Raw genomic sequence first — 576,716 nt, 5'->3', positions numbered from 1 at the left:
AAGATATTATGTTTTTTTTACAAATTGAAGGTCTGTGGCAAGCCTGTGTTGAGCAAGTTTATTGGTGCCATTTTTCCAACAACATTTGCTCACTTCATGTCTCTGTGTCACATTTAGGTAATTCTCGCAATATTTCAAACTTTTTCATCATTATTATATTCGTTATGGTGATCTGTGATCAGAGATCTTTGATGTTATTATCAAAATTGTTTGGGGGCACAATGAGCCACACCCATATAAGACAGCAAACTTGATAAATGTTGTGTGTGTTCTGACTGTCCCTCTGACCAGCTGTTTCCCCATCTCTCTCCCTCTCCTCAGGCCTTCTTATTCCCTGAGACACACCAAGATTGAAATTAGGCCAATTAATAATCCTGCAATGGCCTCTAAGTGTTCAAGCAAAAGGAAGAGTCATGTGTCTCTCACTTTAAATCAAAATTTAGAAATGATTATGCTTAGTGAGGAAGGCATGTCGAAGGCCGGGATAGGCTAAAAGCTAGGGCTCTTGTGGCAGTCAGCCAAATTGTAAATGCAAAGAAAGAGTTCTTGAATGAAATTAAAAGTGCTACTCCAGTGAACACATGAATAAAGAAAGCAAAGCAGCTTTATGGCTGATATGGAGAAAGTTTTAGGGGCCTGCATAGAAGATCAAACCAGCCACAACATTCCCTAAAGCCAAACCCTAGTCTAGAGCAAGGCCCTAACTCTCTTCAATTTTACGAAGGCTGAGAGAAGTGAGGAAGCTGCAGAAGAAAAGTTTGAATTTAGCAGAGGTTGGTTCATGAGGTTTAAGGAAAGAAAGCATCTCCATAATGTAAAAGTGCAAGGAGAAGCAGCAAGTGCTGATGTAGAAGCTGCAGCAAGTTATCCAGAAGGACTAGCTAAGATAATTAATGAAGGTGACTGTGCTAAACAACAGATTTTCAATGTAGACAAAACAGCTTTATCTTGGAAAAAGATGCCATCCAGCACTTTCATAGCTAGAGAGAAGTCAATGCCTGGCTTCAAAGCTTCAAAGGACAAGCTGACTCTCTTGTTAGAGGCTAATACCGCTGATGACTCTAAGCTGAACACAATGTTCATTTACCACTCTGAAAATCCCAGCGCCCTTAAGAATTATGCTAAATCTACTCTGCCTGTGCTCGATAAATGGAACAACAAAGCCAGCCCATTGTTGAGATCTACTATTAGAAAAACTATTCATTTTAAAATATTATTGCTCATTGACAATGCACCTGGCCATTCAAGAGCCCTGATGGAGATTAATGTTTTCATGCCTGCTAACACAACATCCATTCTGCAGCCCATGGATCAAGGAGTAATTTCAGCTTTCAAATCTTACTAAGAAATACATTTCATAAGACTATAGCTGCCATAGATAGTGATTCCTCCGATGGATCTGGGCAAGTAAACTGAAAACCTTCTGGAAAGGATTCATCATTCTAGATGTGATTAAGAACATTTGTGATTCATAGGAAAAGGTCAAAATATGAACTTTAACAGGAGTTTAGAAGAAATTGATTCCAACCCTCATAGATGACTTTGAAGGGCTCAAGACTTCAGTGGAGAAAGTAACTACATAGTAAGAGAACTAGAATTACACATGGAGCCTGAAGATGTGACTGAACTGCTGCAATCTCATGATAAAAGATGAGGAGTTGCTTCTTATTGATGAGCAAAGAAGGTAGTTTCTTCTTCACTCCGGTGAAGATGCTGTGAAGATTGCTGAAATGATAACAAAGGATTTAGAATATTACATAAAGTTAGTTGATAAAGCAGCTGCAGGGTTTGAGATGATTGACTCCAATTTTGAAAGAAGTTCCACTGTGGGTAAAATGCTATCAGGCAGCATTGCATGCTACAGAGAAATGGTTCATGAAAGGAAGAGAAAATCGGTGCAGCTAACTTCTTTGTTGTTTTATTTCAAGAAACTGGCACAATCGCCCCAGCCTTCAGCAACCACCCACCCTGATCAGTCAGCAGCCATCAACATCGAGGCAGGACCCTCCACCAGCAAAAAGATTATGACTTGCTAAGGCTCAGATGATGGTCAGCACTCTTCAGCAATAAAGTATTTTTTAATTAAGGTATGTACTTTTTTTAGATGTACTGCTATCTCATACTTAATAGACTACAGTATACGGTAAACATAACTTTCATATGCACTGGGAAACCAAAAAATTCCTGTGACTCGCTTTATTGCCAATTTCACTTGTGGTCTGGAACCAAACCCACCATATGTATGCCTGTATATGAGACCTTGAACCATTAGGTCATGACTCCTTAAAAAATAGCAACAAAAAAACTTTCTTCCTGACTTCTGAAGTTCTGATGTCTCCAGATATAAAATCACCTTTGAGTACGTGACAATCAAGTGAGACAACTGCTGTTTTCCCACCACGAACATACTACAGTAGTCTTGGTAACATTTCTTTTGTATACATATAGCTGATTCACTTCGTTGTACAGCAGAAACTAACACAACATTGTAAAGCAATTGTACTCCAGTAAAAAATATACATATATTTCTTTTCTTTAAAGAACTGTTAATATAAATATTTTATTTGGAGAGTGGCCTTTAAAAGCCTGGACTCCCTTGCAAAATCTCTTTGCAAGTAAGCTTCTTTTCTGTTCTGTTTTTGTCTCTGTGGCTTCCTTCTATGTTTAAATTCCCTACACTTCTACCTGTAGCCCCTGCAAAATAGTTTTGACAGATTCCTTGTGAATCTGCTTCAGATACCATGACCCTGGCTCAGCTATAAGTAGCAGGCAGTTGCCCTTTTACAGCCCATGAGGATGGCTGCTCCAAGGTCCTGGGAAGGCTTGAGCAGCTCTGAGCCTCAGTGGTTTGCACCTGGCAGTAACATGCAGCCATCTCTCTGACACCACCAGGTTATTATCCCTTTCCAGCTCCACAAGTTTCTTTTGACATAAATGCTTCCCTTCTGGTTCAAAAATGGCCCTGAGAGGGAGGAGAGAGGAGGCAGGCTCAGAGGAGGTCTTTGGATATTAAATCAGCCCAAGCGTAGAGAATCCACAGGGGATTAATCTTCTATTTCCTTTCCATTATGAGCCTGTCTATATGAACAGTCGCCCTGCCTCTCAGCCATTATCTGTCTCTTCAAAAAGTTAATGCAGCTTCCAATTAGATCTTTTTTTTCCTCCTGTTAATCTTCGTTCTTCCTCTGCTGTCATCCTAGTAAGCCAAGTCTCAATTAGCCAGTCTGCTGGTGGTTACCATCTTGTCGCTTCACTGTTCAGACTTTCTTTAATTTCCTGGAGCGTGCCAGCCCCCTTCCTCTCTTCTTCCCTCCCTCCAAAGTACTTTTGCTAAAACTGCAGCCCGTGATGTCTCAGGCTGTATCATTCTGCAGGGCATGGAGGGCTGACAGGTAGGATGTCTTTTTCAGTAGGTCACGACACACTTGCATGTTAGGAATCTTAGTAGGTGAGAGTTTTCTACTGGTGCTACCAGGAGTCTATAACTGTCCCAGTGAGACCCTCTCATGACCCTGTATACCGAAGGAGTTTAGGAAAACCCAAAGCAGACTTTTGTTTTAAAAATACAATTTTATGGTTCTGAAGAACCTAGGGGCAGGACAGGAATAAAGATGCAGACATAGAGAATGGACTTGAGGACACGGGGAGGGGGAAGGGTAAGCTGGGACGAAGTGAGAGAGTGGCATGGACATATATACACTACCAAATGTAAAATAGAGAGCTAGTGGGAAGCAGCCGCATAGCACAGGGAGATCAGCTTTGTGACCACCTAGAGGGGAGGGATAGGGAGGGTGGGAGGGAGACACAAGAGGGAGGAGATATGGGGATATATGTATATGTATAGCTGATTTATTTTGTTATACAGCAGAAACTAACACACCATTGTAAAGCAATTATACTCCAATAAAGATGTTAAAACAAACAAACAAACAAAAGGCTTACTAAATTCAAAAAAAAATACAGGGCTTCCCTGGTGGCGCAGTGGTTGAGAATCTGCCTGCTAATGCAGAGGACACAGGTTCAAGCCCTGGTCTGGGAAGATCCCACATGCCGCGGAGCAACTAGGCCCATGAGCCACAACTACTGAGCCTGCGCGTCTGGAGCCTGTGCTCCGCAACAAGAGGCCACGACAGTGAGAGGCCCGCGCACTGCGATGAAGAGTGGCCCCCGCTTGCCACAACTAGGGAAAGCCCTCGCACAGAAACGAAGACCCAACACAGCCAAAAATAAATAAATAAATTTTTAAAGAAATAGAATTTTAAAAAGAAGGAGGAAGATTCAGGCTCTCAGTTTCAATTATGAAAGATGATTAGTTGAACCCACTTATCAGCAAATCTCACCACAGCAATTAATTCGAACTTTAGAGTTCTATTCTAATTCTTCCAGCCACTGAGTGACCTTGAGTAGGGTTTGTTTGTTTATAAGACTAGGGGTCTTCTGTTTAACTTAAAGTTGAAAATACAAATTTATGCTCTTTAAAGCACACTAAAATGAGTACATGGGGAAAGAGACAAGGACAATGGGGGAAAAGCCGGCAAGAGAGGTCCACAAAATTGAGAAGCTGGAATATGGATCAAGGAATTAGAAGAGACAAGAAAGTAAATACCAACCACCATCAGAGAGGGATGAAAGTGAGAATCAAGCCACTTCACAATGCAGACCCTCAGAAAGATTCACAGGTTGGAGACACTCAGAGCCAAAGAAGGTGGGAACAAGGTGGGAGTCTGAGAAAGGCAGAGGGGAAAGAAGAGGCATTGAAAGTCACTGGCAGAATATTAATCCCCAGCTCCCTCCCCAGCCCACCAGCCAGACCACCTACCTTCCCCCTTCCATTGCAGGACATTGGAGCTTTATTCTGGAGTAAAAATGGAATCAGTGTCTCTAGACCCCAGTGCACCAGGCAGTGCAGAGGTATCTACTTAAAACTGAGGCGAAGTGGATAAATGGAAGTCTACCTACTGAACCAGAAGAGCACCAGTCCCCTACTCAGCTGAAAAAATACTCAGCTAAACAGTGGGCAGCCTGGCAGGAGGATACTGATAAATTCTTCTCTGGAGAAATCAAATGGTCCCAGAAAAATGATTGCAGGGGAGGAAAAAATTCCTCTACTCTCTTAGATTCAGTGGCTGGGAATGCAAAATAAACTGAAAGAATGATATATACTAACAAGAGAAAAAAGAATTTATTAACATGTGCATCATGCATACACATGGGAGAAGTCAATGATGAGTCATTCAAAGAGGTGGTCAGAACTTGAGGTTTATATAGCATCTTAACAAAGAACAATAAATTTGTGGAGAAGTGATAAGACAAAGGAAAAGAGGTTTAGGCTTTTAGGGATGACAAACTATGGGAAGGTAAGTATATGGGGGAAAATAATGGAAGATAAGAGTTATCTAGTATTTTGTTATGTAGATTCCTCTTGGTGCCCTTCTCTGGGTTGCTAAGAGTCTAAAGGTCTCTCCTGGTGATTAAGAATTCTACCCTTCTTGATATGGGAAAGGGAGACAAATTTATGTCCTGCTTTTTAGGCAAATAGGGGAGGGAAGAAAGGTTTCCTTGCATATGCTTCTTCCCAGTTGCCTTCAGCTCAAAATAATCCTCAGGCCAAAGTGGCATGTTTTGAGATGGCCTATTCTGATACCCTATATGACCCACAGAAATGATCCATAAGTGCTGAGTATTTGGGTTTCCCAAAGAAATGGCCAATCATTCTACATGAACTCTATCAAATGACAAGTACATATACACACAGCTTTCAGTCAACTTTTAGCACCCTGCTCCTAAATATGAAAACATCAAAACCTCCTTAGATATCTGAGGAGAACCTAACATGAAAGACCAAGAATCAAACACACAAAGAGAAGAAAGAAACTCAAAGGAAACAAAGATTTTGTAGGCAACAGATAAAACTAAAAATAAATAACACATCAACATAAACTATAATTAACATCCTCAGCAATAAGAGAAGATACTGCATCCCTAAAACAAGATCAGTGTATGGAAGGAAGGGAAGGAGGTAGGGAAGGAGGTGGGAAAAGGAAGGAGAGTGGAAGGGAGGGTAAAGAGAGAAGAAGAGAAAATCCAAGAACCAGAAAGAGCTTTGGGTGAAAAAAGGCACATGAAATTTTAAGAATTCAGAAGAAGAGGTGGAAAATGAAGTTGAGAAAATTGCTCAGAAAATAGAACCAAAAGACTAAATAAATAAATAAAAAATCAGAAAGAAAAGATTAGAACACTAGAGAACTATTCCCATGACCAAATCTGACTAATAGTTCCAGAAAGAGAAAATAGAGAAAACAACAAAATTATTAAATAAATAATACAAGAAAAGAACTAAAGAACTTGAACTTCCATTGTAAAAGGACCCATTCAATGCCCGGCACAATTAATGAAAAGAGATCTCCTTTATAGCACATCACTGTGAAGTTTCAGAATACCAACTTTAAAAGAAAAATCCTCCTAAGAAGAGTGAAGAATCAGAATGGCATTGTTCTTCCCAACAGGAACAGTGAATGTCTGAAGGCAGTGAAGCAACACATTCAAAAGTCTTACAGAAAGTGATTTCTATGATTCTACATCTATTCAAACTATCAGTTAATTTTTATGAAGAAATAAAATTATTTCAGACACACAATGTCTTTAAAAAGTTACCTCAATCCATCCTTTCTCAGGAAGAAATTTTATCAGTTAGGAATTGTATAGTTATAGAGCCAACTGCAGTCAGCTTAAACACATAAAGGTTTGTTTCTTTGTTTCTCTAGTAAAAATAAGTCTAGAGGTACAGAGTCAAGCCAGCATGTGACTCCAAGAAATCATCAGGGACACAGTTCATTCTATCTTTAGGATTGCTATTATTAGTACATGCTTCCTCATGGTCACTTTATAGCTCTCAGAGTACCAGCTATCACATCCATATTCCAGGCAGAAGAAAGAGGAAGAAAGAAGCAAGCACAGAAGGCAAAAGAGCTATCTCAGAAATCCCACAAATTTGTATATCATTGACCATACCTATCCATAAGGGAGCCTGGGCAACATAGCTTTGTTATTTGCTAAGCCTAATAATATAAGGATTCCATTAGATGGTAAGAAGAGGATAATGGATATTGGTTAGGCAACCAGCAGTGTAATGAAAGATATGCTCCACCAAAATAAAGGGACAAACCAAGAAAAAAGGAGAAATGATATTCGAGACACAGATAAACTAACGTAGTGAGGGACAGTGGAAAGTCCTGTGCAGCAGGCTGAGAAAACAACTAGTCTAGATGGAGGCTCCAGGAGAGATATGTGTCTATGTGTGACTGGAACACCCGGTGTGTGTAATCAGGTATATGAAGTTTTAAAGTTTTAAAAATTCCGTTGGATAATGTGCTAGAAAGCTAAGTAAAGGGGGGAAAAGTCGTACAAGGGAGGAAATCTAATCACAACATATACTTTGGTTCATCAGTGAACAATACATTTTCATAATAAGAAAAACACCCAATTTATTTAATCGAAAATCAGTATTATATTCACAGAATGGAAAGAGAGACAGTAGGAGCATGGGAGATAGCAGAAGTCTAACTCTTCTCTTATAATAGGAATTTATTAGATATGTCTAAAAATGATAAATTAAGAAATAATATAAACACACTGTTTTAAAAGCAATTACCGGGCTTCCCTGGTGGCGCAGTGGTTAAGAATCTGCCTGCCAATGCAGGGGACACAGGTTCAAGCCCTGGTCCGGGAAGATCCCACATGCCGCGGAGCAACTAAGCCCGCGAGCCACAACTACTGAAGCCCATGTGCACCTAGAGCCCGTGCTCTGCAACAAGAAAAGCCACCGCAATAAGAAGCCCGCGCACCACAACGAAGAGTAGCCCCTGCTCACTGCAACTAGAGAAAGCCCACGCACAGTAATGAAGACCCAACATAGCTAAAAATAAATAACTAAAATAAAATAAATAAATAAAGCAACAGCTAAAAGTTTGGGGAAGGGGATTCATAGGGAGGACAGATGTTCTTCATTATAAGTCTTAAATTACTACTTTAAACTTTAAACAATGCATATGTATTACTTAGATAAAAATTTAAAATAGTTTTTAAAGATTTAATGACTAAGGGAAATGTTCACAATATATTATTCAGGGGAAAATCAGGTTACAAACAGTATGTATAGTAAAATCCCAATTTGGAAAGCTTGTGCAAGAAGTATATGTGTAAGAATAACAGCATGACACAGAAAGCACATGCTATTTGTTACATACAGGAATATAAATGTATATAATAAAGTCTGGAAAAACACACCCCAAATGGGTAATAGAGCTCACTTCACCACTGGGTCAGAGACTAGCATGTAGCCAATGGTAAATAGGGACTTAAAATTTTTAATGGTGCTTGAATTTTTATGGGAATATATTTATATATTTTAAAGTGACAGACTTTTAAAAAGAAAGTAGGGGAAAATGCCTAAATCATCTCTTCAGAGCCATGCTTTCTCCATGATTCTATAACCCAGCTGGCACCCAAATCATCCTCTTCCTTCTCTTAACCCAACCCCTGTCCTTAGAGCTAAGAGTTCAGGTAACAGCTTCCCCCCCAAGATGTATGAGATGTATGACCAAATGCTAGTTTTTAGAGGAGGAACTATTCTCCTATGCATCCCCACCTCAATGTGTTCTACTTCAACCTACGCACACAGAGGAACTTCCACCAACATTTTCTCACGGAAGGAGCCACCCCACTCCTGTTCTCTCTCCCTCCCTCCTCCCTCTCCCTTTCCCTCTCCTTTTCTCCCTCTCTCCCTTTCAAAACGGCAAGCCCCCAGAAGAGCTCTCGCTCCTCCTCCAGTTACCATACATGTGGGGTTCCTCTACAGGAACAAGTCCCACTCCAGCTTTTTGTCTCTAGCCCTAGGCTTGTCTCTTTGAACCAGCGAGGAGGGAAGAGCTTTTGCCATTCCTCCATTGAGTTGCACCAGTGTGATGGCATGAATTCTCACTTGAATAGGCAAATGCACATGTACATGTGTGTTAAATTTCTAGAATTGAATTTGAAATCTGTGCACCCAATATCATAATTCAGGCTGCTTGTTCATTCTGTGTTCTCTCCATCTGTAGCAGGAGTGACCTTTGGAGTCAATCATCCGCATGTTTCTGTCACAGCCTAGTCCTGCTCTCCCACACTCATTCCCTACCACCTGGATTGACTCCGGTGCCCTGGGGACCTTCTGCAGCCACAACCTAATGCCCACCAGGGAAGGTGTGTGTCCCTATTCTCCCAATCTCAATTGGTGCCACATAGATGGCCTTAGCTGGTGGGCTGTTCTTGGCATCGTTGATGAGATTCCGCTTTCACCTCTGTGACCTGTTGTAGTCAATCTTCAAGGTGGTTGCCAGGTTGGCCTTGGCTCTACTGGAATACATGTTCCATTCCTGACTGCGTTCTTCCAAAACAAACATGCTTCTTCTCTCCCTTACCTGACCTCCATGTGCCACTAGCAGAGAGAGGAAATTATTGGATCTGCCTTTATGATGTGGTGGGGTCTGGGGCTCTTCACGTGTCTATATGCACTACATCTCCACTTCTCTGTGTTGTCACCTGTGTGTGATGGCACAGTTGGAGCTGCCAGTCTTGAAGTGCCTCGTGGGAAGCATGGCACCAGTGGATCACTCTTGGATCCCCCAAATGCCGATGCTGGGTTTGCCTTGAGCCCAGGGCCTTGCTCCCCTTCCAACACTTGGAGGATTAGGAGAGAAGGGTCAGAGCACAGAACCTAATTCTTTTTTTCTGCCCAAACTTTGTCTTCCTCTTGCCAGTCTCTAGCCCTTTCCTCTCAGCCTCAGAGCACATTTACTACAAATCTCCTGCTCTGTCTGTCCATGCTGATAAATAAATCCATATTGTCCCATATCAGGGAAACGGGCTTTGTTTTCTAACTTAAAAACTAAAGAATAAAGTGTCTTTGACCCTGCCGTAAACTGATCCTGGTATCAACATCCTCCAGCCAACCACCACCAGGAATACATGAGTAGTTGAACAAGTTGAATTTATTCCTTGCTGCAAAGAAAAAAAAAATGCACACCATGGGGCACTGTGATGCATCTGAGTAATAGGGGTTACAAAGAACTTCTTGTGGGATTTTAGCTTGTGTTAGGTGACTCTGCGGAGGGTTTAAGGAAGCAGAGTTCTGCTCTGAATTGGCTGCTGCAGGAAGCGGAGGTGAGGTAATTCTATCTTAGGGTGTCTTAATAAATCTCATCTGGAGAGAGGGAAGACTAGACCAAGGCTAAAGTCATACTTGGCAATCACTCACATTAACCAGAAGAGGAATGGTTGATATTTTGTGGTTCGGACAGTGTTCATGTTTTGCCAGAAGTTGACATGACTGTAGAGTGGTCTTGTTTTTGTCCTGATCCGTCATGACCAGTGTGGCCTTGCCTTACTGTTGATATTCTGTGACGTTGTTCATATTCAACAGGAGAACACCAAGGCCTAACTGGCTGGCTTCCAGGTTCCAAAGGCTGCTTGTCTCTTTCTCACTGGTGAGCTGCAAAGGTTTGCATGTGTACCATGTTAAGCAGGAAATGGCACATCAATTGTGAACTCGAAGGAGCCTGCCGCACAAGGCCTAAAGCTGATGCTGCAATTTGTTCCTAATTTGGTTCCATGTGTCTGATCTCCACTGGTCAAAACTCAGCGAGGAAGAGGCCTGTGACTGGCAGCCCCAGTACCCAACGTACGGAGGAAACCTTATGAGCAAATACAAGGGCCAGTTTTTGAGATACCAAGTGCCATGCTGGGACCACAGCAGCCAGCTGGAGAGCACATGGACATTTGGTCTGTGTCTGGACAGCAGCTGGACATGGCTCTGGGTACAGCAGGCTCAGCCGAACAGCTATATCCCTGGGAGAGAGTCTCTTCATTCCAGGAAAGGATCACCTCCAAACAGGAAAGCTTTAATATACAGGCTTTTTAGCTACAGGTACATGGAATAATTTTTGTGACTAGGGCATGTTTTCTTTCTTTTAAATTGTGTCTTAGCCAGAACTACTGTGAACTATGAAAAGGACCTACATTCCCCCATAAGCCACAGAACATTAATGTGTGAATCTGATCTTTAAACCCTTCATGCTGGGCATCATAGGAGGCACTAGACCAGTTGCCCAAATTATGTTCCTCTATTTTAGGTCTTGAAAGTCTACTACAAGAAGTCTACAAGAAGTGGCAGATTTTATCAATGAGCAAATACAGTGGAACTGGATGGCAAACATGCAAGGGGTTCGGTGGTTTATCTTCTTAGAATGAAAAGCAGGAAAAAAAGGCCATGGAGCTTATTTCAAACTCAGAGTCTTATAAAGGAATTAAAAAGACTTTAGCAGGAACATGCTTTCTTTACAAATTAGGTTTACTCAGGGACTCAGGGGAGATTTGGATCAGCTTAAGACACAAGTTTTAGTCTTTTAGTCAGAACACTGGCTGTGGGAAAGGAAAAGGAAAAATATAAAAAGACATCCTGATTAAACTCCAGGGATGAAAGCTTGCCTTAGGAGAAAAGTCAGAGAAAGTTAGAGACCACAAGGCTGGAGATCTCAACATGGATTTGAAAGGAAAAAAAGCTATACTGTGACCTAACTGCTTAAAAAACTGCAATCAGAGATGTGTGGGACATTGTACTTATCACCAGATCAGAGGGGGTGATGAGGCCAAGGTGATCCAACAGCGGAAGAAGGGAGACCACAGAGGGTGAGGGAATGATAGCCTGGGGACATGAGAGCTCAGGAAACTCTCCAGGGCCACCTTCTCCAAGTGCCAAATGGCAAATTAATAAGAACAATGGGGCAACTACCCTTGGATGATTGGAACACTTAGAGGACACACAGAATATCTGCATTGATTGGAGAGGGGAAACCAGGAAAAGCAGTATGAAATAAGAATTAGCAAGTGAATGTCAAGATCTGGAGGCTGACACAGAGCTCTACAGTGAGAAAATGTGCCTGAAATATGCAGGGATTATGTGTAGAGAAGAAAAGATGGTAAAGTGCAGCCTGGCTGAGTAATGACTGATTGACTCCTGGTCTGGGTTAGAGGCTGGGCCTATCTGAGGATACCCCCTGGTGGAATTACATGACTGGGGGAGGAAAAGTGGCAAGATTGGTTTAAACACTGGAGAACCCCGTGGGGCCCCTATGAGGCAGAAACTGAGCCAGCTTGAAAGGAGAGAAGAAGCGCTTGTTGGCAGAAAGAACAGTTTCAACTCATGTGTATGTGTTTCCTTAACATGATGAGCTTGGGGCTGGTGCCATGAGAATCATGTGAGTCCTACTGACTGCACAGGATTAAGTCAGATTTGAAGAGGACGGGGCATTCTGGTGTGTGCCCAGGGTGTCGGGGCTGCAGAGGGAAGCCAGGCTTTGCAGGAGTCTCCTCTTACTACAGAGAGAGCAAAACAGGAAAGCGGGAGTTGGGGCATTCATCTTTGAACTTCAATTAACAAGCCAAAATTTTAATTTTCAAGTTTTTTTGAACTTTAAGAATGAAAGAGAATGCATATTCAAATCTGAGACACTGGCATACTGCAGGCACTGTGTTACTTTATGTTTAGGGCGGCTGGCAACTAAGTTCATTTAATCATCCCTGGCAACCTATACTGAACTACACGGCTACAGATCTAGGTAGATTTAGGATATGGAAATGGAAATGACTTTTTGGCCTAGGGTACAGTATGGACTTGGAGCTGCTTTAAGTAAAGCCCTGTCCTGAGCCATGTCAGAGGGCATTAAACGTTGACCCCAGGCTTGGCAATTAATGGATTAAGGGGTTAGACTCCCCCCACTCCCAGCCAAATGTAGCCTGTGTCCTGTTTTTGGACTGGCCACCAACTTAGAATAATTTTTACATTTTTAAAGGGTTGGAAAACAAACAAACAAATAAAGAAGAACATGCAACATAGACCATGTGTGACCCCCAAAGCCTAAAATATTACTATTTGGATCTTTACAGAAAAAATTTGTTGACCTGGGAGAAAACACTTCCTTCTCTCCACATTCCCACTTCAGCCCACCAACACTGTGCCTTTCTTTGAGAAGTGCTGGGTAAAGAGCTTTAACTTCTCTCTCACCCCTCCCCCCAGAGAAATGAATGGCTAATGATTGCTGAGAAGCACCATAGGTTGGGTCCTGTACCACATAATGAGAGCTGGCACTACTTTGCCCCAAAAGGAGAGGTCAGTTCTTTCCTTCCCACTGTCCTGGCCCCTGCTTTGCCTGGTGAGCGGGTTTACGAGATCATGTCTGGACAAGGGTCTACTCGACCAAGTCGGCACTCCCCACTGGCAAGTCCCTTAGTCCAGGTTTCTGTGGAGGTAAGAGTAGGGAACCACAATTTGGCTTTGGGTCCAAGCTGCATTTTTCATGTAACTCTTACCCATGACCCCCAGGGGGCTGCTGTGCATAATCCTGGCCCATCAATAAAGTGATGTCAGGATTCTTAGCTGGTGACTCACGGCTGCCTTCACATGACAAGAAGTCAGTTGGGTAGGCAGGCTCCATCCTCCAATGGTTTTGTTCACGTGCATGGCTCCTTGAAGCTCTTGTACAGACGGAAAATTGAGGAAACTCTTTTGGGGAGGTCTTATCTTTCTCTTAGAGATTCACATTTTGTTATAAAGAACATAGTGATTATATAATTAAGTTTTTAGAATTAGACACACTCGGGCTCAAGCACCAGCCAGCTGAGTCACTTACTGTGCTTATCAACCTTTGGCAAATTCCTTTAACCTGTCTGTGACTCAGTTTTTTCCTCTGTTAAATGGGGTTAATAAATAGTACTATTATAGATAGCATGCTTTTGAATGCCATTTACAGAAAGCTCAACTAAAAACTGGCTAAACAATAAAATAATTTATTGTCTCACATACCTGGTAGTTCAGAAGTTAGGCAGACTTAAGGGTTGGTTGATTCAGCAGTGCCATCAAGGACTTCCATTCTTTTCATTTTTCTGCTCCGCCATCAACAGTGTCAGCTTCTTCCTACAGAACAGGAATGTAGAGTGTCTTGGTTTTTTCAGGTGTCACTAACTACCAACTTGAAGACTCAGTGACAGGGCAGACTAAACCTAATGTGGGGTGCTGAAAGGGGAAAGGGGTGGACTGCAGTGGTCTCTGTTAGTGCCTCATCCACATCCCCTAACCCTTATTACATCAGGGCACAGTGGCTCAACTTCCAACTGCCAGAACAGGCACTTCTTTACCCAACAGCTTTATCTGGCTTCTAGAGCCCGTATCAGGACAGAAGAGCCAGGGTGTAACACGTCCATCCACCTAGCTCCCTCAAGAAGGATAGCATGGAAGCATTCTATTCCAGCCCTCACAGTTTCCCAGGCAGGTTTAACACCAGTGGCTCACTCTGTTAGCTGACTCAATAATGCGCCCTGTTTGGACTGCCTTCTATCTCTGTCTTATTTCTGCATTTCCTGTGCCTTCAAACCCCTGTTCCTGAGTCTGGTTTTTCTAGACACCCACCTAAGACGGTTACCTTCAAAGCAGCTAGGAAACCACCTGATTACTTTAAAAACTTATAACCCAGGAGAAAGAAACAAGCATTTATCATGCCTATCCTATATAGGATAAAATTACCTTAACAAATATTTGACAAGAAGAAGTCTTTTTACATAAGTCCTCTAGCTGATATGATATTCTAGGAGAAATGATTGAATTAAATATCCTCATCTGAAACCACTAAAGAATTACTGAATCTAGGTAATGATCATCAATGACTTCTAACCTTAAAACAGAGAGACAACTGGATATCCTGATATACCTTCTATTGGAAGTACATAACACCACCTGTGGCATAGTCTTGTCCCCCAAAATTCAGTGCTGAATCTGATCAAGCCTCTAGACCTATTACCAGTTCACAGGAAATGCAAGGAATAAGGAACATGTTAAACCCCACTCCAGAGAGGCAATCAGCAAAATCCAAACTGAGAACTCCACAGGACAAACCAACCAAGTTCTTCTACAAAAAAAGAAAATTAATCACAAGAAAGAAAAAGGAAATAGAGAGGAGAATCAATAGACTTAAAGAGATATATTGGGACTTCCCTGGTGGTCCAGTGGGTAAGACTCCATGCTCCCAATGCATGGGGCCCAAGGTTTGATCCCTGGTCAGGGAACTAGATCCCACATGCCACAACTAAGAAGTCTGCATGCCGCAACTAAAGATTCCGCATGCCGCAACGAAGATCCCGCATGCCGCAACTAAAGATCCAGTGCAGCCAAAATAAATAAATAATAAATAAATTTGAAAAAAGAGAGAGACATATTAACCAGCTGGAATGATGAAACTTTTTTGGATTATCCATTAGGGCAAGGGAAATAGAGGGGGTGAGAAGAAATGAAGAGGGGAGAACAGAGGGGGAGAGCCGAGACGAGATCTTTGTCCTCTTTTCAAGTAACTTGTCCTTTAGAGAAAAGACTATGTTTATTCAATGAGATTTACCTACTAATTAACTAGTTGTTACAGCAGAACAGCTTCTTCCCGTCAGAGAGGGAAAAGAGATGAGAAATGGAGTTGGAACAGGCTTTGAAAATGAGAATGCAAACTTAAAGAGTATTTGGTATTCTATTTTTAAAGTATATTTAAACCCAACCTAGAAACCCTGGAGTTTATAAGATCTTGCTGGGAAAGGCGGAGTTTCTAAGCCATTTATTATTAAAACCTTCTTGTCTTTGCCCTCTCCTCTGCTTTTCTTCTTATTTCCTTCTTACAAAGAAGAGGCAATTTCTCCCTTTTCCTGTGAGCAAAGCATCCATTCATCTCTGAGGAAACAGCACCTGTGCCCCAGTGAGGCTCATGGAGCTGAGATGCAAGGAGCTCTTCTGACATCAGAGAGAGTGTGAATGTAAAAGCTTTCCGTGTGCTTATCTGAGGGGCGGCTTTTCTGAGTTGCTGTCTTGCTTTCGAAGGCAAGAAAGGAGACTATATTAGTTAGCATAAATACTTGCTTCAGCATTCCCCTCATTTATTCTACCTGAGCAGGTGTATGGTCCTTTAATCATAACTGTCAAGAAAGGAAACCTTGCAATTTCCATCATTTTAAAAAAGAGAGAAAGATGAAATAGAGAGAAGGGGTGAAGGAGAAGAACAGAGTATGAGAAAAAGATACATATACTGAAAGATAGGGAGTTGGGGAGAAAGTGGGGTCAGGGACAGAGAGGAGGAAAAGAATGAACACAGGTTTTTACATTTTTCTTTGAGCTTTTTGTGAATAACAGATAGCTCATTGACTAGACAAAGATGGTTTTAAAAGATTTATCTTGCAGATAGTGTGGGAAACTAAAGGCCTTCCAGAATGCTCAAAAAATAAAGGAAGAATATTCAAGAGAAAGAATTCATTTCAATTACAAGCTATTCGCATTCATCCCTCCTCACCTTCTGAGGGAGGTAGATATTGTGGAGGACTCTATTTTTTTTGACTGAGCACATATGAGGATACATTTTAGAGAAGCTTAGGGGCGGGGGACATAAGTTGCTTTACTAAGAAATGAGATAGAGGGATAGAAAGATCTAGAGGAGCACAGAAAGTTGTGGAGAAGACACGGGAGAGGAAGCATGAAGAGACGGTAGACACACGCACACGCACGTAATACACATACACATGCAGAGAGAGAGAGAAAGAAACTGAAAGTTCAAGGCAGACCTGGGTGAGAGTACGACAAGGACAGGTGCTTTTGGTTTGCAGGAGTAAAGTGCAAAAATCCAAAGAGAGGGACAATCACCTCCAACTTAACCTCCAGCTAGAAAAATGTGCCAAAGCTTTCTCTTGTCTCACCATGCAGAGGGAGAACATATTTCATCAGGGAGCCATCCAATGAGAAATCTGATCTCTTAGTGAGAAAGTAATTGCAGGTCTCTGCTATGCTCACCCAAACCCTTGAGGCAGCTGAGAAACCACTGGTTGGGTTGTCACAAATTGTAAGCTTATCTCACAAATTATCAACATCAAAATTAAAAAAATCACAATTTAGCCAACGCATCATCAGTGGGTTAGGCAGCTGCCATTATGCATTCAGCTCCATTCTAGACTCACTTTCTGTAGTTTAATAGACAGGGGTTTCTACTTGACTCATTGAACACTTGAGCAGTCAGAACTATGTCAACTATCTGATACTACAAGACCTCTCCATTTTTAAAAGTCAATGTACAGAAAAGCGACTCTTTCATTTATGATAGAAAGGCATTGCTTTGTTTAGCCCAGGTGTTATTTACATGGCTGTCAGGAGAAGTAAGATTTACAATGGCTCAACATGCCAAAACCTTACCTGATGTCTGGCATGCTCACTAAAATGTCCTTAATACTCCTTGCTGTAATTTACAGTATGAAATCAAAAGGAATGAGGGTATTTTTAAAGTCCTTATGACTGACTGATGCCTATATCAAATAATCTGCTTTGAAAGATAGTCACAAATGATTCTCCCACCATTAAGAAGGAATCATGCTACAAATAAGAGAACTCAGAGAAAGCAAGTATAACAAACATAACAAATCACTACCGAAGTGAAATGTATTAGAAAAAAATACAAATCCAGTAGAAAATTCTCTCTAGAGGGCATGGACTTGAGCACTATGTAGGTATTTATTTATTTTACTTGTGTCTGATCTATTGTACTTCCAAAAACTATGATGAGGAGTTTAAAAGAATCATATATACAAAAAAAATTGTATAGAAAAGTAGGTAAATTAATAAATTAAATACATAAGTTATTGTGAAACAACTCTGTTAAGCATTACATATAGTACTAGCAACAAAGGCAAAAAGAGAATAAGTAAGAGGGCTTACAAATGACTCATTCCTAATACAAAAAAAAAGTACTGAATGCATACATAAATAAATCTTTGTAGAAATAAGTTCTTCAGGAGAGGAGAACATTTTTCGTGTATAAAATTCTACGAGATATTTACCACATACATCCTCATCCAAAACCCATAAAACAACACAATATCTTCAAAATCCTTCTTATTGGATCCAATGTCTGGGAGACTTTTTCTATAAGAATAGTCACTAATACGTGGGCATAAAGCAAATTACTGAAATGTTTATAACCTCCAAAATTCAGTTTGGGGAATTATGTCAAGCACCCTTTTTGCAACAATGCTAAATGTTCACAGCTTTCAAAAACGAACAGATTTCTGTCCCACCACCCAGCTTTTCCTACCTCTTCATAGAAGGGTCTCAGTAAGTAAGGACAGGACTCACAAATTTGGGGTGGTGGGAGGTATGGTGGTGAGAGAGACAAGCAACACCAGGAATCCACCTATTGCAAATACTATCGTGCATCCCTGTAAAGTAAAAAATGAGCTAAACTTACTTAAAGGAGCTTCCTAAAATCCTAGAAGATCAGTATTAGCCAAACAATCAAATCAAAGTATTGGAACTGACTTTCGCAGCAGGGGGAGCAATTGTTCATTATCTTTTGTCATGGAGGTTCAACTGATAGAGCATGAATGCCTTTCATCTTTACCACTTCTCAATTCAGACACTGTTTAATTGGGTTAATAGAAACTTTTAAGGTTTTGATAGTCTTTTAATTCACCTGCACAAACAGGGACAGTTGGAATTCAATTTTGGAAACTATGATACGGCCATTTAAAAAAGCTTTCCTTTTATTCTCCCTGAACTCATTTTTGGCATCTTATTAACATTTTCCAAATTGAATGAATCTGTCTCTTTGTGTTAGCAGATAACTTAAGAACAGAGAGAGACCAGCAGTCATTAGCAATTTATCGTCCTTGCTGATAAATTGGAACCTGGGCTGCCCAGAACATTAAGTTATAAGGGCAGCAGAGACATCTCAAGAGTCAGTGATGCAGACTGAATGATGTCACAGCACACTCTGCTTCCTCCAAGTGCATCATCAGCCGAGGACTTTCCTTTCACTCCTTCAGCTCTGCAGAAGTTCACAATCACATGCGTTTTTCCCAGACAGCTCTGCTAAGCTACCATGTCTTGACATAGTTGTAGTCTTAAACTATCCAAACAAAACAAGGAAGGAAAAATAGCTACAAAAACTAACAAAGCAAAGAAACGAGAGGAACCACTGTCTCACATACATAAAATGCATCCATATGTATGAGAAAAGAACTTGTCACAAATATATAGGAATATCCTGGACATTGCTTTATTTTTTATTTATTTTTTTTAACATCTTTATTGGAGTATAATTGCTTTACAGTGTTGTGTTGGCTTCTGCTGTATAACAAAGTGAATCAGCTATGTGCATACGCATATCCCCATATCCCCTCCCTCTTATGTCTCCCTCCCACCCTCCTTATCCCACCCTCTAGGTGGTTGCAAAGCACCGAGCTGATATCCCTGTGCTTTGAAGCTGCTTCCCACTAACTATCAATTTTACATTTGGTAGTGTATGTATGCCAATGCTACTCTCTCACTTCATCCCAGCTTACCCTCCCCCCTCCCCGTGTCCTCAAGTCCATTCTCTAAGTCTGTGTCTTTATTCCTGTCCTGCCACTAGGTTCATCAGAACCATTTTAATTTTTTTAGATTCCATATATATACGTTAGCATGTGGTATTTGATTTTCTCTCTCTGACTTACTCCATTCTGTATGACAGACTCTAGGTCCATCCAACTCACTACAAATAACTCAATTTCATTTCCTTTTATGGCTGAGTAATATTCCATTGTATATATGTGCCACATCTTCTTTATCCACTCATCTGTTGATGGACACTTAGGTTGCTTCCATGTCCTGGCTATTGTAAATAGAGCTGCAATGAACACTGTGGTACATGACTCTTTTTGAATTATGGTTTTCTCAGCGTATATGCCCAGTAGTGGGATTGCTGGGTCATATGGTAGTTTTATTTTTAGTTTTTTAAGGAACCTCCATACTGTTCTCCATAGTGGCTGTATCAATTTACATTTCCACCACAGTGCAAGAGTGTTCCCTTTTCGCCACACCCTCTCCAGCATTTATTGTTTGTAGATTTTCTGATGATGCCCATTCTAAGTGGTGTGAGGTGATATCTCATTGTAGTTTTGATTTGCATTTCTCTAATGATTAGTGATGTTGAGCATCCTTTCATGTGTCTGTTGGCCATCTGTATATCTTCTTTGGAGAAATGTCTATTTAGGTCTTCTGCCCATTTTTGGACTGGGTTGTTTGGTTTTTGATGTTGAGCTGCATGAGCTGCTTGTATATTTTGGAGATTAATCCTTTGTCAGTTGCTTCATTTGCAAATATTTTCTCCCATTCTGAGTGTTGTCCTTTCGTCTTGTTTATGGTTTCCTTTGCTGTGCAAAAGCTTTTAAGTTTCATTAGGTCTCATTTGTTTATTTTTGTTTTTATTTCCATTTCTCTAGGAGGTGGGTCAAAAAGGGTCTTGCTGTGATTTATGTCATAGAATGTTCTGCCTATGTTTTCCTCTAAGAGTTTTAGAGTGTCTGGCCTTACATCTAGGTCTTTTACCCATTTTGAATTTATTTTTGTGTATGGTGTTAGGGAGTGTTCTAATTTCATTCTTTTACATGTAGCTGTCCAGTTTTCCCAGCACCACTTACTGAAGAGGCTGTCTTTTCTCCACTGTATATTCTTGTCTCCTTTATCAAAGATAAAGTGACCATAGGTGTGTGGGTTTCTCTCTGAGTTTCTATCCTGTTCTATTGATCTATATTTCTGTTTTTGTGCCAGTACCATATTGTCTTGATTACTATAGCTTTGTAGTATAGTCTGAAGTCAGGGAGCCTGATTCCTCCAGCTCCGTTTTTCTTTCTCAAGATTGCTTTGGCTATTCGGGGTCTTTTGTGTCTCCATATAAATTGTGAAATTTTTTGTTCTAGTTGTATGAAAAATGCCAGTGGTAGTTTGATAGGGATTGCATTGAATCTGTATATTGCTTTGGGTAATATAGTCATTTTCACAATGTTGATTCTTCCAATACAAGAACATAGTATGCCTCTCCATCTGCTTGTATCATCTTTACTTTCTTTCATCAGTGTCTTATAGATTTCTGCATACAGGTCTTTTGTCTCTTTAGGTAGGTTTATTCCTAGGTATTTTATTCTTTTTGTTGCAGTGGTAAATGGCAGTGTTTCCTTAATTTGTCTTTCAGATTTTTCACCATTAGTGTATAGGAATGCAAGAGATTTCTGTGCATTAATTTTGTATACTGCTACCAAATTCATTCAATAGCTCTAGTAGTTTTCTGGTATCATCTTTAGGATTCTCTATGTATAATATCATGTCATCTGCAAACAGTGACAGCTTTACTTCTTCTTTTCCGATTTGGATTCCCTTTATTTCTTTTTCTTCTCTGATTGCTGTGGCTAAAACTTCCAAAACTATGTTGAATAATAGTGGTGAGAGTGGCCAACCTTGTCTTATTCCTGATCTAAGAGGAAATGGTTTCAGTTTTTCACCACTGAGAACAATGTTGGCTGTGGGTTTGTCATATATGGCCTGTATTATGTTGAGGTAGGTTTCCTCTATGCCTACTTTCTGAAGAGTTTTTATCATAAATGGGTGCTGAATTTTGTTGAAAGCTTTTTCTGCATCTGTTGAGATTATCATATGGTTTTTATCCTTCAATTTGTTAATATAGTGTATCACATTGATTGATTTGCATACGTTGAAGAATCCTTGCATTCCTGGGACAAACCCCACTTGATCATGGTGTATGATCCTTTTCATCTGCTGTTGGATTCTGTTTGCTAGTATTTTGTTGAGGATTTTTGCATCTATGTTCATCAGTGATACTGGTCTGTAGTTTTCTTTTTTTGTGACATCTTTGTCTGGTTTTGTTATCAGGGTGATGGTGGCCTTGTAGAATGATCTTTGGAGTGTTCTTCCCTCTGCTATATTTTGGAAGAGTTTGAGGAGGATAGGTGTTAGCTCTTCTCTCAATGTTTGATAGAATTCTCCTGAGAAGCCATCTGGTCCTGGGCTTTTGTTTGTTGGAAGGTTTTTAATCACAGTTGCAATTTCAGGGCTTGTGATTGGTCTGTTTATATTTTCTATTTCTTCCTGGTTCAGTCTCAGAAGGTTGTGCTTTTCTAATAATTTGTCCATTTCTTCCAGGTTGTCCATTTTATTGGCATATAGTTGCTTGTAGTAATCTCTCATGATCCTTTGTATTTCTGCAGTGTCAGTTGTTACTTCTTCTTTTTCATTTCTAATTTTGTTGATTTGAGTCTTCTCCCTTTTTTTCTTGATGAGTCTGGCTAATAGTTTACCCATTTTGTTTATCTTCTCAAAGAACCAGCTTTTAGTTTTATTGATCTTTGCTACTGTTTCCTTCATTTCTTTTTCATTTATTTCTGATCTGATATTTATGATTTCTTTCTTTCCACTAACTTTGGGGGTTTTTTTGGTTCTTCTTTCTCTAATTGCTTTAGGTGTAAGCTTAGGTTGTTTATTTGAGATTTTTCTTGTTTCTTGAGGTAGGATTGTATTGCTATAAACCTCCTTCTTAGAACTGCTTTTGCTGCATCTCATACGTTTTGGGTTGTCGTATTTTCATTGTCATTTGTTTCTAGGTATTCTTTTATTTCCTCTTTGATTTCTTCAATGATCTCTTGGTTATTTAGTAGCATATTGTTTAGCCTCCATATGTTTGTATTTTTTACAGATTTTTTCCTGTAATTGATACCTAGTCTCATAGCATGTGGTTGGAAAAGATACTTGATATGATTTCAATTTTCTTGAATTTACCAAGGCTTGATTTGGGACCCAAGATATGATCTATCCTGGAGAATGTTCCATGAGCACTTGAGATGAAAGTGTATTCTGTTGTTTTTGGATGGAATGTCCTATAAATATCAATTAAGTCCATCTTGTTTAATGTGTCATTTAAAGCTTGTGTTTCCTTATTTATTTTCATTTTGGATGATCTTTCCATTGGTGAAAGCGGGGTGTTAAAGTCCCCTACTATGATTGTGTTACTGTCGATTTCCCCTTTTATGGCTGTTAGTATTTGCCTTTTGTATTGAGGTGGTCCTATGTTGGGTGCATAGATATTTACAATTGTTATATCTTCTTGGATTGATCCCTTGATCATTATGTACTGTCCTTCTTTGTCTCTTGTAATAGTCTTTGTTTTAAAGTCTATTTTTTCTGATATGAGAATTGCTACTTCAGCTTTCTTTTGATTTCCATTTGCATGGAATATCTTTTTCCATCCCCTCACTTTAGTCTGTATGTGTCCCTGCAAAGTTCCCCTTTTTATAAGAACACTAGTCATAATGGGTTAGAGCCTAACTTCATGACCTTACCTTAACTTAATTACCTCTATAAAGATGCTATTTTCAAATAAGTCCATATTCTGACGTCCTGAGGACTAGAACTTCAATATAAGATTTTTGGGGGGAACATAATCCATCCCATGACATCATATCTTAAGTAACTTAAGGTCAAGAATGCATCCCATTTTTTGCTGTAGTTTCAATGCTTAGCATAATCCAGGTCTTAAAGTTTATTGAATTAATTAATAAGGCTCTTTCCCAAGGGCTAGTCATCTGTTAATATAAGAACTTGTATTTTGATCTCAACTGTATTTTTTTTTTAACACTGAGAGAACTTAGGCCCCTGATAAAAGTTCAAAATTTTCTGAATGCGAAATTTACACACTATTTTGTTGCAAGAGACATTGATTACTCTGGCAAAGCTGGGAGAGTTTAGTTATAAAGACCTAGAACAAAACTTAGAATTCACAGGAGAAGTTTGATAAGGATCTTAATTAAAATACCTGATATCCCCAAAGAAATTTTCTCACATATTATCACACTGTGTCCTCAAATCTTCCATTTATTCATTAAATAATTATCAAGTGCCTATTATTTCCTGGGTGTAGCATTAAACACTAAGGGTATAATCCTGAACAAAACTCTGTTCCTGCCCTCAAGGAGGTTAAGTCAGGGAAGGAGGCAAACCAATCAAGAAACAGCACTGTGCATAGCCAATGTCAGGCCTGGCCATAGCCAGGATAGATGTCAATATCCTATAAAGAGAGATTAAGACACTTACATTATATGTTCTTCTGATGACAATCATAGGGTTCCTGTATCATCCATCCTTTATACAAATAAGTAACCATCTAGGGGCAAAATAGTGGTTCCCTAAATACAACATGTGTACTATGTTACAGGAGTAAAAGTCAGCTCTCAACTCTGTGACTTCAGTTCTCTCCACACTACGTGACTAGGCCAATTAGAAGCAGGGAAAGAAAGAGCCTTCCCTGCTACTAACAGCAGTGCAGGTTCTGCTACTCACTGAGAACTATACCAGTAGCTCCATGGGAAAAAAAAGTCTCGCCTCTCTAGAACAGAAATTTCTCTCAGGAGCAACGGAAAACTATGGTACAATAACTTTTGTGTAACTGTTTATCCAGCAACTTATCTAGAACACCACCTAGAAGTTAGATGTAAGTTTTCTTTAAAAGCTGTCATGGATGTCAAAAAGTCAATGAACCTTTTCATAGGACTTTTTCACATGAATTAGTGCATAGCAGAGCCCCACAGATCCCCCTTGAAACCAAACCTTATGTAACATTTTTAAACTATAACTTAACCCACTTTAGAGGGGTTAAGAGAAAGTTTGCTGTAAGAAAAGGGTAATTTCAGAATAATTTTTATTTGTCCTGAGTTTGCTTTTTAATTGGAGGGAATGCAGAGCCCTCAGCTCCTCTTTCCTCTCCCATCACCTTCTCTTAATATCAGAAATGCCTCCATAACTCTCTCTTCAAAACTCTCATTTAAACAAACAAACAAACAGAAAACCGCTCCCTTTACCCCAGTTCATAGATATGAAGGACACCAAAACATGAAACGTTAAAGGCATGCCTTTCAAATCCACACACATTTATAGAGTACCCACTATGCTGACTGAGCTAGCTGATCCTCCTGGGACTATGAAAAGAAATAAAACCTGGAGCCTGACCTCAAGATTCTGACATCTGGAAGATGAATGTGCACAAACAGGCATAGTGCATGACATAGATGTGCAAAACCTAGGTGAGGTTATCACCAACCCCTCCAGATAATTGTTCATTTAAATGCCCACAGCTAAGGTGGCGTGCATCCACCAGCTCTAAATACCACTGTGCGTAATCCTGCAATCAGAGACAATGAAGCAGGACCCATTAAAAACTTAAAACAATGGAAGCCTCTTCTCAGCCTCTGGCAACAAAAGAATGATGGAACTTGGGAAAAGGTAAAGTGGAGATAAGGTGGGCAATGACAAATTACTAGTAGAACTGGTGGTTTCCTGACACAGAGCTGCATTGATATGACCACATTGTGGGAAATACCTGGTTTAAAAAAATAAATGTAGCTAGTGATCCCTCTGTATCTGAAATGGAATAGGTTGTAGGTATGAGTTAGAAATCAGGACTAGGAGATCTGATAAGAAGGTTCAGAACTATTTTGGCCAATTCAACTTTTTCAATTATTGAACAAATATGATATCAAAAGCAGACACTCTGCTAGGCACTGGGTGTACTGTGGAAGGTGTTCCAGTTATTTATTGCTGCATTACAAACTACCCCAAAGTTGGCAGCTTAAAAGAATGTATTATTACATTTCATGGTTTTCAGCAGGGTTGACTGGGCCCAGCAAGGCTCCTCGTGTTTGGGGTCTTTCATGTAGTTGCAGTCAGATAGCAGCTGGGGCTGGACATTGAAGGTGGGAGCTCATCTCAGGTGGTGGACTAGGGTGTGTTCACTGTCTCTCCGTGTGGTCTGGGCTTCCTCACAGCATGATGTTCCAGAGCAGTTGGACTTCTCATATGGCAGCTCCCCCTCTCAATGAGAGAAGAAGCAAAGTATTCATGGCCATTTTTAATCCACCACAGGAGGACTCTCTGAGGAGGTCAGTTTATACTGCAGTCTTAACTATGAGAAGTACCAGCAATGAAAATAATAGTGAAGAGCATTTTAGGCAGAAGCCCTATCCATGTTCCTGAGCATATTTCTGGTCTGTACGTGGCACAGATACTGTGCATCAGCCACATTTTATGTGCCCATTACCCCAGTGAGGGACACCTAGATCACCTATCACTTCCTAGAGTGACATCTAATCAGAAGTAGCACTACTGGGTCATAGAGGATACATGTATTTAATTGACTTGGCTCATTCCTACCAGATTGCACTCCTGAATAACTCCTACTGATTTGTATAACCACCAGCAGTGTACAAGGGTTCCTATAGCTCCACATTCCTACCCATGTTTAACATTGTCCAATTTTCTAGTTATTGCCAATCTGATACAAGTAAAGCAGTATTTCATTGTATTTTCATTTGCATTTATCTGAACACTAATAAGTTTGAGCATCTCCTTGCAAGCATTTCAGCCATTTGCAGTTCATCTTCTATGAATTGCATGTTTATAAACTTTGTCCATTTTTCCATTGAGGTTACCGTCTTTTCTTGTTAATTTAGAAAATCATTTATTTTAGTTATTAGTTTTTTGTTTCAGACATTGCAAATATCTTCTCCAAATCTGTCCTTTGTGAACGTTGTCCATAGTTTCCTCCTTAGAATAGAAATCCTTATTTTTTAATATAATCAAACCCATGGGTTCTTTGCTTTATGAATTACATTCTGGGGATTTAAGAAGTCCTTCTCCCATCCCTGGGTTATAAAAATAGTCTACATTATCTTAACAGTTCTACCTTTATATGAAATTAGAGAAATATGGAGTTCAAACATATGGTGTTAGTAGACAACCAGTTTTATTTTTTTCCAAATACCAGGCCAAGTTTCCTAACATGATTTATTAAATAATCCATCCTTTCCCTATTGATTTTGTTGTCCATAACTCTTTTATTTTTTCTATTGTCTGTTCTGTCTATAGTTATTTTTCCTTGTACATTCTGCATCTCAACTTTGCTTTCTGCTTCCTTTGATCAAAGTTGCCATATCCATTCACTCACTAACTCTTTCAAAGAAACAGCTTTTGATTTTGTTAATCTTCTGTAATTTTATTTTTGTTGCTGTTTTCTTGCTCATTTTTTAACCATGTTCCCTTCTTGGTTTTGGGGTTTCACTCTTTTTAAAAAAATATTCTTGAATTATCAGCTTATATTAGCTTAATGTTTTTCTTCCTGATAAAAGTGTTTACAACTATAGATTACTTTGTAAGTGCTCCTTTAGCCATGTTCTACAAATGCTGACATGCAGTATTTTGATTGTCCTTCAGTTCTAACTTTTCTGTAATTTTTCTTATAATTCCTTTTTAACCCAAGGCTTATTTGGGCATGGGTTATTTAGTTTCCAGATAAAGGAAATATTTTTAGCCATATTTGTGTTACTAGTTTCTATTCTTGTTGTGTTAAAATTAACAAACATAGACTGCATAATACTGATTCTTTGGATTTTATCAGGTCTATTACACTCTCAAATTTGAAAGTTCTTTTTGTAATTTCAAAATTTTCTATTTTTTCTGAGATACTCTTTTTTTCTAATTTGTGAGTTTTTTAGTTTTCCATGGTTGCTAGAACAAATTACCAAAAACTTGGTCGTTTAACACAATAGTAATTTATTATCTCACAGTTCAGGAGGCTAGAAGTCTAAAATCCACTTCATTGAACCAAAATCAAGGTATTCAAGGACTCTCTCTAGTGGCTCTAAGGGAAAATTTGTTTCTTGCCTCTTCCAGCCTCTGGGGGCTGCTGGCATTCCTTGGCTTATAGCCATACCACTCCAATTTCTGCCTTCTGGTCACATTGCCTTCTCCTCTTCTCTCTCCATCAACTCTCCCTCTACCTCTCTCTTATAAGGGCACTTATGATGGAAATTAGGGCTCACCAGAATAATCCAGGAGACTCTCTCCATCTGAAAAATCCTTAACCACATCTGAAAAAAGATCTTTTTTTTCTATACAAGGTAAAATCCACAGGTTCCAGGCATTAGGATGTGGATATCTTCATGGGGGCTACTTTTCAGCCTACTACAGTGAGTTTAACCCATTTGTACTTATTTTAACTACCATCCTACTATGACTTATTTCTCCCATCTTACATCGTGGTTTCCATTTACTATACATTCCTTAATATACTTTCTTCATATTTTCCACTTACTATATACTTTCCTGCATTTTAGTGGATAATCAATTTTTATTCTTCTGATTTAATGGTTACAAATCCTCTTTACATTCTTATGGTGGTTGCCCTTGGGCCTTTTACCATTAGAGTTAGTAACTAAGAATTCATAGCCTCAAGAAAAAGTTTACCTCAAAGCACAATTCTAGCCTGTTACCTCCAGAAGTACTGCTCTTTCCCTCCCTCCTTCTAGACACCAGAAATAAGTCCCATTTGTTGAGCTCTACTACATGTCAGGTACTGTGCTAAGTTTTAAACTTGTCACCTCATTTATCCTTATAAAAGCCCTGTGCACTGGACATTAATGTTCCACTTTGTCAAATGAGGAAATTGAGGGTTAAAGAGCTTGCCCAAAATCACAGACCTAGTAAGTAACAGCACTGAATTTCAAACCACTGAACAGCACTGATTCTATTGCAACTTTGCAATTTGTTGTGACAATATGAGATGGAACTACATATAAAGTCATGTTGAAGAGTTGCTTACTTCTTTTACAAATGCAACTGGCTTGCAAATGAAAACATATACAGTGTTCAAAGATGCCTGAAACCATCTGCTTGATTTTTCTCTAACTATACAATACAGTGGAGAGAATATGGTTTTTGGAGTCAAAACCTAAATTCAGTCGCAGCTCTGCCACTTCCTGGAGAACTGAATCTTAGACAAGTCTCACAAACCATCTAAGCCTCATTTTCTTATCTTTAAAATCAGGAAAATGATAGTATCTACCTCACAGAGTTCTTGTGAAAGCACATTTGTGAACATGTTTTGAAATTTTATGTATCTATTTAAATCTTATCTGCTTATTAAACAAAATGAAGCATCAAAAATACACATGGAAATCCTTGATATATTGGAAATATTGTTAGACAGACAATCAGAAAAATATGTGTTCTAATTTTATTTATTCATCAGTCAAATGAGGAAACTCAACTAGATGATTTCTAAGGCCCCTTCTAACTCTACCCCTCTGAGAATACCCATATGGACTATAGAACTGAAGCTGATATTGCAGTTTTTATTTTGTGTTAGTGCCACCCAGAGAGAATATTTATTGAGATGAATAAAAGTAGTAGGTTGCATTTTTTGTCATATTTTCCTTGACATCAGAATAATGGCCACAGTGAGATATTATATTAAACTTTGTTGTCAGGGTGCTGCCCATTGATCAGAAAAAGACTCCTGGGAAAAGCAGTGAAATGATGTGAGTTGAAATATTACCATTTAGCTCAGCCAAACAAGGAAAGTAGAAGCAACTTACTTAACTTTTCTTGGAGTGGTCTGCAAGTGCTTGTGTTCACATAAGCTATAACAAAACCCAAAAGTCAACAGCCTAAACCACAATCTTTGGAACTGGGTAGAGTGGCACATGCAATATTATAGTGTAGTTTTTTGGTCAAAAAATAAAAAAAACTACTCTTTTTAGAATATAAACAGCAATCAGAATTTTCTTGTCTGGTGGGCAAAGGGAAAAAGCAGGAGGTGGTTCATATCAGATTTAGGTGGATGCAGTAGGAAGTGATATTTTTATGACTCTTACAAGGGAACATGAATTAAAAGGGTTAAGAAACACCACCTTAGAGAGATAAAATAAACTATTCCTTAAAGGCTTTCTGTTTTAAATTTGGCAAGGTTTTTTTTTAACCAACCATAGATCTAAAACTGAAAAACAGCACATATTCAATACACACAACACTCAAGAGTGGCACCTCAAAACAAACAGAGATGCACTTGGAAACTAATGAATCAACTCACAAGAACATGAATCAAGGGCTTGATTACTAACAATGCTGTCCTGTATCCAGAGTCCATGAGTTCCCCAGCATATTTGTGATTTCCTGTGTTGGAAATTTATTTTCAATGTTCCCTTCCTTTCAATGTTCAGAACAAATCATACTGAGCACCTGAATAAAGCCCGTTTGCAAACATTAAATTTCCATCTCTCTTCTTGGCTGGTCATAGCAGAACATTGCAAAGAGCTTGTCTCCTAATACCTGCACATTGTTTCTCAAGTTGCCACTTAACCATATTTATACCATATAAGTAAGCAGCTGACCACTCTGTTCTTGTTGTGCCCTTTGATTACAATAATTTAATACCACTCAAAGCTGAGGGTAATTATTCCTGGATCAGTGTTTACACCTTGCTTTGGGCCACACTAAACAGCTAGTTACTTCTGTGAGGAAAGAAAAAATTATGCTGCCCTGTTTTCCTTCCCATGTTATGCTTTGAATATTGAATAGAACACACTGGTTTCACAGTGTTTTGGACAAAGTATACAGTTTGGAGGCTCGAGGCATCCTTGCTGATAACTGTTTATCAAGCACATTTATCATGCCTACCCAAGGGGGAATTTCAGATTGAGATTGAGCTGAAATATATGAAGTTCCTTCTCCAAGCTGGTGCTTTCCAAAGCACTTTCACCATCATGAATCGATATATCGACAGGATTGTTTGATGATCAACTTAGTGGAGGTAGTTAGATCTGGAATCAGTCCAAGTAAGTGAGTCTCATTTTTATGTGTTGGTCCCAGTGCCTCTAAATCCACGTTATCACGGGTAAAACAGGACAAATCTGAGTAAGATCAGTGTATTGTATCAAAGTCAATATTTGGCTGTGTTTTACAAGATGTTACCAGTGGGGAAATTGGGTACACAAAGTCTCTCTGTATTATATTTTTACAATTGCATATGTATTATCTAAGTAAACATTTCAACTAAATAAAATCCACATTACCTGCATGGTTATTTACATAACATTCATCGTGTGGTGCTTGCTAATACACAGAGTGGACAGTCCTTCACTTTATGAGCCCAGAATCTCTGAGGCTCTGGATATTTCCATCTTTAGAGAGGGTTATCTCTCACTCACTCCCACCTCCACATACCTAGTACTGTCTCAAGCACCAGTCCTTAGCTGGCAGCCTCCAGGTGATAAATACATCCCTGGGCATAAACTTAGTTAGACAGTATAACCATTGTGTCAAGATTTCGTTTTCAAGATGATCAATTTTGCTTTTTCTATTGCTTCTGTTGCCATTTTAAATTCTGCAAATGGCACTGCTTCCTTAAGTTATTTTTTAAGCTCTGAAGTCTTCCCTTTATGTCTGTATCTCTGGTTTTGTCAACCATTTTTTAAATCTCTTATTTAATTACTTAGGTAAATTATTTATTTTACCTCTTATTTAATTGCCTTACTTCATTGCATCGCCTATGGGATGCTTCCTAGTTGCTCCCTCTGATTTCATTCTGTTTAATGGCATGAGTCTTCTTCAAAATTATGCTGTCATCTACCTTTTTGCAAATGTCCAGCATATATTTATGTTTGCCCTCTTTTAACTCATATTTGCTCAAAAGAAGGTCTATTATTAGTACCTGCCTCTCCAAAATGGCATTGGTTGACTGTATAGCTTTCCTCTCTTAATCTGGGCACCATCCAGCCCCCTTGGTCTTTAAGTTGGAGGGCTAGCGAGGGTCTGTTTGCTTGACCAATTTGGTACACGAAGTAGAATGGACAGAGAGCTAAGCCTGTGGACAGTCAAGGTTACTTACTTTTTCTCTCTGTTTTTGTTGAACCACTGTACAGGATCAGCTCCAGCAAATTTGGAGCAGAGTGCCCTGTCATTTGCAAAGGGGCAAAGGAAGGACTGCAGTCTGGCTCAAGATGTCTTCCCCAGTTTGGGTTACCTGACCATATTCCTAAGAAGTCATTTTATAGAATAGCCCTGCCGGCTATGGGTGTTATGTTTTGTAGAGTCATATGTGTCTTCTAAACATGGCCACCTTTGCTGTTATTTGCCAGCATCTGTGAAAATATCTCTGAATAGATGTATCGCTTTCTCCCCTACCAAGGACTAGCAAAGTGAAGATAAGATTCTGAGAGAAACAAACAAGATCCTCTTGACCAAGCCAAACTCTTTATCACATGCTGTTTCCTCTTTCTAAATGCTTATCCCCAGTTTTTCTTCTTGCTAACTCCTACTAGGCCTTTGGTGATCAGCTAAAATGCCTTTGCCTCAGGGATGCAGTCACCAGTCATTCTATGAAATTTAAGTTTCTCTTCATTATACTCTATCAGAGGTCTGTTCTTCTTCTTCTTGGAATGTATCACAGTTTGTAACTATATATTTATTTCGGTTTTTTCTAATGTCAGTCTGTCCTACTAGCCTGTAAGTTCAATGAAAGTACAGATCATGTCTATTTAGTTTACCACTAGCTACCTAATGCCTGTCACAGTGCTAAGTACTCAGTAAATATTTATGGAATGAATGAACAGACAAGCTAAGGAACAAGAGACTATGTTGTGTTTGATTTCTTCTGCAATTGCCTGTTCCCAGAGCCCCAAGGAAAACAGATACCAAGTGCTGTGTAGATGCTGATTATTATCATTACTATTTTATCTGAACTTCAGGAACAAAACCTCCTTAAAAGTTAGGAGATGTCTGTATTTGAGATGTGTTTTGATCCAAAAGCCACATAAACTGTGTTTTTAGATGAGAATCTGTCTACTGAATTACAAACAACATGGAATTTATGTCTAAGAAACTTTGATTTAGACTAGCTGAATGTGATTGGGCAACATAAATAACTGAGCTTCAATTTGTACAACTGTATGGAATAATATGGAATGCTTGAATCTTTGTTGTAAGGATAAAATGAAATAAATACTAACTGCCTACCACTGGAATAACAAAGAGGTTTCATCTTAAGTGCAATTCAGACCAACTGATAGTGGTTTCCTGGAGTGCTACACTGAAAAGGGATTGTGAGGTCTTATTCAGGTACAGTGAAAGAGTGCTATGATTGATTAGCAATGTCTGTCAAGGACAAATTAAAGAAAGTGGTAGGAAGTATGCCCTGTATTTACCAACTGTGGACTAACAAATGGAAGACAATGATTGCTAGTTTCCTTTCCTTCTGCTATAAATTCTAAATAAACCTTAAGTAAAGATTACCATAAAATACCTCAAAACCTAAAGCTAAAAAATAATGGCAATTGAGGGCTTGCTATTAGGCCAGAATGAAAACATAACTTCTAGAACATGGGTAGAACTACTTACATTCCAATAATGTGAATTCATAAAAGTCCAGGTACAATTCAACACAAGGTTCTTGTGTCCTAACAGCCAGCCTCCCTCCTGCTGTGGAATGGTACCACTAACTAACAATCATTAGCACCCCGGTCGTAAGCAGCACAAATCTGGACTGCTGTCTTGTGGCAAGTAGAGTGCAAAACTCCAGGCTTTTAAAGGATTCTGTGTTTGTCCTGCATCTGTGGAGATAACTGATGGGCTTTCATAAGTAGGTTAGTAAGTAGGACATTTAGACTTGGCACGGGTGTTTTCATGCAAGCATAGCAATGATCAGCAGGGATAAGGTGAGGGGAAAAGATATCATCTAGAAACAAGCATTCGGCGCCTGCAACAAAGGGTAGCCTAGCACGAAGCCTGCTTGGAGAGTGAAAGCAGATCATTTGGAGTCACAAAAAAACACAAAACCATTGGTATAATGTTCAAAGGTATTCTGGAGGGTCCCCAAAGGACTCAGCACATTAAAATACTCTGATTTTTACAACTATGCAGTCTCTCCAGCTATTCTAAATAAACTCAATGTGAAAGAGGAAAACATTTGGTTTTCTTTCCTGAATCTTTCTGAGGATTTCCTATGGCTAATTACTAAAAAAAAAAAAAAAAAAATTGTATCATGACTGACTGAATCAGAACAATAATTTGGTTGTTTTGTTCTCCCAGTGAGTGCAGCATACATCCAACAGAAGACGCCAAGCAGATCCTATCACCCCATCCCTGCCATGCTCTGGGAAGCTTTTTGGGCAGTTGTATCCTGGCTCTTGGCAGCAAGCAGTTTGGCCACTATGACTTAATGCTATTTGTAACACCTTGTTATAATGCCAATAATAAGAAGTGATTTGAGAGAGATTCAGCAAATGACAACTTCAAAACAAGCTCCTTGTCCCCATTTGGTGAATCTATGAGGTGAATTCAGAAAGTTAAACAGGGCCCACCTTCACACCAAAGGTCTAGCTAGAAGTAACTGAGTTAGAACCTTATGCAAATTTCCCAATTTTAACCCTATACTTGTTCCTTTCTACCTTCTTGCCATAACCAAGTTTAGAAGAGCAGGACAGCCTTGGCTTCAAAGAAGCTACTTACATTTCTAGTCTCAGGCCTGCCACTGTCTAGACGGTGTCGGGCAAGTCACTTTATCTCTCTGGTTAATGAAAAGGTTAGGACAAGGTGATTTCTGATGTCCCTTCTAAATAGGACACTATCCTATAAAGATCGATCCAGGTCTCCTGTTTCCTCCTTAACCTTTTAAGAGAGCCCCATAGCTTCCAGGGTGTAGTAGTCACACAAGTTCTCTACTGTCTGCAGTCTCAAAAAGGTCACCCTTGAGGCAGCCTTGACTGGGTCCCTCAGAAGAAACAACCCTGAAATTTACTCCTCTGACTCAGTTCCCTAGAACCAAGTCAGCTTCACCCAGAGCCTTAAGAGACAACTCCAGTAATCTACCAAGTGTACTCCATGTCACCTGATCTGCAGCACAATTTCCAATGTCCTCTGGCTTTGTAACCTGTAGAGAGTGGACGGCCTTTGTATGAGAAGTGCCCTTGAATTTCTACAATACATAGAGATGCTGTTTTGTTGAAAAGAGCAGAGTCATTTGGGAGGCCTTCCTCAGCGTCTCATTCAGTACTACTGGAGAACCACTTCAGGAACTTTAGGTGCTATTCTACCCGGCATCAATGAACCCTTTAACGCAGCAAGTTAACTCCCAAGCAATGCCTGTGATCTTGATGGATGCATGGTTCATAATCCCATACATCCATTTAAGGCCTCTCTCAAGTGGAGCAGCAGTGAGGCGTCTTTACACAGCAGGCTTCAGGGCACTGTGCATGGTCGGGATCGCAGGACGCTTCTGTCAAGTCTGCTTCAAGATAGCCTTGCATCGTATGAATCACAGAAAACAGGTTTGTAGACCTGAAACTCTTAACAAGGCCCAAAGCAATCTTCTGTTTTCTTTTGAAATCATATTGAGACACAACATTGTAAAGCAACTATATTCCAATAAAATTTTTTTTTTAAATCACATTGAGAGTACTTCAGGTCCAAGATGGAGAGAGAATTCAGTTGTTTGCCACTGGTACTTAGGGGAGGATTCTCACTTTTAACTGTGGTCCAGTTTTGTGGGTTGTTTAAAATTTGATATCATTCTCATCTCCAGAAAGTTGATGCATGTAGAAATGCTTTAACACCCTATGCCCAAATGCCCCACAAGCACATTAGCATTGAACCTCAGCACCCGTTTGCATTCATAAGAAGGCCAATACAGCCCCAAACAGAAGGAGGGAAGCTGCTCTCAGCAGTTGAGCTCCCAGGGGCCTAGCCTCCTGGAATAAAGGAGACTCTGGTCAAAGCAGCAGCATTTTTACAAGGCAATTATTCCACAGATGTGGCCTTGATCTAGAGCACATTCCAACGTAATGTGTACTTTGCAATGTCTTCACCAGCCAGGGGCTATGGTGGCTGAATCAGTTCCGTTGCCATCATGCATGGGTAATAATCACACCTCCAGCCTCTGCTGTTGATTGTCTTGGCTTATTTGTTTCTCTGTTTCTGCTTTTTCAGAATCTCTGTAGAGACAGCTAGCTAGTGACAAAGGGGAAAAATGTATGAGCCTGGTCACCATTTTGGGAAGACACTCCAGTGGCATGGTTTTGAACATGGTTATTTCATTGATCCACCTCTACTCTGATGACTCCTAAATCTTTCTCTCTAACCTCCAACTTTCTTCAGTGCTCTAGATAGTTATTTCCATCTGCCTATTGGGCATTGCCTGGATGTCCCATAGTCACATCAAAATCAAAATCCCCCCTCCTAAACCGGCTCTACTCTCCATGCTCATCATCTTGGAGTATGGCTCCATGGCTAGAAAACTCAGCTGACTCCTCTCTTTTACTGTCACTTTCAACAAATCACCACATCTGTTGAGTCCATCCCGAAAGTGTCTCACCATGCTGCTCCACCACCCATCCCTTCTGCTGCTGAGTTAATCCAAATCACCATTAATTCTTGTCTCTGACATAATCTTCATGATTTTGAGCTCAGCTCTATTCCAGGATGACCTTTTTGAAATGTAGATCTAATCATGCGCTCTGCTGTTAGAAAACCCTCACTGGCTGTCCATTGATGACAGGCTTAGATATTGGTTTTGCTCAACATTATTGATCATTCTTAGAGTGTTTCCTTGTGTCATCTCCCTCTCCCACAAATTGTTTTATGCCTAGAAGGTGTTCAATAAATATGATGAATTATCTTGACCTATCCCTCACAAACAAGTGGAGAGAGAATGTTTAGAATCTAAGAAGTTGTAGGTGTAGGCACTGGGTTAGAAAGTACTGGAAGGAATGTTTTAAATCTCTTCTCCTACCACCTGTCACTGGCCAGCTCTGTTAGTCAATTTGCAGCCCGGTGAGCCAGGGGCTTTCTGTTCCCATCCTAAAGAAAGCTTCCTGCTGAGAGAGAGCACAAGAAATAGAGCTGGGATTGGAAGTTCCTAGACTGTGACAATTTAGAAAGCTGTTATTACTGAGTGTGTTTAACAAAAAAAATGCAATTCTATTGCCTTGAATACTCAACAACAAAGAAGTATGGGTTTACTTCTAGATGATTATTTTCTAATGCTAATCTAAAATGGCCCTGCACCCCACTTGTCTTTTTATCTTACTACGGATTTCCTGTTTTTCCACCCTGTGCTCAAAAAGTATATCTGGAATATTCCAGGTTTGGAATCAACTTACACAATTATATTAAGAAACCCATTACACAAACGTTGACATTGGAATAAGGGGTATTGAAAAGAAGAATATACATTTGAAGACATCAGACAAGAGCATCAATAGACATTTTTCCTCCTTTGGAGAAAGTATATCCTACGAAGTATAGGCTAGCAAAGTCCCACAGCAGTCACTCTGAATCAGACACTCTTTCGCTGCTGGTTTGGGAGTGGATCTTAGGAAGTCAGGGACAGCCTTCCAGTCTCTCCCCAGTCATGGCCATGCTTATTATTAGCTCCTTTAAAAAATAAAGTGGTAGGCCTCCCTGGTGGCGCAGTGGTTAAGAATACGCCTGCCAATGCAGGGTACGTGGGTTCGAGCCCTGGGCCGGGAAGATCCCACATGCTGCAGAGCAACTAAGCCCACGTGCCACAACTACTGAGCCTGTGCTCTAGAGCCCGCGAGCCACAACTACTGAAGCCCGTGCACCTAGAGCCCGTGCTCTGCAACAAGAGAAGCCACTGCAATGAGAAGCCCGCGCACCGCACCAAAGAGTAGCCCCTGCTCGCCGCAACTAGAGAAAGCCTGCGCGCAGCAACGAAGACCCAACGCAGCCAAAAATAAATAAGTAAATAAATAAATTTTAAAAGTAAATAAAGTGGTGGCTGGGGCTCAGGTTCAGGCTCTGTGGATGTGCACGTGACCAGACCTGACAGGGTCCATTTGCTAATTATACATAGCTGCTATTCTATTTCATCAGAACTTGAACTAAAAGACCAAAAGCCAAGCCATTAGTCATTGGAGAATATAAATAGAATTTCATGTTCCTATGACTGATTGGTCTTAATTTATGAGAAAAGAAGGACTCTGTGAGGACAAACAACAAGAATCAAATATATATCCTTGCCAGGGCTCATAAAATGAAATGTAATTGGTCTGAGCCTCTGCTGTTTTAGTGCTTTAAGCAATCTTAATATCTTTAAGAAACTAAAAGCTTCTTTTGTAAACCTGTTTGGGCTTAATTGATGATCTCAAGGTCAAAGTCAATGTATTTATATTTCATTTTCCCTTTTACAGACCACACAATGGCACAAGCTCAAGTGCTCACACATATATCAAATGCAGATATAAAAGCAGAATGTAACATTCTTGAGTGGTTAAGGGCAGGTGCAGAAGCCAAGTGCTCTGACACACATGTACTCAGTGAAGGGCACTCAGGCCAAGGCATGTATATTTCAGTTTTCTTATCTTTAATATGAACCTTCTACAAATGTACCACTGAATCATGGTGTATCTTCATGGACTCAGGGTTGGGGATTTTTTGAAAATATCAAGTTAATATCACTGCTAAGCAGTGCCATGTTTACCAGAAAATATCAGTACCATATATAAAAAATTGAGTCGTAAATCAACCAACCTCCAGAAAATACACCCTGAGGAAAGACATAACTTGTACCCACATCATATCCAGCTCTTCCACCAAAACCACTGGGTACATGCAGACTGTATATGGACACTCCCACATAAGGACACCCCTTCAAGACCACAGTAGGTAACCATTTCACCTAATTTCACAGAGGCAGAGAAAGTTAAGCAAAATGAAAAGGCAGAGGAACTACTCTCAACTGAAAAAGCAAGAGAAAACCCCCAAGAAAATAAATACCAAAACAGAAATAAACAATTTACGAATAAGGAATTCAAAACATTGGTAATAAAAATGTTAACTGAATTAGGGAAAACAGCTGATCTAAACACTGAACAATTTTAACAAGGAACTAGAAAATATTTTTTTAAAGGCCCAATCAGAAATGAATAATTCAATAGCTGAAATAAAAAACACACTAGAAGGAATGAATAGCAGACTAAGTGATAAGAAGAACACAAAAGTGATCTAGAAGATAGAATAATGGATATCACCCAATCAGAACAGCAGAAAGAAAAACAAATTTTTTAAAAAATGAAAGCAATTTAAGAGATCTCTGTGATAACATTAAGCGTTCCAACATTCGCATTATAGGGGTTCCAGGAGGAGAAGAGAGAGAGAAGGGGATCAAAAATGCATCTGAGGAACACAGTGATCCAAAATCTATGGGACACAGTAAGAGCAGTTCTAAGAGGGAAGTTTATAGCAATACAAGCTTACCTCAGGAAACAAGAAAAATCTCAAATAAACAACCTAACCTTACACCTAAAGGAACCAGAAAAAGAAGAATAAACAAAACCCAAAGTTAGTAGAAGGAAATAAACCATAAAGATCAGAGCAGAAATAAATGAAATAGAGACTAAGAAACAGTAGAAATGATCAATGAAACTAAGAGCTGGTTCTTTGAAAAGATGAACAAAATTGATAAACCTTTAGCCAGACTCATCAAGAAAAAAAGGGTGAAGAAGGAGAACTGTAATCTGGTACCAGACCTGGGACTGACCTTGTGTGAGGTGACCTTGGACAGGTCACTGCACCTCTCTGGACTTCAGTTTCCCCCACCATAAAACGAGGTTAAGATGAGGTCTCTAAACTTTTACAAGGTACAACTGTCACCGTCCTCCTTGCTCCCCTTCACTTCCTCCTGACTCAGAAGAAGAGGACTCCCTTCCTCATCCTAAGACTCTCCCTTCCATTTGAGAGTCTGAGTTCACCCTTCCTGGCATCAATTAAGATATCAAAATGCTGTTCTTTCTCTTGAATCTTTGATCCTTTTTTTTTTTTTCAGTAATTTTTTCCCTTTTTCTACCAAAAGCCCAACCACCAATTCACTGTCAAGAACTAACCTATGACTTCTATGGTTTCTTTCTCCACAATTCAATTAGTAGATTTCCTGCTGATTTCCCCGCTCCTTCCTTTGCAGATAATCCATTTTAAATCACCCCAATTTTCAAGTGATTTGGAAAACAGGTATGAGAGATCTGATAACTCAACAGAGACACAGGAAACATTTCGTTTTTAAAAGAGCATGTGTTGCAAATGAATTGCTAACACAGCAATGTTACAGTTACAGCAATCAATATATATCTAATAACTTGTTTGAAACAGGCCGTATTTCTATTTTTCCATGAAATTAATTAGAAGCTTTCATGGAAACCTTTACGAAACACGTTTGCGTGAATGTAATTTTTTAATTCAATTTGCCTTTAAGCAAATAGGTTAAATTTTTTCCAACCAACTACTAATAAATTTTCCTTGGCTTATGGTTTTATTAATTTATGATTGATTTTGTTAGACTAGAAAAATATATGAGAAGTCAGTTCTCCTCTTAAAAGGGTTAGACTGAACTTAAAGACCTGTGCCAATGAAAGATAACAGAAAACCAGCTTTTGCAGCTCTCTTTGAAATAGGAAGTACAGAGCTTTGACTATTTTTGCCCCCAAAATAGCAAGTAGAGAAACTCAAGGTTTGTCTCCCCTGCTCTCACATTAAGGAAGCCCTGAACCCACTCCCTGGCAAGCCTCAGGACTGAGGAACAGGCATTGACAGGACTAGCCAAAGGTGTAGCTGCTTTCAAAGTGCTTTCAGTAAATGATCTCATTTTGTTCTCATCACTCTAGGAAAGCAGATGGGGCAGATAAGCAACCTCCCTTTTTCTCTCCACAGTCTCCTAGTATCATATAAAAGATAATCTTCCTCACCTTCATTCATGAATTCATGCATGCAAAGCATTTACTGTGCACTTATTGTTTGCCAGAGACTGCACTAGACAAAGTGTGATCGCCAGGCTAGCAGCAGCACTAACACCTGAGAACTTGTGAGAAATACAGGTTTTCAGCCCTAACCCACACCTACTGAACCGGAAACTCTGGGGATAGGCCAGCAATCTGTGGTTTAACAAGCCCTTCAGGTGCGGTTCCTCAAAAAACTAAAAACAGAACTACCATATGATCCAGCAATCCCACTCCTGGGTATATATCAGGAACATAAACAAAAACACTAATCAGAAAAGATACACGCACCTCAATGCTCATAGAAGCACTGTTTACAACAGCCAAGACATGGAAGCAACCCAAGTGCCCGTCAACAGATGATTGCGTTAATAAGATGTGGTATATACATACAATTAAATATTACTCAGCCATAAAAAAGAATGAAATTTCACCATTTGCTGCAATGTGGATGGACCTAGAGAATATTATGCTTAGTGAAACAAGTCGGACAGAGAAAAACAAATACTGTATTATATCACATGTGGAATCTAAAAAATATTACAAACAAATGTATATGCAAAACAAAGAATCACAGATATAGAAAACTAGTGATTACCAAAGGGAAGGGGGGAATGAGCAAATCAGGGGTATTGCTATGTATAAAATAGATAAGCAACTAGGATATATTGTATAGCACAGGGAATTCTGGCCATTATCTTGTAATAACTTCTAATGGAGTATAATCTGTAAAAGTACTGAGTCACTATGTGGTACACCTGAAACTAATATTGTAAATCAACTATATTTCAGTTTTTAAAAAACCTACATTACATCCTGATACAGTAATTTTATCATAAACCAAATTACTCAGAGTCTTGATTCAAACACATTATAGAGATATTCTTGTGAAATGTCACAATGACATTCTAACATAATTCTTTTGTAATTTCCCAGTACATGGAAAGCAGTCCTGTACTGGGAAATTACCTGAGCACTGTTACCATCAGTTGCTTTCATTTATCTAGCCAATGGGCAATTCCAGACTGCTGTTTATTAATTGGGCTTAATGACCGTAGTGGTGAGCACATTCTGACCACCAAGACCTTTCTTCTTTTCCCTTCTGGAGAGACCATCAAAAATACCAGCCTCCTGGGATGTATGCAGTTGGTATGCACCAACCATCTGCACTCTACTATGCCTGATTAGAATTGGCTTCTCCTGTGGGAATAAACTCACAATGGAAGGATAGTTTACAGCCCAAGAGTGTCTGTCACACCTGGGATTAGGACACCTATTATTTGTAAATTGATTTACAGTTTACATGCCTCTGTTGTGCATTATCCCATTTAAACATCATAACAACCTCGTGAGGAGGACGTTATTATCCCCATTTTACAGATGAAAAAACTGAATCTCAGAAATGTTAACTAATCTGCCCAAGTTAATGAATAAACAAGTGCCAGAGCCAGGACTAGAACCTGGAACTTCAAACTCTAAGATCTATATATTTTTCCATGTCACCTCCAAACTACTGTTGCCTAAGGGATGTCCTTTGCTACAAGGTTGAAGAAAGGAAGGGAAAGGAAGGAAAGGAAGGAAGGAAGAAAAAAGAAAGAAAGAAAGAAAGAAAGAAAGAAAGAAAGAAAGAAAGAAAGAAAGAAAGAAAGAAAGAAAGAAAGAAAGAAAGAAAGAAAGAAAGAAAGAAAGAAAGAAAGAAAGGGAAAGAAAGAAAGAAAGAAAGAGAAAGAAAGAAAGGAAAGAAAGAAAGAAAGAGAAAGAAAGAAAGAAAGAAAGAAAGAAAGAAAGAAAGAAAGAAAGAAAGAAAGAAAGAAAGAAAGAAAGAAAGAAAGAAAGAAGGAAAGAAGGAAAGAAGGAAATAGGGAGGGAGGGAGGGAGGGGAAAGGAAGAAAGGGGATACTATCATTAGCCAAAGGTTGAGCTTTAGCCTGCACCAACCAGCTTGCTCACAGTGGGGTGGGAGAGTATAGAAAGGAGGTAGATGATTGATAAAAAGCTACATGAGAATCTGCCTGCCAATGCAGGGGACACGGGTTCGAGCCCTGGTCTGGGAAGATCCCACATGCCGCGGAGCAACTAGGCCCGTGAGCCACAATTACTGAGCCTGCGCGTCTGGAGCCTGTGCTCCACAACAAGAGAGGCCGCGATAGTGAGAGGTCCGCGCACCGCGATGAAGAGTGGCCCCCGCTCGCTACAACTAGAGAAAGCCCTCGCACAGAAACGAAGACCCAACACAGCCAAAAATAAATAAATAAATAAATAAAAATTAAATAATGTATAATTCAGGTGTACTTTAAAAAAAAAAAAGCTACATGAGCACAGGCAGCTGGGAAGGGCAGTAGCAATAGAAGCAGCCTCCACAATCTGCACACTATGGCAACTGCATGGTAAGGTGGAATGAGCATGCATTCAGTTAAAAATGACTATAAAATTACTATAATAGCTGACCCTTAGATAGCATTCAATTGGTAGGTTCTCTACAGTTCACATATGTTAACTCATTTAATCATCTTAGCAACCCTATTGGGTACGATTCTATGATACCCATTTTACAGGTGGAAAAACTGAGGCATGGAGGTTTTTTAGGTACTTTGCCCAAATCCTTAAGGAAGAATAAGAAGTCTGGCTCCAGAGTCCTTCATCTTAGTTGCTACAGTATATTAAAGTCATTACTGTAATGGATAGCATATCTGTCATTTTCACATCTCTACATCCATTCACCTTCTGGTAATAGCACCGTTCTGGGAAAAAAAAAAAAATTGCCTCTCCCACACTGTATGTAGTCTAGGTAAGACCACCAATCAAATTTTCCTTTATAGCTTTCTTAATCTGCTCTTATCTCCCAAGAATTTGAATCTTGAGTGGAGGTAAACAAAGATGGGAAAATAGTTGGATCATTTGTCCCACAGGACCCTGAAAGGACTGTATTCATTGCTCCAACCTGAATCTTCAGAGAAACCTGGTCCCCAAATTTCTGAGCCTTGTTCTTCAGCTTTCCCTTTGACTCTAAGAGTTCCCCACATCCAATATGTTCCTTTTTGCTTAAGCAAGCCAGAGTTCATTTCTGTTGCTAGCAACCAAACTCTGACATACCACCATCATCAGTCCCTGTTCTGCTACCAACTAGCTGTGTGACCCTGGGTCACCCCCTTCAGGGCCTTAATTGCCTGAACTATGCAATTGAATTAGAAGGACCTCTATTTTTTAACAGCTCTAACAGTCTTTAATTTGATTCCATGATTCCCTGATCATCCTATGTCTCTTGAGTCTTAATATGTCTATAACTCCTACACGCATCTGTAGGCAAAGATCTCTCTGCTTCTCTCTCAGGCCATAAAATGCCAGTTACGCAGATCTCGTCCACCTGTTATTTATTTTTCTCTAACCCCCCCAGGCCAACTCTCCACAGTAGCTATTTTAGACTTTCCTTTCTCCCAATGTCCCCTATTAGATTCCAAACAGATGGCCTTGTCTCCTGCTTTAGTGAGAATATTAAAGTGATTCATCATCTGACCCACAGTCCCTCATTTATTTTCATCTTTTCCTCATCACATGTGCACCTCATTCTCCCTCCACTCTTCCCTTTTCCTCTCTAAACCGTACCTCTTCCCTAGGATGCAGAGTGCAGTTCAATAAACAGGTACATTTCACGTACCATGCTCTACGCACTGTGCTGAGTACAGAGGACACAAAGACAAATACGACCAGCCCTGACCCCCAGGAAGCATGCAGTCTGTTTATGGAGACATATAAATAAATAATAGCAATTAAAGTGGTAAGAGTTTTAATAGTTATTACAAGGTGTTACAGGAGCACTGAAGAGGTCAGTACAGACTTCCTGCAGCTGAAGAATGAACAGGAACTGGCCGAGTGAAGAAGGCTACGACAGGTAGATTAGAAAGAGGAAAGCGCATGAGCAAAAACACCAAATTGTTAAAAATCACAAAGCTCCAGGTAAGACCGTGCTTATAAATACACAACCCTGACAGGCATTTATGGCCTCTTTGCCTTATTGCATCAGGTGCCACAAAAGTCCAGCCAGGACACCCAAGTCATCCCTCAGGCTCTGAACTCTCATGCCCCATATAGCTCTCAACACCCCTGTTCTGACCCTATCTCCAAGCCCTCTCCAATTCCTGAAATTTATCACCTTCACTGACCTTTCACCTATGTTCAGTAATCATCAAAATCCCAACATTGCCTTCACCACTGGCTCTTCTGAAACTGGCTCTCCCCTGAAGATCTGCTTCCTCTGCAGCCCTCGCGAGTGGTGCTCACAAGGGCTTTCTAACTGCTTTCTAACTCCCGTGCCCTCCACGCTGGGCATGGACATAGGGTAGAGTTCTCTTTTCTCCTATTGCTGCCTCAAGACAGCAAGTCTCCTCCCTCTTCCCTAAAATGAAAACAAAAACAAAACATCTTTTGATCTGTTGATCTCTTGTCAACAGACTATCACCTTCCATCCCCTCCTTAATACAATCAGCTACAACTTCTAGGTCATTCTTTCTCAGCATTTTAAGATTCTAGTTCCTAGCTCACTGTCACTTCCTCTGACACAATCTTACTGCAATTCATTTTCTTTTCATTTTCCACTTTGATGTTCTAACACCTGGTGCTTTGCTACCTCATCACCTCAGTGGCCTTCCTTGTTCTCCCCAACTTGAGTCATCCACTGCCAAGGTCATTGCCTGGGCCTTGGCAATACCAATAACAGAAACCTCTCCATTATCTCAGTCTCAACAATCCCCCTCCCTGACCATCACCCCCTACCTTTCCTGCTCACTAGGTAATCCAACTCCCACAATATTTCAATCCCCCTGGACCGTGCATTGATCTTGTTCTCTGTATCCTCACATCCTCTACTCCCTCCATTCCCAGTACTATAGTCTGAATATATTTATGTCCCCCAAAACTTCATATGTTGAAATCTTAAGGCCCAATGTAATGGTATTAGGAGGTGAGCCTTTGGGAGGTGCTTGACCCATGAATGGAATTAATGTTCGTATAAAAGAGACCCCACAGAGCTCCCTCCCCCTTCTTCCATGTGAGGACACAACCAGAAGTCTGCAATCCAGAAGAGGGTCCTCACCCAACCATGCTGGCACTCTGAGTGTGGACTTTTAAACTTTGGAACTATAAGAAGTAAATTTCTGCTATTTATAAGTCTCTGTTTACAAGTCACCCAGTCTCTGGTATTTTGTGATAGTAACCTGAATGGACTAAGACACCAGCTTAACTTTCTTAGTCCACCATCACAATCACTTCCTCGCATATACCTTCAGCTTTCTGGAATGCACTTGGAAAAACTCTTACCCTGGTTAAATCCAAATTTCCACCCACTTTATGCCTGCATCCAAGCAAACTAAGCCTTGATGGGGAAACCTACATGATCATGCTGAGTAGTCAATAAATTTATGATTACAAACCTTAAGTAGATTTTCAGTATTGCCCAATAATACTATGCCACTTACTGGGTCCATTCAATTTTCCAATGTCCTAGATGAATATTTAGTACCTTCCCCTCTCTTCTCAAGTCTTCGGTATTTCTTATTATCCTTACTCTCAGCTGATAACTTTGTTCCTATTTCACTAACTAGAGCCAGTTAAAGAGAACTTCCATGCCTTCTCACCCTTGTATCTACCCAGCTATCAATATCTGCATCACATACTGCAGCTTCCCTTTTGTTCCTAGATGAATTGCTCCTGCTCTTATCTAAGGTAAATTACTCCACTTATTCTCTGGATCCTACCCACTCTTGACTACTCAAGGACATTATCAAAGCAACTATTCCCCCCCCCCTTTTTTTTTAATTGGAGTATAACTGCTTTACAATGTTGTGTTAGTTTCTGCTGTACAATGAAGTGAATCAGCTATATGTATACATATATCCCCTCCCTCTTGGACCTCCCTCCCACTCCCCCCCATCCCATCCATCTAGGTCATCACAGAGCACCGAGCTGAGCTTCCTGTTCTGCTGAATCATTCCAAAAAGACACCTACTGTAACTTCTTTTGCTCTTGACTCCATATCTTCTTCAATCCACCATTCTGCTTCTCTGCTCCCCTTTTCAGTCCAACTAGAAGGAGTTGCTTACACATTATCTCCAATTCCTCTTCTTTCACTATCTTTTTTAATTGAGTTATAACCACATACCACAAAATTCACCATTTTATAGTGTACGACTCAGTGGTTTTAGTATATTGACAAGGTTGTACAACCATCACATTATCTAACTCCAAAACATTTCAGAATTTTAAAAAAACCATACCCATTAGCAGTCACTCCTCATTTCTTCCCCCTCCCAGACTTTGGCAAGCATGAATCTTTCAGTCTCTATAGATTTGTATATTCTGGACATTTCATATAAATGGAATCATACAACATGTGGCCTTTTATGTCTGGCTTCTTTCACTTAGCATAATGTTTTTGAGGTTTATCTATGTTGTAGCATGTATCAGTACTTCACTTCCCAGGTTCTCTTTTGAGACTACTACACTCAGGTTTTTGCCTCTACTGAAACTGCTATGATCAGTCCTTATGATCAGTTCTTATTGCAAAATCTAGTGACTACGTCTCAGTCGTCACCTCACTAAATCTGTCAGCAGTATTTGACACAGGTTATCCTCCTCCTTGAAGTACATTTTTTGCTTGGTTTTCAGGACCCCACATTCCCCTGGTTTTCCTTCTACTTCACTGGTCACTCCTTCTGAGTGTCCCTTGCAGGTTCCCACTTAACTTCCTGATTTCTAAATGTTCAAGTGCCCGTAAACTTAATCCTTGGATCTCTTCTCTCTTCTCCTCTATCTACCTTTGTTCCCTTAGGAATCACATCCAGTCTTATAGTTTTAAATTACATGTTACATGTTGAAAATCCCCGAACTTATACTTCTCATGAGAACTGCTCCTCCAACTTCAGACTTGGAACTTTCTCAAGATGTACACTGGAATTAGACATAAAATCATCAGACTCTACAGATCTAAAACCCAACTCCTGAAGTCTCCACCAAACCCTGCTCTTCCGCAGCCTTTCCCATCTCAGTTAATGTAACTCTACCCTTCCTGTTGCTCAAGCCAAAATCCTCGGCTTCATCCTAGATTCCTTTTTCTTTCATATATCCACATGAGAAAATTCTCTTGACTCTATCTCTAAAACATATCCACAACTAGAAATTTCTCACTACCATCACCCCACTCAACCTAGGTCACACTGTTGTCTTAGATTATTGCAATGACCCTCTAACTGGTCTCTCTGTTTGAAACCCTTGCCCTTACCTCCCAGGACTAGTTTCAACACAGCAGCCCAAACGATCCTTTTAAAATGTAAGTCAGACCATATCATACTTCTGCTCAAACGACGTTGCCTCTCAGAATTTAATCAAATTTCCTTACCATGGCTGACAGGGTCCTACACAAAATGACCCTCACTACCTCTCTGACCTCGTCTACTACTCTTAAACCACTTCCCTCACTCCATTCCAGCCCAAGTGGTTACTCTTTGACTATTTCAGGCATGCCTCTGCCTAAAGACCTTTGGCACTTGATGTTCCCCTTGCCTGGATTTCTCTTCCCCCCCAGATTACCTACATGATCACCTTTTCAATTCGTCACTCAAACAACTCATTCTCAGTTAATATTCTTTACAATTTCTGTCTATTCCCCAGCCCTCCCTTTACCCCTTCCCACCCTATTTTTCTCCATTCCACATTTACCATCTTACATAGTGTATATTTTATGTATTTGTCTGTTGTATATCTGTCCCCTCTAGAATATTAGCTCCACACAGGCAGGAGTTTTTGTCTGGTTTAGCCACTAATGTATCCTAGCGCCTAGCTCAGTGCCTGACACATAGTAGGCATGTGAATGAGCAAATGAACAAGGCACTCGGAGCCCAGCTGAAACTGAAAACCTTAAATTTACAGCCTCATGTTTTTCATTGGTTTATAGAGGCAGGGGATTGTAGAATTGATTGACGTTTTGCTGAACAAGCATGTTGGAAAGAGGAGGATATGAAAATTGTGGTTATTAGTGATAAAATGGTTCATGGGATTACCATGGAAACCAGTCTTGGTAAGAGGAAAAAACGAAACTCCAAAAGGAGCAGATGGACGGGGTAAAGATGGAGTATTTTAGAGTATCGGAGAGCTCTGTGAGGTTGAGTATTAGATTAAGGACTTAGAAAGATAGGTGGCTGTGGTCACAGAGTGGGATTCAGAGTTCATATATTATTGATTTTTGACAAGGTCCAATGTGTCCATATGTGAGTGACTGAGATGGAACAGAAAAGTTCACTAGAGATGAGTAAATGAGGCTGGGGTGGGGGGAGGAGGAGTGGAGGGAGGGACTTATACAGGTTCCTGGAAGAAGTTGGAGTAAAGTCAAAAATTATCATACTAGCTATGACTTGGCTATTAACATCTGTGCCTGTTGGCCTGTCTAGAAAATAAGGGAAATATTAGTACCCACCCAGAGAGTTATTTTGAAGCTTAAATTAGGTAACATTTGTAAAGCCATTAGAAGCTGCCTAGGACATAATAAGTTTTAATACTAATAAGGCACAGGATTCCAAAGTCTTCATGAATTCAAGAGTATGAGCCAGTCAGGCAGCTCCAGACATGACAGTGATTTCATGAGAGGACAGGGACTTCAAAGGAACAGGCAAGCAATGCCACCAAGAATGGGCAGGTAATATAAACAGCTGGACGGGCCAGGAGGAGTGCATATGAATGCGTTGGGTGAGCAGTGGGGACTGTGGTGAGCTAAAAGTGGTTCCCTCAGCTCACCTTGAACCAGCTGTTGCCCTGCAGGAATATAAGTCCTGTGTCATAAAAACTCTTGGTTTTTCAAAGGAAAGCTAGAAATTCCCATTTTTATATGAATTCTCCCAGTTATGAAGAGTTGGCTAAAATTTATAAAATATCGTATGGTCCAAAATATCAGGAAACCATCTTTGACCCAGTGGCCATCAGTCTGAACTCCCTGCTTTATAGGAAGGTGAAAAATGATGGATTGGAAGAAGGATGTCATCCAATCCTCCCTGCCCCATGACCTATGGGGTACAGGAGACGAAAGAGTGTCTTTGTAGGTGGGAGGTGGTTTCAGTTAAGGTCACAAAAGAGGAGGAAACTTTCAATACAGAGGCTAAAGAGACAGAAAGTCAAGGACAAGAGCATGGGAGAGGGAAGGTCATCAGGGCCTTTCATTTTAGGTGGCACCTAAGCATGACAAAGATGAGAGGGATAGAGAGATTTAGCACCTTAAGTTCCAAATGTACCCTGGCACCAAGTCCAGGCAGGTGATGGGAGACTGAACCTCCTGATGTACTAATTCCTGAGGGAGCCATCTCCCATGTAACAACTTCCCTCACTAACATCTTTAATTTGCCTCCAAGAGCTTCTTCCTTCCATTTTCCAAATATACATCATTCTCTCTATTCCAAAAATCACTTTTTATATGATGTATTAATCTAACTTTAAGTAATCACATGGATCTCTTTGGGCCATTTCTTCTCTCCCGCCCCACAGGCCCTTCTCTCCCCTCTCAACACATGGACCTTCCCTAATTATAGTCTTCATCTCTTTCTTTTTCTCTTGGAAAATCAGTTGTTCTCAGGTCATAACTGTTGCTTCTTGCCTATAACTCCCACCTCTGTACCATACTGAACTCAAGTTCTGTATTTCTAATTGCCCCCTTCTAGATGGAAAATTTTTCTAGCAGTCCATAAGCCTCCTGAGGAAAGGAACAGTAACTTATTCATCAATATCATACTCCAGCACCTAATCTATTGCTTGCTAGATGGTAGGGACTTAATAAATATTGTTTTAATAAATGAATGCCTCAAATGTACCTCCATCTTATATTCAATATGTCCAACAGTTAATGATTTTTTAAATTTAATTTTTTTAAAATTCTTTTTCAAATTCTTTTCCCACTGATGTTACTATAGAATACTGAGCAGAGTTCCCTGCAACAGTTAATGATTTTTAAAATATATTTGTAGACACACATAAGTATGTTCATGTGTGTGTGTGCAAACCAAAATATAATCATTATGTGTTAGAATCATATTAATTTCTCAATTTTTTCTTTTTGATTTTCTGCAGTACTTGAATCTTTATAATCAGTATATATTGCTTTTAGAATCTTGTCAGGAGCTATTTTCATTTTTTTAAGAGAAGAAATACTAAACTTATTTTCTTCAAACCAACGTTACCTCCACTCTCCCTTACCTGGGGTTTAAACCTTGGCATTATCTTCAAAGCCTACTTCTCCTACACAACCGCATTCTATCAGTTACAAAGTCCAGTAGGTTCCTCCTTCACAATTTCCCTCACACTTACTCTCTTGCTTCCCATTTGATCTGCCCCCATTTTTTTCTGGACTGCCAACACCTCACACCTGGCCTCACTGCCAGGTTAGGCTATGTTCTGCTGGGACATAAAAAATACACAATCCTAGTGGCATATAAAAGCAAAGGTTTGTTTTTCTCTCTCATGTTACATGTCCATTATGGGTTGATTGAGAATTCTGCTCCATGTCACCTACTCCAGGACCCAAAGTTTATGGAGCAGCCAGTATCCGGAACACTAGTCATGGGAGCAGAGGGAAAGAGAGCTCAGGAGGCTCTCGAGCTGGCAGGCAGCAACTCTCACCTGGAAGTGACACACATCTGCTCACAGCAAGTTGGCCAGAATTATCCACATGTCCTCCCCAACTACCAGGATGCCAGAAAGTGGAACCCTGCCACGTGCCTCGAGGGGAGAGAACTGGAAATATTTGGCAAACAGAACTAATATCTATCACATTTGTTGAAAAAGCCTCCAGACTGACTCTCTTGCCTCAAAACTATCCTGTTTACCTGGCCACCTGGATCATTGGATTTAGAGTCATAAAAATGAGGCTCCAGCCTTAACCTATCATTTGTTAGTTGAATAACCACAGTCATTTAATTTCCTCATATTTAATTTTTTAATAGTTCTCCTTAGCTAGATTCCTGAGAATATATGAAATATTAGTTGGGAACTCTTACACATATTTATAGTGATAAGTTGAATTAACCTAATGCAACATTAATTCAGTAGCTGGCTTATGAAGCTGGCCACTTGTATGATTTCACTTATTATGATGCCTAAGGTGTGCTTGTGAGGGAGGTGGGAGAAGGAGTGTCTCCAGTGAGACCTCCTCAGGGCCATAAAGCACCTCCTGAGCTCTGATGTGCAGGACTGCCATCGGGTGCCCTGCTTCATGCCTTTCTTAGGACGCTACCCGCTTTAGTCAGCTTAGTGTCCCCTGCCTCTTTACTATGAAACCCTCAGATCACAAGGCCTGAATACCTTGTGGGAATGAAAGGAATTATTTCTGTTCACTGCAATAACCATCTTTCTTTTCTCCTTCATTGTGTTCTCTTGCTCTCTCCTCTCGCTTATAACATTTCCTTTGCTACCTAGAGAAGTACTCTCTTCCCAAAGGCATCTGACCTCCCTTCCCCTGTTATGGAATATCCCTGTGTTATCTCCCACCACAATCCACGGCAGTGCTGCCTGACGCTGACAATCCAGGTTACAATACGGCATGCTGCTTATCCTTGTCTCTAAACTCTGCTCATGCTATTCCCCACTCCATACATACCATCCCACAGCTTCTTTTACTTTCCGAGCCCCATTTCCTCTATGCTTTTCCCTGCTGCCACCATCCATGCTTGAAAGCTGATTCTTCTACACTTAATGCTTACATTTTGGTATTTGTTGCTTCCTTTCAAATTGCTTCATATGACTCTATTTTGCATCTCCAAAAAATTTCACTAGTGATTTCTAAAACATTCCATTCGTGTGGGTTTCTTTGATCGCCCCAGATGCAGAGACTGATTGAAGAGACCCAAGCCTAGGCTCAGAAGAGAAACAATTTCCTTCAGCCCCTGAGTATAACAGCACAACTATTCAGGGACCATTCTGCTCACCCCACAGGGGAGGGCACTTTAAACATCACGTGTCATCCCGAAACTTAATCCAACAGCTACATCGGGTGAATCACCTTGAAAATACAAAGGAAAGTTCAGTTGCTTCATGGGGTGTTAAGGCCTTTATGCTACCACCAGCAATTCTCAAAGGTCAGGACCCATAGCAGCTGCTCCCCAGTTTTCAAAGTTAAGCTCAGGCACCCAGCTGTAGAGTCCAGGCATGGCGTGAAGATACAGATTCCTGAAGGATGCCCTTAAGAGCAGCCAGCTGTGCATGAAAAAAGCAAAAAGAAACATATGCATCTTTGTTGAAACTTGTTCTAGAGGAACACAACATCCATAATTGGGGCACTACAGAGACAGACAGATCATGCCTGGGGCTCAAGTCCCTAATGCAATCTGCTCAGCTGGAGGAGCCACAACTAGTTGTTAAGACTCCTAAATCTGATGACACGTCAGCAAAGAGATAGATGCCCAGAATGCAGCGACTGCTGGAGGGTTTGCAGACACACAGGCTGAACAGATGGAGCATGGTGGAGGAGTGCTGGGGCCTCAGAGACACACAAGCACCATGGCCCCACAGAAAAGAAGCATTTTATGTCAACTGCAGAGCTATCACATCCTCACCAAAACAGTGTCACTTTGAAACCTGTCCCATTCAGGAGAAGCAAAGAAACATACCATGAGTGATTGCCCATTATTTTGAGCGGAAAGCACGTCTCAGATTATGGACTTTTCTTTCTCCTTCCTACCTTATTTTCACTCACCATCTGTATGATCTCTTGGGTCAAACAAACAAGAGAATTCCTGGATCATCTGTGTCTGCTCAGTAGGTTGACGGGCTCATTAGGGCACTAACCCACACAGACACACTCTCTCCAACAGCTGCCAACTTCTCTCAAGGGGGAAAATCTAAAAATGATATTACCTTGAAACTGATTCGTAGCAAACATGTTTCCTCCATGTTTCTTTACGTTCAGGGGCATATTGGTAGTTTAATTGTTATTGAGTTATAATTGGTAAAAGGTAGTTTATTTTAGAAATCTTCCCATTTAGGGAAACTACACATACTGTCATCTTTTTTCCCATAGCATTTTTTTTTTTTTTGGTGATTTCCTTGAGTTTTTAAAATCTTTTAATGCCTCACCAAAAAACAAACAACAATAACAATAACAAAGACAAAATCGCTGTTGTGGCTAAGCAACTCTTAAAGAGTATAAGAATTTGTACTGATGTGACAGAAATCACTCTGCACAAAAAGTATTGTAAATTGCGGATGGTGGCTTTTGGATGCTGTGACTCACTAAGGAGGAGTAATCAGTTAGAGAATGGTGGTGGGGAAGAAATCAAAAAGGAATAAATCTCTACTTTCTGTTTTTATTTTCTAGTTAACTAATACAAGAGTTCCTTTAAAAAACAAACATTTAAAAGAGAAACATAAAGAGTTTTTCTATTAATCCATCTTTCATGTTCTTTGATTCCTCTTAATCTCTGCCTCTGTCTTCACATGGCCTTCTCCCCTCTGGTTCCCTGTGTCTTCTCCTTTTCTGTCTCTTATACAGATACTCTGTCATTGGATTTAGGGCCCACCTTAAATCTAGGATGATTTTACCTAGAAATCCTTAACTTAATTACATCTGCAAAGTTGATGTAATTGGTTTAGTATTGATGAACTCTTTTAGTCTGTGCTTGTCTGAGTTTTTTATCTCTCCTTCAGTTCTGAATGATATTCTTCCTGGGTAGAGTATCTTAGGTTGTAGGCTTTTCCCATTCAGCACTTTAAATATATCATGGCACTTCCTTCTAGCCTGCAAAGTTTCTGCAGAAAAATCAGATGATAGGCTTGTAGTTCCCCTGTATGTGACCCTTTGTTTTTCTCCTGGTGCCTTTGGAATTCTTTCTCTTTAACTTTTGCCATTTTAATTGTGATATGTCTTGGTGTGGGCCTGTTTGGATTCATCTTGTTTAGGACCCTCTATGCTTCCTGTACCTGGATGTATGCTCCCTTCTTCAGGGTTGGGAAGTCTTCAGCCATATTTTTATCAAAAACATACTTGACCTTCTCTCTCTCCTCTCCTTCTGGGACACCTAGTGCAAGCATTGTTACACTTCATGTTATCCCAAAGATCTCTTAAACTGCTCTCATTTTTATTTGTTTTTCTTTTTGCTGTTACGATTGGGTGATTTCCATTATTCTATCTTCCAGATCACATTATGTATTCCTCTGTATCACTTAGTCTGCTATTCATTCCTTGTAGTGTGCTTTTCACTTCATTTATTGTATTCTTCAGTTCTGACTGGTTCTTTTTTATATTTTCTAATTCCTTGTTAAAATTCTCACTGTGTTCATCTATTCTTTTCCCTAATTCAATTAGCATTCTTATTACTAATGCTTTGAAATCTTTAACTGGTAAACTATTTATTTCTGTTTTATTATTTTTTCAAGGATTTTCTCTTGCTCTTTCAATTGAGGCCAGTTCCTCTGTCTTTTCATTTTACTTAACTTTCTCTGTCCCCCTGATGCTCAGGGCTTCAGCCCCAGAAATCTGGGATCCAGTCTCACCCCCAGTAGACCACTGAGCAGAGGGGAAGCTATCTTTAAGTGTGTGCTATCCCCTCCCCAGTGCTGGTACACTTGCCCCAGAGGGGAACAGCGCTGGAGCAAGAGGGGTCCATGTGGGCTCTTGCTCATGATAGGGTGAGGGCTGGCAGGGGGAGTGCTGACCATAGACAGGGGGATTGCCTCCAGTGCACTACCTATACAAGTGCCAGCAATGGCAGTCCCACTGTGTCTGAGTCTCCTTTGTCCTTCACAGCTGATCACTCCCTCCAGCCTCCACTGCCCCTGCCCTGTTGTGGAGCCACTCTGCAGGGCAAGAGGGCTCACATGGGCTCTCAATGTGTATGAGGTACCGGCTGTGGCAGTTCAGCTGCCATTAGAGATCAGAACTGCCTCTGAAGCACTGCCCACACAGGCGTCAGAAACGGCTGTCCCCGCCACGCTCAGATGCCACCCCATGTCCAAGTCACCTCTGTGTCCCATGGCCAAGCTATCTCCCCAGTCGTGGCAGCCCTGTTCCAGTGAAGAGCTGCAAGGTGAAGTAAGCGGGGCAGGTGTGTTTGCTTGGCTCAGGCTGGGGCATGCACCGGGGAATGGAGCAGTCCTCAATCCGCCCTCTCTGCCCTGCCTCAGGAACAAGTCAAGGGAGCTCGTGCACTCCTTACAAACAGAGTCCAGGCTTCCCACAGACTCTCCAACCAGCCAAGGGGGCTCGTCTTCCCTGTGTCAGATCCCAGGACTAGGGCATCCAATATGTGGCTTGAACCACTCACTCCTCAGGAAGGATTTCCTCCCATGTAATCTCCCTTTTCCTCTGAGTCCCATCCCAGGGGGCCTACAGTTTCTCCAGTGGGAAAAAGAGATCCCAAGGTAAACCATCCAGCTCCCCCAGTACTGCGGGATGCTTCCCAGGAGGCCCACTGGGGTCTTGCCTCATGGGTATCACTAGAGAAATCTGTGAGCTTGACCACTGGGGATCAGATAAAAATGGAGAAGCGGAGTGGGGCTTATAGCAACCAACACTCAGATCTTGGCAGACCACATTCCTGCCTGTAGCAGTGCCCAAGCAGGGATCCCAGCCAACGGTTCTGCTCATCTGCAGAGCTGAGCTGGTGACCTCATCTGGTAAGAGAGAGCTCAGTTGGCAGTTCTGCCTGATTCTGGCCCCCAGCCAACAAGTTGTACCAACCACAGAGCTCATTTTTTGGCCTCACCTGGGCAGGGAAGCAAATTTACAACCCCATCCAACTGTGAGTATAGCCTCCAGTCCTGCTATGAACCCTTGCCAGAGAACTACAGCCCTGCTTGGGCAGGAAGCTAAGCCAGCAGCCCTGCCCAACTTTTAAGTATAGCCTCCAGCACCACAAAATCAGGGAACCTTAACAGTGATCTTCAGCAGACTTGGAGTCCACCAATTGTACCAACCAGCCACAGAGCCCAGCATATAGCCCTGCCTGACTGTTGCACAGCCTGTGACCACAACCAGGCAGGGAGTCCAATCTGCCCAATCACAGAGCATAATCTGCAGCTTTACCTAACAAGGAACCCAGATAGTGATGCCAGACAACAATGGAACATAGTCTCCAGCCCTCCCAGCTGCAGGCCCTTCCAACAAGACAGCCCAGACAGTGACCTTACCCAACAGTGGAACAGAGAGCAGCCTAACTGATTGCAAAGCTCAGCCTGCAGCCCTACCAACTTCAGGGCACAATCTGCAGCCCTGCTTGGTCTGCCTGATCACATATCATAGCCTGAGGGTCTCTCCAACTGGGAAGCCATGCTTTCAGCCTCACCTGAACATGGGTCAAGCCAACGGCACCATCTGGTCAGGGAGCACAGCCTGAAACTCCACCTTACCAGGAGAGATTACAGAGCCCAGCCCATAGCCCTGTCCAATTACAGAGTCCAACCAGTGACACCATCCTACCAGGTAACACAGCCTATGACCTCACCCAACCAGAGGTGATTGCAAAGGCCAGCTATTGGTCCCACTTAACTACAGAGCACACCCAGCAGCCCCATCCAGTCAGGGAGCCCACCCAGCAGCCCCACTTGCACATAGAGCCCAGAGAGCAAGCCCACCCAACCACAGAGTTCAGTAAGCAGCACCACCCCAGTCATCAGAGTATGGGCAGTAGTCTTGCCCAGAGAACCTCATAGTAGCTGACCCATCCAATAACCCAAGCTGAGCTGACTGGTGAAGGTCTTTCTCTGCTGAAGCAAATCTGCAAAGTCTGGAAGAGGAGACTAACTCAAGTGCAAAGATACCAGTGCAAGGAATAAACCATCACAAATAATGAGCTAAACATTATACCACCAAAGGAAACTAATAAATTTCTAATAATTGACCCTAAAGAAATGGAGATCTATGAGCTGTCTGACAATGAATTCAAAATAATCCTCTTAAAGAAGTTCAATAAACTATAAGAACACACAGACAGACAAGTGGAATTAGGAGAATAAGGAATGAACAAAATGAGTTCAACAAAGAAACAGAAACCATTAAAAGCAACAACAACAACAGAAATCCTAGAGCTGAAGAATACAATGACTAAGCTGAAGCATTCAACAGAGAGTTTCAATAGCAGACTTGACCAAGTGGAAGAAAGAAACAATGAGCTAGAAGATAGGTCATTTGAAATTAACCAGTCAGAGGATCAAAAAGAAAAAAGAACGAAAAAGAGTGAAGAAAGGCCTATGGGACTTATGGGACACTACCAAAAGAAAAAATATACACTTTAAAGGAATCCCAGCAGGAGAAAAGAAAGAGAAAGGGACAGAAAGTATTTAAGGCATTAACTTCCCAAATACAGGAAGAGAAAGAGACATCCAGATTCATAGGCCCATAGGTTGAACCTGAAAAGGGCTACACCAAGACACATTATAATTAAATTATTAAAAGTCAAAGACAAAGAGAGAATTTTGAAAGCAACAAGAAAAAGGCAATTCATCACATTCGACAGGATGCCCCACCCCTATAAGACTATGGACAGATTTCTCAACAGAAACGTTGCAGGCCAGAAGAAAGTGGAATGATATATTCAAAATATTGATAGAAAAAACTGATCAACCAAGAACATTATACCTGGCCAAGTAGTTTTCAGAAATGAAGGAGAGAAAAAGATTTTCCCAAACAAACAACAGCCAAAGGAGTTCATCACCACCAGACTTGTCTTAAAAGAAATGCTAAAAGATGTTTTTCAAACAGAAATAAAAGATGCTAATTAACATTGTAAAAACATATGAATGTGTAAAACTCACTGGTAATGGTAAATATATAGTCGAAGACAGACTCCCTAATATTGTAATGTTGGTGCATAATTCACTTACAACTCTAATTTAAAAGATAAAACAAATGTATTAAAAATAACCATAGCTACAATAATTTGTTATTGGATACACAATATAAAAAATATGAAAATTGTAACATCAGTAACAAAAAATGATAACTTCTGCATGCTATGGAAGTTAAGCTGTTCTCAGCGTAAAACAGGATGTTATAAATATAAGACCTTTTACGGTAATCAAAAAGGAAAAACCTGCAGTAGATACATGAAAGGTTACGATAAAGGAGTCAAAGAATACCATCACAAAAAGTCATCAACTCAAAAAGGAAGACAGCAAGAGAGGAAGCAAGGAAAAAAGGATCTACAAAACAGAAAACAACAAAATGGCAATAGTAATTCCTTATCTATCAATAATTACTTTTTATGTAAATGGATCAAATTCTCCAATCCAAACACAGAGAATGGCTAAATGCATAAAAAAAACAAGAAGGTCCAGTGATATGCTTCCTACAAGAGACTCGTTAGCTTTAAGAACACACATGGACTAAGAGTGAAGGGATGGAGAAAGATATTCAAGCAAACAGTAATGAAAAGAAAGCAGTGGTAGCAATACTTATATCATACAAATCAGACTTTAAGCTAAAAATGGTCAAAGGAAATGAAGAAGGTCATTATATAATGATAAAGGGGTCAATCCAGCAAGAAGATATAACAATTGTAAATATTTATGCCCCCAAGATCAGAGTACATAAATATATAAAGCATATACTAACAGAACTAAAAGGAGAAATAAACAGCAATACAGTAATAGTTGGGGACTTTAATACTCCATTCTAAACAATGGACAACTCATTCAGACAGAGAATCATTAAGGAAACAGTAGATGTGAACAACACTATAGACGAAATGGACCTAACAGACACATACAGAATATTCCGTCCAACAGCAGTAGAATACACATTCTTCTCAAGTGCCCATGGAACATTTTCTGGGATAAGTCATGTTAGGCCACAAAAAAAGCCCCAACAAATTTAAGAGGATAGAAATTATATCAAAGTACCATTTCTGACCACAATGGTATGAAACTAGAAATCAATAAGGAACAAAGCTGTAAAAATCACAAATACATGGAAATTAAACAACACACTTCTGAACAACCAATGGAGCAAACAGGAAATCAAAAGGAAAATTTTAAATACCTATGGCAAATGAAAATGGGAACACAATATACTAAAACTTGTGGGATGCAGCCAAGGTTATGGCTATAAATGCATAGATCAAGAAAAAAGAAAGGCCTCAAAGAAAAAACCTAACCTTACACTTCAAGAAACTAGAAAAAGAAGAACAAACTAAGCCCAATGTTAGCAGGAGGGAAGAAATAATAAAGATTAGAACAGAAATAAATAAAATAGAGGATAGGAAAAAAAACAGAAAAGATGCACAAACTAAGAGCTGGTTCTTTGAAAAGGTAAATGAAATTGACAAACCAGTAGCAAGACAATCCAAGAAAAAAGGAGAAAGGACCCAAATAAATAAAATTGTAATTGAAAGAGGAAACATTACAACTAATACTACAGAAATACAAAGAATCATAAAAGATTACTGAGAAAAATTATATACCAACAAATCAGACAAACCAGAAGAAATGGATAAATTCCTAGAAACCAACAACCTACCAAGATGAGTTTCATGAAGAAATAAAAAATCCAAACAGACAAATAATGAGTAATGAAATTGAATTAGTAATCAAAAATGTCTCAACACAGAAAAGCCCAGCACCAGACGGTTCCACTGGTGAACACTACCAAACATTTAAAGAATTAATGCTAATCCTTCTCAAACTCTCCCAAGAAACAGAAGAGTAGGGAATACTTCCAAACTCATTTTACAAGACCAGCATTACCTTGCTATCAAAGCCAGATAAGGACAATACAAGAAGAGAAAACTGCAGGCCAATATCCCTGATGAATAGATGTAAAAATTCTCAACAAAATATTAGCAAGCCAAATTCAATAGAACATTAACAGGATCATACACCATAATCAATTTACCCCTGGGATGCAAGGGTAGTTCAACATAGGCAAATCAGTATATAAAACACCACATTAAAAGAATGAAAAATATAAAGCATATGATCATCTCAGTAGATGTAGAAAACTTTTCCTCTAAGATCAGGAACAAGACAAGTGTGCCCACTTCACCACTCCTATTCAACATGGTACTATAAATACTATCCAGAGAAATCAAGCAAGAAAAATTAAATAAATAAAAGGTATCCAAATTGAAAAGGAAGAAGTAAACTGTCTCTGTTTCCAGATGACATGATCTTATAGACAGAAAATCCTAAAGACTCCACTGAAAAACTATGACAACTAATCAATGAATTCATTAAAATTTCAGGGTAAAAAATCAACATACAGAAACCATTTGCATTTCTATACACTAACAACAAAACATCTAAGAAAAGAAAGAAATGATTCCATTTATAATAGTATGAGAAACAACAATATACTTAGCAATAAATTTAACCAAGGTGGTGAAAGATCTGTATACTGAAAACTATAAGACATTGACTAAAGAATTGAAGAAGACACAAATAAATGGAAAGATATCTGTGTTCATGGATTGGAGGATTAAATTTAACAATATTCATTCTGTTAAAACGTCTATACTACCCAAAGCAATCTATAGATTCAGTGCAATCCCTATCAAGATTCAAATGGCATTTTTCACAAAGGCAGAAAAAACAATCTTAAAATCATTTGGAACCACCTGAAGACCCTGAATAGCAAAAGCAATCCTGAGAAAGAAGAAAAAAGCTGGAGACATCATGCTTCCTGGTTTTAAACTATATTACAAAGCTACAGTAAGCAAAACAGTATGGTACTGGCATAAAAAACAAACACATAGACCAATGGAACTAAATCAAGAGCCCAGAAATAAACTTATGCTTATACAGTCAAGTAATACTCAAAAAGGGAGCCAAGAATACACAACTGGGAAAAGACAGTCTCATTAATAAATGCTGCTGGGAAAACATTTTGCATTTATTCACATGCAAAATAATGAAACTGGACACCTATATCACACCACTCAAAAAAATTAACTTGAAATAGATTAAAGACTTAAATGTATGACCTGAAACCATAAAACTTATAAAAGAAAACATAGGAAAAAAAGCCCTTTGGCAGTGAATTTTTGGACATGACACCAAAAGCACAAGCAATAAAAGCAAAAATAAACAAGTGGAATTACATCAAACTGAAAACCTTCTGCACAGCAAAAGTAATGATAAACATAATGAAAAGGCATCCTACAGAATGGGAGAAAATATTTGCAAACCACATATCTGATAAGGGTTTAACACCCAAAATATATAAAGAACTCATATAAATCAATACCAAATAAAAAAAAAATCTTATTTAAAAATAGACAAAAGACCTGAATAGACATTTTTCCAAAGAAGATATTCAAATGGCCAACAGGTACATGAAAAGGTGCTCAACATCACTACATCACTAATCATCAAGGAAATGCAAATCAAAACCACAATGAGATATCGCTTCACACTCATTAGAATGACTATCATCAAAAAGAAAAAAATAACAAGAGATAACAAGAGCTGGTAAGGTTGTGAAGAAAAGGGAACCCTTGTACACTGTTGGTGGGAATGTAAACTGATATGGCCACTATGATAAACAGTATGGATGTTCCATAAAAAAAAATTTTTTAATAGATTTTATTTATTTATTTATTTATTGGATGCTTTGGGTCTTTGTTGCTGCACGCGGGCTTTCTCTAGTTGCGGCTAGCGGAGGCTACTCTTCGTTGCGGTGTGTGGGCTTCTCATTGTGGTGGCTTCTCTTGTTGCACAGTCATGCAGGCTTCAGTAGTTGTGGCACATGGGCTTCAGTAGTTGTGGTTCATGAGCTCTAGAGTGCAGGCTCAGTAGTTGTGGTGCACAGGCTTAGTTGTTCCGTGACATGTGGGATCTTCCTGGACCAGGGATCGAACCCATGTCCCCTGCATTGGCAGGTGGATTCTTAACCACTGCACCACCAGGGAAGCCCCACCATAAAAATTTTTAAATGGAATTACTGTACAATCCAGCAGGTCCATATCTGGGTATATAATCAGAGAATATGAAGTCCCTATCTTGAAGGGATATCTGCATTCCCATGTTCATTTCAGCATTTTTTACAATAGCCAAGACATGGAAAAAACCTAGGTGTCCAGATGAATGGATAAAGAAAATGTGGCATGCACACACACACAAACACACACTCAATGGAATATTACTCAGCCATAAAAAAAGAAGAAAATCCTGCCCTTTGCAACAATACAGATGAAACTTGAAGGCACTATGCTAAGTGAAATAAGTCAGAGAAAGATAAGTACTGTATGATCTCACTTATATGTAGAACCTTAAAAAATATCAAACTCATTGAAACAGAGAGCAGGTTGGTAGTTGTCAATGGCAGGGGGCAGTTTGAGGGGTGTGATTAGGGGAAATGGGTGAAAGTGGTCACAGGGTACAAACTTCCAGTTATAAAATAAATGAGTTTTGGGGTTGTAATGTACAGCATTTGGGGCTATAGTTAACAATACTGTTTTATATATTTGAAAGTTGCTAAGAGACTAGATCTTAAAAGTTCTCACATAAAAAAAATTATGAGGTGATAGATGTGTTAATTAACCTTATTATGATAATCATTTCATAGTATGTACCTATATCAAATCATTATGTTGAACGCCTTAAACTTACACAATGTTATATGCTAATAATATCTCAATAAAGCTGGAAAACAATAATCTATGAGTCAGATTCCATAGGCTCTATAACTTTGTGTAGCTCTTCTTACTTCCTATGATACATGGCAGATTTGCTGATAACGAGCTGCATGACTTCTGCTAACTGGATGATTTCTTGATGCTAGTGATTTCTTCAGTCCTCTGTAAGGTTCTTACTGACGTAAAATTTCTTCAGTACATTTTGCAAGCTGCTGCCTCCCTTTGGAACACTTAAGGACTCAGTTGCTTATAAGTACATCCAAGTCAGAGCAGTTGAGTTGTAGTGTCCCTGAAAATTGCTAGCAAACTCAGCTTAACTTCAATTTCTGGGAAGAAACAAGAACAAATCATCCAGCATCTGATTGGCAGGCACCTAGAAGACCCATTCCCAGAGCGATTGTTCTAACCATATTCTAGCGCCTCATTATAGATGTCCTGGTGACATTTGAGATAAAGTATGAGTAGAAGGTGTCACCTCTGAATCTACCTTTCTGCAAATTAGAGGTTGTATTACAAGTCACCTACCTCTGAAGGAAAGAATGACGATTAATGAGGCCCTTGTGTTAAGTTGGTCTCAAAGTTTGAAATGATAGCAAAGGGGAAGCGAAAATAGTTCAATAGATTCTTGTCACATACAAAAAAAAACCCTTTTTAGAATTCTTCCGTTAAGTCTAGGGTTCTGAACCAGTTAAACACTAAAGTACATTAGAGTCAGGAGAGCTGAATTTTTAAGCAATTATCTAAATGTCCCACAGCCATTTCATCTTGATTAATGGTAACATTGTCCTCAGTGTGTACTGTTTTGTACTATTTTTCATTTCTTAATTTGTGTTTCTTTCTGATCATATTTGCCTGAGACCTTTTTATTTTATTACATAGTGCTGAATTCCACGGTTCAGCACTCTAACAAGTCCCTTGCAAACATCTCAGCTCCTTTTTCCATTTACTAAACTCACCTGGGGTAGATTCTAGGTGGGTTAACCCAACAACCCCCTTACTTCACCCCTGCGCCAAAGTTGCACCTGGTCACTGAACTTGGAATAACCACCGATTTCAAATGGGCACCCTATACTCCCAGATAGCCCACAACACTTTCCTAGTAAATTCATGTTCTCAGTCACTGACAGGATTATTTCACATCTATTCTCTTTCCTCAGATCATCAAACCCCTTCCCCATCTCATCTATGATGTCATGTCACAGAAAAATAGATTAGACCAAATCTACCTCATCTTGCCACCCCAAATTTCATCAACTCACCTACATTTATTTTTATTGTAAATTATACATAATTTTACATAAAGCATGCATAACACAAATTTTACCATTTTAACCATTTTTAAGTGTAAAGTTCAGTGGCATTAAGTACATTCACATTGTTGGTGATGGTGCAACCATCACCACTGTCCATCTGCAGAACCTTTTTCATCTGCATGTATTTTTTAAAAAGAAATAATAATAGCTAACTTCTATTGATTACTTGTTATTTGCCAAGCACTGCTCCTAACAATTTGTATACATGAACTCACTTAATCCTCACAACCCCTACCCCATGAGGTAAGTATCACTTTCTCCATTTTAGAGCTAGAATTAAGGCACAGAAAAGTTGAGTAATAGCCCAAGCGCACAAAGCAAATACTTGTTACAGTCACATATTCTAACTTTCCTCCTGTAACAATGGATAAACTGTCTACGCTCTCATCTAAGGTAATCACTCTACCTCTATCCTGGATCCCATCACTTCTCCTCTCCCCAGGGACTTCACTTCAGCCACTGTCTTCCTGCTCTTTTACATCATCTGTTTCTTCTTCTCTACTGCATCTTTCCTGTTGACATACAAACATGCCTCCTGGTGCCCAATTTTAACAACAAAAGAAAAATCCTCCCTTGACTCTACATCCTCCTCCAGCTATTGCCCTGATTCTCTGCTAATTTTCACTGTAAAAAATCCTTGAAAAAGCTGTCTGTACTTGTTGTCTTCATTTCTTCTCATCCCATTCTTTCCTCAACCCACTTTGATGTTGGTTTTCTGCACTGACATAATATAGGCTGATTTAAATTCTATTAGTGATTTCTTTTACATTTTTCAAAAACATTCCTAAACCTGTATTTATCTAGATATCAAAGATCAAGAATCAAACAACTTTCTGTTTCCTACTATAGAAGGCAAAAAATTGAGTCTTTTTGCTTTCTCTGTGTCCTTTGCAACTTCCAGGTCTTCGTTAATTAATCTAGGGTTTTAAACCCCATCATCGTTCTTTTTAACATAATCTTTTATGAATTTTCTAAATCATTACATTCAACCTTGCATCCATATTTATACCAGTTATGACACCTATTTCTGCATATTTTATGTTTCAGTGCTCTCTATACATATTTTTTTCTGTTAGCATTCCTCACGATTTAATACGGATTCATCTCTCATTGAATTGATAGACGCATACAAATACGTATTTTCGGGAAGAAAACCTACATAGTAAATTTTCTAAAAATCTTAAAGATATGTAAATGTCATTGTATTGCTTTCACACACAAATTTCGGTGGGCTTAGAATTTTTGTGTCACAATCTTTTTTTTCCTAACAAATTCTGTAGAAGAGCTGATCTCAACACAGTCTATGTAATCCTGCTTCAGATTTGATCAGTCTAGGATGAGTATTACTGATCTGTGATTTTTATAAAGCTCCAAAGGGATGTTAATGAGAAGGTGGTGTTAAGAAGCACTGTCATAGGCATTTTTATTGTGTTCTGGATGGCCAAAAAGTCTGAGAACAACCTGAAATTGTTTCCTTCTTAGGTAACTTGTTTTATCTCCTCGCATGCGTAGGTTTAAATCTAAACTCTACCGTATTGCAGCTGTATGATGTGGATGAGGTTATGTAAGTTCTCAGAGCCCCAACCTCATCATCTCATTGCTGAATAAAGGTATATTTATGTCTTATACCACTCTTGTAGAGAATGATAAGGTTTAGTTTGCACATAGTAAATGATGCATAATTTTTTTGCTTACCCTTGCAATTCATAAGTTTCCCCAGGATATCCATTAATGGATCTCTCAATTCATATCCAATCATGGATCTCTTAATCTCTTAATCCCACCTGAAAGGCAAGAAATTTCTCAACCTTTAGATTCAGATCTGGTTTTTTGTTTGTTTAAATAAGGAGTTTTCTTCTACTACATTACAAACTAATTCTATCTTAATTAATCATTCATTCTCCTCTAACAGTATCTATTAGTCATGGGCTAGATTTTTGTGGTCACTCTCCCATATCTTTCATCTTCTCTCATCATTTTCAACTTTTTATCATGTATTCTGAGAGTGCCTTCTCAATTTTATGCTCTACCTCAGCGGTTTTCAGTGCTCTAGAGAAACTTCAGTGAAAGTTCAAGAGAACGCCTATAGGATCCACTATTTGGGTCAAGGATGAAAGTGTAGTAGATGGAGCTCTGGGACCCTATCTGCACTTCAATCAGAAACTCAGTCATAACCTTTACATGGCGAGAACCTATATATGCTTTCATTAAAGAAAGAGATTGACAACTTTTTTAAAGCATTTAAAACCACCATATTCATTACTTATTCAATTTTCTCTACTGGTGAATTTGGTCTTTTCTGCCTTCAATATGGATTCTAATTTGACTATTCTTTTGTTTCAATAAATCTCTTCCTAAAGATTCTTCTTGTTCATAGAGGTGATTTCCTCTTGCAAATTAATAAAAACCATCAAATTTTACCTTCTAAAATTATCTTCTGATTCTTCTAGCAAATCTAATTTATTTTTCATGTTTTTCTTCTGTGTTTTTAAAAACACAGGAAGCCTCTCTTCCTTGGTACTATACAGACTGTTCTCTCCATAGTGTACTTACTATCTCCTCTGGACCTAGAAGAATCGTTCATCAAATATAAAGCCAAGAGCAAACTGAGGAGCACAGCTCTGAGCCCAGTTCCTGGTAGGTGAGTCAACCAGGATCCTTTACCAAACTGAATAGGGACTGTCCCCATCACTTCCCTAGTCATGAGGGGGAAAATGCAGTTCCCAGGAAAACTGAGGCCATCTGTGGACCAGTTCTCATTAATGAGAAAAAGTAATGAAATGAACAGTTATACATTATTACACTGCCACTCCTGAGAGTTCTCAACATGTATCTCTTGAGTTTTACATCTTAAGGATGTGGCAATGTTGCTTTAATATAGGAGTAGCCATGCCAGAAACAGTATGGCTTGAGTTTCTTAATCCAGTCCCATCATCAAAGGAAGCAGTAGAAATTCCTCCTGGATAATGGAATATGGCCTGTGCTCATCCTTAATTTTAAGAGCAATTACAGATTAGATTAGGAGCAATTTGAGGGAAGGGACTGTGTAGAACATCTGCATCTCTAAACACCGGCATAGGGCTTTGCACTTGATAGGAGCACAGATTTCCCTGAATTAAATAATTACATTAATTATATTTCCATAGGTGTTTAATGGATATTTGGGGAAGGTCAGGTCATGATAAGTAAAACTGCAATAACTTTTTAAAAAAACCACATTCAGGTAGAAGGGCTAGTGTGAGGTAAGGCAAAGAGGCACAGAGAGAGTGCTTTGAAATACAAGACCATTTGAAACCTTTAGCACTACTTAATGAACTTCTCAGAACTAGAAACAAAAATATGGATGCTTTGGGCTTCCCTGGTGGCACAGTGGTTAAGAATCTGCCTGCCAATGCAGGGGACACGGGTTCGAGCCCTGGTCTGGGAAGATCCCACATGCCGCGGAGCAACTAAGCCTGTGCGCCACAACTACTGAGCCTGCACTCTAGAGCCCATGAGCCACAAGTACTGAGCACACGTGCCACAACTACTGAAGCCTGCGCGCTTAGAGCCTCTGCTCCGAAACAAGAGAAGCCACCGCAGTGAGAAGCCTACACACCACAACAAAGAGTAGGCCCCACTCACTGCAACTAGAAAAGAAAGCCCGCGTGCAGCAACAAAGACCCAACGCAGCCAAAAAGAAATTAATTAATTTAAAAAAAGATAGTAAAAATATGGATGCTCTTGTTATTGTTATTATCACCTTCATTAAGAAATATCCCATCCATAAACCAAATGTCCGTTATTGTTATTATCACCTTCATTAAGAAATATCCCATCCATAAACCAAATGTCCTTGGCAGTAATTCTTGGCTATCTAATTATTTCCAACAGAGAAAAGGCCAGACATATTTAAGGCTGCCCTTACACAAAATCACCAATAATCTGAACTTTTCTGATACAGACTCAATCTATCACAACGAGGCAGGCTTTTACTATGTGTAATGGAATCAAATTTATCCGAATCAAAAGCCATTTCGTATGTCACTAATGTTCTTTGTAACTTTTGAGAGCTTATGAATTTATGCTTTTAAGATATATTTACATACTCTTCATTTGTCCTTGCAGGGCAAACAACTGAGAATAATTTTGGGGTTTATTAATGTATCTTAAAATGGTATCTTTCTTGGTTTACTGGCTGAATCCAGCCCCAATAAGCTTTTCTTATTAGAGTTAGCTCAGGCCAGCTTCTGTGTTGAGACAATATTTAAGGTCTCACAATTTGTGGTTTCTAATCCTCAGTACCACCAATTGGCATATGGAATTCCTCTCCTCAGGTTCCCTCTGAGCCCTCATGCTGGTTCCTATGTCCAATTTTCCCACCCTCGTGAAGGATGTCGGTGAGGGAACTTTTACCGTTTTCCCGGGTTGCTTCTCACTCTCTGATGCCCACAGTCTGAGGACGAATTATCACTGTTCATGCGCCACTTCCTTCCTGCCATGCAGAAGCAGACCAGGCAAAACTCTTCGGCTGCCCCACCTGCAGTTGGGAGCCTGTATTAGTCATCGTCTCCAGAGAAAAAGAACCAATAGATAGATTGATTGATAAAATATATAATAATATATATTATTACATGATATATAAAGCATGTATCATATAATAATGTATAATAGAAAGAGGTTCCTTATAAGGAATTGGCTTACACAATTATGGAGGCTGACAAGTCTCAAGATCTGTAGTCAGGGGAAAAGGGCAAGACGGCGGAAGAGTAAGACGCAGAGATCACCTTCCTTCCCACAGATACAGTAGAAATACATCTACACGTGGAACTGCACCTACAGAACACCCACTGAATGCTGGCAGAAGACGTCAGACCTCCCAAAAGGCAAGAAACTCCCCACGTACTTGGGTAGGGCAAAAGAAAAAAGAAATAACAGAGACAAAAGAATAGGGACGGGACCTGCACCAGTGGGAGGGAGCTGTGAAGGAGGAAAGGTTTCCATACACTAGGAAGCCCCTTCGCGGGCAGAGACTGCGGGTGGCGGAGGGGGGGAGCTTCGGAGCCACGGAGGAGAGCGCAGCCACAGGGGTGCGGATGGCAATGCGGAGAGATTCCCATACGGAGGATCAGCGCCGAGCAGCACTCACCAGCCCGAGAGGCTTGTCTGCTCAACCCCCGGGGCGGGCGGGGCTGGGAGCTGAGGCTCGGGCTTAGGTCGGATCGCAGGGAGAGGACTGGGGTTGGCGGCGTGAACACAGCCTGAAGGGGCTAGTGCGCCACAGCTAACCGGGAGGGAGTCCGGGAAAAAGTCAGGAGCTGCCGAACAGGCAAGAGACTTTTTCTTACCTCTTTGTTTCCTGGTGCGCGAGGAGAGGGGATTCAAAGCGCCGCCTAAACGAGCTCCAGAGACGGGCGCGAGCCGCGGCCATCAGCGCGGAGCCCAGAGACGGGCGTGAGACGCTAAGGCTGCTGCTGCCGCCACCAAAAAGCCTGTGTGCGAGCCCAGGTCACTCTCCACACCGCCCCTCCCGGGAGCCTGTGCAGCCCGCCACCGCCAGGCTCCCATGATCCGGGGACAACTTTCCCAGGAGAACGCACGACGCGCCTCGGGCTGCTGCAACGTCACGACGCCTCTGACGCCGCAGGCTCGCCCCGCCTCCTCCGTACCGCTCCCTCCCCCCGGCCTGAGTGAGCCAGAGCCCCTGAAGCAGCTGCTCCTTTAACCCCGTTCTGTCTGGGCGAAGAACAGACGCCCTCAGGCGACCTACACGCAGAGGCGGGTCCAAATCCAAAGCTGAACCCCGGGAGCTGTGCGAACAAAGAAGAGAAAGGGAAATCTCTCCCAGCAGCCTGAGAAGCAGCGGATTAAAACTCCACAAACAACTTGATGTGCCTGCATCTGTTGAATACCTTAATAGACAACGAATCATCCCAAATTCAGGAGGTGGACTTTGGGAGCAGGATATATTAATTTTTCCCCTTTTCCTTTTTTTGTGAGTGTATATGTATATGCTTCTGGGTGAGATTTTGTCTGTATAGCTTTGCTTTATAATAGCTTTATTTTACTTCACTATATTATATCCTCTTTCTTTCTTTCTTTCTATTTTTTCTCCCTTTTACTCTGAGCCGTGTGGATGAAAGGCTCTTGGTGCTCCAGCCAGGCATCAGGGCTGTGCCTCTGAGGTGGGAGAGCCAACTTCAGGACACTGGTCCACAAGAGACCTCCCAGCTCCACGTAATATCAAACGGTGAAAATCTCTCAGAGATCTCCATCTCAACATCAAGACCCAGCTTCACTCAACAACCAGGAAGCTACAGTGCTGGACACCCTATGCCAAACAACTAGCAAGACAGGAACACAGCCCCATCCGTTAGCAGAGAGGCTGCCTAAAATCATAATAAGGCCACAGACACCCCAAAACACACCACCAGACGTGGACGTGCCCACCAGAAAGACAAGATCCAGCCTCATCCACCAGAACACAGGCACTAGTTCCCTCCACCAGGAAGCCTACACAACCCACTGAACCAACCTTAGCCACTGGGGACAGATACCAAAAACAATGGGAACTACGAACCTGCAGCCTGTGAAAAGGAGACCCCAAACACAGTAAGATAAGCAAAATGAGAAGACAGCAAAACACACAGCAGATGAAGGAGCAGGGTCAAAACACACCAGACCTAACAAATGAAGAGGAAATAGGTAGTCTACCTGAAAAAGAATTCAGAATAATGATAGTAAGGATGATCCAAAATCTTGGAAATAGAATAGATAAAATGCAAGAAACATTTAACAAGGACGTAGAAGAACTAAAGAGGGACCAAGCAATGATGAAAAACACAATAAATGAAATTAAAAATACTCTAGATGGGATCAATAGCAGAATAACTGAGGCAGAAGAACAGATAAGTGACCTGGAAGATAAAATGGTGGAAATAACTACTGCAGAGCAGAATAAAGAAAGAAGAATGAAAAGAACTGAGGACAGTCTCAGAGACCTCTGGGACAACATTAAACGCACCAACATTCGAATTATAGGGGTCCCAGAAGAAGAAGAGAAAAAGAAAGGGACTGAGAAAATATTTGAAGAGATTATAGTTGAAAACTTCCCTAAAATGGGAAAGGAAATAGTTAATCAAGTCCTGGAAGCACAGAGAGTCCCATACAGGATAAAACCAAGGAGAAACACGCCAAGGCACATATTAATCAAACTATCAAAAATTTAATATAAAGAAAAAATATTAAAAGCAGCAAGGGAAAAACAACAAATAACACACAAGGGAATCCCCATAAGGTTAACAGCTGATCTTTCAGCAGAAACTCTGCAAGCCAGAAGGGAGTGGCAGGATATACTTAAAGTGATGAAGGAGAAAAACCTACAACCAAGATTACTCTACCCAGCAAGGATCTCTTTCAGATTTGATGGAGAAATTAAAACCTTTACAGACAAGCAAAAGCTGAGAGAGTTCAGCACCACCAAACCAGCTTTACAACAAATGCTAAAGGAACTTCTCTAGGCAAGAAACACAAGAGAAGGAAAACACCTACAATAACAAACCCAAAACATATAAGAAAATGGGAATAGAAACATACATATCGATAATTACCTTGAATGTAAATGGATTAAATGCTCCCACCAAAAGACACAGACTGGCTGAATGGAAACAAAAACAAGACCCATATATATGCTGTCTACAAGAGACCCACTTCAGACCTAGAGACACATACAGACTGAAAGTGAGGGGATGGAAAAAGATATTCCATGCAAATGGAAATCAAAAGAAAGCTGGAGTAGCAATTCTCATATCAGACAAAATAGACTTTAAAATAAAGACTATTACAAGAGACAAAGAAGGACACTATATAATGATCAAGGCATCAGTCCAAGAGGAAGGTATAACAATTGTAAATATTTATGCACCCAACATAGGAGCACCTCAATACATAAGGCAAATACTAACAGCCATAAAAGGGGAAATCGACAGCAACACAATCATAGTAGGGGACTTTAACACCCCACTTTCACCAATGGACAGATCATCCAAAATGAAAATAAATAAGGAAACACAAGCTTTAAATGATACATTAAACAAGATGGACTTAATTGATATTTATAGGACATTCCACCCAAAAACAACAGAATACACATTTTTCTCAAGTGCTCATGGAACATTCTCCAGGATAGATCATATCTTGGGTCACAAATCAAGCCTTGGTAAACTTAAGAAAATTGAAAACGTATCAAGTATCTTTTCCGACCACAGTGCTATGAGACTAGATATCAATTACAGGAAAAGATCTGTAAAAAATACAAACACATGGAGGCTACAGAATACACTACTTAATAACGAAGTGATCACTGAAGAAATCAAAGGGGAAATCAAAAAATACCTAGAAACAAATGACAATGGAGATACGACGACCCAAAACCTATGGGATGCCGCAAAAGCAGTGCTAAGAGGGAAGTTTATAGCAATACAAGCCTACCTCAAGAAACAGGAAACATCTCAAATAAACAACCTTACCTTGCACCTAAAGCAATTAGAGAAAAAAGAACAAAAAAACCCCAAAGCTAGCAGAAGGAAAGAAATCATAAACATCAGATCAGAAATAAATGAAAAAGAAATGAAGGAGACAATAGCGAAGATCAATAAAACTAAAAGCTGGTTCTTTGAGAAGATAAACAAAATTGATAAACCATTAGCCAGACTCATCAAGAGAAAAAGGGAGAAGACCCAAATCAATAGAATTAGAAATGAAAAAGGAGAAGTAACCACTGACACTGCAGAAATACAAACGATCATGAGAGATTACTACAAGCAACTCTATGCCAATAAAATGGACAACCTGGAAGAAATGGACAGATTCTTAGAAATGCACAGCCTGCCGAGACTGAACCAGGAAGAAATAGAAAATATGAACAGACCAATCACAAGCACTGAAATTGAAACTGTGATTACAAATCTTCCAACAAACAAAAGCCCAGGACCAGATGGCTTCACAGGAGAATTCTATCAAACATTTAGAGAAGAGCTAACACCTATCCTTCTCAAACTCTTCCAAAATATTGCAGAGGGAGGAACACTCCCAAACTCATTCTACGAGGCCACCATCACTCTGATACCAAAACCAGACAAAGAGGTCACAAAGAAAGAAAACTACAGGCCAATATCACTGATGAACATAGATGCAAAAATCCTCAACAAAATACTAGCAAACAGAATCCAACAGCACATTAAAAGGATCATACACCATGATCAAGTGGGGTTTATTCCAGGAATGCAAGGATTCTTCAATATACGCAAATCAATCAACTTGATACATATTAACAAATTGAAGGAGAAAAACCATATGATCATCTCAATAGATGCAGAGAAAGCTTTCGACAAAATTCAACACCCATTTATGATAAAAGCCCTGCAGAAAGTAGGCATAGACGGAACTTTCCTCAACATAATAAAGGCCATATATGACAAACCCACAGCCAACATTGTCCTCAATGGTGAAAAACTGAAACCATTTCCACTAAGATCAGGAACAAGACAAGGTTGCCCACTCTCACCACTATTATTCAACATAGTTTTGGAAGTGTTAGCTACAGTAATCAGAGAAGAAAAAGAAATAAAAAGAATCCAAATCGGAAAAGAAGAAGTAAAGCTGTCACTGTTTGCAGATGACATGATACTATACATAGAGAATCCTAAAGATGCTACCAGAAAACTACTAGAGCTAATCAATGAATTTGGTAAAGTAGCAGGATACAAAATTAATGCACAGAAATCTCTTGCATTTCTATACACTAATGATGAAAAATCTGAAAGTGAAATTAAGAAAACACTCCCGTTTACCATTGCAACAAAAATAATAAAATATCTAGGAATAAACCTACCTAAGGAGACAAAAGACCTGTATGCACAAAATTATAAGAGACTGATGAAAGAAATTAAAGATGATACAAATAGATGGAGAGATATACCATGTTCCTGGATTGGAAGAATCAACATTGTGAAAATGACTCTACTCCCCAAAGCAATCTACAGATTCAATGCAATCCCTATCAAACTACCACTGGCATTTTTCACAGAACTAGAACAAAAAATTTCACAATTTGTATGGAAACACAAAAGACCCCGAATAGCCAAAGCAATCTTGAGAACGAAGAATGGAGCTGGGGGAATCAGGCTCCCTGACTTCAGACTATATTACAAAGCTACAGTAATCAAGACAGTTTGGTACTGGCACAAAAACAGAAATATAGATCAATGGAACAGGATAGAAATCCCACAGATAAACCCATGCACATATGGTCACCTTATCTTTGATAAAGGAGGCAAGCATATACAGTGGAGAAAAGACAGCCTCTTCAATAAGTGCTGCTGGGAAAATTGGACAGCTACATGTAAAAGAATGAAATTAGAACACTCCCTGACACCATACACAAAAATAAACTCAAAATGGATTAACGACCTAAGTGTAAGGCCAGACACTATCAAACTCTTAGAGGAAAACATAGGCAGAACACTCTATGACATACATCACAGCAAGATCCTTTTTGACCCAGCGCCTAGAGAAATGGAAATAAAAACACAAATAAACAAATGGGACCTAATGAAACTTAAAAGCTTTTGCACAGCAAAGGAAACCATAAACAAGACCAAAAGACAACCCTCAGAATGGGAGAAAATATTTGCAAATGAAGCAAATGACAAAGGATTAATCTCCAAAAATATACAAGCAGCTCATGCAGCTCAATATCAAAAAAACAAACAACCCAATCCAAAAATGGGCAGACGACCTAAATAGACATTTCTCCTAAGAAGATATACAGATTGCCAATAAACACATGAAAGGATGCTCAACATCACTAATCATTAGAAAAATGCAAATCAAAACTACAATGTGGTACCACCTCACACCAGTCAGAATGGCCATCATCAAAAAAATCTAGAAACAATAAATGCTGGAGAGGGTGTGGAGAAAAGGGAACCCTCTTCCACTGTTGGCGGGAATGTAAATTGATACAGCCACTATGCAGAACAGTATGGAGGTTCCTTAAAAAACTAAAAATAGAACTACCATACGACCCAGCAATCCCACTACTGGGCATATACCCTGAGAAAACCGTAATTCAAAAAGAGTCATGTACCAAAATGTTCATTGCAGCTCTATTTACAATAGCCAGGACATGGAAGCAACCTAAGTGTCCATCATCGGATGAATGGATAAAGAAGATGTGGCACATATATACAATGGAATATTACTCAGCCATAAGAAGAAATGAAATGGAGGTATTTGTAGCGAGGTGGATGGAGTTAGAGTCTGTCATACAGAGTGAAGTAAGTCAGAAACAGAAAAACAAATACAGTATGCTAACACATATATATGGAATCTAAGGGAAAATAAAGGTCATGAAGAACCTAGTGGCAAGACAGGAATAAAGACACAGACCTACTAGAGAATGGACTTGAGGATATGGGGAGGGGGAGGGGTAAGATGTGACAGGGTGAGAGAGCGGCATAGACATATATACACTACCAAATGTAAAACAGATAGCTAGTGGGAAGCAACCGCATAGCACAGGGAGATCAGCTCGGTGCTTTGTGACCACCTAGAGGGGTGGGATAGGGAGGGTGGGAGGGAGGGAGATGCAAGAGGGAAGAGATATGGGAACATGTGTATATGTATAACTGATTCACTTTGTTGTAAAGCAGAAGCTAGCACACCATTGTATAGCAATTATACTCCAATAAAGATGTTTAAAAAAAAAAAAAAAAAGATCTGTTGTCAGCAAAAAGAGACTCAGGAGAGTCAACGATGCAAGTTCCAGCCTGAGTCTGAGTTCAAAGGCAGGAAAAGACCTATATCCTAGCTCAAAGACAGTAAAGCCAAAAGAAGGAAATCTTTCTTACTCAGTCTTTTATTCTACTTAGGCCTTCAGTGGATTAGATGAGGGCCAAGAACATTAGGGAGGGAGACTGCTTTACTCAGTCTACTGATTCAAATATTAATCTCTTAAAAATACCCTCATAGACAAACCCAGAATAATGTTTGACCAAATATCTGGGCACCCCATGGTCCAGTCAAGTTGACACATGAAATTAACCAGCCCAGAGGTTAAGTCAGTTCAGTTCTGGGGGAGTGTTGTGTAGAGAGCCTTATTTCCATCTCCAGCACAAACCACCTTCTCTAATCCAGTTTTCCTTGCGACCCCAAACTAGAATAATATGGCTGATCCTTCACTTTTATCTTCATGCAAGAACTATATCTCTAAAGTTAATCAAACTCCATAGTGGAGAAGTGGGGTAAGAGAGAGCAGTATATCCACAGAAGTCCCTGAGGCAGCCTCCACAGAGGAGCAGAAGGATATGCAAGACAAAGTGACTAGTCCAGAGAAAGCTGAAGAAGCAAAATCAAAAGCAAGGTATCTTCTTCTGGGACAAAAGCCTGGGGGTTCAGATTTCTTAAGGAAATGATTGTAGAAAGGGCGAAAATATTTTGATTCTGAGGATTACAACATGGCTAAAGCAAAAATGAAGAACAAGCAACTTCCTACTGCAGCCCCAGATAAGACAAAGGTCACTGTGACCACATTTGCACTCCACAGGTCCATCCTCAACGGAAACTATCTCTTGCTGCTAGCAAGCTGGCTGGCTGGTTGAAAGAGCTGAACTGCATGAATCTTCTAATTCCCATTATTTCTCCTTAATACATTCCTTCTCCACTTTTTATTTCCCTTCATTCACTAAGTCATTTGAGAGTGACAGCTTTGCAGGTAGCAGTAGTGTGTGTTGCTATTGTAAAGTAGTGTACATGTGTACGGTTTTGGATTAGTTTAACAGTGTACTGCTGAAAAGAACACATTAGAGAAACATAAAGTAATCTACTTGAAAATAACTGTATATAATACCTAACTTCTAGTGTAGGACAGTCCCAACAAGTAACGAGTAAGTTTTACAATTTTAACGTTTTGGCTTTCTTTAATTCATCTTAATCATAGCTTTGTATTTTACTCTTGTTTAATATAACCTCTGTAGTACTGATTTCTGTATTTTCAGATTTTGTAAAACAAAATTTTAAGACCACAAGTCAGAAGAAAGGTCAGAAATTTCAAACACAGATAGATGGGGCTCCAAAAGATTTGTATCTCTGTGCTTGAACTTGAATGGCCTTAAATCTGTTTCAGCTTTAACAATAGAATTTTACTTGGGCAATATTTGCCCATTCTAGTGTAACTTAGGTGACTCTAATGCTTAACAGCTGCCAAGAAGCTAGCATTCTTATTCAGTTCTACAGCGTTTCAATACCTTTTGTTGTTGAAGATGTGACTGAAGTGTGCATGTGCATCAACTGCTGAATTCACTTTTGTGCCATTTTTGTAAACACGACAGTTTCATACAACTTCTCACAAATGTCTGTATTAATTTCAGGTATTAAAGAGTAGATGATGTGCCAACCAGAAGCACAAGAGTTCCTACACAAAATTCTATATGTCATTAGAGCTATTGTATAGTAAGAGTAGTTTACAGTTTTGTGGTTATAGAATACCAAACTGAAATCTTTGCTCAGTCTGCCATAGACTTAAGCTTTTTCATTCATTACTAATATCCATGACATTCATGTCACCTTGTACAAATATGATATGTTGTTTAGGCATATCTTTTGTCCTACACAGAACATTTCATTTTGATTTTTATGAAAATTACAATTCATGTAACTTATATAAACTTTATAAATGTAGAAACTTTTTACTTCCACAGTCAATTTGAGGGACACTAGAATAAAATACTTTGCCTCCTGTGGCCCCTCCCTCCTTTTTTTCCTGATTCTTTGACTCAAACCATGTTGGGCTATGCTGTTCAGTCTATTCAGAAGCACAAGAGTCTATATCCTTACTCTTGAAATTTGTGCTGCTGAATGCTGCATTTTATAACACACTAATGATATTTTCCTTATAATTTCTCAGTTGTTAATTAACCACTCTTAATCTTACGCTATTATTAATATTTGACAAATTTTTAAATAAAAGGAACTTTATAATTAAACAAATACTTGAGAAGGCTGGCCCAGGATCCTATATCAAGATGAGCTGAATTTCAAGTAATTATACTGAGCTAAGTGAATTAGGCTTTTGACAATTAGAGTAATATACATGATAGGTGGAACATATTCATATTAAATATTTAGATATTTTGCTTCTATGGATGTCACTTTAATAAAATATAAATTTAATTTTTCTTGTGGTTTATCTGGTTAACAAGAACTTTAATTAACAGACCACTGGGACAAATTTACTGCTCTTTTTAGGAGCTCTTCCCATACGTTGTTGTGATACTGTAGCATGACAGTGAGGATCGGTAGAGCCTAAGAAGACAGTATTTATTTTTTTTCTTCATCTTTGACTTGCAAAGGGCCTCCCCTCTTTTGGATCCAGGCATGTTTTCTGGATCTTGGCTTCATTTGTATATGTGCTTTCCTATGACCCCAAATCATCATAAATGGTGCCTTGAGCATAGCATCTGCACTTAAAGCTGTCTAGCACTCTGAGGAAAACTTGCTGGTTGTCTTCCTGCTTCAACCACCCCAAAAGGCAGAAAACAACAAAATCAGTAATGTGCTAATTTGTTATTATAAGGATCAGTTATATACAAATAGATTTGTAATGGGAGCAGGTAGGTTATTCCACGGTATGTATATTAATTATAGGATCAATTTAAGAGTTTTCAAATATTCCAAAGTAGAATTTCTGTGGTATCTAGTCTTTTTTATGAATATTTGCAAGCTATCACCATTAAATTCACACATCAGAGATGATTAATCTGAAAGAGACCATGTTATTCTTGACCATGGTAGGACTCCTGCTGTGGTGTGCAACAAGTGATGTAATCTCTGCCTGAGTTTTAGTTTATAAAACACAATGCTAATATTTAACCTACCTCAAAGTTGAGGATCTGTAAATACTGAGTAAGGGCCCCAAATACTGTTTATTGTCTTTTTTATTAAAAAAAAACCATAGGGGAGGAAAGTTTCCTTAATTATCAAATCTTCTACATTGTTGGTGGGAATGCAAATTGGCACAGCCACTATGGAGAACAGTCTGGAGGTTCCTTAAAAAACTAAAAATAGAGCTACCATACGATACAGCAATCCCACTCCTGGGTGTATACCCGGAGAAAACCATAATTCAAAAAGATACATGTAACCCAATGTTGATTGCAGCACTGTTTACAATAGCCAGGACAAGGAAGCAACCTAAATGCCCACGGACAAAGGAATGGATAAAGAAGATGTGGCACATATATATTATGGAATACTATTCAGCCATAAAAAAGAACGAAATAATGCCATTTGCAGCAACATGGATGGACCTAGAGATTGTCTTACTGAGTGAAGTAAGTCAGACAGGGAAGGACAAATATCATACGATATCCTTTGTATGTGGAATCTAAAAAAATGGTACAAATGAACTTATTTACAAAACGGAAATAGAGTTACAGATGTAGAAAACAATCTTATGTTTACCGGGGGAAAAGGGAGGGAGGAATAAATTGGGAGATTGGGACTGACAAATACACACTACTATACATAAAATAGATAACTAGTAAGGACCTCTGTACAGCACAGGGAACTCTACTCAATACTCTGTAATGACCTATATGGGAAAAGAATCTAAAAAAGAGTAGATATATGTATAACTGATTCACTTTGCTGTACAGCAGAAAGTAACATAACATTGTAAATCAACTATATTCCAATAAGAATTTTTTTTAAATTATCAAATTCCCAGAATCAGTCTTATATGATAGCTCTTGGTACTTATTTTTTCTAATTTTTTCTGGCCCTTCCTTCCTACTTTCTGACTGGAGGGCTCAAGAGAGGCCTCCCTGTTCACTCTAATTTTTTGTTCGTTTCCATCCCGCTTTGAAATCTGTCCATCCCTCTGTGGCCCAGTTCGAATCCAGCTACATTTTCTGCAGTTAGTCTGAGGATAAACAGACACCAAAACAATGAAATATCCATCTAGTGGTATTCCATCAGCCACCATCTTGCTTTCTAAACTTGAGAGAGTATAACAATAGACACTGGCTTCCCATTTGATAATTTTCTGTACTAAAATGAGTCCAGTACCACAAAATATCTCTTTAGTTTCATGCCCTGAATATATATTCCTATTTTTCCTCAAAACTTAAAAAAAAAAATTAGAAGAACTGATGTTATACAATAAAAATATATACATCATCTCTGTATTAAATATTCTAATCAAATGTTTTTAATCTGAATCTATTAGTTAAGCCTCTAAATTTAACTGCCAGCTTGCAGGAAATAACCAGGACTAGATAACAAGTTAAATGCTCTATGAGGAAACAGTCAGTTAAATTAAGAATCTATAAGACAATCAGGCTGACCTCTTCAAAGAAAAATTAATAAGACATAACAACCAAACACAATGTTTGAATTTAGCCACAGAACCTGGTTCAAAAAAAAAGCTATAAGTTCTTTTATAGTCGTAAATTTGGAACAACAGCAGAAATTTGAATATGAACTATAGATTAAATGATATTATAAAATTATTGTTAACTTCCTAAGGTAAGATCATTGCAAAGAGTTGTTATTCTTAGGAGAAGTATGCAAAAATATTTAGGGATGAAGTGTTACAATGTTTAAAAATTACATTCAAATTGTACACTCAAAAAATATATAAAACAAATATGGCAAAATGTTACTTAGCAGTTGTAGAATCTGCATGCAAGGCCTCTGGGTGTTCACTATACCATTCTTTAAATTTCTCTATGTTTGAAATTCTTCATAATAAAAAGTTGAAAAAATACTTAGAAGGAGCCCAGTTTTTGTCTGAATGTTCTGGCCACCTACATACTAAATTGAAACAAAACAGAGTTGAGCAGGGTAGTGAGGAGTAATGATATAACTATGTAGAGCCTCTGTCTCTAGTCTTCCTGAAGCTTCACACAGGGAGCTCACTGCCCTTCCTGTTGGGTCTACAGACATTGCTTCTATCTCCTTCCCAAACCTAACATGATCCTGCCCTACATACAAGGAGGTGTTTGCACACCTGTCTCCTCAGAGAATCTCCAGTTCCCTTTTGGATGGAGACTATCTCATTCATCTTCAATTCTCATACCTTAGTCCACAGTCAGAGGTGCTCAATAATAGCTGTCAGATGAGTCAAGATGTGCTTCTCCCTTCTTCCAATATCAAGAAATACCAATTTGGAACAAGAAGAGTGGCTTATTTTGACTTGATAGTATAAATTTGACCCCTTTCCAAACTTTTAAAAATGAAATTTATGAAGATTCTCCTCACCTCACAACTAATCTCTTTTGGACTGAATGTTTGTGTCTCCCCAAATTCATATGTTGCAAACCTAACTCCCAGTGTGATGGTATTTGGAGGTGGGGGCTTTGGGAGGTGATTAGGTCATGAGGGCGGCACCCTCATGAATGGGATTAGTGCCCTTATAAAAGGGGCCCCAGAGAGCTCCCTCTCCCCTTCTGCCACTTGAGGTCACAGCCTTCTATGAACCAGGAAGTAGACCCTCACCAAACAGCCAGCACATTGATCTTAGACTTCCCAGCCTCCAGAATTGTGAGAAGTAAATGTTTGTTCTTTAAGCCACCTAGTCTATGGTATTTTTGTTATAACAGCCTAAATTGACTAAAGACACAACCCAGCACGGACCCTCAGCCCTACAAGGAGGACCCCAGCCGGAACAACTCCAACTGCTGTCTGAGCAGCTGGCTGAGGGTCTCTGCCGCCTTCTGGCACAGCCCCTGCAATCACTTCTGCTGCCAAGTCCAGTTCCACGGGCTCAGGGACAAGGATGAGTGGGAGCAGGACTGGCCCAAACCCGTCACCCAGAACATCAGTGCCGAGGCCTGGGGCAGAGCAGACTGTGGCTTCACCTCAGTGTCCTATCAGCAAGGGGTCCTGTCTGCCACCATATTCTACGAGATCCTGCTGGGGAAGGCCACCCTGTATGCTGTGCTGGTCAGCATCCTGGTGCTGATGGCCATGGTTAAGAAAAAGGATTCCAGAGACCATCTCCAAAAGTGCATCCTGAGTCATTCTTTATCCTCGCCTTGGATTCTCCTAACCGTGTTTCCCGTCTGTGTTCCTCAAGAGTTTCTCTCTCTCCACCTCTTATCTCCTTCCTACACAGATATCTGTCCTTCTCTCAGCTTCCCTGCAGACTGAGCTCCTCACCACTGAATCTGAAATAGACTAAATCAATAAAAGTGGATGGGCTTGATTGTGTCCCAGGAAAAAATAAATAAATAAAATAAAGACATGACCCAATATTCCACTCAGATCGTTATCACCCCAATCCTGATTTTTGGAACCATCTGGGGGAACTGAGAAAAAAGAACATGGAGCCTGCTGGGAAATACCATGATCTGTGTATTACTTTCCGCTAGCCTTTTTAATTGGATCATCCTGTCCACAAACCAAACCCAGAGCAGTGTCTTCCAAAGTGCAGTCCCTATTGAAAATTACAGATTTCTTAGCTCCTTATTCAGTGGTTCTGAGTCAGTAAGAAGTGAGGCCTAGAAATTTATTTCTCTTAACTTTTCCCAAGTGATTCTGACGTGGGGTCAGGTTTAACAACTACTGTTCCAAATAGCAAACATTGGCTCTAGGTGACCACTCATGCACTAACACATACACACACACACACACACACACACACACACACACACACACAGACAGACACTCACACACTCACATGCAGACATAGTTTCCTTCTGATGTAATTATGCCTATGTTCCGCCCTCTGGCTTCATATTCCCTTCCTACCTCAATTTTGATACCCAGCCCTGACCCAGCTGGTTTGGGTCATCCTCCTGCCTGCCCTGGCTTGTTGGAACTTGGGAACATCTGTGCATTTGGTAGCTTTCCTCACTCCTCTATTCTTCCCCCAGGGCCTTAGGAGCTCTTCATTCTGCCTTCTTGGCTCTCTAAAGCAACACAGGTCCCAAACACTCCTCCTCTACCCCAAGGAGAGGAAGGCATTCAGGCAGAGCCAGTTAATGTCCTTATCAAAACTCCGGTGCAAAGCACAGGACTATAAGCAAGCCTGAAGCAAGCAGGGGGCAGAAAACTACATCCTGCCCCCTCCTGCCTCTTCCTAGGAGGCCCAAGGGGCCCCTCCCACCACTCTTTAGTAATTTAAACATAAGCCCAGTTTGATTTTTTTTCATTACACAAGTAATACATGAATGTAATCTTGTTGTAAAATAATTTAAAACAACACTGATAAGCTAAAACTGCAACACCCCATTTTCAGTCCCCTCCCCAGAAGTAACTGATAACAAATCAGTTTGGTGTATATTGTTCCATTTACATATACTAAGTTAAATAAGTGGTTCTCAAGGCAGGGAAAGGATTTTTCCCCCCAGGGGACATTTGACAATATCTGGAGACATTTTTGGCTGTCACAATTGGGAATTGATACTAGCATCCAGTGAATAAAGGTCAGTAGATACTGATAAACATCTAGTAATGTACAGGACAGCCCCCATAACAAAGAATTATCTGGCCCAAATAGTGTCATGATTGAGAAACTTGAAGTTAAACTATGTGAAACTGCCAATGTCCAACCAATTTTGACCTTCAAAAAGGCAATTTAGTATGGTACAACCATATATATATATAATATATAGATAGACATATATTATACACACACACACGGAAATATATAGTTCTATTTTACAGAAATGCATTAGCCCATATGCCTTATTCTACAAGTTTCTTTTTTCCTTTAACATGCCTAGAAGATTCTCCAAGTCAGCAACCAGAGCTCCATCCAATTCCTTTCTGGCGGCTGTAGATATTCATTGCTGAGAGGCTCCTTGTGGTCCTTTAACCAAACCTTTCGGAGGGATGTTGGAGATTTCCAGTTCTTCACTATTATAACCATGCTGCAATGAGCATCCTGACCCATCCCCTTCTCCCCACGTTAATTAGGTCTCAGGTGGGGCTGAGGATGGGGGACACTGAGGACCAGAGAGGAAGGGGTTGGGCTGCGAAGGAGGGCAGAGAGTCATGCTCTCTCCAACTCTGCTTCCTCCCTTGGCCTTCCTCAAGGACTAGTTGCCACCAGCTCACATAACTGCTTATTTCCCTGCATAGCAGTGGCCATTTCATGCCAGGAGCATTTATGGCAGAGCAGTGTGAATTCTGAAACCTGTTTGTTAGACTTTCTACCCTGCTATTCTCGTGGGGTGAGTAAAAGCTCAGGGAGTGATTTACACCACTTGCCTGCCTTTCAGGCCTCTCCCGGAGCTGCTGGGAGTTTCTGTCACACCTCCTTGAAACCTCTCAAATGTCAACACATCACTCAGCAAAACCACCACCCCCCCCCCCCAACGTTTTCTAAGCCTGAAGTATCCTTATATCCAAAGAACTGGAGCCAGAAGAAACCTTTGCTTTTCCACAAATAGTTTAAGGGCGTTAATTATCATGAAAACTACATGCAGACTGTTCAGAGACAAAAAGACACCCCTCCCTAAGTGTTCTGAGAGAACAGCATATTGTCATCTGAAAGAGTAATTTATTTCCACATAATTGGCTCTATAAAGGGCATCTTCGGTGTCTAATTCCCTAAATAACTCGGGGCCTACTGTTGCCAGCACTGACCCCACGGGGGAAGGAGAACTGTAATTAATTGACTCATTTATGATTAATGCATTCCAGCTTTCCTTTGCTGCCACTCTTCTAGGAGAAAATTGGCCAGTCTTGTGACTCTATCTCCAAGCACCTAATTCATTTAAAATAGGAAATCTGGATGACAAACAAGAAGTTGGGTGTTAATGGAAGACCCTTGGAGGCCGCACCTTTCCTGCCATGTCCTGTTCATCTCAGAAGACTGTCTGAGAGAGGGACTTCGCTCAGCTCTCAGCAATAAGATCCTTAATACACACTTGTAGATACCAGTTTGGTGCGGGGGGGATGCTTTGGTTTCCTGGTTTATTTAGCAGCTATAATACCTAAAGGAGGCAGGAGAGGAAGAAGGGAGGGAGTAGGGAGGTCACAAAAGGCAGAAAAGAAGACCCATAAAAACATTTTAAGTGGCTCCACCTCTCCACATAGTATGAAGATACCTATCTTGGATCACACCCAATCAATGTGATTTAATGAGCAACAACTATGATGCTATGATGTAACATACACTGCAAACATTTTTTTTCCAGGTTATCTGTGAACATCCTACTGTGTACTTTTAAGGGCTCTTATTTGAGCTCAAATTCATGAAAAAGAGTAACTGAACAACTTGGGAACCTACACATAGCTCTTCATTCATCCAACACCATTTTTTAAGCAAGGCTAGATGCCAGGCACTCCCTCATTATCCTTCTGTTCACCCCTGTTTCTCTACCAAAACCAAAATGTCCTCTGTGCCCCATTCTTTCAGTCTTGCCAGACAATTGAATCCATATTTAGATAACTGTGCTGCTCATACCTCCAGTGGATGAATTATATTCACCAGTTCCAAGTTGTATTATTCCAAAGGGGTATATATTGGTGTCCTTAACAGAGTACCCTGATAAATCCTCTACTATTACCATATTATTCTATTTCCAAACTCATCTTTCAATTCACCTCTCAACTCTGACTTTCTCAGGCCTATGATGGCTGGTATAGATTTTTAGTTTACACATCCTGGACAATTCCAGCGTGAACTCAGGATCTCCAGGAGTGGTGAACGGGCTCTTCAATGTAAAGATTATAGCTAGAACCGCCTAGAAAAATGACCTCCAAACAAAAGCCTCCAAATGACCAGTAGTTCATGTATCAGTTGATACCTACAGTAACCCAGTGAGGAAAATGTCAGTGGGGTGGGGGTGGGGAAGGGGGCATCAGTCACAACCTGCTTCAAGAAGTTTACTTAGATGTATTATTATTTACATTTTATAGATGAGAAAATTGGGGTTCAGGGGTAAGTATCCACCTTCATGCAACTCCATCAATGACACAAATGCTCACAGAGCATCAAATTTATAATTCTTTTTTTGTCAATACTGATTCAGTTTAAAAAAAATAAGACATGTGCAGCTTGAGGAATTTAGGAGGTAAGGCATGAGCTGCACTTCAGTGCATGAAGTTCCAAATTGATGGTAATCCTCTGGGAACCCACACAACTGGGTTCCAAAGGTTCCCAGGTGCTCACTTTGGCAAGTACCCCAATATTCATGGTTTCAAAGACCTAGACTCCTAGCAGATGCCCAAGCCCTCGACTAGCCATTGTTATCTCTCTACAGCAAAAGCTCACAAACTTGGGCTGCACATGAAGACCAGCTGGGGAGCTTTAAACAAATACAAATGTTCAGTTCCCAAGAGATTCTGATTTAGTCAGTCTGGAGTAGGGCCCTGACATCAGTGTTATTTAAAAGCCCCTCAGGTAATTCTCATGGTCAGTCAGGGCTGAGAACCACTGGCCTACAGACATTCTTGGCCCACGGCTGCCATTACTGAGGTCAGGAATGCTCCTACTCTCTCTTCTTTGCCTCTTCTGGGGCCTATCCTCTCAAGTACCCTCTGATAATTCCTTCTACAAAGGCCTCCCAAAATTGCCTTCTCAATATTCTTTCCCATTAAAAAATATGAGCTTTTTCACAGGGAGTAGGGCACAGTGAGAGGCTATGGACAAAGGGAAATACTGCATTATTATTTATTATTGAAAATGTATTCAGCATCCACAATGTGCTGAAATAAAGGATTCTGAGATTGCCTTATCTGTTTTTCGGCTGCTATGAGCACAGTTAGTCACAGGGTTTTATATTCCTCTATTTAACTGCCTGTGAAGTTAATAGGCAAATGCAATGCTGGAGTTGAGCTGGTTCAACTCTGAACTCAATATACAGCTTCTAAAGAAAGGAGCAGTTGTCGCCTCTAAGACTGCAAAAAATCCAATTAAGTATCACTTTCCCCTGCTGTTAGACAGACTTAGACCCTGGGAGTAATGTGAATAACACCACATGAGCATCCAGGACAATCACCATGCCCCTTTTATTGAAATCACACCCCAGCCAGCAATTAAACAAAAAATGCAAGAATTTTAATGCAACCCTCTGGCTTTTAGTTGTCAAACAAAATACTATGAGAGGCAGGGGGTGATGAGGGCCAGATAATAAATTTAGAAAGAAAAATGTACCATTATTCTGTTTTCTTTTTCAAAGACGAAGCATTCAAGGTCAGCAAAATAGATTACACAGATATTTTCCCAAAAGATGTGTCTTTTGGGATCTGCTGCCCCAGCCTATGTGCCCCTCCACGTGTTCTCCACTGTAATTAAGATATATGTGCTTTTCTGGGCTTTGGGAGTTGCTGACAGACAGCTCAGCTGCGAACAAAGTGTAAATCGCCAAAGGCAGATGCTCAATGTTAGAAGGTGCCCCAGGCAATGCCAGGCAGTGCAGCTACACCTGGGACCTAGGCAGACTATAAAGCAAGGTGTTAAACAGTTTCAAGACACATAAAAACTGGCATTTGACTTTAGATTGCTGTCTTTCCTCTAAAAGATGGAGATGAAATGGTATTCCCAAGACTGAGCAGTTTCAACTGGTTCATGCCACTTGCCCCTCCAGTCCTAACAGTTAAACTCCCAAACCTCATCTGGGAACTCTTTCCTCTTCAGACTGACTCTGGATGGGCCTGGTTCTGTTGCTGCTCCAAAGCATGAGCCTAACTCCTCACGTTGTGAGTAAAAGAAGACAAGGTGGCTGTGATGAGCTGAATTACGCTGCCCCCAAATTTATATGTTGAAGCCCTAACCCCAGTACGTCAGAATGTGACTGTATTTAGAGGCAGGGCCTTTAAAGAAGTGATTACATTAAAGTGAGGCCATTAGAGTGGGCCCGAATCCTATCTGACTGGTGTTCTTATAAGAAAAGGAGATTTGGACACATAAAAGACACCAGGGATCCATGAACACAGAGGAAAAGCCATTTGAGGACACAACGAGAAGACCACCACCTGAAGCCAAGGAGAGAGGCGTCAGGAGAAACCAAACCTTGTCATTTGTCGATACCTTGAACTTGGACTTCCAGCCTCCACAACTGTGAGAAAATTAATTTCTGCTGTTTAATCCATCCAGTTTGTGGTGTTTTATTATGGTAGCCCTAGAAAACTAATACAGTAGCCCTCAATTGACGCAATGGAACCTTGTATTGACATGCAAATAAAAGAATAGTCTTTTTTGTTGTCAAGGAAGACTGAGTGAGTGAGTCCTCTCTATCTGGCCACTCTGTACTATGCAGACAGCATTGAGCTCTGGCACCTAAACCAAGGAGCAACTTCAAGAGTATTGAATATCAGCTGTGAGGAGAGCTGATATTCCCACAGTGACCTCTAGAGCCACACCTGCTCATAAATATAGTAAGGAATCCCAGCCAGCCTTGGAAAGTGTTCCTGGGTGTCTGCTAGACCTTGAAGGATTCCAATTCAATTATGAAAGTGACAGCTATTTCACAGACCAGGGCAATGCTTCTTTTGGGCTACTGGGGGGCTGGGGAAGTATCCCATAATCCTCTTCTCATCAATGGTTAAAAGTGATGTATAGCTAATTGTTTCTGAGAACTTGAAGGTGAAGTGCCCTCAGAAGAGTCTGTTGACATTCCTGGAAGTCAAGAACAGCTGGGGGAGTGGGCGGCTGCAGCCCAGTGCTGTGAGGACTGGCCCTCAGCACACACATGACCAGGGGTCCTGAAGAAGGAATCTCTTGGAAACCTGTTGCACACAAGTCCATCCAGACCCTGCCTCCAGAAGGGGTCCCTCATTTCAGACCCTAAAGTCACTTCTGAAACACTACACATTTCTTACAAAACTTTATTATCTTGTAGGACAAAGCCACAAGTGATGAGGTGCCATGTGACTCAAACTTGTCTCTATTTATCGACCAGAAAATATCCACCAGTCCAATGTAAGTTCTCATGGCCTCTGCTCCGGTGCTGGAGTGGGGACGGGGCTAAGTGGTGGGTGGGGATGGGGGCTTGTCCTATACCAGCCTGAATGAGGCCCACACAGCTCACCAGAGTCATTATCATATTTAATATCCCAAAGTATTGCTTCATCAAATTTGCACAAAAGCTCCCTGACTTCCCAGAATGAATTTCTTTGGTGCTACAAGTCACAAGAATTCACCAGGTTCACAGCTGGGCCAACTTCCTGCCACTGACAGTCCTGGGGGGTCTCCTATGTGAGCTACCTAGTCCACTTGTCAAGTGACTTCTTTAAAGAATTTCCACTGCTTAGAGTTTTCTACATTAAATTATATTAAAACATAAGCTGGCCTCATTTTGTTCTATAATTTCTCTCCTCACTTTTCCTTGGATTTCCACAATAACGTTAAATAGTATTATTCTTAGTTTTGATCAAACTTCAATTTTCTACAACTATACTTCGATAAAATTAATTATTTTTAATTAAAAAAATTTTTTTAATTAATAAAATCTTCAATTTGTCATCATTTCTAAACTTTATTTTTCAGTTTCTGGATTCCACATTATTGGCAAAATGAGATAAGAGTAAATTTTCCTCCTTAGACAAGAGGAAAATGAACCTTTGAATATACTGAAGAGGCCCTATTTGAAGGATCCTTGAAGATTATCTTAAAGGTCATTTTGTGTTATGCATATTCACACACACACACACACACACACACACACACACACACGTATATGTGCTCCATTTGCCAACTTTGAAAGTGGCTTCTCCATATACAAGGTTTCCTTAGAGTTCTACAAGGAACCCCCTTATAGTATTTTTCCGTGTGGAAAAGTGCTTTCTTCTTTAGCCTTCTTGGAAATCAGTTCTTCTCAGAACACTAAACTTGGGTAGACCTAAATTCTTTGAAACACTTTTCTACTGGTTCATAATTTTTTTTTTTAAACATCTTTATTGAAGTATAATTGCCTTACAATGGTGTGTTAGCTTCTGCTTTATAACAAAGTGAATCAGTTATACATATACAATATGTTCCCATTTCTCTTCCCTCTTGCATCTCCCTCCCTCCCACCCTCCCCATCCCACCCCTCTAGGTGGTCACAAAGCACCGAGCTGATCTCCCTGTGCTATGCGGCTGCTTCCCACTAGCTATCTATTTTACATTTGGTAGTGTATATATGTCCATGACACTCTCTTACCCTGTCACATCTCACCCCATCCCCTCCCCATATCCTCAAGTCCATTCTCTAGTAGGTCTGTGTCTTTATTCCCGTCTTGCCACTAGGTTCTTCATGGCTTTTTTTTTTTTTTTTTTTTTCCTTAGATTCCGTATATATGTGTTAGCACACTGTATTTGTTTTTCTCTTTCTGACTTACTTCACTCTGTATGACAGACTCTAACTCCATCCACCTCATTACAAATACCTCCATTTCATTTCTTTTTATGGCTGAGTAATATTCCATTGTATATATGTGCCACATCTTCTTTATCCATTCATCTGTCAATGGTCACTTAGGTTGCTTCCATGTCCTGGCTATTGTAAATAGAGCTGCAATGAACATTTTGGTACATGACTCTTTTTGAACTATGGTTTTCTCAGGGTATATGCCCAGTAGTGGGATTGCTGGGTCGTATGGTAGTTCCATTTTTAGTTTTTTAAGGAACCTCCATACTGTTCTCCACAGTGGCTGTATCAATTTACATTCCCACCAACAGTGCAAGAGTGTTCCCTTTCCTCCACACCCTCTCCAGCATTTATTGTTTCTAGATTTTTTGATGATGGCCATTCTGACCGGTGTGAGATGATATCTCATTGTAGTTTTGATTTGCATTTCTCTAATGATTAATGATGTTGAGCATTCCTTCATGTGTCTGTAGGCCATCTGTATATCTTCTTTGGAGAAATGTCTATTTAGGTCTTCTGCCCATTTTTGGATTGGGTTGTTCGTTTTTTTTGTTATTGAGCTGCATGAGCTGCTTGTAAACTTTGGAGATTAATCCTTTGTCAGTTGCTTCATTTGCAAATATTTTCTCCCATTCTGAGGGTTGTCTTTTGGTCTTGTTTATGGTTTCCTTTGCTGTGCAAAAGCTTTTAAGTTTCATTAGGTCCCATTTGTTTATTTGTGTTCTTATTTCCATTTCTCTGGGAGCTGGGTCATAAAGAATCTTGCTGTGATGTATGTCATAGAGTGTTCTGCCTATGTTTTCCTCTAAGAGTTTGATAGTGTCTGGCCTTACACTTAGGTCTTTAATCCATTTTGAGTTTATTTTTGTGCATGGTGTCAGGGAGTGTTCTAATTTCATACTTTTACATGTATCTGTCCAATTTTCCCAGCACCACTTATTGAAGAGGCTGTCTTTTCTCCACTGTATATGCTTGCCTACTTTATCAAAGATAAGGTGACCATATGTGTGTGGGTTTATCTCTGGGTTTTCTATCCTGTTCCATTGATCTATATTTCTGTTTTTGTGCCAGAACCAAACTGTCTTGATTACTGAAGCTTTGTAATATAGTCTGAAGTCAGGGAGCCTGATTCCCCCAGCTCCATTTTTCGTTCTCAAGATTGCTTTGGATATTCGGGGTCTTTTGTGTTTCCATACAAATTGTGAAATTTTTTGTTCTAGTTCTGTGAAAAATGCCAGTGGTAGTTTGATAGGGATTGCACTGAATCTGTAGATTGCTTTGGGGAGTAGAGTCATTTTCACAATGTTGATTCTTCCAATCCAGGAACATGGTATATCTCTCCATCTATTTGTATCATCTTTAATTTCTTTCATCAGTGTCTTATAATTTTCTGCATACAGGTCTTTTGTCTCCTTAGGTAGGTTTATTCCTAGATATTTTATTCTTTTTGTTGCAATGGTAAATGGGAGTGTTTTCTTAATTTCACTTTCAGATTTTTCGTCATTAGTGTATAGAAATGCAAGAGATTTCTGTGCATTAATTTTGTATCCTGCTACTTTACCAAATTCATTGATTAGCTCTAGGAGTTTTCTGGTAGCATCTTTAGGATTCTCTATGTATAGTATCATGTCATCTGCAAATAGTGACAGCTTTACTTCTTCTTTTCCGATTTGGATTCCTTTTATTTCTTTGTCTTCTCTGATTGCTGTGGCTAACACTTCCAAAACTATGTTGAATAATAGTGGTGAGAGTGGGCAACCTTGTCTTGTTCCTGATCTTAGTGGAAATGGTTTCAGTTTTTCACCATTGAGGACAATGTTGGCTGTGGGTTTGTCATATATGGCCTTTATTATGTTGAGGAAAGTTCCCTCTATGCCTACTGTCTGCAGGGCTTTTATCATAAATCGGTGTTGAATTTTGTCAAAAGCTTTCTCTGCATCTATTGAGATGATCATATGGTTTTTCTCCTTCAATTTGTTAATATGGTGTATCACATTGATTGATTTGCGTATATTGAAGAATCCTTGCATTCCTGGGATAAACCCCACTTGATCATGGTGTATGATCCTTTTAATGTGCTGTTGGATTCTGTTTGCTAGTATTTTGTTGAGGATTTTTGCATCTATGTTCATCAGTGATATTGGCCTGTAGTTTTCTTTCTTTGTGACCTCTTTGTCTGGTTTTGGTATCAGGGTGATGGTGGCCTCGTAGAATGAGTTTGGGAGTGTTCCTCCCTCTGCAATATTTTGGAAGAGTTTGAGAAGGATAGGTGTTAGCTCTTCTCTAAATGTTTGATAGAATTCCCCTGGGAAGCCATCTGGTCCTGGGCTTTTGTTTGTTGGAAGGTTTTTAATCACAGTTTCAATTTCAGTGCTTGTGATTGGTCTGTTCATATTTTCTATTTCTTCCTGGTTCAGTCTCGGCAGGCTGTGCATTTCTAAGAATCTGTCCATTTCTTCCAGGTTGTCCATTTTATTGGCATAGAGTTGCTTGTAGTAACCTCTCATGATCGTTTGTATTTCTGCAGTGTCAGTGGTTACTTCTCCTTTTTCATTTCTAATTCTATTGATTCGGGTCTTCTCCCTTTTTCTCTTGATGAGTCTGGCTAATGGTTTATCAATTTTGTTTATCTTCTCAAAGAACCAGCTTTTAGTTTCATTGATTTTTGCTATTGTTTCCTTCATTTCTTTTTCATTTATTTCTGACCTAATCTTTATGATTTCTTTCCTTCTGCTGGCTTTGGGGTTTTTTTGTTCTTCTTTCTCTAATTGCTTTAGGTGCAATGTTAGGTTGTTTATTCGAGATGTTTCCTGTTTCTTGAGGTAGGCTTGTATTGCTATAAAATTCCCTCTTAGCACTGCTTTTGCAGCGTCCAATAGGTTTTGGGTCGTCGTATCTCCATTGTCATTTGTCTCTAGGTATTTTCTGATTTCCCCTTTGATTTCTTCAGTGATCACTTCGTTATTAAGTAGTGTATTGTGTAGCCTCCATGTGTTGTATTTTTTACAGATCTTTTCCTGTAATTGATATCTAGTCTCATAGCGTTGTGGTCGGAAAAGATACTTGATACGATTTCAATTTTCTTAAATTTACCAAGGCTTGATTTGTGACCCAAGATATGATCTATCCTGGAGAACGTTCCATGAGCACTTGAGAAAAATGTGTATTTTGTTGTTTTGGGGTGGAATGTCCTATAAATATCAATTGAGTCCATCTTGTTTAATGTATCATTTAAAGCTTGTGTTTCCTTATTTATTTTCATTTTGGATGATCTGTCCATTGGTGAAAGTGGGGTGTTAAAGTCCCCTACTGTGATTGTGTTGCTGTCGATTTCCCCTTTTATGGCTGTTAGTATTTGCCTTATGTATTGAGGTGCTCCTATGTTGGGTGCATAAATATTTACAATTGTTATACCTTCCTCTTGGATCGATCCCTTGATCATTATATAGTGTCCTTCTTTGTCTCTTGTAATAGTCTTTATTTTAAAGTCTATTTTGTCTGATATGAGAATTGCTACTCCAGCTTTCTTTTGATTTCCATTTGCATGGAATATCTTTTTCCATCCCCTCACTTTCAGTCTGTATGTGTCTCTAGGTCTGAAGTGGGTCTCTTGTAGACAGCATATATATGGGTCTTGTTTTTGTTTCCATTCAGCCAGCCTGTGTCTTTTGGTGGGAGCATTTAATCCATTTACATTCAAGGTAATTATCGATATGTATGTTCCTATTCCCATTTTCTTATATGTTTTGGGTTTGTTATTGTAGGTGTTTTCCTTCTCTTGTGTTTCTTGCCTAGAGAAGTTCCTTTAGCATTTGTTGTAAAGCTGGTTTGGTGGTGCTGAACTCTCTCAGCTTTTGCTTGTCTGTAAAGGTTTTAATTACTCCATCACATCTGAATGAGATCCTTGCTGGGTAGAGTAATCTTGGTTGTAGGTTTTTCTCCTTCATCACTTTAAGTATATCCTGCCACTCCCTTCTGGCTTGCAGAGTTTCTGCTGAGAGATCAGCTGTTAACCTTATGGGGATTCCCTTGTGTGTTATTTGTTGTTTTTCCCTTGCTGCTTTTAATATGTTTTCCTTATATTTAATTTTTGACAGTTTGATTAATATGTGTCTTGGCGTGTTTCTCCTTGGGTTTATCCTGTATGGGACTCTCTGTGCTTCCAGGACTTGATTAACTATTTCCTTTCCCATATTAGGGAAGTTTTCAACTATAATCTCTTCAAATATTTTCTCAGTCCCCTTCTTTTTCTCTTGTTCTTCTGGGACCCCTATAATTCGAGTGTTGGTGCGTTTAATGTTGTCCCAGAGGTCTCTGAGACTGTCCTCAGTTCTTTTCATTCTTTTTTCTTTATCCTGCTCTGCAGTAGTTATTTCCACCATTTTATCTTCCAGGTCACTTATCCGTTCTTCTGCCTCAGTTATTCTGCTATTGATCCCATCTAGAGTATTTTTAATTTCATTTACTGTGTTTTTCATCGTTGCTTGGTTCCTCTTTAGTTCTTCTACGTCCTTGTTAAATGTTTCTTGCATTTTGTCTATTCTATTTCCCAGATTTTGGATCATCCTTACTATCATTATTCTGAATTCTTTTTCAGGTAGACTACCTATTTCCTCTTCATTTGTTAAGTCTGGTGTGTTTTGACCCTGCTCCTTCATCTGCTGTGTGTTTTGCTGTCGTCTCATTTTGCTTATCTTACTGTGTTTGGGGTCTCCTTTTCACAGGCTGCAGGTTCGTAGTTCCCGTTGTTTTTGGTAACTGTCCCCAGTGGCTAAGGTTGGTTCAGTGGGTTGTGTAGGCTTCCTGGTGTAGGGAACTAGTGCCTGAGTTCTGGTGGGTGAGGCTGGATCTTGTCTTTCTGGTGGGCACGTCCACGTCTGGTGGTGTATTTTGGGGTGTCTGTGGCCTTATTACGATTTTAGGCAGCCTCTCTGCTAATGGATGGGGCTGTGTTCCTGTCTTGCTAGTTGTTTGGCATAGGGTGTCCAGCACTGTAGCTTGCTGGTCATTGAGTGATGCTGGGTCTTGATGTTGAGATGGAGATCTCTGAGAGATTTTTGCCGTTTGGTATTATGTGGAGCTGGGAGGTCTCTTGTGGACCAGTGTCCTGAAGTTGGCTCTCCCACCTCAGAGGTACGGCCCTGATGCCTGGCTGGAGCACCAAGAGCCTTTCGTCCACACGGCTCAGAGTAAAAGGGAGAAAAAATAGAAAGAAAGAAAGAAAGAGGCTATAATATAGTGAAGTAAAATAAAGCTATTATAAAGCAAAGCTATACAGACAAAATCTCACCCAGAAGCATATACATATACACTCACAAAAAAAGGAAAAGGGGAAAAATTAATATATCCTGCTCCTAAAGTCCACCTCCTGAATTTGGGATGATTCGTTGTCTGTTCAGGTATCCAACATATGCATCACATCAAGTTGTTTGTGGAGTTTTAATCCGCTGCTTCTGAGGCTGCTGGGAGAGATTTCCCTTTCTCTTCTTTGTTCGTACAGCTCCCGGGGTTCAGCTTTGGATTTGGACCCGCCTCTGCGTGTAGGTCGCCTGAGGGCATCTATTCCCCGCCCAGACAGGACGGGGTTAAAGGAGCAGCTGCTTCGGGGGCTCTGGCTCACTCAGGCCCGGGGGGAGGGAGGGGTACAGAGGAGGCGGGGCGAGCCTGCGGCGTCAGAGGCCGGCGTGACGTTGCACCAGCCTGAGGCGCGCAGTGCGTTCTCCCGGGGAAGTTGTTCCTGGATCACGGGACCCTGGCAGTGGCAGCCTGCACCGGCTCCCGGGAGGTGCGGTGTGGAGAGTGACCTGTGCTCGCACACAGGATTTTTGGAGGCGGCAGCAGCAGCCCCAGCGTCTCACGCCCGTCTCTGGGGTCCGCGCTGATAGCCGCGGCTCGCGCCAGTCTCTGGAGTTCGTTTAGGCGGCGCTCTGACTCCCCTCTCCTTGCGCGCCGGAAACAAAGAGGCAAGAAAAAGTCTCTTGCCTCTTCGGCAGCTGCAGACTTTTTCCCGGTCTCCCTCCCAGCCAGCTGTGGTGCGCTAACCCCTTCAGGCTGTGTTCACGCCGCCAACCCCAGTCCTCTCCCTGCGATCCAACCGAAGCCTGAGCCTCAGCTCCCAGCCCCGCCCGCCCTGGCGGCTGAGCAGACAAGCCTCTCGGGCTGGTGAGTGCTACTCGGCACCGATCCTCCGTGCGGGAATCTCTCCGCTTTGCCCTCCGCACCCGTGTGGCTGTGCTTTCCTCCGTGGCTCTGAAGCTTCCCCCCTCTGCCACCCGCGGTCTCTGCCCGCGAAGGGGCTTCCTAGTGCGTGGAAATCTTTCCTCCTTCACAGCTCCCTCCCACTGGTGCAGGTGCCGTTCCTATTCTTTTGTCTCTGTTATTTCTTTTTTCTTTTGCCCTACCCAAGTACGGGGGGAGTTTCTTGCCTTTGGGGAGGTCTGACGTTTTCTGCCAGCGTTCAGTGTGTGTTCTGTAGGAGCAGTTCCACGTGTAGATGTATTTCTACTGTATCTGTGGGAAGGAAGGTGATCTCCGCGTCTTACTCTTCCGCCATCTTCTCTCCTCCTCCATAATTTCTTTTTGATTCAAGTTCCCTTTGCCTGCTGATTCTCCACTGCTCTACAGTTCCATCATTACTGTCATAGAGTATGGCAGCAGCAAAGAAAGAAATATCTCTGCCAACTATCACACTAATGTATCTCATCACCTACTTGATTGGATTTACTCTTATCTCATTTCCCAAGCATCCTGACAAATCCTTCTCTGAGTTGAATGGCTTTTCCTAGCAGATATGTCGACGACACTCGGCTTCTAAGAATCTCTGTCCCTTGTTCTCCCCAGCAAACCATCTTTCTTCTCAAAGGTGCATCATCCAATACATACCTTGTCAGTGCAACTAGACATGTATTTATAATTTTTTTCCTGGACTTTATCATGTTAGTAGGAGCAACTATTCTATCTACCTGAAATATGCAAAATCTTTGCTCTGCTTTTCCTAAGCATTTCCTCATTGCAATAACTGAGGTAAATGGTAAGATTTACCTCACTTGAGCATTACAAAAAAGCCAATAGGAGAAATACTATTATGATCATTCTGTATTAAGTAACTGAGGACTCAAAAAAGGGAATTCACTTTCCCAGGGTAGTAAAGCCATAATCCTAACCCAGGCAGTGGTACCTGCCAGCATTCTTTACTTGTGGTTTGAATACTATGACTGGGGAGGGCGGGATGCTTAAGTGATCACATCAACCAACTATTGATATAAGCTTAGGGATTGTCCAAACACCCAACACAACATCCATCAAGGTGAATCAAGGGAAATGTGACTGGGTGGTAACTGGACAAAGAAACTGAAACTCAGTAATTGCACTGTGCTTTGTGAAGAAAGAATATGCTGACAAAAAGAGGGGTGTTACATCTGCTTGTTATCTGTAGAAAGAATTCTAATATAAAACATCATCAGTATGTAGCCAGTGCTATCCAGAGGAGAGACTGCCCAGGCCTAGATCCACGAAGGTTTATGAACACCAGTAAGGCAATGCAGATGTCACAGTGGAAGTGGGTGCAGGCGGATGCCTCCAGACTGGCCTGGGCACTCTTCACACCAGACCTGGTCACCCCAGCAACACCCCAGAGACAGGGAGGGCTGCTCCTGGAGGAGTGAAATCCTCCTCAGGAAACCACGGCCAGGAGTTGGGTGAGTAACCCAGGTGCTGGGGAAAGCATTTGGCATATATTTTCTCATTTAGTCATTTCAACAACCCTACGAAGTATTGTTATCCCCAAATTGGGGTGTACTTACCTAAGTTCACATAGAAAGGAAATGGCTTTAACTGTACTTGAGGTAAGTGTACTGACTTTTTTGGGATGGTTTTGTGTGTGTGTGGTGTGTGTGTGTGTGTACACAGGCAAAGAAATAGGGAATCCTGTGTGCCCAAATCTGTTTGTTTGAGAGAATTCTGCAGTATTCAAGAAACACAGCCCAGGACTCCAGGCTCATTTCCACAGGGAATCAACATGAGACTTAATCTCCAGAAGAAGCCAGAGAAGTTCACGTTCCACAAACAAGATACTTAGAAAGGCCAACTTACTGGCATAGCCCTTGAGCTGATCGAGAGCTTTCTTTAGATAACTTGGGAAGTTTTAAAAAGGCTGAGGTCTTCCCAGCACCCCCTGAGATTCTAATTTAATTGGTCCAGGGTATGGCCAGAGCAGGGGTGATGTTTTAAAGCTCCCCAGTGGTTCTAACGTGCAGCCGTGGGTGAGAAACACAAGGAGTCTTTCAGATTCCTTCACCAAGGAGAAGACTGGCCTCCAGAAACTGAGAGGGAATGTCTCAGTCACAGGACTCCAGCAGCTGAAATGGGAGAGAATGGGATGGGGCAGGGAGCTAATCTGGTCAAGAATAAAAGGTTCATAGCCCAGAGCTCTTATTTTCCTTCCTTCCAAAAATCTTAACAAGTGTGGCAAGAAATGTTGATTAAGCAGAGATATTGTTTGCCTATCAAACTGACAATGTTGTATGATACTACCCATTGGCACTGGTGAGAATACAGTGGTGAGGGCCCTCTCATTTATTTCAGGTTGAAGTCAAACTCTACAGCCTTAATGGAAGGAGACTTGCCAATATGTGTCAAGAGCTTTAACAATGCCTGCAGCCTTTATACATGCATAAAAGAGAGGTATGGAAGGACATGCACCAAATTAGTGATTTTCTCTGGGTTTTAGGATTTCAGGTGAATTACATTTCCTTCTGTTTTCATATGTTTTCTGTCTTTTACATAATGAGCATAATGAGATTTGGGGGAGAAATATGAAAGGCAAAAATAATGTTTTATTAAGTTTTGCATCTTTGATATGACTTTTATACTCAGGTATTTCCCACTACTTCTTCCCCACAATTCCAGTTTTGTTTCTTTGGGGTCATAAGTCATATGCTGACAGACATAACTGCAAATGGGTCTCTGTAGAATTGAGCACGGAGCCCTGGGATCTGTTTCTCAAATACTTCAGGATTCTCTCAAACAAACAGATTTGGGTGCACAGGAGTCTCCATTTCTCTGCCTACAGATACATATAAAAAAAATTTTAGGGCTTCCCTGGTGGCGCAGTGGTTGAGAATCCGCCTGCCAATGCAGGGGTCATGGGTTTGAGCTCTGGTCCGGGAAGATCCCACATGCCACGGAGCAACTAAGCCCGTGGGCCACAACTACTGAGCCCACGTGCCACAAATACTGAAGCCCGCGTGCCTAGAGTCCATGCTCCAAAACAAGACAAGCCCCCGCTCACTGCAACTAGAGAAAACCTGCACATAGTAACAAAGACCCAACGCAGCCAAAAATGAATAAATAAATAAATAAATTTATTTTAAAAAAAATTTTTTTTAAAAGCACATTTGAAATGTCTTTTTCAGTAGGATTGCTTCATTATGAAGCCCAAACATTCACTAAGCATATGGATTCTGGAGTCAGGAGTCTTGTTGGAATCCAAGCACTGTGAGCAAATTTATATCTCTTTGCCTTACTTTGCTAAAGTATAAAGTGGGGTTGAGAAGAAAAGCTATCCCAGGGGACAGAGATGATTTTTCATTGAGTTTAGTGAGTTTCAGCCCTATTCTTCCGCTTGAGAACTGTGTGACCTGGAACACGCCTCAGCCTCTCTGCGCTTTGGATTCCTCATCAGTCAAAGTGGGATGATAATAACAAACTTGCCCTTCTCACCTCAGTGCCAGCACCAACTGAAACAGTGTAAAACAACTCTAAAGGACTGTGCAAATGTCATATAGTATTTTTACAAAAGTTTTTATTTCATTCTGTTACATCTGTTCCGTTCACCCCCCTATGACTGTATGGGAGCCAAGAACAGGATTGCGCTGTTTGCACTTTTAGGAAAGCAAAGAGGCCCAGAGCCCTCAACTCCCCTCATCACTGTCAAAACAAAGGAGTGACTTTGGCAGCATTTCAACCCCATGATGTGTGTCGAGCCCCAGAAACCTGGCAGGGCACAGCCGTCCAGTCACACCCCTGAGGTGACTGCTCAACTTTGTGGATTGTAAATAAAAACTCACACAGTTCTGCCAGAGAAGCCATGCTGCCATCATAGGCATGGATGTAACTCCGTGCAACACTTGAGATTTTCTAAATGTCACATTTCTACAGCTCTCTAAATCAACTGTAAACTGCTCTGAACACTCACCCCTGGGTGCTGGCAGGAATTCAATCTCGGTCCTAATAGCCATGCCCTACTCCGCTCTCTGGGAGTGTACGAGATGCTCTGGCTAGCAGGGCACCCAGTGCAAAGGTTGCAGCCTCAGTCCAAGGCAGCTTCTGCTCCCTGAAGCTGCGGTCAAGCCCTAACCCTGCAGCTTTGTGCTGGATTCTTTTCTGTGTAGACTCAGGGAGACTCCTGACCTGGGTTTTTTGGAACATAAGACCACAGACTCCGTATTGTAAACAAACTTTATCTTTTTCTAAAAGTGGCTGTGCAAGAAGGCAAGAAGATCAGAAGCCAACACAATAGAGGATGGGCAACCACCACACCCAGTTCCTTAATAGAGCAAAATTATAGACTTTCTCTTCCATCCTGGTACCAAGCTAATATCTGCTGAAGAACTGCTTTGTGGTGGGCAGAGAAGGGTCTGGGCTGCTCAGGTGAGATGAAGGTGACATGATAGCCAGGGGAGGGAAGGAGGTGTCCTCTGGTCATACCTCAGCCACCTACAAGAGGGCTAGTTGTCAGAGGTAATAGCATGCATTTGAAAGAGCACACAGTATTTGTCCAGTAAGATGTTTGGGATCCACCATTTTACTGAGGCTAACATTATCTCTATCAGTTAATGTAACATAACATTTTGTCTATTCAGGGAGTTTGGCAAATAAAAATCCTCTAATGGCCAGTTCCTGACAGTAAACTTCATAATGTCTCTCCAGGTTCAAGAGAGTATAATTAAGTTTTTCCAAAATAGAGATTTAAGTTATGTTCTGGCTTCCTGTTTCCGTGACTTGCTTTCCCACCAGCCATCTTCCCCAAGCTACTACAGATCAGACTGTGTTATTCTCCTACTTAAAACCTGCCAATGGCCTTCCATATCGTTAAAATAAAACCCAAATCCTTTCCATGAGGGGGTCTCTGTTAACTTGCTGAGTTTATCTCCTTTTGTTCTCTTTCCCCCAACCCCATTCACTTTGTTCAGACACTCCAGCCTCCTTGCTCTTCCTACAATACCCAGGCATATGCTGCCTTAGGGCCTTTGGACTTGCTGTTCCCTTTGCTTAGAATGTTCTTCCCCCAGCTATCTGTGTGGTTTCTACTTTACTTCAATTAGGTCTTCAATCAAACGTCACCTTCTCAGTGAAGACTTTCCTCACCACACTTTTTAAAATATCAACAAACCAACACACACACACACACACACACACACACACACACCATGTACTTCCTAACCCCCTTCCACCCTTTATTTTTCTGCAAGGTATTCATCACTGACTGACATACTATATATTTTACTTATTAATCTTTTTTATTGTCTATTTTGTTTACTATTGTATCCTCAGTACCTAGCATACGGTAGGTGCTTAATGCATATTTATTGAATGAAAGAATGACTTCATGTGACTGCCTCCTCATCATTCAGGTCTTAATGCAAATGTCACTTCCTCTAAGAGGTCTTGCCAACCACACCCAACATACCCAAATACACAATTTTATATTATTTTTAGCACTTAATACCTGGATTATCTTATTTGTTTGCTTATAGATTTATCGTCTGCATCCCACCCTAGAATGGAAGCTTACTGAGGATATAGTTCCTGCCTATCTTGTTTACAACTATATCCTTGGCACCCAGAATAATTCTGGGCATGTTAGAATGTTCAATAAATAAAAGATGAATGAATGAATGGCCAAAGGGAAAAGACCTGAGTGGCAGAACAAACTGACCTTCTGAATGAAGTTGTTGGATATAAACTAATACATTTTTAGGGGAACTAAATTGCCCAGTCACATTTCAGTTATATTCATAGTGAATTTACATATTAGGAAACTGAAGGTTCCCCCTCCATGGGCTCCATTCTGTGAAAAAGTAAATTTCAGTAATTGGACTAGATATGGAATGACAGGCTCTTCTGGTCTAAACAAAACTTTTAAAACCCTCATGGATCTAATATCCTAGCAAAGAAGATGGACAGTAAATAAATAATCACATGTGTGGTGAATATTTGCATGGGGCTTAGAAACATATAGAGTTCAACTGGGTTGGGAGGCCGGTATGGTTGTGGAAGACATCCCTTTGAAAGAGATATTTTAAATATTTGTGCCGAGACTTTAAGTGGCTGGTAGAGGGGGATCGTGGAAGAAGATTGGGGAAAGACCATTGCCAGCATAGGGGGACAGCATGCACAGCCCTTTGATGGGACAGAGCCATCCATGTTGGATTCAGAAGGCAGCAGGTACATCAGGAGATGTAGACAGAGCCAGGTCATGCAGGGCCTTGTCAGTTATGACAAGGATTTGGGATGTTGCCCTATGTGCAATGGGAAACCTCTGGAAGTATTTAAATAGGGGAATGTCATTAAAAGATCATCTACCTGTAAGAGAGATTGAGAATGGATGGGAAGAGGGTGACACTGAGGTCAGCAGACCAGTTGGGAGGCTGAGGCAATGATCTAGGAACAGGGCAACCCTGGACCAAGGTCGTAGCAGTAGGATGGAGAGAAATGGGGAGATTCAAGAGATATTTCAGAAGAAGAGTGAACAGAACTTGGTGACTGACAGATGATAAAAGGTAAATAGAACAAAGGGGCAAAGAAGACTTGACATTTCTTCCTTGTCAATATGGTGGATGTTGTAATTTACTAAGATCAAGATAATGGGAGAAAAATCAGATTTGAGGAAACATACGTAAACTCAATTTGGGCCAACTTTGTAAGGCATCCAAGTGGAGAAGCCAAATAAGTAGTTGGATAAACAGGGCTGGAGCTCAGATAAAAGTCTGGGCTCTGTTGTCTCCTAAATGGCAATATTAAGATTAATAGACTCTAGAAGATTCTAAGAGCCAGTATTAATCCAACAATCAGCAGTATGACCTAGCTCATGATAAGAAATGCCTTAAGATATCCTAAAAGCAGAGAGGCTTAAGGTCCTTAACAGGCCTTCCCATGTGCCTAATGACAGCCAGGCAATGATCTATCATGGGCTCTCTAACAGTAGAGATAATGCATTATCAAACCAAAGATCCACAGGTCATTGTGGAGTTGAATTACAGCAGCTTCTGTTTATTGAACCAATACTATGTGATAAGCCCTACGCATTTGCAATCTGGAGATGATCATTGTTAATAGATTTGATACAGGCCTCACTTGGTGTTACCTATCTTGTTGTTATACATGTTCTCAGTCAATCCAAAAGACTACTCTATGAGATAGTCATGATGATTGTGCCTATTTTACACACAAAGAAACTAAGTTTCAGAAGAGTGAAGGACTCACCCAAGATCATTCAACAAGGGAATGCAAATGCCAAGATGAAAAATCAGACTTGTCTGATCCCAAAGCCCGTATCCTAATTCAGGCAACTAGTTTCCTGAAGGTAAACTTAACAGATGGTCTTTTTCCTTCTCTGAGGCTTAGGAAACAATTTCTAAGGCCAAAGAACTAATCTCTTTGTTAAGCCTCTGATTATCCTGTCCACACTGTCATTTTCATACTGAGAAATGGGGCCTGGAAAGATGCCATTAGCAGAAAAAGGTCTACTTTACAGTTACAGGACAGAATTGCCAAAAATCAAAGTTCCCCAGCCCACTACAGCATATGTTCCTATGGAGCCCAGGGCCCCAAACCAGTCTTTATCGCTTGTTTTTCAGACCCTCTCACACCTAGAGGCACTGTAAACTGACAGATGCAGCAGTGGGAAAGAGTGTCACTTCCTTGATAGGTAACCTTGGGCAAGGGGCTTCAACTACTTTTCTCATGTGCTCAATGGGGCTGATAGTGGTATTACTTCCTATCATTAATGGCTAACCATTACATAAGGCTTAACACAGACCAGGCGCTGCTCTCAGCATCTTACATGTATTAACTCATTTAATCCTTTCCACAGTCCCACGGGAGAGGCTGAGGAGGACCTGTTATTCTCCCCACATTATGGAAGAGTAAATGAGGCTCAGAGAGTTGAGTAACCTGCCCAAGTTCACACAACTAGTAACAACAGAACTAAGACCTGGACCCAAGCAATCGGAGAATGTCTCACTACCAAACCGTACGACAGCATTTCTGGCACAGTACCTGGTGTGCTTAGTTAATTCTATGCCATTATTTTCATTGTAATAATCACCACATCATCATTTAAAAACTAAAGCAGAAGATAGCATTTAAAACTGAGGCATATAGCCGCACAACTCCAAAGAGCAGACATCCAACCTTCTTAGAATTGTCTTATAAAAAAAGAAACGCTATTTGCAAGCCAGGATCTTAAAACCCATCTGAGAGGGATGGCACTTTTTTAAGCATCCCATTTACGCAAGCAGTTCGATAAATGCCAAGGGAGCTGAATAGCACTGCAGACCAACCACTGAGGGAATTCCCCCATAAAAGCTCCCAAAGCCATTTGGAACACAGTCAGCAGGGGGTGGTCAGTGCACTCATCCTTGCCATCTCTGCCTCCCTACCTGGCAAGCTTGAGAAATTGCCACATCCTTTTTAGAAAGAAGAAGAAGAAAATAAAACTAATTAGAAAAGCCTGACATTGCGATGAAAAGCCTGCTTTTAATGTTAAACTCCATCAGAAGCAGTAAGAAGGACTGTGAGGTTGTGAGTGGAGGCTTTGAGACTCTTCCCACAGTGGGCTCCTCCTCAAAACCTAATGACACCATGTCAGAGGGGCCTTGTCAACGATCCCATTTAAAGCAGGGGTCCCCACTCACCCTATTTTTCTCCGTCGTTCAAAGCAATCCCTAATTATCTCATGTAGCTTGTTTGTTTCTTATCACACACATCGCTGTAGGAAAACACATATTCTCAGCACCTATTAGATGTTCAATAAGTATTTGTTGGATAAAAGAGATAGAAATTCCAGTCTCTATTCACATCTCATCTCCAAAAAACATTTAAGGGTGTCTAAATGTACAATTAACAGCAATCACTACAAAAATTCCCTTTCCTCTCCTACACTCTAGCAGTGCTAATAGAAATATACTGCTAGCCACCTATGTAATTTTAAATTTTCTCGCAGTCACACTTTAAAAAGTAAAAGGAATCAAGCAAAAATAACTTTAATAATGTATTTTATTTAACCAACCTAATATACCCAAAATATTACCAACATATAACAAATATTAATAAGTTATTAATGAGATCTTCTACAGTCTTTTGTTGTTGTTGTTACTAAGTCTTCAAAATCCAACGTATATGTTATCTTCATGACACATCTCAGCTTGGGCTACCCACATTTCAAGTGCTGACATGTGACCAGTGGCCACCATACTGGACAGTGCAACTCTAGCACCTTAAAACTCTCAAGAGACCCTCTCTCTCTACTATCTCAGGAAAGCTCTCTCTCTCTCTGCATTTGCTGTTCCCTCCTCCTGGAACTTTCATTCCTTCCCCAGTAGGTACTTTCTCATTGCTCGCATCACCAACCTGCATCATTTATTACCTGTTGTTTAATAGCTGTCACTCTACATTAGAACATGATCCCTGTGAGGCAAGGATGTTATTATATCCCCAGAGCCTAGCACAGTGCCTTGCATATCCTAGTCCCCCAATGAGTATTTGTGAATGAATGAAAGCAGGAATGAATGAATGAACAAATGAATCCATTAGATCCCATCCCTTCCCTCCTTTGCACCAAGCTATACTACAGGACACAGACCCACCCTACTCTAGCACTCCCACAGTGTGAATCATGTTTTTGTGCAGGGTCTTAATTATTTTGGGGGCCAAGAACCCTTTGGTAGTCTGTGACACCCCTGGATACTTTCTCAAAATAATGCTTTCAAGTGCATAAAGTAAAATTCACAGAATTACAAAGAAGACTAATTATATGTAATTACAGTTGGCAAATTTTTCTGAAAATTGTATATGGTAATATAGCACTTTTTAATAACGCACTAAATAACAAGATATAACAGTGAGTCTAATAATTTCCCTGATTTTGAAGTAGTCCTAAGCGTACATGCTATTGAGAGATCTGTCAAACTATAATGTGATGTGAAAATATTTATAATTCTTATGGGTAACAATGTCTAATATTACTCTATTCCTAATTGAAGGAAATGCTACATTTCAATTAGAAGTTAGGGAAAATAAAGATGAATTTTCCTTCCCATCCAGGTTCACAGACCCTGAATTCTATTCACTTCTTGGCATCTATGAACCCCAAGAGCCTCTGTTTTAGTGTGAGAATTCATCTCCTCAGCTTTGTCCTTCTTTTCATTAGAGTGAAGGATTTGAGAAGATAATTACAAAAAGCTTCAGTGCTCCTTTTCCACTGCAGTCTGGGGGTAGGGGGGTGGAGAATGAGGGGTGGGGCGGGGGTTGATGCATTAAAATATAGGTATTCTGAAAAAAAAAAAAAAAGGGACTTCCCTGGCGGTCCAGCGGTTAAGACTCCGCACTTCCACTGCAGGGGGTGCATGTTCGATCCCTGGTAGGGGAACTAAAATTCCCGCATGTCACGTGGTACAGCTAAAAATTATCTACCTATATGTATATATAGATACAGAAATTCTGTCCAAGCATCATACACACTAGTCAGAAGCGTGAACATTAGACTCACACTAGCCTGGCTCTGCCACTGCCTAACTTTGTGACCAAAGGCAAATATCAGCCTCTTTGAACCTCAGGGCTTCACCTGTAAGAGGAGGTAAGATTTTCTACTCACAGGATGGGCAGCAAGATGAAATACGATAATGAACTTACTTACTAAAAGCCAGGCACCGCATGTGCACTCAGTGAATATTTCCTGCAGTGTTGTTGCTATTTCTATTGGCCCATGTCTGTCTTATCCCCTTTCTCTAATAAGACCTCCAGTGCCCAGCAGGCCCTCCACCCTCAGTTTCCTGAAGTTACCTAATTGGCACCACTGGCCATCTTTGCTCTGCACTCAGGTCAGGCTCCTTCATTAGTTCCTGTCAGGCTGTGTGCTCTGATGGAAAGGGATTGGAATTATCCAGGTCTGAACTGGCATCCTCGAGGTCTATAGATAGGTGATGTTGGTCAAGTTACATTATCCTTCAAGGCCTCACATTAACATGGTAGATAATAGGTCCCCCTCACAGAGCCATAATGAGGATTAAGTGAACACACAGTTTCATTTAATAAATGTTAGTTGTCTTTTCTTGGTCAGTTTTTCAAGTGGAAATTAATTCAATGAGGGGCACTCAGATAGAGCAAAAGTTGTTGAAAAACGGAAGTAGAATGAGAAAATAGGCTTTGCCACAAAAAGTTCATTTCATGTTCAACTCTATTTTTTTTTCAGGACTTTAAGGTTTCCCAGCCACAAGCATCCAGCTAAACACCTACATTAGAAAAAATTACATTCCCCAACAAGAAAATAAGAAGCCCTCTATCCCTACCCCAACTATCATAATTGGCCCCCATCATGAGGGCCAGATTGTGCAGCTGGCAGGTGGAACAGTGACTTTGCTTTAGGGGAGAAAGAGGGAGCTCAGATTGCGCTAAAGTGTGACCAGGAGCCTCCCACGAGGAACGTGACCCACTCCGAGCTGTCCTGTAACCCAGGGATTTTTTAATGATGTCCATGTAGAAGACGGGAGAGTACAAATAGAGGCTGGTTTTCAGGGGCCAATCTCAGTACTGTAAGCATTCCCCAACTATAACCACTGCCTCCCCACCTCCCCCCAACCCCAAAGTGTTGGGAGAAACAATGCATTCTCCAGACAAGTGTGGGCTTGGAGTCAGATAGGCCTGGATTTATGTCCCAGCTCAGTCGCTCACCACCTGGACAGACTTCAACAAAGTAATTTTTTTCTAAGCCTCAATTTTCCTTAACCATAAAACAGAGAAAATACTGCAGTTGTGGAGATACTACAAGGACTAGAGATTCTATGGATAAAGGACCTGGCATACAGTAGGTACTTGGTAAACGGCAAATATTAGTATATAGTATGAACCACAAGAGTTGAAAAGAGGAGTACAGTGTCTAAAAATAGAGAAGGTGAGGGAAATCAAGGTACAAGAAAGGGAAGCAGGAAATCAAAATGAGAGACCTGATTGCTGAAGGAATTTCAGCTTTTTCACTGTTGCTGTGAAATAAATGATAATGTAGGGATGATTAGAAGGTAATTTTACGTACTACAAAAACGACTTATTCATGAGCATAGCACAGAGCAAGAGATGAGAAGTGACGCGCACAGGAGGTCAGTTACAGATCTCGTTCCCAGCGTGTGAACAGGTCTATTGTCACAAGTCACACCTCACAACGGGCCAGTCCCAGCCCTCCCTGTGCACATCCTTGCTCACCAAGAGGCTTGGAAGGGTAAGTCCCCCCGTTTCACAAAGTGATGACAACAATTAAAATAGCAGAAAAAAATGACTGAATTGTCACTATTTCTTTGGTGACCAGGTTATTTTTAGCTTTCCAATTTCCTTTCCCTGACTTTGGGATCCTTGTAAGCAGTGACAGTCTAAAGCACTAAGCATACATGAAATTCATTAATTGTTCAATATTTAACTCCATTTCCAAGTTCTCTTTTCCCTTGGAGATATAAATAGGAAGGCCAGTGATGAATGGTAAAGAAGAGGCTTGATTTTGCTTTCATACTCCAACCAGAGTCCCAGGAAGCTCTGTTCTCAATGAGTAATATTTCTTCTTTCTTCTTTTTTTGCCTACTCCCTGCATCTTCTCCCTCCTTCCACTCATACTACCTACTCTCCTCCCAAGACAGCTATGTCACCTATCAGGATTCTGTGAAAAAGAGTTAGGCCTAGGACTCACAGACACAAAAAAGGAAGATAGAGAAGTGACATCAGCTCTTACCATGTGCAGGGCATCATCCTAGATGCTGGGGAAAAAGACACTGATGGCCTACCAGACACTTGCAACCTACTTATTCTACACAACTAAGTCAAAAGTCCTTGATTAACAGAACACAAGGCCCCCACAATTCCACCCCCAACCCTCACTTCCAGCCCCATCTTTCACCCCTTCTGCTACCACAATGCAGCCTAGAACCCAGAACTAACGCCAGGTCCTGGTGCTTTACATGGAGCTGTGATACATCTGAAAATGTGGGACAAAGATGAATTTGAATCCAGCACTACCATTTAGCTATGTGACTTAGGCAAATTTCTTAACTTCTCTGGACCTCAGTTTCCTTATCTGTAAAATGTAGATGATAATAGGATCACACGAAGATTAAATGAGATGACACATGGCAAGTGCCTGATGTGTGAACAACAGAAAATTCCCACTAGATGCCCATTTCTCCCCCACTAGGTTAGATGTGGGTAGAAACAAGGGAGGAAGAAGGAAGCTCCCTGTTAAAAAACTTTTTTCTCCCATATTAATATACCAATAAGAGATTCTGTTGTATCAACAATCTTATTATAAATGCAAGTCACCTCTGTGTGCATTAAGCTTATCAATTCTCACCTTCATATAAACTATTTAAATCAGACCAGTACCTTCCAGAGTTTGAGGTTTCAGTATTGTGATTTCGATGTGGAGGAGCAAGGTTATTTTAAAAACCTTTTTAGGAAGGAAGCAGATGGCAAGGAAAAACTTTGGACATTCAGAACACAGCAACTGGGTGGCTGAAGGTCAGGGTTGGGATAGGGGAAAGGAAGACATAAGAATAAAAGAGAGTAGGACAAGGATCCTGAAAGGGAAGCAGAAGGCCATTACATACACACTTGTCCCACTTTATCATTGTGCCTTTGGCTCTGGTGGCAGCTGGAATGTCATTGACAATCACCCAGCCTGCTGCCTTTGGCATACTGTCAGTGGATTGAGACATCAAGATGCATTTGTCAGGCTGCCTTGTCAGCTTGCCCCAGTTCAGCCAGACTTCTTAGTAGAGGCTCTTTCCGTTCCAATCCAGCACAGGTAGCTCCCACAAAAAAACCCTTCCCTACTGCGATGACAAAGAAAGTATAGAAAGAGAAATGAGGGAAAGGATGGAGAAAGATGACCTGCATCGTACAATACTTCCAAACCAAAGGACTGCAAGAAATTATCCCTCACCATTGCGCACGTTCTCCTTAACAACTTGGATGTATATGGCATTTCATATGTTTTCAAACCATTTGATTTTCGTAACAGTTGTGTGAACAGATTGTAAGCAGAGCAGGTAGGACTATCCCCATTTAAAATAATGAGGAGACCATGGTCTAAAATTGTTGGCCCTTTCTCAAATTCCAGCTGCTTGTTAGGAAACAGGCCACTTTAAGACCAAAATCTCTTGACTCTACATTCCAAGATAATGAGTCAGGACTCAAATTTTACACTAGGCCTTTAAATCACTATCACAGCAACCGGAGTGGGAAGTCTCCACCGTGTGAGGCTGTAGACAGGATGGAAAAGCTGCAAGTTTCAAACCCTGCCTCTGCCAGTGACCATTCATAAGAATTTTAAGACCTTCACCTATGTGGTCCTTGATTTTCTCATCTGTCAAATGAAGTGGGTGTGGACAATCTTCTAACCCTAAAGTATACGTACGCTAAATACTTTCATCTATTTCACAACTGTACCTCTGCACAGTCTCCTTCGCCAATCATATTCAATACCCTATCAAATGTTCTGAGACTCTGCAAGACCTAAAATGACCTTAAAAATAGGCAGCATTGCCGCAAATCCACAATGACGCCCACCTTCAGTGTGAGCCCCATTCGGGGCTCTGTCCTGCAGCCACCACCCACCGCCACCCCTAAAGGGCAAAGTGCCCCTTGGCTACCTTCAGCCCTAGGACCAGGACTGCAGGTACCAGCAGCATGGGTCAAACACAGAGAAGAGACCCTGGCAGTGAGCTCAGGACCTCTAGGGGCAGGGAATTTGGGGTCTCAGATACTACAACAAGGTCTAGAAAAGGGGTGCGCTCTAGGTGGGCACATCCATTTATACCTTCAGGGAGAAAAGTTGCAAGAGGGTCAGAGTGGGGCCTCTAAAGGATAGGCCCAGGGCAGCAGCCCAATAGCTCAGGTCTAAGGGCAGTTTTGCCCATGGTTATTTGTCCTTCTCCACCTCCAAGTATCTGCTCCCAGTTCCGGTTGCTGGCAAAGCCTATTCATTAAGACTTCCTCACCTGTAATACAGATAAAGATAAAGAAGGCACATGTCCTATTTTAATGATTCCCAACCTTGTTTTCATGAGAATTCTTTCATTATCTTGAAAGGAAATGCAGGAATTCTCAAAAATCGTTTTACCACAATTAAAATTAATCTTAACCTAAAAGACAGAATGCTTATTCACAGTCACCAAAAGGTGGAAATGACCCAAATGGTTACCAACACATGAATGGATAAATAAAATGTGGTTTATGAATACAGTGGAATATTATTAAGCTATAAAAAGAATGAAATTCTGATACATGCTACAACGTGGATGAATCTTGAGGACATTATGCTAAGTGAAGTAAGTCAGACACAAAAGGACAAATATTGTATGATTCCACTTATATTAGGTACCTACAATAAGCAAATTCATAGAGATAAAAGTAGAATAGTGGTTACCAGGGGTTAGGAGGAGAGGGAATGGAAAGTTATCGTTCAACGGGCAGAAAGTTTCTGCTTGGAATTATGAAACAGTTCTAGAAATGGAAAACGATGATGGTTGCCTAACAGTGAGAATGTGCTTAATGCTAATGAATTCTGCACTTTAAAAAGTTTTCAAATAAATAAATATTATGTTATGTATATTTTGCCACAATTTTTTTAAAAGATAAAATGCCACTGTGCACTCTCAAGGTTTTCTGGAGGGGAATGATAAAGAAGAAAGAAGAGAGAGCACAAAATCAAATTTCCAAAAACAGTGTCACCTCCAAAAAAACCAGGGACAGAGACCTTCAAGATGGCAGAGGAGTAAGATGTGGAGATCACCTTCCTCCCCACAAATACATCAGAAATACATCTACATGTGGAACAACTCCTACAGAACACTACTGAATGCTGGCAGAAGACCTCAGATTTCCCAAAAGGCAAGAAACTCCCCACGTACCTGGGTAGGGCAAAAGTAAAAAGAAAAAACAGACACAAAAGAATAGGGGACAGGACCTGCACCTCTGGGAGGGAGCTGTGAAGGAGGAAAAGTTTCCACACACTAGGAAACCCTTTCACTGGTGGAGAAGGCGGGTGGGCAAGTGGGGAGCTTCGGAGCCACAGAGGAGAGTGCAGCAACAGGGGCGCAGAGGACAAAATGGAGAGATTCCCACACAGAGGATCGCTGCAGACCAGCACTCACCAGCCCGAGAGGCTTGTCTGCTCACCCACGGCGGGAGCGGGGGCTGGGAGCTGAGGCACGGGCTTCCGAGGTCAGATCCCAGGGAGAAGGCTGGGGTTGGCTGCATGAACACAGCCTGAAGGACGCTAGTGTGCCACAGCTAGCCGGGAGGAAATCCAGGAAAAAGTCTGGAACAGCCTAAGAGGCAAGAGACCATTGTTTCAGGGTGCGCAAGGAGAGGGGATTCAGAGCACCGCTTAAACGAGCTCCAGAGATGGGCACAAGCCACGGCTATCAGCACAGACACCAGAGACGGGCATGAAATGCTAAGGCTGCTGCTGCAGCCACCAAGAAGCCTCTGTGCAAGCACAGGTCACTATCCACACCTCCCCTCCCGGGAGCCTGTGCAGCCCACCACTGCCAGGGTCTAGTGATCCAGGGACAACTTCCCCAGAAGAACACACGGCGCGCCTCAGGCTGGTGCAACATCACACCAGCCTCTGCCACCGAAGGCTTGCCCCGCATTCCGTACCCCTCCCTCCCCCTGGCCTGAGTGAGCCAGAGCCCCCTTAATCAGCTGTGCCTTTAACGCCCTCCTTTCTGGGCGGGGAACAGACACCCTCAGGCGACCTACACGCAGAGGCGGGTCCAAATCCAAAGCTGAACCCAGGGAGCTGTGCGAACAAAGAAGAGAAAGGGAAATTTCTCCCAACAGCCTCAGGAGTAGTGGATTAAATCTCCACAATCAACTTGATGTACCCTGCATCTCTGGAATACCTGAGTAGACAAGGAATCATCCCAAAATTGAGGTGGTGGACTTTGGGAGCAACTGTAGACTTGCGGTTTGCTTTCTGCATCTAATTTGTTTTTGGTTTTATCTTTATCTTAGTTTAGTATTTACAGTTTCTTATCATTGGTAGATTTGTTTATTGATTTGGTTGCTCTCCTCCTTTTTTTTATATATATAGATATATGTATATTTCTCATTTTTCTCTTTTTGTGAGTGTGTATGCGTATGCTTCTTTGTGTGATTTTGTCTGTATTACCTTTGCTTTTACCATTTGTCCTAGGGTTCTGTCTGTCTGGTTTGTTTTTTATTTGTTTGTTTTTAGTCTAGTTTTTAGTGCTGGTACCCATTGGTGGATTTCTTTTTGGTTTGGTTGCTCTCTTCTGTCTTTCTGTCTTTTTTTTCAGTACTTTTTAATTTTTTTATTTTCAATAATATTTTTTATTTTTTATTTTAATTATTTTATTTTATTATTTCTTTCTTTTTTTCTCCTTTTTCTTCTGAGCCGTGTGACTGACAGGGTCTTCATGTCCCGGCCTGGTGTCAGGTCTGTGCCTCTGAGGTGGGAGAGCCAAGTTCAGGACATTGGTCCACGAGAGACCTCCCAGCTCCATGTAATATCAAATGGCGAAAGCTCTCCCAGAGATCTCCATGTCAATGCTAAGACCCAGCTCCACTCAACGACCAGCAAGCTACAGTGCTGAACACCCTATGCCAAACAACTAGCAAGACAGGAACACAACCCCACCCATTAGCAGAGAGGCTGCCTAAAATCATAATAAGGTCACAGACACCCCAAAACACACCACCGGATGCGGTCCTGCACACCAGAAAGACACCATCCAGCCCCATCCACCAGAACACAGGTACCAGTCTCTTCCACCAGGAAGCCTACACAACCCACAAAACCAAGCTAAGCCACTTGGGGCAGACACCAAAAACGATGGGAACTACGAACCTGCAGCCTGCAAAAAGGAGACCCCAAACACAGTAAGTTAAGCAAAATGAGAAGACACAGAAACACACAGGAGATGAAGGAGCAGGGTAAAACCCCACCAGACCAAACAAATGAAGAGGAAATGGGCAGTCTACCTGAAAAAGAATTCAGAGTATGATAGTAAAGATGATCCAAAATCTTGGAAATAGAATGGAGAAAGTACAAGAAATGTTTAACAAGGGCCTAGAAGAACTAAAGAGCAAACAAACAATGACGAACAACACAATAAATGAAATATCAAATTCTCTAGAAGGAATCAACAGCAGAATAACTGAGGCAGAAGAACGGATAAGTGACCTGGAAGACAAAATAGTGGAAATAACTACCGCAGAGCAGAATAAAGAAAAAAGAATGAAAAGAATTGAGAACAGTCTCAGAGACCTCTGGGACAACATTAAATGCACCAACATTCGAATTATAGGGGTCTCAGAAGAAGAGAAAAAGAAAGGGACTGAGAAAATATTCGAAGAGATTATAGTTGAAAACTTCCCTAATATGGGAAAGGAAATAGTTAATCAAGTCCAGGAAGCACAGAGAGTTCCATACAGGATAACTCCAAGGAGAAACACACCAAGACACATATTAATCAAACTATCAAAAATTAAATACAAAGGGAAAATATTAAAAGCAGCAATGGAAAAGCAACAAATAACATACAAGGGAATCCCCATAAGGTTAACAGCTGATCTTTCAGCAGAAAGTCTGTAAGCCAGAAGGGAGTGGCAGGACATATTTAAAGTGATGAAAGGTAAAACCTTACAACCAAGATTACTCCACCCAGCAAGGATCTCATTCAGATTCGACAGAGAAATTAAAACCTTTACAGACAAGCAAGAGCTAAGAGAATTCAGCACCACCAAACCAGGTTTATTTAAAACACATGCTAAAGGAACTTCTCTAGGCAGGAAACACAAGAGAAGGAAAAGACCTACAATAACAAACCCAAAACAATTAAGAAAATGGTAATAGGGACATACATATCAATAACTACCTTAAATGTAAATGGATTAAATGCTCTAACCAGAAGACACAGACTGGCTGAATGGATCCAAAAACAAGACCCATATATATGCTGTCTACAAGAGAACCACTTCAGACCTAGTGACACATACAGACTGAAAGTGAGGGGATGGGAAAAGATATTCCATGCAAATGGAAATCAAAAAAAAGCTGGAGCAGCAATTCTCATATCAGACAAAATAGACTTCAAAATAAAGACTATTACAAGAGACAAAGAAGGACATTACAAAATGATCAAGGGATCAAACCAGGAAGAAGATATAACAATTGTAAATATCTATGCACCCAACATAGGAACACCCCAATACATAAGGCAAATACTAACAGCCATAAAAGGGGAAATCGACAGTAACACAATCACAGTAGGGGACTTTAACACCCCACTTTCACCAATGCACAGATCATCCAAAGTGAAAATAAATAAGGAAACACAAGCTTTCAATGATACATTAAACAAGATGGACTTAATTGATATTTATAGGACATTCCATCCAAAAACAACAGAATACACTTTCATCTCAAGTGCTCATGGAACATTCTCCAGGATAGATCATATCTTGGGTCCCAAATCAAGCCTTGGTAAATTCAAGAAAATTGAAATCATATCAAGTATCTTTTCCAACCACATGCTATGAGACTAGGTATCAACTACAGGAAAAAATCTGTAAAAAATACAAACACACGGAGGCTAAAAAATCCACTACTAAATAACCAAGAGATCACCAAGGAAATCAACAAATACCTAGCAACAAATGACAATGAAAACACGACGACCCAAAACCTATGCGATGCAGCAAAAGCAGTTCTAAGAGGGAAGTTTAAAGCAATACAATCCTACCTTAAGAAACAAGAAACATCTCAAATAAACAACCTAACCTTACACCTAAAGCAATTAGAGAAAGAAGAACAAAAAAACCTCAAAGTTAGCAGAAGGAAAGAAATCATAAAGATCAGATCAGAAATAAATGAAAAAGAAAAGAAAGCAATAGCAAAGATCAAAAAACCTAAAAGGTGGTTCTTTGAGAAGATAAACAAAATGATAAACCATTAGCCAGACTCATCAAGAAAAAAAGGGAGAAGACTCAAATCAACAGAATTAGAAATGGAAAGAAGAGGTAACAACTGACACTGCAGAAATACAAATCAGGAGAGATTACTGTAAGCAACTATATGCCAATAAAATGGACAACCTGGAAGAAATGGACAGATTCTTAGAAATGCACAACCTGCCGAGACTGAACCAGGAAGAAATAGAAAATATAAACAGACCAATCACAAGCACTGAATTTGAAACTGTGATTAAAAGTCTTCCAACAAACAAAACCCCAGGACCAGATGGCTTCACAGGCAAATTCAACATTCAAACATTTAGAGAAGAGCTAACACCTATCCTTCTCAAACTCTTCCAAAATATAGCAGAGGGAGGAACACTCCCAAACTCATTCTATGAGGCCACCATCACCCTGATAACCAAAACCAGACAAAGATGTCACAAAGAAAGAAAACTACAGGCCAATATCACTGATGAACATAGATGCAAAAATCCTCAACAAAATGCTAGCAAACGGAATCCAACAGCACATGAAAAGCATCATACACCATGATCAAGTGGGGTTATTCCCAGGAATGCAAGGATTCTTCAATATACATAAATCAATCAATGTGATATACCATATAAACAAATTGAAGAAGAAAAACCATATGATCATCTCAATAGATGCATAAAAAGCTTTTGACAAAATTCAACACCCATTTATGATAAAAACTCTCCAGAAAGTGGGCATAGAGGGAACCTACCTCAACATAATAAAGGCCATATACAACAAACCCACAGCAAACATCATTCTCAATGGTGAAAAACTGAAACTATTTCCTCTAAGATCAGGAACGAGACAAGGATGTCCACTCTCACCACTATTATTCAACATAGTTTTGGAAGCTTTAGCCATGGCAATCAGAGAGGAAAAAGAAATAAAAGGAATACAAATCAGAAAAGAAGAAGTAAAACTGTCACTGTTTGCTGATGACATGACAGTATACATAGAGAATCCTAAAGATGCCACCAGAAAACTACTAGAGCTAATCAATGAATTTGGTAAAGTTGCAGGATGCAAAATTAATGCACAGAAATCTCTTGCATTCCTATACACTAATGATGAAAAATCTGAAAGAGAAATTAAGGAAACACTCCCATTTACGACTGCAACAAAAAGAATAAAATACCTAGGAATAAACCTACCTAAAGAGACAAAAGACCTGTATGCAGAAAACTATAAGACACTGATGAAAGAAATTAAAGATGATACCAACAGATGAAGAGATATGCCATGTTCTTGGATTGGAAGAATCAATATTGTGAAAATGACTATACTACCCAAAGCAATCTACAGATTCAATGCAATCCCTATCAAATTACCAATGGCATTTTTTACGGAACTAGAACAAAAAATCTTAAAATTTGTATGGAGACAAAAAAGACCCCTAATTGCCAAAGGAGTCTTGAGGGAAAAAAACGAAGCTGGAGGAATCAGACTCCCTGACTTCAGACTATACTACAAAGCTACAGTAATCAAGACAATATAGTACTGGCACAAAAACAGAAACATAGATCAATGGAGCAAGATAGAAAGCCCAGAGATAAACCTACGCACCTATGGTCAACTAATCTATGACAAAGGAGGGAAGGATATACAATGGAGAAAAGACAGTCTCCTCAATAAGTGGTGCTGGAAAAACTGGACAGCTACATGTAAAAGAATGAAATTAGAACACTCCCTAAAACCATACACAAAAATAAACTCAAAATGGATTACAGACCTAAATGTAAGACCAGACACTATAAAACTCTTAGAGGAAAACATAGGAAGAACACTCTTTGACATAAATCACAGCAAGATCTTTTTTGATCCACCTCCTAGAATAATGGAAATAAAAACAAAAATAAACAAATGGGACATAATGAAACTTAAAAGCTTTTGCACAGCAAAGGAAACCATAAACAAGACGAAAAGACAACCCTCAGAAGGGGAGGAAATTTTTGCAAATGAATCAACGGACAAAGGATTAATCTCCAAAATATATAAATAAACAGCTCATGCAGCTCAATAGTAGAAAAACCAAACAACCCATCCAAAAATGGGCAGAAGACCTAAATAGACATTTCTCCAAAGAAGCCATACAGATGGCCAAGAAGCACATGAAAAGCTGCTCAACATCACTAATTATTAGAGAAATGAAATCAAAACTACAATGAGGTATCACCTCACACCAGTTAGCATGGGCATCATCAGAAAATCTACAAACAGCAAATGCTTGAGAGGGTGTGGAGAAAAGGGAACCCTCTTGCACTGTTGGTGGGAATGTAAGTTCATACAGCCACTATGGAGAACAGTATGGAGGTTCCTTAAAAAACTAAAAATAGAACTACCATATGACCCAGCAATCCCACTGCTGGGCATATACCCCGAGAAAACCATAATTCAAAAAGAGTCATGTACCACAGTGTTCACTGCAGCTCTATTTACAATATCCAGGACATGGAAGCAACCTAAGTGTCCATCGACAGATGAATGGATAAAGAAGATGTGGCACATATATACAATGGAATATTACTCAGCCATAAAAAGAAATGAAACTGAGTTGTTTGTAGTGAGGTGGATGGACCTAGAGTCTGTCATACAGAGTGAAGTAAGTCAGAAAGAGAAAAACAAATACCGTATGCTAACACATATATATGGAATCTAAAAAAAAATTTTTTTAAATGGTCATGTAGAACCTAGGGGCAGGACGGGAATAAAGATGCATACCTACTAGAGAATGGACTCGAGGACATGGGGAGGGGGAGGGGTAAGCTGGGACAAAGTGAGAGAGTGGCATGGACATATATACACTACCAAATGTAAAACAGATAGCTAGTGGGAAGCAGCCACATAGCACAGGGAGATCAGCTCGGTGCTCTGTGACCACCTAGAGGGGTAGGATAGGGTGGGTGGGAGGGAGATGCAAGATAGAGGAGATATGGGGATATATGTATATGTATAGCTGATTCACTTTGTTATAAAGCAGAAACTAACACACCATTGTAAAACAATCATACTCTAATAAAGATGTTAAAAAAAAAAAAAGTGTTTGCTCTTGGGAATTCACTTTTAACGTGCAATTTCCATCAAGCCTGGCTCTCATGAAATTCCTTCAGCAAGGATACTGTTTTTATTGGCTGCATCAACACCTAACCTGGCACTGGCAAGAATGAACCTGAATATCACACACCAGAATGCTTTAGCATTCAGGAAGCTTTATTAGCAACATGTGTTTTCTCTGCAGTTCATAAATACTGGTTGTTCCAAGGACCATAATTTGAGGAGCAAGCTTCCAACGAACTAGAAATGCATGTGAAGGAAGTTAGAAGAAATCATTAGTCTTCATAATTGCCCTGTTAACAAAGAACAGGCATTCCATGGAAAATAATCACTCCTATTTATTGAGCATTTATGATCAGTCATATAACTGTGCTAAGTGCTTCACTTAGCTAATTAAGTTAAATCTTCACTATACCCTGCAAGGTAGGTATTAGTCCCATATTACAGATGAAGAAATGTCATCTCAGAGAGGTTAAGTCATTGGCCCAAGGTCACGTAGCTAATGAGGAGTAGAAGTAGGATTTGAACCCAGACCAACCAGTAACAAAAACAGCACATCCAATGTGTATGCAACAGAGATCCAACAAGTGATTTCATTCTGAGACTCAGGGCAAAGTTCTCTTTGCAGAAGTAGAAGGGTTGTCCCTACTGGTAGCCATGAAAAGCTACAGTTGAATACCTGATCAGACTGTGATCAATTCCCAAGATGAGAGGGAGAGACATGCTGAGCGCCTGGACCCCTTTCCACAAGAGCAAATTGACAGACAAGTTGAATTTGGGTCCATGGTGCTGGAACCTTTCCCCATGAATTATCTTTGGGTGCTTAATGTTGATGACTGAGAACAATTATACCACTCAGAGCAGATGGGAGCCTATGGTGCCAGCCAAAATGAATCAATGTGTCATAGCAGCAAAATTCTTGAATAAGAGTTAGAAATGTTGCCAAACAATGATTATGATACTACCACTGGGGTGAGGCCAGCAGTTACATCTTTCAGCGAGTAATTTATGGCACTTTCTTTTACCCTTATCCAGCTGTCACTGTTATGGCTCCAATTTGCAGATGGAGAAATGGAAGTACAAAGTAGTTTGCCCCAATTTACAGAGCAAGTCACTGGCAGAACTTGTGGGGCTTTGAGAGAGCCTAATGGATTCCCTTTTCCTGTCTGGATCTTGAACCAATTAAGAAATAAAACAAATAAAATGGCGGCGGCAGAGATGGAGCACAAGATACTATCTTTATTACAAATAAAGTTAGGTTGGAAGACAAATGGCTAACTTCCTCACAATCAACTCAAGCATAGACAACCTGAGGTGAAGTAAAACTGGTCAAGTCACTGTACCCCACTCACTGGCTTGGACAGAGGGGGAAGGAGAAATCCCCTGCTCTCAAGACCTTGGTAAGACAGATAAAAACAGGGACCAAACAGCCCACCAGGTAACTCACTTCATCCACCTGGGGAGTCAGTCTCCCCTCTGATTTTTCTCGTCTGGGTCTTCAGGTCCAACCATATTGTTCTAAGTGGGAGAGGGGCTTCCCTTGAACGAAATAGATGTTATTGTTATTAATCATCCTGGGAAGAGGTTGATTAGGACAGGAAATTAGGATTCACAGAGACAAGCCCTACATTGAGATGAGGACAAAAATCCCTTCTTTCCAGGGCTGGACGTGGTATTGGAGCAAAAGGTCCTGTCTCCAGGGAAGACACAAAAGAAAGTGTCCATGCTGCCACCTTGGCTCACTCCTCGGACTTGTTTCCAGGCCACTCTTTGTCGATGCTGCCTGACCCCACACAGGCATAGGCCCACCTCAGCACCCAGGAAGGAAGAGTAAACAAAAATCTCACTGAGGCCTGGGCAGCACTAAAGGCCGTTACAGCACTGAGCGGATACCATCAGCCTGAACGTCACATTTGGATGCCCCAGGTCCACAGGCCACGCCTCACCAGCTCTGGGCCATCATCCTCTCTCACCCAGTCTCTAATCTGCAGCCTGCTGCCAAGTCTTCTAGCAATAACTCACGTCCCAAATCTCCTTCTTCAGGGTCCTTTCAAAGGAAAAACCACTTTATGCTCCCAATCAAAATATTCTGCTATTCCACCCAACTGAAGATGACATTCATTTTCACAGTTTACTTTAGGCATTTACTTCAAACAGAAGCAGTTTAGCTTCTGGCTGCATTAAACCTTTCCACTCCAAAATAGGCTCTTGCCTTTATCTTTACATAACCAGAAGGCCTATTCAAGTGTTGCTTTTGTCATTAAAGGAGAAATCTACCCTCAAAAGTCAAGTCAGGCACCATGTAAATAAGCCAAAGTAAAAATAAATCTAATGCCTATTTTAGAGGAATAAAAGCAGGTATGTTAGGCCTGTTGCCTTGTAACCCAAGCGATGGCTCAGGAAGAAACAAAAAGTGAAACACATAATCACAGTACAACAAAGTAATCATTTTGTAGTAACAAGATGGATCTCCAAGTCCTAACCTGCTCTCCAACTACGCTGCCTAAGACATGTAATATTAAAAAACCCTGTATGTCTGGGAAAAAAAAAAAGTCAAGTCAGGGACTTACCTGGTGGCGCAATGGTTAAGAGTCTGCCTGCCAATGCAGCGAACACAGTCCGAGCCCTGGTCCAGGAAGATACTCCACATGCAGCGGAGCAACTAAGCCCGTGCGCCACAGCTACTGAGCCTGTGATCTAGAGCCCGCGAGCCACAACTACTGAAGCCCACACGCCTAGAGCCCATGCTCCGCAACAAGAGAAGCCACCGCAATGAGAAGCCCGCGCACCGCAACGAAGAGTAGCCTGCACTCGCCACAACCAGAGAAAGCCCGCGTGCAGCAACAAAGACCCAACACAGCCAGAAAGAAAGAAATAAAATAAATAAATTTATTTTTAAAAAAAAGTCAAGTCAGACTTCCATCTCTAGGAAAACAGAGAAAATGCTGGCAATTTTTAAGTAGCTATTACTTCATCCCAGACACTGTTTCTAGCCCTCAGGATTTCAAAAATATGGGGGATTCCATCTAGTCCTATTACAAAAGTTCTAGTCCTGTCTCAAAGTAGAGTACAGCCCGAGATAAACATTGTCCTTCTGACCTTAACAGAATCTTCATATTTTCAGAGCTCTGTCTTTCAACATCTTTTTCTGCCCCAATACACCCAAGGAAGATAATAAACTCTGTCGGTAACAGCACTTCACAGACTCCAGCAAGGATTCTTTTTTTGGGGGTGGAGTACACAGGCCTTACAGAGACATAGCAGAATATTTGAGAAGAAATTTTGCAGTTTGGAAGGTGATTATAATACCTCTCCAGTCTCAATCCCCATATTCCCTGAAAATAAGAATAAATTCTTCGGAGGCTCTAACTTGTCTACTTTCTTTCACCTCAGCCATTATATAATTCAGTTGGATGTGCTTATTACAAACCTCACCACTCCCTCAAAAGCCCTAGTCCTTGGGTCACATTAATGACTGCTTTCATCTTTCCTTATTCTCTGCCCAAGCTGTTAATAGCTCAAGGTTCAGGAGGAGCCCTATAGAGAAGCCTAAAGCTCACCTCATTAGAATCAAAGTTTACATCTGTAAGGAGGAGAAACGCTGCCTCAAAACACAATGACCTGATTCCTTCCAAATTCTCTTTAGCCTTACGGGTGTCCTAAAAAATAGTGTGCATTTGTTAAGAGTCTGGAAGAGTGCTGCCCTATAAGTTTAAAGCCTTTCTGTGGTTTTTCACCCTTGGTTTTCAGTTGTTTCAGGACTACTCCTTCTTTAAGCAAGACCAATATATGGAAATTACATGACATAAAAGAAAAATGAATGCATATTCACTTTGTAAAATCATTTACCCATAAAGTTTCTTTACTAGCAAGTTTGAAAATGACTCAATTTATTTGAAATTTTGATTTACACACACATGGGGGGAGTAACCTTATAATGTAAAGTTAGGTATACCTACACCCATAAAAAAAATTCTTCCTCAAAAATTCACCAACCCATCTCTATATATGCTTTATGTTTATTCATTATAGTCATGTATATCCCCAAGGATACAGAATATGAATAACTGCACAAACATATCATTGCTAGCTGCTATTTTGGGTACTCGCTGCAAGAAAACCTCAGGTTTCCACATCACATCAGAAAAGACTGAGCTGAAATGTCAGTCTTCATAATAAATGCTTCGAAGTGTCTGAATAGGTGAGTTAGCAGTTAGGTATCTCAGGTGCCAAAAGGCTCTGCCCTAAAATATACTTACTCCTAGAGAAAACAGCTATGTTGAGTCAGAGGCAGGAAGATAAGAAAAACTCTTTAAGACTTCAAATTAAGTTAGTCTCTCGTTTTGCAACTGTGTTCACTTCTGACAGCCTGATAGACAAATATTTCGGAGGAAACTGTATATAAAGAAATAAATTGCCATTTGGAACTTTCATGCCCAGCACCCTTGAGAAAAAAAAAGAACCCTATCCTTATTCTGCACACAGCGCTTCCTGCTGCTTTGTTCTTTATTTAGTTCTCCTTAAAGTTCAGCAGCATATTTATTCTTTCTCAAATTCTCCAAAATTCTAAACCATTCCATACGTGACAGAATTCTGAATAAATCCTCAAGTTCTCAAAATATAACGTACTGAGTCACAACTGAAAACAGCAGCTGGTGGCTTTGTCAGGTACCCCTTCTCCTCTGGCCCAGCTTGGTGCCCTTGGCCAGCACATCTCTCCTTCCCCACTGACCACAGCAGCCTGCTGCCTGCCAGTCTCCTCACTTAGATCTCTTGTTTCTCTCCTCATTGCATGCATATTAGTCTCATCACCCTCTCCTCCTTCCTCAGATTCATCTACTCAATTTCTTCCACGCATGCTGTTTCAACTCCCACTCCTTTCCACATAACGTTCCCTCCCCTGCAGTCCTTGCCCAAGTCTTTCCTTCTTCACCTAGATGAATCCTCCCTGACCTTCCACTGTTGGGTCAAGCATCACCTCCTTCAGAAAGGGTCCTCACCTACCTCCTCCCACCCTCAGCTAGGCCACAAGTTCCTCCTCTGTGCTGGGAATTGTGTGCTTGAAACTGTCAAAATATTTATCTTGCTGTTCTGGTTATGTGTCATTTTACCTCCATTTATTCCCTTGGATGCTGAGGTAGTGAACTGAGGTCATGGTAGTTTCTATACATCTGTAGCCCACTCACAGGTGGGTACTCAATAAATGACTGCTGAATAAATGAAGATTCTGAAGGGAAGGAAAGAAGAACAATAGGAATAAAGAAAGAGAGAGGGAATGCATTCAAATGCAAAAGGATAGACTGCATTTAAGTCTTTAAGACGCAGAAGAAAATTCTGAATGAGACCTGAGAAACATTATACCAACACCAAGGGGTAAGACCTGCGGTGACCCTCCCTCATCCACTCCTCTGGTTTTGACACAATGACGTAGAAACCTACCTACCAATTGTAGCCTTTTCAAATTATGCATATTGTAGAATTACTGAACACAACAAAAGATAATCCAATATGAAATTACCTAGCTTATCTACACTAAGCCTTCCTATTAATACACATACCACACTTCCCTGGGATAGGAATAAAAGGGCACAGCAGCGGCCTTTAGGCGGATCTGTGATAGTGCACGATCACCCTGTAGGTAGGAATGTGCTCCATCACTCACCTGCTACTGGGGATTGGATCCGATAGGATAGGAGGGCCTCACTGGAGCAATGCCAAGAACATTTCTCAGAGGCTCAATCTCCAGGCTCAGGCAAGGAGAAGGAGACCATGCAACCTGCAATGGGGGCAAGGATCATATGGCTATGAAAGCTTGAGAGTCAATGTAATATACCATATTAACAGAATAGAAACAGACTCTTATATCTTCTTAACAGATGCAGGAAAAGCATTTGACAATATCCAATATCACTTCTATGACTAAAAACACTTAGCAAACTAATAGTAAGGAACTTAACCTGATAAATAGTATCTATAAATAACTCATAGCTAACATCATACTTAAGTGTATGTCAATGTCAAGCTCTGCTTCTATGACACAAGTTCCCTGTGCTTGAACCCTTAAAGCTTACAGTTAGCACATTTTTTCCTTGATGTCCTAAGAGAAAAAGGAAAATTATAAAAAATTACAGGTCAACAGGTTGATGGTCCCATAACAAACAACACAGTTCAAAGGAGATGGAATCAGTACTGATGCAACACATAGCCATACAGTAGAATAAAAAGCAAGGAGACAGATTTCCCAAGATTCATACAAGCTTATTAGTTTCATTTCTGCAGTTGTGCCTCATATGTCAAAGGTCTTCAGGAGGGAGAACTGGTCACCTGGGGGCATAACATCCTCACTTCTCAAATAATCAAATACTTGCATTTACTATGGCAGGAAAGTACACCACGTACTGGGAATCCCTCTCCCCCAAAGCTACCTGGTCGTGGGACATGGAGAGGCCATGGGGAGCACCAAGTCAAGGCATAAATACAGCACATCTTCCTAAAGGTCAATTTTACTGAGAGATTTGAATGGGAAAATGATGTGAAAAAATGAAAAGTAACTTAAAACATAATTTGGTATAAAAACAATTTAGATATATTATAATGTCTAATGCAGAGTGTCCATGAATTATAAAGATTAAATGAAAAAAAAAAAAAAAAAAGTGTGAGCTTGCTGCAGGCAAGTTTAGCTCTGACTCCAGCCCCCATTTTCCCCAACCCCATCCAGGCCAGTAAGCACTCCCTTTTGCCTTGGGGTATTTTACCTTGGAAAAGTTTAAGAAGCACTGAATCCCTATAGATTTTCAGAAATATTGAATGAGGGCTGCAACCAAAAGGAATGTTTGTGTATACATATGGCAAATTCATCTAAATGGGATATAGATCTCTCATTCTAGAGTCTGTTCTCCTTTTTTTCTGTTGTACCATTGTACCTGCCCCAACCCCTGCAAAAAAGAAACCAACATACATATATTTCTGTTGCCCCCAAGCATTCTCAGTCAGCAAAGCTTTGATGCACTGATGATAATGTGCATTACACGTGGACATATCCATCTATCCCCACATCTAACAATCACCGGGCTGGACACTTCTGAGGATACAAAATGAGTGTGATGTTATCCCTACCCTGGAGAAATTCACAGGTAGGTGAGGGATCCAGATATCAATTTTTAGATGACTTTATAATGTGATAGATCCATTAACGAAGCTACAAAGTGCTGCAGAAATAGAGAGGGTGAAGGGATTTCCTGATCCTCATGGGAAGAATAGTCAGGAAAGACTTGTCAGATAAAGCAGCATTCAGGGCTCCACACTTAGTGTCTCTGCAGCAGCAAAGTGAGCCTCCAGCTGGGTGGAATCCAGATGTGCTCTGAAAACGCCTCTGCCCAGCTGGCTTCTTCCTTACGCTTCTCCCTCGCCCCAGGCCTAAGTGCCTCCATTGTCTGCACTTCACTCAACAGCCCAAAGACACTATACTACTTTTAAAATTATATTATCATTGCACCATTTGTTGAATATCTGTTCTATGAAAGGCTGCCCTTGCACAGCTTTTACTCCAACACTTAATATTCCCCACAACGTATTTTATTATTCCTACTTGACTCACGAGGAGACTGAGCCTCAATGAGTTTCAAACCTAGATCAGTCTACACTCTCCACTGTACCCACTGTCTCTCTTGGTTATAAAGCTGCCTTTGCCTGAAGGTATTTGACAAGTCTATGTTTATGAATGAAATACCAATATCTAGCCTGTTTAGTAAAAAAGATTCAGGAAGGAGAGGGTCATTTTTGATGATGAGATTATGGATTTTTAAAAAATTCTTTCTGTTTTTATATGGATCTAGAGACTATCACACTAAGTGAAGTAAGTCAGACAAAGACAAATATCGTATGATATTGCTTATATGTGAAATCTAAAAATATGATACAAATGAACTTATTTACAAAACAGAAACAGACTCACAGACATAGAAAACAAACTTATGGTTACCAAAGGGGAAAGGAGGGAGATAAATTAGGAGTCTGGGTTTAAAATATACACACTATTGTATATAGAATAGATAACCAACAAGGACCTACTTTATAGCACGGGGAACAATACTCAATATGTTGTAATAACTTATAATGGAAAAGAATCTAAAAAAGAATATATATAGTTATATATATAGTTTCATCTATATACGTAAAACTATATATAGTTATATATATAGTTTCATCTATATAGATAAAACTACATAGTTATATATATATATAGCTATATATATATATGTCACTTTGTGTACACCTGTAACTAACACAACATTGTAAATTACTATATTTCAATAAAAATTTTAACAAATTTATTTTGCCTTAGCCTGAGTATATATTATTTATAAAATGGAAATTATGCATTATTTATTTATTTATTTCTACTGAAAGAAGCAGTGTCATGCTTAGGAAGATAATAGAGAAACCCAAATTAGAAGATGTGGGGGGAGGGGACACAGAAAAAGAGAAAGAAAACAAGCAGCCAGAGAGACCTGACATGAGGCAGCTTAGAGGAAAAGGTCACATAGCCCAATCTCAATGTCCTTTGAAATTTTTAAAGCCCAGAAACAGTGTTCATAAAATACTGATCTAAAAACCAGGAGGCTTCAGACTGCAAAGTGAGCCTGAGAAATGTCAGGGAAGCAAGGCTCTTGAACCTGATGTGCAACAGCTCAACCAAGCAACCCCTGGTGAACCCCTGGTGTGCACTATGCCCAGCGGTGCTCAAGAGGGAGGCCAGCATGGGCTTTCTGCTCCGTAATCAGATGTGGAGAAAGAGTTTTCACTCGTGTCAGCACCGTCAGCTCCTCTGAGCTTGGATGCAAAGCTGAAGCTGGCAACGTGATGTCCCGTCCCACCCCGCGCTAGGCCCAGGGGGAAAAGAGTACTGCCTGTGGAGGTAGTATCCGGGCCTAGGCTAACGTGGGATGCCAGGAGTCCACGAGCGAGGGGGAGAAACATAAAAACACCCTCCCCTTGTCTAATTCCTCACTTCTGTCGGGTGCCCTGAGAGCGATGAGGGGCAGCACGTCCACTGCCACTGTGTCAAGGAACATTTCTAAGGGTGGGCTTGTCAAGAGGCTGAGGCAGAGCTTTGTGCCAGAGCCTGCCTCATCCTGACCCAGGTGGCTGCAAGAAGGCATCTCAAGATAAAGACTCATCAACAAGAAAGCTAAATTTGACATTTTCAACTCCACTTTGATTTCCCCTCTACTTCTGTGAGGTCCTTTTCAAAATCCATGTGAGTTCATTAAGGCTTGCTTAGACCTATTAGAAGGGGAAAAATCAGTAACCCCGTTCCTTTTTTTTGTAGCTGTCACATCAAAGGACTGGTGGATTCAGTCATAGTTGCCATTTGCCAGGAGCTAGTTATCACAAAGGGAAAGGATTTTATTTAAGGTGAAAATAATAAAAGCCAGAAAATTGACCAATTTGTTTCTTGGAAGCAGCAAATGCCAGGGACTAGATGCAGATAAGATTATCTGAACTAAGAGTGCAGCAGGGATAGCCTGTCTCCTGGTCCATTTCTCATATTCTAACTACTGATAAAGAACTGCCAATTAAAGAGAACCTCAACCCTGTATTTGTGAAAAGGGAGAGTCAGTAATCAGACTGAAAAGCTCAGATGAGTGGTATCAGCAACATTCCAGAAGCAAGTTGACAGAAAAAGATATACACACACACACATATACATTATTAGGGGGTAGTCCTGCTGGTAAAAACAGGTGCAAAGCTCTGAGGTATAATTAATCCCTGCTCCTGTAACCTCAGCAAAACCAAGACTGTTATCCATCCACACCCTGAAGAGCCTGTCAAAATGAGTCAGGAAAAAAAAACAAAAAACTAAAAACAAGATCCAGTCCTCCTGGTCAGGTGTTCTGATGTGGATGGAGAAGACAGACATGCCACAGAGGCAGAGTTCTTCTGACACTGAAAGGAGGTCCTCTGCGGGTTGCAGCTTCTGATCTCCGCTCTGGTGGCAGCTACAGAGAAATGTTTGCATGTTTCTAGTAACAGAGGATGAACTACATTCTTCTCAACAGTCATGGCCCTGGGAAAATGAGCCTGTGATATCAGACCGCCCATGAACTGGAGCTAATAGGGACCATGCATGTGCTGCCACTCTGCCCAAGGGTCCCACGTATGGCCTACATCTCTCTCCTGACACTTACTGTGACTCTCCCTGTACTAATGAGTGCTTCTCAGGAAACAGTTGTATTTTCTTCTCTCTTTCTGTACACTTCTATCTAGCTCACTTTCCCACCTCTCATAGAGAATGCACTGCAAGAAGGAGATAGTATAAGAAAACCTCTCTGTAATCCAGCATTTCCCCTAAGAAGCAGTTATCTTAGAACACAGGTAGGGCTATCTTTGCTCACAACATAGTGGGTGTTGCCAATGTATATAGCTGTGTTAACTCAAACTGGCCTACCATGGAGTCCAAAATTCTGCTCTGAATGATTAATTTCTAGAATACCGCATACTCAAACGTACCCTTATAAAATTCAACAAACAGAGAATACCTCAAGCATCATTAGTGTGCAGCAATTGATTTACTCAGCTATGTTGCATGACTACATGGGGATCTGGCAGAGAGAAGAACAAGGAAACTCTTAGAACTTTTACTGCAATCCAGTAAATCCCAGATCCAGCCCAGCCCCTACCAACTGGTCTTCCCTGGTATTCAGAGGTCCGTGAGATAAAGCTGAAAGTATCTCCATATGCAACACAAACTTTAAAAAAAATTATCTTTAAATACAATACTAGCACTTCCCTGGTGCCACAGTGGTTAAGAATCTACCTGCCAATGCAGGGGACACGGGTTCAAGCCCTGGTCCAGGAAGATCCCACATGCCGCAGAACAACTAAGCCCGTGTGCCGCAGCTACTGAGTCTGCGCTCTAGAGTCTGCAAGCCACAACTGCTGAGCCCGTATGCCACAACTACTGAGCGCCTAGAGCCCATGCTCCACAACAAGAGAAGCCACCGCAATGAGGAGCCCACACACTGCAACGAAGAGTAGCCCCTGCTCGCCGCAACTAGAGAAAGACTGCGCACAGCAACGAAGACCCAACGCAGCCAAAAATTAATTAATTAATTAATTAATTTTTAAAAATACAATACTAAACTTTCTTCAGCTTTGCATGCTCATTGTTGTACATTATTGGCCTTTAGCTCTAAGCCATTTCCCATAGAAAACAACCAGTGCCCTTCCTGGAAAACTCCATTCTCTTTCCAGCCACTCCCTAACAATTTTTTTTTCTTTATCTTTTTAAATTGAAATATAGTTGATTTATAATATTGTGTTAGTTTCAGGTGTACAACAAAGTGATTTAGTATTTTTGCAGATTTTACTCCATTATAGGTTATTACAAGATAATGGGTATAATACCCTGTGCTACCTAACGAGTATATATATATATTTTTTTTAATAAATTTATTTATTTATTTTTGGTTGCATTGGGTCTTCGTTGCTGCGCAGGCTTTCTCTAGTTGTGGTGAGCGGAGGCCACTCCTCCCTCTGTCGCGCGGGGCTCCCCACCGCGACGGCCCCTCCTGCCGCAGAGCCTGGGCTCCAGGCGTGCGGGCTGCAGCAGCTGTGGCACGCAGGCTCAGTAGTTGCGGCTCGCGGGCTCTAGAGCGCAGGCTCAGTAGTTGCTGCGCACGGGCTCTGTGGCATGTGGGATCTTCCCTGACCCGTGTCCCCTGCACTGGCAGGCAGATTCCCAACTATTGCACCACCAGAGAAGTCCCTAACGAGTATATTTTCTCTTTCTCTCTTCCCGTCTTTTCTCCCACCCTGTGCCCCTCCTTCCTTCTACACCCATCCCCCAAGCTTCCTCTCCTATATTTGACAGAAGGGGGATGAGTTACATTATCAAACATACCACATGAAGCTTCATCCCAAATGGATTTCCAGTGAGTTAAATGAAACCTGGAGTTCACATTTGTGTTTCCATTGAGCTGATTAAAGCCCAGATTTTAACAATTTGGAGACACGGCAGATAGTAAGACTATAGGAATTTACTGAATGCTTAAGTATTGCATCTAACCCTGCTGGTAAGGAGATACAGTAGAAAGAGCATGAACTTTGGAGGCTGCTGGACTTGGAAGTCAAAAACAACTAGATTTGGGACTTCCCTGGTGGCGCAGTGGTTGAGAATCCACCTGCCAGTGCAGGGGACATGGGTTCGAGCACTGGACTGGGAGGATCCCACATGCCTTGGGGCAACTGGGCCCATGTGCCGCAACTGCTGAGCCTGCACTCTGGAGCCCGCGAGCCACAACTACTGAGCCCACATGCCACAACTACTGAAGCCTGTGCGCCTAGAGCCTGTACCCCGCAAGAGAAGCCACCACAATGAGAAGCCCACACACCGCAACAAAGAGTAGCCCCCGCTCGCCGCAACTAGAGAAAGCCCACGTGCAGCAACGAAGACCCAATGCAGCCAAAAAGTAAATTAATTAATTAAAATTAAAATTAAAAAAAAAGTCCATCAACAGATGAATGGATAAAGAAGATGTGGCATATATATACAATGGAATACTACTCGGCCATAAAAAAAGCATAAAATAATGCCATTTGCAGCAACATGGATGGACCTAGAGATTATCATACTAAGTTAACTAAGTCAGAAAGAGAATGATAAATATATGATATCACTTACATGTGGAATCTAAAGTATGGCATAAATGAACTTATCCACAAAACAGAAACAGACTCACAGACATAGAAAATAGACTTGTGGTTGCCAAGGGGGAAAGGGGTGGGAAAGGGATGGATTGGGAGTTTGGGATTAGCAGATGCAAAGTACTATATAAAGAATGGATAAACAGCAAGGTCCTACTGTATAGCACAGGGAAGTATACTCAATATCCTGTGATAAACCATAATGGAAAAAAATATGAAAAAGAATATATATATTATATATATTCTTTTATATATGTAATTTATATATATAACTGAATCACTATGCTGTACACCATAAACTAACACAACATTGTAAATCACCTATATTTGAATGAAATAATTTTTTAAAAATTACTTCAGGGAAGCAATTGCCCTCTGTTTACCCTCCCCTACATATGTTGCCAGGTCTCTGATTAAGCACTCAGATTCCTACTGGAAGCAATCTGTACTCATCTTTTTTGGTGAAAAGACAGAAACAGAAACCACACTGAAACTCTTTCAGAGGGTCCTTGAACTTAAAAAAATACCTAATTCCACTTACATCAGAGGTGCTCCTTGGGAGTTTGTAAATGCTTACATTCAAGAAGTCTAGTATATTTTTAAAAAGAAAGAAAGAAAAAAACACCTCAACACCAAAATCACATAATTTCTAAATTTTTAAAAAGACTGAAGCTGATATGGTGCTGCTATTGACATACACTGTATTTTCTATTTTGAATTCTGCTAATGTGTAATTGCAGTCAAAAACGATGTACCCACAGAACCGTCAAAGAACAGAAAGACCAGTTGAAAACCTACTATTTAGAATGGTTCATGTTGCTAGTTCAGGTTTCCTCTCTGTGTTTTTCCCAGATAACCTTAATCTCAATTGGGCATTCTAATAGAGTTAGGTTGGTAATAAAAATTAAAAGGACTTCTCTCCTCCCCCCTGCTGTTTTCTATTAGCAGCGCTTTGCATTGTATTATTTTCCAATGTTTACTTAAAATATCTCATAAATATTAGAGAACTAGGCTAGCAAGAATGGTGACCACAAAATAATGAACAGTTGAACATTAGACATTTGAACAGAAAAAGTTCATACAAGCCATACTCATGTGCATAAAGGCAATCCAGGCCCCCCTTCAATGCAGTACACTGCGTGAAATCACATGGGAAAGAAGCAGATTTATTTGCTTTTGCACTGAATCCTACAGTTACTCCCTTTTTGCTGGTAGATGGTGACTCTGAAGTTGTAACTGGAAACCATGAAGTCAGTGACAGAAAATTACAAATCAGAAGGCAAAGTACATACCAATATGCAAAACTACCCATTTCTGATCACCCATCACCTGGCAGACCCAAGGCCAGAAGCCTCCACTGTCTCATGCAATTCTCAAAATAATATTATCTCCATTTTACAGGTAAGAAAACTAAGAGATTTTTTTTAACATCTTTATTGGAGCATAATTGCTTTACAATGGTGTGTTAGTTTCTGCTTTATAACAAAGTGAATCAGTTATACATATACATATGTCCCCATATCTCTTCCCTCTTGCATCTCCCTCCCTCCCACCCTCCCTATCCCACCCCTCTAGGTGGTCACAAAGCACGGAACTGATCTCCCTGTGCTATGCGGCTGCTTCCCACTAGCTATCTATTTTACATTTAAAACTAAGAGATTTTAAGCGACTTCTCCAAGGTCACTCAATTGGTAGGTGATAAACACCCAGTTCTGATAGATTCCTAAACTCCTGTTTGTTTCTCTACACTGTGAACAGAGAACACAGGTACCATCATAGTCATTGAGGGATAAAAAGACACCCTATGCTATGGACTAAATTGTTTCCCCCCAAAATTCATATGTTGACCTCCCAATCCCAGTGTAACTGTATTTGCAGATAGGGTCTTTACAGAGGTAATTAAGGATAAATGAGGTCATAAGGGTGGGGCCCTGATTCAATAGGATTAGTGTCCTTATAAGAAGAGACACCAAAGAGTCCCCGCTGCCCTCTCCAAGGGTACACAAAAAATAAGTCATGTGAGCACACCTCAAGAAGGCAACCATCTACAAGCCAGGAAGTGGACTTTAACCAGAAACTCCATTGGCCAGAACCTTCATCATGAACTGCTAGCCTCTAGAATTATGAGAAAATAAATTTGTTTAAGCCACCCAGTCTTTGGTATCTTGTTATGGCACTCTGATCAGATTAAGACACCTACATATCCTGTGAACCTACTCACCCTTCTCTAATCCTCCTAACATTTCATCTCTCATCTGTTGCGCTGTCCTTGGTCCATCCTCTATCCTACCACCAATGTGATCTTTCCAAAATGTAAAACTGATCCTCACTCTCCATGAAACATTTCCATTGGCTTCTGAACTGTTAATAAGAAATCCACTCTCATACAGTTTTCAATGTCATTGGGAGAAATCAAAACAGACATAAAACTGGAGCATAAACTCCAAACTCCTGAGCTAATGTGGCTCCTCACAAAGCCCCAGTCTGTTTTTCTATTTTTATCTCTGATCATTCTTACCACACTCCAACACATTCCCTAACCAAATATATCCTGAATATGTGTTTATACCATATTCTCTCCTCCAAGAAATGTAATTTCTCCTCACTTCATATTCTCCCCATCCATCTGGACAATTCCTATGCTCTCTTCAAGACCCACTTTACTTCTTCCTCGAAACCTTCTCTGGCAGAACCTTCCCTCCTTCTGGGATTTCTTAATGTATGATACTTGCCAGATGATAAGTATTTATAATGTCTGGTTCCCTAGTAGGCCCTGGCATTTAGCCCTGTGCTTGACACACAGAGAGTCCTAATAGATGTCTGTGGAATGAATGAAAAAATATGTTTTCTAAGAGGATTAAAAGGACTATATCAGTGGTTTCCAAACATTGCTGCATATTAGTGCAGTGATTTCCAAACTTTCTCCAAGCACAGAACTCTCCCTAAATCTCCATGTGTTCACCAATCCAGAAGCTCTCCAAACCCCCATTCTTTGGACTTTTTATGGAGGCTTCATTAAATAGGCATTATTGGTTAGATCATTGGCCACTGGTGATAAAATTCAATCTCCAGCCTCTCCCGCCTCTCCAGAGGTCAAGAGATGGGACTGAAAGTTCCAACTCTCTAATCGCATTGTTGGTTCCACTGGTAACCAGTTCTCATCCTTAGGTGTAGTCCAGAAGTCACCTCATTAACATATCAAAATATATCTTTTGTCACTCTCATCACTTGGGAAATTCCAAAGGTTTTAGGAGCTCTGTGCCAGAAATGGATGAAGACCAAATATTTGTTTCTTATTATATTGGGTTGGCCAAAAAGTGCCTTTGATTTTTAAGTAAAAGACACATTTTTCATTTTCACCAAGAACTTTATTGAACAACATATTTACCCTTTTGTTCCACTACCTTCTGCCATTTTTCAGGCAACTTCATAATTCCGTCTTCCCCAAACTTATCTTTTTGAGCAAAGAACTGTTCCAGGTGCCTTTTACAGTCTTCCAGGAAATGGAATTTTTTTCCATTAAGAGTATTTTATAAAGACCGAAATAAATGGAAATCTGAAGGTGCAATGTCTAGTGAATACAGCGGATGAATCAGAACCTCCCAGGCAATCTGAAGCTGTAACAGTTTTTGCCTGGTCATCAAAGAAACATGCAGTCTTGTGGTGTTCTGATGGAAGATTATGCATTTTCTGATGACTAATTCTGGATGCTTCTCATCGATTGATGCTTTCAGTTGGTCTAATTGGGAGCAGTACTTGTTGGAATTAATTGTTTGGTCTTCTGGAAGGAGCTCATAATAGAGGACTCCCTTCCAATCCCACGATATACACAACATCACCTTCTTTGGATGAAGACCAGCCTTCGTTTCACTTGCCCCACTCTCTCTTCCATTCCACATTATTGTACAGTACCCACTTTTCATCACCCATCACAATTTGTTTTAAAAACAAAACATTTTTGTTATGTTTAAGTAGAGCATCGCATGCAGAAATACGCTCAAGAAGGTTTTTTTACGCTTATCTTATGTGGAACCCAAACATCAAAGCGATTCACATAACCGGGCTGGTGCAAATGATTTTCAGTGCTTGATTTGGATATTTTAAGTATGTCAGCTACCTCCCGTGTGGTATAACATTGATTGTTCTCAATTAATGTCTCAATTTGATCGCTATCAACTGCAACTGGTCTACCCAACTGTGGAGCACTGTCCAGCGAGAAATCTCCAGTACGATACTTCACAAACCACTTTTGACACATTTGATCAGTCACAGCACCTTCGCCATACACTGCACAAATCTTTTTTTTTTTGCGTTTTGGTTGCGTTTTTACCTTTCTTGAAATAATAATGCATAATATGCCAAAAATGTTGCTCTTTTTCTTCCATCTTCAATATTAAAATGGCTACCACCAATTTTGATAAGTCCTTTTTAAATTCACACTGATATGACAGCTGTCACATACCATCTAACAAAATTGTTTTGAATGAAGTTAAAGACAACTAAGTGCTACTAGAGCCATCTTCTGGAAAAAACCTAACAAAGCTTTTGGCCAACCCAACAAATCACAATCACACAATTATCTGCTTTGGAACAATGTCTATTCTGGTCCTTTGCCCACTTTTTAATCGGATTATTTGTAGGGTTTTTGTTGTTGTTGTTTTTTGTTTTTTTGCTATTGCGTTGTATGAGTTCTTTATATATTTTGGATGTTAACAGCCTATCAGATAATCTGATTTGCAAATATTTTCTCCCATTCCACAGGCTGCCATGTTACTGACTGTTTCTCTTGCTGTGCAAAACATTTTTAGTTCAATGTAGTCCCACTCATTTATTTTTGCTTTTGTTGCTTGAGCTTTAGCTGTCATATCCAAAAAAATTACTGCCAAGACCCACGTCAAGGAGCTTTTTCCTGTGTTTTCTTCCAAAAGTTTTATGGTTTCAGGTCTTGCATTTAAGCCTGTAATCCATTTCAAGTTAATTTTTGTGAATGGTTTAAGATAGGGGTCTAATTTCATTCTTTTACATGTGAATATCCAGTTTTCTCAGCACCATTTATTAAAGAGATTGTCTTTCCTCCATTGAATATTCTTGGCTCCCTTGTTAAATATTAACTGACTATATATGCATGGGTTTATTTCTGGGCTCTGAATTTTGTTCCATTGGTCTATGTGTCTGTTTTATGCCAGCACCATACTGTTTTGATTACTATAGCTTTATAATATAGTTTTAAACCAGGAAGTATAATGTCTCCTACTTCATTTTTCTTCCTCAGAATTGCTCTAGCTATTAGGGGTCTTTTGTGGTTCCATATACATTTTAGGATTGCTTTTCCTCTTCTGTAGAAAATGCCAGTGGAATTTTGAGAGGGTCTGCATTCATACATAGATTGCTTTGGGTAACATGGACATTTTAACAATATTAATTCTTCCAATCCATGAACACAGGATACCTTTCCATCTATTTGTGTCTTCTTTGACTTCTTCCATCAGTGTTCTATAGTTTTCACTGTAGAGATATTTCATCACTGAATAAATTTATTCCTAAGTATTTTATTGTCTTTAATGCTATTTTAAATGGGATCATTTATCTCTTTTTCAGACAGTTCATTGTTAGCGTATAGAAATGCAACTTACTTCTGTATGTCAATTTTGTATCCTGCAACTATACTGAATTTGTTGATTAGATCTAACAGATTTTGATGGCGTCTTTAGGATTTTCTATATATAAAATCATGTCATCTACAAATAGAGACAATGTACTTCTTCCTTTACAATTCTGATGTCTTTTATTTCTTTTTCTTGCCTGATTGCTCTGGCTAGGAGTTCCAGTATTATGTTGAATTGGAGTGGTGAGAGTGGGCACTCTTGTCTTTGTCCTGATCTTAGAGGAAAAGTTTTCAACATTTTAGCATTGAGTATGTTGTTAGCTGAGGGTTTGTCATATATGGCCTTTATTATGTTGAGATATACATTCCTTCTAAACATAAGTTGTTAAGAGTTTGTATCATGAACAAATGTTGAATTTTGTCAAATGCTTTTTCTGTGTCTACTGAGATGATCATAAGATTTTTCTTTTCATTCTATTAATATGATGAATCATATTTATTGATTTGTGAATGTTGAATAATCCTTGCATCCCAGGGATAAATCACACTTGATCATGGTAAATGATCCCCTTTTAATGTGCTGATGATTTGAGTTTGCTATTTTTTTAAGAATTTTTTCATCTATATTCATTAGGGATATTGGCCTGTAGTTTTCTTTTCTGTAGTGTCCTTATCTGACTTTGATATCAGAGTAATACTGGCCTCATAAAATGAGTGTTTGGGAGTGTCCCCCCCCCCCCTTCGACTTTTTGAAAGTGTTTGGGAAGAATTGGAATTGACTCTTCTTTAAATGATTGGTAAAATTCACCAGTGAAGTCACCTGGTCCTAGGCTTTTCTTTATTGGGAGATTTTTGGTTACTGATTCAACCTCCTTACTAGTAACTTGTCTGTTCATATTTTCTATTACTTCCTGATTTAGTCTTGGTAGGTTGTATACTTCTAAGGATTTTTCCATTTCTTCTAGGTTGTTCAGTTTGTTGGCACATAGTTGTTCATAGTAGTCTTTTATGATCCTTTTTATTTCTGTGGTATCAATTGTAATGTCATAGAGATAGTCTTAGAGATATTCTATACTTCTAAAAGAGTATATGTATATACTTTTCATTCTTTTCTTATAGAAATAAGAATATACAATAAATGCTCTTCTATATCTTGATTTTGTTTAACTTAACAAACAAAATTGAAGGCCATTTAATATCAATACATAAACAGCATCCTCATTTTTTCAGATGTGCATAGTTTTCCATTGCATGAATATATCATAATTATTTACCCAGTCTCCTTCTGTTGTACAATTAGGTTGTTTGTAGGATTTTTCTATTACAACAAAGCTGCAGTGGATAGCTTTGTGCATGAATCATTTCATACATGCAATACTTACCCATTTTTGCCTATTGCACAGGCAAATGTTCCAGAATTTGCTCTTAGGCCTTTAGAATTAATCTACTGTTAAACAGTTCTCTGATGTGCCCATTTTCTTGCCATTCCATTATTTTTCTTCTTTGCTTTCATCTCCATCCTAATCACATGCCTCTTTTAACTAGTACTGTCAGCATTCTTTCTGTTTAACACTGAAGAAATATGATGAGGTTAACAATGTTCATGTATAACCTCAAAGCTAGATGCAAACAGGGCAAACACGTGGAAGGCTGATAAGCAATGTAGTGAGTGCACACAACCACTGCTTCCATCATCTTTCTGTTGAAAGAGGGCTCTCTGGTAATGTTTGACTCTGGAGTATAGCTTTGTTTCTGATCTGTGACTTCAGGTAAAACTGGGGGTAAAGGAGTTTCTACAGCAATAACAAAGACCATGTTTTCTTCATGATAGAGCCTCTAAATCCTCAGAGCGTGCCTCTGTTTGGCTTATAGGCAATTCTAATGAATAAAGTCCTCTGGGTTCTCTCCCCAGAAGATTAAGAGTAGCACATAATAAAGCTAGAACTAGACACTAGTAACAGTTGGAAGTGATGCTTTACAGTGAAGGTGAGGCATCGAAAGCTATAAAAACATAAAATAACACTCGAAGATAATTTAATATAGAAGAAATAGCCCTATATAAGCAAACTGCTCCTGAGGGCACAACTTACCATATTACAACACAAGTAGCTAATGAACCAGAGTCACAAAATACTAAATTAGGGTTAATCTGTTCTTTTTAAGAAAGCAGAAAAAAGGGGCGGGGACATGTGTGGTTTGTCTACCTATAAAAAGATAGGGAATACCTTGAGAAGGATTTTCATATTATCTCATTTGACCACCAATTGCTTTGGGGTAGCCATTATCATTCTCATATTACAGATGAGATTCAGAGAGCATAAGTAATTTGCCCAGGGTTACCCAACTACTCAAATTCAGGTCTGATTCCAGAGTCCTTGTTTTTACACTACATTGCACACTGTCTCTCTTGCTGTGCTCATTGCTACATTGACGATAAAGTGCTGTGAGCCAACCCAGGAAGCTAATACCTGTTCATAGCATCATTTCTGTGGAAAGAATGGATGACCTATATCAAGTAGCCTACACATGAATTTTAAAAACTCAACTTATTCATTCCTTGGGTTTTTTCTGTAGTACACTTGTTACCCCTCAAAATACTTACTACCTAGCACAACGCAGGAAACAGAAAAGACTTCATAAATATTTGTTGGATTTTTAGATAGTTTCTCATGTCTTAATACTGTCTATTTAGAATCTTATTTTAGGTAAATCCTTATAATTTACTAATATTTGGGGAAATGTACTTTTTTATGGAAATAAGACATCTTTGTCAATTATGTACCCTATACAGTGGTTGAAACCATTTCCTTCCTCAGATCTATTGGCAGGAATTTCTCTCCTAGAATAGTACCAGACATACGTAGGTGTTTTAAAAATTGCCAGTGAATGAATGCATAAATTAGTGAAAGAAGAGTGTGGCTTATAAAAGGCAACTCAACTCTGGGAAACTGGTTTGCCTGGGGAATCAGAATCTGGAAGAAAACCGATTCATTGAAAATCAATTCATTGAGTGAGCAATTTGCCAATGTTACAGCAAAACTGAACCAAATTGGTGAATTTATTATCTGCTGAATTAATTATTTGGCAAATTGATGCTGGCAAACTAGTTAATAGGTAAATTGGTCACTTGAAAAAGCAGTCATTATTTTTAAAGCACCTCTTGAGCAACAACTGAGCCTTGCATTTTAAAAGCAAAGATCTAGCCTGCTTAGACTGTCTCTGTGGCGATGTCCATCTGATCAAGTATATGTCAAAGTTCATCTATATAAGTTCTCCTCTCCCTTACCTAGGCGACCCTTCCCTTCCCTTTTTCTCTGTACTTCTACTCCTCGAGCTACTGCCTTCTGTCACAATAAATTTCCCTTTCTCTTATGTCTGGTATATGCCTCCATCATTCCCGTCAGATCTACAGCTCTGGGCACAAACTGTTGAATGTTTTTTTCCTTTCTGCTCTCACTCCTCATCCTAGTTCTATCCTAACCCTCCATCCACATTGTGGTCTATTTGAGGCACACATTTGGTGAGGGGGAAAAAATGTGTTTCAGTAGAAAACTATGCCTTGTCTAGAGGATGTGCTTCTGGCTTTCATTGTTGAGCACTGTCTACATACAGCACACTCTGACAGGTTATCTGATTTTAGCCCTTTCATTGTCTTTATTTTACAATTCTGTAAATACATCTGTTCTTTGAATTGCCTTTTGAACCGGTTATAACATCTGCCTAGTTCCCATATTGAACGAATTAAATAATATCTTCAACATATGTTCATTTATATATCTGTATGAGAACCATGATTTTACCTTTTTTTGAAAATTATCTTTTAACACATTCTGTTTTCCTCTAGCTTACTTGCATTTCCACAATTTTTTAAAGAGTGTCATCACAGAAATGGGAGTAGAGGGTAAAACCTGTGTGCTGCTGTCTAGGTTTTGCATAGCCATTATGAGCCAGAGTACCTTGGCTCACTGGTAACTTTTGACCAGTTACTGCTAGTGCTCATGGTGTCTTCTTTGACTTTACTTATTTTTTTTTTTTTTTTTTTTTTTTTTAAATTATTCCATTTTTATTTATTTATTTATTTATTTATGGCTGTGTTGGGTCTTCGTTTCTGTGCGAGGGCTTTCTCTAGTGCGGCAAGTGGGGACCACTCTTCATCGCGGTGCGCGGGCCTCTCACTGTCGCGGCCTCTCTCGTTGCGGAGCACAGGCCCCAGACGCGCAGGCTCAGTAATTGTGGCTCACGGGCCCAGTTGCTCTGCGGCATGTGGGATCCTCCCGGACCAGGGCTCGAACCCGTGTCCCCTGCACTGGCAGGCGGATTCTCAACCACTGCGCCGCCAGGGAAGCCCCTACTTATTTTTTTTTAATTAATTTATTAATTTATTTATTTTTGCCTGCATTGGGTCTTCGTTGCTGCGTGCATACGAAGTACATAATTCAATGGTGTTTAGCTTATTCACAGAGCTGTGCAATCATCACCACAACAAACTTGGGAACATTCTCATCACTCCAAAAAGAAACTCCATATGGATTATCCATCACTTGCCATTTACCAACAACTCCCCAAGCCCCTGGCAAACACTAATATACTTTCTGTCTTCAGGAATTTGTCTATTCCAGATATTTCATGTAAATAGAATCATACAGTATGTGGTCTTTTGTAACTAGCTTCTTTCACTTAGCATGATGTTTTCAAGGTTAGTCATATTGTAGCATGTATCAGTACTTCGTTTATTTTGATTAAAAAATTACCAAATTATATTCCATTATATAATGGAAATACTACATTTTATTTATCTATTCATTAGTTGAGGAAAATTCGTGTTGTTCTACTCTTAAGCTAGCATGAAAAATGTTGATATGAACATTCTGTACAACTTTTTGTGTATATGTGCATTTTTATTTCTCTTGGGTGACCTAGACTGGGTCATATGGTAACTCTATGTTGAAACTTTTTAGGAACTGCCAGACTGTTCTCCAAGGTGGCCACATCATTTTACATTCCTACCAGCAATGTATGAGGGTTCCCATTTCTCCACATCTCTGCCAACACTTGTTATCATCTGTCTTTTTTATTGTAACCATTCTGGTAGGTGTGCCATGATTTACATTTTACAATTTGTATAACTGATTTCATTTTCTTTGGCCATTATTTTAATTATGACCACAATTTTTAAGTCCCCTCTGGAAAGTTTTTTTTGGGGGGAGAGTGGAATGGAAGTCCTATAGTATTCGTTCATGACTACTCATGACTACTGCCTTCTTACTCCCTTCCTGGCTGTCCACAAAGATATTATCATTCTCCATTATCATTATATATGGAGGACCCAAGTTATCTAACAATGTAACAGGGTGAGAAGAAGAGAGTTGGTCTCATGCTCTGTCTTAACACCATTTTGGCACCATGTAATTATCACATATATCTGATCTCTTTGCATAGACGTCATTCTTATATATCATCCTCATCAAATCACTGCTGCTACTGTTTACCACCATGTGGGAAATACTGTTTTCCTCCTATACTCATTCTTTCCTACTTCTCTCATTAACATAATACTGTGTTTCAGCTGGACACACCATTACTACCAGGTAAAGAACACAATTTCAGTCTCCTTTGCAGCTGGTATGGCCATGTATCTAGAGGTTATGTGTACAGTTTCTAAAACATCCTCTTAAAAGGAAAGGATACACGCATCCCTTTTCTTTTTTCCTTCCTGCTCAGATGTGGACATAGGGGTAGTGAGCCATCTTTGAATGTGTATAAGAACATACTTAATCTAGAGATGGCTGAGCAGCAAGAGAAGAGTTTGAGACACCACTGAACTGCCATGCCAGCTCCAAACTTTTGTTCAGACTGCTTTGTGAGAGAGGACAAATTTTGTACTATAAGAGAAACACACAACAAAGCTTTCAGGGATAAAAGGGCTAAAATACATGCAACTTAATTTCAAATGGTTGAAAAAAAGCAGATGTATTTATAAAAACACACATGTAAGAGCACGTGTGTATGTGCAAGCGACAAAACAGAAGGGGCAAACTGTGGACAGTTAGGTGACTCAGTAAAGGATGAGGTTAGGGAAGCCACTGATGTGGTCAACTTCCATGGCACAGAGCAAGGAGTAGAGGAGTGGAGAGTAGATCTGAAGGAATAAAGAGGAGATATTTAGCATAGTAGACTACAAATTCTCTAGTCCCTCCCATGAAATAATAGCAAAAGTATTTTTAAACAATTACTTTGAAGTGCATCAAAAAACAAAATGGATTAGAGGAATGGATAGGTAAAGCAAGTATGGTAACATGTCAGTTGTAGAATTTAGAGTTGAATATTTTGGTGTTTACTGCAAAGTTCAACTTTATTGTATGGTTGAATTTTTCATGATTACGTATTGGGGGTAAAAAGGGAAAGTGTTTAAAAGAAGCAGTGAAACTTTCCTACTACACACCCAACTATTTTTTTCCTCCAATATGCTTTACATTTTAAGTGTAGCTTCATATTTCAGTTTGCCCTAACCAGTCTACTGAAACCTCTTGAGTAAAGTAATTTTCAAAGGGTCAGAAAGCAAAATGTTCCGCATGGTGGTGTTGTCGTTGTTGCTTTTAAATATTGTCTTTTAAATGTGTAAATGCTTCTTCCATAGTGGATATTCTGTTCCAATTTTATCAGCTTTCCTCTAGTCCTCAGGAGAGACAGAGATAGATAAAGAGAGAGAGGGACATCTCCCTCTCTCTAAGTGGATATCCCCAATTTCTGATGAGAAGGAAAAAACTTGTATGAAAAACATGATGGAACTGTCAAAAGTATACTAACGCATTGTGAAATACAGCGAGTTCTACCTGTTCTAAGACTATAAAAATCAAAAGTTTTCCATTAATATAAGAGAAAAACAAACACTATATAAGATGGTTTTTGATACATAAAGGTTTTACATTTTTTCATGTAATCACATCCATAAATCTAATCTTTAATTGCTAGCATTTTTTGTACCTTCTTTAGTAAATCATTCCATATATCAGTTCTAAAAGCTACACACCTATATTTTCTACAAAGAGTTTTAAAGTTTTATTTCTTATTTTTAAGTTCTTACTACATCTGAAGTTCATTTTTATGTGTGATATGAGATAGAGATCAAATTTCTTTTTTTTTCCTTATGGCTAAATAATTTTTCCAGCTCTATTTATTAAAAAGCCCCGCACCGCCCCCCCACGCTTCATTGACCAATCTTAAATACTATTTTTCTTTTATCAAAGTTCCATGCTTACATGGGTCTGTTTCTGAGCTCTAGTCTCTTCCATTGGCCAATGTATCTATCCACGTGCTGATAGCCACCAAACTGATTTATAATAAGTCCTGATATTTGGTAAGACAAGACTCTCCTCCTAATTTTTTTTTTTTTTTGCCAGAAGTTTGTTAGCTACCTGTGACCCTTCTTTCTTCAATATAAATTTCAGAATTAGTTTGTCAAGTTACACACAGGCACACACAGAAATTTATTATTTTAATTGGAGTTGATGCAAATCTATAACTTTATTTGGGGAGAGTTGATATCTTTAAAATAGTAAATCTTTTTATCTATTAATAGTATATATCTCTCCATTAATTTAGGTCTTCGTTAACATCTTTCAGTAAATTTTAAAAGTTTTTTCTTAAACAGGTCTCCCACGTTTTGTTACATTTATTCTTATATTGGTATTTTAACTATTTTTTACACTTTGTTGATGGTATAGAAAAAAATGCAATTGACATTTACAGGTTTCCTTTTTCTAATTTACCTCAATAAATGAATCCATTTTAAGTTTAGAGTTTAGTGAATTTTGACAAGGTTTTACAGTTTTATATATTTTTGAATTTTGACAAATGTATACAGAATGTACTATACCTGCCAACACATTCAAGACACAGAGAATATCCATCACCAAAAATTCCCTTGTGCTCCTTGCCAACCAGTCCCTACCCACCTCATCCTACCCAACTATTGATATGTTTCCTATCATATAAATTAAATTTGTAATTTATAGAGTTTCAAATAAATAGAATCATATAGTATTTACTCTGTTGTGTCTGGCTTCATTTGATCAGCATAATTTTTTAGATTAATCCATGCTGTGTGTATCAGTAGTTCTTTGGGTTTTTTTTAAATTCTTATTATTGCTGAGTAGTATTCCATTGTATGGATATACCACAGAGTGTATATCCATTTTCCTGTTGATGGACATTTCTTTTGTTTCCAATATTCGGCTACTATACATAAAACAGTTAGGAACATTCTTGTAAAAATCTTGCCTCGGTATGTTTTTGTTTCTGTTTTTCTTGAGTAAATAACTAGGAGTTCATGGTTTATATGGTAAATGTATAAAGAAATTGCAATTCTTTTTTCAATATTGAAGATCTGTGGGACTTCCCTGGTGGTGCAGTGGTTAAGAATCCACCTGCCAATGCAGGGGACACAGGTTCAATCCCTGGTCTGGGAAGATCCCAATGCCGCAGAGCAACTAAGCCCGTGCGCCACAACTATTGAGCCTGCATGCCACAACTACTGAAGCCTGTGTGCCTAGAGCCTGTGCTCCACAACAAGAGAAGCCACCACAATGAGAAGCCTGCACACCGCAATGAAGAGTAGCCTCCACTGGCCACAACTAGAGAAAGCCCGTGTGCAGCAATGAAGGCCCAATGCAGCCAAATATTAATTAATTAATTAATTAATTTTTTTAAAAAATAGAAAATTTTCAATATTGTGCATTCCCAGACGCTCCACATCCTTGCCAGTATGCTGTATTGTCAGTCATCTGAATTCAACAGAATCCTTTCTAACTGATGTATAGTGGTATCTCACTGTGGATTTAATTTGCATTTCCCTGAGGACTAATGATATTAAGCATCTTTCACATGCTTAGCTCCCATTTGTCTATTTTCTCTTGTGAAATACCTTTTAAAATATTTTTGCCCCTTTTTAAAAGTTTCTTAATATTGAGGAGATATGTTATTGTAATATTGTTATATTTTGGATATGTCACTGTTATATTATGGATATAATTGTTATATTTTGGATAGAAGTCATTTGTCAGGTAGATGTATTGTGAATATTTTCTCTTAGACTGTGGTTTGCCTTTTAGCTTTCTTAATGATATCTTTTGAAGAGCAGAAGTTTTTTAACGTCATGAAGTCCACTTTATCAATATTTTTAATAGTTCATGCGTTTTCATGTTCTACCTAAGAAATCTTTGCCTGGCCCAAGGTTATAAAAAGAAAGATCCTCTATGTTTTCCACCAAAAGTTTTAGAGTTTTCACTCTTATATTTAAGTCTATGATCTCTTTCGAGTTAACTTTGTTGTATGGCATGAGATAGTAATTAAGCTTCATTTTTTTTCCCAAATGATACCCAATTGTTCCAGTTTCATTTTTTTTTTAAAGACTACCTTTTCTAATAGAATTATATTGGCACTTTTATCAAAAGACAATTGACCGGGCTTCCCTGGTGGCGCAGTGGTTGAGAGTCTGCCTGCCAATGCAGGGGACACGGGTTCGAGCCCTGGTCTGGGAAGATCCCACATGCCGTGGAGCAGCTGGGCCCGTGGGCCACAATTGCTGAGCCTGCGCGTCTGGAGCCTGTGCTCTGCAGCAAGAGAGGCCGTGACAGTGAGAGGCCCGCGCGCCGTGATGAAGAGTGGCCCCCACTTGCGGCAACTAGAGAAGGCCCTCGCACAGAAACGAAGACCCAACACAGCCATAAATAAATTAATTAATTAATTTAAAAAAAAAAAAAGACAATTGACCAAAATGTGTGAGTCTATTTCTAGACTCTTGTTCTGCTGATCAATATGTATATCCTAGTGCTAATACCACACTCTCTTGACTACTATTGGTTTTTGTAGAATGAATTTGGGAGTGTTTCTCCCTCTGCAATTTTTTGGAAGAGTTTGAGAAGGCTCGGTGTTAGCTTTTCTCTAAATGTTTGATAGAATTTGCCTGTGAAGCCATCTGGTCCTGGACTTTTGTTTGTTGGAAGATTTTTAATTACGGTTTCAATTCATTACTTGTGATAGGTCTGTTTATATTCTAATTCTTCTTGGTTCAGTCTTAGAAATGTGTACCTTTCCAAGAATTTGTCCATTTCTTCGTGGTTTTCCATTTTATTGGCATATAGATGTTTGTAGTAGTCTCTTATAATCCTTTGTATTTCTGCAGTGTCAGTTGTGATTTCTCCTTTTTTGTTTCTAATTTTATTGATTTGCATCCTCTCCCTTTTTTTCTTGAAGAGTCTGGCTATGGGTTTATCAATTTTGTTTATCTTCTCAAAGAACAAGTTTTTAGTTTTATTGATCTTTGCTATTGTTTTCTTCATTGCTATTTCATTTATTTCTGCTCTGATCTTTATAATTTCTTTCTTTCTACTGACTTTGGGTTTTTTTTGTTCTTCTTTCTCTGTTTTAAGTGTAGGGTTAGATTGTTTGAGATTTTTCTTGTTTCTTGAGGTGAGACTGTATTGCTATAAACTTCCCTCTTAGAACTGCTTTTGCTGCATCCCATACGTTTTGTGTCGTCATGTTTTTGTTGTCATTTTTTTCTAGGCATTTTTTGATTTTTTCTTTGATTTCTTCAGTGATCTCTTGGTTATTTAGTAGCGCACTGTTTAGTCTCCATGTATTTGTGATTTTTACAGTTTTTTTCCTGTAATTGATTTCCAGTCTCATAGTGTTGTTGTCAGAAAAGATGCTTGATACGATTCCAATTTTCTTAAATTTTCCAAGGCTTGATTTGTGAACCAAGATGTAATCTATCCTGGAGAATGTTCCATGTGCACTTGATAAGAAAGTGTATTCTACCACTTTTGGGTGGAATGTTCTATAAATATCAATTAGATCTATCTGGTCTATTGTGTCATTTAAAGCTTGTGTTTCCTTATTTATTTCTGTTTGGATGATCTGTCCATTGGTGTAAGTGGGGTGTTAAAGTCCCCCACTATTATTGTGTTACTGTTGATTTCTCCTTTCATGGTTGCTAGCATTTGCTTTATGTATTGAGGTCCTATGTTGGGTGCATAAACATTTATAACTGTTATATCTTCTTCTTGGATTGATCCTTTGATCATTATGTAGTGTCCCTCCTTATCTCTTGTAACAGTCTTTATTTTACAGTCTATTTTATCTGATACGAGTATTGCTACTCCACCTTTCTTTTGATTTCCATTTGCATGGAATATCTTTTTCTGTCTCTTCACTTTCAGTCTGTATGTGTCCCTAGGTCTGAAGTGGGTCTCTTTTAGGCAGCATATATATGGGTCTTGTTTTTGTATCCATTCAGCCAGTCTGTTTCTTTTGGTTGGGGCATTTAAACCATTTACATTCAAGGTTATTATCAATATGTATGTTCCTATCAGCATTTTCTTAATTATTTTGGGTTTGTTTTTGTGGGTCTTTTTCTTCTCTTGTGTTCCCTGCTTAGAGAAGTTTCTTCAGCATTTGTTGTAAAGCTGGTTTGGTGGTGCTGAATTCTCTTAGCTTTTGCTTTTCTGAAAAGCTTTTGAGTTCTCCATCGAATCTGAATGAGAACCTTGCTGGGTAAAGTAATCTTAGTTGTAGGTTTTTCTCTTTCAGGACTTTAAGTATATCTTGCTACTCCCTTCTGGCCTGCAGAGTTTCTGCTGAAAAATCAGCTGATAACCTTATGGGGATTCCTTTGTATGTTATTTTTTGTTATTCCCTTGCTGCTTTTAATATTTTTTCTTTGAATTTAATTTTTGTTAGTTTGATTAATATGTGTCTTGGTGTGTTTTTCCTAGGGTTTATCCTGTATGGGACTCTCTGTGCTTCCTGGACTTGGGTATTTCCTTTCCCATGTTAGGGAAGTTTTCAACTATAATCTCTTCAAATATTTTCTCAGACACTTTCTTTTTCTCTTCTTCTTCTGGGACCCTATAATTTGAATGTTGGTGCATTTAGTGTTGTCACAGAGGTCTCTGAGATTGTCTTCAATCCTTTTCATTCAACTGCTCCTCGGCAGTTATTTCCACCATTTTGTCTTTCAGCTCACTTATTCGTTCTTCTGCCTCAGTTATTCAGTTATTGATTCCTTCTAGTGTATTTTTCATATCAGTTATTGTGTTGCTCATCTCTGTTTGTTCTTTAGTTCTTCTAGATCTCTGTTAAATATTTCTTGTATTTTCTCAATCTGTGCCTCCATTCTACTTCTGAGATTCTTGATCATCTTTACTATCATTACTCTGAATTCTTTTTCAGGTAGATTGCCTATTTCCTCTTCATTATTTGGTCTTGTAGGTTTTTACCTTGCTCTTTCATCTGTGACATATTTTTTTGCCATCTTATTATTATTATTAATTTTTTTTATGAGTGGGATTGTGTTCCTGTCTTACTGGTTGTTTGGCCTGAGGCTTCCAACATTAGGGTTTGTAGGCTATTGGGTAGAGCTGGGTCTTGGTGCTGAGATGAGGAACTCCATGAGACCTCACTCCAATAAATATTCCCTGGGGTCTGAGGTTCTCTGTTAGTCCAGTGGTTTGGACTCGGAGCTCCCACTGCAGGAGCTTCGGCCCAACCCCGGGCTTGTGAACCAAGATCCCTCAAGCCACCTGGGGTGGCAAAAAAAAAAAAACAAAGTAAAAAACAAAATTAGACTAGGAAACTAACAGATATGTTAGGAAGAATATAAAAATAAAAATATAGATGAATGAACAACCGGAAGGTATATCAGTACCACAACAGTAAAAAAGAGGAGGGAAAAGAAAAAAAAAGTGGAGGGGGAGGGAAGGCCTTGGCTGTGGAGGGCGGGGCCTAAGCAAGGGCGAGGTTTGGGCAGTGGGCGGGGACAATGCTCAGGACCCACAGGGCTGGAAAAGGCCCTGAGGGCTGTGGCAGGTTGGGGCTTAGGCTCAAGGAACAGAGGGGGCCCAGGTGTGTCCCCCACCCCTGATCCAGAGGGCAGGGGACCTCACCTGGGAGCCCAACAGGCTTCCTGGGCTCGAGTGGGCAGGGCAATCACTCTCCACTCCTCTCCCTCTCCTCCTGGATGGTTCCTCCTGCCTGTCTCTCCTGATCTCCCCGGCCTCCCTCCTATGCCCTCAAGGACCCACATGGACTGGAGGGGGCCTTGGAGGGCAGAGGACTGGCCTGGGATTATATGCTAAGAGTTGTTATCATGAATAGATGTAGAATTGGGGCAAGAGTTTTTTTTGTTTTTTGTTTTTGTTTTTGTTTTTTTCCTGCATCTACTGATGATCATATGGTTTTCCCTTTTGAATCAGTTAATATGAATAATTATATTGATAGGTTTTCAAATGTTAAAGGAACCTAGAGTTCCTGTGATAATCCCTACTTAGCCATAATACATTATCCTTTTTATATATTGCTATATTTGATTTGCTAATATTTTGTTAAAGATTTTTGAATCTATATTCTGGAAGGTTATTGATCTGTAGTTTTTACTGATTCTATTTCATTGATTTCCACTCCTTATTATATCCTTCCTTCCACTTCCTTTGGGGTTATTTTTCTTTTTCTAGTTTCTTAAAATGGAAGCTTAGATCACTGATTTTAAATGCTCCTTTTCTAATGTAAGCATTTAAATCTGTAATTTCCCTGTGAACACTGCTTTAGCTGCATTCTGCAAATTTTGGCGTCATGTTTTCATTTTCATTCAGTTTAAAATACTTTCTAATTTCCTTTGTGATTTCTTCCTTGATGGGTGGATTATTTGGAAATGTATTAATTTTTCAATATTAAGGGAATTTTCCAGGTACTTGTGTATTTTTTAAACCTAACTCAGTTTCATCATGGTCAGAAAATATATTCTGTATGATTGTGATTTAAATTCTTTAAATTCTTTTAAATTAATTGTTTATCTTCTCAAAAAAAATCTCTTAGTTTCATTGATCTTTTCAATTGTCTCTTTAGTCTCTATTTATTTCCACTCTGATCTTTGTTATTTCCTTTTTTCTACTAACTTTGGGCTTTGTTCTTTTTCTAGTTCCTTGAACTGTAAAGTTGGTTTGTTTATTTTAGATCTTTCTTGTTTCCTAAAGTAGGTTTCATCACTATGAACTTTGCTCTTAGAACTGCTTTTGCCACATCACATAAGTTTTTGTATGTTGTATTTTCATTTTCTTTTGTCTCAAGATATTTTTAATTTCTTTTTTTATTTCTTCTTTGAACCATTCAATAGCATATTGTTTAATCTCCACATATTTGTGAATTTTCCAGTTTTATTCTTATAACTGATTTCTAATTTCACACCATTGTGGATGAATTTGTCTGTTTCTTTTGGTTTGATCTGGTTTTTCTTTGTGTTTTTTGAAATTCTGTTGTTAGGTGCATACACATTTAGAATTGTTATGTATTCTTGGTGAATAAACTCTTTTATCATTATGTAATGTTTCTTTTTATCCCTTGTAATATTCCTCATTCTGAAATCTACTGTGTTTTATATTAAAACATCCAATCTAGTTTTCCTTTGACTAGAATTTGTATAGTATGTCTTTTTCCATCCTTTTACTTTTTAATATATCTATATCTTCATATTTAAAGTGCATTTCCTGTAAACAGCATATAGTTGGATTTCACAGGTCTGATAATTTCTGCCTTTTGATAGAAATGTTTACACCATTTACATTTAATGTTAAAAAAGGGACATGTTATAATATCAATATACTCTATTTTTAGTTTTTAAGAAACCTCCATACTGTTCTCTGTAGTGGCTGTACCAATTTACATTCCCACCAACAGTGTAGGAGGGTTCCCTTTTCTCCACACCCTCTCCAGCATTTATTATTTGTAGACTTTTTAAATGATGGCCATTCTGCCCAGTGTGAGGTCACCTGGATATCTTCTTTGGAGACATGTCTATTTAGGTCTTCTGCCCATTTTTTGACTGGGTTGTTTGGGTTTTTTTTGTTACTGAGTTGTATGAGATGTTTGTATATTTTGGGAGTTAAGCCCTTGTCAGTCACATCATTTGCAAATATTTCCTCCCATTCCATAGGCTCTCTTTTTGATTTGTTTATAGTTTCCTTTGCTGTGAAAAAGCTTATACATTTGATTAGGTCCTATTTGTTCATTTTTGCTTTGATTTCTATTGACTTGGGAGACTAACCTGAGAAAGCATTGTTACGATTTATGTCAGAGAATATTTTGCCTATGTTCTCTTCTAGGAGTTTTATGGTGTCATGCCTTATATTAAAGTCTTTAAGCTATTTTGAGTTTATTTTTGTGTATGGCGTGAGGCAGTGTTCTAACTTCATTGATTTACATGTGGCTGTCCAGCTTTTCCAACATCACTTGCCAAAGAGACTGTCTTTTCTCTTACTTTGTATTTTTAAATACTTCCAAAACTTGAAAGAACTTGCTTTTGCTTCATACCATTCCAATGTAATTTACATTTGTGTAGCACACTACCAAGTACTTTCAAAGACGTTATCATAATCTGTTCAAATGGCCTTAAAGGTAGATATTATTTTATTTCAACTTTACAGGTAAGGAAGTGGAAACCCAGATAAAAAAAGTGACTTCCATAGTGTAATACTGTCATTTATAATGAGAAATATATATACTTTGTCTTTGTCCCTATTTCTGACACAGAACTCCTAAAACACTTGGAATTTCCTAAGTCATAAGAGCCACAAAGTTGACTTGATATCATAATAAATGATTTGATATCTCTTTCAACAACAATGAGATGACTTTTGGAAAACCAGGGAACTAACTATGAAATTAGAGGGTTAGAACTTTCATTCCCACCTCCCTGACCTCCCAGGATGGGAGAGGGGTGGGAGGTTGAATTGATGGATAGTCAATGGCCAGTGATTTAATCAATTGTGCCTATGTAACAAAGCCTCCATAAAAACCCAAAAGGACTGGGTTAAGAGAGCTTCTGGGTTGGTGAACGTGTGGAGATATAGGGAGAGTGGAGAGAACATGGAAGCACTGTGGCCATTTCTCACATGTCTTGCCCTATGAATCTCTTCCATCTGACTGTTCCTGGGTTACATCCTTCTATAATAAACTAGTAATATAGCAAGTCATCTGGTTTCCTGAGTTCTGTAAGCCATTCTAGCAAATTACTCAAACCCAAAGAGGGGGTCATGGGTATTGATCTGGACCTGCAATTAACTGGCATCTGCAGTGGGAGCAGTCTTGTGGGACTGAGCCATTAACCTGTAGAATCTGACACTATCTCCAAGTAGACAGTATAGATGAAAAATGTTGCCTGCCATATCAGTAAACAAAGGATGTTGCAGCTATCAAGCCAGCAGCCACTGAAGCCACCCCCAACTGTGCACCCTGGGGGATTCAAGATGGAGAAAAGCAGGATACTGGCCCTAGATAGTTAAGGCACATATCAAAGGGATGATTTCAATGAGCCCAGACTCTTGCATCTTCCCATAAATAAAAAAGTACATAAATTCATTAACTTGAGATGTCTGGTTTTCTTTATTTAACAGTAATCTTTTGATGTTCCGAATCCCTGGTTTTTATTGCAAAACTCCTATATATTCTTTTTTTTTTTTTTAAACATCTTTATTGAAGTATAATTGCTTTACAACTCCTATATATTCTGATTCCTCCCTTACCTCTCAGAGTAGTCCCTCAGAGCTATCTGAGAGGCTATCTTCCAAGGTTTAAGTTCCCAGTTTTGTTTGCCAAATAAAACATAATTCTCAACTTTTAGGTCATGCATTTTTTTCCATCTTTTTTTTAAGAGCATTTATTTATTTATTTACTTGTTTATTTATTTGGCCACACCGTTTGACATACGGGATCTTCATTCCCCAACCAGGGATTGAACCTATGCCCCCTGCAGTGGAAGCATGAAGTCTTAACCACTGGACCACCAGGGAAGTCCCAGTTGTGCATTTTTTTTTCAGTCAACTATAGTGTTAGAATTGAGGTGAATTATAGGACACCTAGCTGGTGTCAGAGAATTGCTTGGTGGGTGGGAAAAAAACATACATCAGAATTGGAGTCAGAATCATACATAGTAATGGTATAGCTTGGCCTAAAACCCAATTCCTGTGACCCCAAGTCCAGAGCTAATTCAGATATATGCATTTACAACACTTATTATCTACTATGGAATTTTTGTTTTCTAATTCAATATAGGTGATATTCTTCAACTTATTTGAATAATACTTATAAATTATTTTAATTATAACAGTAAATATATTCATACTACAGAAAATTTAGAAACTTAAGTAAGAGAAAAAATTACTATTAAAATCACTATCCTAATATAACCTAATCATTTCCCTTTAATTGTATCACAATGCAGAGACTTCTTGAATACATTTAGAAAAAATACATTTATCAATACATTTAGTACAAGAGAGTCAGTAGGAAAATCACCTTTATCCCTGGTTCAGATTCCTGTGTTCTGATTTCTTATGCCACCTTGCTCTCTCCACTTCTGAGTTCTAGATTTTTGCATCTTCTTTTTGACACATTAGATCTGGTTATTGCAATCTCTAATTTCAGATCCTTAGTTTTTACCTAAAAACTGAATTTCTTAAATCCCTAACCTGCAATGGCAAAAGTACCTGGGTTCACGGGAAAGAATGCCATAATCTACTAAAGATCTGCCATGGAGCAGTAGGGTGGCATTATAGTTTTTGCTAATCTTGTCCTGGACCTTGATCTTTAAGTTGCTGCTAATTTGGGTAAGTTTAATCATTAACTTAACAGTTCAGAATCCAGACTTCTGTTCCAGCTTCTAAGTCCAGTCCACCCAACTTAACCCTGTTATCTCCTCCTCCCTTCCAGAGTGAACTAAACACAATATTTTCATGACCTAAGATATACTCACTTAAAAGAATACTTTAAAGCCATTTTTAAAAATTAGTTTGTGAAGACTTTATAATAATGAAAAAGTAGTTATGGTATAATTTTAACCAGAAAAAGATAATTATATATACAGTATTATAATAACAGATTTTTTTCAAATATAATATTTTATTTCTTCCAGGAATCTGATGGGTTCAGAATATTTCCAAAAACATTATTTAACCAACTCAGATAATGGAATTGCTGATTTGTTGCTGGAAGGGATCTTGCCTACATTCCCAAGTAGAGAGCCCAGAACAAAGATCTGACCAAATCTTTGCCCAAAGGCCTTACACCAGGGAACCTTGACACCATGTTTCTGTTTCAACATGCCACTTAAGAAAAATAGCAACAGAAATGCCACTGATGAGAGCAGTAACAAGGTATCAACTTGTCAGCAGAAAGCAAGGCAGCCAGCAGAGCTAAGATATATATATATAATAATAGATTATTTTAAAAGGCTGTGCATGGAGAAAAACTGCACGGAAAACACTAAAATGTGAATAATTACTTTTTAAGTGATTGAAATTTGTTATTTTATTTCCTTTTATTTCAACTTTTCTAGGTTTTCCAATGTGTGTATACATGTGGTAGTAAAAAATAAACAATATGAAAAAATATAACTTTTAAGAAGCAATAAAATAACATGAAGTATAACTTAATACCTTACATTTCTTAATTTTTAAAAAGCAATATATAAATAATCAAAATTTCCTTTGTCATTTCAGTCAGAATCCTAACATTGTCATACCCAGAATTTGATTTTCAACTTCCAGGCTGCCATGGTCTTCAACGGTCTCAAGTTTCTTAATTCCTAAAGGTCAGTTGCTTTCTGTCTCAGCACCAGTTGGTCTCTTCACCCTTTGCTGTGTAGGCTTATGGTAATATAGGCCACAGCTCATTCGTGTACCACAAACCCTTCACAGGTAAACTACTATACATATAAAATTTACTTTTGCTACAAGTAAAAATATAAGGATATATACTGTTACAATAATTTGTATTAGACTTATACTTTATGTGAGAGATTAGCACAGAGAAGATACAACTTGCTGTAAATTAGTAATAAGAGATGTGATGGAGCATCTGGTCAGTTCCAAAAAAAAAAATTAGTGATTTGCTAGAACATGTAAGAACTGAAAGCCTCTGAGTATGAAGGAGAATGTAGACAAAAAAATCAATAGTGTCAAACAGTAACAGCAAAGAATACAATAACCGTGAAATGCATTTTCCATTTCCCAAAACTTTTTTAAGAAAAAAAAAATCCATCTTCTAAATTCCTTAAATAAAATGTCAAAATTTCTACTCTTCAAAAGTGCATAACAAACAAAAAGTTTTGGAACACTGAGGTGGGTAACACTTCCTTCTAATCTCTCTGCATGTAACGCCTCTTGTCCCTTTCTCTCAAACTCTGATAAAAATGAAGGAAAGCAAAAACTATACAGCATACCTACTGTGTTTTGTTTGCCCTCAAATTGAGAGATATTTCCCTCAAATTGGTGTGAGAGTTAATAAACTCACTTTAATCTCTTACTCAAACCAGAACTGGTAATTTTGAATTCCATATTACAGTTACTTATTTGTTCTACATAAATGGTCCCTGGCAATGACTTTTGCATGGAAAATGAGCTTCAATTACAAACTGTTTCTGTTAAAGGGATATCTCCTACAATAGTACATTTTGATAAAAAATTAAACATACACAGAAATTAATATTTATTTCTTTACATGTATAGTGAATCTTTCTGCCAGCCATTCAAGGAAATTATCTTCACACTTGAAAATAACAAACTTCTGATTTACCAAAGTGGACAAATAATGGACGACTTGATACCTAAAGTAAGAGCATTTTATTTCCTGTACAGAAGCTATCCTTCCAAGTGTCACTTCAAGAAAACAATCAGGAGAAATACATTTTAACTCTCTCAAGAATGTAATGGCAGACTTCCCTGGTGGCACAGTGGTTAAGAATCCACCTGCTAGTGCAGGGAACATGGGTTCGATCCCTGGTCCGGGAAGATCCCACATGCCGCGGAGCACCTAAGCCCATGCACCGCAACTACTGAGCCTGCACTCTATAGCCAATGAGCCACAACTACTGAGCCTGCACACCACAACTACTGAAGCCCGTGTGCCTAGAGCCCGTGCTCCGCAACAAGAGAAGCCACCACAATGAGAAGCCCGCGCACCGCAACGAAGAGTAGCCCCCGCTCACCACAACTAGAGAAAGCCTGCGCACAGCAACAAAGACCCAACACAACCAAAAATTAAATAAATTAATAAATGTAATGGCAATAAACAGACTTATGCAAAAATTGTAGAGTTCCACTTCATTTTGGACTCCTCTCCTAAGACAGAGTTTTAGGTAGATTCGCTGACCCCAAGATTGATTCACTTTTGTGGGAGACACCACTTTAGGATTAACAGCACTTAGCAAGAGATTCTCCTCTCATTTTCTTCACAGATATGCCTTGTCTCAAGCATACTGAAGGCTTTCTAAAACAAAGACTCATACCTCTTAGTGTTTTCAGCATCAATCCTGGTATCCCATATATAATTTCAGTGATGATAAATGTGATCCTTGCCAAAACCTAGTCACTCATGCCTCATTTTCCTTCTTTTTCTGTAAAAGAGGAATAATATTTGCACTTTATGGGGTTGTTGTGAAGATTAAACGAGACAATGTAGACAAAATACCTAGCATCCATCCACCCTAACTTCTGCACTGAGGTAAGTGATGCTACATAGCTTTTTTTTTTTTCTGTTACTTTTATGTATGTATATTCTATATAACTGTCATATTTTCTTTGGAATTATTCTTTCTTTTTCACTGTTTGCATTTCAGGGTGTAGTGTTCCAAACCTGCTTTTATGCATCTATACATCTTTTTCCATAAAAATATGAACGTACACTTACGTTCTATTATAATTGACTATAAGCATAATATCTCTTTTTATAAAGATGGGTTTTTTTTGTTTAAGAAGTATAGTTGATCTACAATGTGTTAATTTCTGCTGTATAGCAAAGTGATGCAGCTAATATATATATATTATATATATATACATATATATATAATATATATATATATAATATATATATATATACATTCTTTTTTATATTCTTTTCCATTATGGTTTATCTCAGGATATTGAGTATAGTTCCCGGTACTATATAGTAGGACCTTGCTGTTTATCCATTCTATATGTAATAGTCTGCATCTGCTAAACTCAAACTCCCAGTCCATCCCTCCCCCACTCCTTTTCCTTGGCAACCGCAAGTCTGTTCTCTATGTCTGTGAGTCTGTTTCTGTTTCATAGATAGGTTCATTTGTGTCATATTTTAAATTCCACATATAAGTGATATCATATGGTATTTCTTTTTCTGACTTACTTCACTTAGTATGATAATCTCTAATTCCATCCACGTCACTGCAAATGGTATTATTTCATTCTTTTTAATGGCTGAGTAGTATTCCATTGCATATATGTACCACATCTTCTTTATCCATTCATCTGTCGATGGACATTTAGGTTGTTTCCATGTCTTGGCTATTGTGAATAGTGTTGCTATGAACATAGGGGAGCTCCATAGCTTTTAATTATGAAACAAAATAGTAAACAAATGAAACATTTCCAGACTTCAGAAATTTTTAACACAAAAGGAGGGGAGAATTGAAAGCAGTAGATTAAACTAACAACCAAAGTATGTTTTAAAATCAACTGTTATATCAGGGTCTAATGTAGTTAATTACATTAAAGTCATCTATGACTACCCTGGCTCAGATTTTTACTCTGAATATGCTATCATCGTGTTAGAACAAACCACATCCCTTCCCAACCTGCAAAAATACAATGACATAATTTTGTCAAGCACATTAACTAGTAAAGAATCAAATTTAAAATAACCTCTAAGCATGACTTTAAACACTACCATACAGGAAAAAAAGTCATTTAATGGGGCATAAAGTTTATTATTTGCTTTAAAGAAAAGGCTGAAAATTCTTACAGAAGCCAAAAGAAATTATCTGGGTTTTCCTACTAAAGCAAATTGCCATCACATATTTATATGATACGGCTGATGCTTATGCAAGGTTGAAAAGGATATATGGAAATAAAATTTTGTGAATCATAAATAGAATTGCAGGAGATGATGCAAGCCATGACTCAGGCAAGTACAATAATCATGACCAAAATTATGCTTGCATTATTCATATACAGTTTGTCATAGCAATTGTAATTTGCAGTTACCAGTTAGTTGCCATAAATGGAGCTGATATCAGATAAAAATAAATCATGATATTCAAGGAAAAGCAAGTAAGTGTTAAAGTATTGATATGTATAATATTTTGGGGCAGTTACAGAAACATGATGGCAATAACAAGTCTGTACCTTAGTAGAAGTTGTTCAAGAAATATTTTATGTTTCCAATTTAATTCTTTCAGCAGCTATTAATCTTCCTCTAAATGAACTTGTAATGTTAAAAAAAAAAAAAAGGTGCAGGGAGAAGAAAGAAGGGGAAAGAAGAGATAGGAGAGAAAGGAGGAGGGAGAGGGTATACAAGACAGGTTTGCAATATAAACATTACTTACCTTTTAAGGAAATGAAGGATAGTAAAGACCTTCAAAGTCCAAGCCCTTCAGGCTATATGTATATAATGACTCTTCTCCCTTGTCAAGTACAGTTGAAAGAACACATGTAAAAGCAGTATACAGGGATAATACAAAAAGTTTGTCGATAATTTAATTCTTGAGCTAAGTAATTTTGTGGTCTTGTTTCTCTGGTATTTCTCTTCTTTCTGTAAAATAAGAGTCCTTCTAAATGTTTGTTCTTATCTTCTCCCTTGATGAATTTTTTTTACCATCCTAGCTGAAATTCAAAAGAATGACATTAAATTTTTTGAGAAGAACGTCTCTACTTAAACTAAAATTTTCCCAAGACCTTTAACTCTGAATAGCTTTATTTTATGAAAAAGAATACTATGTTTCATAGACTGCTTGTCAAATATTCTCTCCTTTAAAAAAAAAGAAAAAGACTTTAAATTGGAAAACCCTTCCCCTGGTTATTCCAGTAGACAGTTTGATTTACTTGACCATACTATTGGATTCTTGCCTCATGATTTTATTCTCTGGTATGAAGAAACAAATTGACAGTTGATGACGTCTAATGTAGAGAGAAACTGAGGATTCCTTGAAGGGGAAGAAGAGAAAGCATTTTTGGTTAAAATGGATTTCAACAAATTAGGCTCTACTTTCTTTTAAAAATGACTATATTCTTTTTTGCAACTAAAAACAGAAAAATATTTTCATCTGGGAGCAATTTTTAAACTATGAAGTATATCTAAAGGTAATCATCTTATCGTTAAAATGAATAAGCATACTTCTTAAAGAGTAGATTTACCAATTCCTACAAAATAACCTTCAGTAAAAGTTTCAAATCACTCTTTAAATTTATCATTCAACTAATATTTTTTGAATGTCTGTCATTGTGCTAGGTACAGTCCCAAACCTTATAGAGTTTATATTTAAAGAAATACATACATTAATCAAATAATCACACTAAAGAAAAATTATAGTTTTGATGAGTTTTCACTGTACAAAAAAGTCTGAAATTTTCTATTTCCATGACTAATTTAAATCTTCTTAAAATTATCATTTCAAACAGCTAGTAACAAACATATTTGCTGCATAACCCAAAACTTCTGACTCAGAGGCTGTGGAGTAAGAAGGTCAAGTTCCAGGTAAGAGAAATTGTGGCAAAGACATTTTGAACAATGAAATAAATATACAACCTAAATTACTTTAGATCTTAATGGAGGAGAAATTTACTGTACCCTCACTCAAAAAAACAAAACAAGTCTGATTGCATTCAGAAGTTACCTTTACTACAACCTTGCTTACAGATGCGTATCCCAGGATGATAGGTCCAGAGCTACACCTTGTGGCCATATACATACTTACAAGAGTTCTAAGCCTTTCAGTGAAATTTAAGTTACTCCTCTGTTAATCAAAAATAAGCGTTTCTCAGGAAATGTCATATTATTACTTGAAAACTGGGGGAAATTTTTTAAGTTTTATTTATTTACTTTTTTCTGTTCTTTTTCAAATTCTTTTCCCGTTTAGGTTGTTATAGAATATTGAGATAGATAACGAACAAGGACCTACTGTATAGCACAGGGAACTCTGCTCAATATACTGGGGGAAATTCTAAACTCAATAAGAAACAAATATAAAAATATTAAGGTAGGTAAAGAAAAATTATACAGTAAAGTATAACTACATGTTAATGATATACCTTAAATGATGATACATGAATAGTCACTGTACAATTCTTTTAACTTTGCAGTATGTTGGGAAATGTTCATAATAAAATGTTGAAAAAATGAAGAATTTAAAAAAATGTTTCATTACCCTTATATTCCTCACAAGCACATTTTTAGGTATTGTTTCCCGTATGTATGAGCATTATGTGTGTGTCTTCATAATTTATGCTTGTGTAGCAGTCTATTATACTGATGTACAATGAATTATGAAACAATTCACTTGTTGAATATTTATTCAATTTCCAATTGAACATTTATTTATGTGTAACTTTATTTCTGTTAAATCATGTTCCTAAGACAAAATTTTAAGACTAGTATCATTAGGATCAAAGGAGAGAATCATTTTCATGGCTCATGAGACATAGGATCAAACTACTATCTACCAACTTCACACTGCTTTCGTAAATGAAAACCAGCACCAATTTAGCTAATATCATAGGACCTTGCCATTTTAATATTTTGCTGCTTTACTAAGCATGAAATTTGCTTTTATTCAGAGGTTTACACTTCTTTGATTTTTGAAAAAATTTACATGTTTATTTCTGCATTTATCTACTGGAATCTTAGTAATTTTCTTATAAATTTGAATAATCACTTTATGCGTTATAACTATTAACCCACTGTCTTCTAAACTCATGCAGATTTTTCTGGACAGCTCTCATCCTTTATTTTTACTATGTTGATTTTTATATATTCTCATCTGTCAGTCTCAACCTTCATGGTTTCTTCAATCAATTTAGAACTAGGAGATACATTATTTCTCCACAAATATGACAAATATTCTAATTTTTTGGTTTTAATCTATACACATTCAATGCAGAGAGTAAAGGTCCCTTTAAGAAGGGACTAGGAAAATCAATGAATAAAATGTGGCTGGTAAAATTCTCCTAGAACACTTTTTCTAAATGTGGTCCTCCCAGAGTAGCTACATCAGACATAATTATGGGTACTTGTTATAAATATAGATTCCCAAGTCCCATCTCTGATACACTGAGGTAGAATCTCTGGGTACGGACATTGGGAAACTTGAATTTTTTTAAAAGATTACCAGATGATTCTTATGCAGATTTAGGCTTGAAAGTCACAAACCAGGAGAAAAAGTAGGTGACTCACACACAGCTGGATTAGTAGAAGATAAGAAAGCAACATATGATGACTGACATTCAGGAATCCCTCAAATATTTATTGAATGAACACACATGTGTATTTTTTCTTATATAATAGCTTTTTGAGGTATAATTCATGTACCATAAAATTTACCCTTCAAAAAAAGTAAACAATTCGGTGGTTTTAGTATATTCAGAGTTGTGAAACCATCACCACTATCTAATTAGAGATTATTTCTATCACACCAAAAAAGGTCATACACCCATTAGCAGTCATACCCTCTACCCTCTACCTCCATTCCCAGGCAATTACTAATCTAATTTCTGTCTTTATAGATTTACCTATTTGGAAAATTCCATAATGCCCAGATATGAAATGTTCAGATAAATGTATGCAGTCTTCTATGACTGAGTTTTTTTTTTATGTTTTCAAGGTTTGTCCATGTTGTAGCATGTATTAATACTTTATTCCTTTTTATTGTTGAATAACATTCCATTGTATGAATATTCCACATTATGTTTATCCATTCATCAATAGATGGATATTTGGATTATTTCCACTTTTTGGGTACCATGAATATGCTGCAATAATTGTTCAAGAACACGGTTTCTGTGTAAACACAGGTTTTCATGACTAATGGGTAATTAGCTAGGCATTAAATTCCCAGGTTGTATGGTAATTCCATGTTTAACATTTTGAGGAACTGCCAAACTGTTTTCCAAAGCAGTTGTACCTCTCTACACTTCTACCAGCAGTTCCACTTTCTCCTCATCCTCCCCAACATTTGTCATTATCTGACTTTTTAATCCTAGCCATCCTAGTGGTTATGAAGTTGTATCTCGTAGTTTGATTTGCATTTCCTTAATGACTAATGATGTTGAACATCTTCTCATGTGCTTATTGGCCATTTGTATATCTTCTTAGGAGAAATATCCGTTCAGAGCCTTTGCCCATTTTTATTTGGTTTGTCTTTTTATTATTCAGTTGTAGGAGTTCTCACACTAACTACAAGTCCTTTAGCAGATACATGATTTGAAAATATTTCTCCCCATTTTGTGGGTTGTCGTTTCACTTTCTTGATAGTGTCTTTTGAAGCACAAAATATTGTAATTTAATGGAAACTCTCCTGGGCTTCCCTGGTGGCGCAGTGGTTGAGAATACGTCTGCCAGTGCAGGGGACATGGGTTCGAACCCTGGTCTGGGAGGATCCCGCATGCTGCAGAGCAGCTAATGTGCCACAGCCGCTGAGCCTGCGCTCTAGAGCCCACAGGCTACAACTGCTGAGCCCACATGCCACAACTGCTGAAGCCCGCACGCCTAGAGCCTGTGCTCCGCGGCGGGGGAGGCCACCGCAGTGAGCAGCCCACGTACCGCAACGAGGAGTGGTCCCCACTCACTGCAACTAGGGAAAGCCCTTGTGCAGCAATGAAGACCCAATGCAGCCATAAATAAATAAATAATAAATAAATAGAAACTCTCAATCTTATTCCATGGATCTACATATCTATCCTTATGCCAGCACCCACACTGTCTTGATTATCATTGCTTTATAGTAAGTTGGAAATTAGGAGTGTGATTCCTCCTATTTGTTCTCCTTTTTCAGTATTGTTTTAGCTATCCTGGGTCCATTCCATTTCCACATGAATTTTAGGATCAGCTTGTTAGTTTCTGTAAAAACAGAAGCAAAGATTTTGATAGAGACTGTGTTGAATCTCTAGATAATTAAGTATTACCAACTTAACAATATTAAGTCTTCCGATGCATTAATATATCTTTGAGTTTATTTAGGTTTTCTTTACTTTCTTTCACCAATGTTTTTTAGTTTTAGTATACAAGTCTTACACTTCTTTTGTTAAATTTACTCCTAATTCTTTTTTCTTTATGATATTGTAAACGAAATTGTTATAAAAATTTCTAGGTTATAGAAATGTAATTTATTTTTATGTAATGACCTTGTATCTGCAACCATGATGAACTGATTACTTCTAAAAGTTTTTAAATGGATTTCTTAAGATTCTCTGTGGACAAGATCAAGTCATGTGAGAATAGAAATAGTATTACACCTCCCTTTCCATCTGGATGCCTTTTATTTCTTTTTCTTGTCTAATTGTCCTAGCTAAAACCAATAGTACAATGTCGAAGAGAAGTGGCAGGAGTGGAGGCCTTGACTTGTTCCTTATCTTAGGAGAAATCATCCAGTCTTTTACCATTAAGTATGATGTTAGCTATGAGGGGTTTTTTTGTTTTTTGTTTTGGCTGCGCTGGGTCTTTGTCACTGCACGCGGGCTTTCTTTAGTTATGGTGAGCGGGGGCTACTCTTCGTTGCAGTGTGCAGGCTTCTCATTGCGGTGGCTTCTCTTGTTGCGGAGCACAGGCTCTAAGCACGCGCGCTTCAGTAGTTGTGGCTCGCGGGCTCTAGAGGACAGGCTCAGTAGTTGTGGCATAGGGGCTTAGTTGTTCTGCAGCACGTGGGATCTTCCCAGCCCAAGGCTCAAACCTGTGTCCTCTGCATTTGCAGCCAGATTCTTAACCACTGCACCACCAAGGAAGCCCTAGCTATGAGTTATTAATGATACTATTTATCAGGCTGAGTAAACTCTTCATTATTAGTTTAAGGGTTTTTATCATAAAAGGGGTATTGGATATTGTTAAATGCTTTTTCTGCATCTATTAAGATAAGCTTTTTGTTTTTATTCTATTAATATAGTATATTACATTGATTGATTTTCAAATATTAAACCAGCCTTGCATTCTTGAGATAAATCCCTGCTGTTCATGGTGTATAATGTTGCTAGATTTAGTTTGCTAGTATTTTGTTGAGAAATTTTGCATCTATATTCATAAGAGATATTGATCTATAGTTTTTTTGTGTGTGTGATGTCTTTGTCTGGTAGAATTCACCATTCAGTCATTTAGCTTGGGCTTTCCTTGGTAAGAATTTTCTGATTTACTAATTGTTTCTCCTTATAGGTCTATTCAGGTTTTCTTCTTCTTGTGCCAGTTTTTCAGGTTTGTGTCTTCCTAGGAATTTGTTCATTTCATCTGGGCTATCTGTTAGTATACAGTTGTTCATAGTGCTTCCTTACAATCTCTTTTACTTCTCTAAGGTCTGTAGTGAAGTCCCTTCTTTAATTACTCATTTTCGTAACTGGAGTCTTTTTTTTCTTGGTCCATCTAGCTTAAGGTTTTCTCAATTTTGTTGATGTTTTCAGAGAACTGACTTCTGGTCTCAATTTTCTCTATTGTTTTTCTGTTATTTCATTTATTTGTTTTAATCTTCATTATTTCTTTTCTTTTGCTTGCTTTTGGTTTAGTTTGCTCATCATTTTATCGTTTCTTAACAAGATAGAAACTAAGGCTGTGTTAGGTTAGGTTAGTGATTGACATCTTATTCCTTTATTAATATAAGCATTTACAGCTATAGATTTCCCTCTAAGCTCTGCTTTAGCTGCATCCTGTAAGTTTTCGTATGTTGTGTTTTCATTTTCCTTCACCTCAAAGTATTTTCTAATTTATGCTATTTCTTTCTTTGATCCATCGGTTATTTAGAAGTGTTTTTTTTAAATTTCCATATATTTGTGAATTTTCTAAATTTCCTTGTTATTGATTTCTAATTTCATTCCACTGTGATTAGAAAACATACTTATGATTTAAATCCTTTTAAACTGTTTTGAGACTTGTTTCATGATTTCATATATAGTCCATCCTGTAGAATGTTCCATGTACACCTGAGAAGAACATGCATTCTGCTCTTTTGGGGTACAGTGTTCTAAAGTTGGCCTTTAATTTATAGTGTTGTTCATTTCTTCTATTTGTTTATCTTCTGCCTAGTTGTTCAATCCACTATTAAACCTGAGGTAACAAAATCTCCAATTGTTATTGTTGAATTGTCTATTTCTCTCTTCAATCCTGCCAAGTTTTGCTTTATAAATTTGGGACTCTGCTGTTAGATGTATGTATGCACACATCTTTGTGATGTATTGACTTTTTTTCCATTACAAAATATTTTTTATCTTTAGTAATAATTTTTGCCACAGACTATTTTGTCTGATATTAGTGTAGGCACTAGTTCTTTTGGGTACTGTTTGCATGGTATATCTTTTCCATCTCTCTACTCTTAATCTATTTGTATCTTTCAAACTAAATTGGGTCTTTTAAAAAAAATTCTAATTCTTTAATCAATGTAATATATACTGTATATATTTTATATATATATGGAAATGACATTAATAAACTATATGTGCAGTTTTCTACCTCATGTACAGGAAAGGAAAAGTATAAACGTTGCACAGGATTTCAGAGTCTCTTGGTTTAAAAAGCAAAGGATAAAGCCAGGTTTCCATTCTCTCTCTCTCTCTCACACACACACACACACAAAGTGATCCAGTAGTTCAAAGGACTCCAAACCTTAGGAGGGTCACAGGTAGTAGTGCTGAATATCACTGATAGACAAGGAAATATGTGCTCATTGTTAATATTGAGCCATTTGATATAGTGTGAAACTTAGGGTCTTGCCTAATTTATTTTTTCTTCTAATCAAGGAAACTCTACCTACTAACTGTATAATGTTTTAAAAAGAAAGCATAACACTTTAACTTATTCACTTTTTTAACCAATAATATCTGCATCAGAAACTTTACCCCACTTACTTATAATCCTTCTCTAAGGCTGCCAAATCTTCCCTGGTGTCTGAGAACTCCCACACCTCTTCTGATATACCAATGTAGAAATGCCCTCTTGGCATACATGTGGTCAAACCTGTGGTCTAGTAGGGTTAAGGCCTTCACAATTGCTGTGCTGTTGCTCAGCATGCAGATAGCCTTCTGGACTTCAGCCAGGTTAACTCCTGGCATCACCATGGATAGCTGATTGTTGATGGCCACCTTGAAACCATTTGGAAGCCAATCTATAAACTGAACAGAGTTCCTTGACTTTATGGCTGCAACTGTTGCATTCACACCCTTGGGAAAAACATCCCCTTTGTAAAGCAGGTAGCAGGCCATGTAATTCCCAAGTTGAGGATCACACTTAACCAGCTGGTTGGAGAACTCAAAGCAAGCAGTAGTGATGTCTGAAATGGAGAGCTGCTCCTGGTAGTTTCTGTCAGCAGAGATGATGAGGGCAAGGGTTGTCATGGGGAAATATATTCTCAGATAAGTTACTAATTTGTTCTGGAATTCAATTAGGTACCCATTCAAAGGCCCTTCAAACCAGAAGCAAGCAGTAATAGAAGACCTGTCAGCCTATTAATGCTAACAGAAGAGGTGGCATTATACACCAAGCATATGACGGCATATGTCACAGATGGCTTCATTGTCTACCATGCAGCTACAGTCTGTGTGCTCTAAGAATAGAGCTGTAAGGCTCTACAACAGTGAAGATCCTGAAGGCTGAATATACAGATAACTCAATTTAGTCTTCCTGCTATATTCTATCATGAGCCACTCTATTAAGAGAGATGTAAATCCTGATTCAATGTTTCTTCCAAAGCTTCAGAAAGTCAGAAACTGTTCTGCCAGCTTTCTGATGCTCTCTAGTCGAAGGCAGACAATCTCTGACCCCATAGTGACCTCAGACATAGCTGTTCCCACTACCCTCCTTTCTGCTAACAAGCTGCTCTGGGTAAAAGAGTGACTGGTACTTCCCTGTATGAATCCCATCTCTAACAGTTGGTTCTAGGTTGGGAAGAGTGCTCTGGGCACATGATTCCCAGCTCTTGTCTCACAAAAGATGCATTCATATGCTCTATTTTAGCATTTTCCTACTGATCCTTTTTACTGCCAAGAATGACACCATCTGGCTGAATTCCATACTCTAGGCAACAGAGTTTCCAGCACGTGTCCTCAATCTAGATGTCAGCTTGGCCAATATGAATGGAAAGGCACTCACTCCCTCATGCTGATCTGAAGGTGTCAACACCACTCTGTGGTTATGGCACTAAAACTGCATCTCTTATAGACAGCACATAATTTGATCCTATTTTAAAATATATTTTTCCAGTTTCTATCTTATGACTGGAAAATTTAATACATTTGTACTTAATGTAATTACTATAGCAGATTTACAGCTTTCATTTTGCTGTTCATTTTCTGTATGTCTTGTATCTTTTTTCTCTGTATCTCCACCAGTTTTCTTTATTGTTAGGTATTTCTAGTGTACCATTCCTTTGTTGTTTCCTCTACCATACTTCTTATTTTCTTAATGAACCATACTTCTGATTTTCTTAATGGTTGCACCAGTTATTACAATTAAAATTTTAACTTAAATCAATCTAGTTTGCATTAATACCAACTTAATTTCAATAGCAAACAAAAACTTTGCCCCAATATACCTCCATTTTCTCCCCTCTCCTTTGTCAGAAAAATTACATCTTTCCACATTATAAGGTCATTAACACAGTCTTATAATTAATGCTTTATGCAGTTTTCTTTTAAATCAGATAGAAGAAAAGAGTTACAAACAAAAATACATTCTGTTTTATATTTACCCATGTATTTTCCTTAACCAGTGCTCTTTGTTTTTGTGTGTGAACTGAAGTTACCATCTAGTGTGCTTTCATTTCAGTCTGAAAGACCCCTTTTTTGTTTTTGTATGGCAGATATTCTAGTAACAAATTCTGTTTATCTAGGAATGGCTTAACATCATAAATCTAAATCTTAATATCACCTTCATTTTTGCTGGATATACAATTGTTTGACAAGGCTTTCTTTCTTTTAATGCTTTGAATACATCATCCAACTGAATTCTAGCCTCCATTTATTTCTGATGAAAAAATCAGATGCTGCTCTTATTGAGGATGCCTTGTACTCAGTAAATCATTTCTCTCTTGCTACTTTCAAGATTCTGTCCTTGGTTTTAGCTTTCAGTAGTTTGATTATGATGTGTCTAGTTGTGAGTCTCTTTGAGTTTATCCTACTTGGAATTTGATGAGCTTCTTGATTATGTAGATTTATGTTTTTTGTCAAATTTGGAAATTTTTCAGCCATTATTTCTTCAATATTCTTTCTGTCCCTTTTTCTTCTCTCCTTCTAAGACTCCCATTATGCTGTTGGTATGTTTGATGGTGTCTCATAGGCCTCTTAGTCTCTTCATTTTTCTTCTTTTTCTTTCTGTTCCTCAGTCTAGATGACTTAAATTGACCTACCTTTAAGTCCACAGATCTTTTCTTTTGTTAACTCAAATCTGCTGTTGAGCCCCTTTCATGAATTTTTTATTCTGGTTGTTGTACTTTTCAGCTCCCTAATTTATATTTGGTTCTTTCTTATAATTTCTATCTCTCTACTGGCATTCTCTATTTGGTGAAACATTATTCTCACACTTTCCTTTAATTCTTAGAAATGATTTCCTTTAGTTCTTTGAACATATTTTAATAGTTGATATAAAGTCTTTGTGAACTTAAAGTCCAACATCTAGCTTCCTCTGGGACAGTTTTTATTGGTTGCTTTTTTTCCTAGCATACAGACCATACTTTCCTGTTTCATGTCTCACTTTTTTTTTTTTTGCACAAAACTGGACATTTTAAACATAGCAATTTCCAACTTTGAAAATCATATTCCCCGCCCCCCACCAACACAGAGATTGTTATTGCTAGTTGTTATTGATGACGATGATGATGTTTGCTTAGTGACTTTCCTGGACTAATTCTGTGAAGTCTGTATTCTTTTCATGTGCAACTTAGCTTCCATTTGATAATTTTTGCCAGTGTTCTTGTTGCTTTTATGGAGAACTAGATCTTCAGAGGTCCTTACATTCCAGAACTGCTTCCACATGTAGTTTTGATGGCAGAAGATATGGTTATACTAACAAGTAAGAAATGATAAAGCATGTCATTTGTTGAGTTAAAAGAGAGATGCTAAAAAGAAACTTAACAAATACTGACATTTAAATATACACTGAAATGACTTAGCACTGATACTATGAAATCTATGAAACGGACCAGAGGGTCCCCATAAATTTCTTTTGAGGAACAGTTTATACTCTTAATTCTCTCCTTTTCAATACTTTGATCTAAAACAAGATGTTTTCTTTGCCTCAATTACTTTAATGAAATATGCCATCCTTGACTTTTCTTTATTTCCATTATTTCCCAAATCATCCTCTCTAGTTAGCTATTTTATTCTAAAATAACCATGACTGTGTGATTCAGCTGCTCATAAATTTATAATGGAGTCCCATCTCTTGGCAACTCACGACCCTCTATGATCTGCCCCCAAAATACTTTCCTAAGCTTTTTTCTCAGCTACCCCATGAATATCCTATACTCCAGCCAAATTCTTGCCCTTTCCCAAATCTACCCTTTGAGCTTTCTTAATTTCCTTTGTCTGGAATACCTTTTTCCAGTTCTAAATAAGCAGAATACTACTGCACCTCTAAAATGAGTCAAACAGCTATCCCCCAACCTCATTATTCCTCTCTTCCCTTCCTCTTCTTTGTGATGACATACATTTCGTTCTTGTAGCTTATTACATACTGCATTATTCTCAGACTGCCCACAGGGCAGTGAACACATTTTTTTGCCTCTGTATTGCCCTTACACATATATACACATATCTCAAGAAACATCTGTGGCATTGAAGAGACACATGAATTTGTCTCTTTCCACCACACATTAATACTTGCCATTTTAAAACAAGAAATAAAAATAAGTACTATCTAACTTGGTAACAAAATCTGAAACTCTAGTTTCACAAGAGAGAAGTTGCTAGGTATTACGTGAAAAAAAGGGGGTCTCATTGTCAATTTTGGTATATGCTGGCTAAATAAAACTAAACAGGTTTCTTTTCCGGAAAACATTTTAGAACCTTTACCCTCTAATATGATCAATCTCCAATTTAGCATTCATTATTTTCCAAACAACTAATCACAGAATTCTTTTTGTAATGAACATCCCAAGGGACTAGTGTTCATTCAGCAGAACACATTTGGAAAATGATAATCTAATTCTTTATTTAAAATAGTATAAGTAAAGTGATCTATTCTTTGCCCCTTTAAATTATCCAAGTTTGTTTTAAACCTAACTGCTGTGTCTTTATTACTTAATCAGGTAGAATTAAGTTCTACTATAAAACAAGAAACCCAAAATGGAACAATAGCTTGAATGTGTGGCAACAGTCCTCTTCAGTATGTATTACAATGACTTAACAGTGCTTGTTAAAACACAGATTGCCAGGCTCCACCCAACCCCAAAGATTCTCATTTAAAAAATCTGGAGTGGAGCTGAGAATTTGCATTTCAAATAAGCCTCCAGGTGATACTGAGGCTGCTGAATTAGGGACCACACTCTGATGTAAGGGTTTATTCTCTCAAATAACATGAAATCTTGAGACTAGTACAAAGGATCCAGAATTATTAGGAACATCAGCTCCTTCTAACTTGCTGCTCCATCATCCTAGTTTCATGAGTTTCCTCAAGGTCACCTCATGATCCGAGGAGACTGCTCAAATTCTAACCACCATGTTAACTTCTAGGCAATAGGAAAGGGGTAAGGGTGAAAGGACACATCTCCAAGCTAAGTCAGCTCCTTTTAAGGATCCTTATTTGCAAAAATTTAGTCAAAAAGCTTCAACTAATAGAGAAGATGGTAAATGTAGTCTTTTAACCAAGTACACTGCCACCCCGAATAAAACTGCTATCTACTACTAAGGAAGAAAGAAAGACTAGATTTTGAATAGGCATCTAGAGACTCTAACATACTACTTTAGTCTACATACGCTTCAATCACCAAGTCCGACAGAACTGCCTAACTGTCATAAATTGGACCCATATGTTTCATCACTGTTTCTTTCCCCTCTGTAGATCTTAGTTTCATCGCTGCTCACCTACTTTATCATAATATCCTTCTGATCAGTCTCCCTACCTCTTATCCTGGTAGTAGGTATAAGACAGATTTTGAGGGAGCTAAAGCTGTTTAAAATTCTTCAATGGCTCCACATTCCTATAGAATTATAAGGTATGAGCATTTTATTACTTCATATAGAGCCCTCATCTACCTATATGACTATTCCCTATTAAACACACAAACTGTTTCTCCCTTCAGTGCTTTCATCATGCTTTCTCTGCTAGTAAGATACTCTTGATCGTCCTTCACCTTTACTACTCATCCTTTATGATTTAACTAAGGTAGTATCTCCTCCAGAAAGTTTCCATGACACCCCTCTTCCATAAGATGAGTATCCCTCCTGTGTAACCACATAAAAGCTCTGCCCAGAACTATCATTAGATATTCTATACTGTGTTATGAAGATCTGTTTAGATCTCTAACTTTCTCAATAGATTTATGTGCTTTTTAAGTGTAAGAACCACGTTTAACTTATCTTTATATTCCCAAAACTGGGTACAAAGCATGTGCCAACTATCATCTGTTAAACAAAAGTATTACCCTTCATAATGAGCTGGCCTACATACTGAAAGTCTGTGTAGGAGCTGTCCAACAATCTAATAACCTTTTTCTATTACAAGTAACATAGTCGGGCTATACAATTTCAAAAAGTTCAAAAAGTAACTACAGACAGAAAGTCCTTCCTTCACAACTCTAGTTAAATGAAATTTCAAAGTATACAATTTTTTTGCATAACCAAAAACATCTTTTATTTTCACAACTGGAATACCAAAGACACACCCAACTAGCTCCAGAACACTTCCAGATTTTTTTCTATTTATTTAACCAAACTAAACAAAGTTTTAAAAAGGAACATCTGCAACAACAAAAAAATATTGATCAATCAAATTTGGCTTCACCATATCTTGTCTTTTCCTTATCTTTATCCAAGTTCTCCACCTTTAATTATTCTTCCTCTTTTTTTGGGGTGTATTCAGTATCTTTTTCTGAGTTTGGAGTTGATTTCCCCTTTGGTAGCAAGAAACATTCAGCATTGAAAACTTGCTCAGCAGTCACTGAACTTCTACAATAGATCAAGCTACAGAGGAGGGATTTGACATTATCATCCTGTAAGAAAAAAGATGTTACAAAACAAAAATAAAATCAAAGCAAATGAATGAAAGGACAAACTTGTAATAAGTAAGGAGTATCCAATTCAAAAATACTTTTAATCAATGATACAGAGCTAAAATCAATTTTTTCCTATTTAGGTTTTAAAAAATTTTTTACCAATATCAACTGGTTTTTATTGGAAAAGGATTAATCCAGTATTAAAACAATGGAATCAAATTACAGGGGAATGTAAAAGGAAAAAGAAAAGAACCACAATTGAAATTTATCAAAAACAAGTGAAATTCACAAAAAACCCCTGTATATTTTACTTCCCATTTTCCTTCTTTTTTAGGGCACTAGTCAGAATTTGACACTATGAAAATTTTACACTGAAGCTCCTCTGTCTGGAAGGGTAGCCTAACCTTTACTTCAACTGCTTCTGGTTTCACTTATGAAATGATCTCCTCTTGAAACATTTCTACCACCCCTAACACATTATCATCATTATTACGGATTTTATTATGTACCACAATTTCAAAGAACGTTATTTGTGTTACCACATGTAAATAACATTATAATGTTCCTCTTCCACTAGTTCCGCCTCCCAAAGTATGCTTTTTTTCTTGCTCCCTATGATGAATCCAATCAGAGCACATTTCACACTGAATAAAACTCACCTATTTATTGGTAGTGTCCTCATTAGACTCTAAGATGCATAAGACCAGAAATCTTAGTTTCTCACTTCATCCCCAACAACAAGCACAGTGTCAGGGATATAGCAGGTATTCAGTATACATTTGCTAACTGAATGAATGCCAATGCTCATACTGAATTCTACAGAATATGTTTTTAAACGTATTTAAAGATAATACCTTTAGTAAGTATAAACTTGACTAAAAATTACAAAATCTAAATGAAAAAAACTAGCACACACTCTTGAAAGCCACAAAAATAGATTTAGAACAAACAGAAAATCATATCATGTTCTTGGACAAAAAGGATCTCATCAGTAATGAGCCAATTTTTAAGTTAATTTATAAGCTTTACCTGATTCCAATAACATACAATCAGTTTTTCCCCCTTGGAACTAGATAAGTTAACTGTATAGATCTTTTATAAGAATGATAAGTGAGAACAGACATGAAAGTTCTGATACAGAGTATCAATAAGGAAGAAACTAGCCTTTCCAAGTATTAAAAGATATCATACAGTCTGTAAATTAAAGGAATATGGCAAAAGAATACGAATAAACACACCAATGGAACAAAACAGAAAAACTAAAAATACACTCTTGTGCAAATAAAATCTTATTATAAGAAATATGACATTTCTAATGGAAGAAGTGGATAACTTTTTAATAAAAGGTACTGGGACAACTGGACCCAATGGAAAAAAATAAGATCAGATCTATTCCTCACACCAAACACCAGGATAATTACAAATGTATCAAAAATCTAAATGTATAAAATAAAATTATCTAATTACTAGGAAAAAAGTCTTCTCAATTCCCAAAAGTAACTATAGACAAAAAATTTCTACCTTAAGGTTATCCCTCTTGCAAATTATAAAATATTGTAAAATTATAAAACACAGCTAAAGAACAAAAACAAAAGCAATCTCTAAATGTCAAAACCAAAATTAAACAAATGAACTATGTGTCAGGTAACATAATCACACAGAAAATTATTTTAACTGACTTTAAAACAAGTATTTTGGCTATACAATCGTAGTAGGATAAGGATCTTGTGAGATACACCCTAAAGAAAGACCTTCAAAGAAATGTTAAAGTGTACTCAATAACCTTACTGTTTCTAATAATATCATTGTTATTTTCAAACTATCAAATTTATTTCAAGATGAAGCAATTACGTAATTGTTAATATCATAAAAATGAATATTAGTATAAAAGGAAAGAGGAAATTTGTAATTAAAATTAAGTAAAAAGCCTATAATCTTGAACTTTATTTGGAAATACCTATACAAAATATGCATTCATTTTTCTTTTTCTAAAAAAAAAAATGAACTTCCAATAACAATGAACAACCTTTGCAACCCATATTTTTGTCTCTAAATTTCCTGCTAAAAGGATCCCAGGTTCCTTGGGAAAATGGCTAATTCCAGTTATTGGGCAAAGAATGTACAAGATAATAAGGGACATCTTATGCAAAAAGCAAGTTATAAAAGACAATTCAATTTGTGACAAAGGTCACAGGATCCATCTTGAATAGGGTTCTCAATGAATTAGAATTTGAGCAAAATACTTTTTTAAATGACTTCAACAAATTAAGACACATTAAAATATGTTTAAATCCACAAGATTATAATCATACCATTAAAACAAAATTTTAAAATTTGATTGATACCTTTTAGAGGTTGCCAAGACACCAACTAATTTTTCTTAAAATTTCTTTCCCTGAACGAACTAAAATGTAGGGTAACCCAATAATTGTTGAGACAAAGTTTATCAAAACATTTCAATTAATAAACACAGATGCAATAACAGAACTGGAAAATCACCAGTATTCAACAAAACAAAGTATCTAGAGGAGCATCACTAAATGATGCTAAAATTACTAGGCAGTGAATGGAAAAATTAAATAATGAATGGAACAGTTTAAGAGATAATGAATGAAACAGTTTAAGAGATCTTTGAGATAATATGAAGCATACCAACATTTGCATTATAGGAGTCCCAGAAAAAAAAGAGAAAGTGAAATGAGTTGACAATGTATTTGATGAAATTATGGCTGAATACTTCTCAAACCTGAAGAAGGAAACAGATATCCAGGTACAGGAAACACAGAGGGTCCCAAACAAAATGAACCCAAACAGACTCATACCAAGAGGTATCATAATTAAAATGTCAAAAGCGAAAGAGAAAGAATTATAAAGGCAACAAGAGAAAAAGAAAGCATCACATATGAGGGAACCCACATAAGACTATCAGCTTATTTTTCTGTAGAAATTTTTCAGGCCAGCAGGGAGTGCAATAGCATATTCAGAGTAATGAAAGGGGAAAACCTTGAACCTAGGACACTCTACCCAGCAAGATTATCATTTAGAATTGAGGGAGAGATAAAGAACTTCTCAGACAAGAAAAGCTAACAGTTCATAGCTTAAAGAGTTTCCTCTAAATGGAAAAGAAAAGGCTGTAACAAGAAGAAAGAATCTACAGGAAAGGAAAAATCCCATTAGTAAAGGCAAATATATAGTAAAGGCTGGGGATAAACCACTTAAGCTGGTAAAAAGATTAAAAGACAAATAATTCTAAAATCAACTGTAACTACATACAGAGAGTTAAGGGATAAACACAAAGATGTAAAATATGACATAAAACATACAAAATGCAGGGGAGGGGAGTAAATATATAGATCTTTTAGCACCTGTTTGAACTTAAATAACTACCAGTTTAAAACAAGTAGATATAGTTATAGGTCAGCATATATGTACACCATGGTAACCACAAATCAAAAACCTTCAACAGATACACAAAAACTAGAAAGAAACACAAGCAAACTACTAAAGAAAATCATCAAACCATAAGGGAAGAAACAAAAAGAGAAGAAATAAACAGAAAAGAACTGCAAAAATAACCAGAAAAAAAGTAACAAAATGGCAATAAGTACATACCTATCAATAATTATTTGAAATGTCAATGGACTAAATGCTCCAATCAAAAGACACAGGGTAGCTGATTGGATAAAAATTAAGGCCCATCTGTATACTGCTTACACAGAACTCACTTCAGAGCTAAAGAAGCACACAGTCTGAAAGTAAGTGGATGGAAAAACGGTATTTCGTGCAAATGGAAACAACAAAAAAACTGGTGGTAGTAACTCTCATATCAGACAAAATAGACTTTAAAACAAACTCTGTAACAAAAGACAAAGAAAAGCATTATATAATGATAAAGGGATAAATAAAAAAAGAGGATATTACACTCATTAACATATATGCACCCAATACAGGAGCACCTAAATATATAAGGCAAATATGCATAACGGGAGAAACTGACAACAATACAGTAACAGTAGGGTACTTTAACACCCCACTTACATCAATGGACAGATAGATCATCCAAACAGAAAACCAAGAAGGCCACAGTGGTCTTACATGACACAATATACCAGTTAGACTTAATAAATATCTCCAGAACATTCCATCCAAAATCACCAAAATACATGCTTTTCAAATGCACATGGAACATTCTCCAGGACAGATCACATGCTAGGCCACAAAACAAGTCTCGACAAATTTAAGAGTTCAGAAATTATATCTAGCAGTTCTTCTAATCACAAAAGAAACTAGAAAAAAATTACAGAAAAAAAAATGGGAAGAGTACAAATATATGCAAACTAAACAACACGCTACTAAAAAACCAAGGAATAAAAGAGGAAATCAAAAAATAACTCGAGAGAACTGAAAATGGAAACACAACTTTCCAAAATCTATGGGATGTAACAAAAGCAGTTCTAAGAGGGACACTTATGGCAATGAAGACCTACCTCAAGTAACAAGAAAAATCTCAAACAACCTAACCTACAATCTAAAGGAATTAGAAAAAGAACAAATGAAGCTCAAAGTCAGTAGAGGAAGGAAGTAATAAATATCGGAGAGAGAATAAATAAAATTAAAAAATAATTAATGAAACCAAGAGATGGTTTTTTGAAAAGATAAACAAAACTGACAAACCTTAAGCCAGGTACATGAAGAAGAAAAGGGAGAGGCCCCAAATGAGAAGTGAAAGAGGAGAAATAACAACCAATACCATAGAGATACAAAAACAACAGAATACTACAAACAGTTTTATGCCAGTAAATTGGACAACTAGAAGAAATGGACAAATATCTAGAAACATAAAACCTAGCAAGACTGAGTTGGGAAGAAATAGATAATCTGAACAGACTAATCACCAGGAGTGAAACTGAAACTGTAATTTAAAAAACTCCCCATATACAAAAATCCAGGAGCAGACAGCTTCACAGGTGAATTCCACCAAACATACAAAGAAGAGGTAATACCTGTCCTTCTCAAAGTATTCCAAAAACTTGAAGAGGATGGAACACTCCCAAATTCATTCTATAAGGCCACCACTGCCTTGATACCAAAACCAGACAAACACTCCATGAAAAAAGAAAATTTCAGGCCAATATCTCTGATGAATAGAGATGCAAATATCCTCAATAAAATACTAGCAAACCAAATCCAACAATAAAAAGGATCATATACTGTAATCAAGATGGATTTATTCCAGGTATGCAAGGATGGTTCAATATTTACAAATCAATCATTATGATACACCAGATTAACAAAAGGAAGGATAAAAATCACATGATCATCTCAGACACAGATAAAGCATTTGACAAAAATTCAACATCCATTCAGGATAAAAACTCTCATCAGAGTTTGTACAGAGGGAGCATATCTCAACGTAATAAAGGCCATTTATGACAAATCCACAGCTAACATCATACTCAATAGTGAAAAGCTGAAAGCCTTTCTTCTAAAATCAGGAACAAGACAACGATGACCACTCTCACCACTTCTATTTACTACAGTATTGGGAGTCCTATCCATAGTAATCAGACAAGATAAAGAAATAAAAAACATATAAATTGGAAGGGAAGAAATAAAACTGTCACTATTTGCAAATGACATAATACTATATCTACAAAACTCTAAAGTCTCCACCAAGAAACTATTAGAACTAATAAAGGAATTCATTAAAGTTGAAAAATTCAGGATTAATATATAGAAATCTGTTTATTTTCTACACACTAGTAATGAAGTATCAGAAAGATAAAGCAAGAGAACAATCCCATTTAAAATCACATCAGGGACTTCCCTGGTGGTCCAGTGGTAAAGAATCACCTTACAATGCAGGGGATGAGGGTCAGGGAACAAAGATCCCACATGCCACGGGGCAACTAAGCCCGCGCGCCACAACTACTGAGCTTGTATGCCTCAACTAGAGAGCCTGCATGCCGCAAACTACAGAGCCCATGCACTCTGGAACCCACGCACCAAAACAAGAGAGAAGGCCACACGTCACAACAAAAGATCTCGCGTGCCTCAACAAAGATCCCATGTGCTGCAACTAAGACCCGATGCAGCCAAAACTAAATAAATAAATAAATAAAAAAAAATCTTTTTAAAATAAATAAATAAAATCACATCAAAAAGAACGAAATACCTTGAAATAACCTTAACCAAGGAGGTGAAAGACCTATACTCTGAAAACTATAAAACTCTGATGAAGGAATCTGAAAATAATACAAAGAAGTGGAAAGATATACTATGTTTTTGGACTGTAAAAATTAATATTGTTAAAATGACCATACTACCTAAAGCAATCTAGAGATTTAATATAATCCCTATCAAAGCACCTATGACATATTTCACAGAAATAGAACAAATAATCCTAAAATTTATGTGGAACCAGAGGATAACCCAAATTGCCAAAGCAATCTTGAGAAAAAAGAACAAAGCCGGAAGTATCACACTCCCTGACTTCAGACTATACTACAAAGCCACAGTAATCAAAACAGCATGATAATGGCACAAAAAACAAAGACATAGGTCAATGGAATAGAATAGAGAGCCCAGAAATAAACCCATGCACCTATGATCAATTAATCTACAAAGGAGGCAAAAAAGAATACAACAGAGAAAAGACAGTCTCTTCAATAAGTGGTGCTGGAAAACTGGTCAGCTACATGTAAAAGAATGAAATTAGAACATTCTCTAATACCATATACAAAAATAAATTCAAAATGGATTAAAGACCTAAATGTAAGACCCGAAATCATTAAACTCCTAGGGGAAAACATAGGCAGAACATTCTGTGACATAAACCCCAGCAATATGTTTTTTGGGTCTATCTCCTAAAGCAAAGGAGATAAAAGCAAAAATAAGCAAACAGGACCTAATTAAACTTAAAAGCCTTTGCATAGCAGAGGAAATCATTGACAAAATAAAAAGACAACCTACTTAATGAGAGAAAATATTTACAAATGATATGACAGATAAGGGGTTAACACCCAAAATAAATAAACAGCTCATACATCTCAACATCAAAAAAACAAACCCATTTTAAAAACGGGCAGAAGACCTGAAAAGACATATTTCCAGAGAAGACATACAGATGGCCAACAGGCATATGAAAAGCTGCTCAACATCACTAATCATCAGAGTAATGCAAATGAAAACGAGACATCACCTCACACCCATCAGAATGGCCATCATCAAAAAGAACACAAATAACAAATGCTGGAGAGGGTGTAGAGAAAAGGGAACACTCCTACACTGTTGGTGGGAGGGTAAATTGGCACAGCCACTGTGCAAAACAGTATGGAGGTTCCTCAGAAAACTAAAAATAGAACTAACATATGATCTAGCAATTCCATTCCTGTGTATATATACAAAAAAAAATGAAAACAATTCAAAAAGATACATGCACCCCAATGTTCGTAGCAGCATTATTTACAATTGCCAATATATGGAAGCAACATAAGTGCCCACTAACATATGAATGGATAAAGAAGATGTGGTATATATATTCAATGGAATATTACTCAGCCATAAAAAATAATAAAAATTTGCCATTTGCAAAAACATGGATGGACTTGGAGGGTATTATGCTAAGTGAAACAAGTCACACAGAGAAAGACAAATACTGTATGATATCACTTATATGTAGAATCTAAAAAAATAAATTAGTGAATATAAGAAAAAAGAAACAGAATCACACATATAGAGAATAAACTAGTAGTTACGTTTATTGGAGAGGGGAGGGAGGAGGGGCAGGATATGGGTAGGGAACTCGGAGTTACAAACTACTATGTATAAAATACATAAGCTACAAGATATATTGTACAACACAGGAAATATGGCCAATATTTTATAATAGCTATACATGGAACATAACCTTTAAAAATTGTGAATCACTATGTTGTACACCTGAAAACTCATATAATACTGTACATCAAATATACTTCAATAAAAAAATAAAGTGGGTCGGGAGGAGAGAAGATGGCGGAAGAGTAAGACGCGGAAATCACCTTCCTTCCCCCAGGTACAGTAGAAATACATCTACACGTGGAACTGCTCCTACAGAACACACACTGAACGCTGGCAGAAAACGTCAGACCTCCCAAAAGGCAAGAAACTCCCCCCATAGTTGGGTAGGGCAAAAGAAAAAAGAAATAACAGAGACAAAAGAATAGAGACGGCACCTGCACCAGTGGGAGGGAGCTGTGAAGGAGGAAAGATTTCCACGCACTAGGAAGCCCCTTCGCGGGCAGAGACTGCGGGTGGCAGAGGGGGGAAGCTTCGGAGCCACGGAGGAGAGCGCAGCCACAGGGGTGCGGAGGGCAAAGCGGAGAGATTCCCGCACGGAGGCTCGGCGCTGACCAGCACTCACCAGCCCGAGAGGCTTGTCTGCTCCCCCGCCGGGGCGGGCGGGGCTGGGAGCTGAGGCTCGGGCTTCGGTGGGATTGCAGGGAGAGGACTGGGGTTGGCGGCGTGAACACAGCCTGAAGGGGTTAGTGCACCACAGCTAGCCCGGAGGGAGTCCGGGAAAAAGTCTGCAGCTGCCGAAGAGGCAAGAGACTTTTTCTTCCCTGTTTCCTGGTGCGCAAGGAGAGGGGATTCAGAGCGCCGCCTAAACGAACTTCAGAGACGGGCGCGAGCCGCGGCTATCAGCGAAGACCCCACAGCAACAGGGGCGCAGAGGAAAAATCGGAGAGATTCCCGCACAGAGGCTCGGCGCCGAGCAGCACTCAGCAGCCCGAGAGGCTTGTCTGCTCACCCGCCGGGGCGGGCGGGGCTGGGAGCTGAGGCTCAGCTTCGGTCCGATCGCAGGGAGAGGACTGGGGTTGGCGGCATGAACACAGCCTGAAGGGGTTAGCGCACCACAGCTGGCTGGGAGGGAGACCCGGAAAAAGTCTGCAGCTGCCGAAGAGGCAAGAGACTTTTTTTGCCTCTGTGTTTCGTGGCGCGCAAGGAGAGGGGATTCAGAGCGCCGCCTAAACGAACTCCAGAGACTGGCGCGAGCCGCGGCTATCAGCGCGGACCCCAGAGACGGGCGTGAGACGCTGGGGCTGCTGCTGCCGCCTCCAAAAATCCTGTGTGCGAGCACAGGTCACTCTCCACACCGCCCCTCCCGGGAGCCTGTGCAGCCCGCTACTGCCAGGGTCCCGTGATCCAGGGACAACTTCCCCGGGAGAACGCACTGCGCACCTCAGGCTGGTGCAACGTCACGCCGGCCTCTGACGCCGCAGGCTCGTCCCGCCTCCTCTGTACCCCTCCCTCCCCGCGGCCTGGGTGAGCCAGAGCCCCCGAAGCAGCTGCTCCTTTAACCCCGTCCTGTCTGGGCGGGGAACAGACACCCTCAGGCGACCTACATGCAGAGGCGGGTCCAAATCCAAAGCTGATCCCCAGGAGCTGTGCGAACAGAGAAGAGAAGGGGAGATCTCTCCCAGCAGCCTCAGAAGCAGCGGATTAAAACTCCACAAACAACTTGATGTGCCTGCATCTGTTGAATACCTGAATAGACAACGAATTATCCCAAATTCAGGAGGTGGACTTTGGGAGCAGGATATATTAATTTTTCCCCTTTTCCTTTTTTTTTGTGAGTGTATACGTATATGCTTCTGGGTGAGATTTTGTCTGTATAGCTTTGCTTTATAATAGCTTTATTTTACTTCACTATATTATAGCCTCTTTCTTTCTTTCTTTCTTTCTTTCTATTTTTTCTCCCTTTTACTCTGAGCCGTGTGGACGAAAGGCTCTTGGTGCTCCAGCCAGGCATCAGGGCCGTACCTCTGAGGTGGGAGAGCCAACTTCAGGACACTGGTCCACAAGAGACCTCCCAGCTCCACGTAATACCAAACGGCAAAAATCTCTCAGAGATCTCCATCTCAACATCAAGACCCAGCATCACTCAATGACCAGCAAGCTACAGTGCTGGACACCCTATGCCAAACAACTAGCAAGACAGGAACACAGCCCCATCCATTAGCAGAGAGGCTGCCTAAAATCGTAATAAGGCCACAGACACCCCAAAATACACCACCAGATATGGACGTGCCCACCAGAAAGACAAGATCCAGCCTCATCCACCAGGACTCAGGCACTAGTTCCCTCCACCAGGAAGCCTACACAACCCACTGAACCAACCTTAGCCACTGGGGACAGATACCAAAAACAACGGGAACTACGAACCTGCAGCCTGTGAAAAGGAGACCCCAAACACAGTAAGATAAGCAAAATGAGACGACAGCAAAACACACAGCAGATGAAGGAGCAGGGTCAAAACACACCAGACTTAACAAATGAAGAGGAAATAGGTAGTCTACCTGAAAAAGAATTCAGAATAATGATAGTAAGGATGATCCAAAATCTGGGAAACAGAATACACAAAATGCAAGAAACATTTAACAAGGACGTAGAAGAACTAAAGAGGAACCAAGCAATGATGAAAAACACAATAAATGAACTTAAAAATACTCTAGATGGGATCAATAGCAGAATAACTGAGGCAGAGGAAAGGATAAGTGACCTGGAAGATAAAATGGTGGAAATAAATACTGCAGAGCAGGATAAAGAAAAAGAATGAAAAGAACTGAGGACAGTCTCAGAGACCTCTGGGACAACATTAAACGCACCAACGTTCGAATTATAGGGGTCCCAGAAGAAGAAGAGAAAAAGAAAGGGACTGAGAAAATATTTGAAGAGATTATAGTTGAAAACTTCCCTAAAATGGGAAAGGAAATAGTTAATCAAGTCCTGGAAGCACAGAGAGTCCCATACAGGATAAACCCAAGGAGAAACACGCCAAGACACATATTAATCAAACTGTCAAAAATTAAATATAAGGAAAACATATTAAAGGCAGCAAGGGAAAAACAACAAATAACACACAAGGGAATCCCCATAAGGTTAACATCTGATCTTTCAGCAGAAACTCTGCAAGTCAGAAGGGAGTGGCAGGATATACTTAAAGTGATGAAGGAGAAAAACCTACAACCAAGATTACTCTACCCAGCAAGGATCTCATTCAGATGTGATGGAGAAATTAAAACCTTTACAGACAAGCAAAAGCTGAGAGAGTTCAGCACCACCAAACCAGCTTTACAACAAATGCTAAAGGAACTTCTCTAGGCAAGAAACACAAGAGAAGGAAAACACCTACAATAACAAACCCAAAACATTTAAGAAAATGGGAATAGGAACATACATATCGATAATTACCTTGAATGTAAATGGATTAAATGCTCCCACCAAAAGACACAGGCTGGCTGAATGGATACAAAAACAAGACCTATATATATGCTGTCTACAAGAGACCCACTTCAGACCTAGAGACACATACAGACTGAAAGTGAGGGGATGGAAAAAGATACTCCATGCAAATGGAAATCAAAAGAAAGCTGGAGTAGCAATTCTCATATCACACAAAATAGACTTTAAAATAAAGACTATTACAAGAGACAAAGAAGGACACTATATAATGATCAAGGGATCGATCCAAGAGGAAGGTATAACAATTGTAAATATTTATGCACCCAACATAGGAGCACCTCAATACATAAGGCAAATACTAATAGCCATAAAAGGGGAAATCGACAGCAACACAATCATAGTAGGGGACTTTAACACCCCACTTTCACCAATGGACAGATCATCCAAAATGAAAATAAATAAGGAAACACAAGCTTTAAATGATACATTAAACAAGATGGACTTAATTGATATTTATAGGACATTCCACGCAAAAACAACAGAATACACATTTTTCTCAAGTGCTCATGGAACATTCTCCAGGATAGATCATATCTTGGGTCACAAATCAAGCCTCAGTAAATTTAAGAAAATTGAAATCGTATCAAGTATCTTTTCCGACCACAACGCTATGAGACTAGATATCAATTACAGGAAAAGATCTGTAAAAAAATACAAACACATGGAGGCTACACAATACACTACTTAATAACGAAGTGATCACTGAAGAAATCAAAGGGGAAATCAAAAAATACCTAGAAACAAATGACAATGGAGATACGACGACCCAAAACCTATGGGACGCAGCAAAAGCAGTGCTAAGAGGGAAGTTTATAGCAATACAAGCCTACCTCAAGAAACAGGAAACATCTCGAATAAACAACCTAACCTTGCACCTAAAGCAATTAGAGAAAGAAGAACAAAAAAACCCTAAAGCTAGCAGAAGGAAAGAAATTATAAAGATCAGGTCAGAAATAAATGAAAAAGAAATGAAGGAAACAATAGCAAAAATCAATGAACCTAAAAGCTGGTTCTTTGAGAAGATAAACAAAATTGATAAACCATTAGCCAGACTCATCAAGAGAAAAAGGGAGAAGACTCAAATCAATAGAATTAGAAATGAAAAAGGAGAAGTAACCACTGACACTGCAGAAATACTAAAGATAATGAGAGATTACTACAAGCAACTCTATGCCAATAAAATGGACAACCTGGAAGAAATGGACAGATTCTTAGAAATGCACAAACTGCCGAGACTGAACCAGGAAGAAATAGAAAATATGAACAGACCAATCACAAGCACTGAAATTGAAACTGTGATTAAAAACCTTCCAACAAACAAAAGCCCAGGACCAGATGGCTTCACAGGCGAATTCTATCAAACATTTAGAGAAGAGCTAACACCTATCCTTCTCAAACTCTTCCAAAATATTGCAGAGGGAGGAACACTCCCAAACTCGTTCTACAAGGCCACCATCACCCTGATACCAAAACCAGACAAGGATGTCACAAAGAAAGAAAACTACAGGCCAATATCACTGATGAACATAGATGCAAAAATCCTCAACAAAATACTAGCAAACAGAATCCAACAGCACATTAAAAGGATCATACACCATGATCAAGTGGGGTTTATCCCAGGAATGCAAGGATTCTTCAATATACGCAAATCAATCAATGTGATACACCATATTAACAAATTGAAGGGGAAAAACCATATGATCGTCTCAATAGATGCAGAGAAAGCTTTCGACAAAATTCAACACCCATTTATGATAAAAGCCCTGCAGAAAGTAGGCATAGACGGAACTTTCCTCAACATAAGAAAGGCCATATATGATAAACCCACAGCCAACATTGTCCTCAATGGTGAAAAACTGAAACCATTTCCACTAAGATCAGGAACAAGACAAGGTTGCCCACTCTCACCACTATTATTCAACATAGTTTTGGAAGTGTTAGCCACAGCAATCAGAGAAGACAAAGAAATAAAAGGAATCCAAATCGGAAAAGAAGAAGTAAAGCTGTCACTATTTGCAGATGACATGATACTATACATAGAGAATCCTAAAGATGCTACCAGAAAACTCCTAGAGCTAATCAATGAATTTGGTAAAGTAGCAGGATACAAAATTTATGCACAGAAATCTCTTGCATTTCTATACACTAATGACGAAAAATCTGAAAGTGAAATTAAGAAAACACTCCCATTTACCATTGCAACAAAAAGAATAAAATATCTAGGAATAAACCTACCTAAGGAGACAAAAGACCTGTATGCAGAAAATTATAAGACTCTGATGAAAGAAATTAAAGATGATACAAATAGATGGAGAGATATACCATGTTCCTGGATTGGAAGAATCAACATTGTGAAAATGACTCTACTCCCCAAAGCAATCTACAGATTCAATGCAATCCCTATCAAACTACCACTGGCATTTTTCACAGAACTAGAACAAAAAATTTCACAATTTGTATGGAAACACAAAAGACCCCGAATAGCCAAAGCAATCTTGAGTACGAAAAATGGAGCTGGGGGAATCAGGCTCCCTGACCTCACAGTATACTACAAAGCTACAGTAATCAAGACAGTTTGGTACTGGCACAAAAACAGAAATATAGATCAATGGAACAGGATAGAAAGCCCAGAGATAAACCCACGCACATATGGTCACCTTATCTTTGATAAAGGAGGCAAGCATATACAGTGGAGAAAAGACAGCCTCTTCAATAAGTGGTGCTGGGAAAATTGGACAGGTACATGTAAAAGTATGAAATTAGAACACTCCCTGACACCATGCACAAAAATAAACTCAAAATGGATTAAAGACCTAAGTGTAAGGGCAGACACTATCAAACTCTTAGAGGAAAACATAGGCAGAACACTCTATGACATACATCACAGCAAGATTCTTTTTGACCCAGCTCCCAGAGAAATGGAAATAAGAACACAAATAAACAAATGGGACCTAATGAAACTTAAAAGCTTTTGCACAGCAAAGGAAACCATAAACAAGACCAAAAGACAACCATCAGAATGGGAGAAAATATTTGCAAATGAAGCAACTGACAAAGGATTAATCTCCAAGATTTACAAGCAGCTCATGCAGCTCAATAACAAAAAAACGAACAACCCAATCCAAAAATGGGCAGAAGACCTAAATAGACATTTCTCCAAAGAAGATATACAGATGGCCTACAGACACATGAAAGAATGCTCAACATCATTAATCATTAGAGAAATGCAAATCAAAACTACAATGAGATATCATCTCACACTGGTCAGAATGGCCATCATCAAAAAATCTAGAAACAATAACTGCTGGAGAGGGTGTGGAGGAAAGGGAACACTCTTGCACTGTTGGTGGGAATGTAAATTGATACAGCCACTATGGAGAACAGTATGGAGGTTCCTGAAAAAACTACAAATAGAACTACCATACGACCCAGCAATCCCACTACTGGGCATATACCCTGAGAAAACACCCAGCAATCCCACTACTGGGCATATACCCTGAGAAAACCATAGGTCAAAAAGAGTCATGTACCAAAATGTTCATTGCAGCTCTATTTACAATAGCCAGGACATGGAAGCAACCTAAGTGACCATTGACAGATGAATGGATAAAGAAGATGTGGCACATATATACAATGGAATATTACTCAGCCATAAAAAGAAATGAAATGGAGGTATGTGTAATGAGGCGGATGGAGTTAGAGTCTGTCATACAGAGTGAAGTAAGTCAGAAAGAGAAAAACAAATACAGTATGCTAACACATATATACGGAATCTAAGGGAAAAAAAAAGGCCATGAAGAACCTAGTGGCAAGACGGGAATAAAGACACAGACCTACTAGAGAATGGACTTGAGGATATGGGGAGGGGGTGGGGTGAGATGTGACAGGGTAAGAGAGTGTCATGGACATATATACACTACCAAATGTAAAATAGATAGCTAGTGGGAAGCAGCCGCATAGCACAGGGAGATCAGCTCGGTGCTTTGTGACCACCTAGAGGGGTGGGATGGGGAGGGTGGGAGGGAGGGAGATGCAAGAGGGAAGAGAAATGGGAACATATTGTATATGTATAACTGATTCACTTTGTTATAAAGCAGAAGCTAACACACCATTGTAAGGCAATTATACTTCAATAAAGATGTTTAAAAATAAATAAATAAATAAATAAATAAAGTGAAAATGCAACCCACAGAATGGGAGAAAATATTTGCAAATCATCTACCTAATAAAGGACTTGTATTTAGAATATAAGGAACTCTTACAACTCAGTAATATAAAGATAACCCAATTTAAAAATGATCAAAAGTTCTGAATAGACATTTCACCAAGAAATATATATATACACAAACGGCCAATAAGGAAATGAAAAGATGCTCAACATCGTTAATCATCAGGGAAATGCAAATTGAAACGACAACGAGATATTACTTCACACCTACTAAGACGGCTAGAAGCAAAAAGTCAGGTAAAAAACAAGTGTTGGGGAGGATAAAAACTTGGAATCTTGCCGGATACACTGCTGATGGAAATTTAAAATGGCTGCAGCCACTTTGGGAAACAGTCCGGCAGTTCCTCAAACAACTAAACATAGACTTACAGTTTGACCCAGAAATTCCACTCTGAGGTACATACCCAAGAGAAATGAAAACATATGTCCGCAGAGAAACCTGTATACCAATGTTTACAGCAGCATTATTCGTAATAGCCAAAAGGTAGAAACAACCCAAATGTCTATCAACAGACAAAAGGATAAATAAAATGTGGTAAATCCACACAATGGAATATTATTCAGCCATTAAAAGGAGTTAAGTACTGATACACACGAAAACTTGGATAAACCTTGAAAACATTATGCTAAATTAATGAAGCCAATCATAAAAGTTTACATATCATATGATTCCATTCATATGTATGTCGAGAATAGAAAAAATGTGGAGAGACAAATAGTACGTTAGCAGTCATTTAGGACTGGTGTGGCTGGATAGTGACATAGAGTGTCCATAACTAAGGAATATGGAATTTCTTTTTGAGGTAATGAAAATGTTCTAAAACTGACTGTGGTGATAGTTTGCATGCATCTTTCAATATACTAAAAATCATTGAGTTGTAAACTTTAAATGGGTGAACTGTAAGGTGTTTAAGTTATTTCTCAATAAAGCTATTTAAAAATGATTATAAAACTTTACTGAAAGACATGCCATATTTCATTTAACATAAGGGACACTAAAACACTAAGGAATTAAAATACTCCCAATAAAACTATGAACCATGATAAAAAGACTTCGATTATGAGAAATAGCCCAACTTCAGAGATAATAAATTGTTTTAAAAAATAGTAATACTGGGACTTCCCTGGTGGCTCAGTGGTTAAGAATCCACCTGCCAATGGAGGGGACATGGGTTCGAGACCTGGTCCAGGAAGATCCCATATGCTGCGAAGCAACTAAGCCCATGTGCCACAACTACTGAGCCTGTGCTCCTAGAGCCTGCAAGCCACAACTACTGAAGCCCGCATGCCTAGAGCCCATGCTCCGCAACAGGAGAAGTCACTGCAATGAGAAGCGCACGCACCGCAACAAAGAGTAGCCCCTGCTCACCACAACTAAAGAAAGCCAGAGCACAGCAACAAAGACCCAACGCAGCCAAAATAAATAAATACATAAACGTTCCTTTAAAAAAAAATAATAATAATATTGTATTTATATTTGAAAGTTCCTAGGAGAGTAGATCTTAAAAGTTCTCATCACACACACAAAAAAAATTTTGTAACTATTATGGTCATAGATGTTAACTAGACTTACCGTGGTGAGCATTTTCACAATGTATATAAATATTGAACCATTATGTTGAATGCTTAAAGCTAATATAATGTTATATATTAATTATACCCCAATTTTTAAAAATGAAAAAAAGAATCAATTTTTGCTACATGATATATGCACCTTTGAATATAATTAAAACTACTTATGAAAAAAAAAAACTACTTATGAAATTATTTAGAACAAAAAATATTAGTAATAATAATAAAATCTATCTTACAATCAATACAATAAAAAGTAAAATAATAATGTCCTAAACAAATGGAAAGCTATTATTTTCCCAATCACAAAAATAGTGTATCATTAAGATAGCAACTCTCCTTCAAATTAACCTATAAATTCAATATACTTTCAAAGTCTCAACAGTGTTTTTCAGAAGACTTATTAACAAGTTGGTGCCAAATTTCACATGGAAAAATAAAGTGACAGGAATAGTCAAGGCAATGTTAAAGAAAAATGTGAGGAAGGAAAGCCAACGCCCTCTACAAAGATACAGCATTTAAAATAGTGTAGTGCCAGCACAGGGATCAATAGTCAAAGAACAGAATAGGCCCAAAATAGATTCATGAATACATGGAAATTTGATACAGCATAGACTGGCATTATTAATCAGTGGGAAATGACTGATTATTGAATAAATGGTGCTGGGTCAACTATTTATCCACATATAATAAGATAAAATTAGATCCTTAACTTCGTATCATACACAAAAATTGATTTGAGAAGGATTAAAAATATAAACGGGAAATGGAGGGAAAAGGCAGGTCCAAGAAATAGCAGATGAAGATCATTTAACCAGAAAAAATATAATAAAGCAAGATTCATTCATTCAAAAATATTTATTAAGGTCCTACTATGTGTAAAGCACTGCTACAGACACTGGGGATACAATGCTGCATAACACAAAGTCCCTGCTTTATTGAGCTTACAGACCAAATATAAATTTTTTAAAAACTTAATGAAACAATCTATTTTTAAAAGGATACATATACAGACTTTTATAGAAAGATTCACAAACTAGCAATAACAAGTGTTTCTAGGGAAGGGACTTGGATAGCTGACGGAATACGAATAGAGAGATTTCTAACAGCATGTGCTTCCTCTTGTAACTCTTGAATTTTGCATCATACACGTTACGTGAAGGAACAACTATTTGAAGGAACTAACCTTATAATAAATCTAAGAGTTGTACAATAGTGAAATGGGTTTCTCCAAACTTAAAGGTATTTAAGCAGAGAATGAAGGCCATCTGTTAGGGATATTATTGAAGAAATTCTCCCAGGGGGCTGGGGACAAGTGAATTAATTATCCTCTAATACCTCTTTCATTGCATAATTCCATGATTTCTCTCCATTTGTGACATGGGCCCTGCTATGTCCAGACAAGAGCTCCCTCATTTGTTTGATAACTATGTGTGAGCACAAAATGTGGGTAAAGACAACACCATTCCCAGCACTAATGGCTGCCTCAGATAGAAGCAAATACTGCACATGCCAAGTATTCTTCTAACTTAATGTCCACACATAGCTACCCACATTAAAGAGAGACTTCTTGTGTTTATTCATCTTCCGTACACATACACCTAGCAGAGTGTCTAGCACATGGCTGACAGAATACAACCTGTCGTAGGCAGACCCCTAAGATGTCCTCCAGTCAGCCCTACTTCCCAGTATTCATTTTGCTACATTATCCCATCCCTTCGAGTATAGGCTTGACCTACTGAAATGCCTCTAACAAAGAGAAAAAGTGATGGATATCACATCCATAAGTTGGTTATGAAAAACTGTGACTTATGTCTAACTAACAGACTCTTTTCTACTGCTTTCTCTGCTTATGCACTTTGATGAGAAAAGTTGCCATGATGGAAATACGGCAACCTCTGGTCAACAACTAGAGAGAAACTAATTCTGCCAACAACTATGTGAGCCTGGAAACAGATCCTGCCTCAGTCGACCTTTAAGATAACTACAGCCCACCCAACAACTTGACTGCAGCCTATGAAAGGACATGAAGTAGAGGATCCAAATAAGCTGCACTCAGACTCCTGGCTCACAAACTTTTAAGACAATAAATGTGTGTTAAATCACTAAGTTTCCGGATAATTTGTTACAGGGTAATTTTTCTATCAAACCTGAAAGAACGTGAGTTTTAAGTGTTCGCTTTAGGTGAAGCTGTAACCTCTGTTATTTTTCTAATGGCAAAAACTCTGTATCATACGCTTTTCAAAAATGTAAAACATTATCAACCTTCTTCGTTATCCCATTCTATAGAGATGGCCAGTAGGTGTAATGAATAGTTTCATAATCTCCCAAAAGTTGTCTCCAATGTTTTTTACTACTGCCCAAGAAGTGGGGCAAAACTCCTTAATAATCATTCCTAATGTGTGTTTAAAAATTAATTTCATGGGCTTCCCTGGTGGCGCAGTGGTTAAGAATCCTCCTGCCAGGGCAGGGGTCACGGATTCAAGCCCTGGTCCGGGAAGATCCCACATGCCACAGAGCAACTAAGCCCGTGTGCCACAACTACTGAGCTTGCACTCTAGAGTCTGTGAGCCACAACTACTGAAGCCGGCGTGCCTAGAGCCTGCGCACCGCAATGAAGAGTAGCCCCCACTCACCACAACTAGAGAAAGCCCGCGTGCAGCAATGAGGACCCAATGCAGACAAAAATAAAGTAAATAAAATAAATAGATAAATTTATTTTAAAAATTAATTTCATGGGATAATAGTAGGTACTACAAAACAAAAAATTTTTCGGTCAAATAAGAGACCATATAGAGTTAAACAAAACTGTGTGTGTTCCTTCATTGCAGTTCAAACTACCAAAAGAATGTGAGGTCATGTCAGCTGGAAGGAAGAAATAAAACTGTCTTCATTCATAGATGGCATGACTGTCTATGTAGAAAATATGAAAGCATCAAAAAAACACCTAGAACTAGTTCAGTGATTATAGAAAATTTGTAGGCTATAAGGTTAATATACAAAATTCAATCATTTTCCTATATACCAGCAATGAACAAGTAGAATTTGAATTTAAAAACACAACACCATTTATATTCATACCCTCCAATATTAAATACTTGAATAGAAACCTAACAAAATATGTACAGGATCTATTTGAGAAAAAAATTATAAAACTCTGATGAAAGACATTAAAGAACTAAATAAATGGTTATTCCATGCTCATGGAAAAAAAACCAATATTGTCAAGATATCAATTCTTCCCAACTTCATCTATAGATTCAATGCAATCTCAATCAAAATCCCAGCAAGTCATTTTGTGGATATCAACACAATGATTCTAATGTTTACACTGAGAGGCAAAAGCCCCAGAATAGCCAATACAAAATTAAAGGAAAAGAATAAAGTTAAAGGACTGTTACTACCCAACTTCAAAACTCACTGTAAAGCTACAGTAGTCAAGACTATGTGGTATTAGTAAAAGAATAAACAAATAGATCAGTGGAACAAAACAGATCCACATAAATATAGACAACTGATCTTTGACAAAGGAGAAAGGGCAATACAACGAAGAAGATAGTCTTTTCAACAAATGGTACTGGAACAATTGGACATCCACATGCAAAAAAATGAATCTAGACACAGATCTTATACCTGTCACAATAATTAACTCAAAAAGGATCACAGACCTAAATGTCAAATGCAAAACTATAAAACTCCTAGAAAACACAGGAGAAAATATAGATGAAACTGGGTTTCGCAACGATTTTCAAGATACAACACCAAAAGCACAATCCATGAAAGGAAAGAATAAACTGGACTGCATTAAAATTTAAAATTTGTTCTGCAAAAGACACATTCAAGAAAATTAGAAGACAACCACAGATTGTGAGAAAATATCTGCAAAAGACGTATCTGATAAAAGACTGTTATTCAAAATATACAGAGAACTCTTAAAACTCAACAATAAGAAAACATGATTAAAAAATGCGCCAAAGACCTTGCCAAATACCTCACCAAAGAAGATATACAGATGGCAAATAAGCATATGAAAAGATGCTCCACATCACATGTCACCAGGGAAAAGTAAATTCAAGCAATGAGATACTAGTACACATCTATAAGAATGGCCACAATCCAAAACACTGACTGAATGCTAGTAAGGCTGTGGAGCAACAGGAGCACTTATTCATTGCTAGTGGCAATCAAAAATGGTACAGCTTAGAAGACAGTTTGGCAATTTCTTTAAAAACTAAACTATTTAAATATATTATTACCATACAATCCAGCAACTGCACTCCTTGGTACTCACCCAAGGAAATAAAAAACATATGTCCACACAAAAACCTGCACATGGATGTTTATTGCAGCTTTATTCATAATTGTCAAAACCTGGAAACAACCAAGTTGTCCTTCAGTAGGTGAAGAGATAAATAGATTGTGGAACATTCAGACAATGGATCAGGCTAAAAAGAAATGAGCTATCAAGCCATGAAAAGACATAGAGGAAACTTATGTGCATATTATTAAGTGGAAAAAGCCAATCTGAAGAGGCTACATACTGTATGATTCCAACTATATGACATTCTGGAAAAGGCAAAATTATGAAGACAGGAAAAAGATCAGTCTCCAGGTGTTTGGAGAAAGTAGAGATGAAAAGGTAGAGCACAGAGGATTTTTAGGGCAATGAAAATACTGTGTATGATATTATAATGGTAGATACATGGCATCATACATGTGTTCAAACCTGTAAGAATGTACAACACCAAGAGTGAACCCTAATTTAAGCTATGGACTTTAGGAAATAATGATGTATCAATGTAGGTATCAATTGCAACAAATGTATAACTCTGGTAGGGGATGTTGATAATGGATAAACTGCATATATGAGGGAAGGAAACCTATGGGAAATCTCTACCTTCTCATTTTTGCTGTGAATCTAAAACTGCTCTTAAGAAAATAAAGCCATAAAAGCAGCCGTAGAACATAAAATATTCTCTTTTAAAATAAAATGGCAAGAGAACTTTTACAGCCTGATCATTATGATTTTTTTAACATCTTTATTGGAGTATAATTGCTTTACAATGCTGTGTTAGTTTCCGCTGTATAACAAAGTGAATCAGCTATATGTATACATATATCCCCATATCCCTTTCCTCTTGCATCTCCCTCTCGCCCTCCCTATCCCACCCCTCTAGGTGGTCACAAAGCACGGAGCTGATCTCCCTGGGCTATGCAGGTGCTTCCCACTAGCTGTCTATTTTACATTTGGTAGTGTATATATGTCAATGCTACTCTCTCACTTTGTCCCAGCTTGCCCTTCCCCCTCCCCGTGTCCTCAAGTCCATTCTCTACGTCTGTGTCTTTATTCCTGTCCTGCCCCTAGGTTCATCAGAACCATTTTTATTTTTTTAGATTCCATATATATGTGTTAGCATACGGTGTTTGTTTTTCTCTTTCTGACTTACTTCACTCTGTATAACAGACTCTAGGTCCATCCACCTCACTACAAATAACTCAATTTCATTTCTTTTTATGGTTGAGTAATATTCCATTGTATATATGTGCATCTTCTTTATCCATTCATCTGTCGATGGACACTTAGGTTGTTTCCATGTCCTGGCTATTGTAAATAGTGCTGCAATGAACATTGTGGGACATGACTCTTTTTGAATTATGGTTTTCTCAGGGTATATGTCTAATAGTGGGATTGCTGGGTCATATGGTAGTTCTATTTTCAGTTTTATAAGGAACCTCCATACTGTTCTCCATAGTGGCCATATCTATTTACATTCCCACCAACAGTGCAAGAGGGTTCCCTTTTCTCCACACCCTCTCCAGCATTTATTGTTTGTAGAGTTTTTTGATGATGGCCATTCTGACCGGTGTGAGGTGATACCTCATTGCAGTTTTGATTTGCATTTCTCTAATGATTAGTAATGTTGAGCATCCTTTCATGTGTGTGTTGGCAATCTGCATATCTTCTTTGGAGAAATGTCTATTTAAGTCTTCTGCCCATTTTTGGATTGGGTTGTTTGTTTTATTTATATTGAGCCGCATGTATATTTTGAAGATTAATCCTTTGGAAACACAAAAGAGCCTGAATAGCTAAAGCAATCTTGAGAAAGAAAAACGGAGCTGGAAGAATCAGGCTCCCTGACTTCAGACTACACTACAAAGCTACAGTAATCAAGACAATATGGCACAAAAACAGAAAATATAGATCAATGGAACAGGATAGAAAGCCCAGAGATAAACCCATGCACATATGGTCACCTTACCTTTGATAAAGGAGGCAAGAGTATACAATGGAGAAAAGACAGCCTCTTCAGTAAGTGGTGCTGGGAAAACTGGACAGGTACACGTAAAAGGATGAAATTAGAACACTCCCTAACACCATACACAAAAATAAACTCCAAATGGATTAAAGACCTAAATGTAAGGCCAGACACTATAAAACTCTTAGAGGAAAACATAGGCAGAACACTCTATGACATAAATCACAGCAAGATCCTTTTTGACCCACCTCCTAGAGAAATGGAAATAAAAACAAAAATAAACAAATGGGACTTAATGAAACTTAAAAGCTTTTGCACAGCAAAGGAAACCATAAACAAGACGAAGAGACAATCCTCAGAATGGGAGAAAATATCTGCAAACGAAGCAACTGACTAAGGATTAATCTCCAAAATATACAAGCAGCTCATGCAACTCAGTATCATTATACTTTTATAGACATGTTTACTGCCATATTTAACTCCTTAATATCTAGTCACACTGGGGACTATTCCATTTCAATGGATTTTAATACTTTCATGTCTTAGTTCAGGCTACTGTCTTTACCTGAAATGCCCATCATCTCATTCTAACTCTCGTAAAATCCTAATTCAATGTTGAAGATTCATCTCAAATAACTATTTGGTGGCATTTTTGAACAGCCTCTTCCCTCCCCTTTTTTCTGCCAAATTAAATATCAGCTCCCTCCAGGGTACTTTCTTAATATTCTATATATAAATATTGGTTGTTTACTTGTTCACATTTCTAAATTATTAACTCCTTCAATGCTGTAATCCTAAAAAGCAGCACCTAGTTCAATTCCTGATATAGAAGATACTCAAAATAGGTTGTCTGTATACATATATATATATAGGTCTCAAAGCAGTATGAATGACACAGATGTATGACAAAGAAAAGATACAGCCAGGTACTTATAAAAAGTAGTAAAACACTAATTTTAATATAATATGATCTTTGAAGATATAGCAAAGACTGTTTTTCCTTAATTATTACACAGAATACATATACAATTTGTGTGACAAACATACAATCCAGTAGTACTCTCTAGCAGTAATTTTCTGGCAATGGTGTAAGTACTGCACTTAAATTTTTTCAATACTTCTTTACTGTGAATGCTATTTTGTAGTCTTACAAAAATAAGAGGACATCTTCAGTCAAATATTTAAGTTTATATTACTGCTACACACCTATATCACAGGTTTCCAACCAGTAAATGACAAAAAGGTAACATACCAAATGAAACTGATCCACCTTCGGGATTCCATCCTCATTTGTCTCAAATTCCTGATTTCGAACAGAAAGCTGTTAAAGAGAATGAGAATGAATAAGTTCCCAATGTACCAAACTACCGATCCTATAGCAGAGGCCAATCTGGAACTTTTCAGGTTCTAGAGAGAAGAGCAGAGCTCAAAGAAAGCACATTAGTTCTTGCAGGATAAAAAAACTTTCATAATAACAACTACAAAACAGTCCCTGGGGCTCCTAACATATTAATCAGAGTTGATGCACACACTATAAGCACTTTTAATACTTCCTCACTTTACAAGCAAATATATTAAAATTCTGTAGCACTCCCATTCATGGTTCTACTTTATGTCCACAACCATTTTCTTCTTTCTTCTCATCTTCAATTTATAATATCTTGCTCTGTTTTCAAGTACCTCTGCGAACTGCCTTATATCCTTTCTGGCACAAGATAAGGTATTTAATAAATTAAGGTAAAGTCAGCCAAAAGGAAGGCATATATACACAAGGCTGAAACTCTGGCAAGAGGACTAGATTACTCTCATAAATGTAAGAACTGCAACAAACAGGTGGTTCCAGAAGCTATGAGAGTAAACACCACCACCCAAGGAAGGGCTGTACAGTGAAAACTTTAGTAGGATGTGGGCTAAATCCTTGGGAACACTAACATTTAACAGATAGGCAGTAAAGAGGAGTAAAAGAAATGCCCAGTCACAGAGGCAAAAGAAGAACTTAGAAGGTACTGTGTCATAGAAAACAATGGGTAAAGTAATTACTGTGGATTTTTTTTCCGATAGATCAGACTTAACCGTATTTTTAGGCTAAAGGAAAGGTAAAGAATAAAAAGAAAAGAAATAGACTAAAGACACAGTGAAGACAGAAGAATGGTAAAAGTGAGGTATTAGAACAGGAGAGAGAATGGGATCAAGGTCACATGCAGATGGCTTGCACTAGAGAAGGAGCACTTTAATTCTCTGAGATAGGAGTAGAAGACAGAAGACCAGGTAAAGAGGTGACCAGTTTGTAGACAGAAGCACTGAAATTTTATGGAAAGCACATATCATGATCTCAGTTTAAAAAAAAAAATTAAGAGGCAAGGTCTACTGAAAAGAATGGGTATAAGATTTAGGTAGGGGCTTGAGGAAAGCAGTAAAAGGTTTAAAGTAATCGTTGAGGGAAATTTGAGAATGAACTAGCTGTGGGCAGGTGAAAGGACTAAAAGAAAGCACTGAGGACCTAACAGAAGTAAGACTGATATGGTGGTGACATTCTGCAAAAGCATTCAGTTCCCAAGGTGTTCCAGGGGTCCCATTCCATACCAGTCTTCCCTCTTAAAATAAAATCTGAATAAAACATAACCAACAAACCTAAGAAGACTCCGAAAAGTGGAAATAAGAAGCTAAGATGGAAAGAAGAAAGCGAAGTGGCTAGGAACCTTAGGATTTAAGAAATGACACAATGGTGAATTCCCTGGGTTTTATTTTTGGCTCTCCTATATCCCACAATGGATGCTAGAGAAGCCTGCAACCCAGAAATGGCAAGAGCCACAGACCAAAATAGCCCCAAGAAAAGCCTGCTCCATCTAGCTAAAGGACTGTGAATAGGGTAGTCTAGCAGAACAGAAAACCTTTTTGGTAACAGCCTCTATTCCAGCCAAACACCAAAGGAAAAACTGTGTCAGCGGGGCTGAGTGGGGAGCTGAACTCCCACCCGTACTCATCAGCAAAAAGGCAGAACAAGGTTGTATGTGATGGCACTAGTTGGCAATCTACTCCAAGGGGTACTGTCAGTGGGACCCAGTGGAGAGCTATCTTCTACTACCACTCAACAGCAACAAAGTGGAAAAAGCAGTGTGAGGCAGTGTTAGCCAGCACTCTGTTTTTCCCTCTCCACTCCCCAAGTGACAGGAGGACCCAGTGGGAAATGAAACTTATACCCTCACCAGGTAGCAACAAGGTACAAGGAGGTGGAATAAGGTAGTGGTAAAGCAGTAATAGTTTAACACATTGCTCCTCCTGCTCCCTGCACTCAATAGAGAGATGAATTTCCACTCCCAACCATCAGGAACGAGAAGAGGCAAAGTAATACAAATCAGCATTCCACTTTTGCTGAGGTGGTGTCAGCAGAGCTCAGTGGGGAGCTGAAGATCTAAACTCATCTGAAACTGTACACTACACCTAAACAAGGTAACTGTCTGCAGAAAATGAAGATTAAATAGGATGCAGAGTCTCAGAACATAATACCCCAAATGTTCAGGCTACAATCAAAAATCACACGTCAAATTTAAAACCAACAAAATCTTAAATGACAAAAAGACAATCAACAGAAGACATCAAGACGACACAGATGCAAGGATTATCTGACAAGGATTTTAAAGGAGCCATCATAACAATGCTTAGAGATCAATTTGAAACATGCAAGAAAGAAAAAAAAAATAGAAAGAAAGCCTCAGCAAAGAAGACAGAAGATATAGAGAAAACCAAATAGAAATTTTAGAAATGAAAAACAACAACAGAACAACAGAAATAACTCACTGGATTGGCTCAACAGTAGAATGAATATGACAGAGGAAAGCACTGATGAAACTGAAGATAGAATAACAGAAAATATCCGGATTGAACAACAGAAAGAAAATGAACACAGCCTCAGGAACCTGTGGGACAATAACAAACGATCCAAAATTTGTATCATCAGAGTCTCAGAAAAAAAGGAGAAAGGATGTAGGACTAACAAAATAGTTATATGAATAACAGCTGAACCAAATTTCACAAATTTGTTAAAAACATAAACAAACTGAAGAAACTGAGCAAACCCCAAAGAGAGTAAACCCAAAGAAATCCGTGCTAAGACACATCATAATCAAACTTCAGAAAACTAAAAACAAAGAAAAGTCTTAAAAACAGGTGGAAAGAAACATCACATTACCTATAAGAGGATAATGATTCAAATGACAGTGGAGTTCTCATGAGAAACCATGAAGGCCCAATGAAAGTGGCACAGCATTTTTGAAGCACTGAAAGAAAAGAACTATAAACCCAGAATTCTGTACACAGCAAAAAATATCCTTCAGAAATGAAGGTGCAATTAAGATGCTCTCAGATGAAGGAAAACTAACAATTTGTCACCAGCAGACTTACCTTGAAAGAATGGCTAAAGTAAGTTCTTAAAATAGAAAGGAAATGATAAAAGAATAAATACTGAAACATCAGGAATGAAAAAAGAACAATTGAAAAGAGTAAAAATATGGGTAGATGTTATAGATAATCCTCATAAATAACACACTTTGAGAAGTGAACTCCAAGCTCTCTGCACTTGGATCCAATAAGAAAGCAATAATGAGTCTGAGGTTCTTGGTTGGGTCTCAAAGGAGGTCCAGAAACACATGAAATTCCTGCACAGAGGAGGGCATTAGAGATGTTAGTGGCTCCATCCACCCTAGAAGCCTTAATCCTCCTACATCCAATTCTGTAATAATGAGATCCATTCCACTCAGTCTGCTTAATTACGATATTAGCATCACTTCCAGATTTTAGGGGGCTGCCACCCATTTTCCTTTTCTTGAGATTTCTCTTAATTGGAATATTTGTGAAAGGCACTCATCATAGGCCACATTAGCTGGGTCTAAAGGAATGACAGATATGGAATATTACTTTTCCCCTTGTCTCTTAGTTGGGGATTAAACATCAAAACGAAGCATAATGTATAAAAAGTACACCTGACCTCTAAACAGGAGTGTTACTCACATCCATGCAAGGCTTTCTAAAAGGAGGACTTCTCACCAAAGAGCTCATAGAAGACAAGGTTAGAGATGCCTTAATAGGGCACTGTAAAATGTAAGGGACTTCATTGTAATCAGTGCAACGACACTTATTAGTAACTTATTTCCAAAGCCTGGGTCCCTTCAGCAATTGTTCATCATTGGCTTCAGTGAAGACTGCACATTCAAGGCTTAATATGTGATGTGAATGCAGAAGGTGGTCTTGAACACAGCCTCAAGTCACTGAAATTCTGAGATGGGACGTTACTTAAGAAGTGATGGCCTTCTCTGACTTTCACATGCCTCACGCCTACACTTAGGATGATGATGTGCTCCCTCACATGGTTGCTTAGGAGGATGCAATGAGATGAAGTTCATAAAGCACTTATTAACTAAGTTCCAAACATGCACTATGTGCTCCCAGCAAGGGAGGATGTTATCACCATGTTATAAATACACATAATAATGTCCTTAAATTAATAAATATAATGTTTGGTCATACTCTGGAGAAAAATCAAATATATGTGCCTTTTATAGAAATTAGTCTCACAAAGAAATAAAACCTTAAAAAAATAGACTATTTTAAAAATCATATATAGCAGACCACAAAACATATCTAGAAACGAGGGTTGTCTAAAGAGGCTAAAGAGATGAATAGGAGTCAAAGGGGATACAGGGTAGCCTAGATGTTATATGATGGGATCCAACGCTGAAGAAGAAAGGAAGAGAAGCTAGGAGGTTGCTGATAGACTAGGGAGAAAGGGAAGACAGTGGACAAAACATATTGGAGATTTAAGAGCAGTTATAGTAAAATGAGAGGATAGGAAGTCCTGTCCAGATAAAAATATACTGGATTGGATTCTTTACTTTTGTAAAAGAAAAACTATAGGGAATCACAAAATCCTGGTTTCGGAAGGTAATTGAAACTGCATGAAGGTATGGGTCTCAAATTGTTAACGAGGTCCAAAAAACGCAAAGCTAAGTTGTTCAATGGGGGATCAATATGACCACTAATATCTCCTAGGAACATCTCTGGAGTTGGAATAAAAAGAAAATCTTCAAACAAGGTTCCAAAGAAATGTACAACGGGCCATGGTGGAGAGACCAGAAGATGAACACACCACGGAAACATGGCACATTTTATTTAAAAAAAAAAAAAAAAAAAAAAAGCCTAATACTTCAGCACATAATTGTGGCTAAAATTTAAACATTCATTTTGATATCATAAAGGCATGTTTTCATTCAATTAATATTCCAGTGACAGCTCTACACCAGGTACGCTTCTAGGCATAGGATCCACTAGCAAACAAGACAGACAAGCTACCTGAAAGGAGATTACATTCTATTGGCAGAAGCAGACAATAATAAAGATAAATAAAACACATGTATAGCACGTTAAGAGAAAACTAAAGCAGGGAAAAGCGTTGCATTTTAGAGAAGTCCATGCTAAAAAAGTGTCATTTGAATAAAAGAAAATAACCATTTACTTCTCTCTATTTTAAAATTATTCAGCTTCCTCACAGTAGCACCCACACACAATTTTTTTCAATATCACATCAGAACCATTCTAATTTTTAAAACTGGCTTCTAGAAATGCCTTTAAGAATTTCATTATAACCCAAAAAAATACAGAAGAACCTTAATACAAACAACTTTAAGATAAGACTACCTGCCAAATGTACCAGTTAAAAGACATGATTTATTGCTTGAGGTAGAAGGGGTGCCAACACTCAAACACTATAATTTTCTGTACTTGAAGGCAGTCTTCAGAATCTTTCTGTCATTTAATCTGGGTCTCATAACAAAAATGATCCTAAACCAAAATATCTTATGATATGCCCCAAAACATCCAGTCAGTATTCTAGTGTTTTAATATCAAATAAGCTGTTACTTTCATTTTTGCTAATTCCAAAACTTTTAAAAGCCATATCGTGACAGTAATCTATTCATGGCTCTGGAAATAAGATTCTTCGCTAATGATTCCAGTTTAACTCTGAATATTGTCTTTTGAAGCATAGCCCTTGAGTCTTGACTTTTTGCCCTTTTATATACTTTACACTATGTGTTTCTATTGTAACTTGCCCAGTTCTTTGAGGAGGAAGATCAAAGCATCTGTAACCTCTGGTACTAAACTAACTTTCCTATCAATAAAATAGCTGTTTTTTTTAAAAAAGAACTTGAACAACTAGAAAACAGTTTTTTAGTTTTTTTTAAGATATCACAATAGCTCCAAAAAAATGAAATACTTAGGTATAAAATCTAACAACACATGTATAGGATCTATAAGCTCAAAAATAACAAAATGCTGATGAAACAAATCAAAGAAGACCTAAATAAATAGATTCACGGATTAAAAAACTTAACATAGTAAAGATGTCAATTATTGAAAATGTCAATTCTCCCCAACTTGATCAACAGATTTAATGTAGTTCCAGTCAAAATCAAAATCACAGAGGCTTTCTGTGTATATAGACAAGCTGTTTATAAAATGTGTATGGAAAGGCAAAGATATCTGAACTGCTAAACAATTTGAAAAAACTGTTTTACTAATCATACAATTTTAAGATTTACTATAAAGATACAGTAATCAAGATAGTGTGGTATTAGTAAACAGACAGATATATAGATCAATGGAACAGAATAAAGAGTCCTGAAACAGACTCACACAAATATTACCAACTGATTTTTTACAAAGGTGCAAAGGAAATTCAGTAGAGAATCATAGTCTTTCTAATAACTGGACAACCATATGCAAAAAAAAAAAAAAAAAAGTGGACCCTGACATAAACCTCACTCCTTACACAAAAATTACATCAAAATAGATCCTAGATCTAAAATGTAAAACATGTAACTATAAAGCCTTTAGAAGAAAATATAAGAGAAAATCTTTATGACCTGGGGTTAGGCAAAGATTTCCTAACTACAATACCAAAAGCATTACCCATTGAAGGAAAACAATAATAAACTGAACTTCCTCAAAATTAAAACCTTTTTATCTACAAAAGACACTATTAGGAAAATGAAAAGACAAGCTACAGACTAGGAAAAATATTCAAATGACATCTGACAAGGGATTTGGATCTAGAATATATTTTTAAATGCTCACAACTCAACAGTAAGAAACCCAATTTTTAAAATGGGCAAAAGACTTAAACAGACACTTCACCACAGAGGATATATGCAAGGCAAATAATCATCAAATAAAAAGATGCTCAACATCATTACGCATTAGAGAAACGTAAAACCACCATGAGAAGACACTATTACAGACCTAAGAGAATGGCTAAAACAGAAAACAATGGCAATATGAGGTATTAACAATCATGCAGAGTGTCTGAAACTCTCATACAGTGCTGGTTCTGAGAATGCAAAATGGTACAGCCACTCTGGAAAACAGTTTGGCACCACCTTATAAAGTTATACATACAATTACAGTCTACTCAATAATCGCCCCCCTATTTATTCTAGAGAAGTAAAACCATGTTCACGTAAAAACCTATACACAAATGTTCCTAGCAGCTTTATTTGTAATAGCCAAAAACTGGAAACCCGAATGCCCTTCAACAGATAAACAAAGTTGGTACATCCATATAATAGAGTACTACACAGTCACAAAAATGGAATGAACTATTGATATACTAAACAACTTGGATGAATTTCAAAGGCATTATGCTGAGTGAAGAAGCTAGTCTCAAAAGGTTACATACTGTAAGATAACATTTATATGACATTCTTAAAAAGACAAAGCTGTAGTGATATAGAAAAGATCAGCGGTTGCCAAGGGTTAAGGGTTAGGGAGAGGGTATGACTACAAAGGGACAGCACATAGGAGTTTTTTTTTTTTTTAGTTAGGGAACTGTTCTGTATCCCAGTTGTGGTGATGGGTATACTAATCTACACATATGTTAAAATTCATAGGCCTGAACACCAAAAACCAATCAACTGTACTACATGGTAATTTAAAAATAAAAATTTTAAAAGAACTTAGTCAACATTAAAGATGAGCAGGAATTCAGCACAATAGTGTCTTTACTCATAAAGCTCTTTACTACCAGTTAATGAAGAAAGGAAATTGGTGGAATAAAGACTGCTATTACCATACTTAAGTGATATTTTATGATAGCTCTCAGGAACATAAGAACATTTGAGTCATTCACTTTCGTCCTGATGTAAAGAATAAAGAGATTACTAAAGCAATGACAAAAATGATGCCAGTACAATAATTTCTATGGCTATGATGGTTCTATGAAACCACACAAATTTAAATACATATGCCAGCATTAAGGCTAAAACTTGGGAATAATTAATTGTTGAATGGGATTCCCACTGATTACCACTTGGGTAGGTATAAATACTCTTTTTATAACAGTCTTATTGAGGTATAGTTGATGTACAATAAACTACATGTATTTAAAGTATATAATTATCAATATTTTTGATATATGTATCCTGCTACAAAATCATCACCACAATCAATCTGGTGAACATGGTGATCATGCCAAAAAAATTTCCTCATGCCCCTTTGTAATCTATTGCTCCCTTCCTCTCTACCCTCAATCCCCAGAGCACTCCTTTCTATCACCATAGATAAGTTTGCATTTTTTAGAATTCTATATAAATAAAAACATAAAATATGTACTCTTTCTTTCCTTTGGCTTTTTTTAGCTTGGCAGAATTATTTTGAGATTCCTCCATATCACTGGGTGTAGAGGCATAACCTGAGAGATACTGAGGATTCAGTTCCAGACCACCACAATAAAGTGAATACTGAAATAAAGTGAGTCATGCAATTTTTTTTGGTTTCCCGTAACATAAAAGTTATGTTTACACTATACTGTAACCTATTAAGTATGCAAGAGCATTATGTCTAAAAAACAGTGTAAAGGGGGGACCTTCAAGATGGCAGAGGAATAAGACATGGAGATCACCTTCCTCCCCACAAATACATCAAAAATACATCTACATGTGGAACAACTCCTACAGAAAAACTACTGAATGCTGGCAGAAGACCTCAGACTTCCCAATAGGCAAGAAAATCCTCACGTACCTGGAGAGGGCAGAAGAAAAAACAGAGACAAAAGAATAGGGACGGGATCTGCACCTCTGGGATGGAGCTGTGAAGGAGGAAAAGTTTCCACACACTAGGAAGCCCCTTCACTGGCAGAGACGGAAGGTGGGCAGGGGGGAAGCTTCAGAGCCACGGAGGAGAGCTCAGCAACAGGGGTGCAGAGGGCAAAGCGGAGAGATTCCCACACAGAGGATCGGTGCTGACCAGCGCTCGCCAGCCTGAGAGGCTTGTCTGCTCACCCGCCAGGGCCAGTGGGGGCTGGGAGTTGAAGCTTGGGCTTCGGAGGTCAGATCCCAAGGAGAGGACTGGGGTTGGCTGCGTGAAGACATCTTGAAGGGGACAAATGCGCCACAGCTAGTGGGGAGGGAGTCCAGGAAAAAGTCTGGACCTTCCTAAGAGGCAAGGGACTATTATTTCGGGGTGTGCGAGGAGAGGGGATTCTTTCCCTGTCTGTCCACAGAAAGCAAAGCAAAACCTAAACAAGCTCCAGAGATGGGCACGAGCCGCGGCTATCACCTCGGACACCAGAGACGGGCATGAAACGCTAACTGCTGCTGCAGCCACCAAGAATCCTGTGTGCAAGCACAGGTCACTATCCACACACCCCACACCCCCACCCCAGGAGCCTGTGCAGCCCGCCACTACCAGGGTCCTGTGGTCCAGGGACAACTTCCCCAGGAGAACATACGGCACGCCTCAGGCTGTTGCAACATCACGCCAGCCTCTGCCACTGCGGGCTCACCCCGCATTCCTAATTTATAACTACCGTACCCCTCCCTCTCCCCGGCCTGAGTGAGCCAGACTGCCCTAATCAGCCGCTGTTTTAACCCTGTCCTGTCTGGGTGGGAACAGAGGCCTGAAGACAACCTACATACAGAGGCAGGGCCAAAACCAAAGCTGAACCCCAGGAGCTGTGCGAACAAGAAGAGAAAGGGAAATCTCTCCGTGCAGCCTCAGGAGCAGCGGATTAAACCCCCAAAATCAACTTGAGGTACCCTGCATCTGTGGAATACCTGAATAGACAACGAATCATCCCACAAACAGGTTGTGGACTTTCGGAGCAACTGTAGACTTGGGGTTTGCTGTCTGCAACTGACTTCTTTCTGACTTTTATGTTTATCTTAGTATAGTTTCTAGTGCTTGTTATCATTGGTGGATTTATTGATTTGATTGCTCTCTTTTTCTTTTTTTATTATTACTACTTTTTTATTCTAATAATTTAAAAAAAAATTTTTTATTTTCATAATTTTTTTTAACTTTTATTATTTACTGGGTTTTTTTTTCTTTTTTTCTCCCTTTTCTTCTGAGCTGTGTGGATGAAAGGGTCTTGGTGCTCCAGCCTGCTGCCAGGCCTGAGCCTCTGAGGTGGGAGAGCCGAGTTCAGGACACTGGACCACCAGAGACCTCCCAGCCCCACATAATATCAATCGGCTAGAGCTCTCCCAGAGATCTGCGCCTCAACGCTAAGACCCAGCTCCACCCAACAGCCAGAAAGCTCCAGTGCTGGACGCCCCATGCCAAAAAAACTAGCGAGACAGGAACATAACTGCACCCATTAGCAGAGAGGCTCCCTAAAATCATACGAAGTTCACAGACACCCCAAAGCACACCACCACATGCGGTTCTGCCAACTAAGAAGACAAGATCCATCCCCACCTACCAGAACACAGGCACCAGTACCCTCCATCAGGAAGCCTACACAATCCACTGAACCAACCTTACCCACTGGAGGCAGACACCAAAAACAACGGGAACAATGAACCTGCAGCCTGTGAAAAGGAGACCCCAAACACAGTAAGTTATGCAAAATGAGAAGACATGCAGCAAATGGAAGGAACAAGGTAAAAACCCACCAGACCAAACAAATGAAGAGGAAATAGGCAGTCTACCTGAAAAAGAAGGAATTCAGAGTAATGATAGTAAAGATGATCCAAAATCTTGGAAACAGAATGGAGAAAATGCAAGAAACATTTAACAAGGAACTAAAAGAACAAAAGAGCAACGAAACAATGAACAACACAAGAAATGAAATTAAAAATTCTCTAGAAGGAATCAATAGCAGAATAACTGAGGCAGAAGAACAGATAAGTGACCTGGAAGATAAAATAGTGGAAATAACTACCACACAGCAGTATAAAGAAAAAAGAATGAAAAGAATTGAGGACAGTCTCAGAGACTGCTGGGACAACATTAAACGCACCAATATTCGAATTATAGGGGTCCCAGAAGAAGAAGAGAAAAGGAAAGGGTCTGAGAAAATATTTGAAGAGGTAATAGTTGAAAACTTCCCTAACATGGGAAAGGAAATAGTCAATCAAGTCCAGGAAGCACAGAGAGTCCCATACAGGATAAATTCAAGGAGAAACATGCCAACACACATAGTAATCAAACTATCAAAAATTAACAGACAAAGAGAAAATATTAAAAGCAGCAAGGGAAAAGCAACAAATAACATACAATGGAATGCCCCATAAGGTTAAGAGCTGATCTTTCAGCAGACTCTGCAAGCCAGAAGGGAGTGGCAGGACATACTTAAAGTGATAAAAGGGACAAACCTACAACCAAGATTACTCTACCCAGCAAGGATCTCATTCACATTCGACAGAGAAATTAAAACCTTTACAGGTAAGCAAAATCTAAGAGAATTCAGCACCACCAAACCAGCTTTACAACAAATGCTAAAGGAACTTCTCTAGGCAGGAAACACAAGAGGAGGAAAAGACCTACAAAAACAAACCCCAAATAATTAAGAAAATGGTAATAGGAACATGCATATCGATAATTACCTTACATGTAAATGGATTAAATGCTCCAAGCAAAAGACACAGACTGGATGAATGTACTCAAAAACAAGACCTGTATATGTACTGTCAACAAGAGACCCATTTCAGACCTAGGGACCCACAGACTGAAAGTGAGGGGACAGAAAAAGATTATTCCATGCAAATGGGTATCAAAAGAAAGCTGGAGTAGCAATTCTCATATCAGACAAAATAGACTTTAAAACAAAGACTATTACAAGAGACAAAGAAGGACACTACATAATGATCGAGGGATCAATCCAAGAAGAAGATATAACAATCATAAATATTTATGCACCCAACATAGGAGCACCTCAACACATAAGGCAAATGCTAACAGCCATAAAAGGGGAAATCAACAGCAAGACAATCATAGTACGGGGCTTTAACACCACACTTTCACCAATGGACAGATCATCCAAAATGAAAATAAATAAGGAAACACAAGCTTTAAATGACACATTAAACAAGATGGACTTAATTGATATTTATAGGAAAATCCATCCAAAAACAACAGAATACACTTTCTTCTCAAGTGCTCATGGAACATTCTCCAGGATAGATCACATCTTGGGTCACAAATCAAGCCTCGGTAAATTTAAGGAAACTAAAATCATATCAAGTATCTTTTCTGACCACAACGCTATGAGACTAGATATCAATTACAGGAAAAAACTGTAAAAAATACAAACGCATGGAGGCTAAATATGCTACTAAATAACTAAGAGATCACCGAAGAAATCAAAGAGGAAATCAAAAAAAATACCTAGAAACAAATGACAATGAAAACACGACGACCCAAAACCTATGGGATGCAGCAAAAGCAGTTCTAAGAGGGAAGTTTATAGCAATACAATCCTACCTCAAGACACAAGAAACATCTCAAATAAACAACCTAACCTTACACCTAAAGCAATTAGAGAAAGAACAAAAAAACCCAAAGTTAGCAGAAGGAAAGAAATCATAAAGGGCAGATCAGAAATAAATGAAAAAGAAATGAAGGAAACAATAGCAAAGATCAATAGAACTAAAAGCTGGTTCTTTGAGAGGATAAACAAAATTGATAAACCATTAGGCAGACTCATCAAGAAAAAAAGGGAGAAGACTCAAATCAACAGAATTAGAAATGAAAAAGGAGAAGTGACAACTGACACTGCAGAAATACAAAGGATCAGGAGAGATTACTGGAAGCAACTATATGCCAATAAAATGGACAACCTGGAAGAAACGGACAAATTCTTAGAAAAGCACAACCTTCTAAGACAGAACCAGGAAGAAATAGAAAACATAAAAACACCAATCACAAGCCCTGAAATTGAAACTGTGATTAAAAGTCATCCAACAAGCAAAAGCCCAGGACCAGATGGCTTCACAGGCAAATTCTATCAAACATTTAGAGAAGAGCTAACACCTACCCTTCTCAAACTCTTCCAAAATACAGCAGAGGGAGGAACCCTCCCAAACTCATTCTATGAGGCCACCATCACCCTGATACCAAAACCAGACAAAGATCTCACAAAAAAGGGAAACTGCAGGCCAATATCACTGATGAACATAGATGCAAAAATCCTCAACAGAATACTAGCAAACAGAATCCAACAGCACATTAAAAGGATCATACACCATGATCAAGTGAGGTTTACCACAGGAATGCAAGGATTCTTCAATATACAGAAATCAATGTGATACACCGTATTAAAAAACTGAAGGATAAAAACCATATGATAATCTCAACAGATGCAGAAAAAGCTTTCGACAAAATTCAACACCCATTTATGATAAAATCTCTCCAGAAAGTAGGCATAGAGGGAACCTACGTCAACATAATAAAGGCCATATAAGACCCACAGCCAACATCGTTCTCAATGGTGAAAAACTGAAACCATTTCCTCTAAGATCAGGAGCAAGACAAGGTTGCCCACTCTCACCACTATTATTCAACATAGTTTTGGAAGCTTTAGCCACAGCACTCAGAGACAAAAAAGAAATAAAAGGAATCCAAATCGAAAAGAAGAAGTAAAACTGTCACTGTCTGCAGATGACACGATACTATACATAGAGAATCCTAAAGATGCTACCAGAAAACTGCTAGAGCTAAACAATGAATTTGGTAAAGTAGCAGGATACAAAATTAATGCACAGAAATCTCTTGCATTCCTATACACTAATGATGAAAAATCTGAAAGAGAAATTAAGGAATCACTTCCATTTACCACCACAACAAAAAGAATAAAATATCTAGGAATAAACCTACCTAAGGAGACAAAAGACCTGTATGCAGAAAACTATAAGACACTGATGAAAGAAATTAAAGAGGATACAAACAGATGGAGAGATATACCATGTTCTTGGATTGGAAGAATCAACATTGTGAAAATTACTACCCAAAGCAATCTACAGATTCAATGCAATCCCTATCAAACTACCACTGGCATTATTCACAGAACTAGAACAAAAAATTTCACAATTTGTATGGAAACACAAAAGACCCCGAATAGGCAAAGCAATCATGAGAAAGAAAAACGGAGCTGGAGGAATCAGGCTCCCTGACCTCACACTATACTACAAAGCTACAGTAATCAAGACAGTATGGTACTGGCACAAAAACAGAAATATAGATCAATGGAACAGGATAGAAATCCCAGAGATAAACCCATGCACACATGGTCACCTTATCTTTGATAAAGGAGGCAAGAATATACAATGGAGAAAAGACAGCCTCTTCAGTAAGTGGTGCTGGGAAAACTGGACAGCTACATGTAAAAGAATGAAATTAGAGCACTCCCTAACACCATACACAAAAATAAACTCAAAATGGATTAAAGACCTAAATGTAAGGCCAGGCACCATCAAACTCTTAGAGGAAAACATAGGCAGAACACTCTATGATATAAATCACAGCAAGATCCTTTTTGACCCACCTCCAAGAGAAATGGAAATAAAAACAAAAATAAACAAATGGGACCTAATGAAACTTGAAAGCTTTTTTTTTTGCACAGCAAAGGAAACCATAAACAAGATGAAAAGACAACCCTCAGAATGGGAGAAGATATTTGCAAATGAAGCAACTGACAAAGGATTAATCTCCAAAAATATACAAGCAGCTCATGCAGCTCAATATCAAAAAAACAAACAACCCAATCCAAAAATGGGCAGACGACCTAAACAGACATTTCTCCTAAGAAGATATACAGATTGCCAATAAACACGTGAAAGGATGCTCAACATCACTAATCATGAGAGAAATGCAAATCAAAACTACAATGTGGTACCACCTCACACCAGTCAGAATGGCCATCATCAAAAAAATCTACAAACCGTAAATGATGGAGAAGGTGTGGAGAAAAGGTAACCGTCTTGCACTGTTGGTGGGAATGTAAATTGGTTCAGCCACTATGGAGAACAGTATGCAGGTTCCTTAAAAAACTAAAAATAGAACTACCATATGACCCAGCAATCGCACTACCCGGCATATACCCTGAGAAAACCGTAATTCAAAGAGTCATGTCCCACAATGTTCACTGCAGCACTATTTACAACAGCCAGGACATGGAAGCAACCTAAGTGTCCATCGACAGATGAACAGATAAAGAAGATGGGGCACATATATACAATGGAATATTACTCAGCCATAAAATGAAACGAAACTGAGTTATTTGTAGTGAGGTGGATGGACCTAGAGTCTGTCATACTGAGTGAAGTCAGAAAGAGAAAAACAAATACCGTATGCTAACACATATATTTATGGAATAAAAAAAAATGGTTCTGATGAACCTAGGGGCAGGACAGGAATAAAGACGCAGACACAGAGAATGGCCTTGAGGACACGGGGAGGGCGAAGGGTAAGCTGGGATGAAGTCAGAGAGTGGCATGGACATATATACACTACCAAATGTAAAACAGATAGCTAGTGGGAAGCAGCTGCATAGCACAGGGAGATCAGCTTGGTGCTTTGTGACTACCTAGAAGGGTGGGATAGGGAGGGTGGGAGGGAGACACAAGAGGCAGGGTATATGGGGATATAGCTGACTTACTTTGTTATACAGCAGAAACTTTACAACACTGTAAAGCAATTAATACTCCAATAAAGATGTTAAAAAAAATAAAAGAATAAAAAACAATGTACATACCTTAATTTAAGAATATACTTTATTGCTAAAAAACGTTAACCATCATCTGACATGCAGGGTTGCCACAAACCTTCAATATATAAAAAACACTATATATGCGAAGTGCAATAAAGTGAAGCACAATAAAACAAGGCATGCCTGTATTAATAGTTCATTCTATTTTATTGCTGAGTAGTATTCCAATGAATATATAGCAGACTGTTTTTCCATTCATCCGTTTATGGATATTCGGGTTGTTCCCATTTTTTGGCTCTTACAAATAAAATGTCTTTGAATATTTTTGTACAAGTCTTTGTGTGGACATATGCTTTTACTTCTCTTGGCTAAATACCTAAGAGTAAAACAGCTGGGTCATATAATAGGTATATGTTTAACCTTTTAACAACTGCCAAGTTGTCTTCCAAAGTGGTTGTTACATTTACATTCCCCTCAGCAATATATGAGAGTTCTAGTTGCTATACATCTTAGCCAACACTTGATGTGGTATTTTTAATTTTAGACATTATAGTGGGCATGTGGTAGTATCTCATTTTGGTTTTAATTTATATTTCCCCAATGACTAATGATATTGAGAGCATGTTTTCACATGCTTATTTACCATCTGGACATTTTATTTGGTAAGTGCCTATTTAAATATTTTGCCCATTTTTGAGTTGTCTTTTTTTTTTTTTTATAAATCTATCCGGGGTTGAGGGGGAAATTGTGTAGGCAAGTGTTTTGTTGTTGCTTTTGTTTTTTAATTTTTATTTATTTATTTATTTATTTATTTATGGCTGTGTTGGGTCTTCGTTTCTGTGAGAGGGCTTTCTCTAGTTGTGGCAAGCGGGGGCCACTCTTCATCGCGGTGCGCGGGCCTCTCACTATCACGGCCTCTCTTGTTGCGGAGGACAGGCTCCAGATGCGCCAGCTCAGTGAATGTGGCTCACGGGCCTAGCCGCTCTAGGGCATGTGGGATCTTCCCAGACCAGGGCTCGAACCCGTGTCCCCTGCATTGGCAGGCAGACTCTCAACCACTGCACCACCAGGGAAGCCCCGAGTTGTCTTATTATTCAGTTGTAAGAGTTCATTGTAAGCTGGATAGAAGTCTTCTGTCAGATATATGTTTTGCAAATATTTCCTCCAAGTTTGTGTATGACTTGCCTTTCATTTTTGTAACAGTGTCTTGTGAAGACCACAATTTTAAATTTTGATGAAATCCAAATTATTTTCTTTTATACTTGATGTTTTTTGTGTCCTATTACAAGAAATCTTTGCCAAACTCAGTAAGATTTTCTCCTGTATTTTATTCCTGAGTTTTAGAGACTTAGGTTTTACATTTTGGTCTAATATACATTTAGAGTTAATTTTTATACATTGTGCAATGAATGAGTCAAAGTTTATTTTTTATGTACAGATATCCAATTGTTACAATACCGTTTGTTGAAGACTATCTTTTCCCTCATAGAACTGTCCTGGCACCTTGGTCAAAAATCAATTGACCATATTTTAGTGGGTGTATTTCTACTGTCTCTATTCTGTTCCATTGATCTATGTCTAACTTTACATCAGTATCACACTGTCTTGATTTACTGTAATTTTATTAAGTCTTAAAATCAGTTAAAATCCTCCACTTGTATTCTTTTTCAAAATTGTTTTAGCTATCCCAGATCCCATGTATTTTCCTATAAACTACAGAATCTGATTGTTAATTACTGTCAAAAAAAAAAAGTAAGCCTAGAAGGAGTTTTGTTGAAATTGTATCACAACTATGACCAATTTGAGAAGAATTCACATCCATACAACACTGATTCTTCCAGTCCATGAACATGGCGCATCTCTCCATTTATTTACACCTTCTTTAGTTTCTCTCAACAATACTTTTGTAGTTTTCAGTATACAGATCTTGCAAATCTTTTGTCAATTTAGCTCTAAAAGCTCCATATTTTTTATACTTCTGTAAATGACTGTTTAATTTCAATTTCCTAGTATATAGAAACACAATTAATTATTATACTGATTTTGTATCCTGAAACCTTGCTAAATTTGGTGGGTTTAGTAGCATTTATGTATATAACATTCAAAAAGATTTTCTACATAATTAATCACGTCATCTGCAAATAAAGATGGCTTTACTTCTTCATCTTCAAACTGTTGCCTTATTTGACTGACTAGAACCAGGATTAGCAAACTACAGCCTGCATGCCAAATCCATCCCACTGCTTGTTTTCATGCAGTGTGCAAGCCAAGAATGGTTTTCACATTTTAAAATATTTAAAATAAAATCAAAGAATACTATTTCATGACACATGAAAATTATATGAAATTCAAATTTCAATATCCATAAATAAAGTTTTATTGGAACAGAGACACTCACTCATTTATGTACTGTCTATAGCTGCTTTCACGCTAAAGCAGCAGAAACCGTATGTCCCACAAAGCCTGAACTATTTACCATCTGGCCACTTATGGAAAATTTTGCTGACCCCTGGGCTAGAACCTCCAGTACAATGTTAAACAGAAGAAGTGAGAACAGACATCCTTCCCTTGTTAACACTTAATCCCTCATATTTCACAGGAAGAATGGGTTTAAACCATGGATTAGAAATAGCTATTTGGTTTACACTCAAAGCAGGAACATTTACTCAAGGCTCATTTAATATCATTTAATATTTATTTTCCATATATGCATGAATTACTTCCAGATTAATATAGGACAAAACCATCTTCACTGTTAATCTTGACTTCAATAAAACTAAGACAGTAGCATGCTATGTAAAGCATATTATCAAGCCAATTTCTAGAAAGTACACAACAGATGATAAGAAGTACAGCTGACTCTTGAACAACATGGAGGTTAGAGGTGCCGAAGCTTGGCACAGTTGAAAACCCACATAGAATTTATGGTTGGCCCTCCATATCCCTGGTTCCTCTGTATCCGCGCAACCATGGATGGCGTGGTACTACAGTATATACTATTGAAAATGAAACTGCGCTTAAGCGGACCCAGGCAGTTCAAACCCATGTTGTTCAAAGATCAACTGTAGAGCAACAGTTTATGACAAAATTTTAAAAACAAGTGGGAAGAAATTTTTTTCTACAGAAAATCTACCACTATTTTTTATTCAGAGTAATATACTGAGGAAAGCCACTTCAAATCATCACTTTCTATACTGAAATACATATAAATAAATGACTTATCTGTTTCAATAAAAAAATAACATACCCACAATAAAAGGCAGCCGTAAGCATATAAGTCAGAACTTGGAGAAGCAGGTTTTCCCATTTTCAATTCAGGTGATAGCAAACTCAAGTCACCAACCATCATGTTCACTGAGGCTCGCTGACTCTACAAAAACAGTAGGTTAAATATTTTAAAGGCAACACAGTTGAGGCGGCATTCTGTGAAGTAATCTGCATTTAATCAACACAAAAAATATTCATTTGAAATATTTTATTCTCTCTTGCTTTCAAATATTTTTACCTAATTTCCACTATTACAAATTGCTCTTAAAATCAGTCTCATGAAATTAACAGTGAGACTAGGGTTACATTTCACATTGTAGACTCCAGCAGATTAAAAATTAAGAACCAGTGATTCTTTAATAATTTGGTACTCTTTTTTTAAAAAACACACTTCAGGGGCTTCCCTGGTGGCGCAGTGGTTAAGAATCCGCCTGCCAATGCAGGGGACACGGGTTCGAGCCCTGGTCTGGGAAGATCCCACATGCCGCGGAGCAGCTGGGCCCGTGAGCCACAATTACTGAGCCTGTGCATCTGGAGCCTGTCCTCCGCAACAAGAGAGGCCGCGAATAGTGAGAGGCCCGCGCACCGCGATGAAGAGTGGCCCCCACTTGCCACACCTAGAGAAAGCCCTCGCACAGAAACGAAGACCCAACACAGCCATAAATAAATAAATAAATAAATAAAAATTAAAAAAAACAAAAACAAAAAAAAAAACCACACTTCATAAGGGCTAGAGGCAGTGCTATTTTCTAATTCTGAAAATTCTAAATAACTTTTAAAAACCACAAGTCTACAAAGTACTTCCTTACTGACCATTTTCTAAGTACACCATTTCCAATGTGTCAAAGGATGATGAATGACAAGAACATGAACCCTGGATTCAGACAAACCTTGACTGCAATTCCCACTCTGCCATTTATTTGCTATGTGACCTTGGGCTTTAACCACTTTGAGCCTAAAATAATTAATTTGTAAAAAGGAAATTAATTTGTAACTACTTTACAGAGTTATTGTAAAGGTAAAGGTAATCAGCACAATAATTACCTAGCACATATCACTACCATCATTATCCTTGCTTCTCAGAGTGTGGTCCAAAGACCAGCAGCTACAGTATCACCCAGGAGCTTGTTAGAAATACAAAATCTCCATCCCAGAAATGCTGAATAAAAATCTGCATTTTATGTACACCTGAAACATATAGTATCATATACTAATTTTACCTCAATTTCTAAAAATTGCATTTTAACAAGATCCCCAGGAGATTCACATGGAGTGTGAAGTATGAAAAGCAATGCTCTTGACTACAGTCTACTTTTCAAATTACCCTTCCTGATTAGTACTTCAATCTGAGAGTAGGGTGAAAAATGCAGCAAAAGGTGACTTTAATCAATATTTCAAAGTAAATAATTTTAAATAGAGATTAAAAACAATGTTTTGTTGGATAATAACAGCTGACAAATCAGTATAAAACAGGAAGAATTCCTTGGAATCATATCTATAGTTGTGCAAATGGCATGTTCAAAAGGTAAAGTAACCAGGATCCCTATGAATTGAGAACTTTTTAAAACTCACAGTTCAGTTATTTTTCTTAAGATGTTATCCTAATTTTCAAATAAATAAACATAAACACTTCAGCAAATCTACTATGTATAAATCCTTTATAATCCAGCATTTCATTATAGTTTTACATTTTTATTTTCTCTTCTTTTTGAGGTACCATATGAACACCACTGAAACTGTATACAGACAGGTGGCATTATCCTATAACTTGCAGACGACCAACAAATAAAGCATTATGGGGACTTCCCTGGCAGTCCAGTGGTTAAGACTCTGCCTTCCAATGCAGGGGGTGCAGGTTCGATCCCTGGTCAGGGAGCTAAGATCCCACAGGCCTCGTGGCCAAAAAAACCAAAACACAAAACAGAAGCAATAATTGTAACAAATGCAGTCAAGACTTTAAAAACATGGTCCACATCAAAAAAAATCTTTAAAAAAAAATAAAAAAGCATTATGACTTTCACTAGTCAAAAAGGAACTCCTCAGACAATAAAATATCGGCAAGGATGTTGAGAAACTGGAATCCTCATACATCGCTGATGAGAATGTAAAACAGTGCAGCCACTTTGGAAAACAGTTTTTTTCCTTAAACGGTGAAACACAGAAGAGTTACCATATAACCCAACAATTCCACTCCCAAGAAACCATATCTCCACACAAAAACTTGTATACTGATTTTCATAGCAGCATTATTCATAATAATCAAAAAGTAGAAACCCAAATGCCCACAAACTGACAAAGGTAAAAACAAAATATGGCATATCCATACAAGGAAATATTATTTGGGCATTTTTAAAAGGGAATGAAGTTTAGACACATGCTACAACATGGATGAACCTTTAAAACATTATGCAGAGTGAAATAAGTCAATCACGAAAGGCCACACATGATTCCATTTATAGGAAATGTCCAGAATAGGCAAATCCATAGGGACAGAAAATGGATTAGTGGTTTCCAACAGGCTGAGTAGAGAAAGAAAGGGGGAGTAACTGCAAACCAGTATGGGGTTTCTTTTTGAGGGTGATAAAAAATGTTCTGGAATTAGACAGTGGTGATTGATGCAGAACCTTTTGACTATGTTAAAATTAGTAGTGAAATATACACATTATGGTATGTGAATTATATCTCAATAAAGCTGTTATTTTAACAAAGAGAACTGCTCCCTCATGATTGTGTGTATTTTGAAATTGCCCATTCTACCAAAAAGAAAAATAAAAAAGATCACAATATGCTCTTTAACTGTCTGATGTTTGTTATTCCCACAAACTGCCTCTTCTGAGGTAATATGACACCAAAATTCACAGGCAATGTCATCAAACTAGAACTTGAATTAAATGGAAAAGTCCAAGGTTCCCAAGTTTCTAAAAATGCCCATTAATCAAAAAATAGCAAAGCGTGTATATCTAAATTTAATCTATTGAGGGGGAGGGCACCAGTAGACTGGGAGACAGGAGATGGCCACCTAGTTTTCCTTGTGTATTTCCAGCAACTAAATGTTTCTTGATGAATTAATTAATTAATGCTAATGTTGTCAATGCCACTGACTGTAATTTCAGGTTGCTCCTAAGACTTACGGTTAAAAAATATAATGCACAACTTCAGAAACTCTTGTTCCAGCACCTACCTGATAACACATAATTGCTTACACTACATGACACACCTTAACTGAAGGCAAAGATCTTATAATAAATTACCGTATGATGTAAAAGTGCTGAACTACTGCCTAATAATAATAATACTAAATGAAGTCTAGAACTTATTTATAAAACCACTATATTTTACCACAGATTTGGTGAAGTCAAAATCTCCAACAACTCCATGTTGACGGTTTAAAGCAAATACATTGTTCTGATGAAGTGATCCATGAATTATGTCAGCCTTGTGTAACGTATGCAGGCCCTGGGCAACACCTTTCATGACCTTTAAAGCTTCCTATAGACAAGTACATACAAAAGAAGTCAGGAAGTAGACAAATCATTTTAACAGCTGAACCTTTTCTCTAATTAAAAGACTTTTCCAGAAGTGACTAAGCTTCTTCCAAATGAACCTTTAAAAAGAATACAGCATAGAGAAAGAATTAAAGGACAGAAGTCCTGATTATGTCACTGGTAATACCGTGTGGGGTGTGTGTGTGTGTGTGTGTGTGTGTGTGTGTGTATGACTTAGAGACTACAGTCTCTAAGAAGACTTGGATTACAAATAATGAGCAGAAAGCATCTAGAAAAGAAAAAGAGACTGAAATAGTGTTACTGGGTAGCAAGAATCTGGGCATCCTTTATTGTTATTACTAATTCAAATTTACGATAGAAATCAAAGCTATTGCTTCAAACTGATAATAACCAAGTGCTATACTACACAATTTACACACAGCACAGCTTAATAGTTATAAGGATAGGCTTTGGTGCCAAAAAGACCCAATTCCAAGTCCCAACTCAGCCACTGGATGAGGGACCCTGTGCAAGTCACATTAATCTCTGTGAGCCTCATTTTTCTAATCTGTATATAATGGGATAACTCATATCACAGGGCAGATATGACAATTAAATAGAATGAGTCAAAATTGTACATTGTATAAAGCATGTAGTATATCCTCAATAAACTTTAGGTGTCATCTTTCTCATTTAATACATCCGTGGAAATAAGGTTTTTTACTTACTTCTAAAGTTAAAGGCATGCTGGACTGAATAGCACTCAGGTTTGCCCTAGGATAGTATGGGACCATCAGATAAGCCATAGGATCAGACTGAGAAGCAAAACAGAGAATGAGAATGTAAGTGAAAAATTCTTCAATATATTTTTAGTATACAATGACTGTACAAAATAACTTTTCTGGAAAGAATTACTTCTGTGCTGTGCAAAAGCTTTTAAATTTAATTAGGCCCCGTTTGTTTATTTTTGCTTTTATTTCTTTTGCCTTGGGGGACTGATAGGAGAAAATATTGCTACAATTTATGTCAAAGACTGTTTCTTCTATGTTCTCTTCCAGGAGTTCTATGGTTTCATGTCTTATATTTAGGTCTTTAAACTATTTTGAGTTTATTTTTATATACAGTGTAAGGGAATGCTCTAATTTCATTGTTTTACATGCCCAGCACCACCTTTTGAAAAGACTGTCTAATTAAACTTAAAAGCTTTTGCACAGCAAAGGAAACTATCAACAAAATGAAGACAACCTATGAAATGAGAGAAAATATTCACAAATGATGCGATTAACAAGGGGTTAATATCCAGAATATACAAAGAGCTCATACAACTCAATATCAAAAAACACCAAACAATCAAAAAATGGGCAGAAGACTTGAATAGACATTTTTCCAAAGAAGACATACAGATGGCTAACAGGTACATGAAAAGATGCTCAATATCACTAGTTATTAGAGAAATGCAAATCAAAACCACAATGAGGTATCACCTCACACCTGTCATAATGGCTATCATCAAAAAATCTACAAATAACAAATTTTGGAGAAGATGTGGCGAAAAGGGAGCCCTCATACACTGTTGGTAGGAATGTAAATTGGTGTCGCTACTATGGAAAACAGTATCGAGGTTCCTCAAAAAACTAAAAATAGAACTACCATATGATCCAGCAATTCCACTCCTGGGTATATATCCGGAAAAAACAAAAAAACTTATTCTAAAAGATACATGCACCCCAATGTTCATAACAGCACTATTTATAATAGCCAAGACATGGAAGCAACTCAAATGCCCATCAAAAGATGACTGGATTAAGAAGATGTGGTAGATATACAATGTGATATTAGCCATTTAAAAGAATGAAATACTGCCATTTGCAACAACATGGATAGAAAATATCATGCTTAGTGAAATAAGTCAGAGAAAGACAAATACTGTATGATATCACATATGTGGAATCTAAAAAATAATACAAATGAATGTATATACAAAACAGAAACAAACTCACAGACATAGAAAACAAACTTGTGGTTACCAAAGGGGAGAGGGAAAGTGGGAGGGACAAATTAGGGGTATGGGATTAACAAATACAAACTATTATATATAAAATAGATAAGCAACAAGGATTTACTGTGTAGCACAGGGAATTATACCCATTATCATGTAATGGAATAAAATCTGCAAATATACTGAATCACTTTGCTGTACACTTGAAACTAACACAATATTGTAAATCAACTATATACTTCAATTTTAAAAAAATTAAAAGGAATTAATTACTTCTCTAAAGCTTGGAGCTAAAACGCACTTTAAATAAAATGTTTTCTGCAAGAGATAAGCATAAAAACTTTACCTTACACAAAAATAGGAATATCAATGGTAGCAACCCAGACTCTTCTTTAGCTTCTCTCCAAGCTCTGTGATACGCAGCTGCTCTCTGAATTACCCTGGTTTCTGTGTCGACATCCACAGAATAGCCCTTGTTCCAAAAAAAAAAAGAGGGATTGGCAATTCCAAGATTAAAAATCTCACTCTAATTATATATCATTCCAACTTAAATTAGATTTTTATGTAAGTTAAAATATATCTAAATTTATTTTTTTTAATTGTATAAGTACTTTTTCTATCTGCTTTAAATGATATGATTTAGAAAGAAAAGAACATTTCTACCAGTAGCTTAATATACACTCTACAATACGTGCTCACTAAGGCCAAAGTAATTATCCTACTATCATGATTAACAGTTTTCCAGGTCAATGAAGAGAAGAAATCAAAGAACAGAAGACTGTGTTGGCAAAATAGTTGAGATTTCAAAGAGAAATGTAAGAAAAACAAGAATTTTAAAAGGCTTTTGGCTAGAATGTAGTAAGTTCACCCGAAAAAAGGAAAGCAAGTATATCCTATTAAAGACATACATTATTTAGGGAAATGAGAGAAACTTTAAATTCAAAATTAGTTCTGGCAACCACACTGGAAGCATAATCATCATACCAGTCAATTCACATAATTTAGAAAATAAACAGTGGGTCTTTACTTTCCTGAAAAGTACCACCACCACTCCCCTTTGTACTTCTGAATCTCCCACAAGTCCAAAGAACTTAAACTTACCTTTAAAAGAATTATCTGCCCGTTAACCTCAGAACATACCAAAGGACGCTTCCTGCTAAGTTCCTTCATGGGCTCAGCATCAAGAAGATCCCTTTCCAAGCTCATTGTAAGAAGACCACCAGAGTTCTAGGCACAAGTTTTTGTTACAGTTTAGGAATCCAAATAATCCCAGCACTTTTAAATAATCAACAAAATTAGTTACATACTATTAGATGGATTGGACATCAACCCTACTGGAGACACCAATAAATAAAAATATTTAAAGTTTCATATTTTTTCTATTTCCTGGCTCTTGAACTCCCACCCAAAATGTAATGACCATACATTTAATCCTTGCAACAGCTCTCTAACAGATTCTGAAGATGACTGGGATGAACCAGACGTGCTTCCAAGGGACCCTGATGTTTACTTGGAAAACTTCATGTGTTTCCTAAAAAATATTAAAATGATGACAAATAAAAGGGAGACTGTACAATGGGAATGACATGTCTAAAAATTATGACTACTGTGAACTCTAACACCCCTGCCTCTGAAGTGGAATCCTCAAAAGTGAAAATGGCTTTTAAATAATTTAACTCTACTAGGTATTTCTGCTACTTTTTAAAAGGAATAACTTTTTTGCACTAAAACATGACTATCAACATTTTAAATCAAGCTGAGTTTTACTGTGGTATAGTTTTAGTAAGAGGGGTTGTGAAATTATTTTCTGGTTTTGTTTTTTAAGTGTTGTCAGCATATTTAAGTAATCCACAATACATAATCTACAGGGGTTTCCTAAGGATACATCACAGGAAAACATCTTAAAATAATTAAAGGCATCCATAAGCCACAATTCGAACCTTTTATAATCTTCCACAATAAAACAGATTAGCATATTTTTAAAATTAATTTTCAAGTCCTATATAGCACCACATATTCACTCACCCATCCTATAAGAGAGAGTCTCTAAGCAAGAGTTAAATAATTGCAAGAAAAACACTACATTATTTTAAAGTTTAGTCTGAAAAGATTATACAGTAATTGCTTTAACAATTTATGGGACTTATTAATCTTACATATTTATGAGTTCACAAGTCTATGTGAACATCCCTTTACGTACTGTATTTAAGCTATTATCAGGGACTTAATGACAATCTTAAAGAATACACATCTTGGGCTTCCCTTGTGGCACAGTGGTTAAGAATCCACCTGCCAATGCAGGGGACACGGGTTCCAGCCCTGGTCCGGGAAGATCCCACATGCCGCGGAGAAACTCAGCCCGCGTGCCACAACTACTGAAGCCCGCGTGCCTAGAGCCCGTGCTCTGCAACAAGAGAAGCCACCGCAATGAGAAGCCCCCGCACCGCAACAAAGAGTAGCCCCCGCTCGCCGCAACTAGAGAAAGCCCCACGCGTAGCAATGAAGACCCAATGCAGCCAAAAACAAATAAATAAAAATTAAAAAAAAAAAAAAAGAATAAACATCTCATCTAGTCCCTCATCCCTAGCAGACAATATAAAACACAGAGCTAACGGATTCTGCTCTGAGAGCCGAAGTTTACCAATCCTGCTCCACAGAGTCCTTCTAACACACTGATCTCCCAGGCTTTGATTGAATCCTGCCTGCTTTAACTTAAAAGATAAATTCTGTTTAAATTCCTCATGACTATCAGTGTCCTGCTTTTATTCTAACCTGGAACAGAAGCTAAAACTGCTTCATCACTTCAAAAAATAAACACCTGTAATTCAAATAAGTGCCATGCAATGTATTAAGTGGGTATGAGGAAAAGAGAAAACAAAGAAAAACATGCAAATTGATATAAAAATTGATATAAAAATTAAAAACATGCAAATTGATATACATACAGTATGCAAGTATTAAAGACAGTCTTGAGAAAAGTTCTAATAATACCTAAAAACCATTCCTCAGGAACATTTTCATAAAGTAAGGATATTATAAATTTAACACTAACATATAATTTTTTTTTAATTAATTTATTTTTTTTTTGGTTGTGTTGGGTCTTCGTTTCTGTGAGAGGGCTTTCTCTAGTTGCGGCAAGCGGGGGCCGCTCTTCATCGCGGTGCGCGGGCCTCTCACTATCGTGGCCTCTCTTGTTGCGGAGCATAGGCTCCAGACGCGCAGGCTCAGTAGTTGTGGCTCACGGGCCTAGTTGCTCCGTGGCATGTGGGATCTTCGCAGACCAGGGCTCGAACCCGTGTCCCCTGCGTTAGCAGGCAGATTCTCAACCACTGCACCCCCAGGGAAGCCCATAACACACAATTTTAATGTCATCACTTTTCAACACTCTCTGCAGAATAGTAATTCTCAGAGGAAACAAAGCTTACCATGTACTCAAGTAATCCTATTTCAGGATGAAGTAGAGGAAGCTCAGGGAACCATTTCTGTACCAAGCTCTTCAGCTTCTCCTAAATTTAAAAAATATTTTTATTATAGATCAATATATATTCAATTGTGACATGTTGGTATCTCCCTTATTATGTATCTAACAAGATATATAATCTAATAATATATATATAACCTCATAAAATATATAATCACTGATTTTGCCTCTACTACAAGAAATATTAAACAAAAACCAAGAGTCATTTGGTTCTAAATTACCATCTTACTAACAGAAGAAAAACTTAATTACCAATTTTAAGCTTAATATACATATACAGGCACAAAACCTTGCCTAAGGTCAAAGTCCATACTCACAAGCTAAAATGAAAAAGTGTGATGAAAAACCAATTTGAGTCATAAAATTGTCACTATTTCTCAAAATAGTAGAACACAGTACAAACACAGAACAAAACAGAACACAGTAACAGTTTAAAATAATGGCTATTTCATTTTAGGAAGAAAAAAATCATAAAAGCCTTGAAAGGAATAATAAACATGTAGCTCTGCAAAAGCTACTTTGAAGCAAATGTGTCAATTGAGGATCCTTAGAAAAGTCACTTATCACATGTTTATTCAGTAAAACTTCTAGATACTTATCACGTTCCTGGGAGATAGCTATTTTATCCAAGGTTCCTAAGGTGAACAATGAAGCACCCACAGTCAGATAAGTTTGCTAAATAATGCATAACACTTAAAATGCCTACTATTTTCATAGTATTTTTATTTTTCAGAGGCATTGTTTCTTATCTTACTTCTTTCCCATAACATCCCTGAAACATAAAATACAATATTCTCTCCATTTTAAAGACAAAATATGCTGACTGACTCTTCCAAAGTCACAAAAATTCATGGTAGAACTTTCCCCCAACCCAGTAGTTTTATTTTGTTATATTCTTCAACTAAATTATGATGCCCTATTAATGTTTTCATTGCAGTTTTAAGCTAAAATGATGTTCATACAGATTTTAATAAAGGAAAAAATCTTTAGGCTTTATCTTCAACAGAAAACAAGCAATATGCAAAAGTGTCTGTTATAATCTCGATTCTTGTAAAAACAAGCAGAAAGAAAACTAAAAGGAAGTTAACTCAAAAGTTAAATGTGATTATACTATTGTTACCACTGAGTGAGAACATTACAGATGATGTTTCTTCTTCCTTATACTTTTCTGTAATTTTCACATTTGGCACAATGGTTATGAACTATTTTGTCATCAGAAATTAATTTCTAAATTCACAAACATTACTATACCAATTTAACTATGCCAATATAATCTCTGATCTTTTGATTATATAGTAAACTTCATAAAAATGGATATTTGAATTCAATTTTTACAGTAAAAACTAATTCAAAATTTCAAAGAATCGAATACTTACATATTCCTCCTGCTCATGATAAATTTCCTGAAAGACACTATTCCGCAATTGAGTTATTTCTTGTTTTATTTCCTCAATCTCAGATCTATCATGGTCATCGGACTTTAATCAGAAAGAAAAAAGTGACCTTACAGACTTATGAAAGTAGACTCAAAACAACTCTTCCTAGTAAGAATTAATGTAACTTCTACAGCAAATCACTGTCTGATTTCTACGTATCCTTCTATACCTAGCACATAACAATCTCTCATTAACACTTGTCGAATTAATATTTATTAGTTTATTCCAATCCTGACTTTTCCAAAACCTACAAAAAGGAATTATAAAAATAAAGTCATAAAGTTAATTACATAGATTTTTCTTATCTCTTAATTTGCTGTACATTTTCTCTAAAATGACCAACTGCCACCATAATGTAAATGTCAAGAATAGGAACCAGAATACAATTAAACTCCCTGGAACCTTTTTCTACATAAGATTTGATTTTTAAAAAATTAGTAAACATGTGGCATGTCTACTACAGGAAAGACAATGTAGGACTCACAAAGACTCCATAAAACTCTAAGATAATTAACAAGCCTCCTTAAAAGGTACATGTTTTCAAAGTTAGATGTTTCTATAAAAGTTAAAAAATTAAACTAAAAAAGACCCCATTTCCCACAGCCCAGAATAGGATAAAACTAGAAAAATTTTAAACTATTAAATTAGCTCCACTCCATGCTTAAATGCTCCAATGAGGAAGAAAGCTAACTCAAGTTGGATTAAGATATAATGTAAATCCCTTTGATAAGTAAATTCTTTGTTCAAGGAAACAAAGAATGCCAGTTTATTCACAAAGTTTCAAGACTAAAGAAGGAGGTTTAGTCCAGTTTAAAGTGTCCTAATTCTTCCAGTTCTATTATAATATGAAAACAACTTAAACTATTTGCAAGAAATAGTATGTCCAGCCATTAAAAAGAGAGCTAACAAAAGACATCCTGATCTTTACGACAAAATTCTGCCTTTGGGGGAGTACCCCATGACCTCGCAGCATGTAGTAGGCTTGTTTTTAATAGATATTATAACAGTCCATATCAACAGTTTTTTAAATTATTCGAAAATGCTTATCTTACTAACAACCACGGCAACCATGTAAAATGTTTTTTAAAAACATTTCATGACATGGGAAAATGTTTACACTATTAACGTAGTAATTTTATTTAAACACAAACACAGAAGGGAAAAATAAAACAAAATGTGAATAATTTTAAAGAGTGCATTTATGCATTACTCTTACGCATAAATAAAATGAGGTACACACAGAGTTCAGTAAGAACCAACTGTTCCTTACTTCTTCCAAATTATTCTTTTCAACCAATTTCCATCTCAGTCGAGCCTTTAAGTTTTTCAGTGTCTTTTTAATGGACAGCAAGTGATCCACATTGGGGCTCTTATTTAAACATTCAATAATCTGTTTCTTAAACTAAGTGAGAGAAAGAGTTGTTATATTTTCAACACAGAGACAACAATATTAATCAAACAGTCGCTTTCTGACCACTCATTAATTCTCTATTAAGATTCAACTAGTATTTACTGAGTTCAGATTGAAATAAGAAATTCTTCAATTTTCAACAAGACAATTCTACCCACTGATTTCTTAATTATCCACATATCTATTTAGAAGAGTATCATTCTAGCAATCAAAGAAGCAAAGGGAAAAAATATTTCAAGCTGAGACACACAGTGAGACACACTTTGCTACAGAAAATGCAAATTGAATGTCTAGTGAGGATGTAAATTGAAATTACCCTTCCCAAAAGTAGTTTGACAATATGTATCAAGTTTTAAGAATGTTCATTCCTTTTGACTTAGTAATTAACAATTTTCAGGACTCTATTTGAGGAAATACACACACAATATTATGTACAAAGATTATGTACAGTGTTATTTATGGTAAAAAAAAAAATGGAAGTAACCTTAACATCTGATAGATGAAAGGTTAAATAACACTGTACATCTATGCAAGAGATGATGTTCTAGTCACTCAAAATGACAGTATACAAGAATTATAAATCACATGGGCAAATGTTCATAATACACAATTAAATGAAGAAAACATTTTCAGAACAGTTTACAAAATGATGCAGTGCACATAATATTCATACATACATATAAGTCACCATTCACAAAGGAAATACTCTGAAACTAGCAGTGAGTATCTCTTAAGCAAAAGGGACTATAATCAATGTTTTTATTTCTTATCTTTCTGTATATAGCAAGTTTTCTACTGTAAACTTGTATAGGCAAAAAGAAAATGATAAAAGTTATGTTTTAAAGGACATAAGAAAATCAAAGATTTAAGACAATAAAAAAATCTCAATATATTTATATCAGTGAAATGCCATTTCCACTATAGGATGAATTTAATTATATACCAGCTAACAATGGCTATAGTGTTTTTCTAGCAATAGTAAATAATTTATCTACACACTGGGTATTAAACTACTTGAGAAAAGTTTAAGTATTAAAAATTTCAAAGCATCAGTATATAAGACCAATAATATAAAGCATAATCCAACCTCAACACTGTCCTTGTACTTGGATTGTACTGTGGCAATAAGCCTTTCCTCTGAACGGATCTTTTGTACTACTTGACTATATGTATTTAAAGTGATCTCCTTGTCTGCATCATCTTGCTCCTAAATGAAATCATACACACAGATTTATATACAAAGGAATACAAAATAGTTAAAACCTTCGATAACAATGGATACACTTTAAAATGATACCCTTAACGAACTTCTATATCTATTTCAAAATATTTCTTAAACATAGATATTTTTCTAGGGAGAAGAGAGATTGATGTCAAAGATGTTCATATGGGAAATTTTATTCCCATAACGCTATTATACTTAAAGCTGTCTGAAGCAGAGTGTTAAAGGAAATCAGGGATACTGTTATGCTAAATGTAAGAACTAAACAATATACAGAACTTCAACACTTTATTTTTAGATATCTGTTAACAACCACTTCTAAAATCAAGCCTGACAAAACCATCTAAATAAGGACAATTTGACAATAGGGAAATATAGTAATGTGTTATTTTTTAATGCCTATCTTTATAAAATCACAAAAGGTAAAGAGAAACAAGCAAAATAAAGAACATAACCAATGAGACTTTGGTAAGCAGCCTGAAAAACTGGTTAAGAGTTCCAGTGAGCAATATTAACATTACAAAATACATTAACTTTTAACTTTACACAGCAAAAGAGAGTATACACAGTAGGGAAAGGGAGCTACTAATCAAACTTGTGTATCCACTTCCAAGAGCTCTCCCAGATTTTATTTCAAGTTTTCACAAACTCTAAAGAGCCTTATCTTACACTTACAGTCATTGGGTATGATGGACTCAAGAATCAAGTGCTAAAGAAAGCTGATACACTCAGATTAAGAGTTGTTTTCCTAGAATTAAACATTAGATTTTTTTTCATGTGAAATATCCTACTAAAATCAAAATACCACCCTGTGGAAGAATAAGACTTCGCACTGTATTTGGATTAGAACTTGACAGTGTTACTATCTCAAATAGGCCTTTACGAAGAAAGCTAAGACTAGTCTTAACACTCTCTACCTAGTAAGGAAACCACTTTGCTTCAAAGGAAGCAGTAATAAAGAATATCAATACTCACAGTCAGAGATATCTCCAGCTCTTTGCAGACACCTGACTCAGTCTTCTCTAGGATTTCATCAATATTACCAATTGTGTCTTCAGAAGTCAGTGATTCTTCCACAGATAGATCAAAGGCCTCGTTTGCAAAAATAAAAAACATGAAGTATCTCATTTAATTATTTCAATTAGTATTGTGTCCTTATACCTGGAGCAGAGCATTAACCTATGTACTGGGCAACGAGGGGGAAATAAACACAAGAAACATAAAGTACTACCCTCACAAAACTTATGCACCGGAAAGAAAAGGTATACACACCTCACATGCCTAAAGAAAACACAGATTTTTGTTAAGGTAATTAGTGATTAAGAGAGATGAGAGGACAATACAGAGGAAAATTATGAGAAAAAACAGGGACAAGACCAAGATGTTTTGGGGGAATAGAAAAAGACGCAGTCTGACTAAAAACTGGTAAAGAACCTTGACTGCTCAGGGAGAAAGTTTAAATCTGACAGGTAGTGGGCAGACAATATCAGCGTTTATACAAAGAAGGGGTATGACTGTACCTGGTACTTAATGATGACCCACTAGCATTAAGGAATATGAAGATTCAAGGTTAAAAATTAAACCCTGATAGTTTCCATCTCATTAGGAAAACTAAGGTACTTTCTATCAGGAAACAGACTTTATAATAAGGTGTTAAATAGAATGACATCAGGGACCCAAACTATAATACAGAACATAAATGTCAGAAGCAGTCACTCGGCTTTCAGAGGTTCAGATTTGTGTTTATGGAGGTCTAGATTTGGGAAACGGATATGGAAATGAAAGAAAAGGATAACAGATAATTAACCTAAATGGAAAGACAATTATGATCAATAACAAAATAAGACAAAGAAATAACTTAGTTACATTAATGTATCCATAAAAAGCACCAAAAATGAAGAGTTCTAGAAGTAGCAGGAGATTAAAGATTTTTTTTTCCCCAGACAAAGCTAGAACTGCATATTTGGAAATCATTCACACAGAGAGATAAATGACACTATAGGTGTCTTTCCCTTTGCTCAGGAGGATGTAAAGCAGACAGAAGAACACAGAATCAATAACAAAATTAGGCCAAAATTTAATTAGGGTTCTGAGTACATTACACAAAGCCACATGCCTCCAAGCCTTTTAGAAAATTACATTGTGTTTTCACAATAATAATTAAGAACTAAAAAAAAAAAAGAAGATATAAAAGACACCTTTTCTAATATCTAATATCAAATGAGACTAATATTCCCCATTTAGTTTAGGTATCTTTAGGATATTTAAGATAACTAAAACTTAAAAGACTTACACTGCTAAACAACATTGTAATCATGGCTAGTTAGCCAACTAATGTTAAAACACATATGTCTTGCTAAAAAAGAAACCAAAAAGAGGAAAGCTCTACTACCCTCAAAGCACATACTCTTATCTCTACACTATAGCTGTAAAATATACACTACACTTGTAATAAATTCCACTGATATTATCTTACACCTGTAACTTGATTGAAGTTGTTTTCATGTATGTCCTAAACAGAGAATGTAAATATGTAAATCCCTCACTCTTCTATCCCAGCATTCTCATTCATATTCTCATTAATATTTTTTCTCCTTTTTATCTCTCTCTCCCTCCCTCCCTCTCTCAGAAAGAAGTAAATTACATGTGGACAATTTAAAAATACATATTCCCCGGTTTATGCTATGACACCACTCGGCAACAGCTCTTGTTACCTTTAAGGTACTCTGAAACCACGTTACAAGATGTTGTAGAGAAACCTCTGTTTCACTTCTAACACTGGTGAGCTCCTCTCTTTTATTGCGCTTCCAGTCATAAAATTTCTTCAGTGTTTCTTCAGAGTTCGTCCCTTCTGTGGCCTGTCCATATACTGCTTCTAAAGAGGCTGACAAATCCTGCAAAGAGATACTTCTGTTTATTAAAGTTTATTAACTTTATATTAGGATTCAAGCACCATATTAGAATCTGAGAGACAGAAAAGTAGTATGTTGAATCCCTATCTTTGAGCATTTTATAAATAAAATTTAGAATAATTAGACATAAAAGCATAAAACTACCTATAAGGTGATTTATTTAGACTGTAAGAGTAAACGTTCATTAAGGTTATAAATAGAAGGTTTTATATTCTTAGGTTTTTAATCAAGTAGAAATTATCCTCTTTTCTCTGACTTTACGTAAGAATCACTACTATTTTGCCCTGATATGGAAGTTTCTAAGAGCTACTGCTAAGTAAAAATAAAAACACCAAAATATTCAAATAATTCCAATTAAGGAAAGACATTAAGCATATATATATGTGTGTGTGTATGCACTTAAAAGCATTTTTAGAAAGGACTAGAAGAGACAAAAGAGCTTGATGGCTCTCTCTAGGAATCAGACTCTAGAAATGTCACAGAGACAAGAGGAAAACCTAATAGATTCCAGAAATTTTTATCACAAAACTCTGACAAACCCTTGGAAAGAGAGAGGATGGCTGGTGCTTAGCACTGAATGAATACGGTCATAGCAAGTGGGAGAAGGCCTGTACCACAGCAGAGAATATCCTGTGGGAAAAGAACTGTCTTCATATGCCCTTCTTTCTCCCTCACACTGGGCAGGAAGGCAGCAGCACAAGCAAGAGGCAATGGATTTATACAAGTACAGTATAGAAACCTAGATGAGGCAAAAATTGATAACCAATACAAAAGAATTGGCCAAGCACTCTCTTTTCCTCCCTTTTGCCCTGAACACCTGGTAGCATTTACACCCAAGGGTGGCAGTCCCTGGAAAAGAGCAGTGGCTCTTTTCCTCCCAGGACTGGGAGGTCCTCTGAAGAGTAAGATCATCTAGAAGAAAAGCCAATAGGAAGTAGTTGAGCCCAGTCTGCAACCCTAGAAGTTCTGAGTAACAACCCCATCCTATTCCCTAAACCCATCTGAAGTCTCTGAAGTTATGGTCCAAGCTTTCACCCCTCCCTAGGTCCCATTACCACACTATCACATATGTATACAACAGCACACTAAGGCAGCTTATAATTCTTCAAGAGAATATGAGGTCCTGAGGGGAAGTACAGGGGAGGATGAAATGTGTGAATAATACAAGCACTCTGAAAGAAATATAATAAACTAAGCCACCTTATAAAAAGGAAGCAAAATCAGTCGCCTAGATAATAGTAAGAACTCAAAATAAACATAACAAATATTCTCAAAGAAAGAAAGAATATTGGAAACATAAAGCAAAACCAAGTAGCTATGAATAATAACCAACTGAAATATAAGTATGAAAGAAATAATCTTTGAAATAAAGAACACAAGGGACTGGTTAAGTGGCAGAAGAAATACAGCAAAAGAACCAATTAGTGACTAGGTGGTTAAGTCAAGGATCCTTCCAAAAAGACAAAGAAAGGGATAAAAAGATAGAAAAAAATGAGTGAACAATTAAAATATGTAAAGAACAGAAGTTTAAATATCCATCTAACAGAAGTCTCAGAAAGAAAGAAAATGTAAATGAGGTGGGAGGGAGCAGGGGGGACAGTATTTTAAGAAATAATTATCAAATATTTCCTAGAGTTAAAGAAAAACCTCAAACTGAATTGCCTCAGATTAAATCTAAACTTATATATGTTTCAGTGCAATTTAGGAAATAAGTCAAGAGAAAATGTTCAAGCTCCAGGAGGAAAAAAGGTAACAGAAGAACAAAAATCAGACTCATATCAACAACTACTGAAATAAGAAAACAATGGATTATTATTGTCAAAGGTCTGAAGAGAAAATGGACCTAATATTTTGTAGCTCACTAAACAATTGTTTAAAGAGCTTAAATGTAAGCAATTGTTTAAATATTTAAATTGTTTAAATACAATATCCTGAGACATTTACTACCTCACAAAGTCAACCACTCAAAGCCCTCCTTGAAAGTACTCTCAAAGAAAGTATTCCAATACAGAGTAAACCAAAAGATATCCAATAATTTACAAAATAAATAAGAGTGGGAAAATAACTCTAAAGTCTGTTACTTGAGATATCATATACAATATCTGTAACAATCTGTGAGTCAAATCCTAGACAACAATTGTGGTTGTTAGATTCATGGGAGGGAGATACAGACAGACAAAAAGACACACCAGAGGCAAGTGAAAATGTTCTAAGATATCAGGGGTAGAAGGTGAAAAAAAAGGGAGAAAAAAAAGAAACCATGATAAACAGAAACACAAAAATAATCACAGAAAAAAGTTCTAATAAAACAGTAATTATAAATATATAAATCAAGCTACCCATCAAAAGGCAGATTTACACATTGGACTCTTTTTAAAAATGATCTGTTAGTCTGTTGTCTAAGAGAGACATTTAAAATAAAGAGAAGAAAAAAAGAAAATATATATAAAGCAAATATTAACCAGAAAGACAGGTGGGATAAGAATTTTAAATGAAAACAAAAATAAAATTTTATCCCAAAACACCTTAAGGGAAAAATAATGTTCCATAACAGTTTAAAATACATAACAATCACAAATTCATTAACACTCAACAATACAGCAATGAAATATTTTGAACAATTTAAAGAACCAGAATATATAACAATATATTAACTAGAATATATAACAAAAATATCCCCAAACTGATAAACTGATCAGATAAAAAAACTAAGCAAAGATACAGAAGATTAAAGCTTAAAATAATAGCTATAGGTCAGAAACTGCACACAAAGAAAACCTAGAATATACTTTCTTTTTGAACTTAAAAGGAACAGTCATGAAAAATTAACCATGTATTGTAGGCCACAAAAAAAATCTCAATAAATGCTGAGGAAATCAAAATCATGACATTTCACTTCTTTGACCCTCATTATCAAAGTATAAGTTATATTTCTTAAGTATTTACTTGAAGAATATAAATAAAAATCAAACTATTTTTCAGCAAACTAAAGAGAAGCTTAAAGAATAATCTGGTGCCCAGGAGTGGGATTGCTGGATCACATGGTAACTCTATTTTTAGTTTTATAAGGAACCTCCATACTGTTCTCCATAGTGGCTGTACCAATTTACATTCCCACCAACAGAGCAAGTGGGTTCCCTTTTCTCCACACCCTCCGCAGCATGTATTATTTGTAGACTTTTTGATGATGGCCATTCTGACCAGTGTGAGGTGATATCTCATTGTAGTTTTGATCTGTATTTCTCTAATAATTAGCGATGTTGAGAATCTTTTCATGTGCTTTTTAGCCATCTGTATGTCTAGGTCTATTTAGATCTTCCGCCCGTGTTTTGACTGGGTTGTTTGTTTTATTGATACTGAGCTGCGTGAGCCGTTTGTATATTTTGGAGATTAATCCCTTGTCAGTTGCTTTATTTGCAAATATTTTCTCCCATTCTGTAAGTTGTCTTTTCATTTTGTTTATGGTTTCCTTTGCTGTGCAAAAGCTTTTACATTTAGTTAGGTCTCATTTGTTTATTTTTGTTTTTATTTTCATTACTCTAGGAGGTGGATTGAAAAAGATCTTGCTGTGATTTATGTCAGAAAGTCTTCTGCCTATGTTTTCCTCTAAGAGGTTTATAGTATCCAGCCTTACATTTAGGTCTTCAATCCATTTTGAGTTTATTTTTGTGTATGGTGTTAGGGAGTGTTCTAATTTCATTCACTTACACGTAGCTCTGGAGAAAACCATAATTCAAAAAGATACATGCACCGTAATGTTCACTGTAGCACTGTTTACAATAGCCAGGACATGGAAGCAACCTAAACATCCATCAACAGAGGAATGGATAAAGAAGATGTGGTACATGTATACAGTGGAATATTACTCAGCCATAAGAAAGAATGAAATAATGCCACCTGCAGCAACATGGATGGACCTAGAGATTGTCATACTGAGTGAAGTCAGACAGAGAAAGACAAATATCATATGATATCGCTTATATGTGGAATCTAAAAAAAGGGTACAAATGAACTTATCTACAAAACAGAAATAGAGTTACAGATGTAGAAAAATATGATTCTGGGTAGGGGGACATATACACACTACTATATATAAGATAGATAACTCATAAGAACCTACTGTACGGCACAGGTAACTCTACTCAATACTCTGCAATGGCCTACATGGGAAAAGAATCTAAAAGAGAATGTATATATGCAACTTATTCACTTTGCTGTACACCTGAAACTAACACAACATTGTAAATCAACTATACTCCAGGAAAAATTTTAAAAAAAAGAATAAACTGGTGACCGAGGGGAATAGTAGAAAGAGAGACAAACCAGATTTGGCAAAACTTCTTTTAAGATTAAACTTTAAAAAGAAAAGAGCTTTAAAAATGACCTTGTTTGCTGATCCTTTACCTCTGTTTTCTAACAGTTAATGAGAAGAAATAAACCTTTACAGGGTTAAGTAGAAGCTGCAATGCAGACAGGTGAATTCTTTCATCACTATCCTTTTATATGAAAAGCTCACTTCACCATTCTGGAATAACCTATACTATTTATGCAATTCCATTTAAGAAAATGTTTCAAACCAGGGCTCCAATGGCTCCTGAACCATACACAGTAATATGAAAACTACACCTTCATCTAGGTGGACAAAAAGAGACAGTGCCCAGATGTCCCTGAATATCCTTTTCTCCAATTCTCCAGCAAGCTTATTCCCTACAGTATAAAACAAGACAGCTATTATTCAACTTGGTATTAAAGATACTGACAAAAACAGTAAAAATTCTAAGATACATAAAAGGTAGAAGGAGTAGAAGAGGGTTATTGTGTTCAAATGATATGACCACACAGAAAGCTCAGAGTATCAACTGACAAAAACTAAAAGAGAGTTCAGCAGAGTTGCCAGAGAGACATCAATATATAAAAATCAATAGTATCCCTCTACACCATCAAAAATAACTAGGAAATGGAAAATAAGATAACATTCACAAAAGCAATCAAAAGTATAAATGTCTTGGAGTTAAATGAAGAAAATGCATGAGGCTCTATGGAGAAAAATTTTAAACATCATTAAAAAACATAATAAAAGATCTGAATAAGTAGAAAGACTATGTTAATAGGTGGAATGACACTGTCACACTCATTCACTCCAAATTAGTCATTTCTGAGCTGACAGGATAGGACTAAAGACAAGGTTCCACAACATCATACAGCTACTGTACTCCATCCCCTATCACAGATCTTAAAAACCCTATAACTCAAGGATCAGGCTCCCTCTCCCTAACTCTAACATATGGCTTTACTAGATTTTCTGCTAGAATGCAGTAGGTAACAGGGACTCACCTGCCTGCTACTGCTCCTGTCTCTGTGAGTTTTCCCAAAGAATGCTGCTCTAGCAAGCCTGACATGCCTGATCATTTTACCTTGTTTGCAGGATAAATACATATACATACATAAACACATTAAATATATCAATATAAAATTTTAACACCATTAAAAAGAAACTAGGATTTATCAAAGAAAAACTTTTGCAGCCATCAGTACTATCTGAAGTCTAAAGGTAAATGCTAATTTCACCTCTCAAATGATAAACATATTTTAACGTATATTTTATAACTTTTAAAATTCCAACCTGTAACGTTTTCAAGCGTTTATTAAGAGGTAACTCATCAACTTCCAGAATAAAAACTTCTACTGCCATGTACAACTTCTGTTGTACTTCATTTCTTTTGGCTATCAAAATATTCCCTTCATTCTGGAGGAAGGAAAAAAAGAATAACCATCATTAATATATCAGGTGTTTTTTTTACACGCTGACCTCTATGAAAAAAACTGATCTCTTAAAGTTAGTAAAATTTAACATTACGTTCTCCAAACATAGTAACATTTCAGACAAACACCTGTCTCCTTAGATCACCAAACTGACAGAGTTTTCTCTCCCTTAATTAGAAATAAGATTTACGTTCAACAATTCTGCTCTGTTAATCTTCATCTTTTCCCATTATTTCTGCAACAATAAAATTTTTGCTTTTCTTAAGAAAATTATACAAGTGTCTATGGCTAATTACACACTGTCTCCTTCCTACTCTCAGCCCACCCTCAATTCCTTCATCTACTTATCTTTCAAGATTCAGTTAAACTCCACCATGATAAAACCTCCAATTCACCCAAAAGGCTATGTTTGGAAATAGATATGAGAGATATCCAAGAATGCTGTGCATTACCTCTGTTATAGTACTTACCAAACTATATTAAAACTATCTATTTATATATCCGGCCAATACCCAAGGTAGATAGAGGGATAGGACCACGTCTTAAACAAATGCATGTGTCTACTACCTGTAACAGTGTCTGGCACATACACTTAAAAGCCTGAATGTTAGAATACTGTTTTTTGTGTAAGCTCAACCAGACCATTATATAACTAATTATAAAGACAAAAGAAAAGAATCTCTTTCATCAAAAATACACCTGGCGGGCTTCCTTGGTGGCACAGTGGTTAAGAATCCGCCTGCCAATGCAGGGGACACAGGTTCGATCCCTGGTCTAGGAAGGTCCCACATGCCGCGGAGCAACTAAGCCCATGTGCCACAACTACTGAGCCCATGTGCCACAACTACTGAGCCCACGTGCAACAACTACTGAAGCCCATGGGCCTAGAGCCCATGCTCCGCAACAAGAGAAACCACCGTAATGAGAAGCCCGCACACGGCAACAAAGAGTAGCCCCTGCTCACCGCAACTAGAGAAAGCCCACTAGCAGCAATGAAGACCCAACGCAGCCAAAAATAAATAAATAAGTAAATTTAAAAAAAAAAAAAAAAAAAGTACATGGCAATCAAGTTAAGGAACTGTGCGAAATATATAAATGAAAATAACAATACTAAGACCCAAATTAAGTACAAGAAGGGAAATAAAATTACAACTTTATCTGAGGGACAATTATGACTCTCTATTTATCCAATAATCTACTCTTCAGTCTGTCAAATGAACTTTAGGGCAATAAAGCCTAAAAGTAAGTCCTGAAACATCAGCAGTAGTGGAAATAAATTGCTTCAAAAAAAAAAAAATCACATTTGTTCTACTAGAATACCAAGTCCTATGTATATACTAAGCCCTTTCCCTCCCTGTGATAAATCACTTTCTTATGCTCAAAAACAAAACAAAACAAAAATTAAAAAGCAGTCCTTTTTCATCTTTTCATCTTACTACATGAAAATACATGATGAAGTATTTTAATACTGGCAGTATGGTTTAAATGGAACTAGAATACACTTTGCAATCAGACATACCTGGGTTCAAATTCCATATTAACATTTAGAACTACGTAATCTTGAACAATTTTCTTAAACCCTGTGGGCCTCAGTTTCCTGAGGAGCAAAAGTGCCCATTTTTAAAAGTTTGTGTACGAAAAAGTTTATAAAGTATCTATAACACTGCCTGTGTTTCATACAGATTCAAAAATTATTACTTCTGTCACTTTTTTTTCTTCCATAATCAGAAGTGACCAGTAAAGGTCTAATATGTAAAATAACCCAAATCGAATCCCTTATCCAAATTAAACATTCCTGGCATTTTCAAAGGCCTAGTTATTCTGTTTACTTTTCTCATTCAGAGCCAGTTAGGCTGCCAACCGGCCAACCTAGAATGAATAGGGAATAAGACTTTCAGGGTACAATCCCCAGAGGCAGAACCCACCGATACTTAAGATAGGACAACTCCAAACACAAGTTTAGGGCTCATAGGTACTATGGAAAGCTATGATTGTTGTACCAAATATCTTTATATGAAAAACAAGGAGTTCCATTCAGCTCAATATAATAAACTAAAGAAAATTCCAAGAGGAAATAAATATATTTTTACCTACACTAATGAAGAAGTCACATGAAATATTCCATTCATCATATCCCTCCCCTACCCACATATGGATGGCTTAGATAGCACTTAACAGTAAGGCAGAGTCCTATAATGCAGCATAAAACACGCCACTCAGACCAGAAGACAAGATCCACATTAACGGGCTTCCCTGGTGGCGCAGTGGTTAGGAATCTGCCTGCCAATGCAGGGGACACGGGTTTGTGCACCGGTCCAGGAAGATCCCACATGCCGCGGAGCGACTAGGCCCGTGAGCCACAACTACTGAGCCTGCGCGTCTGGAGCCTGTGCTCCGCAACGGGAGAGGCCGCGACGGTGAGAGGCCTGCGCACCGCGATGAAGAGTGGCCCCCGCTTGCCGCAACTGGAGAAAGCCCTCGCACAGAAACGAAGACCCAACACAGCCAAAAATAAATAAATAAATAAATAAATAAATAAATAAATAAATAAATTTTAAAAAAGATCCACATTAGCAGTTGTGGGAGCCACTCTGGCTTACAAGCCTCATGTCCCTCAAAAGCCACCATCTCTTATAGGTATAGCTGCCAGGGTCCCTCAAGGGGTATGCCCAGTTGCAAGTATTTGTAGTTTACAGTTCCTCCCAGTCCAGATACAATTTACCAATCAGGGGTTTTATTTGTTGCCAGTAACATGACTGAAATATCATTTCATCAAATTACCAAGGGAACAGAGAGAGGTAAATTCTCATGCAAAAGGGGGAAAGATTTTGTTAATTAACCCTTTTTCCACAATCACTACTTATCTATCCTACCTTTCTTACAAGGCAACAAAAGAAATCAAATTATTAATATGAAGATACTGTAAAAGTTAAAGATTTCACATAAAGTATCATTACAATATCTGCAGTCCTTCTGCTTTCTTGAAAGACATTATCTCCTTATGTTCAACAGATAAAAATCATCATAGAGAAAAATTCTTAACCCACCACATTCTGACAAGTTTGAATCTTCTCCTGAGCCAGACAGTATTCTGCCCAAATTATCTCTAATTCATTCAAAGAAGCTGGGATAGTAAAGCAGTCTTCATACAATACTTGTATAGCATCTGAAAGGTCATTTCCAAAATGAACATTGACATTGACACATCTATTAAAACAGCAAAAAGGAAAAGATCAAGAAATTTTAAAGGTGTTGTGAGAAAAAAAATTACACTTAAATATGAATGGTCTAAAGTTACTATTTACAACACTGGCTATGAAGAGGTACTTTTTAAAATCATATAAAATCATAAATAACTTTGATACAAACTTTTAATTAAAAACATAATTGATTGAGAAAAAAACTTAAATATCTTTTCCAAAAAGCTTTATATAAGAAGACAACTTCAAAAGTCTGCAGATTTTAAATGATATTAAATTAGATTTATAAATAATTCTGTAAAATTTTATACTTAAGCCAATCTTGCTTACCAAGATGACAGGCACATAGTCCTTGTACCTTAATAAGCAGACTAGCATTTGCAGAGTTTTTTAAAATAGCCAAAAAAAAAAAGCAATGAGAAAGACCAAACAGCAAAACCAACAAGGCCCATCATTTTCTTTTTTCTAGCTTCCAGTTAGACTGCCACCATTCTAACAGCACATTATTTCCTCAAATAAGGGTTAAAATATTTTGAACTGTTTTGGTCCAAAGTCAATCTCACAGCTTTGCAAGTGTAGTCACTTAAATTTTTGGTTGTGCATTAAAAGTTGATTAAGCTCTAGAGAGACTTAATTTACTCAAACTATTTAGAAACTTATAAACCAGATACCGATTGATGGATTTATACTGGAGAATATAAATTCCCACTGGACAAAAGATGAATGTGCAGGATTAATTCAGGGCAACATCTTCTTAGTGTTTCAAAGTACATGAGAAAATGAATTACTGGTTTAAGTTGTATGTATAGCACAAAAAGAGAACTAGGTTGTTTTGAGAACTATTTTTTCCACATTCCAGAAAAGGGTGAAAAATTATCCCTAACCAATAATAAAGCAATCCTCTATAAAGTAAAGTACCTACATAATTCATATATAGAGTCTGAGATATGCTGAATAAACTCTGTACAAAACTTGCTAACCAATTTCTTCTGACTCCATGAAGATCACTTTTCTTCTAACTCCATGAAGACTACTTTCTTCTTTCTTTAGACGGAGTATAATTAATTTAGATTACTGAAATCTATACTTTCAGTATAGGACTGAAAATAACCCCAAGCAAAACAAGAGGACATAGTAGTTTCTCATCGAACTACCACTTAGAAGTTGTGTTGACTTTTTAATTTCATTCTCATAGATGACTTTAGGACACTATCATGCCACATAGTGACAACAGAACACTAACAAAAACAATATAAAATTTGTCTCAGGAGTAACTATTTTTAGTTTCCTTCTTTAAAGTAATAAAAATACAAAGATGAAGTTACAAAGCAAAAATGGCAGGCATACAAAACAAAGCACCAACTAATTAGCATTTGTTTTAAACTATCCTTCTTAAAAATATGCTTTTACCTACCTAATTTCTTTCAATATTTCAACCTTAGCTGCCAGATTTTTCATTCTGGTACCTACACAAGTCTTCAGAGTACTTTCTAAATGTTTAGTCAAATCCATGGTAGTTGCTTTCTCTTGCTGAAGCAAAGAACAAATACATCTTAGTTAGACCGAAATAGGAAACTGTATTTCTACTGTTATTTAAATGATTTTTAGGTGTAATTAAAATTTTAAAGGCTAAAAAATGTTAGGCGACAGGACAACAAACACTGATTTCCCTGCTAGCTAGGATCTGAAAAAGATAAACTATTCCAGTCTTCTGCCTTCACACAGATGAGACACTCTTATATTGCATCCTAATAAGAAACCAAATAAAAACAAAATTTCACATATTATATGTCTTAATACTTAGATTTTTAAAAAGAAAAATAAAGGATCCCCTTAAAAACCAAATGATAATCAATGACAATTTGTTTTCTGATGAAGTCTGATGTCATTCTGCATTATAAAAGAATCAAAAACATCATTTCCTTGACCCAAGTTAGGTTAAACTCCTTGATTCTGAGTGGTACCTTAACAATATGTCTAATATAATTATTCAAAATAATGTATAGTGCAGTAATATGGATAAAGACTTAGCAATTTTATTCCAATTATACTACAAACCAGGTATTACATAGTTAAACACAGAACTTTTACTCAGTATTTAAACAACATGCTCTCTGGTGTTCACATTCTCTCCAATGCTTCAGTTAAATAAAAAGAGAGCCAATACTGAATGCTGATTAATAGTAAGTTACATTTGGGAATGCTCATGCCCTTCTGCTCCCATTTGCTGAGGAGGATGACCATGAAGAAGCAGTTATGTTTGTTCTTAAATCTGTTTATATCTACTGTAATTGCTATGATAATTACTCTGAAAATTACATAAATCTAAGAAACAGAAGTGGGAAAATAAAAAGTTGTTGAATCTTTGAAAATGTGTTTAATGCTTTACAAAGACTCCATAAAAGCAAATTTTTAGTACAAATTGCTAATGAAATACATGTGGATGAGAACTATAAAATTCTGAAGAATCATTTAAATCTAAAAGAAATGTCAACTCAGTTTATTTCTCAACTGTCTTAAACTTATTGTTAATCCACCTGTAAAAAAAAAAAAACCGGAGCTCAGATGACAAATAATTAGTATGGTTTTTAAGACAAACAACAAATAAAACAAATAGAAAAGATGCCAAACTTAAACCCAACCACATTAATAATTACATTAAACGAAAATTAGCTAAACACTCCAATTAAAAGATGTGAGATTATCAATCTGGATGAAAACAGCTTAGACTCAACCATATGCTGCTTATTAGAAACACTTATTAGATATAAAGAGACAGATAAAAATTGAAGGATGGAAACTATATACAAGGCAAACATTGCTATATTAATATCAGGCAATGTGGACTTCAGTACAGGGAGCATTCCCAGCAATAAACTGGGATATTTCATAAAGACAAATGAATTAATTCATCAAGAAGACACAACAATTCTAAATGTGAATGCACCTAATAACAAAGCTTCAAAACCACAAAGTAAAACCTGACTGAACAAAAGGGAGAAATATACAAAACCACAATAATATCTGGATATTTTAACGCTCCTCTCTCTGTAACTGAAGGAACAAGTAAACAGAAAATCAGTCATGATACAAAAATCTTAAACAATACTATCAACCAATTCGACCTAACTAACATTTATAAAACACTCCACCACACAACTGTAGAATACACATAATTTTTTAAAGCATACAGAACATTTCCAAGGACAAACAATATGCTGGATAATAAAACAAATATCAATAAATGTAAAAGGACTGAAACGATACTGAGTATGCTCTCTGATGCTAAGAAAATAAAATATCAGTAACAAATATATATTGGGGGGAAATCTCCAAATATGTGGAAATTAGGCAACACACTTCTAAATAGCTCACGATTAAAAAAAATAATAATAATGGGAAGTTTTTAAATGTTTGATTAAATAATAAAAAAAAATCAAAATTTGTGGACTACAAGTAAAGTGATGCTTAAAGGGAAATCTTTAAACATTATAAAAGAACAAAAGATTAAAAACAATGATATGAATAAAAAATAAAACAATGATACAAATTTCCATCTAAAGAAGCTAGAAGAACAACCTGAAGGAAGGAAATAATAACCATAAGTAAAAAAAACAATAAAGTAGAATAGAGACAAACAATAAAGAAAAAAAAATCAACAGAAGCAAAAATTAGTTCTTGAAAAATGTTAAGGACTTCCAGTTTCCAGTCCAGCGTGTAAGAAGAAAAGTCACCAGTCCATCCTAACAAGTAAAAAGTTGAGCAAACTGAAAAATCAACAATTCTTCTTAGATTTGTCACAGAGGTAAGGTCACAAGGCACAACTGGAAAGACAAGACAGGCTAATAAAGGAAACTCAAAACTTTCTGGAGCAGCAATCCCCAACGCCCAGGGAAGAAGTCTGGAGTAGGGAAGCCGCAACTGTAACTGACGTATTGCTAGAGGCTCAGTATGAACAACTGAAAGTTAAAAACACCAAGGGGACCCCATCATCAGGATGCCCCCACATTTTTGTGAGTTTTACCTCCTGGATCTCCAGCAGGTTCTCACAGTAAATCCCCTCAAGCTTCCAGCAGGAGGAGGGGAAAAGGAACCATTTTGAAATATGTTAGAACATTCTGTACTTAACAAGATCTGCCCTTAGGGGAAACCATTTAAACAGAGCCTACCTGCTAGGATTTTATCCAAGCTTAATTAACCTGGGGGAAGGGAAATACCCAAATCCAGCCCACTCTAGCCATCCTGTCCTTTCTAAAGGGAGTGGGGGAGAAATCTAGATGCAAGTGTGAAATTCACAGTCCGGAGGCACAGGCTCACTAAAAGACCTTCTTAGTCTTTTTAGACTATAAAACGCTTCTCCTTCCCCCACACCTAATCATCACATTTACTAAATTCCTATTTATAGCAGTTCCTTTCACCAAATACATCATGCCTGGCTATCAAAAAAAAAAAATTTGTAAGACATGTTAAAAGACAAAAACACAGTTGGAAGAGACAAAGCAAACATCAGCATCAAATTCAGATCTGGCAGGAATACTGGGATTATCATACCAGAAATTTCAAACATGGTACGATAAATATGCTAAGGGCTCTAACAGATAAAGTAGACAGCATGCAAGAACATACAGGCAATGTAAGCAGAGAGATGGAAATTCTAAGAAAGAAACAAACAAAAAATGCCAGAAATCAAAAACACTGTAGACAGAAATGAAAAATGCTTTTGATGGGCTTATCAGTAGACTAGACATGGCTGAGGAAAGAATATAATCCAAAATACGTGAATCCATATACCCACAAAAAGACCTGTAGAAGAATATTCACAGTGGCTTTATTTATAATGGCCAAAAACTGAAAGCAACCTAAATGCCCATGAATAGGAAAATGAGTAAATAAACTGCGGTATATTGATAGAATGGAACACTACTTTGCAATAAAAATGAACTACTGATAAACACAACCTCAATAAATCTCACAGACATTATTCTTTAAGTGAATGAAGCCAAACATAATAGAATACTTATCAGAGGATTATTACATTTATATGAAGTACAGGACCAGGAAAATGAAACTGTGGTTATATATAAATCAGAAGAATGGTTGCCCTGAGTGGGAGGAAGAGAGGATAGGCCAGAAAGAGATACCAAGGAACTTTCCAGGGTTGAAAGAAAGGCTTTATATCTCCAACAGGTAAAGCAGTTGGCCTATAATCCATTTACTCTCTTCATGGAAGGGAACCAGGACACCCATAGAGAAAATAAAAGGCAGGTGACTAGTCTGATCTCCTTGTCAACTAAACCTCTAAAAAGAAAACAGACTGTTTTCTAAGAGGAAGAGACCTTATCTCTGAAATGCACTTAGCAAGATGTTCCTGGCTAAAGGATCGTTATAATGGATAAAACCCACGATTTATGGATTTATGAGTCAGAGTTCCCTGAAGAATGTCACATATGAATCTAGGGGCTGGAGATTGAGTTCAATCACCAATGGTCAATGACTTAACCAGGCCTATGTAATAAAACCTTGATTTAAAAAAAAACTCAGAAAAAAATTAAAAAATTCAGAATGATGAGCTTTGGGGGAGCTTCCAGACTGGTGAACAAATCCATGTGCTGGGAGAGTGGCAGGCCCAGAGACCCCCCCCAACCCCTTACCCCATCTCCACCCCCTTCATTTCTTCCCCTATGCATCTCTTCCTTCTACTTGGCTGTTCCTGAGTTTTATCCTTTATAATAAAACTGTAACCATAAGCATAGCATTTCCCTGAGTCCTGTGAGTTGTTTTAGAGAATTACTGAATTGAGGGCAGGGGGTGGGGGTGGGGTCATAGGAACCCTCAAATTTATACTCAGCCAGACAGAAGTGTGGGTAGCCTGGGAAGTGATTTGTGGCTGGTACCTGAACTGGGCTAAATCTTGAGGGACTGAGTCCTTACCTTGTGGAGTCTGAGATAACTCCTGGTATTTAGTATCAAAAATGCACTGTAGGACATCCAGCTGGTGTTAGAGAATTGGAAAATACTATTGGGATAACATATTTAGTATCAGAAAAAGCTACACATTTGAAAACCACACAGTATTCTTGGGGGGAAAAAAACTGCCCCGAATCTGAGCAAACCTTGAGACCTAACTACCATAAAAGGAAACACATGGAGATACAGGAGCCTGTTAAGCAACACAAGGATGCAGATTAAGCAATTTAAGAGATCTATCAACCAAAATGCAATGTATGGGCCTAACAGGAATTCTGATTAGAAGAAACCAACCATAAAAGGACATTCATGGAACAATATGGGAAACCTGAACACTGACTGGATATTAAGGAATTATTGTTAATTTTTAAGTATAATAGTATTATGGTTATGTCTTTTTTGAAATTCTTTTCTATTAGAGATACATACAAACGCACATACATTAAAATATTATGAATGGGATTTGTTTTAAAATTACTCAGGAGGTATAGATTTTTAAAAAGACTGCTGTGTATTTAATAATTGTAAAAACTGGGTGATGGATACATAAGTATTAATTATTCAATTCTCTCTTTTTGAAATGTTTGAGGGGGCTTCCCTGGTGGCACAGTGGTTGAGAATCTGCCTGCCAATGCAGGGGACACGGGTTCGATCCCTGGTCCGGGAAGATCCCACATGCCACAGAGCAACTAAGCCCGTGCACCACAACTACTCAGCCTGCGCTCTAGAGCCCGCGAGCCACAACTACTGAAGCCTGCGTGCCTAGAGCCTGTGCTCCTCAACAAGCGAAGCCACCTAAATGAGAAGCCTGCGCACCACAATGAAGAGTAGCCCCCGCTCATCGCAACTAGGGAAAGCCCGCACACAGCAACAAAGACCCAACGCAGCCAAAAATAAATAATAGATTAAATAAATAAATAAAATGTTCGAAAATTTCCATAGTTAAAAATTTTAAAGAACATAAGAGGAAATGTAACTGAGAAATTATTAATCTCTCAAACATCCAATGAAATCCAAAGATGATTAGTTTGTAGCATAAGAAAAAAATCTATAAACAAATATAAAGAAAGGAGAGAATAAAGAGTGGGGAGATGAAGGGAAGGAAAGGAGACAGAAAATTAAACAAACAAATAAGAGCAAATGAATATAAGGATTTCCCAGTTCGTCATGCTTTACCTTACGCCACTGAACATACCATACCTGCAGCTCCTGGACAGTCTGTTCTACTTTCAATTCTAATGCCTTATACCTTTCAAGAAGAACCTCCTTCTCTGTTTTAAGCTTTTCATTTTCTTCAATCAGTTTCTGGTCCTGCTTAATTTTTGCCAGGCTGACATTCGACCCTAAATTAAAGCCACCAACAGCCAAATTTTCCCTATTAAAAACAAATTCACTCATTGTAAAAAACAAATTGTGTAAGTGTTACAGAGATCAAACCCTAAAATTCTCTTGGGTTTTTTTTTAGCATGATATATCTTAAAGTTAATTTTGGAAACTAATCTAAAACCTTTACCTAGTTCAACATTAAAAAATATTTTTAATGCAAACTAGATTTTATAACTGAAGAAACACTTCAAAAACAATGCCTCCAAATCTCAAAGAATACATATTCCAACTTCTTCATAGCAATATCAACTCCAGGAAATACAGTAAAAAGCATTTCTGTAGCAGTTTCTTCCAATCCCTCCTCCCCATCACCCCAACTCCATCTGACAGTTTAGTTCCTAGAGCACTGATAAGGTCCCAAAAAACAGCTATATTACCCAAGACATGGCATCATAGCCTAGATCATGATACAGAAGTATAAGAATGGTTTGGTAAACATCAAACCTGACCTTTTGCTTCAAGTTTATAATTCAAAATTATCTAAAAAGTGAACACCTTTTGTAATAATCAAATTCTATCACAGTAAATTTTCACAGGAAGAACAAAGAGCCTCTCTTTTGTTAAAAAGGGAAGGCAATTCCCTAAAACTCATTAAAATACTCTTAAAGCCAAAGGAAAAACTTCAAGTTTATCTGAAATTCTGGCTCTTGGCTGAATCATTTAGATTTAGGGGTAGATTTTTATTTTTAATAAATGTATTAGAAAGAGTTGGAATGAAGAGGTGGTATGTGAACTTCAAACAATTCAGGAATGATTTTTCTTTCAAAATGGCTTTTAATTAAAATAGTCTTGCTAAAGAGGAGAGGAATACCTGCTTGAGAAAAAACAGAAATAATCAGTATCATCCCTCAGAATCACTGACATAGTTGAGGACTCCAAAAACGTAAGCCTTGACTTCTACTATTGACAAGGGCTTACACCATAAATCAGAAATTAGTTAAGACTAAAAATCCCAACGTAGTCTTACTTTGGAAGTGCCACATGATTTCCTGCATCATTTTCACTCTTCAAGTCAACAGACGGCCTCCCACTTAAGCGGTTCTTTGGCCTGATGAAGGGTGACTGGTTTGATCTATGCCCCCACAAAGGAATGGGGCTTTTGAGGTTCCTGAGGACAAGCTGACCAGGATCCGATTTTTTTTCCTCACAGATGTCAGTGCTGGAAGTAAGTTTGCATTTTTCTGCAAATCCTTTCTTAGCCACCTCTTCCCCTATATCCACACTGCCATACTCAGCCTGAGCAATAACTGTTCCATCTTGATAGGCTGCTTTAATTCTCATTTTTATTTGCTTTTCAAAAATCAAGCTCCCCAAAAAGATTCTGCCCTAAGAAAGATAAAAAAAAGAAGACATAAACCAGCTACACCAACATGTTTTTCTCCACTTATTTTGTTTCTACCTAGTTTTTCCAACGATCGTATTTCCTCACTCTGAAATCTCTATAAAAGTGGTCTTACCTTGTTGTTGGCTAAGTGCAAATATACTTCGGCATGTGTATGACTATATTCCAATTACACACTTGCTAAAATCCTTTCCAGAAGCAGAGCTGAGACCAGTATAGGCAGCCATATTTATACATTTTTAAATGTGTACCAATTAAATACCCTAGAATAATTTTTTTCAACCAAGCAGATTCTGTTGACATTTTGGCCCTAACTACATATAATGGTGCCCTGAGGAGCTACACCACATAAAAATGAATTTTGGTATCTAGAAAAAGTGCTCAAATTCAACAAAACTTTAAAAATCATTTTAAAGGCCTAATCAGGTACTCTCATTTCAAAGTAAGACAAGAGCAGAAGCATAAAACAGAAACTCAAAGCATAAAACATCAACAATTTTTTTAAAAAATCAACAAACTGCAATTATGGACTATGAGATGTTAGAAATTCCTAAATTAAAACTCTCTTAAATAGAATTTTGTCTGAGGGAGCAATACCTGTATAACTGGCATATGAGAAGACATGTGAGTAATTAGGTACTTGATAACATTTAATTATAGATTATTGATCCACAGCACTGAGCAAAGACATACCTAAAACATATTTAGAATTGAAGATATCTTGAGATTTAATTTTAATAAGAACTTGCTTACATCTCCAGAAATCTGAACTCCTAAAATTACTTTGATATGGTCCAGTTTGATAATTATTCCTCTCTTCCCAAATTTCTCTAAGTTCCTTACCTAACTTTCATCCTATAGAGGAAATGAATCATTTCTCAGAATATATAAAGTATAAATTTGAGACAAAAATATCTTGTTTCATATCTTCCTTGGAATCCCTGATGTAATTAATCTTACGGGCCATAATCCTCTTAGGGAGAAGCTTTATTTTTAGCTATATTCCCACCAGGTAAATATGACAAACAATAAAGCTGATGCAAATAAAACCTAATAGGTAATCATACCAGTAATAATCCAGGCAACACGAGCATAAAGAACAAATTAAAAACCAGAAAATACAAGCTAGTCACGTTTAAAAAAAAAAAAAAGAAAGAAAGAAAAAAATTTTTCAAGGTACAAGAAACTAAATAATATTGATAGGGAGTAACTATTTCCTTTTTAACTATATGGTGGTATAGAGGACAGAAGGGAGATCTATGTAGGAGTTCTTAACTTTTTCCATGCCATGGGCTCCTTTATCGATCTGGTGAACCCTTTGGAATCCTTCTTGGAAAATGTTTTTAAATGTATAACATAAACATAAGGAGAACTACAAAGAAAATTATTTCACCATGATATATTTTAAGCCCAGGTTAAGAACTCCTGAGCCTAAAAGGACGCATCTGAAAGGGTACAGGAGATTCAAACTACATAGGCTCAAGGATCACCAACCATCACTACCAAAAAGAAAAAAGAATTTTTTTAATCCGCAAACCAAAATGACAAAGTATTTTAAGTTACCAAAAACACAGGTTTAATAAATTTTTCAAATCATAAAAATTTTAAATACACACATATTGAGATACTTGAATTCACCAAGAGCACCAATATAGAAAGCAAAGATGGTCCAGAATGCATCACCAAAAAATGAGATCAAGCAGGCAAAGCTAACAAACTCAAAATATAATTCACTGAAATATATCTAAGATTTCGATCAATCAGAATATAGTTTTTAGTTAACCTCTTTCATAAAAAAAACCCTTAACTTCAACACTTAAATGTTGAAAGTCTATCTAAAATTCAAGTATAACTTCCACCCCTAACCAATCTTAATGGAAGTGACAGTGTCTGAAAATTATTGCTGCAATATGTGAAATTCTTAATACTTAACACTTCAAGAAACTCTGTCCTTGGGCAACATATGAATTTAAGTGGAAATAAATCTACTTTTTACAAAAGTTCCAATTACCTAAAGCTGAATGTTCTAAAGGTATACTATTTAGAAATTTTTACACAGAAATCTGATTTTTAGACTTTTCTCTGAAGTCAAATTCTTTTTAGTTATGGTCATTAATCACAATTAGTACAAAACTGTTCAACCAGATTCTCCCTGAATCATATATAATTACAGGCAGAACCCTGAATTTGGAATAAAATCTGAGTTCTCCTAAATTCTAACAAAACACTTTATTCAGAAATAGGAAAGCATCACTTGCTTTCTTAGTCTACCCAACCTTGTCTGGATATATTAGAAAACAGGTTAAAAGACCTTTAAACTGTTAAACCCATATTCCAATCTCTACCTCTCATTCCCTGATTCTACATGAAAATTTTCAAAGTAAGAAAGGCATTTAGGACATAATTTGATCTTCAGCAATTTTTACCACCATTTTGAGTTTCAGTTTCAACTGTGCTTCAGCATAGGTGTGAAAGTGTTGGTTTAAAATGTGTTGAAAGTATTTCAGTGCCCAGGACACCCTCTTTTTTTTTTTTTTTTTAACTGAATCCCTACTTATCCATTCATCCATTCAAATGCTAGATAAACTGGATGCTCATCTAACACCTAACAGGCAGAAGCAGAGAGATTAGGCATAAAAAAATGAATAAAATACTTGTCTCTACCAAGACAGTCTTGTCTCTACCAAGCTCACCATCTTGTGGGGGGAGGAAAAAAATTACACCTCTACATGCCTATACATTGAACTAAAACAGCTGCAGGAGAATGAATGGTGGGTATCAGCAAAGACTTCTTATAAGAAATTACATTTGAACCTTCAGCTGAGAATTAATGGCTAAACATGGACTTTCTAAGCAGAGGCACTCAAGAATAACCATTTCTTTCCAGAAAACATTCAGTTTGCTAATTAGTTCAACTCCAATGAATAGTCTTTTTATTGACTGTAAGCATGCAAATACAAATAATACCATCTATTAAGAATCTATGAAGCATATAAAACATTCTCAATACTGAAGTTTATTTCCTCAGTTCCAAAAATAAATTTTGAAAATGACATTTTCTTTGATTCATGTTTGTTTCAATCTACATAAATTTTATATCATCTTACTACGAGAATAGCAATGGACTTGAGTTCTAGCCCTAGCTCAGCCCTAATTAGCTTTATGAGTTTAAATAAGTCATTTAATTGTTGTAGACCCAATTTCTTTATTTGCAAAACAATAAGATGAGAGCAGATGAATTCTAAGGTCTGTAAATTTAAGATTCCAAGGCTCTAGGCATGCAAGAAATTCACAACAAGCCTCTACCTTGGTCAAAACATTTATATTAAAAAAAAAGTAATAAATTTTAGATTTTAAACCAAAAATTTAGGGTGTAATTTTACAATAATATCTATGCTTTACTCTATTTATGAGAGTCTAAGTTTTAAGTACAGAAACATTTCTTATAAGTAACTATAGTGCAGACAAAACTACACCCAATGACCTAAAAGATTCTAAAAACAACAAAAAGAGGCAAAGAGAAGGTTTTCAAATTTTACTGTTCCTTCTAGTACTGATTAAATTATTTTCAAATAAGTCATTTGAGCTGCTAAATATACAATACAAATCTGATTACTCTGCAATGTGATATTCCCTCAATGGCAGTATCAGCTATCAAAAGAACATCACTATTGCACAGATTTAAAAGGAGGTAGGATTCTTGTTAAGACTACCCCTGAAATTATTAGAGGTCTTCCAGAATTAGGTTGCTAACCCAAAATTTAATGGAAATGAATACAAACAGTAGTCTAGATTAGCAGAACATCACTGCCAATTACTATATCGAACAGTATGAGCCTCTGCCAAAATGATACAATCTGATTAATTTACAACTCCACTAATTTCAAATTTGTGATATTTATCGCCAGGGCTAGATTAAAGAGCACTTTTATTTAATAAATACTTTCACAAAAGCAAAAAACAGAATAATTAGATTCATCATTCTCTCCATCATAAAAGAGACTATTCTTTGAAGCTTTCACATCAGAAGAAACTATTTACATTTATTATATGTGTGTGCATATACACACACACACACATATATATCATATCAGTCTTATCTGATCAAGAATGTTTACCCAGCAAAGACGAGCACAAATATATTATTATACAATTGTCTGTGAATTATTCTATAATTTCGTATTTTCCATTAATTTATACAAGCTTTTACATCAAAGAAAATTAATGGATTTTTAGCACACTTATATTGCGTTTCCAGCACATAGTTTTACTTCTATTAGCAAAAATATTTACAATCTTTGACTTGCCTGATCAAACTGGGTAACTTCTTGGCCAGAAGGAATCTGTAGTCCCCAAAGTCTATACTTTTTGGCAACACTAGAAAATTGCAGATCCAAAGGAATCTCAGCTATATCAGATCGACTTAGAACTTCAGTATTTCCATAGTCAATATATCTCACCAGACACTGGAAAAAAAATGACAGAAATGCTAATACAGAACTTAGATTAAATATCTCCAAAGAAACTACCCATTTGCTGCTTTCTGTTAACTACCTGTAAATCATGATAGCATTTTACCTGAAACTGACAAAATGCATTCAGAAATGAGAGCTCCAGCAATATCCTCAAAATACAGAAAATCTATAGTCCATGAGATCCCGAGGATTTCTATATTTGGTACTATTTCCAACAGTACCATTTCTCATTTTGATTTTTTTTAAACAACAGTATTTAAATAAACATAAATCTATGAAACTTATGACTCTCTCCTATCTCAAATGTTAAAATCAATCAACCTTCTTAAATTCAAGTTGGAAACAATAAAATCTGAAAATAAAGGCAAAGTTATGAAACTTTCTTTGATAAACTTAAGCCTACTCCAACTGTTAGATCTTGGAAATGAATCAAATTCACCCTTACCTCCAGCTCTATATCTGTATAGAGGGTAAAAAAGAAAAATAGTTTATTACAAGGTCAAAAGCTATCTTGCCCTTTAATTTAAAAAAGTTAAAGCTAAACCAAAAGCAAACACAAAATATCATCTCCAGTTGTCAAACTGCGGAGAAAAGGTCTATTTCACTAAGATAAACCACTACCCATGACAGTAATAAATCACGAGATTTTTTTTAAAGATATTTGGAACATTACTCAAGGGGTTTCACCTTACCTTCTCATTACACCAAGAACAATATTTACAAAACATATATATTATAAAATATTTTAAGTCCAGGAAAGTAGACAGAAAAAAACAGTAAAAGAAACCCTACAGAGATGCTTTTACAGAGCCTGCAATGTGCAATTGCCACCAAACAGCTATTCAGAATCCTATCTCCACCAATTCCCTTAAAAATCTCCCACAATTTCACAACGTAAAAAACAAAATAGCTAAATGCAAAGAAAATTCATCACATTTAACCAAGGCGTGAGAAAGTGGCAAGCCAATCTTCATTATTAACAATATGCACATCAACTAAGTAAAAGATAACCATAACTTCAGGATCAATCAAATGTTCTTTTCCTACTCAATCTTAATAGAATGAAATTTTAAGTTACTCAGCAAGAATCAAACATAATTATTAAGAACTGAGGTACAAAGAACCAGTTGGTCACCAAAAATAATCACAAATTATGTAATCTATTCTTGGATAATCTGGGGTGATTATACAACAACTTAAAATCAGAAGAATATTCCTGAATCTGACTTGTATTTTTTTAAGCAATTGATTTCTTTTGTGTTCTCTAAGGGGAAAAATTTATATTTTAATCAGTTTATAAGTTCATTCAACCATATTTTATTACTACTATGAATAAGCAATGAAGGACTAAATAAGCATCAAATTTTGGAACCAAAATAAATATTCCTCAGAGCAAAAAAATTGAACACTTGTTCCTGCCTTTTCATCACTGATGATTTTCAGTACTTTGCATCTGTACCAACATTTATCTTCAGAAAATAATCCTCCATAAATCTACAAAGAGAAAAAGAAAGTAAAATTATTTGGCATTTTAATGAATTTAATGCTAAGTAGATCAGAATAATAATTAGCAGAATTAAGGACTTACTATACATAAATAAGCATAATAACTTATTTTATTCTCATAACAACCCTATGAGGCAGGTACTTTGTTTTCACCATTATATGCCCAAAGTCATAAACTAGTTAGCAGCAGAACCAGGATTCAAATTCAGGCAACTGACTTCAGAGTCCATTATGTTTTTCTGCCTCTCCAAAAAAAAGGAGAGAGAAGACGAAAGACATAAAAACAGAAAACTCAAAAAAAGGCCCAAGCATCAAAGACTTAAAGTCATGCTGTTTTGATGTCTGAAGACATAACTGGTACAATTAATTGTTCTTAAAACACAAACATGCCAAGTACATGCCACTTAAGTCTAATTCTCAACCACGGTAGGCTCCCTATGTCCAATCAGACAAGAAAGATTCTTACACTTTTTACTTTATACAGAAAGACTTCAGTGTTATTGTAAATATAAGCAAATAAATTACATTAGATAATATCCTTAATACTGAACCTTCATATATTTTAAATTTATATTTTAATTTAATTATGTTTAATAGAGAACAAAGAGAAAAATTTACATACTTTAAGTCAGTGTCTCAACCTCAGCACTACTGACATTAGGGACAGGATAATTCCTTGGTGGGGGGATGGAGGCTGTCTTCTGTCATATGCGTTGTAGGATGTTTAGCAGCTTCCCCCCCTGGCCTCTACCTACAAGATGCCAATAGCACTCCCTCCAGTTGTGACAACCAAAAATGTCTCCACGCATTGCCAAATGTCTCCTGGGGGTGGGAGTGGAAGATACAAAGTAACCCCAGGTTGATAACCACTTTAAATCATACATTCTCAATGGGAGAAATATTATCCCCATGGGAGTAAAAACTGGTTCTTGGAGCATGGAGGAGAATCTTAGATATTACAGTGGTTTGTAGTCCTCCAAAGTTCAACCCTACCTGACAACATAAATAGATATCCAGTGTATCTGTGGTGTTAAAATGTCTTGCAGAGAGGAGACCCATTAGGGAAAAAAATGCCTTAGAAGGGCATAATGAAAAAAAGGTTGAGGAGCATGGCTTTAGGTGATGGAGTATAAAATTAATTTTAAGTATATCACTCTGAACTAGGACAAATTCACAGATTTTAAAGCAAAAGGAATACAGAGGGTGAAATGTAAAAATCCTCAACTCCCCAAAGCAACAAAGTACAAATCAACTTAGACACACAAATGGATAGCTAAGAAAGCAAATGCTACAAAGGACAGGTGTGTTCAATTAGCACTTAACTCTGGTTCCCTCAGCTAACACTCACCAACTGAAGGGCAAGGGAGAGCACAAATGGCATGGTACCCTCTCCCAGCCATCTTACTTCATTTTTCAGCAAGCAAACAGGTTTAGTAGCAGAAATACCTGATCAACCGTCCTATCCAATTTCAAACCTTGCAAAAGATCACATTACCGTTACGATTTTGTAATATATACCAATATAATTAACAATTCAATACAAGGCAAGTGACAGAAATGGTGTATCATTGTAACCCAGTCTGGGTAGGGGTGGGGATACCTCTAGAAATAGAGCTCGAACCCAACCAAACTGAGCAATCTAAAGTTCTTGACTCTGTTAGTGTGAATAATCACAACCACCATCATAAATACAAATCTATCCCAAATAGGTTTGTCTTGAGAGCACAGTCAGAACTATATAGTCATTCCCATTGTGCCTAGTCCCCATCTTCTCTCACGACTCCACAATTCACACCCCATGTCCTGACTACATGGTAAGAGGAAGAGGACTACTCAATCACTAAAGAAAATTTTCACAGTATAATCCATTCACAGATAATCAGAGGTGGCTAAGTAATCATTTATAATGAGAGGTCTATTACTGAAAATAGGTTGAATTTTTTGTGAAGCAAGTAATTTATTCTGCATTCAACAGAGGAAAAACGGGTATGTCTTAACTCATAATACTATTAAACACAGTCACAGACTACAAGGATGTTTAAAAAAAACCTAAAATCTTTACAAATTGCATTATCTTATCCATTCTGATGCTCAGCTCCAAGCTACAATCCTTTCTTCCTTCTAAATTTCTTCTTTTTATACTTTTCTATATATGTCATTGGGGTTTTAAATTATTTTTAAATAAAACTAAATAAAGGCACATTATTAAAAGAAAATCAAAGTATACCCAAAGAGGTAAAGAGTAAGACTTCCTTCCCAATACTCTTCCACATGCACCTCCTGAAAATAATTTTACATTTACACTCATTTCACATGTACACTATATGTTTATGCTTTTTTATTTACATAAATGAGTTCATTTTAAATATACTATTTTTCACCTAATTCCATATCAAAATACAGAACTCTATCTCCCTCATTTAAATAACCAGGGCTTGGGGCTGGGTGAGGCAAGCAAGGCACCCAGGGCACAAAATTTTTAAAGGGGAATTCACTCTGAGGTATCAACCCTGAACTTGCAAAAGTGCCTCCTTAAATTCAGTGCTTACCTTACCCTAGCTATCAGCCCCCATAATGATTACTTAGTATTCCAAAATAAGGATCTACCACAGTTCATTAATTATTCCAATACAGGGTAACAGTTAAGAAGGTGGGCTCTGTGAGTTTAAATATTTGATCCACCTTTAACTAGCCGGTGATTTTCATAAAGTTATCCTAGCTGTGTCTCAATTTCCAAAAAAATAAAGTATAAAATAATAACATCTGCCTCACAGGGTTGCTGTGAGGATTAAATGAGTTAGTACAAATGAGTGAGGATTAAATGAGTTAGTAGCCAAGTATTTAGAACACTGTCTCTGTCTCACAAAGGGTAAGATTCAAATGCTAGCTATCATTATTATCACTACTACTACTACTGTAATATTGATATATTAAAGGATACTTAATCTCCACTTTTGCCTATTACAAATAATGCTACATTGAATATATCTGTACAAACATCTCTGAGTACTTTCTGTACTTAAATGTCCAAAGGGTAAATTCTTGGCAGAGAAACTGATGCAGCCAAGACTACAGGCATTTACTATTTTGAAAAAGATGGTTAACACGCACATATAGTCATCTGATTTAAAGCAAAGATTCCAAGACAATTCAACAAAGAAAGGATTGTTATTTCAATAAATGGTGCTGATATAACTGGATATCGATACGGAAGAAAATTAATGTAACCTCTACTTCACATCATAACCAAAAATTTATTGGAGGTAAACCACAGCCCTAAATGCAAGAGGCAAAAACTTCTAGGGAAAAAACAAAATTGGAGAATATAGTCATGACCTTGGGGTAAGTGAAGAGATCTTATATAGGAAACAGAAAGCACAAACCAAAAAAGAAAAAATTAACAGATTTCAGATGTTATCAAGAATGTGAATAGGGAAGCCATACACTAGGAGAAGACAGTGGCAACACACATATAAGACAATGGACTCATATCCAGAATATATAAAGAACATGTGCAGTTGTCCCTTGGTATCCACAGGGGATTGGTCCCAGGACCCCCCTCAGACGCTAAAGTCCCTTATAAAAAATGGAACAGTATTTGCATATAACTTATACACATCCTCCCATAAAATTTAAATCATCTCTACATTACTTGTAATACTGAATACAATGTAATTGCTACATAAATAGTTGTAAATACAATGTAAATGCCATGTAAATAGTTGTCAGTACATAGCAAATTCAAATTTTGCTTTTTGGAACTTCCTGAACATTTTTTGGAATGTTTTTGATCCACAATTGGATGAATCCATGGATGTGGAACCCATGGATATGGAGGGCCAACTGTATAGAACTTCCTACAAATCAATCTAGACAAACAACCTTGAAAACTGGGAAAAGATCTAAATAGGTACTTCACAAAACAGGATATCCAAATGGCTAATAAAACCTGAAAAGCATGCTTAAGCTTAGTACTCATCAGGAAAATGAAATTAAAATCACAAAATAACAATACACACCCACCAAAATGGCTAAAATTAGAAAGACTGACAATGAGAAGTGTTGGTGAGGACACAGAGGAACTGGAACTCTCATAGTTTGCTGATAAGGATGCAAACTGGTTCAATACTTTTCCAAACTGACTGGCCAGTACCTACTATAGTGAAACATGCCTACCCTATGACTTGGCAATTTTACTCCTAGGTATATACAAAAAAGAAATAAGTTAAAATATCCATTAGAAGGCTTGTATAAGGATTTCATAGCAGTTTCATTCACAGTAGCCAAAAACTACAAACACTCCAAACGCCCATCAAAGGAGAACAGATAAATTTTGGTATACTTATACAGTGAAATACTGCATAGCTTGAAAAAGCACAAACACACAATAATATAGATGCACACAATAATACGGATAAATCTCAGAAATTACGTTGAACAAAAGAAGCCAGACATATACAAAAGAGTACATATTGTATAATTTACGAACAGGCAAATGAACCTATGGTGATAGAAGTCAGAATAATGATTACCTCTGTTAAGAGACTACTGACCAAGAATTGACTGAGAAGGGGCCTGAGGGAATTTTCTAGGGTGATAGAATTGTATCTTGATCTGGGTGATGATCACACAGATGCATAGATATGAAAAATTCATCAAGAGATTAAGAGATACACACTTCACTGTAAGTTATATGTCAATTAAAAAATATATGTACATATATATATTGTCCAACTGTTCTCCATAAGTATGTCTCTTACAAATTTTTATGAATCAGTGTCAAGGGCAAGGATTCTATTTTGTTCACCACTGTATACTCAATGCTTAACACAGTGCCCAGTACCTAGCAGATAGTTCATAAGTATTTTTGAAAAAGTAAACTTATTACGACTGTAGTTTATACAAATTCTAAAAACTTGCCTCTTCCTTTCAAATATATTAAAAATTCCAAAAACTATAAAATCTGAGACACAGGAAAGCTAATAAGAAAGACAGAATAATTATACCCAAGAATATGGCTCACCTTCTTTGGATCAAGATTCCCAAAAACTGAACTGGCATGGGGACAGACTTCAGACAGTGAACAACCAATCTTCATAATATCGTTATTTCTACTGATACTCTAGAAGAATAGATATAGTATAAGATTCAGTAAAATATTATTTGACAGTGTTATGCAAATGAGGGTTCTACTATGCATAATACTTAAAAGGTTTTGGAGTATTAGAAATTAAATCAATTCTTATGTCATTATTTTTTCATAATTCAAACAAGTTCTTTGTAAGAAATGGAACTAGGCTATAGAAAATTTTTACTTCCCGGTGAGTTCAAATTACTTGGAATTCAAACTAAGATACCAAATATTATTAATATCATATTAAGAGGTAACTTTAAACAATTGTCTCTGGGTTTTACTTTAGCTCTAATTGCTCAAAACAGATACCATATTTTGGTCAAATGACATGGGTCTTCTCACATATTTTGTTGTTGTGTAAAGGAAACATGTAAAAACAATTTCAAAATGTACAGGTTCTCTGTATATAAATACTGTAATCTAGTTAGTAAATTTATTTCTCACAGGGGCATGGGTTAACAATTTTGAAACTACTTTAGGTATATACTAGGACTGAACAAGTTAAGTAAATATGTTCTAGATAATGAAAGCAGGGAGAGAGAAATTACAAATAAGGAAGGCTAGAATGAACCTGCAGTGTTAGATTACAATTGGGAAGTATCAGTATGAACTTGTGTGTGTGTGTGTGTATATACACACACACACACACACACATATACACAAACACACATATATGTGTGTGCATGTGTGTGTATAAATATGTTTGTGTGTTAATATATGCTTATATGAAAGAGACACAGAGATACAGATGTGTATATGTGTTAGTTATATACATATTTGTATTTATATAGTATATTTATAAATATATATATAGTTCCTATCTCTGTCCGCTGAGAGAGCCTAGAAGCAATGACACTCAAGTAGCAATAAGCACACCTAGTGCCCAGATCTTGATTTTTAAACACCATTCTCCAATAAAAGGAACAAGAGTTCTTTGGAGAGTGGTTGAATCCAGGACTAGGACAGGGAAATAAAAGATGATCCTGGAACATCTGGTGATGCCAGAAAGTCAAGAAATATTCAAAAAAAGAATGGGTGCATTTTAAAGGATACAGTAGCCAATGTGAACAATCTCCTATTGCTCAAAGCTGGAACAATTTAAACAACAAAATAAATGATAGTATGGGATTATAATCCATGGAATAAATACCCATGGATTTATATTAATATAAATAATTGAATAAATAAATACATAAATGCTGGAGAGGAAACAGCTCTTCCTTAAAGAGGAATTCCAATTAATAAATGTAGAAGGAATGAGGAAAATAGAAAACCATCATTAGGCAAAGGCCATAGCAATAAATAAAAAATTCGTGGGTAAAAAGTTTAAGAGAAACAAGATTAGATAGTCTCAATGCATCTCACTCTAAAACACTTATTACTTACAAAAGGAAAAACAGTAACTTTACAACTGAGAAACCCAGCAGTTACCACCTTAACCAAGTGGATCAAGGTTAACATCATCAATAGTGAAATATAACAACATCATAAATCCCCAATATGACGTACTTTCAGTACACATCACTTCTGTAGTACTACTGCCAATCTATTTATGAGAAATCATAAACAAATACAAACTGACCAGAATTCATTAAAAATGTCAAAATCATGAAAAATATGTATAAATAAAGGAACTATCAAAAGTTGGAAGAGACTAAGGATACATGACAACTAAATATAATGTGGGATCCTGAATTAGATCCTGTAATAGAAACAAAAAAAAAGGCGGGGGGGGGGGGGGGCGGGGAACTGGTGGAATTTGAATAAGAGCTGTAGTTAAGATTTAACAGCATTGTACTAATGTTAATTTCCTGACTTTGACCATTGTACTTTGGTTATGTAAAATGTTAGCAACAAGGAAAGCTAGGTGAAGGGTATAAAGAAATTAATTTTACAACTTTCCTGTAAGTCTAAAGTTATTTCAAAGTAAACTGTTAAATATATATATATATGTTCTTTAAAAATATACCAATAACATGAAGTCAGAAAGAGAAAAACGAATATTGTATATTAACGCATATATGTGGAATCTAGAAAAATGGTACAGATGAACCGGTTTGCAAGGCAGAAATAAAGACACAGATGTAGAGAACAAACGTATGGACACCAAGGGGGGAAAGCGGGGGGGCGGAGGGAGGGTGGGAGGGGGGGGGATGAACTGGTAGATTGGGATTGACATGTATACACTACTATGTATAAAATAGATAACTAATAAGAACCTACTGTATTAAAAAAATAAATAAAATTCAAAAACACAGAAACAAAATAAAAAAATCTATATCAATACCATATTCAATAAGGCTAGAAAGAACATGATTATCTCTGTAACTGAAAATAAACTCTGAAAGAGCAGTTCAAACAACATCATGATGAATATAAGTATTGATAAACAGCAAAAATGGGAAGTGAATTTAAACTGACCCCAAGACACACTTGAAGCAGCCTTTGTAAATAAACTCCTGGAATGAGCTCTCTAAAGTTCAAAATACACCGAAGTATTTTACATAATTAGATTTTGTAGGTATACGGACTAGCATAAACAGAAGCTCTTTTTCTCAAAGGTCAAATACTTAAGATTCCTTCAACTGCCACTCATCAAACTAGGCCTACCAAAAATTCTGAAATGTTTCATGTAAATGGCTTAAATGGCAGAAATCCATAGTGGTAGAAACACAGAGACTATGTGTGAGCAAACCTTCATCTTGACCTGCCTCCACGTGTTTCTAAATCTCTATTTACTCTTCATCTACACCCTATCCCAACCTAATCAAATGTTAAAATTTGCATCTTTTTTTTCCTGCCACATTCTTTCTGTAGGATTACTATTTTATTGTTGCCCTTCCTGTTACACAGGATGTACACAACTGGTGTTAAAAAGTACAATACATTCTACAGCTGAGCACCACTTTCTGTAACTGAACAGGCAAAGAAATTATACTGAACATCAGCATCTGGCAGTATTTTTCAGAAAAAAAAAAAGTGTCTAAAGTGGGTTTAAATTGATTAACACTATTAAATCACTTCTAATATTTGATATTACATGATTCAATACAGCCATACAATTACATAAAATGTGTTAACATCAAAGAATACAACCAAAATTAAGATAGCAAACAAAGCCTATATAACTTTTTTTTAACAGAAAATACTCTTGAAACCTGCATGTAACTGCCCATTCTTTTAAAGAAAACCTACTTAAAGCAAAATTATCAACCTCCAGAAAAATCACACACACTAAGCCTATCCCCATAAAGTGTACAAAATGCACACTTGAAAAATACAAAATTAAAACTGTAAGCAACAGGTGAGCTGCATATTTATAAGAATGTGAAAAGAAGTCCTCCCAGTTTTAGCACTGTTGTATAAAGAACTGTCTTTTGATGTGAAATTCATGAACTGTCCTCCTGTTGGGACCACACTTTACAAAAATACCACATTTTTGAAACGAGATTACAGAGCAAGATAGAGCATCTTAGCAATGGCATCTTACTGAAGTATTTTTCTTTGATTTTTACTACTTTATCAAAATATATCAAAATTTTATCAAACATCAAAAGATGTCCCTTAGATATGTAGGATTCATTCTTAAAATTCTTGCCTAGAAACAATATACAAAGGAGAAGCATATTCACTCCCACACTCCTGAAAGAAGATTCTCAAGGTTGAGAAGGGTCTTCTTTTTCTCACTGGTTGTTTTTGGCCTTAGCATGTGTTAAGATGTGAGATTTCAGGTTAGTCGACTGAGCAAACTTATTACAACCATCGAAGGGGCACATACAGGGCGTGTCTCCGGTATGGATTCACACATGTGTGCACAAGCAATTTGCTTCTCGAAAAAAATCATTCGATTCATATGGACGCCTTAGCAGTTTTCACTTCATCTTTTCATCCAATTAAGACATTTTTCCTCACTTTTTCAAATATGTTTAAATTTCTACAGGGGCCTCAACTTCACGGTTGAAATCAGAGGTTGGTAAATTATGGGCTCTCCTACCTGTTTTGGTAAATAAAATTTTAATAGATCACAGCTATACGTATTTATTTATGTATTGTCTATGGCTGCCTTTGCACTACAATGGCAGCTTTTGTAGAGCTGAACAGTTGCAAAAGAGACCCACAAACCTTAAAATATTTACTATCTAATATTTCACAGAAAAAGTTTGCTGACTCCTGGTTTAAACCATAGTTCCAAATTCAAGCAACAGCTTCACATAAAGGTCAATAAAAATCAAAGTCTAGAGCTGCAATGACCAATACAATAGCCAATTCTTACTTGAAATATGGCTAGTCTGATTTAAGTTGTGCTGTAAATCTAAAATATACACTGGATATGAAAAAAAGGAAAATAAACTATCTTGGTAACATTTATATTGATTATATTTTGAAATGATATCTTGGATATGCTGAGTTACATAAAACATATTTATTAAAATCAATTTTGCCCATTTCTTTTTACTTTTTTATGTGTCTGCTAAATTTTAAGTTACTTATATGGCTCACATTATATTTCTACCAGACAGTGCTGGTCTGAAAATCTTATTTAAGATAATAAATGTTTTTCCTATATAATGAGCTTAAAAATATCATTTATCATCCAACCTGGGACACTGTTGAGAGGAACACAGGTGCTATTCATGCAGAGACAATGGGCATTGAGCCAGAACATTGTGGGCAACCTTTAGAAAACATGTTCAGAAGCAGAGATACAAATTTGCCAAAATTTTTCTATGACTATCAGCCTTCTAAAATGTTTTCTATATAGATTTAAGAACACTGAGTTAATCGTATGTCTTCTATAACCTTTCTTCTCATAAATCCTATTTCCCACATTGCCAATTCACTCTACCCGTACAAAAAGGAGTTCTCAGGCCGTAGAAGTACAGAGAAATGTTATTCCCTTCCCTCCCATATCATGTAGTTCACAAAATTAAAAATTAGTGAGTAATTGTGTACCTCTGAGGGATTCACCTTTTAAATTCTGGAACATAAGCACTTTGGTGCTTTGCTTTGTATTTAAAACTGAGTAAACTTATCTGTCTTGAAGCATGCCAATGTAAAATTATAAATGTTCCATTAGTACTTCCAATTATATGCTGAGAAAAACATTGTACCTCAAATTCAAAATTAAGCCAATAGAAAAAAATGACTGAAATTTTAAAACTTAGTATCACTTAAGAAACAATCTTATCAGAGACCTCTAGATGGGGCTGTAACTTCAGAAATACAACAGTTTTTCAGCATCTTCAGTAATTGATGCAGCCTAGATGTGTTAAATTGAATGTAATTCTAAAACCACAACTACTATTTTGCTGTTTTCTTTTTTAACTCAGTGTATTATGAGCCTACTACTCATAATTCTGGTATTAAGTTCCAGCTGTAACCATTTGTCTTCTAATAATGAATGCCTTGTGTTAAATAATGTTCAATAAAAATTAAGCATTGAGAATAACAATAATATATATACATTACAGGGTTTTTATTTTTGTTTTTGTTGGGGAGGTCCTGGATTAGTGGAGGAAAGGGTGGGAGAGGAAATCAACCAGGCTACTATTTACCTGGGCCCAAAACGTTACTGCATCTTCTACATGACTTCCAACCACATCTTCAACTAAAACCAAATCACAATGCAAAGAAAATTAGAAATTAATCAAGATCATCTAGCTCTTACAATCAAAAATAATTTTTAGTATCAGTACCTTTACTGTAATGTACTTCTTCATCCATTTGGACAATTCCTGAAAAACTAAAACAATTTAATACTTTGAATTAGGTTCTATTAATCTGTCCATTAACACTGAATAAAGACTAAACCATATAATGTCCAAATTCCTCCAAGTACGTTTTGTCCTAAGTTATCAAAATTTAAATTCTATATTAAAAACAACCCCAAAGATATTTTCTTCAATAATTGTTTTGAGTATATTGTATTTTGCAATTTTATCATACGCAATTTCTATCTTTGAAATTATCTCCTTAGCCAAACCTTTACAAATTTACCTTGAAGGGTATAATTCACGCACACTTTGATCAGTTATATAAATACTTCAGAACAATGTGCATACTCTTTTAAAATAATTGATGCCCTCCCCAAACATGAGTAGGACTTCCATAATCTAAACAAAAAGAAACACTACAAACATATGTAAAACAAATGCTTCCGACTGGTATTAAATTTTTAAATAAACATATCCATTTTATTTAAAAGGCATAGTTGTTTCTGCTTTTGAAGATACCCTGCATTTAAAAACTGCAAAATGAATCAAACTTTACAATACCTTCAAACATAATTTTCATTAAATAATTTGCTTTCCCAACTGCAAAATATTTCAAGATAAATGCCTACTAGTTTATAATTTTATCCTTAAAACACCAGAAGATTGCACTTTACATGCATAAATGTTAGTTTTTTGAAGGAAATGGAAAACAATAAATTGTTTTAAAGAAATTTAAGAGTTAACTAAACATCACTACACCAAAGCTCCAAATACTCTCCCAACTATGGGGAAAAAAGTCAACCCTATGGGGGGGGGGGGGGGGGGGAGGGGGGAAAGTCATAAAAATTATTTTTTAAACTTTATTCTTATTTTTGTTACAACTTTAAAAAAATTTTTTCGCATACACTAACTAGGATCAACACATCTTTAAAAGAAAGATTCTTCCTCAAATATTGGCCAAAAGTAATTTTTAAATTGAGCAAAAAAGTTGTAAAATCAAGTTGAAATCTGTTCAGGGAGACTCTTATTTCACTGGACGGCACTGGCTTAAACTTAGTAAAAATGAAAATGTTTACTTTGGAAATCGCACCACACGATCTAAAAAGCCACTGCTAGAATAATGTTTAAATCTTACTTTTAAAGGGGTCAAAAAAGACTTTTTCACATGGTTATGAAAGAAGTGATGCTGCACCCACTTTCTGCAAACCTGGATTACCAAACGGCACTTCCAATTCACATCGAGAGTTTGGAATAAGTAAGTCCAGGTCGCTCCCTAACACCTATTTTAGGAGGGACTTCGAAGTTTAAACGGCATGTAGTTTGCGGGAAGAGAAAATTCCACCCGACAAGAGGCCTGCAGGTCCCTGTCTTCACCCAGAACACGCAGGTCTCAGTTATCTGCAGGCCGGCTTCGCCTCCCGGCACCACACTCAGCAACTGGGGCGCCTGTCACCCTCGGAAGTGGGCCGGCGGCTCGGAGACCCAGAAGGCCAGGAAACGGGCCGCGCCCATACTGGTCAGCCCTAAAAGACCACCAGGGGTGAAAATACGGTCCCTGAAGCAGCCACCATCGAACCTACCAAAAAGACTCCTACTGACCTCGCACTGCTCACCAGAGAAGTTCTAGAAAAGTGCCCCCGGCCCCACATGCCTGGCCCTCAGCTCTCTATCCCAAGGCCGTGGCTTGCCGTCAGCTCGCCGTCAGCTCGCCGTCAGCCCGCCGTCAGCCGGCAGTGGCGCATGTGCAGAGGCTTAACCTCGCGTGCCCCGGCCACTCTGGCCCCACACTGCGCTTGCGCGATCGTCGCTGCGCCTTCATACTGGCTTGGCGCGAGCCGGTGCCGCGCTCACGTGACCACCAAAGCCTGGGGGCCTAGGGCGGGGCGTGCTGGCTGAGGCCAGGCACCCAGAGGGCCGCGCACGGAGACTGCGCTGGCAAGATTTATGGGCCGGTATTCCCAGCACCTGCGGGCTAATGGCTGCTTCTTTAACAAGGCTTCAAATAATGACATAAGGTAGTGGCTTGGATTTTGTGGCCTTTCCTAATTTGTACACGGTGATTAAAATTTTAAAGCAGCCAAGTTAGAAGAATCCCAGCATTCTTTTTTACAGGTGGAAAGGAGAAAATGACTTTGGTTAATGAAAATGTGGTTTTCAGATTCGTAGCTTTACAAGCATTTCTCAGTCCAGCCTAGCGTCAGATCTCTCTCTTGTATTGCAGCGTTTTTCACATTAAGGGGGAAAAACTAATATAGCTTATCTATCCAGTTATAAGCAGATATTACCCTTTGTGGCAAACCTTGCATAACAGTAGAAAATTATCTCCATTAATTTTTAACAGCTTGATTGAAGTATAATTAATATACAATAAGCTGCAGGTATTAAAAGTACATACTTAGATGACCGAACATACTATATACTGCTGCAGTCATCCTCACTGTTAAGAAAGATAGCAGTCATTTCCTTTCCACCCCCCCCAAAAGTTTCCTCATGCCTTTTTATAGTACTTGGCTCCCCATGACTACCCCAAAGAACAGATTCTGCTTTCTGTCACCATACGTAAGTTTGCATTTTCTAGAACTGGATGTTAATGAAATCATACAATATGTCCATTTTCTCTGTTTTCTTTCATTCAGCATAATTATTTTGAGATTCATCCATTTTTTCACATGTATCAATAGTTCGTTGCTCCTTATTGCTAAGTACTATTCCACTGATACCAGCTGTGGGGTTTTAGTAGATACCCTTTATCAGACTGAAGAAATTACCTTCTAAGTTTGCTGAGAGTTTTTATCATGAATGTATATTCAGTTTTGTCGAATACTCCATCTATTGTGATGATCATGTGGTTCTTTTTCAGTTAGTTAATATGATGAATTACATTGGCTAATTTTCAAATGTTAAACCAACCTTGCACCTCTTGGATAAAACCCACTTGGTCATGATGTATTATCCTTTTTATATATTCTTGTATTAGATTTGCTAAAATGTTAAGAATTTTTGCATCTATGTTCAAGAGGGATATTGGTCTGAAATTTTCTTTTCTTGTAATGTCTTTGTCTGGTTTTGATACAGAGCAATACTGGCCACATAGAATGAGTTGTAAAGAATTCCTAACTTCAGTTTTCTGGAAAAGTCTGTATAGAATTGGTAATCTTTGTTCCTTAAATATTTGGTAAAATTCACAGTGCAGCCATCTGGGCCTGGAATTTTCTTTGTGGGAATGTTATTAACCACAAATTCAGTTTATTTAATTGATACATAGGCTAATCAGCATATAATAGATATAGGGCTAATCATCTATTATCTATTTATTATTGAATGAACTTCATAGTTTGTGTCTTTCAAGGAATTTATCCATTTCATCCAAGCTGTCAAATTCATTGGCATGAAGTTGTTTATAACATTCCTTTATTATCCTTTTAATATCTGTAGACTCTATAGTGATATCACCACTCTTGTTCCTAATGTTGGTGAATTGTCTGCTCTCTTTATCTTTTGCTGATCCATCTAGCTAGAGGTTTATCAATTTTGTCTTCTCAAAAAAAACCCAGCATTTGGTTTTATTCATTTTCTCTATTACTTCTCTGTTTTCTATTCCTATTTCTGCTCTGATCTTTATTATTTCCTTGTTCCTATTTATTTTAATTTTCATTTTCTCTTCTTCCTCTAGTTTCTTAAGGTGAAAGCTGAGGTCACTGATTTGAAATCTCCTTTTCTGGTATAGGCATTTGGTGCTATAAATTTCCCTCCAAGTACTGCTTTAGCTGAATCACACACATATTTTTATGTTTTCATTCTCATTCCATTAAAAGTACTTTGATTCCTCTTCTAATTTTTTTTCTTTGACCCATGGATTATTTAGACACATGTTATATAAGTTTCAAATATTTGGAGATGTCCCAAATATTGGGACACCTTGTTTTGATTTCTAATTTAATTCCATTGCTGTCAGAGGACATACATTACCATCTGAATCATCTTAAAATTATTGAGACTTGTTTTATGGCCTAGAATATAGTCAATCTTAGTAAATGTTCCATGTGCACTAAAAAAAGAAAAAAGAATGTGTACAGCAGTTCTCCCTTATCCGTGGTTTCACTTTCCACAGTTTCAGTTACCCATGGTCAACCAGGGTTTGAAAATATTAAATGGAAAATTCTAAAAATAAACAATTATAAGTATTAAATTGTGCACCCATCTGAGTAAGTATGATGAAATCCTACACTTTCCTGCTTCATACTGCCCTGGATCCCCAACTATTGACATTGTCTGCTCCTAACATCCAACCACTGACATCATCATGGTCTGATGACCCACGATCACCCAAAGTAGATGACCTTCCCTCTGACATATCTTCAGAAAGTCAGTAGTAGCCCAATGCTACATCACAATGCCTGTGCCATTCACTTCACTTCATCTAATCATGTAGCCATTGTATCATCTCACATCATCACAAGAAGAAATGTGGCTGCAGTACAATAAGATATTGTGAGAGAAAATTTTTATCACATACTTTTTTTATAGTATATTGTTATAATTGTTCTATTTTGTTAGTTATTATTGTTAATCTCTTACTGTGCCTAATTTATACATTAAACTTTATCATAGGTATGTATGTATAGAAAAAATGTAATATTTATAGTATTTGGTACCATCTACGGTTTCAAGAATCCACTAGGGTTCTTGGAACATATCGACCAGGGCTAAGGGGGGACTACTGTATTCTGCTGTCATTAGGTTGCGTGTTCTATAAATGTCACTTAGGTCAAGTTGGTTAATAGTTGTTCAGGTCTTCTATATCCCTACTGACTTTATATCTACATAACCCATTGGTTAGGGAGGCCCTTAGGTCATTAACTCTGACTCAAGCCTCCAGCACCTGAGAAGCATCTAGGGCAAAAAGCAAGATCTAAGTTGATCTATCCCAATTATATATATTTAAGGACTGTAGAAATAAAGAGTGTGGCCAGACCCACTGTACCCACTGAGATGGACTTCGGCCAGGACTTCATTTATCATTGGGCTTCCATAAAACCAGAGGACCATAATGGTGTTTTGGGTCCTTTGGGATCCGTATCAGCTGAGATCCTGTCCAATAGTCCTTGGTTTAAAAATCTCAATATTCCTCTTTCTCCACTGCATAGTTACCCTGGTAAATGGTGTTAAATGACTGACCCTTTGGGGAAGCATCAAGGGGATGTTTATCATATATACTTGAGAATCCTTCCTCAAAGGGATCTGGGCTTTCCCTTCCATCAATGGGCTCTAGATCTGAACTGCCTTAGATTCAGAAATTGAGTGAGGAACCGTGGTTATACAAGTCAAATAACATCCTAATCAGCTGTGCTTCTATCTTTCCCCTTGGAACATCATGATCTTAACCTTCTTCACAGGTCCATGCCTTCGTACCTATTAATTATGTCCATTGGGCCTCTGACAGTTAAGTTCCACAACCTGGCCTTTGACATTTCTGCATCCCATCATCTACACTTATATAAAGGAGCCCAGTATCATGGCAGCATCTTCTACCATCAACTCTACCCTGCAGAGGTTAGTCACTGCCAAACTTCTGTGTTGCCAATATATGCTTCACCATTACATTTCTTATTGCCTTAGTTACAAGCATCATCTGAGCCTTCCCAAAGAAAACAGTCACGTGGTAGCTTCTCCAGTTTTAAACAACGAATCCATTCTAACACTGCTGTTTTCCTGAGCTTTCTGACCCCTTCCTCAATACTATGCCAAATAACTTCTGGCATTTCTACCATATCTTCCATATGCTATCGTAGCAGTGTGTTAGGACCAACTCCAGATACCCTTGCCAGGACATTAAAGCCTGAGTCATGAGTAGGTGCTACGATGTCACTCTTTCCTGTCAAGCCTTATATTCCACTCCCTGATCCAACACCCTCAAGATCTATTCCCAAACATGTTTCCTAGGTCCCTGCCAGTACATTTAGACCAGAACCTGCAGTTCATGCAGATTGTAACCTATCCTCCTATTGGAAGGACTGTATATCTGCTCTAAGGGTATGCTGAGATCTGATCCTAGTTATCAGTTTAGAGTCAATGAGGCATAGCAGGGATGGGTCTTAAGGAGAACAAGTATTATCTTGCAATGCAAGTGCCTCAAATAGGCTTTGCAGGATCTCCAGGCAAGTGCAGGCTGCTCTCCTCTAGCTATGTGGAGGAGACTGCTTCGGCCAGCTCAAAGGTTCAGGAAAACCTGAGGGTTCAATATTTCTCAGTCTCACCAACACATGTCCCCATTGCATGTTTCAGGGTTCCTTTTCCTGTAGGCATGCTAACTTTGGTGGAGGAAATGATCAAGGCTGTGCATTCAGTTTCCTTTGCAGCCTTGCCACCTTTACTATTAAATTTGGGCTGGAATGTCAGCACAGACGGCCTACATCCGCATGAGATGAGATTTTTCTTGAAAGGCGCTGTTGAGGCACTCTGGTTTCCGCAGCATGCCTTAAGTAGCTAACATGAACCTATGCCATTTTCTTTTTTCAAGGTTTCCAAAGCAGTTAACAATGGCTAAAGAACACCTCCATCTTTATAATTTCCGTTAGTCCCATTCCACAGTAATGTCACTGCTACGGTATAACCTAACACTTCACCTTCCACCTGCTATTCATGCAAATCCACTACAGTAACTGTGATGCATCTACATGCCAGGAGTTATCACTACCCCACTTACCACCAGCTATGGGTCTTTATTGTCATCTATTCAATGAATATTGCAGTCACAGAATCCCATCCTGAGGGTTTGCTTTTTAAGGCCATTCCTGATACCCATCATAGCCTGGGTTTACCCCTCACAAAAAAGCAAAGCCTAAGACAAATGTTCAAATACAGGTAAGTATATTTGGGAAGTGATCTGAGGGAACCAGAGGGAGGAGTCAGGGAGTGGAAAAGGGGAAAAGAGAAAGCTAACATAAGGATGTATTATGGGGTTGACCATTGCTATGGGTGACTAGTGCTCAATCCTATTTTCTGAGAAAGATTATGAAAGGCATCTCAGAACTGTCTTCCCAGCAGAAGGAAGGGGAACTACTTATCTATCTATTGGCTTCCACCTCCCATTAGTCAAGTTTGGTCCCAAGGTCATTAACCCACCCGTGTATTTCATACATGTATGATGCAGAGGGGTTCCAGTGGGCATCCCAAGCTACAGTGTCAGGGGATCTTTAGAGAAGACAGCAAGACAAAATGCCATCAAATGGCTTCCATGTGAAGCTGTCAGAAGCCTGCTTGGAAGTGTTTCACAGCAGTACTGGAGTTAGAGGTGCACCAAGAGAATTTGAAGTGGCACACGGGAGGCATCAATACAGTTATAAACAATGCATAGTTAACAAAACAACTTAAAAATCATTAGATACCACTAGAAAATGATTATATAATTTTAAAATACACTTTTTTATTTTAAAACAAATCAACATTACAAAGTTTGAAAGATAAAAAAATTAAGGATTTTCCTGTAACTATTTTGAATGAAATATATTTGTTCAAAACCCTCAATAACATCTTTAATTTTTAAAATAGCCTGAAAAAGTTAAACTAAAAATACTTACTGTACTTTAAGCTTTTGGCTAATATAAAAATAACCTCATTTGTTAGGAGAGAGAAAAAGTTTATATAAAATAATAAATCATGAATTTTGACAAAAGTAATATAAGGTATTTTCACTTAAATAAATTAAGGAAACATTCAAAAAGATATTTTTACACAGAAAAAGAAGTAAATAATTTGAGGAAAAATAAATTGTATTATTATACTTAAATAATTAACACACAAAAGACATATTTGGATGCTGGTTTTAATTTCCCCAGTAGTCTTCATGAAGGTTTTGTAGTTGATGGCAATGGTGCTTTTCCTTTCTGCTTAGCAGCCTTTTCCATTTTTATCTGAAAATTTAAAATATTTGTTGATATAATAATTTGTAAAACATCCTAGAGAAGAAAAAAGGTTGCACATACCTCATTTGGGTTCATGTCTTATTTATCACAGCCATTTTACACAGTTACTTAGCGGTTACTAAGCTGCTAAATACTAAAGCCACAATCTGATTGTTGAAGGGACCTAACTGCATTTTTAAAATATGGTTTGTTGGGGTATGCAAGCTCCCAACTCCTCTCCCTCCTCTGTTTCCTCTCTTCTCTCTCAGAGCCAGCGCGTACTTCAGTAACACCTTAGAGACAGAGAGAGAATGGGTCAGAGGGAGGGGAAAGAGGCAGAGAGTCTCACTTACACACACACACACACACACCCCTTCACACGCAGCCCAGCACACGGGAGAGATTTGAGGAGTATTGACTGGACAGAGGACTCACAGAATGAGCACAAAAGCGAGAACCCTGCAGAGAGGGGTCCTGTCAAGGGCTCTGTCTCTATCTCAGTGTGTGAGTGAGTGTGTGTGTGTGTGTGTGTGTGTGTGTGTGTGTATCTCAAACACAGTCAAAGAATGACAAAATTTTTTAATTAAAAAAGTAATCAGGGACTTCCCTGGTGGCGCAGTGGTTAAGAATCTGCCTGCCAATGCACGGACACGGGTTCGAGCCCTGGTCCGGGAAGATCCCACATGCGGTGAAACAACTAAGCCCGTGTGCCACAACTACTAAGCCTGCGCTCTAGAGCCTGCGAGCCACAACTACTGAGCCCGCGTACTGCAATTACTGAAGCCCGCATGCCTAGAGCCAGTGCTCCACAACAAGAGAAGCCGCCACAACTAGAGAACACCTGCACGCAGCAACGAAGACCCAACGCAGCCAAAAATAATAAATAAATTTTTTTAAAAAGTTATCAAGTACTGTTTGATTTCAACTTTACAAAAGCATTTTAACAAAAATAACATATAATGAATATTGCTTTGGAGAAATGATTAAATTAATTTTAATTGCCACTAAAGTTAAAAAAAAGAAAAGCTTAAATGCCTAACCTTACATCCAGCCTATGCACATTCCCTACAGCGTTACAGGATACACCTAATCCAGTTGGATTATCTCTGGAACACATACTGCTTAAAGGACAATTACCTATAATTCTTATTTCTACATTTCAATAGTTACCCTCCTGAAGGTTGTCCTCCTCCACTGTAACTGAAACAAAGAAGAAGCCTGCATACCCTAAGCAGCAGCCTTCTGATCTTTTAGAAACATATAAACCCTTTCCTTGGGGAAAAAAAAAAGACTCCATAGAACACAAAACCCACCTTCCTTTTACTGCCACTCACACTCACACACACCAATTCCAAGGCAGCACCACTGCCTTACCCCTGCCAGAGAAGGGGAGAGAACACATGGGGCATGGTGGGTGCAGGCAAGGCCTCTTACTTCCTAATATGATGGGAATAATATCAAGAAAGCAGAAGAGGCCTGGCAAAACCACTCTACCCAATGTCACCAAACTGCAAGTAACCTCCTAAAAATAAAATTGAATGAATCTCACCTCTGTCTCTTCCCCATTTTCTCCCTCTCTCTCTCCTCTTTGAGTTGGCTGGGAACCTCATTCAAAAATCATACACTCGGGACTTCCCTTGAGGTCCAGTGGTTAAGATTCCACACTTCCACTGCAGGGCGCACGAGTTCGATCCCTGGTCAGGGAACTAAGATACTGCATGCTGCGTGGCATGGCCAAAAAAATAAATAAATAAAAATCGTACACTCATGTCACTCTTGTACACTGTAAAGGTCAACAGGCCATCTGAAGGACCCCCAAAGAACACTCTGTTCTGAGGCAAAGATTATGGGCCTTGGAGTCAGAAGAACACCTGAATTGTACCTCTACTGTTGATTAACCATCTGAGGCAAGCTACTAACCAACAGTTCTGTCCTTTGTAAAAAAGGTCATCGTAATAGGCACTATGTAATAGGGTCGTTCTAAAGGTTTAAATAAGATTTTATTTATATATATATAAATCTAGGTACTTAATAAGCACTCAAATGCTAGTCCCCTTACCCCTCTCATTTAGGGCCAAGTGTTACATTTGCAGTAACATCAAAAAAGATCAAATATGCTAAACAAACAACAAAAGCCAAAGCAGCGTTTACTCATTTCAAATGGTACTTAGCAAATACATCCACCTAATACAGTGTCCAAAGAGCAAAAACACCTCCTCTTGCTCCTCCTTAATTTTTAATTTTTTAATTTTTTTATACAGCAGGTCCTTATTAGTCATTAATTTTATATACATAAGTGTATACATGTCAATCCCAATCGCCCAATTCATCACACCACCACCACCCCGCAGTTTTCCCTGCTTGGTGTCCATACGTTTGTTCTCTACATCTGTGTCTCAATTTCTATCCTGCAAACCGGTCCATCTGTACATTTTTCTAGGTTCCACATATATGCGTTAATATACAATGTTTGTTTTGCTCTTTCTGACTTACTTCACTCTGTATGACAGTCTCTAGATCCATCCACGTCTCAACAAATGACCCAATTACTTCCTTTTTATGGCTGAGTAATATTCCATTGTATATATGTACCACATCTTCTTTATCCATTCGTCTGTCGATGGGCATTTAGGTTGCTTCCATGACCTGGCTACTGAAATAGTGCTGCAAGGAACATTGGGGTGCATGTGTCTTTTTGAATTATGGTTTTCTCTGGGTATATGCCCAGTAGTGGGATTGCTGGATCATATGGTAATTCTATTTTTAGTTTTTTAAGCAACCTCCATACTGTTCTCCATAGTGGCTGTATCAATTTACATTCCCACCAACAGTGCAAGAGGGTTCCCTTTTCTCCACACCCTCTCCAGCATTTGTTATTTGTAGATTTTCTGATGATGCCCATTCTAACTGGTGTGAGGTGATACCTCATTGTAGTTTTGATTTGCATTTCTCTAATAATTAGTGATGGTGAGCAGCTTTTCATGTGCTTCTTGGCCATCTGTATGTCTTCTCTGGAGAAATGTCTATTTAGGTCTTCTGCCCATTTTTGGATTGGGTTGTTTGTTTTTTTAATATTGAGCTGCATGAGTCGTTTATATATTTTGGAGATTGATCCTTTGTCCGTTGATTCATTTGCAAATATTTTCTCCCATTCTGAGGGTTGTCTTTTCATCTTGTTTATGGTTTCCTTTGCTGTGCAAAAGCTTTGAAGTTTCATTAGGTCCCATTTGTTTATATTTGTTTTTATTTCCATTACTCTAGGAGGTGGATCAAAAAATATCTTGCTGTGATTTATGTCAAAGAGTGTTCTTCCTATGTTTTCCTCTAAGAGTTTTACAGTGTCTGGTCTTACATTTAGGTCTCTAATCCATTTTGAGTTTATTTTTGTGTATGCTGTTAAGGAGTGTCCTAATTTCATTCTTTTACATGTAGCTGTCCAGTTTTCCCAGAACCACTTATTGAAGAGACTGTCTTTTCTCCATTGTATATCCTTGCCTCCTTTGTCATAGATTAGTTGACCATAGGTGCGTGGGTTTATCTCTGGGCTTTCTATCTTGTTCCATTGATCTATGTTTCTGTTTTTGTGCCAGTACCATATTGTCTTGATTACTGTAGCTTTATAGTATAGTCTGAAGTCAGGGAGTCTGATTCCTCCAGCTCCATTTTTTTCCCTCAAGACTGCTTGGGCTATTCGGGGTCTTTTGTGTCTCCATACAAATTGTGAAATTTTTTGTTCTAGTTCTGTAAAAAATGCCATTGGTAATTTGATAGGGATTGCATTGAATCTGTAGATTGCTTTGTGTAGTATAGTCATTTTCACAATATTGATTCTTCCAATCCAAGAACATGGTATATCTCTCCATCTGTTGGTATCCTCTTTAATTTCTTTCATCAGTGTCTTATAGTTTTCTGCATACAGGTCTTTTGTCTCCCTAGGTAGGTTTATTCCTAGGTATTTTATTCCTTTTGTTGCAATGGTAAATGGGAGTGTTGCCTTAATTTCTCTTTCAGGTTTTTCATCGTTAGTGTATAGGAATGCAAAAGATTTCTGTGCATTAATTTTGTATCCTGCAACTTTACCAAATTCATTGATTAGCTCTAGTAGCTTTCTGGTGGCATCTTTAGGATTCTCTATGTATAGTATCATGTCATCTGCAAACAGTGACAGTTTCACTTCTTCTTTTCCAATTTTATTCCTTTTATTTCTTTTTCTTCTCTGATTGCCATGGCTAGGACTTCCAAAACTATGTTGAATAATAGTGGCAAGAGTGTACATCCTTGTCTTGTTCCTGATCTTAGAGGAAATGCTTTCAGTTTTTCACCATTGAGAATGATGTTTCCTGTGGGTTTGTCGTATATGGCCTTTATGATGTTGAGGTAGGTTCCCTCTATGCCCACTTTCTGGAGAGTTTTTATCATAAATGAGTGTTGAATTTTGTTAAAAGCTTTTTCTGCATCTATTGAGATGATCATATGTTTTTTTTCCTTCAATTTGTTAATATGGTGTATCACATTGATTGATTTGCGTATATTGAAGAATCCTTGCATCCCTGGGATAAATCCCACTTGATCATGGTGTATGATCCTTTTAATGTGTTGTTGGATTCTGTTTGCTAGTATTTTGTTGAGGATTTTTGCATCCATATTCATAAGTGATATTGGTCTGTAATTTTCTATTTTTGTTGTATCTTTGTCTGGTTTTGGTATGAGGGTGATGGTGGCCTCACAGAATGAGTTTCGGAGTGTTCCTTCCTCTGCAATTTTTTGGAAGAGTTTGAGAGGAGTGTTGTTAGCTCTTCTCTAAATGTTTGATAGAATTCACCTGTGAAGCCATCTGGTCTTGGACTTTTGTTTGTTGGAAGATTTTTAATCACAGTTTCAATTTCATTACTTGTGATTAGTCTGTTCATATTTCCTATTTTTTCCTGGTTCAGTCTTGGAAGGTTATACCTTTCTAAAAATTTGTCCATTTCTTCCAGGTTGTCCATTTTATTGGCATAGAGTTGCTTGTAGTAGTCCCTTAGGATGCTTTGTATTTCTGTGGTGTCTGTTGTAACTTCTCCTTTTTCATTTCTAATTTTATTGATTTGAGTCCTCTCCCTCTTTTTCTTGATTATTCTGGCTAATAGTTTATCAAATTGGTTTATCTTCTCAAAGAACCAGCTTTTAGTTTTATTGATCTTTGCTATTGTTTTCTTTGTTTCTATTTCATTTATTTCTGCTCTGGTCTTTATGATTTCTTTCCTTCTTCTGACTTTGGGTTTTCTTTGTTCTTCTTTCTCTAGTTCCTTTAGGTGTAAGGCTTGATTGTTTATTTGAGATTTTTCTTGTTTCTTGAGGTAGGCTTGTATAGCTATAAACTTCCCTCTTAGAACTGCTTTTGCTGCATCCCATAGGTTTTGGATCGTCGTGTTTTCATTGTCATTTGTCTCTAGGTATTTTTTTATTTCCTCTTTGATCTCTTCAGTGATCTCTTGGTTATTTAGTAACGTATTGTTTAGCCTCCATGTGTTTGTGTTTTTTACAGTTTTTTCCCTGTAATTCATTTCTAATCTCATAGCGTTGTGGTCATAAAACATGCTTGATATGATTTCAATTTTCTTAAATTTACTGAGTCTTGATTTGTGACCCAAGATGTGATCTCTCCTGGAGAATGTTCCATGCGTACTTGAGAAGAAAGTATAATCTGCTGTTTTTGGATGGACTGTCCTATAAATATCAATTAAATCTATCTGGTCTATTGTGTCATTTAAAGCTTCTGTTTCCTTATTAATTTTCTGTTTGGATGATCTGTCCATTGGTGTAAGTGAGGTGTTAAAGTCCCCCACTATTACTGTGTTACTGTCGATTTCCTCTTTTATAGCTGTTAGCAGTTGCCTTATGTATTGAGGTGCTCCTATGTTGGGTGCATATATATTTATAATTGTTATATCTTCTTCTTGGATTGACCCCTTGATCATTACGTAGTGTCCTTCCTTGTCTCTTGTAACATTCTTTATTTTAAAGTCTATTTTATCTGATATGAGTATGGTTACTCCAGCTTTATTTTGATTTCCATTTGCATGGAATATCTTTTTCCATCCCCTCACTTTCATTCTGAATGTGTCCCTAGGTCTGAAGTGGGTCTCTTGTCCTGTTTTTGTATCCATTCAGCAAGCCTGTGCCTTTTGGTTGGAGCATTTAATCCATTCACGTTTAAGGTAATTATCGATATGTATGTTCCTATGACCATTTTCTTAATTGTTTTGGGTTTGTTTTTGTAGTTCCTTTCTTCTCTTATGTTTCCCACTTAGAGAAGTTCCTTTAGCATTTTTTGTAGAGCTGGTTTGGTGGTGCTGAATTCTCTTAGCTTTTGCTTGTCTGTAAAGCTTTTGATTTCTCCATCAAATCTGAATGAGATCCTTGCCGGGTAGAGTAATCTTGGTTGTAGGTTCTTCCCTTTCATCACTTTCAGTATATCATGCCACTCCCTTCTGGCTTGTAGAGTTTCTGCTGAGAAATCAGCTGTTAACCTTATGGGAGTTCCCTTGTATGTTATTTGTTGTTTTTCCCTTGCTGATTTCAATAATTTTTCTTTGTCTTTAATTTTTCCCAATTTGATTACTATGTGTCTCAGCGTGTTTCTCCTTGGGTTTATCCTGTATGGGACTCTCTGCGCTTCCTGGAGTAGGGTGGCTATTTCCTTTCCCATGTTAGGGAAGTTTTTGACTATAATCTCTTTGAATATTTTCTCGGGTCCTTTCTCTCTCTCTTCTCCTTCTGGGACCCCTATAATGCGAATATTGTTGCGTTTAATGTTGTCCCAGAGGTCTCTTAGGCTGTCTTCATTTCTTTTCATTCTTTTTTCTTTATTCTGTTCCGCAGTAGCGAGTTCCACCATTCTGTCTTCCAGGTCACTTATCCGTTCTTCTGCCTCAGGTTATTCTGCTATTGATTCCTTCTAGTGGAGTTTTCATTTCAGTTATTGTATTGTTCATCTCTGTTTGTTTGTTCTTTAATTCTTCAAGGTCTTTGTTAAACATTTCTTGCATCTTCTCAATCTTTGCCTCCGTTCTTTTTCCGAGGTCTGGATCATCTTCACTATCATTATTCTGAATTCTTTTTCTGGAAGGTTGCCAATCTCCACTTCATTTAGTTGATTTTCTGGGGTTTTATCTTGTTCCTTCATCTGGTACATAGCCCTCTGCCTTTTCATCTTGTCTATCTTTCTGTGAATGTGGTTTTTGTTCCACAGGCTGCAGGATTGTAGTTCTTCTTGCTTCTGCTGTCTGCCCTCTCCTTAAATTTTTTTTTTTTAATTTCCTGGCATTAACACAGTGTCTTGCACCTAGCTGACCTTTAATAATTGTTTCCTTAATAAAATTCTCCTTTCTTGAGGAAAAGAGACCAAAGGCCATCCACAATGGAAGAATATAATTTGACCTGATATATTACAGAAGCTAAGAAGCAACTCTTTAATAATATGTAAAGGTAGTTAGTAAACTATGTTACCACAAAGGCTTCAGTTATCAAAACCAACTCACACTAATCATAGATTCTTCCCCACACCCAGTGATACCAATGAGTAGCAAAGGATACAAGCAAAACCAGATTCAGATGTAGCACTGCTTTGTAAAGGGGCCCTGAACCCATCAAACTTAGTTTCCTAATCATCCTTTCTCCCTCAGTGGTGCCTGTCGTAGTTTTTTGGAGTAAACGATGAGTACTAACAACGTGTATGATACACGTCAGCTCAGAGGAAGTTGTTTAGGTTTGAGTTTCTTAGTTTTTATAATCCATTCATCACACAGGCTGGAGAGGTTATAAGCTGTATCTCATCAATCCATAAATCACACAGGCTGAAGAGTTATAAACCACATCCCATAAATCCATAAATTCTAGGTCTATTTATAATAAGTAGTCTGGACGGGCCAGGTATATCCCCTAAAACATTCACAGATAAGAACTACCCCCTTTACCTTGCCACAAGCAAATACCATCAGCATGTTTTTCAAGGCAGTCAACATTACCCAAGCTCCTGGAGGAGGGAAGGAAGGAGTTCTAGAACCCTGTCCCTCATAAGCCTATGAGGAAAAACTAAAGTTCAGCTGTGAATGTGTGTGTTCTAAGAACACAGACTGATTTGATTAAAAGTCTATCCTTGATGATGCTGCAAAAATAGCCTCTTCTTTCCTCACTCTATTTCATCCTCCCCGTGAAATTCTACCACCACCTCTTTCTCTTAGTTCAGAGCTTTCCAAAAGAACTTTCTGCACTGCCCAACAACGTAGCTACTAGCCACATGTGGCTACTGAGCCCCTGAAACATGGCTAGTGTGACTGAGGAAATAATTTTTAATTTATTTAAATTTAGACATATATAGCCACATATGATGAATGGCTATAGCACGGACAATATTTATCACTGCAGTGATAAACAGACAGTTCTATTTTCTAGTTCTGCCTTAAATCATATCCAGATCACTGCAGAAAGTTCAACTTTCTAGCTCTGCCTTAAGTCATACCAAACACTCTCCCCCTTTACTTTAAAATTCTTCAATAGGAAAGATATGCTAATCTCTCTGTCCCCTACTCACTTCCTCTGCTCTTGGATGGTGAATTTATTTAATGGTCTCCTTTTTCCACACCTTTAGTTACTCAACAAGCTCTTGTTTAAGAGTTGTAGAGAATATAACAAAAAGTGATGAGTGTCTTTACTTTCATGGCACTTACTACCTAGTCAGAGAGACAATGAACACCCACAAAGCAACTATAAAATAATCCTAAGGAAAGCACTTTGGGGAATGTATCATATGGCTGGATATAATCCCCCATGCCTCATCAAGCCAGCATACCCTCACCTGGCAATAAACAAGAATAAAACAAAACTTTCAAATATGAACACTGACATGAAACACATCACATGTGTAAGTAGATGACATGTGTGAAAGCAAATATCAATTATACCTGTATTTATCTTTTCAATTTTCCATAAATATTTATTGAAAACATCTTATGTACAAGGCACTGTACTTACTTCTGGGGAAAATACAGATAATAAAATATACTATACTTATCCCCAAGGAGTTTATGGTGTGATGGTGAACTGATGAAAATTATCATTACTGAAAGCAGGGAACACATCAACACTGTAGTTGTTGAGCCCTGAAAATTGTTAAAATATGTTTATGTTTAGTGTTCTGCTTCTTAAAGGCTATTGGGTAATTCTAACTTGAGTCTGCCTATACCTAGAAGCCACTAAGGAGAAGAAATACTATACCTTAAGAATTCAATATACAGGGACTTCCCTGGTGGCACAGTGGTTAAGAATTCGCCTGCCAATGCAGGGGACATGGGTTCGATCCCTGGTCCAGGAAGATCCCACATGTCATGGAACTAAGCCTGTGCACCACAACTACTGAGCCTGCGCTCTAGAGCCCACGAGCCACAACTACTGAGCCCACATGCCACAAATACTGAAGCCCACGTGCCTAGAGCCCGTGCTCTGCAACAAGGGAAGCCACCGCAATGAGAAGCCCGTGCACCACAACGAAGAGTAGGCCCCACTCACTGCAACTAGAGAAAGCCCACGCGCAGCAACGAAGACCCAACGCAGCCAAAAATAAATAAATTAGTTAATTTAAAAAAAAGAATTCTATATATATATAATTTACAAATCTGCTCAGGTTGATGTTTATTATTGACAATTTCATGTGTATATTTAGTCAATCTTTATGACCTCCATAAATTATCATATTCATTAGTCCTGTTTCTCTCTGAATTGTTCTAAATAAGCCTCAAGGCCTAACACTAGCTATAAGCAGACGTTATAATTTTGAATGATGATCCACAATCAATATATAGTTGTTCTACAGTGTCTCTGTTACAAGTAAATGCTTAATGTAAGCAGATTTTCCTACAGACTTACCCTTTCCTGGTATCGTCTTTCAAAGAAAGCTATATCATCCTCTTCAGGTTTCCTTAAGGAAGAAACTTGACTGCTTGTACCTACTAATAAGGAAAAAAAAAAAATCTAAGTACAGTTGACCCTTGAACAACATGGGTTTGCACTGTGTATCCACTTATACTCAGATTTTTTTCAATAAATACCTACTACACTACTGCATGCTCCTAGGTTGGTTGAATCTGCAGATGTGGAGGAACCATGGATACAGAGGGACTGTGGTTACAGAGGCCTAGCTATAAACTTATACGAGGATTTTTCAACTGCACAGGGGTGGGGGTCCCTAACCCAGCTGTGTTGTTCAAGACTCAACTGTATTCATATAATTATAAATTCTTCTGAAATAAAAAACAGAAAAAAAACTTTCCTCCTACTGAGTGATTATTTTGTGTTTTTCAAACCAGAAGTGATCTAAATGAATCATTGATCCTACTCCCTCTTTTTCAGAAAGCAGGGCATCATAAGACAAAAGTAATGTTCATTGGTAAACATTCTCCAAATATTCAAGTGGTTCATATTAAATAACACCATATAGCTATTTCACATCAGAACTCATTCAGCTTTGTTCAACTACTTTTTACATTTTATAGCTAGAAATTCACGTAACACTGTAACAGATAATGCACAGAAGTAACTATTGAAGGTTTGCACTATGGTCTGAATGTTTGTGTTCATGCCCCCTCCCTGACCACCCAAAATTCATATGTTGAAATCCTAATGCCCAATGCAATGGTCCTAGGAGGTGGGGCCTTTGGGAGGTACTTAGATCATGAGGGGGGAGCGCTCACAAACGGGATTAGTGTTCTTATAAAAGAGACCCCATAGAGAGTCCTCAACCCTTCTACCATGTGAGGACACAAGGAGAAGGCACTGGCTGTGAATCAGGAAGAGCGCTGTCACCAGAACGCAACCATGCTGGCACCTTTATCTGGGACTTCCCCACCTCCAGAACTGTGAGAAATAAGTTTCTGCTGTTTATAAGCAACCCAGTCTATGGTATTTTGTTACAGCCACCTGAACAGACTAAGAAAGTTTATATAGTCAACCAAAAGTGATGCTATTTCCTGCTTTGAAATTTTTCAAAACTAAAATAATTTTAACCATTTCCATGGTATTCACTTTTTTTAACCTTGTCAAGAACTAGTTTATGTACCGAAAGGAATTTAAAATCGCTTCAGGAAGGAAAATCTGGTTTTCCTTGTAGGTAAATCAAGCACCTAATTCCATGGAAAAGTTCACCTTCATTTCAGGTGAATGTCTTGGTTGGGTCCCTTCACATCCAAAATAGAATATCAACCTGAACACCTGTTCTTGTTTTTAAAGCATATGAATTCACCCTCAACCAGCAACATAAAAATCATGTAACTCCAGATGATGACCACAGAGTATAACCACACTGCCAACAACTACCTAATACAACTCTTCTTGAGAAAAACAAGAAAAATTGCTTAGAATATATGCTCTCTATCCATTCGTCTGTAAACCCTGGGTCTTTCCCTGGATCACGCTGGACCATCTGAGCTAAGTTTCTTGCAGAATCACCTTCACTAAGTTACATTTTAATAAATGGTATGTTACCATTTATCTGGTAAAATGGAATATTACCACTTTTATCAAAGGTAAGTATCAGAATTAACCAACCAGAGGCTGCATTTGCTGAAAAAAAGTTTTTAAGAACCTTGGGCTACTGCATCACTGAGGGTCACTACATAAATATCTTTAAAATTCAGCATTGGGGGGCTTCCCTGGTAGCACAGTGGCTAAGAATCCACCTGCCAATGTAGGGGACACAGGTTCGATCCCTGGCCCCAGAAAATCCCACATGCCGCGGAGCGACAAAGCTCGTGCGCTACAACTACTGAGCCTGCGCTCTAGAGCCCACATACCACAGCTACTGAAGCCCACGTGCCTAGAGCCCGTGCTCCTAACAAGAGAAGCCACCGCAATGAGAAGCCCACGCACCACAACCAAGAGTAGCCCCCGCTCTCCACAACTAGAGAAAGCCCGTGCGCAGCAATGAAGACCCAACGCAGCCAAAAATAAAAACAAATAAATAAATTAATTAAAAAAAAAAAATCCAGCACTGGTACAACTTTCATGTGCACCGAGGAATTCATGGCTCCTCCTTTCTAATAAGGAAAAGTATTTAACTGATCTCACTTTCCTTTTTGTACCTTGGCTACCACTACAACTCAGTCAAAACTGCAGCTTAATGTAATAGTTACATCAACTTTGAAAGTTGACACAACTCACAGATATAGAGAATGAGCTAGTGGTCAGCAGTGGGAAGAGGGAAGTTGGGGAGGGGCAAGATAGGGGAAGGGGATTAAGAGATAGAAACTACTACATATAAATAAGCTACAAGGATATATCGTACAGCATAGGAAATATAGCCAATATTTTATAATAACTTTAAATAGATTATAATCTATACAAATTCTGAATCACTATGTTGTATACCTGAAAGGAATATAATACTGTAAATCGACTATACCTCACTAAAAAAAAAGTGACACAATTGTGTCCCTTTCTTTTGTTTTGATTTCTTACTTCTACCTACATTTTATAATTACTTCACTGTGCAAATCCCTTGTGCAAAAAGTCAGTGTACATGAAAAGGTTGTATGAAAACACAAATAAATCAAAGAAAATTCTCATTTCAGAATATTTTAAAATATTAAATACATCATAAATCATACAAATTCCTTCTTCGTTTTTATTCTTGTTTTCCATAAAGGAAATAGAATACTTAAAAATGTATAAAAATGAACTTTATTCATTTTTATGTGTAATTTATAAATGGTAAAACCTTGCTAATCTATAATTATCAAGGGATTACACCTTGTTTGGGAGAGCCTAAAGGATCAAGGCAATTAGTCCACTAGAGGGCTCTCTTATTCAGATCAAAGCAATAACATGTACCAGAATAAGGTTTTAAAACTCCAAATTTTTGTATTATCAGAATCCTCATAATTCCAAGATTTAACAATTTTTCCCTATTAAAATGAAGACTCTTGCTTTTTCTCAGTGCCTGGCCAATATAAAAGTGAAATGATAATCAAATTGTGGTAATACTGGAAAAAAAGAGTAATCTGGAAAATGTATCAATCTATATTCTTTACTACATCGAAAAATATTTCTCAATTTAATTTCATTACCATCTGTTAGTGTTTCTGGAGAAGAGCTAGATAATGCTTGAAATGCTTTTAGAAATGGGTGGTCCATGGCTGTAACTGGAGAGTCTAAAAATTCAACTGAAGGTGCACCTGAGAACAAAATATGTGAAGAATGAAAATTAAATCTTTATTTGTTAGAATACAAAGAAGTTATTTCAAATGTGAAATAAATTAGAACCCCAAGCAGAATCATTAGAAAAATCCTTTATGTACAATGAAAATTTTTGTTTATATAAATTTTTGCCATATAAAGTAAAGGCAAATGGATAAAAGTACTTCTGCATTTCTCAGAGACCTTCTCACAGGAAAAAAAAAAAAATGCACGAATGTAACTGTATGTCAGCAAAGAAGTATAAGACCTTAACATAATCACAAAACATTATCAAAAGCAAGACATTCAGAATTTTAAAACCTCTAGTTGAAGAGGATAGAATAAGTGTATTTTTCCTCTATTCCTCACTGGGAAACCATCTAGAAACAAAATATGAAAAAATAAAGAAAGCTTCTTCAATGAAATGAGGAAACAATCACAATCCTAAACCACAAACTACAAAGACCAACTGCTACATTCACTTTTGGACCGAAAGGAAGGAAGCTGCAGAAAAAATTAATAAGTCCTCTACTTCTTCACAAACCACCCCTCCCCCACATGCCTATCCCCATCCACAGGTAGAGAGAAGGAAATAAACTCTCAGTCCTTTCCTATAAAGTGAATAGTGTGGGACAATTGCTCAGCCTTTCAGATTCCTGCACCCCTCCTTCCCCAGCTCCTCCCTCTTGTGACCTGTGGGAAGATCAGAGAAGGGGGCTCAGGTCCAGCCAGGTCCTTGTGTGTTCTCTGGTTGCTGTGTGCACTACTGATCTCAAATGCTAAAGGCTGGCCTAAGTTGCAATTTAGTCTCTCAGCTTGGTAGGGCCTGGTAGCCTCACACACTCTCACTAGAAGTACAGACCTCTCAGCTGCCTGCCACTTTTTCTACCGAATCCCCCAGAGCTCAGGGGAACCACATCTAGCTCTGCTCTGCAGTCACCTTTGCCCCTTGCTATGAAAAGATGCTATGGCAGGCCCACTGCCTCACAGCTCATCTGCCTTCCAAGCACCCCACAGGAGCTGGGAATTACTACGGGCTCCTTCAGTATCACAAAGGAACAAATTCCAACAAAAGATCATCTCTGTCCAGGACTCTACATGGCTAATGGAGCAGACGTCCCTCTTCTCCAGGCTCCCCTACATCTAAAATCAAGACAAAAACATCTTATGTTTCCTCTCCTCGTTCTCATCTTTCTTCACCCCACCTTCCAGCAGGGGCCAGAAGGAAAAGTTCTTTTTTCTTTATATTATAAAGATACTTAAGTGATAAAATACCAGAAGTGACAAAAAGGCAAAGATGCCAGCTACTACCACTATTACTTAGCATTGTTCTGAAAGTACCAGTCATTCTGATTAGTCAAAGAGTAAGAAGAGTCATAAATATTGGAAAGGAAGAAGCAAAACTATCATTACAGTTGACCTTTGAACTGTGCAGGGGTTAAGGGTGCCAACCCTTCACTCAGTCAAAATCCACATATAACTTTACAGCCAGCCTTCCGTATCCATGGTTCCACACCTGCAGATTCAACCAGCTACAGATTGTATAGTATCATAGTGTTTGCTACTGAAAAAAAATCCATGTATAAATGGACCCTTGCAGTTCAAAGCCCTGTTGTTTAAGGGTCAACTGTATACGCAAAATCAACTAAAGATTTACATTTAAAATCTTAAGATTAAGTAATAATGACTGGTAACAAAAGCAGCATACAACATTTCCTTTTTCATAAACAAACAATAATCAGCTAGAAAATATAAAGGAAGGGAAAAATCCATATATGATAGCTATAAAAAAGATGAAATATCTAGAAATAAAATTAAGAATTGTGCAGGACTTTCATGAAGGTAACTTCAGAATTCCACTAAGCTACACAGAAGAAGACAAAGAAATGAAGAGACTCAATATTTTAAAACAACAAATCTTCCTATATTAATCTACATATTCAACTAAAATAATAGAATGTTTTGTAATAATAGAATGTTTTTAAAAAATAATGCCAAAGGTCTGAAGGAATTAAAAGGGAAGAATAGGTCAGGAAAATTCTAAAGTAAAAAAATGAAGTCATACATATTAATTTATTATAAAGCTGTAGTAATGAAAACAATATGGTAGTTGCACAGAAATAGACAATAATGAGGCTGACTAATGAGCCCAGAACAATTTTTGGGTTGAACCCAGTCCTACCACTTACTAGCTGAATAACACAGAACAAGATGTTTTACTACTCTGTGCTGAGTTTCCTCGTCTGCAAAAAGGATTAATAATAGCACCTAACTCAGAGTTGTTGTGAGGATTAAATGAGGTAATAGATATAAAGAGGCTGGAACAAGCCTCGCAGTACAAAGTCGTAATTATCATCAACAACATCATTATCATCATTTTTTGTTTGCCCCTGATAACTGGGTTTTCTGTTAACTGTTGCATGAGCCTAATACAATCATGTATCCATAAAAATTGAAAAAGGATTTATTTATGGAATTTAACAAGCTAGTTATAAAATAACCTAGAAGAGAAAATGCACAAATATATCAAGACAATCCTGAAAAACGAACACAAACAGGAAGAATTTACCATACCAATTATCAAAGCACACTATGAAGAACAATAATTAAAAATACAAAATATTGGCACAAAGTATGCAATTAGGCCAATGGCACAAAATAGAAAGTATGATAGAATATGGTAAAGGTAAAGTTTCAAATTATTTGGGAAGAATGGTGTTTGTATAACTTGCCATTGATTTGGACAAAAACTGAAGTTATACACACCTCACACTTTCACAAAAAATAAATTCCAGATACATAAGAAAGCTAAACATAAAAGCAAAAAAATTAAGCATTAAAGTAAAGTGAAGGAGAACATATTTATAAAATTAGAGTAGGGATGGTCTGCTTCCTACATTTAAAAACTGTAAAACAACAACAATAAGAAGTAAAAAACCCAAAAGACAAATGACATATTGGAAGAAAATATCTGCAAAATAAATACAAAGGATTAGTATACAGAATATATAAGAAGACTTCTTATAAATCAATGAGAAAATATAAAAACATAAAAATGAGCAAAGTATATGGACAGACAATTCACAGAAAGTAAAACGGCCACTAAATATAAGAAGACTCTCATCTCACTAATAACGAGGGAAATCAACTGAACTGAAACAATGATAACATTTTCACACTTTAGACTGGCAAAAAAACTAAGTTTAATGACATCAATGATCAGCATAAATGTTTGGAAATAGGTAAGCTAAAACATCACTAAAGGAAGTATAAACAAGTACAGCATTTTTGGAGGGCAATTCGACAGAATGTATTACAATTTCACATGTGCACACTCTTCAACCCAACAGTTCTACTTCTCTCCATCGGCCTTAGAGTCAAATTCACATAGTATACAAGGAAGCAAGTTCAAGGATTTGGGGGGCACGATGTTTGTAAAGGCAAAAAAATAAAATGGAAACAATCTAAATGCCATGAACAAGGAAATGGTTCAGGTAAACTGCTATATATCTATAGTGTGGAATACTATGAAGCAGTTAAAAAATAAGTAGATTTGTATGTCCTGATACAAATAGGCCTTCAAAAATTATTCTAAGTTTAAAAAAAAGTAAACTATAAAAATGTACGTTAAAAAGAGAAATACAAATCAATTAATGACAGCAAATCACCCTCTAGGAAAGAATATGGGGTTAAGAAAAGTGTTCAAGGGGGACTTGTTTGAATCTTTTTTAACAAGAAAATATTCATTTATGTTTTTGTCATCTTTGTAATGAAAAAAATAAAAGTAATACATGCTTTTTATGAAAAAAAAAATCCACACACATAGAAGTATTTAAAGTAGATAGGAACCATAGTTCTTTTCCCCAGAAGGATCCAGCTACCTTCAATAGTTTGAGATATATCCAATTAAACTTCTCTGTATATTACTTTAAGTTTTTATATATGCAAGCGGATATATTTGTGTACATACATGTAGACATATGAGCATACATTACTACAGATGTGATAACATGTACACACATGCATGTACATACACACACGGACAAAAGCCTATGTTTCCAAAATGAGATGTTATAATGGCAAAAATTACATACAATAGGATAACAGGTAAACTATATCAAATAAAACAAATTATTATTCCGCTATTACAAACAATGGGGTTGTGAGTTGGGATTTCGGTACGAGTATTGGGGTAGGTTTCTCTTATGTTTTCTAATTTTTCTGTAATAATCATACATCAGATAGTGACAATAAAATCTTTTAAAAAAAATAAAAATCAAATGAGAGAATATTTTTTGAAAATAACATGAAGAACTTAAAGTGCAAAACAAATACAAGGCTTCACTATTGTTAGCACACATAACACATATTGTGTTAGCACAATATGACAAGCTCACAGTTCATATATCATCACTTACCAATTCCACTGTCATCTAATCGCATGTAGTCCTCTGCCAGCGAGCTAAAGCCAGTTAGTCCTCCCATTGCTGCATAAGGAACATCCCGTCCCACCGGTTTTCTCTGAGCCAGTCTTTCTTGCTTAGTTTCCACTACTGTGTCATGGGCATATGCAGGCTGACCACAAGCACAAGTGAAGCAACTATGGAATCCTGAACACTTAGAACCTGAATCAAGATGTAAACAAAGTTAAACGTTTTTAAATATAGGTAATGAGCTGTATGCCCTATAAACCACTTAGCTTGGCCGAAATCACCTGAATCTGGATCCCTCACACACTGTGCTCTGGCCCCTGTACCTCTTACCTCTAGCCCCTGAACTCACTCCCTCCCTGCCACTGCTCTTACTTTTAAAAGATGCTAAAGTGGTAAGAGAGTACGTAGCAAAAAAAAAAAAAAAAAAATTGGAAAAACCAATCAGGACTAAAGGAAACTGAGCTAAACACTGGAGAGCCAGGAAATACAGGCCCTCTCCTCAAATACTGAGTTAAAAGCAGGTATGGGGGGGACAGCCCAGTGGTGAAGAAATAATGTGGAAACATCTCTGTGGGTCAATTCTCCATAAAAGCCATATTGGAAGGCCAACCCAAAGACATAGAAAGATGCAACAGAATACTGTTTAACAACAAAAAGGAAAGAAGTACTGATGCATGTTATAGCATGGATGAATCATAAAAACATTACACTAAGTGAAAGATGCTAATCAGAAAAGACCACATACTCTATGATTCCACTTATATGAAATGTCTAGAACAGGCAAATCCACAGAGACAGAAAGTAGATTATTGGTCGTCTAGAGCTGAGGGGAGGAAGAAATAAGGAATGACTGCTAATCGATATGGAATTTCTTTTTGGGGTGATGAAAATATTCTAAAATTTATTGTGGTGATGGGTGAACAACTCTGTGAATATATTAAAAACCATTAGGTTGTACCCTCAAAATGGATGAATTATATAGTATGTGAATTATACCAATAAAATTACTGTTTGTAAAAAAAAAAAACAAGCCACATTGAAATGGAGTCCGTTAATACACCATTAACAAAATCTTTACACACTCACACTTCTGACCAATGTGTATGGGAACCAAGGCACATAATAAATAAGTTTTATTCAAATACTCCCATACGTCGTCAGTGAAACATATTTATTTCTGCCACTGTCATTAAAAATGTTTTATAACATATTTCATCATAAGATTTCAATTCAAGATACTACAAAAAAACTGGAAAAACTATCTCCTGAAGAAAAATATTTTACCTATTTTTTAAAATATCCTACCTACGGCTTCCTTGGTTGCACAGTGGTTAAGAATCCGCCTGCCAATGCAGGGGACACAGGTTCGAGCCTTGGTCTGGGAAGATCCCACATGCCGCAGAGCAACTAAGCCCATGTGCCACAACTACTGAGCCTGCACTCTAGAGCCCATGAACCACAACTACTGAGCCCGTGTGCCACAACTACTGAAGCCCGCGTGCCTAGAGCCCGTGCTCCGCAACAAGAGAAGCCACTGCAATGAGAAGTCAGCACACAGCAACAAAGAATAGCCCCCGCTAGCCAAAACTAGAGAAAGCCAGTGAGCAGCAATGAAGACCCAATGCAGCCAAAAATAAATAAGTAAAATAAGTAAAAATAAAATAAATTTTTTAAAATTTTTAAAAGAATTTAACTATCTATTTCAAAGGGTTTTTAAAAGGATGAAGAGAAAGGGTATATGGGATGGTGGCTGGGATTTGGGTATAGGTATTGAGAAAGAGTGCTATTGCCTACAAAGTGTTAAAAGCATCATGTTACATTTTGCTTTTCCCATCAACCTATGTCTTAGGCAATAACATAATAATCTGCCGGGAAATTATAAAAAATTTTTCGACTGATAAAATCCTTTTTAAGGATTATTATTCTGTAAATAGAATGCAGTTGGTAAAACGTCCACGATTCAAAAATTTGAATCAGATCATGTCTAGTGATTCTTTAAAATCTATTACTATTACTTAACTTATTTGAATTACATGAGATTAGAGATTAAAGTTGATGACTGCAAAGCATATAAATAACTGAGATTTTCCACAAAAATAAAATTTTAGAGTAGCTATCCATCATCCTAGTTGTTTAATGTCGCTGTAGCTGAATGAAACTGGCACAGAGACACATTAAACATTCAATAAGGAGATAAAAGCATTCTGTTTGTGTGTTTATCATAATGTAACTCACAGGCATTGCACATAAAGCCAGGCCCAGCACTATGCTGATCAGCAAAGTGCTTGCACCTGCAGCGAATGGGCTGCATGCCATTCAGAGGCACGTAGAGGTAAGCCCTGCATGGGCAGCCCGTCACTTGACAAGGCAGACTGATGGGGCGCTGCTGAGGAATCGTTTCAAAGTCAGTTTTATGTTGCTTATACCTAAAAAAAATAGAAGAAATAAAAGCACAATGCAGGTACTGCCAGAAATTACAACTGCTGTTCTGTTAAATGCAAAATGATTCTTTTTCATTTTTAATTTTGTTTCACTGTTCTTATCAGTAAGGTTGAAAATACACTCCCCTGCATGCAGTATTTGTCAGCTATGTTGCTTTGGGCAGATAAAATCTTCACCCATCTAGATTTTTATTTTTCATTATTTAAGAAGAATTTTCACAACAATATACAAAGAAATAGCAAATAATTATCTTAAAATACCACTACAGATTCTTTAATACAGAAGCACAACCCAAGAGTATGAAAAAACTTCTTCATGAAAATTCTTTTTATCAAAGTGCATTATTTACATTTATTTTCACAGGTTTGCTACTTAAAATTGAAATAGTTCAATAAACGTATATTAATGCTATTTATTTTAATATAATTTAATTTTTAACTTTAAACTTCAAAATAAATTATCAACACCTTTCAAAGCCAAAGCTCTTTGTTAAAATGCTGTACGTAATTTTCTCAGGCCACTGGCTTCCTTCTCATTAAGTGATACTCAGTAAAATAATATTAAATTTATTATTCTCAATATTATCCTAGGTAATAGAAGTTAAAATAACAATGAGATACCATTTTTCACTTAGCAAAGAGAGCCAAAGTTTTCTTAACTGTACATATTTCACAATGCTGTCAAGAGTGTTACAAAAGAACCAATCCCATTTAACAGGGTTTCAAGAAACATAAAAAGATGCATCCTTTAACCTAGATGGTTCATTTTTGAAGAATATACCCTAAGAAAATTATTCCATGTATATAAAGAGCTTTGTGGATAAGGATAGCATTAGCAACAGCACTTACAATAGCAATATATATAAAACGTACTCATAATAAGGGAATGGATAAGTATATTACTAGAAGACAGTTTTCAAACTCTTTACCAGTGGAAATTTTTCTTCAAATAAAATCTTTTACAGAACCATAATACTATACAAAATAGATAAAAGCAGAATTGGTTAAAGCAAGGCGAAGAGCCATAATTGGAGTCTGTCCTTCCCCTAACCTGCCCTTCCACCTGGTACGCCCCTCAGACTCCGTCATAGCTCTGGGGAAAACACAATGAACACCACTGCACTAGCTGGAATATCAAGCAGGTATTAAATATCTTGTTTGCAACTACTACGAACCATGTGGAAACATTTCCGTGATTCTGTAATGAAAAACTGGTTCAATATTTATACATACATATAATTAACAACTAAATGAATTATGTAAAGAAAAAAGTACATGAACATAGTAAAACATATAACAGCAGCTGGCTTTAGGTGGTGAGTTTTCTTTCTACGTTTCTATATATTCCTCATTTTCCTTAAATAACCAATGTTTCACATACATAATAGGGAAAAATTAATTTAGACAGAGATCTCACTGAGTGACTGGTACTAAAGAACTTTTCCATCCAAGTGGGGTTGGGTCACTTTTGAAGGTTAATTCCGTGCTGTACAATTATACATAGATATGAGACTGGCACTAAATTTTTACAAGGATAAATGATAAAACTAACATAAATTTACCAAAGTCCTCTTCAATTCTGAAACATATCAACATAACCCTCATCCTCCATGCCTCCACAGTGTTTTTATTTGGGGTTGCTAAATAAATTTCAAGTCAATCTATACACAACATTACTTATCCTAGCAACTGCCTAACAACCTCCAGCAAACTGCAAGTCTGTAAACAGCAACTACACAGAGTACCTCAGGAAGGAGCCCCAGAAACTATCAGAACAGGGAGGCTCTCCCACAGTTCCTTTGGAACAGAAAGTTGAAGTCATTACCTAAAGCCACATAATAGTTTCTGTGATTTTTCCTTGAAGCAGCTTTGCCCTTTTGAGCTTTACAACTAAGACCTGTGACAGTCATAAAATTTAAAGTAGAACAGGATAAACACAGCAAAATGCAAACCTCAGGTATAGGTAACACACATCAATGGTTGGAGCCTCATGTATTTCCTTTCCTCCATGTGCTTTTCTCAGAAGAGGACTACTTGTAATAAAAAGCTGTGTGCTTGTATTTTTGTTTAAAGAAAGGTATATATACATGTACGTACACACATACACACACACACACACACACACAGAGTTGACCCCTGAACAATACAGGTTTAAACTGCAGATTTTTTTTTCAGTAAATATGCAGTAGGCCCTCAGTATCCGTGGCTTCCTCATCTGGGCATTAAACCAACCACGTATTGTGTTCCTACTATGTTTATGATCTGAGGTTGGCTGAATCCACATCCGCAGATAGGAGGGCCCAGCTATGGGACTTGAGCATCCCCAGATTTTGGTTTCCGCAGTGGGTCCTGGAACCAATCCTTCACAGGCGTGTGTGTGTGTGTGTGTGTGTGTGTGTAAATAAAAGAGAAAGGTATTCATACAACACACTTCTTAAAGTGTAAAGGGAGATTAGTAAATGTGAGGAGAAATGATTCTATTTGTAGATTGGTAACCTGTTCAGTGTAGCTCAACTCAAGCAACTCTAAAATCAGTTCTGCATAACTTATGTAAGCTGAAGAATGGCTATGTGGGGGTCGATTATACCATACTCTCCAATACTGAGTGTGTCTGAAAATGTTCATAATGAAAGGTGAAAATCAATAAATAAAATAAACCCTTTCTGCAGAGAAAAAAATAAAAATAAAATCAGCTCTGCAGTCTGATGACCCATCCTCTACTACCTTGTCCAGTGGTGGGAGAGGCAGACTCTGCTCCCCAGCCTAACTGAAAGACCCCTGGCAAAGCCACAGGGGCACCAATATCTTTCTTACCAATGGTAAGAGAAAAGATGCTTAAGGTGATAGACTCCATAATGAGTTCTAATAGGATACAACAGAAATTTTTAAAATATAGTCCCCAAAAACCTTAAATAATTTCTGGCATATTATCGGTATATAAAGGCCTGTTTTCAAATGTTTCCCAGTTATCACCAATAATGTTATTTATAGAAGGAAGATATGCTCTGCTACAGTTTTATATTTCCTAATCACTGGAAACCTTAGCAATAAAATATCTTACCTATGGGTACAAAAACACAGTGTCTCTGGACCCACAAGTTTACAATCCATTCCAGTTGGTGATCGCCAGCTCACGAATAATCTGTTCTGTAAACGCATAGGTAAGACTTTTCTTTTGTATTCTTCATATTCTTCAGGAGTAAAAAGTTTCTCTCCATCATCCTCACCAACAATTCTACAACAAAAAATATTTCTCTTAAGCCTTGTGTATTTATTTTCCAGGTTAAAAATACTAAACTCTAAAATTAAACTATACTTGTATAGTCAAAGGAAAGGCTGCTTCGGCTTTTTTTTACTTAGGCTCATGTTAATAGCAAAATTACACACAATAGTAATAAAGCTTTTACTTCCCATATAAAAGAGAATTATGAATAAGAAAGTCAATGAATTCATAACATCTGACTTCAATGATCCAGGTTTACCACTAGAGAATTACCACATATTCATCTCAATTTTTCCTTTGATTCTGAAGCAAACATGCTCATTTTTCGCATTAAAAGCTAGAGCCTAAACTGCTAAAAAAATTCTAATATTTTCCTCCTTAAAAAATAGTCCCCCCGGGCTTCCCTGGTGGCGCAGTGGTTGAGAATCTGCCTGCCAATGCAGGGGACACGGGTTTGAGCCCTGGTCTGGGAAGATCCCACATGCCACGGAGCAGCTAAGCCCGTGAGCCACAATTACTGAGCCTGCACGTCTGGAGCCTGTGCTCCCAACAAGAGAGGCCGCGATAGTGAGAGGCCCGTGCACCGCGATGAAGAGTGGCCCCCGCTTGCCACAACTAGAGAAAGCCCTTGCACAGAAACGAAGACCCAGCACAGCCATAAATAAATAAATAATTAATTTTAAAAAAAAAATAGTCCCCCCCAAAAAAAACAAATAGTACAAAAAACATTGACGCTGAAGATAACATGACTAATGCCCACACCTGACTCCAAACCCTGGCCAGGAGTTTAAACTAAGATGGGACCCACAAACACCCTTGGATTTGCACCAGCTCAAACCCAACATATGCACTGAGTAATCAGGTGTAACACTGTTTAATTCCAGAAGACCGACCTCAAAATTTTATGGGAAAAATTAAGCCAACACTCTTTCTTAATTTCTTAGGAAATTAAGAATTGGACTCCTTGGAGGAAAAGGAAGCACAATTAAAATTGAAGAAATATCTCCTTGAAAATACCCCCTTTAAAAGTCATGAAAAGTGTTGCTTGCAGAATGCTACATAATTTTTGGTGCAGTCCATACCCTTTTCCATACTTTCAAACCTTTAGCTGAGGTAGATGAATAAAACCAACTCAGAGGCTATGAAACCATTACAAGCTTCTTCCTTACTTAAATAATTTAGATACACAATAGTAAAAAAAATTAAAACAAAGGGCATTTTATTCTGAGATAAGTTTTGAGCCACTTCACTTTATTAAAGCTACCAAGAAGTATACCAACAGGTACTAAAAAGGCCTTAAGATCAATGCAGATCTTTAAAGAAAGAGATCATTTGATTTTAAGTTCTAAACCAGTGTAGCTCAAACTTTATTTACAGAATCCCCAAGAAATCTAGTTCAAATTCAGATTCAGATTAAAATGACTGAAGAGGGCCTGGTGATGCTCTCTGGTGATGCCGTGACTGCTACGCTTTGAGCAGCAAGCCCCTAACTCTTAGAGAATTATTCCAGGTAGTTTACGTTTGAAAAATAATTTCCTCCCAGGCCCTAACATTTTCTGGGCCAGGCAAGAGACTACAACTGAAGGCCCACATTCCACATACCTGAATATCTAAATATCTAAGTTATCAGTCAACATCAGGGTCCAGCAACTTGCTCCCAGGGAAATGTAAGACTTGGAGCCTCAAAGAGCCGGCTCTGCCCTACGTGAGGGCTGGGTGGAAGCCGTTCTGGGCACAAGTCTCCTCGCGTTACCCGAACCAGTAATGAGGCCTGACCCATCAAGCTTCTCACCCTCACTTTTTCTGGCTCAGAATTACCAAGATATTTCTAGGCATTACCCAAAAGTATGTCACCTAGACAGCCAGAGGGAAGTGCAGTCAGATAGGAACTCATTTGCCCAAGTAATTTGGGGCGACCACTTTTTTTTTTTTAATTAATTTATCCATTTATTTTTATTTTTGGCTGTGTTGGGTCTTCATTTCTGTGCGAGGGCTTTCTCTCGTTGCGGCAAGCGGGGGCCACTCTTCATCGCGGTGCGCGGGCCTCTCTTGTTGCGGAGCACAGGCTCCAGACGCGCAGGCTCAGTAGTTTGTGGCTCACGGGCCCAGTCGCTCCGTGGCATGTGGGATCTTCCCAGACCAGGGCTCGAACCCGTGTCCCCTGCACCGGCAGGCAGATTCTCAACCACTGCGCCACCAGGGAAGCCCTGGGGCGACCACCTTTAAGCAGAGCAACTCCTCTGGCTTGGGTTTCAGGCCACTCAAGCTTCCCAGGTGAGGATACAATCGTCTCACTTCCCCCTTACACACACACACACACACACACGCGCGCGCGCGCGCGCCTCAACTCCCTGTCCTCCTGCCTGTCCCTCTCCAGTAATTCCCACTCACCCAATTTCCCAACTGTCAAAAACCTTTCTTGGGAGACCGAAAAAACACATCACTACAGGTGCATCGGCCTTTGTCAGGGCCCCAGGCAGTGAATCACTGCCTAAAGCCCCAGGAGCGGCTGCACTTCCAGTTTCCAGAGGAGAGTTTCTCCAGAACCACCAACACTACACCAGTGTCCTTCTCTTAAAACCAGACCCTTGGGGGTGGGAGCACGTTTAGAAGTTCACGACTTACCCTATTACTAAGTTAACATGCAAACTTGATGGCTGCTTTTACAGGCCCCAAGTACTCAGTGTGTAATCTACACTGGCAGTTTAGAAGAAAAAAAAAAAAGGATCTTTGCATAAATCTAGTTAATAATCCTTCCTCAAAGAGGTCAGAGCCGGGAGGCCTTTTAAACTGCCTCGGAAGAAACTTATTAGAATAGAACTGCGTGTCAGTACAATATTTAATTACAGAAAGAGAAAACCTGCAATCAATGTAAGCCTCCCCCACCAGCCCGGAAAGGGATTCCGGGAGCCCCAGCGAGCCAGCGCTGGGCCCCTGCCTACGCCTCCAGCGCTCCTCCCGCGAGGGGGACCGGGCCCGCCCGCGCCTCCGGAGCTCCTCCAGCGAGAGGGACCAGGCCTGCCCGGGGCCTCCTGGCCCCGCGGAGCCGCCGCCTCACCTCCGGTACTCCATGTACTCGTCCACGGCCGCCGCGCCGCCGGCGGGCAACGTCAGCCGCTCCATGGCGGGCGGGGAACCGGGAGGCGCCGGCTCTGGGGCCCCAGCCCGCCCTGCGCACGTGAGCAGAACCCTGAGGAGCCAAAACTGGTCCCGCCCCGGCCGGCCGCGCCCCCTCCCACCCGCCTCCCGATTGGCCCGCAGGAAGACCGCGGTGACCACGCAGGGCGCGCGCTTCCACCTGGCTGCCCACGAGAAACCTGGCCTCTAAGCTCAACGCCGCCGCGCTCGGGATGCTGTTTACCGCCCTCCGCAAACCTTGTCCCTCTCGTTTTCCCTGGTCTGGCAGGTGTCCTTGTAAAATAACGAGTGACGAGGGAGTGCAATGCCTTGCATGTAATGGATGCACAGAACATGGGTTATTTCTTTGTGCAGCGTTTTTCGCTGGTTGTGAGAAGGTTCTGGAACGTGTGAGGCCCACCTCCCCATAATCGCCAGCCGTGTTTTCAAATTTGGCGTTTAAAAAACTGTGATGTGAAATCAGTAGTCCTGAGTGTCTGCGTCCAGTTTGGTTGTCGCTAAAGCAACATGTTCTTCAAAGAAATTGAGTAGCGGTTTAAGCGGAAACAAAGAGAAACAATTTCGTTAAGATTTTTTTAAACCTTTGGAAATATTCTCCACAAAATCCTTTTCAAAGCTGAATTACAATGCGATTGGTGATTTGCACAGAATCTGGTTTAGTAACCTGGAAAAGAGGTAGGAAATCCATCATTATTGAGGGGTCAAACTCTGAGGCTCCCTAGAGGTCAGCTTGAGCGCCCTCTATAAATTATCTGGGAGGGAGAATCCACAAACAATAAGACAAATAATTCGTTGAACTCCAATACTTTATTTCAAAAATAGTTCCCTGGATAGTTCAGGTCCCAAAGGCAAAATATGATATAGACAGATTGCTTAGGTGCCCCCCTTCCTTATCACTGCCCTTTCTTCCCTTCTAGAGTCGGTCCTCCTACATAGGCAGTCAGGCAGGTCTCCTTCCCAACTTTGACACCCTTACTACTTTTTGTTAATTACTCTCTACCCAAAGTGTTACCTCCTAACTCAACCTTAGCCAATAAACTTTGAAGCCTCCCAGCCACATCTGCATTTTTATAGAGACGTTTTAAGGTTAAAAGGCTTTCAACAGTTGGGTCAAGGAGTGATCCTGAAATAGGGTTATTTTAGGGGAAGGAGCCCTGCTCAGTACTCTCTCCAATCACACCTATGGGCTGCTGCTGCCAGCTTTTATCTCTTTCTGAACACCTAGCCCTGCTTTTAGGCAACAGCTAAACTAACAAAGATTAAATAGCATAAAGTGCCAGGCTATGTGAGCTTATAGAAAGGTGGCAGGGGAATGGCTATGCAGGCAAGTACAAGTTAATGAATCTAGAGAAAAATAATTAAAATAGGCTTAGTGCAGTTGTGGACTCTTCCAGGAAGATTCTGGAGCAGAAAAATCTTCTGACCAAAAAAGTCAACAAAAATATTAGGAATGACAAATAAGAGTTTGGAACAAAATAGAAAATGTTATCCTAACCTTGGAGAAAACTGACAACTTTGCTAATTAGAATATTGTATATGTTTTTGACCTCTGCTTTAATTTTTTTAAGTATAATTGAACTATAATTTATTCCCAAAGGTATCTAAATTGATCTAGGAAATATGACGGACAGAAGGACATGAAAGAGGGACACTTGCCTTGGCAAGTATTAGACATTTTACATATTAAGTCCTCATAAAATGAGGTTGGAAATATCAGCATTTTGCAGTGATGTATAAGTTAGGAATGCTTTCTTCTGCAAATGACAGAATAATCTAACAGTGGCTTAATTAAACATTGGGTTTTTGTTGTTGTTACTGTAAAGAAGTGTTGGGGTAGGTGGTTGCTGGCATTGGTTCAGGGCATTATCCCCATAGTTTCAACAACCCCTGACATTATATCCAAATTCAAAGAAGAAAGAAAGGGGGCAACCAATATCAGCTATTCCTTTTATCAAGTACGAAAGAGTTTTCCTAGAAGCCCCTCTAAAAAATTTTCACTTATGTATCATTGACCAGAACCATGTCACATGGCCATCCCTGGTTGTACAAAGACTGGGAAAGCAAATACAGGACTAACGTTTCCCAGGGTCTATGATGGAGGTGGTCAAGAAGAGAGTTAGAAATGTGTGTTTGGTTAGTCTTCCCAGCTCACCCCTTGAACTGTTAATACCCATGCACACCCTTCTCCCCAATGTAGGCATTTTACATTAAATGTAGTCATCAGACCCCTAAGGAAGGCAACCCCAAAGTCTCAGCCAGCTATTGAAACTGGTTTGAAGTCTTCTCTGTCATTCAATTTTTTTTTTTTTTTCTTTTTGGCCGCGCTGCGCAGCATGCGAGAATTTAGTTCCCCGACCAGGGATTGAACCCGTGCCACCTGCAGTGGAAGTGCGGAGCCCTAACCACTGGACCGCCAGGGAAGTCCCACTGTCATTCACTCTTAACGGGTTTGGCAGTTGATAGCTAAAGGACAAGAAAGTCACTTCTCCCCCATCACAAAATACCTAATATTATAGTAATGAGGATAGAATAGGATAATTACAATACAAAGGTCTCAGAAAAGGAAAGAATGGGAAATACATAAAAGACAAGAATCCATGGCACATACCAAATACTGCTGGGCAGGTGGTAATGACTCCCACTTCCAACAGTGGAGAAAGTTTCTTGCAGGGCCAATGAGATTAGGCAGCCTCTGATTCTGTTATCTGGAAGAATCTCCCTTACCCATCCCCTCCCAGCTCCTGGTGTACCTCTTTTGAAGAAGTTCTTATTCCAAAGCCACGTATGGCAGCATCTCATGTGGGCTTTGGGGAAAATGTCTTTTTTGGGGGATAGGCACAACTTTCACAATCCACTCCCGGTTGGCGCAAATACAGAATCCAGGGGACAGTAAGTGTTGAAGAATCTCGAGTTTTCCAGGCAAGCTTAAGATTTTTGAGACAATTTTCCCCCAAAATTTAGCAGCCTTCAAGTGTTTTTCTTTCTTTTGATCAACTGTTTTGTATGAGTGTCCAGAGCCAAACACCTGTTTAGACAAAATCAATTTTTCTTATTTTTATTTAACTATATTATTCATACAAAAGCACATATATAACATATATGCACAGTTTAGTTTTTTAATAATAATAATAACACCCAAGTAGTCATCAATAAGCTTAAGAAATAGACCAATACCAGTCTTTTTTTTTACTAATGTTTCCTTTCTTTTTTACAGAAAATTTATCACTAAGTCGTATGTTTAATTTTGCACGTTTTTGAATTTCATAGGATTTGTTCTTCTGAAAATTGTTGTTGAAATCATCTTTATGTTTTTGAGATTCATAAACATTGATATCTGTATTAGATTATCCTTCATTTATGAACAGTAATTAAGCAATTATATAAAATTTACTCATCCATTCTACTGTAATGTACATTTGGGCCCTTTCCACTTTTTATAAACATTGCTATTATGAATGTCCAAAGTACATCTCTCCTGGTGCAAGTGTTTCTCTAGGGGACGCTTAAAACAATTTTATGATATGTAAATTATACCTCAATAAATCTGCAAATATAAATGTATATATATATATATGTATATATATACATATATATTGTCTTAAAAAGTATCTCTAGGACAATCGTTTTTGCCATTTTAGTGTACATTAAAATCACCTGGAGGGCTTGTTAAACTAGATTATTGGCCCCATCCTCAGAGCTTCTGATTTAGAAAGTCTGGGGTAGGACTGAGAATTTTTATTTCTAATGCTTGTTCTGCTGGTCTGGAGACTCTACGGTATCTATAGAGGTGTGGAATTGCTTAGTCATATGATATGTGAGTGCACCCCTTTCTAGATAATGTCAAATTGTTTTCCAAAGTGATTGTGCTCCAAGCAGCAGTATAAAAACATTCAGATTGCTCTATATCCTCACCAGCATTTGAAATTGTCATACTTTTTTTCATGCATACCAACATCATTGTATTAATTTGTATCTCCCCAATAATTAGCGACATTGAGCACTTCTTCATCTTTATTAAGCATTTCTATTTTCTCTTCTGTGAAATGCCTATTCACCAATTTCTCCCATTTTGATTGTTTCTTCCACTGATTTATAGGAGTTCTTTACACATTCTGTATAATAATCTTTTGTTGGTTGTACGTGCTAGAAATATCTTCTCCAGGTTCTAGCATAAATGAACGAAAATTATTTAATGTTGTCAAATTTATCCACCTTTTTGTTTATGGTTTGTGCTTTTTGTGTCCTCTTTCAGAAATCATTCTCTAACCAAAGGTCATAAATATAGTCTTCTACATTGTTTTCTAAAAGGTTGACATTTAGAGTGTTAATCCACCTAGAATTGACTTCCGTGTGTGGTGTAAAGTTAAGGACCTAGCAGGTATGTTTCTGCTAAATAATTTTTGCTTATTCTCATTCATGTACCATTGCTGCTTAAAAACAATTTTTGAGGATTCTTAAAGGCCTAGTTTGAAGTTGCTTTCTTCCAGAGATGTTTTGCATTTGCTTCTGCCAGGTGCTCAGAGGAACTGCTAGTCTGGAACCATTTTGTTTCTTATCTTCTTACAAAATTTTATAATCGAAATTTTAAAACCTGCAGAAGTAGAGAAAATAGTAAAATGGACCTGTCACCGAGCTCCAAAAATTATCAACATTTTGCCATTCTTATTGTCGGAGAGGTAACTGAAAAGAGATAACCACCAGTTGACCCTGGAGCTGGACCCAGGCAATTGAAGGCCCCCCGCCCCCTCCCCTTGTTAGCGCAAGTTCGTGCACCTGACACACAGTGAGGCCAAACAAATGGAAATGTCAGAGTTTGGAGCAGAGAAAGTTTTACTGCAGGGCCATGCGAGGAGACAGGTGGCTCATGCCCCTCCAAAACCTGAACTCCCTGAAGGGTTTCAGCAAAGCGTTTTTAAAGGCCAGGTGGTGGTGGGGGGCAGTCTGCAGAGTATGTGATCAGCTTGTGCACAATTCTCTGATTGGCTGATGGTGAGGTAACAGGGCAGTGTCACAGGGGTTAGCATTATCAATCTTTAGGTGTCAGTAGGTCTGGGGGCTACATGCTCATATGATCATCAAGTAGTTAACATCTTCCACTTGGTGGGGGGTTTCCACATTTGTAAAAACAACTCAGGAATGTGCATTAGATACTGTTATCTAGGTACTTCAGAGAGGAGCTAAAGCAGAGGATATGAGGGAAGGGCCCGTCCTGGGAAGCCCCGTAGGTTCCTGCTCAGTTACACCCTGTCCTTGGAATGTACAGTTCTACCCTCCTTTCCTGCAGTGGGAGCTGTTTCAAGGCTGCAGCCTTGAGAGAGTTGTTGAGACCATCTGGATAGTATATGTGACTGAACCTACTTAAGGCCTCTATGTAAACGTTAAGATTCTATAAGGCTGGTGCGGAGATCTACCTGTCTTCTGGCCACCCAAGACAAGCCTTGTAAGTAAGCTCCCTCACTTATTTACCTGCCACCTGCAATCTGGAGTGGTCTGCCTCATTCTTTAGTCTCTCCTTGCCCTCTGTGTATGGGGGCCAGTTTGTGAGTAAACAATTTACCTATGCTCCTCTTAATATATTTTTAAGTGTTTTAGAGCAAAATGCCAGATATCATATATTTTTACTCATAAATATTATACGCCGGCATGTATCTTTAACAAATGACCTTTTAAAAATCCACAATATCATTATGATACCTAATAAATTAAGCAATAATTCCTTGATATCATCTAATACCCAGTCCTTATTCAAATTTCCCTAATTTTTTTCTTATTAGAATCCAAGTAAGGTCTACGCTTTGCATTTGGTTTATATGTGCTTAATATATAACAAGTCTTTTGTAATCTTAAATAGTTCCCTGTTTCCCACTCTGACTTTTTGTGCCATCTATTTGTTGAAAAAAACTGGGTCATTTTTCTTGTAGAATATCTTTCTGGATTGGATTGTTTACCAAAAAATGTCATTTAATATATTCTTCTAGCCCCTATCTCCTATAAATTCATACATAAATCTGAAGACTTCACTGGGTATTAAATTCAGAAGTTCTTTTCAAAGGAGTACTTCACTGATGATGCTGTGTCCTGAATTCATGACTTTTGGGGACAGGCTTGCCTGCAAGTTCCCATAAGGCCCACATAAGATGGTGCTGTATACTTAGGAACCAGTTTCCCTCCTTTCCCCATCCCTCAACCCAGCTCAGTGCCAAGGCCATTTTCTCTGTAGTCCTCTGTGGATGAGGGGGAGATTTTGGATATACTTCATTCACCTTTACTCTGGGCCCTTTGGGGTCCCAGGTTAATGGGGAAAGGGTCTCCTATTAGACTTCTCCTCTTGGGCTTTGACCTCAGTCCCCCTCACTGAGCTAAGCCATCAAAACCAAAGTTCTGGGACTTCCCTGGTGGTCCAATGTTTGGAACTTCGCCTTCCAATGTGAGGGTGAGGGTTCGAGCCCTGGTTGGAGAGCTGGGATCCCACATGCCTTGCAGCCAAAAGGCCAAGGCATGAAGCAGAGGCAGTATTGTGGCAAATTCAATCAAGATTTTAGAGATGGTCGGCATCAAAAAAAAAAAAAAAGAAAGAAAGTGACTTCTCTGGTGGCGCAGTGGTTAAGAATCCGCCTGCCAATGCAGGGGACACGGGTTCGAGCCCTGGTCTGGGAAGATCCCACATGCTGCAGAGCAACTAAGCCCGTGTGCTACAATTACTGAGCAAGCCTATGCTCTAGAGCCCGTGAGCCACAACTACTAGGCCCACGTGCCACAACTAATGAAGCCTGCACGCCTAGAGCACATGCCCTGCAACAAGAGAAGCCACCGCAATGAGAAGCCCGTGCACCGCAACTAGAGAAAGCCTGTGCACGGCAACGAAGACCCAACGCAGCCAAAAATAAATAAAATAATAATAAAAAAAGAATTGAACTGTAGGGGAAATAAATTAACTATTAAAAAAAAATCTTTAAAAAAAACAAAAAGTGCAAGTTTGCCTGGAACAGCTAATGTTCTCAGGACTGTTTTAGTGTAGGAAACTGCTTGTTCTTCATGCACGGGCAAAACCCAGAAGGGCAAGTTAATGCCCTGGGAGCAAACTTTGACCAGTGGGGAATGTGAGCCGATAAATTTTTCCCTCTTTCTCCCCTACGATGTTTCAGAGGTGTGTTTCATATGACGCCTCAGAAGATCCCATGGGATTGAAAGATTTCCTGATCAGTAACCTGTCTTTACTCTTTTCTTTCTCTGTTTTACTTCCTTAATCTCTGGGTTCACACTCCAATGTAAAATATTCACTTTCAGGAGGACCCAGGCTAAGACAGTGTCCTAAATCTATTTTAATGTATACATTTATCCTTTTCTCCCCTTTAAATGTATTTATTGAAGACACTGGGCCCATTTGTCCTGTGTTTTTCCACATTCTGAGTTTCACTGATTACCTTCCTGTGGTTAGGCTTTATCTGTTCCTCCGTACTCTGTATTTCCCATGATCTAGAGCCTTGATCAGATTGAGGTTCAAATTTTTAGCAAGAATACCTCATAAGTGGTGGTGTATGCTTCCATGTGCAATGTACAGATGCGGTTTGGTTGTCTCTGTAACGTTAACGTTGATCACTGAGTTCAGTTCTTGCCAGCCTAACCCATAATAGTCCCCTTCCACTTTTCACCTAATCACTTCCTTCACTTTCTGCTTTATACATTTTGAATACTAAACTTGTTTTAGGCAAGTATTAGGCAATACGAGTTTAGAATTGTTATAATTGTTACAATTGGTGCATTAAGCTATATATCCATATGAAGTAAATCCATTTCTAGTGAGTTTTTTTTTTTTTTGGTTCAAAGTCTATTTTACTTGACATTAATAAAGCTACACCAACTTTATTTTGATTGTATATCTTTTTCCATCCTCTTATTTTCAACAACAAGAAGTAGCCAACACACATGAAAAACCTGAGATTTTCCAAACATTTCTCCTAAAACTATAGCCTTGTTCCTGTTACATTTTCTTGGTCCCCAAACACAGCAGATGATAATTTGACCAATTTTTCCACTGTTATCAGCAGCCTAGGAAAGTTGTAGGTCCTCACTGCCCACTATCCTAACCCCTCTACCCAACCAATTCTGTATTTTAAAGCCGCTTGCTTTTAGTACTCCATTGTGGTATTGGATTCTCTAGAGTTAGGAATGCATTTTACTAAAAATAATAGGAAACTCAACTGAAGTAGCTGAAACAAATTCAGCTGGTTCAGCAGCTAAATGATGTCATTGCTGACATCTCTGCAGTGTCTTTGGCCTTTCCTTCACCATCACACGATGGCTAATGCAGCATCAGCCCTCCTTCCTGCCATCTCTACTTATCCAACTCCCATCCTCAGGACTCAGCTCAAATTTCCCCTCCTCTGGAAAGGAGGTAACTCTATTTCCCAGCCCTGCAGTATTAGGACCTTTAAAAACATAGAGATAGCTAAGCATATGAAAAGTTTTCACTAATGTTTAGAATTTTCAGATTTCTAGGTCCTACTGCTTGTGCTGGCAATATTTCTGGAACACCCACCTTTTTCTTCCCTTGTCCACCATACAAACTCCTCCTCAACTCTAAAATTCAGGATGAACATTCAGTCTTCTATGATGTCTTCCTTGATTTTTTTAAACCATTTTCAAAATTGAAGTATTATTTACAATTTTTTGTTAGTTTCAGGTGTATAGCAAAGGGATTCAGTTATATATATATAACTTTTCCATTGTAGGTTATTACAAGATACTAAATACAGTTCTCTGTGTTATACAGTAGGTTCATGTTGTTTAACTATTTTATACAAAGTAGTGTGTATATGTTAATCCCAAACTCCTAATTTATTTCCTCCCACCCCTCCATCCCCTTTGGTAACCATAAGTTTGTTTCCTATGTCTGTGAGTCTATTTCTGTTTTGTAAATAAGTTCATTTATATCATTTTTCTTTAGCTTCCACATAAAAGTGATACCATATGATATTTCTCTTTCTCTGTCTGGCTTACTTCACTTAGTATGATAATCTCTAGGTCCATCCATGTTGCTGCAAATGGCATTATTTCATTCTTTTTTTATGGCTGAGTAATATTCCATTGTATATATGTACCATATCTTCTTTATCCATTCATCTGTTGATGGACATTTAGGTTGCTTCCATGTCTTGGCTATTGTAAATAGTGCTGCTATGAACGTTGGGGTGCATGTATCTTTTCAGATTAGAGTTTTCTTCTGACATATGCACAAGAATGGGATTGCTGGATCATATGGTAGTTCTATTTTCAGTTTTTTATGGAATCTCCGTACTGTTTTTCATAGTGGCTATACCAATTTACATTCCTACCGACAGTGTAGGAGAGTTCCCTTTTCTTCACACCCTCTCCAGCATTATTCTTTTGTAGACTTCTTGATGATGGCCATTCTGACTGGAGTGAGGTGATACCTTATTGTAGTTTTGATTTGCATTTCTCTAATAATTAGTGATGGTGAGCATTTCTTCATGTGCCTGTTGGCCATCTGTATGTCTTCTTTGGAGAAACGTCTACTTAGATCTTCTGCCCATTTTTTGATTGCTTATTTGTTTTTTGATATTGAGTTGTATGAGCTGTTTGTATGTTTTGGACATTAATCCCTTGTCGGTTGCATCATTTGCAAATATTTTCTCCCATTCTGTAGGTTGTCTTTTCATTTTGTTTATGGTTTCCTTTGCTGTGCAAAAGCTTTTAAGTTTAATTAGGTCCCGTTTGTTTTTTGTTTGTTTGTTTTTATTTTCATTACTCTAGGAGGTGGATCCAAAAAGATATTGCTGCAATTTATGTCAAAGAGTGTTGTTCTCCCTATGTTTTCCTTAGGAGTTTTAGAGTATTCAGTATTACATTTAGGTCTTTAATCCATTTTGAGTTCATTTCTGTATATGGTGTTAGAGAATATTCTAATTTTATTTTTTTACATGTAGCTGTCCAGTTTTCCCAGCACCACTTATTAAAGAGACTGTCTTTTCTCCATTGTATATTCTTACTTCCTTTTTCATAGAGTTATTGATCATAGGTGCGTGGGTTTATTTCTGGGCTTTGTATCCTGTTCCATTGATCTATATGTCTGTTTTTGTGCCAGTACCATACCATTTTGATTACTGTAATTTGTAGCATAGTCTGAAGTCAGAAAGCATGATTCCTCCAGCTCCATTCTTCTTTCTCCAGATGGTTTTGGCTATTTGGGGCTTTTTGTGTTTCCACACAAATTTTTAAATTATTCATTCTAGTTCTGTGAAAAATGCCATTGGCAATTTGATAGGGGTTGCATTGAATCTGTAGATTGCCTTGGGTAGTATAGTCATTTTAATGATATTGATTCTTCCAATCCAAGAACAAGGTATGTCTTTCCACTTGTTAGTGTCATCTTCAATTTCTTTCATCAGAGTCTTATAGTTTTTGGAGTACAGGTCTTTTGCCACCTTAGGTAGGTTTATTCCTAGGTATTTTATTCTTTTTGATGCGATGGTAAATGGGATTGTTTCCTTAACTTCTCTTTCTGATATTTCATTGTTGGCATATAGAAATGCAACAGATTTTGGTATATTAATTTTGTAATCAGCAACTTTACCTATGTGCTCTGGTAGTTTTCTGGTAGCGTCTTTAGGATTTTCTATGTATAGCATCATGTCATCTGCAAACAGTGACAGTTTTACTTCTTTTCCTATTTGGATTCCTTTTATTTCTTTTTCTTCTCTGATTGCTGTGGCTAGGACTTCCAAAACTATGTTGAATAAAAGTGGTGAGAGTGGGTATACTTGTCTTATTCCTGATCTTAGAGGAAATGCTTTCAGCTTTTCACCTTTGAGTATGGTGTTAGCTGTGGGTTTGTCATATATGGCCTTTATTTTGTTGAGGTAGATTCCTTCTATGCCTACTTTCTGAAGAGTTTTTATCATACATGGGTGTTGAATTTTGTCAAAAGCTTTTCCTGCATCGATTGAGATGATCATATGGTTTTTATTCTTCAATTTGTTAATGTGGTGTATCACATTGATTGATTTGCAGATACTGAAAAATCCTTGCATCCCTGGGATAAATCCCACTTGATCATGATGTATGACCCTTTTAATGTGTTGTTGGATTCTGTTGGCTAGTATTTTGTTCAGGATTTTTGCATCTATGTTCATCAGTGATATTGGCCTGTAACTTTCTTTTTTTGTGGTATCTTTGTCCGGTTTTGGTATCAGGGTGATGGTGGCCACATAGAGTGAGTTTGGAAGTGTTCCTTCCTCTGCAATTATTTTGGAAGAGTTTTAGAAGAATAGGTGTTAACTCTTTTCTAAGTGTGTGGTAGAATTCACCTGAGAAGCCATTTGGTCCTGGACTTTTATTTATTGGGAGTTTTTAAATTACTGACTCAATTTCAGTACTGGTAATTGGTTTATTCATATTTTCTATTTCTTCCTGGTTCAGTGTTGGGAGATTGTACCTTTCTAAAAATTTGTCCATTTCTTCTAGGTTGCCCATTTTATTGGCATATAGTTGCTTGTAGTAGTCTCATGATCATTTGTGTTTCTGTGGTGTCGGTTGTAACTTCTCCTTTTTCATTTCAGATTTTATTGATTTGGGCCCTCTCCCTCTTTTTCTTGATAAGTCTGGCTAAGGGTTTATCAATTTTGTTTACCTTTTCAAAGAACCAGCTTTTAGTTTCATTGATCTTTTCTTTTCTTTCTTTCTTTTTTTTTTTTTTTAGTCTTTATTTCATTTAATTCTGCTCTGACCTTTATGATTTCTTTCCTTCTACTAACTTTGGGTTTTGTTTGTCCTTCTTTCTCTAGTTGCTTTAGGCATAAAGTTAGGTTATTTACCTGAGATTTTTCTTGTTTCCTGAGGTAGTCTTATATTGCTATAAACTTCCCTCTTAGAACTGCTTTTGGTGCACACACAGATTTTGGATCATCGTGTTTTCATTTTCATTGTCTTTAGGTATTTTTTGATTTCCTCTTTGATTTGTATCTGTGGCCACAGTAGAGTCACAGACTGGTCTACCCATGAGTTATTGGATCCCACTGACCTCTGATCTTCTGAACCAGCTCCCTGGAGCAGGGTGCTTATAACCTCTTATAACAAGGAGGCAAGTGGAAAGCAGCCTTCCAGACAAGTCTCAATCAGTATCAACATATTGCAATGTTATTTGGGTTGTAAAATACCTTTACTTCTTTAAGTGTTTTATGGCCTGCATCTTGGAGGACTTCATACTGACAAGATTGTTGGGTACCTAACACTGCACTCTTTTCAAGCTGACATCTTATGGGTTTCTGATGGGTTATGGCAGCATCACCTGCAAGCCAAACCTGATACAAAATCAAATACAAAAATCAATTTCATTTCTTTACATTAATAATTAACTCTCAGAAAGAGAAATGGAGAAAACAATCCCACTTACTATTGCATCAAAAAGAATAAAATAACTAGGAATAAGTTTAACCAAGGAGGTAATAAACGTGTACACTGAAAACTATAAAACATTGATGGAAGAAATCAAAGAAGACGTGAGTAAATGGAAAGGTATCCTTTGTTCATGGATTGGAAGAATTAATATTGTTAAAATGTCCATACTACAGATTCAATGCAATCTGTATCAAAATTCCAAAGACATTTTTCACAGAAATAAACAAAAAAATCCTAAAACTTGTATGGGACCACAAAAAGCCCAAATAGACAAAGCAATATGGAGAAAGAAAAACAAGGCTGGAGGCATCATACTTCCTGATTTTAAACTATATTACAAAGCAATAGTAATCAAAACAGTATAGTATTGGCATAAAAACAGACACATCGATCAAAGGAACAGAATAGAGAGCCCAGAAATAAACCCATGCATATATGGTCAATTAATTTACAACAAAAGAGCCAAGAATATACAATAGAGAAAGGACAGTCTCTTCAGTAAATGGTGTTGGGAAAACTGGAAAGCCACATGCAAATGAATGATACTAGACCCCTATTTTATACCATATACAAAAATCAATTTAAAATGGCTTAAAGACTTAATGTAAGACCGGAAGCTCATAACACTTAAGCCTAAGACCTGAAACTAGGAAACATATGGGATAAGCTCCTTAATATTGGTCTTGGTGATGACTTTTTGGAATTGACACCAAAAGCAAAGGCAACAAAAGCAAAAATAAATAAGTGGGACACATTAAACTAAAAAGCTTCTGTACAGAAAAGGAACCCATCAAGAAAACGAAAAGTCAGCCTTCTGAATGGGAGAAAATATTTGCAAATCATGTATCTGATAAGGGATTAATATCCAAAATATATAAAGAACTCATACAATGCAATAGCAAAAAAAACAAAATAAAACAAAACACAAAAAATAACAAAAAAACCCCACAAAACAAACAAAAATAAAAACCCCCAAATAATCCAATTAAATATGGGCAGAGGAACTAAACAGACATTTTTGCAAAGAAGGCATACTCTTTTTGGCTCTGTGAATGAAACCTTAATAATGTATAGCAGAAACTGGACAGACTTATTCTTATATGAAAACAAATATTTCCTATATTACATCTTATTTATATTTGCATACTGAAGACGTAAAATGTCTAAATGGTTATTTTATAGTCCTTTCTAATAAAATGTACAAAAACAAACGGAAGTAGTGAGAATGCCTTTTGGGGGCCTTGATGGTGACATAAGAATGGGCTTGGACTTGATCTGTGAATCCAAAATCCAGAGGTGCAGGTAGCCTTATGAATCAGGGTTAGCCTCAGGGGGTCAAAAACTATGGCTTTAGTTTCTCCCCAAACCTGTAACTCCTAACTCTTGGTGTTAAGAGTGGCGGGGCTGGAGTGGGAGCTTCCCCCCAAACTGCTGCAGCCCCATGTTCATTGCAGCATATTCACACTATCCAAGATGTGGAAACAACTGAAATGTCCATCAACAAATGAATGGCTAAAGGAAAAGTGGTGTGTGTATATATATTGGGTTGGCCAAAAAGTTCGTTCAGTTAGGGACTACGTTGTTCAATAAAGTTCTTAATGAAAATGAAAAATGTGTCTTTTATTTTTACTTAAAACTGAACGAACTTTTTGGCCAAGCCCATATATATATATATATATATATATATATATATATATATATATATATATGTGTATGTATGTGTGGGTGTGTGTGTATATATGTATATCTACACACACACACACACACACACACAGTGGAATATTATTCAGCCATAAGAAAGAAGGAAATCCTGCTACTTGTGACAACATGGATGGACCTGAAGACGTTATAAGTAAAATAAGTCAGACAGAGAAAGACATACTGCATGATATCACTTATATGTGGAATAAAAAAAAAGTAAAACTTATAGAGAGTAGAAACGTGGGTACCAGAGGCTGGGAATGGGGGCAACAGAGGTTGGTAAAAGCATGCCAACTTTCAGCTATAAGACCAATAATATCTGAGATCTAATGTAAAAAATGGTGACTACAGTTGATAACACCGGTATTAAATAGAGATTTGCTAAGCATAGAACTTAAATGTTCTCGTCAAAAACAAAGAGAAATATGTGAGGTGAGAAATGTGTTAATGAACTAGCTGGTGGGAATAAAATGAAAGAAGAAAAACAGCAAAAATCCCACAAATATGTAGATATATATATGAAATAGGAAAGATGTTGCCAGAAATGCACTACCTTCCAAGAGATTCAAAGGAGATTCTGTCCCTATAGGATGGGATGCTTTGTTTTGAAATGCTACTGAGACAAGCTTATTCCCACTCCTCTGCCTCCATAACACACTGCTTGGGAAACTGTAGCTTAGTGCCAGAGGAATCTTCTCACTTACCTTGCCTCTCAGGAGGTCCATTCTGTCCCAGGGAGATGGAATGGTTTAAAGGCATGTATTTATTACATTTAAAAAATGTGCAAACCCTGTGAACCAAGCAATTTCTTGTTTTGGTATCTGCCTTAGAGAAATGCTCACAACACATGCGCAGGGAGGCATTGTTTATAACAGCAAAAGATTTAAATTTAAAAATTGTGCGGTATACTTAGAGAAGCACAACAGTTACAAAACCTGTAAAATTAATTCTCCGAACTGAGAGAACTGGGGTAAGAATTTGGGTCCATAATGCAGGGAATGAAGGTAAAGGGCTTTTTCAGGCCCTTGGGTTCTAGTTTTATTTTACTGTAACTATTATGGAATCTTCTGCATCAAGGTCTAAAGTGCACTATTGAAATTTCGTAGTCCTTATTCAGGCTTCAGTTGCATGTCATATATAGAATTCCTAAGGGTCTCATTAGTTGAAGATTTGGGGGAAATTTTTTGAAGCGACAATAAGCTCAGTGAGATGTGGTTACTGAAATATGATAGATTTTTCTCTTAGGCAAGAATTTAGGACAACAGAAAAAAGAGTCCCTCTCTACTGTTTGCTTGGGAAACCATGTCTAAGTCGTATTTAATGCTGGATAACACACTTGGGCTGGGACACTGACACACTGGAGAGTATTTTCAAATCACCATGATGGTGAGTGGACTTGAAACCATGTCAATAGAGGCAGGGAGTAAAAAAAAAATTCTTCCAGGGAAGGAGGAAAACATCTCTGTACTGTACAAAACGGTATTCACTCAGTATATCTGACAGCAGTTGCCTCATACCCGTGTCCTTCACTGTTGTGTTCCTTGCTCTTGTCAACCGCCATGCACATAGTAGGTACTCAAACAATGTTTGTTGAATGATTAACTTACCATGTACTCTTGAGGGTATGACTGCCTGGTAATAATTTAAATTAACTACTAAATCTGCAGGAAACATTATTACAGTTCTTTGGGGACGCAATGCTTGAATCCCGGCTCCCGCGTCGGCGCATTCGGACATGCTCGGTGCCGGGAGGCCTTGCCAGCGATGACCTTTCTTTCTTTCGACCTTTTTCTCCCTCCCGTCTCCAGTCTGTAGATGACCCTGTGGTCACGAGGTCGCGACAGTCCGCGCCGTCTTGGAGACGAGCGGGAAGTGGAGAGAGAACTACATTTCCCAGCTGACTCTCGTGCGTGCGCCCCTGCCCGCGCGCGGGGGAGAGTTCACCCGGCGCTCGCTCCCCGCCGAGTTCTCGTCGCCTGCCGGAGCCTCTGCCAGGGGATGAGGTGGGTGGCGCTAGAAACCGCTTAGCTACAGCCAACCGCCCAATGCAGCACTCGCTCGCTCCCCCCGCCTGCGGAAGCGCCCGCGGAGCACAATGCAGCACTGAGGCAGCGCCGCGGTGGAGGCTGCAGCGCCGCGGTCGCCGCAGCACCGGCCGGGGCTGGGAGGGGGCGGCCCAGGCGAGCCGGGGCCGCGGGGCGCGGGATCCGGACGCGGCTGCCCGGGCATGAGGAGCTGAGCGTCTCGGGCGAGGAGGGCTGACGGCTGCACCATGCAGGCGGCGGCGGCTGTATCCGTGCCCTTCTTACTGCTCTGCGCCCTGGGGACCTGTCCCCCGGCGGGCTGCGGCCGGGCAGGTAAGTTCGCCGCCCTCTGTGGCTCCGGGACGTACCATTTTCCGGGCATCTTTGCAGCCCTCAAGCGCATTTGTAAAGAGGCATCCCCATTTCCCGAGTGCGCAGGGAGATTTTTTTGTTTTTTTAGAAGGGTGGAGAGAAGTGAAGCAAAAATACAGTGTGGATGCATTAGAAGCTTTAGGTCAAATGCCTGTTTTTCTTCTGAAGTAGAAGAGGAATGCGGAGGATGGGAGAGGGGTGCTCTGCTTCTGGGCCCCGATCCTGGATGCTCTCAGATTAGCTGGTCCAAGGCTCTGCGTCTTGTGTCTCTGCATTCTTACCAGATGGGGTCCAGGAGGGAGGGGGAGGTGGGATCTTCATAAGGGAGACGTTGGACCGCAGGATGGACGAGTGTGGGTCAGGGTCATTATTTTCGCCTTTTCTCCCCAATTCCTCCTTCCCCCTTTCCTGCCTGGAGGAGACGCCTCGTTGACGGAGCTGGAGAGGAGGAAGGAAAACCGCTTCCTGGAGCGCCAGAGCATCGTGCCACTCCGGCTCATCTACAGCTCGGGCGAAGACGAAACTGGGCACGACGCGCTCGATACGCGGGTGCGGGGCGACCCCGGCGGCGGGCAGGTGAGAGGCGTGGTGCTGGGGGTGGTCCTCCGCGCGGCCCGGCCCATCCCGACCCCGCGTTTGCTCTCCGTTGCCCTGGAGATGCAGTGTCTTGGGTGAAACCAGTGCAATTCTAATGCGAGTCATGCGTGGCGCTCCCTGTGCAAAAAAGAAGAGAAAGGGGCGACAAACCCCAAAAGAGCCACAGGCCGGGGGCTTTGCTGGAGAGGAGTTTGTGCGGGTTGCCTCCGGCAGTTGTGCGGCAACCTGAGCGAAGGGGCGGAGACCCTCTCACCTCTGCCAGGCAAAAGCCATGCGTAGGCAAGAAGGGATATAATATTTGAGCAGGATTTGCATCATCATTATTGTTGTGGTGGTTGTTTTAATTTTCAAAGAGAAGACTTTATGTGATTTAAGCCAAGATTGGTACTGTAGGAAAATTGGAAAAACAAGCCTAGACATCCCTAACTAAACTCAAACCTTAAGATTAAGCTGAACTGCAAGGTTCTCAACTCACTCAATTTGTGGACATCAGAGATGTACCCATTCACCTCCACCTTCCAGAAAAGGTGTCCGGCTCCCCCCTTTCTTCATTGGTAGCAGTCCTCTTGGTGTAATTAGGGCCCTGTTGCTTATTGGGCATTTATAAAGTATGTTTTTAAATAAAAATTGAACTACCGTTTACCCATATTTAGGTCAATATCACACATCCACAGATATACTTGAAAATTATTTTGAATTTACTGGTTAATTTAAGTAAATATTTTGGGGCTATGTAAGCATTTTTTGTATTTACATGTATCAACCTGGCAACCAGTTCACCCACCTGTAAGTACATATTAAGGCAGAACTTGTTCATGTAGTTGAAAATTTTACACACTTCACTGAAGCAAAGGCAGGCTGAACATTTTCACATGTATAAATATATTCTTAATATTTTAAGATGTATCTTGATGATGTGATACTCAGTAATTTATCTGTAAGTGTAAAATAAGTAAAAATAGAAAAATACTACTTAAATCTGTATTTGTAGCCAAGTACTTAGTTCTGTTAACATTTTAACATGATAGAAATTAATTTAAAGGGCTATAGTTAATATCCATTAGTTACATTTTTAGAGTAGAAAATCTAATATGCCAAGCATTAATGAAGAATCCCATCATTTGAATTGTTTGGTAAATACCTATTTTATTTATTTTTTATTTGAATTTTATTTATTTATTTGAATTAATGTTTGGTAAATACCTTTTCCATTTTGACTTTTTTCCATAGTAAAACTGAAGAAGCATAGGACACTGTCTTATTTTTCAATACATTAGAATTATTTCTATAGAGGAATATTCTCACGCTCAGTTACAACTTTTTTTTTTTTTTAAGTTTTTAAAGCCATGTTTATTGAAGTTGAATTTACATTCAGTAAAACTCACTCCAAAATGTGACCAAGGCAATCAGCACCATAATCAAAGTGTAGAGCAGTTCCTCAACACCCACCCCACCCCCGACCAAACCCTATGCAGCAAACTCCTCCCTGCTCCTTAGGAATCCACTGATCCGTTGTCTGTCAAAGGGGTCAAATTTAATCATCAAAATAATCTATTATAGGAAAAACTGTAAACACAAAAAAACAAGTTTTTAAAAGGATACTTTGAAACATACAATGTTTAGAATAGTCAAAAGTATGGGATTTAGAACTAACCTTTGTAAATTCAAGCAGCTGACAGTTTTCTTAAGATAGCTGTATTGATAGAATAGCTAGTCTAGTTACTATGTTGAGCTTCAGGCTGGGGCTGGTTGGCAGAAAAATGATTTTAAATAGTTTAAATGGAATTGAATTCTACAGAAATTCTCTATGGGGCAGATATATGTTCTTGCAGATATTTGGCACCTTTTCATAAGTCCTCCGCTGCTACCACCATGAAAGGGACAGTAAGCAAAAACCTCTACTCTGTATATATCACTCGTCACATGTTCAAATACACCTTATCTCCTCGAAAAGCTTTCAAGCACCAGCCCTGTTTGCCAGCATCTTGAACTGGACTGAGCCGAGTCGTGCGCCGAGGCCGAAAAAACCAGTTACAACTTTTGATTATAAAAAATTTCAAACACACACACAAAAGTAGACAGACTATTATAATGAACTCCCAGCTTCAATCATTAACAACTCATAGCCAATCTCGTTTTATCTACATCCTATCTATTTTTTCTCCCTTTCTGTATTATTTTGAAGCAAATCATATCATTTCATTTATAAAATTTCACTATGCACCTCTAAAAGATGCAGATTTTTTAGAAAATGTAACCATGATATTATCATAGCTGATATGTATTAAATATACAAATGTGTTAAATATATGTAAATATATAAAATAGATATATAAACATTATATATATATTTAAGTTTGTTTGATCCAGGGCCCAGATAATGTCTATAAACTGCAATTAGTTTTTTTTTTTTTTAAAAGTCTCTTTAATGCATGGTTTCCCCCTCCATTTCCTTGCTTTTTTCCATGCAATTTATTCATTGAAGACGTGGGGTCTTTTATCCAGTAGAGTCTTTCACAATCTGAATTTTTACTGATATAGACAGTGCTTTAAAACAAGTCACAAAAAGTTTCTCAGAGAGGAAGAAAGTAGAGATGCAGAAAATGCTGCAGGATTGCACCTCTAAACTCCGGAGTCTCTGCCTCATGCTGGCGATGTCTTTAGGTACCCTCTGCCCTTCTCTGTGTTGGTAAAGACCACCACTCTTGGACAACAGGCAGTCCTCCTTTTTCTCCCCATTTCTGAAATACCACTTCTGTAGATTTTTTTGGTTCATAGGCCTCTCTACTTGGGGCAGAAGATACTTGGGGCCTGTGCAGCTTCTACTTCCTATAAGAATAAACCTCACTATTGAGAAGAATGACTCTGGCTTTTGGTGAGGTGTGAATGAGTCGGTAGGATTTAGGTTAAACAGCGTGAGTAGATTATTCATTCAAGTCAGAAATGAGAGTGAAGATCCTGTCTTATCATCAAAGTAATTATGACAAGCAATTATGTCAGTGCTGGCACATGGTGAGGTATACATAGTGCATCTGGTTGGATGCCTGGATCACCTGGGAGCTGTAGCAGTTTACCATGCTCCTCAACTACAGTTAGTGATCACTGACTAGTAGGACTGAATCTGGCAGTTAGAGTTGTAAAGACTTAGTTGTCATAAGCCAACACTTCCTACAGTTAGGAAAGTAAGGAGTGGTCCTGCAATTTGTCATTTCTTGTTTCATTGAGAGCTGTCACTGAACCCCAAAACATAAGTTAATTCTGTATGGACCTTGTTATTTCTTTGGTGATTAAAATAGATGTAATTTATACTCATAAATATGTTTAGCAACTTCCTTTCTACTTCAGAAATAAAATTAGGATGCTTTTCTATCAGCTCACAAAGGTATATATTGATTTGTTTATTTGTTTATTAAAAAGGCATTTATATACTTGAGCTCATACTGTGTACCAATTTTTTTGCAAGACCCTGGGGATTTAGAGATAAAAGACCCAGTTCTAGCCTTTAAGGAATTTACAGACAAGTAGGAAGGTGGATGAATGGATAGGCAGTTACACTCTGTACTTGTGTGTGATTTTCTGGAGGTGATCACAGAGAGCTGTGGAAGAGAGAAGACAGTGCTTAACCCAGGTGAGTAGTCAGGGCTCTCAGAGAGAGGTGTTATCTGAGCTGTGTTTTGAGGGTGAGTAGGAAGTGGCCAAATTAAAGGGAAGGGGTGGGCATATCAAACAGAAGGGGCAGGAGGTACGTGGGCATGTGACATCAAGACACATTTTAAACTGCAAATAGTTAGGATTTAACGGACAGATGAAACAAAACAGGAAACCAGAAAATAGATGCTGCAGCACCTTCATGACTTGCTGAGGAATTTGGACTTGTCCTGAAAGCGATTCAAGGATTTCAGTAAGGAGAGTTACTGACCAGATTCATGTTGTCGTGGAATAACCCTAATTGTTAGAAATGAATAATCTTTTTTTTTTGCTGCATTGGGTCTTCGTTGTTGCGTGTGTGCTTTCTCTAGTTGCAGCAAGCGGGGGCTACTCTTCGTTGCGATGCGTGGGTTTCTCATTGCGATGGCTTCTCATTGCGGAACACAGGCCATAGGCGCGTGGGCTTCAGTAGTTGTGGCTCACGGGCTCTAGAGCACAGGCTCAGTAGTTGTGGTGCAAGTGCTTAGTTGCTCCGTGGCATGTGGGATCTTCCCAGACCAGGGATCGAACCCATGTCCCCTGAATTGGCAGGCAGATTCTTAACCACTGCGCCGCTAGGGAAGTCCCAGAAATGAATTATCTTAATTTCAAAAGCTGAGTGAAAGTGGTTGTTCACTTTAATTCATTGTTAAATGCCAATTCACATACTCATTAAGCTTGCAAGAACTTAGTTACTAAGTATACTTAGCTGCTTAGTATAAATGAGTTAATATTTATAAAGCATTTAGAACAGTGCTGCATATTCTGTAAGCACTATATGAGTTTTTGTTAAATAACATTAACTCCCTCAGGCTGATTGAGTACTGTTTAGAAATTTTATGACATTTGCCTTAATGCAAAATGGTGCCCTAATTACCTGAATTTAACACATTCCCAGAAGTTACAAATTACTCGAATTTACATAAGTGGAATCTTAACAGTTGTAGAGATGGAAGAAATGTTATAAGTCATCTAACCTAATTCAAGAATCACTTCTCACCTGGTAAGATAGAGCCATTAACCTAGAGTAAGGAAACCAGCAATGTTTTACTTAATGTTTCAGAAAGCTCACAAGAACTGTGATGGTATAAAACACCTTAATTTTACTTTTAATGTGTCCTTACTTCAGTTTTCATCACTAAATGGAACTGCACAGTTATATTTTTGGAAAAAATTTTAATATTTTAGTTCTGTGGAAATACTGGCAGTTTGATTGGTGTGAAATAATCATTCTGTTTGTATGAGTCCATATTGTAAAAGATTTCTTTACTATCTGGCCAGTTACTTGAACACATACTTTATTTTTATCCTGAATCAGATGATCAGCCCATACTGAAAGCTTACTGTGCCATGAAGTTCTAGAAATGGTAGTCAAAGAAATTATATTTGATTGTGGGTAACCTTGCTGTCCTAAAGATTGTCTGCCTAGTCTGAAGTAATTTCAGTCCTGTAAAATAGCACTCAGAACTAGAATATTCAAAGTATTCAGTCTTCCTTTCCTCTGACTTGAAATTTTTTGTGCTGAAAAAATTGTATGTTGCAGATAATAGGATAAAATATATTTTTAACTGGACACCCATATGGGCAAGATATCACCTACTGAGTCCTACTGTTGGTTTGATACTGATGATCACATAATTTCTGTTTTTCAGAGTAAGCACCTTAATGGTTTCTCCTTTTTTGCTAGCCAAGCGTGATAGTTTTACTGTAGCATCAGAGGTTATTTGGTGGTTTATTTTGTTGTGTGGTCACCCCATACATTTTCAATAATTTGTTTCACAGCCAGTAATTGCTTTTCTCTACGAGTAGCAGAATTTCTTTTTGTCAAAAGTCTTTATTGCCAGTGAATAGAGAGGCTACTTATTTTTCTTTCTATCTCATTCCCTGGAAAGTGTTGTAAGCTTCTCAAGTAGTCAAGTGCCAAGAACATAGATCTACCATTTATTATAGTTTTGATAATCAGTAACGAATGGGGAAAATGCAAGATGGTCGCAGGATGGCAAGCAGTAGCTGTGCTCCATTCGTTTTTAAAAAAATTAATTAATTAATTAATTTTTGGCTGCATTGGGTCTTTGTTGCTGTGCGCGGGCTTTCTCTAGTTGCGGCGAGGGGGGGCTGCTCTTTGTTGCGGTGCGCGGGCTTCTCATTGCGGTGGCTTTTCTTGTTGCGGAGCACGGGCTCTAGGCGGGGGGCTTCACTAGTTGTGGCACGCGGGCTCAGTAGTTGTGGTTCACGGGCTCTAGAGCGCAGGCTCAGTAGTTGTGGCGCATGGGCTTAGTTGCTCTGCAGCATGTGGGATCTTCCTGGACCAGGGCTTGAACCCATGTCCCCTGCTTTGGCAGGCAGATTCTTAACCACTGTGCCACCAGGGAAGTGCCTGTGCTCTGTTCTTATGAATATAATTATCCATATGCCTAAGCATGGATGAGCTGTACTTAAAATTGGGTTGTTTCACTTGGGAGCACTGAGTCAGCTTAACCATAAGTTGTCTGCAGTACTGCTTCCCTGGCGGAAAAGGACTCCTAGGAATTACAGCTTTAGAAGTATTTTGCAAGGATAGCACAAACATCTTTTTTTTTCCTTAATGTGCATTTGTTAAACCTAAGTAGCTCAATACTGGTAAAGTTTGCCACCAATCAAAACTTTGTTCCACTGCCATAAATAGGAAGGAGACATTTCTCAGCACATTTTTATTCTCCTGTCAACCTTCTCTTACAGTTAAATAGTTAAAAGAAAATAAAATTTAGAATTGTAGGAGTTTTCCTTACATCTTGCTTTTAGTCTATGAGATCCCAATTTGTATATATTTCTTTTGGGCATCTTTGAAATTCTGCCCAGTGGTTTTACTGTGCACACTGTGCACAGAAGAACCTTGTCTTTCATCGCTTCTTTACAGCTACACGTGGAAAACTATGAATGACTCTAAAAGCTTATGGGATGATACAAATTGTCCTTAAGTTTTATTTCTTTTCTCTTATTTCAAAGAATGCCAAGTGTTCTATCATTTTTAATGATTAAAGCCCCTTCTAAAAGTACATGGAGGGAGGTCTGCTTTCTTGTCATATAGGGTTAGTAGTACTCTATAACTCCAGTGGGGCCCATATATTGCCACATTTATCATTGAGGATTATGGATAAGCCCCAAAGGGAAAAAGGATGTTATTAAAAAGAGTGGGGGAGGGCACAAGAAGAGGAAGAGACCTTGAGGAGGATGGCAAGAAGGAGGAAGGAAAGAGAAACCAGGAAAAGAGAAATACTTATAATAATGTTGTCATGTTATAGTATACACTAAAATATTTAATAATATTTAATAAATATTTAATAAATGGTAACTCATGTGGTTACTTTTTATGTGCTGAACAGTTTTCTGAGTACTTTTGATCTGTACAAACACATTGCATCCTCACAAGAATCATGTGACAGGTAATATTTAGTTGCAAAATCACAAAGCTGGTAGGTAGCGGAGAGGGTATTTGAACCCAGACACTTCAGCTCCACTGCACTGCCTATGTGCTGAAGCACTAGGCTAACCTGGCCTTAGCACAGGAGGTCACCAACATTTCCTTAGATATCTTTCAATGGCACTGGGGTAAAAGATGTCTTACATCTGTCCCATTGGAACTATATATTTCTTGCAGCACTTGAAAATATTTTTAAAAGTTATATAGTAGTGAAGAAACTTGCGGAACACAGTAGGAATGCTTCATTTCTACTACCTTGAGAATGAGAATGGAATATATAAAGATATTTAACATTTAAAAGGTTAGAAACACCTCTCAAAGGATGTGTGTTTTGTTTCGGAACTGCATGTGAACATTGATTGTTATAATCTTTCTTCGTAAATCAAAGATTTCAGGATCCAGTTGTCAGTACCAAAATTATACATGCTCTTCTTCTGCTTTAAGTTTCATAAAGCAGAAACATGAAATGCTAAAAAGGAATCTGTGTTTGTGTATCCTTCTCCAAATGAAAAGATACAAAATATCTTTTGTGTCTTCATAGAACAAGTAGCTCTAGAGTCCCAGATGTCAAAGCATTCAGGTCAAAGACATATGTAATAATAATAACCAAAATGATAGCTTCTGTGAACATCTAGCTGGATGTGTTTACTTTGGTAATAAAAGCATTAGAAAGCAAATATTGAGGGAAAGAGTTGAAAATAAGAATTAATATTTACTGAATATTTACCACGTGTCAGACACTGTGCTGAGCGATTTACATGTGTTATCTCTCATTATGAGGTAGATATTATTATACCCATTTTATAGATGAGGAAACTGAGGCTTAAGGACGCTAATTAACCAGCCCAAGGTCATACAACTGACAAGTAGTAGAATTGGGTTAAGAATTCTCAGAGAAAATGTTAGAGATCCACATAAAATAAGCCTCTTGTAATCTTTCTTACTTATTTCACATGTGGTTACTGTGTCATCTATGTATTGGAACAAACCTAACATTTCTTTAAAACTCTTGGCCCTGCCCTGGTCTCCTCCCTCGCTAGCTTCATTCAGGGGTGAATTGATGTCCTGTTTCACACTTGTTATATGTCTTCATTTCTAGAAATGGGTATAATTTCTACCTCTACCTCAGATATTCTTTTAACCACATGGAAATAATCTGAATCTTCTTCTAAATGGCAGCAGAGAACATCTGCACTCTGAATACTTGTTGGAGTTTAATCTGCCAGAAATTCACTTAACAGAAAGTATTTATGGAGAATTATCATCTATTCCTCCATAGAGCATTCTGGGGTGGGAGTATTTTAAAAAGTCTCTCCAGGGGATTCCAGTTTGTATCCAGGGTCTAGGAGCTCTTTGTATTCTCAAGGTTTAAGATATTTTTTCTTAAATCTCCTTGGATTCCAGTTAGTCACAAGGGAGTTTGGTATCTGAATTTGGTATCCGTTTCCTCAGTCACTTCCCTGACCTCTTCAATCACCTTCCAGGCTTTTTCTAAAGGATATTTTGAAGGACATTGTAAGAAATGTTCCTGAGAAACCAGTTACATTATTCATGGAAGTCTTGGAGAACGTTACACATGGTGTCTCCGCATGACCAAGAGGAGAGATTTATCTTGTAACTGTGTTTCCTTCCTTGACATGAATGCCAAAAGTTTCAAGGCGAATTGTGTCCTCCTCCAAAGCGGAAGTCCCAGCATAAGTTTTGGTAGCAGCTTCATTCCTGTCTCATTGTCCTCTTCCTTCCCATCATCCCCATTTCAATGCAAAATCATCCGAAATCTCTCTCGACTAGTGATAATTTATCAATCTGGGAAGTCATATCTGTGCACATTTTCAAGTGCATGTTAGACTAAAATAAATATTAGGCTTAAAAAAAGTGATCTCAAGAGGTTTCCTCTGTCCACTTTTCTAAAGTATTCCCATTCCACTCCCCTCCTTGTCACCATTAGTCTTTTTTTCTTCCTAGCACTTGACATTCTTTTTAATGATTGACTTGTTTATTGTCTTTCTTTCACTATGCCATCCCTGGATGGTAAACTACATGAGAATAGTGATCTTGTCTGTTCCGTCACCACACATCTCCACTGCCTAGAGCAGTGACTGGCACAGAGTCGGTGCTTAATAAATATTCATTGAATTAAAGAGTTTTCCGTCTCCCCTGGGTTCCTCATCTACTTAAAAATTTTATTTTATCTTGTAATTGTCCACATAAAACAAGCTGAAATCTTTTTTGGAATAAGGTTGGGCTCCATATGAATAAATGCATGAATAATTTTAGTCTTTTCAAATATTGAATTTACATCCCCTTTGATAATTGCAATTATTTGACACAGAAATGGAGTTCAATATGCTGTATTTTAAAAAATATGAAAACATCATATAGAAAAACTGATTTTAAACTTCTAGGTGTCCTTTACTTTTTGATTTTACCTTCTGAGTTGCTTTTAAGACAGAAATCTGTTTTCCCCAGAGCAGAGTATTATATATAACTTGATTTTGAAGATAAAATTTAAAATGTTGTACCATGATTCAGAAATATCAGCAGTTCTAAAGCTAGACAGAGAAAGAGTAAGGAGCTTAATCCTTCCCTCCCCCTGCCCCATCGTGTCTCACAATCTATTTGTTGTTTGTATTGAAACGATGTTTCAGAATCATATTCATCTGTAAGTGTAAATCAACATTTTTATTCTCCTTTTTAAAAATTAATTTTGTATGAGGGGACTTTAGCACTTAGCAATAGTTGCCCTTTTGCTGCATTTTTTTTTTTTTTTGTCCCAAGTGAAGAACATTAGATGACTCTTTGAAGATGGGAAATCGATGATACTTCCCTGAAGCTAGACCTCAAGAGCTCACATTTTGCAAGTCGTTTTAAAATTTTCTGCCCAAGGCAGTAGAACTGGTTGACAGTTTTCTTTGACCTCTTATTCTGTTTGGCACTGAATCATGCCTCTAGTTGGTCAATTTCTATTCTTATGTAATTTTTTTTTTTTTTTTTTCAGTTTGCCTTTTAAGCAGGCTTCTTTGGGAGAAATTGCCTTCATTTCCTCCTCTAGTGAGGTGAGGACTTTGGAGTCAGGCTGGTACACACCAGTTGCTGCTCCTGGTCAGAGCTCAAGCTTTGCTCTCAGTGGTTTCTCTTTCTTTGGGTTAGATAGCAAGATGCTGCAGAGAGAGCTGCCACTTCATAGACCTGGTGTCCATGAATTCCCTGGTGGATTTTTAATGCCTTTGGACTGTCCTGTCAGGAGTCTGGCCTGGAACCTAGCTGTGGATCCATAGCAGTCAAGGTTATGCAGGGTAGTATTAACCTAGGGTAGGCTGGAGTCGGAGCAGTTTGCAGGAGAGTAATCTTGGGTCATCAGAACATGGGGGCAGGAGCAGGCTGTGGGTAAAAGGGTAGTGGAAGGCGAGGCTCAGGGAAATAAAAAAAAAAAAATCAGTTCTAGAGAGAAGATACTGGGTCCACTGTGCCAGCTCAGTCCAGTAGCCTCCTGGCTCAACTAGAGAGGGTGACCTGAAAAAGTCTGAGACACTTTCTGAGTTTTTGATCTCAGCCCGTTGAGGTTTCAGTGGTTGGCTCCACTCTTGACTGAGGTCTCTTGTTTTTAAAGAGAACCATGTGTTTTTTAGCCAGACTTGCTCTAATGGCCCTTGGGATTGTTTCCATGCCCTCATGAGCTTTAAGTGTTTGGTTCAGAGAGAGGGACCACTTTCTCCTCCTCCTCCTCTTCCTCCTCTTCTTCTCCTCCTTCCTATTCTTCTTCTTCTTTATTCCTTATTTTCCCTCCTTCCTTCCTCCTCCAAGATCATATCCTTCACTGGTCTTGTCTAAGGCTCTGCAGGCTAGTGGGAGGGGGCTTTCAGGGGCCCACTCTTTTCCCCATTAACGTAGTTCAGACTGCAGACTGTGCCTGTCCTGGATCAGGAGATGCCGCTTACATAAAGATTGATGTCCTAACTCGTGTGACAGCTGATGCTCTGAAAACTCACACTTAGTTTGTGCAAAATGAGCAACAAGCTCATTTTACATGGCATGTGGTACGTATTAAAAAAAAAGTATGTTAATAATGGAAGAGTCCTTGTAAGTGGGAGTTTGGAAAATTTGTTCTTATTGAGATGGATAATTTTGGTGTCAGTCTCCATTTGCTATAAATAGTGGGTTATTTTCAAGATTAGTTTGGTATCACCTGCAGTTTAGCAATAGTTAGGAGTACTTTGATGTGCTTTTCAAGAAAACTTTAGGAAAGTGTTTAAGAAGAAGAATGGGAAAAATTTTTTTACAGATACATTAACAAATTTACCATTGTGTTAAGTAATCAAGCCATCATTTCTTAGAAAGAGTTTTATTGACTATGATAGAAACTTAAACATCTTTGAAGATAATGGAAGTTTTGATGCAGGACAGGAAAATCGTTCTTACGTTTTACAAAAGTATACAGCTTGTTTAGCTATGAACAGCACATAGCTTTTTTTCAAACTGATTTCCTCATAAAAGTACCTGAAAGCTTGGACAGATATTGATTGATAAGGAGGTGGGCAAAATTCAAGTTGTGTTCATTGCTATCACCAAAGGTGAAGCCATTTCTGACTGGATGAGTGACTAGAGACGAGGCTATTTCAAACCATGCCGTGTAGCAACTTTCGTTGGTCCTCAGCATCCTTCAGGGTAAAAAGAGGTGCTGAGATACTATGAATTTTTCATTTAATTTAATTTCTGAGGTAAGTTTAGCATGATGTCCTTATAGTTCTTAATGATCTTGCATGGACAATGTTCTCTCATACTTAATGAAGGGAAGGTATTATTCATTCATAACTTAACCAATTTAATATGAAATCTACTTGAGGTCATTGACTAATGAGTTTTTTAGGACTTTTTTTAAAGTGTTCTGATTATGAAATCATGAAGTTTGCAGTTGTCCCAGGGTGACGGGGTAAGAATTATTTCAATTTAATTTAGGGAAAAACATGGTGTGAGGGCATAAATAAAAAAATATCCATTTTTATTTCTTCCCAGCGTTGAGCTCAGAGCCTTGTACATAGCAAGTGCTCAAAAAGCAAATGAGAACTGGATGACATCATTGGTGCCATGACTTAGAGAGCCCTGTTCCATTCTTATGCCTCTAGACCCCTGTTGTTACATCAGGTTTTCCCTGGTAGATTATTTTTTTTCTTTTCTCTCATCTCTTTCTTTCCTCATTTCTCAGTTCAGGCTCTGTCACGTTCCTGTTGCCTCTTTCCATTTATCATTTTCCTGTGAACATAGCCTTGCTCTGTTCACTTTCCCTATGACCCTTGGTTTATTTTGTATTTTTTCCCCTACTCTCTTTCTGTCAAATGCCTCTTTTTCTCTTAGCAACTAAAGTAAAAACAAGTCTCTGAAAGGTTATTTATATTCAGTGTTGGGAACCATCCCTGTTGCCTGTTGCTGGACTGACTTTTTTTGGGATTTGCAAAATGTGTTATAGTTCAACAAGCTTCCCAGTCTACTACTTACCTTTAAACCTGTTTTTTATGTGGTTTTTCTTTTTCATTTGTTGTTTCTTTTGTTCCCCTTAAACTGTCCCTCATTCATTCCCTTCTTTGGGTGTGGATTGCAGTGAGTTTCACTTCTGCTCTTTGCTGTTGGAATAGTCGCCTTCCGAAAATCATTCTCCTTGTTCTCACTGCTCATAATCCCCTGGACTTAAACTCTTGAGTTATGTGTCTGGTCCATCCTCCACAACTGCCGAGCTTGTCACTTCTCAGAGTCTTCCAGAGGGGTCCATCGCTCCATTGCTGCAGGATTCAGACTCAGCACTGAGCAATGACGAGGCACTTTTACAGGTATACTAATAGTTCAACGTGCCTCACAGGCTTGGCATAAAATTACTCCTGCTTGTGTGTGAGTGTTGGTGCAGGGGTATTGGTGCCCTGATCATTTGGGTGGGTTAACAGAAGGTGTCCCCATGAGATGGACTCTAATGTTGGGCTGGAACTTTGTCATTTGTTTTCACCATTATTTGTTCACTGCTTAACACTCTGCCTGATGGATAAGTGGTACTCAGCCAATATTTATGGTCTGCCTTTGTTTCAACTTTCAATCTCAAAGATGCAGAAAAAGTGTTCTGTGACCATTTATGTTCTTCTGATGTATTTCCAACCATCACAGTATTTCTTTCCTCCGGATTGTTAAAATCTTTTGTTGGGATGGGTTTGAGAGGAGCACGGGCCTCCTTCCACATTTATACCTTATCCCTGACCTCTTTCTTCCCCTTCCCTCCGCGTACATTCTTTATTTTTTATTATTTAAAAAAAAGTTTTTTTTTCTCTCTGCGTACATTCTTGCCGGCCCGACAGAGCCACCCTGTCTATATAGGAAGCCCAGGTTCTGTGAGGATCCCATCACGGTGAGCACCTGAACTGCAGTAGCTGTCCCTCTTGCTTCACGTGTGAGGCAGGGCCATGAGGATAGGAGAGACAAGACTGGAGAAAGCAGTGGGAACTTGCACAATGATTGGCAGACTGATATTCTACCATATAAAGCCGCCTTGCTATCTCCCGGCTGCTTTAATCACTGTGACAAAATCATTCATGTCAGTTTCTAGCCCTGTCTCTCCCAACACAAATAAATCCAAACTATTTAACCTTTGTGTGTGACTTTATTCATCAGACTTTGCCATTTGCTGCCTGGAGCTGAATCTTCTTTAAGACAATGATGTCTGTCTTCTGGGAAAGTGACATATAGTATTTCTGATAGTTCTGAACTCGTATGACATATTTAGCTAAGGAGTCTTTCTGATATTTGTTCGTGGAGTTTTGATTTTTTTTTGAACCAAGGACAGCATCCTCTTTTTTTTTCTCCCTGTAACTAAGCCTCCAGTACTTTCTTGTCTAATATTTTGTTTTATTTTTATTTTTTTCTCAATCTTTACCTCCCTATTGTGGACTAACAAGTTAATATAAAAAATTTACTTTCTGGAACTTCCCTGGCCATCCAGTGGTTAAGACTCCGCACTTCCACTGCAGGGGACATGGGTTCAATCCCTGGTTGGGGAACCAAGATCCCGCATGCCACACAAAGTGGCAGAAAACAAACAAACAAACAAACAAAACTCCAGGGGATTATGCTGAGTAAAAAATATTTACTTTCTTTATTTCTTAGGTGGTAGATACTACTCTTATAGAACTATTACTCTATGAAACCTCCAGGCTCTAAAAGATCTGCACATTTGATTTAAATCAGAAAACACGCCACTTGAGAATAGCCACTTTGGTAAAAGTAGAGACCCTAGAGAGGGATGGCACTCTGAGCTGTTTTCAAGCATTAATATTTTCGTGTGAATGAAGGATTGATCTGAAAGTAGGTTTATGATCAGAAAAGAAAGTAAGGGCTTGTGTCGGGGAGGGGATCCCACGTCAAAATGTTAAGATTAAGTAACTGGCCCACAAAAATGAACTCTTTAACATGACTTCAGCTGATTTAGTATAATCAGCTGACTTTTCATGACTTCAGCTGATTTAGTATAATCTCAGGAACAAAATAATTCATATTTTCATTATATATAGTTATAAGGCCATTATTGAAATATAATTTGCATACCATAGAATTCACCCATTTAACAATAGTGTACAATTCAAAGTTTATTAGTGTATTCAAGCAATTGTGCAAGCATCACCATAGTCAGTTTTAAACATTTTCCTCACCTCAAAAAGAAATCCCATACACATTCCCCAGACTCTCTCCCACCCTGCCTATCTGCACCCCCAGCCCTGGGCAACCACTAATCTACTTTCCGTCTTTATAGCTTTGCCTATTCTAGACATTTCATAAAATGGAATCATAAACTATCTGGTCTTTTGTGACTGGCTTCTGTTACTTAGCATAATGATTTCAAGGTTTATCCATGTTGTAGCATGCGTTTTTACCTCATTCCTTTTTTAAAAAAATTTATTTATTTTATTTATTTATTTTTGTCTGTGTTGGGTCTTCGTTGCTGTGCGCAGGCTTTCTCTAGTTGCAGCGAGCGGGGGCTACTCTTCGTTGTGGTGTGTGGGCTTCTCATTGTAGTGGCTTCTCTTTGTTGCGGAGCACAGGCTCTAGGCGTGTGGGCTTCAGTAGTTGTGGCATGCGGTCTCAGTAGTTGTGGCTCGCAGGCTCTAGAATGCCGGCTCAGTAGTTGAGGCGCAGGGGCTTAGTTGCTCCGCGGCATGTGGGATCTTCCTGGACCAGGGCTCGAACCTGTGTCCCCTGCATTGGCAGGCAGATTCTTAACCACTGCACCACCAGGGAAGTCCCCTCATTCCTTTTTATTGATGAATAACATCCATTATTTATCCGTTCACTTTGATGGAGATTTGGGTTGTTTCCACTTTGGGGAAATCATGCATAATACTGCTATGAACATTTGTGTTAAAGTTTTCGTATGAACAAGTGAAAACACACACATACACCAAAGATCAAAACAAGTGTGTTGTAAAACAATACTTATCCTTGAAGCATGAAGTGTATGCTTTTCATTCTACTCTGTTCTTTGTCATTTTCTAAAAAATCCTGGCATGGTTCACTAAAGTGATTTCAGAACGTTCTAATGGTTCATGATCTGATCCACAGTTTAAAAAACTGTCCTACAGGATTCCTGACAGGGGAGCCTAGCAGTACCTGTAAGGCAGCTATGGCTAAGTTTTTAAAGATTGAGTCATGTGCCTCCTGGCAGCTTCTAGCTGTTAATTTTTGTTTCTTGTAGTTTTCTTGGCAACAGTATTAAAGACATCTCTGTGGTTGTGTTACTCACCCCTGAGCTGTTATGTGTGGCATCCGTGAAATCAAGCACATGAAGGTGCATATGAAAATTTCTTCAAGACAACTTTTGTTACATTTTTAATTTTAAAAAGCTTATGTTTTGAAATGGTTTAAATATACCAAAAAGTAGATAGAATAATGTGACAGACTTTGATTTTCAGTCTCTTATCTTGATACAGGTAAAGTAATTGAATTCATTCCTTTTTATTGCTGTCTGGCTTTCCATTTTATAAACCTACCCTCATCTATGTATTTATTTTCCTATTAATGGCATTTATAGATTGACCCTGATTTTTTGATGTTATAAGCAGTGTATGCCATTAATGCATACATGTGCGTGTGTTTCTGTGGGGCATATATTTAGAAGTGAAATTGTTGATTCTTAGGGTTTGTCCCTTCTCAACTTCTCCACATACTGACAAATCACACAACGATATACCAATTTATACTCCACCCATGGTGCATGAGAATTTCTGTGTATCCCCATCTTTATCATCATTTGGAATCATAAGACTTTAAAATTTCTAACAATATTATGGGTGTGAAGTAGTGTCTGATTACTTTGCTTTCCATTTCCCTGATGGTAGAGCACCTTTGGTAATCTGTATTTCTTCCTTTGAATGGCCTAGTTATATACTTTCCCCATTTTTCAAGTGTCTTTTTCTTATTGATTTACAGGCATTTTAAGTATGTTATGGATTCTTTCCTATTATTGTTTATCTCTGTTGCAAATACTTTAAAAATTGTGGCTTATCTATTCATTCTCGCGGTATCTTTTGTTGTAACAGATTAAAAAAAATTTTCTTGGTGTTATACATATCGATTCTTTTCTTCATGATTGTGTTTATGTATTACTATACTACTGCCGAATCTACTATAGTTTTTTTAGTATAAGTCTTCATTTTTAGTAAAACGACTCCCTGATATATAGTTTTCTTCTAAGAAAGTATTGTAGGATAGTGATTAAGAGTTTGAGAACCTGGAATTAGAGTGCATGGATTCAAAGCCCACCTTTGCCACTAACTGCACTTAATTTCTCTAATCCTGAGTTTTTACACCAATAAAATAGGAATAAGAATAGCGCCCAGCTCATATGTTGTGAGGATTAAGGAGATAAAATGCATAAAGTTTGTAGCTGAGCATTTGGCATATGGTAAGGGCTCCGTACATGTTAGCTTTTTTTTTTGTTGCTGTTTTTCTAGCTCCCATAATGATTATATCTTGGTATAAAACTGTTTGCCCAGTTTCTTGTGTACACAGATCACTGGATTTCTTCGATTGTTTTCACAAGAGCAGTGATTTGCATCAAATGTTCCAGGAGGGTAGAACAATTTGGACCCTCGTGCTAATTCTGGGTCCCAGCTTTGGTCTCACTGCATTTTCTCCAGGAATTTAACAAACCAAGTTAATCTTGTCCTCCCACTCCCCCAACCCCCAGTATAATATTGGTTCAAACATCAGGTGGGATTTGTTTTTTTTTTTAAATTAAATGAGTAACAATGCAGCTCCATTACTTTGGGATGGGAAGCATCTCTGCCTTAGCTGAGCCCTCAATAGTCTGTATCCTCATAGGGCTGCTCCCAGCTGGGAAGTGAGGAAAGGAAGGGAGGGCACAACATGAAGAGATTAACGGGCAGTGAGATAAAGGTTGGGCTCATAGTTCCCAAACTAGGCTGAGTGTTGGAAGCTATATTTTTAACTTTAGGAGAGGATAGGATGCTCCATTTAATAGCTTGTTTTATTTTATTTTTAAAAAACATGTTTTAAAAACATGTTCAAAAGACAAAAATCTAAGAACTTCAAAAGACAAAAATCTAAGGGAACAGACAGTTGAGGAAGAAAGGGCTCCCAGAATTTTATAAAAGGTAGCAGTTATTATAACAAAGACCATTCCTCTTCTGCATTTGAATTATGTTTATGACCACAATCTTAATTTTTAATATAGTTTTTTTTTAAAGGTAAGCAGTCCATTTCTAATTATTTTTCTTTTTTTAAAATTTATTTTATTTATTTATTTATTTATTTTTGGCTGTGTTTGGTCTTCGTCTCTGTGCGAGGGCTTTCTCTAGTTGCGGCAAGCGGGGGCCACTCTTCATCGCGGTGCGCGGGCCTCTCACTATCCCGGCCTCTCTTGTTGCGGAGCACAGGCTCCAGACGCGCAGGCTCAGTAGTTGTGGCTCACGGGCCTAGTCGCTCTGCGGCATGTGGGATCTTCCCAGACCAGGGCTCGAACCCGTGTCCCCTGCATTGGCAGGTGGATTCTCAACCACTGCGCCACCAGGGAAGCCCCAGTATAGTTTTTTAATAACAGCTTTCTTGAAATATAATTCATGTACCATAAAATTCACCCTTTTAAAGCATACAATCAGTGGTTTTTAATATAGCTTTTAATGAAACTTTTAGTCATCCACAGTTCTCAGTTTTCCCTTTCTCTTTTGGCTCTCTACTTTTTGTCATTCTGTTGTTTTTGGTCCCATTGTAAACCAGTCGTGATCATCAGTTCCTTTGCTCAGCTTCTTGCTAAGCCGACGCAGCCCAGCATTAGATGCGGCCTTCAGCTCCATGGAAGAACTTCCATTTTCTTGTAGTGGATTCCCATATTTAATAAATATTTTAACACTTAATCAATCAACCATGTGTTCCTGAATTTCCAACAGTTTTCAACAAACAGTCTTTCCAAAATCTGTTATTCCAAAGTTAATTGTTTGTGTTATTTCTCTTTCTCAAGAAATAATTGGGTTAGAAGAAGCCCATATGCTTTTCTTTTAGCATCATATGCTCACTGCAGAAAGTGTTCAGCAAGAGCAGCTCCATGTGCAGATATTATTGTTGCTGGTGGTAGTAGTGGTGTGTGTGTGTGTGTGTGTGTGTGTGTGTGTATCTGTCTGGAGAGTCTTCGTGGAATAGCCCATCTCCATAGGGCCATCGAGTCTGTTTTAGTTCTCACATTTCGCTCAATGAGAGAAAAAGCTACACTTGTCTCTGCACCTTCTGGCCCTTGTGCAGTTGGGTATTTTAGTTATGTTTGAGCTATTAATCATGCCTTTTTATAGCTCCTGTTCTCTGCAGTGTGTTTTCACTAGAACTAGAGATTCTTGATTTCACTTTTCCTTTTTCTATCTTTGAATAATGAGGGAACTGAGAAGACTGCAAATATTTAATAGACTTAGATTCCTGTTCCTTTTATGATAAAGTTTAAACTTGCCAGATTTGCAATTAAAATTTTTCCATTGGTTCTTTTATTTTTCAGATTAAGGCTCAATAACTGTTTTGGGCAATATTAACATTGTGTGTGTGTGTGTGTGTGTGTGTGTGTGTGTGTGAGAGAGAGAGAGAGAGGGAGAGAGAGAGAGGGAGATGGAATTAATTCCTGTGATTTGATTTTTGAACTGGCGTTTAAAAAATTTACTCCCCAAATATTTATTGAGGATCTACTACAGGCAGGCACTATCTGACTTCTTACGATACATCAATGAATTAAAAAAAAAAAAACCCAAATTTGTTTCTTCATGGGACTTATGTTCTAGTAGATAGACAAAAACATAATAAAGGATAAATTATTTAGTATATTAGAAGGTGGCAAGTACCATGGAAAAGAAAAGAAAAAAATATAGCATGGTAATGGACATTGGGAGTGCCAGGGTTGTAGGGGACATAGGTTGTAATTTTTAATAGGGTGATCCAATAGGCCTCACGGAGAAGGTGGCATTGGGAAAAGCTTGAAGGGAGTGGGAAGTGAGCCAGGCTCTTCTGTGGAAGAGCATTTCTGGAGGAGAGAACAGTTGGTACAATGACTCCAAGGCTAGAGCATGTCTGTCAAGTTTGAGTAACAAGACTACTGCTCCAAAGAAGGTGGGTGACGGAGGATCTCAATAAAAACTGTATTGGGGGCTTTCCCAGTGAAGCTATTTGAAAGTATCCATATCTCTGGCGGTATTTTCAGTTTCATTATATGTTCTCAAAGGATTGTATTATCTCACCAAAGAAGACCACACAAATTTTCACTTGAGTGGCTGAATGTAATTCATCTACCACCCCCAACGTAATGCACTTGGATTCTTCTTTGCAAGACGGTATTACTTTGGTGCACTTAAATGTACTTCTCTTTTATGTTTATACATGCATGGATCACTCTTTCAGCAGGATTTTTTTTTAAAATAAATTTATTTATTGATTTATTTCTATTTTTGGCTGCGTTGGGTCTTCGTTGCTGCATGTGGGCTTCTCTCTAGTTGTGGCGAGCGGGGGTTACTCTTCATTGTGCTGTGCGGGCTTCTCGTTGCGGTGGCGCCTCTTGTTGCAGAGCACGGGCTAGGCACGCGGGTCTCAGTAGTTGTGCCTCGATGGCTCTAGAGTGCAGGCTCAGTAGTTGTGGCTTACAGGCTTAGTTGCTCCGTGGCATGTGGGATCTTCCTGGACCAGGGCTCGAACCCGTGTCCCCTGCATTGGCAGGTGGATTCTCAACCACTGCGCCACCAGGGAAGCCCGGCAGGATATTTTATGCTGTGTAGTTGGTAGATATTTTCAGTGCTAGCCTGCCATAAAGCTTACAAAGTAGCACATAGTTTCTACTGTGCCTAACAGATGAGAGGCATACTTTCAAGTCATCTTTGAACCTATCCTGTTTCACAAATGGAGGAAATAGGTCTAAATTGCATTAAGAGAGTTCTGTTAGCTATTGAAGGGGGAAAAGAAGGTGATTCAGCATTGGGACAAACTACAATTATAGGTTGAGGAACTGTCTCAAAAACATACAAAATAGGCTCAGCAATCATTTTTTCAAGATGGTTTTGAGTAGATGTTTTCTCATAGGTGGGAAGTGAATCACATAACTCATTGAGGTTCCGTAAAGCTCAAAGTTCCATCCTTCTCCCTCTGAACTATAGATAATACATATTTCAAGTCATGTAGCCAAATGGCTACAAACTCACCAACAAATGTTGATTGAATAAAATGAGCACAGGGACACAGGTAAGAAATTTTTAAGGAATAGAATGCATATGCTGGTAAAGGTCTTACCCTCTATAACAGTGATAGTGCTTATAAACTACTGGAGAACTAACAAAGAAACCAATAAAATAATTGGTTTAACTAACTAGATGAAAGCAACCTTTGTTAGGGTTATATTCCTGAGAACTAGCAATACTTTCCATTTTGGGCTAATTTACAGTTTGCAAAATAACGTTTGTCCGTCTTACTGTCAGATAAGAGTTGTCAGATTTGTTTTAAATTTGTAAGTGAGCATGTGCTTTGTGCCAAACGAGGTACTGAGTAGTGCTGGGAATACAGAGGCACTTGGTCCAGAGTTGAGAATGGAGGGTGGTGTAGCTGTGAGGCATGGACCTCAAGGAGAGAGGAATAGAGGAACTGTCATCTGGAAGTGACAAGGGGGAAGCAAGAATAATTCTGACTTCTGGATGTAACACAATTCTCGTCACGCACCCTCAGACTTTGGCCGCTCATGCAGTGTAATAATAAATAACACTGAGGGAACTAGACTGTTCTATATACTTTACAGGTATTCAGTCTTCTCAGCAATCCTCAGAAGTTGATACTGTTGTTCCCATTTACTAAATGGAGAAACTGAGGCACAGGGAGCTTAAATGACTTGCCCGAGATTGTTCAGTTTGGGAAGGGGTGGAGGTAGAATTTGAAACAGGAAGGTTGGCTCTGGCATCTGGAGTCTTAGCCACTACCCTCTGCCACTTTTCATAAGTAACTGCTCACAGTTCTAAAAGAGAGGGAAAACTCTTTAGGACAAAAGAGTTTAGTACTACTGGATTATGTTACTGCCTGTACAAGAGTAACATGTTTTACCAGACCATACAAATCTGTGGGCAGGGGTTGTATCTTTCATAGCGTCCATGGAGTCCTGAGCACAGGTAGGGGTTCAGGACGTGATGGTGGTGAGGGAGGGGATGGGACCTGCAGGGAAGGCCAGAGAAGGACAAAAAGGATGGCTTGGTGGCAGTTTGCTGAGGATGCTGATCTAGGGAACATTTTGGTCAGGAGGCTTTGCCAGGAGGCAGCTTCCCAGAAGCCCAGTGGGGGTAGTTCAGAGTGACGGCATACACACTTCTCAGAAGTCAAGACATTCTCCCAGGGTATCATTTAATAAATTAATTGAAAAGTGAACTCTCTGTTACTTCAAAGTATTCATTTGCTTCAGAGCAACAAGAAGTAAAAAGAAACAAACAAAAACTATTATAAAACGAACAGAAAGAAAGGCTGTGCCCAGAAGTTTTCCTTTATAAAAGAGAATCAGGATACGTTGTAGGAATCCTTTCTTTAACCCAGCGTGTCAGAGGCACAGAGGCCTCGTTAAACTGCAGTAATTTGCCCCCAATAGAGGCAACAACTATAGAGTTTGGTTTATTCAGCTTTATGTCAAAACACATCAACAGCATAGAAGCCTGAGTCATGTATGGAACATTGAAAACAGTTCAGTGCCCCTGCATGCTTGCTCTTTTGTTAAGGCAGAGAGTTTAAACAGAGGGAAGTATGAATGGCTCTAATCAAGCTATTGGCTCCCAAGCTCCACTGACGCGCCTTCACAAGGTCGTGGCTCCTTGTGATCCTATCTGTGAATCTTTTCTGTTTTTTGGATCTTTTTTTTTGGTGGTGTTGTTTTGGCCACACCACACGGGTTGTGAGATCTTAGTTCCCCGATCAGAGATTGAACCCAGGCCCCCAGCAGTGAAAGTGTCAAGTCCTAACCACTGGACACCAGGGAATTCCCTACCCTTTCTGTTTCTAACACAGAGGAGGTCAAGTTCCATCAACGTTTGACATGATATTGTTTCTATCAAGAGCTGAGTTCATGCCAGTGAAGAAAAGAGTGGTCAGACCTGGATTTTCTTTCTTTTTATTCAGACACAATGTCATAACAATAGTTAGAAATCTCCGAAGTTTTGTCTTGGTTTTTTCTTGTAATGAAGACGTATTTCAGGCCTAAGGGGTAGTCTACATTTGATACTGACTTTACATCACTAGACACTGTTACCTTGTCCTAGGTCTAGAGACCCTCCAGTGAGGATTTATATCCTGTCTACATTTTAGAGCAGCAGTTATTCCTTCTATTAGATCTTTTTAGAGTTGCACTCACCAGCACTACAGAGTTTACTTGTTTTAAGTAGTAATTATTTTCTAGGTTACAGCTGACTACAAGCTATTCCTGCCGTGATGTATACACAGGTATGCACACACATGCACGTGCAAGCATTATTGGATGTACAATGGATAATGTGACTTGGTTTGGTGAGGTTTTCTATCTCTCTCAATAACAGTATCTCTTAGAATTCCTGCTTTAAGAGATTATTTACAATCAATGTATTTTTAAAAGGCATTTCACTTTTCTAGGGAAAGTGTTTAGTGCTAAGGATTAAGTAACACGATTGATCTACTTATTGCAAGGGGCAGTAGTCACTAGTGCCAATAAATAATGGAAGTGCAAGGAAAAGTAATGTCTAGAGTTTTTTCATTACTCTTGTCCAACAGAGTAATTTCATTATTTTGCTACCCCTTAGATATTTCCTAGTAACATGTTTGAAAATTTTTACTCTTTAATTTCTTTAGATTCAGATGCTTTTGAAGTCCATATCCCAGAAGAACTATAGATCTGATACATGTAATGCCGCACATTTAACAAAAATTTTCTCACTGGGTATTTGTTTTCTAATAAACATGCATCATGAATGGATTCTTTCAATTTCCCTATAATTTAAGGGCAAGGAGTTATCCTTCAAAGCAGCTTGGAGACACCAGCTGGTAGTATGTGGAAGCCCATCAGTTTAAGAATTGGGGGGCAGATTCATGTCATACTGAATCTCTGTAGCAGAATCTTGCTATGTGCTAACCTATGCACGCATTGAAAGATTCCATGTTTCTGAGACATGGTTTCCTTAGGGATGGCTGGTAATCTGCATGCTTGCCCTTAATTGGTCAAGTTCCCTCTCTCTCTCTCTCTCTCTCTCTCTCACACACACACACACATATCCATTCCTTCCTTCATTTCATAATTGTGGTAATTGAGATAACTGGTGTGTTCTTCCAACCAATCTTCATTCTAGCTACTTGGGAAATCCCCCAAAATAAATAGATATTTTTGCAAGGTTTGTGTCTCATTTTGTGTCCCAGTAGAGAAAGCCTTTGGTGGGTGACTGTCAAGTTACAGATAAAAAAAACATCTTTTGAATTTTCTTGATATTAGAGACTTACTGCCTTTTTCTTCTTTTTCTTTTAAGCAGGAGCTTTGCTCTTGCAATATTTTACTAAGATTATTTCTCGACTGTGTTCTTGGAAAACTCTTGGACAGTTGAGATAGTAAAGAAAGAATCTGCTCCTTCTAAAGTTTAGTATGCATGTGTATATATGTATATGTATGAGCAGAAAGTCCTCTATAATTATGTAGTTTTAGTCTTTTTTTTTTTTTTTTTTTAAAGGTAGATGCTGGAGTATCTATTTATTTATTATTTATTTATGGCTGTGTTGGGTCTTCGTTTCTGTGCGAGGGCTTTCTCTAGTTGTGGCAAGCGGGGGCCACTCTTCATCGCGGTGCGCAGGCCTCTCACTATCGCAGCCTCTCTTGTTGCGGAGCACAGGCTCCAGACGCGCAGGCTCAGAAATTGTGGCTCACGGGCCTAGTTGCTCCGCGGCACGTGGGATCTTCCCAGACCAGGGCCCGAACCCGTGTCCCCTGCATTGGCAGGCAGATTCTCAACCACTGCACCACCAGGGAAGCCCCGTAGTTTTAGTCTTTAGTTCTAGGAGAGAAAAAACTTTCTTACCCTATGTAAATTTGTTTCTTAAAGAAAATACTGTGGGATTCTTACATGTCAGCTATTTATCATGGCATTTTGGTCAGTGATAGCTCTGATTTTTCTTTCCTCAAACACTGGGAGCTGGCCCTTTCATGGAAGTGAGCCTTAACTCTCAGATGCCCCTAATATCTATATAAGGAAGGTGAAATTAAGCAAGCAAGCAAACAAAAATCCATTGCCTTAACAACTGGATGAAGTGAATGTTGATGTGAAGAACTCACCATTCTTAATTTTCTTCTTTAGACTTGGCCTATTTCTGATGTTGCCTCCAGGAAAGACTGTGACCCAGCTGGCAGAGATGACACTTATTTCCAGGCCTGCTTTTATTTTTATTTTTTTAAACAAATTTTATTTATTTATTTTATATCTTTTGGCCGCGCCGTGCGGCATGTGGGATCTTATTCCCTGACAAGGGATCGAACCCACACCCCCTGCTTTGGAAGTGCGGAGTCTTAACGACTGCACCACCAGGGAAGTTCCAGGCCTGCTTTTAATATTTATTTATTTATTTATTTTTGCTGTGTTGGGTCTTCATTCCTGTACGAGGGCTTTCTCTAGTTGTGGCAAGTGGGGGCCACTCTTCATCGCGGTGCGCGGGCCTCTCACTATCGCGGCCTCTCTTGTTGCGGAGCACAGGCTCCAGACGCGCAGGCTCAGTAGTTGTGGCTGACGGGCCTAGTTGCTCCGCGGCATGTGGGATCTTCCCAGACCAGGGCTCGAACCCGTGTCCTCTGCATTAGCAGGCAGATTCTCAACCACTGCTCCACCAGGGAAGCCCCAGGCCTGCTTTTAAAATCATCCGATTTAGAGCTGAACTGACTAGTTATTCATTTGATAATACAGTAGCTTAACTGCCTTTCCCCTCCTCTGTTCTTTTTACCTGTGTTTTATTTAACTCTCAGTAGTTACATTATTCTTTGCAACAAGCTTTTATATACTCTTTCACCATAAACAAGAATGTAAGGTGTTATTCTCACAGCATTCTATAATTCATACTATTTTCAGTTCACATTTGGGGAAAAACAAGGTGAAGCATAGAAAGTTTTAGTAACTCCAAAAATCAAATGTCAAGTCAGCAGTGAGGCCAGGAAGACCTGTAATTTTTCTCCCAAGCCTTTCTTGCATTAAGGTAGAGTGTATGTTTCCCAGGGCTGGTTCATCTGAGGGATTTTGTCTGCTGATTTTGTTGCATCCAAACGTTGGAGTTCCTTGCGCTCAGATTAAATTACAGCTCAATATGACTACATATGGTATTATTCTCAGGATGCTAAAGATCGTAAAGTTCTGCTCTGACTTTCAGGCTTCTGAGAGAAAGCGTTTTCTTGTTCAGGCCCGAAATGAAGGCCTAGTAATGGGCAGTGAATAGCCAAGATGATGGAGAGACTGATTTATCAGAAGATAGCAGAGCATAAGTAGGTAATGAGGCTGCCTGACTTCCTGAATGGAGAGGAGAAAATCAGAGCTGATGCCAGTGTCGGCACAGCCCCTCCACCTCCAGCTTGTTGGAGCAGGGGCCACTGGAGAGAGGGGTCCTCGGCCGCCAGGAATCACAGAGTCGAGGGCTTTCAGTGACGTCAGAACTGGAAACTCAGCAAGGCAAATTCACAGAATGCCTCTCAAGAACTCACCTAAGAAAAGCCTTTTTTTTTTTTTTTTTTGTGGTGCATGTGGCTTCACCTAGGGCTCCTGGCTGCTGAGATCTATATGACATAATCTCTGTCCTTGGGTAATACATCCCCAAACAGGCGCATGTCCACAACAGTGGAACACGTTTACATCAATTGTAAAATTTTTTGCTTCAAATAATAGCAAGAACTGGCATTTGAATTATAGAGCAAGTATGACTAGAGAGGAATTCCATGGGAATTGGTTACTCATTAGACCCACATGGTTAGCTCTTTAAAAATTCCCGTGGGAGTTCCAATCTATTGCTCCTTGTCCTTCCTTTTTTTTTTTCTTATAGTGTGTTGAGAGTCTGCTGTGTGCAAAATAGTATGCTAAGGTGCTTGTAGAGATGTTTCTTGGCCCTCACTTAATTTATCTGGGGAGGCCACCAGATGGAATCCCTTTTACCTCCTTTTTTGGCCTTCTCTTTCTCTCCCTCTCCTTTTTTTTTTTAACTTTTAAAACTTTTATTATTTTGGTTGAACTCAACGACAAAATTCAGGCAGTAAATTGTCAAAAGAACATACATTTTAGTTGCAAGAAATATAGGGGGATTCAGTAGGTAGATCATCAGTTTCAAAGCTAAACATATTTTGTCGTAAATTGTGAAGATAAGGGAAAGGAGCTATTGTTTATTGAACATCTATCATCTCAAAGCCTTTTACATCCATTTCTTATTGTTTCCAGGATAACGAGTACATTTCTCACATTGTTTTATACTAGTGGTTCTGAACCCTTGGCCACCCCTCAGAATCACAGGGTAGCTCTTTAAAAAATATTGATGCCCAGGATCCATCCCAGACTAAAAGAATTAGAATCTCTGAGTTTGGGGCCCAGGCAGTGGTATTTTTTAAAAAGCTTCCTGAGCAAGCCTAATATGCAATCAGGATTGAGAACCACTGGTTTGGAAGTTCTTTGGCATTTGGGGTTCCAGCCTGTTCTCCCACAATAGATGCCTCACATCTTCTGTCTCAGGAATATAGCATTTCCTACAATTCCTGAATGTGTTGAGTTTCCCATTTTTGTGCCTTTATAGGGCCTTTTACCAGGAGTGCTTTCCCCTGCATTCTTGGTCTGAGGAGCACCTCCTCAACTCTCTGTAATCTGTAGTCAGAGGGCTGCTGTTGTACCTTGTACAAATATCTATTATTGGACTTCCAAATATTTTGTAATAATTTGTGTAGCAGCTCCCCTTTTTGACCGTGAGTTTCCTGGGTGCAGGGGCCATGTCTGACTGTTCTTTGTATCCCCAGAGCCTGGTGTGTTTCCTGAGGTATGGTCAGTGCTCCATAAAGGTTGAATGGATTGTAACTTATCCTTTCGTTTTCACAATAAAGCTACAGAGTGTGTATTATTATTTTTGGTCTTTTAGAGACAAGGACTTTCAGTTCAGAGACATTAAACAATTTGCCCTAGTTTGTTCCATTAATAAATGGAAGACCCAGAATTCAAACCCAGTTCTGCCTGGCTTTAAAGGCTATGCTTTTTTGTTTTCTTTCATTTTGTTTTAAGATGTCCTGTTGCTGGACACTGTTTGGTTCTTGCAATACTAAATATAGAAGGTTGGATTTTAAGAGCCTTTTGGTTAAAGATAGTATGTAAATTAAATGCAATATATGATACAGATTATGACAACTATGGACATGATTGAGTTGACCACATGAAAAGAGGGAGGCATTTAACATAGAGTCATAGATATACAATTATGAATAGAAAAGACTAATGCTCTTACACATATATTGTGCTAATTTATGTATTAGGTAGATCTATTTGGTAGAATCCTCTTTTAAAAAAAGCCATTGTTATACAATTCTGCTTCAATAAGTTCCATATCTTAAGTAACAGACAGGGGAAAACAATATTGTTGATGTGGCTACAGGAAATTCTAGAATGAGGAATCTTAATGTTAATAGGTTGTAGTATCAGTCTGTTTGAACTGTTTTGTCAGAAGTCCACATAAGGCAATGGAGTAATTACAGTCAGGTTATGGTGATTCTTCAGTTGCCTTGTCTGATGTAGAAGACCAGGGAAAATAGTTAAAAGTAATTATTGGTATTTTGTTTTTTATTGAGCTCAAAGTATTGGATACCAGGAATTACACTTGTATTTTTTAAAAAACTAAATAGAAGCAATCAAATGGCAAAGAAGAATTTAGGATGCAGAATAGCTAAAGATTCTGTTACATACATTGAAGATTTTGTTTTAATTATGTTAATTATTTTCAGAATTATCCTGTTGTACAATACTGTTTGACTGGTAATACTCCCATGCCACTGATATTCATTGATTCATTATTCAGGTTGGGCTTAATTAAAAACCCAAACTACCTGTCTTTCTCCTTGTGTCAAAGTTCTGATTCTACCGTGACAGTCTTAGTGTCATCTTTGCTTTAAAAAAAGGTTGTAGGGACTTCCCTGGCAGTCCAGTGGTTAAGACTTCACCTTCCAATGCAGGGGGTGTGGGTTCGATCCCTGGTCGGGGAGCTAAGATCCCACATGCCTCGCAGCCAAAAAAAAAGCCAAAAACGTAAAACAGAAGTAATATTGTAACAAATTCAATGAAGACTTTAAAAATGGTCCACATCAACAACAACAGAATCTTTTAAAAAAAAAAAAGTTTGTAAGTAAGACAAGCTTGAAAAGTTCATTTATATTTGCTCTTTGTAATATGTAGGGTTGCTCTGGTTCATGGCTGTAGATGTGAGGAGAAAAAGACACGCTGCCAAGAAGCAAAATGCATAAGGAGCTTGAGGGTTATATTAACTTCACATTTAAATTTCAGCTATTGCCCATGGATAATAAACAGGCCTCAATCTGGGGATTGTATCAGGTTCTTCTGGTCCTAAAATTCTATGATTCATTTTTGAAATTTGAAATTTAAATTATCCTTATGAGGGCTTCCCTGGTGGCGCAGTGGTTAAGAATCTGCCTGCCAATGCAGGGGACGCGGGTTCGAGCCCTGGTCTGGGAAGATCCCACATGCCGCAGAGCAACTAAGCCCGTGAGCCACAACTACTGAGCCTGCGCATCTGGAGCCTGTGCTCCGCAACGGGAGAGGCTGCGACAGTGAGAGGCCCGCGCACCGCGATGAAGAGTGGCCCCCACTCGCCGCAACTGGAGAAAGCCCTCGCACAGAAACAAAGACCCAACACAGCCAAAAATTTAAAAAAAAAAAATAAATAAATAAATAAATAAATTATCCTTATGTAATTATATTGATTTATTAAATTTTCTTGCCATCTGGATAGCTATTTTATATTTTTGCCTTTTTCTCCCTCAATCTTTTTTCACAGCTATGATCAAAGTCAGCCTCACTGCTTAAAACACACACACTTCACCATACCTGTGTAATTTTTTTTCTTAAAAAATGGATTTCCTTGTGTATTGTAAAGTATAATGCTTAATTTCTAAGGTTGTGCTTTGTGTCAGATGTGGTAATGTTATTGACTTTCCTGATGAAGTCAGAGTTCCAAAGATTGTTTTTCATGGTTTGATTTTCTTCTCATATGCTCTAGAAGTGCTCTTTAGAACCCAGTAAAACCTGCAAGCACCTCCAAACTGCAGGATGAAAGCAAAGATGAAGCATGATGGAAAAGGCCTGCCAGGAGGTGAAATGCTGCCCTACTACCAAACAGGGTGATTTGGAAATGACATTTACCCACATGCCTCAGTTTCCTTATTTGTAAAATAAGGATGTGTATTATATGAGCTCTAGGTTATTCTAGGGTAACAAAGCATTTGGTTAATAGATTTAAAAATCACAAGTCATTCTTATATAGTAATTTGAAAAAATGCATTTCTGCAAAATAATGATAATTTTCAAATGTCTCTAAGAGCCATTACTACCTTTTAATCTTCTAGTTAAGTTAATAAATATTAGAATTTTGGGGGGCAATATATGTTAGGCACTCCCCCACCAAAATAAAGAGGAATATCCTGATTAGACTAGTTCTCTCTTCTTAAACATTTTCTTTTCTTTTGAGCTAAGAAGGTAAGGTCTAAGATTAAGGTGTCGAATAATAAGCTGGATTGTTAATTGCATGAGTTCAGTGTAATTCTACTTAATTTATAATTTCTCCAAGATAACCTAAAGAGGTAAATATGTTTCTTCTCTTCAGCCTACTTGTTAAGTCAGACATATGGGGATGGCAGGTGCCTGAATGGTAGACAACCATCCAGAATGCAAGGAAACCATGCTAACATGTATTTTCCTGATTACTACTGCAAATTTGTTTTGGCTGGGAAGTTCTGTGTTAGGAGTTTGATCCTTTTGCCTTCATGAGTGTCAGTTCTACTGGTGCAGGTGCCTTAGTTTTAAACCCAGCCACGGAGGAAAATGACACTGAACACTGATGCAATCAACTCGTTATTGGAGTTGCTTTTCTAAATGTTCAGGGACATTGCCAGTGATGCTGTATTAGTTTCCCATTGCTGCTGTAACACGTTATACCGCTAACTTAATGTCATAAAACAACTAAAATTAATTTTCTTATAGTTCTAGAGATCAGAAGCCTGAATTAGGTCTTAAAAGGCTAAAATGAAGGTGTTCTCAGGGCTATGCTCCTTTTGGGGGCTTTAGGGGAAAATTGTTCCTTGTTTTTTCCAGTTTCTAGAGGCTGCCAACATTCCTTGGCATGTGGCCTTTTCCTAACCTCATTTTAATCTCTACTTCCATCATCACATCTCCTTCTCTGACTCTGATCCTTATAAGACTCTGGTGACTACACTGGGTCCACCTGGATAATCCAGTATACTCTCCCCATCTCAGGGTCCCTAACTTTATCACATCTGCGAAGTCCCTTTTGCTGTGTGAGGTGACATGTTCACAAGTTCCAGAGATTAGAGTGTGGGCATCTTTGGGGCTGTCAGTCTGTCTGCCTTAGATCCCTTCTAATCATCCAGGTCATCATCCAGATGTCATCTCCTCAGAGAGGCCTCCATACCACCTAGAACCCTATCTACCCTGGTTACCTGTTTACCCTGTTTTATTAAATCTGAGAACAGTGTATTTATATTCTAAGTTTATTTTTTATCCAATTGTTCATTTTGTGTCATTTTATTTGTCACTTTCTATCTCCTTCCACTAGAAGATAAGCCCCACTAGAGCGGAAACATGATCAGTCTTCTTCATCTTGCCCACCAAATCAGAAGAGTTCCCAGCACTTGGTAGACTCTCAGAAGATGCTTGTTGAATGAATCAATCTGTATACAGTCTAAGGAAGCCTTCCTTACATTAAAACAATATTAATATAATCCCGTTCCTATTACTATCAATAATGCAAACATTTTTCACTAACGACAGTTAAACATGCTGTCAATAGATTTTCTGTTGAATTTACATAATGGGTTTCTCCTTGGGACATGGATGAGGTCAATAAAGTAAAATACCAGATGTAAACTGAAGCTGCAGGAAAAAGAAAATATAAGAATTGGAATTAATGCAAACAGTAAATATCTTGCTAAAAAAGAATAGTAATGTTATTTTGATCCAAGCTGTAATCATGATGCCGTGATGAATAACATGTGTCCTCTGCCATGTTCATAATAAATGCTGAGAAAGAATGGAGGAGAGAGAGGTTCTTTTTAATTGAGACAGAGCTTTCCTCAAGCTGTTCCCAAAACATGGTTGTTAGCACTTCAGGAAACTCAAAGAGCTTTTAGAGAAAAGAAATTATCCATTGAGGTGGCATTAAGAACAACTTGATGGAAGGATGGCATTTCTGTAAGCAGGTAATTTATAGCTGTGCAATTGTTGTTCATGTATGCATCCAGGTGATTGATCAAACGAACCCTCAAATGAGTCAGTCAGTCAGGAAATACTTATTGAATACCTAATGCTGGTCAGTACTGAGGCCCTCATATCAAAATGAACCGTATTGAGGAAGAGGAGAGAAGGAAGCTAGAAGGGGTTGGGAAGACTTCCTGGGAGAGGAGAGTTTGGATTGAATTGTGTCCCCTCCAAAATTTGTATGTTGAAGCCCTAACTGCTAATGGGACTGTATTTGGCGACAGGGTGTTTAAAGAGGTAATTAGATTAAATGAAGTTGTAAGGGTGGATGCTAATCCAATATGACTGATATCCTTATAAGAGGAGAGAGAGAGAGAGAGAGACATACATCTGGGGTACACATGCATAGAGAGGAAGCCATGTGGCCATCTGCAAGCCAAGGAGAGAGGCCTCAGGAGAAACCAAATCTGCCAACACCTTGAGCTTGGACTTCCAGCCTCCAGAACTGTGAGAAAGCAAATTTCTGTTGTTTACGTCATCCGGTCTGTGGTACTTTCTTATGGTAGCCCGGGTAGACTAATACAAAAAGGAACTTGATCTAAGTCTTGAAGGATGAATAGGGCCATTTCTGGGAAATGGCCATGGTGAAGATCACTACCCCAGGGTCTGGTTTGGAAAAGCACAAGTGATGAATGAAAGCTACAGAAGAAGTTGGAATGCACGTAGTTTGTGGAATTAAAGAGTAGAAGAGAGAACTGAGTGTGAATGGGATATGGGTGGGTCCTTGGGAACTTGTGTGCTGTTATGTCTGGGGTGGGGGAGGTGATTGTGGAGGATCTTGATATGCAGAGAGAGAAAGTTTGTATTTGATGTAGTAGAAAATCTAGGACTTACATTTGGGGTTTTGGTAAGGAGCCAGTTTTAGGAAAATCAGGGAGGATATGAACTGTGGCAGCTACGGAAATGAAGAGTAAAGTGTGGATCCAAGAACCATCATAAAAAGAAAGAAGAAGCCAGAGTTTGGTGAGAACCTGGGTGTTAATTGGGAAGAGTGAGGAGTTAGGGTTGGATGTTTAACGAGGCTAAGAAGTATCCAGATAGTTCTTCATCCTTGGGGTTTCACGAGGATTGGAATGTGTTAGCAACTGAGGTGTGGCATTCTCCCACTCCCACTTATCTCAAAGATTTGAAAATGGAAAGGTTATCCTTTGTTTCCAGAAAGCTTTATGATTATTAAGCACTCTCCTTTCTCCTGATACCATAGCTTAATGAGTGTGAAAATCCTAGGTATGATTGAGGTGCCCTTTGTGCCCCACAGAATCCTAGAACGTCCCTTCCTAAGATGCGCTGGTTCTCCGGGAGCAGCACCACGGTCTGCCTCACGTGCTACATAAATACAGTTGCTCAGATGGTTTATGTCTCTAAAATAGTGTATGCTTGCTTTTCTCACTGCAGGAATTACACATGTTTATTGTAGAAATTTTGGATACTATAGACAAATATGAACCAAAAAATCAAATAATTTATAGTTCTACTGCTCAGGTATAGCTACTGTTAATACGGGGAGTCAAGAATAAATAGTTTTGCTTTCCTTCCTCCTTTCTTTTCAGTTATTACATGTGGTTATTCAATACGCTAATATTAATGTTATTGGTAACACTGTATGTTTTTTAGAGTCCCTTGTGATTTTCTCTGGGAGTCCCTAGATTGGCATAGGAAATAGTGATTTTTTTTCCCATTAAACTTTTGATGGGTGATGTTTGCAGTAGATGGGCAGAGGCTCAGTTTTTCTCTTAGGAAATTGTGGAAACCTCTATGAAATTACATTTGGTAAATTAGAACTGAACTATTACTTTGAAAGTATGTATTTGAGATAGGATGAAAAGGGTTTTTTAGAAGTTTAGATGTCTTCCTTGTAAATAGATCGCATTCATCATCTTAATTTACTCTTGTATTGAACATATTTTTCCCTATTTCTTTTTTAATCTACAAAGCTTAATTTTAAAGGAGTCAGTCATCTAAAACAGAATGAAATGTAGTTCAGTCTTCTTGGAAATGAAATGTTTAACCACTTGAGATAAAGCTGAAAGGGAGGGTACTTGCCCTCCTTGATTAAGTGGTACTTTACTTTAGATTAGTGAATAGCTTCTAAGAAGGTGCAAATTTTACTTTGTTTTTATTTAATTTGTATGTTGAACTGGTTTTCTAATTTATATTATAAAACTTTCAAATGATCATGAGAAGTGCTTATCATCTGATCTCTATGGCTGAATAATAAATACCTTTTATCTTTCTGATATTGCAGTTGACTCACGTTGACCAGGCAAGCTTCCTGCTGGGTGCCTTTGGAACATCGTTTATTCTTGATGTCCTGCTAAATCAGTAAGTTTTTCTTGAGCTGCATTCACTGTTTTCAGATACACATTGAATCCAGTTTCTTATCCTGCTGTAAAATTTTTTTTCTTACTATATTTTACTTCGTTTTCCAATATCAGTTAAATACTATATTTAAAACTATTGTATCTATTGACTGTAAGTTATAAAGTCTGGTAAATAACAGAAAATGGGTATCCACTTGAAATTGAACAACTGTAACAGCTTTAAGAATGTAAAATTGAGGGAAAGATTTACTCCAATATTTTGCATAAAGATATATATGACCTAAGTTCCTATGAATGACAATAAATTATGAAAATAATACTTTGAGTCTTAAAACATCTTTCTTAAGAACAGCAGAAAAGGTAAGTTACCCTTTTTGCTCAGTGAGTCAGGGGACTGGTTGCATGATAGTGTGATTCCAAATAATGCCATTAGATGCTTTGATTTGGGAGTTGATTTTTATAAGGTTTAAGGTACTGGAATTATTCTGTAAATACTATATAATTTTGGAAATTGTCATTACCTAGAATTTTAGGTTTGGAATAGTAGAATTATAAGTTTGGGAGTGGCTTTTGATAAATCACTGGATTTAATCTCTTCCCTCTGGGTTAGTATCTAAGAAGTCTTACAGGACATTTAGTTGTCTATTCACTTTTTAAAAAAAGCATTAGTATCCCACTTCTTTTCCTGAGCAAGCAGGAAGAGACCAGGGCTCTGTCAGCCAGTGTTTCTGAGCTGAGCAGCACTGGACCACAGCTTTGCTGAAATCAGCTATGCAACAACTTAGGAAGAAAGTTTCAGGCCAGGAGGACAGTAAGGTAGACCGAGAGTGAGAACTAGAGTCTAATTTGTATACAGTGGGGAATCAGCCAGATGGAAGACTCTGAGTTAATAAAAAAAAGGATGTAAGAGGCAGTTCTTAGAGCTGTACTATCTGGATAGGTAGCCACTAGCCTCTTGTGGCTGTTTAAATTAAAATTAAATAATTAAAATAAAATAAAAAATTCTGTTTCTTAGTTGCATGAACCGCATTTCAAATGCTCAGTAGCCATGTGTAGTTAGTGGTTACCTTATAGGACAAGGTAGAACATTTCCAACATTGCAGAAAGTTCTGTTGCACAGTGCTGGTTTAGAGATTTCCTTTGAGGAAAGGGCACATGTGCACTGTTAAGACTATTGAGCGAGGTCAATCAGTATTCAGGAGAATTCACTTCTTCCTTTTAGATTTTAGTCTATGTTTAATAGATTAATTTAATAATTAATTTTACTAGTATCCTAATTTTTATGGAATTTATTTACAAAGTTTTCATCATACCATAGTTATTGTTTTAGTGTTTAAGTTATATATTAGTTTATTTTTTAATTAAGCTGCCTTGTAGGTAGGTACATTTTGTAAGTAGTGCTTCCCTCTCCCCACATTTTTGTTTCACAAACAATTTAAATACTGAAAAGCATGTGTTAGATGGCAGTCTGTTATTTGGGTGATCTAACAGTGGGAGTGTTTTGTTCTTTGATCATGCACATTTAAAAAATGTAACATAAGTTGTATTTCTACAATACTCATTAGAATAGTTTCTTATTTTTAAAATTTATGGCTTAGAACATAAATATTAGATGTTTTATACCACACTGTATTTTACCCTAATTTCATATGGCATGAATAAGATTGTGTTAATACGATCTGTATCTTATATTCCTGCTTGATGTAAATACCCTAAAATTTACATGTTTGTATGACTCATTTCAGTTTTTCAGCAATTTTAATGTCGTAAAGTTTTAAAAAACTCGTTATGAAAGAATGCATGCTCCTTAGAAAAATAATGAAAGAGTAGAAAAACAATCTCATATAATTCTACCACTTAGACACTGATTGCCCTGTTTTAAGTTGTAACGCTCTCTGTGCTCACTTTCCCATACACCCTACTACCTATTCTCCCTTGCTTAATTTAAAAAATATTATCACAATTTAATATAAAGGTTGACTCATGAAATTGCCATTTTTGCAGGTCAAAAATTTGATGACCATCATTGTCATATGGTCAACTAATTCTCTGTATTTTAATTTTTAATTTATTTTTAAAAATTTTAAATTTATTATTTTTTTGTCTTTTTCGTCCATCTAGAATTTAAGCTCATTGAGAGCTGAGATGTTTTTTCGTTTATTGTTGTATCCTTAGCCCAGAATAGGCACTAAATTCTAGGTTGGGAAGTCATATTGACTTAGAAACTAAAGGCTGAAATAGGCCAGGAGACAGAGGAGATGATGGATGAGGGTGGAGGCTATCAACTGGGGAAGAGTGAAGCAGCAAAAAAGAAAGAGGGCAAGTGTTTGGGGCTGGCTTCTAAAAAAGCTGAGCGTACACATCTAGGTATGATTTGGAAAGTCAGGTTCCTAGGTCTCTAGTTCAATGACTCCTTCCCATCCCTTCAAATCATGGCTCTGGTGGATACCCCCTGCCTTGTTTTCTGGTTTCTGACATTTGTAATGCCTTGACTTTCAGTACCCCAATGAAGAAAGGATATTTATTCATTCTGCCCAAGCCATCTCACTTCTTCTGGAGGAATCCGAGCACTATAGTTTTCTGTTCCTGAAGGGGAAACACATATGGCCATACTTATCAGAGCATGAAGCTTAGAATACTAAGGGTGAAGCAAAATTTCTTTCTAGATACTGGCAAGAACCTCCCTTCTTCTTATTGCAGTACAAAGGATAAAATAATAGCATAAATAGAGATTTCCTGAGCTGAGAAATATGCAAAGTTGTTTTTTTTGGCCTGGGATCTATATTAAACATAGATGTCAGGTATCTATTTTCTTTATGCTTTATGGTCTAGGATGATTTGATACAAAGGTTTTTTTTCTTATTTTTACGGAGAATGTTTTTATTTCATGGTTTCACTTTATATATTATCTAGTGGTTATATTGATTAAGGAGCAGAAAGATGAAAAATCGATGATGCTCTTTAAGTTTTCCTTCCTTCCTTCCTCCCTCCCTCCTTTGCTCCCTCCCTCCCTCCGTTCCTTCCTTCCTTTCTTTTTTTCCTCACTCATATGCTTACTAACATTTATTTAACGTAGTTTGTTGGTTGTTTGTTGTTTTTTACTTTTCCTTCTTAAAACGATTTTTTTATTGAGGTCTAGCTGATTTACAATATTATAGTAGTTTCAGGTGTACAACATAGTGATTCAAAACTATACTCCATTTGACGTTATTATAAAATAATGACTACATTCCCTGTGCTGTACAATATATCCTTGTAGATTATTAATTTTATACATAGTCATCTTTACCTCTTAATCCTCTACCCCCATGTTGCCCCTCCCCCCTTCTTCCCTAGCCCCACTGGAAACCACTAGTTTGTTCTGTATATCTGTGAGTCTGTTTCTGTTTTGTCATATTGATTCATTTATTTTATTTTCTGGTTCCACATATGAATGACAACATAAAGTATTTGTCTTTGTCTGACTTATTTCACTAAGCGTAATACCCTCTAGGTCCATCCATGTTGTGGAAAATGCAAAATTTCATCCTTTGTATCTGGTAGGTTGGTTATGTTTCCCAGTGTTAGAGAAGTGGCCTTTTGTAGGAGATATCTTATACGTTCCAGCAGCTCTGGTCACCAGAGCTATGTACTCTAGGGGTTCCCCCTATGTGGGCTGTGTGGGTCCTTCTGTTGTGGTGGGCGGACTACTGTGGGCATGCTGGTTGGCATGGCTGGCCCCCTGTTCAGCTGGTGTGAGGCCCTGCCTTGTGTGGAGGCTGCTGGCCACTGGTTGGTAGGGCTGCGTAATGACAAGGCTGGTTGTGGAACCCCAGCGAGTCCCAGGGCTAGTGCTGGCTCACTGGTGGGTGGAGCTGGGTCCTGGGGACTCTGACTGAAGGGCCCTGGGGGTCCCAAAGCTAGTGGGTGGGGCTAGATCCCAGGGCCACTGGCTGAGGTGCCCAAGGTGTCCCAAATCTGGAGTTGACCTGTTGCTGAGCAGGGTCTAGTCCTGGGGTCTCTGGCTGCAGGGTCCAAGGCTCCCAGAGCTGGTGTTGGGTCACTGTTGGGTGGGGCCAGTTCCTGATACAGCTGGCTGCAGGGTCCAGGGTATCCCGAAGTTGTGTCTCCCTGCTGAAGAATGGGGTCAGATCCTGGGGCGACTGGCTGAGGGGCCCAAGGTGTCTCAGGGTTGGGGCTGGCCTGCTGGTGAGAGGACTGGGTCCTGCCATGGCAGGCTGCAGGGCTACAGTTGTTTGGGGACAGATGTCCACCTGCTGGTGGGTGAGGCTGGTACCAAGGCTAGAACTGGCTGGCTGGTGGGCAGGGCTATAGCCCAGGGGGTTCTGGGATTGGTGCCTGTGCACTGCGGGTGGAGCAGGCTCCCCAAGTCTCTAGCTGCAGGACCCTGGGGGGTCCTGGATCTAGTGTTTGCACCCTGGTGTGTGTGGCCACGCCCTGGGATCTCTGATGCACAGGGCTGTATCCAGGATTGGCTATGGGCTCAGCAGGTCTTCAGGCAGCTGGCCTGCTGGTGCTGGGTCTGTGTCCTCTCCCAGCTAGTCGCTTGGCCTGAGATGTCTCAGTACTGGTGCCTGCAGGCTGGTGAGTGGGGCTGGGGCTGGGTCTTGGAGCTAATAAGCTAGAGGGAGGATTCCAGAATGGTGCCCGCCAGCACCAGTGTCTCCGTGGTAGAACGAGCTCCCCAAAATGGCTGCCGCCCGTGTCTTGGTCTCCAGTTTCCTCCTGCCTCTCTGGAACACTTTCCAGTATCAGCAGGTGGGTCTGCCACAGGCTCCTTTCAAATGACTACTTCTGCCCTGAGCCCTAGAGTATGTGAGATTTTGTGTGCACCCTTTAAGAGTGGGGTCTCTATTTCTCACAGCCCTGTGGCTCCCCCAAAAGTAATCCCTGCTGGCCTTTAAAGCCAAACATTCTGGGGGCTCATTTTCCTGGCACTGGACCCTCGGGCTGGGGAGCACAGTGTGGGGCTCCAACCCCTCACTCCTTGGGAAGAATCTCTGCAATTATAGCTATTCTCCCGTTTGTGGCTCGCCCACCCCCTGGTATGGGTCTGGACTCTTTTGCAATTTTGCCCCTCCTACCTGTCTCGCTGTGGTTCCTTCTTTCTATCTTTAGTTGTAGAAGGTCTTTTCTGGTAGGTTCTGGTCTTTCACATCGGTAGTTTCTTGTATATAAATTTATTTTCATTTTTGGCTGCGTTGGCTCTTTGTTGCTGTGTGCGGGCTTTCTCTAGTTGCGGCAAGCGGGGGCTACTCTTCGTTGCGGTGCGCAGGCTTCTCATTGCAGTGGCTTCTCTTTGTTGCGGAGCATGGGCTCTAGGCGTGCAGGCTTCAGTAGCTGTGGCACACAGGCTCAGTAGTTGTGGCTTGTGGGCTCTAGAGCGCAGGCTCAGTAGTTGTGGTGCACGGGCTTTGTTGCTCCACGGCATGTGTGATCTTCCCGGACGAGGGCTCGAACCCATGTCCCCTGCATTGGAAGGTGGATTCTTAACCACTGCACCACCTGGGAAGCCCAGTTTCTTGTAAACAGTTGTCATTTTGGTATGAGAGACCCTGAGAGAAGGAGAGCGCAGGGTCTTCCTACTCCACCATCTCGGGAACTCTTTAACCTAAGCTTTTTTCCTTATGAAGCAATTTATAGGGCTATGGAACAAGTAGAGTTTTTTGTCTTGTTTGAAACTGGAGACAAATTAAGTAAGTCCTTGTGTAGCTGGATTCCAGTTGCAGGATGGATCCAATAATACATATTTTTAGATTGGAAGGAAGGAAAAGTATCATTACATTATATTCCTTCTGAATGTTCAGTAAACAAGGTTACCTGTAACCAATTATATACTAATCCAACCTTTAGGTTGTAACTTGTACAGGAGGCAGATAAAGACTATGGGATGGTTAAAAATGAAAAGCACAGCCAGTTCCTGTGTTATCAAGACTATGAAGGGCAGGAAGCAGTTCTTAACTCCTTCAAGGGGTCACACAGGTGTGAAATTTCACTCTTTGGGACAGATATGTTAATAAAACCAATCATATGGCCTGGCCTGGTCAAACTAGTCCTGAGGCCACATTGGATCTTTCCAGAGGTCAAGAACTGGTGTTATACTTTATTGTGAAAGATTCCTCAGAAAGAAAAGGCTCAAGAGGGCAGACAGCAGGAGCAAGAAGAACTACAATCCTGCAGCCTATGGAACGAAAACCACATTCACAGAAAGATAGACAAAATGAAAAGGCAGAGGACTGTGTACCAGATGAAGGAACAAGATAAAACCCCAGAAAAACAACTAAATGAAGTGGAGATAGGCAATCTTCCAGAAAAAGAATTCAGAATAATGATAGTGAAGATGATCCAGGACCTCGGAAAAAGAATGGAGGCAAAGATCGAGAAGATGCAAGAAATGTTTAACAAAGACCTAGAAGAATTAAAGAACAAACACCTAGAAGAATTAAAGAACAAACAAACGGAGATGAACAATACAATAACTGAAATGAAAAATACACTAGAAGTAATCAATAGCAGAATAACTGAGGCAGAAGAATGGATATGTGACCTGGAGGACAGAATGGTGGAATTCACTGACATGGAACAGAATTAAAAAAAAACAAAACAAAAGAAATGAAGACAGCCTAAGAGACCTCTGGGACAACATTAAACGCAACAACATTCGCATTATAGGGGTCCCAGAAGGAGAAGAGAGAGAGAAAGAACCCGAGAAAATATTTGAAGAGATTATAGTCGAAAACTTCCCTAACATGGGAAAGGAAATAGCCACGCAAGTCCAGGAAGCACAGAGAGTCCCAGGCAGGATAAACCCAAGGAGAAACATGCCAAGACACATAGCAATCAAATTGGGAAAAATTAAAGACAAAGAAAAATTATTAAAAGCAACAAGGGAAAAATGACAAATAACATACAAGGGAACTCCCATAAGGTTAACAGCAGAAACTGTACAAGCCAGAGAGAGTGGCACGATATATTTAAAGTGATGAAAGGGAAGAACCTACAGCCAAGATTATTCTACCCAGCAAGGGTCTCATTCACATTCAATGGAGAAATCAAAAGCTTTACAGACAAGCAAAAGCTAAAAGAATTCAGCACCACCAAACCAGCTCTACAACAAATGCTAAAGGAACTTCTCTAAGTGGGAAACACAAGAGAAGAAAAGGACCTACAAAAACAAACCCAAAACAATTAAAAATATGGTCACAGGAACATACATATCGATAATTACCTTAAATGTGAATGGATTAAATGCTCCAACCAAAAGGCACAGGCTTGCTGAATGGATACAAAAACAAGACCCATATATATGTTGTCTACAACATACCCACTTCAGACCTAGGGACACATACAGACTGAAAGTGAGGGGATGGAAAAAGATATTCCATGCAAATGGAAATCAAAAGAAAGCTGGAGTAGCAATACTCATATCAGATAAAATAGACTTTAAAATAAAGAATGTTACAAGAGACAAGGAAGGACACTACATAATGATCAAGGGATCAATCCAAGAAAAAGATATAACAATTATAAATATATATGCACCCAACATAGGAGCACCTCAATATATAAGGCAAATGCTAAGAGCCAAAAAAGAGGAAATCAACAGTAACACTATAATAGTGGGGGACTTTGACACCTCACTTACACCAATGGACAGATCATCCAGACAGAAAATTAATAAGTAAACACAAGCTTTAAATGACACAGTCGACCAGATAGATTTAATTGATATTTATAGGACATTCCATCTGAAAACAGCAGATTACACTTTCTTCTCAAGTGCACATGGAACATTCTCTGGAATAGATCACATCTTGGGTCACAAATCAAGCCCCAGTAAATTTAAGAAAATTGAAATGATATCAAGCATGTTTTATGACCACAGCGCTATGAGATTAGAAATCAATTACAGGGAAAAAAACGTAAAAAACACAAACACGTGGAAGCTAAACAATACGTTACTAAATAACCAAGAGATCACTGAAGAAATCAAAGAGGAAATCCAGAAATACCTAGAGACAAATGACAATGAAAACACGATGATCCAAAACCTATGGGATGCAGCAAAAGCAGTTCTAAGAGGGAAGTTTCTGGCAGTAAAAACCCAAAGTTAGCAGAAGCAAAGAAATTGTAAAGATCAGAGCAGAAATAAATGAAATAGAAACCAAGTAAACAGTAGCAAAGATCAATAAAACTAAAAGCTGGTTCTTTTAGAAGATAAACAAAATTGATAAACCTTTAGCCAGACTCATCAAGAAAAAGAGGGAGAGGACTCAAATCAATAAAATTAGAAATGAAAAAGAAGTTACAACTTACACCGCAGAAGTACAAAGCATCCTAAGAGACTACTACAAGCAACTCTATGCCAATAAAACGGACAACCTGGAAGAAATGGACAAATTCTTAGAAAAGTATTACCTTCCAAGACTGAACCAGGAAGAAGTAGAAAATGTGAACAGACCAGTCACAAGTAATGAAATTGAAACAGTGATTAGAAATCTTCCAACAAACAAAAGTCCAGGACCAGGTGGTTTCACAGGCAAGAAGAGCTAACACCCATCCTTCTCAAACTCTTTCAAAAAATTGCAGAGGAAGGAACACTCCCAAACTCATTCTACGAGGCCACTATCACGCTGATACCAAAACCAGACAAAGATACTACAAAAAAAGAACACAGGCCAATATCACTGATGAATATAGATGAAAAAACCCTCAACAAAATACTAGCAAACAGAATCCAACAACACTTTAAAAGGATCATACACCATGATTAAGTGGGATTTATCCCAGGGATGCAAGGATTCTTCAATATATGCAAGTCAATCAATGTGATACACCATATTAACAAATTGAAGGAAAAAAACCATATGATCATCTCAATAGATGCAGAAAAAGCTTTTGACAAAATTCAACACCCATTTCTGATAAAAACTCTCCAGAAAGTGGGCATAGAGGGAAACTACCTCAACATAATAAAGGCCATATACGACAGACCCACAGCAAACATCATTCTCAATGGTGAAAAACTGAAAGCATTTCCTCTAAGATCAGGAACAAGACAAAGATGTCCACTCTCACCACTATTATTCAGCATAGTTTTGGAAGTCCTAGCCATGGCAAGCAGAGAAGAAAAAGAAATAAAAGTAATACAAATTGGAAAAGAAGTGAAACTGTCACTGTTTGCAGATGACATGATACTATACATAGATAATCCTAAAGATGTCACCAGAAAGCTACTAGAGCTAATCAATGAATTTGGTAAAGTTGCAGGATACAAAATTAATGCACAGATATCTCTTGCATTCCTGTACACTAACAATGAAAGATATGAAAGAGAAATTAAGGAAACAATCCCATTCACCATTGCAACAAAAAAATGAAATACGTAGGAATGAACCTACCTAAGGAGGTAAAAGACCTGTACTCAGAAAACTATAAGACACTGATGAAAGAAATCAAAGATGACACAAACAGTTGGAGAGATATACCATGTTCTTGGATTGGAAGAATCAATATTGTGAATATGACTATACTACCCAAAGCAATCTACAGATTCAATGCAATCCCTATCAAATTAGCAATGAGTTTTTTTTACAGAACTAGAACAAAAAATCTTAAAATTTGAATGGAGACACAAAAGACCCCGAAGAGCCAAAGCAATCTTGAGGGAAAAAAACAGAGCTGGAGGAATCAGACTCCCCAACTTCAGACTATACTACAGAGCTACAGTAATCAAGACAATATGGTACTGGCACAAAAACAGGAATATAGATCAATGGAAATGGATAGAAAGCCCAGAGATAAACCCACACACCTATGGTCAACTAATCTATGACAAAGGAGGCAAGGATATACAATGGAGAAAAGACAGTCTCTTCAGTAAGTGGTGCTGGGAAAACTGGACAGCTACATGTAAAAGAACGATATTAGAACACTCCCTAACACCATACACAAAAATAAACTCAAAATGGATTAAAGACATAAATGTAAGACTGGACACTATAAAACTCTTAGAGGAAAACATAGGAAGAACACTCTTTGACATAAATCACAGCATGATCTTTTTGACCCACCTCCTAGAGTAATGGAAATAAAAACAAAAATAAACAAATCTGACCTAATGAAAATTAAGAGCTTTTGCACAGCAAAGAAACTATAAACAAGATGGAAAGACAGCCCTCAGAATGGGAGAAAATATTTGCAAATGAATCAATGAACAAAGGATTAATCTCCAAAATATATAATCAGCTCATGCAGCTCAATATTAATAAAACAAACACCCCAATCCAAAAATGGGCAGAAGACCTAAATAGACATTTCTCCAAAGAAGAAATACAGATGGCCAAGAGGCACATGAAAAGCTGCTCAACATCACTAATTATTAGAGAAATGCAAATCAAGACTACAATGAGGTATCACCTCACACTGTTTAGAATGGGCAGCATCAGAAAATCGCCAAACAACAAATGTTGAAGAGGGTGTGGATAAAAAAGGAACCCTCTTGCACTGTTGGTGGGAATGTAAATTGATACAGCCACTATGGAGAACAGTATGGAGGTTCCTTAAAAAACTAAAAATAGAATTACCATATGACCCAGCAATCCCACTACTGGGCATATACCCAGGGAAAACCATAATTCAAAAAGACACATGCACCCCATTGTTCACTGCAGCACTATTTACAATAGCCAGGTCATGGAAGCAGTGTAAATGCCCTTCAAGAGACGAATGGATAAAGAGGATGTGGTACATATATACAATGGAATATTACTCAGCCATAAGAAGGAATGAAATTGGATCATTTGTAGAGATGTGGATGGACCTAGAGACTGTCATACAGAGTGAAGTAAGAAAGAGAAAAACAAATATATTAATGACTATATGTGGAACCTAGAAAAATGGTACAGATGAACCAGTTTGCAAGGCAGAAATAGAGACCCAGATGTAGAGATCAAACATATGGACACCAAGGGGGGAAATTTGGGGGGTGGTGGTGGTGGGATGAATTGGGAGGTTGGGATTTACATATATACACTAATATGTATAAAATAGATAACTAATAAGAACCTGCTCTATAAAAAAAAAAAAGAAAAAAAAAGATAAGGGTCAATAAAGATATTTAACTCTATTATTGAAGTAATTCAGGCCAGGTCTGTTCCTGTAACTCTCTCCTGTCTTCTTCACGAAGTGGATAATTAAACTGCCCAAAGGATTGCATGAATATTGAAAAAGTTTCTTTTCAGAACTCCTTGATTTTTTTTACAACAGGTGACCTGACAGAAATAAACCACATATACACATACACACACTCCACACCACACACCATGCAAAGAAGCAAATACTCCACGTGGACTGTAGTTGGTTGTTTTAGGATGTGAAACACATAACAATAAAGAGAGAACCCATCTTTTTTGTCAATAATTTATAAAAATATTTATTTTATATTGAAGTATGGTTGATTAACAGTGTTGGTTATCTATTTTAAATATAGTTGTGTGTATGTGGAAGGGATTCTGCTGTCCAGCTATCAGATCTTGAGATGATCCAATTCTTGAATTTTGGCTTTTTAAAAAATAGATTCTTTCACTTTTATCTTATTTCAATAACAACAAAAATAGTTTCTCTCACTCTGTGATTCTTATATCCGTCTCTCTTTTTTTCCTACTTCACGGGGGCACAGGGGGGTAGGGAGGGCAACCAGGGACTCAAACGTGACAGCGGTCAGTAGATGGGTTGCCCGTGCAGATGGGAGGTGATGTAGTGCCAAGGGTGGGAGATGGGGATGGGGTGGGAGGAGAAGCAGGAGCCAGGTCAGACAAGGAACACCCAAATTCTATTCAAATGAGCAAGTCCATCTTGTCTTCTTTCATTTAGGGGAATCATCTGCCAATTAGTCATCTTTCGCTTGCTTTCCACTGGGACTCTTGAATTTGCAAGGAAAGTAGGAATCACAATAGGTAAAAGACAGGGAATGAATTCAATTGGAATCAAATGTTAAGTTTGGAAGAGTCTCATTTACTTAACCGTGCCCTATTTTCAGTGTGGTAAATAGAATGCTTACAGTGTAGATAAAAATAAGTGACGAGGTTAAGATTATAATTAAAAATGATGATGTTATGTGATGATAATGAATAGCATGAGATCTTTCACTGTTATTAATGAATCTGTAACTATCTTGCCGTTTAACTAAATTCATTATGGTATTTGTTTATACGTAGGTTTAATACAAAATTTTTGTGTAGAACACAAATCTGTGTTGAATAGTTCTTATCAATAATCATCCAGATTTTATTGAATGCCTTTTTAATCAATGCAAGTGAACATATGGATTTTCTTATTTGACTTATTGTGATTTAGTACAGTAATGTTTCCTGTTATTAGAAATTATTCTTGACTGTAGAGGATAAACTCTACGTTGTTATGTTGGATACCTCATTGTTCCTGGCCTCTCTCCTTGTGACTATAAAATGGAATCACACCTCCTGTTTTTATCTAAATTTACTGTGGCACAAGTCCCAGCTGGCCTTCCTTCTGTAAATTACCTCCGTCTCCAAGTGTTTTTTTCCCTCAACTGTTTGTGAGATTTGTTCTCTAGTCTTTTTATCTTGCCACTCTATTCTTGCCTCCGATAGATCCCCTGCATTGACCCTCATGGCAGCTGTGCTCCACCAGTGATGGCTGCTTATATCTGCCAGGAGTGGTCCCGCTAAGAACCCACAAGTCCAAACCCATCCACAGGCCTTCTTGTGGAGGTCAGTGACACCACTGGGAGCACACAGACATATCCTCTGCTCAGAGCCAGGCAGAGAAAAGGGAAAGTCCTTACTTTTCCCGGTCCAAGTCACCTTACATTTTCTTTCAAGGTGAAAAGCAATGGGGACATCCACTCTCAGAAGGTGAAACTGAACCCCTGCTTTCAGAGTTATGATCTGACTTGACTCCCATGGCTTGACAATACCTTTCCCAAAGGATGGCTTATTTAACTTTAAACAATATCCCATGTGGGGTGCCTACAGCTCAGAGCACCGAATACATTTCCTTGTCACAGTTGTTCCTCCTGCATGAAGTGAAGAAAAGATCAGGATTGCACAGCCTTCCTAGCTTAACTTGGGCTCCTAATTTCCTCTGATCCAGTGCTTAGACAAGGACAGACAGTTTTTGGAAGTGGAGCAGTCTGACAAGCAACAGACATGTAGTGGCTTAACTCTGCAAGTAACACCTTGAGGTGAGTGTAATTGCTTTTCTCTACTGGTTCAAGCTTTCCCCACAGTTCAGACAACTCCGAGGGTTTTCTAGGGGGACCTGCCCCTCCAAAAAGGGAAGGTTGCCCAATTACAAATTCTAGTTTTCATTTTAGAATGCTGCAACTGATTTTAAGGCAGTTTTATAGCTTAAAATTATAAGATCCAGTCTCTTTAGGTACCCCGTCACTAACTACTAAAATAATTTTGCTGTTACATTATTTAGAATTTTTGCATCAGCAATCATAAATGAGATTGGCATTAGTCTTTTTTTTTTTTTTTGGTATCAGTTAAAAAGCTGTAAAAAATGGTATTTTTCACTTACAAAAAATTCCCTGAAACATCTTGTGTGTATAGGACTCATACATATATATTTTAATGTTTAAAAGTCCTTATCTTTATCCTGACTGGTCCTGTAACACTTTTAATAGATAAGACATTGATAAGCTATTTTTTGATGGGTATTGATGTATTCATCTACTTCTTGTTAAGCCAACTTTGGGAAATTGCATTTTCCCAAAGAATTGTCTGCATCATTGAGCACGGCTTACGGGATCTTAGTTCCCCGACCAGGGATTGAACCTGGGCCCCTGGCAGTGGAAGTGTTGAGTAGCCACTGGGAAGCCAGGGAATTCCCTACACATGCTTTCTAGAAAATAATTTCTAAAATATCTTCTGTGTCTATTATTATATCTTCTTTCCCAATGCTACTTTTATTTGTGCTTATCTTATCAAATATAACCCGATATATACAAACTTTTAGAAACATTTATTGCATAAAATTAAAGACTTTTCATTAAAATTTTTTATTGAGGGACTTCGCTGGTGGCACAGTGGTTAAGAATCTGCCTGCTGGTGCAGGGGACACGGGTTCGAGCCCTGGTCCGGGAAGATCCCACATGCCGCGGAGCAGCTAAGCCCGTGCGCCACAACTACTGAGCCTGCACTCTAGAGCCTGCGAGCCACAACTACTGAAGCCCTCGTGCCACAACTACTGAAGCCCACACGCCTAGAGCCCGTGCTCCGCAAGAGAAGCCAACGCAATGAGAAGCCTGTGCACCACAATGAAGAGTAGCTCGCACTCGCCGCAACTAGAGAAAGCCTGCGCACAGCAACGAAGACCCAACGCAGCCAAAAATAAATAAATAAATAAATTTATTTTAAAAAAAAAGCTTAAAAAAATTTTTATTGAGGTATTTTTACTTGTCATAAAATTCATCCATTTCACGTTATACAATTTAATGATTTTTTAAAAGTAACTTTACTGAGTGGTGCAACCATTACCATTACCATAACATCAGTTTTATTTATTTATTTATTTATTTTTATTTAATTTATTTATTTATGGCTGCATTGGGTCTTCGTTGCTGTGCGCGGGCTTTCTCTAGTTGCGGTGAGTGCGAGCTACTCTTCATTGTGGTGTGCAGGCTTCTCATTGTGGTGGCTTCTCTTGTCCTGGAGCACCAGCTCTAGGTGCGCAGGCTTCTGTAGTTGTGGCTTGCGTGCTCTAGAGCGCAGGTTCATTAGTTGTGGAGCACGGGCTTAGTTGCTCCGTGGCAGGTGGGATCTTCCCAGACCACGACTCTAACCCGTGTCCCCTGCATTGGCAGGTGGATTCTTAACCACTGAGCCACCAGGGAAACCCTACCATAGCATCAGTTTTAAAACACTTTTCATCTCTCCAAAAATATCCCTCATTTCCATTTAAACTTAATCCCCATTCCTATCTCCATCCCCAGGCAATCACTAATTTACTTTTTATCTTTATAAATTTGCCTTTTCTGGACATTTCATATAAAGGGAATCATACAACATGTGTTCTTGTGTCTTTTTTCTTTTATTTGGCATGTTTTTGAAGTTCATCTCTGATGTAGATGTGTCAGTACTTCATCCTTTTTATTGTTGAGTGTTACTTCATTGTATAGATATACCACATTATATCTATCCATTGTTGCTTCTAGTTTGGGGTTATTATGAATAATGCTGCTGTGAACATTCACATGCAAGTCTCTGTGCGGATGTAAGTTTTCATTTCTCTTAGGTAGATACCTAGAAGTGGAATTTTTGAGTCCTGTGGTAGGCTTATGTTTAATTGTTTTGAGAAATGCTAAACTGGTTTCCAGAGTGGACTTTTGAGTTTTTAATGGTGCAGTAACAGCTGTTTTTCTGTAAGCTCTGTTTCACAGGAGGGGTGGTGTCAAGCATAAACAGTTGCTAAGCTTTCAGGTTTTCCATTCCATGTCCATGGCAAGTCTGGAAAGAGTTTCATACTTCTCATGATTATGATCTTAAGCTCTTTGGTTCATAATAAAGCTCTACCTTTGAAATATATCTTGAACTTTTGACACTTTTTGAAGGGTAGGATTCCACCATTGGTAGAATACCCTAAGGAACTTTAAGTAGACCTCACAACTCTTATGCCTTAGCTAAAGCATATTTCATTTCCTCTTGTTTATTCTGAGTTGAAAAGTGGTAGTTTTAATCCAGGAATCCTAAAACTAGACTTTACAACTTCCTCTCACAGGCAGAAAGTCTCCTGGGCTTAGCCCAGCGTAGCCTCGGTTGTTAGTGGGACAGCTGCGAAGCCCAGAGTAAAGGGGAACTGGGTTGGAAGGCACTGGAAGGGCCATTGGGTATGTCTGACAAAGAGCCAGAAAGTGAGCCAAGGCAGAGAGCCAATCCTAAAGCTAAGACCTGGAAGTTGTTTTGGAAGGGGCATCTGGAAGGAATCCTAGAGGCAATAGGACCTAGGGGCTGGAGCCTTTTACAGGGTTCAGAAGGCCAAGCTCATGGGTGAGGAGGAAGCTACTGCAAGGCTCAGGTCAGCCCTTTTATAAGGAGAGATCGGAGCTGAGTAGCGGAGTCAGCTCCCTGTGCATCTTCTTATTAAACTGGTCTATTTAAGCTTTCTGCTTTCTGGTTGGCTTTTTAAAGTACAGCCTTAGTGCAAACACATTGTCTTTAAAATATGACCTTGAGATGTTTTTAGCATTATCTGCTCTTTTAATAGGGGAATCTGGAGATTTCAGCATACTTGTAAGCACATTATTTAAATTGTAAATAAAATAATTACAGAATTATTCAATATAACCAAGACTATTTATGGTGTTAGTTCTTCAAGGAAAATACCATATAAATACTATTTTTATAGTTAAAATGATTAATGTATATTTTTGTATTACAGATTTATTAGATGAGCTGAAAATGTAATTTGCTAGATATAGTAAATAGTCTTAATGTACAACAATGAAACGTGTAATGTTTTTGCATAATTGCATAGAAACTCTTTTGTGCTTTTACAGTGATTAGGAGACATGTTGAAGCTTAAATGATCAGCTCACTGCTGTTTTTCTCGCAGGTGCCAAATTATTGAACTCTGTTAAATTATCTAGCAGAGATAGTGGTATAGCCCAACCACAGGGAACTTTGACAGCAGGTACAGCAAATTGGATTCCCTAGATTTATTTAATATAATTTAAGTTTATGATACGATTGTTAAAATATTGGGTGAACAAAATCTTTGCAGACTGAGTAACTGGACACTTGTTCTATAATAGCAATATTTGTTTTATAGTAAAGGCTATGTAGAGTGAGGTGTAAGGTACATGCTTACCTAGTTGACACCATCTGCATAGAACCTGCTTGTTGCTCTTTGTCTCTGAAATATTTTCTCACACATACAAAAAATATGTAAGAATCTGTTATCACACCCTGTGAAAATACCTGTTGGCATACGTTCTCAGCCAGTGAGATCTGATGTGGCAGATTGTACTGTATACCCTTGTCCCGTGAGTGTTCACCTTAACTATTCTCAGGCAGAGGATAATATCTATTGTGTGTCCAGGGGGGCAGTACGGACTGGGTACAACCTTATATAAAGTCCATATTTATACCATTATACCATTATATAGTTTTACCCCTTATATATGCATCCCTAAACATATAGGTATAGGTACATCTCTATCTCTTTTAAAAAATTTGAACACAGGGTAGACTTGTGGATTTTTATTTATGAATAGTTTACATTCAATCACAGTCATTAGTCTTTGTGATGCTCAAATTATCCCAAAGTTGGCTAGTGGGAACCCTTTCATTTTGGTTCCTATGTCCTTTTGACATGACCCCATTAATGTTTAAGTGCTTCTTTGCCTTCTGGGCCAACAAGAAAGACTTCTTGGCTTCTGGGACAACCAGGTTCACTTTTTACTTTAGAACTGATTTCTATTTTTTTTTAAAATAAATTTATTTATTTATTTATTTTAATTTTGGCTGTGTTGGGTCTTCGTTTCTGTGCTAGGACTTTCTCTAGTTGCGGCGAGCGGGGGCCACTCCTCATTGCGGCGCGCGAGCCTCTCACCATCGCAGCCTCTCCCGTTGCGGAGCACAGGCTCCAGACACGCAGGCTCAGTAGCTGTGGCTCACGGGCCCAGTTGCTCCGCGGCACGTGGGAATCCTCCCAGAACCAGGGCTCGAACCCGTGTCCCCCGCATTGGCAGGCAGACTCTCAACCACTGCGCCACCAGGGAAGCCCCTGATTTCTATTTTTTAATAGACTGATAGTTATCTTCATTTTGCTAATTCAATTGTATATCATCATCACCTTATTACATAAAAAAGCCAAGGACTGACAGCTATCACTTATTCTTATTTTTAATCAAATATTGAACCAACACACGAATCAATAACAAAAGCATTCCAGTTACTTGTCTTTCGGGAGGATTGCCTTACACATAATAATTAAATTAGGTGAAATACAGGATCTCAGATATATCTGCTTTAACAATATTATAATAGTTAGCCATAAGTAGGGCTTGAGGTGATAATCAGAATTTTAAAGCAACATTACAATTCTAAGGGAATAAGTTCTTAATACCCTTAAGGTTGAAACAATCAATTAAAAAAGAGCTACATTTGTTTCCCTACCCACCAGTGAAATTCTTCATGTCTTTTTCTCTTCTAACCAAAAGAGATTTGATTAGAAATCTGTAAACCCTAATCAGATTCAACTCAGATCAGAGAAATGATCTTGGTGTTCAGGTTACTCTTGACTGTGTGGAGGAAACGAATACCTATCCAGGGATCTATAGTGCAAGATGATCAAAGCTGATTCTATTGGTATCAATCCAGGGAGGGAATGAACGATCTTGCCCATTAAAGGGCTTTTGATAAAACTTCACAGAAGATTGATATTTTGTTCTGAGTATTAAGCGGTGTAAGACTTTGCTAGGACAGGGTTTATCTAAAGCAGAGAAAAGAGACAGAACAATGATATGGTCATGTGAAAGTGCCTTGGGGCAGAGTTGTATAAAGTTCAGGGAGCTGGGGAACTAGGAGATTAAGCTATTATATTAGGTTGGGGGCCTGACAGGTATGTCTAAGTGAGTTCTTGATTGCCATACTATCTGGACTTTATCTGGTTGGCAATGGAGGACTGTCAAAGTTTTTAAGCGATTAAGTTGTAAATTCAGAAAGATAACTTTGATAGTAGTATGGAAATTTGGTTAATCGTGAAAACAAAAACCTGGTGTGTTTTGAGCTACATATTAAGAAGCTTCTTTTATTAGTGGCTTTGATTCTCAAAAATAATTTACGAATCCCATAGGTAGTATAACTTTTTAGGTTTACCGTAGGTGGTGATTTTACTTATTCATATTATAAAATTGTTTACCTATAGCACATTTTGATAATGAAATTAGTTGGGATTTTTTGGGTTAAAAATGATGGAAAAGTCTAACTCAAAGAATCTTACATAATAGGAGATTCTAATGTCACATAACTGTTAGTCCAGAGGTTGGGCAGCCCCAGGCGTGGCTCCAGCTCTGCTGCTTTGCCACTCTCATGTCCAGAGGAGACAAAAAGACCTCCTACCTGTCTGTCTCACTCTGGGGATCCAGGAAAAGCCTTTTTACTGAAACTTCCAAAGTCTTGCTGGCCAGAATTGAGTCAAACCGCTGTTAAACCACTCCTTGGCAAAAGGAAAGGTGTCCCTGTGATGAGTTGATAATAATCAGGATTACCCTGGAGCTGGGGTGGGTTCATCTTTCCCCTGTCAGATGGGAGAAGGGCGGATCTCTGACCCATTCAGGGTTCTGTTAGCTAGTGGCATATGGAGTGGATATTGAGAGGTAGCCAACAGAGTCTGCCAAAGAGAACATCGGGTAAAGATGACCTTCAAAGAATAGATTGGAGTGCTATTGCAATACTGAGGCTGAGTTCATTCCACAGACTTGCTGACATGAGAACCCTCTGATCTGCCAAATGCACATCCCTTTATACCTGATCCGAGAGGGACTGCCTTAACCAAAAATAACGAGTCACGTGACAATAAAACCTGGGAATTCTTGCTGAATTTTATTCATTGGCTTTTGTAATCCCATGTACATCTTCTTCTTATTCATATCCACTGAACCCCTGTAATAAATTGCTTTAACTTTTTTTCATTTTAGTAACTTCTTCTGTAAGTAGGTGAATGATCAGATTAGATGTATCAAATGTCAGGTTTCCCCAGGAAAGCTCTACGCATGCTGTGAAATTCAGCCTTGCGGCTGCCTGACTCTGGACCCCACCAGAGCCCATCACGTCCCTCTGTAGGAAAGTCAGTATGCCTCAGGCCTTTCCAGCCCTTGCTTTACCCTTTCCATTACCTCACCCATCAAGTACGCTCTGTCCTGCCCCCTGCTGGGTGTCACCCAGCTACCTTGGTCCTGTTAAGAACCTGTTCTCTGATAAATTATTCCATGATGATGTGTTGCCTGGTTCGAGTCCCCTTCTTAGCCCATGTATGGTGACCTTTCAGCCTCTTTGGAGTAACTCCAAGGATTGACTCTAAAAGGTGGTATTTCAGGCCACCTAGGACTGCACAGAAGGATATTAAGCACTGTGATGTCTCTTAATTTTCACTGCACAAAAAGCATGGTATGCATAGAAGTTGCCCTATTCAAAGGATGATTTGAGCCCATGAACCCAGATTTACACTAGACTTCACTGAGAGATTCTGAACACTTAAGCAATAATCATTGAGAGAAAAAACAAAATCAAACCATCTTAATAATGAAAGCTTCTAAGTTTTCTGATATAAATAACATACTAAAGAAAACCCTCTCCTCTTTTTACAAAAATTATTTTGAGTAGTTTTGTATTAATTCAAGTCAATTCCACAATGAAAATGATTGATTGTCATTCTTCAGCCAAACTTCATTGCAGAGATCAGGTACCCTGCTGTCGCTTGAGTAATTCTTTCCCCCAGTACTTTCTGCCTCTCTGGATCTAATTTTGATGTGGATGTAATCCATATCTCTTTTTTAAAAATATTTTTTTCTGACTCTGGTCCCACCCCAATTCCTCTTCTAAAGCTTGTGGCTCAGATTGTAACAGACAACAAAGCTTAATAGAGGTCACAGAAAATCCCAATTCTCACTTTGCTATGTACCTTGCATTTAAAGCGCATAATCACGTAAACTTCCTAATTAAAATTTATCATGTGAATAAATATTCTTCAGTGTGGTGAAATGGCTTTGAAACAGCCCTCTGGCAGTGGTTTTTTAAAGGTCTTTTATTTAACTAGTAACACATGGCCATGGATATGAATACCAGAGGATTTTAGAGAAATAGCAGATGTGGATTTACTCCTCCCTCTGCAAAAATGATCTTGGAAATTCCAGTGCCTGGATGGAGAGGCTTAGGGTTTTCCCTGAAGTACACTGCTAATTGCTACTGGGCAACGTCCAGAAGGGCTCTCCTTTTGATTCCAAAAGGACTCTTCTCACAGGCCATGAACTAGCCTGCAAGCCCACCCTCAGGGACATCTTACCTTTTGCCTCTTTCCCAGTCATGCAAACTCATGCAAAATTTCTACATTAATGTCTTCCTCAGTAACAGTTTTCCTAGCCCAGTGATCTCAACTCTGGCTTCATATTACAATTACTTGGGGAATTGTAAAAACTACCAATGCCTGGGTCTCATTCTAGACCAGCTAGTGGTTTCCCAGTTTCGACCCTGGACCAACAGCATAACAGCATCCACATCATCTGGGAACTTGTTAGAGATGAACATTCAAGATCCTCACACAGACTTACTGAATCAGAACTTCTGGTGGAGTAGGACTCAGGAAACGGTGTTTTAACAAAAGCCCTCTGAGTGATTTTGATGTGTGTTCAGATTTGAGAACCACTGATCTAGTCTATTGTCCCTCGGATACTCAACTCCTGCTATCAATTTTTTTCTCATGATCTTGATATAGTCCAGACCCCAACCCTGTATCTGTGTGTCACCCATCTCCTTATGTATACTTCAATAGGAACTTTCTCTTGTTATTGTTCAAGGTTCAATAATTTAACTGTTCTCACTCATATTGTAATAAACATAGCGTCTTGTGGGTAAATTCTATTGAAACCTATGAAGATTTTTTGCTGTTGCTGTTGATTGATTTTTTAAAAAATATGCTTGGTTATTACAGATTAGGTGGAAGAAGACTTCCTGCTGGGCCTTGTATAGCTTGCTTTGACCTGAGGTGTTGTATCCTTGAGCTGGAAGATTGTGAATTGGTTCCCATGGTGAACTCAGCCAGGCACCATGAGTTTATTTTGCACGTCCCTATTATTAATAAGGACACAGCCATGACACAAGGTAATCTGGGATTTTCGATCCAATTGTAGGCATGGCTTTGCAGAATTTCACACTATGGTAGGAGGAAAGGCAGCAGATTATGCTGTTTGGTTGGTTAGTGTACTGCGCTTCCTAGAGGAAATATTATTAGGACTTGAGGGGTCAGTGTGAAAGTTTGTGTAGAGAAAGATTTAGCCTGTAGATGCCAGGGCAGCAGGTACCTTGTACTTACTGTGCCAGCTGTAGGTGTGTGATTAAATGGTGCCTGTGCCAACAGAGAGGCAATGTAGCCAAGTAGATATCAGCAAAGCCTTTGCAGCTGGACTGCCTGGGTCTAGAAACCGTTCCCCTTCCTAGCTGTGTGACCTCGGGCAAGTCAGTTAGCTGCTCGGTGCCTGGACTTCTCCACCTGTAACATAGGAAAGGTAGCAGTACTTTTCTCATGGGGTACTCGACAGGTTCAATGGGTGAATGTATATGAAGCATCCAGAACAGTGCCTGGCTGTGGAGGTGTTCAGTAAGTATTGGCTATTATTAGCTAACAGAGGCACTGTCCTTTAAAGAGCTACTCTGAGGCCAGCTGTCTTGAAGGGACTGGCTTACATTGAAAGCTTTACAACTAAAAGGGACTTAGGCATTGAGATTATTATTGGAGATTTTTTCTTTTTTTAATGCATATAGAACAAGGTTTTATTGAAAGTTTCAAAGCCTAGTTAGTATTTATTAACTTGGTAAGCTCACTGAACATATTTAAATCACAGAAGTCAATAGTTCTGAATCCCTTCTGTGCAATTCTGAAACCCCAGAAGCTCTGAAAACGGAAAGGTTTTGCACATTTCCAGCAGCTCATTTGGCCTTAAAAATCTCACTCGAACACACACATATTAGTTTTGTATTGCTGCCATAACAAATTACCCTAAATTTAGCAGCTTAAAACAACACAAATTGATTATCTCACAGTTTCCAAAAGTCAGAAGTCCGGCTCAGCTGGATCCCCTGCTTAGAGTCTCACAGGCCTCTGTCAAGGTGTCATCCAGGCTGTGCTCCTTCCTGGAGGCTTTGGGGAAGAATCTATTTCAGGCATTTTTAGATTGTTGGCAAAATTCAGTTCCTTGAGATTATAGGATTGAGGTCCCCACTTCCTTGCTGGCTGTTGGCCATGCACTGTTCTTCTAGGGGCTGTCCATGTTCCTTGGCCAGTGACCCCTTCCTCCACCTTCCAAAGCAACAATGGCCGGTCCAGTCTCTCTCTCTGACCTCCCCTTCTGCTTCATCCTTTCTTTGCCATTCTCTTCCACCATCCCCCTTCGACTGACTTGTCTGCCTTCCTCTTCTTCTTTTAAGGGCTCTTGTGATTACATTGGGCCACCCGGATAATCTAGGATAATCTAGGGTATCTCCATATTTTAAAGTCAGCTGATTAGTAACTTTAATTCCATCTGCAAAGTCTCTTCATGTAGTACCTAGATTAGTAGCATTGACCCTTGAACAACATGGGATTGAACTGGGTGGGTCCACTTACAGGTGGATTCTTTTCCAATAGGTATGCAGTCTGCCCTTTATATTTGTGGTTTCCTATCGGTGGAACCAACCACCACGAATTGCAATTTCCATCCACAGTTGGTCGAACCTGAGGATATGAAACCTGTGAATATGGAGGGCCAGCTGTATACATTGTACTATGACATTTTATGTAAGGGACCTGAGCATCTGTAGATCTTAGTACTCGTGGGGGCTCCTGGAACCAATCCTCCGTGGATACCAAGGGATGACTATATTCGATTGACTAATCAGAGAATGGGAATCCTGGGGGGACGTCTTGAAAACTGTGCCTATCTCAATGCAGAAAACTATTTAATAGTCTTTAGCCCACTTTGTGTGACTCTCATTTGGTACAGGAATCACAAGCATGCCTCGGAGATATTGTGGGTTTTGTTCTAGACCACTGCAGTAGAGCGAATATCAAAATAAAGCAAGTCATACAAATTGTTTGGTTTCCCAGTGCCTGTAAAAGTTATATTTACACTATACTGTAGTCTGTTAAGTGTGCAATAGCATTATGTATAAAAAACAGTGTATATATCTTAATTTAAAAATAATTCTGTTGGCAAAATGGCACCAATAGACTTGCTCAACACAGGGTTGCCACAAGCATTCAATTTGTAAAATACAATATCTGGGAAGCACAATAAAATGAGGTATGCCTGTATCAATATGTTTGATAAAGGGTGTTGTCTTTGATCCTTTCATCCTGCTGGGAGCATTATGTAATATAGGATATATGCACATTGTTACCTTTCTAAAATTAAAACATTTCTAAACTCCAAAACACATCTGGCCTCAAGGGTTATTGAAGGGATTGCAGATGTGTTGTAAAAAGTTACAGGTAAAAGATATTTTTTAAAGCATTTATATTTATATTATATTTATATTTTAAACTACTGTGAAATGGTACCTGTGTAACACTTACTTCTTGAGAAAACGGATATTAATGTGTTCTCCAGATTCATACTTAGAGAACTAGAAGGGACTTTCAAGACAGACTGGTTATTTTGAAGATTCAGAAGGGGACATCAGTATTGTAGATAAGAAGGGAAAGGATGGAAGAAAATAACACTTAATAAACACTATGCTATTGGTTTTATGTACATTCACACAAAGTCTGTGTGTGTGTGTGTGTGTGAGAGAGATTTAATGTTTACTACCTGTGTGTGTTGTTATTTTTTCATTTTACACATGCTGGAATTAAGAATCAGGGAAAGTGAGTAACTTGCTCAGGGTCACATGGCTGGTAGGTGTGGAACTGGAATTTGAACTTAGTTCTGACTTCAAAGTCTCCATTCATCAAAGAAGCTCCTATTTGGAAGCTGATCTGGGATTTAAACTCTAGTCTCCTGCTTCACCCTGTTAAGGTAGTTGTTTTTAATATATAGCTATTGATTTACAAGTGCTTTTTGAAATATTTAAAACATTTTAAAACTTCTTACAGGGGCAATTTGTGATGCTGGGTTTGTTACCAGAATTAATTTGTATTTAGGATTATCAGTTATGTGGGATTACAAATTTCCTTATTTTTAGGATTTTTTTTTTATCAGTTAAACCTTAAAATTAGTCACAATTGAATATTTTATTCTTGGATGAATTCTCTATTAAAAATTATTTGCTGTAAATTGCCATCTCTTAAAATGAGACAGTTTACCTATTTAGCAGCCATTATTAAATGCTGGAAACATTATTAAATGTTCCAATACTGGAACATTTCTGTACATTCATTGTTGTTAAGTAATCCCTTATTATTCCTTGGATATCCAGTTTGTTATTCCTTTGATGTAAAGTATTCTCTTTTGAAAAGTAAACTGCTCCCCTGCTGATTTCTGTTTCATTTCCTCCTTGCTGTTTTGGTCTCTGTTTTCTCTATGTAGTAAAGTGTTGACAGAAAGCAACTGTACAGAGAGATAAAAATATGCATCAATTAGAACAGCAAATCACAGTGCAGTTTTCAAGAGAAGTATTTTAGCTAAGATACAAGAAACACAGCTGTAATAAGTATCTGAATAGGAATTTCTTCTGAGTTGTTACTAAAATAATCTTATTGTTTTTCATTTTCTAATTGTCACAGGATTAAGAAAACTGGAATAGGCATGCATATTCAGGATTGTGTGCCGTTTTGAAAAATAAATGTGAAATGAAGACTAAAGATTTTTCTGGTGTCTTCATTCTGTTCCTGTTATTTTGTTTTCATATCCACAAAGAAAATATTCTAACTTAGCATGATTTATTATGATAAAATATTTTAAATCTTGGCTGTTAGGGAACAACTTTATGATTCAAAAAATAAATTTCATTTTACATAACATGGATTCCTTAACAAAAATAACTTTACAAATGAAGCTTTGTGATAGGTGCCTATACTGAATATGATTATTTGAATATTTGTCCATTTAGACTAAAGGTTAGGAAAATTCATATTTCTTTCAGTAAGAATAAATACAATTTTAATTAACTGTGATATGTTGGGAAGGTAAGAAATGGAATAGTTGACAAGAGAGAACTAGGTTTTGTTTTTATCCTGGTCTTAAGGAAGGTTGCTCTCCATTTCTTTTGTTTGTTGTTTATAATTTGCTTTTGCTTTATAGACAAAATGCAGGTCAGGCACTAAGATAATATTATTTTGGAATTGCTTCCATCTTTTTTGGGCTCAGACAAATTGAGATTGGTTATATTTTATGCGATATCATCCAAGGAAGGCAATTTTTACTCTGGTACCTGCTTATCTTTCAGTGACAAGGTATAGAAACATATGCAGAAAAATAATATATAAGCTTTGGGCCAAGACAGCATGAAAGACAGTGGAAACTCAAAGGTTAAGATATTTAGGAATAAATAATTCCCTCTTCTTTAGAGATCTGTTGTATCATTTTCTCTTTAGAGAGAGGACCGAGGCTCTCTGTTTTCCTGGTTTTATAGTCTTGGGTTTATACCTGGGGAATCTGCTGCTCACTCCAAAGCTGGAGGGGATATCGTTTTGAGCTTTAACGCTGGAATTGATGTGTGGCACACCATGTACTTTCACTTAATAACTTTATATTTTCAAGGTCCAGCTTATAGTACAGAAAACAGTGATCATTTCCCCTTTGTTTCCCATGGTGCCTAACAATGTCTGTGATTCTCTTAATTACCAACAGGTTAGTATTACAGGATCTAGCACTTGGGTGAAGAGCAAGCAGGGTGAGTGAGACAAGTGACAGCAAGCACATTGGAAGTTTCTATAAGAAAAATTATGACAGAGCAGGGACTCAGAAGACCCAGGTTTGAGTTGTAGCTCTGTAACTTACTAGTGATGCAACCTTGGCCATGCTGTATAATCTCTCTGGAGATCAGGTTCCTTGGCTTTAAAATGGTAAGTGTTCTTACTGTACTTGACCTGGCAGAGTTGTTGTGAAAGGCAAATGTTTGTAAACTTTGCTGTGTAGTAAAATATGATGTGTATCAGTTGGGAACCTTTCATTTGCAAGTGACAAAAATTTAACCCAAATCTGTAAAGGAAAATGAGATTTATTGGCTCATGCAACCGAATCCAGGGGCAGGCCTGGTTTTCAAGTCTTGGGACCCTGTCGCTCTCCACTCTTAGCTCTGCTCCTCTCCATCTTCAGTTTCCAACTCAATATATACCTCTGGCCACAAGCCCTGATGTGCCTCAAGTTTAGTCCAGTAGGGAGGACGGCCTGCCTCTGTCCCAGTGAGTCTCATTGTCTTCCAGCAGCTTGGATTGACTCACATGCCCATCCCTGAACCAGGTACCAAAACCAGGAAATAGGATGTAGCCATTGTCTGAGGTTAGTCTGGACCTACCCCTGGAGCTGGGGATCCTTCCCAAACCACAGGAACTGAATGTGGGGGGAGGCGTGATTCCCCAAAGGACTTTACCAATATCAGGGAATTCTGTCACAAGAACAACTTTCTGCTGAACAAGATACTATTGTTTTCTTCTCTGTTAAGAGAATATTTAATGGCTTAAAAGAAAAGCTAAATAGTTCATGTACATTTATGAAAGCCAAGAAAGGGCACAATTTTGAAGGGAAATTTTATTTGATAAACCAGAGAGGAAAAAGACCAGACATGATTGAGGACAGATAAAGTCAATTAGCTGGGTGAAGCAGGACCCTCTCCTTTATGCAGCTTGGAAGAGGTGAATCATCATACCTAGAGAAACTGACCTACACCCTAGTAGATGACCATTTTTTGAGACTGTTTTCACTTCTTTCTTGATCCTAACCCAAGAAACAATTCATTTTTAGGGAGGTTGAGCTCAGTCCAAAGGAGTAGGATTAGGAAAACTTCACCCTTGGCTGAAATAAGAGGAGGATGTAATTTGTGAAGTGTTGGAAGCTTTAGTTAGAACTAGTAATTCTTTGTGAGAAAAGTACACTTTATTGCCAGCAAAGTAGCTACACGAATTGTAAAATTGATTCTGATTTTCAGTGACTAAGTGGGGTCAGAATGAAAAAGAGTTGAAGCAGGAAATTATGAAAACGAATAAAATTTTCTTTGGGAAAGGCAGACAGCTGCAGGAGGCATGCTGTTGCTGTCCCTGGGGAGAACAAGGAGTCTTAGGAGATCTGGAATAAACAAATTTAAAAGAGAAGTAAGGAGGCAGAAAATTAAGCAACTATAACTCAAGAAAGAAACTGACAATTTAAAGTGGTCTTCTTTGTGGATTTCCCTGGTGGTCAGCGGCTAAGGCTCCACGTTCCTAATGCAGGGGGCCCGGGTTTAATGCCTGGTCAGGGAACTAGATTCCACATGCCGCAACTAAGAGTTCACATGCTACAACTAAAAGATCCTGCGTGCTGCAGCTAAGACCTGGTGCAGCCAAATAAACAAACAAAATAAATATTTAAAAAATAAATAAATAAAGTGGCCTTCTTTGTTCCAGAAACTTATGTATATACACCATCTCATTTAAACCTCATGATCATTTTCTTTTACAGATGGGGAAACTCAAGCTTAGGGAAGTTAAATAACTTGCTCAGTTATTACAACTACAAATTATTACATTTACAACTGCTCAAGGTTAGAGATGTGGCTTTACCTGGGAATCAAGTGGATCTGTGGTGCTCCTGCTGTAGCTCAAATATTCTATGCAGCTTCCTAAGGATTAGAATGAACTTCATTCATTTGGATTTTCCTTCAAATTAGATGTATCCTGAAAATCACTCTTTGAATTTTTCTAAGACAGAGTTGTAGGCCAGAATTAAATAAGATATTGTAAAATATTTTAAATTTGGGAAACAAATAGAAGACAGATTATCGTGTCCAAAAGCAGAGAAATCTTGTTCAAGGTAGAGAAATCTTGTTCAAAGTAGGGAAATCTTGTTCTTTAAGAAAAGGAGACTGAGTCAAAAGACAAGTATTTTCAGAAACTTTGAAAAAAAATCTTATCACTGTTTAAGGGCAACTGGTATTTCTGGAGATGATTTTCAGTGTTCCTAAAGAAAAGTTTCGATGGTCAGAGAAATTTGGGATATGCTCTGCACTGTGTCTGCCTCTTGGATTTGTATACAGATGAGCGTGTGGTGCCTGGGGAATGACCTTGATCTACCTGAGAGTCTCAAATGAGCACTCAGCAATGTACAGGATTGTTTTTGGTTGCTTGCATCTATCTGGTAGACAGGCAGACACAAGGCCTGAGACACAACAGTTAGGAGGGTCTGGGAAGAAAATATAAGAAAGACTTGAAAACCTAAATGAATCTTACACCATTTAAGCAGCACTGCAGCAGCTGGGGCTTTCTTGGAGATCTGAGGACCTGGGAAGCTGATTTTTCTTCCTAGGGAGAAACCCTGAGGTAAAGAAACTTGCTTAATTTAGCATTTCTCAAACTTTCTTGGTCATGTGTTACTTTGGGGGGTGGTGCGGGCAGGGGTGGTGAAAACACCTATTAACATATTCTGGACCACAGTTAGGGAGATAAAGGCCCAAGATATCTAGGATCAAATTATGAATTTTGAGGCTGGAGGCACTGAAGAGAGGATGGTGACCATGTAAAATGTCATTTAAAATAAAAGAACACTAAGCTGTAAAATAAGGAAGTCCCACAAAGTTCTAATTTTCTAAATGATGAAAGCACTTACCACTTACTGTGTGCCAGGCATTGTTCTAAGCATTTCATGTTTATAAATGTGTTCAAAACTTACAACAATAAACGGAGGCACAGAGAGGTTAAGTAAATTTTACAAGGCCACCCATGAAGTTGGTGGTAGAGCTGAGATTCAAAACAAGACAATTTAGTGCCAGAGTTTATGCTCTTAAACAATATATATTCTGCTTCTTAGATTAACAATTTCAATACTTTTGAAAACACAAGTTGAATTTTTAGTAAAAAAATTTTTTTTTCTATGGTGGGGTGGCCTTGCATTCTAGAGCCTTTGTAAGCATCAGCATAGATTTTTGGTTAATTTAGTACTGAATGTGGGAATTTTATGCTCTATTACTATAAAGCAATAATTACCCACTCCCCAATGCATTTGTATATTATAAGGATAAGAGATTGCCTGGTTGCCCGATTGGTGTTGCATCTTGTTCTGAATGAAGGAAAATGAATCAGTGTGTTCTGGGGAAATGCCAGAGCAGAAGAGAAGGCCACTCTGGAGGGAAGGCCAAATCTACGTTTGGGTGGATTATTCCCATCTTCAATTGAAAGTCATTAACCAAGAGTGTATAATTCAAGGCTTTGGGGATTGTGAGTGGTAGGCTCAGATTGAACTGATAACTTGGTGTTAGTGAGGAAGTTGTTGGTGACAGTGTGACAAGGAAACAGGGCTTGGAGGACGGAGATACAGGAAGGGCGCAGCTCCTTAATGTGTAGGAATACAAGGCTGCCACCTTCTGCATGTCAGGGCCTGGGGAAGCAGGGAAGCTTCTGGGCATTGCAGGGGTTGTAGAAGCCGTCTAAATAAGCAGAAGTTTCCTACTGAGGAAGGAGATTTTTGAGCCTGTGGGCCCAATGCTGTTGCCATCACCATGGGATCTATTGCCTTTGAACAATTTGACTTTTAAGGCACTAGAAAAGTACTCTTTCCAGACCTAACTTGCTTTTGGAGGTTTGTATCAGAATATTAACAGGCTCAGATCTTGATTCTTGGACTGGATGGATATGAGATCATAGGAGCCAGAGAGCACCTAATTAAACACAGATACCAGATTGGGTGGGTGAAGGGATCAGGCAGAGAGAGATGTTTCATTTTTTTTTTTTTAATTTTATTTAGTTATTTATTTATTTATGGCTGTATTGGGTCTTCGTTTCCGTGCGAGGGCTTTCTCTAGTTGCGGCAAGCGGGGGCCACTCTTCATCACGGTGCGCGGGCCTCTCACTATCGTGACCTCTCTTGTTGCGGAGCACAGGCTCCAGATGCGCAGGCTCCGTAGTTGTGGCTCATGGGCCTAGTTGCTCCGCGGCATGTGGGATCTTCCCAGACCAGGGCTTGAATCCGTGTCCCCTTCATTGGCAGGCAGACTCTCAACCACTGTGCCACCAGGGAAGCCCCCAGAGAGAGATGTTAAATCTGCCACATTAACCTTAACTGATGTAGGCTTAACTTGGAATTTTATTAATATGATACAGGTCTGGATCCATGGTTGGCTCTAGGTTTCCTAAGGCCTGAAAGTTACATAATTTTGGTGACTCTTTTAAAGAAAAAAGATACAAAATGACAAATACAAAGTTAGGTATGGATACGAACATTTATATAGAATGAGAAAAGAAATTAATATTTTTTTAAAGGCCAACAAATATAGGAAACATCACAAAATATGGAGAAATAACATTAAAAAATTACTTGCCTGACACACCACTTTACTACTTTATTTTAATCTATGTACAGTGGCTGCATACTTTCTAATTATCTCTCTTCATATGATAATCATTTTGAAATATAATTTTCTATAGAGAGAATCTAGAGATAATTCAATCTTTCCAGTAGCAAGGTTGATTGAAATTGACTTTCAATTATTGGTAATTTAGAAAATTTTCTTTCAGGTTTCCATCTTGTTATTAATAATGTCTTGTAAATTTAGGGGACTTTGGACCAAATTTGGGAAAACCTCTGTCATAATAAGCAGCAAGATTTTATGGCATTTCAAGTTCTGGGGGAACCATGACTAATCTTAAATACTCTGAATTAATGACCCTAATTAAGTGGTTTGTCATCAGTGTCCTTTTTTAGTGACATACTATGAGTTTTGCATTATCTTCACTCATGTCAGTATTTCATATCAAATTAGTAAGATATTTAAATCTTTTTCTAGTATGATCATACGATTAACTCCTCTTCATAATTATAATTTTTAAACAACTCAAGAGCTTATTCATTATTTTTATTTCTTTTTGATGGATTGCTGCCTTTGTTACAATATGAAAAAATTTATAACATTTGCTTCTCAGTGTCAAGATAATTTCAATTGGTTACATGGCTGTTCTTGGTCGCTTTTGTTTCAGATTCCATTAATTTTTTTAATCTGAATTTTCTTTTAGTTGTTTACTAAATTTAAAAATGACAAAAGAAGGTACCCTTTGTATATATACCCAAATCAAGCATCATAATTTTCACTAGTTTTATTGAAATGTCTTTCAAATTGCAGTTAAAATGATATATTCAAACTTTATAAAATATGCCATTTCCCATTAAAAAAGAAAAAAGTATAGTGCATTTATATTGAATATATTTCTGACAGAAGAGCACTTTGAATTTTGACTAGGCATCAGTGATAATGGAATCCTCTGCTTTAATTTTAGACCTCTGGTGACTGGAAAAATTTCCCACAGATTAGCTTTTATTTCAAACCTTTCATCTCCACGACTGGTATCCTTCAGAGTCAGCTGTCACAGGGCACATCCTTTCAGTGATATGACTTTGGCCCTGCACCTTCTTGTCATATTGATGATTGAGTCGGCACAAGGCTGTGGGAGTGTACCTGGATGCCATCCCTATACCACTAAGACTAGCAATAACTTAACCCTACACGAAAGTGATGGGAACCACATAAGTGTTTTCCCAATTCTACTCTCCCTTTATCTGGATGCCCAAAATGCCCACAGCTATTCCAGCCCATTGTGGTTAAATATCTTTTGCAAATACAAAAAACATAAGACCATGTGAACATATTGCTAAGGTCTTCTGTAGGACTTGGAAGAAAACTGTGCATGGAAGGGGTTCTTAGATTCAGGATAAACCTGCCTCTAGCTGTACTTCACTTTGAACAGATCATTTAGGGTAACCATGAAAGGACAGCCAGTGGGACACTCTGGCTCGAGGGTGCCAGAAACTGACCTACTTTCAAATATGTCTCATGTGAAATGATCAGAGATCGCTTGTCTGAATTGTATGTTTATGAATTTGGCTCAAGCCTCTTTTGGTTGCATGTGACAGACACCCAATTTTAACTAGTCATGGCTTTGGTGGAAAGAACTTATTGTGCAAGATAACAGAACACTGAAAGGTACGCAGGTTGGAGCTAGCTTAAGGGTCATCTGGATATAGTGATTTGAATAGCTTCACATCTATTCATTCTGTTTTTTCTTTTCCAATCTGTTTCTCTATGTTAGTTTTATTCTTCATTCCTGAAAATGATCTTTTTCTAAAAAATGATTGCAGGCAGCAGGGGTGGGGCATTGTGATTGACATGTGATAGTTGGGAGGGAGGAGCAGGTCCCCTATAGAAGCAGGGTACCATTTTGGTCAGACGAAACCATAATTGTCACTGCAGTAGCTCAGGCTGAGGCTTGGTGTGGAGGTGGGCATGGAAGTCATACAACTGATGAAACCCACTCCATGGAGTGTGCCATTCCTCATGTAGACCTGTAACTTATCCCCACTTTGAAGATAAATTTAGGCACAAAATTCACTAATTCTCAGAAAGTGACTTCTCTGTGTTTGTTAGGTGTGTACCTTTTAAAGCATGTCATAGTGTTTTAAGAGTTAATTCATATAACCCTTCCTTGATGCATGGGTAAAATGGGACTAAATTAGTTCTAAAAATCATTCAAGGCTCAAACTCATATAATTTGGAATATAGCAGCTCAGTTGGCAGTTGGGAAACAAAGAGATTGGAGGGCCAAGAGACTTTTAGAAGCAGCATTGTTAATGTTTATACTAAAATGGTTAAAAATGGAGTGTTTACAGAAAGATAGACAGGATGAAAAGGCAGAGGGCTATGTACCAGATGAAGGAACAAGATAAAACCCCAGAAAAACAACTAAATGAAGTGGAGGTAGGCAACCTTCCAGAAAAAGAATTCAGAATAATGATAGTGAAGACGATCCAGGACCTCGGAAAAAGAATGGAGGCAAAGATTGAGAAGATACAAGAAATGATTAACAAAGACCTAGAAGAATTAAAGAACAAACAAACAGAGATGAACAATACAATAACTGAAGTGAAAACTACACTAGAAGGAATCAATAGCAGAATAACTGAAGCAGAAGAACGGATAAGTGACCTGGAAGACAGAATGGTGGAAGTCATTGCCCTGGAACAGAATAAAGAAAAAAGAATGAAAAGAAATGAAGACAGCCTTAGAGACCTCTGGGACAACATTAAATGCAACAACATTCGCATTATAGGGGTCCTAGAAGGAGAAGAGAGAGAGAAAGGACCCGAGAAAATATTTGAAGAGATTATAGTCGAAAACTTCCCTAACATGGGAAAGGAGATAGCCATCCAAGTCCAGGAAGCAGAGAGTCCCATACAGGATTAAACCCAAGCAGAAACACGCTGAGACACATAGTAATCAAATTGGCAAAAATAAAGACAAAGAAAAATTACTGAAAGCAGCAAGGGAAGAACGACAAATAATATACAAGGGAACTCCCATAAGGTTAACAGCTGATTTTTCAGCAGAAACTCTACAAGCCAGAAGGGAGTGACAGGACATATTTAAACTGATGAAAGGGAAGAACCTACAACCAAGATTACCCAGCAAGGATCTCATTCAGATTCAATGGAGAAATCAAAAGCTTTACAGACACACAAAAGCTAAGAGAATTCAGCACCACCAAACCAGCTGTACAACAAATGCTAAAGGAACTTCTCTAAGTGGGAAACACAAGAGAAGAAAAGGACCTACAAAAACAAACCCAAAACAATTAAGAAAATGGTCATAGGAACATACATACTGATAATTACCTTAAACGTGAATGGATTATATGCTCCAACCAAAAGACACAGGTTCGCTGAATGGATACAAAAACAAGACCCATATATATGCCGTCTGCAAGAGACGCAGTTCAGACCTAGAGACACATACAGACTGAAAGTGAGGGGATGGAAAAAGATATTCCATGCAAAGGAAATCAAAAGAAAGCTGGAGTAGCCATACTCATATCAGATAAAATAGACTTTAAAATAAAGAATGTTACAAGAGACAAGGAAGGACACTACTTAATGATCAAGGGGTCAATCCAAGAAGAAGATATAACAATTATAAATATATGTGCACCCAACATAGGAGCACCTCAATACATAAGGCAACTGCTAACAGCTATAAAAGAGGAAATCAACAGTAACACAATAATAGTGGGGGACTTTAACACCTCACGTAAGCCAATGGACAGATCATGCAAACAGAAAATTAATGAGGAAACACAAGCTTTAAATGACACAGTAGACCAGATAGATTTAATTGATATTTATAGGACATTCCATCCAAAACCAGCAGATTACACTTTCTTCTCAAGTGTGCATGGAACATTCTCCAGGATAGATCACATCTTGGGTCACAAATCAAGCCTCAGTAAATTTGAGAAAATTGAAATCATATCAAGCATGTTTTATGACCACAACGCTATGAGATTAGAAATCAATTACAGGGAAAAATGTAAAAAACACAAACACATGGAGGCTAAACAATACGTTACTAAATAACCAAGAAATCACTGAAGAAATCAAAGAGGAAATAAAAAAATACCTAGAGACAAATGACAATGAAAACACGACGATCCAAAACCTATGGGATGCAGCAAAAGCAGTTCTAAGAGAGCAGTTTATAGCAGTACAAACCTACCTCAAGAAATGAGAAAAATCTCAAATAAACAATCTAACCTTATACCTAAAAGAACTAGAGAAAGAAGAACAAACAAAACCCAAAGTTAGCAGAAGGAAAGAAATTGTAAAGATCAGAGGAGAAATAAATGAAATAGAAACAAAGAAAACAATAGCAAAGATCAATAAAACTAAACGCTGGTTCTTTGAGAAGATAAAGAAAATTGATAAACCATTAGCCAGACTCATCAAGAAACAGAGGGAGAGGACTCAAATCAATAAAATTAGAAATGAAAAAGGAGAAGTTACAAGAGACACCGCAGAAATACAAGGCATCCTAAGAGACTACTACAAGCAACTCTATGCCAATAAAATGGACAACCTGGAAGAAATGGACAAATTCTTAGAAAGGTATAACCTTCCAAGACTGAACCAGGAAGATATAGAAAATATGAACAGACCAATCAGAAGTAATGAAATTGAAACTATGATTAAAAATCTTCAACAAACAAAAGTCCAGGACCAGATGGCTTCACAGGTGAATTCTATCAAACATTTAGAGAAGAGCTAACACCCATCCTTCTCAAACTCTTCCTGAAAATTGCAGAGGAGGGAACACTCCCAAACTCATTCTATGAGGCCACCATCACCCTGATACCAAAACCAGACAAAGATACTACAAAAAAAGAAAATTACAGACCAATATCACTGATGAATATAGATGTAAAAATCCTCAACAAAATACTAGCAAACAGAATCCAACAACACTTTAAAAGGATCATACACCATGATCAAGTGGGATTTATCCCAGGGATGCAAGGATTCTTCAATATATGCAAATCAATCATTGTGATACACCATATTAGCAAATAGAAGAATAAAAACCATATGGTCATCTCAATAGATGCAGAAAAAGCTTTTGACAAAATTCAACACCAACTTATGATAAAAACTCTCCAGAAAGTGGGCATAGAGGGAACCTACCTCAACATATTAAAGGCCATATATGACAAACCCACAGCAAACATCATTCTCAATGGTGAAAAATTGAAAGCATTTCCTCTAAGATCTGGAACAAGACAAGGATGTCCACTCTCACCACTGTTATTCAACATAGTTTTGGGAGTCCTAGCCATGGCAGTCAGAGAAGAAAAAGATATAAAAGGAATACAAATTGGAAAAGAAGAAGTAAAACTGTCACTGTTTGCAGATGACATGATACTATACATAGAGAATCCTAAAGATGCCACCAGAAAACTACTAGAGCTAATCAATGAATTCGGTAAAGTTGCAGGATACAAAATTAATGCACAGAAATCTCTTGCATTCCTGTACACTAATGATGAATAATCTGAAAGAGAAATTAAGGAAACACTCCCATTTACCATTGCAACAAAAGGAATAAAATACCTAGAAGTAAACCTACCTAGGGAGGCAAAAGACCTGTATGCAGAAAACTATAAGATACTGATGAAAGAAATTAAAGATGATACCAACAGATGGAGAGATATACCATGTTCTTGGGTTGGAAGAATCAATATTGTGAAAATGACTATACTACCCAAAGCAATCTACAGATTCAATACAACCCCTACCAAATTACCAATGGCATATTTTACAGGACTAGAACAAAAAATCTTAAAATTTGTATGGAGACACAAAAGATCCCGAATAGCCAAAGCAGTCTTGAGGGAAAAAAATGGAGCTGGAGGAATCAGACTCCCTGACTTCAGACTATACTACAAAACTCCAGTAATCAAGACAATATGGTAATGACACAAAAATAGAAATATAGATCAATGGAACACGATAGAAAGCCCAGAGGTAAACCCATGCACCTACAGCTTACTAATCTATGACAAAGGAAGCAAGGATGTACAATGGAGAAAAGACAGTCTCTTCAATAAGTGGTGCTGGGAAAACTGGACAGCTACATGTAAAAGAATGAAATTAGAACACTCCCTAATGCCATACACAAAAATAAACTCAAAATGGATTAAAGACCTAAATGTAAGACCAGATACTATAAAACTCTTAGAGGAAAACATAGGAAGAATACTCTTTGATATAAATCACAGCAAGATCTTTTTGACCCACCTCCTAGAGTAATGGAAATAAAAACAAAAATAAACAAGGCTTACCTAATGAAAATTAAAAGCTTTTGCACAGCAAAGGAAACTACAAACAAGACAAAAAGACAACCCTGAGAATGGGAGAAAATATTTGCAAACGAAATCAACGGACAAAGGATTAATCTCCAAAATATATAAACAGGTCATGCAGCTCAATATTAAAAAAACAAACAACCCAATCCAAAAATGGGCAGAAGACCTAAATAGACATTTCTCCAAAGAAGACATAAAGATGGCCAAGAAGCACATGAAAAGCTACTCAACATCACTGATTATTAGAGAAATGCAAATCAAAACTACAATGAGGTATCCTCTCACACCACTTAGAATGGGCATCATCAGAAAATGTACAAACAAGAAATGCTGGAGAGGGTGTGGAGAAAAGGGAACCCTCTTGCACTGTTGGTGGGAATGTAAATTGATACAGCCACTATGGAGAACAGTATGGAGGTTGCTTAAAAAACTAAAAATAGAATTACCATATGATCCAGCAATCCCACTACTGGGCATATACCGAAGGAAAACCATAGTTCAAAAAGACACATGCACCCTAGTGTTCATTGCAGCACTATTTACAATAGCCAGGTCACAGAAGCAACCTAAATGCCCATCGACAGACGAATGGATAAAGAAGATGTGGTACGTATGTACAATGGAATATTACTCAGCCAGAAAAAGGAACGAAATTGGGTCATTTGTAGGGATGTGGATGAATCTAGAGACTGTCAAACAGAGTGAAGTAAGTCAGAAAGAGAAAAACAAATATCGTATATTAACTCATATATGTGGAATCTAGAAAAATGGTACAGATGAACCAGTTTGCAGGGCAGAAATTGAGACACAGACGTAGAGAACAAACGTATGGTCACCAAGGAGGGAAAGCAGCAGGGGCTGGGGTGGTGGTGTGATGAATTGGGAGATTGGGGTTGACATATATACACTAATGTGTATAAAATGGATAACTAATAAGGACCTGCTGTATAAAAAAATAAACTTAAAAAAATTTTTTAAAAGATTAAAAAAATGGAATGTTTAAATTAAATTATTATTGATGTAAACTAATTAAATAAGACAACTGATATTGACTATTGAAATGAAAGACTCAGCATTTTTGTTCTATTAAGTCAACCTGGTAGGGAACATTATTAGTTAGGTAATATTTGTTCTTGAATGGAAGGTTAACCCTGAAAATAACCTTCCTTCTATATCAAATATGACTTAAGCTAGACTGCATTATAATTTGTTTACATTATTAGTTTATAATTATTTCTTAATTATTTTTGAGATTCTTTAGTAATAACATGGTCATACATTCATTTAAAGAAGTGCAGTTGACTTTGAACAACACAGATGTTAATCTGAGTATAATTTATAGTCGGCCTTCTGTATCCTTAATATCTCCGTACGCATGGATTCAACCAAGTGCATACAGTGTAGTACTCTAGTATTTACTATCGAAAAATATCCTTGTATAAGTGGACCCGGCCAGTTCACACCTGTATTGTTCAATGGTCAGTGTATAAACTTCATGAAAATATAACATAAATTAAACTTCATTCTTCATGTATTAGATCCATACTCTTTTTCTGGAAGAAATATATTATTCATTGGATGATAGCATTGTGAGAAACATTCTCAGTGGTAGAATGTTATAATGATATTGTCTTATTCTAGTAGAAGAGAGATAGTATCATACCTTTGAATGAGGTGACATAATTTAGATTTTGCTGGGTGTTATGCATTGTCAACATAGAATGTAAATTTTCAAAATTTGATCTTGAAAAAACATATTTAACACTGTGTATAGACAATTTGTATACTTAGTGTTAAAAAATATGACTGCTCTTATGGGGAAAAACATTTTTTTGAGTTATTATATTTTACTTAGAGAAAGGGGTTTGTGATAGCAGTTTTAGCAGTATAGACCTTGGAGAGGTCATGAAAGAAGTTGAGTATTAGTAACTAGAAAGACATAATAAAATTAATAATAGGCAGCATTTATTGAACTTTTACTATGTGTCAGGCCCTATTCTAATACTTTAACATGTATGTATCCTATTTAATCAATATAATGCAATAGGTACAATTATTACCCCCATTTTGGAGAAGAAAAAATTGAGGCTCAGAGAGGTTAAAAAATTTGCCCATCACCCAACTAGTAAGTGGTGGAGCTGTCTTTGAACTCAGTTAACTTGGCTGCAGAGCTCTTAACTATGCATTGGAAATATCTAGAATGAAAAAGATACTTGTCTCTAGATTTAAAAAAATACATTTAAATTTTGGCTTTATTGTAATATGAACATTACTATATATAATATGGTATATATTATATAATATAAAATATCATTAATAAATAGTTTTGAAATAGTTAATTACTTCTCCCTTGTTGAGTATTTGAGTTGTTTTCATTTTTTTTTTCCACTGTTAAGAACAACTCTGATGAATATCCTTCTACGTAAATATTTGTGCCATCCCTAAAAGTTTCCTCAGGATGTATTCTTAAATGTAGGTTTGCTGGTTAAAGAGTAGGAATGTTTTAAAAGTTCTTGACGGTTGCTGCGATGTTCTTCAGAAAAGTACAATGAGAAAAGCACCACCACAACTTACATGTGGGGAAGGAGGGTGAGAGAACATTCCATGTGTGTCCTTTTTGTACAGATACTTTTTACAGTAGAGAAATTAATTAGATTCTTCACCAATATTTAAAAGACAAAGACCAAAACAAAACCCTCCTAAGGAAGAGTCGAAATGATAGTTCTTTAGCTAAAAGAAAATAAAATTGAGAAAATTTGGTTGAAAATTTTTAAGTTTACATTAAAAATTTATTTCAAAAGATTATAAACATTTTGTTTTTGGTCAGAAGAATCCTTTTTTTCGTTCTTGTGTTTAGACAAAAAGTATGATTTGTGGGAGAAGGATGATGATTAAATTTTTCTTAATTCCAGCCTGACATGCCTTGCTTTTCTAGGCACTGAGGCTTTTATTTCTCTCTTATTCATCATTAATGATGATATTTTAAAATGGATTTCTGGAGGGGTAAGAATCACTGTTTTTTAGGTACAGTTGCTTCTTATTTATTTTTCAGCCATCAGGAAAGGATTGTTAACGAAACAAATTGGTGGATAGGTTTTCTCCATCCCTTTATTTTTAAAATATCTGTGTCTTGGGACTTCCCTGGTGGCGCAGTGGTTAAGAATCTGCCTGCCAATGCAGGGGACATGAGTTCGATCCCTGGTCCATGAAGATCCCACATGCCGCAGAGCTGCTAAGCCCGTGTGCCACAACTCCTGAAGCCCATGCGCCTAGAGCCCGTGCTCCACAACAAGAGAAGCTACTGCAATGAGAAGCGCATGCACCGCAACGAAGAGTAGCCCCCGCTTGCCACAACTAGAGAAAGCCCGCACACAGCAACAAAAGACCCAACGCAGCCAAAAATAAATAAATAAATATCTATGTCTTTATATTTAAATTGGGTTTCTTATATACAACAACTTTTTTTGTTAACTCAGATGATTTCTGTCTTTTAATCAATGTATTTAGACCATTCACATTAAAAGTGATTACTGACATAATTGGATTGATATCTGTCATGTTTGGAATGTTTTATTTGTTGTACTTATTCTTTGTTCCTTTTTCTCCTTCCCCCTTCCCCTTTTTCTCCTTCCCCCTTCCCCTTTTCTGGTTTTAATTGAACATTTTATATAATTCCATTTTCTCTCCTCTTTTAGCATATCAGTTATACTTATTCAAAAATTTTTTTTGGTATTTCCCTAGAGCTTACAATATATCTTTAAAACCAGTCTAAGTTCACTTTCAAATAACACTATACCACTTCACCAGTAGTACAGATATCTTAAGAGTATTTCAAATTCCTCCTTCCTGTCCCTTATAATGTTGCTGTCATTCATTTCATGTATCCATATGGTATATATTGTTATCATTATTACTGTAGATAAAATAAGAATAAGAAAAATTGAAGATTTTATTTTACCTTCACTTATTCCTCCTCTGACACTCTTTCTTTACATAGAGCTGAGTTTCTGGCCTATATCATTTTCCTGCTCTCTGAAAAATCTCTTTTAACATTGCTTGCAGGACAGGTCTGCTGGTGAGGAATTCCTTCAATATTTGTTTGTCTGAGAAAGTCTATATATTCTCTACTTTTAAGAATAATTTAGCTAGATATAGAATTCTAGTTTGCTAGTTTTTTTTCTTTCAGCTTTAGATTATTTCATTCCACTCTCTTTTTGCTTGCATGGTTTCTGTAGAAAATTCTACTATAATTATCATCCTTGTTTCTCTATAGATAAGGTGGATTTTTTTCCCCATAGCTTCTTTCAAGATTTTCTCTTTGTCTTTGATTCGCTGCAGTTTGAATATGAAATGCCCAAGTATAGATATATTGGTATTTATCCTGCTTTATAGTCTCTGAACTTCCTAGAGCTGTGGTTTGGTGTCTGTCATGTTAATTTTGGAAATTTCTCAGCCAGCATTTCCCAAGTCATCATTCTATTGAGAAATGTGATATTCCAGTGACCTCCAAATGCTGATTCTCAGACTGGCTGCAGCAGAATCACTTGGGGGACTTTTGGAGAAATGATTCCCAAGCCATGTCCCACCCACAGAGATTCTGATTCAGTAGAACTGTTGGGGAGGACCTGGGAATCTGCTGGCTTGTAGAGCTCCCCAGGTGATCCCCATATAGAGCCATGACTATATGTGCTCTGGCCTATGTAGTGATCATTGGTATGGGGTAGAAACATTATCTAATAGTTCAACATATACTGTGAAACTTTTTACTTCTCATTCTAAATAAAGTACCAAGGATGTAATTAAAAAGAAAAAGAAATGGATTGTGGGTACTGAATATACCATTCTTCTGGAGAGCAAAAGAACTTTAAAACCATCTCAGAAGGAGTTAGGGGTTAAAGTTGGTTGAGCTGACTTGAACCCTAGTAACTGTTATCTGCAGATTGGTATTATGGACTGAATGTGTCCTCCCAAAATTCATTTGTTGAATGCTTATCTTCCAGTGTGATGGCATTAGGAAGTGGGACCTTTGGGAGGTAATTGGGTTTAGACGAGGTCATGAGGATGGAGCCCCTGGATGGGATTAGTGCCCTCATAAGAAGAGGAAGAGACCAAAGCTTTCTCTCTCTCAGCTATGAGAGGATAATCAAGAAGGCCACCATCTGCAAGCTAGGAAGAGTTGTGCTCACCAGACACTGAATCTGTGGGCACCTTGACCTTGGACTTCCCAGCCGCCAAAACTGTGAGAAGTAAATTGTTTAAGCCACTCAAGCTATGGTATTTTGTTATAGCAGTTTGGGCAGACTAAGACATTGGGAAGCCCTTAATAAACGCCGATTATCTATGAAGTAGAAACATCTTGTTCTCCTTTTAAAGAGGTAGAAAGATAGTAGTAAAATACCTAAATAATTTCCCCATATCATAGCAAAGTAAAGCAACTGTGGATTCTTGCTCTGTCCATGTAACTCGGCTGTCTCTGCCATCCCTGACACCCTTCTCTGTACATTTGGAATCAATCATCACATGCGTGCATAGCTGCAAGCATTTGGTTTCAGGAAAGAGGTTCAGAGAAGCTAAATGGTAAAAGGAATATGTTGGATCAAATAAAAAAAGCTGCAATGATGCAACTTAAGGAGGAAATGGAACCACACCTCCAACCATCACATTTCATCTTAGTGCATTAAATCTTCTTACCAAAGCCAAACAAAGCCCAGGAAATATTAAGAGCTTGACTTCTGAAGCTAGGCAGCTTGGATTTTTCCTTGAGCACATGTCCCGGCAAATGATGAGGTTTAATATTCTTGTGTATTGTTCTTTTATTACTAATCTAAACATCTCTATGATTCATTTTACACTAGTGAAATTTGTGGGGTGGAGCAGAGGCATTTATTGTTTTTTCCCTTGGAGTTTTTATTTTTAATCAAGTTTATATATATGTAAACACACACACACACACACACACACACACACACACACACACACACGTATATTTTTTCGCGGCACCACATGGCTTGCGTGATCTTAGTTCCCCGACCAGGGATCGAACCTAGGCCTCTGAAGTGAAAACCCCAAGTCCTAACCACTGGACCACCAGGGAATTGCCCAACATATATGCACTTTAAAATAAATTTAATAGTTGTCCACTTTCCCATGAGGCAACCACTTTCAATTCTTTCTTTTTCCTCATATATAATAAATATAGAAGGAAATATAGAACTAGAAAATGTCTGTTATGCTTTTCCCTAAAACTGTGTTTTTCAAAGTCGGTTGTCTGATCACTGTCATCAGTATTAGCTGGGGTGATTGTTAAAAATGAGGAGTCCCATTCCAGACTTACTAAGTCAGACTTGCTGGGTTGTGGGACCCAGCCATCTGTATTTTAAACAGCCTCAAAGTGATCCTTATGCAAATTAAAGTTTGAAAGTCACTTTCCTAAAGCTTCTTGATTTTTGCCAGTGGATGTGACGTTTTCTGATTTTATTTCTGTCTTCTTATCTGTTGTCATGTGGGTAGGGGCCTTCCTAACAAAGATTATGGCTTTCATTTATGATATTAACACAAACAAGACAGAATAGGAAGTTCACCCCTCCTAGAGCAATGGGAAATGGCTCTGGAGACTGAAATCTGGATCCTATATGTGTTTATTGCTATTGGGGTATTGCTTCTAGGGTCTTTTATGGGACAGATTTAAAAATTGTGAGTTATTTTAAAATTAGAATTATCAATAGGTACTTTACAGTGTGCTAAATTCTATATCATGTATCTTTTTTCTTATACTAAAATTCATAGTTCCTTAAAAAAAAGTAACCTAATTACTTCTTGCTAATCATAAACTGCTGAATTATGTGTAAAGATTACTTTGTATCTTCTTTGGGTTTTAGATTTCCCAGTGAGGAAATACAGTCAAAGTACTATACTTTAAATTTACTTTAAATACTTATTTTCTCTGTTTAGTTATATTACCAATTTGGCATATACGTAGGTTATTTGTTTCAGTTTGTTTTCGGATAGAGCCAACATTTTCTCTTTTGATTTAATTTTTGAAATATCTAAGACATATACATGTTAAAAACTAGGTAAAATATATAAAGTGTATCCTCAGAGCAGTTTCATCTACATCTGTTTCTTCCATCCAGTTTCCACCTCTTCCCTTCTTATAGGTTACCGTTTTTTATTAATTTCTCACTTATCCTTTCATTAGTTCTTTTTACAAATGCAAGCATATATATATATATGAAGAAGAAAATTGCATTATTACTTTGCCACAAATGATTAGATATATAATAATGTTTACATAAAGCTTGTTTCTCACACCTTTTTACAAAAACTACAAATTATTGCTCTGCGTTTTTTTCCTCACATTTTTCCCTCCATATATATCCTGGGGATCAAGGAGAATCCTTGTAAACTACCAGTTTCTCCCAACTCCCTAAAGATTCTGAGATGGTCCCATTAAGTTAATGGTTCATTTTGTTCTTAGATCTTCTCTTGTTTCCGATCTCTAAACTAGACCCTTTACTTTATAAAGAGTTGTCCAGGGTCAGCATTTACTACCCATGCCAATGAAAAGGACTTAAGAAATAGCACAGTGTATCTTGTTTGTGTGCTATCTCATACATAGATTATCCAAACAATATTGTTGTCAGGTGGCCAAGAAAGAAGTGGTTTTGCCTACTTTTGTCCTCTGAAAATAAAAGATCCAGATGTAGCATCCAGAAACCACCATATTACCTGTTGTTTCAGTTTGTTCTAGATCCCACAGTCTATTGTGTGGCTTTTCTTCCTTAAAACACTGTTGAGAACCATTACAGAGCAGTGCCATTATTTGAGTCCTCTGTTAGGGACCTTTTATTTTGTAAATAAATTATATTAGGTAATCTATAGATTTCTTTTTCTTTTTTGCCCATCACTAGACTGTTCTACTAAATTTGCATATTCACATTAACTAGAGCAGAAAAACATGAAAAAATAAATAAGCCAAATCTAATAGAATACCAATATGGTTGGGATTTGGGTAGAAATACAAAGCATTGCTTTTTTCCTTATTTGCAACATGCATTGACAATAAGGCGCATTGTAAAGAAAGAAATCACTCTTTCCAAAGAAAGATTTTCTAAGTGAACTCACTGAGACTCCCAATGGTATGTTCACTTCCTGTTTTCCTGTTTCAGGCACACAAACTTGGAACATGAAAACCCCTGGAGGTCAAATGTTATTTGAATGGTTTCTTAGCAGTGAATAATGGCTCCTTAGCAATAAATAGCTCTGATTCTTACATAGTAATCTTAGAAAGAAAACTGCATAATTACTTTGCAACAAATGATTGGATATATATAATAATGTTTGCATAAAGCTTTAGACAAAGGTGGTATCATTGCACATTCCCTTTGATAGATGGCTTATGAGCCCTAAAACTTTTTGATATAAAAAGATTAAGCTTATTTATAATATCAAAATATATATCATGGTATATATCATGGTATACTATATACCATGATATATCATACATACTGATTTTCTTTTCTGAAATCTATTAAAAATGTGTAAACAATTAAACTAGAAAAAATCATTAACTTAATTCCATTAACTAGCATTCCATTTTTGTATGGTGGGAAAAAACTCAAGCAATTTAGCATTGGGCTAAGGACAAGATATATTAGCCCTTTTTAAAGTTCAGCATGCTGATTTTGAAATTTTTATGGGGGGAAACTTACTTTTAATTATATTTTGTTCTTGGGGCTTCCCTGGTGGCACAGTGGTTAAGAATCCGCCTGCTAATGCAGGGGACACGGGTTGGAGCCTTGGTCTGGGAAGATCCCACATGCCACGGAGCAACTAAGCCTGTGCACCACAACTACTGAGCCTGCACTCTATAGCCCACGAGCCACAACTACTGAGCCCACGTGCCACAGCTACTGAAGCCTGTGTGCCTAGAGCCCGTGCTCTGCAACAAGAGAAGCCACAGCAGTGAGAAGCCCGCGTACCACAACAAATAGTAGCCCCCGCTCGCCGCAACTAGAGAAAAGCCCGTGCGCAGCCAGGAAAACCCAACGCAGCCAAAAATAAAATAAATAAAAATAAAAAAATAAAAAAAAAATTTCCTTCCTTTAAATAAATAAAAAAATAAATGTATTTTGTTCTTAAAAAGAGGAAACCTTACACCATGAAAAAGTAGTCTTGTCATCTTCCATAATACTGATGACAGTGGAATAAATGTTAAGTTCCTGAAGTTGGCAAAGAATTGTGAAAGCCATCTCTTATGTGGATAGTAAGTTTTTTCTGGGGAATACTAATGATTAATCAGAAAAGGCTCTGCTGTGACACCTGTGACTTGACTGCATTCTCATGACGGCTGGTGTGGTGTTAATGAGCAAGCATTAAGTATTACCCACGGTGGGCTCTCCAACTACCAATGGGAAAGAAATTGACAATGAGAATGACAGGCTTGTTAGTATCTTTTCTCCTGGGGCCTCATTCATGCCAGACCCATAGTGCCCTTTAATCGAAAGTTGGGACTTGCTGGCGAAAGCCTCATAAGTCTTTAAATACTCAGCCCATGGTGTGCAGAGCACTGTAACATTCTTCAGGGGGCACTATACCTCACAATGCAACTTCACCCAGAAAGGAGGGTTCTTCTCTGCCAAGTGGGAGGATTTGTGATTGTACTTCCCAGCTGTCACTGGGAGAGCAGAAGCTCTTGTCTGGTTTGTTTCCTCCAATTTGTATCGACCTTGGCCTCACTCCATCCTTCGCTATTCCAAACTACCTTGGCAGTACTGCTGAAATTTTACCAGGTGAGTTCTCATTAAATCTTTAACTCCTTCGTCTGCCTACCAGTGCAATAGGCCCAGGTAGTCACCAAGTCCTGCAGACTTTTTACTCCAAGATAGCATATATTAAAAATTTTTTAAATTTATTTATTTTGTCTTCACATAGTATATAATTCAAAATATGAAAAAGAGTGAATCAGTCAGGGGCCCAGCAGGGAACAGATGGGATTCAAAATAGGTTATTCTGGGAGGGTTTACTTACGATGAAAACTTTTACAAAAGCAGAGGGGTAAGGGAACTTCAAGGGGTGATGCAGTAACCTGGCTGTTAGTACCAAACCAGTTGGGGATGAGGGGAGGGAGGGGCATCAGAACTAAGGGGGCGAGTCCTATGGAAGAGTGGTCAGCCCTTGAGGAACTGTAACCTTCTGTGGAGAGATGGCCAACTTCAGGGAACCTTGAGTGGGAGAGCCCAGAAAAAATACTCTGTCCCTACTCTCCTCCCTCCCACTGACCTTCTGTCCTGCTTTCCGTTGTCCAACCCAGCCGAATCCAGAGGGCAGGAAACCCTTGATGCTACACCTGCAGGTCAGCCTCCTGGGGCACAAGCACGGTGGCAAGTGGGATCTCAAGGAGCAAGTAGAAGATACCTAACACACAAGCTATATGGGGAAAGTCTCTCTCCTGCCCTGGTGCCCAGTTCCCCAGTGCAAAAGCAACCATTTACCCGAACCTTCCAGAGATCTTAAATCTTGGTATTTTGTAAGTAAACTAGGGGTGGAGATTCTTTTTACAGATTTGAAAATTTGCCTAAAGCAAACTTTATTGCTGGGAATGATCCCCCTGATGTGTGCCAAAGGTTTGCTGAGGGTCACTTAAGACAATATGACACATATCCTGTTCCTGTGTTCCGGGTGCTTTGAATGGTCCATTTTGGCCTTAAAAATGCTAAATAGGTTAAGTTTTTGTGTTATTGCCTTGTGTTTCCTATTAGTGATCTGGCTCAGAAATAAAACATGTAAAAATATATTGGCTCTTTTCAGACAAGTGATTATAGCATTTTTTTCTTAAACAGACTTTTTAATGGATCTAAAGCACAGTTTCATAACCTGCTGTTCAGATGGACACTGACTTTCCGGAACTCCTGAAATCACATTTAACGTGTGAAATTCAGGACAGCAGGGCCACAGCTTTCATCACACTCTCATTGAGGTCTTTGTGTCATGAAAGACTAAGAACATTGATCTAAAGGAAGTTTTGATTCATTTGGAATTTCTTCTTCCTCTTATTACATATTTTTAATGTGACCTCTGCATTCCTGGGGTTCAGTAGCCTGGACAAAGTGAATGATACCAGATGTTTCTTGTTTTTTTTTTTTTAATTTATTTATTTTTTAACATCTTTATTGGAGTATAATTGCTTTACAATGGTGTGTTAGTTTCTGCTTCATACCAAAGTGAATCAGTTATACATATATATATATCCCCATATCTCTTCCCTCTGGCGTCTCCCTCCCTCCCACCCTCCCTATCCCACCCCTCTAGGTGGTCACAAAGCACCAAGCTGATCTCCCTGTGCTATGTGGCTGCTTCCCACTAGCTATCTATTTACATTTGGTAGTGTATATATGTCCATGCCGCTCTCTCACGTTGTCCCAGCTTACCCTTCCCCCTCCCCATATCCTCAAGTCCATTCTCTAGTAGGTCTGGGTCTTTACTCCCATCTTGACCCTAGGTTCTTCATGACCATTTTTTTTTTTTTAGATTCCATATATATGTGTTAGCATATGGTATTTGTTTTTCTCCTTCTGACTTACTTCACTCTGTATGACAGTCTCTAGGTCCATCCACCTCATTACAAATAACTCAATTTCGTTTCTTTTTATGGCTGAGTAATATTCCATTGTATATATGTGCCACATCTTCTTTATCCGTTCATCTGTCGATGGACACTTAGGTTGCTTCCATGTCCTGGCTATTGTAAATAGAGCTGCAATGAATATTGTGGTACGTGACTCTTTTTGAATTATGGTTTTCTCAGGGTATATGCCCAGTAGTGGGATTGCTGGATCATATGGTAATTCTATTTTTAGTTTTTTAAGGAACCTCCATACTGTTCTCCATAGTGGCTGTATCAATTTACATTCTCACCAGCAGTGCAAGAGGGTTCCCTTTTCTCCACACCCTCTCCAGCATTTACTGTTTGCAGATTTTTTGACGATGGCCATTCTGACTGGTGTGAGATGATATCTCATTGTAGTTTTGATTTGCATTTCTCTAATGATTAGTGATGTTGAGCATTCTTTCATGTGTTTGTTGGCAATCTGTATTTCTTCTTTGGAGAAATGCCTATTTAGGTCTTCTGCCCATTTTTGGATTGGGTTGTTTGTTGTTTTGATATTGAGCTGCATGAGCTGCTTGTAAATTTTGGAGATTAATCCTTTGTCAGTTGCTTCATTTGCAAATATTTTCTTCCATTCTGAGGGTTGTCTTTTCGTCCTGTTTATGGTTTCCTTTGCTGTTTTAAGTTTCATTAGGTCCCATTTTTTTATTTTTGTCTTTAATTCCATTTCTCTAGGAGGTGGGTCAAAATGGATCTTGCTGTGATTTATGTCATAGAATGTTCTGCCTATGTTTTCCTCTAAGAGTTTGATAGTGTCTGGCCTTACATTTAGGTCTTTAATCCATTTTGAGTTTATTTTTGTGTATGGTGTTAGGGACTGTTCTAATTTCATTCTTTTACATGAAGCTGTCCAGTTTTCCCATCACCACTTATTGAGGAGGCTGTCTTTTCTCCACTGTATATTCTTGCTTCCTTTATCAAAGATAAGGTGACCATATGTATGTGGGTTTATGTCTGGGCTTTCTATCCTGTTCCATTGATCTATATTTCTGTTTTTGTGCCAGTACCATACTGTCTTGATTACTGTAGCTTTGTAGTATAGTCTGAAGTCTGAGAGCCTGATTCCTCCAGCTCCGTTTTTCTTTCTCAAGATTGCTTTGGCCATTCAGGGTCTTTTGTGTTTCCACACAAATTGTGAAATCTTTTGTTCTAGTTCTGTGAAAAATGCCACTGGTAGTTTAAAAGGAATTGCATTACATCTGTAGACTGCTTTGGGTAGTACAGTCATTTTCACAATGTTGATTCTTCCAATCCAGGAACATGGTATATCTCTCCATCTATTTGTATCATCTTTAATTTCTTTCATCAGTCTCTTATAATTTTCTGCATACAGGTCTTTTGTCTCCTTAGGTAGGTTTATTCCTAGCTATTTTATTCTTTTTGTTGCAATGGTAAATGGGAGTGTTTTCTTAATTTCACTTTCAGATTTTTCATCATTAGTGTATAGGAATGCAAGAGATTTCTGTGCATTAATTTTGTATCCTGCAACTTTACCAAATTCATTGATTAGCTCTAGTAGTTTTCTGGTAGCATATTTAGGATTCTCTACGTATAGTATCATGTTCTCTGCAAACAGTGACAGCTTTACTTCTTCTTTTCCGATTTGGATTCCTTTTATTTCTTTGTCTTCTCTGATTGCTGTGGCTAAAACTTCCAAAACTGTGTTGAATAAAAGTGGTGAGAATGGGCAACCTTGTCCTGTGCCTGATCTTAGTGGTAATGGTTTCAGTTTTTCACCAATGAACACGATGTTGGCTGTGGGTTTGTCATATATGGCCTTTATTATGTTGAGGTAAGTTCCCTCTTTGCCTACTTTCTGGAGGGTTTTTATCATAAATGGGTGTTGAATTTTGTCAAAAGCTTTCTCTGCATCTATTGAGATGATTATATGGTTTTTCTCCTTTAATTTGTTAATATGGTGTATCACATTGATTGATTTGCATATTTTGAAGAATTCTTGCATTCCTGGGATAAACCCCACTTGATCATGGTATATGATCCTTTTAATGTGCTGTTGGATTCTGTTTGCTAGTATTTTGTTGAGGATTATTGCATCTATGTTCATCAGTGATACTGGCCTGTAGTTTTCTTTCTTTGTGACCTCTTTGTCTGGTTTTGGTATCAGGGTGATGATGGCCTCGTAGAATGAGTTTGGGGGTGTTCCTCCCTCTGCAATATTTTGGAAGAGTTTGAGAAGGATAGGTGTTAGTTCTTCTCTAAATGTTTGATAGAATTCGCCTGTGAAGCCATCTGGTCCTGGGCTTTTCTTTGCTGGAAGATTTTTAATCACAGTTTCAATTTCAGTGCTTGTGATTGGTCTGTTCATATTTTCTATTTCTTCCTGGTTCAGTCTTGGAAGATTTTTATCAGTTTCAATTTCAGTGCTTATGATTGGTCTGTTCATATTTTCTATTTCTTCCTGGTTTAGTCTCAGAAGATTGTGCATTTCTAAGAATTTGTCCATTTCCTCCAGGTTGTCCATTTTATTAGCATACAGTTGCTTGTAGTAATCTCTCATGATCCTTTGTAATTCTGCAGTGTCAGTTGTTACTTCTCCTTTTTCATTTCTAATTGTATTGATTTGAGTCTTCTCCTTTTTTTTCTTGATGAGTCTGGCTAATGGTTTATCAATTATGTTTATCTTCTCAAAGAACCAGCTTTTAGTTTTATTGGTCTTTGATATAGTTTCCTTCATTTCTTTTTCATTATTTCTGATCTGACCTTTATGATTTCTTTCCTTCTGCTAACTTTGGGATTTTTTTGTTCTTCTTTCTCTAATTGCTTTAGGTGTAAGGTTAGGTTGTTTATTGATATGTTTCTTGTTTCTTAAGGTAGGCTTGTATAGCTATAAACTTCCCTCTTAGAACTGCATTTGCTGCATCCCATAGGGTTTGGGTTGTCGTGTTCATTGTCATTTGTTTCTAGGTATTTTTGGATTTCCTCTTTGATTTCTTCAGTGATCTCTTGGTTATTAAGTAGTGTATTATTTAGCCTCCATGTGTTTGTATTTTTTACAGATTTTTTCCTGTAATTGATATCTAGTCTCATAGCGTTGTGGTCGGATAAGGTACTTGATACGATTTCAATTTTCTTAAATTTACTGAGGCTTGATTTGTGACCCAAGATGTGCTCTATCCTGGAGAATGATCCATGAGCACTTGAGAAGAAAGTGTATTGTGTTGTTTTTGGATGGAATGTCCTCTAAATATCAGGTAAGTCCATCTTGTTTAATGTATCATTTAAAGCTTGTGTTTCCTTATTTATTTTCACTTTGGATGATCTGTCCATTGGTGAAAGTGGGGTGTTAAAATCCCCTACTATGATTATGTTACTGTCGATTTCCCCTTTTATGGCTGTTAGTATTTGCCTTATGTATTGAGGTGCTCCTATGTTGGGTGCATAGATATTTACAATGTTTATATCTTCTTCTTGGATTGATCCCTTGTTCATTATGTAGTGTCCTTCTTTGTCTGTTGTAATAGTCTTTGTTTTAAAGTCTATTTTGTCTGATATGAGAAATGCTGCTCCAGCTTTCTTTTGATTTCCATTGGCATGGAATATCTTTTTTCTATCCTCTCACTTTCAGTCTGTATGTGTCCATAGGTCTGAAGTGGGTCTCTTGTACACAGCATATATACAGGTCTTTTTTTTTGGATCCATTCAGCCAGTTTATGTGTTTTGGTTGGAACATATAATCCAGTTACATTTAAGGTAATTATTGATATGTATGTTCCTATTACCATTTTCTTAATTGTTTTGGGTTTGTTATTGTAGGTCTTTTCCTTCTCTTGTGTTTCCTGCCTAGAGAAGTTCCTTTAGCATTTGTTGTAAAGCTGGTTTGGTGGTGCTGAATTCTCTTAGGTTTTGCTTGTCTGTAAAGGTTTTAATTTCTCCATCAAATTTGAATGAGATCCTTGCGGGGTAGAGTAATCCTGGTTGTATGTTTTTTCCCTTCATCACTTTAAATATGTCCTGCCACTCCCTTCTGGCTTGCAGACTTTCTGCTGAAAGATCAGCTGTTAACCTTATGGGGATTCCCTTGAATGTTATTTGTTGTTTTTCCCTTGCTGGTTTTAATAGTTTTTCTTTGTATTTAATTTTTGATAGTTTGATTATTATGTGTCTTGGCGTGTTTCTCCTTGGATTTTTACTGTATGGGACTCTCTCTGCTTCCTGGACTTGATTAACTATTTCCTTTCCCATATTAGGGAATTTTTCAACTATAATCTCTTCAAATATTTTCTCAGTCCCTTTCTTTTTCTCTTCTTCTTCTGGGACCCCTATAATTCGAATGTTGTGCATTTAATGTTGTCCCAGAAGTCTCTGAGACTGTCCTCAATTCTTTTCATTTTTTTTTTTCTTTATTCTGTTCTGCAGTAGTTATTTCCACTATTTTATCTTCCAGGTCACTTATCTGTTATTCTGCCTCAGTTATTCTGCTATTGATCCCTTCTAGAGAATTTTTAATTTCATTTATTGTGTTGTTCATCACTGTTTGCTCTTTAGTTCCTCTAGGTCCTTGTTAAACGTTTCTTGTATTTTCTCCATTCTATTTCCAAGATTTTGGAACATCTTTACTATCATTATTCTGAATTCTTTTTCAGGCAGACTGCCTATTTCCTCTTCATTTGTTAGGTCTGGTGGGTTTTTACCTTGCTCCTTCATCTGCTGTGTGTTTTTCTGTCTTCTCATTTTGCTTAACTTACTCTGTTTGGGGTTTCCTTTTCACAGGCTGCAGGTTCGTAGTTCCCGTTGTTTTTGGTGTCTTCCCCCAGTGGCTAAGGTTGGTTCAGTGAGTTTTGTAGGCTTCCTGGTGGAGGGGACTAGTGCCTGTGTTCTGGTGGATGAGGCTGGATCTTGTTTTTCTGGTGGGCAGGTCCACGTCTGGTGGTGTATTTTGGGGTGTCTGTGGCCTTATGATTTTAGGCAGCCTCCCTGCTAATGGGTGGTGTTGTGTTCCTGTCTTGCTAGTTGTTTGGCATAGGGTGTCCAGCACTGGAGCTTGATGGTCGTTGACTGGGGCTGGGTCTTGGTGTTGAGATGGAGATCTCTGGGAGATATTCGCTGTTTGATATTACGTGGAGCTGGGAGGTCTCTTGTGAACCAATGTCCTGAATTTGGCTCTCCCACCTCAGAGGCACAGACCTGATGCCTGGCTGGAGCACCAAGAGCCTGCCATCCACACGGCTCAGCATAAAAGGGAGAAAAAAAAGAAAGAAAGAAGAAGGTAAAATAAAATAAAGTTATTAAAATAACAAATAAAAAATAATTATTAAAAAAGTTTTTTAAATAACAAAAAAAAGAAGGAAAGAAAAGAGCAACCAAACCAAAAAACAAATCCACCAATGATAACAAGCGCTAAAAACTATACTAAAAATCAAAAAACAAAAATGGACAGACAGAGCCCTAGGACAAATGGTAAAAGCAAAGCTACACAGACAAAATCACACACAGAAGCATACACATACACACTCACAAAAAGAGAAAAAGGGGAAAAAAAAAATATCGTTGCTCCCAAAGTCCACTTTGTCAATGTGGGATGATTCATTGTCTATTCAGATATTCCAGAGATGCAGGGTACATCAAGTTGATTGTGGAGATTTAATCCGCTGCTCCTGAGGCTGCTGGGAGAGATTTCCCTTTCTCGTCTTTGTTTGCACAGCTCCCGGGGTTCAGCTTTGGATTTGGCCCCGCCTCTGCGTGTAGGTCGCCTGAGGTCGTCTGTTCTTCGCTCAGATAGGACGGGATTAAAGGAGCAGCTGATTCGGGGGCTCTGGCTCACTCAGGCCGGGGGGAGAGAGGAGTACTGAGTGCGGGGCGGGCCTGCAGCGGCAGAGGCCAGAGTGACGTTGCACCAGCTTGAGGCGCGCCGTGCGTTCTCCCGGGGAGGTTGTCCCTGGATCACGGGACCCTGGCAGTGGCGGGATGCACCGGCTCCCAGGAGGGGCGGTGTGGAGAGTGACCTGTGCTGGCACACAGGCTTCTTGGTGGCTGCAGCAGCAGCCTTAGCATCTCATGCCCGTCTCTGGGTCCGCGCTGGTAGCCGTAGCTCGCGCCCATCTCTGGAGCTACTTTAAGCCGTGCTCTGAATCCCCTCTCCTCGAGCACCATGAAACAAAGAGGCAAAAAAAAGGTCTGTTGTCTCTTCGGCAGCTCCAGACTTTTTTCAGAGTCCCTCCCGGCTAGCTGTGGTGCACTAGTCCCTTCAGGCTGTGTTCACACAGCCAACCCCAGTCCTCTCCCTGGGATCTGACCTCCGAAGCCCGAGCCTCAGCTCCCAGCCCCCGCCCGCCCCGGCGGGTGAGCAGACAAGCCTCTCGGTCTGGTGAGTGCTGGTCGGCACCGATCCTCTGTGCGGGAGTCTCTCCGCTTTGCCCTCCGCGCCCCTGTGGCTGCGCTCTCCTCCATGACTCCGAAGCTTCCCCCCTCCGCCACCTGAAGTCTCTGTCCGAGAAGGGGCTTCTAGTGTGTGGAAACCTTTCCTCCTTCACAGCTCCCTCCCACTGGTGCAGGTCCCGTCCCTGTTCTTTTGTCTCTGTTTTTTCTTTTTTCTTTTGCCCTACCCAGGTTCGTGGGGAGTTTTTTGCCTTTTGGGAGGTCTGAGGTCTTCTGCCAGCATTCAGTAGGTGTTCTGTAGGAGTTGTTCCACATGTAGATGTATTTCTGATGTATTTGTGGGGAGGAAGGTGATCTCCACGTCTTACTCTTCCATCTTGAAGCTCCTCCCCAGATGTTTCTTGACATGGAAATTCAAATGCTTTCAGTAACCTAAAAACTAAAATTCTCTAATGTGATCAATTATGTGCTAAAAGGTCCTTGAAATAAAACAGTGCAATCTTGGTCAAGAAATCCCACTATGGTCAGTTTACAAGATGATTTATGTTCAATGAGAATATTTCATTTGGATTTATCCCGGAGAAAAATGTTTTGCTTACGTGATAGGAAAGAGGATTTAGATAAATGAAAAAGTTACATACTATTTTTTTTCTACATGAAATTGTCCAGCAATTTTATATTATATTCTGTGGTGTGAAAATTGTCATTTTCTTCATATGCGTATGTAGACTTGATAAATTCAACAAAGGCTTGGTAAATTAAACATATTTAAGATTTTTATCATAAAATTATTGTTGCTTTCTGTGAATGATTTCAAAGGTTTGCCATATTTTGGACTCTTGCTTTATGTACTCTGTCCTCTGGCCAAATATTTTTCTGAGAAGAAAAATTCTAATTTAATATTGAAAATCACTGAGTGAGTTCAAGATATGATTTTCTAACGGCATTTAAAGGGATGAAACTATTAATGGAGCAATATAATTCCTATTACACTGTAGCACATCATTAGACTAGATTAGATGTATCAACCCTTTACCTCTCCTTATTTCACTTTTCATTTGCTTAGGACTCTGACCACAGATGTCTGAAACCTTACTGACTTAAGCAAAACAGGGAATTTCTCTTTATTTACAGGAATTATATTCAGAGCAATGGAGCCCAAGCTGGCATCAGGCACGACTACCAAAGTCCCAGTTTCATCAAGTCTCTTCCTTTTTATTTCCTGGCTCTTCTTCTGTCTGCATCAGCCTCATTCTCTCTCTTTTTTTTTTTTAATAAATTTATTTATTTATTTATTTTTGGTTGCATTGGGTCTACGTTGCTGCACGTGGGCTTTCTCTAGTTGCAGCGAGCGGGGGCTACTCTTCGTTGCGGTGCGTGGGCTTCTCATTGCGGGCTTCTCTTGCTGCAGAGCATGGGCTCTAGGCTAGTTGGCTTCAGTAGTTGTGGCACGTGGGCTCAGTAGTTGTGGCTCACGGGCTCTAGAGCACAGCCTCAGCAGTTGTGGCGCATGGGCTTAGTTGCTCCGCGGCATGTGGCATCTTCCTGGACCAGGGCTCGAACCCATGTCCCCTGCATTTGCAGGCGGATTCTTAACCACTGCACCACCAGGGAAGTCTCAGCCTCATTCTCTTTTAATACAGTTTTTCTTCATGCTGAGAAAGACATGGTTATAGAAAGATCCAGACTTGTAGCATTCCAGCCAGTAAACAATGTAGGCAGAAAACTTCCTACATTGTAGGAAGAAAACTTCTCTTTCCTCACTTGAGTATATAAAAATCCAAGGGAAGGAACTTGATCAGCCTGGCATGTGTCACATGTCCAGTTGTTGGATCAAGTGATAGTGTCAGCAGTTTATCCCATGATTAGTAGTCCATTCACTGAATGGTGGAGCCAGTTCTTAAAGGAAGGGGAGGAATACTATTAGCAGAGTAAGGGAATAAGGTTGCTGGACTGACCTAACCAGCAGATGTCCAGTGAGTTAATATATACATGTGTCAGAAAATCCTGCTGCTGAATTAGTAACTAGAATGCCATCCTCTGGGCTCTGTGAGCTAAGAATTAAATTGCTTGTTCTGTTTTAAGTATAAAAGCACAAAGTCTGGGAAAATAAGGATCTGTTTGATCTCCACATGTTGTTGATCTTTCTGTAGAAGCATGTTAAGTAGATAATACTTAAATATAATCACCACGTAATCTTTATTGTCACAGAAGGCTTTTAAGTTGCTGACTAGCTGGTAAAATTAAATATGAATGCAAATGAAAAATAAGTAGCACATCATGTCTTATGCTTCTGACACATTTGGAAATAATTCCTGCATGAGTATTTTGAATACAATAGGCCTTCACTGCTCATTTTTCCATATAATCTTTCTTTTTTTATTTTTGAAAATTGAGAAAAACCTTCACTAAAGAATGAAAAGAATCAAGAGTCATAATTGATGCAAGGTTTATTGCCCCTCCCAAAGTTCAGAAGTCCTCTAGAGTGAATGTGTTCATTCCCTTAAGTATTTTGATGGAAAAAATCAATAATACCTTTCTTGTGTGTAACATTCTAATTAGGGCTAGACACAGACACTGAAAGGAATAAAGATACAAAATATTTTTCACAATCCCAGTTTCAATATATTAATTCATTTCCTCATTATATTTATTACAGTTTATTATCCTTGTGATACAGTAACAATACATTAACAGTACAACCAGCCATAATACACAGCCACCATGGACTAAAGCTATGAGAAAGTTTTCTTGCCACTATTTTACAGTTCATTGGAGCAAACAAAACTGTATCTTTTCCTCTTCTTTGATGTAAAAATCTCTGAGCCCATCCTTAGTCTCTTTTGATTTTAATAATTGTTCTTTGTCATCCCTCCTTCCCACCTAAGTGATGAGAAGTAAATTACAATAAAATGAAAAATTCTCCTGATTTAGTCACCCTTTTTTTTAAAAACATCTTTATTGGAGTATAATTGCTTTACAATGTTGTGTTGGTTTCTGCTGTATAACAAAGTGAATCAGCTATATGTATACATATCTCCCCATATCCCCTCCCTCTTGCATCTCTCTCCCACCCTCCCTATCCCACCCCTCTAGGTGGTCACAAAGCATCGAGTTGAACTCCCTGTGCTATGCAGCTGCTTCCCACTAGCTCCCTATTTTACATTTGGTAGTGTATATGTCAATGCTACGCTCTCACTTTGTCCCAGCTTACCCTTCCCCCTCCCTGTGTCCTCAATAGTCACCCTTGTTTGAATGATTGTTTTATAAAAGATGCCCACAATTTATGACAACAATAAAAGAAATAAAAAGAAAAAAATACCTCTTATACAATCTTACTATCCAAAGAAAACAACTGGCTTTTCCCTCTTTCTTTCTTTCTTTCTTGTCCTTTTCCAGTGAGTATGTGTGTGTGTTTGTGTGTGTGTGTACACACACACATATATATAGACACACACATAAATATATATATTTATAAATATATATATGTATACATATATACACAGGTATTTTATGTCATTGTCATCATATTTAGTTAGAATTTGTATTCTGCCCATTTCATTTAACATTTGTTGTAAATGTTTCCATATGTTGCACATCCAGTTTGGCTACATATGATCTAATTTGCTGATGTTCCATAATTTGCAAAGGAATTAACATTTTATTGGACATGTATATTATTTCTGGACTTGAACTTATAAATGATGCTATTATGAACATATTTGTGTATTAGAGCCTTTTGGGGGATTATTTCTTCAAGAAAAATTCTAAGTAATGGGGTTACTGGATCAAGGAGTAGAGCACTTTTTATAATGTAATTTTACAGTGAATTTGAGATATTTAAAAATTGGAAATATGTAGCTACCATGTTACAGTTTTTTAAATTGAGGTTCATGTGAGTGTAGTTTTTATTATTCATTGACTCCATCCCACACGTTCTACCAAATTACCTTTTTTAACCCTGTTAACTATGTGGGGAAAAAATGAAAACCTAAAGCATAGATTCACATGTGAAAGAAAGAAAAGAGAGAGGAAGGTGAGGGGCCATGTATTGATTTTTCTTTTCACCCTGCTGTCTAATTTCCATTAGGTCTGGCCCTGATTTCTTTTATCCTTTTTTTGCCCATTGATAAGAGCTTATTTCATGACTGTATCTATGTGTTAACCTTTCAACCCAGTCATTGGTCAGTGAAGAATGATGATTTAATATTTCCCCACCATCTTTCTCTTTAAAAGAAGCTTTTGGATGATTACCCTACCCCTCATCCTTACCATACATATACACACTCTTCTGGGATTTTTCATGAAACTAGGTATTTTTAATTTTTTGTGTATGGTATAATCGTGTATTCCATCTCTCTAAGGCTTTCAGTGGGAAACATCGTGCCAGTATTAAGAGAAGTCTTCAGTGCCTGTTGGACAACTTGGAAAACCAAGATAATGGATTAATTCTGAACACTGTACCTCATTAGCAGTTTTTTTCACCCTGTGGACATTGGATGTTGTGACATATTTCATCTGACATGGAAATGTTCAGGAGTTGTGAGCCACCTGATTGGAGGCTTGGGAAATCAGATATCATCTTGTATTTCATTTTAGCTCAGTCCCTGGCAAGTATGACTTTTAGCATTCTCCACATCTCTTGGAGAGATAAGTATATTCCATCTCATTCTGTGAGAGAGAATATAGACTATAAAGGGACAAGTCCCATGAACAATTGGCTTATTTTGACTTAGGATAAAAAATTATAAAAAATTAGTTCATTCTGTCAACATTTTTAATATACAGTATAAATTCCAGAACATGTTGGCTTATGGTTGTCAGACATATTCATTGCCTTGTAAACTGCAAAGTCACTGGATAAAAACGTAGGCTAGAGCCTCCATTTATAGGCAAGCTCCAAAAATTTACGTGAACAGAAAGATACATCTTTGTTATTCTACCCAGTAATTGCATGCATACTTTTCTTAATCCAACTGGACATTTCCAAATTTCTTCCCCAAGACTATAGATCTGCAAAGGATGGTAGCATAATCAACTTTATGAGAAGGAATTCTAAATTAGAAAACAAATAGTTTCCCATAGGGTAGCTATAATCCCACATCTTTCCAAATATTGAAGAATTCAAGAACAGGAAAAGATAATAGGATTATACTTGAAATGTTTTTCATTCTTCATACATATGTGTATATTCATTTATAGAATGGTTGTGGTGATTATTATCCAGTATTTATTACCTCTCTAAAAAAGAAAAAATAATGAACCACTTTTTCATTTTCTGTCTGGTTTCTGCCAGTGTTATTCTACTGAATCTGCTCTCTCTCACATTACCTGTAACATACTCGTCTTCTAATTTAATGCCCTTTTTTGTCCTTGGCTTCTCTCTAAGTACTTGAAAAGGTTGATTCTCTCACCCTTAGAACTCTTCTTAATACTAATTCATGGACTTCCCTAGTGGTGCAGTGGTTAAGAATCCGCCTGCCAATGCAGGGGACATGGGTTCGGTCCCTGGTCCAGGAAGATCCCACATGCCGGGAGCAAGTAAGCCCATGCACCACAACTACTGAGCCTGTGCTCTAGAGCCTGCAAGCCACAACTACTGAGCCTGTGCTCTAGAGCCTGCAAGCCACAACTACTGAGCCCACGTGCTGCAACTACTGAAGCCTGAGTGCTCTAGGGCCCCGTGTGCCACAACTACTGAGCCCATGCGCCACAACTACTGAGCCCATGTGCCGCAGCTACTGAAACCTGCGTGCCTAGAGCCCGTGAACTGCAACAAAGAGTAGCCCCCACTCACCGCAACTAGAGGAAGCCCACGTGTAGCAATGAAGACTCAACACAGCCAAAAATAAATAAATTAATTAAAAAAAATACTAATTCATCCTTCCTTTTCTCCCACTTCTTTAATATCACTTCTTTCTCTAAATGTGGGCATATCCAAGCCTGAGTCAATGTCCTTTTTATTCTCCCACTTACTGTCATAGCTCAAATCTGTTTCTGAGGATATTTCCTGAACCTGACCTCTTTCATGAGTTTTCTCCCCACACCTCCAGTTCTTATTGCTACCTCTCAACGGACCAGGTTTTCTGTAATCACTTCTGGATCAACATGTTTGTTGCTGAAATCGTCTTTTTCAAGATTTTCACATATCTGTAAGTGGTTCTACTACTTCCCCAGATATCCAGGCTTATTAGATATCTGTTGCAGATGATTTGGTAAAGAGAAAATTTGAATTTTGATTAGGGTTAGCTTTCTATTGCTGTGTAACAAATTAAACATAGAGGCTTAAAAGAGCACAATTTATTATCTCATTGTTTCTGTGGGTCAGGAGACCATTTTCAGATTAGCTGGGTCTTCTGCTCAGGGTGGAATAAAGGTGCTGGCTGGGGAGGTCATTGCATCTGAGGCTCAGGGTTCTCTTCTGAGGTCATTCAGGTTATTGGCAGAATTCAGAATGAACTTGAGATTGTATGACTGAGGTCCCTGTTTTCTTGCTAGCTGTTGTCTGGAGACCTCTCTCAGCTCCTAGATGTCACCGTCAGGTGCTCGCTACATAGTCCCTTTCATTGGCAGTTCATAGCATGGCTGTCGCTCTTTCCAGGCCTGCAGGAGACCTTCTGCTGCTGCTTCTCGACCTGATTAAGTGCTCACCTGATTAAGTCAGGCCCACGGCATATTATGTCCCTTTTCATTAACTCAGAGTCGGCTGATAAAGAACCTTAATTACATCTGCAAAATCCCTTTTTCCATATAATGTACCATAATCATGAGAGTGGTAGCCCACCCTATTCGCACTCCTACCCATACTCAGGGGGAAGGGATTATGCAGGGTGTACGCATCATGGGGTAAGAATCCTGGGGGCCAGCGTAGAATTCTGCTTATCTCAGGATAGGTGGAAGCAAGCATGGTCATGACTGCCATCATTAGTTATTTAAATGATGACCTTAAGATAGTTACACTAACATAGGTGGTGCCAATAGAATACCAGTTTAAGATTTCATTTGTGTGTGTGTGTATGTATGTGTGTGTGTTTATGAAAAATTATACTAATTATATATACATATTGATATGTATTTTTATTTTTATTTTTTTATATTTTTTTAACATCTTTATGATAGGTATTTTTAAAAAACATACCTAGAAAATGTTTTAATATGCATGCATCGTACATTACACTGTACTAATTTTATCTTCAATATGTCTTTAATGCTTATTGGTATACATTTCCCACAACTCAACCATATTTGAATGTGAAATTTAAGATTACTTTTGGAATTATTATGTTTTTATTGAGAGATACAAGTGAGTACTTTTCGCCCTTATTCTTTGTTATAAAATTCTGGAAAATTATACATGTTTTTTTCCCTAGCTAACATGGTTAAAGTATAATATGAGTTGACTGTCTTCATCTATCCTTCCAGATAAGGCTAATTGCTTCTGGTGAATAAGCAGAATGTGGCTTTCATCCTACTTCACCCTCTGACCTTTGGAGGAAAAACATTCCTCTTATTTTCAGTTGTTTTGCATGTATGTGTGTGAGCCAAACTACATTTGAAATGTTATTTTTCTTAGCAACAAATCTGTTAAGAAAAGAAATAAAAATGTAGATTTCTTATTTGAATAAAGAGAATAGTGTTTCTGCTCTGGTTTCCCCAAATGTATTTATAAATAGCATCTGTTTCTACATAAATGTAGAATTTGTTGTTACTTATTTTTTGCTTGTGTTGCTAAAATTGGTGGTAGAGCCTTTCTTTGAGTCATATCTATTTTGTATTCTTTGCTCTGCCTTCTAAACCATTTCCCCAATCTAAGAAGAAAGTACCTCTTTAGAGGAGCCAGTGTTTTTTGTTGATTTTGCATAAATCAGAGCCTATTGCCAATTTTTGGGTATTTATTCAATAGGCTATGAAAAAAGAGATATTCAAACTTACTTCTATTTTACAGAGGCTGGTATTCAAAAATTTATATGATTTTTTACAAATATGGTATATTAGCCAGAGTATTTTGCAGGAAAAAAAGAAGGAAGAAGTAAACTTTGTTTTATTTTCAAATCAGTGGGTTATGCTGATAAGGTATTTTGCTGATATGAAATTAAATACTGACACTTGAAGACCTGTTTTGTTTGTTTAATTTGGAGCTTCTGTAGGTATCAAGGCCATTATGTGGAACATTATTTTACATATGTATTCATCGATTACTCTGCTGTAGTCCCTCTAACTTTGTACTTGATCTGAAGGCTTTTAAAATGAAATTGGAAATTAATATGCTTATCTCTACCCACATACACATTCAGTCCTCATTTCTCTTGATTGGTTTTGCATTTCTCCTCTCTTAGGGAAGAAAAAAAAGAAAGATTCATGGCTCCATCAGTAATTGTATTCATCTTCCAATTCAAGTCTTTCTTGAACTTGTTCAGGTCAGGCTGACATTTTGCCACAATTAAGGAGGTCTTGATGATTTTAAGATAATGACTTGTTCTTGAGTGTCACTAAAATGTGTTTCTCACCCAATCTCAAGGTGTTTGATGTGTTTTAGGCCCTGGTTATCTTGTTCATTCATCAGTATTTCTTCCTATTTTCTGGGTGTTGTACCAGATCTAATTGTGAGGATATTAATAGCCTTCTAAGGAATGGAATATACCACAGCTATAGAAGGGAGAATTTGTTGCTACTGGTAGCAAGAAGGTGGATGAAACACACTTTTTGGTGCAGTGGTCAGTTTTCAAGTAGCTTACTTGTTTTTTCTCTTTGTAAATGTTTGGTGCTAGTTGCATTTTTCAAATCTGCAGTTTCAAACAATAGTGCCATTTCTTATCTGAAACATGGATATTAGGGTAGTAACTGTTGGGAAAGTAATGAGTAATTCAGTCATTATTTTATTAAATGTATACATTAGCACAGATATATGAACATATGGATAAAGAATGTTCTATTCTTCATGGTAAGGTTTGTAGTATTCCATATTATAAAAAATGTACACTTAGAAATGTACATTCTTTTTCTATTTGAATAAAGATATATGCAACCTACTAAGGAGAGCATTTACATTATTTCAGATACATCCGTGCACATCTACACATATCGACACGTGGGTGGACACTGTGGAAAATTTTTCATCAGTATGCGTACAATTTAGAAGTACAAGAGATCCCAGGGAAAATAATTTCATCGTTAGCATCAAAGATACTTCTTTTCATCTATTTTTATGTATGTGCATTATATAAATCAAATATGCCATTCTTTTCATTGCTACAATATGGCTTATATTAAAACCAAAGAGAAGTACTTCTTTTTGAAATTGGAATAGGGAAGTGAAACAATATGCAACCTATTAAAAAGTAAATATTTTAAATATTTGTCAAAATTGTAGTCATATTATGGCTGTTTATAACTCTTGGATATTACACTGCAGCTTCATTCTTAGTTAAGCTATTGGTAATTACATTATTTAAAGAAAGTGGTTTAAAATTAATGTAGAAGTTATTCTTCCCTTTTAGATTATAGATAGTGCATTCACATATCATCTGTGACTATGATGATAATGGCATTTTTTAGAATGCTCATGAACTACCATGTTATCTTCTCTTTTAGATGTTCTCATAATAATAATACACAGATGGATGAATATGTGGAATTCCACTAATCTACCTTAAGTTGGAGAAATTCATTCTAACGCATGTAATAGAGACTTTTTTATCATGAATCTCCTTTGCTAACCCTCTCTACCTACTGCAGTTAGGTTATTTTTAATAGGACTTTCATCTTGAAGAGTCCTTTCATGTTCATTGGCCATCTTGTTGCTACAGGATAAAACCCTCAGTAGCCTGTTTTTACCCTTTTCCATTAATAGAGGGATGTGGTTGTTCAGAGTGTGGACTCAGGAATAAGACCTACTGGAAATGAATCTGGTGCTGTCATTGACCAGATGGGGAACTTTGGGGTTCCACGTGACCTCTCTAGGCTTCTGCTTCTTACCTACCAAAAAGGATCATATTTATACCTACCTTATTGGTGGATTACGTACTTCAGTGAGCTACTAATGCATGTAAAGCACCTAGCACAGTGCCTGGCACCCAGTAAGCCCTCCACAAACACTAGCTGTTAGTATTATTTCCTCAACTCTAGTCCTCAGGTCTAGGCAGGCTTATCTTTTCACTACCTCTGGAGTTGCTTGCAGTTTTGTCCTTCCCACAACTCCACTTTGGTTATTCCTCTCATTTGAAATGTCTTTCTCTGTTTCTCTCCATCCTACTAACATTAAGTCTATCTTCTAAGAATGAACTCTTATCCCTTTGGTGAACCCTGAGATGACTGTTCTAATTCACCGAGATCTTTTCTTTTTGTGAATTCCATGTGCCTACCATCAGTTCCATTTACCGTGACTCTCAATCATACATAGTGCTGAGATCTCTTCTTTGTATTTTCTTGCTTCCATAATAAGACTTGAAGTTTCATGGGTTCAAGTGCCCTTTAAATTCCCACATCTTCCTGAGGACTGAACATGCAGGCATGTTGTTGAACTGTGTTTTGTCTTAAAAAAAAAATAGTTTTGTGTTATTTACCATTAACTGTACATATTTGCAAATGAAAACTGAATATTCTACTAAATATTTTAATTGTTAACGATTTTATTAAATATGTGAGTTTGGAATACATTCATGTAGAAATTTTCTTTGTCACTTATTTTGGCAGGGTCTTTCACAAAGATTTATTTAAAAAGTAAAATTTTAGATTACACATATGCAGGGCACTATGTATTTATAAATAAATCAATGGATGAAATAAATACATCAAATGTATACATTTAAATAAAATTATGTGTAATATGTAAGAAAAAAAATTAAATACGTTTTTAAAAAGTAAAAGATAAAAGTGGGACTAAGAAAGGTTAGGGTTTTATTTTAGATTCCACATAAAAGTGATAGCATGCAGTATTTGTCTTTCTCTATCTGACTTACTTCACTTAGCGTAATGTTCTCAAGGTTCATCCATGTTGTTGCAAATGTCAAGATTTCCTTCTTTTTTATGGCTGAATAATATTCCATGGATACATTTACATTTTCTTTACCCATTCATCTGTCAGTGGACACCTAGGTTGTTTCCATGCCTTGGAAATTTAAAATAATGCTTCAATTAACATGAATATATTTTTGAAATTCTATTTTTGATATTTTATTTTAATAAAAGTGAAAATGGAAATCCCTTGAACATCTCTGCCTCCTGGTATTCCTCTTCTGCTATGTTTTCTCGGTTTTCTCCTCATGTCCTGCCCTGTTTCTGGACTGTTGCCAACTATTAAAACAGAATAATGGTGTTCCTTGTTACATGTGTAAAAAGGACAATATTTGTGCTGTTCTGTGGCCTTTTTTTTTTTTTACTAACTTTATTTTATAAATATTTCCATATTAAAAGTAGATTCATATCATCATTTTTAATGGTTAAATAGTATGCCAATATATGGTTGCTCTATGATTTATTTATTTATTTTATTTATTTTTTTTTTATGATTTATTTAATGATTAAGCTATTAGTGGATATTTTGATTGTTTCTAATATTTTGCTATTTTAATATGAATATCCTTGTTCATGTATGTTAGTGTTCTTGACCAATTATTTTATTCAGATACATCCTTTATTTATGATGCATATTGTCAAACTTCTATCTATAAATGTTCCCTGGAGGTCCAGTGGTTAAGACTCTGCACTTCCAATGCAGGGGGCATGAGTTCGATCCCTGGTTGGGGAACTGGGATCCCACATGCCGCGCTGCACAGCCAAAAAAAAACAAAATTTACTCTCTCAATATTAGTCTGTGTTCCTATCACTTCATTAATCTTTCAAAATCCTTGCCTGTGATAGGTTACTTTTTTTTGTTCTTTTAATATTCTTTTCTTTATTTTTTGATTCTGGAAAGGTTGAACATATCTTTTGATATGTTTATTGACCATTTGTAGGCATTTTATGAATCACTTCTTCATGTAATCTTCCTGTTTTCTACTGGGATGTTCACCTTTTTCTTGCTGACTTATACATTAAGAATATTAACTATTTGTTTGATATACAAGATTGTCACCAAGTCTGGAAACACGGAAGAATATATGATGAATTATTTATAGGTATTATATTATAATTCATGATCAAATAATGTTATCTATGTTTCCACATGTTGTGGCCATCCTATATCTTCTACAAAGAATTCACCCTTCACTCATTATCCCCCAGTGTGTCATTTATCATTAACTGAGTTTGGTGTAGCTTGTCAAAAGGACTACTTAAATTTTTATGTAGCAAAATCTATTAGATGTTTTGTTTTCAGTTTTGCTTTTAGAAAGGTCCTCTTCATTGAGGAAATTGAGGAAGTAGTCATTCAAGTTTTCTCCTACTACTTTATGTTTTTATTTTTAATAATTGTCGATTTAACCCATTTAGAATTTATATAGGTATTAGTGTGAAGTAAGTCTCCGCCTTTACTTTTCAGAAAGGCCTGCCAATTGTTCTCATTGGAGGCCTCTTGAAGTTTTTTTTTTTAATTAATTAATTAATTAATTAATTAATTAATTTTAGGCTGCATTGGGTCTTCATTGCTGCGTGTGGGCTTTCTCTAGCTGTGGCGAGCCAGGGCTACTCTTCATTGTGGTGTGCGGCTTCTCACTGCAGTGGCTTCTCTTGTGGAGTACAGGCTCTAGGCGTGCCGGCTTCAGTAGTTGTGGCTCGTGGGCTCTAGAGCTCAGGCTCAGTAGTTGAGGTGCACGGGCTTATTTGCTCCGCGGCATGTGGGATCTTCCCGGACCAGGGCTCGAACCTGTGTCCCCTGCATTGGCAGGAGGATTCTTAACCACTGCATCACCAGGGAACCCCCTCTTCTTGACATTTTAATGGCTACTAATAGGTTACGAGTTCTGGGAAATCCCTTAACCTCTCTGACTCTCAGTTTTCTTATTTTAATATAGGGAGTTAGGTTATTTCCCATCTTAAATCGAAGTTCATGGAAGGTAGATTACTTGTCCCTGGTCTGACATATCATCTATTCTGGAACAGAACTTTTCCATGTATACTCTTCCATGTGCCATTTGGATAACTAAAGTTTGGGGTGAATGGGATTTGTCTATCATGACATTGATCATAAATTGAGAAATCTAAAGTTAGAGTTGGTGAGTAGTTGGGACCTTGGTGATTTAATACATCCAACACATTCACTTTATAAAGTGAAAAACAGAGTTCTTCATCTTAATGTTCTAAATTCAAAATCAGGCAATTCATTGCTTTACTTTTCTTTAAGGGAAGAACTAAAGCCAATTGTTCTTTACTTGCCTCCGACTCTTTTTCTCTGGGTTCAAATCAGTACCCCAGTACTACAGCTCTTGATGTGGAGGGTTTTTTATAATGGAATATGCTATTGTTTCTTCAAACTCAGCTAATATCAAAGACCTATCTTTTGCTTCTTTCCATTTCTTTTATTGCTCAATTATCCTTTGTCCTCAAGACCTTGTTTGGAACAAGTTTCCTAAGACTTACCCAAGTTTGGAAGCACTGAGAGATAGACAGGAAGCTGGAGAGCAAAGAATCACTGTTTTTTCTGATAAAACATCATGCATTAATGAGAAGGCCAGATGATCCTATTAATGCTTCCTATCTCCATGTCTTCAGTAACGTCTAGACTTTGGTATTTAGGACAGATTTGGGTCTGAGGAGTGGACACAGTTTCTCAGACTCTCCGTGTTCACATTGGTTGGAGCAGAGAGGAAAAGAAAAGAGAGGAGGTCCTCGGTGTTTACAGTCTTTTACAAGGTTAACATTACCCAAGTCAGAAATGTGGACCAGTGTACCCCTCACCTGGTCAACTCATTCCTTCAAGACAGGGAGAAGGGTAGGAATCCAGGAAAGAACCCAGTTGCTGAGCCCTCACATGAAAATGAGGAATATGGGAGGGAAAGTGAGGCTCCCAACATCTTTCTTAACCACTTCCCATGTTTAGTTATGGCTCTTTTTTTTTGCACATACCTTTTTTATGTGTTTTGTGTTTTCTCTGCTTGAACTGTAATAACCCAGTTTTCTTAGTCTCCAGCCTCTCGCCATGACAAATGTTTTACCTACTGTTTGAATTGCTAGTCATCTTTTCAGGCTTTCAAACCCTGATATCATTCCTCATGGCCCCTACGTATAAGAAAAACCCCACATGACTCTCAAGCATTTTGAGAAATGTCCTGTGCAACCTCTAGTTCCCACTTCAATTTCATTTAATTGCAATTTTTTTAATATTTATGGAGTCCCTGCTAACTGTTACAGTTTTATACTTCTTGGTAGATCTGCATAGAATATTCATAGATTCTTTCTTTTCCATCCTCTTTATTTAATAAGAGAAATGCTTAAGTTTTATTAAAACATTCCCTCCAAATGCCTAATTCATTTGATACTGAAACCTAAAATTAGAGCAAAAACCAGAGAGTGCCATGTGGGAGATATGTCAGCCTTGTGGATATATGTTTGGTCTTTTTCATTTGCATGTGTGTATTAATAGAGATTATTTTGTTTCAGGATCTCTGCTTATTCCCCAGTAACTGAACATGAAGCCTACCATTATGCTTGATTTCTCTTTTATAAAAACATAATTTGAAATTTATGAATGAAAAGCAGCACTGAAAACACTCTTTTTCCTTTTCCTGGGTTGGTGGCTGAATTTAGACTGAGAGGAATACAGTGGTTCATCAGATAACTGTGAAAAGGGGTGCCACATACAAAGGCCTTAGATAATCAATCCCTCTGTGTTTGGAGTATAGACATGCACAACTGATATATATGACACTTTCTCCTTGGCTTTCTTATCTCCTTTTGCATATTTTCAAATGCAAAAAGTTCAGTAATTTCCCACAAGATAATGCACTCTTAAAAGGTTTCCATAGAGGTAATTTTCTAAAATCTAAGAGAATAGGAGACCAAAGCATCCTTAACATTTTTTAAAATTAATTAATTAATTTATTTATTTTTCGCTGCGTTGGGTCTTTGTTGCTGTGCGCAGGCTTTTTCTAGTTACGGTGAGCGGGGGCTACTTTTTGTTGTGGTGTGCAGGCTTCTCATTGTGATGGCTTCTCTTGTTGCGAAGCATGGGCTCCAGGTGCATAGGCTTCAGTAGTTGTGGCACGCGGGCTTCCGTAGTTGTGGCCCGCGGGCTCTAGAGTGCAGGTTCAGTAGTTGTGGTGCATGGGCTTAGTTGCTCTGCGGCATGTGGGATCTTCCTGGACCAGGGCTTGAACCTGTGTCCCCTGCATTGGCAGGCAGATTCTTAACCACTGCACCACCAGGGAAGTCCCCATCCTTAACTTTTATGTTCGCAGTTTTGTGTTTTGATTATTAGCTCTTTGAATATAGACACTAACTCTGGGTCAGGTCATAGTGTCAAGATCCTGACTAGTTTTCTTTCCATTTATTGCTCATTTAAGCTAGTTTGAGGAGTGACTATGAGATGATGAAGCTCTTTTTAAACAAGCTTTTCAAAACTTGTACAGCCAGGTGAGTTGTCCCATTCAAAGTTGTCATCACAGGAAGGCATTGCACTTATTACAATAACAGCTCTATTGCTGAAATCAATGTTAGATCTTTTGAGGAGGATTGCTATAAAAGTCTATAGCACATTTTGGGAATCTTTTTAGTGGTGGCATAACATCAGTAAGTACAGGTAAATTTGAATCTCCAAAGTAGCCAACAGCCACTCACAATCATCTCTTCAGTAGGATGGGTGATTGGCCTATTTATTATTTTGAAGATATGGTTAGGAAATAATGAGACTGGTTTTCTTATGTGTCACATAAATCATCTCTGAAGGCAATTCCAAAAGGGAAAGTTTAACAAAGTTTTCAGCTATTGCAGTATTACTGGCATAAGTGAAGAGGATCTCAGGAAGACAGTTTTGAAAGTGACAGCATTCAGCTGGTTATTTAGTTCTGCTACAATTTTTAAAAACCACTCACACTCATTATTAATTGTAGCATTCTGGTATTGTGAAGAAACAAAGGCATTTTGGTGGAACCAAAATAAAGTAGTTTGACTTGGTGTAATTACCATTTGCACATTAGCTGGAAATGGCCCTTGGAATTGAAAGATAGGTAAGGAAATGACAGCTAATGGAATAGAATGAAATGTGTGAGAGCAGAAAGGGCACCTTTTAAGGACTTATTGCTAGAGTTTTGAGACATGGAGAGATATAATTTTCTATCTTTGGTGTCTATTTCATACCCATATGGCCTAGATTTCCTTGGCTCTGGTTTAATCTAATAATTGTCCATCATAAAAACTATATGATCATGATAGAAAAAGAAACATTTCAAATGCCCTGCATGTATCTGGCAGATTCAACCCTTACATATATCTTTCCTCCATTATAATGACAGTGAGGGTGTAATAAGCTTACAAGAACAAAGCAGACAAGAGACATCAATAAAATTTTGGAAGATGTAACAAAAATGGACAAGTGGTAACTGACTTAGCCAAGTGGAAAAAGCTGACTACTAATTGCAGTGGGAAGCAGAACCTGGGAAAGACTCTGGAGATGGAGGCTCCAGATATCTCAGAAAACTGGGGTGTGGTGTGGGGCTGAAGAAGGTAGGTTTATCAACTTAAAAAGACGTTAACTCTACAACTTTGTTTTATAATGGGAAATCCAACAGTCATACTTTTATTTTGTTTTACATCTATAAACATATGGAGGAAGATGGAAGTGCCAGCGATATTCTTTTGGCTTAACATTATTTGTGCTTTGCAGAAAACAGATATGTCTGTTTAATATTTTAATAGGATAACAGATTATTAAGTAAAGCAACTAAATAGAATTACTGACTATTTGTTTCTCACAGAATATTCTAGATATTGGATATTGGCAAATTCTGAACTCACAGCACAAGCATGAGTTGAGATGGCAGTGCTTTTTCCACTGCTTACGAGAAATACAACTCTCTCCTGCCCCAAGAAGTTTGTGTGGCTAGTAAGGAATTCCTGCCTGATGTTCTTGCCTCAGAAGCAGGGCTCCTGGCCTCGATTCGAAAATAAAAGTGTGTCTCATGTTCAAAAAAAAAAAGAATTACAGACTTTTTAAAGGTTATACTTACTTTTATAAGACATAGCAACACTTTTTCACATCTGGATTCTGGATAAGAATCTATTGTTGGAAATCATGTTTTCTAAGACTATTCTATGACTTAGATTAGTATTTGCTTTCCTGCTGCTCTAGAAGAAGGAATGTTTTCTTTTCATCTCGACAAACTTTCTTTCACCAATAGTTGGAAGAGCCTATCTTGTTAAAGCTGAGTGTTGGAATTCCAGTAGTTAGAAAAAAGCAGGTTTGAAATGCATGAAGCTTATAATATGGATTACCAGATATTTAAGGAGACTATCTAGCAAAAAAGGAGGCGATCAAAACAAACAGATGAAAAGAATTCAGTTGAAACAAAGAAAATGAAGGGAACAGAAGAAAATCTTTAAAAACTAACTCAATAATAATATATTCAGAGGTATAAGTACTGCATCTATGAAACAAAAAAGTGCTATTTAAAAATACAAAGAAAACAATTAGAAAAAATATTAGAAACAATAAAAATCAATAGAAGGGTTGAATGATAAAGTTAGGGGAAAAAAAGTCTCTCAGAAAACAGGACTAAAGGTGAAGAAGTAGAACATAGGAGAGAAAAGATAAAAACTGTGAGAGGATCAATCCAGGAGATTAAACATCTGACTAGTAAGAATCCCATAAAGAGAGTAGAGAGAAAATAGAGAAAGGAAATTATCCAAAATTATTCTTTATAACTGAAGGACATGAATTTCCAGATTGAAAGGTCTCAAGTGTCCAGAATGGTGAACGAATGAAGACCCACATAAAGACATATAATTCTGAAGTTTTAGGATAGTGGAGATTAAAGAGAAGGTCCAAAAAGCTTCTTTAAACAAGAACTAGGTCACATTGGAAGGAACAGAATCAGAATAACATCCGATTTCTCATTAGTAATACTAGATGCTGGGAGACAGTGGAGCAATGCTGTGTCAATTTCTGAGGGATCTCTGTACTTACAAGTCCAAACCAGCAGTCAAAGGTGAGTTCTCAAAAAATGTACATACAAGGTCTGAAATAAATGAACATCATGCATTATTTATTTGGAAGGTACTGGAGACTGAGTCCCACCAAAATAAAAGGGAGAAGATCAAGAAAGATGAAGATGTGAGATATGGAAACAGGTTTACAGTGAGAGAATCAAAGAGGATTCCAAGGATCATGGTGAACGAGAGATATCAGGATTACAGCTATGCAACAAGCTTAGAGTCCATTAGTCCAGATATGAGCAGGAGGATGGAGGGCCACAGGAGGGATGTAGCTAAGAAAAAAAATGAAATTGATGTAGTTCCTGACATGTTTGATCATATTGAAGGCTTTGCGGCTCTGTGGGAAAGTTTGGGCTGATTTAGTGACATACGTAGAAAATTAAATAAATAAGAAGAGAAGGAAAAGTACATGTTGGGGTTGGGTTTCACTGGGCAAGAGGATGAACTCTGGAGTCAGACCATCTGAATTTGAATCCTGTCTCTACCACTTATCACACTTGAGTATCCTTGAGTAAGTTACTTATCTCTCTGTGCTTCCATTTCCTCATCTGTATGGAAATACTAATAATACCTACTTAACAGGATTGTTGTAAAGATTAAATGAGTTAATGCCTGTGAAGCTGTTAGGTCAGTAGTAGTAGTATTAGTAATAATAGTAGTAATAGTAGTAGTAAAGGCTCAAAATTATAACCATTATTTTATTATTGCTATTAATTTTAAAATTATATATCCAGACATATAAGTTTACACATACTTCTTTTTGAGAAATGTGGTGATAAATACCCAGAAGAAACTGCTTAACAAACTGAAAACAAAGCAAAAAATTTTAATATCCTATAGGGCCATCACTCAAAGGTGAATTTTTTAAACACTTGGTTGCATTTCCTTCCAACTGTTTTTTCTGTGCATTGTTTTATTTATATAATTGTTCTATTCTTTCTATATAATTTCATGTACTGCTTTTCTTTTTTAACTTAAGAAGCATTCCCCTGTTAATACAAACTCTTATTAAAACACTTTGTTGAATTCATTATTTTCCACTGAATGGATGGAAAAATAATTTGCTCAACCAGTCATTTCTTTTCGTATACTGAGGTTGTTTTGTGAATAACTTTGGGATGATGGCTTTGTGAAATACATTTCAAATTTAGTTTTGTTTATTTCCATGAAATTATATATGTAACATTTCTTTAGTTTCTTAAATGTAAAACATGTTTATTGTAGATGTTTTAGATAACATGTAGAAGTAAAACAAGTAAAATAAATGTAGCAGTTAACTAATTACCCAGAGATAGACACTGCTAGCATCTTAATGTATGCTTTTTTCTCTTTTTCCTTCATACATATATATTTTTCTTTCTTTTGCAAAATTTGGAACTTTTCTTAAGTAGACATTATGAAAAATCTTTTAATATCTTCAATGACATGTTAGTGTTAGCAGAATATTCAATTCTAAATTGTTGTACCCTATTTACTTAATTGCTTGTCTGTTATTTCCAGTGTTTCTCCATGATAATGTTGTATTGACAATCTTTATAACTAAACATCTGTACACATTAAAAATTGTTTTCCTAGGTTACATTCTTAGAAACAGAATTGCAGTTAAAAAGGATACATATTATAAAGCAGAAACTAACACACCATTGTAAAGCAATTATACTCCAATAAAGATGTTTAAAAAAAAAAAAAGGATACACATTTAATTTGTAGTGTCAGACTGTCCTCCATAAAAAGTCTACAAAACTATGCTTACAGTGTTTGTGCTAGTAGCCCCTAGTAGTGTTCCCTAGTGTTCCCTAGTAGCCTTTCAACACTAGGTTTTCTAATAAAAATTATTTATAAAATGGCATAAAACAACTTCTATGTAGTTGTTTTCCTTCATTAGATTCCTGGGTATGAAGAATATCAGAATTTTAAGACGTTTACTAAACTTTGAAAGATTGCTTTCTCAAAAGATGGCAGTAATTGACCATCATTAACAGTGGGTAATAATGCCTATTAATCTGTGTTCTCACTAAGGATGGGACTGTTCTATTCCTTACACAGATTAGTAGGAAAACATTGACAGGTTGACAGAAAAAGGCATTGTAATAGTCCAGGCACGATATCATGGTGATTCAGAGCAGGGTGGTAGCAATGGAAGTGGTCATATTCTGGATATATTTTGTAAGAGAAATTAAGGAGACAGTGACCACTCCTTGGTGTTTGGCAGGGTGACTGGAAAGACAAAGTAGCCATTTTTGAAGATGGGAAGACTGTAGGAAAATCCTGTTTGTCAAGCCAGATCAGGGGCTCAGGTTTGGACATATTAAGTGTGATATGCTTATTTGATAAACGGGAGGAGATGTTGAGTATGGAGTTGGACATATGATTCAGGAATTCAAAGGAGAATTCTAAACTGGAGACATAAATCTGAGGGTCATCAGAATATAGTTGTTACTCAAGGGGAGACATTAGATGAAATCACCAAAGGAGTGAGAGCAGGATCAAAGACTGAATCTCCAGGCACTACAATGTCTAGACGTTGGGGGAATGGGAAGAAACTAGCAAAGGGTATGGAAAAACAGCAGCAGGAGAAGTAGGAGAAAAACCAGGAGAGTGTGGTGCCTGGTAGGAAGTCTAAGGAAATATTTCCAAGAGAAAGGGGCCATCAGCTGAGTCAAATGCTGCCTATAGGTCAAGTAATATGAAGATTGAGAATTGACATTAGATATAACAACATGGAAAGGTAATTAGTGACTTCGATAAGAGTGGTTTTGGTGAAGTGGTGTGGTGAAAATCTGATTAGATGGGTTCAAGAGATAAGGGAGGAGAAAAAGGAAAGATAATGACTATGGGTAATTCTCTTGAGTGGTTTTGCTTAACGGACAGAAGGATATATAGCAGTCGTTGGACAGGAAAATTGTGTTGATAATTGTTTTGTTTGTTTTTGGAAATGGGAGAAATAACAGAGTTTATACAGTAATAGGAAAGAGCTAGTAGAAAGGGAGAATTTGATGATGCAGGAGAGGAAGGGATATCTGGTGCCATGTTCTTGGGTAGGCAAGAAGGGATGGATTGTGGTGACCAGTGGGGGGATTGGCTTTGAATAATTACATGGACAGCTAATTCCTAGGATGGGAAGAAAGGCTGGGCATATGAGTGCGGATGCTAGTAGGTGTAGAGAAGTGGTGATGGGAGTCTATGGAACTTACCTTTTGATTGCTTTTTTCTCAGTGATGTAGGGAGCATAACCATCTTCTCAGAACAGATGGGGAGTAGATGTTAGAGGTTTGAGAAAAGAGGGAGAAGGTGTGAAATGGTATTGAGACACAGTTGGGAGAGTAAATGTCCTAGAAAAATGGAGTATAATTGCCAGGCAGCTTTAAGGGACCCCTTGAGGTTAGTGGTTTTCAGTGTAAAGTGAGCAGTCAGCCTGATGATATGCTATTCTTCAGCTTCATTCAACTGCACTGAGCGGGCATGAAGCCAGTAAAGAGTTTGTTTCAACTAGGCTTGGTTTAGGGAAGGGAGAATCAGATGTTAGGAGATGGGTAGGGAGATTTGCAAAGCAGTGAATATTAAGATCTAATTTAATCTGAGCAAGGAAGGGAGTGAGACATGAGGGAGGTGAAGACAGTGAAATAGTAGTAAGTTTGTGGGTTATGGGTCTTATTGGGGTCTGAAATGGGGTTTTGAAAGAGAAAGCTAGGATGGATGGAGTTGGTCAGAGAGTGAGATGCTTGAATTTGAGAATATGTTGGGTGGGTGATGTAGGGGTGATGTAGAATGGAGAAGATCATTGGAGGAGATGAGTTCAAGGAGCTGAGAAGCCAGAATTGGAACAGTCACCTAAGTAGATATCAAAATCACCAATAATTGTATCAGGGGTAGTGCTGGAGAGTGTGATTGTAAACTAGAAGTTAAAAATCTTCAGGAAGGGCTTCCCTGGTGGCGCACTGGTTAAGAATCTGCCTGCCAGTGCAAGGGACACGGGTTCGAGCCCTGCTCCGGGAAGATCCCACATGCCGCGGAGCAACTAAGCCCGTGCGCCACAACTACTGAGCCTATGCTCAAGAGCCCGCAAGCCACAACTACTGAGCCCACGTGCCGCAATTACTGAAGCCTGCGTGCCTAGAGCCCATGCTCTGCAACAAAAGAAGCCACCACAATGAGAGAAGCCCGCGCACTGCAACCAAGTGTAGCCCCCGCTCACTGCAACTAGAGAAAGCCTGTGCAGCAACGAAGACCCAACGCAGCCAAAAAAAACACAAACAAACAAACAAATAAATAAATAAATTTATAAAAAAAAAAATCTTCAGGGAAATGCAGGGAAGTGACCAGGAGTCAATAAATTACTACAGGGATCAATGATAGGTGGTACAGTCTGATGATACAGGATATACAGTGGGGTTGTTTTTAGTGGAATGAAGGAGAATGGCATGACATGACAATGAGAAGCAAGAAGGATGTCCCCCCCCACCCCACCAAACGTGCAGGGTTTGCAGGAGAAGCATTTCCTCCACTGGAGAGCTGGTTCTCAGGGTAAGATGGTGAAGGAAATATTCAAAGAAGAGACTGGAGATAGGGGATTTTGCTAATGGCATGTGTGAGTTCCAGAAAGCATCATCAAAGGGTATCTGGAGATGGTTGGAAAAGGGGACAGAACCATATGTGGATTAGAGAGCTGGAGATGAAGGATGATTTGGGAGCCTGAGCTTCTTGAGGTGGCAGACATGAATGAGGATAAAGGGCCTGATGAAGTTAATCTTGATGATTTTTAAAGCATATTGCTGTGATGAGACTGAGTTTTGATGGTAGGTAGATGTTCTCTTGCCAGGAACTAACAGAATTTGGGACTCCCACTTGACTCCAACTCATAAGGTCATGAAGATGGGGGTGGGGAGCAGTCTTATTTTGAGCCCTGGGCTCTTGATCTCTGACGATGGAGTCTGGCCAAGGGATATGGTCTCACTCCTAGAATGTGGATGTGGAGAGGAAGGAGATGAAGAAGGTAAAGATGTTTATCAGTCAGATGGCAATAGAGAGAATTTGAGGCTAGCTCTGCCTTGCTGATTTTCAACTAATTAATATTATAAAAATTTCATCTTTAATTAATATAAATAATTTATTTGAACCACACCTAAAAATTGCAACTTTATAAAAATACCAAAATCTCCCATTTCTAGGGTACTCACACAAAATTTAAGTAAGTTTTGAAGTAAGTCTGGCAATTGTCTTCTTTAAAAATTAGTTCTTGATTTGGTTGTAATGGAGAGGAACATCTCCCTCTGTTGATTGTGTGCCATGAGATTTTTCAGGGACTTCTTTTAATTGCTTTGCTGTAATGTGTTCCTTGATGTCTTTGGCTTTCAGTGTGGTAATGAGTCACAATTATCAGAATATGCCAACACACCATTATATTAATAGAATTTTACTAGAATGTTTGTAGACTTAATGTGATTATACTTTCATGTCCTGTTAACATTTTTTATATATCAGAATAAACTCAGGAGATTCTGATTTGGTAGGTGTGGGGATGCCCAGGCATAACGAATAAGGATTTTATAAATAAGAGCTAATGTTAATGATAGTGCCTATTTCAACTTTCATAACCACATTTACTTTAAGTGCCCTAGTCCTGGCATACACACTGAAAGCTCCCTGCAAATTTTCATCAGATTGTGACTTCCTCAGTAGAATATAACTAAAATAGCTTCCCCTGTAGCCACAAGGGTATACAGAAACTCTCTTGCGTGTGTATAAACAGGAAAGGAATTTTCATGTTTACAAATTGGAAAATAATAAAATGAAACTTTCATCTAAAAGGCAAATTTTGGAAAAGCTTTTAATTCACATTTGTAGTTTCCCTTTAATTTAGTTCAAACAAAATAGGAATTTTAAGTACTAGTTATTACATACTGAGGATATAGATAACAGTTTTTGCACAAAACAAAGCTAGAAACAGGATGATTAATTCTCAGTGGTATGAAAGTTAAAGACATTTATCCATTTTCTGTAGTGAGGATTCTCAGCAAAGACTAGTTTGCCAAAAGGATCTGGAAGGTTAATGCTTGGCTAGACAGAATAAGAAAATAGAGAGAAGATGAAATGGGGGGAACGATGCATAGAATGGAGAGAATGGGAAAAATGTTTTCTTTTAAAAAACTTTCTAAGCTTATAATTTTTTATTCCTCTTAAATAAAATAAAGTAATGAAATTTGGGTCCTTAAATTTTTCGTTTTCCCAGTTCTGTTCTTCTGAAAAGCTTTTCATGACTTAAATACCTAATGAAATCTCTTAATTTTCCATTGTGACCCATGATCTATGGGGATTTTTACTACCTCACTGGGTGGATTATAGTCATATTTGAAGCTTTTATGATTCTTTTGCAGATCTTCCTCGACTTATGATTGGGTTATGTCCCGATAAACCCATTGTACAGTGAAAATATTGTAAGTTTAAAATGCATTTAATACACCTAACCTACTGAACATCATAGCTTAGTCTAGCCTACCTTAAATGTGCTCAGAACACTTATATTTGTCTACTGTTGGGCAAAATCATCTAACACAAAACGTGTTTTATAATATAGTGTTGAACATCTCATGTAATTTATTGAATACTGTATTGAAAGTGAAAAACAGAAAGGTTGCATGGGTATGGAATAGTTGTAAGTGTATTGGTTGGTTACCATCGTGATTGCGTGGCTGATTGGGAGCTGCTGCTCACTGCATCATGAGACAGTATCATACAGCACACTGCTAGGCCAGGAAATGATCAAAATTCCAAATTTGAAGTATGGTTTCTACTGCATGCATATAGCTTTCGTACCATCATAAAGTCGAAAAATCCTAAATTGTCTGTATGTTAATATTATCCAAAACAAATTACACTGTACTCATTTGGAGGCTGCTCTTTTTTTTTTTTTTTTTTAATGGCCTTGCCATGCATCTTGTGGGATCTTAGTTCCCCGACCAGGGATCGAACCTCGGCCCCGACAGTGAAAGCACCAAGTCCTAACCACTGGACCGCTAGGGAATTCCCTGTAGACTGCTCTAAGGAAAACATGACGTTGTGCAGTAAAACAATCATTGAATGTTCTAATAAGAAGGCATGATCAACCTATTGCCTTACAGTGTATTATTTTGTACAATTCTGTGGGTTGACTGGGCAGTTTTGCTTCATGTGGTGTTAGCTGGGGCATTATTACATCTGGAAGTTCCAAAATGGCTTCAATCACATGGTTGGAAATTAGTGCCAGCACTGGCTGGAAATTCAACTGGGTCTATCAGCTAGGGACTTTGGTTCTCCTCTACAAGGGTCTTGTTACGTGGTTGCTTAGACTTCCTCACAGCATGGTGGATGGATTCAAATATTCAAAGATGGAGAGTTCCACACGCATGGAAGTGGAAGTTGCAGATCTCAGATGTTATGCAATATCACTTCTGTCTCATTGTGTTTGGTATAGGACCAGCTCAGATGCAAGGAAAGGAGAAATGGTCTCCACTTTACCATGAGAGGAGTCACAAAGCATTTTTAGACATTTTTGTTCAACCACAGTCTATCCTTTGACCAAATTATTTACATTTCTCATATATGTAAAATGCACTAATTCCTCCAAAGATTTCCTGAAAAATCTCATTCCATTATACTATCAGGCTCAAACTCAAGGTTCAAATTCTTATCATCTCAATCTGATTAAGGCTTTTAGATGAGGTAACACAGGTACAGACCTTTGAACTAAAATGACAAGTTATCTATTCCGTATACACTCAGTATACAGTGGGGAGATGAGGACAGGATGATTACAGTAGATATTCCTATTTTAAAATGGGAGAAATAGGAGGTACCTAGCTATCACTGGTCCTCTGAAATTCTGATATTCAGCCAGGTGTATGTCACCAGTTCCCCCGTTTTGGGAAAGGGAATGTATGTTGAGTAAAGCTCTGTTCTGCTTCCTGATAGTGGTTGCCTATGGTTCTTGGCTCCACCCTTTGAGTCACCCTTTCTTTTCCATGAGAAATGACCCAGACCTTAATCTAAGTATATTTCTAGGTCTGCTTCCTGACTGTAAAAGGTTTGAATTGACTTGTCCATTTTAATCCAAGCTGGTGGTGTTTCCATTAGTGGGTTTCATGTGAATCTTAGGGATTTATCCCATCAGACAAAATGACATCCACAAATCTTCTTGAGATAGGCCTTTCTCTACTTTGGACTGTGAGTTGAGATGCCCTTAAGATTCTTAGAAGTCTTTTGTTTAGGTGAGACTATCTATGAGTCATACCTTAAGGTTCTTAGAAACTTTTTGGTGTAGCTGAGGATCTATCAATAATAGGCAGGCTCTTAAGAATCTTAGAAACTTTTTTAATATAGATGATATAGTCTAGGCAAAACACCATTAAAAGTCCTTCTGCGGTCTTATCAAAGTGTCTTACAACCATACCCTTGATTTGATCTTGACCTTGAGGTCACATTTGAATGGCAGCACTTTGGATTAGATCTTTGCTCTGAGGCTATTTCTTTGAAAATCTGTTGCTGATTCAGGTTTCGCTAATCATTTGTTTCTTTCTTTCTTATGCATTTTTAGTGGGAATACTGTAAATGATTTATCCTTCTCAGTGCATCACTTTGGGAGCCCATGATTTTGGTTTCTTCCATTATTGGCAATGTTAACTATGATCACTCAGTTAAGGTGAAGTTCCCCAGTTTTCTTCACTGTGAAGTTAATAGTAGGTTACATTTTGAGTAGGGAATTGACTATTGCGATTTGGCTGAGAGAGTTATGCATTAACCATGTTGAGTTTGAGATGTCTGGCTGCTCGCACCTCGAAAGCCAATACTGGAGAGGCAAGTGTTGCTAGAAAGAAAAGTTTGTTTTACTGCGGAGGCTGGCAACTGGGGGAGAAGGCAGAATCATTTCCAAAACCCAACTCTCCACTGTTGATCCGTGGGCAAGAGCTTTTAAAGGGGAGTTTCAGGGGTGTATAGGTGGAGGGAAAGGGCTACATGCAGAACAGCACAGTCAGCTCTGATTATCATCTTGAAATTAGTCATGTGGTGGTCTGATCAGCATCATCTTGATTATTTTAGGTACAGTTCATCTTCAGTTGTAGGGTTGGTTTTTTTGAGTCCAGTTCTCAGAATTGTGGCAGCTCATGTCATGGCTACAGTCTGGTCATCATGTAGTTAACTCCTTCCACCTGGTGGGGGTTTCAGTATCTACAAAACAGCTCCAAGGATGTGGCTCAGAATATTATCTCTAGCCCTTGAGGATGAACTAAAGGTCCTTGACTTTTCTTAATGACTAAACTATTACTATTTGGTATTATTTGACTGTTTTCCTTTGCTTCTGCATTTTCTTGTTTCTCTCATTAAATTTATTACTTGGCTAAAGTTTTTCTACAGACAAAAGGCAGGCGGAGGACGTGGAGGAAGTTCTGTCCTGGGAAAGCCCCATAGTGTCTTGCTCTGTTTCAGAGACTGGTTCAGAAAACAGGGGTGTTGGTGGATTGGAAAGATGAAGCAGCCCTTTTCTGTTTCCACTTTCTCAGTGAATACAGAAGTGAGGTCATCAGCAGGGAGTGATGATGAAGAAATGCCTTGGAGATTTTAGGAGAGAAAAGTTTGGAAGGGTCTTCTCAGAGTAAATTGTCTAGTAAATTGGACTAGTGGATTTATGGGCAGTATTGTGTTAAGGGGAACCACTTGATATTGTGGCCATAAATTATGTGGTTCAATGTATGAACATCTTGAATGGTGTTGACCATTCAACACCATTGAATGGTGTATGACCATTCAGGATGTTCTGCTTCTAGGGGTCAGAGTTTGATTCCTAGAAGAGTTAAGTTTTACCATGGTTGAGGTTTGGCCAATGAGCATAGTGGAGAGAGAGAGGAGGAAGGGAGTGATTTTCATGATAAATCATGGACTGTAAGCTAGATTAGGGGCGTAGGAGGCAGGTGAAGGACAGTGAAAAAGTAGTAGGTAGGGTCAATGGTTTAAAAGTCTCCAAATGAAATGGAGCTGGACCCCGTGGGGCCCTCCCAGGTATAAATCCTTTCTGTTTCCCCATTTCTTGTTTGTAGGTAATGGGCTTCATTCAGCCCCCTTGACTTTCCTCAAGTTCCAAATGGCAGATTCAAACAGTTGCTTATCAGGGAATGGAGGGAATGAAGAAACAAAGGAGGAGCAGTCAAGAAACAATAGTGCAGCAATGCGGGAGGGTTCTGGTTCCTCCTCAAGGAATATGTATAACCAATACCTTTGAGTTCTTCTGTAGGAACTAAGGCCCCCACCCAGGTGGAGGATGGTAACTTCAGCCTGAGCACACGATTCCTGGAGCACCACCCTCTTACCTCACTACCAACCAATCAGAAGAAAGTTTGCACACAGTGGAAGATAATGAAGACTCTGACCCCCTCCCCAGATGATTCTCTCTTTAAAAACTTTCATGGTCAAGCAGAATCTTCGGAGTTGGTTTTTGGACACAAGTCTGCCTTCTCCCCAAGTTGCTGGCCTCCTGATAAAAGCAGCCTTTTCTTTCCAACCAACACGCATCTCTCAAGTACTGGCTTTCCAGCCGAAGCTGGGTTCGGTAACACAAACAGTTAAAATACGAGTTCTAGAGAAAGATGAGTAGGAGATGATGAATAAGGAGTGGGATAATTGAAATCAGGATTTGGGAGGCCTTTCACATATGTTCTGATTTAATACTGTACCAACTTTATAAAGAAATTTTTATTATCTTCATTTTAGACATGGGCAAATTGTGTTCATAAAGATTAAATAACTTGGCCAAGGTCGCATAGTTAGTAAATGGCAGCGTTTGGATAGGAAATCAGAATATTTGCTTTTGTTTTTAAATTCCAAAACCTTTGTACTATACCAGCTGCCTCTGATTCAGTTGCACGATAGACAAAGGGTAATCATTATTATGACTGAAAATGTTTACATTGTATCTGTTTTGCTTATTCCAGGCATATTATGGCATGCAAATAAATTTTAAAAAAGGGGCCTCAGAATACATTTCTAACTTTTAAAACATCTCCTTATTTCCTTTAGAAAATGAGCAGGTTTAGAATTTGACTGAAAATGATTTTCACTTCCATCTTTCAAAATTCACAAAGAAGCATTCACACATTAGTTTTGAGTTAGCTGTAAACAGGAAGCAAATTCTACCCAGTCAGATAAAATTTCCCATGTGTTAAGAAGATCCTGCATTTTCCCACACTTAAAATTAAGTAGATTCCTACTTAATGATAAACAATTATCTTAAAAAAAAAATAGAACTTAAGGTAATTTTGATTATCTCTACTTTAGGAGGCTTCAAAAATTTTTACTGAGGTTCTAAGTTGGTGGTAGTAAGGATTTTATACTTCAGTAGAGGAAAAAATGACTTTTTTTTTTACACAGCTTTATTGGAGTATACTTGCTTTACAATGTTGTGTTAGTTTCTGCTTTACAACAAAGTGAATTATCTATACATATACATATATCCCCATATTCCCTCCCTCTTGTGTCTCCCTTCCACCCTCCCTATCCTACCCCTCTAGGTGGTCACAAAGCACCGAGCTGATCTCCCTGTGCTATGCAGCTCCTTCCCACTAGCTATCTATTTTACATTTGGTAGTGTATATATGTCCATGCCACTCTCTCACTTAGTCTCAGCTTACCCTTCCCCCTCCCCGTGTCCTCAAGTCCATTCTCTACGTCTGCAAAAAATGACATTTTAAATAGAAGGTTTCTCAGCCCAATAATTAAAATAACAATACTTAGCAGACTTCCACAATACCTCAACAAACAAAACCAAAAATTGCATGGGCTGTTTTTGGTTTAAATTACAGACAGCCCTTTCCAGCAATACTTGTAGGTATAGAGGCTTGATTGAAATAGCTGCATAATTCCTGAGCAGAGGCATTTCTTTGCTGTAATTACATTCATGTGGTGACTCATACTCTCTTAATTCCTAGATTTCATAATTCAAAGAAAAATAGTCCCTTGAAATTTGAATACCTGGAAGACTCAAAAGCTGGTTTTTAAAAAAAAAATTATTATTGTTATTATTATTACTCCTACTACTATACAATTCCTCCCCCTTTTTGATCTCGCTCATGCTGGCTCCAGTAATGGGGGTTTACTCACATGGCAGTGAAGGAGAAAGGTATCCAACATCAGGGCTGGGCTGGAGGAAAAGACTAGATATAGGTTTTTGACATAGAAGCCAGTTATGATCTAAGCCTGGCCATAGTGCTTGCCCTTGAATAGATCTCAGTAATAATGATCTTAAGGGAACAAAAGAGTAAACTGTTTTCAGGCAAGAGAAGTAACAACAGCAAAGATAATAAATCAGTTGTAAAGACTCCTAGTTCTGTTTCAGTGGTAAAGATTAGCCTCAAGCACTTTCTTGAGCTGTTTTGCAGAGTTTAAATCCCGCTCCAGCACTCAACCACCAGATCGAATGCAACCTAAGGAATGATGATGTTGACCTTTTCTGACCCTCATGACTTCAATCAACTAAAGTGTGGACTCTGTTGACCATTGCCCCAATTCTATGCTGAATTTTCTTCACCTCAAGCCCTTTCATGAATATGCATGTAACCTTAGCTTAAAACTTCCCCAGTTTTGCTCTTGGGGCAGACACTGCTTTGGGAAAGATCCCCGGTGTTCTCCTTACTTGCTGCAAGTAATAAATTCTTCCTTCTCCCACTCTTTGGCTTGAGATCCACCAAGAGAGGAACCACTTTTTGGGTAACAGGATTCACCACTGGCACAGCCCAGTTTCTCTCAAGTGACTGCTTATTTTTGACTTTCTGTTTCTCTTTCCTTCATCCACTGAATGATTGTTTTCTTTCTGAATTTACTAGTTCAGATTCCCAAGAGAGGGAATCTGGCTGGCTCTGCTAATAAACACTGCCTCTGTAGGGTAATTTTTCTCTCTCACTGCTGGAGAAGTTGTTGGAGACTGATAGCAAGGGTAGGGGGCAGTTTTTTGCAGACATCTTTCTGGTACCTCTCCTGTTGGGGGTATGGTCTTGGATAAAGAGTGGGATGTGGATGGTGGAGCAATGACAGATTTTGCTTCAGCAGATCCTGACCACGAAGCTTCACTATTTTGTTCGAAACCTTTGGAAATTTGTGAAGTATCCAACATACTCATGGTAAAAATTATATTAAAAAAAAAAAAGACAGCTGTCTGTTGGCTATGCAACAGCTATTCTCTCCACCCTGTAGTGTTGTTTACCTCCTTCTGAGTAGTCATGATGTTCATGGGAGGAGGAGAGAGAGGGGGAGGAGGAGAAGAATCTTGATTGTTCAGAGACAGATGTCCTTGTCAAAAGACTGGCTTTGGCAGGGCCAAGTAGTGTAATCCTGGCAAAACATACTTGAGAAGATGAATGCTAGAGGCTTTTTGTGAAGAGTTTGCTGACTCTTGTACAGAAATACAAGGCTTTTTTACCTTGGGATATCTTTATCCGCATGAGATGCTTAGACCTGCAGCAGCCACGTTAGGGTCATGAGAGGAGCCAGTTACAAGTACATGTCACCCACCATTCTGGTGGCAGAGCAGAAGGATGGACGTACTCCTGGTCTCATTAATGGTACTGAGCCATCACATGAACCAGCCCTGGAACCGCTCTGATGCCCAGTGGAAAATTACTCTGCTGCAATGGTTCCCTACAAGTATACTAGCTAGCAAGCTATCCCAGAAGTAAGGGAACAAACAGCAAGCCCTCACAGACCAAATTAAAATCCTCAAATCACATGATTTGCTAAATCAAATTAAAGCACACAGTGAGAAGCAAGAGGAAAGAAAAGGGTAGGTTAGCACGCTTAGGATAGGGTGCAAGTGGGGTGGAAGGACCACTCCAGCTAATGTGTACTGGGGTACACTGTATTCTTAGAATCTGCTTCTCTCTCTGCTGCATCTGCCTTCCCTGCTGATATGTAGTTACAAGGACCAGAGATGAGGTTTGGGCAAGCTCCACAGATGCAAGGTGGCCTGAGCTAATGACACCCACGTGCTGTATCTGAGAGACACAGGGACAAGTATGCCTGGTCAGGAGCTGCAGCCTGCCAGTTAGCTGGATGGACAACCATGAATTCTGTTTGTTCAGAGAAAACATGGGGCAGGAATGGGTGTCAGTAGCAGTTCTTAACCAGGGCAGTTTTAGCCCCCAGTGTACATTTGGCAATGTCTGGAGACATTTGTGATTGTCATGGCTGGTGTGTGTGTGTGTATGTGTGTGTGATGCTGGCATCTAGTGGGTAGAGGTCATGGGTGCTGCTAATCATGTGACAATGCATAAGATACTCCCCAAGACAAAGAATTATCTGGCCTGAAATGTCAGTATTGTGGAAGTTGAGAAATCTTGGGTGTTACCAATAGGTGGTTGAAATAAGACCTCATAAATATTAAGTGTTTATGTATAAGCATATCTTGCATATATAGTATCTTTTATATATTTGTTATATCATTAACACTTATTACCCAGGTGCCTTAAAAATGTTACGTATCTTTTGGTCATCCATCCCTTTCTATCAATGTGAGATACACACATGATCTTCTTACTTATGCTTTACACATCTTATGCATTCTGCCCACATCTAACAAAATTTTGCTTAGTAGCTACTTATGTATACTTAAAACATCTTAAAAAGTGTTTTGCCTATATTTTATAAACTTTAAATGTATTCACCTACCAGAATTGAAGAGTTGCAGAAGCAAATTCACATCACACCTGCCCTGGAATTTCTAACAAGAAATGATAACAATGTCCTGATTGTTTAAGCCACTTTTAGTTGTGTTTTCTACAACTTGCAGCTTAGAGCATTCTAGCTGTTTCCCCCGTAAAGTCAATAGGAAAATGTATTCCAAAGACAAATGAAACAAGGACTTAGACTATAATTATAGGTTACCTAGATAGAAATGTAAGCATCAGATACTATAAGAAACTGACTCTCGTGCCTGCATTAATGTAATGCGTGTTTGATCTTTCTGTTTACATTCCAAGCAATTGTAGGCATAGTGCTTATCATGGTAGCTCTTGTGCTTAGAAATTCACCTTTTTTTATGATTGGGACAATTTTGGATGGTGACCTTCAGAGCACTGTGAAACACATTTTTTTAGTTGGGTGAATGTTTATTAATAGAGGGGTAGATTTAGAAGTTTATATTTTTATTTATTAATGTGAATTTTATCTACATTTTACTGCTTTAAAATTTGAAGACTTTAAGACTGTTTATTGGAGTTGTGCCTTGAGGTGCCTCTATTAAAGGGGAAATGTTTTCCTCTTATATAGAATTAAAGAGAAGTATATTTAAGATGATGTAAACATTTAAAAATTATACAAGAAGGTGGTGGTTGTTTAGGAGAGATTTCAAAAAAAGTTATTTTAAAATGCTGAAAGTATATTCTTTTTCATTTCTTCTAACTTTCTTTGCCTCTGTTTAATTTTTTTTGTGGGGGAAACTAATATTTTGTTAGATAAAATATCACACGTAACATATGAGAAATGGTGAAGTATGGTAGTAAATCAAAAGTGTTTGATAAAAAGCTAAAGCAAGGATGTGGGGTGTGAGAAGAGTCAATAATTTCAAAGTTTTCGGCAAAGCAGTTGAAATGATGGTGTTGATGTTAGCTGTTGTGGAAGGCTGTGGGCCGAGCAGGTGGTGGGGAATGGGTGAGGGTCAGAGAATTCAGCCTTGGCATGTCAAGTTTGAGATGCCTATTAGATATTTAAGCAGTGATGTCCAGTAGGCAGTTACATCTGCAGTTTGAGAAAAGGTCTGAATTAGAAATATATATTTAGAAGTTGACAGCATCTTAGTACTTAAATACATGAGATAGGAAAAGAGCACCAAGGAATGTGGGGAGACTAAGCCTCCTAGGAGTACCCCACTATTCAAAGGTTAGGGGAGAGAAACAGCAAAGAAGGATGTAAGGTATAATAAAAACTTAAATTAAAATCTTCACACACAAAAAAGCTGAAGTAAAAAAGGGAAGAATAAGATGTCTTAAAAATAATGGTAGTTTCCTAGAATTGCTGAACTAGATCGGTGGAACTAGCTCTGCTAAACCCAACGGGGTGACAGGTGATTTAGTCAGTTTAGCCTCATATCCTTTTACAAGTACTAGGCTGTGTGTGTGTGTGTGAGAGAGAGAGAGAGAGAAAGAGAGAGACCTATAAAGTTTTATTTTTGTTTTAAAATCTGGATTAAAGAATCATTCAAGCTGGGCTTCCCTGGTGGCGCAGTGGTTAAGAATCCTCCTGCCAATGCAGGGGACACGGGTTCAATCCCTGGTCCAGGAAGATCCCACATGCTGTGGAGCAACTAAGCCCATGCGCCACAGCTGCTGAGCCTGCACTCTAGAGCCTGCGAGCCACAACTACTGAGCCCATGCATCTAGAGCCCATGCTCTACAACAAGAGAAGCCACCACAGTGAGAAGCCCGCCCACTGCAACAGAGTAGCCCCCGCTTGCCGCAACTAGAGAAAGCCCACGCCAGCAATGAAGACCCAATGCAGCCAAAAATAAATAAATAAAATAAATAAATTTATAAAACAAAAACCAAAACAAAACAAAACAAAAAATAGAATCATTCAAGCTGGAATGTTGTAAACTTAATGGTGATTTTCAAATGATTTACATTTTCAAGGTCCTCTTTCATATCATTTCTTTCTGTTGCAGTGATTTGCTGTCCTCTGAATACGTGGAGAGACACATTGAACACGGAGGGAAGACTGTGGAAGTGAAAGTAAGTAAAATTTTTCTCTTGGGGGAAACTTTTGAGAATCTTTTAAGTATTGAACGTGGAGGGAAGACTGTGGAAGTGAAAGCAAGTAAAATTTTTCTCTTGGGGGAAACTTTTGAGAATCTTTTAAGTACTGATTATGATTTTAATCTTCAGTGATACTTCCAATGTAGTTTTGGGGTTTTTATATTTCAGAATTTATCAAGAGAGGGTGTCACTGACTTAGGGAAAAAAATTTAGTTACCAGAAAACGAATTCTTACTGTACTACCGGAATTGTTGGAGTTATGCTTTGTGGGATTAATATTACTGCAAGTAGTTCTCTTTTAGATTATGTCACAGAAAATAATTTCTGAAATTTGCTTTTAAGGTTAGCGCTGAGAGTCAAGAGGTGAAATCTTGGGTCCAGGGTAGGTGCCTGGCTTTGCATTCATTTGGGAAAGATTTCTCTGGTAAAATTATGAACTTATTATGTCAACAGGGATGTCCCAGGGAGTTTTAAATCCCTGGAGACAAATCTCAAGATATTGGTTCTTGTCAGGTAAGTTCTGAAAAAGATTACATACAAAAAAAAAAAATTCTCCAGTTATAAGCATAAGAATGTATGTGTCTTTCATATCAGTGATGATGTTGTCTGAGGCATATGAGACCAAACCCCACCCAAGAGTTTCTTTAGAACCAATGTTTAGTATAAAGAGTTTTAGCTAAGTGTTTATTTTCTTCTGAACAGCATTCAGACTATCTATTCTGCCTTATCAGAATTATAATGTCATATATATATATATATATATATATATATATATAAAGAAAGCAAATATGTATATTTGCTTTCTTTTTCTGATTATTAATTTAATTTATACTCATTTTAGAAAACTTGTTAGTGGAGAAAAAATGTATCAAAAAAGGAAAAATCATCCATAAACTCATCACTGACAGATAAACTTTGTTTTCATTTTGTTGTATTTCCTTCTAGTATTTTTTTTGTCCTGTGCATGTATTTATATTTTCATATTTTACAGACTTGGTATCATACATATTTACAATATTGTATCTTGCTTTTTAACAGTAAACATTATATTGTAAACATTTTCTAAAGTTACTTTCCTTTAAACTTATGTCTACTGCTTTTTTATTTTTTTGTCTACTGCTTTTCAATTTAAATGTATTACTGTAACAAAGCTTTTTATTTAAATTAAACTCTGTTATCAATAACCAAAATAAATTACATTGTCCTAGTCCAGTGACAAGTGAAGGGGATTGGATTTTGCAATTATGTGTTAACTAAAAAAAGAAAACTTTTTATTACGGAACGTCTCAAACATATACAGAGGTAAAAAGAATACTACAGTGAACTCCTACATACCCATTATCCAGCATCAATAGTTATAAACATTTTGATAATCTTTTCACTCTCTACGTGTGTGTAGTATTTTAAAGTGTGAGGAGGAAGAAATTTTTCTCTGCCCTTCTAGGTTCTTCTAGCTGCTCTGTGAATTAAATATACGTGAGACAGATTAACGGGACAAAAATCAAACAAAAGTTTGATGACATGTATACATGGGAGAGACCAAGAACTGAGTAATTCGCCAAAAAGGCTGAAACCCTCACCTTAAATACCATCTTCAGCTAAAGACAAAAGATGTTGAGGGTAGTGGTTTGGGACCTCAAAGAGGGGGAAGGCAATTCACATGGAGATGGAAGAGCAAATGTTTGGTAACCAGATGTTTGCTGGGCCACATAGAGACAATGGGACACACAGAGGAGTTTTAGCAACAGACTTTGCTAGGTTCCTCCCTGTCTACACACCTAGTTCATCCAGTAATCATCTGTGGTGATGGCTCCCTTCCTGGAACAGGTCCTCTAACCACACTCTTTGGGTAGTTTTAGGGAAGGTCCAAGTTTCTTCCTGAGTCTTTTGGGGTCTTGATTATTTTCAGCTCCAAATAATCCATATGCCAAAGAGACATTTTGGGGTGGCAAATTTTGTTCCTCTACAAAAGAAAATTCCAGACATTGGGACATTTTTCCCAGGAAATAAATCTTCACACATCTATACATCTCTAAATGATAAACACTTAAAGCAAAATCTGTTAATTTTTACAAGTGATCTAGATATAATAATTATGCCAGTCCCTCTAGAAAGTTATTCTAAACTTATTTGAAAACTGACTAATTGAATGTTTGATTGATTTATATCACTGTGTTACATCAGAAAGCATATTAGGATTCTTCTTAGTATGACATAAGAAAATGGAGCCATTTTACTTACAGTTGGAAAAAATATTTAACTAGATTTAGAATCTCTGGACTCCTTTTAATCTCATCCTTGTTTGTTTGATTTCGTTTTCTATTTTGTATGATGCTTTTTGGAATGCAGAGTGTATCTTATTCCTTTGCTAAATTAGAGAAGAGAGGAAACAGGCAGTTCACTATTAATTTCTGTTTACGTCTGTCAGTGGAATGATGAAATGCAAATGTAAGCATGGAGGTTTGGAGGGTGGATCCAGCAATAGCTATCTGCTGTCTCTACAGTAGTATCCCTTTGCAAGAAACTTATATTAATCAACAAAGCGTAGTCCACTCAGATCATTAGGCTCCATGGGTATATATAACACACAGAACATGGACTTCACCACACAACCACTGCTGATTTTCCAGCCTGAGAATTGCATTTTCTTCCTTGATGGTTTGCCTAACTCCCAAGCCTATCCAACCAGGGAAATGTAAATCCAAACTTCATCCAAACCCTAGAGCCAGAGGAATTTCTCCCATTAAGAAAACCACTTTGATCTCACCCATCACTCAATTTGTTTTTAGTCCATTTAAAACTCAAAATTCTCCTCTGGGTTTTTTCCAGAAACCATATTGAAAGCGCTGAATCCTGTCCCATCAAATCAAAGTCAGTAGCCAGTTATTTTCCTGCTGGTTTCCTCATGTCTTGCCCTCTGTGCTTAGCTCTTTGGGTGTTTCTTTTTACATGGAGTCTGTTAGATCTCCATTCTTTACTAATGACTCAGAATTTTCTTAAGTTTTTCTTTTTACTATACATTATGAGTCGAATAAAACTGTAAAATTATAACATTTCATATTTTTCTTTTTCTTCCCTCTACTACTTAAAAAAAAAACCCAGAATATTTTATTCCTCTTTTACCTTCTACATTAGTTTGCTAGGGCTGCCATAACAAAGTCCCATAGACAGGGTGGCTTGAACAGAGAAATTTATTTTATTTTATCACAGTTCTGGAGGCTAGAAGTCCAAGATCAAGTTGTCAACAGGGTTGGTTTCTTTAAGCCTCTCTCTTTGGCTTACAGATGGCTGTCTTCTCTCTGTGTCTTCACGTGATCTTCTCTCTGAGTGTATTTGTATCCTAATTTCTTCTTATAAGGACACTAGTCCAGTCATATTGGATCAGGGCCCACCCTAATGAGCTCATTTTAACTTAATTACCTCTTGAAAAACTCTATCTCCAAATATAGTTATAATCTGAGGTACTAGGGGTTAGGACTTAAAAACATGAATTTTAGGGGAATACAATATAAAATTCAACCCATAACACCTTCCCTAAGAGGCCTATGAATTTTTTTCTAAATTGGCTTTTCTCCTGGCATTGAAGTGTTTGAAAGGGTATATGGGATCAAAGCAAAACTGTAGGTAAGAACTTTTTGTTTTTGTCAGTTGGCACAAACATAATCATATTGATCTTTTTTTCATATAAATTTATTTATTTTATTTATTTATTTTTGGCTGTGTTGGGTCTTTGTTGCTGTGCACAGGCTTTTCTCTAGTTGGGGGGAGTGGGGGGCTACTCTTCATTGTGGTGCATGGGCTTCTCACTGCAGTGGCTTCTCTTGTTGTGGAGCACAGGCTCTAGGCGCGCGGGCTTCAGTAGTTGTGGCATGCAGGCTCAGTAGTTGTGGCTCATGGGCTTTAGAGCACAGTCTCAGTAGTTGTGGCGCATGGGCTTAGTTGCTCCGCGACATGTGGGATCTTCCCGGACCAGGGCTTGAACCTGTGTCCCCTGCATTGGCAGGCAGATTCTTAACCACTGCACCACCAGGGAAGCCCAATCATATTGATCTTGAGGATGCAAAATTAAAATCAAAATAATTATCAAGTCTGATTTAAACAATGGCTAGAAACCAGTCTGGTATATGACTCTGCTCAGGTGTCATGGAACCTTTATTTGTGAAAATTCAGGTGCAATGCATTTGATTTAAGGGTGTGAGTATGTATGTGGGAAAAGGAAGACATTTTCATGAAAAAAAATACTTAATAACTACTTTGGTGAATCTTTTAAATTGCAATTTTATTTTAAAAATCTTTTTAATTGTAAAATATAACACTGACACAAAAATGACTAAAGGGTGAACACCCAATAACCACTGTCCAGTTTAAGAAATAGACCTTGGCCCACTTTTCCATGTGTTTCTTCCCAAGCCCAGGTCCCTCCCTCCTCTTCTTGTAGGACATGTAAACACTATCCTGACTTTTGTGGTTAGTTTTTCCTTACTTTTGTTTATAGTTTTATCACCCAAGTGTGTCCTAGAGTTTAGTTTTGTGTGTTTAGGTTTTTTTTTTTTTACTAGGTTTTTAAAATTCTCCTTTAATCCATTGGTTTCCACTTATCTTTCTCTTTTTATTCTTCCTTACAGTTTATTGATATTTGTTGAAGAAATCAGGTTGTTTATCTTATACAGTCTCTCACAGTCTGGATTTTGCTCTTGATTGCAATTTTATATTTACAGTAAAAGGAAATATATTTTAGTGATCTTTCCTTAAGATAATGATTTGTATTATCTGCAAGACATTCTATGTCTCATGGAAGGCCATTTTATTCCGATCATAGAGGTGCATAATTCTGATCTTGAAGTTCTATCTAAACCTTTTTTTTTTACCCGAAGATTACAAAGAAAGGCTTTAAGCAGAAAAAACATAATAGATACTTTTAATTTGTTCCTTTAATAAAACATATTAATATCATCTTTCACTTGCATTTATTTCCAAATCATTTAAAAATTAAATTTGAAATTTGCCCCTTAGTTTAGGGAGAACTTTTGTGTGTTTGACATAAACTTTAAAAAGAATTTAAACATAAAACCTCTATTAATCAGAATACCCTGGGAAAAGAATCTTTTTATTTTGATTGTGGCCAACTATGGTTCTGGCTTCTTAAGACAAAGGAAACTGAAATTGATGAGTAGCAGCGAATGAGTCTAAACCATGCAGTTTGTTGTTCTATTGTTAGCTAACTTTTTTATCTTGAAGCTGACAAATGCCAATATGCTGGTCAGTCTAAGTCTCCCATTATATAGGCTCTGGTTAATCAGTATTATAATCCTAATAATAGTAATCACTAACATTTATTGTTCATGATGTGACAGGCATATGAATTTACATATATTCAATCCTCAAAACAACCTCTGATTATAAATATAACTATTATCCCACTTGACAGGAAACTGAGGTATAAAGAGGTTACGTAACTTGCTGAAAGTAGCACAGTAAGGAGGGGTAGAGCTGCAGTTTGAATCTAGGTTATCTAACTCCAGAGCTGACTCTTATACCATATTATCTATATATATTCTACAGTATGTAAAATAGGATAGCTATACAAATTGATAGGTATTTTACGTAGACTTATTATATATATATCTCAGTTTTTGGAGGTCCCTAACAATTACTCCTTTACAGTCTTCTCTTTAAACTGAAATGGTGGTCTAAGTGAAGAGCCTTTAGGTATCCCTCTTAAATTTGGTTATGCAGTTGGGTAGCTTTTTGATAACGTCAGTTGCCTTGGGCAAAAATGGTAAAGACACACTCTAGTACAAAGTCTGTTTTATTTTTCATATCTCAGGAAAATAACCATGGTAGGAGTTTTAGAACACTAGGAGAGGAATGGTAAATCCTCTAGATATGTATGGATGGGGGAGGAAGTGGATTTCCTTGGAGTCAAAAAGTAAAAATAGACATCTTGGTAGAGATATGATTAATTTTATTATTACCAATGAAAGATCATGACCAGTCATCAACATTATTAGTTCTGATAGTGTTTTTTTGGTTAAATTATTTGATCTGTTATGGTAATAATCAAAAGTAATAGCTGCTGAGTGTCTTTTTTTTATTAGTTCAAATTATTTCTAAACTGTATGTGAGCACTCCCAACTCGTCCTTGAATCAGGATACCAATCGTTAAGGATGGATATGTAGAGACACGCATTTTCCAGTATTGACTTTTAACTGGCACTTAACTGGTTACTACCCATCACTTAATTGAATTGAGTGCACTCAAGGATCATTGTCTCAAAGTCTTAATTATGTCCATAGTGGCAGTAAGAAGATGGATAAGAAGGCAAAAGCAAAGGGTCAAGGTTGAAGTCTGGAAATGGGTGAAGGAATTGGAGAGAGTGTTATGTGTTGGAGGGCAGGTGTCAGGGGAGAAAGTGTCTGCTTAATGGGTGGGAGAGGTTATTGTGACTCTAGAGAACCTTTTACTCTGATGGAATGCTGGTGTAATTTTCCTTAAAAAACATTGTTTAGGCAAACTGAAATGGCCACAGTCACTTCTGGAAACAGAGTATCAAGGATGTTGATATAGAAGCAAGGAGAAAGCCTGAGTGTTTTTTACAAGATAGTTTTTCTCCTGGTGGTCACATTCCTCTCCCCTCCCTGAGGTTGGAGGTCCATGAAAGATTTTTAGGTCAGCACAATATCATCTCCCAGCAGGTGGTTGTGCTACCAGTAGACTCTCTAGGAATGCAAATTCCTTTTGCATTCATTTTTCTAAGTCAGATTTCCAGTTCAATTCTATTTTCTTAAAAAAAGATATACCTTTGTTTTTTTTTAAATCCCACCTTAACTTTTTTGTCTTCCACAATGAATGTGTCAATAACAAGCAAAAAATACTAGTGGAGGACAGCTATAAGAAATCACTTAGAAAAATTTATGTATGCTGACTGTCAGGACAACAGATACCTTCCTGGCTCATGCTAACTTTCTAGCTTCTATAAACCTAAAAAGCATCCATAGAAAATTGCTTGTGATCTTGAATTGTATTCACACTTTCTCATACTGTTTTCTAGATTTCTCCATGAGGATCGTAATTCTCAATACTTGAATACTTCAAATGTGCACAATGTGTTAAAAGAATAATGTTTCTTAAGGTGTCTTTTAAAAAAAATTTATTTATTATTTATTTATTTATTTTCGGCTGAAGTGGGTCTTCGTTGCTATGCGCCAGCTTTCTCTCGTTGCGGAGAGCGGGGGTTACTCTTCATTGTGGTGCACAGGCTTCTCATTGCGGTGGCTTCTGTTGCGGAGCACGGGCTCTAGGCATGCAGGCTTCAGTGGTTGTGGCACGTGGGCTCAGTAGTTGCAGCGCCCAGGCTTAGTTGCTCTGCAGCATGTGGTATCTTCCCTAGACCAGGGTTCGAACCCGTGTCTCCTGCATTGGCAGATGGATTCTTAACCACTGCGCCACCAGGTAAGCCCCAATTAGGGATCTTTAGTTGGTTCTTTGAGGGGATTCTGCTGCAATGATAGGAATGTTTGGCAGATGCAACTACCCATATGTTAGAATCTGTATTTGTGTTCTTCTGCTGCACTTTCTGAGAGATTTAGGTTCAGGACTCACAGCACTGAGCCTAAACTCTGAGAGCAGAACCTCTGGTGCAGGATGAAGGAAAACTTCAGATGCAGGTGACACAGGTTGTGGGATGGGCATGCAGGTACCTCACACAGGTTCTTTTGCCAGAGCGAAAATTTCAGATGTCATAGCTATGGACATGATATCTTTTTACACTACTAAAAATCAAATTAACCACAAATATACACATTTTAAAATTAGATGACTTGGAGAAATGTCTTAAGTCCATTCTCTGAAACAGTTTAGCCATGACTTAACATCAGTATGACTAGTAATAAAATTAGAATGATTAAAAAATATTGATCAATGTATTTTCCTTATACACAAATATTTACTTATTAGCTGTAGCTAGTTTTAAATTTTATTATATTTAATGACTTCGTTAGCTCCTAACTGCTGACATAAATGATTTTTCTTAAACCTCAGGATATAAGAATCCTACAAGAATGAGATCTAGACTTTCTAAAAAATAAATATACAAATAGGGTTAATCTTCTAGTAATTTGATAAAAAAATATTGAATTGAATTTTAGGGATGGTGGGATTCAATTCCAGGATCTTCTAATTTAGAGATGACCAGCCCAGGAAACCTTGTCCTTTGGGTCCTCTGGGTTTGAGCTGCTGCCCAGTTTTAAATACTTTCATTTTTAAGTGGTGAATTATATCAGAAGGAGGATTCATTAATTTTCTCTCTTACTATTGCAAGAGCCATGATATCCTCACAAAAGTATTATAAAGTATTTTAAATGCTCAACAAAAGTATAGCGGAAAAACCATATATTTGACGGTTGATGTATGGGAGTCCTAGTGAGCTGCTTTCATTGATTGATAATTACCATATGTTACTGTCTAACTGTACTGTGGGAAGACTAGGCTTTCATTTGCTATCTATTAACTCCAAGGCTACATCTTATCTTAGAGGCAAATAACAGCTGCCAGTGGTTTAATGCTAGTCACTTGGAAGAGTTAACCACTTCTCACAAAGCCAAACTCATTTTGCTTCCTTAAGACTATTGGTGGCATGTTCTCTCCAGCTAATGAAACACTCACTTTAACTGAATTTTAAAATATAATGACTTGCTCTAATGACTTTATATCATTCTCAAAATTTTGTATTTTTGCAAATAAATAATTATTATACCCATAAGTGTTCATTTTACCATCCTGGATTTCCCATTTTTTACAATCTCTACCTCTTTGAATAATGTTCATATTTTTGATGGGATCACCACTTGTAACTGGACTGAGGAGTCATAAGAGTAGAATTACTAGTAGCAGTTGGAGAAATAGCAAACATTTGTATGGTACTTACTATGTTCCAGGCACTAGTCTAATAAGTGTTTTACATATTTTACGTCATTTAATCCCGCAGTAGTACCATTGGTATCCTCATTTTGCTGATGAGGAAACTAAGCACATAAAGTTTAACTAACTTGCCCAGGAATTTGTAGCCAAGCAGCGTGGTGCTGGAATACATGCTAATATCCACTATAGTCTATCTTCTCTATGGAAACCAATAATTATAGTAGCAGAGGAATCGAAATGCAAATATTTAAATTACAGCACTTCATTTTACTGTTTGCAATTACATCTTCCTTAGTAGATGTTTTAGTAAGACATGAACTGAAGATGTAACTGTTTGGTTCAGGTGAGTTTCTTTTATTCTAAACATAAAATTTCCATTATCCTAAAGAAAAGTAAATGCCTTGTAAGGAAGCCCTGTTTTTTCAACTGTTTTCTCTTGAAGTTTATTTTTAGCTCTTCTGTGTACTCCTTAGAAGTTAGACTGAGTATTGTTCAGTAGAGGGAATTTCTGTGGCTTTTAAACTGTAGCCATATGAAATATGTGGCCATCCTGCACATGGCAAACACATGGCTCAATTCTAATGCCCATCGTACGCTTATGTGTACATTTGTCTGCGTGTGGAGGAAATGTGAAGTTTTATGGACAAGAGTAGCGAAGCTGAAACATGTCATCATTCTGCCAAAAGACTAGAAGATATTTGGTTGTAACCCTGCCAAGGTGCTTCAAAATGCCTGTCCCCCTTCCTTCCCCACCCCTCCCCCCCCAACACACCCAGGGAAGAGAGTAAAAGATCTGCACAAATCTCATATACAAACTGATAAAATGTTTGTTTCTTCCTCACATGCAACAGTTATTCCAGGTATGTCTCCTAACTTTACTTTTTATCTGCTGCCAGTCATCGTTTTAGCATCTTTTTGATGAGCTGGACACTGCATTTTTCCCCTGGCAGGCTTGTGCAGACATATGTTCCTCTGCCATCTTGTAATCAGTGTGGTTTCAGGGAGGTCTCAGCTTTCATGATTTAGTTCTCTTTGTATTATTGGAAAAAATTCTTTGGGGATTAAGTAAATTTTGCTTTCCCTTGGGACCAAAGCAAGGTTGCTCTAGGTCCATCATCATGAATAATGCATCAGCTGCCTTAATGGCATTGTTAAGATTGCAAGTAGTCTTGACTCTGTAGCCTGAAGAAAATATATTGGCCCATTACCAGTTTATACAGGTCAGGTATCTTAGTGCTGGGGGTAAGGAGAAATGGAATGTGACAGCTGGTGTCAGCATGAGTTCTGTTTCTAAGCTCTGTAACCTATTTCAGTAGGAAGTCCTCTTTATTTTCTTTCCAGTGTAAGATTTTTTTCAGTTAAATATCTAAAGAATTATTTCATCTGTTAATATTCAAGATTTTATCTATAAACTTAAAAAGACATGGTCAGCCATAAATTTAAAAACATTTGAAGTAGCACTAATAGTATTTCTCTATATGGAACCAATTAACTATTTTATAATAGAATATTGTTCCTATTTTAATTCTAATTACAGAACTAATCTTTGTATTATATAATGTCTTATACAAATATACTGTCAGAAAATTTTTTGAAATTAGAGTGAACTATGATTGAGCAGGAAATTGCGGAAATGTTGTTTTTGACGAGTTTGAAACTAGTTTGAAGCACCCCCTGCAAAAAAAATCACAAATTATTCCCTGGGTGTTGTCCCAAACTAGTATTATTTTCTTTTTAATTTATAAAAAATTCTTATTTTCTGGTGAATAAGTGGCCACTATAAAAATAAGAACAGGTAATAAAGACCAGAGAATTAGTACCTTGGTATTGAGTAGTTTGGGTGTTTTCAGCCATGTTTGGGAGTAATTGATTAGATTTCCAGTTGATGTTTTATCATAGTAAACTTTTCATTGCATCTGTGAAGTACAAAAGGAGGAAGGTGTAGGTGCACTTGATTATCCCCATAGGAACTCCTAAAAATTTAGGCATGTGGAGATTAAGTGACATTAGACACTTAATGGAGACAGTGGTACAAGAGGGAGAGAAGCTACACTGTTGGTGGGAATGTAAATTGGTACAGCTACTATGGAAAACAGTATGGAGGTTCCTCAAAAAATTAAAACTAGAGCTACCATATGATCCAACAATCCTACTCCTGGTCATATATCTGGACAAAACTGTAATTTGAAAAGACACATGCACCCCTACGTTCATAGCAGCACTATTCACAATAGCCAAGACATGGAAACAACCTAAATGTCCATCGACAGATGAATGGATAAAGAAGATGAGGTGTATATATATATATATATATATATATATATATGTATATATATACACACAATGAAATATTATTCAGCCATAAAAAAAGAATGAAATAATGCCATTTTCAGCAACATGGATGGGCCTAGAGATTATCATACTAAGTGAAGTAAACCAGACAGAGAAAGACAAATATTATATGATTATCACTTATATGTGGAATTTAAAATATAACACAAATTAACTTATCTACGAAACAGAAACAGACTCACAGACATAGAGAACAGACTTGTGGTTGCCAAGGGAGAAGGGGTTGGGGGAGGGATGGATTGGGAGTTTGGGATTAGCAGATGCAAACTCTTATATATAGGATGGATAAACAACACGGTCCTACTGTATAGCACAGGAACTATATTCAATACCCTGTAATAAACCATAATGGAAAAGAATATGAGAAATTCTTTTTTTTTTTAAATTTTTTATTTATTATTTATTTATTATTTTTATTTTTGGCTGCGTTGGGTCTTCGTTTCTGTGCGAGGGCTTTCTCCAGTTGCGGCAAGTGGGGGCCACTCTTCATCGCGGCGCGCGGGCCTCTCACTATCGCGGTCTCTCTTGTTGCGGAGCAGAGGCTCCAGACGCTCAGGCTCAGTAGTTGTGGCTCACGGGCCCAGTTGCTCCGTGGCATGTGGGATCTTCCCAGACCAGGGCTCGAACCCATGTCCCGTGCATTGGCAGGCGGATTCTCAACCACTGCGCCACCAGGGAAGCCCCGAGAAATTCTTAATTCTTCAATTTTATATATATGTAATTGAATCACTTTGCTGTACAGCAGAAATTAACACAACATTGTAAGTCAACTATACTTCAATAAAATGAATTTTTTAAAAAAGGGAGAGAAAGCAGGAGTATAACATTTGAGCAGAGCCTCGACCCAAAGGAATCAGGTATGACCTAATGGAAACAAGACCAAGTATGCCTTTGGACTTCATATATTGATTATTTCCTGCCTTTGTTTTCTCTTCTCTCCATATTCTCAAAAATCTGAAAGTGTACCTCTAACTGTCTTTAGAAGGCAGGGTGGTTTCTTGGGTCATTCTGAGTGGGGTCAACAGGTATCCCACACAGCAATTTGATTTTTGGACAGAGTAAGTGCTGTCTTCTTGAGGTCGTTGCTACCTTTCCGATTTAAAAAAATTAAAAATAAATTTTTTCTTGACTAGTATTAATAAATGAAACTAGTCATTTCTTTTGTTTCTAAGTCCAGGATAAATCTGTAGTTCGGAGGCAGTAAACTTAGAGACCAAGGATATTATTAGGGATAGATAGACCTAAATTCAAATCCTGACTATGCCAATCAATTTTCATGTGGCCTTGGACAATTTACTTATTTCTTCCATGGTTCATTTTTCTCATCTGTTAAATGAGAAAGACAGACATGTAGCTCAGAGCTTTGGGTATGGGAAATGCTCCATAAATATTAGTGTTGAAATCATTATTGAGGTAAAGTGGAAATTTGTAAAGAATTTCTGGCTAGGTCTTTGGTGGCCTGTACTTCTACTGCTAGTTTCTGATTCTGCTTGAGATACAGGAAGCACATCAGGATCACCCACAGCACTTCTTCATGCTCTGCTTCATATGAAGACAATCTTCTATGCCCCTAGACTATGCATTCTATGAGAAGTTACTCCAAGAGTAGACTCCCAGGGGAACTTGTACTGAGTTCCTAGCTCTTAGCATAATGTATGTACCTCGAAGACAATAATTCAACAATTTTTTTTTGTTGAACAAAAAAATTAAGTGAATGAATTAAGCCGTGTGTTAGGAAATTGGGTAGTTTCTCCTGTTCACCTAACGCTATGTGAGGAGAAGTCCAGTTTGGACAGGTCTGGGAGAGCAGGTTATTCCCCCTGCTATGAAAAGACGCAGTGAATATAAACAGGAAAAATAGAAGTGTTCCATCTGCTCACCTGATGCTGAGGTCATCCTGTGTACTGAGGCTCATATTCACGTTCTGTCTTTGGAAGGTATATTAGAGCCACTTCTAAATCAGTTTTAAATTTCAAGTCATGACATACCAGCAATTGACCTATGATAAAAATTTCAGTAACTTTGAAATATTTCAAACATATTAAAAATTCTATAACATGTTGTAAAGGATACATGTGTAGATACATGTTAGCATTTTGTTAAATTTGCTTCAAGTCATTTTTGGTTTTTAAAGTCTGATAATTCTGTATCAGAGTATCTCCTGTTTCATTTCTATTATACTTTATTTGTGCCTTTACTCTTACTTGGTTAATCTTGTTTGAGTTTTTTTTTTTTTTTAATAAGTTTATTTATTTTATTTATTTATTTTTGGCTGCGTTGGGTCTTCATTGCTGTGCGCGGGCCCTCTCTAGTTGTGGTGAGCGGGGGCCACTCTTCGTTGCAGTGCACGGGCCTCTCATTGCGGTGGCTTCTCTTGTTGCGGAGCACGGGCTGTAGGCACGCGGGCTTCAGCAGTTGTGGCATGCGGGCTCAGTAGCTGTGGCTCGCGGGCTCCAGAGTGCAGGCTCAGTAGCTGTGGCGCACGGGCTTAGTTGCTCCGTGGCACACGGGATCTTCCCAGACCAGGGCTCGAACCCGTGTCCCCTGTATTGGCAGGCGGATTCCCAACCACTGCGCCACCAAGGAAGCCCTTGTTTGAGTTTTTTAAGATATATTTTGTTCAAGGAACGAGCTCTACTTCTGTTATTAATGTCTACTTTCTTTTACTTAAAAAAATTCTCCTTTGTTCTTTTCATAACTCATTGAGTTAAAATTTAACTTATTCATTATCAATCTTTCTTTTCTACCAGCATCTCGGGATGAAGAATTTATTCATAAGTACCATTTTAGCAGCATCCTAAAAGTTCTGATACACACATTTTTTCACTGCCCATAAATATGTATATTCTGTAATTTATACTATGACTCTAATATGACTCATAAATTATTTGAAATTTTAGAAATAATTTTTAAATTGTTTAAAATTTTTGTATGTAACATTTAAAAATTTTCCAAACACATGAGTATCTTTTGTTGTTGGTTTAATTTTTTTAATGGTAAATGCAGTGTAAAAGATATTAATTCCTTGAAAGTTGGCCTGATCATTTAAAAGAAATAAAAAGTTGGTAATCTTTGATTTTTTAAAAATAGATTGCAAATCATAGAACCAGAAAGAACTTTAGAGACCACCAAATTCAACTCCTCCTTCATTTTACAGGAAAATACCCCCAAAATGGCAAATGACAATCATGTGCTCAGAGAAACATTGCTGAAAGAAAAGCACTTAATTTTTTCAGGTTTAGCATCACTTCTTGTCAGATACAACCCTTAAATACTACTTTGCCTCCCTGAAGGAATTGTTTGAGAAGTTCGTCCTTAGTAAGCCAACCCTTTGTTTGTACCTTTAAATTAATTCTGGGCTAATGCAGAATCATCCACTGAGGAATAAGAATGACCACTGGATGTGGTTGAGTTCTTGAGCACAGTGTTTAAGGTTCAAGTATAACAGGAGAAAGAGATGCTGCAATGCAGCCTTCTTTTGGCAGCTAGAAGTTTTCCCTGTTTATCCTTCCTTTTTCAAAAAAAGAGTGGATGGGAGGATGATAGAATGGAAGTGAAATTAAAGGAGAATAAGTTCTTGATGGTAGTGGGAAAAAATGTCTTTTTTTCTTTACCTCAAACCCTCATATAGTTACATCTTCTAAAACAAAAAAGGAAGAGAAGAAAACAACAAAAATATTATTCTTTTCAGATGGAACAGAAATCTTTTTTTTCCTTTATTTTAGGGATGCCAAATATGCTTTCGTTTTCTGTAACTGTCTTCTAGACAATTATATTATTTCCTATTGATATTCAAACACCAACTACAGAAGAAAGTTTTAGGTAATACACATGTCTTATGCTAAAGCATTCATACAGAGCAATACATTTAAGTGTCTATTATTTGTTAAAAAGATACAGTAATGTAGTAATTTCCTGGAAAGAGTTATAATTTCATGAGTTTATAATCGTATAGTCACTGTATGTGGTCCACATTGATTTTCCATTCTCTCAATTTAGAACTGCAACATAGAGAACCTGCTAAGTACTCTCTCTGCATTATGGTAATTTGTTGCTGAGGAGCATTCTGTGGGAACCTAAAATGTTTTCGTAGTCTGATCAGACATTGTTATATTAATAGGTCTGTAAATGATTACCTGACAGCTGAAAAATAATTTTTCTTGACTATTTTCTGGTTAAAAATAAGCAATTTTGGAAGCTCTGTTTGACTTAATAAAAGAACTGAAGATCAGGTTTACTGTATTATTTGTGTAAAATAATGATGAATATTGTTAAATTAAGCTATGGGAAACTAGAATGTCTGGCTAGAGGTAATTAAGATACGGGTTAATCTTTTTAGGTGAGGGCTGCTGTAGTAGACACCTACAGTTTATTTCACTGATCCAAGCTTCTTAGAAGCAAAATCTCTAGATTAGGAATATAAAAATTCAATTGGTCACATTGAAAGAGATGAGAAATTGTACTATGTTGAATAGTGTCCCCTCAAAAGTCATGTCCCCTGGTACCTGTGAATGTGACCTTTTTTGCAAACAGAGCCTTTTCAGGTGTGATCAAGTTAAGAGGAGGGCCCTAATCCAGTGACTGGTGTCCTTATAAGAGGGAAGTTTAGACATAGAGATGCAGAGACAGACGCACTGGAAGAATGCCATGTGAAGAAGGTGGCAGAGATTGGAGGATGCATCTCCAAGCCAAGGAACACTTAGAATTGTTGGCAACCACTGGAAGTTAGGAAGAAGCAAGGAAGGATTCTTGTCTAGAGGGAGCATGGCTCTGCCAACACCTTGATTTCAGACTTCTCGTCTGCAGTACTGTGAGAGAATAAATTTCTGTTGTTTTAAGCCTCCCAGGTTTTGGTAATCTGTTATGAGAGTCCTAGGAAATGAATACAGAAGGCATTTTGATTATAACTAATGTAAAAACAATTAGAGCATGTGCTGGAGGTGCCTGAGCCTACATACAAGAGGAGAGGGAGTAAGTCTTTAACTTTTAAAAATGGATTGCATCTCATAAAGACTTTAACAATTGTTCAGTTAGGATACTTGTGAGCTTTAACACCTGGAAAACTATCATCATTTTTATGTTTTGTTTTCCACAGCTGACAATACCCAGGGGAAATTAGTATAAGGAAAGATTCCTGCACAACAATAAAAATAGATTTAAGTTAACTGCGTCTCTAGTGGGCTTTTTTTTTTTTTAAACTCGAGAGCTCATAAGAAATTTATGGTCCCTATTTTCTGTGGTGTTCACCATTTTCCAATAAGAAACACTTTTGCTTATCACTTTTATTTATATCCAATGGCTGGCTTTCTAGTTCTGTCTCTTTTCTCCTTTCTTGTAGAAACTTTCGCTACAATAATATTCAAGAATATTTGCTGCAATAATATTCTTATACATCTTTCCTCTTCAACAGGAACCATGCATATTTTTAAATGAAATTATTTCCTTTTTTGTCAGCTAGATTTGTCTCCTTTTATTTATTTATTTTTTTAAAAGAAATTCACGTTCTTTTATTTATTTATTTATTTATTTATTTATTTATTTATTTATTTATTTATTTATGACTGTGTTGAGTCTTCGTTTCTGTGCGAGGGCTTTCTCTAGTTGCGGCAAGTGGGGACCACTCTTCATCGCGGTGCGCGGGCCTCTCACCATTGCGGCCTCTCTTGTTGCAGAGCACAGCTCCAGACGCGCAGGCTCAGTAATTGTGTGTGGCTCACGGGCCCAGTTGCTCCGTGGCATGTGGGATCTTCCCAGACCAGGGCTCGAACCCGTGTCCCCTGCATTGGCAGGCAGATTCTCAACCACTGCGCCACCAGGGAAGCCCTCCTTTTAGTTTTTAAAATGTTTTTTGGTGGATGACGATGCTGCAAGATCCTAGTGCTTATAGATGAGTATTAAAATAGTGCAGAGATTTTGAAGGACCATTTAGCTTTAGATGTTGAAATGAGGTGATAATTTTGATACTGCTTGAACACTTGTATCCTGGAATGGGATGGCAAACACAAATGTCCAATGGTGTCAACTAGTTGTATAAATGAGAGACAGGCTAGCTGTAATAAGATGAACAATGTCTATCTTATTCTTATCTGCAGCTGATTTGTATCCTACAGCAAAATGCAAATGTGGGAATGGAGGCTCACTGTTCACAAATCTCCTAATCTTCAGGGGAAAATGGAAATCCAACTTTCAACAACTGTGAGGGTCTAAGATTTTATCCTACTTGCAAGTTAACAAGTTAGCCTGTTGCAGTTTCATCTATTCTGGCAGAAGACAGGAGATCCTGGGTCAAAGAAGTAGCCAGAATATCAGCATTTTCTTATGCTTGTGTCGTGAACCTCGATCCCCAGAGGGTGACAGAGGAAAGGGCCAGGTGACACCTGCACACACAGCATGTTGTATTACTAGAGAAATTCTGAATTTAAAAAACTTGAATCTTTTATCATAGGAAGTAAACATGCTTCTTTTTTGCTCTAGAGGGAGATAGCTCTATCTTCAAAGGCTTTTCACTCTGCAAACATCCTTGAAAGGACAGTCCAGAACAATTTCAGGCAATGAGGAGTCCTAGATTATTGTTATAGAAAAGTGTTATTGAGTAACCTTTCAGAAATTATCTCTATGGGTTATATTAAAAATTACATTTTAATAAGTTTAAATTAAGCTTGTTTACATAAGGGTAGTTTTTAAAAAAAATTATTTTGAAACCTATAGTGCTAAGTTAGAGTCTAGGAAATATTCATTCATACTCTTGATCCTGGACTTGCATTTCATAGCCCAGTACACTAACAAAACAAATTTTAGATCAATATAGGGTTGCCAATCTTTTTATTTTACTGTATATGGAAACAGCCCCTTCAAAATACCTAAATTCTATTTACTATTACTCCCAGTTCAAAAAAGAATGACTATGACAACTAATGCAATATGGTAACCTGAACTGGATCCTGGAACAGAAAGAGGAAGTTAATGGAAACACTAGTGAAATCTAAATGTTCAGAGCCTAGTAATCGGTAACATTCTGATATCAGTCTTTTAGTTTTGACAAATATACTCAGGTGATGTAAGATGTTAACAATGGGAGAAACTGAGTGATAGATGTACTAGAACTCTCTGTACCATCTTTGCAACTTTTCTGTGAATCTACAATTATTTCAAAATAAAAAAGCCTATTAAAAATTAAAAATGGATAATTTTAATAAAGAGAAGGCAAGAATAAATCTCAAAACAAAGGACAGTTATATGAAAATTAAATGCATTTAGCTTTATGAAAAACTGACTGAATTGCCCTTATTTTGGCATGAACTGGTAAAGATTTTGACATGCACAGTGTAGATCCATGGATTATCGACCATGTGATAGCTTTATTTAATTTAATTTACTGTAAAATAAGATGAGATTGCTTTTCTCTCTATTTTCCTTGGAGAGCCTGTAGAATCAGATAACCTTACATTCTGTAACTGAACAAATGTTTAACTTATGTCCCTTTTATGAATCCCATCTGATTCTATATAATTCCAGGTTATACATTTTAATCAGGGTAGGTTGCTGGATCCTCTCCAAAATAAGATTTAGCTTTTCTAGGAATTTCCTTGATGCAGATGACCCTAGGGAGACTCGGAATATTCCTGACTTTAATATGTCATTTCTCACTATTGGGAGGGAGAGGCACGTCATGTCAATGCCAATCAGGAGGAAATTGGGAAGAGGCTATTGTAGACAAATGCCTGGCAGAACAGATTCCAGCCATGCAGCCACAAACAGAAGTCTAGCCAGTGCACATGCCTGGGAGAAATTTAGGGTGCAGTAGAGTTCAGGGACAGGTCTTCAGTTCCTGCAAAGGGGAAATTGCCTAGAGCATAGCTTCTCAACCTAAGGCAGCATGTTGGAATCATCTGGGCAGTTTAAAATAATGTTCAGGTTCCATCCCTAGAGGTCCTGATATAATTGGCATGGAATAAGGCTTGATCTTTTTTAAAAAATACTTCCCTCGTGACAGTAATGTGACACTAATGTGCACCCTGGGTGGCGAACTTCTAGAGTGAGCAAGGGTCTCACTTATGGACGAGGATGACTGGCATGAACCCCGATCTGCAGGGCAGAAGCCAGTCCTGGGACTGGTGCCCACAGAGGGGGAGAGAGCTATGACTCTGGGAGCAGAGCAGGATCACAAGGCTTACAGGCCGGTGTTTTGGTCTGGAAGTGTCTGCAGTAACCCTGTCCCTTTTGGGGTGACCAAACTCACACTGATTTTTGCCTGTGACTTTCTTGGATGGAGCACTGAATGACCTGCATCCTGGGAGACCCCTTAGTTCCAGGCTAATGGGACATTGATTGCTCTAGTCCCTGGAGTTCTGGCCAAAGCATCCTGTATGGTACCCTCTTACCAGCACCTACAAAGAATAGCTCTGCTCTTCCTGGCTCTGTACATGGTAAAATTCTCACATAATCTTTTTTTAATACTTTTATTTATTTGGTTGCACCGGGTCTTAGTTGCAGCAGGTGGGCTTCTTAGTTGTGGCATGCAAACTCTTAGTTGTGGCATGCATATGAGATCTAGTTCCCTGACCAGGGATCGAACCTGGGCCCCCTGCATTGGGAGTGCAGAGTCTTATCCACTGCGCCACCAGGGAAGTCCCTCACGTATTCTTATTTCACCTTTTACCCTCAATTCTGTTTCTGTTAAAACCAGCTGGCTTTAGGAGAAAAAGAGAAGAAATGGAGAAGAGCTATGGCTGTTTATATCTTTTATGCTTCAGTTAGGCTCTGCTCAGGAACTAGCGTAGGATTTCAGAGAGCTCAGCAAATGAGGAGCTTTAAAATACAAAGGCAGATGTAGCGAAAAGCAGTTGTTCTTAAATTTTGAGTGCCTGGAAGTCACTGGAGAGCTTCCAGAGCCTCTGATTGGGGAGAGGCTTAAGAATTTGCATTTCTAATAAGCTGATGCTTTGGGGCTGGACACCACTCTTTGAGAACCACCAACGTAAGGAGACTTGACTCTGCATCAGGCATACCTGGGTGTGAAGGCTCACTTTAAATCTACATTTTCTCACTTGTGAAATGGAAAAATTAATATTCACTTCATCAGTCATCATGAAATAGTACATTCATCACCAAGCAGAATGCCCAGGATATGGCATACACTTTCATTCTCTGAAAGATCTCAGTCTTTCTGGTGCCCTCTCCCTGGGGATGGTTTGGTATTAGGTTGAATATTTTTAGGTTAATAATTCCAAATGTGATCATCAAAATCAGCTGGGGAACTTTTTGCAACCCTAAAAAGCCCAGAGCCCTCTCTCCTTGGAGATTTGGATCCAGTAGGTCTGAGGGAATGCCTGGGAACCAGTGGGTGATTCTGGGAGTCACGGTGATTCTGATAGTCAGTTTTGAGAACCCCTGCTGTTGAGCGATATTTCTTTATGGCAGGGATTCTCAGACACTATAGCTTCATTGAATCATCTGGAGCACTTAAAAAGATGCTGAGGCCTGCGTCCTGTCTCCAGAGAGTATGATTTAATTGGGTTGGAGTACAGCCTGAGCATTGGGATTTTGAAAGCTCCCCAAGGTGTTTCTGATAGGCAGCCAAGGTCGAGGACCACTGCTCTAGTGTATTCTTAGAGTAAGAAAAACATGGGATATTTGTTAAAATGCAGATTCTTGGGTCTAACCTCAGAGCTGCCTAAACAGACTCTCTGGGCGAGAGACACAGTAATCTGCATTATTAATTAGCTAATGCCCTGAATTTAACAATTTGTTAGTCTTAACAAATAAAGTATGAGAATCATAGCTAGAGGGACATATAGAATCCCTCACTGAGTAAATATTGCCTGACTGCATCCAATTATATAGCAGTTTACAGTGGACTTGACTTTGTATCTCATGGATTCCACTGCATTCTTTTGTGAGGCAGTGTGGGTTGTTATTTTCCACATTTGATTGATGAGGAAGCTGAGATTCTGGGAGGCTCTCCCCCCAACAGCACACTTGGGGATGTAAATATAGATCATGCACCTGTGCTTCCCTGAAAGGAGACCATAGTTTAGTGGGGGCATGGGACAGAAACAAGAATGCAGATAGAAGGAGATAAAATATGAAAATTCAGAGAAAGAAGGGTTAGCAAGGTTAGTTTTATGAGGAGGAGGGAATCTGAGAAGGCTTTTTGGAAGAGGTGGCCCTGGTCCATCTTGGAGCTGATAAAGTTGTAGTTTCCTTTGAGGGTCTGGATGGAGAGCAAATGACCATGGCCTTGCAGCTGTGCTCTAATTAGTTTCTTTTATTGGGTTTTCATAGTTTTATAACCCAGGCTGTGTAACTTCCTTTGCATTATCATCTCATCATATGTGTAATAAATTCTGCTTTTCTTTTGAGTTCTGGATGCTTAATAAAAATGTGGTTTGTGTTTGAATTTTTCAAATAAATGATTATTTCTACTTCCCTAGAATTAAATTTCAGTAAGCTTTTTTCCACAAGGAAGATAAACCAGTAAGACATGTGAATTATCATATAGTTCATTTTTATAGAGGTGGGTAATTTTTTTAGCTACAACTATCTAATTAGCTAAAAATAAACATCTGTACTGTTATGACTGTGTTATTAAATCAACGAGTATGAAGAAAGTTTCAAGGACAATGGATTTATTTCTGGAACAAAAGAGACAGTAAGGAATAAAGCCATGACTGGCAGTTGGATAAAGAGCTAAACTCTGTTGGGATGTGCTGGCTTTTTTCTTTTCCTACAACATCTGTCTTAGGTTATTTTCTATAATACCTACTTCCATAAAGCATCTCGTTCCTTAAGAAAGTCGTGTGAAGATATGGAGAATCTTTATTATTGATAAGATTTGAGAAAGTTGGTTTAAGTGGTAGTCTTTATTAAAATATGTAATTTTTAATAAAATGCATTTTATTATTTTAAAATGCCATGCATCTTTTAAAACAGATATGTGTAAAGAAATACAATTATATTTGTCTTTTAAACTATCCACTAAAATTTTTAACGCACATATTCTTTGACCTACACATCTGGTAATCTATCCTACATATATACTGACAGAAGTGCACAGAAATATATGAAAGAATGTTGCAATAACCTAAATGTCCATTTGTACAGGATTGTTTAAATGAATTGTGGTTCACCCCTGTGATAGAATATTCTGCCATCATTGAAAGAATGAGGTTGATGTTAAGGTTACCTTAAGGAAAAAAATCAAGTGGCAGAACAGTATGGGTAGTGTAAACTCATTTATGCACTGAAAAGGATATATGTATATTTATGTATATACACATTTCCTTAAATATGCATAGACGACTCCTGATGTGGTACACAAAATCTGTCAAAAATGCTTACCTTTTAGGAAGCAACTGAAGCCTGGACAATGTGTAGGAAGGGGATATTTTCACTCTTTACCATGTACCACCTGAATTCTTAGGATTTTTGCCATAAGTATTTATTATTTTAAAAATAATGTGTGAAAATACTTATTTAAAAGCAAAAATCTATTAAATTTATTTTGTCTATTTATTTTAATAATTTAACTATAGATTTATATAAATTAAAGAAGCCCTTCAACATTAAGGCCTCTATTCTGGACTAAGAAATATTTCCAGGCATGTCAAAGGAAAAAAAACAATCTACTTTAGTTCTAAGTTGAAATAATTGTTGATTTATGATGAATAAGTCCTGAAAAAAAAGTTACAACACAAAAATTAATTTCTACCATTATTTAGAAGAATTACATATAATGCCAGTTGAGAGCCTCAAGATTTGAATTGTAATAGTCTAAATTGAGGAGATTTCCCTCCCTGGTGTTTATGCTTCTCTTGAAGTGTCATGGAAACATTTGATAATGATTCAACCATATTGAGCTCTTCACTTCATTTGCAGTGTTAGGCTTTTGTGCAGACGGACCATGATCATATGCTGTTTTTGGATTGACTCCTATTTTTCAGAATCAGAAATTAGTGAAAGATTGTTTTCTATTATCTAATCATCTATTTAGCCCCTATATAATGGATTGTTTCAAAACATGAATTCTTTGTCCTTTTTTATGATTTAACATAACATGTTTCCAAAGTTGGTATTTTAAAGAAAACTTTAGTAATTTATAAAACATGTCTTATATGCCTGTACCTCTGATGTATTTTCCCCACATACAATGACTTGTCAGCTTCCATTGTTCCCTAACCTGACACCATAATTCTTGTGATTATCTTCCTGGTTTCTGTTTCTCTTTGTTTCTACTATCTTTCTACCTACTCTTCACTGTGAGTTTTAGACCTCTGAGAGAGATCTGATTGGGTTATTTAGTCTGTGTCCAATTTAAAGAAATGCTGCTCTGTCTTTCCAGGTCACCCCATTGACCTTTGGCTTTTTGTGTCTGGCCAATCAAATGGTAGAGTTTTGATTGGTCTAATCAGATGTGTCCAGGAAATCAAGGTCATTTGAAACATAGTAACCTCTCCTCCACTAATCTTTTGGATAGTTCACCAATCCAACAGCCCAACAGAGGGAATTTTAAGTTCTGTTAAATTTACCCCCCAGCTTTACTCCAAAAATTAAAAACAAACAAACAAACAAAAACAGCCTAGGGGAAGCTTGCACTGCATAACTCACAGGTTCTAGGTCCAACTCATAAGTAATGTAGGGGGAAGGACACAGGCCTCGCATTCACACATTCACACAAAGTTTGCACCCCTACTTGGCAACTTCCCAGGTGGACAGCCTTGACTCTCAGAGATTGTGACCTCCTATGTGAAATAGAGACGGCAATATTTCTTTGTAGAAGCGATGTGAGGATTTAAGGAGATTGTGTGTGTAAACTGAGTAGGACAATAGGTGACACACAGTAATCATAATGGTAGCAAACGTTTATTGAGTGTGTACCAAGTGCCATGCCTTATTCTAAGCCCTTTATGCATGTTAGCTCTTTAGTCCTCTGAACAACCCTATGAGATTATTACACAGGGAGGCTCTGTGATTTGCTTGAGATTACACGGCTAGTAAGTGAAGGAGCTGATAGCTCACACTGTTAACATCCAAACCAACCCTACCCCGGAAGTCAGGGACTGGCTTTGTTTCTCCCCTTAAGTCTATGGCCTTCTGGGTTCCACTGCCTGTCAGAATTACGCGTGAAGGACCTCCCTATCTTATCCTCCATCCGATCCAACCCCAGTCCTCAGTTCGTGATTCTCAGTGACTCCCTTGGGAGTGTGGAGGTGTCAGGGTATCAGGGCTTGTGCTGCGTGCCATTTTGCCTGCTCTCTGCTCCCTCAGCAAAGCTGAGCTTCACCCTGTCCTGTGGGGTTATCTCCTGAGGAACAGCAGGCTCAGGCCAGGCTGCCTTCCTTGGAATTCCGGTGAAGAAAATGTCTTCAACCTTGTTCCATCATTATGTCTTCCTGTTCTCTCCCCTGCCCTTGTCAAGCACTGAGTATTTTAAGTGGGGTTAGTCCTTAAGCCAGACTGTGAAGTAGGTAACATTTGCCCCTTTAAAGCACCCATTCCTTCAGTCCTTCCTACATTGCTCTTTCACATATCAGTGAGTCAGTAGAATTAAAAGCTTTCAGCTTCTGAGGAAATGGGAGATTAGTGGGGGAATGGGAAAGGTCCTTTAGACCAGTACTTCTCAAACTTAAATGTGCATATGAATCACCTAGGTACCTTGTTAAAATGCTGATTCTGATCCAGTAGGTTGGGGGTGGGCCCTGGGATTCTGTATTTCTGACGTGCTTCTGGTGATGCCATTGCTGCTGTTTTCTAGACCACAGTCTGAGTAGCAAGCATCTAACGACTGGGGTACCACCTTGAGATGCCAGAGGCTCTACCCTGTTACCTTTTCCAGGAACATTTAATCCAAAGAAATGAGTCTCTTAGTGCAATTTCGTTAATTTGGCTCACTTCTAGAAGAAACTTCTCAATTTCAAACCCTACCCTAGACTGCTTACCAGTAAAGCCATTCCTGGTTGGAGAAAAGACTAGTGTAAACTTGTCAAGTTTTGATAACTGTAAAAATAGGCATTTTGCTCCATCAATTTAATTTAGTGACTCTCAGATGATTTATATTCATTTTACTTCACTTTATGGGAAAGCACATCATTTTGCTGCTACTCAAGGTTGAGTTTCTCAGGACTGGGGAAATCGCTGATTGAACTTTTCCTGGTGCTGGGGGCCACATATGTATTTCAGAGTCTGTTTCTTTGTTCCGTCTATCATCACCTACATAAAAGGAAAGTTAAGTCAACTTTTATTTCCCTGTCTTTTGATTTGGAGTCAGCTCGCTGGGAGTGTTTATGAATAATTCTGTTAGAAATGGTTTGATAATACTAGCCTGGATAGTGAAACATTGTACAGAGCTTTGCACATGGAGGTGCAGTGTGGGCAGAAACCTGTGAAACGATGTGGCAGATTCTCTTTGTGGTGGCAAAGGCTTATGTTCTTTATTTCTGCTTTCAGGGAGGAGAGCACTGTTACTACCAGGGCCACATCCGAGGAAACCCTGCCTCATTTGTGGCATTGTCAACATGCCATGGACTTCAGTAAGTGTCCCCAAATTTTTTGTATCATCCATTTTTTTTCAATCACTTATTTTCTTTATTTTTAATGCACCGTGGTCAAAATCTCTATTTTATATCAAGAACTAATTTTAAATCAGTGGTGGATCAAATCTTTTTCTCATTTGTGGTTTATAAACCAAGCAGACTGTTAAATTAGAGATGCAGAGACCAGGGGCTCTATGATTATAATATGCATCCTTAGTGATGTTTGAAACATTTTTCTAGTTTCATCCAGATGGAGACAGGAGTGGTTTGGGTAACTTTGTTCTCTGTTTCCGTGGGTGTTTAGCCCCTTGGTACCCGTTCTACCCCTCCTACTCCTTGATGTTCATTTTTACATTTGTATGGAATAATAGAGATTTCAGGAGGTGGAGACTCCTGACTCCTTGCACAAAGACAAGGGCTGCAGGTGATCTCAAGAGCTCATGTGTTTTAGCCCTTTATTCAGCCAGAATCCCACCTAACTCACAGCAAACTCTTGGGAGGGTCCATCTGTTCTCAGAAATCTCTATGGAACAAAGTTCATCCTTCCTAAGGGCCTCGCTTCCTTTTACATAACCTTCACTATCAAAGTAGGATTGCTGATGTTTACTGTGGAAATAGATCAGCTTCCTCCATCCTGTCATGATGGTGATACCCAGGTGGCTGTCTGTCTCTTACTTGTCTTGTGAGCCCTTATAAAGATACTGTGTCAGCCCTCAGCATTCTACTTAGACTAAATCATCCAAGCTCCTTGTTACTTTTTGGGGCCCAGAACCAGCTAGCACTTTAGTTTTGTGAAATTTTTGTTTGGAAGCTTTAAAATACTTCCTGTCTGTTACCAAGTTAGAGACGTGGGTTTTTGATCTAACCAACAGTTATTGAGCATCTGGTGTGTGCCAGCCACTTGGAATATTAAGGGGATTAGAACGTGAGCCCTGCCCGCAAGAGCTCCCAGTCTAGTGGGGAAGCTAAATCTAGCCCAGCTTCGTGCTATGGAATGTGGTAGGTATACTTGTTTTCTTTGAGAGAGAAAAAAACTGAGAAAAACGCAAGCTGAGGGTGGGCACTGAAGAATGAGGTCATCCCTGAGGGCTCCAGAGAGATGTCACCTGAAGAAGATGGAGTGGGCCCTGGAACAGGCTTTGATAGAATCTTCCAGGAGAGGGGTTCGACTGACAGGTCCAAAGAAAGTGAGGAAAGAGACCTAATGGGAAAGGCTGGGAAGTCTAGCCAGTCTGCCTAAGTGGTGCCTCTGGTCAGGCTCTGGCAGTAGGTACGTGAGAGGCAGGAAGGAGAGAACACAGGGATCAGATAAATAGCCAGAGAAAGGAGGTCACATGCCTGAGAGCAGGATGGACCTCCATTTGCTTATTGCTTTTTTTCTAAAGGACCATTTTACTAATTTTAAATAAATTCTTTGAATAAGGAGACATTTTTACAAACATGGAATCCGTTCCTAATATCTGAGAGCCTCTGTGTTCTTAATCTGGAAAAAGAAACGTCGATATCCCCTTCAGCAGTAAAATTGTCATCTCTGATCTCAAGATGAGCACAGCTATCAGCCAGGAATAGTACACTGGGCCTGCCGACTTTTGTGACAGCAAATGTCTGTTCTAGGCTTTTTCCTTCCTCTCTCTTCCTCTTAAAATCTCAGTCCAAAGTCACAGTGTAAGTGTCTTGCCCAGTGCATGTTCCAATTCCTCCCTGCCCCTCCCCTCCCACACCCCCCAGTTTTCCAAATGGACACAATATTGTGAGAATCAGAGAGAAGGTATTACTGCCTTCTAAGGACCCTAACAGACCTGAGACCCTCAGACCAACAGCTACTAATCCTACACAGTTCTAAGGATGGAAAGGGAACTTTAAGGACGTTTTAGTGACTAGATGAGGAGTTGAACTCAGAGCTGGCTTCTGTTGTTGTAACTAAGTAAAATTTATTTCTCCCTTTAGAAACTTTTTCATTTAAGACTAAACAAGAAGAAACAAACAGAAAACCCACCGTGTGTAGGGACACTGTCAGGATTGTGTACAAATGTATTTTGGTGTTCTTAGACTTTTATGAGCATGTGAAAAAATTCACTCTTGTTCCTTTTTGTTATTTATTAATTATTACTTTTCATCTTGATTTTACCTTCTGAACAAACATTGCTGACAGAAATATTTGGGGGAGCTATTTCTAAATATTAAATAATTTATGTTGTCTCAATTGCAGTGATTTAGATATGAGATATATTATTTCATCCATGACTCATCTTCTATAAATGACCAAGTACATGTTGAGATTTTTCATTTTTCTTGATTTACTGAATTCCATTAAAGAACATAAAGGGTAAAATAATCAAACTCATATCTTTTCCATAAAGAACCTGCAGGAGCACATTTTTTTTCAAATTCGAAGGACTGATGGGCAATATTTTGGTCCTGGTATGTCTGATGTTTTGACAAAATCCTGTAACTATGGGAACATTAAAGAATGGAATCAAATGTAAGTTTATTGCCCTCTTGTGGCAATTTGTAAGAATGACTATTTCCTTTCAAAATCTTGTTTTGGTGCAGCCTTTTAAAATTTTAGCTCAATCGATTGGCCGGTAATGACTTGGTCCTAGCTATAGGATTTTATCAATTATAAACTCTGTGATGGACTCAGTATACTATTTTGAATTTATATAAATGTAACAGAAAGCTTTCAATCCTCAAAGTAAATGAAACACACATGCTTTTTAATTGTTAAAGAATCAAAAATGGCATATTTTCATTTAGGGAACCAGGACTTCCCTGGTGGTCCAGTGGTTAAGACTCCACACTTCCAGTGCAGGGGGCATGGGTTCGACCCCTAGTCCAGGAAGTTCCACATGCCCTGGGGCCAAAAAAATAATAATAATTCATTTAGGGAACCAGAATCTTCATGGATGGTGTCAGAATCTGCTTTGTTTATACCATGTATCAGGATGTTTAAATCCAATGAAAACTAACTGATTTTTGCATTGGATACTAACTTAATTCAAGAGGAAATAGCACCCAATACTATTTAAACAAAACAATCTGCTTGCTACTTAATCAGCGTAGCCATGTGAACTTTGGCAAAGGGTGATGGTTTTGTACAGTTTTCTGGTTGAGTCTGGCCTGATATCAGCAGAATGTTCACTGCCATATTTGGTCTACTGTTCTGAAAATGCTCCCCTCACTGATTCCTTAGGCATATATTGTCAGTAATATCTTACAATCTGCGTCTGTTTATCTTTAAATTCCAAATGCAATGTCATCCAAATTCAGAAAGTGCACTTTGGGTTGAAAACATTACAGATGTGAAAAGGGCAGTTCTAAGGGTATATGAAAGTAGAGGACATGTGGAAGATGTTACTGCAGGAGTGAATGAATTTGGATAGACACAGAGCTGGAGGCCATTATAATTATAGCTCAGGAAACCAGCCGATTTCACTAAGCGATCAATGAAAGACACATACTATTCTATGGTTAGCAGCTTGGGTATAATGCAGTCATTTCCACCTAACACTGAAAAGTGACTGCAGAAGATCACAGCTTCACCCCCCTCAGACACCTGAGTGGTAACACAAGTTCCTTCAGTATCAGAAGGGACCTGATCTTAGTAGAAAAACCACATTCCTCTAAATGGGGTGGCTATCGGATCTTTCTGAGTGGGAGTCGAGGCCATATGTCGCTTAAGATGCCCTCCAGAGGATTTCTCAATTGGCTGATAGTCATCTGTAGCCAATGAGGTCCAAAACTGAACTTCAGATTTGCGCCCTGTTCCCTGCATCCTGCTGCCTTGTGCCCGCCTTATTCTGCTCTTCCTGCAGCTTTTTTCATCTTATTAAATGTATATGATGTGTGTGTATGTATGTGTGTGTGTGAGATACGTGGAGTGGGGTATGTGTGTTGTGTGGTGTGTGTGTGTCTGTGGTATGTGGTGTGTATATGTGTGGGGTTGTGGTGTATAATGTATGGTATATGGTGTGTGTGTGTGGTATGGTATGTGGGTGGTGTGTGTGTATGTATGATGTGTGGTGTGTGGTATGGGTGGTGTGTGTGAGTGTGTATGATGTGTGGTGTGGTTGGTGTGTGAGTGTGTATGATGTGTGCTGGGTGGTATGTGTGTGTGTGTATTGTGGTGTGGGTCGTGTGTGTGTGTGTGTGGTATGGGTGGTGTGTGTGAGTGTGTATGATCTGTGGTATGGGTGGTGTGTGAGTGTGTATGATGTGTGCTGTGGGTGGTATGTGTGTGTGTATTGTGGTGTGGGTCGTGTATGTGTGTGTGGTATGGGTGGTGTGTGTGAGTGTGTATGATATCTGGTGTGGGTGGTGTGTGTGTGTGTGTGTGTATGTGTGGTGTGGGTCGTGTATGTGTGTTTGTGTGTGTGGTATGGGTGGTGTGTGTGAGTGTGTATGATCTGTGGTATGGGTGGTGTGTGAGTGTGTATGATGTGTGCTGTGGGTCATGTATGTGTGTGTATGATGTGTGGTATGGGTGGTGTGTGTGAGTGTGTATGATGTGGTGTGTGTGAGTGTGTATGATGTGTGGTGTGGGTTGTGTATGTGTGTTTGTGTGTGTGGTATGGGTGGTGTGTGTGAGTGTGTATGATCTGTGGTATGGGTGGTGTGTGAGTGTGTATGATGTGTGCTGTGGGTCATGTATGTGTGTGTATGATGTGTGGTATGGGTGGTGTGTGTGAGTGTGTATGATGTGTGGCGTGTGTGGTGTGTGTGAGTGTGTATGATGTGTGGTGTGGGTGGTATGTGTGTGTGGGGGGTGTGCTATGTGGTGTGCACCCCGTGTGATGGGTGGGACTGGGAAGTGGGCATTGAGAAGTAAACTGGCCCTCTGGCTGCTGCTGACTTTAAAATGATCTTGTTCTGAGGCAAGAGTCAATTGCCAGGCCTAACTATTTTCTCGTCCTTGGCAGTGGGATGTTCTATGATGGGAACCACACCTATCTCATCGAGCCAGAAGGAAATGACACCTCCCAAGTAAGTGCTCCTTCTGTTTGCTGTGGCAAATGTAAATGTTGATGCTGGGAGCTTTTTTTCCCTCTTTTTTTCTCTCTATTTTGCTTTATTTTCATATTTTAGGGTCAGGAATATATGTATACATATATACGTATAATATGTTCACATGTATATTTAAATTAAATAGTGAATAAGGCAAAATCACAGTGATCTTTTCCAAAAAAATCTGCCTATTACTCTTCCATTCGGTTGGAAATACTTTCCTTCTGAGGTGTTCTGAAGCCTTCATTTCTATCTCCACCATAATGTGCTGTGGTCTGTCTTAATCTGCTCAGGCTATCATTATAAAATACTGGGTGGCTTAAACCACAGAAATTTATTTTCGCACAGTTCTGGGGACTGGAAGTCCAAGATCAAGGTGCCAGCAGGGTCAGTGTCCATTGAGGGCTCTCCCTGGGGTGCAGACAGCCACCTTCTCACTGTGTCCTCACATGACAGAGAGAGAGTGTGAGGTCTGGTGTCTTTTCCTCTTCTTATAAGGGCACAAGCCTTATCAGATTAGGACCTCACTCTTGTGACCTCTGTTAACCTTTATTGCATCCTCACAGGCCCTGTCTCCCAATATAATCACATTAGGAGTTTAGGGCTTAAACATGAATTTTGGAAGACACATAGTCAGTTCATAACAGATCGAATCCACAGATAATGTGATTTCCCACCCTTTTTCTTTACTAGATTCCAGATTTTTCTCTATTGCCCATTTTCTTTAAGGCCCCATGGTGATGAAGTTTAGAGAAATCTGGGTTTTCTCAATTCTCTCTCTCACTTTAGTTGAAACATTCATTTTTCACAAATTAGAAAAGGGTTACTATTACTGGCTACAGAGAAACATAATGCACTTCCATCCTAGCTCTGTACACACAGATATTCCTCCATGTATCATGGAACACTGATCAAACACTTAGAGAGGCAAATAATTTCAAGAAACACACATTGTTTTGCCACTCATAAACAATGTTGTGTGGGAAACTGTCTGTTTTGTGTGTTATTTTCTGGGTACCCACTGAAAGCTGTCCTGTCACTTTGCTTGACAGTGTGATTTTTTTTGTTTTTAAAGAAATGCATTTATTTATTTTTGGCTGTGTTGGGTCTTCGTTGCTGTGTGCGGGCTTTCTCTAGTTGCAGTGAGAGGGGGCTACTCTTCGTTGCGGTGCGCAGGCTTCTCATTGCGGTGGCTTCTCTTGTTGCAGAGCACGGGCTCTAGGCGCACGGGCTTCAGTAGTTGTGGCTTACGGGCTCTAGAGCGCAGGCTCAATAGTTGTGGCGCATGGGCTTAGCTGCTCCGCGGCATGTGGGATCTTCCTGGACCAGGGCTCGAACCCGCGTCCCCTGCATTGGCAGGCAGATTCCTAACCACTGCGCCACCAGGGAAGCCCGACAGTGTGATTTTTTTAAAAAGTAATATCATGAAACTTGACTATTTATGACATTCTTTTTTTGGTAATTGAAGGAAGCCAGATGAAGTTATTTGAATGTTCATTAAGTTTTCTTAGATGAAACATGGCTTTTTATCTGTTGGTTTTTCACAGAAGTTTATGTGACACTTGAATTTTGAGGCAGGGTCTGCTTTGGGCATTTTGCTTGTTCCAGTCATCCTGCTTCCCAGTACAGGCAGACTGTTAGCTCTGCAGTGTGCCTAACAAAGCTATCAGGCTCTAAAAGGGGGCAGGCCTCCGTGGAAAGGAACCAGTCGTAAAAAACATTAACCCATTTTCCCAGACGTCTTGCTTCTCTTTGGGGGAATAGGTGCATTCATTTCTTTTTGATTACTGCAGGCTTTGGCTTCTCTGTCTGTGAAGGCGTTTTGCTTTCAATGGGCTGTCACTCTGGTGCTGGGAGAATACAAGAGTGAGCTGGAGGGGTTGTGCAATGGCTCTTCGCCTTTCCAAACCCAAGAGAATGCGTAGTCAAGCGACGGTTCTTTTAAGGTCTAAGCTCCTCCAGCTATGATTGCCTGAGCCTGGAGATATCTGGTTGTTCATGCCTCATCTCTCTTGTTTGTGTTGTTTCAGGAGGATTTCCGTTTTCATTCGGTTTACAAATCCAGACTGTTTGAATTTCCCTTGGATGATCTTCCATCTGGTATGATCTTCTTATAGTGATTTAAAAAAAAAAGACAACTTTAGTAATTCATTTTAATGCTTTAGAGCTAATTATATGTGGAATATCATCAGCCTGTGACTGCTCATAACAGTTTTAGAAAGTCAAGTGACATCAAGAGAGAGAATAAAATGCAAACCTACCTCATGTTTATAGTGGATGAGTTTGGAAAGATATAGCTTGAACATGATGAAGGAAAACTTTTTAAAATTATAAGACTCAAAGTAAGGTATTACAGGAGAAATAATGTTAAAGCAAAAATTGGTCTGCATACATAGAATATATAAAATTCATTCTTGGTGAAATACTGAGTTTGTAAACATAGAGATGAACCCTTAATTATTTTCCTGTTTGTTGTTTCCTCATCTCTTTTTGCCCCAGCATTTTAAGAAAGAACTACTGTAGATTAACATTTATCATTATGATGTGCTGTTTGTGAAATTGGTCTTCCTTCCCATGTGTGTTTATGGGTCCATCTATTTATAGATTTGATATGAGAGTTGCATCCATGTCTTCTCTTGGAAAGAAAGGCAGGGTACTCATGCTTTGGCCTCGTTAGTGGAGCAATGATTATGCAGGGTGCATTTATCTTTGGCTATGCTAGACGCATTCATGTTCTCCTTCTAAAGATAGGGCACACTTTGAATATCTGATGTGGAGATGCTTCCTCCCCTATTTAGTGAGCCCTGACTATGGCCATAGTACATTCTAATTTTTAAACTCTTTTTAATCTTTGCAACAGCTCTGTGAGGTCAATATTATCATTCCTATTTTATAGATGAAGAAACAGAAGCTCAGCTAGTTTGTTTTTTCTAGGGTCCCACAGCTAGTAAGGGGCTGAATGGGGGTTTGGATTATGGCATTACGAGAATGTACCCTGGGAGAGAGGCACAAGGGCAAATGGAAAAATTACTAGACTAAAGCAAACCCTAAACTACTACTTAGGAAAATGACTTAAAGGCTGCATTGTCTTCTCATTGGAAAATGAAATAAGTGTTTTCTAATGTTCCTTCCTCTCTGAAACAAATTTGTAACTCCTTGACTTTCTGCGGTTACCCTGAAGAGAAACAGAACTCACCCCTTCTCTCCTGCTGCCAAAGAAATAGAAGATCCTGTTTTATAGAATTCACTATTTGGAAAAATCTGCAAATGAGCATATAGCTAGCTGCTTTTACTTTACATGGACACTTTAGACTGTTCCTTCGTTATCTATGAAACTTTTTATAATCCCTATTATGGGAAGAAAATAAATCATGGTTAGCTGCCTGAGAACAAAGTTACAATCTTATAGGCATTACTGGAAACAATAAACATTAATTAATATTTAAAGGAATAACTAAAGAGTCCCCCCTAAGGACTTTATTGTAGGCTTGCCATGATACAATCTTATAATTTTTTAAAAACTTTGTTCAGGGTTTCTTTACAACAGAAACTTTGGAAGTGACTCAGCAGTTTTGCTGTTATTAAAATGAGTTTTGAACATATTCTTTGAAAACTCAAGTCTGTCTCAGTTTGTTCCTGGTTTTCTTTTCTTATCAGCAGTTTACAATGTCAATTTTGAGTGTCATTTGTCTCTCAAGATATTTAGATTTACTATGACAAATGAGAAGGAAACAAAAAATAGACAAATGTTAAAACTGCAATATTTGTGATATAAGCTCAAAAGTAAGCTTTTTTATTTTAGATTTAATAAAGTGTCACTGAGTTTCGGATTATATTATGTCTTTTTTTTTTTTGCTATGCATTATGTATTTGCCAGAGATAGAAATATGATCAGGTGCTCCCCAAACTTGTTTGACTGTGGAACGTTTTGTTTCATCTGACACATCTCTCAGGACTAGTATTCCTAAGAACACATTTTGAGAAAAGCTTATTTATTTAAACACTGACCACTTAGCACTCAGTGTTTTAAAAATCACTACAATGAAAAACAAACTAAGCAAACAGAACAGAAATAGACTCATAGATACAGAGAACAGTTGGGTGATTGCCAGAGCAGATGGGAATGGGGGCCAGGTGAAATAGGTAAAGAGGGTGATGAGGTACAAACTTCCAGTTATAAAATAAATACGTCATGGGGATGTAATGTAAAGCATAGGGAATGTAGTCAATAATATGTAATAACTTTGTATGGAGACAGATGGTAACTAGACTTACCTAAAACCATTTCAAACTATATACATTCAATAAATATCAAATCACTGTGATGTACACCTGAAATTAATATGATATTTTATGTCAATTGTACTGCAATAGAAAATTACTATGATGAAATACGTGAAACTAGTGTACTGTTTGCTGAGTTTTGACACCCATATACTCCCCTGGTGAGATATAGAGCATTTCTATTACCCCAGTAACTTCCTTTGTGTCTGTTCCCTGTCAGTGCCACCACTTCTGCAGTCCCTTTTCTGACTTTTTCACCATAGATTAGTTTCTCCTGTTGTAGCTCTTCATACAAATGGAATTATGCATCATGTTCAGTTTGTTTTGCTTAGCACATGCCTGAGATCTATGTTGTTGAGGGTAGCAATTGTTCTTTCTTTTATATTATTGAGTATGTTCTTATTGTATGAATATACCACAATTTTTTATCTCTTCCGTCGATGGACATTTGGATTGTTTCCAGTTTTTGGCTATTATGACTATAACAACTATGAAAATTCTTGTCCAAATCTTTTTTGTGGACACACGTCTACATTTCTCTATCAAATACCTGGGAGTGAAATCACTGGGTCATAAGGTAGGTATATGTTTAACTGTATACCATTGTTCTCAAACTTCAGCATGCATCAGAATCACCTGGAGGGCTTGGTCAACACAGATTGCTGGCCTCATCTTTAGGGTTGTTGTTTTTTTTTTTTTCAGCTGCTTTATTATGGTATAATTGACATACAAAAAGCTTTATATGTTTACTGTATACAACTTGATGAGTTTGGAGATAAATATACACCCATGAAATCATCATCACAATCTCTGCCATAAACATATCCATCCATTCCAAAAGTTTCCTCCAGCCCTCACTATTTATGATGATGATAAAAACACAACATAAAATCTAACCTCTTAGCAAATTTTTAAGTATACAATACAGTATCGTTAACTATATGCACTAAGCTGTACAATAGATCTCTAGGACTTACTCATCTTGTATAACTGAAACTTTGTGCACTTTGACTAATAACTCCTTATATCCCCCTCCCCGCAGCCCCTGGCAACTACCATTCTAATCTCTGTTTCCCTGAGTTTGACTATTTTAGATCCCTCATATAAGTGGTATCCTATAGTATTTGTCCTTCTGTGTCTAGCTTATTTCACTTAACAAAATGTCCTCTAGGTTCATCTGTGTTGTCGCAAATGGCAGGATTTCCTTTATTAAGGCCGAATAATATTCCATTGTATGTATATATCATATTTTCTTTATCCACTCATCCACTGATGGACATTTAGGTTGCTTCTGTATCTTGACTGTTGTTAATAATGCTGCAGTGAACATGGGAGTACAGATATTTCTTTGAGATCCTGATTTAAATTCCTTTGGCTATATACCCAGAATTGGGATTGCTGGATCATATGGTAGTTCTCTTTTAAATTCTTTCAGGAACCTTCATAATGTTTTCCATAGTGGCTGCACTAATTTCTACAGCTTTTGATTAAGTATACCTTGGGTGGGTTATGAGAAATTGCATTTCCAAGTTCCCAGGTAATGCTGATGCCACTGGTCCAAGGATCACAATTTAACAACTACTGTTGGAGGAGAAATTGCAGAACCTTTTCCCAAAGTGGTGATACCATTTTATACTCTCATCAGCATTATATGAGAGTTCTAACTGCTGCACATCTTCACCAACATTTGGTGTGTCATTCTTTAGTGAAGGTCAGTGGTGGAAGTGAAGGTCGAGTGGTTATTCAGACAATTCCCCATAAAAATGTGATGGTATTTATAGGAGAATTTTGAGAAAAAATTTGAGATAAATTAGAACAGGAATAATGTTTGAGATTTGTTTTGAATTGTATTCCTTTGTGGTATATTTATTTAGTATTAATATGAATGCAGTTACGTAGACCAATGTTCTGTATTTTCATTAAGCACAATATTATATGTTATAAAATTCATAATTAGCTATAATTCTGTAATTTATAAATAGTAATTATAATACTCACTGATGATTAAAGTACAGCTATATAATTTATACTAAGAAGGGCTAGTAAAACTTTGATTACCCTTCGTGAAAGAAACCTGGCAAATGCACTAAGTTAAATTTAATTTATTTTTATTTCCTTTTAGAATTCCAACAAGTAAACATCACTCCACCAAAATTTATTTTGAAGCCAAGACCAAAACAGAGTAAACGACAGGTATGTATTCACAGGTATATGTCATAATGTTTTAAAAACATTTGGCAACTGCCAATCAATTTAATCTACATGAAGTCTGTGAGAGATAAGAATTAGTTCAGGCTTTTGCTATAGTGTGGTAAACAAGAAGGGTGACACATTCGTAGGAGCAGTGGAGTTGGGGCCATATTATTTCATAGACTCAGAAGCACTCATAGTGGTGGTAATATGGTCATTCATCATACAGATGGATTATGAGGCCCCTGCTGTGGCATCTCAGGTTCTTTCTACCATAGGCCTCTTTCCTTGCCTGGGTGTACACCACATCATGGAGTCTACTTGGGTGGTACGTGTCCTTGTATTTATCCCCTTAAAGATACCCCCTTAAGAGTGACTCCATCAGGTTTTGAAGCCACAAAATGGTATTTTCACACTTGAGCTATCAATACTTTGGAGTCTAGGATATAAAATCCGAATGTCTGCTTTATGAATGTTCAAAGGATATTGAACTTAATAATAACAACAGTTCGTACAGTGCTTTAAACCACATGAAGTAGGTGCTATTATTCCCCTTTCACAGCAAAAAAAAATGATGTCTCTGAAATGTGCAAATGACTTGCCCAGAATCATAGAGCTGGTAAATAGTTTAGACAAAATAAGAACTCTGGTCATCAGAATTAAGATATTATCACAGTTGTGGTGGTGGTTGGTATGAGTGTGTGTGTATGGCATAAGAATAGGATGAGAGAAATAGACCTCTAGTAAGATAAAGCCATTGAAGGAATGAGATATCTTCTTTTTAATATATGTTTAATAAGTATGAAATAAAATGTGTTTACATACAGATTTCTAATATGAATGATAATTCCTAAATTTTATTGAGTACTCACCATGTGCAATTGTATTAACATATTTAATCCTCATAACAATCTTTTGAGGAGAGAATTATTATTAATATTATCACTAATTTACTGGTAAAGACATTGAAGCATAAGAGGCTTAAGAAGCTTGCCCAGGGTTACATTGGGTTACCCATTGGTGGAGCGGGGATTCTGACCTAGAAGTCTGGTCTCAGAGCAGTGCTTATAACCATGTATGCATTACATACTGCCTCTCAGAAGCTGTTGTGTCCCATGAATTACTACTATGAGCTCTGTATATTTTGTGAATGTACACATATATTGAGGCCCAGTTAAATAGATAAAAGTAATTGCCGTCAGGATTTAATTTGAATCAGTATTTACTTTCATGACTTAAGAACCAAGAGAATGGGATAATTTTCTTTTGACATGATCCTTGAAGTTCTTCATAAACATCTGCAACATCCAGTCATTTGCTAAGCAGACAAACCCTTGATTTCTCTTTATGAGAAAGCTGTGGACCCTGGAGGTGAGGTGTTATAAAACCGTGTGGCCAATATGGCAACTCTCTGACACTAAGAAAATACTGGGACTTGTTATAAGTCCACTTGTTAGAAAGGCTCAGGTCTCTACCACAATTAACAAAGCAAATACTATCATCCTAACAACATCCTTTTTTTTTTTTTCTAGAAATGTTTTATTGTTTATACATTTGTGAATTTGATTTCTAATAATTGATATAAATTTTATTTTAGTATTACATCTGTAAAAAATCCATTAAAAAACTCTTGTCAGTGGATGCAGTTTATGTTATGTTTTGGTTTCCAAAACCAGAATTATAGTCTATTATTTCCTATTAATTTGATGTTTTAAGGGATTTTGAAAAGTAAAGTTTTTTAGAATTTGGGAGTGCATTAGCAATGAAACAAAATCCATGTGGCAGAAATATTTTAGTTTAAATGCAATACTCAAACATTCATGTGTTTTTTTAGGTTTGATTGTATACCCTTATGACAAAAATGGCCCTTGGGCAAGTGAATAAAAAGGTTTATTGAAAAAATAAATGTGTGTCAAAGTATGGCACAAAGGAAAAAGTTAATTTTGCAGATCTTGTTAAAGATTGGGCTATAGACTAACTGCAGAGAACCAAAGGATGTGGCTGCCTTTGTGGCTCTTGACAGTACCATTCATTGGTCATGATTTTGAAGGTGGAGAAAATTTGTGGTTGAACAGACAGATATAGCTGCACTGGGTAACCAAAGACTGCCTGAGAGCTCTCCAAACTATCCTAACGGAGCTCCTATATATCACTTGGGACATCCTCTGAACCCTATCAGCAGAAGGGGCGTGTCTCAAAGCCTGATCTGGAGATTATATAGTAAAAGTGTCAATCATTCCACTCCCTATGTAGAACTCTCAGAGATTCTCAGGAGCTTAAACCATTTGTTATAATCTCCACAATATACTGTTAAATGAAAATAGCCTGATGCAAAAGAGAAGGAGATAAATGGAAGTACAAAATAAAATATATCTCATATTTGATTTATTATGCATAAATATTTCTGGAAGAAACCAGTAACTGTGCTGTACCCATTGTGGGGGAAGGCGTAACAATTGGTAGATGGGGGACAGAGGTGAGAGGAGAACTTTCATCCTATACCTTTTCATAATTCTTTAATTTTTGAACCATGCAAATTTATTACTCACTCAAAAACTAAGTAAATTGATGAAAATGAAAAAAATACTAAATAAATAAAAGGGGAAATTTTGTTTTGTTTATTTCTCCCATATTTAAAATTTTTTTAATTAAAAAATTTTGTTTCAGCTTTATTGAAGTATAATTGACAAATGTAAGATATTTAAAGTATACAGTAGGATGATTTGATATACATTATATTTGTGAAAGGGTTCCCCCCATGGATTTAATTAACATATCCATCGCCTTATGTATTTCCTTTTTTTTTTTTTTTTTTTTTTGGTGAGAGCATTGAAATTCTACTCTATTAGCAAATTTCAATTATACAATATAGTGTTATCAATGTAAGTGTCCATCAATGGATGAATGGACAAAGAAAATGTATATATATATACACACACACACACACAATGGAATATTACTCAGCCTTAATAAAGAAGGAAATCCTGTCATTTGTGACAACATGGATGAACCTAGAGGGCATTATGCTAAGTGAAATAAGCCAAACAGAGAGAGACAAATATGGCATCGTATCACCTACATGTAGAATCTAAAAAAAAAAAAACCTCATAGAGACAGAGTAGAAAAGCAGTTGCCAGGGGCTAGGTAGTGGGGGAAACTAGGTAGGGAGAGGTTGGTAAAAGAGTACAAGCTTTCAGCTAAAAAAGGGATAATATCTGAGAATCTAATATGTAACATAAGTTTCCCATAGCCAGGATCGGAGGCTTATTTACGTGCTATTTCCTTGATTATATTGCAGCTTCGGCGATATCCTCGTAACGTAGAGGAGGAAACCAAATATATTGAACTGATGATTGTGAATGATCACCTCATGGTATGATTTGCTGAATTTTGTGTTGTTTGAACTTGCCTGTGCCTAGGATAAAACTAGTGGGTGCAGAAATATGTTTAGAAGAAAGAAGTCTGTAAAGTTGTAAGTTGGAGAAGGTATTTGTATAAAGAAACATCTCTGTTACCCAGCAACAACCTGTAAGTAGGAAACACTCTTAGGTAAAGCAATTAACAGTATTTTGTGAGGTTCCAAAAATATTTCTGTGACTCATAATGTTAACTCTTTGGATTCAGTTAGTTAATGTAGGGGCTAATATCTTCTCTCACTAAAATCGCAAGGTTAAAAAAAAAAGGGAAACTTCCGTTTTATATTGAAAAAGTGAAGCAGCAATAATGTGATTCTTTAGTTTGCAATGTACAGCTTTATTCTAAAAAATGGAAAGCAATTTTTCTATTTCTGTCTTGCTGTGTAGTAAACCATTTGGAAAGCTTATAAACTTATTTACAAAACAGAAACAGACTCACAGACTTAGAGAATGAACTTATGGTTACCAGGGGAAAAGGGTGGAGGGGAGGGATAGATTGGGAGTTTGAGATTGACATGTACACACTACTATATTTAAAATAGATAACCAACAAGGGCCTACTGTATAGCAAAGGGAACTCTGCTCAATATTCTGTAATAACCTAAATGGGAAAAGAATTTGAAAATGAGTAGATACATGTATAGTATAACTGAATCACTTTACTGTACACCCGAAACTAACACAACATTGTTAGTCAATATATGCTGCAATATAGAATAAGACTTAAAAAAAAAAAGAAAAGCTTATATAGCCAAGCAGTGAAGATTTTTAGGATAAAAACCTAGCCAAACTTCCTTTTTTGTTGAGTCAGGTTTTTTTTAATCCTCAATTCATGGGCATGTTGTATATTCAGTTCATGAGCATGTTGTATACTCAATTCATGGGCAGAGTTTTAAACTAAAAATATTCAGTGATGCACGTTGCTGAATTTTACTTAATTTTAGGTACACATACATTTTAATTTACTTTAAATTATTTATTTTGGGGAAAATGTCATTTATTTAAATATGATTAAACTAATAATATTGATTATTAATTATTTATTATTAATAATAATTATTATTGAGTGCTTCTTCCTTGTTCAGGGTAGGACTAAGTTCTATCTTTCTACCAATTTGATTTCGTGAATGTTACTTTTTCCTGAGATTTTTACAGAATAAAACTAAGTTGCAAGAACACATATTTTAGACATTTTAGGATATCATAAATTCAGATGTCTGTAAGCATCTGTAGCAGATAATTCAAATAAAGTGAGCCAGGTATAAAACAATAGGGAGGGGTGAGGCCTGTGGCAAAAGAGAAGTCATATGGTCTGCCCAACGGGACAGTCTGCTTCTCAGCCCTTGCCAGTTATTACCATGTGGGAATACTAATTTTGAGTGAAGCCAGAAATCATGATATTTCCTGATTTTTAAAACAGCATTGAGGCCAAACCAAAGATATATGTTATTCACATCAAGCCTATAAGCCACCTCCTCGTGACCATTAGGGCTTTCTTCTCTTTACTGAGTAAGTCTTGTGGAACTTTGTATACTTTTAGCATTATTCACATTCAGTTTTTCTGGCATTCACCCTACCTTTATTTGTATGTCTTGCAATTCATCAACAACTTTCATATGTTTTATCGTTTTGAATAACAATCTTGTGATAAAAAATAAACTTTTGAAATGGATGGAATGGGTGTTTTCTACTTTACCTCAAAGACCTGTGAGGCCTCAAACTTTTAGGAGCGTTGCGTCAGACTACGCAGCATCTGAAGAACTAGGTGTCAACTTGCATTTTTTACGGAAAGCTTTAGAGACCTTTCAATTACACCATATTTCCTCTGCTGAGATGAGTATTTGCTGATGATTTTGAAGTCCTTCACTTGTTTTCTTTTGCTTTCAGTTTAAAAAACATCGGCTTTCAGTGGTACTTACCAATACCTATGCGAAATCTGTGGTGAACATGGCGGATTTAGTAAGTATGAACCCGATTCAATATTGCCACAGAGGAAATTTATCTCCTGATTGCTAATATATCAGATAATGTTCTTATATTTTCACTGCCCTAAATTGCACTTTAGCCAAGGTGTCCTGTTAAGTCCCTGGTAACTTTGCCATGAACTTTATTGACTTTGATCTCTGGCTGGGAAAATGATAAAAGGAAGTGGTCAGAGTTACAGCTTTATGCCTGAAGTTTTTTTCCTGTATTTTTCACACTGGAAAAGAAAAGGTTGAGTCGTAGCTCCTAACAAAGATATTCACAGTATACTTCTAGCAATGGAGAAACAGTTGTGCCTTTTCAAAAGAGTGCCTGGTGCCATGGGAAAGATGCAACTAAATAATTCTACTGAAACTACTTTCCAAATCTTCCTGACAAGGCAATGCCAGTACCTTCCCCATGAGTTTAATTAGGGCCAGCTAGGGTGTACAAAAATTATCTCCTTCATGAGTGTTCCACTTTTTGCTAGTGTGAATCTTATAGGGTGCCAGAAAATGGACTCTGGGGGAACCTTGAGTAAGGGTGCAAAGATTTGTCAAAAAGCAATATTTTGTTTCTACTAGTACTCTATTCTTTGGGTATGACTTGGTAAACAATTGGACTCTCTGTTACTCAAGGGAAATGCATGTAAGTTAGAAAAACAATTGTCTCCCCTAAAAACAATGGAATTTCTCACATTTAGCTAAAACTCAAGGAGTTTCCATAAAAGGAGCTTTGTAGTCCTGTTCATAAATCAGTTGATTTTTACCACATGTATAGCTGGTGTGTTCATTTTGTTAATCTACTAGATATATAAAGACCAACTTAAGACAAGGATAGTATTGGTTGCCATGGAAACCTGGGCGGCTGACAACAAGTTTGCCATATCTGAAAATCCACTGATCACCCTACGTGAGTTTATGAAATACAGGAGGGATTTTATCAAAGAGAGAAGTGATGCAGTTCACCTTTTTTCGTACGTAACTTTTGTAACGATTTATTACTTTTTTTATTCCATGTTGAATACTCTATTACTTGTGGATGAGATGTATTCTTTCTACTGCATAATGCAATTAGGATTTTATGTGGCAGATATATTTGAAAGAAGTTTTAAAGTACAGATTGATACTGTCACGAATATTCAATAGATTTAATTTAGAGTTATTTTATTATTCCATGTACATTTCATGTAATTTTTTTCAAGAGATTTAATCAGAGCATTTACCGAATGAAAGTACTATTAATTCTCATAAAGAGTATTCTTAACAACAGATTAATTATTATATATTCTTTAAAGTTGCTGTCTTTTAAATGTTAATGTTATCTTTGTTTTTGGTCTAAGGGGAGAGCTTAGTATACCTAGGGTACATTTTATTTTTTATTTTTTCGTACTCTTATGGTTTTTCTGGGGGGGTAACCTGCATATTTGATGTAAGAGCAAATCATAAGTTGCAGCAATTTAAAAACATACCATCTAAAGCCAGAGCTGTTGAAGAAAGTTACAAATGGAAGTAAAAGAGTATTTTTGAGGTAACTTTTTATTTTACACAATTCCAAATTTACAGAAAAGTTGCAAGAATAATACAAGGAAATACCATATGCCCTTTAGCCAGATTCATCAATTGTTAACATTGTATCCCATTTGTTTTATGATTTTCTTCTTTCTATCCTTCTTCCTTCCTTCCATCTATCTATCTATCAGTGTCTTTTTTTGTTTTTTTTCCTGAACTATTGGAGAGTAAGTTGGAGACATTTACTTACTGGGCCTTTACTACTAAATACTTATATATATTCCCTAAGAATAAAGACATTCTCTTATATAACCACAGTAAACTATCAAAACCAGAAAATTTAACATTGGTACAATGTTTTTATCTAACCCACTGTCTATATTCAGATTTCACCAATTGTTTCAATAATGTTTTATAGCTACCCCCCAACCCTTGCCCAAATCCAGGATCCAATCCAGGATCACACAGTACATTTAATTGTCATGTCTCTTTACTTTCCTTTAATCTGAAATATTTCCTCAGCCTTTCTTTGTTTCTTTTGAGGTTAACATTTTTGAAGAGTATAGGCCAGTTATTTTATAGAATGTTCCTCATTGTGAGAATGTCTGATGTTTTCTCACTATGAGATTCAAGTTATATGCATTTTTGACGGAAATACCATGCAAGTGTACCTCATGTTAGAGATCCTTTTTTCATAGGTATAGTTCTATTTAAGATATTTATTGATCACGTGAGGAAACATTCCTCAGAAACCTTTCCCTTTGGTTATGCGTGCAAACAATTTTCATATTCCTCCCTTACCTCAGGAGTATATAGTAGAGAAATGTATGTGCATTGAGAAATAAGTGTGGTAAATTAACAATGAGAGGTGCTATGATATGTGGGCTGTGAGTAGTAAGCCTTTTTCCTTTCCTTTTCTGAAAGGGGAAGTCAATTTGAGAGTAGCCGGAGCGGGGCAGCGTATATTGGCGGGATTTGCTCATTGCTGAAAGGAGGAGGCGTGAATGAAGTAGGTGTGAACATCTGTAAGATACAAAGTGATATGATGGCTGATTATGTTTTCCTAATATTTAAGGGACAGTTTCTCAGTATTCCACATACTCCAGATATTGTTATTTTATTAACAACCAACATGGTTAGTGCCAGAGGCCAGAATAGGGAAATAAGGAAAGATAATATCAGATAATTCTGTTCATGTTCTACTTAGAATAATTTCCAGGTTTAGCTATATACAGATTATATAGAGAAAATCTTTACCTTTACCTTTATTGAAAATAGGCCCTATTTATCACGTTGACTGTTTTTGCAGAGAATTGACTAATTCCCTGAAGCACTGGGTTACTACTTAATAACTCAATTGAAAATTTTTTCCTCAATATTTGGCAAATTTTTGGAGGAAAAAACAGACTAGGTTTTCCAAAGGGTTACTTCTACCCCTAGGGCACGAAACCTGATGGAAGTCATCTAAAAGAAAAATACCTGAATCTTTGGGAGGCTGCATATCGAAAAAAGTATCCCTAGGTCTTTTCAAGTTTCTTGTGGCCAAAGATCATCACCGTTTCCTATGACTCATACCATTCGTTTTCTGAAGCCAAGTTCTATTCAGTTTGGGGATTTTAGGAGTGCTAGTGGACACACAAGGATGAACAAGTTCCAAATAAATTACACATTTATTTTTATTTTCTCTTATCTGAAAGACTGGCTTAACTGTGGTAACAAGTATTCAGTTTTTCAGGAATGCCACTGGTGAAACTTGGGCTCAAAATTAGATGTAAGTTTCCAAATCCGAAAGTCGATGATTCCCTGGCTTCTAGTCTTCTCTGTAAGACTTAGTCAAACATGGATTTATTTCTTACCACTTCTTCCCAAATGCTTAGTAGTTCAGCACTAGCTATTATGTGTTTAACCTCTGCTAAGTAAGATGCTTAGAAATTACTTATTTTCAATTATATTGTGACATTTTCTCTGGCCCATCTTAAATAAAAAATAATTTGCATTTACAAGTATTTTATTTTTGTTTTTGTCTTTCAGTTTGGGAAAACGGATTTAATGGCAGTTACGCTTGCCCAGTCGTTAGCCCATAATATTGGTATTATCTCAGACAAAAGAAAGTTAGCAAGTGGTAAGTTTAAGTACATGTGTGGTTTAGTTGTATTTAAAGTAGACTATCTGAAAAATATTTTAGAGAATGAAATTCTTTAATTCAGTTGATTGATCAAAAGAGTTTAAGTGATAATATAAAGATATCCAGGACACAACATTTTTTTTTTCCAAAAGTAATACAAATGTTAATATTTACATTACAGATGAATTTCCTCCATGTATAATAAACATTTAAAGCCAGGTGATGTTAAATTCACAGTTGAATTTAATCTAAAAAAGGACATAAATTCAGTTTGGTAATTTTAAATGGTCTGGGCATATAGGTTTAAGGCATACTGTTGTTGTTTTTTTTCTGTATTTTTGTACCATATAAGTCATTTGCTTTTCAGGTTTATTATTTATTGACTATCTCCTGTGCTAGAATGTGAGCTTCCTGAAGAAAGGGCCCTTTATTTTGATTAGTTAATGTGTCCCAGTGCTAAGAACAGAGCCTGACATGTAGGAGGTGTTCAAACCAGTGTCGTTGAATGAATAAACTTAGAAGTAAATTGCATTAAGTTCACAAGGTAGGTTATAGAGGTGGGTCTGTGTGACTCCAAAACCCAAGCATTTCCACTAAGCCTATGCTAATATAAGTTATTCATAAGGCATACTATTTTATTACAGTTTATTTAAAACATCTTTTAGTATTGCCACAGAGGTAGAATTTGCCTGCCAGGATCAGACCTGATAAAGGACTTAATACAATATGGGCCTAGTAAAATATGCTAGGTTTAGCATCTGTGATGAATATATTTTCCCAAGTAGGTAAAGTTACTTTACCAGGAATGGTTAAACACTATATATTTGGAGTAAGTTGATTATAATCATATTTATTGTATTATTTTAGTAACAAATATTATAAATATGATTGTTTATATTAACTACAACTATTACCATTTATGAAGTACCCATTATATAACAGATAATTGAATGCCAGAATTATATACATCTAGATGCTCATTTAATCCTCAAGATAATCCTGCAAGATATTCATTATCAGCTCCCATTTTACAGATGAAGTGACTAGATCTTAAAAGGGTAATATCTCCAAGATTACACATATATTAAGTGGCATACCCAGATTTTGAACCTAGGTATTTCTGATTCTGAGGCCCTTTTGCTTAACCAATATACTATACTGCCTTCTACCAGAAGCCTTGGGTGCAGAGGTTTTAAAAATGGATGAGAAATTGTTAGAATTCCCATAAAGGCCTATGAAACCAGAATCCTGTAGTGGTGCATCACTATTTCATTGGTATTTGATTGTTAAGCCATTTTAAGTGAGTGCTTTAAAAATATGGCCACTTGTTAAAATATGAAAAGATTTTATTTTAGTAAAAATTATATAATCTCGATAGGGTCAAAGCACAATAGATTTTTGTTGTTATGCATTGCATAAAACAGAACATATACTTTTTAAAATAGGAGCTACTCTAATGCACCTGTTTTCACTTTGTAACAAGGCATGTGTATTCATTTTCTCTTAGGTGAGTGTAAATGTGAGGACACGTGGTCTGGATGCATAATGGGAGACACTGGGTGAGCCACTTCTATTTAAAAATAACTCACTGTTCCTTTCTCTGCTGTGCTGTTGTCTTCTTAGGAGGATGACACTCAATAACTTAGTGCCTGGAACCTTATGTGCCTGGAACCTTACCACAGGCATTTAAAATCAGAAGTAGATATTCTCAATGGCTCTGTAGGGAATATATTTTCACAAAATAGTCTCTTATTTATGAAAACAATTGCTATCCTTTAAGCTAGTAGGTCAAAGATTTTCTTTGGCTGGGGGAATTTGAAATGTGGTGAGTCAGGGGCATGCAGGATATATGATTCCACCAACTTCAGGTAAATATAATAATTTTTTAAAAGAATTTCTTTCTTTTTTAAAAAATTTATTGAAGTATAGTTGATTTACAGTGTTGCATTAATTTCTGCTGTACAGCAAAGTGATTCAGGTATACATACATATATACATTCTTTTTCATATTTTTTCCATTGTGGTTTATTACAGGATATTGAATATAGTTCTCTTTGCTATACAGTAGGACCTTGTTGTTTATCCATTCTACATATAATAGTTTGCATCTGCTAATCCCAAACTCCCAATCCATCCCTCCTCCATCCCCCTACCCCCGGCAACCCCAAGTCTGTTCTCTATGTCTGTGAGTCTGTTTCTGTTTTGTAGATAAGTTCATTTGTGTCATATTTTAGATTCCACATATAAGTGGTATTATATGGTATTTGTCTGTATCTTTCTGACTTACTTCACTCAGAATGATAATCTCTAGTTGCATCCATGTTGCGGCAAATGGCATTATTTCGTTCTTTTTAATGGCTGAATAGTATTCCATTGTATATATTACCACATCTTCTTTATCTGTTCATCTGTTGATGGACATTTAGGTTGTTTCCATGTCTTGGCTATTGTAAATAGTGCTGCTGTGAACATTGGGGGGCATGTTTCTTTTTGAATTATAGTTTTGTCTGGATATATGCCCAGGAGTGGGATTGCTGGATCATATGGTAATTCTATTTTTAGTTTATTGAGGAACCTCCATAATGTTTTCCAGAGTGGCTGCACCCATCAACAGTGTAGGAGGGTTCCCTTTTCTCCACACCCTCTCCAGCATTTGTTATTTGTAAATTTTTTAAAGATGGCCATTTTGACCAGTGTGAGGTGGTACCTTGTTGTAGTTTGATCAAAGACTTTTTAGCCTTGAATTTAGGCTAGAAATGTAAGAAATGAGCAACAACTTTGTTCTTGAAGGCTTACTTTCTAATTCCCTTTCCTTTTATCTTCTTCTATTCTAATTAAACGAGTTATAAACAGAAGTGTGTCTCAAAAACAAAAACAAGAAGAGAGCCCTGATGAGTAGTTTTCTCAGATTTCCAGCAGCCTTCTACCTTATGTAGAAGCCTATGGTGTAAATGCTCCCACAGTGGCTGATTTCAAGCTACCTGTGGGAATTAAGAGTGGGAAATGGTGTGCTCAGTCCATCTCCTAAGAAAAGTTTTCATTTTTATACTGTCATACCCTTGACACATTATCAGGCATCAATCTTTTATTCTTTCTAAATAAATTTTACAGCCATCCCTTTCATGCCAAGCTTATCATTACCACCTTACTTTAAACTTTTATCGTCTCGTGCCCTTATTATTTTGATAACATTCCAGCTACTCACACAGCTTTCAGGCTCCCTCTCTCCCCTCCTGAACTCCACTTCCATCATAATTGAAAGGTATAAAGAATAAAAGAGTATACACTTGTATACGATCACCTAGATAAAAACAAAACAAGACACTGTCTGCATAGTTAAATCCCCCTGTGTTCTCTCTTATTGGTTCCCAACCCCGGCTAAGGTAACCACCATCTTGAATTTGGTTTATATCATTCACAGGTCAAATTTGGTTTATATGATTCACAGGTCCTTTTTTATACTTTTACTGTATATGTGTGTGTGTGTTGGAGTAATACATAGCATGGCTTTGCATGTTTTCAGTTTATATGAAAGGCGTCATACTACATGTATTTTTCTGTGACTTACGTTCTTGATCAGCTTTATGTTTGTGGGGTTCATCCATGCTGATGTATATATATATATATACAGCTCTAGTTCATTGAATGTGTACAGCACAATTTCTCCATTCTTCTTCTTTTTTTTTAAATTTTTTTTTTTAACTTTATTTATTTATTTTTGGCTGCGTCGGGTCTTCGTTTCTTTGCGAGGGCTTTCTCTAGTTGCGGCAAGCGGGGACCACTCTTCATCGCGGTGCGCGGGCCTCTCACTATCGTGGCCTTTCTTGTTGCAGAGCACAGGCTCCAGACGCGCAGGCTCAGTAGTTGTGGCTCACGGGCCTAGTTGCTCCGTGGCATGTGGGATCTTCCCAGACCAGGGCTCGAACCCGTGTCCCCTGCATTGGCAGGCAGATTATCAACCACTGCGCCACCAGGGAAGCCCTCCATTCTTCTTTTAATGACCATGAATTTTTATGTTAAACACATGAATCATGCCATTTTCCTGCTCAGAATTTTTGTGTCTCCATTGTGTAAAGAATAAGGTTCACATTCCTTCCTTCAGTATTTAGAGGTCCATAATCTTTCTTCATACTCATTTGCAATCTCATTTTCTACTACTATTTATGTGGTTTGTTTACCATGATTGTATATGGGTTTCCAGCTTTTCTGATTTGTTAACTGTAATCCTACATGGATGTTCAGCCTCTGACAAATATGCTCATCATAATTGTACATGAATTTCCAGCCTCTTTTGATTTCTTTAATATTTTCTCTTCATCTGGAATTCTCAGTATTTTTTCTATCTAACCACATTTCTAACCACTTGAGATTTATTATAATTTTTAACTCCTGCATTATAATTTGATTCCGTATGTCTTTGTTTCCTCTCACCAATTAGTTGTAAATTTTTTAGGATTATATATTGCACTAATTTTTATTTTTGTCAGATCTCACACCATACTCTCTTGTACAGAGTTGTTTTTCAATAAATATGTATTGATTGTATTTGAAATGTGAACTCCCAGCATATGTATGACAAGAAGAATAGATGATGGAGGGAATGTACGTGCAAATATTTTTCAAAATATCTTTGGACTTTTTGTGTTTAAAATATTTTTCAAAATATCTTTGGACTTTTTGCTTAGTATTAAGAAGAAATGATAAAAGTCTTTGTAGTTGTAATTTTCTAACAATTACTAAATTCCATGCTAGACGTTCTTGTTTTTTAATCTTGTCTGATTATTCTGATTAACTAAAAGAATTATATAGACAATCTGCTTAGCACTAAACATAATATGCAGCAAAATCAATGGCTACACTGGAATATGCATAGCTCTTTGCATTGGAACTCCTTACATCAAATAGTTGCATACAAGAGGGAAACTCTTTACATAAAACATTGTCTGGTACGATGCCAGATATCATTTGATCTGTGCCAAACATCACCTATCAGCACTAATTATGGATATATATTTCCCATGGGTACATTCCCTCCCATTTCTACTTTCTGAAGTTCCTCTGTACTGTTAAATGTTGGAAAGCATTGTTGAAACGAAGACTGTCGGTCCTATTTAAAGGTATAAGAATTAAAAATGTAAGAATGCAATGAATAGATGTTACCCTGCAAAAAAGAAGCTTTGGGGCCAAGCTTAGGGAGAGAAATGGTATCTGCTTTCAGGTATTGGAAGGGCCATGGTATGGTAAAGAATTAGTCTCATTTGATATACTTAACAATACAGGACTGTGTGCGGCTGTTATAGGAAGTCAGATGTGGCATAGGGAAGGTAAGCACAATGTACAGATTTCAACTCTTCATGTGTAAAAAGAGCTTCCCTATCTGGGAAGAGTTTCTTGTCACTACTGGAGAGCAGACTGAGCTCCCAGCTGTGCAGTGGGCAGGAGGCTGGGCTAACCTGAATCCCCTGATGGTGCCTTTGCAGGGCAGGGGCTGAACTAGACTTTGACTTCTAAGGGTCCAGCACTGAAAATCAGTGACTTTCTTCTTTAGCAATAGAGAACCACCTCCGATTTTGACCAGTAGAATAAAGAGGGAACTTGAAGAAATTCCTGTTTAAATTCCATAATCCTGACAGGGATATATACAATGGATTATAGATAAGGCGATAAAAACATTGGCTGAAGTGTAGGCACTGAAAAGCAAAAAGGGAGTAATATATGTATGAAAATTGTAAAATAATAAAGTTTATGACTTATTAGGAAAATGAAGTGAAGGAAGTAAAGTAGTTCAGACAGTTTAAACCCAAGACAACTTTATTTGGAGAGTTTGGCATGAAATACTTGGTAAATGAGTTTAGGGTAAATAATCGTAAATTCCATTAGTCAGTTCACTTAAGCATTAATCGTTATGCTAGGAAGAAGAAGGCATATAAACGGACAGGCTAGTGGGAGAGACTTTTATAAAAACTATACATTCTTATCGCAATTGTGTTTTCACTTTTATAAAAAGCTCAATGTAAAATAATTTTTGAAAAATACAGAAAATAAAATTTGTATCACCTCTTTTCTCACCATTGGGTGATAACTGTGGTTAATGTTAAAATACTGCTGCTTAAATCTAGCAGTTTTGGGACTTCGCTAGCGGTCCAGTGGTTAGGACTCCGCGCTTCCACTGTACAGGGCATGGGTTCGATCCCTGGTCAGGAACTAAGATCCTGCATGCCGCATGGCGTGGCTAAAAAATAAAATAAAATAAATCCAGTAGTTTGGTATTTTTTCTCTTTACATGTTTACTGTTTTATAAAATTTGGATTATGTTGGATATGACTGTTTATTCATTTTTTACTTAACATTATATAGTCAGCATTTTTCTGAGTCTTCATTCTTTAACACTACCATGATTATTAATAACTACATGGTATTCTATTTTATTAATATATCACAGTTTAGTTAACAGTTTTCTACTATTGAACATTTAGATTATTTTCATGTTATTTGCTACTCTAAATTGTGCCACCATAAATATCTTTATTCAGACATCTCTGCACACATAGCAAATCAATTCCTCAAGAAAAATTTCTGAAAGTAAAATTACTAGATTTAAGGATATTTCACATTCTGAAGATTCTTAATGCATAATTCCAAATTGCTCTATCGCGAGGTTTCTTTTTCTATTGACCCTTGATTATTTTGGGGGGGGTATAATTTTTTTTTGTGTGTGTGTGTTTTGAAACAGTCTGAAACTTGAAGAGTTAGAAGAATAGTTACAAAGAACCTTTTTGTCTCTGAATTGTAAGTTTTTACATGGTGCCTATCACCTCCAAATACCTAACTTTATGTGCATTTCTGCAAACAAAGGCATCTTCCTATAGGACCACAATATAACCAAGAAAATCATATAATTCTTAGCCCTCATTCAAGATCAACCCTGTGTTTCTACAATGTCATTTTAGCAAACGCTTCAGAATCAGGCATCACAGTCAGTTTTTGGTCTCTTCAATCTGGAACAATTCCTCAGTCTTTCTTTGACTGTCATGACTTTGACATGTTCGGAGATTATAGGTCAGTTATTTTGCAGAATGCCCTGCAGTTTGGATTCCAGCCCAGGTTTAATATTTAGGAAAAACTCATTGTGAAATAAATTATTTCTAACTCTCTTTGATGGAAATTACAGGTACTATAGGTGTGTTTCCTTTGAATGGATATGCAGATAATGAGCAAACCGTAGTTACTATTAGTCACCTAATGAAGAATTTAGAAATGTGCTTATTGAATAAACTCTTACGGATTGAATACAAATGTTATACATAAGTGGAATTTATTATTTATTTATTCTTTTATTTTTAGGAATAATGTACAATGTTAACAATGTTCAGTTTTAAGACTAATCTACAAACAAGGGAGACTAAAATTGTACCCAGCTATTGCTTTTCTTCTCTTTTATAGCTATTATCTTCCTAAAAAGTTCACCCAGTGTAGTATTGAAGAGTATCATGACTTCCTGAATAGTGGAGGTGGTGCCTGCCTTTTCAACAAACCTTCTAAGGTAATAAGTGTGATCAGAGTTATTAGTTATTAATCTTTCTAAAGTATTGTAAACGCAAATTTTCATTCATTGTGTCTTATAAAAGAAAGCTTTTCAACTTAGCTTATATATACACATTCTAGATACACTAAATATCTGCATTTCTAAGTTGAATTAATCTTGGGCATTTGGGGTTATTCTGATGGGAATAAAAAGCAGGTAGAAATTAGTTTTGCTTTCTGAAAAATGTCCATTTTCTTTTTATATGGCCCAATGAGGATTCAGGGTTAGCTTACAAAAATGGTTTCACTTTGCCTTTCTTTTTCATTTTCTTGATGCATTCCCCCTCCCCTGCCTTTGGATACTGAATCACAATTCATACTGGTAGAAAAGGAGGCCTGTCTCCCCTCTTTACTCCCCACCACTGCCTTTCAGAATGAGCAGTACGATCAAAATTATAATACTTCTCAATATAAAAACTAAGTCTGCTAAAAAGGAGAAGGTCTGTACTTAGACTTTGTCAGAGACTTTTATAGCTTGCAGAGCATCCTCTGGCTACTGACTAGAAAACAGGTCTTCTTCATACATTTGGAAGACTTCCCATGTTAAAGAAGAGTGTTTTGTCCTTGGTAATTATGTGAACTATGAAGTGCTTCCCTACATCACAGTGATACGTGGCATTGCCTTTGTAATCATTTACCTGGTTTCATTCTCTGTTCACTCCAGTGAAATTTAGGAAATTTCATACTGCACTGAAAAGCAAATTGACAATTTTAAGACTCTCTCCAAAAGCTTCAGAAGGGATATTGGAACTAAATTCCTGCTTCTGTAAATGAAAAACAATTCACGTCTTTTAACCAAACTAATTGATTATTCTGAGCCCAGAGTAAGAGAATAACTGTGTTTTTTTATCTGGATAGTTTTAATTTTGGCTTCAAAGCTGCCTCATTCATTATGATCCTTTCAACTGAAAATGAAATCTAGAGATGAGTTGATTCTTTTGTAGGAGAGGAGAGAGTATTTGAAGTTAGGTGGGGACTTTTGTTGTTGTTGTTGCTTTCTTGATTTTTTGTTTGTTTGCTTGTTTTTTCCTTCTAGTTAAGAAAGTGTGTGTGTGTGCGTGCACGCATGTGGGTGTGTACTCACTTCCATTCTATAATATGTAAACTTGTATTAACTTTTGAATGAATATTATATATGTGGAACATAGCAACTATTTACTATTTACTAATTTTACCTATCACCATAAGATAAATTATACTCAAAAGATAATAAAATCAGCAGAAAGTTAAAAAATATAAAAGTCTCAAAATATACTCTTGTACAGGCCAAAAACTTTTTCCATCTCTGGGGCAAATTATTATTGCTGTTCTCTGCAGAGCTATCATAATAGGAAGAGTTGTATTTTGTATTAAATAAATCAGTGGATTTATTAATTTTTGTGATGTTTTCCTTATTGTCCATGAAATAACTTTCTGTTTCGCAAGGAAATAACAGTTAATAAAGGGCTTTTCACAGGTAATTGAACTTGATCCTCATAACAATTCATTAAGTAGATGGGAAGCTAATATTATTATTATTCCTGTCTTAAATACGAAGACACCTGGGCTCTGAGATGGCAAGCCATTTGCCCAAGATAAGTAGCTGAGCCACAATTTGAATCCAGATGTCTGACTCCAAATCCCTTGCGTCCTCTTTGAAATGAAATTTCAGGAGTCCATCTGGCTTGGTTTTAGTCAATGCCTGGATGATCTTTTATTTTGATGACACTTATCAGACCCTGCTTGATAGGTATGTTATATATGAAAATATGATTAAATATGAAATGGAAACAATATTAGACACTATGTTCTAAAGTTTCCAGTTCTAAAATTCTGAAGTCATACTTTGCAGTTTAGGAAAATAAAAATATATTTTGGAATGACTGACAGGCCAGAAGTGTAGGTGTGGCACTTGTGGTCTCTTGTAAGGTCTTTGGTGTTGATTTTTCTACATTTTAGTGCCCTTTTTGGTTTTCATTCCACAGCTTCTCGATCCTCCTGAGTGTGGCAATGGCTTCATTGAAACTGGAGAGGAGTGTGACTGTGGGACCCCGGCAGTAAGTCTCTGGGTGTTGGGATGATTTCTTTAGGTTGTTCGGGGTTATTCCAGGTTCACACACTGAAACATGAAGAGCAAGTGTTATGCCTAGAAATTTCATAAGATTTGTGGAAGAAAGATGCTTATTGTGAGGCTGTACATTTGTTTTAGAAAATATCCTGGTACTTTCAGGAAAATGACAGCATTCTCTGACGTTTTGCAAATGTTTATATTCCTTAGGAATGTGTCCTTGAAGGAGCAGAGTGTTGTAAGAAATGCACCTTGACTCAAGACTCCCAGTGCAGTGATGGTCTTTGTTGTAAAAAGTGCAAGGTAAATAAATGTGGATTAATAACCAGCTGAAAGAAAAGAGGACATATTTGATTAAATTGTTAAGGCTAGGTAAATATAACCAAATAACAATAGTAAGACCTAACATATGTTGAGTGACTAAATGCCAGGTGCTTTACAGAGCCTCACACACTTTGTCAGGAGTAGTTACTGTTTTTATTCCCATCTAACAGATGAGAACACTGAGGCTTGTAGTGATTAAGTAGTTTTCCCTGGGTCTTATACCAAGTAAGTCAGGAGCTAGGGCCTGAATGTTTGTAATCCCCAGAGTCTGTCCTCTCTCTACTGCCTCTCTGAGGAGCATGCACTTTAAATGAAACCATTTAATGTGCTATCATATATATGTAATAACAATAATAAAAATAAAATGTAATGTAATTTAAATGAAACTATTTTTTGAATGATGTGTTTCTTTTATTTAAAGCCAAGTGGATATTCAATAGATCTTTCCTTTCTTGGTGCTCAGCTTGGTGTATCTCTTGCATTAGCTGTTGAGGGAACAAAAGAAATCCCTTTAGACATTAAAACACCTTTCATGTGTTGTGCATGAGAGTTTAATGCATCGTTATACACCTTGTCTGTTTTCATCCTCCCAACAGTATCCTATACCTGCCCCCAAATATTTAAGCCTCTACATCAAGACTACAGTTACTTGGGGCTTACCTTGCTCAAAGAAATCTTTTTTCTCTTCTCATATAAAATCTGGTACAATATTCTACATTATTCCTGAGGTTCAATATCTTCCTCTCCCTCAGGTCTGTACATTTTATGGAGGCAGAGCCAGGCACTTACACTGTAATTGGTGCAGGTCTTCAGTAAATAATTGTTGAATGAATGAATAAATATGCACAGCACTCTCTTACTGATTATTTGCTGATTGACTAACTTTAATGAGTTAAGAGAGGGTGAAATATGAACCTATCATATTAAATACCCTATTGTGTGCCAGAAACTGTACTAAGCACTTTCAAATTATGTCATCCTATATCCAGGTTTCGTAACCCTGGCACTGTTGACATTTTTGGCCAGATAGTTCTTTATTGTGAGGGTGTGTCTTACGTCTTGTAGGATATTTAGCAACATCCCTGACTTCTACCTACTAGTTGCCAGCAGCATTCCCTCCAAGTCATGACACCACAGTGTCTTCAGACATTGCCAAATGTCCTCTTGTTGAGACTACTGTCTTAGATAATGCTCATAGCTACACTTTTGGGATGGGCATTATTATCCAGATTTTTCCAATGAGCAATGCCAGTCTCAAGAAAGTGAAATAACCTGCATAGGCTCACTCAGCTAGTAAGGAATAAATGTGCAGTTACATCCCAGATTTGCTGGCAGCAATTTCTGTTGTTTCCACTTTACCACTGTGTCTCTGGCAGCGTTTTAAGAGAAGCAAAGCACAGGCAGAGATCTCTGAAAGCACTCTCTAAAAAAGGAAGATTAAACCAAATGTTAAACAGACATTCTTTCATTTTGGCTACCTCAACTGTTTATTCTCTCAGTTTCTCCAGCTGCCTTCCAGGGATCCCCAATCATTTATTTTAATTCTCAGTGTTTTAAGTCTGCCCATCCATAAAATGCATTTAATTATGCTATTTTTTCTTGGATTTATACAATTAGACTCTTTGTGATATAATCATTGAAAGGAACAAGTACAAAATAATAAAATTAAAATATACAATAAAATGGCAGGGTTAACTATCCCAGAATATAAGTTACAACTTTACCAGTCAAGTAAGATCTCTTCTGCCACTTTCTCTACCCCACACCCCGACTCTCATCCCTAAAGGAGTCAGGCAGAAGAGTGAATGGAAAGGAGGGAATGGAAGAACAAGATGAGAAATCATATATATCTCTGTTTTCTTCTGTATGTATTTATAATAATGTATCTGCTCTGTGCTTTGTGACCACCTAGAGGGGTGGGATAGGGAGGGTAGGAGGGAGGGAGATGCAAGAGGGAAGAGATATGGGAACATATGTATATGTATAACTGATTCACTTTGTTATAAAGCAGAAACTAACACACCATTGTAAAGCAATTATACTCCAATAAAGATGTTAAAAAAAAAATAATGTATCTGTAAGTCAAAGTTGGCAAACACTTTCTGTAAAGGGCCAGATAGCAAATAGTTTAGGCTTTGTGGGTTATAAGGTCTCTGTTTCAGTTACTCAACTCTTTCTTTGAAAGCAGCCATCGAAAATACAGAAGTAAATGGGTGTGGCAGTGTTCCAATAAAACTTTATGTATAAAAATAGGTGGCCAACCAAAGTTTGTCCTCAAGCCATAATTTGGGGACTCATTGGTTATTTACTTCTTTACTCTTTTTCTCCTTTTATTTGTATGTAAATTCCAAGAGGGCAGGGATTTGGGTTGATTTATTTACTGCTTTATCCCAGCACTTAGAACAAGTTCTCCTTTACTATGCTTTCTTTCAGAAGTTTCCTGACAGTTCTTGAACATTTACACTCTCACATAAACTCTACCTTAAATCTGCTCGTACTTCTACCTCAGAAGTTCTAGAATTGTAGCTTGCACCAATCCCAAGGAGGAAGAGAACCAGAGTATATGAAATTAACTTATCTTGCTTATTTCCTTATTTTTATGGCTTATGTACTCCCACTGAAATGTAAGTTCCTTGCCAGCAGGATTCTTGTGTTTTGTTCTCCACTGAGTCTCCAGTGGCTAGAGAGTCCCTAGCACATTTTAAGTGCCTAGCAAACACTTGGTGAATGAATGAACGAACACAAGTTTTGTTCTGATCTTCTGAAAAATATCTGTTGAACTCCTGATTGCAGTTGGCAGTGTGCTGCTCATGTTCTACAGACAGCAGGAAACTCAAATGCCTGGAGGGTCGTGAACAAGGGAGAGAAGATGAAAGTTGTATGTGCGTGTGTGGGTGGATGGGTGGGGAGGGGTCCCGAATACTGTGTATGTTTGTGTGAGCAGAGATAAAAGCATGGAAGGATCCCGCCCCAAATAGTAACATTTTGGAGCAGGAAAGAGAGCGGGATTAAAGAGGGAAGGAGAAGGATGATAGCTTTATAGATCTCTGTTTGTTTTGTTATATTGAATACTCTTGCAATTTATGAATCCAACAAGCATAAAATTTAGTTGTACAACTCCCACACTTACAAAAAATACTTGAGTTGAAAACAGACAAAAAAACTCTCATACACGAATACAAATAATAGAAACATTAAAAAAGGAATAAAAGACCAAGCTATAGATCTGTATAAAAATTAGGCAGGAGAGAAGATGGTAAAGGAAAGCATGGGAGGAAATAGCTTTGCCAGAAAATCTCACTTTTACAATTCAGTCCAAAATGTAACTTCCAAATTCTTGGCTGATGGGGTAAAAAAGAAAAATGTGATAAAGGTGCCAGTAAGAACAAGGGTAAAGTGTAAATCCAAAAGCTATTTGGAAGGAAGAATTACTAGAACTTGGACTGACTGTCCTTCTGGTACAAATGTACCATCAAGCACATCCTATTTTAACAAGATCTTGTAAGGCTTATGTGTGATGACTATGCAAATTACTTTATATGTGAGAAACTCTGAGAACAATTAAGTTGACATTTCATGCAGTAACTGTGGTTTTCACAGATTTCCATCTTAAACTAGTTTAAGGTATTCCTATCCAAAAAATATTCATTTTCCTTTTTTTTAAGATGATACTGTGAGAGTTTTTTTCCTTTGACAGCTTTGCACATTGATTTTTGTTCATTTTAGTTTCAGCCTATGGGAACTGTATGCCGTGAAGCAGTAAATGACTGTGATATTCGTGAAACATGCTCAGGAAATTCAAGCCAGGTAATTTACGAATAATTTCTCTAAACCCAATGGGGGAAAAGTAGGAGTATGTTTAATGTGCTGAACCCCAGGTGAAATGGAAATGGACAAGATACTCATGTTTCTCTTTCATGTCAACTCTCACTCTCCTTTTATTAATTTTTTGGGAATTGAAGTTTCAGTAATCAAAGCTTGAGCAGATGTTTGGCGTGATTTTGTCTTAATGTTGAACTAACTTAAGACTGTATACATACATGCCTTAGCTATTTTGTTTTTGTTTAAAGTAGAGTGTAAAAGGCATTTGCTTTTTGTCTAGCTAGTGAAGGAGGAAACAAAAAGACTCTTTCTCTTCAGCTGGTTGAAGCAGGAGTCAGCCAAGGCAGAGAGACCCACGGGGTATTGGGTTCTGAAAAGGGGCTTGTCTTAACTCTTGTTTATCTGACACAGCTTGCCACTAATAGCTGCTCTTGAATTTAATATCATTTAGTTGTCAATAGGGAAGATAGGGAAGTTGATAAACTTTGGCAGGGGTTCACAGATTTCAGTGTACATGTATATAGGCAGTCCTTACTTTGCATATTAGTGCAGGACCACAAATGACCATGCAAGCTGAAACCATGTAAAGTTATTATAGTAATCAATGGAAAAAGTTATAGTTGTTCTGCGATCTTTAAAAAATATCAGATGGGGGGCTTCCCTGGTGGCGCAGTGGTTGAGAGTCTGCCTGCCAATGCAGGGGTCACAGGTTCGAGCCCTGGTCTGGGAGGATCCCACATGCCGCGGAGCGGCTGGGCCCGTGAGCCAAAATTACTGAGCCTGCGCGTCTGGAGCCTGTGCTCCGCAACAAGAGAGGCCGCGATAGTGAGAGGCCCGCGCACCACGATGAAGAGTGGCCCCCGCTTGCCACAACTAGAGAAAGCCCTCGCACAGAAGCGAAGACACAACACAGCCAAATATAAATAAATAAATAAATGTTAAAAAAAATGCAGAATCTCAGGCCCAGTCCCAAACCAACTGATTCAGATTCTGCTTTAAAAAAAAAAAAAAAAAATCAGATGATTAAATACTCTCTTACTGTTGGTCTTAAATGAATAGGGAAGCGAAAAAAATAAACTAACATTTATTTAGCATATTAAATTAAAACAGAAACACTGAAAATTATAGTATTTTATTTCTTTGTTAAAAAACTTACCAAGAGTAGTTTGAGCTGTGCTTGCCATCTCCTGGTCATATACCTTATGACACATGGTGAGCATCTTTTCTATGCCTTGTTGAATTGCCACACTCCTTTCTAAGTTTGTATCAGCTTTTGACATTTTATCCTTTGTGCTTTCAATGTCCTGAAATATCTCCAAGAGATGTGAAGTGGTAAATGGGAAGTTTTTTGCTGAACAGCGGTATCAACATTCCATTCCCATAGTGATTTTTTTCTATCACACCATTTACATTTGACTTGAATTTCTCTTCCAATGTCATCACTTTTCATTTCTTTGGTGCACTTTCATCTTTGTTGGCCAGTTTCCTCTTTCAACTATTCTATTTTGTAAGGTGGCACATGGTATCACCCAGAGAGAGAGAGGTAACAAGCTACATTCTTTGTTGTCTGTGCATGAACTGAATGAACAGATGCTCAGCGACCAATCACCGACAGACTTTGAAAGAAGTGACTAGATGGGCCATTGACTGTGATGGGCATCTCTTGTTTACCTAGTGATCAGTGGACTGAAGAGCTAGTAGCAAAGTTTGTACTTCATGCAATAACTCACAGTTAATCTACTGTGGTAACTGAAATTGGAACTGTGTCCTTGGGGTACTGGTGTTGTTTAACAAAACCACGGTGAGTGAAATTCATGCTCCAGTGTGAGTGAAATCCATGTAAAATGAAGACTGCCCACATCTTTTTTTCTCTAGAGAAGAGGGATTCAGTAGTGGTATATCTACTTTAACCATTAAAAATGCTTTATTTTAAAGGTAGTCATCCTAAGAGATTAAAGATCTTTTGTGTAAAAGTACTTTCCTTTCCTACTATCTAATTAGCATTATGTTTCTAAGCTAACACCTAGTGATGATGGAAATACAGTGAATGGGCTCTGGGAATGAAAGTATATTAGAGCAACTTCTTTGAAATGTGATTATATGATAAGCAGGGATTTTAAAAGAATTCTAAATCTGAAAATGATGTACATACAAAGATGCTCTTGTTCCATTGGTTGTAACAACATAAATTGGAGATAATTATAACTAAATATTTTAGTACATTGATTATATGGTTTGTTAGCTCAGGGCAATGTGTTACAGCTATAAAGATGATACCTGCAAAAAAGTTTATTATGACGTGAGGAAACTTGTATGATGAAAGTAAAGGGCTGGAACAGAATATAAAACATTATCTATAACTTGATTACACTTATGTTTAAAAATATCACATTTTGTAGAAAATGGTAGAGGAAAAAAATGTACCAAAATACAAAAAATAGTTGTCTTTGGGTGGTAGGAAAATGAATGACTTTTGTCTTTAATTTTTCTTACCTTTTTACATTTTCTAACTTTTCTCAAATGAGTATGTAATTACTATAATGCTAGAAAAGAGGTATAATAAATTTAAAAATTACACTCTGTTTCTATCCACATAAGAATGCTTTGCAGTCTTTTCTGCAATTGTTATAAGGAAAGAAAAGGGGGTGGGTGGGCTATAAAGCATGTCTTTTTCTAACATGTCCAGGATAGACCTTTGCTTGAGAGTCATTTTAAGTGTAAGGGCGATGTTACTTCTCATGGTGAAAAAGAGGAAACCATACCTGTTGCTCCATCTGTTGTCATCTTCCTTGCTTTTGTCTTGTGCTCTTGTTTTTCTTGCTCTGAGGAATAGTGTGTCTGTGTAAGTTAGCTGAGTCATTGCTGTCAGTTCTTTTTATTTGTAAATAAGGATTTACAAATCAACTACTTTTGCCTCTGGTAGATCCATATTTTTAGGGGAAAGTGCAGCAATTGTTACATTTCCTTTTGATTTCTCTTGATCTTGTTTGTTTTTATTTTCAGATGGTTTGGGAGACTATCCTATATTATCAGACTTTATTTTTAAAATGAAAATATTTATAAAGGGATTAGCTCATCTTGATATTTTGCTATGCATTTGGTTCATACTTCTGTTTTCTCTTCCTAGTGTGCCCCCAATATTCATAAGATGGATGGTTATTCATGTGATGGTGTCCAGGTAAGTTACTCCATCTTTACCTAAATGTTTCATGTGTACCAGCTTGAAAGAAATACTGAAGTCTTATCAAAGTAGGAAGATCATATTAAACGTTTTGTAATCAACTCTGAAGATAAAAGGCCTTTGTTAATACTCATCTACTAGTATTGCTAGTCATATTTACTTTTTCAGTTATCTAACAGAAGGGGACATCGTGTTGCTAATGGGTATGCTTTTCCATTTTAGGGAATTTGCTTCGGAGGAAGATGTAAAACCAGGGATAGACAATGCAAATACATCTGGGGGCAAAGTGAGTAAATAGTATGGGTGGATCCTTTTCAGAGTATGGTATCTGGCCCAAAGACATGTGAGCTGGAAATAATTTTTCAAGTACTTTATGACTAGGGGATTTTCAAAGCCACTGCAGGTCTTTGCAGGGACACTTTTGTGGAAATTAGAGAAAAGCACCTTCTTTGAGAAGACACAGCTCCATACCTCTTGGCTACCTGGCAGTGTCTTTGGACAGAAAGTGCCTTTGCTGCCAGGCAGGTAAAGTCCACTCTAGTGCATGCAGCTCGGAGAATAGAGCAAACCTGGGTTTTAGCTCCTCTTATGCTGTCCTTAGTATCCTTAGGCAAAACCCATCAACCACATGGAATGGACATGGACCCTGGATAGGGCACCCTTGGATAAGAACTGTAGCATTTTAGCTAGAATTGCTTTTTCTTCCTTAACTCTCTTTCTTAAACTCCAACTGGTTTTCCTAGTTATAGGTGAATTTCTGCTGAGGTAACTCTGCCATATCATAAAGAAATTTTAATGTTATTTCTTTCAAAATTCATCAGATTTTCAGAGGGAAACATATAACATTTATATCTAAAATATATTTAACTTGAATGTATATTTAAATGTGATATATTTTCCAGAAGTTATTACTGGCCCTTTTGAAAGCAGTTTTTGTTTTAAACTCTTCCAGAAGATGATTTGTATTAGAAAGCAAGCTATAAAGATAATGATAATCCTTAATTGTCACAAACAGTGGCTATAATCCTTTTGGGAGGGGAAGTGTTTGCACTCTTTGGAACAACTAGAGAAACATGGGGATGGGAGAAAAATTTAGTTATGTAGGTTTATGCCCTGGACAAAGAAATACGGTTTTTGCTTCTTCCCCTTAAGAAAAATTAGTGGCTGACAGCAAAAAGTAGGAAAAGAAACTACCAATATAATTAGTTTAAAATATATCTATATATACATACCGACAGTCATCTTTGATTAGTTTGCAAAAGTTGTTTTGGGGCTTCCCTGGTGGCGCAGTGGTTAAGAATCCGCCTGCCAAGGCAGGGGACGCGGGTTCGAGCCCTGGTCCAGGAAGATCCCACATGCCGCGGAGCAACTAAGCCCGTGTGCCACAACTACTGAGCCTGCGCTCTAGAGCCTGCAAGCCACAACTACTGAGCCCACGTGCTGCAACTCCTGAAGCCCGCGCGCCGAGAGCCCGTGCTCCGCACCAAGAGAAGCCACCGCAATGAGAAGCCCGCGCACCGCAACGAAGAGTAGCCCCCGCTCGCCGCAACTAGAGAAAGCCCGCGTGCAGCAACAAACACCCAACACAGCCAAAAATAAATTAAAAAAAAAAAAAAAGTTGTTTTGATCTAACTCTTGGATGGCTCCATCTATCAACCTTGGCTTTAGCAAAAATAATCCTGACAAAGATGCTGACATGACTTAAAAATGTTATTTGACTTTCAGAGATTTAACCGGAATTCAAGTTTGTTTAAAAGTAGAGTAACATTTTTCGATAGCTGTTAAGAATTAATAAACAAGGTGGAAATACTGCTGTTTCTTGAATCTTTAATTATAGTGCATCACTCTTTTAATAAAATTGTCTTTATGATTCATAAAAGTTGCTGAGTGAGAAATTCGTGCTTTATATTTGGCACTGAGATTAAAGCATTGAGTATTTATTCAGTGAAACATTTGGTAGCATCTTCCCCTAATTATTGGCCAAACTCTGAGGGGTGTTGTTCTGAGAACCTATAGCCTGAGTCCTATCAAAGATCTAAATAGATTTGTTTTCCAAGTTTCAAAGGAGCAATTGTGAAAAATGTACCTGAGTGATGGATGCTTTTGGTAGAGGGAACTCTTGTGAACCATAGCTACAGTTTTTGGAATTGATAACATTGTAGTGAAGGAGAGTCCTTCGTGGGTGTTTTCCCCTTACTGCAAACATGCTGAACAACTCATGTGGTGTAACTCTCACTGATAGAAAACTCTCTTCTGCTTCAGAGGTGACAGCATCAGACAAATACTGCTATGAGAAACTGAATATTGAAGGCACCGAGAAGGGTAACTGTGGGAAAGACAAAGACACATGGATACAGTGCAACAAACGGTGAGATGGAGAAATTAGCTAGAGTTTATACCTCAGTTGCAGGCACTACTTTTTGAGCGACCAGGACTTTCCTGTTTTCTGCATCCTGTAAAGCATTCTCTTCACCTCATCTCTTCCCACAGTTCCAGCATCATCTTTGCAGAAAGCTCCCAAATCTTAACACACGCTCTGACCTCTCCCCTAAGGCTCAGGCCATGCCTATAGCTGCCTCAGGACTTTCTCACCTAGAAGACACCTGTCAGCATCTCAAAGGCAACAAAAGTTAAAGCCAACAGAATATGTCCTCAGTGCTGATAGATTGAATTAACTGGCTCTGACTTTTATAAAGGACTCTTTTTGCCAAAGGTCTTAATATCTCACTGTCCTTCTGTTTAGAAGCCTCAGGGTGATCCCTGATGCCACCTTCCCTCTGGCTCCTTGTCCAAATGCCAAATCATGTTCATTATTCTCTTTTACTCCTCCACCCTTTGTCTTTAATTCATCCCTTCATTTCTATTTCTATTGTATTACCCCAACTAAGACCTATATCAACTCTTCAACTATTACAAAAGCCTGTTACTAGTTTTCTGTGCCAGCAGTCTCTAGCATGCTCCCATCAGAATAATCTTTTCCTGAATCTTTTTGACCATGTCAAAAATTCTTTGTTCAAATCTCACTGGTTCCACATACCTAATTAATAGTAAGAATAATACCCAACATCTATTGAATGCACACTATGTGTTAAGCACTGTATTACACTTTACATAAGCTATATTGTCTAATCTTTATGGCAGTTTGCCCTGTTTTATGGAGGAGGAAACTGAGACACAGTTAATTAATTTGACCAAGGTCATGTAACCAGGATATAACAGAAGCAGAATTAGAATTCCAGCAGTCTGATTTTAGAACTCCCTCTTAACCACTTTGCTGAATGTCATACTGTCTTGCTTAACAAACAAAATAGAACCTTAGCTTGGCTCTGTACCTCTTCCTCAATTTGGCCTCAACCTACATATTTTGTTTTTTCTGCTCTTCCAAAGTCTAGCAAACCTGGCCATTTCTAATACATTTTATTGTCCTACCTCCATGCCTGTGCTTGTGCTATTCATTCCTTAGGAAGCACCCTCTATACTCACTCCATTACCAGCCAAAAATTTAGCCATCCTCAAAGCCCCGCTTGGACAATGCTCTCTCTGTAAATTATTTCTGGATCTGCTCTGGAAATAAATCTTCTCCCTATTCTCCACTGAACTCCCACAGCCCTTTGTACTATTTTTATGGCCCTTTTTGCCAACTCTATGTTCTATAATTGTTTAATGTATATGATTTCTCTTCTCATCCAGAGTATAATTTCCTTGGGGATAAAAATCATGTCTAATTTTTTTATATATCCTAAAGTATTTAGTAAACTCCAACAAAAAAATGTTGAATGCATATCTCTTCTGTGTTAAGAAAGCATTTTCATTTATGATAGATATAATAAAATGATGATATAACTTTTAAAAAATATTTTTCAAGAAAGAAATAATACATATTTTTCTATGTTGGTGATACATACAAGTCTTAATTTTTCTCTTTTTCTATCTGAGAAAGCCTAATATTTCCATATATAGTCTTGCTGGCCTGCTAATCAGTCTTTGTAAGATATTTATTAGAACATGTGTTTATCATTATTATATTAACAATTAAAATGTGTTAAATATAGAGACTAAGTAAGATAGTATTTAACACAAATGAAAATATTTTACAAGTTAAACTAGAATTGTATGTGATAGCTGGGGGAGTAGTGACATATATTGAAAAAGGGATCATGAGCCTATGTGGTTGAGAATCTACAAAGTATATGAAACGTACAATCTCTTCTTTAATTCTGGTGCCACAGGTTGAAGAAAGCACTGTATTCTAAAAGAATACTCATCCAAAGATTATTGATTCACTTATCAAATATTTTTATAAATGTTTTAGTATATCCAGTGATGTGTTATGGGGAAAGAGATTCGGATATAAAAAAAGTCTATTTCATGGGTAATTTCCTTTAGATAAATACTAAATGGACAATAAAGGAAAGGCTAGAACACAGTTGGGATTTTGGTGCACCAACGAGAGTTTCAGAGAAGACACTTTTTAAAGCAGGGGTAAACTAATTTGAGCTCATTTTATTTTGCTTATAATTTGAGGAAATAGTATCGTTGATAAAAAACAAATGCTAAAATTAGATAAGATTATTGTTCTAACTTTACAGGGTTTGTTATGTCTTTGGAGAAAGAAATAAAGTAAATACTTCATACTTTTTTGACACAGGGATGTGCTTTGTGGTTACCTTTTGTGTACGAACATTGGTAATATCCCGAGGCTTGGAGAACTCGATGGTGAAATCACATCTACTTTAGTTGTACAGCAGGCAAGAACATTAAACTGCAGGTAATGATCTAACCATTCTATGAGAACATTAGTCATCTTATTTCCCAGGAATGTAGCTTAGGATTACTTCTGTTTTCAGTCCATGTGTATGTTAGTAAGATGAAATGGACTCTAGTCCATAGAGGTGATTAAGGAAATCCTGACAGAAAAGATATGAAAAGAAGAGAATTAGTTGACTGCGGAATGTTATATGGTGGCTAGAGTTATGTTTAACTGGTCAGTAAAATCTTGCAGGGTTTAGTTTGCATTTCATTCTTACTAAGGGAAATGAAAGAGGATTTCTGGGTAAAATCAGTAGATTAAATATATGCATCTTCTTTTGCTCCCTTCTGAAATCCCACTAAAATGACACCAAATGGATCTCTTTTAGAATTCATGTATCCACAGGGAAGCAGAGAAAGGGAGGGGAAACAACAGCAACAAAATTTTGGAACGTGGAGAGGAAACAGATGTGTGGTAGATGATTATCAAAACTAAGAAAGACGAATATATGATATCGCTTCTATGTGGAATCTCAAAAAAGGGTACAAATGAACTTATTTGCAAAACAGAAGTACAGTCACAGATGTAGAAAACAAACTTATGGTTACCAGGGGGTAAGAGGGAGAGGAGGGATAAATTGGGAGACTGGGGTTGACATATACATGCTACTATATATATAAAATAGAGAACTAATAAGAACCTACTGTACAGCACAGAGAACTCTACTCAGTACTCTGTAATGGCCCATATGGGAAAAGAATCTAAAAAAGAGTGGATATATGTATATGTATAACTGATTCACTTTGCTGTACACTAACACAACATTGTAAATCAACTGTACAGCAATAAAAATTAAAAATAAAAATAAAATAAAATAGATAAACAACAACAACAAACAAACAAACAAAAACTAAGAAAGCTGAAGTCCTAAGTCAGTAATGGGGAAAACCAAGAAATAACCCAATACATACTGTCAGTCCCGAAAGGCTCAAAAATGGGCAGTGTCATCTACTTCTGGAAGAGGGAGTAAAGGAGTTGGAGATTGGGAAAGGAGCTAAAATAAAGAAGATAGGTGAAGTCTGTTAGAGAAGCTGCTAGATCCACAGATTACTTCCCTGACTCAGCTAAACTGGGGGTTGCTCACCCTCCCATGAAAGATTTGAGCTTTACAGTCTGCAAAAAATAAAACAGAAGGTTTCCAAACTGAAGGACAGCAGGAAATATCAATATCAGATTTGTATAGAAGTGGTCCAGCCTCATTGGTATTCGGTCAGAAAGTCCTAGAATTTCTAATCATCTGTCTGGTTCCCCAACTCAAACATGAGCAGATTATCAGATTTGTGAAGAAAGACTCTAACATGAAAAAAGAGAGAGAGAGGAAGAGAGAGAAACAAACAACAGAAAATACAGCAACCAGCTCTCAACATTTATGAGAGATAGGACATTTCTATCATGAAACAAGAATAGAGTGTGATTTTTAAAAATGAGGAACATTAAGAAAAGAAAAGAAAGGCTGTTGGAAATTAAAAACACGATGGCAGAAATTAAACTCAATAGTTGAAATTATCTCCCAGAAAATAGGGCAAAGAGGCAAAGAAAGGGAACATAGAGCAAAGCTCACCATTTTGGAATAGAAATAATAAAGAACAGAGAAAACAGCAGGGAGGAAATTAGCAATTAGTACCTCCAAGAGCATTATCTAGAACTGCTGGACTTGAATTTCCATATTGCCAGGCTCACCAAGTGCAAGGTGCAATGAGCGAAATTAGAGACACATCAAAACTTATCGTTAGGAAATTTCAGAACCTTAGGACAAAGAAAAAGATCCCAACTGTTTCCAGAGAGGAAAGAAAGAAAGGATCAGGCATTAGAATGGTTTAGGGTCTATCAACAAGAGCCCTGGGATCCAGAAGACAATGGAGAAAATGATTTCCAAACTGGAATTCTGTACCCAGGCAAAATATGAATCAAGTGTGAGGGTAGAAAATAAAGTCACATTTAAATATGCAAGTTTCCCCCGAGTTTACTCCTGTATGTCCTTTCTCAGGAAGCTATTAGAAATTGTGCTCCACCAAAATGAAGAAGTAAACTAAGAAAGAAACACAGGGAATTTAGGAAACAAGATACTCACCATGGAGAGAGATATGGCAATCCTCCAATGAATCGTGAGGGGAAATCCAAGATGTCCAGCTCTGAGCCATTTACAGGAGCCAACCAAATCAGATAGGAGCAGAGGAAACTTCAGGTGGAAACTCCAGGAGAGATTATTTCAGGAAGGTGAACTGATGTTCAGGCACATCTTAAGTGGAGATTTTGACAGCAGAATTGGACTAATTTTGAGGTAGTGATACTTCAACAAACAAATAAGAGACTTGGCTAATCTGAGGGAAAACAAAAAGTTGTACAAGGAAAAGAAAGGGGTTTAATTATGGCGTACTATATCACTCAACTAAATAACATTTACATAATCATAATAATGCACAATTTGTTATTGATTTAACTATCGATCAACAACATATGTGATGGAAGGTAGGGGAGAGATGAATTCTCAAATTCCATAGAGGGAAGTCAATTGATAATACTTAAAATGGAAAAATTAAAAATAGTGATGCAAACTCATTATTTAAAGATATGTACATAAAAAACAAATGAGTCAATTAAGAGTAGAAACTGGTTTCCTTCAGGGAGGGATATACGGAGCAGTAGGGGGCAGTGGATCGCTTTATTGCGTTTTAAAAACCAAACTATCTCTTAAAACTATGTGCATGCATAATTTTGGTAAAAATAAAAAGAATGGAGATTTTTATAGTAGCACTGACATGGTACCAGATGAATAAATTGATTATGAATATACATTTTCAGTTCCCATCCTGTTTATTTAATTAATTTATTTTTATCCTGTTTATTTTTTATTCCTGCATAATATGTGGGCTTGCTATTTTAAATAGCTGTTGCAGTAGTATAGTCTTCTCAAATACACAGTTGACCCTTGAACAACATTGGTTTGAACTATGAGGGTCCACTTTTATGTGGATGTTTTTTCAATAAATATATGCTACAGCACTACACAACTCCCCATGGGTTGAATCTGTGGACATGGAACTTGGATTTCCGACTGCGGGGAGGGGTGGCACCCCGAACCCCCACGTTGTTCAAAGGTCAGCTGTAATTTGTTAATAGAACAATCTTTTTTGGGAAATGTAAACCAAACCAAAAATTTGCATCCTTGTTTGAAATATATTTGACACCTTGAAACCTACTTATTTATCAAGTCAAATACTAGTAATAATGGCTTACTTGACTTGTACATGATAGCCAAGGCAAAATGATAAAGCCATTTCAATTCAGGCCCTTGTTATAATAATTATGTTTAAATTCTAAGATATATCAATATCTCTGAAAGGAATTAGATCAAAAGGTTCAATTGCTGTCTCCATTTAGAGGTTGAAAATGTCTATGCTACTGTTTTTATTAGAGAATAAAGAGAAAATAGAGAAAGTGATATTGCCTACTTTTAAGTTTTTAAGCATGTTCTCAAGATGAATGTGAATTCACGGAATCCCATTTTCTTTTTGCTCTCAATTTATTTTTAGTGGTGGGCATGTTAAGCTTGATGAAGATGTAGACCTTGGCTATGTGGAAGATGGGACACCTTGTGGTCCCCAAATGATGTGCTTAGAACACAGGTGTCTTCCTGTGGCTTCCTTCAACTTTAGTACTTGTTTAAGCACTAAAGAAGGCACTGTTTGTTCAGGAAATGGAGTAAGTATTCAGTACCTCACCATGGGGAACTATTCAGTCCTTTTATATCACAGAAACAGACAAGACCCTAAACTGCTTATTTCTGTAATAATCGAAAACATGCTTGTCCATGTTTCTCTAGCTGGTATGTAAACTGTCATGGGGTCATAGTCATTTGAATATTTCTGCCGTGTAATCTGTGAAAGCCTGGGAATAAGAAAAAATTTAATGTTCCTAACCAAATTCTTCCATCTTCCTCTCCTATTAGGTTAAATTGATCTTTAATATAATGCTAGTTTTCTACAAGTGACTTAGGAGACAAATTTTAACAAACTATAATGGGATAAAAAAGGGAGTGCAAAGCAGGGGCAATGGCCACAATATTTAACAACTGGTATGATCCAGGCACTGACCGGTTAGAACAGACCATAAATAACTACCTTGGCCACAACAGTAGGTACAAGCTGAGGATAACTTCTAGAAATAGAAGCAGAATAATGAAGGAAATGTTTCTCAGAAATAAATGGAAAGAATGGTGGTATTTAAAAGACCAAATTCTATACTTTAAGTCATATATCTGATAATGTAGGTCCTATATAAGTAAGTTTATAGGTTAAATAAACATGCTCTATTAGTGATTCCAGTTTTGACATTTTCAGTTAGGAATTCGTACACTAACAAAAACTTCTTGGTTCTTTTTCTTTTGGCATATGCTTTGATTTTCTTTTTATTCTCCTTCTGGATTCTTTGCTTAAACTGGTTATACTATCCAGTTGAGGTAAAGGACCCCTGTCCTGGAATTGTAAGCCTTCAATCGTGGTCATTACATGTATATCCCTAAGGGATATGCCAAGAATTTCCTTAGAGAGGTATTAGTAATTGTTACTTTTTGCCAAAGGATAGGGATTCTGATGGCACAGGAGGATAGAGAAGGCATATAGTAAGTAGTTCTGCTCCTATAAAGGGATCTGCTAAGTCTTCTTTCCTTTTTCCTTAATAATTAAGAGTATGCTAGGGAGAGATGCTTTTTGGGGGGATGGGAGAAAATAATAATGGAATTCTTTCTTGATCATTATGCTAATGAATAACTGTATCTTATTCATCTAGAAGTCCTGAGTGTGAAACACAGTTGTGTTAATTAACTATTTGTTTAAGGAATGAGTAAATGAGTGATAGTTACAAGTAAATCAGGTGGCAAATAGCATCCAATAATTTTTAATAATTATGTATAATTATTATAAAGGTTATATTCTATGTATTTTTAATATAACTCTGTATATGTGACAGAAATTAAAATGAGAAATACAGTAGATATTCTCTATATAGTGTACATCATGTAGGTTAAGAGTATGGGCTTGGAATCAGTCTGAGTTTGAATCCCAGCTCTACTCCTTACTAACTGGGTGAGATTGGGCAAACTACTTAGCCTCTCTGTGACTCACTTTCTTCCTCTGTAAAATGTGAATAATAATATTGCCTAGTTTACAGGATTGTTGTGAAGAATAAATGAATTAACACCTGTTAACTTATACGTAATACTTAAAACAATCCTTGTGACATAGTGAGTGTTCAATAATGTTAGCTATGACTGGGTTTATTATGATCATCGTACATCGGTATCACTGTTCTTGTCACTATGTCACTGGTGCTGTTGTATGATATGGAAACATACTTGGAGAAACCAGTTGAGCTGGTTATGGTCTGTTGAAAAGATAGTGGTGAGGGGCTTCCCTGGTGGCGCAGTGGTTGAGAATCTGCCTGCCAATGCAGGGGACACGGGTTCGAGCCCTGGTCTGGGAAGATCCCACATGCTGCGGGAGCAACTGGGCCCGTGAGCCACAACTACTGAGCCTGCGCGTCTGGAGCCTGTGCTCCGCAACAAAAGAGGCCGCGATATTGAGAGGCCCGCGCACCGCAATGAAGAGTGGCCCCCACTTGCCACAACTAGAGAAAGCCCTCGCACAGAAACGAAGACCCAACACAGCCATAAATAAATAAATTAAAAAAAAAAAAAAGAGAAAAGATAGTGGTGAAGTGGGGTCTCAAACCCAGGCCTTTTTTTTTCTTCCTGAATGTTTGTTAAGCTGCAGAAATTTGCTAATCTGAATTAGTTTGAAATCTGCACTTTGTTAATCATATTTTATAGTTACATTTAGATCTGCATGTATGTTGTCTTCTGGCAAATTCAAGCAGACAAAAGACAAACCTATCCAGTCAAAATCTGTCTCCTGAAGCACTTCTCTGATCTTAACTCTAACTGAATTCTCTCCTACTTCCCACTCCTTTCAAAGTTGCTTTGAATCATAGGATCTTAGGTATAGATTCTGTTTCCTGGATATATAAATGAAGACATTATTTTTTTTTTAAACACTATTTTATTTATTTATTTTATTCATTTATGGCTGTGTTGGGTCTTTGTTTCTGTGCGAGGGCTTTCTCTAGTTGTGGCAAGCGGGGGCCACTCTTCATCGCGGTGCGCGGGGCCTCTCATTATCGCGGCCTCTCTTGTTGCGGAGCACAGGCTCCAGACGCGCAGGCTCAGTAATTGTGGCTCATGGGCCTAGTTGCTCCGTGGCATGTGGGATCTTCCCAGACCAGGGCTCGAACCCGTGTCCCCTGCATTGGCAGGCAGATTCTCAACCACTGCGCCACCAGGGAAGCCCCCATGAAGACATTATTGTCTGATAATTTTTAAAAATTTGGTGCCATTTTATGTGAATTTTTTTCCTAGGCTCTGTTTGAGGGAATTCTCAGTTTCCATGACCCTGAGGTAGCTAATCTCTGAAGCTTGGGTTGAGGTGCCCAGGTTACGGTTTTGTGAAGCTTTCTTCTCAGACCACTGCAAAGCCTCAGGCCTCCCCTCTTCTTTGTCAGATTTCTCTTTATCGCATCTGCTTCCTAAAAGATGAATAAAACTTTGGTATAAAGATCCTTTCTTTAGAAGAAAGAGAACTTTAGGGACTTCCCTGGTGGTGCAGTGGTTAAGAATACGCCTGCTGGTGCAGGGGACACAGGTTCAAGCCCTGGTCCGGGAAAATCCCACATGCCATGGAGCAACTAAGCCCATGCACCACAACTGCTGAGCCCACACGCTGCAACTACTGAAGCCCATGCGCCTAGAGCCTGTGCTCCACAACAAGAGAAGCCACCGCAATGAGAAGCCCGCACACCACAACAAGGAGCAGCCCCTGCTCGCCGCAACTAGAGAAAGCCTGTGCGCAGCAACGAAGACCCAACGCAGCCAAAAATAAATAAATAAATGAATTTATTAAAAAAAAGAAGAAGAAGAAGAAGAAAGAAAGCTTTGTATTGGATAACTGACAAATGATTATAATTCTGCTTAGTTTTTTAAATCTCCCTCATAAAATTTGAGTTAATGAAATTCAAACCAATCATTTCATTGATTTTTGTTTTAGACGTATAAATTCATTCCTCTGTTAAAATTCACTGTTCCCTCTGGGTCAGCTGTTGATCTCTAGAAAATATTTTTTTAAGTACTTGAGTAAGATATAAAGTAGTAGTAGGAAGAAAGTACCAATAAATTTTCAGTCCCATCAAATTCTAGGCATATAATAATTAGAAATTAATGTTTATTTTTCATGCCTCTGCACCAGAGACTTGGCATTGACTCTAGATTGATTTTGGATTTCAGGTTTGCAGTAATGAGCTGAAGTGTGTGTGTAACAGACACTGGGTAGGTGAGGACTGCAGCACTTACTTCCCTTACAATGATGATGCAAAGGCTGGCATTACTCTGTCTGGCAATGGTAGGTACTTAATTTGGTCCCGTTATGTTGTCTTTATGCACAAGGAAGGAGAAAACTGCCCTTCTGAAAGTTTCATTTCGATTATTTTTATATAACTCAAATATAAGTTAAATCCACACAATAATGAATTACAGTATATACTTGGGGCCCACATTATGAAACTGATTGTTTCCATTAACTTGTAATGTTATGAAATATGGAATATAACTTAGTCTACTGATTTAGCTGGATCTTATCCTATATCAGACGGAGATTTTCCAAGTATTGTACTCATTTGGCACTGACAGCAAACCCTACCATTTCTTTTAAATGAAGAAAGTAGTCAAAATTCTTAAGTGTCTGATTTTATATTTTATATATTTTATATGTTTATATATTGGGACTGAATAAATGAGGAAAAATTGGAATTGATTTTAAAATATTTTGTTGACTTTAATATTCTTTCTTAAAGAACCTCATCTATATTCAACCCCAGTTCTGTAGCCTGAACTGTAGGTAATTCTAGAAGTAGTAACCTTGGCCAAGGTGCCTGGAAGGGGTTCGACATGGATAACAAAACAACGGGTGCAGTTCTAAAAGCTAGAGTGGCCCAAATGGAGAAGTAGAAATTAAATGCAGATAGATACCTTGGAGATGAATGTCCCCTTTTAAACTATTTTTATCATTTCGTTATTGAGTATTTTTCTGCATAAAATAATGCTGAAATCCTGACGTCCATTCACCTCCAAAGAATGAGAAAATGATTATTTTCATTCTAATCATCCATACAGGTTAAACATCTTAGCCAATGTGACTTTAATAATGAAACTCACAGAATGATTAGGGTTTTGGCATCCTCAGTCTTAGCAATAGTAGTGTGGTTCCAGCAGTTAATACAGAGATGAAGCTATTCACGTCCGTGGATTTAAGTAACTCGTCAAAAGTCATACCATTGCTTAGAAGTAATCACGACTAGCATTCAGGTTTATTGATCCCTGTTAAATCCCTGGAAGGAAAGGAAGGGTAGACAGACAGGCTAGGTCTTAGAGTAGGAAAATCCCAATGTCCCGGGGTGCATCTGTACCCACCCATCCCACAGAAGACCTGGGCAGAGTGGAGTTGGTCAGTCTCCTAGATGCCCGAGCAATGCTATCCCCCGTGACTACTGAGGGCTCCCAGGTAGAGAGGCTGCCATTTCTGTCATGGGGAATTGGAATCTGCTCCAGTCACCCATGATTACTGACCTTTGATGTCCAGAAGGACTCCTCAGGAGTGCAGCAGACAAGGAGATAGCTGAGCTGCTCTGGGTGAGAGCCCTGCAATTTAACACGGGGTATAAGTCATTATCAGCAAAACTGGTCTCCCGGTATCAGAGCCAGGCCTTTTCTGCTCTTGGGCTCTCACTTGCACTTGTTGTCCAGGCCTTTGACTCACTGGGCCGCTCTCACTGCTGTCATCCCTTAAGGATTGCAACGCAGCCTGCCTGACAGTGGATGCTGCCAGACACAACAGTGCCATTGCCCAGTCCTGAGCTCCAGCCCTGCCCTGGCCTCCTGTCAGTCTGGTGTAGCCTCGCTCTCACACCTCACCGGCACCAACCTCCAGCTCACCAGACTCTATCTTACCTTTGGTTTTTCCTTCTCTAGGATGCCACAGCCATTACTGTCAAGACTGGGAACTAGTCTTCTATCATCTACACCACCTGAGCACTGATTCTGTTCATCTGTTGGCATGTTTTCCCCCTTTACAAGCTTATATTTACGTAGACAAAATATCACACAAAATAAGGACCTTACACTGGTTGTCAAAATGGAGTGATAGGAACAATAACATTTCTAGAATTTCTGAGAAAGAGGTCAGGGTCAAAAAGAACATGGATTTCTAAATATTCCTCCCCAGAGGATGCTATGCTATATGGTGATACAGTAGTATCACCCCTCCTTTCTTCCCTTTATCTTTACTCTTCTTTCTTTTAGTTCAATGACCTCATTATAGTTTCCAGAAAAATACATGGAAAATAAAACTGTGCAAAATGCACTTGGACAAGAATTAACAGGGAACATACAGAACTAACTATTTATTTTAAAAAAACAATTGATATGGATTGCTAAGTTATGGTCGATTTTTCTTCCCTTGAAAAATACCTACTTTTAATTTCAAGGTATATATGAATATCAGATCATTGTCATACACCTGAAAGTAATATAATGTTATGTGTCAATTATATCTGAATAAATAAATAAAATTTGAAAAAAAAAGTTCTCTAAAATTAAAACTGTATAAAGAAAAAAATACCCACTTTTTAAAACAAATAATGCTATTAGTGTGATGATTACAGATCTGGAGAATAAAGTTCCTGAAAGAATTTTATATCAAAATTTCAATTATATACACTGATCTTCATTGTTTCTTTTTTCCCCCCAGGTGTTGCTGGTACCAATATTATAATAGGCATAATTGCTGGCACCATTTTAGTGCTGGCCCTCATATTAGGAATAACTGCATGGGGCTATAAGTAAGTGAAATGGCTCAGTATGTTACTGTCAAACTATACTTTAAAATATTTATCCAAACGAATGAAACATCTAGAAAGTTTTGTATCATTGGATAAATATACCTTCAGTGAAAATAAGTCTGGCTCAATATTCAATCAATGATTATTCTTGGCATGATTAGAGGTAATAATAATTTATCATTTTTTAGATTTTGAGATAACTCCCTTCTATTCTAAAAATACTGAGTATTTCTTAAAACCATTGCATGAAGTAAAATCAGTCTAAACCGTGTCTCATACAAAGGCAGTGTTGGTTTGCTCTTTAGTGATGCAAGTTCTCTTGACTTAAACCCATTCCCCCAAATCTAGGCAAGATAGTGAATTAGAGAGCATAGCGTTTTAATAACAAAGGTCCTATCAACAAGAGCAACAGCAGGATCTGCTCCTGAGTGCTTTCACTGTGGCCATGCATCCTGCAAAGAGCAAAACCTCTCCTCTCCACAACCAGTATGAAGGAGGCATTGTTATTTGTTACATATGTGGGTGTTTTTGTGTGAAGAAAAAACGCTTCAGAGATGTAATTTGTTAAAATTGAAATTCAACTATAAGTTACAACTTTTAGAAACCTAATTCTTTTTTTTTTTTTTTTTTTTTTAGTAATTTGCTTTATTTTAATGAATTGTTTCTGATTATCCCTGCTTGTGTTTTTTTGTTTTTTTGTTTTTAATCAGTCATCAATTTTATACACATCAGTGTATACATGTCAATCCCAATCACCCAATTCAGCAAACCACCACCCCCACCCCACCGTGGTTTTCCCCCCTTGGTGTCCATATGTTTGTTCTCTACATCTGTGTCTCAACTTCTGCCCTGCAGACCGGTTCATCTGTACCATTAGAAACCTAACTCTTAAGCTTCAAAGTTCAACTTACAATTTTTTGGTTCTATTTATAAACTTGAAAAAGTTACACGTTTTATAACTTTTGAATATTGGATTCCCCTTAGCTAGGCATTTAGCTAAGTAAATGACTTCACACATTCCAAACTTATTTGTATACTTAATATGTTCATTTCCCTTTTTAAGTACTTCAGTCTTATGATGTGAAAAATTTCCTTAGTATTCCACTAACTTATTTATGTTTAATAAAGTAAAACTTAAATGTGACGAACCTTAAGTTTTTTAAATATTTCAAGTTAAAATCATAGTCCTACTGATCTCTGAAATGTTGTATCAGGTCCCCAGGCTTAGGGTGTTTCTCCATTTGGAAAGAAGTCCAGCAAATTTTGCCAGACTTTCTGCGTATTAGCCCATTTTATAGTTTGTTTTTTTTTTAATTCATAGATCAAATTTGGCTTACTAAAAGACTTGGGAATTAGACTTTTTTAGACTTTAAAATTACCCCAAACCTTTCAATAGACTAGGCATTATATAATCATTTGTTGCTGTTGTTGTTATTATTATTATTCCCTGACATGGTTTTAAGCCAACTGAATTAAAAGAAACCTCCTTAAAAGTGTTTATGGCTCTTGCTTGTTGTGAGATCAAAACCCAGAAAGTTTCTTTGGCTGAAAGGAGAGGGCAATTAGTTGACTGCCAGGATAAACTTTGTATGTTATAAGTATTAAAATGCAGAAAGACATTTGTGCAAGGTTGTATTAACGAATAGCACAGACAGCAGGGTAAAGTTTAGCGTAATGTAGTTAACGTGGCATAGCATAGCGAAGGAGAGCACAGCATAGTGGTAATGCTTTGCCCTAATTAAATGGGTACCTAGCTCTGTACCAGCTCATAGATACTTAGTACCTATGTGCCTTTTTAATGTGCAGTTCGTTAGGCACATTGCATACTTACATTTGCACAGGCTGATTTCAGCATAGCATTTGGAGTATAAAATTACATGTCTGAAAGAAAGGCTTTTCTGTATATATATTGTTTGAGCTCTTCTCACACCTCAGGTGAATTAGACCCATCTTGGAGTCACACTATTTCCTTGACTTCCCTGATGCAAGACTTATGTAGTAATTGCCATCACAACCTTGCTGTTTTGAAGTAGTTCAGCGGTTTCATTTGGTCATGTGAGAGGGAAAGCAAAATTGTTAGTTCTGTGGTGTGTGATTTTCTGCCACCTACTGATGGAAATTGATATTTCATGTTTACAATTTTGGAAAAAATTACCCTTTCAGAAATATGAAACCTAAACATCTACTCCTGCTGCTAATGAAATTACCTGTGTCTGTTTGTTTTAATGATTAGAATGAAAAGTACTTCTTTCTGTATATCATTTCTTAGTTTTATGAAATTTAAGTGGTTTCACTTTTTTCATTTCTGAATGTATGTACTTTGCAGATTATTAAGGAAAAAGACAAATCTTGTTCATACCACAGTATTCTCTTCGTAAATAATTTGAACCTGACTGATGAAAGTTTTAATGTTACTAAATTTATTCAGAATATGTGTAAAAACAGAATAAGGATGTAGAAATTTTAATACAGGAATTAAGTTCATGAATATGCTGTTTCACATATTCTATTTCAAATTCCAAAATGAATTTAGGACCTGAGAACTCATTTTTTCATTAATCCTTCCAATTAAACTTTCTACCCCTTCTCCAAGCCTTGGGGGAATGGCAGGAATAGGAAATGAGGAATACTCATTTGGAACTGGTGGACCGCTCAGGTAATCAGATTGAGAGAATAAAAAGTAAAACATGTTGAATAGAAACATTTTGGCTTATTTTTCTCTTCTATCTTATGGTTTCAGGAATGAAAAATGTTAAGTATCAAATTGGCACTTTTACTCTCATGAACTCATTATTAAATGAGATAGACAGTGCATGGAATAGATTGGCAGGTGAAAGTGCTACAAACGAAATCCATATGGAAACATTAGCCTTGATCTTGGAGGAAGGAGACTACTGCTCAGTTGCTTGACCTTCCCACACATCTTCGAAATATTAACACCTAATTAGGTCATGATAGAAAGTTTTAAATGGACTTTTTTGATTTAAAAGTTAAAAATCATTGGCACCTCACTACCACACTGTCTAGAACACATTTTTGTTTCAGAATGGTTTATTCCAAAACTAATGCAATTTTATTTTAGGAGATGGCCAAATAAAAAACAGAGACTTTGAACAAAGTGTTTCCAATGTAGCTTTCAGTGAAGCTGCAGTGAATAAGTAGTGATGACTTGGGAGGTCCATAACAGCTGTGAATTCTATTATTATTCTTGTGTATGATAAATTAGTTACCTGTTTAGCTGTTATGATAACCAATTTATCATACACAAAATGTTCTTGTGTCCAGTTATGTTTTCCTATTTGAAATTCTTAGGAAGAGCTTAGTTTGGGGTATGTATTCCAAAAAGAATGATTATAATTTTTATTTGTATGAAAACATAGTTAATATATATAAGTAACTAGACTGATTTCCTTATTTAAATCAATGTACATGTCTGAAAACCTGTATTTGAAATAGGGTTGACTTTAGGACATTACTAAATGTTTAATATACAATTGACATTGAGGAAACAATTAATTTTTAATAACTGAAGCTTTATGCTTTTAAACAATGGTTACTTGAAGATATTGTCACTAACCCTTTGGTGTCACTTCCTTGAAAGATGAAGTGAAATTTGTGTGTGTGTGTATATGTGTGTGTGAGAGAGGGAGACTGTGTTTCTATTCCCCATTTTAATTCTGCGATTAGAAATTCTAGTGGAGACCTTTCAACGAATGCTAAAGCTCTTATGTTTACTGGTCTCTCTTAATGTATTTTTGTAGGTAACTAATTCTCTCTCTCTCTCTCTCTCTCTTCTTGTCCATAAAAAGAAACTATCGAGAACAGAGGTATGTGATGAGAATAATCTGAACATAGAACTGAAAACTGAAAGGTTTAAATCCTGTTAGCATCTTTGGAATTCATACATACAGTTGTAAATCAAGTTCACTTTTGAACAAGCACAAGTTTTTATGCTGTAGTGGTCATAAACTAATCTTGATTTTTCATGACCTTGAAATGATAATTTTAGTAATGTTGCTGTGGAATGTATTAATTTAAAATAGATCTGTCATTATTTAGTTTTAATGGTTCTGTCATCCAACAATACTATTATTAAGAGTTCTTATTTGTGTTACTTTCATAGTAATATATATTTGGAGTTGATTTTTTTTTTCTACCTAAAACAAAATTCCTTTATGTTAAGGTGTCACCTTTGTTTACGTTGGTTGATTGGCTTTTGTTCATGTTTATAACACCCTTATTACCTAACACTTTCTGAGGGAACTTATTTTTTGTTACTGTTGTTATATTAGTAACTTTCATTCATAAATGATAAAATTTATACGGGTACAGTGCTGTGGTCAGGAGAATGTCTTGGCATTTGAAGAATCTGTTTTATCGCTGCATAAGAAAATATTTTTTTGTATGGATTAGATAATTGCACAGGTAGTGAAAGAAATAATTTGCATAGTTAGAATCTCTGATTGCCTAGTGCACTTTTTTTTTTTTTTAATAAAAAAGCCCCTAAAGTCAGGCACTCCATTCATCATAACCTTAAAATCTATGTTTAACCAGCAGTGTAAAAAGAGATACAAAGCATTCATGTAGTCCTGTAAGACTTGCCCATTTTTTCTAAATCTAAATTAGCCCATATTGGGGTACATCCTTCACTTTTCACATTTAAAAAATTATGAATACTATTAGCTATTGATATAAAAAATTAAAATATCCTGGAAATTGATAATCTAGACCATACCATATAGTACTAGTTTTGTACTCAGGATACCTATGCAGGTTCCTAACTTACTTACCTTTTCCAACTGTTCCATTAAATGCCTGAGGCACATTAGGAATAAGACATAATAAATGTGGTGACACTTTTTCAGGACCCAGCCACAGCTTTAATTTTTTTTCAGAAACTAGAATTTTAAACTTGTTCTATTTCTTTCTGTGTTGTAATTTAAAATCCCTGTAAGGTTTTATCCGTAAGAGGTACCTACAAGGTACCCATTGAGATCCTGATCAGTTAGCCATAGATATTAGAAAATATTGACCTTGCCCCAGAGTAACTGACTTCTACCATTAGTGGAGAAAGTAAAATTGAAAGAAAATTAATTAAATTAAAAAAACACACAAAAAACTAGACTTCTTTGTGACCTGTTTTAAACTCTTGTGTCCAAAAACACTGGAGAAGAGCTGGAGCTATTTATGCTTTCTGTTGGGTAGAAGTTGATCAGCCATATCAGAAATGTAAGTTTGGTGGCTTTCTTCAGTGAAAAATAAAATTAGAATACCAAGATCAAAAACTGACGATTTAGCTCCATTTCCATAGGAATTAAGGCTATAATGTAATTTCATATTGCTGACTATATAAAAAGGAAAGCACAGTGTCACAAATATGTAACATAAGCGAAGCTGTTATGGTGCTCTAAGATGTGTTCTCACCAGGGATATTCTCCAGAATAAAGTAATTGCCTACACTACAAAAAACGATAAATATGTAAACCTGTGCACCATTTTCCTATTCTAACTAAATATATGCATAGGTACAGTTAAGAAAAATTTTATTCTAGAAATCTCTTTTTTGTGCCTGATGTAATTTCATGCCTCCTGGTATTACTGAGTCACCATTTCATCAGTCTGGCTACTCTTTTGGAGTCTAGTGCATATTTTGAGAGTTGTCACGTTTCAGCAGATATAATTTTTTATATTTTGCTATGTTTCAGCACAACCTTTATTTGTTTATTTTTGCCCTTGTCCATAGCTAATGAATCTTAGGGTTGTATAATAATTCTTAAAATGGAGAAACAGCAAGGAAGGGACTTTAGATCAGGAAGTTGTGAGTGTATAAATATCTCCTGAAGGATTGTCCTTTTTTAGAATATATGTTAGTGGTTATAGAGAAGGTGGTAAGGCCAATGGACCAAAGCATGCATCAGGAAATTTTCAATCTTGTGAAAATATCTGAAGATATTCCAGTAAGTATGTGCCCAATTCCAAAGGGTGCTAGGGAGTAGAAATAAGAATTTTGAGTTTTGAGTTAAATTAAGTTTTCCTCTGAGGTTCCATGGTGGGAGGACCAGTTGAAAAGGAATCAGAAATCCACTTGCTAGTATGTGGTCTTGGGAAACCACTTAAACTTTCCTCAACTCTAAAAACGGACAAAAGTTCTTTGTAATCTGTGAAGCATTCTAGTAAGGAAAGTTATTAATGTGTGGTCTCTGAAGACTTTGCATTTCTCTCATCTTCAAATGAAAGAGGTAGGTAGGTATGGCTGTCCTCAAAGAGGAAAGCAGCATTCCTGACATGAGTAAGGCCTGCACTTGCTGGTATGAAAGCGTTGGTGAACATATGGGTTTGCTTTGACACTGAATGCATATTAAGTATGTAGCCACTTCTCAGATTCTTATTGATGATACAGTGGCTCAGAAATGCCAAATTGAACATAACTTTCAAATTACTGGAAACGTCAGGCAAGTAATTCTGTGAAGAAACCTGATAACCTGGTAAATTTTCCCACCAGAGAACGTGTCCTCAAGGTTTTCTTTATATTGAAGGAATGTGTGATAGGTTTAATTTCATGTCTGGCAAAAAGATGAGAAGGAAACCCATTTTTTTTTCTTTTTGTTTACCAACTGCCTAATAAAAAATAGAAGTCCCATTCTGGGAGACAGAACGCCATACATGAACGGTATCACTTTAAATTTGCCAGTGTCATCTTGTGAAGGGTAGGACCATGGGACTGAGGAGCCATGGAGAATTCTTAGATGTCATATAGTTGGAAGGACGGCTATTGATTATTTTCTTTAAAATCTCCAGGAACGAAGACCTCTATAATTTTTTTCAGTTGGTGCTGTTGTTTCTATTTTATCATAATTGCTTTAGGACTTAGCAGCTGTGTACTTTGTAACAAGAATTAGAAATTTGAATTTTGGTTTTCAGGCAGGTTTGCAAATAGCAATAGGATAAGAAAACATTCATTAAACTTGGATTTATAAAGCATCCATATTCCTCAATGTTCTCTTCCTTTGTCTGAAATGAACATACATCATTGAACATACATAATGTGAATTAGAATAAATAATTAGATCATGTCTTCCTGATCCATACCTTAAGCAGAAACCCCCTTCCCCATTTCTTTTCTCTCTCTCACCTGTTTTAGCCACTTTACTTTCTGCTTGTGAACCTCCTTCCTTTTTTTTTCAAGCCTTTCTTAGTTTTTTTTAAATATTATTATTATTCTTATTTCAGTGATACTCATGCATCTGTCAGTGTGACTTAGTACGCATTACACAATATTTCTTCAAACAGAAAAGTAACAATTCCAATAGCAGACAGCCCAGACACCTACAAAGCTTTAGAGAAATGGCTCCTTCAGCATTAAGGTTAAGACTTAATTTTTTTCATTGTAATCTCATTTTGAGTATGTGTAAGGATTATTAAGTTAAATATTATGGTTCAGTGGACTCTTTAAGGAAACATCAGACTTCCCTCATAACAGGAATCCTTCTTGAGGAAAAAGAATTTAGTTAAATAAGCTTTTATTTTCTTTTGGTCATTATTTATTAAAAAAATTCATACATATGTCTAAAATATTTGCATGTGATATTGGAAATATGAGGTAATTTTTCCATTATAAAACTTAGCATTGGTCAGGCCACCTAATTCCAAAATTCTATGAAACTAGAAAAATTTAGGAAGAAAACTATAAAGACTAGAAAAATAAATTCAATTTTAACAAATTTAAAGCTATTACTTAGTTGGTCATTTATGATCTTTTATAATAAATGATGAAATGGTATTTTATTGATCATGGGGACCTGATACTCTCTATCTTCACTAAAGGTTAGTCAAGAAGAAATAGGTTTGTAATAATATGTAATTGGATATTGAAAAAAGAATAAATTTCTGGACAGTGAAGGATGTTAAGTATTATTCTTAAAAGATCTTTAACAAAGTTCCTCATCTGTTATTAACATTTTAATGCATTTATTGTGTGAAGAAAGTTACATGCATTCCTTATGGAATTTTAAGGAGAATGCAGGGTAGTTTCTTTATTTTGGAGACTTCACAGTAGAGATAGATAGGAATCTAATCTGCCTGGGATGATAAAAGCAAGGCTATACCCCCAGAGTTCATTGAACTTAAACTTTCCTTTCAACCCTTTGACTGAAGCCCATAGTTTATGATATGTTTAGCATTTAGGATGTTTGTACACAGTGTAAAAGATGACCATGGACTGCAGAGAAATTACACTGAAGGACTGGTAAAATGTGCTTAGTTAAAACAAACAAACAAACAAATGAACAAAAAAAAAAAAACCACCATCCATTGTGAGAGGCAGTTCGTTTAATCCTGCAGTCTCAGCTAAGTGAGCCCTTGGTAAGTGCCCGAATGTCAGAACCATGTAAAGAGAGAGTAGTCTGGGGGATAGATTAATGGGCAAGATCAAGTGTAGTCAGAACTTGTCTTTATTTAATTTGAATTTAGTGAGGCACATCTCATCAGTTTATAAAGATTATCATTAAAGGTAATAGTGACAGAAATGACTTGTTAGCCATAAGGATTATTATTGGAAATGTAATGTTGATAGGATGTTCTTTGGCATTCTTTTATAAATATTAATATGATACAAAAGGGAATTTTCGTACCTGAGGCAACTTACAGAATTTTGATTTTATTGAGAGCATTTTTCAAAGGATTGATAGAGTATTTTACTGACAGGAGGCAAGACAGAAAATATGATTCCAGAGATTTAAAGATCTCTTGCATAAGCAGATATATCATTTGTCCTGTGTTATTAACACCATAAATATGGGGAAATTGCATTGTTTTTCCCATAAAATTAATGTTTCATAATACACTGGGAAAAAGAAAGACTACAGTTATGAGCTGAAGTCACTTAAAGGGTTAAAAATATTTTGAAGGAATATGTATCAAAGAATTATAGGTAAAATCAATCTTACATACAAGTCTAACGAGAAATTTGATTTCTTTAAAGGGGAGGAGTAGATTTAATCACACAAATTAATATAGGTGCTTTATATCAGTTGAACAATTTTATTTGTAGAGATGTGTGAATATATAGGATTGAAAGAGTAGAAGAGAGCATATTCAGTCATTCGAAAGAATGAATGACCAAGCATTTTAAACATTTAAAACAATGTGGTAGTTGGCATAAGCAAGGAAACAGCCTGAACATTTTAGGGATTGAATTTAGCATCAGCAAGTAACCATGACTAGTGTGGTAACTAAGGGAAAAATAAATAGGAAGAGGCATTAGCAAATGTGGGCCTTTGTTGAAGACCTAGTTAAGTACAGCTCTGTTTAAAATTCTCAGTCCAACAGTAGTTTGTACCACCTCCAACTTTAGTGCTGAATGGAACCAAATCAAGTTTGAGGTGCAGTTGTTTGTCTGGGGGCCATGCACTGGCAAAGGATCAGATTAGCTACCAAGGTAGGAGGGTTGACCGGGCAGTCCTATCTAAAGTTTTCTACCCTGTTCCCTTAGGAGAAGTAATAAAAATCTGTTCCAATCTTAGTTAATTCAAACTCAGAGTGAGTGGGGTCAGTAATAGTGCAGACTATGTGGATTTTCCCTTGTTGGAGATGAAGAATGGAGGTCATCCACCAGCCACCTATAAATATCTTCCTCTAGTCTCAACAAGCATTCCATTATTTTTTCAACCCTTTCTTCCTTTTGCTAAATTATCTTCCTTTACACATTCTAGTGTGCAGTTATAGAATTAAATTTTTGATTGCCCTTTGAATCTCTTTCAATTATATTTCTGTTAAATGAACAGTGAGGTTCCAAATTGAACAGAGAACTCGAGTAAGAATTTATTTGGATTAAATTATAGAACATAGTTTAGAAATCAATCAGTTCTTTTAAGACCAAATCAAGGTTACATTACATAATATTTAGAAATTATGAATAGTTTACTCACCACAGTGAAAAAAACGATGCTTTATCTGGGCAAGGACTGTCTGTCACAACATGTCTCCTTCAGCACCAGGTTTTTTTGTGTGTCTTTTTTTTTTTGTTTTTGTTTTTTAAATACAAAACAGCAGTTCACATCTCTAAGTGTAATGAAGTTACAGTGAAAAACCTCATCTTTTCCTATATTTCCCCTGAAGCAAGGGTTTGTTCATCCAGACTGTAAAGACTTCAGTGATTGCATTTCTGACCTCTACAGTTAGAATGACTTTAACTTGTCACATTTATTAATAATCTTACATGTTGTTATAGACTTGATTCATGGAGCTCATTATCCCTACCTCTTTTTTCCTAAAATACTATTTGTATATGTCTGTGCTCATGTGTGTGTCTTGTTTTCTGACTCTGAAATGTTTATTATGCCTTAGACAGTTACCCCAGGGAGATTATGTAAAAGAGCCTGGAGATGGCGACTCTTTTTATAGCGACATTCCTCCTGGAGTGAGCACAAACTCAGCATCTAGTTCTAAGAAGAGGTCTGCTTTTCTGTCGCATTTTCAGATTTCTACCTGTTCCATCACACATTATTCCATTAGTCAGAACATTTCATTATTTTGCAGCAGGTTTGATTACTTCTTCCTTCTTTCTTGAATGTTAAAAAAAAATAGTATCCTTTGTTCTTTGATTACTCTACTTCAAAATGCCATATGCTCAGAACCACTGGTTTAACAAATCAGGCCAGAAATACAAACAAAACAAAACTAAGCAAATAACAACCCTAAATCTATATAGAAACCCCAGGGTTTTTCAATCTTGCTCTTATACTGCCTAAGAAACTACACATAGTATTTTATCGTATTTTAAATGGTGAGCTTTATGTCATGCTTGGTAGTCAAAGAAAAAGGTTACTGTCACGCTTCAATAAAAGCAGTTGTTAAAATAAATTGGTAATATAATGCTGCATTGAATATTTTCTTAATTTTATATTGATCAAAGCTAAGCTTGGTGTGAAAAAAAAGATTGCTTCTCTGTGAATCATATATTTGAATATTATGATTTTGCCTTTCATTCCTGGAATGACTAATTCTAGACTTTATAACTTAGAGCTTGGTTGCCAAATTAATTTAAGCATATTTAATGTTCGCCTGAGTTTTATAACAGTCCAAATGGGGTTAATATATTATTTATATGTCTTAAACTTGGATGCTGTATTCTTGCTCCAGGATCTTAAGGTGTATAAGATCATTTAAAATTCTGCATGCTTTATAACTGCTTAATAAAATAAGCTGACAGAAGAAATAAATAGTTGGAATGTTTTAGGAAATGAGACCTACATTCACATTGAAAAAAGCTAAAATATTCCTGTGGAAGAGTTTCTTTAAACTTGTTGGTAGGGGTGTAATGTATAGAAAAAAAGATTTGATAGCCCCCTGCATAACTTTGGGCACAGTAGTTACTTTGTAGACTGAAAGGGAAATTGCTAGTTTATTGAGAAGAAACATGATCTCTTCTGGAGTTCTAAATAGAGTAAATACTCTGCAAAAATTCTGCAGTGGATCTCACTCTTTATAAATATCAGGAAAAAGAATAGAAGGAATTAGTGAGATCTGGGAACTCTCTGTGGAACTGTCCTCAGCATGAAGGATGTTTTTACTCAAATAACATAGCTTAAAGCAAAAGTAAAATGATTAGTTTCTGCATAAGGAGTACAGTTCTATAGTAGGATGTTCAAAAATTTTATTCTTTTAATTTATTGGGGAGTTTTTGGCTAAGAGAATAAGGTTTACTTAAATTCTCTCAGTATATAATTATTTTCTTGGTCAAATATTTAATTTTAAATTAAATAATATGGTAAAGAAGCGTAGAAATCAATGAATTCCAGCAGAATTTCTGTTGTTCTTTTGTACAAAATAGGAGTCATTCTATATTTAGCAAATGGTGTTGAAAAATCTAGGGAATTATGTAATAATTGTGCTGAGTTCCATCTATTTTCATTCATCAGTAGAAAGTTCCTTTTAAAATAGACATTGTTAGCAATTAACTGGTATGATATGTGGAAAAGATTTAAAGTACAGCGCTATTTTCTAAAGTACTTCAAGAAGAGCTTAAAATATCGATTTGAATCATTACCAGATTTTAGCAAAATCTCAATGGGTTTTGACTTTTAAACAGTTACATATTGTACCAAATTATGTGACTCCTCCTAAGTATATGTAGTTTGTCAAAATGCTTTTCTTATGTGGTACAAGGTAGGTGTGTAAATTTTCCTTCTTGTAGACAATTCATTTAAAGATGGCAGGACACAAAGAGTAGAAGGTCTTAACGGTACATGGACTTTGTGAGAGACACCTCCATGATAAACATCTGACTCATTTCAGTTATTGGACAGTTAACCAACAGTGTCACGTTTGGGGGGAACATATTTGTGGAGAAAAATGCCAATTCTCCGAAAATAATTTTGTTGTTTAAGAAAACCTAAATATTACTTTGATAAAGGTTAACCAGGTTCAATTGAGCAAATCTTAATGAAATCTCTTGGAAGTCCATGTTCTCATAATATTTGAATGGAAGCCATTGCTTTACAATTAAGAAACATCTATGGTGGGACCCCATTATAACTCTGTTGCGTGGGTTATGTAACCGAAATATGTAGTGAATTTGCTATATATGGTTCTTGGGAATGTAATTGGCTTGCATTGCATCCTGATACTTTTCAATTACAAACTCTTGTAATGGGGTTCCATTGTATTTGGCTTTTCTTAAATTGAATGTTGTGTAATTCTGCCTTCTTCATGAAGACTTTCATGTTCTCTTCATTCTTTCATTTCAGATTTTTTCTTTCTTGATTTATTTTAATGCACAATAATGCTTAGAAATGTTGCTTACTGACTTCAAAACATCCATTTGATTATATTTTTGAACAATATATATACATTTTCAATTTCAGGTCAAATGGACTCTCTCATTCTTGGAGTGAAAGGATTCCAGACACAAAACATATTTCAGACATCTGTGAAAATGGGCGACCTCGCAGTAACTCTTGGCAAGGTATAGGGCAGCATTCTGAACCCATGTGTCCACATAACCTAAAGCCTATATTTTGTGGTTCCTGGTTGTAAAGACTTGTTCTTTTTTGTTAGGTCTTAAGCTCTTCTCCCAACAGAGAGGAGGGCATTTATTATGAGAGAATCCAGTTCTCTTTTCTTGGATGGGAAATGATGGGATTTGGTAGCACCAGCTCACCGGACACATTGAGAAGGCTGCACAATGCTCTAAAGCCCTATGTTCTGGGCTGGTGCTGGTTGTGAACTGCACCCACTTGAAATGCCGTAATTAAACACACAGCGATTGTTTTATTTATATTCAAATCTAGCCATAAACCATCTTTTTCAGGTAACCTGGGAGGCAACAGAAAGAAAATCAGAGGCAAAAGATTTAGACCTCGGTCTAATTCAACTGAGTAAGTCTGAACCTCTAATGGAAAAAGACACTCCAAGGTCCTGTGCAATTAGTGTGAAAAGTTAATTAACCAGATCATCAAAGAACTGTAAACCATGCCTCTTGGTCTTGGTTTTGTCTTTTTAATTCTTTTTTTTTTTTGCCGTTTTAAAATTAACCATGGCTTTTCTCTTTTACATAGGCATCTGCGCAACTGTGCCCAAACCAATACTCCTTGATAGTGGGGGTCTAACCCTCGCTGCAGGCTTTGTCCTCCAGTAACCTGCCATTGTGGTGTTTCAGTTCCGTTTGAAGGGAATTTTGATAACATTCCTTTCTTCTCATCATCCGGGGGGCCCAGCCATTTAGAGGGGTCACCCTTCCTCTTCCCAGTATTCACACAACCTAGAAGCATCAGGGGAAAATTCCCACTGTACTGGAGCATGAGAACTGCTCACAGTGTGAACCCACCGCTCCAAGGGCTTCATGGCTGCCATCTAAGCATTCTCTCAGACTACTGGAATATGGTTCCCTTTTAAATTTTCCTTCTGAGGACATTTAAAAAGGACATTTACCTAAACTTGCTCTTTAACGGAATCATTGTCACTAAATGCAACACTATCCATTTTAAATGATAGCCACACTTTTTTTTTTTTTTTTTTAAAGTGGGGATAGGGTCAGCCGTTACATTTAAAGTCATTTATAATGAAGTAAACACCATACACTTTTTTTGTTTGTTTCTCCACTTAAGGAAGTTCAAGCAAATCCAAGCTTCCTGAAACCTTTATCTCCCATCATGGAATAAAACACATCCTTAGTTTCCTTCTGGACCTTGCCACCTGGTTTTAATTAACTGTACTCTTTGCACCCACCTAAAAAATTTTTTTTTTTTTTTTTTTTACTTATTTCTCACTGCAGTGCTAGTGATGATTCCCTGCATCTCTATTGCTTCTTCATGCCTTAATACTTAAAAAAATCTGAATAGCAGATATATGTTAACCGCTTGTCAGAAACTCATGTTAGCTTTTCCATCATATACCCTGCCTTTTTCAGTCCAGGACAATAACATTGCCCTGAAATTTGGAGCTTCCTGCTGATGGTATTGTCTTGTAAGTGGCTTGTCAAAGTTTACTAGAGGATACTTTACCTTAGAAACAATAGATAGGTTCCAGTGATACCACTGCATGGTCCAGACTGGCATCATAGAACTCCATCACAAATAACTAATCTGTTAGAGTTTATCTTATACATCCCCAAAGCGCTTGAATGCTTTAGGGCTCATTGTGGATAAACTCTTCTTGGAATGTTGTTTGATTTGTTTTGCATGAGGTCACCTGGTAAGAGCTTCTTAGCTTATCTCAGTTGCTCACAAGAGTACAGGTAAAACTGCAGAATGTTCTTCAGAACTTCCTTTTTGTACTGTTTAGTGTTCTAACAGTATTTCCTACTGTTGCTTTGAAAACTCTTAAGTGAACAACAACCAAATATCCAATATTGTATTAAAGCTATGAGTTTAGGACCCAAGGAACACTTGGTGTTTAGCAACATTTTCTAGCATAATCACTTATTTTTTTTAAAAATTACGTATCACGTAACAAATATTATGATACTATAGATACCCCTTGAGAAATCTTGCCTGTGAGATAATTATTACATTTAATAAGACATTATAATGAAGTCATCTTTATGAAGAAGAAGTGTTCAGGACTCTCTCAGATTTTTCAGACTTTCAGATTTGGTTACATGACTCATGTAACCTAAATGGAGCCAAGTCCGTGAAGCTGACTACTGTTCTCACATTCTCACATACCTTATTGTTCGGACACTATGTTTTATTTTGTTTTTCTTAAAAGAAATCCTAATACACAGCATATCAAGATTATGTCGACGGGTTTTTAAAATACTTTCCGTATTTGTTAAATAATCCCATTTGCTTCTGATATAGCAGTATCACTTGTGTAATTATAAGAGGAGCAGAATGACCACGGACAAACATCTCTTTTAAAATTTTTTTTTAGATAATGAGGTATTATCGGGTCCATTATTTCAACATTCCCTTTAGTATCTCATCATCCCAAAGGATGATGAAACATCGGGACATGAACGAAACCATGCCTCACAAATGCATACTCCACTATAAAATGTCCTTGTTTATTGTACTGTTTTCCCACTCTAAGTTTTGCATCTTCCTCACTGTTGTACATGATGTAAAGAAAGTTTTTGGCTTAGACTTTGTATTATATATTGTGTTTTTACAGGAGGGAGCCCCAAGCACCTGAGCCTGGGCACTCCCTCGCCCAGACAGTCCCATCCCAAGGCATAAACCCAGGGGGCTCTGACAGCCCCCAGACAGGGAGTCTGGATCACAGGTCAGTCTCCACCTGCCCCTTCATTTTGGGCTGCCACTTAATCTGCCTCCAAGTCCCTTCCTTGGCTGAGAACAGGGTCATTTGATCTGTGACTGACCCCCAGCGTCTGCTCGGAGGTGGTCCTGGTCCAGCCAGCACCAGCTAATTTTCCTCTGCCTTTCCATCCTGGAGAACACAGAGAGCTCTCCTCTCCTGTCGAACGCATTTTTTTTTTTTTTTTTTTTGCATGTTGCGCTACAAGCCAAGTCAAGCCACGTAGGCAGATGTATCACAGTTTGATGAAATCCCATCACTCCAGTAGTCAGCACTACCTAGAGATGTTAGGAGGCCCACTGTGAAGACACTTTCATGGGCACATCCCCAGAGGGAACTACAATTGAGAGCTCTCTTCAGTGACCTCTAGTGAAGTGATCACAGCTTTCTTGAGATGTTCCTGGACACAGAGAGAAAGGTCCACCATGTGCAAGTCAGGCCATGTGGCTGTAGGTTTCCTGGAACATCCATGGCTGTCCCTTGGAGCTTCTGAGATTGACAGTGAAAGGAACACATGTCTTCTCCTGGAAGTGGCCGACTGCCTGTGGGTGACTCAGTTTGCTGTGTGGCTGTGTTTTACCCGGTAACAGCTGCATGGGCTTTTTCTATGGTTTTCCCCAGGCCAGAGCATTCACTAGCCTTTATGTGTGGCTGCACTTGCTTTTTGACTTTTTTCTTTTTGTTCAGAGTCTCAGTGGAAATCTTTATGCAAGTTTTAATTGGCTATCTCTGTCAAAAGCACAAGTTGGCAATGATTGTGGCTAAAGGCAAAAAGAAGTGCGAGTTGTTCTCAAGTCAGGGGACACTGTCTTAGCAAAAATGGTCATGTAAGCATGAAAAACAATCAAGCCCTTCTCTCAGGAGGGGACTCGTGATGTTATTTTGTGGCGTACATTGGTTATAGGTAACAAGTTGAGGAAAAGCACTATGGAAAAATAATCTAATTTTGTTTGTTTAACTGTGGAAATGTATCTTGATTTAAATGTATCTACTAACTAAAACTAAATACGGAGGAAAGAAGCAGAATTTAACCACAAAAAAACAGTGTTTTTTATCATTTTCCCTGGTTTGTTTCCAAGTAACTTTAAAAGTTTTATGGAGCTTGAATCTTTATTGCCTGTAGCATCTCTAGAAGTTACCTTTTAAATGAGAAAACTCAGTAAAACCTCCAAATTCTTCCATGACTGAATTTGTTGAAACTGTATTTATTTGACAAGGGCATATTCTAAGAGAATGTGATTTTGCTTGGCTCCCAGGGTAAAAATCAAAAGAAACTGAAAAAAAACCAAAAAAAACAAAAACCCTTGCACTCATAATTTTACTGCCTTTAACATTTTTCTTTATGCAGTAATTCTGATGGAGACTTTGGCCAGATCCATCAGGGAAATGTTAACTAAGGTTGTTGTAATCCTCTGGCAGTCACTCCTTAGTGATCAGACACTTGGAAGGCAACCTGTGAGGGCCATTTCCTACTGGAAACACGAGTGTGGAGTGCACAAAGGGGAGGAAGGGACATTGCAGCTGCACCTAAGTTACTAAACCCACCTTCAAGAACATGGAGGCCTCTTCGGACCACACTTACTGTGCGCTGGGGCTCCAGGATCAGAAAAGTGGGTCCCTTTCTGCCCCTTATAGAGCCAGCTGGATCACCTTTCTTGTTGACTCTAGCTTGGGATCTGCTCTCAGGAGTGAGACAGAGGCCGTGTAAAATCTTTCCTTTCATATTGGAAAGAGAACGTGGCCCCTTTTAATTGTTCTTGGGGTGTTATATTCCCAAACACCAGGTTGGAATTGCAGCCATCTGAATATTCTCAAAAAGGCCCATTATCATTTGAAAACCAAGAAGCCAAATGAGTGGTGGCCTGGAAAAAGCCACTTTGGAGGTGGGTGAATGGGACTGCTGGCAGATCTCTGAAAGAGAGCTTCTGATTCACTTTGGGAAACCACTGGAAAGGCTTTCCCTGAAAGGTTGAATGCATTCTAGAATGCCTTGAGCCTTGTTGTAGCTGAGTTTATTGCCATGTCATCGTACAGACTGCCTCATAATCACCCAGCATCCATCCTGGTTTATTTGCCATAGTCATTAGTGTTTGGAGGGTGAAGAACATCCTTGCTAAGCTTGTGCTGTGTATTTTCAGATTTTCTATCTTGTTCTGCTTTCTTTGTTCCTTCCATTGCTTTCTGCAGGTATTTAAACCCATGGTTCAAAAGAGACTATAATGTAGCTAAGTGGGTAGAAGATGTGAATAAAAACACTGAAGGACCATACTTTAGGTATTTTATAAATTAATTTTATATCCTTTTCAAACTCTCCCAGCACATTCAAATACTGTAGTGTGACTGGCTCTCTATCTTGTATCTCCCAATACAAGTTCCCATAGGTGGAAAGGGTCCTTGTTTATTTGCTGCCTTTTGATCTCTGTTTTTGGCTTCGTGAGCAAGTCTAGTTCTTTTCTGAATGTTTCAAATGAAGCCATTTGAAAGGGTTGCCATTTAGTGCATGTCCCTATCCCCATCTTGAGCTTTTTAGTAGCTTTCTCTTCATGCTATGCTATGTAGTGTTCTATGGGCATGAAACATACTTTCCACTAATAAAGAAGCACTATTAACCTGAACAATTTAATTTCTAGAATCTAGCGGTTTCATAATGCATTTTTCCTACCTACTGCCTGAAGAGTGCATAGTGCATACAAAAACTCAAGGAAAAACATGAAAAGAAACCAAATGAAATGTGGTGGAATTTTACTTTGAGTAAAAACACTGATTTGATGGAACTTGAAAATTGTTGAGATAATATTGACCACACGAGAGTGTGTAGAATGAGTTTAGGCTTTATTTGTTCAGTACAACCATTTGCTATCAGAGAAGGCTATGCTGGAAAAGGGTTTTACAGATTCTCAAAAAGCATCAAAAGGAATTTTTTATTCCAATAAGAATGTCGTTGTCTTACCCTTCAGATAGAACAGGAAACAGATGAGAAACACGATCTTAATTCACAAAAGAGCAGACAGAATACTCCGACATTTTAGAAACTAGCAAATTTACTCAGTTCACTGCAGCTCGTGTAACATTAGAGGTCAGAGAGAATTTCCAAGGCTCTTAATGGCATTTTTTTCACTCTTTATAATATCAAACTGACTTCCTAGATGTAAACATCGACTTTATATCTGACTACTTTGTGGACAACTAATGTAAAGCAATATAGACTCAATTACTACCTCTTCTGAACATAACTTCAATAATAAGCTTTCAGATTACTTATTGCCATGACTTGGGTCAGCATTTATCAGATATCAAAATATGTATGTGTTTTTAACTCTCAGCACCCATATAAGGTGGACTTGCTCTTCCAGTGTACCATTTAGTTTAGACATGTATAGTTTGAGAAAATGATTAGACCTACCTGCATTTTAATTTGATCCATACATTTGCATATAACCCAAGGGAAGCATAACCCCTGCCTGCTCACAAAAATATCTCCTGCTTTTATACCCCATCTTTCCCTCCTGCCCTGTCCCTCTGCTAATACCACTTTCCACTGAACCTCATATACATACACTCACATTCAAACATCCCACCCTCACCTGTAGCTCCCAAGATGGCCAGCGTCAGGAAGACAGGTAAGATGATTTTGAATGTTATTTGGAATCTTGGCTCACCTGCAGTCCTATTTCTCTTTTCTCTTTTCCTCAGGCTTGTGGGCAGATTATAATTTGTATTAGCCATGGAACCAAAACACAATGACTTTGGTCCCTTATGGGGTAGGGCTTATATACCTAAATGGACTTAGCATTTTGCAGCAGTAATTTGTGAAATGGTACTCCGGAAGAGTTGATTCACCTCCCTGGGTAAGCTGAGTAGTTTATGTGGCTCCCAGAGAAGAGTTCACATTTCTTAAAACCAGCCCCCAGGTCTGCCCAGAAGCTGCATGACTAAATGTAATTTGGATGGGGAAATGCTTCAGCTCCCCCAGGTGCACGCGCAAAGCTGCAAGGGCAATTGTAGAGGGTTCCTTTATCTCCTCTTGTAATATGAGATGTTGGTCCTACAGTGGATAGTCATAGGAAGAATTCCTTATTAAAAATCCACATTTATGTTTAAAGGCTAGATATAATTCAGAGGAGGGTTACAAGTTAACTGTCATTTTGGGGTTAATAAAGGTGATGCCTGTAGGACTTGGAAATCAACATAGAATTTTTGTGGAAGTGGTGAATAATTGAGGTATCCCAGGGCTTGCAACGCAATGATTCTAGCGCAACAGAGTGAATTTCATCCACTGTCTGTCCACACCAAGCCTCATGTAGGAGGCACAGAGCATTCACACCGTGGCTAATGCTCTGCCAGCCCTATGGTTAAGCTCGGGTCTGCGTCATCTGCCGCCAGGTCATTCAGGGTTACCTCTCCTGCCAGAACCACCAGTGAGGGCAAAGGTCACTTTATTAATCAGCCACGTGGTGTGGGGTTTGTGGCATCCTTATCAAAGTGCAATGGGGACTTTGCAGAAAACTGGTCCGAAATACTGCCCAGCATTAAAAAAAAAAAAAATTGTATCCATATCACTATGAAGAGCAAAGCAAATGCCAAAAGATTTTGAGCGATCAGAGTGCCTCACTTGGGCTCCCTTACCCAGTTCTCATATGACAGCGTTTGCTCAAATTGTTGTCAGTATATATTCAGATCATCACAAAGGAGCAGGTGAGGTCAGAGTGAGAGCATTATCTTCTCACAGCTAGATCCTGGGGGCAGTTCTGTTGGTGACTGTGCTTTACAAGCTCTTAGAAGGTTTCCTTACTATTGGATATTATCCACTGGATTACTCACTTCATCAGTGGTTTGTGAGTTGTCTTCCATGATCTTGTGGAAATGCAGTAACTCTGGAAAGAAACTAATGGTAATAACTGTCTGAGTGCCTGCATTGTTCCTTTATTTCTCACAACATCATGAGATGTAGGCATTCTTATTCCCTTTCTATGAAGCAAAAGAGTAACTCGAGATAGCACAGCCAGTAAGTGTCAGAACCCGAATTACAAGCCTGGCTCTGACTCCAAAATCTCTTCCTTTTCCATCAGACTACTATAAAATTTGCACATGAGCACAGCCGAGTGAATAAGTGGTAGGCGTGTGTCCCACGTGTGTGACTGGCCTGGTTTTTGCCTGTTCTGGGGGACAGAAGTGAGATTGGCCTTGCCTATCTACAGAAGGCAAACCCAGGAGATCTGATGTAGCCCCAAGACACACCACAATCCATTGGCACAGGGACGTACCTTCACTGTGTAATTCTAAATGGCACCCACTATGGTTATGGTTTTTAAAAACGCAGTAATGATAACGGTTAGCATTTGTCCAAAATTTACTTTGTAAGTGAGTGAGCTGGGCTTGGAACCACCAACCAAGTAGCCAAGGTCAGAAAAGAGCCTGGAGGTGGTTTTGAAGAAATGTCTCTCTTAGACATTTGTGAAATATGAAGTTTGTTTTTGTTTTCCCTAAACTGATTTACCCTGCCTTGTTCTCTACTCTTATTTTGACGCCTGCTCTGGTGCTGTCCATCCCCCCAGGATAATTCCCTTGATGCTGTCACACACTACCCAACCTCGCACCTGATGCCCCTTGCTCCTACTAAACTGTGCTGCTTGGTTTCTCTTCCCATTAGGGTCCGAAGTGTCAGTTAAACTAGTGTGTTAGTGTGAGAAGTAAATGTGCAGTTTCTGTGGGGTTCTGGAGGACACCTCTATGTTTTTTTTTAAACTCATTGGCTTTGGCCGGGGAAAGCTATTTGAGGGGAAGACTGGACTTCCAGCACCCTCATTGGAATGGCCCTATATGTATACAAAGCGGGTCACTTGGACCCATGGCCGAGTGAATGGCTGGCATGACTTCGAAGCTATAAGCCAATAATACCTCATCCTATGGACACCCACACACACTGCAGGGAATGAAAAAGAGGACTCAGCTTGTATGATCCCCTAAAGTAAACAAGATTTAGCTGTTTGCGTACCTGACTCGTTTTTCTGAACATGGATATCTTATCAGTAGTGATTAGGCTAAAATCCAAACCCAGGTTAATATCCCTAGTTTCAGAAAGATATATTTAAGTCTTTACATACAAAAGTATGTGCTCATTCTACACGTACTGAATTTGTTTCCTAAAGATCATAGTCCTGTTTGAAATGTCTTCCTAAAATTGAAAATAATCATGAATTTCTGAATTAGAAAAAGATGTGGTAGTACATTGCTTTAATAGTACTTTAAAAAAAAAATAGTACTTTAGAGGATTTGAAGTACTTACATTCTTAGTTCCACCCGTCTGCTCCACAATGGAGAGCATTAATACAACAGAGGTCAAACAGCTGCAATATTGTGACAGTTCACATTAAGGAGTGGTCCTGGACATTTTCCAGAAACAGAGGAAACATTAGGAATTAAAGATTTAAAGTAAACTGAATCACTCTTGAGTCTTAAAATTGAGCCAAATCTCAGGGTTCATAGGAAAAATTATTTTCAAATCTTAGCTTGAATTTAGTGTCCATAAAATAAAAACTGATTTGAAAACTACAGCAGAACCAGAGCAAAGAATAATATATAGATAGGAACGGAAATTTAAAATCAGGGAGAAAAGGACATCTCCATTTGGTGCCAGCAGTACAGTTAACTAGATCTCCCCCTACAGAAGGCTACCACACCACAAACACTCACAGGCTGAGTCAGTCACTTACAGCAGATGCAATGCACCCCACTGAAATAAGTACCTGTGCTCCAGCATGGCAGTGCCACCAGTTCAGTGATGTGGTCATTACCACCTTGCACAAGGAATGGAGGAGTCATGGATGTGTAGTGGTGACATTTGTGAATGGGTAGCTACTGCCGAATTATCATGTTTATTTTTCATTGACACAGTGTAAATCGAGGCTTTTCACTCTCAGCTGTTTTTTTTCACTTTAAAGACAAAATAGCAGATATGGTCTCTTCCAGTGCGCTCTGCTTAGTCACAAATATTACCACTGTGCATGCAGAATCAAACAAGAACAGCATAATGCACCAAGAGCTTATGCAGATCTTTCATATGGAATATCTCCATGATGAGGAGAACACATGTTATCCAAATAGGAAGAGCTTTTGTTGTTGTGTTTTGTTTTAGTTTTAGTAAAATTCCAGTCATTAAAGTGTTGCCACCTTATTGACATGACAAGTATACCCTACATGAGTTACCAAGATCTATGTCTATGGCTTAGAATCCTCCCCTATACAGAAATGATGATTGTAGGGACTAATCAGACCATTTTTGTATGTTCTCATCAGACTCTTTGTTTGGCTGGAACTCTGCACTCCTTACTGCTTGCATGTTAACTAATGTGTTATTAAAACCCTCGTATTTGCCTTTGTTCTTTCACAACTAACACACTGGCCTCTGAATGCATGAGTTTTGTGTAAACTGGTGTGTGACTTAGTAACTAATAAATGTATCAGTTGTATTTTCAGATCTTAAAACTATAATTGGAATTACTGCACTAAAAACATTTTTTACATTAAGTGATAAAAATAAGGTAGACTATTAACATATCGTACACTTAATTTACCATTATGAGCTCTTAGAGTATTTTTTAATCCCTTCTTCATTTTAGCTTTTTAAAAATCTATTCTATAAAAAACCTCATTAGTGGCTTTCTAGCTGAAAAATATTCTGTGTACTAATATTTAAACAATCCATTGCAGTTATGAAGTTAGGAAGATAAAATTCTAGCATTCTAGTGTTGTGAATGACAGAGTATGTCCCAGTAGTTAAACCTTTGCAGTAGTGGCCTATGAAAGTAGAAATCAGAGGGTTCTTTCTGAACCCGCTTTTCAGATATTTGAAAAGATATTAGGCAATCACATAATATGTATTTCATGTGTTCTCAACGTCTCAGGACTTTATCTCCTGCCAAGTCTCCTTCTTCGTCAACTGGGTCTATTGCCTCCAGCAGAAAATACCCTTATCCAATGCCTCCCCTTCCCGATGAGGAGAAGAAAGTGAACCGACAAAGTGCCAGGGTATGTGGGAACTTCTTCCATATGCTAACATCCTCAGTCATGATCGTTTATCTGTGAGTTGATGTTTTAAAAGAGAGAGCCATTTTTCCTTTTTTTGTTCATAAGAACATGAAAAAAATTGAGTTTGGAAAATAGTAGATTCTTGGGGCTTTTGGGCCCAGATTTGTATTGGCAAATTTGTTTAATTATTGATGAATTCTAGAAATATTTGGCATATATTAATCATTCACTGCTATATATTTATATCTTTTATTACTCATTGCAGCTAATATATTACAACCTGGAAGAGACAAAACAGAGAGTGTATTTTGCTTTATCAGTTTTTACATATACCTGGAAATGCCAGAGATTAAGTAAACCAGCCTCATTTCCATGCCCAGTTTGCTTACTCAGGCCTTTTGTTGGCTAATAACACCCAGTAGGATTTAAAAATAGGAACCCATTACAGAATGTCAGATCAGTGTCTTGGGGATGGGGATGGAATTTGGATAACTGTACAAGGAAAGGAACCTTGAAACTCTGTAATATTAAGAGTATGGCAAAGGGTATGGTGAAATTTAGCAACCTTTTATTTAAAAAAAACATATTTGGAATTTACTATTTTTATAAAAATGATTCATCAGAATTTTCATGTAAATACTAAGTCCTCCTTTACATTTAAATTATGATCTTATTTAGTCTCATAATATTCCCAGAACACATCCATTATGTGAAATTAGAGATACAGTCGACTTTAGAGAGGCAGACCAACCCTCAGAAACTTATGTGAAAGATATAACTAAAGAATAATTACCTTTATTGGTGTCCAGGCTCTCTTGTGGTCAGTTACACTATAATTTCGATCTTCTCAGAAATAATATTGCAAAAAAATAAAGCCTTAAAAGCCTGGACAGATTTATCTGCTAGTGGGTCCTGGGTTCCTAGGCTTTTTGGTTTTGAAAGATATTTCAGAGCCTCTTGGACCCTGAACTTACATTATGGGGTCCAAGGTAAACACGGATCATTCAAATTTTAACTTGATCAATTCAGAGTCAGTAAGAAAACATGACTCATTAAGAGCTGATTAGATCACTATAATCAAAAAGTTTAAAAACAATCAGTGGTATTTTATTAACCATACAAAAAATTACCTTCATGTATTAATATGGGCAATGGTAAAAGATGGAAAGGAAGAAGATAACTCAGATTCCCAGCACTCAGCTTTTGGCCTTAAAAAAAAAAAAAGACTTGTGAGTAGACATCCAGTTGTTTGTGATATAAGTATGTGGTAATGAAACCTTAGGCTGATGTCATTCCTTCTCTCCCCAGGGAACTGCTGAAGTAGAACACTTCACATTTTCTCCCTGATAAATTGTCTACATTGCTGTTTTGTTCTGTCTAACTGGGGACATTCTTTTAACTGTTGTCATGCCAGGGTGCAGGTTTTTGGAGATGTTCCCACATGAGAGCCCATGAAAATGACATCCTCCAGAAGAAATGGCTGGCCCTTGACCTTTCTCTAGGCTGAGTGGGGCAGCTGTGAAGACTGTAGCCTTGGAGACAGTTGTGTGAAAGGTCTGCTTGGTTCTTGGTTCCCATGAGCAAGTAGCAGAATCCTACAGAATAGGCAGCCCCTGTCTCTGGGCTGTCTTTGTGGGCTGTGGACAATCTAACGAGCAGATCTTTCTATCAGCAAGCCTTCTGTTACAGCTATCCAGACATGGCCAAGGTCATGCCTATTCTTAAAAGCGATGGCTTGGCAATTCTTTGCTCCTTTTTCCTCACTGGGATAATCGTGACCTTCAGGTTTTCCCAGTGTCATTCCTTTGTTCCTCTCTTCTTTCTGCGAGCTGTCATTTATTATTTAATCTTCGTAACCATTTGTGAAGAAACTGGGCTCACTGAAGCTGAAGTCTGGACTCTTTAACTGCTCTGTATCATCGTCTGAGCATCAAACCAGATCTTCTTTCCCTCAGACGCCCTGCACACCTCCTGCTTAACCATTCATTTTCACTTGTCTCCACCAACAGGTGTCATCCACACACAAAGATCCTCACAGTTGAGAGATTTGGTGTCTTTTTTTAATGAAAAAGACATATAAAGTGGACCGAAAGTAGGTAACAGAATATTTCCATGAAGAGTCAAGAGAACATATTAAGAGAATCTGTAGAGAAACATCCACTTAGTCACTTAGCTATTTCTCCTTTTTTTCCCCTCAGAAACTCATTGGGTATCATACTATGACCGGTCCCAGATTTCCAGTAAAAATGAGATTTGGATGGAAATTGGACGCAACCTATGTTACACTAATCTTAGTCTTTCTTTGTTCATGTTCATAATAATTATACCCACATCATATTGCCTGGAAACATATTTTATCAGCTTGATCTTTTTTCTTTTTTTTTAATTGGACTTCCTTCTCTGGTGAACTGAATTGCACTTATATTTGATCATGCCAAACTTGTATTCAGTCCATTAAGGCAATTACTGAACATTTTAGAAATTAGATATCAATGGGGCTGGTATAAAGAAACGGTGGCAGAGGCCAGGAGAGGGAAGAGGTGAGGGAATTATGAAATTGACATCCTGCCCTGGATACATCATTCTACTCTGATATGTCCGCTCCTGAGAGAGGACAATTGTTTAGCAGATAGTTATGGATTTGGAGAGTGTATAGCCTGACCACAGGCCCAGGGCAATGATTTTTAAGTGGGCAGTGGTGGTATTAATGGACTCACACTTTCCTAAGGTCAGTAGTTCTCAGCATTGACTGTACAGAATTGTCTGAAGGACTTTTAAAATATACTGATGCCTGAGTCCCACCCAGACAGATTTTTATTTAGTTGGTCTGGTGTGCTGTCTAGGAAGTGGGATTTTTAAAACATCCCCAGATCATTGAAATGTACAGCTGGGTTGAGAACCACTGTTCTAGATGGCTGTATCAGAATCCTGGGGAAAATAAGGGTATGTGTAGTTTTAAAAAATAATATTTTAAATTATTTCATATGAGACACAATATTTAATTTATTCAAAATTTCAAGTAATATTGGATGGGCCAAAAAGTTCGTTCGGCTTTTTCCGTAAGATGGCTCTAGTAGCACTTAGTTGTCTTTAACTGCATTCGAAACAATTTGGTTGGATTGTATTGTGACAGCTGTCGTGTCAGCGTGCATTTAAAAAAAAACTTATCAAAATTGGTGAATTTTTGTGTAGCCATTTTAATTTTGAAGATGGGAGAAAAAAGCAACATTTCAGCATATTATGCTTTATTATTTCAAGAAAGGTAAAAATGCAACTGAAACGCAAAAAAAGATTTGTGCAGCGTATGGAGAAGGTGCTGTGACTGATCGAACGTGTCAAAAGTGGTTTGCGAGGTTTCCTGCTGGAGATTTCTCACTGGACGATGCTCCACGGTTGGGAAGACCAGTTGAAGTTGATAGCGATCAAATCGAGACATTCATTGAGAACAATCAATGTTATACCACGTGGGAGAGAGCCAGCATACTCAAAATATCCAAATCAAGCACTGAAAATCATTCGCACCAGCTTGGTTATTTGAATCGCTTTGAAGTTTGGGTTCCCCATAAGCAAAAACAAAACCTTCTTGACCATATTTCCGCATGCGATTCTCTACTGAAACGTAATGAAAATGTTCCCTTTTTAAAACAACTTGCGACAGGCGATGAAAAGTGTATACTGTACAATAACGTGGAACGGAAGAAAGTGTGGGGCAAGTGAAATGAACCACCACCAACCACACCAAAGGTGGGTCTTCATCCAAAGAAGGTGATGTTGCGTATACGGTGGGATTGGAAGGGAGTCCTCTATTATGAGCTCCTTCCAGAAAAACTAAACGATTAATTCCCACAAGTACTGCATCCAGTTAAACCAACTGAAAGCAGCACTCAACAAAAAGCGTCCAGAATTAGTCAACAGAAAATGCATAATCTTCCATCAGGATAACGCAAGACCGCATGCTTCTTTGATGACCAGGCAAAAACTGTTACAGCTTGCCTGGGAAGTTCTGATTCATCTGCTGTATTCACCAGACATTGCACCTTCGGATTTCCTTTTATTTCGGTCTTGACAAAATTCTCTTAATGTAAAAAATTTCAGTTCCCTGGAAGACTGTAAAAGGCACCTGGAACAGTTCTTTGCTCAAAAAGGTAAAAAGTTTTGGGAAGATGGAGTTATGAAGTTGCCTGAAAAATGGCAGAAGGTAGTGGAACAAAAGTGTGAATATGTTGTTCAATAAAGTTCTTGGTGAAAATGAAAAACGTGTCTTTTATTTTTACTTTAAAACTGAAAGAACTTTTTGGCCAGCCCAATATTAAATGAGGATGTGAGGGTTTTTTGTATTGAAAAGTGGCCGTTGTTAAAAACGTTGAGACTCAGGTTTAGAGGAAAAAGAGAACTAAAAATTAGAGTGTTTATTTTATCCATTATGAGACTTCGCATCCACAGTCACATAAGTATAGATGAAATTACCGAATCTTTTTCATCTTTGTAGCTCAGAGTATGTCTTGTTTCCTGCTTACACAGTGTGAAATTTTGCTTTTCTCTGTTGTGCAGCTATGGGAGACATCCATTTAAGATCAGCTGTTTACATATGATACATCGAAACTGTTTACTTCAACTTTTATAGAAACTCAGCCTCACTGAATCACTGCAAATCTATCTGCTCTTCAAACAACTCGAAAACATCTCTGAATGCCACAGAGGAGAGGAAGCCGAGACTCACATCTGGATACCATTTTCTTTTTGTCATTGGCTTCAGATTTAATTGAACCATGAAAAGAACTACTGAAATGTTACACTATAACATGGAACAACTAAGGTACTGGTATGTTAATGGATAATCCGCATGACAGATATATGTAGAAATATCACTGAAATTAACTCACATGACCCAAATGTAGCAAGTTTCCTAAGGGACGATAGTGGATTCAGAACTTGACATTCTGAAGCACATCCTCATTGTAGACAGTAATGCTATGTGCATGAAGCTTCTGTTTATTGTTTTCCACATTTCAGGAAACAACATCCCATAATAGAAACTAGCATGCAGGGCTAAGGCATATAGGATTTCTTCTGCAGGACTTTAAAGCTTGAGAGGCCAATATCCCATATGCTAACTGTAAACATGTATTTTTCTTTTTTTTCTTTTTTTTTTACGTTTCATATTTATATCAGCATACAAGGACAATTGTACATATGTAAACATTTTTAAAATTAAAAAAAAAGCAGCTGTTACACACAAGTGTATTTTGCCAGATGCCTAAAAACAATCAGTCACAATCACGTCATCATCATCCATCAAATGGTCTTTAAAGATTATGACCGGATGATGTTGTAAATATAGTGGTCAGGGCTGTATATGTGTCTCCCCATAATTGGTATTTGTCCAAACCATGTGCTATCCCTTTAAAGTGTGCACAGTCTAGAGGCAGTTTTACTGAGTAATTAATTGAACAAGAGAACAAAATGTCCGACAGAACTTAGGGCCTCCACAGCTTGCTTACTGCCTCAAGGCGCTCTGCTGCCAGCTGGCTGCTCCCTGGGAATCCTCCAGGCTGTCCATCTTCCTTCTGGGGGCTACAGCGCCTGCCTCAGTGGCTATTCTTTTTCGGTGCCAGAGCACATCTGCTAGTCTCACCTGGGGGCGCCTGTGAGCCCCACAGCAGTGTGTCCTGCTGAGTTCAACAAATGCACCAAAGACACAGGAGGCCACAGCTGCTGATGCATTGGTAGCTTCCAACTTGCCAATACTCTAACCCTTTGTGGCCTAAACTTTTGTTCTTTAACAAAGCTTTTTAGCCACCCTTATCTGTGACATGAATGACGTGTTTTAATGAAAACAACTTTCACACTGTTTATTGAGGGTATTTATCATCGGTGGGACGTGAGTCCCAGCAGGTCATTCTGCACTGATGTGTAAGTAAGACATGGAAGGTTCTACCAGCTGGGCTGGGAAGCCTCAACAGGTCGCAGAGGGTTCAAAGAAACCTAAAACCCCAAGGGTGCAGCAACTGTGAAGTTATCCAAACAGCTGGCAAGGGGTAGAATCTGATGTTCTGAACTCTCTATTTTTTTAATTCATAGAAAAGTGAGAAATCTATGTTAAATCCCCTTCTTTAAAACCAAAGTTCGATAGCTGTCATCATGCAGCTCTGCCATTCTTAAAGAAAACTTCTCTTGGGAGGCGACCCTAGTGAGCTCAGAAATTAATGGGATCAATCAGATGCTTTGATGTAAAGAGTACTTCTGAATTTTCTAATTTTCTCTCCTTTTTCTTGAGAGGGATGGAATCTGCAGACAAGATTTCAGAAATATCCTCTAAATTTGATCTCTGCCAGTAGTGTTCGAGGACAAAACCCATTTCATCTCCGTGTGTAATCATCTTGGAGGCCCAAACTAAAGGGCCCATTAGAAGGCAGTGTTTTCTCCTCCATGTGTCTATGTCTTCCATAACGGACCTCTCTTCTGAAAGTCTTTGAAAACATTTGAAAAGCAGTTTAATTATCCAAAATGATAAAGTATAAACAGCAGTTTTCATGACAGGAAGGGATGTGATTGTCGAGACTACAATAAAATGATCCATCAGTCTCAAGTTGGGCGATGTTGCCATATAGCCCAAGCCAAGGACAGGAGGGCAGACAGGTTTAAAGATGTAGCAAATACAGTGGCTTCTGACCAAGATCACTTTAATGTGCACTGAATGTTTTCTGATATTGAGTGTATAAAAGGCTAATGTTAGAAGGTTTATTTTGACTATAAAAGAGTTATAGATTTGAATGTAAGGTACCTCATGTAAATATGCTTCCTAGTTATGGTTCCACGTCCCTCATTTGAAAGAATCCACAAATGATTAGCTGTGTAGTCGATGGATCCCTTCACCCTTCTCTCTTTCCTCACCTTCTCAATTATTTTTACATGAAGATTATTATTTCAAGTGAAAAATCATTATTTGTGCCTTTTGGGAGACATGGTTGCTCTAGAGGTATACAGTTTATAGTCATCCCCCTCGATAATAAACTTCATATAGAACTGAATGAAAAGTGTTTTATTTGCAGAGAGACTATGATTTTATGGTACCTTTGGTGTTCTAGTCTAGATATCTACTCTATCTAGGAATGTGTAAACATTCTTACAGCCATTTGCCGCATTCTTTGACAAGCTTATAATTTCAGTGGCTACTTGTGAGAAGCACCTATATGTGAACTCATGGTTGTTGTTCTAGATGTATTAAATCTAAATATCTATGACTTTTCATCCACTGAGGCAGGGAGAATGGACCCATGGCACTAAACGCAAGCACAGCATTATTATTATTATTAATTTTTTTTTAGTATCTTTTGGAGAGCAACTTTGAGGCCACATAGCAGTTTGTGTATCATGAAACTAATATTTATAGCCCCCAGTCAACTATAGGACTGTTATACTAAGCAGAGAAGAGCAGCTTTTTGGCCTTTGTGTTCCATTGTATGCCTTTTTCCTCTCTTTCTGAAGTTTTGTGCATAGATTAGACTTCAGATTGACAACTCTGCAGCCTGAGATGTTCCATTTATCCATAGTCGTTACAGTATAGTAAACCCAGATTTAAAGCAACACATATCTCTCCCCTAAGAGTGTCAACAAAGGAGGTGTGGGAAACATGGAGCTGTAAAGGAGCTGACTGGTCAGATTAACTGGTCTCTGTGTCCAGCCCCTCATTCTTTAGACAGAAAGTGGCACCCTCCTCTGGGGTCTCCCAGCTGAAAAGTGGCCCCCAGGCCACATGCAATCGGTGGAAAGGAATAAACTCCTCAAACAGTGCAGCACCAGGAGGCCTTTCAATTTGTGGTTGCTGTATTTTTTTAAAGATACCCAGTGCTTTTCCTTAAAATAAAACGTTGACTAATAAAGTAAATGCCAAAGCTATTTTCCAGGTTGATATATAGGTGCTTTATTAAATGATACTACAGTTTCACTCCCCTGCCCACCTCCACACCCCCTGGCTTTAAAAAGGCTTTTAAAATTGTGTTACTGTGTAAAGTCAATCCAGCATAGATTTCTGAACTTAAGATTGATAGGGTTTCTAAAAGAAGTCGCTGAAAAGATAAAATCAGGTATTCTGCGCACTTCCACAGAAGGACTATTTATGTTTGAATTCCCAAACAGTCTTAACATTTCTCTATTTTTTCTGTTGATCCCCTTGCAGATTTGCATAATTTAATCCCGTCTATTGTCTCAGATCTTTTTGTGTCTCCTTTACCTTTTACCTTCTTAGATTTTCTTCTTTAATTTTTATAGTTACCTATGGGCTAGAGGAAATATGGTATTTCTGTTCACTTTCAGTGTTTCAAAATTGTTCATTTATTAATCTCACCCATTCTTCATTTCCTGCTGTCATGTAGTTCTATTTTAACATATATATTTAGTGCTTTAAATATTTCCTTGTGTTATTCGACATGATAATAAATCCTTACGTAAAGAGAAGACTATTTTATTTTATTTTACTTAAAAAGGAAAGGGAATATACTGGAACTTACCGAGTAGCTTGCCGAGTGTATGGGAAGGGGAGCTGAATAAAGGCAGTGAGGGAAGGAGGGGAAGCAGGCCTGCTGCCCCCGCAGCCGGATAGAACACCGCCCCCTGCTACCAGGACGCCCCCTACGGGCAGCTTTTTTTTTTTTTTTTTTTGGCCAAGCCGCATGTGGGATCTTAGTTCCCCCACGAGAGATCAAACCTGTTCCCCCTGCAGTGGAAGCACGGCGTCTTAACCACTGGACCGCCAGGGAAGTCCCTGGGCAGCATATTTTAAGTACAATCGTACCAGTTGGTAAGTTGACATGAATTTTACATGAAACGTTCTGACTCCCATTTGTAGCATAATGTCTACTTTTTTATGCTCCTAATTATTATTTTTTCTTTCCCGTCTATGTTTCCTCTAAAACTGACACTCAAATACTTCTTTTCTTAAATTGAGTCAAGATGAATTTCTCATTCTATTAGCTTAAATATATATACGAAGCAAACATAGGGCTTAACTGGAGGCTCAAACTTTGAATTTTTCTCCTCTGAGATATTTTCTGAAGGGCTAAGACTTCTGACTTCGGAGGCAGCAACTTTCCTCCAGCCTGGCAGAGCTAAGAACTTTCCTAAACAGCTTCCCCTGTTTATTGGACCCTGAGGAGCCCAGCTTGCGCTTGTGAAAATCAGCTGAGAGGGAGCAGCCTATCTGGCTCTGCGTGTGTGTGTGTTGGGGTCTGGGCGGGGGGCGGGGGGGCGGGTCGGAGCAGCCACACCTGCTGGGAACCTTCGGCGCATGCTCATAGCATCTGCCCTGTGGGCGGGTGCTTTCAATTCCAAGAGGAGTTTTCCACCCCACCTGCAGATGCTGAGAAAACAAAGATGGAGCGGGCTCTTAGAAGTCAGGAGTGTTTCTTCGTTGTCCGAGTCCCCCAGATGGTGCATCTTACAGTTCAGTTTATAGGTAGCAATACAAAACATTCGGAAACAACAAAAACTTGCCTAGTATTTTTGTCCTTTATATCCATAGCCTGACAAACAGTAAGCATTCTCACTGTGGGTTTGAGAGATGCTTCCAGACCCTTCCTACTTCCAAAGTCGCTCTCTCTTCAGTAGCTGTCAGACCTTTTCTCCTGACTAGGAACTTTCACTGTCATGGAGGTAAGTCACTTCTTCGCCTGAATTGGCACTCGGGGAACCATGGGGGTGTGGAATTAGGGGAGAGAGGCACTTTTAGACTTCCATCGGCATCTGGGCATGGATTATGCAACTTGGGAAGTCACTGAGAGATTGGTTGTCAGGGTGTGTTTCAGGCTGGAGGGGAGATAAGAAACAGCGAGAGCTTGGGAGGTCATGGGGCATTTAGCCCTGGATAGGAGCAGAGTGGAGAGTCGCAGGGAGAACTCAGAAGCCAAGCCAGCGGAAGAGCACAGGTCGGCCGCTGGTGGTATGATAGGGAGAGGTGCTGCGTGCCTAGGGCAGACCTGTGTGCTTTGCAGTTTGTGTTGGCTGTGTAAAGCCTCATTGTCTGGTCGTAATGGGCCAATGCCTGGCGTGGCTGTCCCTGCTGCATTGTTCATAGAACCTGTATCGTACCTGGAGGTGCTTCAAGGCTGGCAGGGGTTTGGCTTAAGGACATCATCATTTCATGCTTTTAGGTGTCCTTGAAATCAAAACCACGGAAAAAGTGTTTGTTTGGTTTTCTTTCTTTTCTGTTTTTCGTTGTTTACAAAAAGGCATACAATGAGTCGAGCAATGTTGAGATAATACGCTTAACACATTCATCAGTACTGTTTTTGAAGAGTTCATGAGTTTTTGAAGAAACGCGCATTTTCCTCGTTAAAAAATACATATGCATACAATACTGTACTATACTATGATACGTTTACCTTAGGGCTTAGTCTCTCGTTTTATGAAGTTTCAGATGTGGATTTGTGTTTTGATGGTCAAGCTCTTAAAAAATGCAAAGAGCCCCCAAATCTTTAAACAGTGGTGCTAAGTTACACTAGATAACACAATACAGAAAGTGCTGATAGGAATTAATACATTTCTTCAGTAATAATACAAGAGCTCTTGTTAAATTATACATGTGTATCACTGCCTGATGAGAAACCCCACTTTTCTAATCCAGTACAAAATCAAACTGTGATTCTACAGCCAGTCTTTTTAATAGGTAAAAATGACCCAACATCTTTGTTTTGTATGGAAAACTTTTTTTTTTTTTACACTAACTTCAAAGATGCTTAGCAAAGGTTTATTCAGAATAATAAGCACGTGCTCCTTTTTTAACTTGCTGGAAGAGACCTGCCTCTCCAATTTAGCATCACAAAAAGACAACTTCTTTTAAAAACTGAGCGTTTTAACCTAAACATAGCAGTTCATATGTTAGCCAGTGTAGGTCTGCACTGATGCTTTCCACATCTATCATCTTCAAGGGGTGATGTCCCATCTACAGCTAGTGGAAGACACTGCTTGGGGAAGTGTTAATGGCAGCACCGTTTCACTTTTGGTAACCAGGTAATCAGGTGTATATAGTTTGGCTTCATTTTAACATTATATTCTCTCAGCTACTCTGCACTTCGGGTTCTTAAGCTACTGTAAACATTATTACTGGGTTTTGGCAAACAGCAACTGAAATATATGGCAACTGCTTTCCAGATCAAGTGCGATTTGGTTCATGGCTGTTCAAGTTATAAAGTTGTTATACTGTAGGTAAACAAAATCTTGCTGTTTTTAAAGGTCACTGTAACTTAAGGTTCAAATTTCTGGCACAATTTTATTAGTATTCACTTCTGAAGCTAATAAGGTACCACACTTTTCTATGTTACTCTTATTGTAACATCAATAAAGTGACTTTCAATAAAAGATTTGTTATTTTGATGCATGACTCCCTTTAATCCTTTTCTCCCAGTCACTCTTTCTCTTTCAGAAGCTCTGTGGGCATGCTGCTGGGGGTTCTTTCTTTTCTGTTCCACGTGGTTCTAGAATGGACCATCGGCATGGGGAGAAGTACCATGATCCTTTAGTGAAGCCTGAACGCTTACTTTGTTGGACAGTTGCCCCAGCTGGGTGACATATGGAGTCTTCTCTATTTATCCACCTGCCTTATTTCATGAACACTTTCTCCCTCACCCTAATAAGGATCAATTTACTATATTCTGTCCTAGAGCCCAGGCAGTGGTGCTTATTTAATGAGTTCACTTGTGTCAGACTGTAAAGCACTGCACCTTGGATGGGCTCAGTTTAGGTCCATGAATTCACTGCCTAAAGAATTTTTGCACCCGGCCTTTTCATCATTTCCCCAGCAGCCCTTTCATCTACCAGTCTTTACCCCAGCACTTGGAACTTCCTTGCCTTCAGCTCCTAGTCTGCTGAGGAAAAAAGCAGTTCTAAGTAAAGTACTGTTTTAATGTGAGAAAAACAGAAGTCATTGACCAAGGGTTTGTACATTTATTATGAGATTAGAAAAATGGTGATTACATATAGCTCCATTTCTTCACTTTATAGTATTTTAGGCATATAATAATCCACTAAGAGAAACACTGAAACAGTAATACACTCAGCAAAGCAAAAGCAAAGTCTAGTTCAGAGATAGCAGAAGTTCTCGCTCACGTGCCGTTTTGCGGACTGACGGTACCGCCTGGAACATCACGCTGAAGTGGAGTCTAGACTTTTTGGCTCAATAGGAGTGAGAGCTCTGATTAATGAAATATGACTGCTGTGGTGCAAATCTATGCCAACTGTCCCCGGGGAAGCACAGGCTTCTTGCGGCCACGGTCCTATGGAAGTGCTCAGGGCTGTAAGTACTTTATAATCACAAATCTCTTGACACACCATGATAAAGCACTCATCCCCAAAATTAAATTAAATCTTGAGTTGGGGTGATTTGAGGAACTTAATTCTCCAAATGACTGAAGTATTCAAGTTTGAGTTCACACCTTTATTATGCTCCAACTAGATGCTCTAAGAAAAGCAGACCAAAAAACAGTTTTGAAGAGGCGGTGAGGCTGCACTGGATGTATATAATGAGTGAAACAGAACCCACCATAAAACAGAAATAAGGCGACACAAGATTCACTTGTAATGAGGATTTTGGCTGTGTTAAAGAAAGAGGATGGATACGTCATGTTTCTCAAGGGGAAGGAAACTTTATAACTGTAGGACATACTGAAGACCAGGCTGTATGCTTTCAGAAAGAAACAGTGAAAGTAGAAGTGGAGGAGATAAGGATATCAATAATTAAAGCTGAATTATTTCCAGAGACATAGTTTTGTAACACTTTAGCACTTACCCAAAAGCAAATTCAGAACCATGACTGATGCAACACACCTTGGGACCTACCAAAGCAGTCAGATGGTGCAAAAATGGTGCATAACCTTTGGTCAGTAAGGGCCTTCTTCCTTACCACCTTAGTCACCCAGGAAATGACCATTGCCTTACACTATGATTTCCTCAGAGGATCCTGATGAATTTGAAGCCTCCAGGTGCTGGGACTCTGAAGGTGAGCTCCTTGTCTCCTGGTCCTCTGAGCCCCCATTAGTTCTCTTCTGGACAGCTCAGGCTCAAGCCAGGCTTTGTGACCTCACAGACAATATATCTGGAATGAAACCTAGGCTCACCATGAAATTAATAGAAAGCAGGTTGACTCACATTCTGAGATGTAGCCTGAGTGTGACTACATGACAGAAATACATAAGTTAGGGTTTAATAAATATTTGTTAAATGTATATATCTGTGTGTGTGTGTGTGTGTGTGCGTGTGTGTATATATGGGGAGAGAGAGCGCACACGCAATATTTGAAAAAAGTTAGTGGAATGAGGCTAAAGATGCTTAGAAAATGTTTTATTTTTCATTCGTTGACAACTAATTGATCATCTGAATGGTTACTCTCACATTGTGCCCTAAAATAAGAGATATTTTGCTGGCAGGGAGACTGATTTCATTGTTTTATCTGTTAAGCTCTTTTGCTAAAAGAGCAAACCAGGCCAGCTTTAAATTTAAGAAACAGAAACATTATTGGTGCTTATCATGCCAACACTTTTTCATATTCGGACTACCCCAGGAGGCATGTATTACCTCCTTTCCAAGATGGGGAAATTGAGGCTCTGAGTTTATCTAAAATGATCAAACCACATATTTAGTAAGAGGCACAGCCAGCATTAGAATCCAGACCTTACTAGTACATGGTTTAAAAATTTTTTTAAAAAATGTCTTCCATTATAAATGTAATACTTGCTTGTCAGAGAATATTTGGAAGAGTAGCAGGAAGAGGGAAAATGAGCTCATAATTCTGACTTCCAGTGGAAGCCACATCAACATTTTTGTATACTCTTTCCAGTCCTTTTACTGTGTATATATATATTTTTTAACATCTTTATTGGAGTATAATTGCCTTACAATGGTGTGTTAGTTTCTGCTGTATAACAAAGTGAATCAGCTATACATATACATATATACCCATATCTCCTCCTCTTGCGTCTCCCTCCCACCCTCCCTATCCCACCCCTCTAGGTGGTCACACAGCACCGAGCTGATCTCCCTGTGCTATGCGGCTGCTTCCCACTAGCTATCTATTTTACATTTGGAGGTATATATAATAAGTCCATGCCACTCTCTCACTTCGTCCCAGCTTACCCTTCCCCCTCCCCGTGTCCTCAAGTCCATTCTCTACGTCTGTACTGTGTATATTTTTTAATGTAAGTGTGAACACATGGCATATCAAAATGGATGTATCACCATTTTAAAAATTAGCGTCTTCTGATTTTAAAAGGAAAGCACACACATTATAGAAAACTAGGAAAATACTGAAATGCATAAAGGGAATTAGTCACCTAGAATCCCATTAGCCAAAAATAACCTCAGTTAATATTTTCATATATTCCTTTAGTCTTTTCCTATCAATTTTCTGTTTTACATCGTTGAGCTCATAATGTTCAAGATTTTTAAGTACAGTTAGCAAAGGTCTACATGGGTGATGACAAGAAGGAACTTGATGACAGGCAGTATTTGCCACTCAAATTATTCAACCAGTTTCCATTTATACAGCCATCAAAATACCTGTAAGCCTTTAAGCTTGTGTTAAGTTTCCACTCAGGAGATTCCTGACATGTATTACCAGGTTTGTTTTTTTGTTGTTTTTTTTGCATCCAAGTGGGTCTAAACCATTTACATGACGAGAATACTCCACACATAAAGCTTTCAATACCACGTAAAAGCCCTTCTAAAAGAGGGACGACAACAGCTGTAGTCTGCTGAAAAGGTTTTAGTAGCTTACAATGAAAAATACATAATGTGCCTTAAACAATTTGCACACTTAAATTTACATAAAAGGGGCTTAGCAAGAAAATAAGGCATGATTAACAATGGCTCAAGGAAGTTCTAAATGGTGTTTAACTGACCGGATCTGATATTAATAACATTCCAAAGAATATATTATCAAAACTAAAAACTTCAGTTGTACATAAAGTAATAAACCTTTACAACAGCTGTTAAGGAAAAGTGGCTGTGTAAGTTTGCACACAATTATCAAAGGCAAAGAGCAAAGGAGAACTCCAGTCGGAATGAATGTGGATTATCTTCATAGGTCTTCCTCCTGATTTAAACACTCATGACGCACTGAATGAACTGAAAGAGAAAAATCAGCGTTACACTGCAGACCTCAGAACACAGAATACAGCCTAGCTTACTTTCAGGCAGCTTACCTTTTGGTATTCTCATTTGAATTGTGGATTAAAAAAAATCCTTTTCAAAATAGGAGTAAATGATGAGTGGAAAGGTTCATTTTTTGAAGGAAGCAGTCTAATATATAAAACCCAATGGGTTTCTCACATCAAAGCTTCTTACAAGAAGCTGATCTTACCCCAATGGACAAAGAATTATTTAAATTCCAAATAATATCTTACTCTAGACATGGTCATGATCAAAGGCACCTACTCACAAGTAACAGTACAGTTTATACCATTCTATCCCATGAGGAACTTCAGAACTGCAGTCTTACCCCACTATTCTACCAGACTGCCTTTAAAACGGTTTATTCCCTTAAAATCTGCGTTATTAAAATAAATTCTAGCATGCCAGTATATGGATGCACAGAAACAGAATATCTGACCCTTCCCTTGCAAATCAGAAACCTGAGTGTAGAAGCATCAGTATTTGCTGTGAAATGTTTGCTTCACCACCAAACACACAGCAATAGACTCTGCCTTTGCTCTCAGTTTTCTTTTGCATTCTTCCAACACCAGTGAGGCCCTGGGCACTGCTAATTCCTGCAGCATTCCTGCAAGGCCGGGTTGATTACCCCTCTTTCAGGGAAAATGGAACTTGGGTCAGGACTTTCAGATATTCCTTAAGTGGCCCTTCTGAGGCCAAAGCCTATGCACTTTCTGCTCTACAGGCCACCTCTCCGTCCTTGGAAACAGAGCGGGACTGTCGCCTGAGAAGTTAATGCACAATGAAGAGAACACACCTTTAAGCAGAAGAAATAAACATGTTTACACACAAGCCTTTTTAAAGTGTACTCATAACTGCAGCAGCTGCTAAACCGAAAATATGTGCATTTTTGTATTTTGTCAGTTCCAAATTTACTGAGACTTACATCATCATATGGGAAATTCACAACACCTTGCTGAGCAGTATCCCGTCTTCGAAAGCTGTCTGTAAAACACCACAGTAAAATTTATGAGTTTTTTTTAAGCATCTCATCTGAAATTATAATAGTTAATTATGTTGGCACTGGGTTCAAAATGCAGTAACATTTAAATTGTACAACCAGCCAGCATAAACAAAAGACCAAAGCAAAGAAACCAACTGTACCAATATGAATAGATTTAATATGCAACCAAGTAACACAACGTGCAGAAGTTGGCCAACTGTCTTTCTCAACATGGAGCTGGAAGAAAACGCCTCATCCCAAAGTCAGTAAAAGCTGCACTGACTTCCGAGACCATTCCTTAATTGTGATGGAAGCACAGAATTTCCGACTTCTTAATAACATAGATATTGCTTAATTAGGAAATAGATGGATGGAGTCCTTAATGTGACAAACAGCTGTGATCAGATATTCCACCCATTTGAGCTCTGTGCTATTAAATGAAAAGGATTTACTTTAATAAGAAAATCCACCCTCAAATTTGTGTCAGGATGCAAAAAAATCATAAAACCAGATATTAAAAAGGGTAAAGAGAGGAACGAAACCAGAAAAAAAAAATACAAAAGAAAGAAAAAGAATAGAGGGGAGAGAAAAGTAGAGATTATTGATACAGCTACATTTAAGAAGGACATCTGAAACAGAGACCACCATTTTAAATCTTTCCAACAGAAGAAATAGGAAAGAGCTACCAATGGGTAATTTTACTTTTTTCAAGAATTTCACATTCTAGGGAGAAATCACAGAATATTGCTCACACTCTGATCAAAAACATATCAGTTAGCTTGTTATGTTTTGGAACATTTTAGTAAAGTTTAGTTAGGATTTTTTTTGGCCACGCCGCTGGCTTGGGGGATCTTAGTTCCCCGACCAAGGATCGAACCTAGGCCCTCAACAGTGAGAGCATGGAGTCCTCACCACTGGACCACCAGGGAATTTAGTTAGGATTATTTTAACGGCAGACTACTTAGTAATGTGGAAAAAATTTCTGAGAAAACAGTTATTCTGCCAGACATGCTTAATAGCGATCTCAAAGGACACACCTGTTAGAGCTCGCAGCTTGACGCAGCAGGCGATGTAATCATCGAAGGTGATCTTTCCATTGGTGCTATATCGTTTTGCAATTGAATTCACAGCCTGGGGACTCAACCTAAATCCTGAAAGGAAGAAAAATCATCCAGCAAAAAAAAAAAAAAAAAAATCAAGGATTACAAGAAGACCATTAAAAATAATCAAGCCCCCCCAAATTTTTAGGACTGAGAGGGCTCATTTAAATTATGAATATGCACTACTTCTACAAATAGAAACCACCTTCATGTAGCACTTAGTTTTAGAAATTAAAAAAAAAAATTACTTCTACCAATGAACAGAGAGGTGGAGTCAGTCATACCCACCCATTGTTGTCAGGGCCTTCTGCAATTCCTGGGGATCCACTGTTCCACTCCTGTCGCTGTCAAAACTGATAAAGTGTTGTCTCCAGCCGTTTAGTACAGCCCAGAGTTCTTTAAACTCGTTGAAACCCATTGTGCCTGACATATCTCTCTGAACTGTAATCAAGGATTAGCGCATCTTTATTTTGCAACATTTTCTAATGATTAAACCAAAGATCGAGGATAAGGGAATTTAATACTCTTTCTGCTGAAAAGGTTAAAAATGTTATACATTCTTTTGGACATGATAGGACAAGAGACTAATGATATAATAAAAAGGGCCTATGGAGAAAAAGCTCTGAGGTACCTATTTCCCCCGGGGAAAAAAGATAATTGATATGATGTGATTTACAAGGAAATAACGAGGCCATTGTGAGCCACCTGTAACAACCAAACTGGGCTGCACTTTCTGGGTGGCCCAGGCTATGCTGCTTGTCCTTCTGTCTGGGGTCCTCTTTAGCCCTGACACTCCCTTGGTAAGCCCTCCCAGACCCACTGTTTTCACTTTTGGAAAATGAGGTGGGATGAAAGAACCATACCATCAGCACTAGCTAAACTAGTCTTACAACTGTGATGTGAAAAATCCCATTGCTTGAAGGCCAGGTTTGAATCATGCAGGGCAATCAATGTCACGGTGAAAAAGCCTCCCTGACTGCTCCGGTTTCTATACTTGTTTGTCTTTGATGCTTCCTCAAATTCTTAAATAACGAATGTTTTACTTACTAAACTTGCTTCCTTTTTCACACCAAATACCATCTTGAAAGCTAATGATTTTGGAAAACTTTTTTGTGGTCATTTGTCACTTTGTGTTTACCGGGTATTAATCCTTAGATGAATTCCTTCAGGAAGGATTTTTTTTTAATCCAGAAAAAAATACTCTAGGCCACAGTCAAGGTAAAGGATACATCCAGCATTGAAACCATAAGCCGGCAAGTCTCCAGGTTAAAAGCTGTTAAATCAAGAAAAGTACATACATATTAATACAATTTCAAAAATTCACATTACATTGGATATGTTCAAATTAACTAGGAATGTGATTATTTATACACCTTTATTTTTATATGCTGCTCAATCTACACGGAACTAAATTCATGGAGCTTTGAAGTAGATTTTTTTTTTTCCAGCTAGATAGGGTTCCATCCAGAACCCAAATTTGATTTTAACAACTTTAATAGAAATCTTTTTAAAAAGTTTTGCATAGTACTGTTAATATTTTTAGGTGTGATTTATGGTTTTGAAATTGGGGGGAAAAAAGTGTCCTTATCTTTAAGAAAAGTATACACTGAAGTTATTTGTAGGTGGAATAAATGTTAAGAGATCTGGAATTTGCTTTAAAAGAACATGGGCAGGATTATAGATAAAACAAGAATGGCAACACATTGATAACTGTTGAAGCTGAGTGATGGGTATACAGGAGTTCACTGTATAATTACCTCTATTTTTGGATAAGCTTAAACTTTTCTCTAACATAGTTTTTAAAAAGCATTATATTCTTTCTTGCTATTGAAACTGTAATATAGTGAGTTCAATTCACCATAATGAACCACAATGTATTATTATCCACCATGGTGAATGGGAGGGTTGGGTTGCTTTGTTCCTACTCACAATTGACTCTAGCTGGTTTTGCTAGCTGAGTCTGATCATTTGTTTTTCTTTCTTTTCCCTTTAATGTCAGACACTGAATGGTCACCTCCTACCCCAAACAGCCTATGGCCTCTTTTCATAGACAGTAAGATAAATACGCTTGCTAGAACTGTGTGTTAAACAAGAGCATTCTGGACTAAGACCCGATGACCCACTTAGCGATGGCCACTGTTCAGAAACCTTTTTAGTTTACTTACAGTTCAAGGGTGTTCTGAGGGCATTTCCATACCTCACTTAGACAACCAAGCTAGAATACACTTATTGGTTAATGGCCTACTGGTACTCTAAGCATTAATAAATTAAAAATAAAGAATTCCTTGCACCTTACCAATGACTTTGAGGAAGTATTCTGAGGTACAAAGAAGCTGTAAAACTAGAAGGAAGAAGTGACAAGGGTCACGTGGGCAAAGCTAGCATAAATTTGACAAGTTTGTTAAGATGCACACAGAATTAACATTTCTTACAGCTGTTATTAGCTTCATTTTTATCTCTAACAAAAGTGAACTTAAAACACAACTAAGCTAACTCTTATTACTGTAATGTCTCCAAACATTACAAACTATAGGTTTTGTACTTTTAATAGATTCCTCTGTTTGGCATATCCTGGAACCCTGAAATAAAAGGTTGGGGACTGTTTCTATTTTGGTCCTTCAACCTCCATCTGATCCACAGAGACAATTCTCTGAGGTGAGAGGAGGCAACACTTTTCTACACTTTTGAGAAAGAGTTGGTTGGTTCTTCATTCTGATTTTTAAGTTGTGTGGAAGTATGAAGTCTCTCTAGTGGAGACCAGAGGTTCTCAACCCTTGGGTACTTATCAGAATCACCCAGAGGCTTTAAAAGATCCTGACACCTGGGCTGCACCACAGAACAATTATTATTATTTTTTCAGCTTTATTGAGATATTATTGACATATAACATTGTGTAAGTTTAAGGTGTACATTGTAATGATTTTCTATACGTATATACTGCAAAATGATTACCATAATAAGGCTAATTAACACACATCCATCACCTCACATAGCTACCTTTTGTGTGTGTGGTGAGAAGTTTTAAGATGTACTCTCTCAACAACTTCTGTTAACTACAGTCACCACCACCACAGAACAATTAAATCAGAATCTGACTGTGGGACTCAGGCATTAGTTTTGTTTTGTTTTTTTTTAAAGCTTCTCAGATGATTCTAGTGAGTAGTCAAGATTGAGACCACTCTTCTACTCAAAGTGTGATTCCTGGACTAGCTGTTATTAATATCACCTGGGAGCTTTTGTTTCTTCTTTGTTTTTTTCTTTTCTTTTTTCTTTTTGTGGTTTGATGGTGTACGGTCAGGCCACTCAAGATGGCTGTTCTCTTGCTCTCTGTACATCCGCTGCCCGACCAGGGCCTGCCTCACCTCTACCCCACGCACAGGACTGGCCTTCCTACGTACTTGCCCTGGGCCCCAGCTGGTGACTGTTCTTATCTTATCCAAGGGGCAGTGAGTGCCCCTCTGCTGGCTTCCCTGGTAACGAATGAGCCCACCTGAGGTAACCCCGCCTTGTAACTGGCCGTCTCCCCTTCCCCTCTGGAGTGAAGCCTGCTGCCAGGTCCTGCCGGCCTTCTGCTGCACACGGTGGGGTGCCACTCCAGGACCTGGCTTCAGACGTGGAAGCTCCCATGTCCATTAAACCACTGACGTCTCTGTAGCTGACTCCGGGCTCTTTCTTCGGTCTTAAAACTGGGCAAGCGCAGGCCTTGTAGCAGATGGTTTTCGTTTGAATTATGCTTGTGTTCAGTTCTTTTTGGTTTTTGTGAATCTACTGTATGTTTCTGATTTGTGGTTACCCTGTTTTTCAAGTATGTTAACCCACGACTACATCTAGTTTCTTTAGACTGATAGTCATATAGGCTCAAATACATTCTGAAAAAAAAACCACACATTTTCTTACTGTCCTCCCCCACATTTTATGATTCTGATGTCCTTTTACGTCTTCACGTTTATCCTTTTGCTCTTCATTGCAGTTATCATTGCTTCCAAAAATATTTTGGGGATTTTTTTTTTTTTTTAATCTGGATACTGGCTTATTTAAATGATTTACTTTCCAATTGTGCTTTTCTCTTTCCTATAGATTCTTGCTTCTTTTCTATTTAGAGAAGCCCTTTCAATATATCTTTTAGGATATGTTTAGTATTGCTGTATTCTTTTAGTTTTTGCTTGTCTGAGAAATCCTTTCTCTCTCTTACTCTAAATGATAATCTTGCTGGGTAGAGTATCCTAGTTTGCAGGTTTTTCCCTTTCAAGACTTTGAATATATCATGCCACTCCCTTCTGGCCTGCAAAGCTTCTGTAGAGAAATCAGCAGATGGCCTTATGGGTGTTCCCTTGTAATTAACTCTTTGTTTTTCCTCACCTGGGAGCTTTTAGAACTGCAGCATCTCAGCCCTTAACATAAACCAACAAAATCAGAATCTGCGCTTTTAACAAGATCCCCAGGGGATATATATTCACATTAAAGCAGCTGGTTCAACCTGGACCAGCAGGCCCGGAAACCCGTTTAGAGATGCAAATTCTCAGGTCTCACCCCAGATCCTGATGAGAAATGCTAGAGCAGGGCCGGCAATCTGGTTTCAGCAAACCTTCCAGGTGACGCTGCAGCTGCTGCAGTGTAAGGACTGCTGCTCCAGAGGGCCTGACAACCACAGGACAGCGCCAACCACAGGACAGCGCCAGCTGTGTTTGGATGTAAAGCGAGGCTTCTGGCGGCCAGGAAGCAGCCAGTCCCTGTCTCCCACGTCTATGAATGACATCATTACCCACTCAGCTCCCTGAGCCAGAAACCTGGGCAAGTCCACAGTTCCCTCTCCCTTGACACTTGATCACCTTCTGAACAGCCTTAGGACCCATCCAACTCCAGTCCCACTGTCCTATCCCCAGTGCAGTCAGCACTTCTCTCATCTGTTTGACTCCAAGGGCCACCTAACTGGTATCCCTGACTCCCCACGTTCCCCACACCCATACTGCCCAATTTGGTCTTTCTCGCACAGCCAGGGTTAATAGGTGCTCTTCTACTTAAGACCAGTGGAGGTGTTCCACTGCCCTCAGGATGAAGTCCAAACACCTTAATTGGCATATAAGGTCATACACATATTTTCTCAGTTCAGCTCCTTTCCTACTGTTCATTCAACCCCATAAGCTATCTCTGGTCAATTTCTCTCAGTTCCTTGATTGAACCATCCTCCCTCTCATCTCTGGGTACACACTGTTCTACTGGCCCGGCACACATCTTCCCTACCTCACTCACTTCTTGGTCTGCATCATTTCTGCTCAACTTTCATTTCTCCTCAGATGAGGTATCGATTCCGCAAGGAAAACTTTCCTGACCTCTGTCTGGGTTACCGGCCCCTCTGATGTGACCCCACAGCTTACAGTAAAAGGTAAACCCTTTACCTACCCCAGCGCTTTGCACCGTGTTCCCCAGGCACTGTTGGCGCTTGCCACGCTTGCCACCACGTGGTAGGTGTCCATTAGAAATGTGTTGGCTGGCCAAATGAATGAACACGTGAGACTGAATTCTCATCCCTATGCAGGAAGCTGTATACCCCTCTCAAAGAGCCTAAGGAGGATATGGTTTTTAAACGGACTCTTCTGATTTTCACTGATACTTAAAAGTAATGTATAATCCCTTAGGTAAATAATCAGTCTTTCTTAAGTAAAAATTCAAATATGGGTATATGATTTTTCCATTTTAGGAAGCCTTCCATACTCATTAATTCATCAAATGCCTATTAAATATTCATTATGTGCAGGGCTCAGGGTACCAGGGACATTGGAGATACAAACGTGACACTGGAACCTGGCCCAGCTGACAGTCTGAAGTTAAAGATAAGTCATGTGCACAAGGTAGAGGATGGTAAGCCATTATGGAGGCACCCAAAACTACCAGATGTTGAGGAGAGGCTCCTTCTTGGTAAGAAAGGCTTCATAGAAGAAGCAGCATTTAAGCCAAGTTTTGAACAACAGAAAAGACTAGGGACATCTGGCGACAGCCACGTAGAGCTAGGGACCTGCATAAGCACAGAGAGAAGCAGTGAAGTCCGGACAGGCAAAGGAAGTGGGAGAAATTACCGTTAGCTGAGGCTGCATCACTGAGGAGACGGAATTCCTGCGAGGCTGTCTAGCTTTTGTTTTATATGGGCACCATGGAGCTACTCAGGATTTTTAGAGGAGGAGAGTGACAGGTTAGAGCTCTTCACCAGGGAGAACAGAAATCTGGTCCTCTTTTGTGAGAGGACTGAGAAGGGAGGGAATGAGGTAGGCAGTGAACAAAACAGAAAAGTCACTATTCTGGGCAGTTCCAATGAGTTAGAACACTGACGTCTAATAAGTTTGGGTGAGGAGAACTCTTGTTCAATTTTAATAGTATCTTTTTCCCCCAGAAAGAGCTTTTACTAATGCTAATCCTATTTTAAATAATTTCAAAAGAATCTTTGTTATAATTGTATCTTGACTCTCTCTTTTCTCCTGTTCATTCTGCTAAAATACCTCAAACAACTTTTCTTCTAGTAGAAATCCACAATGTAACAGACCTAGCAGGAGAATCCCACCTGCAGTTGTTTCTCTCAACCTTACCACAGAGGAACAACTACTACACTCGAGGAAGAAAGAGCAACTTCCCTCATCAGCGCCACCTCTAGGCATGACTACTCCCTCTTAAACTGGTTAAGAAGGTGCCATAGGTTTCTCTGTCCCCCCTGCCACCCCTAGACGTCCACACTTTCTGGCGTGGAAGCTGGGTTGAAAAGACCAATGGCTGTATAACTTCTGCATTACAACACTCACTCTGACATCTCACAACCAAGATGGTTTTGTGGTTCATTACAGCCTCCATAACCAGATGACAGCAAGCAAATTAATTCAATCACATGATCCAGATGATTCAGGATATGTCTTTTCTATAACTCAGTGATCTAAGATCATTAGTAAATGCAGCTTTCTCAAATGAAATTTTTAAAAGGACTGCTCTCCAAGGATATACTGCCCACTTTGTTCGATTTGAAAACCGGCCACACCTCTTCTACTGAAAGGGTGTAGAGTAATAGTCTATGTTGTGACATGGCTCACTTCTGTAAACTCTGCTATTAGACCTTCTTTGTTCACCAGCTCCAATTGCTTGAGGTTAACAACTAACGATTTAAATGTATTGCCTACAATCATTTAAAAAAAAAAAAAAATCCCTCATCTAGAAAAGGGCTTCTTTTGTTTAGGACCAGGGTAGATGACAGAAATGCAAAAGGTTCCTCTTTTGTATTAATTCCCACAACTAGGAAATGTTAATTGGATACTGAAGTCATAAAACAAAGGATGATAAAAATGGATATGCAAGTAGTTTAAAAAGAGCCACCTAGTAACTGTGCCATATCAAACAGTCAAAAATGGCCACTACGGATCCTCAAGTGTGAATTCTAGTTTGAATGTTGTTTTTTTTTTTTCTTAAGGGATCTTAGTTCCCAACCAGGGATCGAACCCGGGCCCACCGCAGTGAAAGCACCGAGTCCTAACCACTGGACCGCCAGGGAATTCCCTAGTTTGAGTGTTTTAATTCACAGCTTACTGGGAAGTTGAGGCTTCGATCTGATGTTCTGTCTCAATTAACAACTGGCAGAGAAGGTGGTAGGTCATGTACATTAGCCAAGACACTCTTCTCTATCATGGTCAAGACATGATTTGAAGGGAAGCATGTGGCATGTGTGGGATGCAGCATCTTGGCAGGAGTTCCCTCTCTGCAGCTCATGCGGAGTCAAAGGCAGGAAGCAGGTGTAAGTACAGGGGCAGTCTGTGAGGAACTGGGGGGTGGCAGGAAGGAGGACTATTCTAAAGAGTTTAGAAATTAGGAAGGGCACGTCTTACTTAGCCTGATGTAGAAAGAGGAAAGACCTGGGGGATGTCAAGGTGAGCGTTCATGCTGCCCGGAGCTGAGACCAGGAGTGCAGAACTGGCTCCTTGAGGACTAGGGGTTGGGGACCAGGCACCGGGGAAAAGGGAGGGTAGGACCAACTACTCAGAACTAGGCATGCAGGACAGGCCACTCTGGGACCAGGTGCACAGGACCAGCCACTCAAAGCCCTAAGTGCCACCAGGCTCAGAGACAGAATAAGCTCTTGGCAAACAGCAGTGAATGTTAGCTCCTATCATTAACGACACCTGACCTGGTGGATTTCATTTCAGCACCTTACCTCATTTTCTGAGGAGGCCACATAGACTGTCATTGGTTTGAATGGTTCCAGATACATGGAACCCAAATCCAAGACACCCACTAAACCGGTGGGTGGTGTGGAATGATTCAGTAAGAACTGTTTTCAAATTAACATTCTGAAATACAAAAGAACCAACCGAATTCAGCTTTTGAAATTCTTAACTTTGCTGGATCAGAAAAGCTCAGATTCCTTGAAGGCTATAATAATCACAAGTAACATCTGAAATATGAAACACAAGAGTATTTCTAGAGACACTTTGGGGCTCCTAACTTACGCTTGTATCCTCCAGCAATGCCCGACTGTGTCAGGCATCTCTGCAATTCATCAGCATCTATTTGTCCATCCTTTAAAAAAAAAAAAAATAGGAAAAGGAATCACAATCGTGATTTGTACTTTCTAGTTCTTTGTTTACATTCAGTATTCAGTGTAGCAATAATGGTAAAGAAAATGAATATTATCATGCATGAGAATTTTTTTAAAGGGATGCCTGCCAAAAGTAGGCATTCTTTTTCCTCACTCTACTTCCCATAACAATTTAATTCAGAAAGAAAGACAAATTGTTAAGGCCTCTTCCACAAATGTATAATTAGGGCCATAAACAAAAAATACATTTCTTAATACCTAGGTAAAGTGGGCACTCAATTTCAGGCTTTCTTTTAAATAATCATTACACAAGAATTAACCAAGTCTGAAAGCTGCTTACACCTATACTTTAGAGGAAATGATGAAAAGGTATTGGTAATACTAAATTCCCGAATTAGACTTGGCATAAATGTTCTCAAGTATAAGGTTCCTCTTTTAATATAACAGTGAGGTGAATTCAGTTTCTTCCACTGAGACATGATATTTTTAAATGTATGAATAAAACTAGTTTCTGTCTTGAACTACTCTCAGTCTGAGCTAGGAATCTGCCAAAGCAAGCGTTTTAAAATAAAATTATTTATGTAGTTGATTAAAAGTCTTATTACTCTTTCTAGCTTGTTTTTTTGTCAGGGTGTGTGGAGAGCAGGGTACACAGATGACATCAGTAAATGAAAAGTCTGGTTCCCACAGAAAGCGTCCTCTGTGATCACCTTTGCTTATGATGTGATGAATTGTTTTTTTTGGATCACGATTATACCTGGGAGACAGGTTCCTCGTGCTTATTCACTGGCTGACCTAGGTCAGAACTAGATAACATGTTATTTTTAGGGATTTTAAAATAAAATACCTCAATCCTCAAGTCCATGACTATTATATGTTCTAGACGAGGGGCATGATCAATAATGTGAAACCCGATGGACATGCTGCTGCAGGCGGGGCTGCTGAAAGCTAAGCAGGGGGGGTCACTTACATGGCTGCAGGCACAGGCAGTCTAAGAATAAGGAGTCTTGAGCTTTGCTGTGTCTTGTGGTTTCAAAGATACTGATCACTAACAGATGAAGCAGATACTTAAGGGGCAGCTCTTTCAGTTTTAGACTCAATTTTCCAGCGTTTCTCAAACGGTATTTCTTAGAGTGCTATTCTAAAAGGTGGTTGTAGGTTGTTATTCCATAACAGTCTAAGGCATTTTCACATTAAGATTGTGTTATTTCTAGCTTTTGACCAAAACAAAGCTAAGCTGAATTCATAAGCACAGACACCCCCTCTGGACATGTTTGGGTTATACCAACAGTCTATTTACCATATACATTCAGTGACCTGGGAGCTGGGGAAGGGGCCTCCCTCAAGATGCACTACCGCCTGTCATATGACTTAGAATGTAAAGAAGTGAATGGTCTTGGGGTGCTGACCTTAATTCTCTCTCTGGGTCAATAGACCACAACACCTAATAAGGACATGGAAGAGCTGACCTAGTAACAGCATCTGCATCAAAGAGGAACTAAACTGTTCAGAAGATTAACTTCCTGATAGTAAGAAAAATATAGTACCTTTCTTATTTTGAAGCTGGTGGGTTTTTACCATAAATACCTATTTCCTAAGGGGGTCACTGATTAACAATCAAACTCTACCCAAAGAAAGTGTCCCCTAGAATCTGGCTACAGAATTACTAGTACCACGTGCTTTTAATTGTACAAAGAAGGGTTTAATGTTCAGCAGATCTGGTATTTCTTCTCTGGAAACCACTATGGACCCTGACAATTCAGTTGTAAAGACATCTTTCTACCTTACATATCTTCAAAGCACACTTATACTAGCCTGTTCTGTTGGAATGTGACCGTAATGCAATCACAAGTTTAGTTCTGAATGTAACATAAACACGAGTAACCCTTTGATCTAATTTGTTCTGAATATTCAAAAATAAGTAACTGCCTATGAACTTCTTTCTCTCTTTTTTTTTTTTCTTGTGCAGAAGCAAAGGGATTCTTTTCCAGAGGAAAGGCTATTTTTCTGTGCCACTATAACAAAGGTTAATACAAATGTAGACTCTGACAGTCCTTTAATGTTAAAGGGAAAAGCTAACCTGTCCAGCTACAGCAGCAAAGTAACCATACAGCGGATCCTGAGTTTGTCCGGGAAACGCAGGCCCTCCGGGAGCCCCTCCATACTGTAAGACAGGAAACAAATGCATCATTCCGCTGACCAAGTTTTATTCTTTCACCACTGAGTGCCTCATGCAAAGCCAGGCAATTGCCAGGCCTTCGCTGTCAGTCGTTTGCCACCCGGAACTCTCTACCTGCAATCATTCCTCCTCTTTCTCCCATTCTCACCCCGTTATAATTTAAAAACCGGCAGCTAGGGTCAAAATGAGTAGTCTTGACAGTGGCATCAGTGTAAGTGAAGCAACTTTACAAATCCCCGTTAACCCGCAGGCTACTGAGATAAACGCAACCTGGGCATGCAACTTACATTTTTCTAGCGTTCATGGTATTTTTAAAGCGTTTTGAGACAGGTGTAGCCTCGGGAGGGGTGAGGTGTGTCAAGGCGAGGGAACTTTCTCTTTTGGAAACAGTTCCCACGACGACGCGCATCCCTGACGCAGGGCGAGGCTGCCCTCCTCCCGGGGGTCTTTGACTCTAACGGACTTTCCCTGACTTTCCTGTTTTTCCCACTTTCTTTCAGAGAGGGAGAAGTGGACCGCAGGACTATTCTAGATTAAAATGGCTGTTGCTCTCAGGAAAGGCGGAGAGGAAGGCAACACCCCATGTGCACGATTTCACGCCGCGGATCCGGGAGTCACAGGGTGGGCTTCTTGGGTCAAAACCACCCACGCCCCGGCCCCGCACAGCCAGCCGGGGGGGAGAAGGGCCAGAGGGAAAGTGGGCGCTGGAGACAGAGGCCGGTCGGCAGGGGCCCGAGGCGAGGCGGCTGGCAGGGCGGGGGCGCCCGGGAGCCGCCCCCGCGCAGTCGCCACGTGTGGCCTCTCGGCGCCCCCGGCGTCCAGGGGTCGCACCCCGGCCGCGAGCCCGGGCGGGCAGCACTCACCCCGCCTGCGTAGTAGCCGCCGCCGCCGGCGCCAGGGTGCCCGGGGTACGCCATGCTGCCCTCTGTGCCGCAGCCCTGCGCCTCCCGCCTCCCCGCCGCGGCCGCCTCGGGCCGCACCACCGGAGCCCACGGGGGACGAGCTTCAGGCCCGCCGGCCCTGCCAGGCTCCACTTCCGGCCCGTCGCCCCCTCCTGCGCTCCGCCCGGTCTTTGGTGTTTTATGTACTCAGGCCCTGACGAATCGGAAGTCCGGTAAGTGACTTCAGACCCGCGATACAATTCGCACTGGGGACTCTCCTCCCTTCGAAACGAATGGCACGTTCCGACACTAACCCAGTTCCCGGGGTATTCTTTTTCTCTTCCTGCTTGGACATCTTCTGTTACGCTTTTTATTTTAAATAACTTTACTGGACAGGCCTACGGGCTCTAAGCAGAGTGCGGTATTGGGGGAAGGGGCTGAAGGCTTTAGGGCAGCTCTTAGATGCTTTCGGGGAAAGGAGACCTCGTCGAAAAATCAAAATTTGAAAGCGCCCTCGGGAAACAGGAATAAACTTGAGGAACAGAGAGCTGGGGAGCGTTGGCTGGCGTTTGCACGTATCACTGAACAATAACGGCGTGTTTCCTTGCTAGGGGACACTGTCATCTCCTGGCTAAGCTGGGTGTGACTCGGCTATGGCCTGGGGAGTATAGAGAGCATTTACTGGGCAGGGCAGCCTCGCCCAGATTGTTATTAGAAATTGAGTTGTTTGAATTATCTGGATGATTTAGGCAAAACAATCCCATTCTCCGAAATTAGTCAGCTACTTTTTATGCAAGAAAAGTTTAGCGCAAGCTGAGAGTGTGCTGGTAAATATTCAGGAGGGTGAGAGAGCTGGAACTTGGAACTTCACTCAGTTGATTCAGGAAACGGTTTTCTTTACTTCACACAGTTTTCTTTTTCCTAAACAATTTGAAGCAATTCAGATGTGAGATTTTTGTTTAGTTTGGTTTCATGTAATTTCAGTCACGCAGAATGTTTTTCTGAATTTTAACGTTTTAAGAAATGCAATAA

General features: G+C 38.1%; 5 protein-coding genes and 1 pseudogene across 16 annotated transcripts; 2 read left to right on the top strand and 4 right to left on the bottom strand.

Annotated features, from left to right (window-relative positions):
* Nucleotides 1-76,779: 76,779 nt before the first annotated feature.
* On the top strand, nucleotides 76,780-77,135 carry LOC137768315 (cAMP-regulated phosphoprotein 19 pseudogene; annotated as a pseudogene).
* A 91,197-nt stretch (nucleotides 77,136-168,332) lies between these two features.
* LOC137768314 (tubulin alpha chain-like 3) lies at nucleotides 168,333-170,024 on the bottom strand. Its single transcript, XM_068549809.1, is given in 4 exon segments — nucleotides 168,333-168,387; nucleotides 168,389-168,930; nucleotides 168,964-169,053; nucleotides 170,019-170,024. Coding segments are annotated over 4 exon segments (693 nt in total).
* Nucleotides 170,025-174,470: 4,446 nt separating this feature from the next.
* On the bottom strand, nucleotides 174,471-268,678 carry STK31 (serine/threonine kinase 31). Of its 2 annotated transcripts, XM_068550000.1 has the most exons (23): nucleotides 268,636-268,678; nucleotides 268,495-268,547; nucleotides 262,829-262,927; nucleotides 257,719-257,793; nucleotides 256,132-256,290; nucleotides 251,450-251,808; nucleotides 250,297-250,471; nucleotides 244,544-244,659; nucleotides 242,977-243,136; nucleotides 239,790-239,912; nucleotides 233,969-234,148; nucleotides 232,230-232,346; nucleotides 231,120-231,239; nucleotides 229,892-230,023; nucleotides 228,562-228,663; nucleotides 227,130-227,210; nucleotides 224,806-224,931; nucleotides 224,051-224,176; nucleotides 222,434-222,520; nucleotides 221,560-221,709; nucleotides 218,201-218,323; nucleotides 199,231-199,299; nucleotides 174,471-174,632 (listed from the first exon to the last, which is right to left on the bottom strand). In XM_068550000.1, exons 1-23 carry the CDS (start codon nucleotides 268,661-268,663, stop codon nucleotides 174,471-174,473), a joined length of 2,922 nt encoding a protein of 973 aa, XP_068406101.1. In that variant the 5' UTR covers nucleotides 268,664-268,678. The 2 variants fall into 2 exon arrangements, with proteins under 2 accessions (XP_068406101.1, XP_068406102.1); XM_068550001.1 differs by lacking the exon at nucleotides 199,231-199,299 and having other exon boundaries at nucleotides 268,636-268,663.
* Nucleotides 268,679-276,330: 7,652 nt separating this feature from the next.
* FAM221A (family with sequence similarity 221 member A) lies at nucleotides 276,331-302,994 on the bottom strand. 2 transcript variants are annotated; one of them, XM_068549997.1, is made up of 7 exons: nucleotides 302,922-302,994; nucleotides 299,702-299,875; nucleotides 296,435-296,625; nucleotides 294,185-294,391; nucleotides 289,658-289,765; nucleotides 286,464-286,546; nucleotides 276,331-276,566 (listed from the first exon to the last, which is right to left on the bottom strand). In XM_068549997.1, exons 1-7 carry the CDS (start codon nucleotides 302,984-302,986, stop codon nucleotides 276,498-276,500), a joined length of 897 nt encoding a protein of 298 aa, XP_068406098.1. In that variant the 5' UTR covers nucleotides 302,987-302,994; the 3' UTR covers nucleotides 276,331-276,497. The 2 variants fall into 2 exon arrangements, with proteins under 2 accessions (XP_068406098.1, XP_068406099.1); XM_068549998.1 differs by lacking the exon at nucleotides 289,658-289,765.
* A 16,105-nt stretch (nucleotides 302,995-319,099) lies between these two features.
* Nucleotides 319,100-555,160, top strand: ADAM22 (ADAM metallopeptidase domain 22). 10 transcript variants are annotated; one of them, XM_068549165.1, is made up of 32 exons: nucleotides 319,100-319,476; nucleotides 319,934-320,091; nucleotides 354,554-354,630; nucleotides 444,938-445,004; nucleotides 470,746-470,828; nucleotides 475,751-475,814; nucleotides 477,866-477,935; nucleotides 482,242-482,312; nucleotides 485,608-485,682; nucleotides 487,613-487,684; nucleotides 488,497-488,663; nucleotides 490,123-490,207; nucleotides 491,230-491,320; nucleotides 492,831-492,882; nucleotides 498,767-498,866; nucleotides 500,872-500,943; nucleotides 501,165-501,257; nucleotides 505,005-505,085; nucleotides 508,228-508,278; nucleotides 508,504-508,567; nucleotides 510,544-510,649; nucleotides 512,930-513,049; nucleotides 516,625-516,793; nucleotides 520,425-520,539; nucleotides 522,943-523,033; nucleotides 526,843-526,860; nucleotides 533,378-533,485; nucleotides 535,897-535,997; nucleotides 536,343-536,409; nucleotides 538,646-538,756; nucleotides 546,694-546,817; nucleotides 551,369-555,160. In XM_068549165.1, exons 1-32 carry the CDS (start codon nucleotides 319,392-319,394, stop codon nucleotides 551,387-551,389), a joined length of 2,829 nt encoding a protein of 942 aa, XP_068405266.1. In that variant the 5' UTR covers nucleotides 319,100-319,391; the 3' UTR covers nucleotides 551,390-555,160. The 10 variants fall into 10 exon arrangements, with proteins under 10 accessions (XP_068405266.1, XP_068405267.1, XP_068405258.1 ...); XM_068549166.1 differs by lacking the exons at nucleotides 533,378-533,485; nucleotides 538,646-538,756 and adding an exon at nucleotides 540,977-541,063; XM_068549157.1 differs by lacking the exon at nucleotides 533,378-533,485.
* Nucleotides 555,161-560,134: 4,974 nt separating this feature from the next.
* On the bottom strand, nucleotides 560,135-575,851 carry SRI (sorcin). Its single transcript, XM_068549156.1, has 8 exons — nucleotides 575,667-575,851; nucleotides 574,705-574,788; nucleotides 572,536-572,605; nucleotides 565,288-565,331; nucleotides 564,347-564,494; nucleotides 563,996-564,109; nucleotides 562,902-562,960; nucleotides 560,135-561,931 (listed from the first exon to the last, which is right to left on the bottom strand). The coding sequence occupies exons 1-8, from the start codon at nucleotides 575,718-575,720 to the stop codon at nucleotides 561,905-561,907; spliced, it is 600 nt and encodes a 199-aa protein (XP_068405257.1). The 5' UTR covers nucleotides 575,721-575,851; the 3' UTR covers nucleotides 560,135-561,904.
* Nucleotides 575,852-576,716: the final 865 nt, after the last annotated feature.

This window comes from Eschrichtius robustus, chromosome 8, assembly GCF_028021215.1.
Source record: "Eschrichtius robustus isolate mEscRob2 chromosome 8, mEscRob2.pri, whole genome shotgun sequence".
Lineage (NCBI taxonomy): Eukaryota > Metazoa > Chordata > Mammalia > Artiodactyla > Eschrichtiidae > Eschrichtius > Eschrichtius robustus.
This window is presented reverse-complemented; position numbering and strand designations above follow the sequence as displayed.

Coding starts and splice junctions, on each gene's coding strand:
- STK31 (XM_068550000.1), bottom strand. CDS start 268,663: ATGGATGAAGAAGTACATTACAGTAAAG. Junction 262,928..268,494: donor CAGTAACGTTTTGGGCCCAG/GTAAATAGTAGC, acceptor CTATTCTTCTAG/AGTATCAGTAGAAATAACGA. Junction 244,660..250,296: donor AGACTGTCCAGGAGCTGCAG/GTATGGTATGTT, acceptor TCTTTGCTTCAG/CAAGAGAAAGCAACTACCAT.
- FAM221A (XM_068549997.1), bottom strand. CDS start 302,986: ATGGAGCGGCTGACGTTGCCCGCCGGCGGCGCGGCGGCCGTGGACGAG. Junction 294,392..296,434: donor TGGCTTTATGTGCAATGCCT/GTGAGTTACATT, acceptor ATCTTGATTCAG/GTTCTAAGTGTTCAGGATTC. Junction 289,766..294,184: donor ATTAGATGACAGTGGAATTG/GTAAGTGATGAT, acceptor TTTTGTTCTCAG/GTGCACCTTCAGTTGAATTT.
- ADAM22 (XM_068549165.1), top strand. CDS start 319,392: ATGCAGGCGGCGGCGGCTGTATCCGTGCCCTTCTTACTGCTCTGCGCC. Junction 488,664..490,122: donor GATGCAGTTCACCTTTTTTC/GTACGTAACTTT, acceptor CTTTTCTGAAAG/GGGAAGTCAATTTGAGAGTA. Junction 490,208..491,229: donor AAGGAGGAGGCGTGAATGAA/GTAGGTGTGAAC, acceptor TTTGTCTTTCAG/TTTGGGAAAACGGATTTAAT.
- SRI (XM_068549156.1), bottom strand. CDS start 575,720: ATGGCGTACCCCGGGCACCCTGGCGCCGGCGGCGGCGGCTACTACGCA. Junction 564,110..564,346: donor GAAGGCCCTGACAACAATGG/GTGGGTATGACT, acceptor TCTTCCTTTCAG/GATTTAGGTTGAGTCCCCAG. Junction 562,961..563,995: donor CAAGCTGCGAGCTCTAACAG/GTGTGTCCTTTG, acceptor GGTGTTTTACAG/ACAGCTTTCGAAGACGGGAT.